We start from the raw sequence: 436329 nt of genomic DNA on the forward strand, positions 1-436329 counted from the left end.
GTGTCTGCTGCCTGCCTATACCTGAGTCATTCTTTTACTCGCTGCCTATCTGGCCGTCACGCTCATCACCCCGCTTTCTGCTCATCTAGTAAGCACTGCAGGCTGCCCCCACCTAGGGGCTCAATCTCTGGGGAATGGCGGTCAGCGCAGGTGAAATTTTAAACCGGGGTTGTCAGGCCGCCAAGCAGAACTGGGTATGATCGGCAGCTCTACTTGGCAGGAGGGCTCACCATTCTGACAGCATGTCTTATAGACTAATGTGATTTTGGTTTCAATTCAGCACGTGAGGAGGGTAGACCAATTCTGTAGCATTCATTATATGGCAGGGAGGATAGGGGCTGGGGCTATACTGGGAGAAAGGGATGGAAAGTGGTATGGCTGGAGTTGTAGAAGTGCCAGAACCTTCAGGAGTCCTGTGCAGAAGGAATGGATCCACAGAAGCTTAGCTGAAATTGGGTGGCGGCACTGGCGGGGGAAGAGGGGTTGGTGGTTGAGAGGCTAGGATAGGGGAGGGCAGACTTATACGGGGTCTGTGCCAGAGCCGGTGATGGGAGGCGGGAAATACTGCTGGACAGACTTATACAGTCTGTGCCCTGAAAAAGACAGGTACAAATCAAGGTAAGGTATACACATATGAGTTTATCGTGGGCAGACTAGATGGACCGTGCAGGTCTTTTTCTGCCGTCATGTACTATGTTACTATGTTCAGAAAGAAACTTTTACTAAAAAGTCTTTCCCTGAAGGTTCTGGTACTTCTCTCCGCCCCTCCCCCCTCAGCACAACGCTAGTCATACCCAGGGCTTTTTTTGAGGGGGTACTGAGTACCGGCACCTTTTCCATTGTATGCTAAAATTGGCCTGTGGACCCCAAGTTTTAATGAAAGAGCTTAAGCTCTGCACACCAATTCTGCCTTGTCATAGGTTCTGTGACTGGTTGCAGGGGGCCTGGATATTGTGGAGTGGGTCCTTCATTAATCACCCCACCCCTGAAGAGTGGCCTAGCATTTGAGTACCGACACCTTTTTTGCTAGAAAAAATGCACAGGTCATACCCCTTTCCCCCCCTCCCAGTACAGCCCCAGTCTCCACCGTTGGTCATTACGCAGCAATGGAAGCAGCAACTACTACTAATCATTTCTATAGCGCTACTAGATGTACGCAGCGCTGTACGCTTGAACATGAAGAGACAGTCTCTGCTTGACAGATCTTACAATCTAATTAGAACAGACAAACAAGAGATAAGGGAATATTAAAGTGAGGATGATAAAATAAGGGTTCTGCACAAGTGAATAAGGGGGTTAGGAGTTAAAAGCAGCATCAAAAGGTGGCCTTTTAGCTTAGATTTGAAGACGGCCAGAGATGGAGCTTGACGTACTGGCTCAGGAAGTCTATTCCAGGCATATGGTGCAGCAAGGTAAAAGGAACGGAGTCTGGAGTTAGCAGTGGAGGAGAAGGGTGCAGATAAGAGAGATTTACCCAGTGAACGGAGTTCCCGGGGAGGTATGTAGGGAGAGGTGAGAGTGGAGAGGTACTGAGGAGCTGCAGAGTGAATGCACTTATAGGTCAATAAGAGGCGTTTGAACTGTATGTGGAAACGGGTAGGAAGCCAGTGAAGTGATTTGAGGAGAGGGCTAATATGAGCATAATGACACTGGTGGAATATTAGTCGTGCAGCAGAATTTTGAAAACATTGAAGAGGAGAGAGATGACTAAGTGGGAGACCTGTGAGAAGAAAGTTGCAATAATCTAAGCGAGAGGTGATAAGGGTGTGGATGAGGGTTCTGGTAGTTGCTCAGAAAGGAAAGGGCGAATTTTGGTGATTTTATAGAGAAAGAAACGACAGGTTTTAGCAGTCTTCTGAATATGTGCAGAGAAGGAGAGGCAGGAGTCGAAGATGAGCTAAGAGGGACTTCGAAAAAAAAGATTGCATTGGAGGCAAAAACATACAGTAAAATTTTTTTTAGGTATATTAAAAGCAGGATGCCAGCAAAAGAATCAGTTGGACCGCTAGATGACCGAGGAGTAAAAGGGGTGATCAGGGAAGACAAAGCCGTAGCGGAGAGATTAATTTAATTCTTTGCTTCAGTCTTCACCGAGGAAGATTTGGGGGAGATACCGGTGCCGGAAATGGTATTCGAAGCTAACGAGTCGGAGAAACTTAATGAATTCTCTGTAAACCTAGAGGATGTAATGGGGCAGTTCTACAAAGTGAAGAGTAGCAAATCTCCTGGACCGGATGGTATTCATCCCAGAGTACTGATAGAACTGAAAAATGAGCTTGCGGAGCTATTGTTAGAAATATGTAATTTATCCTTAAAATCAAGTGTGGTACTGGAAGATTGGAGGGAGGCCAATGTAATGCCAATTTTTAAAAGAAGGTTCCAGAGGAGATCCGGGAAATTATAGACCAGTGAGTCTGACGTCAGTGACGGGCAAAATGGTAGAGACTATTAAGAACAAAATTACAGAGCATATTCAAAAGCATGGATTAATGAGACAAAGTCAACATGGATTTAGTGAAGGGAAATCTTGCCTCACCAATCTACTACATTTCTTTGAAGGGGTGAACAAACATGTGGATAAAGGTGAGCCGGTTGATACTGTGTATCTGGATTTTCAGAAGGCGTTTGACAACATACCTCATGAAAGACTCCAGAGGAAATTGGAGAGTCATGGGATAGGAGGTAGTGTTCTATTGTGGATTAAAACTGCTTAAAAGAAAACAGAGAGTAGGGTTAAATGGTCAGTATTCTCAATGGAGAAGGGTAGTTAGTGGGGTTCCCCAGGGTTCTGTGCTGGGACTGCTGCTTTTTAACATATTTATAAATGACATAGAGATGGGAGTAACTAGTGAGGTAATTAAATTTGCTGATGACACAAAGTTATTCAAAGTCGTTAAATTGCGGAAGGATTCTGAAAAATTACAAGAGGACCTCATGAGACTGGGAGGCTGGGCGTCTAAATGGCAGATGACGTTTAATGTGAGCAAGTGCAAAGTGGTGCATGTGGGAAAGAGGAACCCGAATTACAGCTACGTCATGCAAGGTTCCACGTTAGGAGTCACGGACCAAGAAAGGGATCTAGGTGTTGTTGATGATACATTGAAACTTTCTGCTCAGTGTGCTGCTGCGGCTAAGAACACAAATAGAATGTTAGGTATTATTAGGACAGGAATGGAAAACAAAAATGAGGATGTTATAATGCCTTTGTTTTGCTCCATGATGCGACCGCACCTCGAATATTGTGTTCAATTCTGGTCGCCGCATCTCAAAAAAGATATAGTAGAATTAGAAAAGGTGCAGAGAAGGGTGACGAAAATGATAAAGGGGATGGAACGAGTTCCCTATGAGGAAAGGCTAAAGCGGCTAGGGCTCTTCAGCTTGGAGAAAAGGCGGCTGAGGGGAGATGTGATAGAGGTCTATAAAATAATGAGTGGAGTTGAACGGGTAGATGTGAAGCGTGTTTTCACGCTTTCCAAAAATACTAGGACTAGGGGGCATTTTATCTTGTTGGGCAGACTGGATGGACCGTGCAGGTCTTTTTCTGCTGTCATCTACTATGTTACTATGAGGCATATTTTCAAAGCACTTAGCCTTCCAAATTTCCATAGGTGTCTATGGAATTTTGGAAGGCTAAGTGCTTTGAAAATATGCCTCTATGTTACATTCGATGAAGCTACAATGTAGTAAATTTAAAACGAATCGGAGAAACTTTTTCTTCACTCAACGTGTAATTAAACTCTGGAATTCGTTGCCAGAGAATGTGGTAAAGGCGGTTAGCTTAGCGGAGTTTAAAAAAGGTTTGGACGGCTTCCTAAAGGAAAAGTCCATAGACCGTTATTAAATGGACTTGGGGGGAAATCCACTATTTCTGGGATAAGCAGTACAAAATGTTTTGTACATTTTTTGGGATCTTGCCGGGTATTTGTGACCTGGATTAGCCACTGTTGGAAACAGGATGCTGGGCTCGATGGACCTTTGGTCTTTCCCAGTATGGCAATACTTATGACCCCAAGGTTACGAGCTGATGAGACAGGGAGGATGAGAGTGTTATCCACAGAAATAGAGAATGGGGGAGGAGGAGAGATTGGTTTAGGGAGAAAGATAAGAAGCTCAGTCTTGGTCATGTTTAGTTTCAGATGGCGCTGAGACATCCAGGCAGCAATGTCAGACAGGCAAGCTGATACTTTGGCCTGGATTTCGGCTGAAATTTCTGGTGTGAAGAGGTAGATCTGGGAGTCATCAGCTTAAAGATGATACTGAAAACCATGGGATGCGATCAGAGTACCAAGGGAAGAAGTATAGGTGGAGAAAAGAAGAGGTCCCAGAACGGATCCCCAAAGTGAGCAACACTCACCTACTGTCATACGAGAGTACAGTTGGGATAGTACTGTGAACAATACTTCAAAGTAGAACTTGGTCTCAATATCAACGTATGTGGATGAGATATTTGAAGCAGAAGAATGATGGGGTTTAGCCCAGACATGGTTACTGTTCTTATGCAGTAGTTTGTACCTTTCTGTTTATGCTTATGTATTTGCTCCTTCCAGTTTTTTTTTTTGTTACATTTGTACCCCGCGCTTTCCCACTCATGGCAGGCTCAATGCGGCTTACATGGGGCAATGGAGGGTTAAGTGACTTGCCCAGAGTCACAAGGAGCTGCCTGTGCCTGAAGTGGGAATCAAACTCAGTTCCTCAGTTCCCCAGTTTTAGGCATTATTGTTGGTTTCATTGGGGCTTATGGGGGGGGGGGGGGGCATGTGCCTGCAGGTGTCTGTGATGCAGGGTTTAGTTGTGAGTGTTGATGGTGGAAGTAGCGGGGAGGGGTGGTAATTCTGAACATCTATGCATTTATCTCAGTGTAGTGTGAAGGTGAGGAATTGTCCTTTTCTTTTTGCTTGTAATAATGTTGCTATACTTTAAACAGTTACAATAACAAAAAAAAAATTAAAAGGCATATGACAGTTTTGAAAGTTTGTTACAGTATCATATTGACTTTCACTTGAGTTTCAATATTACATTTTGTTAGAATTACACTTTATGGCCCAAAATACATGCCGCTTTTAAACACAAGATTAATCTGAATTAAAATTTTTAATTGTTGCCCACCCCTTCATATAATTAGATTGCCTTCTAATATCAGTTGATAATTCATTCCACTGACTAGTTGCCAACTATGCAAATGAACTAACAAAGACCTTCTTGTACACCACCCTTTTTTGGGTCTGGGTACAGTAAAATTAAAAAAAACACCTAGATCCAGGAGTAATGTTCCTCCACAATAATCTAATTAAACTAGACATATACACAGATGCTTTACCATTCACTATTTTTATTTATTTATATTTTGCTCACACCTTTTTCAATAGTAGCTCAATGTGAGTTACATTCAGGTACGCTGGATATTTCTTTGTCCCACGAGGGCTCACAATCTAAGTTTGTACCTGAGGCAATGGAGGGTTAAGTGGCTTGCCCAAGATCACAAGGAGCAGCAGTGGGATTTGAACCGGCCACCTCTGGATTGCAAGACCGGGGCTCTAACCACTAGGCCACTCCTCCACTCTACTCCACACTATCAGAAATACAAGGCAACAAAGCTGAAAAGCAACTCGTGCTTGCACTGGTAACCAATGCAGCTGCACTAATAATGGGGCAACTATCAAATTTAATACCCCAAATATCAATCGTGCCATGGTATTTAACAAGATTTGAAGATTTTTGATCACCACTTCCTTACAGCCAATATATACTGTAATACAATAATCAATGTTTGACAAAACCATTGCTTGCGCGCTTCTGGCTTAAAATTTGATCTTATATGGCGTAATTACCTTGTTAGCTACCATCTGCGCTTGCTCTAATGAAAGATACTTATCAAAGGTCACTCCCAAAATTTTAATGGAGGAGTCCAATGGAAAGTTGATATTATCAATATCTTATTATTTATTTGCTGCATTTGTATCCCACATTTTCCCACCTCTTTGCAGGCTCAATGTGGCGTACATTATGCCGCAATGACAATCACCATTAATGGAACAGAGTATTGTTACAATTAAGGTACGTAAGATATCAAGAAGATTAGAAGTAAAGAAAATAATTAATATATAACGGATATGCAAAATGTAGGGTAAAGTATAACGTACATAATAACAGTATGGTTAAAGTAACCAAATTAAGGAGTTCAGTATTAATTCTAATATAGATGTGATAGTGAGTCTTTTATGAAGGAATCTTATTATGTTTCGTTGAATAATTTGGTTTTCAGTAACCTCCAGAAGGCTGCCAGATCGTGCTTTGTTTTTAAGGCAGCCGGCAGTGCATTCCAACGTTGCGTGCAGATGTAAGAGAAGCTGGATGCATATAATGATTTGTATTTAAGTCCCTTACAGTTAGGGTAATGGAGGTTTAAAAAAGTACGTGAGGAACTTTTTGTGTTTCTTGCTGGTAGATCCAGAAGGTCTGACATATGTCGGGGCCTATCCGTGGATGATTTTATGAGCCAGGGTGCAGATTTTGAATGTAATTCAGTCTGTTAGTGGGGGCCTGACTGAGAGCGGTTCTGGGTATGTACGGGGGTGGGAAGAGCTGGGTCAGGAAATGGTGGGACAGTGAGTGTTGAGGAAAGGCTTTCCCTTTCACGAAGATTTTGGAGCCAGAGCAGTAGCCAAGGCTGCAGTAGTAGCGCTCTGGAGGGGGGGAGCATGACATGACGTCCTCATGCAGCTGCCGGCTCGAGTAGAGCCGTGCATTGAGGTGTGTAGACTAGAGTTACTTAGTCTGGACAGAAAGGAGGGGAAAATACACAGCAGAAGACTTTAAAAGGTATGAGGGTAGAGATGTTTCTTAGAAAAAATATTTAGTTATTTCCTTGAACAGTGAGTAGAGTGTCTTTTAGGACTGAGACCCAGGTGTAGTGCTGACTGGTGCTGGCACTGTCTCGTGGGCTCACAAGTCGGCAGTAACAAGATTTTTTTTTTTAAACAGCGCTATGACTTTCTGCTAATTGGGGGGCAATGGTGATAGTGAGTAGGGGTTGTGTAGTGATTCATAGAACCAGGGTGTCTATTGGCTTTAATATTGAGGTTGGTAATGGTTATGGAGAAGTCATATATCTTTGTAGAGTTAACATATTTGCGGAGACAAAAAAGTGGACACAAAAAATAAAATGCTGCCCCGCACCCTCTCCTTTCCCTTTTATCCGTGTGCAGCTTGTCCCCTTTTCTCCCTCCCATCTATCTACAGCATATGAATCCCCTTCCCTCCCCTCCCCTCCTATACCATCCAAGTGCAGCATATCAACCCCCTACCCTACAGCCCTGGTCTAGGGACCTCTTCGTGGCAGAAAAGAACCCCACTCTTTCTTGTCTGCTGCTGCTTTGAAATGGCTTGAAAGTCTTGAAACCCATTATTAAGAAGCAGTGGCAGCAGGTCATTAGACCACCAGGGCATGTTACGGTAGGTTCAGGTGGGGGAGAGAGAAGGCCCGCTAGCTAGCCCATCCGCCCAGAAAGCCAGACAAATGGGCAGGCTGTTTCTGAAGTGGGCTCCCTGGGGCCTCATTCCCCTCCTCAGTTTTTATTTGTGGGCTCTGGGGACTCCTCTAGATTGATAGGTGAGAGGATGTGGAGGAGGGTGAACTCCTCCTGGACAAGTAGAGTGACTCCAAGGTCGTTCGTATTTTTTTATTGGGATGAGCTCTCCGCCTTGATTTTGGACGCCTTCAGAGGCGTTGAATATCGAGGATCAGGGTGTGGCGGCTGCCGCGACGATTAACGTCAAGACAGCTAGTACTACGAAACCTGCTAAAAGCCTTTCCAGTTTATGAGGTCATCCAGGAGCTCATTATGGCTCAGTGGATGGATCCAGATGGCAGTCTTAAGGTGGCGAGGGCTATGGCACATCTCTATCTGATGGGAGCGACTCACCTTGACAATTTTGCTCTGCCTAAGGTGGACACACTGGTGACTGCTGTCACCAAGAAGACCACCCTTCTGGTGGAAGGGAGGTAGCGTTGAAAGATATGCAGGACCGGTGGCTGGAGGCTTCTTTGAAGCTCTCTTTTGAAGTGTCGGCCCTAGCTTTACAGGCAGCCATTTGTAGCTCGTATGCAACCAGGGCTCCAATAGGCGATCGAGCAGGATCTAGAGTCTTCTTCCTCCTTGTCAGTCTTTGCTCCTCATATTGAATCTGGTCTGGTCTATTTAGCAGATGCTTTCTATTATTTGGTGAGAGCTTCTGCCAAGCAGATGTCTTTGACTGTTGCTTCTAAACACTAGCTGTGGCTTCAACATTGGTCAGCGGATATGGCCTCTAAGCAACTGTCACATAGTTCTGCTGGAGACATCCTTAAACTTATAATAGTTACTGGTGTAAATATTTTGAAAATATTTGTGGAGAAAGTGTATTTTCCTGTGAGCAGTGTGTTCATAGATTTATAGATACTGTCATCTTTCTCTGAGGATTTGTCTAGGTTTGTCTAGGTTAAGGAAAGACCTGTTGGTCAGAATCAGTGACTGACAGCTGGTGTTTTAAACACCACAACTAGTTATCTTTTATTTTGCCACATACCATGTCCTGAATTTCAGAGACAATTTTACCACTGACAGGGTGTAGTGTACTAGGATGCTATTTCAGCTTTCCTAATGATCTATCTGACTTGGTTAAATTGCTCTTTCTTCAGCTTCTCTGGCAGAAAAAAAGAAAAGTGGTTTATCAGTCTTTAAATTCAGACTTTGATATCTCTTGGCTTTTTTTTTAAAGAGTGTGGCAATAAAAGGCTATTTGCAGTTGGAAAGTCACATTCCATATCTCATTTGAGTGATGTATTCACAAGATAATTTATATGCTTGTAGTGTTTTCATAGACCTTTTGACAGTACTGTATTTCATTTGAACTTCATCTGCCTTTATTCTTGGGAGCCCACCTAAAAGATGAATTTTTTCACAGTGGATATGTGGTCCCAGGTATTATTGTGAAACCTCATGGCCTGACAGGAATGTCCAGCTTTCATAACTGCATCTCTTGCTGTCGCCAAGTGGCAGTTTTTATGTGAACAGTGACTTACCTACATCTAGAACATCTGAGGTAACAGTGCCATCTAGTGTCAAAAGATGCAGTTTGCATGAACATGAGCTAAAGTGGATGGGAATTTAATTACCATAGGTGATGAAATAATTAACACTTGATAATTCTTCATTGACACTATTACAGGAATAAAATGTTGTTGATGCATGAATCAATTAGAAAATCCTTGAAATTATTCCTAATACAGTTCTCCAAAACATCTCTTTTCCTGTCATATATTCCACTTTTAAACTTTTAGGTATCTATATCAGGGTTTCTCAACCCAGTCCTCAGGACACACAGCCAGTCAGGTTTTCAGGATACCCACAATGAATATGCATGAAATAGATCTGCATACAGTGGAGGTAGTGCATGCAAATTTATCTCTTGCATATTTATTGTGGATATGCTGAAAACTTGACTGGTTGGATATGTCCCGAGGACTGGTTTGAGAACCCCTGATCTGTATCAATGTCTGGAATTCAGTACAGGAGTGGGATATATGTGGAGGATCCTTAAATGGCAAGAGGACATAAACAAAGAATAGAGCCTTTCAGCTCAAAACAGTGATATGACTTTTGCACTTCTTAAGGCACAGGGATGAGGTTGCCTGTATAATAACATGGCAGTTACAACCTACTACTACTACTACTATTTAGCATTTCTATAGCGCTACAAGGCGTAAGCAGCGCTGCACAAACATAGAAGAAAGACAGTCCCTGCTCAAAGAGCTTACAATCTAATAGACAAAAAATAAAGTAATCAAATCAATTAATGTGTACGGGAAGGAAGAGAGGAGGGTAGGTGGAGGCGAGTGGTTACAAGTGGCTACGAGTCAAAAGCAATGTTAAAGAGGTGGGCTTTCAGTCTAGATTTATGTTTAAATCTTTTTTATTGAGAACAACAACAATTGTACATGTTATACAATGAAAGGTGTCCAATCAAATATCAATGTGTTACTTCAAGTCAGCTTGTTAACATTTTACTGTTTGCCCCCCCTCCCCCCGCCTCTTCCCAACCCCCCCCCCTTCTCCCCTCAAGCTATGAACAAATCCAACTTCAAACCGTGCTACCCTCCGTAGGATATATCGTTCAAGGTATTGAGAATAAGAAAACTCTTCCTCATGAGGTAGTAGATTAAAATCACAATCGGCTGCCTAGGGCCTTGTTTCTTATAGCCCTACGTCTAGCATCTCCACCTTTTACATGAGTCGTACAGCTTTATTGTTCACATCAACACCCTTAAAGGCTAAACCAGTCCCCATATGAACAGTTGTCGACGGTGTATGTCTCAGCATCGTCCCCCCTCCTCTTCCTTCCCTCCCCTCCCCCCCCCCCCCCCCCCCCCCCCCCCCCCCCAATACTTCTCCCTACCTCACCATTCGCTCTTATCTCCACAGTCATACCCATTCACTCCAATTCATTCAATACCTGACTTCTAACTCTGGGCGCTACTACATTCAGATATGCTGTCCAAATTTTTATGAAATGTTTCCTTCTTTTGGGAGTAAATCGCGCACCTCTGGCCTCCCACATCATAAGCGCATGCAGTTTATTCCTCCAATACCAGTAGGAGGGCGGTATGTCCATTAACCAATGATTCAGTATGCATTTCTTCCCCAAAATGCAAGACTTACTCAAAAATAGCTTCTCCTCTTTTGTTCCCCGTGCCCACACTCTTGGCGAGCTAAACATGATTCGTTCAAAAGTGAACTGTATTCTACACCCCATAATCCTCGATACAAACCGGGCAAGAGCTGTCCAGAAACCCCGAATTCGCTGACACTGCCACAACCCATGTGCCAAAGAAGGCATGGCCCCTCCACACTTCCTGCATCTATCGGCCTCCACTATCCCTGCATGCCATGCTTGCTTACCCGAGAAGTATGCTCTTATGTATTGTTCTAAAATGACATTCTTGCAGTTCTGCACTATGCACTACTCCTGTCGTCCCTTTTAGAGCTATTAACACCTTCTCCATAGCAAGTGAACTTCCCAGCTCTTGCTCCCATCTCCCCACTACCTCCTTGACATCTTTGGGGGGTTTTAAGTCCCTCAGCGCCTTGTGGAACCAGGAGATTGATGTTTGCCCTATTGCATCCCCTTTCAGGAAATCCCTAACCTTCTTCCCAAAATCCAGTGTGAGTGCAGATCTGGGCAAGCTTCTGAAATAATGTTCCAGTTGTAAATAGGCCAATCTCGCCAATGAGCCTCCTGCGCACCTCCTTTCAAACTCCCCATAGGGCAACAGCGACCCATCCACCTGAAGAAAACTCTCCAGTAACGTCACTCCCTCTCGCTCCATATCTTTAAAGACTCGGCTTTCCCTGCCCGCCGGGAAATCTACATTCCCCACTATCGTTAACAGCACACTGGCCTCTGGGTCTTGCCCCCAGAGACCCAACAGCATCCTCCAGGCGTATCGTAGAGGTTGTAGAAGCACACTATCCTGGAAAGGAGTTGGTATCTTCACTTTCCTGGTGTGTAATAAGCAATTTAAAGACCATGGTCGAAACAAAGCTTGTTCCCAACCTATGTCAGTATATGTTGTCGAGTGCAAGACCCAATCTCGCAAGTGTCTAGCCATGCAAGCCCAGTTATAATCTTTTAAATCAGGCATTCCTAATCCACCTTCTCGTTGAGCCCCATACACATACTTCCACTTCATTTTCGATTTTTTCCCTGCCCAGCAAAACCATGCTATGTGCCTCTGCAGAATTTTCAGATCTCTGACCAGCAGCTTGATAGGCAAGATCTGCAACATGTACAGCCATTTCGGGAATATGACCATGCGATATAAATGTATTCTACCTAGAAAAGACAGCGGCAAGGAAACCCAAGCTGCTAATTGTGCTTTAGTTTCCCCAATTAATCGTGGGACATTGATTTTATATAAATGTGCCGGGTCCATCGATAGTTGCACTCCCAAATACTTAAATTCCATGTGCACCTGGCGAATCTTTGACCTACACCAAATCTCTGGATCTACCCCCGCACTGACTAGGGCTTCTGATTTCTCTAGATTCAGTTTGAAGCCCGCGAAATCCCCGTATTCCCCTATACTTTCCAACAACCGGGTCAATGATGTCTTCGGCTCCGTTATCAACGCCAGTAAATCATCTGCAAATGCTGTGGTTTTAAATTCCTGATCCAGGATCCGAACACCTTTAATTTCTACATTGCTGTTAATTTCCCGCAATAGCGGGTCCAGGGTCAAAACAAACAGCAGCGGCGAAAGCGGGCATCCCTGCCGGGTGCCCCGCCTTATATCAAACCAGTCTGAGAATAATCCATTAACACTAATTCGCGCCTTAGGATCCGTATATAACGTCTTTACAGCTTTTTCGAAAAAACCTTTTATGCCATAGGCCTTTAAGATCTCAAACAGAAAGCCCCAGTCCACTCTGTCAAAGGCCTTTTCGGCATCAAAGCTTATTAACATGGCTTGCAAACCTTCGTCCCTCGCTCTCTCCAGTGCCCCAAGTATTCGTCTCAGATTCCTAACCACTTTTCGGCCTTTCACGAAACCCACCTGTGATTCTTCCAGCAATGTCGGCAAAAACCGGGCCAGTCTATTCGCCAGAATCTTAGCTAAAAATTTCGTCTCCGAGTTCAGCAAAGAAATAGGTCGGTACGATTCCGGTAAGTGTGCCTGCTTATGTGGCTTCAGTATTACCGTAATATTAGCCTTATTCATATGTTCAGGCATCCGCCCCCTTCTAACCACTTCATTGAATACTTCTGCCAGATGTCGTCCAATTCCTGGTCTAAGTAATTTATAAAATTCATTACTAAGGCCATCCGGCCCAGGTGTCTTCCCCAGGGAACTCTGCTGCACTACCCAATCTACTTCATCCTCTGATATTTCTGCATTTAAAATCTTTAGGTCTGCAGTTTCCAACTTTGGTATCTCCACACTGCCCAGATATGCTGCACTCGGGGTCACCACTTCTGCTTGCCGTTTATACAGCTGCTCGTAAAAGTGCCTCAAGATCTCCGCTATCGCACTATCCGTGTGTTTCAACTCTTTTTGGCCATTAACTAGTGATAGCACTTTTCTGGACCCAACCTGTCTTTTCAATAGTCTAGCCAGAAATCTCCCCCCTTTGTTAGCAAATTTATATAATTGATATTTGTAGTACATTGCAGACTTTTGCGCTGTCTGCTGCAGCAGTTCATTTAAGGTTTGCTGCGCCTCTAATAACCGGGCTCGCGCTTCTGGTGTCTGAGTGTGGCCATATTCTCTCCTTAAGGTTGTTACCCTCTTCTCCCATCTCAATACTTCTCGCTTTCGTACCTTCTTTTGGAAACTATTATAGGCTATTGTCTCCCCTCTGAGAACCGCCTTTGCAGCTTCCCAAAAAAGCACCGGGTCATTCCTATGGGCCTCATTTTCCCCTTGATACTGTTCCCATCTAGCCTTTAATTGTAACTGAAACTGCCTATCTCGATAGAGGTATGTCGGGAAACGCCAAGAGAAATTCCTCTGCGCGCTGTTATCCAGTCGCATCTCCATCAATACCCAGGCATGGTCAGAAACAACTATTGGTCCTATCTCAGCCCTATGCACTTGTGTTAACAATTCCCTTGCAATCAATATATAATCAATACGGGACAGTGTGGAGTGGGCTCTGGACAGGTGCGTGTAATCTTTTTCCAAAGGGTGCAAGGTTCTCCAGACATCTATCACATCCAGCGCCTCCTCTAGCAGCCCCAACCCCCTCTGGCCCCTGGACAGCTCCCTCCCCGTCGGCCTCGATCTGTCTAGTAGCGGGTCTCTGACCTCATTGAAATCACCACCCACCACCACAAGGCTTTCTCCCATGTCCTGCATTCTGCGCAAGAGCGTCTTATAAAACACCTTCTCAAAAGTATTGGGTGCATATATATTGCATATCAACATTGGTTGTCTCTCTATCTCCAGAGCCACCAGAACATACCGCCCTCTAGTGTCCTTTACAGTTTTCCGTATTTTCACATGCAGCCCCTTACGAATCAAAATTATCACTCCTCCTTTCCCTCCTACTGCCGGGGAATCTATGACCTCACCCACCCACCATCTCTTTAGCTTCTCATGCTCTATATGTGTCAAGTGCGTTTCTTGTAGGAGGGCTATTGTCGTTTTCTGGTCATTAAGGACCTTCAAGATTTTTTGTCTCTTTATTGGTGAGTGAATGCCCCCCACATTCCAAGTCACAATCTTTACACTTGTCATCCCTGTATATTAATGTATGACTCCCATTCTGCTTTCCACTTTTTATACACCCCGGAGGTGTCCCAGCCTCCACCTCCCGGGTTCAATTCTTTGTCTACATTTCGCCCACCATTATTCGCAAACAGCCATATCTTTCTTACATACATCTCATTCACCCACATTCGCCCATTCTTCTTCCCTCCCTTCTTCCCCTTGAACCCTTCCCCCCCCTCTCCCCCCCCCAGTATACTTTACCCCCAACATGCCCAAAGGCAAGTGAGCTTCCGTGTCCCCAGGATTAGGACACTCTCTTATTGTTCTGAGGGCTACAACCCTCTGATGTCCTTGACCAGTGAACAGTCTGCGCACAACTGCAACCAGAAATCCTTTTGGCTCGCAACGGCGAGTCACCATCAACGTGTGTGTTAATCAACGCAAAGTCTCCTCCATGTTTCTGCTGTCTTTAACCCCCATCTCTCTGTCGGCCTTTCATCGTGATCTACTATTCGGTGTTCACTTCAGCCCATGTTTCCTCCAGGTGCTCCTCCTTCTGCTCCTTTCAGTTTGTTCACAAAATCTTTAGCCTCCCTCACTGATTCAAAGAAGACTGCTTGGCCATTATGAATCACCTTCAATCTTGCTGGGTATAGGAGGCTAAACTTATACTTAAGATCAGACAAAGCTGAGCAGATGGGGGCAAAGTCCCTTCTGGCTGTAGATACTTTTTGCGAATAGTCTTGGAAACATAAAATTTTTTTTCCCTGGTATTCCAATTTCTGTCCTGCTCTCAGGCTCTGCAGAATCTCCATCTTGTGAGCATAGCTCAGGATCTTTAATATGGTCACCCGAGGTCTCTCTACATTGTCACGTCTGGGTCCCAGCCGGTGTGCCCGCTCTATTCTCAGCTTGCCTTCCAGATCTGGCTGTTCCAACGCTCCCGGCAGCCATTTTTCCAGAAAAGCACTCAGATTTTTTTCCCCCAAACTCTCTGGGAGTCCCACTAGTCTCAAATTGTTCCTCCTAGAGCGGTTCTCAAGATCTTCCAGCTTCGCTTCTAGCTCTCCCAACCTACGGGTCATTTTCGGGTGCTCCTCTGCTACTTTCCGGATCTCCTCCTCCGCCTGCCCCACTCGCTGCTGTACCTCATGCAACTCAGTCATCAGCGTGGTTTGCCTCTCTTCCATGCCGTCCAGCTTATCTATAATCAGTTGCATTTTATGATCGATCGTCTGCTCCACTGCCGCCTTCACTTCCTCAGTGATCTCCGCGGCCCAAAGCGAACTAGGTGAGGGCGAGTCAGGCGCTCCTCTATCCGCCATTTTGTTTTCTCCGGGGCGCGCTCGATCTTTGGGCTCTTTCCGCCCTATTTTCGCCGCCATGGCTCACGGTTTTCAACTGTTTGGTTCTCGCCTGTGCAGGGCACCTTCCCGCTTTCAGAGAAGCGTTTTATTTTCGTTTAGGACGCTGTTTACGAGTGAGGATCACTTCGTGTCCCGGAGTAGCTTCACCTTCCGCCTCTCTACTCCATTCCCCAACCGGAAGTCTCAGTCTAGATTTAAAGGTGGCCAAGGATGGGGCAAGACGTAGGGACTCAGGAAGTTTATTCCAGGCGTAGGGTGCAGCGAGACAGAAGGCGCGAAGTCTGGAGTTGGCAGTAGTGGAGAAGGGAACAGATAAGAAGGATTTATCCATGGAGCGGAGTGCACGGGAAGGGGTGTAGGGAAGGACGAGTGTGGAGAGATACTGGGGAGCAGCACAGTGAGTAAATACCTTGCCGGTCAAACTGGATGGGCCATTCAAAATCATCGGAAAGTCAAAAGGAGTAACCATGTAGGTGAAGACATGCATGGTAGAATGATTATTTGGAGTTGTCTAGATGGTATGAGAAAGATTAAAAGCAAGTTTCTTTGGAAAAATGGAGTCTGTAGGCGTATCGATATGGTTAGGTGGTTTAGTATGAAAAGGATACCTAGAAGAAAGTCAAAGCACTTGAAAAATAAAAATCGGGTTTGGAGCCATGAGGAAATATGCTAGGTCTGAGTGTCAACAGCTGACTGACATATGTCTTCTGAAAAACTATCTCAAATGATGCAGTGTTAAAAATTACAGCAACTGAGAAAAATCAGGGGTTTCATGAAGGGCTTGGGAAACAAACACCTCTGAGTGAGAAAGTGGAATGCACACTGTGATGGAGTAATTTAGAATGATAAGGTATGTTTGTTAAGGTTTCATGTCTGCCTTTTTTTTTGCCAACTTTTCTTTCCAGTACATCCCACAGATCAATCCAGAGACTTGCGGGTCATTCCCAACTACTATCAGGTGGAGATATAGAGAATGCCAAATCAATATATATAAAAGGTGAGTGTCGTACTCACTCGCAAATGCGCAGTAGAGACCTTCTCTGCCCCGCCCCCGCGTCAATACGTGATGACGGGGGCGGAACAGAGAGGGTCTGTACTGCGCATTTCTGAGGGAGGGACACCACCGTCTAACGCTCCTCCCACCCGAGTCGCCGCCGCCACCCACCTTCTACCCGGTCGGGCCCTCGCTCCACTATTGAAACAGCGAGGGTCCGGGAACGCGGCACTGAGCTCTGCTGAGCTGCCGACATCGCCCTTCCGTCTTCTTCTCTGCCTCTGTCCCGCCCTCGATGACGTTACGTCACACGAGGGCGGGACAGGCAGAGAAGAAGAACGAAGGCCGACGTCGGCAGCTCAGCAGAGCTCAGTGCTGCGTTCCTGAACCCTCGCTGTTTCAATAGCGGAGCGAGGGCCCGGCCGGGTGGAAGGTGGGTGGTGACGGCTCGGGGGGGGGGGGGGGGCAGCGGTGAACTCGGCGGCGGGGGCGGGCCTTTCAACCCCCCCTTCCTATAATAGCCCGTTTTTACGTGCTCAAAGGCTAGTCTGAGCTATAAGTCATCCTGTGTGTAGCTCCTCCTTCTGTATTCTATCTCAGCAGGTAGATGATCATGTCCTGTGCAGCTCTGTAATGAGTGCTTGCTCCTGTCCTGGTCTCCATGTTTAGTTGAGCTAAGGGGGGTTGCCTCAGCTTTGCTGGCCTGGTGGTGCCAGGTCCCTCCCTCCCCCACTTCCCCACCATCCTTCTTTGCTTGTTCCTTCTGGTGATTTAAAAAAAAAAAAAAGGGGGGGGGGGGGGAATTGATTCACCAGAAAACTTCGTGCCTCTTAAAAAAAAACCCAAAAAGACAGGAACAGCAGTGCTCAGTGGGCTGGGGCCTTGGGATGCACCATGGCCTGATTACTGCACTTGCTTCTGCCAGCGACGATCCTCCAACCTATAAGTTGTTCTGCTCCTGATGCATGCTCCTGCAGAGACAGTTAAACACTGCTGCTCCTAATGTGGGAGCTGGAGGGCAGTGTCGGGGCTATGCTCTTCTTGCAGTAGGGCCTCCTCCTCTTCCTCCAGATCTCCCCCCCCCCCCCCCCCCCCACCGAATCGGCATTGGCCGCCACAGGGGAGGGAGGCTAGGTGGGCCGTGGGCTGAAGTTTTGTCGGGCCTCTTGCTGCTGTGGTTAGAGCGTAAGCCGGCGGCAGCCATCTTTGATCTACTGGCCCACTTTTCTTTGACTGTGCCCATGGTGGAGAAGTCGTGCTTGGAGGTGAGTTTGGCTGGTGAATACTCACAAGAAGATAGGTCGGTTGGCGTTGGACACTCCATTTTCTACAGAGTTTGTGCTGCTCATACACCAGCCAGGCCTTTTTGTAAAAGCGGCCTATGCCCTCTCAGACCCCTCCTCTCCTTTAGGATATGTCCCTGGCTTAGAGGCTAAGAGGCTGTGTTTGGAGGCACAGAGGGACCTGGATGAAATCTCTTTGCCCTAGGACCATGGCTTTGATGTCCCCCTCGGGGCATCGGGCCATTTTCTCTTAGACCCTCTCGAAGAGGATGAACTTCCCTCCAAGGAGGGTGATGACCCTACTGCAGCCAGGCTTTTTCATAAGGAGGAGCTTCCTTCTCTGATATCTAAGACTTTGGAGATCCTTAATATCCAGTTTTTGGAGTCTATAAGCATGGAGGCTATGTCCCATCCTGTAATGTCTGGAATTGAGAAGCTGCCCAGGACCTTTCACATTCATGCAGCCATTCTGGTCCTGATTTCAGCTCTGCGGGATACCCCTGATTCTGGTCTGCGCATAGCAAGGGCTATGTCCTGCCTTTATCCTCTTCTTAATCAGCAGTTAGAGTCTTTGAGTTTGCCCAGAGTGGATTCCCTGGTCACGACAGTCACCAAGAAGACCACCCTGCTGGTAGAGTGTGGTACTGCTCTTAAGGATGTCAAGTACTGCAAGCTGAAGTTACCCCTTAAGATGCAATTTGAGGTTATGGCCTTGTGCCTCCAGGCTACAGTATGTGGCTCCTCTGCAACCAGGGCCTGCCTCGGGTTCAGAAGGCCTTCTCTGCTGAGGAGCTGGTACAGTCACTGCCTTCCTTGGAGGCAGACTTGTTATATGATCTGCTGTGGGCTTCTGCTAAAGAGATGTCCTTAGCAGTGATTGACAGCCATTGGTTCTGGCTCTGTCACTGGGTGGCGGACGCTGAATCGAAGTTTACATAAGGTAAGCTCGTTTTTGGAGCAGACTTGGAGAAGATTGTGAAGGACTTTGGGGATGCTAAATGCCAGCATTTGCTTGAGGATAAACCTTAGTCTACATTCTGTTTCTCCCAGGCTAGGTGCTACGGGCTTTTTAAGTCTGGTTCCTTCCAGAAAACCCATTATTTGCAGTGGCATTAGTCTTTTCAGTCCGACAGGAGGGCCCCAGCCTCCACCTCAAGGGCGGCTGCAGCTGGGCGGCTTGCCCAATGATGGTCCACTCCTCAGGAGTTTTCATTGGGGGAAGGCTGTCCTCCTTCCTCGAGGAGTGGGCCATGGTCACCTCAGTTCAGTGGGTCTTGGATGTGCTCAAGGAATGGTACAAGTTAGAGTTTGCTTGTCCTCTCGTATATTTTTTCATGGTCTCCCCTTTCAAGGTTCCAGACAAGGTTCAAGTGGTTCAGGAGACCTTGCAAGGTCTCAACCACTTGGGGGCAGTGTACAGACTTCCCTATGCAGACGAGGGAATTTACTTTGTGGTCCCCAAAAAGGGAGATTCCTTTCGCCCTGTCCTCAATCTCAAGTATGTCAGCAGGACCCTCAAAGTTTGCATTTCTTCATGGAAACTCTGAGTTCTGTGGTGGTATCTGTATAACTGGGAGAGTTTCTTGCCTCTCTGGACGTCAAGGTGGCATATTTCCATATCCCTAATTGGTCTCCGCATCAATGTTTCCTGTAATTTGCAGTTCTGTAGGAACACTATCAGTTAAGTTTGATGCCCTTTGGGTTTGCCGCCACCACCCCCTGCACCTTTTCCAAGATCATGGAGGTGGTGTTGGTGGCGTTCCTGCGTTGAGAGGGGATTCAAGTCTATCCATATCTGGATGACTGGTTGTTTTGGGCTTTGTCTTTGGAGGAGAGTGTTCAGGTGATAACCAGAGTGGTTGACCTATTTCAGTCCTTGGGATGGATGGTCAATTTTGCCACAAGTCACTTGACACCCTTCTCAAACCCTGGAATACCCAGGGGTGGTTTTCAATACCTGGTCAGAGAATGTGTTTCTTCCAGAGTTCAGCTTCCTCCATCTCCTGGCTCCTCAAGCATGGGATTATATGCAGGTGTTGGACTCTATGACAGTGATTCTAGATGCCCTTTTCTGGGTGGGTTTTCACATGCAGCCCCTTCAGTTGTGGATCAGTGGTCCTCCCTCTTCAGAGGATTACAGTGTTCAGCTCCCTTGGACATCAGGTTCAGTCTGTGTTGGTGGCTTCAGTTGTACCACCTTCAGGGAGGGCTCCCCTTGGCGCCTCTGTATTGGATGATTATAATCATGGATACCAGTCTATCCATTTGGGGAATGCACTGTTTGGGTCAGGTAGCTCAGGGTCTGTGAACCTGTATGGAGGCTTCTGGCCAATCAATCTCCTGGAGTTGAGAGCCATCAGATAGGCAAGGCTGTTCAGATCCTGTCTGATAATGTGATGGCGATGGTGTATGACAACAGGCAGGGGGCACAATAAATGCTCAGGAGGCTCATCTTCTCTTCCAGTAGACGGAGCTTCTCTTATCACAGCTATTGGCGACTCACATTGCCAGTGTTCAGAACATTCAGGCGGACTTCCTCAGCAGGAATCTATTGGATCCAGGTGAATGAGAGCTCTGAGATGGTGTTTCTGCTCATTTCCAAGAGATGGGGTCCTCCAGTGCTGGACCTGATGGCCAATGAGAAGGCTTTCAGGTTCTTCAGCCGTTGGAAGGAAGTGGATGCAGAGGCCGTGCATGCCATGGCTGTAGGACTTCCTCCTTTTTTTTCCCTCATGGCTGATGATTGGCAGGGTCATCAAGAAGATAGAGCAGCATCTGGATCCAGTGTTACTAGTAGTTCTGGATAGGCCAAGAAGGCCTTAGTATGCCTACTTGATCTGCCTTCAGGTGGACAGTCCGCTTAGGTTTCCCTCTCAGAAAGGTTTGTTATGCCAGGGGTCGGTGCTTATAGAGGATCCCTCCTGCTTTGTGTTATGGAGAACATCATTACTACTTTGCTCCAGGCTAGGAAGCGATCCACTTCTTCTGCTTATGCTAGAGTGTGGCGTACTTTTGAGTCCTGGTGTGCCTCCAGGGCTGTACAGCCACTTAAGGCATTTCTTTCACACTTTTTGGCCTTCTTGCAGGATGGGTTAAAAAGAAGGCTTGCCCTGAATTCTTTGAAAGTTCAGGTGGTGACCTTGGTATGCTTCCGCGGTTACCTGCAGAACTCCTTAGGCATTACATCCTGATGTGTTCCTTTTTTCTTTTCTGAGAGGAGTTGACCACCTTCAGCCTCCGAGGTGGGCAATTTTGTCCTTCCTGGAATTTGAATCTGGTTGTCCGGACCTTCCAGCGGCCTCACTTTGAGCTGCTGGACAAGATTTCTTTGAAGGGTTCATTCCCTACGATGCTTGGATGTCCACAGGATTCTTATCAAATACCTTAGTCACCAATGAGTTCAGGTGCTGTGATCACCTCTTTGTTCTGTTTGCTGGTCGCAACAAGGGTGACAAGACTTTGAAGGCTACCATTGCGCAGTGGCTCAAGGAGACATTTCCTCAGCATGTATTCTGTGTGGGAAATTTTCCCCTGTGGGGATTCAAGGTGCATTCTACCAGGGCTCAGGCATCTTCCTTTGCGGAAGTACAGTTGATCTCCCTTGATGAGATTTGCAGCATTACAGGCTGGATGTGTTTGCCAGGGGGGATTCTGGTTTTGGGGCTTCTGTCCTTACAGGAGGGATTGCATTGTCCTGCCCAGCTTGAGGATTGCTTTGGAACATCCTACAATTTCTAGATTGATCTGTGGGACATAATGGAAGGGAAGATTAGTTCTTACTTGTTAATTTTCTTTCCTTTAGTCCCAACAGATCAATCCAGAGGCTCACCCTTAGATATTCTGTTTTTCCGTGTATATAGTCTTTGTTTCAGATTGTTGTTTGCAGATGTAGCTCAACTCAATACATATTTTTTAAAAAAATCTGTTAGTATGAATCTATATTCACTTACTATTATTCTTTGGGTGCCCTATGACAAGCATAAGGAGGTGAATGTTCTGGTGCATTCGCTGGCACTGTTTGCATGTTTCTTTTCTCCTGATGGATTCAGGGTCAGGCAAGAGGTTTTTGACTCTTAAATGTCTTTCCTTACTGCTTTATCAATAACACTGAAGGAGGAGCTACGGCACAGGATAGCTTATAGCTCAGATTTGGTGTTCTCTCTCCACCTTCTGATATATAACCCGCAAGTCTCTGGATTGATTTGTTGGGACTAAAGGAAAGAAAATTAAAAGATAAGAACTAATTTTCCCTTTCTCTTCTCCAGGGTGTTTCTTCAGATGAAGAAAAATGAAAAGCCACGAGGAAGAAGCTATCCCAGAGCACCTGTATCTGGAGCTCTGTTCTTATTCTGATGATTGTGTCTTTCCTCTCCATACCACCATCTCCTTGTTTCTGATGACATACTGTGACTGTAAAATATTCAAAGTTTTCCTGGTACGTACACAGGAAATCCCAGACTGCAGTATTGTGGCCCAAAGACTGCGGGAAAACTTTGATGCTCATGTCATCTCTAGACAGGAGCTGCCTTTACTGGTCCAGAATTGTTGTTTGCCCGCCATACTGGAGAAAGGTAGTAGATTCTGTCGAGCTGGGCTAGCTGTTGTGTTGAGGTGCATTATACAGAAGGTTTATGAGATGGATCGCTGTAGGAAAGATCTTCTGGAACTTCTGGGCTTTAAAAATACCTGCCTAAAAGCCTGTGCTGAAGTAAGTGTTCCTATGTTTTCTTACATTTCATTCTTTAGCTCTTCCCATTGTTGAGCACTGGAGCATGGTGAGAGAAGGTGCAGTCAGGGGACTTGAAAGTGTGCTGGGGACAGCAGGAGGGAGAGGGTGCCCAAGAAGGCTGGGGCTGGGGAAAAAGCATGAAGCAAATACAGAAGTTTAAATAAGGTGGTGGAGGCAAAATATTTATTTTTGTGTACCTTTTAAACACTTTCATGATGCTGTAATTTGTGTACTGAAGTTTGCACTTTGTGAGCAGTTTATGGTTTATAGTAGAGCAGCATTTCAATTAAAATTTTTAATCATGCGATTAAAGGCAAGGCATAGCCAGCAGTCCATTTGGGGGGGGGGGGGGGGGGGGGTCATGCATTTCCTCTCTCTCTCTGTCCCCCACACCCCAGATTTGATATCATACCTTTGCTGATGGGGTTGCCACAGCCCTGACAGTTGACGATATCCAATGCCAAAAAAGCCCCCTTCCTCCTTGCACTGCATCAGGAGCGAGGAAATCGGCGGGATGCCGCCAATCACCGATGCTGGCACTCCCCAAAAATGATCAGTTCATGCACAAACTAAGCATTCTTAGGGAGTGCAAGCGTTGGTGGCTGGAGGCACCACACTGATTTCCTCGCTTCTGGGGCTGTATGAGCATCACAGCTGCCACCATGACTCAAAGCTCACTTACCTCCTGATTCTGGGAAAGACATTGGGGTTGGGTTCCACCCCCCTCTACAGGGCCTAGGGCCTTTCTATGGCACGTTATGTCAGGTGTGCTGCCCTCTTTCTTAGGCATACGTACGCTGTGGTCCAGGGTTAAAGGGCTAGAGGTGGGAAACCCTCTGGTACGCCGGGAAATTATGTCATAGGCCTGGGCGTACTAAGGCCCGGGTTCTCCTCTGGTGCCTTCGCAACAGTCTCCTGCTCTCTTGCCTTGACTCAGCCTGCCTGGCCTGTTTTTCTGTCCATCTTACCTGTCTGTAGTTCCGCCCTGCCTCATCTCCTGCCAAGTCTTCAACTCTAGTGGGGCCTAGTGCTTCGTCCTATCTGTCCTAAACCTAGCCTTGGTGACTTGTCTGCTGCCAGTCAGGGTCCGGCTAACCCTCGGGTTGACCGGTTAGCACCAACCTGGCTGCAGCCCAAGGGCTGACCTTTCCTGAATCATGACAGATTGCAAAGGGCATGAGCTCTGACGGATCACCTGTGCTACAGCTACTTCAACAACTTACTCTCCGGGTTCAGTTGCTCGCTGATTCAGTCCAAGACTTATCTGCTCACATGGACCACCACCAGTCATTGGTTTCACAACAGGCTCCAGTTCTCCCAGTTCCAACCATAGCAGCTGCATCCATAATGCCTGGTATTCGACTTGTGGCGCCACTGAGATACTACGGGAATCCCCAAAACCGTAGAGGGTTCATCAACCAGTGTCCGTTTTTGAACACCAAGCTACAGACTTCTCTTTTGATAGGGCCCGGGTGGCCTACATTATTTCCTTGTTGTCTGGCCATGCTCTGGCCTAGGCATCTCCACTCTGGGAACAGAATGACCCAGTGCTCAACAAACTCCATGATTTTCTAGTGCAGTTAAGAAGAGTCTTTGAAGAACCTGGGAAGGTCACATCAGCAGCTTCTGAGCTTCTTAGATTGATGCAGGGGACACAGACCTTGGGGACTTAAGCTATACAGTTCCACACTCTAGCTTCAGAACTAAGCTAGAATAATGAGGGCCTGGTTGCAGCATTTTGGCAGAGGTTGGTACCCAAATTAAGGATGAATTGGCAGAATGGGATCTCCCTGCCACACTGGATGATCTTATTGGTCTCTGCAATCTAGCAGATAGCAAATTCCAAGAGTGAGCCTGGGATTGGCTATCAACTGGAAAGATGGCCTGCTGGATGCCCGGTTATCTGCAAAACTCCTTCATCCCCAGCCAGGGGGTTCCATCTCTTGATCACGAGTAACCCATGCAGGTGGGCCACTCCTGTATCTCTGTACAAGAGAAGCAGAGGTGTCTGACATTTAATTTTATACCTCTACTGGGGAGAGAAGGGACACTTTGCACTTAAAATGTCTGAGCAAGTCTGTATATAGTTCTGGCCAAGGGCATGGCGTTGGGTCCGCCCCTGGAACTTCTTGTACTCCACTTCAAGTCCGGTGGTGCTTGACTTTAGATCTAAGGAAGAGAAGTATTGAAGTTTTCTTGGATTCTGGAGCAGGTAGAAACTTGTTCAGTATTTTGAAATTCTTACCCAGGATTTGTCTAAGACCATTTCAGTCTCCTCAGTTTATGGGAATATTTAAGGATATCTTAAAACCCAGATGGTTCCATTACACCTGAGTATAGGTGACCATAAGGAGGACGTAACTCTTTATGTTCTCCAGACAGCCATGAAATCCTTTGTCTTGGGTTTACCATGGCTACAAAAACACAACCCAATCTTAGCCTGGGAGAGAGGCAAGATCATCGCCTGGGGTGATACCTGTCACCGGTGTTGTTTGGACTCCATGATACCTGTTGTCACCCTAGCCACTGCTAGAATTCTGGATAATTCGTCCCAGATCTGTGAGGTTCAGGTCGAGATATGCCTTGAGCAGCAACTAGACATGTCCTTGTCTGGAGAACAAGGGTGCCATGGATCTCCTACTAGGAAGAGGCTTCTTCAGGATCAAACTTGCTTGCTCTTCGCATCCAGACCAGGGCTAACTACATGACCAGAGATATTCCGGAGGAACCCCCTCAACCTACTACTTCATGTACAGTGCCTGAAGAACTGGACCTTGGGTGCATCGTCCAGGACTCTCCTGATTCCAGGAAGGCCAACGGTTCTGTGGATAGTGGGAGGATGCAAGCCACTGTCATCTTCCATCGCTCCCGAGAAGGTTCCATCAATTGTTTTTCTAGAATCCCAACCTTGGATCGAGGGGAGGAAGCCCCTTGAGGAAGAGGCACTTTCACATCTGCCGCCATGACTCAAGCTTCAAGTTTTAAGTTTTATTGTATACTTAATATACCACTCAAGAGAAGAACCATTACATCAGTTTACAATTCTAAATAATAATAAAGAAAAGAACTATAATAATGAAAGGAAAGAAAGAGATCAGTACTGCTGGACACTAAACCACTCAAGGCCCACTTGCCTTCTAATTCCAGGAAGGGCACCGTGGTCAGGTTTCATAGCCCTCTTCAGGGCCTTGGACTTTGCGCTGCCCTCTTCCTTAGGCATGTGCCTGGCCCAAGATTAAAGGAGTACAGGCGGGAAACCCTCTGGGGCACCAGGAGATGATGTCACAGGCCTGGGCCTACATAAGAAAGGCCTGGCTCTCTTTGCAACGGGTCTTTTGCGCTGCCTGGCCAGTCCTGCAGCCCGCCTGCCTGGTTTTCTGTCCAGCTTACCTTGCCTGTCTCCAGTTCTGCTCTGCTCGGCTCCTGCCAAGTCTTCAGCTCAAGTCCAGCCTTGCTCCAGCTAAGCCTCGTCCTCATCTCTAGTTGGGCCTGGTGCTACATTGTGTTTGTCTTGAACCTAGCCTGGGGTGACTTGCCTGCCACCAGTCGGGGCCCAGCTAACCCTCGGATTGACCAGGTAGCACCAACCAGGCTAGGCTTTCCTGAATCGTGACAACGAGGAGGAAGAGGATGATTCAGGCTGTGGATTTCTTCAGCTGGCGGGGCTTTAGCTACCCCATCAGCCATTGAAAAAGTATTGCAGCTTTGGAGGGGGCCTAAGCCCACAGTGTGGGGGCCCAGATCTCCAAGGTTCCTGCCCAATATCTTCCTTTCTCCCGCCTCCAGGTCCAAGTCTTTCTCACTTCCTCCCCTCTACTCCCAGGTCTGTTATCTCTCTCTCTTCCCTCTCTCCCAGCCCCCCCCCCCCAAATCCAACACCTCTCTCTTTTTCTTCCTTCCCTCCACCCTCTCCACCCTAGGTCCATTATCTTTTTCTCTCTCCCTCCCTCCTTCTATCCTTCTCTTCCTCAATTGGCACTTCCCCCTTCCTTCCCTCCCTCTCCTCGCTCCACCCTTCTCTCCCTCAATTGACATTTCCCCCTCCCCCTTTGCACAGTCCAGCATCGCTCTCCTTTTCAGTGCCACCCTAGGTCCCTGTTCGCTAGGCCTGCCCCCAAGGGCTCTTTTTAGAGTGACCTGCTGGACCCCTCCAGTCCAAGGAGTGACTCAGCCCATCTGTTGGGTTCTTCCTGACCCTTGGGTTGGGAGCTCAGTGGCAGCCCAAGGGCTCACCTATACTAGATGCTTGTGACAGTTTTTGAAGGCCATGAGCTTGACCGAGTCACCGGCCTTGCAGCTGCTTCAACACCTGGCTTCAGCAGTTCTTTGGGGCAGTGCAGGATTTGACCTTGTTAGTAGACCATCTCCAGGGCCCTGCAGCACCTCAGGCCATGGCTCATCCGCCCTAGGTGCCAGTCTGGGTCTGGTAATGCCCCCAGTGGCCATGGTGATCCACCTAGCACCTCCACCCTGGTACAGTGGAAACACGAAGACCTGCAGAGGCTTCCTCAATCAATGCCAGATCATCTTCGAACTACAGGCACAGGACTTTCCTTCCAAAAGGGCCTGAGTGGCGTATATAATCTTTTTCTCTCTCCTCTTTGTTCAGCCCTTGCTTGGGCCTTTCCACTCTGGAGCGGAATGATCCGGTGCCAAACAACCCAAACGAGTTTCTGGGGTATTTCCAAAGAATTTTTGAGGAACTGAGGAAGACCAGCTCTTCCACCTCCTAATTGCTTAATCTGCAACAGGGATCGTAAACACTGGGAAACTACACCATACAGTTCTGGACTCTGGCCTCGGAACTGTAGTTTAATAACGAGAGTCTGGTCGCCATGTTCTGGCAGGGATTGTCATCAGAGATCAAAGATGAGTTGATGGGAAGAGGTCTTCCGACCACTTTGAATGATCTTATCCATCTGTGCACTCAAATAGATATCCAATTCAGAGAGCAAGCACAAGAGCGGTAATCCATCCACAGGATGTTCCGTCTGGCTCCCAGTTTTCAGCATGGTACCCGGCCCCCTCCAAGCCTTGCTCAGTTGAAGCAGAGGAGCCCATGCAGGTGGTAGGCTTTCACATAAGCTAATAATTTGAGATGGGATTGTTCCCTTTTATGGTGAAAATCATGTTTGATTTGAAATGTATTTTCTCCTTTTCATGGTTGTGTTGTCAGCAGCCTACCAAGGGGCGGGGTGGTGGGGGCGGTCTGCCCCGGGTGCACGCCGCTGGAAGGGTGCAGAGAGCAGCTGCGCACCTGTTGGTTCTGCTGGTTACTTCCTGTTCCGGGGCAGAGGGAGCAGGGAGCCAGCAGATACGAGAGCTGCGTGACTGCTCCCAGCAGCCAAGAATGCACCCTGGGGGGGGGGGGGGGTGTTTGATGTGCTGGGGGTGTGAGTCATGCTGCACCTGGGGGGGGGGGGGGGGGCGCATCGGTGATCCGCCCAGGGTGGCAGCCGACCTAGGATCGTCACTGTGTGTAGTGTTAAGTTTTGTCCTATGTGCTTCCAGAAGACATTTTAATAGGACTGTCATGCATCTGAAAAAAGAGAAATTATATTCTTTTTTTATTATACACTGGTTTTAAGAGGTGGACAGACTAGCTTCTCCTGCATTGGAAACTTTCCTAATGCGGGCTCTGCACATGAAAAGAAAAAAAAAACAGCTTTCAGTTTTGCAATTACTGTTCTCAGGAGAGGTGTTTGCTGCACTTTTCATTGTTAACCCATTGAAAATAGACATAAAAAGTGTCAGCAGAAAAGGACTACTGGGTCCACCCAGACTAGCAATTTTGTTTAATATCTTTATTACGGTTACACAGTATGAGGCTACAATGCCCCTAAAATAAGCAGTAGCTTATGGTAATGCACAATATCACTAACAAAGCATATAATCTTCTCAGTACTTACTAATGAATATATCAGATCATATTCCTTTTTCAGCTCAATTTACAGTTCCCTGCAACCTTTTTGTTAACCCCTATTCCTTCTGTCATTCAAAAAATCCTAGAAATGGATGCTTAAAATTGATATTGGGTAAGAACACTCTGCCTGTTTGTGCTTATTTACTATGCTGTCACAGGTTTTGATCTGGGGTCTTCTTCCTTCCTCAGCTGTAAATGTTCTTTTGTGTCTACCTCGTGCATTTTTTAATGCTTCTGCTATTCTGGCTTTTATAAATTATGCTGTAAGCCTACATTGATGTCTACTACCCTTTCAATGATAAAAGTATTTTATTTTGATGTCAACAAGCAGGATTGAGTCGGGCACTCAAGTGGTTGATGTCATCACACATTGCCAGAACAGGACTCCCAGAGCTCAGAGGCTGATGGTCACAAGTAAACGTGTGCGCTACAGGCCATTAGCACCAGACTAGCGCCCGCGTTCACTGATGCACAATGCTCAAAAGGCCCTACCAAGGGAATCTAGAGTGGGAAGGAACAGTGCAAATGGTATGCAAATATAGGCAGAAATATGTATGAGGTCATCTATTCCCATCCAATGATCAGAAAACAGCAAGCCTCACAAGAGTGCTCTTACGCTTTAAACCCTACACCAGCTCACGGGCATTATGGTGTCCGGGATACCTTGAATCACAATATGTTGCCGCGGCCATACTTTAAGGACTTCTTAGTGTCAGCCGAGGTTAAAGAAGAACAAAAGGAAAAATATGATGGAGTTTCCAAGAAAAAAGCAGGGGATGGGGGAGTGAAGAAGCAGTAGGTAAAGCTTGAAAAAAGGATCTAAATGGTTTCAGTATTAGAGACATTCCAGATCCATCTAAAACAATCTTTTTGCAGAATTCCCAGTGGTGGCTAAAAAGGTGGAGGGTGAGACGGGAGATGTGGTGATTAAGCCCCAGGATGGTGTTTCAGATAACTGAACAGTTGGGTATCTACTCCACATCAGATTATCATCAGCCTGGATTCATACAACTAGCTGAGCCCCGAGTTTTCGACATACAGATAAGTGACTGTTGTTGTGAAAAGAGGACGTGAAAAAATTGATTTGTGCAAAGATTATGTAGGTGGATTAAGCCTGCAGTTCTTGAAGACAGCGTACATTTCATGGGGGTTTAACAATCCTGCGATGTTCCTCTAGTTTTGGGTTTCAGTCTGTACAACAGGGTTTTTTTTTCAGTATAAGGGTCCAGGTTTTAACTAATGGATGAGTAGTTGTGTGGGGGGATACATTGTAAGAGGGGTGGTTCACCTAGTTTAACTCTTTAGATAGTGAAGGGGAAGGAGAGTTTTTATGCCATCCGGTTTTCTCAAGTAAGTTTGAGTTTTTGCGGTTGGCTTTTTTTCTCTTCTTTTCCTCACCGGAACCAGTGATAGTACTCTACTCCTTATTTAAATGGTGAACCAAGCTATAGTAGCAATGTGTTCTCCATGAGGAGGTTTGAGGTTCCTTGTTATTTATTGGAGATGATCCCGATTGTGGATTAATGAGTTACAGGGTGTCACACCAGTGTATTGGATTTATTTTTCAAACCACTTTTTGAGAATCAAGTATCACATACCATGTAAAATGAGTTTATATTGTTGGGCAGACTGGATGGACCGTACAGGTCTTTATCTGCCGTCATTTCATTTACTATGATGCTCCAAGAATTGAATTGAAAGTGATCTCATTAAAGAAAAGTGGCATCCATTGTACCAGAAATTCTTCAGGTGATGTCAAAAATTGCAAAACATAATGCTCTACTGCTGGGTGACTCCATTATTAGAGGAATCAACTTGGAAATCACAGCTCAAGAGACAAAAAAAAGGTTAAATGCCTCCCTGAATCTTCAGTCATCTGGAGCACAAAAGGGAACAAATGACCTGGCTAGAAATAGCACCTCTGTAGTATAATGAGACTTCCAAATTTTGTGAGCGAGACTTAAACCCATAGTCAATTCTATAGCATTTTTAGAAGTTCAACCTGCTCATGGTAAGAGAAGCTGCATTGCACAACCAGCTTTAACACGTGGGTCCAAACCTGGTATAAGCAAGAAGGTTTTAGATATATACATTAGGTGGTTGGGGCAATAGATGGAACAACATGAGGCTATTCTGCAATGATGGATGACATCTTTCTGTGGTAGGATCCTTTTTCCTAAGTGAGAAATTTAATCAATATGTGGACATGCATTTAAAGTAAAGGAAGGGAGTGGCATGGGAGAAAACATTCAGGATTTTGCCCTCCAGCAAAAGCATACTGGTGATGGGAAAAACAGTAAGAGAGATGATCTCAATACACTTAGTAGTATCAAAGGGGAACAGAAGACAAATCAGTCTTTCCAGGATGAATAACTTTTTGTTAATATATGAAATTGTGTTTGGGGGAGGGGGAGAAAGCTGGCCAGGACAAGTTTGTTCTCAAATAGTTGAAGAGTTGTATGCTAAAATAAGTTCAGTCATGTTGTCCCTTTTAAAGCAAGTAAAATGTTGGTTGTGTTAAGTGAATCCTCTAACCGATTAAATCCAATACCACCCAAATTTGTAAAGCAGTTATCTAAGGAGTGAAGGAGTGGCCTAGTGGTTAGGGTGGTGGACTCTGGTCCTGGGGAACTGAGTTTGATTCCCACTTCAGGCACAGGCAGCTCCTTGTAACTCTTGCCAAGTCACTTAACCCTCCATTGCCCCAGGTACAAATAAGTACCTGTATATGTAAGCCGCATTGAGCCTGCCATGAGTGGGAAAGTGCGGGGTACAAATGTAACAAAAAAAAAAAAAAAGGAGAGTACTCTGGTTTTGATATACTGTTGTGTTCAATAGTTTAGGCACTCCTGGTCAAACTGTATGTTTCACCGAAACCCTAACTGAACAGAAGCTGATAATCTGTTGAGGTCTAGGTGAGTTCTGCAATACAAAGAAATATTTCAAATAGAATTGGTCAAAAACCATATCAGATCTGCAAAACAGAAACAAATTACTGCAGGCAACCAGTTGAAAAGTTTAGCTGACACAGGAGTAACTCATTGTGGAAAAACTGATTTGTCCTCCTAGTATTCTGTTCAAAGAATTGAATAAAATAATTACATGTAAAAGATTCCTCTACTGCTGAATTGCAAAAATGGAGGTGCTTTTTTTCCAGTTCTGAGTGCCCTGGGAACCCAACATAGAAGAAGTTTCTCTCCCTGGATCTTTGAAGTCACAGGAATTGTGATCTGAGTGCCTAGAGACTTCCACTCACTAACCACCACTTACTTACTTACTAACTCATGCCTATTTACCTTCCACCCACCCACTATTGCCACACCTGTGCTCCTCCCAATCTAGGCACCTCATAAGACTCCTATAAATTTGTTCCATAGAATGGCTATCAGGCTTATTTTCGAAAGAGAAGGACGCCTATCTTTCGACACAAATCAGAAGATGGGCGTCCTTCTCTCAGGGTCGCTCAAATCGGCATAATCGAAAGCCAATTTTGGGCGTTTCCAACTACTTTCTGTCTTGGGGACGACCAAAGTTCCCGGGGGCATGTTGGAGGCATAGCGAAGGCGGGACTTGGGTATGCCAAACACATGGGCGTTCTCGACCCATAATCGAAAAAAGAAGGGCGTCCCTGACGAGCACTTGGATGACTTTACTTGGTCCTTTTTTTGTTACGACCAAGCCACAAAAAGGTGCCCAAACTGACCAGATGACCACCAGAGGGAATCAGGGATGACCTCCCCTTACTCCCCCAGTGGTCACTAACCTCCTCCCACCCTCAAAATAATTATTTAAAAATATTTTTTGCCAGCCTCAAATGTCATACTCAAGTACATCGCAGCAGTATGCAGGTCCCTGGAGCAGTTTTAGTGGGTGCAGTGCACTTCAGGCAGGCGGACCCAGGCCCCCCCCCCACCTGTTACACTTGTGATGGTAAATGTGAGCCCTCCAAAACCCACCAGAAACCCACTGTACCCACATCTAGGTGCCCCCCTTCACCCATAAGGGCTATGGTAGTGGTGTACAGTGGTGGGGAGTGGATTTGGGGGGGGGGAGGTGGGGGGGCTCAGCACACATGGTAAGGGAGATATATACCTGGGAGCTTTTTTTGAAGTCCACTGTAGTGCCCCCTAGGGTGCCCGGTTGGTGTCCTGGCATGTCAGGGGGACCAGTGCACTACGAATGGTGCCTCCTCCCACAACCACAAAAGGCTTGCATTTGGTCGTTTCTGAGATGGGTGTCCTTAGTTTCCATTATTGCCGAAAATCAGAAACCACCAAGTCTAAGGGCGACCATCTCTAAGGATGACCTAAATGTCAAGATTTGGGCGTCCCCTACCGTATTATCAAAACGAAAGATAGACGCCCATCTTGTTTCGATAATACGGCTTTCCCCGCCCCTTTGTCGGGACGTCCTACGAGGACGTCCTCAGGAAAACTTGGACGCCCCTTTCGATTATGCCCCTCCACGTCTTCCTGCCTTGCTGCCCATATGAAAAAATGATGTGGATTCTGCTCAGGTCAGAGACTTAAGTCTTTCAGTGTTATTTTCAAAACAGTGAGGCATAATGGAGAAGCCATTATATAAGACATATGGGCATCCTATGAGGTGTCTAGATTGGAAAAAAAATGTAATAGGTAAGGGGGAGATAGTGAGTTGGTATCTGGGTAGACATGGGGGGGTATAATGTAAGGAGTAGTTTATGGATAATCTTAGGGTATTAGGGACACAGTGGGAGGTGGAGAAAGCAGTATGTGGATTAAAGGGTGTGGGGGGTCTTGGACTCAAGGCTTTCTGGGTTTTGGGGGCCTGGAATAAGGATTAGTTAAGGGGTTTCAAGTATTTAGGTCCCCAACTTGGGGATCTAAGTTATGTTGGTTGCTTTTTTTTTTTAATTTCCATCTGTTTCCCATATAAGTACATGGAAGTAAAGATTCAGCATTAAAATGGAAGTAAAGTGTGTTACTTTCTAATGTACTTTCTTGCATTGGAAGTAATTCTATATGCAGGTCAAATTTAATACCACATTCCAAATTCTTGAAATGTACTCAAACAACTGAAAAAACAAAAAACACCTGTAAAACTCCACTGGAACAAGTATTTTAGGCAGTTTTTTCAGGTCACCAACCTTTTGTAGGAATGTACATTCAGATGCACAGTTTGCTTTTTTTCCCCCTTTCACTGAATACAGACTTTGAGCAGAATGTTAAGGTATTTAGCGTAGGGAGGGTTTTTTTTGGGGGGAGGGGGAGGGCTTTGCAACAACATCAAAATTGTTCATAGCATTGAACTGTATACCACAGCTGTGAGCCTGACACAATATAAGAGTACTGAAGAAGGCAAAGTTTCTATCAGGCTCATGAATTTCATGTTTTAGCTGTGAGCCTGACAATGCATATTTTATACGTGGAGATGGTAAAGTATTTGAAAATCCAGTAAAGTCAGTCATACATCTGAGAGCCTGACCACACATTTTATTTGCAGGTAAAGAAAAGTTTTACAAATAGATAACTTTAGGTCCATTTTCAGTGCACTGTTCTGTCTATTCTGAAAGAAAATATCTTTTCTTTATCTTATCTCCTGGTTAGTGTTTTGTATCCAAGAGATAGAGGTGGTATTTCCTACTCTTAGGAACAGCGCTGGAAAGTGCAGCTTGGAACAGCGCTCAAAAACAGCCACCCAGTACTCAAAATTAATGCTATGCTAATTTAAATACTTGAAAGGTATTAATATAGAAACAAATCTTTTCCAGAGAAGGAAAAACGGTAAAACTAGAGGACATGAGCTGAGATTCCGGGGTGGTAGACTAGGCTTAACGTCAGGAAATTCATTTTCACGGAGAGGGTGATCGATGCCTGCAATGACCTCCCAAGGGAGGTGATAGAGATTCAAAATGGCGTTGGATGAACACAGAGGATCTCTATTTAGAAAATGGATGGTATTAAAAAAAAAAAACAACCCTTAAATGACTGCATGTGTGTAGATGTGTGAGAGACACTTGGATGGCGACTCCAGCTGTGAATAACTACAAGGTGCCATACACACAACACAGACTTTTGGGCTCATTTTCGAAAGAGAAGGGCGCCCATCTTTCAACACAAATAGGGAGATGGATGTCCTTCTCCCAGGATCGCCCAAATCGGCATAATCGAAAGCTGATTTTGGGCACCCTTAACTGCTTTCTGTCATGGGGATGACCAAAGTTCCCAGGGGCTTCGGAAGTGTAGCAAAGGCGGAACTGGGGCATACTTAACACATGGGCTTCCTCAGCCAATAATGGAAAAAAGAAGGGCGTCCCTGACAAACACTTGGCCAACTTTACTTGGTCCTTTTTTTTTTCCGACCAAGCCACAAAAATGTGCCCTAAATGACCAGATGACCACCAGAGGGAATCGGGGATGACCTTCCCTTACTCCCCTAGTGATCACTAACCCCCTCCCACCCTAAAAAAAAAATATATATTTTTTTTCCAGCCTCTATGCCAGCCTCAAATATCATACCCAGCTCCATAACAGCACTATGCAGGACCCTGGAGCAGTTTTAGTGGGTACTGCAGTGCACTTCAGGCAGGCAGACTCAGGCCCATCCCCCCCATCTGTTAAACTTGTGGTGGTAAATGTAAGCCCTCCAAAACCCACTGTACCCACATCTATGTGCCCCCTTCATCCCTAAGGGCTATGGTAGTGGTGTACAGTTGTGGGGAGTGGGTTTAGGGGGGGGGTTGGGGGGCTCAGCACACAAGGTAAGGGAGCTATGCACCTGGGAGCTTTTTCTGAAGTCCACTGCAGTGCCCCCTAGGGTGCCTGGTTGGTGTCCTGGCATGTCAGGGGGACCAGTGCACTATGAATTCTGGCTCCTCCCATGACCAAAGGGTTGGATTTAGTTGTTTCTGAGATGGGTGTCCTCGGTTTCTATTTTCGCCGAAAATCGGGGACGACCATCTCTAAAGTCGACCTAAATGTTGAGATGTGGGCGTCCCCGAAAGTTGGCCGCCCATCTTGTTTTGATAATATGGGTTTCCCCACCCCTTCGCGGGAACGTCCTGTGAGGACGCCCTCAGGAAAAATTGGGCGCCCCGTTTGATTATGCCCGTCTTTGTAGGTCTGTGTTTAGGATGGAAAGGGCTTCAATGGCCACTTCAGTAGCTAGAACCTAGGACAGTGGTAGGCAGACTTTTACTGTCTGGCTCCAGCAAATGACAAGATGTGTTCGGATAGGCTGGAGTGGGCTTTGACGGCAACTCCAGTAGTTGGAACATAAGATAACCGAGCAGATCTCTGTGGTCTGTGTCCCAGAAACATCAAAGAAAGACCATGATCAAGTATATGATATCACATTCATTGTTGATTTAATCATGAATTGATGAGTGTGACTGTTGAGCAGACTGGATGGACCGTTCAGGTCTTTATCTGCCGTCACTTAATATGTTACTGTGTAATTTTATGTGTGCTGAAAAGGGGGAGGAGCATATCTAGTGTATGTGCACAAGGGCTGTGCGGTAAGCACAGTTGTTTTGCACACGCCTAGCCAGAGAGATTGAATTACTTTGCAGTAAAGCTCTTCTCACTAGCACCAATCAAGAAAAAAAATCTGTATTTTTGCAGTTTGGAGATTTATTTATGGTTTCTCAATGGGATTTATTTTCCTCCCTACCTGCTCTGTCCTCCCATTTCCTAGGCTGCATTTCCCCACAGCGGACTGTGCGGGGTTATGCCCTAGAATATTGATCGTGTTACTTATACCTCTCTGTCGAGTCTTTTGGCTGCAGGGGGTAGGTTTTATGGGTTAAGGCAGGGTATTTTTGTGCACTGTTTCTTTGAGCATTGGGAGAGAATAGTTAATTTTATTTATTTATTTATGGCATTTATACCCCGCTCTTTCCCACTCGATAGCAGGTTCAGTGCAGCTTACAAAGTATGGTACAAAGTATCACAGAGATAATACAGGTATGGAAACAATGTATCACAGAGATGACATAATTACATAGAGTGGGTTCAGTGCGGCTTACAAAGTATCACAGAGATGATACAAAGTATGGTACAAAGTATCATAGAGATGATACAGAGTATGGAACAAAGTGTCGCAGAGATGACATAATTACATAGAGTAGGACAATAATAAGAGATGTGGGGAAGGGATTAGAGTGTGGGTAATACTAATGATGTGGAATTATGTTTGAGAATTAGGACTGGTCTTTTGGGTAGGCTTGTTTGAAGAGGTAAGTCTTCAGCAGTTTTTGGAAGGGTAGGTGTTCTGTGGTTTTTCGGATGTGTCGAGGTATGGCGTTCCAGAGTTGGCTGCCTATGACAGAGAAGTTGGATAGTAGATGTTCTGGTCCATTGAGGATCTTTTGGATCATTGTGTGAGCTTTGAAGTTTATACGTTCCTTGATTGGGAGCCAGTGAAGTTTTTCACGAAGTGGTGTTGCGCTTTCGAATCGTGATTTGCCAAAAATGAGTGTAGCTGCTGTGTTTTGGGCAGTTTGGAGTTTTTTCATGATTTGGGCTTGGCATCCGATGAAGATGCTGTTGCAGTAGTCGGCATGGGTGAGCACTGTGGATTGTACTAGATTTTGGAAAGTTTTCTGTGGAAGGTATGGCTTCACTCTTTTCAGTACCCACATCATGTTGAACATGTTCTTCGTCGTGGCTTTTGCATGAGTTTCTAAATTTAGGTGTTTGTCTAATGTTACTCCTAGGATTTTTAGATTGTCAGATATTGGGATTGTAACGTCGGGGGTGGTCAGGGTGGTTGGGAGCTGAGTAGCGTGTTGTGATTAAAGGATTAGGCATTGAGTTTTTTCTTTATTCAGTTTCATCTTGAAAGCGTTGGCCCATTTGCACTAGTTTGATTGTTCCCTGCGCTGGTGTGCAGCCTAATGCCAGCACTATTCTGGTGCTAATTGTCTCTAGCACTGGCGTTAGTTTCTCAGCATCGGCTCATTAGTATTTCCACTCTTTCAACTGTGCAAAATAAGTACCTGTATATAATATGTAAACCGCTTTGAATGTAGTTGGAAAAACCACAGAAAGACGGTATATTAAGTCCCATTCCCTTTCCCTTATTTCTAGGATAAGCAGCATAAAATGTATTGTACTTGCCAGGTACTTATAACCTGGATTAGCCACTGTTGGAAACATAATGCTGGTTTAGATGGACCTTCTGTCTGTGCCAGTATGGCAACACTTATGAATAAAAGCCTTAATCTGGATCCCCGTATTGGCCCAAAAGATCTTGATGCAGTGAATCTGCTAAACATACAATTTCCTTCTCTTTCCAGGTCTCAAAACACCGCATATTGCAACCCGGAAGTAAACTGCCGCTATTCTGCATCACTTTTTGTACTGTTAATTACAAAATAAAGTTGTTAGCTACATTGAACCTGATCTATTGGAATAATGTGGGATATAAATAAATAATAAACCACTGATCTTAGGCACCAGCAATAGACGTGGTGTAAGTGATCACGCCTAAAGTCTGGCACGTGGCTGTGGCTTAAGCTAGTATACTAGAGCAGATTTGGCACTGAATTTTGTGGTTACAGAGTATTGGGTTTTCTTTTTTTTTTATGCCAAACTTTTAGCACTATTTACAGAATTCCTTCATAGGTGTGGCTTCTTCATGCCATTCTTAGCAGCAAGTTTGCCGTCACCTAAAGCTTAAACCCCATGTAATGGCTTTGGTGCTCATTATAGTATACATGAGGTAGTAATAAGAAAGTAAATAGGCGTGTAAATGCATGTGTTTAAGTATAGTTGCAATGCCCATTGCCCCACCCGCGTCAATGCATGAGAGAAGTTAGGTGCTCAATTCACAGAATAGTGCCAGTTGGTGCTCGTTAACATCAATTATTGGTATTTATTGCAGTTCAAGAAGTCCTTGAAGACCGTCTTTATTCGCCAAGGTCTTATTCCCCTGGCTCATCCTCTGTTTAACCTCTACCACTTGTTGGCTCTTCACCTCTGTCATTTCCTGTGTCATCCCGTGTACCTTCCCCTCCTGTCACATTCTGTTTCTGTGCCATCTCTATATTGAATTGTATACTCTTGATGTATGTAAGCCACATTGCGCCTGTTTATGTGGGAAAGTGTGGGGTACAAATGCACCAAAATAAACATATATTGGGGCTGATGCAGAAAGTTACTGCAGGCTGCATTGTGCCTTTGGCCACTGCATTCTAAAAGGTTTTCTGTACTCAGGTTTACCGCAGTGGTAGACATCAATACACAGCATATTAAATACATACTAAAGATCTGACCAGGTATCCTGTGGCATGGAGGGAAGGCCCATGCCAAAAGATGCTGGCATGTTTCAACTTTTGATCTTAAATTAGTAGTATCTTTTATTAATGTAGTATGTACCAAATTTATTTTTTCAATATCCTTTTCCACTTTCTCCACATGGGGGATTAACTGAGTTAAAAACAGAAGCAATCTTGAATTTCTTGAATTATACTATTGACTATTGGAATTAAAGTCCTCCTAAGCTCCAAAAGTTTTTTTTTTTTCCCCCAAATCACATCTAGAGTTAGCACAGTAGAATGCTGTGATAAGACTGTGGAAAGCGCAAATCTGTTGCTCCCAAAGCTTTTCATGATAAGTACTCCAGCCACTTTCAGTTCTGCTGTCGCTGCTGTCATTCCTTCTATCAGAGAGATCAGCACTGATCTGCATCATGTTGTAGCCCCTCAAAGCTTGCTCCATTCTAAACACTTTCACAAACTCTTCACAGCTTTGATGAAAGAGCTGTCTCCCGTAGCAGAGCAAAAGCTGAAAAATTGCAGTTGTGACTGAGGCAATCTCAGTTTTGGGGTGAGAGAGGTTTCGTGCCCAGGAGATGCTACTACAGCACCTGCATCTGGGAGTTACTCAAGGGGGCTCACTGCAATGGATTGTAAATACTTATCCCGTTGCACAAATGCATCTGGCAGTTTTGAAGTAACACTGGGTTCAGAGGGAAAAAACAGGTTCTTCCTTAACTTTTACCTGTAACTTGGATCATGGAAAGTGTGGGTAAGGCATCTCACAGCACTGCTGCCATCTTGAGCTCCACCTCCCCAACCATTTAGGCATTTATTTTAGAAGTGCTATTCGCACTTTATTTGTGTATTTTGAATGAAAACCTAATTTTAGAAAACTGGGCTTTAGACATGCCATATACAAGTATTGCAGATTTACAAGGAGACATGGTTTGGATAGGACTAGGGTGGGATCAAAAAGTACGTGTGTATTGTCATTTCAAAAGGGGATTAACTTCGAGATTTACAGCCGCTCCCTGGTACATATAGATTTTGTGAAACTTCTTGCTTCGGGCAGAACTCTATAGGAGGGTTTTGGGGAGGTCACTCTCTTAATCCCCCAGTATTTTTCCCAAAAAATTATGCTGAGTGGGAGCATTTAGAAGTATAGGTTGCCCAAATTATATATATCTCTCTATATAAAAGGCAACACCAATGTTCTATGAAGCCTCCAGCCGGAAGTGTGAAGGGGACGAGATATCCGGTTTCCCTATGAGTGTCTGCCCCGCCCTCTCTATAACACAAACAGTCAGTGAAGGAAAACAGCAGAGCACGAAATCAAATCGCTGGCTCTGTAACAGTGAAGGACTCAGAGGGGGGAGGGGAGAGAGGCCAGAGAGCAGGGACACATACACTCCCACATGCACACAGAAGAAAACCTTGCTAGCCCCCCCCCCCCCCCCGTTTCATTTTCATCAGAAACAGGGCTTTTTTACTGAAGGACTCAGAGGGCAGAGGGGGGAGGGGAGAGAGGGCAGAGGGCAGGGACACACACACTCCCACATGCACACAGAAGAAAACATTGCTAGCCCCCGTTTCATTTGCATCAGAAACGGGGCTTTTTTACTAGTGTGTATATATATATATATATATATATATATATATATATATATATATATATATATATATATATATTCTGTGTGTCACCAGTTACACGTCTAAGTTTTGAAATACCAACTTATACATGTAAGTGCCAAAGCTTATAAGTGATTGTCTGGTTGCTTCCTTTGATGTTTAGATTTTGACATTTGTAAAATGGTGGTTCCTTGTATGTGTAACCTGTGGATACACATGAATTCCTGCATGTATTTCAGAAAAGGCTCTATGTCGGCAGATCCTTTTCTAAAACACTACCAAAATTTGACAAGTCTCCTGATCTGTGAGCACTTCCTTGGATATTCCTATTTGTGAAAAGACTTCCATCAGGAAATTCACTACGGTGGTTCTTTTCATATTACTTAACACTATAGCTTCTGAATAACAGGTAACATAATCCAATATCACCAGAATATACTTATTGCCTTGTATGGTTCATTCTAGTGGCCCTACAAAATATATGGCCACTCTTATCAAACCAGAGTCTCAGAGATGGACATGGGCACCAGAGGGGCTGGTTGGACCCCTGCTGGACTACTCAACTGGCAAGCCTGGTATAATTGACAGTACAGATGCACCTGTTTATACAACTAGGCCAGTAAAATTGGGTAAATATATATTCCCAGGTTTTCTCTTCACCCAAGTGGACCCCTAGCAAATGACTGTGGGCCAGCTGCAATACTTGTTACATAGTAACATAGTAAGTGACGGCAGATACAGACCTGAATGGTTCATTCAGTCTGCCCAACAGTCACATTCATTATCAATTCAAGATTTAAATCAACAATGAACATGATATTATATACTTGATCATGGTCTTTCTTTGGTGTTTCGGGACACAGACCATAGAAGTCCACCTGGTTCTGTCCTTATGTTCCAACTACTGGAGTTGCCGTCAAAGCCCACTCCAGCCTATCCAAATTTGTCTCGTCATTTGCGGGACAGAGACCATAAAAGTCTACCCAGCACTGTCCTCACGTTCCAAAATACTGGAGTTTCCATCAAAGCTCTCTGAAGCCATGCAGAACTCAGACCATACAAGCCAGCCCACCATCCTTAGTTGATGCAGCCAGAGTCGCCATCTAAGCACCACTTGACATGCTAACACATATGTAACCCTTTAAGGTTTTTTTTTTTATATCATTCATTTTCTAATTAGAGATCCTCTGTGTTCATCCCACGCATTTTTGAATTCCGCCACAGTTTGTTTTTCCTACTACCTCCCTCGGGATGTCATTCTAGGCATCCACCACCCTCTCCATGAAAAAGAATTTTCTGACATTACTTCTAAGTCTAGCACCCCACAACGTCAATTCATGTCCTCAATTTTTACCACTTTCCCTTCTCTGGAAAATATTTGTTTCTATATTAATACCTTTCAAGTATTTAAACATCTGTATCATATCTCCTATGTCCCTCCTCTCCTCTAGGGTCTACATATTCAGGTTTTCTAGTCTCTTCCCATATGTCCTTTGGCGCAAATCCCATATTATTCTTGACGCCATCCTCTGGACCACTTCAAGTCATCTTACATCTTTAGCAAGATACAGCCTCCAAAACTGAATCCAAAACTCCAGATGGGCCTCACCGATTTGTACAGAGACAACATCTCCTTTCTTCTGCTGGTTACACCTCTCTCTATACAGCCTAGCATCCTTCTGGCTACGGCTACTGCCTTGTCACACTGTTTCGTCACCTTCAGATTCTCAGATACTAGCACTCCAAGATCCTTCTCCCTGTCTGTGCCTATCAGCCTCTCACTGTCTCTCACTGGCTTTCTCCTCCCTAAGTGCATCACTTTGCACTTCTTAGCATTGAATTTTCATTGCCAAACATTGGACCATTCTAACTTCTGCAGATCCTTTTTCATGTTTTCCACTCCCTCCAGTGTCCACTCTGTAACAAATCTTGGTATCATCTGCAAAAAGGCAGACCTTACCTTCTAAACCGTCAGCAATGTCGCTCACAAATATATTGAACAGAATTGGCCCCAGCACCAATCCTTGAGGCACTCCACTAATCTTCAAGTGAATTCCATTAACCAACACCCTCTGGCATCTGTCTGTCAACCAGTTCCTAATCCAGTTCACCATTTTGGGTCCTAACTTCAGCCTGTCAAGTTTATTCAAGAGCCTCCTATGAGGAACCGTGTCAAATGCTTTGTGAAATTTAAGTAGATTACATCTAGCGCATGTCCTTGATCTAATTCTCTGGTCACCCAGTCAAAGAATTCAATCAGATTCGTTTGGCACGATTTACCTTTGGTAAAACCATGTTGTCTCAGATCTTGTAACCTATTGGATTCCAGGAAATTCATTATCCTTTCCTTTTGCATCGCTTCCATTACTTTTTCCAATAACCGAAGTGAGGCATACCAGCCTGTAGTTTCCAGCTTCTTCTCCAATTCCAAGGAACTTCTCCTGTCTCTAAGGATTTATTAAACAATCTTTAAGAGGATACGTCAGAACCTCTCTGAGCTCCCTCAATATCCTGGGATGGATTCCATCCGATCTCATGGCTTTGTCCACCTTCAATTTTTCAAGTTGTTTGTAAACATTTTCTTCCATGAATGGTGCCATATCCACTTCATTCTCATGCCAGTCAAACGTGGTCCTTCTCCAGGATTTTCTTCCATGTACACAGAACAGAAGTATTTGTTTAGCACATTTGCTTTTTGCTCATCATTCTCCACAAAGTGGTTCGGAGCATCTTTCAGTCTCACAATTCCATTCTTGTCATACCACCTTACATTTCTAGCCATTTGTTCTTCCATTTGACCTTTTGCAAGACATATCTCTCTTGGCTTTTTTTCAGTTTCATCTGGTATTCCTCTCTGTGTTCATGTTGATAATAGAATGGCTATTAGTACCCCAACTCTATCTCTTCCCTCTCCTATAGAGTTCCTTTGGCTACTGCATAGAATAAATAATGTTTTTTTTATTATTTGTAACATTTGTATCCCACATTTTCCCACCCATTAGCAGGCTCAATGTGGCTTACAAAAATACCGTAAAGGCGAATGCCAAGTCTGGTAGGGGTAAACAAATATAGATTGAAATAGGGGTCAGGTAGGTAAGGTTAGGGTATAAGGTACAATAAGGGTCAACAATAATAAGGAATATACAATGTCCACTACGATCTAAGGTTATGTTGTGTTGCAGAGTTGAAGCATTTAAGTAGGGTAATTTTAAAGTACAATAGACCTCCCTTAGAAGAGTTTGCCTACAGGCTTCCCATATATTGCTTGAACCTGAGCTCAGGCATTTTTAAGGGACTTGTTCTCAATTTGAGCTCTCTTAAAATTCCCTTTATCTTGTCTGCTGAGCCCTCCAAAACCCACTAAAACACTACAATAGCCCTTATGGGTGAAGGGGGCACCTGTATGTGGGTACAGTGGGTTTCTGGTAAGTTTTGGAGGGCTCACAGTTTCCATCACAAGTGTAACAGGTAGGAGGAGGTATGGTCCTGGGTACACCTGTCTACAGTGCACTGCACCCACCACTACTGTACTCTGCGGACCTGCATTTTGCTTTAATGGGCCAGGGAGGCTGTCATAGAGGCTGGTGAGTACTATTTTTATTCACATTTTTTGGGTGGGGGAGTAAGTGGGGGTCATCCCTGAATCCCTCGGGCACCTTTTTGTGTCTTATTCGTTAGAAAAATAGGTCTAGACCAAAATGTTGACGTTTTCACTCTAGATGTTTTTGTTCCATTATGGCTGTAAAATGTTTGTGTTAGGCATGCTCTAATCTCGCCTTCAAAATGCCCCCAACACCCCCCTTGTGATTTGGACGCACTGCAGACGAAATGCATAGATAGACGTCTGCAAAACGGGTTTTGAAAATACCAATTTGGACATTTTGAGAATAAATCCTTCCAAATGGTGCTTTACGACACTTTTTGGCCAATTTTCTCTTTTGAAAATAAGCCCCATTGTATACTTTTAAAAAAAAATCCTGCCTGCCCAGCTCTGACTAAACTACTTCTGGTCCCTCTCTAGCGCAGGGTTGATCTGTTAGCTCAAGTACCTGATTCTGTGCTGTTGTAATGCTCAGAGCCCTGGAGGTTAGTGGATTTGCCTTCTTTTAAACTGGGAAACACAGGTCTCACCACCAGAACCATATGGGATAGCATGAGTGGGCGTAGGGTAAGGAAACCTTCACAGACAGAGCCAGACCACGGTTTAAAAATGAACAGAAACTCTTTAATAGGAGTTTTCAGAAAGAAAAAGATCAAGAAACCTGTTCCTCTCAAAGGCTCTTAGCTCAAGGATGTACATAAAGTAGCTTGGAGTTCAATAGCAAGCAAACAAAAGAATCTGGTTCCTACCATACCATAGAATAATCACAGTGCTCACAGAGCTTGCAAGATAAAAGGCTTTTCCTACATCTTTGCTATTCCTCTGGCCCTTCAAACGTGCCTTTGTCGCCCTTCTTCAGCACATTCTACCTCTTCCTCTGCTTTCTCAGTATCTGCCTTAAATCTTTTCTCTCAGACCATTCTGGCCCACTGTTTATCCTCCATCTTTTCTCATCATGTTCACCCTGTCTCTTCTCCCTCGCTTGATTCTTCCTTTTCATCCATTTCCCCTCCTCTCCGTTTCCCATGGCTGCTGAAGAAATGCTGTATGGCTGCACACCCAGTCACCCTAGTGAACATTGATTGTATATCCAATGAACTTGTGGGAAAATATCAATAATTGGGCATTTTGTTGATCTCTGCTATTAGTTTTATGCAGTGTTGTGTGTACAATGCTGTAATGCAAACATATAAATATAGACAGGTCAAACCAAGTAAGCCATTCATTATACCTATCATAACATTCTATAGATTAATTTATTTGCCCTTGAAAAGTTTACATTACAAGGACTAGGCCTAAGGATACAAATATATGGTCACATATTAGGTGGGGAAAAGGGAGATGTGAGTCTAGGGAATGACAGACAGCAAGAGTGTGTGTAGGTGAAAACAGAGCAACAACTGAGGGAGAGACAGGGACTGAGGAGACAGTGGGAGTATAACTGGTAGCATATTCTAATTAATGCCATTGAATGGGTTGAGTGGGGCTGCGTGTTCTATAATGAATAGTAATCACACAGAAAACCCATTCCTTCTGTCAATCAGAAATTAATCCATCAATATAAATGATCCCAGCAGTAATTATTTCTTGGCTGTATCTCCTTGACTTCTGATACCCCAGAGCTCTTATTTGCATGAGAGGAATAAAAAGAATAACAGTTCTGCAGCATGAGTGTAGTGGGGTAGCTTTTTAAGAGAAGTCCTTGCATGACCTTTTCTGTGGCTCTAGGATTGTAGTATAGAGCTTTGTTGCTTAGCAGACAGCTAGCCTAAATTACCTGGTTCCCATGGAAACCAGCAAATAAAACAAACCCAGGCGACTTGGTGGTTATTAACTCATTCGGAGCCAAGGTGTTTTGTATCTAAATAACCAAAGAAAGGCTTTGTTTAACCATAGCATTTTCTTTCATTTGCACTTAGGCAAACCGTATCCTGTTTTTTCACAAGTAGGCTTTTCGTTCACACAGATACCTGGTCATTTTTGCCTATAATCCCTCTAATTGGAGCAAATATGTGGAATACAAAAAATCTGTACTGGAGAGTTATACATGCAGAATCCCCATTCTAATACATTGAACATATGACTGGAATTTCCGATTTCAATTATGACTAAAAATCACCAAATATGTGCCAACCTCTAGGCACTCTGATATCATCCAAGTGCTCCTTTGCACAAGTCAGGAGGGGAGACAGTGGCTGAGTAACATCAGAGCACACTTGCTGGCAACCAAACCCCCATTGGTTGGAGAAGAATAGCGACAGCAGGATGATTTATGTCCATTTGAGCTTTTCTTACTTCTCTTTACTGGCTGCCAATCTCCGTTTTCTAAATTAAAACCAGCAAAAATGGCACCATTACCTTCTCCCACAGCGTGGGGCTGGTTGTGCTTTTAACAACCCACCAGGCTGCAGGGGAAGAAGCAGCAAACTGAAGTGCCATGGCTGCTGGTTTTAAATTAGAAAATTGATATGACAGCTGATGCGGAGAGGAAATAGGGACACTGACCCCTGTCAGAAGATGTCACTGGCGTGAAGAAGAGAGTTGCTGTTGCCTAGGGCTCGAGTCAGGTTGTAGGCATTGGGAGAGAAAAATGAATCCACCTAAATATTGTCTAAAATTTTATATTATGATACAAAACCACTGATATTTTGACTGTAGACTTGGCTTTCAGCACTCTGCTCTGTTTCCTTAGCACCTTAAAAAAAGTGTTGCATGCCATATATTTTAATGTTTGTTCAAAGTGGTTTAGAAAAAAAAATCTATTGACTAGTAAAGCAGTATGTAAAATCTTATAGCGAAGAAATGAAATTATTACTCTCTAAAAACAGCTGAAAAATAAACACCTTAGGACTTAGGATCAGAAGCCCTACATATAATTCAGTCATGAATGGCAATTTTCTGACTTCACCTGTGGGTTTCGGGTTTGTTCAAAGTGGTTTAGAAAAAAAAATCTATTGACTAGTAAAGCAGTATGTAAAATCTTATAGCAAAGAAATGAAATTATTACTCTCTAAAAACAGCTGAAAAATAAACACCTTAGGACTTAGGATCAGAAGCCCTACATATAATTCAGTCATGAATGACAATTTTCTGACTTCACCTGTGGGTTTCAGGTAGCCACCAGCTTGTAAGCACACTTTGAAAGGGAAAACTCCCTGTTCAGTTTCACTTTGAAAATCTTTGGCCCAGCAGGGACCATGGGTTTTAAAGTGCCTGCAGAGGCTGTACATAGAAATATTCTACACATATGCCCCTGCATTCTATATATGACACTTAAAATTGTGTGCGCAAATTTCGGTGTGTGCCTAATTTGTGCGCACAATTTGATTAATGAGCCAATTAGTGCCAATAATTTGGCACTGATTGGCAACAATTAGAAAGTATGTGCAGATCTGAAAAGTGTGCGGCCATGGGAGGGGCATGTGGGTGGGTCTTGGGCGTTCCAAGAATTTGTTACAGTATACGGCAGATCCGTGCCTAATTTAGGCATGAGGATTTACACCAGGTTTCAGTTGGAGTAAATTCTCAGGCGAGGATCCTGGCGCTAAGTGCTATTCTATAAACAGTGCCCAACTCAGAGCACCGATTATAGAATAGCGCTCATTTTTTTCAGCACCATATATAGAATTTGGTCATGATGCTGGGCCAGCCACCTCATCACCTGCTTTTGCTGCACTGAAGAAGGCAGTTTGAAAGGATGCTTTCTCTGTAGTTAAACAATAAACTACTGTTTACTCATGGAGAATCCCTTTCACATTGCTCCCTACCTGGCTGCCAAATCTGCTGAATCTTGCCAATCTGCTAGGCTTTTCTTCAGCCCTAGCTTCGTATTGTACCACACAGGCCATTATTAAAGCAGCGTTATTCATATTTTGGACATCTGAAAACCAACATTTAGACATCCATATTGTATGGATATTGAAATCTCAATTTTATAAAGCCAGGATAGGGACATCTAGTACTGCAATATGGCCTTATAGCAAAGGGGCATGGTCTGGGTGTGTTTTTGGACAGGACTAAGGAGGGGCCAAAATATGGACGTCCAACTCCGATTTCAGAAGGGGAAAGGACAGCTATGTCCAAAAAGATGGAAGCTGCTATTTAGACCTGGTACTTGGCATGTTCAGGTTACAGAAAGGTGCTCTGACTGAGCAGCTGCCCACTGGAGGGATTAAGGCAACTCACCTCCAGTGATTGTTGTCACCCTCCCTCCCCTTAATATGAAACTAGCAGGGGATACCTGTGTTCCAGAGTTGCGTGCTCATATAGGAGAAGGTTGATGTGTGCATTAATTTATATTTTAGGCCTTTGCAGTGGGGGAAATGAAGGTTAAGGAATGTGCGAGATGATCTTTTAGCATGCCTGGGTGGTAGGTCTATCAGGTCTGACATGTAGGCCGGGGCCTCACCATGGATGATTTTATGTACTAGGGTACATACCTTGAACGTGATGCGTTCTTTGAGTGGTAACCAGTGCAGCTTCTCTCGTAGGGGTTTTGCACTTTCGTATTTTGACTTTCCAAATATGAGTCTGGCTGCTGTAACCCTAGTACATAAAATCATCCATGGCGAGGCCCCGGCCTACATGTCAGACCTGATAGACCTACCACCCAGGAATGCTAAAAGATCATCTCGCACATTCCTTAACCTTCATTTCCCCCACTGCAAAGGCCTAAAATATAAATGCACGCATCAACCTTCTCCTATATGAGCACGCAACTCTGGAACGCATTGCCACGCAACCTAAAAGCGACCTATGAACTGACCAATTTCCGCAAACTACTAAAGACCCATCTCTTCGACAAGATCTACCACAAAGATCAAAACATGTGAAGCTCCCACATCTATCCAGAAATGTTAAGAATGCCTTTTGTTATATCACTATCATGTATTCCATTACCATATAACCCAAAATTCTTCTGTAACACCAAATGTCTATTCTCCTCTCATTTCCACTATCCATGATGTATTGTAAGCCACATTGAGCCTGCAGAGAGGTGGGATAAAGTGGGATACAAATGCAATAAATAAATAAATAAATATTTGACAGCTTCAGGAACTATGGACACTAATGGTAGTAAAAGTTTTTTTTAATTAATGCATATTAGTATAAAGACCTATAAATCTCTATTCTGTACACAAAATCAGAACAAATAAATGAATTGTGAAGAATATGTTAAACTTGTATTTTGTTACAAATATATATTTTACATGTTTAATTATGTCAGTAATTCATTAATGGCTAAATTCATCAATGTTCTTATGGCTCTTGGATCCACTCTAACATTGACGTCATCAAAAATGCCCCTCCACGTAACTTTGTAAGTCTATGTGCTTTAAAAAAAAAATTGAAACCTATAGGATGCAAGTCAAAGTTGAGTTCAAGGCTCAGATGGGATTTAAACACTTCAGGAACAAACTAAGGGGCCCTTTTACAGAGTGGCGGTAAGCCCAATGCGGGCTTACCACTCGCTAGAGAATGACATAAGGATAAAATTTGTCCCTGTCCCCGTGGGTTCTGTCCTCATCCCTGCCCCATCCCTGCAGGTTCTGGCCCCATCCCCATGGGTTCTGTTCTCATCTGCAGAAGCCTCAAACACTTATAAGTTTATATTTAAATCTTTTTATTAAAGTATAAAAAGAAACATTATGCTGTGCAATTGTTGTGTAGAAATTACAAATAGAAAACAATAACAATGAGCAACTATAATAAACCCTCCCATCACCACCACCTTCTACCCTTCCAACCCCAACAATAGCTGACTTCTACTACCCCAAGGAATCCTAATTCACCCTGTTAAAATGTCCAGGGGTACAAAATACAACCCACCTGTTCTGTGTGCCCTAGAGGGAATAAATATGCCCTATGAAGCACTGTTGTTATTTTTTAATCTGTGGATGAATAAGAAGTCAACAACAATCTCAGGATTCAGTCTAGCTCTCCTGTCTTCCACAGTCCTTCCTGCAATAGAATATGCCTTTTTAGAAGATGTGCTGGTAGCAGGATGTATAGGATCCTCCATGCAAATTTTGCAAGCTGTGGCCAGCATGTTTACTTGTTTTCACAAAAAATAAAAATATTGTTGTATGCATTAATCAAACATAATAACAGTCCAGTTGATTAACAGGCTTCAAAATAGAAAGTGACATGGGGAAAAAGTTTGTCACTGTCCCCATGGGAGCTGTCCCTGCCCCATCCCTGGGGGCTCTGTCCCTATCCCTGTGGTTACCACAGATCCCCGTGTCCCCGTCCCCATGCCATTCTCTACTGCTCGCTTTTGTAGGACTACTGCAGGACTAATGTGGCCGCTGGTGGTAGTCCTGCCCCAAGCGCACGCCATTTCTGGGGGAAAAAGAAATCCCCCCGGAAATGGCTTGCACAGGGAATCCAGCGGTAATGCTGGTTACCGCTGGGTTAACATGGGATCCCTTATCGCCACCTCAATGGGTAAGGGCTCCCTACCGCATGGCCACACAGCAAGAGTATCTCCCCTTGTGGCCATTTTTTGGGGGGGACTTTTACCGGCTGCAGGAAAAACTGCTCCTGCTGCTAGCACAAGGCCCTTTTTCCCCGCAGCTTGGTAAAATTACCCCTAAGTGGCCCTTCTAATAAAATGAGGTAAAATTTGCAGTTACCACAGCTTAATGCAGGATGTTACTACACAGTAACTGCTAATTGTATGCAGCACTTTTTCCCATACCTATATAGTAGGTATTTTTCCGTCCTTTGAATGGTCACAATTAAAAAAAAAAAATTCACAAACAGCTGAAGTGGAATTAGAACCTGGTTCTCAGTGTGCTGCACTAACCATTAGGCTTACTCCTCAACTACACAGATGTCTGGTACTTTCATCCTTACATTGTCTTCATGTTAGGGTAGGAAAATGAAGATGAATTTGGTTTGCTGACTAAATATGTGTAGATATATATCCCATGGATACTCCTTATGGATATCTCAAGAAGAGAGAAACTGATGATCAAAGCCCTTTGTATGCTTACTCTGTGTACCTTTATGTCCAGGGTTACATTAAAAATACCAATTTAATTCTCTTATAGGTAAGCCAGTGGACCAAACTCTGTGAGATCAGTATCCCCTTGGCTGTTGAGAGCTTTCTTCAAGATCCTACTACTATTCCACTGGAAATACTACAGCTTGAGAAGAAGATGGGAGAACCAGTCAGGGTGCACAATGATGACAAAATCCGCCGGCAGAAACTGCAACAGCAAATGAAGATGGATAAAAGGTCTGCTGAAGCCACTACAGAAAACAAGGGGGCACAAGTAGAAACCAAGGAATCTATGTCTGCTAGTTTAGAACTGAGAGCTGCCCTGTCCAAATTAACTGTGGAGGAAGTGGCAAAGGAGACCAATAGAGAACCTGCTTACATCAGGAAGACAAAAACTTCAGACCTCCCTCCTTTGGAGCACGTGTTTGCTGAAGGGCTGTATTTTACTCTCACAGATATCGTCCTTCTGCCCTGCATTCATCAATTCTTGGTAAGACAAATGGCATCTGGAACTAATTAAAGACTTAAATATATAGTAGAATTGGAAAAATGATTTAACTAGTAAATTAAAATATTATATCATCTGTAACTGATTTAAAAGTATCCCCCCAAATTCTGAAAACTTGTGTGCCCAATGTTATGCTTAGTGTGCATATTTGCAGGTGCAAATTACAGAATAACATCAGTTGCACTCATAACTTTATCTAATCTAATGTGGAACTTGTTTACCGCACAAATCCCAACTGGTAGTTCTAGGTGGCAAACAACATAAGAACCCCTACCAAAAAAACATATGGGGAATTAGATCAATCACAATACATTAGCTAAAGAACAAAAATTAATGGAATTACTTCAAATTAAAACTCTCAGGTCTTATCAAATAAAAGATTTTTCGGTTTCCTTCAAAACTGAAGATAATTCGATTCAGTTCTGATTAGATTGTGGAAAGAAAACATTAGCTCTAACTGACGCTTATATTGTAAACCTTTAACAATAGGATTCCTTAGTAAAAATGTATTTTTTTGTTACATCTGTACCCTGCGCTTTCCCACTCATAACAGGCTCAATGCGGCTTACATATTGTATACAGGTACTTATGTGTACCTGGGGCAGTGGAGGGTTAAGTGACTTGCCCAGAGTCACAAGGAGTTGCCTGTGCCTGAAGTGGGAATCAAACTCAGTTCTTCAGTTCCCCAGGACCAAAGTCCACCACCCTAACCACTAGGCCTCTCTTCCACTCCATTAAATACCCAAGAAGAAAAAAAAAATGAATGAGACAAAAGTTGGATTAAGAGATATGGTAAATTAATATGTAATATATAAGAAGATAAGAATATCCATGCTTTGTCAGACCAGCGGTCCATATAGCCCAGTATCCTGTTTCCAATAGGAATCTGGCAGAAACCCAAACAGTAGCAACATTCCGTGCTACCAATCCCAGGGTAAGCAGTTGCTTCCCCATGTCTTCTCAATAACAGACTATGGACTTTTCCCCCAGGAACTTGTCCAAACCGTTTTTTTAAACCCAGATTTGCTAACTGCTGTTACCATATCCTTCAACAACAAGTTCCAGAGCTTAACTATTCATTGAGTGAAAAAATATTTCCTCGTATTTCTTTTAAAAGTATTTCCATGTAACTTCATTGAGTGTCTCCTAATCTTGAAAGAGTACAAAATCTATTCACTTATACTCATTCTCCACCACTTACGATTTTGTACACCTCACTCATATCCCCCCTTAGCAGTCTCTTTTCCAAGTTGAAGAGCCTTAATGTCTTTAGCCTTTCCTCATATGAGTGGCGTTCTATCCCCTTTATCATTTTGGTTGCTCTTTCAACCTTTTCTAATTCCGCTATATCTTTTTTGAGATACGATGTCCAGAACTGAACACAATACTGAAGGTGAAATTGCACCATGGAGTGATGTAGAGGCACTATAGTATTCTTGAACTTGTTTGTCATACCTTTCCTAATAATTCCTAGCATCCTGTTCACTTTTTTGGCCCCCACTAATGCACACTGGGGAGATTATTTCAGCGTATTATCTATCATGATAGCTAGATTTGTCTTGGGTGCTGACTCCCAAGGTGGACTTGAGCATCAGGTAAGTATGATTCGGATTATCTTCCCAATGTGCATGACTTTGCATTTGGCCACATTAAATCTCCTCTACCTTTTGTATGCCCAATCTTCCAATTTCCTATGGTCTTCCTGCAATTTTTCACAATCTGCATGTGTTTTAACAACTTTGAATAGTTTTGTGTCATCTGCAAATTTAATTACCTCGCTTGTCATTCCGATTTCCAGATTATTTATAAATATGTTAAATAGCACTAGTCCTAGCACAGACCCCTGCTGCACTCCACTATTCACCCTCTTCTATTGAGAATAATGGTCATTTAACCCTACCCTCTGTTTTCTGTCCAATAATGAATTCCTAATCCACAACAGAACATTTCCTCCTATTCCATGAGTCTCTCATGAGAAAGTTTGTCAAAAGCTTTCTGAAAATCTAGATATACTACATCAACCAGCTCTCCTTTATCGACATATTTATCCATTCCTTCAAAGAAATAAAGCAAATTGGTGAGGCAAGACATCCCATGGCTGAAACCATGCTGACTCTGTGCAATTAAACCATGTTTATCTATGTGTTCTGTAATTTTATTTTTTAAAGTAGTTTCCACTATTTTGTCCGACTCTGAAGTCAAGTTTACCAGTCTGTAATTCCCCAGATTACCCCTGGAACCCTTTAAAAAAAATTGGCATTACATTGGTCACTGTCCAGTCTTCAGGTGCTATGGACGATTTTAATGATAGGTTACAGATCACGAATGACAGATCAGAAATGTCATATTTGAGTTCTTCCAGTATCCTAGGGTGCGTACCATCTAGGCCAGATGATTTACTACTCTTTTATTTGTCGATTTGGCTCAGTACGTCTTCAAGGTCACCAAGATTTCTTTCATTTCCTCCACATCATCATCCTTGAAAACTATTTGTAGTACAGGTAGATCTCTTACATTTTCTTCCAGAAAGATCAAACCAAAGAATTAATTCTGTCTGTCCACTATAGCCTTGTCCTCCCTGAGTGCCCATTTTGCTCCTTCATCATCTAACGGTCCCATGGATTTTGTCACAGACTTTCTGCTTCTGATGCACCTGAAAAAGTTGTTAATGTGAGTTTTTGCCTCTGCAGCAAGTTTCTCTTCATGTTTTCTTTTAGCCTTCTTTATCAGTGTTTTGCATCTAACTTGCTGTTGCTTCTGCTACTTCTTATTTTCTTCATTTAGGTCCTTTTTCCATTCTTTGAAAGATGTTTTTTTGACCCTAATATCCTCTTTCACTTCACGCTTTAACCATGCTGGCTGTCATTTGCTCTGCTTTCCACCTTTGCAGCCAATTCATTTAGCTTCTTTTTAACCATTTTACTCATTTTATCATAGTCACTCTTTTGATAAATAAATGCTGCTGTAGTAGGTTTTCTTTGTGACTTCACTCCAGATATTAGCTCAAATTTTATCATGTTATGATCACTGTTTCCCAGTGGACCCAACACGATACCTCTCGTACTATGCCCTGCATTCCACTAAAATAGTTCCCCTTCTTGTTAGTTCCTGGACCAGTTGCTCCAAGGAGCAGACATATATTACGTCTAGGAATTTTACCTCCCTAGCGCTCCTTGATGTAACATTTATCCAGTCAATATCGGGGTAATTGAAATCACCCATTATTATACTGTTGCCCAATTTGCCAGCTTTCCTAATTTCTCTAAACATTTTTTCATCTGTTTATTCGTTCTGTCCTGGCAGGCAGTATTACAGCTCTACCTCAGTGTTTCCTAGGTCCAGTCCTGGAGTATCTCTTACCAGTCAGGTTTTCAGGATATCCCCAATGAATATGCATGAACTTGATTTGCATATACTGCCACCATTATATGCCAATCTCTTTCACGTATGTTCATTGTGGATATCCTGAAAACCTGGTTGACAAGGAGGCATATTTTCAAAGCACTTAGCCTCCCAAAGTTCCATAGAAACCTATGGAACTTAGCCTCCCAAAGTGCTTTGAAAATATGCCTCAAGGGGTACTACTCTACCAGAATACTCCTTCCCTTCACACATGGAATTTCTATTCATATGGATTCCATGCTGCTATCTGTTTCATGTAGAATATTTATTTTGTTTGACTCAATTCCCTGTTTAACACATAGCGCAACCCCGCCCCTCCAATTAGATCCACTCTATTATTACAATATAATTTGTACCCTGTTAATAAAGTGTCCCATTCATTGTCCTCCTTCCACCAGCTCTCTGAGATGCCTGTTATATTGCATCCCCTGGTAGGCAGACCCTGGTTACAGGATTACTTCTGACTTCACCAGAGTGATACTCTCCTTTTAGGGGAGACTTCCGTCCTCCAGGGCAGCACAGGACCTGCCAGACTGGAAATGGGACTTCTGTACATCTTCCCTCTAGATCTTCTCTCTGTACATCTCTGTCTCTTTCAGCTTCTTCAAGTCTGCTGAAGACTGAAGTAGGCTCTGCTGTGCCTTCTAGAGGCTATCTGTTAATGCTTAAGGCTGTGACAGAAAGTTTAAGCATAAAACTATGGGGAAAAGGGTTTTACACTATGGAAACTAGTTAATAAAACTTGCTTTTTAAAAATCAAAGTGGCTTTATTAATAAACCTACAATTCCTCTTTTATCCCCAATCTTTAAATCACCAAAGTACAGAGCAGAATAATGTTGATTTACTCAGAGAAATGTCCTCTTCTATGATAACAGTACTTGCAGTTTTGCAAATACTTTGAAATTTTAAGGAAAGCCTATGAAGTCTACAAAGATACCCAGAAATGCTACCATATTTCTTGATCTGGAAAATCTGTCAAACTGCTGTATTTTGTATCAGCTGGATTGTCCTTAAGAGCATAGAATTTAATCCTATATACAACCAATTGCAGTAATCCAATGGGACAAAACCAACATTTGTACCAATAGGGTGAATTGATTGATGCTCATGGAAGTAAGACCTTATTAGATGTAATTGTCTTAATCGAAAAATAGTTTTTTTCCATATGTTAGACTCTTCTTTTTAAAAAGTGAGAGGAATCCAAGGCAACACCAAGAACCTTTGAGCTGTCATCAACATGTAATATAATTGATGTTAACTAGCGATAATTGGCTCTGAGTAGTGTTAATTGGTATCAGTTAGCCGTTATGCACTCAACTGACCTTAGTCAATATTCTTTATCATGTGCATGGAAAATCCATAGTGTGCAACTACAAGGAGGGGGGTGGACTGGGGAGAGGGCCATGGGTGGGTCAGGTCGTGCACAGGACTTGCACGCAGTGGAGATGGCGAGGCTTGTGAAAAACTGAAGGAAAGGTGGATGGTACAAAGTACAGGCAGATCCTGTAGGAAAATCTTTTGCAGACTGCCATAGATTTGACCTTTTGGCAAGAGCAGACTCTGCTTTATGTGGATTTGATATCTGCCTAGGGTGGCTGAATTTGGGGAAAGGGTAGCGATATGGTTCTGGCTTAGGAGAGAGTGTCCGCTTTCTTTCTTTTCCCCTGTCAGGCTCTCCTGGGCCCAGAGCTATAAGAAGACTGACCCACAGGCCCACACTCAAGCACTGTTGTGCCTGGCCCTTCCTTCAACAGGAAGTTTATGTCAAGAGGAGGAGGACATGGCAGCATTTCAATGTGGGCCTGTGCTTAAGGACCCTGTGCAGTGCTCAGGCTTACAGCTTTGAGCTTGGGAAGAGATAGGGTGTGGTGGTGGCAACGGCAGAAGGCCCAGAATGGAAGAATAGTGGAAAAGCTACTACTACTACTACTTAACATTTCTAGAGCGCTACTAGGGTTACGCAGCGCTGTACAATTTAACAAAGAGAGACAGTCTCTGCTCAAAGAGCTTACAATCTAATAGACAAGTGAACAGTCGGATAGGGAAGGGGAGATGACATACTGGGAGGAAGGAGGAGGTTAGAGTGGAAGAGGAAATGCAGGCCACTTGATGGGGGAAGAGAGGGAAAAGGGAGATGCCGACTGAATGGGGGGAGGGGAAGAAGAGGACAAAGAATAATGAGATACTGGCCACCTGGGGAGGGTATAGAAGGAAAGGAGAGATGCTAGCCACCTTGGGGGAGGTGACAGGGGTGGGTGGGAAAGCAGATCTTGGCCACCTGTGGGGTTTGTGAAAGAAGGAGCAGATGCTGGCCACCAGAGAGTGTAGGAAGGGAAAGGAGAGATACTAGACTACAGGAAAGATGGAAGGGGGGTGCTGTACAGTGAGAGAGGAGAGAAGGGCATTGAGCCACCCATTTGAGGGGGGGATACAAAATTGAAAGTTTACCTAGGGTATCAGATACCTACGAGCTAATCCTGTATTCAGCAGGACAATGATCTTAAGCACAAGGAGAAAGCAACACTAGAATGGTAGGCACATTTCCTAAATGACTCATTGTGGTTTGATTAGCTGGAAAAGTGGCATATAAATAAATATACAGCAATAGGGCTTTCACCAAGTATTGCTTCAAGGGATGTGAAGGCTTATACAATCAAAACGTTATACTTTCTTGTTCTTAATTAATTTTGAATATCTCTATAATTGGTCCTTTCCATTGGAAGTGTAGAGTATGTTGTATAGAATAGATAAGTAAAACAAACTTGTACATTTTTCATATTTTGTTGTCTAAAGAATACATTCAAAACGCATTAAAGTAGAAGAGTGTGAAGACTTTCAGAAAGCATCGTATATCCCTTACTGGAATCCAGTATGTTCTTTAGTGGAACTCCATAGGTGAAGTACCATCCCAGGGATGCTTCTTGTGGCTATTCTTGCCATCTACCAATGGATAGCACTGTTGCACTGTATAAATATTGATTGAAGGTCACCTGTCAGCAAAATCCTTTCAGTGTTTCAGTGTTATTGCATATGGATGGTGTGTCCAGTTGCAGTGTTTCCCCAGTGCAACTGGGCATATCAGGTAAGGTTTAATTTCCCCTTAAGTTGAATTTTATTGTATTTGGCTTGTAACAACTAATCAATCAGAGAGAACAAAAATAGCCAATTCTAAATAGCATAGGACCCGATTAGTAATTCCAGTAGACACAAAAGAGGGGAAAATATAGTAACTAGCCCCATGGTTAGAACTCCTGCTATTCGCCAGTTGGACCATAGAACAATTTATACGGCTTCCTGAAATATTCATTTGTGTTTAAAAGAACCAGGATAATAATGCTAATATAGAGAGCTAACAATGCTTTAACATATATAAGCCAGCACCAGACGCAGTGCATTTGCAACCATATGGCAGTCTCTTGGTTTCTGTCAGATTCTGTCTTGGTCAATGGGAGATAACTCTTATCAATAGAACTTTGTGGTATTTTCTCAACATACTATTACGCAACCTAAGTTAGATGGGTTTAAGACCATTGTTATGGTTTATGTACGTTTACGTACTTTCACGAAATGCCTAGCCACCTGCCTGAGGTTATCCTACAGCCACTTAGAGGGTCTATCCCCAGCACAGCTCAGGTCTACCTGCACCTGCCACTTATGCGCTACACTAGCACCCTCCTTCCACCGACTGGGTCACGACTGCCTCTGGACGAATCTCCCGCTATCAAATTACCCCCCCCCCCCCTGTGATTTCTAGGTTATTGGGGCCGCACTCCCAATGGTCCCACAGTCCCACAAAGTACTCACAGATCCAACACACAAACCACCAGGATTCTTTATCAGTCTAGACAGAGAGTCAATAAACTAAATTTTGTATATTGTCTTAAAAATTGAATAGTGGAACAAGGTGCAATCAGCAAACAACAGGTAACTGAAATATGGATCAATTATAACACTAACTAAACACCTGGGAAGATCAGGACATATATCTGCTCTCAAGTTATGATGTGTTTACAGGACCTTAGCAAAGAGATTTGTCTCTCTTTTCTTCTTGGCTAAGACTTGAGCAAAAGCCCCAGTACACTTCAAATGAAAATGAGCTCCTGGGCCAATCAGAGCCCAGAACAACAACATTTCAAAAATATACTGCTTCTTGCTTACTGTTTGCGTGCTAAAACTAAAGAAAAGAACATTAATTTTTATGTAACAGCAAAGAAACACCACATGCTGGCCAAATAGGAGAAATACACTTCAGGACATAATGCAGGAAAATATCCAATACATTTTACAGGCTTAAAACACACTGTTTCTTCACACCTACTTCTGATTTCCTATTCATTCTGGGCTACTGTGCACTGTCTTGGGTGGATCTCTCTTAAAGGTATTTAATAAATCCTAATGAATAAACAAATATATCAAAATCCTGTTGCGTTCTGCCTAGGGTTACCATATGTCCGGATTTCCCCAGACATGTCCTCTTTTTGAGGACATGTCTGGGGCATCCGGCGGGTTTTGCCCGCCCACCTGTTTGTCTGGATTTCTGGACAAACGGGCAGGCAGGCGAGCGGCGCCGTGGGTCTCCCCTCCCCTTACTTACTATCTGCCCTGGTGGTCTAGTGACCTCTTTGGGGCAGGAAAGAGCCCCACCTTGCCCTGGCTGCATCCTTCTCAGTCTCGGCTCGGGATTCAAAATGGCCGCCGAGTTGAAGCGGCCTCGCAAAACGTCAACTCTCGGCGGCCATTTTGAATCCCGATCTGAGACCGAGAAGGATGCAGGGCAAGGCAGCAATCCGGGCAGAAAAGAGGGGGGCTCTTTCCTGCACCGAAGAGGTCACTAGACCACCATGGCAGTAGATAGTAAGTAAGGGGAGGGGAATATGTGACAAGAGGGGAGAGGAGGGGAGGGGAGGTGACGGGGGGGGGGCAGGAGAGGGGAATATGTGACAGGGGGCGGGGTGAGAGTGAGAAAGGGAGAGGATCCGAAAGGGACGTGGTGTGGGTGGAGCAGGGGCGTGGTGTGGGCGGGGCAGGGGGCGTGACATGTCCTCCTTTTCAGAGGACAAAATATGGTAACCCTAGTTCTGCCATCGACCTGGGACTGGCAAGAAGATTCACCTTTCAGCAGGACAATGATCTTATAGCATAAAATAATAATCCACAGATCAACAGTCAGAAAAGAAATGGATACATATATTTGTGCACTATACACAACGTGCAGCTAAATGCCCCGTTTTACAAAGCCGCGCAGCAATGCCAACACAGCCCATTCAAAGTGAATGGACTGTGTCTGCATTACTGCACTGGCAGCCACTAGCGCAGCTTTGTAAAAGAAAGCTTGTATCTAGATTTTCAGAAAGCTTTTTACAAAGTTCCTCATGAGTGTAGGCATACATTTACACCTTTGGAGGAGCTATGTATTTGTGTGTGACACATTTGTGTGGTTGGAAAATAGTTCTAGTTGCCTGTTTTAAAAAAGCACACAGGTGTCTTATTTCTCAATAGATTTACCCCCTCTCCTTCTAATTCTATAACAGGACGGCTTTGCAACCTTAAGTTTATAGAATGCTGGCACTTGTGCGGGTGAATATACACTTATGCACGTAAGTACTAGCAGAACATTTAGTGGTATTCTATAATGTATATGCGCAAACGCCTTAGTACATAAAGGCATGAGGATATTCACTGAGGAGGAGCATGGGCAGGGCATAGGTGGGGCTGACATTTACATGTGTACTATAAGTTACATGCTGAACTGCTGCATTTAGCTATGCCCATTTACACCTGCTGTAGACTTGGTGTTATATGGGTGCATCTAAATGTAGGTACATTGATGCCGACTTACTCCAGTATTATATAAGTTTTCTTATAGAATAGGCTCACTGTGCACATTAGTTGGGTACATAAATTGTGGCTCTAAGTTATAGAATTGTCCCCTATACTTTTAAATACTAGACTTTGTTTTCTGTGTGTGAAGAAATGGGTTTATTTGAAAATTTCCTATCCTCTCTGTGGGTAAAAATATGGCCTGATGATAATTTGAGTATGTGTGGCTATAATGGCCTACTGTATTGCTTTTACTATAGTTGCTTTTTGCCAGTCTACCCCCTACCTTTCTCCTCCCACATACTAGTCTGCCTATGGTTAAGCTGGCCCTGTGGGGATGCTGTACCTTTCCCCAGCTGCCTCTGAACGGAGCTCATGCTCAGTTGTGTGGCATGGTAAGAGGGAGAATTGCCTCTCCCCCAACAGATATCAGGAGGGTAGGGTGGAACATTTTCTCTTGCAGATTTTGGAGAAGGAGGGAGAAAAAGCTTGCTTAGAGGAAATGAGAAAACATAGGGGGGAACAGGATGAATATATGAAGGAGAAAACGTGGCAAAGAATGGTAGTGCTGAAGAAATAAAGAAGAGCTAGAGCATGCTGTAGAATAGGGGATTGGTGGAAAAAGAGAGTGAGAGACAACTGGAGGAAGAGGGGGAAAAGAGGGAAATTACCAGAAAAAGGGTAGCAGAGAGAGAGAACAGGAAGGAAGTGGGAAAGATGAAAGCACAGGGAACAGGAAGAGAAATCACGGAAGAAAGAGAATAAAACAGAACAGCTAGGGATACTTCCACATAGAACTGAATGTTATTTATTATACTGCTAAGTATCTTTTTTGTGTGTTTTGTGTTATGTTTGAAGGTTTTCGTCAGCAAGAAATGTGAAGAAAGCCTGGTATATTTACCACTGTTATCCTGCTGGTACCGACGTATTCAGGCAGTACCTGGAGTGAAGAAAGCTGCTGCCAAATGTGGCATACAATTTATACCTCTTCCTGATACATTATTTTCAAAAGATGGAAAACCAGTGAATTCTATCACAGTTCCTGAAGAAAAGAAAGACCAGATGGATAGTCAGTTTTTAGGTGGACCGAGACCAACCATGAAAAAGTTAATGGTATGTAACCCCTGGCCTCATATGATATCCTATGCTTACAGGAGGTAGGTCAGAAGATACATTCAGATATATAAGGAGTATGAATATACAGGAACAATTCCCTCCCCCTTTACCTGAAAAAACAGGGTTCTGCGATACTGATCCACTAGAGCAAGACAGAAGGTATAACCGGCTGCTTGGAAGATTTCTCTGTCAGTTTCACACAAAAGTTAACTAGAGAGGCAAGGATATAATTCATAACAGTAACTTTACCAAAGACAACTGGATTTAACAAGAAAAAAACAGGAATAACAAGGTAAAAGGGCATTTATACAAGGAAAAGAACCGGTATATAATAAAGATATATAGTTCCTCCTTTTAAATAGCAAATATTACTGTAGGGCTTGGGATTGCAATCAGTTAGTTGTCAGACTGCTATTAGGTGAATTTTCGAAAGAGAAGGGTGCCCATCTCTCAAGGTCGCCCAAATCGGCATAATCGAAAGCTGATTTTGGGCGTCCTCAACTGCTTTCCGTTGCGGGGACGACCAAAATTCACAGGGGGGGGGGGTGTCGATCCGTACCGAAGGCGGGACTGGGGCGTGATTAAGAGATGGGCGTCCTCAGCCGATAATAGAAAAAAGAAGGGCGTCCCTGACGAATACTTGGCTGACTTTACTTGGTCCATTTTTTTTCACTACCAATCATCAAAAAGGTGCCCGAACTGACCAGATGACCACTGGAGGGAATCGGGGATCACCTCCCCTTACTCCCTCAGTGGTCACTAACCCCCTCCCACCCTAAAAAAAAATCTTTAAAAATACTTTTTTGCCAGCCTCAAATGCCTTACTCAGGTCCATCGCAGCAGTATGCAGGTACCTGGAGCAGTTGTAGTGGGTGCAGTGTACTTCAGGCAGGCGGACCCAGGCCCATCCCCCCCTACCTGTTACACTTGGGTTTTGGAGGGCTCACATTTACCACTACACCAGAAACCCACTGTATCCAAATGTAGGTGCCCCCCTTCATCCCTAAGGGCTATGGTAGTGGTGTACAGTTGTGGGTTTGGGGGGCTCAGCACCGAAGGTAAGGGAGCTATGCACCTGGGAGGAATTTATGAAGTCCACTGCAGTGCCCCCTAGGGTGCCTGGTTGGTGTCCTGGCATGTCAGGGGGACCAGTGCACTACGAATGCTGGCTCCTCCCACGACCAGAGGGCTTGGATTTGGTCATTTTTGAGATGGGCGTCCTCTGTTTCCATTATTGCCGAAAACCGGGGATGACCATCTCAAAAACGACCTAAGGACGACCATCTCTAAGGTCGACCAAAATTTGCTGATTTGGGCGTCCCTGACTGTATTATCGAAACAAAAGGTGGATGCCCATCTTGTTTCGATAATACGGGTTGCCCCGCTCCTTTACGGGGCCGTCCTGTGAGGACGCCTTCATGAAAACTTGGGCACCCCCGTTCAATTATGCCCCTCTATGTCTGACAAAGAATGTATTAACTAATATAAGTTCAGTTCAATAATGATATAGCAAGGTGTTGAGGCCCAGTCGGAGCTCTTATTACTTTCAGATAGGATTCCAAACGGATAATACAATAACCCTGTATTATTGTTGGGATAGTATGTCACCTCTGTGTTTAAATTTAGAGGGAGAAAATACTTTTTTCCTTTCTTTTGGAGTAGTACAATTCTGTTTTGTTTTTTTCAAACAAGTTTGACAGTTTTTCCTGTCAAGTGAACACAAAAGAGTAAACAAATCCTTCCATGAACAATCCTCAGGCAAGCAGAGAGTGGAAGGCACCAGGATACAGTTCAGGGTGGTCAAAGGCTCAACTTATTCATGAATTCCAGGAGACATATGTAGAACCACTTTCCAATGCAGAATGCACTTGGCAGAAGAACCCAGCGTTTTCTCTCCTTTTACAGTAGAGGACGCCGTTGGCTTTCTACTGATTTTGTTTACTACTTTCATATTGCAGTGAGGCTTATCTGTTATTCGTACTTCTGGCAAACTATATTGTGATCACAAGAACCGCTGTCCATCAGGACTTTTAGTTGGTAGCACTGTCTACAAGACCCCTGATGAAGGCACTACATGCCGAAACAAGGCCCGTGTTGGATTCTTCTGCCAAGCGCATCCTGTATACTGTATTGTTAAGTGGTTCTGTATATGTCTCCTGAAATTCATGAACACATTGAGCCTTTGACCAGCCTTGAACTTTGTTTTGGTGCCTTCCACTCTCTTTGCTTGCCTGAGTTTTTCCTTTCATCCACTGTCTGTGAGAGGCACATGTAGCTAAAGTATCCTGTGGCTGTGTGTGTTTCCTTTTGGGCTTGTGAAGTCTAAATTATTTGTTGTGATTGCTCTGATATTCTGTGAGTTCCTAAAGCTGATTCTCCTCTCTCCAGCTTGCAAACCTGCACCACTCCAAACCGTCTCTCTGAAAACTCATGACCGTTCCTTTAGGCTGAAAATCTGAGTCCTTCAAAGTAGCCAATAGGAGTTCTCTGCTTTTTGCAGTGGGAGGAGTCTCTGTTGCTATTTAATGTGGGACCTGCTTGCTTCAATTCCTGTTTATTTCCTTTGTAAGGGGTTCAGTCAGTTAAAGGAATATCCATCTGTCTTACAAATACATAAAGGGGCACCCAGTATAAGCTCATTTAAGCCCATTTTCAGGTAGCCTATTTTAAATCAATCTTATAAAGCCAAGTAGGTGTCTACTTGTCTTTGTACAAGTAGCAGAAATTGCACCTACTTTCAGGCACAGACACTGGAGCAGGAGCAGGGGTAAATATCTGCATCTATAATTTTTCAAGTACACGTATAGATTAACGTATTTTATATTCTACATCTCCATGCCTATTTATGCCTTCCATCAAAGTACTCCTTAGATTTTCTAGCTGTGGTTGTATATTTCTTCAAGTGGTATCCACTTCATGAGTCTCTTCTCCTTGTACTGGGGGCATGCATTTACTGAAAAACTAATGATAAAATAAGATGACTGAGGGCATTTTCAGTTCTGTCAACTTGAAACAAACCAAATAACCATAAGATAGTTCCGGCTCATTACAGTGATTTGAACCATTTGTTTTCAGCAACATTGGGGTCAATAGCTTGCGGCAGTCAGCATTTTTTAAACATGCTGGTTGCTGCAGGCTGATTTAGAACCAGATTAGAGCCAGGCTGAATATCTGGTTCATTATGCAGGTACCTCTGATGTTCAGTGTTAGTACCCAGGTAGCTGGCCGGTACTAGCATTAAATATTGTTTGTTCCTTACCTTGGAGGGGAGGGATTTGTGGAATTTTTGCCAGATTATTTAAGACCTTGTAAAGATTATCAGCAATTTAAGAAATTGTTGAAAAAGATTAATCTGTTTTAGCAGCTGTTTCTAGTATGTTTATGGCGCTTAAGATTTAAGCGTTTTTTTTTATGTCTGTTTAATGTCTGATTGATACGTTTTATATTATGAATGTTTATATTGTAACCCGCTTTGATTTTAAAGTGGGATATAAATCCTTGAAATAAATAAATAATAAAATTGATAAGCCCAGATAATTTCTGGCTCTGCCCACACGACGCCCTGGCAGGGTAGTCTCACTAGATATTCAGTGACACTAACTGCATAAGTGTCGCTGAATATCTGGCTAGGATCCGATCAACAGGAGATAACTGGACAGGAACCGCTTCTGGTTAACTTGAGAGAAAATTTTGTAATGCTGCAATCCAGTCCCCAACCCCCCCTTCCCCCCCCCCCCCCCCCAGCCTGGCTACTACTTCATCCTACTGTGCTGACAGACATTTCTGTGGAGTACACTGTTATTTGGATATTTTTCTCAGTAAGAAGGATTTTGAAACTCTTATTCGAAGAAATTTCAACTAATGAAATGGTTACCCCTTCTGACAAACAGTACAGCAATGATTTATTGGCTTTTGTCAGTCAGTGAAATACTCTAGCTCCTAGTAGCATGCCACAATCAAATGTCATTTGCTTTACATTCTTAAGATACATGTATTAGCTCCATTTGATTCTGGAAAGGCCTGGGAGAGTAGCTCATTGGTCATGACACACAAGCTTAGTAAAGCTGCAATGTAGAGAGTCTGCCATTTGAAATGAATTGATAGTGTTACCTGAAATAGTTCTGAGATTATACCCTCTGTAGAGAGCCCACTTAGTGAAATCCATCAAATTCTACCGCCAAAAAATTCCTCCTGGCCTGACTTGCAATTGTAGTATTGTTCTGTCAGTTGCCACCCTCTGATGGCATCGGGCTCATTTGTCTTAAATCAGAGTCTAAAATTTCCTTGGGGGATCAATTTTATAGTCTGCTTTTGCTGATTCATCTGTGAATTTAGGTTCTGGCATATCTTACAGCCTTGACCAAGGGAGTTTCCCTCTTTGCAATGATAGTGTATCAGGCTGTATAGTTGGTTGATTAGTTTAGTTCTTTAATATACGCTAAACGTATAAAATATCAAAGTGGTTGACAGTTCCTCAGTTTATGTAGAGCTCACCTACTCTGCTACCAGAGAGAGCAAGAAGAGGCTTCGCGCTATCGAACCGGGCTTTATTGAAGACAAGTCTCGCTGCTGTATTTTGGACAGTCTGTAGTTTTCTCAAAACAAAGCCCTTACACCCAGCTAATGTACCATTGCAGTAGTCCGTATGACAAAGCACCAATGATTGTACCATATTTCTAAAGAGTGGTCTTGGGAAGAGGTGGCGTATTCCCTTTAGCTTCCACAACATGATGAACATCTTCTTGGTTTGCACCTTTGCTTGACTTTCAAATGTTAAAAAACGGTCAAATATTACTCCCCAAATTTTCAAACTTTCAGAGATAGGAAGGGTTACACTATTGACCACAATAGAAGTGGGATGGATGAACTTGCGCTGGGAGGTTCCTCTTCCTAACAGAGAAATTGGCGGAAGTTATTAAGACTACCAGTTCCATTAAATCCCTTCATGTTTTCTTTACTGTAATTTCATAGAGCCTATATGACCTAGTTCAATAGTCAGTCCAAATGAGCAGTGAATATCAGCCTTCTTCCTGTTTATGCTTTTTTGGAGAGATGATACATGTGCCCATGTCCTCTGAAACCACTTCTGTGTTTAACAAGTGATTGATTGACTGGGCTGTCAGCTGAACTGCTGACACCAATGGTTATTAGTATCTTAAAATGTATCTTGCCTGGTCCAGAAGTCTTATCCACAGCACCTCTGTACCTTCTACAAGTCCTGTCTTTGAATACTACGTTATTGCCAAAGATTGATGTTTAGCAAATAGGAACTCTGGTTTTAATGCATTCAAATAAGACCCTTGGTCTTTTCCCAGTGTGGCATTACGTATGTACTTATGTAAGTAGTAATATATATTTTAATTAAACCAAAATTATCTATTTTAAAGGTTTTTTATTTGAAAACTAAAGTCCCATCTATCAAACAGAGCCATGGACAGCTTCAGATTCTAACCTCAGGCAGTTACTTGCTGTGGCACAGATAGGACAGCAGGAGAGAGAGGTCCGAGGGGAGACAATACATTTCTCTCCCCATGTCTTTACCACCATCACAATGTGACCTCGTAGTATACCATCTATACCCAATCTTAGCCAGGCAGGCACTACAATTGAAGTATGACAGGAAGGAAAAATAAAATTTCATATTGGCTGTATGTCACAGAGGATAATAACATGCCTGAACTTAGCTTAAACACCATCTGGTAAAAAAAAAAAATATATATATATATCACCAGCGTGTTTCCACTTCTTTTTTGTAAGGAGTCTAAGACAAAAATCCAGCAAATAATTACCCTACAGCCAGTGTAAACTTAGCTTAAGTCATGGCTTTCCAGCTCTCTGCTGGGGACTCCACAACAAGATGGGTTTCAGGATATCCACAATGAATATGCAAGCGAAATAGACATGCTTTGAAAATCCAGCATAGTCAAATTTATCTCATGTATGTTTAATGCGGATATCCTGATTGATAACTCTACAAAAATCAACAGAGGTGTGGGAACATAGAAAATCAAATTTTATACAAAAAAAAGTCCTACCATAGAGAACAAATCAAAATACTAATAATATATCGGAAGGAAAAGCCTCAAAGATTTCCAGGTCCATACGACCTATAGAGCTGTACTGATCATAGATTTTCTTCATCATTGGCAAAAACCTTCCATATAGTGCACAAAACAAATCAAAAGAAAAACTTTCTTAAAGTGACCTTGTGCAAACTTTTCAAAAGTCTTTTCCAAAATATCCAATCTAAATGTGCAATTTATATCATTAATATCACAATTATCTTAGAAGACTCTTTATGAGCCAGCTTCTCATTTCCCCAGGACCAATGGTGGCCAGCATTTCGCAAAATAGCATTTCCAACTGTTTCATCAGGGTCCAAATCACAGGGGGCTATCAAAAAAGAAAAATCAAGCTCAACGTCTTCAATCCACATACAGAAAATATGATTTTGAGAGCCTATGTATGAGCAGCTGGAAATTTTAGCGCTGCGAGAGAAGTAAGTTTAGTACGATATTTTCTATATGTGGACTGAAGATATTGATGTTAATTTCTCTTTTTCTTTTCTGATAGCCCCCTGTGATGTAGACCCCGATGCAGCAGTTGGAAACACTATTTTGTGACATTCTGGCCACCATTGGTCCAGGGAACGTGAGACGCTGGCTCGGGAGGAGTTTTCTAAGATACGTTCGATATTAATGATATAAATTGCACATTTAAGTTAGATATTTTTGAAAAGACTTTTGAAAAGTTTTCACATTTAAGTTGGTCACTTTAAGAACGTTTTTCTTTCAATTTGTTTTGTGCACTATATGGAAGGTTTTTGCCAATGATGAAGAGTAGATCTATGATCAGTACAGCTCTATAGGTTGTATGGACCTGGGATCGTGCCTGAATAGATATGGATGGGCTGGAGTGTAAATTTTAAGGGGTTTCGACGTTAGCTTCAGAACTTAATACAAGAACAGTTCTGGGCAGACTTCTATGGTCTGTGCCCTGAGAATGGCAAGGACAAATCAAACTCTGGTATAAAGTATCACATACCACGTAAAATGAGTTTATCTTGTTGGGCAGACTGGATGGACCTTACAGTCCTGTATCTGTCGTCATTTATTTCATTTACTATGAGATCTTTGAGGTTTTTCCTTCTCATATATTATTAGTATTTTGATTTGTTCTCTATGGTGGGACATTTTGTTTGTATAAATGTGATAACCTGATGGATAACCTGAAAACCCATCTCACTGTGGGGTCCCCAAGGCAGTTTTGGGACTGCCACCTGGCTTAAGCACTAGGGTTAATGATGGTGGTAGTGATATGCAGACACCTCTGTTAAAGGTAACACCCCTGAAGTAGTTATAAGCCATAGTGGACCTACTGCAGCAGGAGATAAACTAATAAGTTAATCAGACTATCTATGGTTAACCAGACTCTTGCTTTTCTTCCTACTTTTTTAAGACGTCGTCATCTTTGTTGTCCTAAATTTCTCATAGAAAAGTATGACTCAAGAACTCAGGAATCCATGTTGGTCTGTAATATTCACTGAGGAAGAAAATGAGGCAAATACAATAAAATAAGAGAAACCATGCTAAAAGACAGGTAAAAAGGAAATAGTGTCCTTTTTTTTATGCCCAAAACCTGCTTTTAAATCTAGAGGAGAAAAAAACCCAGCTTGCCAAAAACTGGAAGAGTGCAGTTGTTTGCAACTGCAAAAATACTATATAAAGGAATAGTCAGTTGTTACTTTTTTCTTGCTAGTTTTTCCTATGTTCATTGATTATCCCTCGTACTTTACTCCACCATTCCTCAAAATATCATGAAACAGCACAGTTTCTTCCCTTTTTTTTCCATTGAATGAAGTTTGAAAGAAGTATATTGTAGAGGCTTTTGTTTTATTTTCATATCAGCAAATTTTTGTTAAAATGTCCATAGAATTGATATTAATGGCTTGGTTTACAGTCATAGAAGCCTTAATTTGAACTATTTATGTAGTTGATAAGAGCCACATATTAGGCTTTATTCAGTAGAAGCATATAAATCAGATAGTCTAGTAAAAGCAATAAAGGAAAGAAAGAAATTGTATATGGCTGTTCATCATCTGTACTGAGTTGGTGAGTGAAAGGTGATAGCCCATCAAGCCTTCCATTAAAATGGACTAGGGATTAGAGCATTTTCAGGAGGCAGACCATGGAAAATAGTAGCCTTTGCGGCTCGGTGTAGGTTAGATTTTATGATTTAAAGGAAGTCAGAGTTTTTAATATATATTTTAGTTTAGTGTACAGTTCATATACCACCCTTTGAAGTCAGATGAGGACATAGCAAGGTGGTATATAACAACTACAAAAACAATCCTAGAGGAAGTAATAAAAGAGGGAGAAGAAAGAGTTAGTTATCCAAGAATAAAAGGAAGCGTGGCCAAAGTGGCTTGCACTGTGCTTGGAGCCCCAGTTTGCCCTAAAAGCAAGAAAGAATAAGTGAGTCTTCAGCACTGATTTGAAGTGGGAAGAGTTAGGTTCATCCCTTAAGTGTTGTAGTAACGAATTCTATTCTAATGGGCCATAGTAAGAGAAAGTAGTATGTCTAGTCATATCCAGTTGATGGGCAGATGGGGATAGAAAAGTCAACTGATCAGAATATTGAGAGCGAATAGGACAAGCAAATAGGATAAGATGATGAGTAAGACCAGTGGCACAGCCAGACCTGACATTTTGGCTGGGCACTATATATATATCAAACTTGATCAGATATGTCTACTATAATGGCAAATATGTCAATACACATAACAGTATAATTACAGCAATGGCATATACTTTGATTATAACAAATGTAAATGCCTGATTAAGCAAAACAGGAAGAAAACCTTTTGAAGTCTTTTCCCCTTCCTTTGGCTGTACTGCTTTCTCTCTCTTCTGATGCTGGCAAAATAAAATTGCCACAGTTTGGCACATATCCTTCAACTTTGCTTTATAAGAAACTTATATCAAAGGACAGAACGAATCACAGATGAAGAACAAACCAAAAAACTTTACTGAAAATGATCTAACATGACCACGTTTCGCCTGAAGGCTATGTCAGGGGCATTTGTAAAAAAACAAAAGTTTAAAATAAAAACAAGAACAAAGCCATCTCTTATCAAATGTAGAAAGTACAGGTGTGGCTACATGCACTCAAGAAGTGTAACTATTTAAAAAGAACAGTGCAGTGTGCTTTAATACAAAACCAGTAAGTGCATAATATGGAATGCATATTGTGTTGTGGGACAAAACACATTTTTTATATATGTGTTTGGTGTAGTGAGACAAAGAAAAAAAAATCAAATGCAGTTTAAATAAGGAGTACATGTCTAATAGGGATTGACAAAAGGTATATCCTCTATAGTCGGCTCGGCCTTCTCAAAGGCTAAGAGCCTCTCTGTATATAGGCTTATAAAAGTACCTCGTGGGCAGCACTAGTGATGTTTTAGATAAAGTAAATTGGAATTTGGTGCTAATGTACAATTCCAAAGCTGTATAATAGTATCTAGCAAATTAAGTTGAGAAACTATGTTTGCTAAAACATGAGGCGCCATCTTTTGGTGTTGAATATATCAATAATTCTGTCATAGTCCAATGAATCACACAGTTCTTTCAAATGATAACAGTGACAGATTATGGAGGCAACTGGTGAGCATTTAGGCTCTTGATGCTGTTTTGATCCTGTTTACAGTTGAAAACTGGTAAATCACGTTTCAAAAGTGCTAAACCCCTCCGAGAAAAGCTGCACTGGCTCCCAATCAAAGAACGTATCATCTTCAAAATCTGCACCTTTGTCCACAAAATTATCTATGGCGTAGTCCCAGGATACATGACAGACCTCATAGATCTACCAACCAGAAACAGAATCGGACCATTACGATCATACCTAAATTGCAAAGGACTTAAATACAAAACAACTTACGCATCCAGCTTCTCCTACATAAGTGCACAACTATGGAATGGACTCCCAAAAGCTGTAAAAATAATTCATGACCATCTAAACTTCAGAAAATCACTAAAAACCAACCTGTTCAAAAAAGGTTTACCCCACCGATCCAGCATAAATCCCAACACCCAGCAACACAGCACAACCAATGATTGTAATGGACAATATACAGTCTTCATCCCCTTCGACCTTCAAGGTGCCTGACACACACCTACCTTATTCGACCACAATACAACCTTGTATTTGTTATCAACCGACTGGTGAACGCCTTTACGGTATTATGTAAGCCACATTGAGCCTGCAAATAGGTGGGAAAATGTGGGGTACAAATGTAATAGATAAATAAATAAAACAATCATTCCACAGTGCAAGTTGACATCGGCAGAGTGATAAGTACTCTTAAAAGGGCATTGACATTTGGGAAAGTGTCCACATTGCAGTTGTCTAGTACTTCGATTAAAGATGGAAAATTTATACCTTCTGCTACTTTGCATTTTGCTTTGAACAGAAGAAGATTTACCCAAACTGGAAATAAAACAATGAATCACCAAACTTTATAGGTAGCTTTGTCTTTCGAGAGGAAGAAACATCCCACTTTTCAATATCATATTTCTCCATGAGATCCTCTGTTAACTTAAGAACTTTATCAAAGTCATTTGATGTGCTCTCCCTAAACTGAACAAAAGCTTCTTTTAGACACTCTATAAGATTAATGCAATCTGTAACAGACAACATGGCACTCTGTAGTCCTTTTGTGGCAAGATCACTGCTTTCAAATAATTTCCCAAATGTAACTGCCAGAAATAAGAATTTCTTTGTCTCTATCTGATGTAGAAGAGAGAGGGAATTTAGTTTTGTCTGTCCAGCAGCATTTGAAAATTCAGCAAGCACTTCAAAAATAACATAAAAAGTGAAGTGCTTACCCCACCCAGAATCCCACCACCACCAGCCAGCATTTTGAGAACAAAAAAAAAAAAAGTATTTCAAATTTTATTACTTGCAGTGCTGGGCAGCAGCTTGCAGTAAAGGTGCAACTGCCACGTGGTGCAGAACACCCTGGCTCCTGTAGCTGACTCAGGCAGAGTGTGTTGTGGCCCACCGTGGGGCACTACTGGGATGCTGTGGAATGCTACTGCACTAACGCATAATGTAAGAGAGCTAAGAAGCCGCGCCTGCTGCTATACACCCAGGTGGCACCAGCCTTTCCATCTGGCAGTGACACTGCGGTCCGGGCCCAGGAGGGGGGAGAGGAGGAGCAGACAGTGCCGCTTGGTCCCAATTCCTGGCGCCTGCAGCTGAGCGTGCAGCTATTTTTTAGCCTGTTGAGAAGATGATGAGCCGCGAGAACGAGGCTGAGTGCGCCGTGCAGGATGAAACATGAGTCATCAGCACGCAGGGGGCTGAGAAGGAAGAGGATGTCACACAAGCTGCATAGCTGCGACCATGTTTATTCTGTACCGAGTCTGCCCAAAAGGTAGGTGGGACTAGGAGATCAGGTGAGCGAGCCATGTCGTGACAACGGTAGAAATGAATTAGTGAAAGGCTGCTGCTTTGGCTTTGCTCTGTGTGCTTTAATTCAACAGCGCTTAAAACTGGGTGGGCGAGCCTGAGCCGAGATTGGATTGGTATTGCACTTACCAGATATCAAAATTTATAAAATCTTTTTAATTGGCTTTCTCATTTGCGGAAGTTAAAATATGGAACTCATTGCCTTTATTTATTTATTCAGCAGTATGATAATTACCCTTTATTTCGGAGAGGTTTAAGCTAGTTGTTTAAGAAGTATTTATCTTAAGCTATGGGTAGAGATATTGGTAGATAATGGGGCTCATTTTCAAAGCACTGAGACTTACAAAGTTCATGCAGGCTGGTAGAGCCGAAACACAAGTTGTGTCGGGTCACCTTTATTTTTATTGAAGACTGTTGTTAACAAAGATCTTTTCTGGACACCATCTGCGATAAGTAATATTTATCCTTCAAGTTATTTGCACATCCAGTTGATTGCTTTATTTTGTGTTGTATTTTTAACTTTAAAATGTGTTCTTTAGAAAAGAGATTACAATTACTCTGTTGTTTGTGATGTGATTGTGTTAAGCTACATATGCTTGCTTGCTTGTTGTACAGGAGAAAGGGATTGAAGCCAGGTTTTCTACACATCCCTGTCCCAGTTGGACACTTGACTGGAAAAGTCTCCCTACAGAGGTCAGCCCAGCTAAAGGTGGGTGTATAGCATTTATATTACCAAGACACAAAGACTTTCTTTTATAGTACAAAATGTTAGGTACCCATTTGTCTTTTTTGTTTTGTTTCTGTCTGCACCTTATATATAGGTATTACTATAATTAAATTTAAGATTCCTTTTCTCCAAAGTAATTGTTCCATATACTTATATAGCCATGTAACACTTTGGGTACTTTCTATCATCTCCTTTTTGATGTAATAGCTTTTTTTTTTCTCCATGTGTTCTATGTTAGTAATTGGCTACATTTTGCTGCTTATTTTTCCTGGAATACGCAAATACAGTTCCACAGGGGAGACAGACTGGCAAAATAAGCCCAGAAAGACAAAAGGGGTCAAAATTCAAAGTGATTTAACCAGGTAGGAGAGTCTCCTGCTGGTTAAATTGCTTATGCCTGTTTAGCCATTGATATTCAAGGGAACTTAACCAGACAGTGTCCAGTTAGTGCAGGGGTGGTCCATGGGCAGAATCAATAGTTAACCAGTTAGTGGTGATATTCGGTCTGCTAACCGGTTAAGTAAGTGGACAGCAAAAAGGTTGTCATAACTTTATCTGCTGAGCTAACTGGACACCAGTCTGAATATCAGCCAGTGCCTACTTCCAGGTGATCACACATACCCAGGTATTCAATGCCAGAACCCAGACATGAGTTGACATTGAATATCCAGGCTCAGTTCTGCCCACAACTGTCGGCAGCTTAAACATTGCTAAATATTACCCCAATGATTATAAGTGTGTTAGACTTTATCTAGATATCCTTTCTTGTTTTAATTAAAATTTGTGTGTATTGCTTCTATTTCCTTGATCACTGTTATGAAACCTGCATGTTCTGTTTTTGATAAGTTATGAAAGTAAATTAGTTGTAGCCCTTTTGGAGAGGGGTCTAGTATGGACTTTGAATTTTCTTCAGATATGTTAGTAGTATACGTCACCAGCTTTCGTCAAAGCTAATTTTTACATTTTTGACAGGTGGCCATGCCTACTTCTGGTCGTATCAGCCAATCAGAAGTGAGGGAATGCTCAAGTCATGCCCACTCCACACCCATGCTGCACCCCCTTTGATGTTGCAGGATATGTCTTAGCCCTGCCCCTAGTACCGCCTTATTTGCATAGCCACACCCCTTTTGCATAACTTGCCCCTTTTGGCGATGCCACAGGAAATGATGACATAGCCGTGTCCCTTTTTCCAAGATGACGGTGAGCACTGGGCACACTATGTCACTTCCTGTTTCACACTACTTGCCGCTGTCTTAGATGGGGTTCCGTGACAGGAAATGATATCAAATGCCCCCAACACTGCCGTCTACAGCCTTGGAGGAATGTATGCAGCTTAACTATGTTTCTCACAAGAAAGAAAAATAGGTATTTTAGCCTTCAGACTGCCTATTTCTTTTTTAAAAAATTTCTTTCAGAAAGGTGGTACCATGCTGTTTAAACCACAGCTCTAATGATTTTAAGTCTTAATGTGTGTTTGTTTTAAGCTGGTTCCAGTTTGTTTTATTCCTGTCCTTAAAGCATTTCTTTGTTTTTAATTCCGTTCGATCCCTCCTCCCCTGCTTAATTGTTAGTCCTCTGTTTTTTCACAACACATGTCATTAGGCAGAAGTCCGTTCACCTTACTTTTTCAGGAAAAAATCAGCAGACACAAAGCTGTTTTAAGTTTTCTTTTACAGGAAACCATAGTGGATCTGTGCTGACTTGTAAACTTCTTTTTCTGAACAGAGCTGCAAAAAAGACTCAACCCCAGGAGCAACAGGTAGAAGTCCATTCCTTTTTCAGAAAAATCAGCAGAGACATAGCTGTTTTAAGATAACTTTCACAGGAAACCAGAGGAGGGGTCACATGACCCCATCCAAGATGGTGGCGAATAGTGTAAAACAGGATGTGACATGGTTTGCCCTGTACTCGCTTCCATCTAGGGAAAAGGAGCATGGCTATAATGTCATTTTTGTGGCATTACCAAAGGGTGGGGGTCACACAAAAAAGGGTAGGGCTATGCAAATAAGGTGGGGCTAGGGGTGGGGGGTTATACAAAAGGGGTAGGGCTATGGGTGGGAGTTGTACAAAAGGGACAGGGCTATGATGTCATATCCAGACAGCATCAAAGGGGTGTGGCAGGCTGGGGAGTGGGTAGGCCTTGGGCATAGAGAGGGCATGACTTGAGCGTGTCCTCGCTTCTGATTGGCTGATGTGACCAGAAGTGGGCATGGCCACCTGTCAAAAATATGCCAATTAGCTTTGACAAAAGCCAATGAGGTATAGTACTTATGTTTTTGTTTTTTTTTTCTCTCCCTCTCTCTCTCTCTACCGAATTGCTACAATACATTAGAATAAGTCCTTCCATAGGGTCATGGTATGAGTACTGGCATAACCATACCAGCCATTGTGGGTGAACTCACAGTTAATATGGGTGGGTTCTTCCAACCGCCCACTTCCTTTGCTTTGCATATCTTTTCTCCTTCTCCTCTACATCTGGATCAGGCATCTGCCCTTCCCCTGCCTGTGGCCTAGAAACTCCCTCTGTATCTGAACCTCACCCCCTCCCTTACAGCCATGACTGGCAGCAGCATCAATTCATATTTGCTGCATGCTTTGGCCCCATAGGCTTCCCTCTGCCATGTTTCACCCTCACTGATGTCACTTCCTGCTTCCTCACTGTCCCCTGGATGTGGTAGAGGGAAGCCTACGGTACTGACACAAGCAGCGAATAGAAATTGATGCTGCCACCAGCAGTGGTTCTGAGGTAGGGGAAGGTCCAGAGAAAGGGGAAGCTACTGGGTCACGGGCGGGGGAATGGCAAATGCTGGATCCGGAGGCGAAGGAAAGAGAGGGAAGGGAGTGAGTTGGCTGCCACTGAGGTGTGTGGGGGGGCTTCATTGGCCACAAGAAAAGCCCACCCATAGCTACACCATTGTGTCTCATCCATACCTATACCATTGTGTATGAGAATGATGCTGGATTCAAGGTGAGCACATGATTGCAATAATTTCAGAAGAGAAGGTTCCTAGGCAGTAAATGTTAGACCTGGGAGGTGCAGGCTTTGGATAGTGTCAGTTATGACTATGAAGAGTAAATAGCTCATAGTTAAACTTTGTTATACTGCCCAGGGGCATAGCCAGACCTCGAAGTGGGAGGGGGCCAGAGCCCAAAGTGAGAGGGCACATTTTGGTCCGCCGCCTTGCTGCTCCCACCCTCCGCCGGGACAAAAGGAGAGACACAAGAAGAGGCCTAGAGAAAATACACACAGCCCCCAACTCTCCTGCTTATATGGAGTGTTATGACATTTTGAAAAAAGTGTTTTGTTTTTTTTGAGTGGGACAGGGTGGTCATGATTACAAGATGAACAGAGTCTGATTAAGGCAAACTAGGCACATGTCTAGGGCCAACGGTTTAGGGTAGGTCCAGTCAGATGTACCAAAGACAGAGGAGGTTAGGATTGCCAGCTGTCTGGATTTTTTCAACAGGTCTCTAATCCTCCCCACTTCTAGTACATAGACTATGGTAGGATCCAGACAATGGAAAGGCTGCTCTAGTCAGTAAGGAGAAGGAGGGATGTGCTGCAAGGGCTGTGTGGGGAGCTGAGTTCTGCATATGTCCTTGGAGAGCACCACAGAACAAGCCACTAGGTGTATTGGGGGGGTGGGGGGGAGAGAGAAGGGGTGGCAGTGGTGAGTGGCATTGCTGAGAAGGAGCAGAAATGTAAGAGAAATGAGGCAAAGTATGAGAGAGATGTTGCAAGCTGAGAAAAAACTGGAGCAAATGCAAGAACTTTACCTGAAGCTGTGCAAAGCTGGTTGGGGGGGAAGGTGTCACTGACTGAATGAGCACATGAACAACAGCACAACACCCAAGAGAATAGGGTATGTTTTGTTTTTGTATCACATTTTTCAAAATATTTTATGAGGCCAGTCTACAGTCCCAAAGCTTTATGAGCGATGTATTTGTGTTGTAGCGTTGGATGTATAGTGTATGTTTGCATGTCTGAAATAACAAAAGGGGGTATCCCTGAAATGTTTTTGCCCTCCAAAAGAATTTGAACATTAGGGGCAGTGTACATTTTTTACATCACATTTTAACTGAGTAATGCTGTGAAGATATGTCTGCCACCTGGTTTCATGCCAGCGGGACAGCTGAAACTTGGGGTTTTTCACTTTCCTTTTGAATTCAAATGCTGTGATAATGTTGCAGTAAGCTCATCTTGTGTGGTAGAGTTTCTTACGTGTTTGACTGCCTCTTCCAAAGAGATTTGTATTGTATGACTGAGATTTGGATGTTCTCCTAGAACACATTCTGAGGCACCTTTGAATCCATCTCCATTTTTGTGAAGGCAGCTGAGTGACTGCTACTACATCTGAACTGAAGCCAGCAATATTCTTGGCTCCAAGACTTCTTTGCAGAGCATATGCGTTAGTTACAAAGCTGTATTTAAAACAGTAGTACCTTTTAGGAAAAGCTGTTTGAAATAATTCAGTTTGCAGTTAGAGGGAGCAAAAATAGAGAATATTGCCCCTTTGCTTTCTGATTTATTTCATTCTTGATGAGATGTTAGTGTTCAAATTTATTGAAAGCTTTTCCACTTACTGTAAGCTGTGTCAGTATTAATTATCTGTGTAAACTGGGCTCCTGCCATGCTGATCCAAACAGTCCTTACATCATATATGCAGTGATGTGTTGGAGGCAGAGAGCTCTAAAAGCCTCTTGTTAAACTGAGTTAAGTAAAATTGCTCTATGAGTGAAGCAGAGCAAATGATATCACTTTAATACAATTTTTTTAATTTAAAGTAATTTATAAACCACACTCCCAGCATTTAGAAACAAAGGTGTACAAAAGCAAAAACAATGTGGATCATTATCCAAAAGCACTTATGAGGTCAGAGTTGAGTGCTGATTGCATAAGTGATTTGCTTTTAAAATTTGCCACCAGGGAACAGAGAGTTTCTCCATATAAGTCAATATGCAACAAACTTTATCCATAGAAATTGAAGAGGGGCTGGGGCAGGATCAAATTACCACATTAAATAGCAGTCCTAAGTTTAAACAGGTATAAATCTTCCATTTAAGATTAAGGATGCATGTTAAGTAGTCTGCCTTGTACATATAGTCTGACTGAAAATCCACTTGAAGATATTGAGATAACTTGTCCTGACATATTTATGTGGTGGCTGGCCTACTGAATATTACCCAAAGCAAATATCACAATAAATAAAGAAAACAAGATACAAAATAAAAGTCTGAATTTATTAGCACTCCATAATGGATGCTAAATGACCTGCCTATGGTATGTAGACCAATCATAAATGATTAATCATCAACCTCAACTTATTTGGAGACAATCCAAGTTTTAAGTTGCTAAACACCAAATAATTCAGCTCTCCACTTAAAACAAGTGGGAGATTATTCCATAGTAAAGAATGCTGCAGCTGACAATGCTCCATGCCCTGAAACCAAGTTTTCACATGGCCTTAAGAGGTAGATTTTTTTTTTTGGACTAGTCTAAGCATCCACCCCGGCTGACTGACACCATAGCAATCTACCAGAGAAATAAGAGGTCCCATTTTCTCTTAAAGTATGAACTCTAAATAAAGCCATATCACTTGTTACACAGAAGGTATGGTTTAGTGACTTTTTCATCCTGAATAGATTATTAATGTACTCAATAAAAGAGAGTTTTTTTCAAAATAGGTTGTTTAACCATAATAAAAGTTGTACATGTTTAAAATGTAAAAGTTTGAACTGGAGTTGGGAATTGTATAGAAATAGTATTTACTGCAGCAGCCCCTGGAGGGAGTCAGTTATTTTGACTGGATACGGGGACCCAAGACATGATGGCAGGATTCCAGAACGAGCCCTAGTGCATGGCACATGGTCAGTGATCATCACTGCAATTACTAGATTAAAAATAATTTCAAAGCAGCCATAAAATGAGGGGATCAGGACCACCGGGGGGGGGGGGGGGACAAAATTCCAACAAGCTTCTTCTGAGTCTATCTATCTCTTTCTCCTGTGTGCTAGCTTGGACCTGGATAATTGCACTAATGTGATAACCCTGGTGACCTGGGATATCATCCAGGTCCCGACACACAGAAACAGGAGTAGTTGGACACAGAAGGTAAGGGAGAGGGCGGCTCGAATGTTTGTGTGTGTGTGGGGGGCAGCACAAGTATAAGGGAGGGTGCGAGTGTAGGGGCGGCACCGTGGCTGCCCAGGTGGGGGGAGGGCAGTCTACCCCTGGGCCCGGTTGTGTTTCTTGGGGGCTCTAAAGGGGGGGGGGGTAGGTGGGAATCTCTACATACTTGTTAAAGAAGGTTCATGGTGCCATAGTTCAATAGATGCCGAAAAGACTAGAAGTAGGAGGAATCAGCCTGTTTAAACAGTTATAATAAAAATGTAAGAAAGGAATAATATTAGGACAAATAGGAAATGAGACAGAGGAATGAGTAAGAAATAAGCAGGTTGGTATGAGCAATCAAAATCTTTTTGGTGTTACAGTGCAAGTTTTTCTACTTGATGCTCTGTTTCCATGAAGAATAAATGTTCATGAAACAGCATTACAATGGATTTGTATGTACTTGTGAAAAGTAGTTCAGCATACCCTAAAATAGACTATGCTAATACTGTACATCTAGCTTCTAGAAATACTAGGGATGTGCTTTTTTTGTTTGCAGTTTGGATTAGCATGCTTCACAATTTTTAGCATGCACCAACAGCACATGCTAGATGAAATGGTGCATTCTTACACATTACGACATTTTCCATACCATACCCATAAGAAATACTGTGTGATGTATTATAGTACTTCTGAGAAAAGGAGTAACTGATGATGATGATGATGATAAAATAAAGCAAAGGGAAAAATGGTCTTAGCACTTTGTGCCAGACCAGTGATTCTTCTGTTTTTTGGGTGTTGATCTCTGTTTTTACGGTACCTCCCACTGTATGAATGTGAATGGTGTTGTCTGGAAGCAGCTGTAAAGATGAACATAAAATAATATAAAATTAGCAGAATTTAGCATTTGGATTTTTAAAGGAATTTTGATTTCAAAGGAAAGTACGCTGTACTTAATAAATCTACATAAGCAATGCAGAACTGTTTCTGCTGTTTTGAACTGTCCTTTTGATGTTTCAGTGGAAAGAAGTGTTGCCAGCATGCATTGCTTTGAAGAGCAGAGATTCAGTAATTCTGAGAAATTACTCTGTATGTTTCTGAACATGGGTCAGAGGATGACACCGCTTTTGTTCTCACATTTGCAGGTATTGATTGGGCTTCTTTGTGTCCCAGAAACCCCTTGCTGCTGATCTATAACCCTGCATCCACTTTTGGGGTTTTTGTTCCCTTTCCATATTGAATTTTTGCATTTACTAAAACAGATATTTCTAAAAGTATGCAGCTCTTTAAAAGAGTTTTTCAACATAAGGAAAATAAAGTGTCTGATGTACTTTAAAGGGGGAAGCTTTCAAATGAAGCACGTGTGTGTGTAAAGCCTGCAGAGTTTACATCGTTTTTCAAAGGGCAAAATTTCCCTCTGAAAATGAACTTGGGTAAACTATGTGTTTATATTTGCCTGATGTTATGGGCTAGATTCTATATATTGCGCTGAGATTTCCATGTGAAAATGAAGTGTAATCTATATAAAGTACGCTTTAGTTTAGGGGCACCTTATAAAAAAAGCTGAACACTTGTCCATGCAACTACATTTAGTTGTGGTCAATTACGCCAACTAAAACCTGGTGTAAATCCCGATGCCTAAATTAGGCGTGGAGCAGATATATTCTATAACAATGTGACTAGACTTTAGAAACGCCTACGACCCACCTATTACACGTCCATAACCACACCTACTTTTCAACTATGCGACTTAGAATTTATGCATACCACATTACAGAAATGCTTAGCAAGTAGTGCGTGTATACTTGTTAACACCAATTATCAGCGCTGACTAGCTTTTTATCCAGTTAGTTTATGCATATTGTTGTGGAATACGCTTTGATTTCCATGTGGACATCTCAACATGAAATATAAAATCTGGGGGTATGTGGGTACTTTTTCTGTGCATAATATTGGAATTCCTATAGCATGCGTATCAGTGCACTTTCTGCCCCATCACTTGGAACATTTCCCCTCTATAGATGTTTACATTAGACAAAAGTTCCATTTCTGCTTATGAAAGCCTTTGAATAATGCCTTTAAGGGTAGATGTTGATGATGAAAAACAAGGCCAATCACACACAGGGAAGCTCAGTATGTGTAGATGGCAAGTTGAAGGTGGGACTACAACACAGACACTCATTCCCTGTTTCACCCAGGAATTCACATCTGCATTGGGAAACCAAGATACTGGAATTTATACCTGCTCTGAGGCACATCAAAGTGCCTGCTTTAGAGGCAGCTCTAAATCTTGTCTGGGGTCCTTAGAATGCCAAACCTCTCCAACTTCATCAAACCTCTATCTCATGTCAGCTTCTCCCCCCACCCCCGCAACCAACAAATCACTCTCCACCTCTTGTAGCAGGCAGCATTAACCCCCTTGGTAGCAGCCATTCTCTCCCCTGTCCCCCCCCCCACCAATAGCAACAATATCTTCCTAGTGACATAAACCTATTTTGGCAACATGACTACTTCCGAGGCCCTTCCCTGTGGGCCTGAGCCTGATACATGCTAGCTTCCCCTGGGCTAACCCCCTACCCGTGCCCAAGATCCTGGGATCACAGGTCTCCCCATCCTCCTACTCAGTCCCTAGGCCTACTGGGGTCTCTGGTGTCTAGTAGGGCAAGAGCAATACCCACTTGCTCCTGTCTGGTGTCCCCAACCATTTTCACGAGCCTGGGACTGAGTCGGGAAGGTGGGGGGAGGGCTAAAGCCTGAAGGTATTTTGAAGGCCTTAAGCCTTGGGATGGGAGGAGGGGGATAGGCTGCCACATTTTGGACTTGTACCAACTTGTGGGAAAGCAGGGATTCTGGGGAGGGATTGGACTGCCAGGGGGTTGGAAGGGGGGCTTTGTGCTATGAAGGGAAGCTTTAGGGATATGTTTTGTTGTTCAGGTCAGCTGGTCTGCTTGAAGAATGTTACTGTATAGTGATTACATATTCATTTTTACCAGGAAAGTAGTCAGAAAATCTGTGGTGTCTTGTTTGAAGCTGTTTTTCTTGGGTACTAGGGGCTTTAGAATTCCCTCAATAAGTCTAGATATCTCCTCTGTGAGTGTGTTAATACCAGACTTTTGATCTGCCAGGGTGTCCAGGTTTATGGATCTTAAGCAACATATAAACTATGCCCATAGAAGGATGATTCAGTGTAAGAGGTTTTTTTGGTTTTGTTTTTTAATGATAACATTTTTCAGTTGTATTATCTTGTGGGTTCCTCAATCATTTTCCTATAGTATATACTGTCTTTCTGTGCCCTTTTATTTATTTTTGTGGGCCCATAATCACTATAGAGCCTCTTTTGTCTGCAGGCTTGATGATGATAATATTTTAGTTATTTTATAAGTTTAAATTTTTTTTTTATAGTAGCTCTTTATAGTGGGAAGAGGTTGTGCAGAAGTTTCTTTTGTTTGCTGGAAAGTTCTGATTTCACCCTGTGTCTGAAACTATATAGTTGTCTAATTTATTGTTTTGCCCACTTTTGTGGACTAAAATATGTATTTTTTTTTAAATTGTATTCCAGTCTGTTGTGAGTCTCTCTTTTGTGGAAATGTGTTTTCAGGCTGACAGACTCATACAGAAAACTACTGTGGGCCACAGCACACGGTTAATGAGCAGTTTACCTCCTCATTAATGACCGCCACATGTAAAAAGGGTTTCTGCACTGAAGTTTAACTCCCGTGGTAGAAGTCAGTGCACAACATATTAAAATGCATGAAAAAACACCTGCCCGCTGATGTCTACTATAGAGAGACAACACCAGAAACCTACCGTCAAGTCTCAGCACTGAGAGCCCTTGCAGTCGGCATAGGCCCCAATTCCCATTCCTCTACCCCAACCGTTAAAAACAAACAGGCAAACAACAAAAATATATCTGTCCCTAATGCAGTGAGTCCCAAACTTTTTATAGTGGCGGAACCTGTAAAATGTTTTTTCATATACTGAGGAACACTCTTCTCACCTCCTTAGTCCCATCTCTCTTCCCTTCTTCCTTCTCCCGTAGTCCCAACATCTCTGGTCTCTCTTCCACTCTCCCATGTGGTGAAAGCAAAGAAGATCTGAAGAAAATCTTATATTTAAAAGAATTTTATTCACTACAATAGATAAAAGAACCAGATGTCTGACACAGGCCATGTTTTGCAGGGTGTGTTGGGGGTAGAAAAAAGCTGTTAGTAAACACACTGTTAGTATCAAATCATGAAAAACAAGTGCATACAAGTAAATAAATACATGAGTGATTATATAATACCACAAACTTTTTATAATAAAATTATGCAAATAAATGAACAATACTAAATGTAAAACCACTAATAAAGGACATAAACAATGTATAGATTATGGGTAGTTAGATAAATAAATAAATATGTATAAACATAAAATAAATGATTAGTTAAAAACATAGAGATGAGATTCGAGTACATACCCACTAGCCCCCTAATTCTGTGAAAGTCACCAAACATTGCGCATGTCCAATTTGCATACACAATTTAATTGATCAAGCTAATTAGTGCTAATTGGCTTTTTAACAAGCAATTATTTGCCTTAGATTACAGGCATAAACTTAGGTATGGAATCCTTGCCTAAATTTTACACATGAGTAAAAAAATAAAAAGAGGAGGCACAGAAATGGGAAGGTCATGGTCAGAACGGTGGCGTTCCTATCATTTGTGAGTATGGTTATAGAATACAGGGAATATGTTCCCAATTTAGACTTGAACATTTGCACCACGTTTCAGCTGGTGCAAATGGCTGTGCCTAAAGTTAGGCCTGATTCCTGGGCGTAAGCACTATTCTATAAACTATGCCTAAATTTAAGCATGGCTTATAGAATAGCGCTTTTTCAGTGCCATATGTAGAATTCATACCTAGATGTAAAACATAGGTATCATCTATATAATTAAGTAGCTAGGAACAAATAAGAAACAGAAACCACTAGGAAATCTCCTGCAGTTCATAAGAAATGACAGTGCAGACTTGTTAGCTCTCTATGCAGCCATAGTGAGTCTGACCAGCAGGTCCCCATAATGCTCTATTTATTTAAAACACCAAGAAACCCTTATTAAAAAAAAAACCTGAAAAATAAAAAACAAGAAGCTATGAAAAAGGTATTTAAAATCAACATTTAAAACAGTTGTACATAAGGAGTAAAAGGCACACTTATTAGCTATTGTGAATCGACTAGGCACTTTCTTATAATGCCTTGTTATGCTTAAGGCACAGGTCATTAAAAAATCTCTTACAATACATAAAGGATGACAGTGCAAACTTCTAACTCTCTATGCGACCATAGTGAGTCAAACAACTCACCATAATCTTCAATATATTTAAAACACCATTCACAAGTGGGCTTACCATGCAAACAATGAATAAAAAAAAAGATCATGGAGGAAGCGACATCAGTGCTGCCAATTGCTGCCTAGAACTGAAGCTCTGCCGGGATGCAGCAAATTATGATATTTTAACTTGCCTCTCTCAACGATATTAGCAGTTTCTGGGCTGTAAAGGGAAGCCGAACTGCTCCTGCTTCGATCTGGTTTATTTTGATGACAACTAAAGCTGGAAATCCAGGGTGTGATGCTAGGAGCTTGAAGGGAGAAATAGTGGACAAAATGGTGCCAACACTCTTGGAGGATTCGGATTGCAGCATGGATGCAGATAAGCAGGGGATCCCTTCTGGATCTCGTCAGATTTCACATTGGAAGCTGGAGTTTAAAAAAAAAAAAAAAAAAGTCCTGAAAAGGGATTTTCAACTGATTTGCCAGGATATTAAGGATGTTGTTGAGGATATCTCGAAGTTATCTGAATTGGTGGCTTGACAGGAGGACATAGAGAAACATATGGATTCTTGTGACCAGTGGGTCTTGGAGGTAAGAGAAGTTATAGACAATTAATTGAAATAACTAAAAGAGCTGTAGGACAAGGCAGAGGACCTGGAGAACAGGTACATCGTAATAATATTTGAATTAGGGGAGTCCCTGAGGAAACAGCCTTTAATGACTGTGTCCAGGTGTTTCAGGAAATTGCGCAGTTGCTTTTGTGGCAGGATAAGAAGAAAGGGGGGTACATGGTAATAGCATTAAAATTGATAGAGCACATCGTGTATTGGGCCCCCATTGGGACAATTGCAATAAAATTCTGCTACACGACTTATACTCCACCAGTGTCGCTATGCTCATATTAGCCCTCTCCTCAAGTCACTTCATTGGCTTCCTATCTGTTTCTGCACACAGTTCATACTCCTTTTATTTTCTTACAAGTGCATTCACTCTGCAGCTCCTCGGTTCCTCTCTACTCTTATCTCTCCCTACACTCCTCCCCGGGAACTCCGTTCACTGGGTAAATCTCTCTTATCTGCACCCTTCTCCTCCACCGTTAACTCAAGACTCCATTCCCTTTATCTTGCTTCACCATGTGCCAGGAATAGACTTTCTGAGATGTCCATCTCTGGCCGCCTTCAAATCTAGGCTAAATGCCCACCTTTTTGGTGCTGCTTTTAACTCCTAACCCTTACTCTCTTACTCTTATTTGTCCTGTTTGTCTGTCCTACTTAGATTGTAAGCTCTGTCAAGCCGGGACTGTCTCTTTATGTCCAGTGTACAGCGCTGTGTATGTCTAGTAGCGCAATAGAAATGATAAGTAGTAGTAGTGATACCCTTTTTATTGGATTAACTTAATACATCTTTTGATTAGCTTTCAAAGGTAACCCTAATTTTTGCAGTTGCTCAGAATGTGGCAGCTAGACTGGTTTTGGGGAGACCATTGAGGGATCATCTTACCCCTTTATTCTATGAACTACACTGGCTTCTAGTGACTTTTCATATTCACTTTAAGAATGTGTGTTTAGTGTAGAAGAGCATGTGCATATGTCTAGTTTAGTATTTGAGCTGGGCTTTGAAAATGTATAGACCCAGCTGTGTTCTACGCTCTGATAGTCATGAATTGTGGGATGTCCCTGAATAGCTACACTCCTCCCTGGGAACTCCATTCATTGGGTAAATCTCTCTTATCCTTACCCTTCTCCACTGCAAACTTAAGACTCCGTTCCTTTTATCTTGCTGCACCATTTCTGGACGTCTTCAAATCTAGGCTAAAAGCCCACCTTTTTGAGGCTGCTTTTAACTCCTAACCCCTATTCACTTGTTCAGTACTCATATGTGTTTTATCATTCCTGCTTTAAGTAATTCCCTTATCCCTTGTTTGTCTTGATTAGATTGTAAGCTCTACTGAGCAGGGACCGTCCCTTCATGTTCAAATGTACAGCGCTGTGTACATCTAGTAGTGCTATAGAAATGATAAGTTATAGTAGTATAGTGTGTACTCATGATTGTGTAGTGAAAGAGCACATTCTTGAAATGGATAGAAAGGAGGGATCCCTCTCATGGAAGAATATAAAAATTGATATTTGCCCAAATATATCTCAGTTACCTCCCCATAGTTTTGAAAGTTATGAATTTGTACAGGACAGTGTCTGGTTTTAAGGCTAATATAGATAAGACAGCCTTAATTTACACTAGAGTCAGAGAAGTGGGATCATAGTAAAGAAGCCTTTCCTTTTAAGTGGGTGAACAATAGAAATAAAATAAAACATAGAAAAGAAAATAAGATGACACCTTTTTTATTGGACTAACTTAATACATTTTTTATTAGCTTTTGAAGGTAACCCTTCTTCTTCAGATCAGAAATAAGCAAATGTTGATAAATAATAGTGTGTATAAGTGAAAAATCAAAGAATCCCAATGACAGTTTCACAGGAAGAGGGTGGGGTGGGTATGGTAAGAAACATGGGAGCTGGGTGGATAAGAGACAGAGAAAGATGCATGGTGATAAGAGGGTGACAAAAACAGTAGAATTTTATGGTTTAGAATGGGCTAGAAAACCCAGATCTTTAAGTCCTGTTTGGTGGGTGTCAGAATATTTAATCATTCTGACTTCAAAGGTCTTAGTTCCTGGATTGTCTTAAAGTTTCCTTTTAGTATTCTCACCATAAAATCATTGATACAGTGTTCTGGTTTTGTAAAGTGCAGTCCCACAGAGGTGACATCCTGGTTGGCACTGGCATTTTTCATATCATGTCTATGTAAATTAAATCTCTTCTTTAGCATCTGGCTTGTTTCTCCAGTATAGCACCCTTCGTCACACTTTTTACATTGAATGATATATACACATTGGAAGATGAGCATGTGAAGGATTCCTTTATGTTAAATATTTTTCCTTTGTGAATGACTGCGGGATCCTGTGAAAAGTTTTGGCATAGTTTGCATCTGGATATATTGCAAGGATGTGTTCCACTCTCTTCTTTTTGAGTCTCTATTGGGATCTTGCTTCTCACCAGTTTGTGTTTTAAGTTGGGTGGCTGTTGGAAGGCCAGCACTGGTAGGGATGGGAATATCTCTTTCAGTAGTTCATCCTCCTGGAGAAGTGGCTGTAGATCTTTTATGATTTTTCTAGCTCTTGGTTGTATGTCACTACAAGGGGGATTCTATCTGTGGCTTTTGTTTCCTTGTATTGTAATAGGTTTTCCCTGGGTGTTTTAAGGGAGGAGACATAATTTCTGGAGATTATTTTGGGGTTGTAGCCTTTTTGTTTGAAGGATTCAGTCAGAGTTTTGAGGTGTTTATCTCTGTCCCCTGGGTCAGAGCAGATACGGTGGTATCTTGTGGCTTGGCTGTGTATAATGGATTTTTTTGTATGTGAAGAGTGGAAACTGGAGTTGTGGAGGCAACTGCATTTGTAGGTTTCCTGTATATAGCCATAGCTGATTGAAACTGTGGTGTCCAAAAAATTGACTTTTTCTGGGGAGTAGTCAATTTTGAATTAGATTGTAGGATGGTACTGTATGTATTGAAAGAACTGTAAAATTGTTTTTGAGTTTTCTTCCCCCTCAGACCAGATCATAAAAAATGTCATCAATATGCCGGTAGTATTTTAGGGGTTTAGTCTGATATGTATTAAAAAATGTTTCTTCCAGTTCTGCTATATAGAGGTTAGCTTATTGGGGTGCCATCTTGGTGCCCATGACAGTGCCCATGATTTGCAGATTGCATTGTTAAAGAGGAAATAGTTGTGAGTTAGAATAAATTTGATTAATTTTGTAGTAGTTTCCATTGAGTATTGGTGGTCTAGGGTGCTCGCTTTGAAAGATATTTTTGCCTTGACTGGTAGCCAATGTAGTGTTTCAAGCAGTAGGGTTGCACTTTCATTTTTTGATTTCTTGAAAATCAGTCTTCCTGCTGTGTTTTGGACTGTTTTTCAGCAATTTATGTGTCTTCCTTGCACCCTGCGTATGCTGCATTGCAGTAGTCTAGTTGTGATAGTATCGTTGATTGTACCAGTATCTGGAAAGATTGTCTAGGAAAATAGTCTCTTATTCTTCTCAGTTTCCATAGTGTTTTGAAGCATTTTGATGTTATTGTTGATATTTGATTGTCCGGTGTTAGATGTTTGTCGAGAATGATTCCTGGTATTTTAAATTGTGTTTCAAAGTGGTATGTTTGTTGGTTGATTGTGAATTTTTGGTAGGATGTGGGGTTGTGTGGGCTGGATAATACTAGAAATTTGGTTTTGTCTCTGTTCAGTTTCAGTTTGAAAGTTGTTGCCCATTCTTCCATGAGGTCCAATCCTTTCATTATTTTGTCCTGTATGTTTGTGATATTGTTTTGAAAGGTATGAAGATGATGACATCATCTGCATATATAATTGGATTGAGACCCATTAATTCCATTTTTTTTCAGAGTGGCGCATTCATTACATTGAACAGTATTGGTGATATTGGCGATCCCTGTGGTACCCCACACTCAGAGATCTATGAGGCTGATGTTTCATTGGACATCTTTACAATGTAGGATCTGGTCTTCAGGAAGCCATTGAACCATGTTGGCACTTCACCGCTGATTACTATGTTGTCGAGCAGTGTCATTAACATGGTATGGTCTACTAAGTCGAACATACTTGACATGTCGAATTGTAGTAGTAATACATTTTGTTCTTGGAATATTATGCTTCTGAATTTCGTTATCAGGGTGGTTATGACCATATCAGTGCTGTGTTGTGGTCTGAAACCTGATTGGGATTTATGAAGAATTGAGAATTTTGGTGCGCCAGGCGACTTGGAGAACAACACTTTTTTTTTCACTAGTTTGGTGCTCTGATCAGCGAACTACTTGCTCGGAGAGTGGAAGATGCTGTGGTTAATCGTGGCAGCTGAGAGGAGCAACGTAGAGGGCACATACTTGCCGTATCACCCCAGGTGAGAGGTCTTGGTTCTGGGCTGCCGTTCTTCAATGGTGGGTCATGCAGCTCCAACTAGGGTGCCTGCAACTTCGTGTAGGGTGCTTGCAGTACAGGTGCTGGGCCGTGCAGAACTGGGCTCTTGCATGGTATGGACCCCAACCCCCTGTAGCAGCTCACTTTCGCAGTTCATCTGCATCCATTGTTCCCGCAACCTCGAGGCACACTGCTGTGCTGACTACTCAGTTGGTCATCATTGAGCATGGTTGGTGAGAGTGAGACTGGCTGGAATGTGCTGTGGTGTGCTGATGTTTGATTGCACTGTAAATCCGCAACTGCCTGCTCTGATCCGCCGGCACCGGACTGCTCTGTCAAGCCGCACGGACTAGTCGGTCCACAGGATGAGGACTGTTTCCCACCAATTTTTCTCCTAGGTTCCTCCGGACAGTTGTAGTGTCGCTCTCTGTCTGATTTGACAGTTTCCTTTGTTTGCTGTTTGAAGGAAGGTTACAAATACACAAGTTGCTTGTTTGGAATTACTGCATGCAATGGAGGGGGGAGATGAGCTGAGTAGTACAGATATTGTTGAGACAAAGCAAAGTAATTAACCTTAAGCACTTTTTGGAATGCAGCTATTCTTGTTTTAAATCTCTTTTATTTATGTCAGAAAACATTGCTTTTCTTGAAGCTGTTGTATCTTCTTCCCCAGATTATTAGGGTGTATGAAGATCTTTGATTTGTCCAGAGCAGAGTTTTGTGTTAAAGTAGATGAGATTTCAGCTCTTTCTATTTAGTCAGTTTAACAAAAGCCAGTTTGTCTTTGGCTGTTAATTTCACAGACAGTGCTTGATGAGGGTCTGGGTCCCTTTGAAATAGGAAAGTTGAGATTCTATGATAGATATGCAGTCATTCGATAGAACTGCTTATTTTGAAACAAGGTAAAATAGTTTTAAAGTCCATTATCTAATATCTAGCAGGCACTTCTGTTTACTAGAGACATCGATCTAAAGACTGTATTTCACATCTGTGAGATTACTGGTAGTTTAATTGAGGGAAAGCTTCAGCAGGATATCTGAAATTTAGAGATAATATAGGTTAAAGATATGAACTTCAACTCACGGAATTGCGGTTATGGTTTTGTCATTATGCAGTTCCTGAATCCTGGTGTTGTTTGATGATCCAATTGATGCAGATGCAGATCACTGGAGGCTTTTTCTTTTGTTGTTGTAGATCAAGCTCATCACATCATCATCAATTTGCCCTCATTTGTTATCATTAACCACATTTCCTTAGCATCAGCAGCATATAATGAATCCAGAGACTTGTGGGTTGGGACCATCTACCAGCAGGTGGAGATAGAGTGCTGAATTGAAGCACCCTATAGGACAGAATGCTCCTTGTTCAGTTAGTATCTCCAGAAGGCGGATGGACGGTTTCTCTCAATCTCCTGGCCTCAGCTGATGGTAGCTCCTGTTCTGGGTCTCTCAGTTCAGTAGAGTTTTGGGGTACACCTGGTGATAACAGGTCCCTTCTCCACCCTTCTCCCCTCTCCAGCCCATCTTCCATTCTCCTTTCTCACTGAAAAAAAAATTCCTTGGCTGCAGGAGAAATACTGGTTTGGGCCAGTATAAAGGGCTTACTAGTGGAGAGGGTATGAACTGAGTTCAACAGGCAGGACTCCTGATGGCTGGCTCTCTCGAGGTGAGTGTATCTTTAAATTTTCTTTCAATTTTGGGTGAGTTGTGATTTTACTTTTGTTTTCTTTGTGATGGCTGCCAAAGTCATCAAATGCTGCTTCCACTGTGGGAAGAGGAGGGCAGTGTCCAGGTGGCTTATGTTCTAGTTTGTAGCAGTCTGGCATGACTGCTTTAGATAGTTCATCAAATTATGGTAGTGACACAATTCCTGGGTATGCGTTCTGGAAGCATATTTTCAAAACACTTAGACTTACAAAATTACATAGAGGGGCATAATCGAACGGGGAGCCCAAGTTTTCATGAGGGTGTCCTCACAGGACAGCCCCGCAAAGGGGCGGGGAAACCCGTATTATCGAAACAAGATGGGTGTCCATCTTTTGTTTCAATAATATGGTCGGGGATGCCCAAATCTCCACATTTAGGTCAACCTTAGAGATGGTCAACCTAAATGTTGAGATGGTCGACCTTAGAGATGGTCGTCCCCGGTTTTTGGCCATAATGGAAATCGAGGACGCCCATCTCAAAAACGACCAAATCCAAGCCCTTTGGTCATGGGAGGAGCCAGAATTCATAGTGAGCTGGTCCCCCTGATATGCCAGGACACCAACCGGGCACCCTAGGGGACACTGCAGTGGACTTCACAAATTGCTCCCAGGTGCATAGCTCCCTTACCTTGGTGCTGAGCCCCCCAAAACACCCCCAAAACCCACTCCCCACAACTGTACACCACTACCATAGCCCTAAGGGGTGAAGGGGGGCACCTACATGTGGGTACAGTGGGTTTCGGGTGGGTTTTTGGAGGGCTCTCATTTACCACCACAAGTGTAACAGGTAGGGGGGGATGGGCCTGGGTCTGCCTGGCTGAAATGCACTGCACCCACTAAAACTGCTCCAGGGACCTGCATACTGCTGTCATGGAGCTGGGTATGATATTTGAGGCTGGCAAGAAAAAAATGTTAAGTTTTTTTTTAGGGTGGGAGGTGGTTAGTGACCACTGGGGAGTAAGGGGAGGTCATCCCCGATTCCCTCAGGTGGTCATCTGGTCAGTTCGGGCACCTTTTTGAGGCTTGGCCGCAAGAAAAAATGGACCAAGTAAAGTAGTGCTCGTCAGAGACGCCCTTCCTTTTTCCATTATCGGCCGAGGACACCCATCTCTTAAGCACGCCCCAGTCCCGCCTTCACTACGCTATCAACACGCCCCCGTGAACTTTGGTCGTCCCTGCGACCTATGCCGATTTGGGCGACCCTGGGAGAAGGACGTCCATCTCCCGATTTGTATCGGAAGACAGGCGCTCTTCTCTTTCGAAAATAAGCCTGATAGTAACCTATGGAACTTTGTAAGTCTGAGGGGGGTCTTTTACTAAAGCTTAGCTCGAGTTGTCTGCAGCAGAGCCCATAGGAGTAAAATGGTCCCTGCTGCAGATAACTCAAGCTAAGCTTTAGTAAAAGACCCCCTAAGTGCTTTGAAAATGATCCCCATAGTAACTTTTTTGAACTTTGTAAGTCTAAGTGCTTTGAAAATGAACCCCTTATTCTTTCATTTGGTTCTACTTTGTCCTTTTTTGTAAAATTTGTTTTTCAGCCACATAGCCACCATGTTTAGTTAGATTGCTATATCCACTAAATTGAGCTGAGATATTTATTATGATTTTCCCATTTAGCTAAAATTAGATTTTTGACATACAATGTACATCAGCTTAGGTTGTTGATAATGGATTACATTTAATTTCATTGTTATTAATATAAAGGATTTCAGTAGAATTGCCACCCCTATTACAATTTACTTTTCTAATTCATATGCCTTCCAGCTAAAACTCAACTCAGAAAAAACACAAGTCTTGTACTCACTTCACAACACAACACAACACAACACAAACAACTACTCTACCATAACCACACCATACTGTTCTCTACCCATCTCACAAAATCTGAAAATTCTTGGAGTTACCATTGATCGAAACCTCACACTCGATGCCCACGTGAAGAATACGATGAAAAAGATGTTCTACTCCATGTGGAAACTCTAAAGAGTAAAACCTTTCTTCCTGAGATACATCTTCCGTACCCTAGTACAGTCAATGGTAATAAGTCATCTGGACTACTGTAACGCACTATACGCTGGCTGCAAAGAACAGACTATCAAAAAACTCCAAACAGCCCAGAATACCGCAGCCAGACTCGTATTTGGAAAAACGAAATATGAAAGTGCAAAACCCCTAAGAGAGAAACTTCACTGGCTCTCACTCAAGGAACGCATTGCGTTCAAGATCTGCACAATTGTACACAAAATCATTCACCGCAGACACCCCAATCTACATGCTAAACCTTGTGGACTTGCCTCCAGAAACGCCATAAGATCAGCCCGCAAATTTCACAATCTGCACTACCCCAGTTGTAAAGGACTGAAAAACAAGCTGATACACACCACCACCTTCTCTTACATGAGCACGCAGTTGTGGAATGCACTGCCTACAGCCCTGAAAACTATTGACGAAATAACTAACTTTCGCAATCTCTGAAGACATATCTCTTCAACAAGGCCTACAAAGATAACCATAGCCTTACAAAAAACTGCCTTACCAACCCAGCCAGTATTATAGTCCACCTTTTATATCCACCTTCTATAACTAACCTGCATAACATCCTCCTTCTCTCTTTCCTTACTTAAATCTTGTACATACCAATTGTATCTGATAACCTGGAATGACTATGTCATAATAAATCTCTGTAAGCCACATTGAGCCTGCAAATAGGTGGAAAATGTGGGATACAAATGCAATAAATAAATAAAATGTATCAAATTTTTTAAATTTCTATGTATTTGTGTTTTTAGACTGATTTACATTTTATGGTTTATAGCTTCTCAAATTATTATCTTTGTGTGTGTTTTTAATTTTTATATAATTTTTGCAAACATTTTAAACATTTGTAAACATATAAAACAAATGAATAATGTAATATTTTTACATTATTTGTTTTATATAAGAGTTTTCTTCTTTAATATTTAAGTATTATTTATGTATTCTAATGCTTTATTATTTATGTACTTTACCTATAGAAATTTGTGTCTCCTGATGCTGGCATTGTTACTAAAGGACAGCTGTATTGAGTCCTTTTATTTCTGTCCACGGACCTTTGTTGATGAACACAGTATTTAATAAAAACTTTTGGATTTGGATTGGATCTCTCTTGTTTGATTACTTTCCTCACTTTTCCACCTTACTGTTGTTTTGCGTGAGGACTGCATCCTTATTCATATTTACTGAAGCATCGGCACTACTCATTTGTATTCTAGAGCACTAGTGTAGTGGCAGGTGTCATAACCCTACATGACGTTTTTCATCCAGCTAAGATTTCTATATGTAATAATTCTGGCTTATAGAACTAGGCAGTTAGAAAACTTAGGGGTCCTTTTACAAAGGTGTGCTAGCATTTTTAGCACATGCTAAAAATAAGCCATGCTAAATACTTGAGATGCCCATATCTTTAGCATTTAGCGTGCCTTTGTAAAAGGACCCTTTAGTGAGTTATTTAACAAACACTAAGTAGGTTGTTCGCTTACAGTGCTGAAGGTGTTTGCACTTATTGCACTAACAGTTGGAATTAACACATGGTAAATGCAACGGCTGTATGGTAGAGATGGGCAGCCAGAAAAGTTTTGTGGTGTTTTTTTTCTTTGTTTTTTTTTTTTTTTTTGTTGTTCTGGACCAAATGTCATCAAGAATGTTTACTCTTTCCCAATAGTGCATGCACACATGACCCTTTATGAATGCATAAACTATCACAGATTCACACACTATCATCAAAGAGTGCATATTCTTTATTCAAAGTATGTTCTCTTTTTATATTTTGTTACAATCAGCTCAGCTCTATTGTGCGGTAACTGTTAGGGGTTTGCCCACAGACAAGTTTTGTACTGTGCATTAAGCATGGGTGTCCCTAACGCACAGTGGAGATGTGAGAGAGAACTCCCACTCCCCCCCACCCCCCCAAACTGGAGCTGTGAGGGGGGAATTGTTTTGCTTTTCACTTGGAACTTTGTGAAACTCCTGGCACCATAGGCATTCAAGAGCCACTACAGCATATTATAAAAAAAAGTTTAGCCACCCCTACAAAGGGCCTCCTGAACACTGACTCATCCTCATTCTAGACTTAGTATGATCAAGTCCAGAGTTTAATATTGTAAGTTTATATGCATGTCTAGATTTAGCAAAAAGAATGCTAATAAAATTGAGAAAAATACATCTTCTGGTCCTCAATCATTGAAGTTCTTTGACATTTTACTAATTATGGTGATAAATCCAGCAGAAAAGTGCATGCTTCAAAAATGAATTAGACAGTACCCTAGTTTTCCTGATCCAAAACTCATTAAGCTAATGTATTTTGGTGATGAAAAGATTAGTTACCATCCAGATGCTGTTCCACAGGCTTAATTACTAGGTTATTTTTACATAATAGTTCCTGCTTTGTTTATGTATATATATATATACATAACCACTATATGGTACCTTTTCCCAAAAGCTATTCTCCCCCATTTTATTTCATATCAACTAAAGACCATGATAATAGTATAACCTTTTTAAAAGCTACTAGAAACTGGTAATATATTTTTATTGCATACAATGTGCAACTCAAGAATGGGTCTTATATAATACTAGTAAGGAATGCCCGTTTCGGAAAAAAATGAAACGGGCGCTAGCAAGGTAATCCCCCCCCCCCCCACCACCATCCTCCCTCCCTCCCGAGTTCCAGACCCCCCCTCCATCCCTCCCTTCCGAGTTCCACACCCCCCCTCTCCCTCCCTCACTCCCTTGGCTGCGAGTTTGTGATGAAAGTTTGCAGCGCTCTCCCCGCTGCTGAATCTCTGGAACTCGTGCGTTGTGCCTTTGCCGCCCCGCCCTCGACGTCATTCACCACCCCGCCCTCGACGTCATTGCGTTTTGATGTGAGGGCGGAGCTACAGTGACTGCAGGCCAAACCGGATATCTCGGACGCCTCATCCGGCTTGAGGCTTCATTGGAACGTTGGAGGTGCCTTTTATATATATAGATTATAGTATGCAAGTACATATTTTCCCGTTATAATGCTTATTTGGTCTACACTACACCTATTTGCATGAATTACATGCCATGCTGTTGTAGAGAGTTCATTAGTTTGCCACCATCTAATCTAACCCACATCTGGAAATGCTGATTTTTCTATTTTGCTCATTCTGCAATGAAACTATGATATTTTATTTATTTATTTATTTTATTGCATTTGCATCCCACATTTTCCCACCTATTTGCGAGCTCAGTGTGGCTTACAATACGTTGTGAAAGTAGAAATACAATTGGTCATAATATGATTATGGGTGCGTTGTGAAGAGTTGTGTGAAGATAAGGTCAAAGTCAAAATATCATCTAAGAATAAAGCAATGGAATGTGACAATGGGGAAATGATAGGGCGATGGGACAATAACGAAAGGACTTTAGGGTGTAACAGTTTTGTCTGATATTGTGATTTAGTCATTGAGGGACCTATTTACTGATCTGCATTAATGCATTTGCAATTGGTAAACCCTGTTATCACATGCTAATTGGAAGTAGCACACAAAATATACAATTCTCACAAACTTTTGTATGTTATATCCAGGCTTATATCGGGTGCAATGTGAACACATGCAGAGTAACTGATTGCCATGGCAAACAGTCACACAACTTACACAAAACAATGCAAGCTGTGCTACTTTGGGAAAGTTACATACACCTCAAGAGGTGAATGAACCTAATGGTCTTCCCTAGATACCATTTTATAAAGGTCACAAGGCCCATAAGCTCTCCACCCCATTGCAATACTCCCTGGTGGCAGAGGTGGGTAGTAATGAAGTACTTGTACTTTATTACAGTACTTAAATACAATTGGCAGTACTTTTATTTGTAGTGAGTTACATTTTCTTGCAATACCTTTTAATTGTAACGAGTTACATTTAAGCTGTACTTTTGTACTTAGTAACAAACTACAAATTTGTAAAGTAGTTTTAAAAAAAAAAGTATTTTTCATCCTTCTGCTTCTCCCTATCTACCGGCTTTCCAAACAATGTCAGATGCGGCTTGTAGCTAATTGGGCCCAAACTTCTGGTCCCAAAAACAGCTGAGCAGGGACCGGAAGTTTGGGTCCAATCAGATGCGAGCCAGGTTCTGACATCACATGGAAATCCTAGGCCCCACCCTCTACACCTGCCCAGAACAGCTGTTGATTGGCTATTACTTTGTTGTTGTCAGATTCAGCTGCCTCCCCAGCCTGAACCACACCTTCACTATGTGCAGGGCCCGCTTCCTCTCACCTCCTATCCACCATGGCCCTGCAGCACAGTTTGCTCCCTCCCTCTCATTGCACCTCTGCTGGGCTCGTGCTAATAAACTACCATTGGAGACACTTGGGACCTGGCTCTCTGCAGCACCACTAGTGCTTTGTGTGCCAGGCCCGTCTCCTCTGATGCAAACTTCCAAGACTGGCACAGGAAGCACTAGTGGAACTGCAGAGAACCAGGTCCCACGTGTCTCCTATAGTAGATGTGGGAGTCCGGTGGAGGTGCACAGGAGGGAGGGAGGGAGACTACTGCAGGACTGCAGTGGATGGGAAGAGAGAGAGAGAGAGAGAAGTTACGCAAGATTGGATGGATGATGAAGGAGAGAGAGAGTGACAGAGTTAGGGCAATACTGGAGAAAAGGGGGAAGAGATGGGCTGTGGGCTGGGGAGAGAGAAATTGGGCAAGACTGGATAGGTGGGGAGGGAGAGAGAAACAAGGCAAAGCTGAATGGGAGGAAGAGATGGAATGACAGAATAGAGAGTTGCATGGGGACAGAAATCCAACCTGTCCCCATGGGGAATCTAACCCGTCCCCACCACAAGTAACCTCCTCCATCCCAGCCCCTGCCACACCACAGTCACTATCCCCCCCTCCCCCCCCAAGAAAGAAATCTGTATGAAATATTTATTTTCATTATTTTGACTTATGAAAACCATTTGTCCCTGAAACATACTGAAAACAGAATAATCCATTTTTTACAAAAAAGATGAGGTGACAATGTGGTTCCATGTGCCTCAATGAAAGGAGGGTTTAATTTTACTTTCAATCTTATAACACCAGGCTTCCCAAGGCAGATTAAACAGTTAAAATGAACCCACCAGTAAATAGATATCCTCACTGAATTTGGCCATGTATTACTGTATTGTACAGAACAGTGTAGAAAAATGAGCACAAAACACAACCTTTATTAGTGCTGTTTCTACCAGCAATAATTTTTGAAGCTGTTTTAGTGATATTCAATTTTTATTTCATGATATTTATATTTACACATGGGAAGCTTTCAAATAAATTCAGAAGCTGGAACAGATCAGTGTTGGAGTTGGTTATAGTGGAGGAGGTGAAGAAGAAGAGAAAAAAAAAAAAGACATATGGACAGGAGACCCTTAGATAAATAGAGAGTTAAAAGAAGACAGGAAAGCAATAACCAGAGACTTGGACCAATTTAATTGCCAGACAGCAAAGGTGGAAAAAAGATTTTTTTTTTTTTTTTACAGATGTTAAAAAAACAAAAATAAAAGGAGCAAATTTCCACATGCTATCTTTTTCTTTTGATGTAAGCACAGGAAAAAAAAAAGATTTTAAATGCTCCCAGTTTCAAGCTAATTCATATTTAATATGGGATATATAAATAAGTAAATAAATAGATAGAAACTCTGAATGTTGAGCACCTGATTTTCTCAACATGTTTTTTTTAGTGGTCCATTGCCAGGAGAAAAAAAAATCTCTGCATGAATATAACAGTGTTAGTGTGTCCCTATAACAAGCCCCTCCAAATGACACACTGATTACAGTTTATAACTACTCTACCTATGAAAAGCTATTCCGTTATTATACTTCCTCTGTACATCCATATACTGTACAAGTCGGCATGTTTGAAAATATAAGTGAGATTAAATAAAAATGCTATCAACAATAAAGAATAACAACATGGATGCAGCAGCTCATAGGTTTGTTGCTTTTGTTTTGAGTGTACAGTGATGATGGCTGCGTGAGGAAGAGGCAACAGAGATTGACCTAATTGGCTTCACTCACACACACACACTCACTCACTCACTCTCTATCCATCTACCTCTCCTCCAGCCCTGAGTGCCCTCCCTGCTCATACCTTGTCACCATGGTGGTCTAGTAGCTTGCTTCGGGGCAGGAAAGATCCCCACTCTTTCCTGCCTACTGCCGCTGCTTGTTTAAAGTAGCTGCTGAGACTTCAAGCAGCGGCCTCACTAGACTTCTGCTGAAGTCTCATGAGGCCACTGCTTGAAGTTTCGGCAGCCATTAGCACATGGCCATTAAAAAAAAATACCACATTAGCACTTTTTGACACCTATTTCGTAGGTGGTAAGGACTCATGTGGTAATCCTGTGCTAATCAGTTAGCATGCGGTAATATAGCTGCGCTGACTGATTAGCTCAAAGCAGCCACTCTCTGCCCCAGACATGCCCCTTCTGTGCAAAAAAAAATATATTTTTTTTTTCTACTGTGAGGGGGTAGCATGTTCAGATTAGGAACTTACCACAGGATACCTGAACTCATCCCACGGTAAGTCATTTGAAGCTGCGGTAAGTGCACCCTACCACTTACTGCAGCTTAATATTAGTGCTGTTTTACCATAGCTTTGTAATACGCCTCTCTGAATTTCATTCCATTTTTTGCATCTTGGACTCAACCTATATGATAATAAACCTATATGTAATAAAAGATCTCACTGATACTTTTATTACATATATTATTCTGTCACACCGCTTTAAGTGAATTCTTTCAAAAAGACGGTAAATAAATCCTAATAAATAAATAAAGAGCTGAAGACACATAACATATATAGATTAATTTGATACCGGGACTTCATTAACTGTTGTTGACACTAGCCAAAATAGAAGCAATTCTAGCTATCTTGTCTAATATGAATAAGTTACTAGTCTACAGCAGTTTGAACAATAGAGCCTGGAGATTTGGGAGTCAACAAGGACACAGAGTAAAAGTTTTAAGTTTTAACTGATCAACATTAACAAAACACCCAAAATATTTAAAAAAAATTTTTTAAGTAGGTGTTTACAGGATAAATATTGGAAAAACATTACTTTCCCCTAATATTCTCTCACCCTGTCCTGTTATGTCCTGTCCTGTATCCCCCATCAAAACTACCACCCCCTTTCTAACCCTTCCCCCACCCCCATGTGACTGATGCCTTGATAACTACTGAATGCCTGATACCATGCATGCAAATGCACTAACCAGGCAGCTACACTACTAGATACCTTGCTAGTCAGTAAGCCCTATTTCTTTTTACTACTAACGCCTTCCCCACCCCTGCTCCAGTGGTGACATAAGGCCATTTTGATTAGTAGTAATTACATCACTGTATTAAAATGGAATGGAATGGAATTACATCATCGTATTAAGACAGAATGATCACTCAGAAGGCACATACCAGTGATCAACAGTGTACCATCCAAAGATACAAAGTAAAAGCGTATTGAATTGCACAGAGTTACCAGGAAAGACAGAATCTGTAATCTGATCCTTACAGAGCCAATATATTTGAATTGGCAGTGCTGGTTAGATTTGTCAGGACAAGAACCTGGCGTTTATTCAGTTATTGCTTTTTGCTTTTGTTTCAATTCATGCCTGTTTTCTGTTAGTGAATTTTAGTTATTTTATTTTTCATACTTATAGATAATGTGTGCCTTATGACTTGGTCATGCTCCATTGTTTTTAAAAGATTCTTTCTCTGAATCTGAGTTAGAACATAGGAACGTAAGAGTTGCCTTACTGGGTCAGACCAAAGGGTTGTCAAGCCCAGTACCTTGTTTCCAACAGTGGCCAATCCATGTCGTAAGTACCAGGCAGGATCCCAAAAGGTACATAGATTCCATGAGCAGTGGCTTTCCCCAGGTCTGCCTTAATATCAGTTTATGGATTTTCTTCCAGGATTTGTCCAAACCTTTTATAAACCCAGCTGTACTAACCGCTTTTACCACATCCTCCAGTAAAGAATTCCAGAGCTTAAGTATGCATTGAATGAAAAACATATTTTTTCTAATTGGTTTGAAATGTACTACTTAGTACTTCATTGCTTGTCCCATAGTCTGTATACTTTTGAAAGAGTAAACAGTCGATTCACATTTACCCATTCCACACCCACTAGTTTTATAGATCTTTATCTTTCTTCAGCTGTCTTTTTTCCAAGCCAGAGTCCTAACCACTTTAGCTTTTCCTCATAGCAGAGTTGTTCCATCCCTTTTGGTCACATTTCTCAGAAAATTTTTAAGTTCTTCTATATCTTTGAGATGTGACCAGAATTGCCCTCCAGGGGGCCTTAACGACGGGGGAGGGGGGGGGCTTATGGCTTGAGGGGATGCTCTAGCCACCTCTTTCAGTTAAATATGCCAGCCCCTTTAGGAGACAGCCTGGCTGCCTGATGCTTCCAAGTCATTTGAATAATGCAGGTCAGTGACTCTCCTGGTACATCAAGGTGCAGTGAAAGCCTGCCTTTTACTGCAACTTGATAATGTCCCCCACTAATAGTTTCTGCTGTTTTGCCCAGCCCTGATTTGAGGCTCACTGTATTTCCTGGATCACCTGAAACTCTTTTTAAAAGTTGGCATTATCTTGGTCACCTTCCAAGTGGAGTAGAGTGGAGGAGTAGCCTAGTGGTTAACGCATGTGGACTTTGATCCTGGGGAACTGAGTCGATTCCACTGCAGCTCCTTGTGACTCTGGGCGAGTCACTTAACCCTCCATTGCCCCTAGTACAAAATAAGTACCTGAATTATGTAAACTGCTTTGAATGTAGTTGCCAAAACCTCAGAAAGGTGGTAATTTCCCTTTCCAATCATCATGATTTTTAGCGATAATTTGCAATTACTAATAATAGATCTACAGTTTCATTTTTGAGTATACTCTGTTTGTTTTCTTTTTTTACTATCTAGGAAACTGTTGGTACTACTACTTCTCTCTCACTGTGCTACCTTACTCTGGCATAATACACTCAGTCCAGACCAGCATGTTCTGAAGCAAACAACAAAAGATTTTCTTAAATTTCAGATTTTATATTTCAATTTCTTATTGATTTAATTATCAAAGATTAATCATCTTTGAGGAATATGCCACTGATAATTGCTACAATATTCTTGCATATAGTTTAAAGGAAAATAATAAAGAAAAACATTGCCTAAATAGTCCACAATAGAGGAGATCCAAGGTTAAACCATAGTAAGTCTGGCAATTTAACAAGAACAAATATTGAGTATTCAATCTGTTCAGAACTCTGCTGCATGTCTCATATTCCGCCAGAACCGATATACTCATATCACCCCTCTCCTCAGGTCACTTCACTGGCTTCCGATCAGATACCGCATTCAATTCAAGCTTCTCCTTCTTACCTACAAAAGGCACTCAGTCTGCTGCCCCTCACTATCTTTCTACCCTCATCTCCCCTTACGTTCCCGCCTGTAACCTCCGTTCACAGGATAAATCCCTCCTCTCAGTACCCTTCTCCACCACCACCAACTCCAGGCTCTGCTCATTCTGCCTCGCCTCACCCTATGCTTGGAACAACCTTCCTGAACCCTTACGCCAAGCCCCCTCCCTGCTTCAAGTCTTTGCTTAAAGCCCACCTCTTCAATGCTGCGTTCGGCACCTAACCCTTACCGTTCAGTGAATCCAGACTGCCCCAATTTGACTGCCCCTATCGGACCGCCGTTCACTTGTCTATTAGATTGTAAGCTCTTTGAGCAGGGACTGTCTCTCTTTGTTAAATTGTACAGCGCTGCGTAACCCTAGTAGCGCTCTAGAAATGTTAAGTAGTAGTAGTATTCAGATTTTAAAGTAACAGGGAGAACTTTTTGCAGGCAGAGTCAAAGGGAAAATAGTTTCTAATACTTACAGACTCACAATTACTTCTTTAATGGTCCTCCCCTCTCTAGAGGTTCCAGACAAAGTCCTTAGCTTTGTTCTGCTGTTTCCCTCCTCAGACAGGAGGCTCCTCTGTTAGTTTCTTTATTTCTGAGGCTCTCAGGGGCTGCTTTCTGACTTCTTGTTTCTCAGGTTTAGATCTTCTCCTCCTCTGAAGGATGTGGTGTGTTGGCTCTTTGTTGAAACTAACACCTAATGCTAGTACTGCAGCCTAAACAGCTCTGGTACTGCTTCCACTTTTACATCTCCAGGTACACTGGCTGGGCTTCCTTATACTGTGTGGTGCAATGGCCAGGGAAGCAGAAGCCTAAGAAGGAATTTTAAACAGGATTGGGGTTATATACCTGCTGCAGTTTCCTCCCAAGAATGGTCGCCTCCCAATAAGTCAGTCACTGGTTGGGAAAGCCCTCCCCTTGTTCCAAAATCTATAGGGGCATTTATAAGTCAAAGTCCAGTGATTTAGTAGAGCAACTACAGGCCTTTGCAATCCTTAAAAAAGCAGAACCCTAAGGGTCTCTATCGTTTATTTATTTTCTATACCGTTTCTTATTGCATACAGGGCCGGCCCTAGGGTTTCTAGCGCCCTCCTGCAGTCTATTAGTCGGCGCCCCTACCCATCCAGAGGTGGGATCACTATGGCTCTGCCCCCACAGTAGACACACCCCTTTTACCAGCCATGGCATCATTGAAAATATTACACCAGTATAGAAGAAAAATAACTTAGCACACAGACCAGGAATTAGGAGAACAGACAGTCTTGCCGACTCTGAAAAACAATGTGTTATCAAAATTTCAGAATCTAACAAACAGATCCCTATTCAGACACTTGGCCTTGCAGTCACACATGTAGAACAGAGATAGCCCCTCTTCAAATTCTTCAAACATTAACCTGAAATCCTAAGAAGTTAGACTCTGCATGCAGCACAATAGCCTTCCCATTGAGCACAGCTTAGGATCTAGCTAGGACAGACTGAATCAGCATGAACTAACATATTCTACAATCTGAGTTGGACAGACTAACAGGAGTTACTGAAGTGGAAATGAGAGATAGGTGATGGTTAGGAATTGAAAGCAGGCATCTAGCCCCTCCTGTCCTGTGAGTTGCTGTGTTGTGGGGTGGGGGTGGAAAAGGGTGGGTCAGGTGCAAGCACTAAACAGCAGTCTCTGACAAACAAGGGTCCAGGCTCTGCTGTGCTGTCTCTGTCTGAGCCCTCTCTGGGCAGAGGACAGAGTTAGCTGAGCTCCCACAAGTTATTTCAGAGCAGATTCAGTTGGAGCAGTGACATCCTCTGACAAACACAAGGAGGATATTTTCTCTGCTTGGGAGGGGGGGAGGGGACGGGACAGAGAGCTGATAGCTTTGGAGCCAAAACTGAGATGAGCAGCAGAGATTAGATACTCAGCAGAGCTTGATTGCTTGCAAAGTGACACCCATTGAGGCAGGTGCCCTCCTTAGTGCTTACCCTGCTTACCGGGTTGACCGGCCCTGATTGCATACACAAATCAGAACGGTTTACATCTTAAACAATAAAATATCAAAATTTTAAATAACATATAAGAACTCCATTTGTTTGACAGGAAAGCACAGCAGCTAAAAACATCCATTCTAAAAAATAAAAACATCAGTGGACAATCCATTCATGACAAGTTTATATAAGCAAAACATATGATTTGTTACTGCATATTCATTCTGCCCATTGTCCCCTTTTTCATCCCAGATTACTTTCAAATGTAGTCTGAAATAGATGTATTTTTAGAAGTTTGTGAAACTTAACATATGATTCTTCCAGTCTAATAGTTTTAGGCAGACAATTCCAGAGAGAGGGAGCTAGAAAGAAAAAAGCTGAATTTCTAGTAGATTCCCATCTAGCCTTTTGTGGTGATGGAATTATTAGTCTCTACATGAGAATAGTTTTATAAGACACTTTCCTGACGTAAAGCCTGTTTACACATGCATTTTAATTTGCTGCTATCAGACAAATCCTTAAATAAGGAAAGAAAAATAGACCTCAGAACTTTGTACAGCTATGGGGGTCTTTTACTAAAGCTTAGCTTGAGATTTTTGCAGCAGGGCCCATAGGAATAAAATGGGCCCTGCTGCAGATAACTCAGGCTAAACTTTAGTAAAAGACTCCCTATGTGAGCATAATTTAGCTGTTCTTAATTATCAGTCTAAAAAAAAAAAAGCCTTTCAAAATGCTTAATATGAATTAGTCCTACAAATTCTTTTCCATGTACAATCCAAACAAAGAAATGGTTTTGTTAGTTTTTTTATTTATTGGTATTCACTTAACTTCTCTTCCACTTTTCACCAACATGCTGCTTCAGAGGTTCCATTTTAAACTCTGACTAAGAGAAAAAACACTATTACTGTAGCAGTTTTTACCTTCTTCCTTGTTAGACCAACAAGTGTTTACTTACTCATACAGGCATTTTGTCTTTATTTGGACTTTGCAATTCATTTCATTGGCATTAAAATGGTAGCTAGCCAATCAGCTTACTCTACATCGTAACTTCATTCAAAAAATTTTTTTTAGGGGGAGGGGCATTGCTGACAGATTTTTCCTTGGTGTTCTGAAATGGGAAAAGGAAAGGGGACACCAACCTAAGGCTGTGACCTTAGAGGCAAAGCAGGGGATCCCTCTACGATAAAGAACCCAACAGGCAAAAGTAGAGCCTGAACAAGGATGAATCCAGCACTGGAGATATTGTCCAACAGACTTTTATTGATGCAAATAAAAGAAGGACCCGACATGGTCCGTGTTTCAGCGCACACAAGTGCCTACATCAGGGGTCAAATGATAAACTCTGGACGAAAGCGCTAGTCTTCACCTTTGCACGTAGAGTGCGAATGGATCAGAGCACTAACGCAAGTAAACCAACACTAGCAAAGGCTGTAGAGTCAAATCTTGCAAAAATAAGAACCATCAGACAGTACCTGCAATGATGAGAGCTGTGGCTTTGATGTCTTTATCGGAAGTGGTTCTTGCTGCCGGAATTGATGAGGGAACAACAACCCGGCTTGAGGTGACCAGTAGCCTCCACCTCAGCTGGGGATTGTTTCCCTATTACCATTGTGGAGACTTGGAGGAGAAATTTGGAACCAGAGCTTTGGGCACTTTGTGCTCTTGCCCAGTGATGCTGGGCTTACCATTGAATCCTTCCCCTGAACCTGGAAGCATTTGTAACCTGGAGGAAGGCGTGTGAAGAACAGAGAGTGGAGATGCGTTGATGGCAGGAATATGGGAGGTAGCCGCTCTAGCCCGGCTAGGGTCCCTGAAGCCACTAGATTGCAGAAACTGGTGAAACCTGTTGTTATCACCTTGGAGTCCATTTGGTCGGCATTTGTAGTGTTGGAACAAGTAAGAGAACTAGCTGAGAAGGTAACATCTTTTGAATCTGTAAAAACAGGGAATAGAGGAGAATCACTGGACATGGGAGGGGAGGGCAGGGGAGAGAGGAGACATGCTGGACATGGATGGAGGGGATGGAAGACAGGAAGGAGATGCACATGGATGGGAGGGGAGGGCAATGGAGAGAGGAGAAATGCTAGAAATGAATGGAGAAGAGAGCAGGAGATAGAGGAGAATTGCTGGACATGGATGGATGGAGGAGTTGGCGAGGAGAGAGGAGAAATGCTGGACTTGGATGGAGGAGAGGGGAGAGAGAATTATTGCTTTATATGGATACAGGGGAGGGAAGAGAGAGGAGAAATGCTGGACATGGATGGAGGGGAGGAAAGAAAAAAGAAGATGCACATGGATGGAGATGAGGGAAAGGGAAGAGAGGAGAAAAACTGCACAGGATGGAGAAAATAGGCAAAAGCTGGATCCACGTTATACCTCCTCCAGTCAATTCCACGGAGGAGGACCCAGCTTTTACTTATGAATGTTGGGCAAGAAATGAACAAGAAGAAGAAAGAAGGAAAGTAAAGAAATATATGGAAAGGAGCCCTGGAAACGGAGTTAAGAGAACAGATAGAGAGCAGCAGAATCAGAGACTGGGATCAATATGGATAGAAAAACAAAGTCACCAGACAACAAAGGTAGAAAAAATCATTTTATTTTCATTTTAGTGTTTGGAATATGTCCAATTTGAGAATTTACATCTGCTGTCTTATTTTGCACTGGGTATACTGGAGCTGTAACAGCTTACAGAAATTATTTTCAATGAAAAAAAATCACGCTATTTTTTTCTCCTATACTAATATAATATTTTCAATGATGTCTGTTTATATGTGCCATGGCTGGAATAAGGGGTGTGGCTAGTGTGGGTGTGGCTATAATATGGGTGGAGTCATATGTAGTGACCCCGCCCATAATGAGTACCGGCACCTTTTTTTCTACAAAAATAGCACTGATTATGATGATTACAATATTAATATTCATATTGTAATTTATGTTAATATTGGGCTACTTTGGGGTTGGAAAAATTTTTGCCATCTGGCAAAACTGCTTCTCTGGCCTTCTCTCTCTCCTAGAGCATGGCTCTACCTGTACTACCTCTACATCTATCACCCACCACCTGCTATTGCTGTTCAGAATTATCTCTTAGCTCTCCCCCAGTTCCTTGAATTCAGGGCTCACTGGTTAAGAGTGGTAGCAGAAGCTACACTGCCTGTCAAGCAACAAAATTGTAAGTTATTTTCTCCTTGTTCAGGTTACTACATTAAAGAAGATTTCGTTAAGAACTAAGACTACATCTGGGTGATGTATGCTTACAGTAGTGGGTTTAAACTGCATGCTAATCATTCTAGGAGTGAAGTAGCAGTGATAAAGGCTTGCCTAAGACTTTACACCACCTTTAGTTTAGCCAGCTCCTCACGAACACAGTCCTCTGAAAATCGTTCAGGGACTACCACCGCTCCATTCCTATTTGTGTTTGTCTTCTGCGGTCCTGCTCCCAGCCTTTCAGCTGTAAACACAGAACAGAAATATTTGTTTAAGGTTTATTTAAGGTTTATTTAATTTGATTACCTGCTTAGGGTCTGACTATCAAAGCGGGGGTACATAATAAAAAGGCATAAATACGGGCATCATACATAGACAACAAATTAGGGAAATATAGGTAAACTGGGTTAACAGAAATAAATAGCAATCTGCTAGTGCTCAACAGGCCTCAAGTGAAATGACTGCATGATCATCAGTTACTAAATATCTTCTGGAAAAGATGGGCCTTAAACCTGGGGAGGATGTCCACTGTTTGCACGTCAGCGGTAAAGCGCTCCACAAAGAGGGGCCCAAAATGTTAAACGTTGAATTGCGAAAGGTAGTCAATGGCACCTCATGAGGCCCAAAGCAATTTGTTAAGCAATTCTACTTTATCTTTATTAGCTTCTACATATTCCTCCCCTTCATCTTTGAGTCTTACAATGCCACTTTTGCACTTCCTCCTATGTCTTGTCCCCCCATTTTACCATATTGGCTATTTTTCTTCTATTTACATCTTTGCTTTCCTGACTACTCTACCAGCTTCTCTTAGCTTTTCCAGATGTCACTTGTCTTTCTCTTTCTACGATCTCTTGTAGTTCATGAAGGCTAACCTCTTGTTCCTTTTCAGCTACTACTTTTGAGAGCCAAAGCAGCCTCCTTTTCCTCTTACTTTTATTTATTTTTCCTTACAGAAAGGTTTGTTGCCATGGCTCCTTTCAGTTTTGCCCACTGCTTTCCAACTTCTTCCAGATGTTCCCATACAGACAGCAATTCCTTGAGGTAATCCCCTATATGAATAAACTTATGTTTATTTTGTTGTGTGTGTATTTCACTTTTGAATCAACCCTCTCCACCCTATCTTAATATTAAACCACACCATCGGTGATCACCTTATATAAAAGACAGCTGCTACTTTTAACCTACAGGACAGCTGAGGAAAGGTAGGGACTGAGCCCCAAAAGAGAGTGTGATCTAAGGCTGTACTTGCAACTTTATCAATTTTAAGTTGAAAACATACTTCACATATGTTTGGAAAACTAATATTTGGGATAGATACCCAAGAATTCTTGTGTTTGCAGGGGGGGGGGGGTGGTAGGCAGCTTCATACATTTAACAACTTTGTATTGAGAACTGTGCATCAAAACAATTCTTGTATACCGCTAATTTCCCCTTTCGAGGACTCAGTGCGGTTTACATTCTAGGTGAGACAAAAGCCAATATGTTAGTGAGCACAATTAGAGACCACTGGTGTAATACATGAGACCAAAAACACGATAGGAAAGGATAATGGATGATACTTGGAGGTAGAAGTCAATGGATTTTTATGAAGCAGTCTTTGGGAAGAGACAGATTTTTGGCCTCTTCCTGAAGCTAAGGTAGCTGTTTTCTGTTCTGATGGCAATAGGTAGAGTTTTCCATATTTTAACTTCAAGTACAGGGAATAGAGATCTGAAAATATTCTGATTTTGAATTGCATACAGTGCATACAGATTTAAATGTAATCTTTGTAGCTTGCCCTTAACTTTCCCAAATACTCCCGTGTTTTAAATGATTACATGAAGTGAGCGTAATGAATGAATAAAACATCCGGGCTTTTTCTTAGTACCTATTATTAGTTAAGTTGCTTCTTTGACATGGATTTCTGAAACTATTTCTCACTTTCATGTAATAAATTGCTGCAGCTTATCTGGTGCTGACAGCAGGTCTGGATTAAATTAGCTCTGTAGCTTTTAACAAAATATTTATAATACACTGTCTTTTTTTAGAGGCTAACTTATTGCTGTAACTTGAGGCTGTGTTTTTCTCCTGACAGCTCGTGTGGTTTTAACCACATCATTAATACTGATGTGTATTTTGATAATTTTGTTATTGACTACTTAGCATAATACATTTTCTGACCATTTAATCAACTAGCATCTTTTTCCTGAAAATAGTTATGCTTTAAATGCAGAAACATGTCATTTCTTCCCCTAAAACTTGATCATTGTTTCAAGGGCTAATAAGAAGATTTACAAATTTCTTGGCACTCAGTAGACTGCTCTGATCTCATGAGATTCATTACAAGGCCCACCCTGAGAGAACTCTGCCACAGAGGGAGTGTGAAGGATTTTTTGAAGATGGATTAGTGGTTAGTTAGGCAAGGCAGTACCTATAAATTCCAAGTGTTGGGGACTTGGCTGGTTTTTTCTCCTTTTTTCTTTTGTTGGATTTTAAGTGGATTAGTTCAGCTGCATAAATTTGTAAGAACATGTGCTATATTCTTCTCATTTGTATTTGTGGGACTAATTTGTACTAAAAAAGAATGAATCATCTTGTCTTTTAAGTTAAGAAAATACACATTTGTCTATGCTGTGAGGACTTGGGATTTGCACAGGCAATTAGCTTCTTTGAAGGTATTTTAATCCTTAATATTCTATATACTAGGGCTATACATCTATTAAAATTTTTAATTGCATTATTAATCACAATTTAAAATTTTAATCGAACGAGTAATCAATTGAAGCACCCCCTCACATTTCCTCCTACGCAATCCATCTTTCATGTTCAAGTTTCTTTAATTTTTCGTCCTCTTTCTGAAATCTTATCTATTTTCCATGTTTCCTTCTGTTCCCCGCCATCCGTCCATGGACACCATCTCTTCCTTTCTCTCCTTCCCTTCCCCTCCACTCCATAAGCACCATCTTCTCCTTTCCCCTCCCCTCCCCTCCATGGGCACATCTGCTCCCATCTCTCTTCTCTCCCCTTCCCTTTCCCTCCCCTCCATGGGCACCATCTCCTGCCCCTCCCTTCCTCTTCCCTTCTCTTCCACTCCCTTCCTCTCCATGGGCACCATCTCTCTTCTCCCCTCCCATCTCTCTTCTCTCTCCTTCCCCTCCCCTCTATAGGCACCATCTTCTTCCCATCTTAACTTCCCCACCCCTGTCCTCCATGGCACTGTCTCCTCCCTTCCCTACATCCATGATCACTATTTTTCCCTTCTCTTTCTTCTCCTTCCTTCTATGAGCACTATCTCCCTTCTTTGATTCTTCCATTCCCCATTTCCAGCATCTGTCCCTCTCACCCCCCCCCTCCCCCCGCAGGTACACATCTCTCTCTTTCCTGGCACCTCTTCTTACCTCTTCCTGCACTCCGGCAGCCCCTTCTCCTCTGCGCGCTCCCTCTCATTCTCCTCCCTGCCTCTTGCAGCCCTCGTAACTTGCCTTGAATGCAACAGTAAAAATAGACTGCTTCTCATCCAGTCCAAAGCCTCTCTCTCTGTAGCGTCCTGCCCAGAAACAAGAAGTTCTGTCAGAGGAGGTGGGACACTACAGAGAGAAGCACCGGGATGCTACAGAGAAAGGTTTCTTATATACCACATACAAGCCCAAAGGCTATTGAAGTGGTGTACATTCAGGTACAGTAGGTATTTCTCTGTCCTTGGAGCACTCACAATTAAAAAAAAAAAAAAAAGAAATCACAGACAGCTGTGGTGGTATTTGAGCCAGGGTCCCTTGATTCTCAGACTCTGGCACTAACCATTAAGCTAATCTGCAACCCCACATGGAAGTCTGTTAAGAAGTTCATGCCATGGTATTAAAATCTTTTAAAAATTAACTTCCATAGTTTTTGAAGCTGTCACAAATTCCAGTATTCCCTGCCAGTTTCACGTGGGGGGGGGGGGGGGCAGCAGCAACCATTGGGGGTTAAGGAGGTGACATGCCTTAATCCCTCCAGTGGACAGCTGATTAATCAGAGCACTTTCTATAACCTGGACTAGCTGAGTACCAAGTCTGAATAACAACGTGCGTGTGGGTACTAACATTTCTAAGGCCCATTTGCTACATATTGGAGTGCCTCGGGGCTCGTCTCTGTCAGCGTTGTTGTTCAGTTTATATCTTTTGCCTTTGTGTCATTTGTTAAGTTCTTTTGAGATCTCATACCGCATATATGCGGATGACATCGTTTTTTCTTCCACTGACAGTTGACGTTCCTTGTGTGACTCTCCAGTTACAGACCATTTTGGATAGTGTTTCAGATTGAATGAAGGATAATTGGCTTTCTTTGAATGTTGGTAAAACCAAGTTATTGTTTGTTTCAGCTGACGAGACTTCTGAGATTCCTTTTGAAGTTTCTGTTTCAGGGAAGCATGTTCAGATTTTGTAGCAGGTGCATAATTTGGAGGTGTTTTCAGATTCTAGTTTATCTTTTACTTCTCAGGTGCAGACTGTGGTATGAAATTCTTACTTTAAGTTACATTTGATGAGTAAGTTGCACGTTCAGACTTTCAGGTTGTCTCACAGTCTATGATTTTGAGCAGTTTGGATTACTGCAATATTGCATACCTGGGTTTGCCAGCCTCACATGTTCAGTCTTTGCACATAGTCCTAAATTCAGCAGTACAATTGTTGTATGGTCTGTTGAAATTTGAACATTACCCCTTATTTAATTTCATTGCATTAGTTACCTGTAGCCTATTGTAAATTGTTGCTTGTTCATATATATTTGTACCAGGATTCTTCTTAGTATTTGAGTTCTAGATTGCAGCAGTATGTTCCATCTCACCCACTGTGCTCTTGAAAGCACGAGAGAGTATTTTCACTGTTGCTGGTCCTCTGGATTGGAACGCATTGCCATTAGAGATTTGTGATGAGAGAAACCTGACAGCTTTTAAACATTTATTACACTTGTCATATGGATTGTCTTGACTGGACTGACAGCCATTGTTTTGACTCAATATACCTGTAGTTCTAGTTTTTGTGAAGATTGTATTTTATTGTTAATGTTGTTTGTATTTATGTTTATGTATGTTTGCTTGTTCTCCACTCTGGATAAGAGCAGATTAAAAATAATAAATCTAAAATCTAAATCTTTTTGGACATAGATCAACTTTCTACTTCTGAAATCAAAGTTAGATCAGAGTTAGATGTTCATATTTTGTCCCCTCCCAAAGTACAACCAGAACACGTCCCCTTTGCCATAAGGACATACTGCAGTTGTAGACGTCCATATCCTGACTTTATAAAATCTGGATTTGCATGTTCATGCAATATAGATGTCTAAATGCCAGTTTTCAGATGTCCAAAACACAAATAGAGCTACTAAAATAGGGCTGTAGGCACCTATGTATTTTTATAAAATACCAGTGCAAGACCTGCCCAAATCACAGCTACAGTTATCCTGGGCAATGTTATCCTGAGACTTCAGCTGGACAGCAAAAGTTGCTTCTCTGGCTGCTGGGAAGCAATGCTTTCATAGAGGGAGTAGGTGTGGCACAGTTATTTTAAAGTAGTTAAGTTTGCCAGCTGCTGCACATTCCGTTGTTAAATTTTTGATGGGAGGGGGTGGGGGCGAGAGTGGCTCAGATGGTTGGAAGAAGGGCTGGTTGCTATATTTGATTTTAAATTGGTGCAGAAAGGGAGAGAAAGGGTTTGGAATTTGGACTGTGTGCATATCTTTTTGTTGTTGAATAGCATTAGGAAAGATTTGACCAGACATATTTAGACGTGCTTTTATAGCTTCTTGATTTGGCCACCCAGGTTAGGTAGATACAGAATTTTTTGTTTTGTTTTACATTTCTTAACGGAGTGGTTTAGTGTTTGAGGATAATGTACATTGCCTTGGGCAGCCTGAACTAGCAAGGTGATATAAAAATGTACATAAATAAAACCATCTCATTTCAAGCTAACTGCAGCTTTAGGTCTCCCTCACCCCCACCAAGACATGGGAAGCGACTGCTTGCCCTGGGATTTGTAGTATGGAATGTTGCCACTTGTGACCTGGCTTGGCCACTGTTTGGAAAACAGGATACTGGGCTAGATGGACCATTGGTCTGACCCAGTATGGCTACTCTTATGTTCTTAAGTTCTAAGAATATGACCAGCTAAAGTTGCCTTCCTTGTGAAATTATCCCAGTCAGATGCCTTCCAATATTAACTTCATAGATTTAGAGACTGCTGATAATGATAGAAAAACATCTGAGAATTTAATTCTACTGTTGATAGAGATGGAGTGGAGGAGTGGCCTAGTGGTTAGGGTGGTGGACTTTGGTCCTGGGGAGCTGAGGGAACTGAGTTCGATTCCCACTTCAGGTACAGGCAGCTCCTTGTGACTCTGGGCAAGTCACTTAACCCTCCATTGCCCCATGTAAGCTGCATTGAGCCTGCCATGAGTGGGAAAGCACGGGGTACAAATGTAACGAAAATAAATAAATAAAATAAAACAATGTCAAGAAAATTGTGAACACTGACAAAATCAAATGCAGTAAAAAATATTGTATGAATTATGGTCAGTAAGGGAGTCATTATCAATATGGGCTACCACTAAGACACGTTATTTTACTGTTAATCCTAGTTATTAGTAACTAGGGGCCCTGTTTACTAAGCCACACTAGCATTTTTAGCGCGTGCTAAAAATTACCGAGTGCTTACGCTAGAGAGACCCATATACTCCTATGGGTATCTCTAGCGTTAGCGTGCACTAAAAACGCTAGCGCACCTTAGTAAGCAGGGCCCTAGGTCTCATTGCATAAATTGGGATCTGTGCTAAAATATCACAAGTTAGTGGTAAAATAATACACCTTAATAGTAGCCCATGTTTATAACTATGCCCCTAAATGTCAAGCTATGCAATAAGTTGTACACTATCATATACAAGCCTTCTTCCGCCATTTCTTAATTCCTGTCAGCCTCCCTTCTGTCCTTCCCACTACACTGAATCACCTAGTAGGTAAATACATGTTGCATTTGGACCATTTTTAACCTTTTAGCTGAATGACCACCATTCTTTTCTCTTCCTTTTGGACTATACAAATGCATAAATGGCCCTACATATTTAAGTAGTGAATTTTGAAACGTCCCTACTTACACATGCATAGTTTTAGAGGGGGCATGTTTCTGGGTTTGGTTTTAGGCAGTCTTGAAAAATACGCATTTATTTTCTATTTCACAATGGCAATTCAAGTATAAACACTTTGCCCACTAGCACTTAACACCTGCTATGAGTCATGTGTATGTTTCAACAGGCAGGTTGTTTGGACTAAGGCTCTGGAAGCGTGATTGGGGGGGGGGGGGCAATTTTCTGACCTTTCTGGTGCTTAAACCATTGCCACTGTAGTGTGTGTCAGAGGAGGAGAGTCGGCGCGTCTGGCTCCTGCAAGTACTGCACTGCAGTGGATTCAGCGCCGGCTCCCTCCCTGTCAGCTGCTTCTGCCATGGTTCCTCCAGCGCCTGCATTAACAGCGGCAGAGTCGGTCTCGGCTTCTAAGTTGGCGGGAAAAGCCGCCATTTTGTCAGGGCCTGCCTCTGGTGGTGATCAGGCCGACCCTTCTGCTTCTCAGCCCTCAGTTAGCTCAGTGGGGGCTTTCCCCCAGGCTGCAGGACCCCAGGGGGGAGGTCCCCCCCCCCCCCCCGAGTTTACTCTACAGATGTATCAGGCCTTTTGTTAAAGAAATCAGGCGCAGAGGTTTCTTCTTTTTCTGCTTCTCCTTCAGGAGGCGTTCAGGCAAGGAGTTTAGCCCCTGCAAAGAGGGCTCAGTGATCGTGGGATCTCCAGGAAGACCAGCTGTTGGATCAGGATATAGATTTGCCTTCTTTGGAGGATATAGATGGAATGGAAGATCAGCAGCTGCAAGATCTTATCTCTGTGACCCAGGTACGGAGTCCTTGTCCCCGGAAGAAGACCCTTCAGTGATGTGGATCTTTCATAAGGAAGATCTTTAGGAGCTTATTTCCCTAGTGGCTTTCACCCTTTGTTTTGAAGATCAGCAGCCTGTGGTTCCTGAAGTCCGCAAGGTAGACCTGCTAGTAAAAGGCATACGGCAGTCAGGAAAGACCTTTCCTGTGCACCAGGATATCAGGGACATTATTCAGGCTCAGTGGGATGTGCCGGATTCTCCTTTTCGCTTAGCTAGATCCATGCTGCGACTTTATCTGGTTCCAGAGGAGGATAGATCTCTTCTTAAGATTCCTGTCATGGACGTGGTGGTCTCGACAGTCACTAAGCGTAGTGCTGTCCCTGTCGACGGCAGTATGGCTCTCCGAGATGTCCAGAATCGTAGGGTGGAGGCTCTTTTGAAGACCAATTTTGACGTCTCTTCTCTGGCTGTACAGGCGGCCGTCTGTGGTTCCTTGGTAGCTCGGGCCTGCTTCTGCTGGGCTGAAAGGGTCTTAGACAGATCTTCGGATGATTCTGCTTCCATTGACGCTGAAGTGGCCAAGATTGAGATGGGCGCAGCCTTTTTAGCAGATGCTTTATACGATGTGTTGAGAGCCTCTTCTAAGTCCATGGCTTCCCTTTGGTTAAGGGTTTGGGTGGTGGACGTGGCCTCCAAATCCAAGCTAAGCAAGTTTCCCTGTAAAGGTTCCTTTCTGTTTGGAGGCAAATTGGATAAATTGGTTCGTAGCCTAGGGGATACGGATGTGCCTCATCTCCCCGAAGACAGGCCTAAGCCTGCTAGATGGAGTGTGACATTCAGCAGGGGTCGAGGGCATGATTTTTGTCATTTTCGGTCCAGTAGGGGGACTTAAGCCAAGAGGTCCAGGTTTTTTCAGAGGTCTCAGTCCTTTTGGGGTTCACACCGAGGGGGCGAGATCTGTGCACCTCTGCAATCCTCCACCCGTCCTTCCCAATGAAGGTACGTGGGTCCCTCCTCTGATTCCTGTGGTGGCTCGACTCTCGCAATTTCTTCAGAGGTGGGCCCAGGTTACCTCCAACCAGTGGGTCGTAGAGGTTATTCATGACAGTATGCCTTAGAATTTGCATGGCCTCTTTCCAGCGTCTTTTTGGAATCTCCCTGCTGGTCTCAGCTTAAGGCGAGGGCGGTGCAGGATATGCTTCTAAGGCCATTGGATCTTCAAGCTATTTGTCCTGTGCTGTCTTCAGAACTCAGACAGGGTCGTTATTCCATTTACTTTGTGGTTCCAAAGAAAGAGGGTTCCATCCGACCCATTCTAGATCTCAAAGTGATCAACCGAGCTCTCAATGTCTCCAGTTTTTGAATGGAGACCCTTCGGTCCGTTATTGTCACCGTCAGAAAAGGGGAGTTTCTTATGGCTTTGGACCTAACGGAGGCATATCTTCACATACCAATCCAGCTCATTCACTAAAGATTTCTTCGCTTCGTGGTCCTAGGTCACCACTTTCAGTTTTGGGCTCTTCCGTTTTGTCTGGCTATAGCTCCCCCCACAATTCACCAAGGTGTGATGGTGGTAGTGGCGGCCACTCTCAGAAAAGAGGACATTTTAGTCCATCCCTACCTGGATGCTCTTCTTCAGCTGAGGCCTCCGGGCCTTCTTTATGCGTTCCCACCGTGGCCTCTTCTGCGGAGACTCAGTCAGCAGATTGAGGCGCACGGAGGCCCAGTTGTCTTGGTGGCTCAGGGTTGGCCTCACAGGCCGTGGTATGCAGATCTGATGCATCTTCGCTGTGCACCTCTGCTTCAGCTTCCGGATCAAGTCGTTCTTCAGGTCCAGAGACTGATTCCTCGTCCAAACTCGGCTCAATTTTGTCTTACGGCCTGGCTCTTGAATGGGCACACTTGTTGAAGAGGGGTTACTCTTCACAAGTCATTTCCACCATATGCCAGTCGCATCATCAGTAAACATCTCTGAATTATGTTAGGATCTGGAGGATCTTTGAGGAATGGTGTTTGGAGCGGTGCCTGGCTCCTTTCCAGGCTTCCATATCGGAGATGCTAGATTTTTTGCAGCAGGGCTTTGAGAAAGGTTTGGCGCTTGCTTTCTTAAAGGTGCAAGTTGCTTTTGGGGGAAAGTGCAAGATAAGTCCTTGGCTAGTCATCCAGACGTGTCCCATTTTTTGAGGAGAGTCAATCTCATTCGCCCTCCCGTCAGAAACATCTTTCCAGCTTGGGACCTGAACTTGGTGCTTTCTGCCCTTACTAGGCTGCCCTTTGAACCTTTGTCATCGTGTTCCCTCAAGGATTTGACTCTCAAAGCGGTCTTTCTGGTTGCGATTGCTTCAGCTAGACGGGTGTCTGAATTGCAGGCACTCTCTTGTCAGTCTCCTTTCTTGCAGTTTTCTAAGGAGCGAGTGGTTTTGCGTCTGGTTCCCTCATTTCTTCCTAAAGTGCTTTCACGTTTTCATCTCTCCCAGTCAGTGGTTTTGCTGGTTTTGGGTTCCTCCTCCAGTTCGGAGGATCAGAGGAAGTTGCGGACGCTGGATGTTAGGAGAGTGCTCAAACATCAGAGTCACAGAGGATTTTAGGCGCTCAGATTGGCTTTTTATGCTCTTTGGGGGTCCTCATAAAGGGTTTGCAGCCTCTAACCCGACTATTTCAAGGTGGCTTAAGAATATGATAGCATCTGTGTACCTTTGGCAGGGAAACCAGTTCCAGAGAAGCTCAAGGACCACTCGACAAGGGGTCAAGCTGCTTCTTGGGCAGAGAAGTCTTTGGTTCCGCCCATAGACATCTGTAAAGCCGCGATTTGGGCTTCCTTGCATTCCTTTTCTAAGCACTACAGCCTTGATGTCCAATGTCGTCAGGAAGCGTTCTTTGAGGCTAGGGTCCTTACGGTGGGGTTGATGGGGTCTCTCCCTTAATGGTACTGCTGTGTTACGTCCCATCAGTCCAATCCTGGACCGGTCCGGAGGGACACTAAGGAAGGAGAAATTAGACCTTACCTGCTAATTTGCTTTCCTTTAGTCCCTCTGGACCGGCCCAGGTCTCGCCCATCAATACAGCTCAGTGGTTTATTAGTTTCTCAAAGAGTAGTTGGTTTTTAAGTCTTTGTTTCTGGTTGGTTTTGCTTAGAGAAGTTCCGGACGGAGCTACTCTGCACGTTTTCTTCTCGATTAAAATAAAAAATAAAAAAGAGAGAGAATTAGTTGGTTCACTGTATGTAAGTGGTTCAAGTCGCTTATAGACTTGCTTTGCAGACATCTTCCCAGAATGGATTATGTTTGCACATCTGAGGCACAAAGGTTTACTGTGCCTGTTCAGGCATGATGTTCTCAGTGCTTATGTGGCTGCTCAGAATCCTGGTAGCACAGAAGGGAGTTCTTTTCCTGCGTTACATATATACTGAATCTAGGTCACATGGCCAGGGCTCCTTTTGGCTCCCAGAGTCAGATTTTCTCAGTCTCCACCTGCTGGAAGGAGTACACAACCCATCAGTCCAAACCTGGGCTGGTCCAGAGGGACTAAAGGAAAGCAAATTAGCAGGTAAGGTCTAATTTCTCCTCAAGTCAGATGCATCCTCTTTATCTGTCAGTTTCTCAAGGTTCCATCTTTGGCCCTTTCCACTTTGCTGTGCCTCGTGCCCAGAACAACCTTCCTGAGATTGGGCTTCATGCCCTTCTCTGGCCATATTCAAATTCTGAATAAAAACCCATCTTTGAAATTTTTAATAGTCTCTTCCTGATTACAGTTTTGTCTATTTTAACATGGTTTGTTATAATAAATGCATGCCGTGCATTCTTCTACTGTCTTGTACATTTTTCTTGACTGGAATGTAAGCTTCTTAGAACAGGAACAGTCTCTTTGGTGTGTCTCTACTTTAGAAATGATAAGTAGTAATAGTAGTGGTGGTGATGTACAAATTCTTTTTGGATCATGTTACTAACCCCCAAATTCTATAAATGACACCCAAAGTTAGGCATGCAATTCAGTGCATAGTTATATAATAGGAAAAAGGGACAATGCCATAGATAGAATATATATTATTTATTAGGTAAAGAAATATATATATAAATAGTTCTGAAGCAAAATGCCAAGCAAAATACAAAATAACTTGCTATAAAATAGATTATCACCAAAATATAGATAATGATATGTGATTATCCTAATGGACTAACTAAATGAGTGATGACACAACCAATTACAATACTGATATCCTAATGATTATTATGAGAACTTACACCACACGTCTTATGCTAAATACACAGTTAGGAGCTAAATTCACAGACCATAAGTCATGACATAAAACCCATCTCTCTCAGACAAAAGCCAAGGACTAGTTATCCCCTAAGTAATAGGTAGCAAATCCTGTTATCTCACCCTGCAGTCTGTGGCAGACTTCCAGTGGTAGAGAAGCGGATTCCTCCTCTGAGACTCAAGCTGAAGCCTCAGCGAGTCTCTAAGTCCAGGAATAAAGTCCGAGATCTGTATTCTGGATGCAGATGACACAGTCTTTAGGTAAGGCTGTATATTGTAGCTGAGCTAACCTTGTGAGTGTTGTTACAAGGTATGCAGTTCACTGGTGTTTTGGAAATCAGTCTCTTGCTCTCTCTCCCAGAGCCTTCTATCCTCCTTCAAGTCTTCTGGTCCTCTCTCCTCTCTGCCCACTCTGGCATCCAAGGGTCAGATGATACCTGTGAACCAATCACAGCAGGTGTAATAATGTCCAGCCAGCTTCATGGTCATGAAGAGAGCCTTTGTTGTAGCAATGAAACTGTTATTGATGGCATGCAAACCTCCCTGTCAGATCTCATACTCCTGGAGCCATGTGTGTCTCTCTCCTCCATTCTTCCCTGGAGAAAACTGGCTAGTTGGCAACAAATAATATGTCCTTGGATGAAGTCATCATGGTATGCTCAGCAGTAACTTCCTTTTAGTAACAAAGCTGGTTTCTGATGGTTACTGATTCATACAGGCCACAGGCTGTAAAATCCGTATTGTTATAACAGAATGGTTGTATAGGCCAAGACCAGCAAAGGTGAGATCGTAGGTAAATACGCCTACACAGGCAGTCCTCTTTATCTCCTTCCAATTTCCTCCCCCCCACCCCATCACTCTTCAGTCCCAGGGCAGTATCTCTGCATGTTCTACTTCAAAACCACTCCCTCTGGGCTGGGCCTCCCTCACCCAGGGGCCTCTCTGTCACTCCCCCAAGTGACTCTCCACAGAGACTTGCTCTCCCAACCTCAACCTAACAGGGGATTACATAAGCATGACAGACTTACGCCCCTGTTCTTTATACAGTGTGCCCAGTGGTTTGCTGGAGCCAGCTCACAAGAGCCGTTTGTTAAGTTTTAAGAAGTTTGGGAGCTGGTTGTTAAGTAGCTCCTGCCCCTACTAGCCACCAATGACAAGGTTAGGCCCAAGAGGGGCTGCCGCCAGTAGATGAATCCAGAAGGGGGCCTCGATTTGGTATAGTTGGAGTAGGGAGCGCGTAAGGACAAGGTGAGAATTTGCAAAGAAATGACATTTCAGTATGGCATTCTAAAAACATCTGTAACGTGAGATTACGGTTTTATCTTGCTCATGTTAAGGAAAGAGTTTTAAATCGGCCTGCCATGCATTCAGACCCCCACCTGCTCAGATACCACCTCACACACTGCAGTCAGCAGCAACAACAGTGCTTGGTGTGCATGCAGAACAACCATCATAGAAGGATGCTATGTAGGGGCTCAAAGCAGAAGGAGGAGGTGGTAAGGCAGAGAAGAAATAAAATATGCCTAACTGCACGAACATCAGGCTAAGAGAATGCAGGGGGAATAAGTATATGATTGTTGCCATACTGGGACAGATCGAAGGTCCATCAAGCCCAGCATCCTGTTTTCCAACAGTGGCCAATCCAGGTCACAAGTACCTGACAAGATCCTAGAAAAGTACAATACATTTTATGCTGCTTATCCTAGAAATAAGCAGTGGATTTTCTCCAAGTCTATCTTAATAATGGCTTATGGACTTTTCTTTTAGGAAGCTAGCCAAACTTTTTTTTTTAATCCTGCTAAGCTAACTGCTTTTACCACATTCTCTGGCAACGAATTCCAGAGTTTAATTGTGTGTTGAGTGAAGGAATATTTTCTCCAGTTTGTTTTAAATTTACTACTTTGTAGCTTTATTGCATGCCCCCTAGTCCTGGTATTTTTGGAAAGAATAAACAAGTGATTCACTTCTACCCATTCCACTCCACTCATTATTTTATAGACTTCTATCATATCTCCCCTCACCTGTCTTTTCTCTTCATAGGGAAGTCGTCCCATCCCCATTATCATTTTTGTTGCTCTTCTCTGAACCTTTTCTAATTCAATATATCTTTTTTGAGATGAAGTGACCAGAATTGCAAACTGTATTTGAGGTGCAGTTGCACCATTGGAGTGATACAAAGGCATTATAATGTCTGGAAAAGTGTGGCAGAGCTAAGTAGGGGAAGGGAAGGCAATGAGACCAGAAATTCTGAAGGAGACTAAAAGGAAGGAGATGACAGGAACAAATTAGAGAAGAGGAAGGAATAGAGGGATGTAAAAGAAAAAGGTAAAAGGGATAATAAATTGTTATTGTTTCTCAGATATAATTTTCACAAGAGAAAACACAATTGGATTATAAACAGCCATAATCTGGTCCAGGACCCACCCTCTTTTATATGTAAACCTCAACTAAAAACTACACTGAAGGGCAGGGCAGGGGTGGGACAGGAAAAAGGGGGCCCAGTGTTCTTGTTTGCCTAGGGCTCACCAATTAATTAATCCTGTCCTGGGTACAGGTGCTTGTGCTCACAGACATCATGCTTCCCAACTGGCAACACTGCTCACTTGTTAAGTGACACTTGTTTCATAACAGGAGGAAAATCCAGCTGCATAGCTAGTGAACAGCAAAGTATACTTTTTCTTTGCCAGCAGAGGATGAGAAAAGGATGAGCTGCATTAAACGTTTTGTACAGGCCAGCAGGGTTTTTTTTCTGCAAGACAATAAATTCTTTTCCTGCATTGTCTTGATGATCACTTTAATTTTCAAGTGACATTTGACCCACTGATAGCCATAAAGAAACTGCTGAAAACTTACATAAATGTTATGGAAAACCTGGGGGCGTTTCTCACAGTCTTCCTAAGTTTATATGGATACATGCAGATCTAACCATTTTTTTTTATAGCAAACCTCATAAATTTCTGAGCAGCATACATGCCAGGTCCAGCACCAACCCTTCCCTTCCATATACCCTCCCCCGCCCGAGCATGTTTCATCTTTTGTGCTCTCCACTGGTCCCACAGGCACTATCTGCCAGCATCTCCCCCCCCCCCCCATCCCTTTCCCATGTGGCCTCTGACCCCCATGCCTGTTCCAGTGCTCCAAAAGTGGTATTTGCTACCCTGGGGCCTACATGTGCATGCTCTGCGCTCAAGCACACTGCTGCATCCCTCCCTCTCCCCAACAGTAATGCTCCAATGATGCATTTTCTGTCAGGGAGAGGACAGCATGCTTGAGCATGGGCCTATACAGGAAGGCCCTGTGCTGGTGCACAACACCTTTGGAACACCAGAAGAGGTATGGGAGACAGCAGCCATATAGGGAAGGCAGGGGAGAGATAATGTTGGCCATGGTACTGGGGGCGGGGGCATTGAGATGGGACAGTGGGCCCCAGGGGTGATAAGGGGGGGGAAGGGAATATGCTGGTGAGGGAAGAAACAGGAAAATATGATGCTGGACCCTGGGGAACAGGGAGGTTGAAAGGGAGATGCTGACCATGAGACCAGGAAAAAATGTGACCTATATGTGAGTCATCACAGTTTCTTAGTAGCTAAGGCTATAAGTCAGGATATGACTTATATGTGAGGCCAACCTATGTGCAAGTATCTACATATGTTCATTTGACACATAGTAAAAAAGGGAATGTCTAAGAGACCCTGTCCTGTGAATGAAGATCTCCAGAGGGATGATAGATCTTTTAATTGAATTACTAACATCAGTGGGTATGCAAGTCATGAAATCTTAAAAATCAGCAATACCTTAAACTTTACCAGAGCAGTCACTAGAAGCCAGTGTAAAGATATCAAAACTAGAATGATGTTGTCACAAAAAATGTATTCCCAAGATAGGCATTCTGTATTTTGTGTAAGGCTCTAAACATGGAAGCAAACCAAGGTATAAAGAATTACAGTAACCATCAGCAAAGAGAGCAAGATGTTCAAACCAGTTGAAAATCTTCATTTGTGAGAAAAGGACATAGTCTGCACAAGATGCGCGGCTTGAGATACTATCAGGCTTATTTTCGAAAGAGAAGGACACCCATCTTTCAACACAAATCAGAAGATGGGCATCCTTCTTACAGGGTCACCCAAATCGGCATAATCGAAAACCGATTTTGGGCGTCCCCAGTTGCTTTCCGTCGCGGGGATGACAAAAGTTTCCGGGGGCGTGTCGAAGGCGTAGCAAAGGCGGGACTTGGGCATGCCTAACATATGGGCGTCCTCAACCCATAATGGAAAAAAAGGGCGTCCCTGACGAGCATTTGGACGACTTTACTTGGTCCAGTTTTTCTTACAACCAAGGCACAAAAGGTGCCCGAACTGACCAGATGACCACCGGAGGGAATCGGGAATGACCTCCTCTTACTCCCCCAGTAGTCACTAACCCCTTCCCACCCTCAAAAAAGAATTTTAAAAATATTTTGTGCCAGCCTCAAATGTCACTCAGGTCCATCGCAGCAGTATGCAGGTCCCTGGAGCAGTTTTAGTGGGTGCAGTGCACTTCAGGCAGGCAGACCCAGGCCCATCCCCCCCACCTGTTACACTTGTGATGGTAAATGTGAGCCCTCAAAAACCCACCCGAAACCCACTTTGCCCACATCTAGGTGCCCCCCTTCACCCATAAGGGCTATGGTAGTGGTGTACAGTTGTGGGTAGTGGGTTTTGGTGGGCTCAGCACACTAGGTAAGGGAGCTATGTATCTGGGCGCTTTTTCTGAAGTCCACTGCAGTGCCCCCTAGGGTGCCCGGTTGGTGTCCTGGCATGTGAGGGGGACCAGTGCACTACAAATGCTGGCTCCTGGTTCCTACTTCTCCCTGGCCAGACATCAGGCCAGCTCCCAAGGACCCTCTTTAAGAGTTAATTTCAGCTAATAACATAAGAATTGCCATGCTGGGATAGACCGAAGGTCCATCAAGCCCAGCATCCTGTTTCCAACAGTGGCCAATCCAGGTTGCAAGTACCTGGCAAGATCCCAAACAGTACTGTCTTCAAAGCCATCTCCTGGTCCTGACTCTGTCAGGCCAGCCTCCAAGTGCTCGTCTAAGAACCACCCTATGGTCTCGTCTCTGCCGGGGCAAGACTTGCCTACCACCAGTTGTGGCCTGCCTAGCCTTTGGGCTGGGTGGGTAGTGTAAACTCAACTGCAGCCTAAGGGCTCACCTACCTCATGCATGACAGATTGCAAAGGCCATGAGCTCAGGCAAGTCACTCGCTCTGCATCTGCTCCAGGAATTGGCTCTTTAGCTTCAGCAGCTGTCTGGTTCAGTTCAGAACCTAACTACTCACATGGACCAATTACAGTTGTCAGCGTCTTCTCAGGTCCGGACTTATTTTGATCAAGATCCAGTTAAGCCTTTGGTCAGTTCAAGCACAGCAGTGGCTTATGCCTCATCATGAACCCACCTTGCAGTTCCTTCTAGATAAGACAGGGATCCCAAAATCTGTAGAGGGTTCATTAACCAATGTCTGATAACTTTCAAACTCAGGTGAGGCCAAGTGGCCTACATCATTTCCCTGCTGACGGGCCAAGCCCTAATATGGGCTTTTCCACTCTGGGAGTGGAACAACCCAGTGCTCAACAATCTCAACAGTTTCCTCAAGCAATTTCAGAGGGTCTTTGAAAAACCTGGGAAGGATTCTTCTGCAACTTCTGAATTCAGACTGAAACAAAAGTCACAAACCCTAGGGAGTTATACCATCCAGTTCTGCACTTTGGCCTCGGAATTAGATTGAAATAATGAGTCTTATGGCAGCCATCTGGCAAGGGTTGGCACCCCAAATTAATGACAAGCTGGCTGGTCAGGATCTTCCATCTACATTGGATGACCCCATCTGCCTTTGTAACTGGGTGGATATCTGATTCCAAGAACAAGCCTGGAAACAACAATCTTCCAGCAGGGTGGTCCATCTGGCACCTAGCTTCCAGTAAGCCATGCGCCCTCCTAACAGGAAGGCTTCACCTCCAGATTCCAGGGAACCTATGCAGGTGGATCATTGTTCTCTTTCAGAATAGGAAAGGCATAGATGCAGGAATTTAAACCTGTGTGTTTATTGTGGTTAGAGGGACATTATGTCCTTAAATGTCCCAAGAAGTCGAGAAACTTTCAGTTCTAGAACTGGCTGGGGAGACAGCGCTAGATTCGTTTTCCAGAATTCCCCATACCCAATTTTTAGTTCCAGATTTGCTGGACCTTGATCAAGAAATAAAATTCACCAAGGCCTTTACTGACTCTGGGGCTGGAGGGAACTTTATTGGCGAGGCTCTAGTCCGACATTATAAAATTCCCACCCAGGACTTGACAAAGGTTAACCCAGTCTCCTTGGTGTATGGAAGCACCCATGGGCACTTTAAGGCTAGGACTGAACCCATATACCTGAGAATAGGTGCCCTCCACAGGGAGGCTATTGTGTTCTACGTCCTTCAGACAAATGTAAATCTTATTATCCGGGGGTTACCCTGGCTACAGAAGCATAAACCAAGTATAACCTGGGACAACAGCAAAATTACAGCCTGGAGTAATACCTGTTGCCAACGCTGTTTGGAATCCATGAAGCCCGCCTTTTCTCTAGCCACGATGGACATAAGTATTCCAGATGGTTTACCTCAGGCCTATGCGGCCTTTGCCAACGTCTTCTCCAAGAAACAAGCAGAGACATGTCCCCCTTGAATCCCATTGACTTCCTGCTGGGTAAGATGCTTCTTCGGGGAAGGGTTTACCCACTTTCTGTACCTGAGACCTAGGCCATGTCAGACTACATTGCAGAAAACCTGCAGAGAGGCTTTATACATCCATCCACCTCTCCGGCTGGGGCTGGTTTCTTCTTTTTGGGAAAGAAAAATGGCATCCTTGTATTGACTACAGAGGGTTGAATGCCATCATGGTCAAGAATAAATACCCACTTCCTTTGATATCCGAATTGTTCGACCATCTTCAAGGAGCCCACATCTTCACTAAGTTGGACCTTAGGGGAGCTTACAATCTGATTCACATTTGCGAGAAGGATGAATGGAAAATGGCGTTTAACACCAGAGATGGATATTCTGAATATTTGATCATGCCCTTTGACCTCTTGAGTGTACAAGCCATCTTCCAAAACTTCATGAATGATGTCTTCCATGACCTGTTACAGAGCTGTGCATTCGTTTATCTTGATGTTATACCGATCTGTTCTAAAACGCTTGCTGAACACCTGGAACAAGTAAAATAGGTCCTTCAGTGTTTCTGTGAGAATCATCTTTATGCTAAACTGGAGAAGTGCACATTTGAACAGAACAGGTTGCCTTTTTTTAGGCAACATCATATTCGATTAAGGCCTTAAGATGGGTCCCGCAAAGCTGTCTGCCATCTGTGACTAGGTTCACCTTACAGGGCGGCAAGCCTTGCAACGTTTTCTAGGCTACTCAACCATTGCCACCTCTCTCATGTCTTTAACTTGGAAGAAAGATAACACCCGGGATTGGCCAGAAGAAGCCAAACAAGCCTTTGACCTCTTGAAACAGGCTTTCATCTCCAACCCGGTGCTCAGACACCCAGATCCAGAAAAACCTTTCTTTGTTGAGGTCAGTGCCTCCTGTGTAGTATCTAGTGCTGTCTTTTCTCAATCTGACACCAAGGGTAAGCTGTTACTTTGTGCCTTCTTTTCCAATTAGTTTTCTCCAGCGGAGAGGAATTACGTTGTCAGGGAGAATTTCTAGTCATTAAGATGGCGTTGGAGGAGTGGTGACACCTTCTTGAGGAAGCTAAACAGCCATTCACAGTGACCACTGATCATAAGAACCTTCTGCATTTGTAGGAGGCTCATAAATTCAACCCCCACCAAGCCTGATGGTCATTATTTATCGCTCGGTATGTCCAGCTGATCTCCCGACTTGGCAGCTCTCTGGCCCTGCTGATTCCAGCATCCCGGGGACTGCCGCGGGTCAGATGCGTTTTGATTTCCAGGTAGTTTTCCGCCCGACCAAGAAGAATGTATGAGCAGATGCCTTCTCTTGATCCTTCGAGCCTACCGATGAGAGTCCCGAGTTGCAGACTATCCTGGACCCAGCCAAAATCTTGGCAGCCGCATCCCTACCAGTACCTCCAGGTAAGACTGTCGTACCTAAATGACTCTGGGACACTGTGCTCAGATGGTGATATTAATCTTAGCTCGCTGGACACCCTTGAGTTCGCTGGATGTTGGAACTCATCTCGCGAGCATATTGGTAGCCACAGATGAGGAAGGACGTATGCGACTTTGTAACCTCTTGCCCTGTCTTCGCTTGTCACAAGCCCTCATTTGCACCCATAAGGGCTACTTCAGCCTCTTCCAGTTCCGAAGGTCCCGTGGGTTCACATAGCCATGTATTTTGTGACAGACCTCCCCAATTCGGAAGGGTTTACCACTGTATAGGTGGTTATTGACTGATTTACCAAGATGGCTTATTTCATCCCATTACCATCTGCACCATCTGGTGGACTTCTAAGGTTGATATTCCAGAAATGCCAAAGAAAGACCATGATCAAGTATTTTACATTACATTCATTGTTGATTTAATCATGAATTGATAATGATTGTGACAGTTACTATGTTATGTTACCTGCCCTGGCTCGACACTTCTTCAAAGAAATTTTTCACTCATATGGACTATCTAAATCCATTGTTTCTGACCAGGGAGTCCAGTTTACTTCTAGGTTCTGGCGAAATTTATGAAAGACCCTAAAGATTGACCTGAACTTTTCGTCCAGCTATCACCCCCAAAGCAATGGTCAGACTAAGAGTCAATCAAATATTAAAGACCTTTCTTTGCAGCTATGTGTTGGTCCAACAAAATGACTGGTTGCAACTGTTATCCTGGGCAAATTTCAGCTATAATAATCGTGTAAGCGAAGCCTCTAGTTCTTCTACCTTCCAGGTTGTGTTCAGATGACACCCTAGGGTACCTTTGTTGGTACCTCTGGCTTGTGATGTACCTGCCATTGAGTTTTCGACTGTGTCCCTCAATAGGCAATAGAAGAAGACTCGAGAACTTTTGCTTCAAGCTGCTGCGAAATATAAAGAGATAAACAAATAAGAAGAGATGTCCCGCTCCTCATTTCAGGTCTGGTTATGTACCCAGAATCTTCATTGTAAGACTCCCTTAACCAAGTTTGCTCCTTGCTTTATTGGGCCATATTCTATTGTTTGCCAAGTTGGGTCAATAGCTTATCAGCTGAAGCTACCTCCTACTCTGCAGGTCCATAATACATTCCATGTATCCCTCCTCAAAGCTCTAGTATTGAAATGGAAGAGTAGTAAACTTCCAGCACCCTCTATTGTGGCAGCAGACCCGAAGGTTGAAGTTCTGGACATTCTAGACTCCAGGAGGGTGCGAGGCCAACTTCAGTACCTTATTGTGTGGAAAGGATATAGTCCTGAAGAGAACTCCTGGGAACCAGCAGCCGGTATCCATGCTCCTCTACTCATCAAGTGGTTCCCTCAAATGTTTCCTCATAGACCCAAAACCCAGACTGAGACGGGGGAGGGGTCTTTGGAAAGAGAATACTGTCACGGTCATGGCCATGCCCTCCCATACCTTGGCTCACCTTGTGTCGATGGTGGATGTTGGGGCCAAGCTCTGTGGCACCCCCCGGTATGTCCAGCTGATCTCCCGACTTGGCAGCTCTCTGGCACTGCTGATTCCAGCATCCCGGGGACTGCCGCGGGTCAGATGCATTGTTTCCTCACCGACTGACACCGGCGCTCCTAGGTGCACGTATGTGCATAGGGACTTCTCTTAAAGGGCCAACAGTGGGAGTATTAAGGAAGTGCTCTGTAATGATGGTCGGGCCCTTATAAGAGAGCTGGGAACACTGCCTCATTGCCTTTGCAATGGATCATCTGGTTGTGCCTTGTGTGGGTCCTCCAGCCTTATCTTGGGTGCTTCTCCAGCCTGTTCTAGTTGTCTCAAGCCTCATTACAGTAGTCTCCAGCCCTGTTCCTAGCCTGTCCTGTTCCAGGCTTGTTCCAATCCGTGTCTTCCATCTTATTCCTGCCTGCTCCAGCTTGTGTCTTCTGCCTTGTTCTGGCCTTGTCATGTCCCGACCCAGTCTGTGGCCTCCGTCTTGTTCCTGCATGTGTCTGTTTGTGCCTTTGTGGTTTCTGATCTCTGGGTTTCCTGGTTCATGCTTCTCCCTGGCCCTGACACCATCAGGCCAGCCCCCAAGGACCATTCTCTAGCCTCCACTCTGTTGGGCTAGCCCCCGAGGGCTGTCTTAGGAGCCATCTCCTAGTCCTGACTCTGTCTGGCCAGCCCCCAAGGTCTGTCTTAAGAGCAATTTCCAACCCCTGACTCTGTCTGGCCAGCCCCCAAAGGCTCTTCTAAGAGCCACCCTCTGGTCTCGTCTCTGCCAGGGCGACACTCGCCTGCTTCCAGTTGAGGCCTGCCTAGTCTTCGGGCCAGGTGAGTAGCATAAACTCGACTGCGGCCTAAGGACTCACCTACCAGAAGCATGACATTTCCTCTCCCTTTAGAGAGTTGTAGGTATTAGTTATGTTTTATTATTGTGAACTGTCTAAATGGTATGACCCATGGTGGGATATCAAATAAAGATGAACTTGAATATCTATATATACACCCACACCTACCACATGCACACGATGAGAAGGAATTCCACGAGTCATGCTCTGCATGCTTTCTCCTCTTTTCTAATAGGGTAGAAAAAAAAAAAGAAAAGTCATAAGTAGCAACCTTTACCCTGAAATCAATGAGAACCACATGGTGGAATTAGTTTAATTTCTGAATGTTTTATGTGAATTTTTAATTGGTGCTGCACTCTTCTTTACATTAATGCAAACCAAACCATGTATAGTCAAGTGTCTGGATTACAGATACTGGTCTTGCATATAAAAGTTCTTTTCTGACAGCATTGCTGCAGCAGCTGTTGATAATTGTAGAGATTTGTCTGGTGAATTAGTTCAAGTCAAACCGCAATGCAGTTGTCAACTCCTGAACTATAGATTCCCCAGCAAGGTGTTCAATTTGAAGTCCACAGCCATTGACCATTGAGTTGAAGATAAAGTACATTACTCCCTTTCACAAGGAGTAAAATCAAATGTATTGAACATCTTGAAATGACACATGCTGATTGCTTTTTTAGTTATTGGATGAGTCTGTAAATGGATCTCTTCAGCAAGCTAAGAATATCGGCTGCCCTGTTATAGAATACTTCACATGACAGATTGCTAGTAGCTTCTGGGATATCACAAATTAAATCTGACCTCATGCAAAACAGAAAAGATATCTCAAAACAGACATTTAGATTAGGCCCCCAAACAACTACAGCTTTAGATAACCATGAAAACACACCAAAAAAAATGTGGAAGAGAAATATCTAATTCTTTTTATTGTGGTCGATTAGTCAACTGTTAAACGTTTTGTGACACACATTGTCATTTGACTGATTTGCTTCATTACTAGGATTTTTCTCATCCTGGATATTTGTGCAAGTCAAAACTAGCTGCTGAATTTACTTTTGTATATACCGTAATTATATGCATGGAATGACAGCATTTGAGCCCCTGTTCTCATGGTTTCCCACAAAAGTGTTGCTTTGCTCTTCAGTCTTTCTTGTAAGTTTGTGTCTGTGCATTTCCAGTGTGTGGAAGCATTCTTACAACAGGACAGTATGCACTATTCTATTAGTGCAGAGCTCTGGTTTGATACTTATCTTGAGAATCTATTATCTACTTTTTGCTGCAACTGATAAGCATCCTTTTGTTATTTGTTTTGATAGCAAAAGAATAGTAGATCATAGATAAACACCCTGACCTGGGGGTTGTTTTGAATAGCTTGTGGTGTTGCAGCGGTACGGTAGGCATAGTATTGCTGTGCTAAATTTTCCCATATATATTTGCTCTTGAAATCAATCTGGGGGGAAACAGCCTGCATTTTGTTGAATGTGCTAGTGTACATGCTGCTTACAACCCCAGCCTAAACAATGTCTTCAGGGACAGCTCTTTATCATCTGACCAAAAAAATGCATGTGTTGTGAATGCCAGCACATATATTAAGCAACTCTGAATAGGACCATTTTCAGCCAGTGCACTTTATCTTGGGAAATTTATGAAAATTGTTCTGTATTATTAATTCTATAATACATATTCCACTTGCATGTTTCCTTGCAGAAAATATTTTGTAAAATTGTGCAGCTGATAATATGCAAGCACAACCATGTACTGACAAGACTGCCTGAGCTTATGCATGCACTGTGCTTTAAGTCCAAGGGTTGTAGTTTGGGCAGAGTTACAATGTACATACACATTTTATAAAATATGTGTGTAGATGTGTAGAATATGCACTCAAATGTATTTATTTGTTACATTTGTATCCCACATTTTCCCACCTATTTGCAGGCTCAATGTGGCTTACATAGTACCAGAGAGGCGTTCGCCAACTCCGGTATGAACAAATACAAAGTGATGATGTGGTAGGATAAGGTTCATGTGGAACAGACACCATTAGGGAATCGTTTAGAGCGAAAGAGTTATGTTATGCCATTATTTGCTTTGGTTTCGTTGTGTTGCAGAGTTCAGGCATTTAAGTGGATCGGTAGGGTATGCCTTTTTGAACAGGTTAGTTTTTAGTGATTTCCGGAAGTTTAGGTGGTCATACGTTGTTTTCACGGCTTTTGGTAATGCGTTCCACAGTTGTCTGCTTATGTAGGAAAACTGGATGCATAAGTTGATTTGTATTTGAGTCCTTTGCAGCTTGGGTAGTGGAGATTTAGATATGTCGTGTTGATCCAGAATGTTTTTGGTTGGTAGGTCCTATGAGGTCTGTCATGTATCCCGGGGCTTTGCCGTAGATGATTTTATGAACCAGGGTGCAGATTTTGAAAGCAATACGTTCTTCGATTGGGAGCCAGTGCAGTTTTTCTCAGAGGGGTTTTGCGCTTTCAAATCGCGTTTTTCCAAATATAAGCCTGGCTGCTGTGTTTTGGGGGGTCTGAAGTTTCTTTATGATTTGTTCTTTGAGGCATAAATTCCGTTGCAGTAGTCGACATTGCTTAGTACCATTGATTGTATCAGGTTGCGAAATGTCTTCCTCGGGAAGAATGGTTTCACGTGTTTGAGTTTCCACATTGAGTAGAACATTTTCTTTGTTGTGGATTTCACTTGGCTCTCTAGTGTAAGGTTACGGTCGAATGTAACACCGAGGATTTTCAGGCTGTCTGAGATAGGGAGGTGTAATTTGGGGTGTTTATATTTGTGGGGTTGTCCGCATTGTATTGGGATGAGAGGATGTTTTTTTTCTGTATTGAGTTTTTGTTGAAATGCATTTGCCCATGAGTCCATGATGAAGCTGAGCTTGATTTCGTTGGTGATTTCTGTCAGATCATGTTTGTAAGGAATGTATATTGTGACATCGTCTGCATAGATGAAAGGGTTTAGGCCTTGGTTGGATAAGGACTTGGCTAGTGGGGTCATCATTAGGTTGAAGAGGATCAGTGATAGTGGTGATCCTTGGGGTATTCCGCAGTCTGCTTTCCAGGGTGATGATATGTTTGAATTTGATTTCACTTGATATGTTCTAGTGGAACCCTTGATCCAACTAAGTATGTTCTCACCAATCCCGAAGTAATCTAGTAGTTTTAGTAGTATATTATGGTTTACTATGTCGAATGCACTAGACATGTCGAATGGAGGAGAAGTATGCTTTTACCTGTATTTGGCTAGGAGAGTAATACTGTTCAGTGCTATGGAGGGGGCGAAATCCTGATTGTGATTCATGTAATATTGAGAATTTGTTTCTATAATCGGTAAGTTGTTTGGTTACCATGCTTTCCATCAGTTGACTACCAGTGGGATAGATGCTACTGGGTGGTAGTTAGTGATTTGTTTGTTTTTTTTTCTAGGTATCTTTTGGTATTTGGGGTGAGTAGGATGTTGCCATTTTCCTTAGGGAAGAGGCCTTGCTGAAGCATGTAGTTTAGGTGGGATGTGAGGTCTGCTATGAAGCAGGTCAGGGGCAGATTTTATTAGGTAGCTGGGACAGGTATCCAGTTTACAGTGAGCGTTGGAGAACCTACTAATTGTCTGGGTGACTGTTTCGACAGTGAGGAGAGCGAAGTTTGACCAGGTTCAGTCAGCAGGGTATTCTCCAAAGGTTGGGTCCAAACCACTGATGAAGTTTTCGATGTCGGTATGTACACTCCCATTGGATCAGATGTAAAATTTGAGCAGTAAGATTGGTAGGCTGTTGGGGTTGCTTCTACGTATCTTTTACAAAGGCACATAGGTGCCCATATTGCCTTCATAAAATAGACACCTTTTTGGATATGTGAAGGGCAATTCTATAGCAGTGCATCTATATTTAGGCACCCGTTCTGTAAAGGAAACGAGGTGCTTGCTTTCCTTTATAGAATACCAATGTTACAAGTTAGATACACACTAGAGAATGACACGGGAACAAAGTTTGTCCCCGTCCCCGTGAGCTCTGTCTCCATCTCCGCAAACTCTGACTCCATCTGCTAATGGAACTTTGTAAGTCTAAGTGCTCCAAAAATGAGTCCTTTAGTTTTGTATATTTCAAACTACAAATGTTGTTTTGCTTTACAATAGAACTGCCTTAAAATGCATGTGTATATTTGTATGGATTCTTCTGAGAGGGCGCAATAACTAAAGCAAAACCATTCAAGTTGATTACTGCCGCAAATTCCTTGGGTTTGTCAGAAGGGAGGTGGTTTCTTTATGAATATTAGTAATCACAGTGATCCTGTTAGCAGACACAAGTTTCACCTGAAACCACCTCTAATGCTAAAGGAGTACAGCGGATAATCAAAGTAATTTTACATTGTTCCGTTCAGAACTCTGCTGCATGTCTTATCTTCCGCCTGAACCGATACACTCATATCACCCCTCTCCTCAAGTCACTTCACTGGCTTCCGATCAGGTGCCGCATTCAGTTCAAGCTTCTGCTACTAACCTACAAATGTACTCGATCTGCAGCCCCTCCTTACCTCTCAACCCTCATCTCCCCTTATGTTCCTACCCGTAACCTCCGCTCTCAAGACAAATCCCTCCTTTCAGTACCCTTCTCCACCACCGCCAACTCCAGGCTCCGCCCTTTCTGCCTCGCCTCACCCCATGCGTGGAACAAACTCCCTGAGCCCATACACCAGGCCCCCTCCCTGCCCATCTTCAAATCACTGCTTAAAGCCCACCTCTTCAATGTCACCTTCGGCACCTAACCACTACACCTCTACCCAGGAATCTAGACCGCCCCAAACTTGACATTTCGTTCTTTAGATTGTAAACTCCTTTGAGCAGGGACCGTCCTCTTTGTTTAATTTGTACAGCGCTGCATAACCCTAGTAGCGCTCTAGAAATGTTAAGTAGTAGTAGTAGTAGGAACAATGCGGAAAGGTATACTGCTGTATTACAGGGCAATAGGAAGAAAGCATACAGTAACATGACTGGAGTTAAATGGTACCCAATCTATGTTCAAAATGATTGGATGTTTATTAACAGACAGTGCAACCTCTGAAGAGCTGATGCAGTATGAAAGAAATAGCTGCAAGTTCCTAGGGTTCAACAGAGAATGGTAGCACCCATCCTTGGAAAGACTTACCTTTTCCTGCAGTGATTCACAGTCACAGGCCTTTTCTTGCAGTGATTCACAGTCACAAGCTGACTCCAAAAAGCTAAAGAGTACACAGAAATTTAAATATTATTATTAGAAATATAATGCTTGTTTACATTTGCAAGATTTCTTTATAAACAATATTTTAGTGAAGCTTTGTTACATTGAGGGAAAAGCTTCCTTGTTCAGGACCATCTATGACTTAAATCTTTTCATCTTTGTCTTGTTTGTCTCTGTTTCTCTGTCATTTGTTTAATTCTTTCATGTTCTAAATATGTTCTCCTTTTTCTGTTTGTTGCTCTTTCTTCTTCTGTCATTTTTTCAAATCTTTTGCGTTGTATAGCAGTGTGCCTTGTTTCTGTGCACTTGTCTCTGTCGTCCGTCATTTCAGCAATTCTGTGCCTTCTGAATCGGTGTTTCTTTGTCGGTTACTTGCATTTTCCTCATTAGTCATCTTTTGTATCCTGGACCTTTTTCTTGAAGTAGCTTTTTGACTTTCATGTGCCTTTTCATCTTCACTCAGAGCTGCACGCCTTTTTCATTGTGCTTCAGCTCTTTTTCTTTCAACTTCAGCCTGCTCCTTAGCAGTTAGTGTTCTTTTTCTAGTCAAGTGATGCTCACCACGTTGGAATGTGTCTCTGATTGTTGTTTGTGAGCTACAGTACGTTGGACTGTGCCTCTGCTTCTCCTCGGTGAACTGCCTTCCCCTCCATGTGCTACGCTCTCATCCTCTCCGATGCAATCCATGTGCAGCGATTCTCCTATGCCATTCCCTTTCCTTCCCTTCCCTCCATCTCCAGCAATTGTGGCCTCTACATGATGTGCAACGATTCTCCTATGTTCTCCCCCCCCCCCCCTTGCCTCCCATGCCATCCATATCCTGCAATTCGCCTGTGTGCGAGTGTGTGTGAGAGAGAGTGTGATAGAGAGAGAGAGTGTGTGAGACAGAGAGAGAGAGAGAGTGAATGAATGTGTGTGAGAGAGAGATAGACAGTGAGAGAGAGAGAGACAGAGAGTGAGTGTGTGTGAGACAGAAAGACAGTGAGTGTGACACAGTAAGAGGGAGTGTGTCTGTGAGAGAGAGAGTGTGTCTGAGAGACAGAGAGAGAGTGTGCGTGTGTGGGAGAGAGAGACAGACAGAGTAGAGTGTGTGTGTGAGAGAGATAGTGTGTGTATGTGTGTCAGAGCGAGAGTGTGTGTGAGAGAGAGAGAGAGAGAGACTGAGTATGAGAGAGACTGTGTGAGAGAGACAGAGTGTGTGTGTGTGACACAGAGAGAGAGAGTGTGTGTGTGACAGAGAGAGAGAGATTGTGTGTGTGAGAGAGACAATGTGTTAGAGAGTGTGTTTGCGAGAGAGATAGAATGTGTGTGTGTGTGTGTGTAAGAGAGAGAGTGTGTGTGTGTGTTATTGAGAGAGAGAGAGAGAGTGTGTGTGTGTGTGTGTGAGAGACAGACTTCGTGTGAGTGTGTGTGAGAGAGAGAGACACAGACTGTCTGTGTGTTTGTGTGTCTGTGTGAGAGAGTGTGTGACAGTGATTGCACTGTCTGTGTGTTTTGTATCCTTTTCTTTTTTAGATGATATCCTGTTTTTTTCTGTTATATATACATTTATATGCTGTGTCGTCCGCTGGGTACCTCGCGGTACCGTGTCTGCCTAACGTCAGCTCAGCTTCCCTCCAGCTTTCCCTTCCCTCTCACTGTTCCGCCCTCTGATGTCATAACGTCTTTTTGCGACTGCGGGACAGTGAAGGGGAATGTAGCATTGTAGGCTGCTGTCCTTTGCCTCTGTCTCGCACCATTGCTTACTGCGTTCGCCCGCTTCCCTGCTGCCTAAATTGTACCTCGGGGTTCCATCGCTGTCTGCCTGTCTGTTTTCATAACATCCCCTAACGTCAGTTCAGCTTGCCTCCAGCGTTCCCGTCCCTCTCACTGTTCCACCTTCTGATGTAATTACGTTTTGACGCAAGGGCGGGGCAGTGAGGGGGAACGGAATGCTGGAAGCTGGCTGATGTCATTTGATGTTACGAACCCAGGCAGCCAGACAGCGATGGAACATTGGAGGTGCAAATTATTATATAGGATAATCATAACAATGTAGCACAGTGATCAGAAAAGCATCAAATTCTGAATTATTATACTGCTTACAGTGAGCTACAGTTGTCTAGGTTGCCATCAGTTTATAAAGATATGTCAGCATTATGCAGCTGTAAGAAAGAGCCAGGAGAAATGGAATTGAGTACTATTATATTTCCTAATAACCGCAGTTTCTTCTCTACTGCTGCATTCTTTTACTGGAAATATGAATAGTGGAAAGAGAAACATGTGCATAGTTGGGGGACAGATGATCCTCCTGATTTTGTGGAGCTCTATTGTGACATTTTAAAAATATTGCTCCTATGAGAAGGACATTGTGCTAGACTATAAATACCAGCTCCAGGAATCAGCATTGTTCCAAAAGCCACTGTTGTGGCACATAGCTAGGAGAGACAGGCACAGACACTAAGGTCACAGCAGTGTCAAGACACAGCGAGTCAGATAAGCTAAAGAATTTTTCCCATTTTGGGTCTCTGGGAAATATGCTTCATACATCTGGCTCCCAGGATTGCAGCTAGGTCATGGAGAGTTTGGTGTCATGGATATCATGTACCAATTTGATTTAGGCCTTCCCTTTCAAATTCCAGATATACAAATTGTTCTGACCACAGGTGCATCTAAATGGTTCTCAACCCTGTCCTGTAGTCATACCTCACAGATCTGCTTTCAGGATACTCATAGTGCATATTCATGAGAGATACAAGTGCCAAGAGAAATTTTGTGGACCCCCTATAATGATCTGAATTTATGCACCATTTATATCCTACAACATGATTAGATACTAACATTAACCCTGAATAAGAGATAAATACGTCAGAGAACATTGATAAACCTGAGGATCGTAAACATGTAATTTGTTTTAAGTATTGGACCATATCTGTCAACAGTGAATGCTTAGAGCCCCAAATGCTTAGAAATAGTAACATAGTAGATGAAGACAGAAAAAGACCTGCATGGTCCATCCAGTCTGCCCAACAAGATAAACTCATATGTGCTATTTTTTGTGTATACCTTACCTTGATTTGTATCTGTCCTTTTCAGGGCACAGACCGTATAAGTCTGCCCAGCACTATCCCCGCCTCCCAACCACCAGCCCCGCCTCCCACCACTGGCTCTGGCACAGACCGTATAAGTCTGCCCAGCACCATCCCCACCTCCCGCCACCGGCTCTGCCACCCAATTTCGGCTAAGCTCCTTAGGATCCATTCCTTCTGAACAGGATTTCTTTATGTTTATCCCACGCATGTTTGAATTTTGTTACCGTTTTCATTTCCACCACCTCCCGTGGGAGGGCATTCCAAGCATCCACTACTCTCTCTGTGAAAAAATACTTCCTGACATTTTTCTTGAGTCTGCCCCCCTTCAATATCATTTCATGTCCTCTCGTTCTACTGCCTTCGCATCTCTGGAAAAGGTTCATTTGCGGATTAATACCTTTCAAATATTTGAACGTCTGTATCATATCACCCCTGTTTCTCCTTTCCTCCAGAGTATACATGTTCAGGTCAGCAAGTCTCTCCTCATACGTCTTGTAACGCAAATCCCTTACCATTCTCGTAGCTTTTCTTTGCACCGCTTCAATTCTTTTTACATTCTTAGCAAGATACGGCTTCCAAAACTGAACACAATACTCTAGGTGGGGCCTCACCAACGATTTATACAGGGGCATCAACACCCCCTTTCTTCTGCTGGTCACACCTCTCTCTATACAGCCTAACAACCTTCTAGCTACGGCCACCGCCTTGTCACACTGTTTCGTCGCCTTCAAATCCTCAGATACTATCACCCCAAGATCCCTCTCCCCGTCCGTACCTATCAGACTCTCCCCGCCTAACACATACGTCTCCCATGGATTTCTATTCCCTAAGTGCATCACTTTGCATTTCTTCACATTGAATTTTAATTGCCAAACCTTAGACCATTCTTCTAGCTTCCGTAGGTCCTTTTTCATGTTTTCCACTCCCTCCGGGATGTCCACTCTGTTACAGATCTTAGTATCATCCGCAAATAGGCAAATTTTACCTTCTAACCCTTCGGCAATGTCACTCACAAATATATTGAACAGAATAGGCCCCAGCACCGATCCTCGAGGCACTCCACTACTTACCTTTCCCTCCTCCGAGCGAATTCCATTCACCACCACCCTCTGGCATCTGTCCGTCAGTTCCTAATCCAGTTCACCACTTCGGGTCCTATCTTCAGCCCATCCAGTTTATTTAAGAGCTTCCTGTGGGGAACCGTTTCAAAAGCTTTGCTGAAATCTAAGTAGATTACGTCCATAGCTCGTCCCTGATTCATTCTCCTGTCACCCAATCAAAGAATTCAATGAGATTCGTTTGGCACGATTTCCCTTTGGTAAAACCATGTTGTCTCGGATCTTGCAACTTATTGGCTTCCAGGAAATTCACTATCCTTTCCTTCAGCATCGCTTCCATTACTTTTCCAATAACCGAAGTGAGTCTTACCGGACTGTAGTTTCCAGCTTCTTCCCTATCACCACTTTTGTGAAGAGGGACCACATCCGCCGTTCTCCAATCCCTCGGAACCTCTCCAGTCTGCAAGGATATATTAAACAAATCTTTAAGAGGACCCGCCAGAACCTCTCTGAGCTCCTTCAATATCCTAGGGTGGATCCCATCCGGTCCCATGGCTTTGTCCACCTTTAGCTTTTCAAGTTGTTCATACACACTCTCTTCCGTGAATGGTGCTTTATCCACTTCAATCTCATTTGTACTTTTTACAGTCCATCGCGGTCCTTCTCCAGGATTTTCTTCTGTGAAAACAGAACAGAAGTATCTATTTAGCAAATTTGCTTTTTCTTCATCATTATCCACATAGCAGTTCACAGTATCTTTTAGTCTCACAATTCCCTTTTTAGTCATTCTCCTTTAACTAATATACCTGAAGAAACTTTTGCCACCCCTTCTTACATTTCTAGCCATTTGTTCTTCCGTTTGCGCTTTCGCCAGACGTATCCCTGCCTTGGCTTCTTTCAGTTTCATCCAGTATTCCTCCTCGTGTTCCTTTTCTTGAGTTTTTTTGTATTTCTGGAATGCCAACTCTTTAGCCTTTATTTTCTCAGCCACTTGCTTGGAGAACCATATCGGTTTCCTTTTTCTCTTGCTTTTATTTACTTTCCTTACATAAAGGTTCATGGCCCTATTTATAGCTTCTTTCAGCCTGGACCACTGTCCTTCCACTTCTTGTATTTCCTCCCAGCCCATCAGCTCCTTCCTCAGGTATTCCCCCATTTTACTAAAGTCAGCACGCTTGAAGTCCAGGACTTTGAGTTTTGAGTGGCCGCTCTCCACTTCAGCTGTTATATCAAACCAAACCGTTTGATGGTCACTGCTGCCCAGGTGGGCTCCCACTCAGATATTTGACACGCTATCCCCATTTGTGAGCACCAGATCCAGTGTCGCTCCCTCCCTCGTGGGTTCCGTCACCATTTGTCTGAGCAAAACACTTTGGAAAGCATCTACGATCTCTCTACTTCTTTCCGATTCCGCAGATGGAACCTTCCAATCTACATCCGGCAGATTGAAATCTCCCAGCAAGAGCACCTCTCTCTTGTTTCCCAACCTTTGAATATCTGCGATCAGGTCTTTATCTAATTCCTCCAATTGTGTCGGAGGTCTGTAGACAACACCCATGTGTACAGAGGTTCTATCATCTCTTTTTAAGGTGATCCATATCGCTTCTTCCTTTCCCCAGGTCCCTGTCATTTCGGTTGCTGTGATATAATTTCTCACATATAGAGTTACTCCTCCACCTTTACGACCCTCTCTATCCTTCCTAAATAGATTATAGCCTGGTATGTTTGCATCCCATTCATGGGAACCATTAAGCCACGTCTCCGTGATTGCAACAACGTCTAAGTCTGCCTCCAACATCAGGGCTTTGAAGGTCATGAACTTTATTGCTTAGACTGCAAGCATTTGTGGCCATCGCTTTCCATGTACATTTCCTGGTATGTGCTTCAACATTTGTGATTTGGGGATGTCTTTTGTCTTTGGGTACCTTCATATCCTTTTGTTCCAACTTCATTTCTTTCTCTTCTGCCTCAGTTCTATTTTCAGGATCATCACCATGCTGTAATGGAGCAAAAGAATTCTGTAGGGGCAACACTTGTGAGGGTGGATGTTTTTGTGTCACATAACGAAATCTGCCTGAGCCTACCGTGAACCATCTATTCTTAGGTAGTTTTATTCTTTGAGGCAGTGGTGAGAAGTTAGTATGATTCTGTGCAGTCTTAGAAGTTGCTTTAAGTGCATTCAATTCCCGTTTTACTTTACTGAGCTCCTGTTTTAAACTAGATAGCTGAAGACAGATAGGACAAGCCTTAATTCTCCAGATGATTGGCCTTGAAACAAAAGCACCACAATTATTACAGAGAATAAAAGTCATCCTGATTGGTTGAAATGGGTATGAATAGGTGTACTATGTTGGGGTGAACAGTCTGTAAGATTGCTTGTGTATGACTGATGAGTAAAGGTAATGAGTTTTGGCTTGTCTATAAATGAGTGGAAAACCCTGGGGTGGGTGGGACTATAAGTGCCAGTGATTCACCCTGTCCATACAAATGAGCATCGACTATTCATTTTCATAGGCCCTCTAAGTCCCCACTAACTGGGTAAAGACTAGCTCTGAATATTTTGGACCTTAATATAGAACAGAATGCCCAGATTTAGTCATATTTACTTTGCAAGGTGGTTTTCTTGTTACACAATTATGTAAGCACCTGATTCTAATTAGTCAATTAAGGGACTCTTTTACTAAAACTTAGGGTGCACTAACAGACATTAATGTATGTGCTTAAATGCTGTGTGTCCTGTTCTATACATATGGGCCTCATGGCACTTAGTGCACACTAACATTTAGTAAAAGGACTCCTAATTTTGCTATTGGAACAAAGGGTTAATTTACAGTTTCACATGCTATTTCTGAATAATTGTTCCTACTTTGTACATTACTGTATCTCGATAAACACATAATTGTTTAATTTACACAAGGATTCCATGGTAAGAACTGGTAATTCTCATTATTATGCATCCATCATTTTGTCCTTGATAGTGACTATTCTGAGTCATTTGAAGTACCTGTCAGATCCAAAATAGGAAACCCATTCTCCGAGAATAGCAGGCCAATTATTCTCGCATGTGGGTGAAGTCATCCACGGAGCCCAGTGTGGAAACGCTACCCAGCGTTGTTTTCCATTAAGAGTTTGAGTCAGCGCTCCCATCGCACATGCACAAGTGCTTTCCCGCCCAAGTCGCGAGTGCAGGACCAGCAGTCTTTCTTCTTCTGCGGTGAAGAGAGGTCACGTCTGTTAGTGGTTCTCTTTAGCACATTCATGTTTTGCTTGTAAGGTGCCTTCCCTCTTGGTATTTTGTCCCTTCCCATATCTTTTAGTAGAGATTTTCCTCACTTTTAAGTTTTCTTTATTTTTTCGGCTCTAAAGGCCTTTTTAGGCCTGAGCACTGGCCGGGTAGCATCAACATTTTTTTTTTCAGGTGAGCTTGCCCCTTTTTTCACACCATTGAGACATTTGATTTTGTTTCAACCATTTTTCCTTCCTTGTCATCTAAGGTTCCCAGTGGCTTTAAATGCTGTACCCAGGGCAATAGGACAATCTCTGGAACTGACACCCATTCCTGGTGTATCCAGTTTGGGGAGGCCAGACCTTAACCATCTAAATTGTATTCTTTTTGTATGCAGAAAACAACCCAGAAATCCAGAGTCTCAAAAAGAGAAGTTTTTGGGGCCAGGTCTGAATTGTTAACAACAGCATCAGAAGCGTCGGTCCCAATGACCAACAGACCCGTGTCTGACACTGGGAGTGGGCGTTCATCAAGTGGGTCTCCACCTGCCTCGGTGCCAGCCACTCTCCCCCCACCCCCCTCCCCAGGAAGACTTGGCTTCCAAATGGCAGATTAAAAATGCAAAGTGATGCACATTGGGCAGAAGATTTCATCTTATTATCTTCAATGACACCTAGAACTTTTATTGGGTGCTGACTCCCAAGGTGAACCCTTGCATTAGGTAACTACGATTTAGATTATTCTTTCCAATGTGTATCACTTTGCATTTGTCCACATTAAGTTTAGTCTGCTATGGAACCATGGAGATTGGACTGTTTTCGGACCCTCATCACTCAAAAGCGAGCGATCTCTTCTGTATCCCAACCTCCAGTCTCTGGCTCTCATGGCTTGGATGTTGAGATCATAAAATTTGCATCCATAAATTTCCTGGAGGGTGCCTCCAAGGTTTTGCTGGTTTCCAGGAAAGATTCTGCTAAGAGGCGTTATACTTTCAGATGGAGGAGGTTTGCTGTCAGGTGTGAGAGCAGGGCCCTAGGTCCTCTTTCATGCCCTATAGAAAACCTGCTTGAAAACCTTCTACACCTTCCTGAGTCTAGTCTTAAGACCAACTCTGTAGGGGTTCACCTCAGTGCAATTAGTGCTTATCATCATTGTGTAGAGGCTAAACCCATCTCTTGACAACTCTAGTTCAATTTATGCAGGATTTACTTTTGACAAAGCCTCTTGCCAAATTTCCACCTGTGTCATGGGACCTTAACATCATCCTCATCCAGCTGATGAAAGCGCCTTTCAAGCCATTGGATTCCTGTCCTCTGAAGTACTTGACCTGGAAGGTCTTGTTTTTGGTAGCAGTAACTTCAGCTCGCAGGGTCAGTGAGCTTCAAACCATAGTAGCGTACCCATTTTACATGAAATTTCATCATAACAGAGTAGTTCTCTGCACTCTAAGTTCCTTTCAAAGGTGAAGTTGGAATTCCATTTTAATCAGTCAGTCGTTCTGCCAACATTCTTCCCAAAACTGCATGCCTGCCCCAATTGCGCACTTCACACCTTGGACTGCGAGCCTTGGAGCACTATAGACAGTTTATTCAACTTTTTGTTTCTTTTGATCCCTCAACAGGATGGGGGTGGCCATCAGTAAATACACTCTTTCAAATTGGCTGGCAGACTGCATCTTTTTCACTTATGCCCAGGCTGGGCTGATTCTGGAGGTCCATGTCAAGGCTCACAGTGTCAAAGCTATGGCTGCGTCCATTGAATTGATTTGCATGGCTGCAACGTGGTCTTCAGTCCACACATTCACATCCCACTACTGCATTGAGCAGGATACCTGATGCAACAGCCGGTTTGGTCAGACAGAACCGCAGAGTTTGTTTGGGATCTAGAATCCAGCTCCACCCTCCTAGGCCCATTTTATTCTGTTCCAGGCTACATCTTCACAACCAGTAAGTATATAATTTCAGGTTAATTGATTTTATAGGCCTTGCCATTGCAATCCCCTATTCTCCTCATGTTGTTGTTTTCAGTGAGCCTGGTAGCTATGGACTCCCACATGTCAGACTAATATGGCTACTTGTCCTCGGAGAAAGCAGTTACCTGTATCAGGTGTTCTCTGAAGACACCACACCAATTGTTCTCAATGAATCTATAGAAGTTGGATTGATTATTAGCTATGTTATAGTACTGTTGGTCCTGCACTCCCAACTTGGGCGGGAAGGCACTTATGCATTTGAGGTGGGAACACTGCCTCAAACGCTTGAAAGAAAACTACACTGGGCAGCATTTCTGCACTGGGCTCCCTGGATGATGTCACCCACATGTGAGAATAATTGGCCTGCTGTTCTCGGAGAACACCTACTACAGGTAAGTTTTTTTGTTACATTTGTACCCCGCGCTTTCCCACTCATGGAAGGCTCAATGCGGCTTACATGGGGCAATGGAGGGTTAAGTGACTTGCCCAGAGTCACAAGGAGCTGCCTGTGCCTGAAGTGGGAATCGAACTCAGTTCCTCAGTTCCCCAGGACCAAAGTCCACCACCCTAGCCACTAGGCCACTCCTTCACTTTTCATGCTGCTCGCCCCAGTATTGAGAGGTGGAGATACCTAAGGCTAACCTTCTACATCAGAATTTTTCAACCGGTGTGCCACAGCACCTCCCCTAATGATAGGTTTATTTATTATTGGTTAGCATTAGAGAGACACAATAAAGTCAAAGGCATAAACATAGCTGGGAGGCTGTTCCTAATTATAATAAAATTCCCATTTATTGGGCTCTCCAAAAAGTACAAATATATCCAAAAGAAGGGATAGGGAGACAATGAGACAAATATTTATTTATTTTCACTTGATATATCGCTATATGGGTCTGTACTAGGCTTCAAAGCAGTTCACAGTGCAATAAAAGAAAAGGGGAGAAATGACAGAGAAGAGAAAGGAAAAAAAAACACACACACACAACTGGTTGTTATCAGGACCAAAAAACTTGAGTAAACAGATGAGATTTGAGCAATCTCTTAAATGCTGAGAGAGTTGACTGGTTCCCGATGTGAAGTGAGAGGTCATTCCACAGTTTTGGGCCAACAAAGCGGAAGGCAGTAGAGCACAGCAAAGTTAGATGAAGTTCTGAGGGTGACAGCACCCGGAGAAGATTGTGATCAGTGGAGCGGAGGAAGCAGAGGAGAAGTGTAGAGGTTAAGAAGTTTACTGAGATAAGCAGGAGCAGAGGATGAGCAGGATTTGTAAACCTAAGTGAGAAGTTTAAAAGTGGCATGTGCACTAACTGAAAGCCAATGTTCAAGCTTAAGCAGAGGGGTAACATGGTCAAAACGGCGTGCATTGTAGAGCATCTTGACTGATGTAGATTGAATGAGCTGAAGGTACTTAAAAAAGTGAAGAGGGATGCTGACATAAAGAGAGTTACAATAATCAAGGTGAGATATGACTAGTGCCAAAATAAGTGGATGAAGAAGGAAACGAAAGTAGTCCATAAGAAGTTTCAAAGGATTTAAAACTGTTGGTCTGCTCTGACTATTGCTCTCTCCTTCAAGCTCATATGTTTTCATCTCTTTATAGACTGGATAGTTGTTCTTACTCCTCATTCCTTTATCTGTTCTATATCTCTTTCAAGGTGGTTAGCAACCTCTGTCCTCTGTATCAGTCCTTCACAGTTATACTCCAACTTCTGGGCATAGGCTAAGCCCTGTACTACTACTACTACTACTACTACTTAACATTTCTAGAGCGCTACTAGGGTTACGCAGCGCTGTACAATTTAACAAAGAGAGACAGTCCCTGCTCAAAGAGCTTACAATCTAATAGACAAGTGAACGGTCGGTCCGATCGGGGCAGTCAAATTGGGGCAGTCTGGATTCACTGAACGGTAAGGGTTAGGTGCCGAACGCAGCATTGAAGAGGTGGGCTTTAAGCAAAGACTTGAAGATGGGCAGGGAGGGGGCTTGGCGTAAGGGTTCAGGAAGGTTGTTCCAAGCATAGGGTGAGGCGAGGCAGAATGAGCGGAGCCTGGAGTTGGCGGTGGTGGAGAAGGGTACTGAGAGGAGGGATTTATCCTGTGAACGGAGGTTACGGGCGGGAACGTAAGGGGAGATGAGGGTAGAGAGGTAGTGAGGGGCAGCAGACTGAGTGCATTTGTAGGTAAGAAGGAGAAGCTTGAATTGAATGCGGTATCTGATCGGAAGCCAGTGAAGTGACCTGAGGAGAGGGGTGATATGAGTATATCGGTTCTGGCGGAATATGAGACGTGCAGCAGAGTTCTGAACAGACTGAAGGGGGGATAGATGGCTAAGTGGGAGGCCGGTGAGGAGTAAGTTGCAGTAGTCCAGGCGAGAGGTAATGAGAGCGTGGACGAGAGTTCGGGTGGTGTGTTCAGAGAGGAAAGGGCGAATTTTGCTGATGTTAAAGAGGAAGAAGCGACAGGTCTTGGCTATCTGCTGGATATGCGCAGAGAAGGAAAGAGAGGAGTCAAAGATGACTCCGAGGTTGCGGGCAGATGAGACGGGGAGGATGAGGGTGTTATCAACTGAGATAGAAAGTGGAGGAAGAGGAGAAGTGGGTTTTGGTGGAAAGACGATAAGCTCGGTCTTGGACATGTTCAGTTTCAGGTGGCGGTTGGACATCCAGGCAGCAATGTCGGATAAGCAGGCCGATACCTTTGCCTGGGTCTCCGCGGTGATGTCTGGTGTGGAGAGATACAGTTGGGTGTCATCAGCATAGAGATGATACTGGAAACCATGAGATGAGATCAGGGAGCCCAGGGAAGAGGTGTAGATTGAGAAGAGAAGGGGTCCAAGGACCGATCCCTGGGGAACACCACAGATAAGGGATGGGGGTGGAGGAAGATCCATGAGAGTGAACTTTGAAGGTGCGGTGGGAGAGATAGGAGGAGAACCAGGAGAGGACAGAGCCCTGGAACCCAAATGAGGACAGTGTGGCAAGAAGTAAGTCATGATTGACAGTGTCAAAAGCAGCGGATAGATCCAGGAGGATGAGGATGGAGTAGTGGCCTCTGGATTTGGCAAGGAACAGGTCATTACAGACTTTAGAAAGTGCTGTTTCTGTCGAGTGAAGAGGGCGAAAACCGGATTGAAGCGGATCAAGGATGGCATGAGAGGAGAGAAAATCAAGGCAGCGGCTGTGGACTGCGCGCTCAAGTGTCTTGGAGAGGAAGGGTAGGAGGGAGATGGGGCGGTAGTTGGAGGGACAGGTAGGGTCTAGTGATGGTTTTTTGAGGAGTGGCGTGACTACAGCATGCTTGAAGGTGTCGGGGACAGTTGCAGTGGAGAGAGAGAGGTTGAGGATATGACAGATGGAGGGGGTGATAGTAGGAGAGATGGTGTTAAGTAAGTTGGTGGGGATGGGATCAGAGGAACAAGTGGTGCATTTTGAGGAGGAAAGAAGGCGGGCGGTTTCCTCCTCGGAGATATCAGGAAAGGAGGAGAAAGAGGTCTGGGTTGGTTGGTTGAGGGAGAGGGTTGAAGGGTGAAGAGGAGGAGGTGGCTTGGTAGTGAACTCAAGGTTGATCTTTTGCACCTTGTCGCGGAAGTAGTCAGCCAGTGATTGAGGAGAGAGTGACGGGGGGGTGGGAGCGGAGGGCACTTTGAGGAGGGAGTTAAGGGTGGCGAAGAGACGACGAGGGTTAGAGCTGAGAGAATTAGTCAATTGGGTGTAATAGTCCTGTTTGGCAAGGAATAGTGAGGACTGGAAGGAGGATAGCATGAATTTGTAGTGAAGGAAATCTGAATGGGTGCGAGATTTCCTCCAGAGGCGTTCAGCAGATCGGGCGCAGGAGCGAAGGTAACGGATGCAAGGGGTCAGCCAGGGCTGGGGATTAGTACGCCTTGTGGGACGGGAGGTGGATGGTGCAAGGGTGTCCAGAGCAGAGGAGAGAGTGGCATTGTAAGCGGAGACAGCCTCGTCAACAGACTCGGAGGACATGATGGAGGGGAGGAGATTAGAAATACTAGATGATAAGGTGGGAGGGTCAATAATCTGGAGATTCCTGGAAGTAGTGGTTAATGTTGGGCGGGGCTGAGGGGGAGGGTGAAGAAGTGTGAAGGTGATCAGGTGATGATCAGAGACAGGAAGAGCTGAGGTGTGGAAATTGGAGGGTGAGCCGGAAGAGGAGAGGACGAGGTCAAGGCAATGGCCATCACGGTGAGTAGGGGTGGTGGAACAAAGCTGGAGGTTGAAGGATGATGTTAGAGTGAGGAACTGAGAAGCGTGAGAGTTGGACAGGTCATCAACGTGTATGTTGAAGTCTCCGAGAATGAGGGATGGAGATGAGGGTTCAAGAAAAACAGAAAGCCAGGCATCGAAGTCGGTGAGGAAGGAAGGGAGGGATTTATCAGGGGGGCGGTAAATGACTGCCACTCTGAGTGGCAACGGGTAGAATAGACGGATGGAGTGGACTTCAAAGGATGAGAAGCAGTGAGACTGTGGTAGGAGGAGGGGTTGGAAGCTACAGGAGGGCGAGAGTAGTAACCCGACGCCTCCTCCACGGCCAACTAGGCGGGGAGTATGGGAGAAGAGATAGCCTCCATGGCATAGAGCCGCAACTGAGGCAGAGTCGTCAGGGGAGAGCCAGGTTTCAGTTAGGGCAAGCAGGTGAAGGGAATGAGAGATGAAGAGATCGTGGGTGAAGGGAAGTTTGTTGCAGACCGAGTGGGCATTCCACAGTGCACATGAGAAGGGGAGGGAAGAGGGGGGGAGGAGGGGAATAGATATGAGATTGGAGACATCCCGGAAACGTTTGCATGGATAGGACGAAGACAGGTGTGGGGGACCTGGATTGGGATTGATGTCTCCTGCGGATAGCAGGAGGAGGAGCAAGAGAGTGCGGAGGAGGGTGGGGGAGGTAGGGCGACGAAGGCGACGAAGACGGGATGCGCTTAGGAGGTACTGTACTACAGTACAGGTCTTCTGTGCTTCAGTCGCACTCCTCTCCACTGTCATTTGTTGTGCCTCTGTGTTCCCCAGTGCTCCCTTTTTCATAGATCAGGTAGGTCAGGCAACACCCAATACTTGGGACCTATCTTTTTCAGGATCTCAGCTCTCGCCAGCTCCACTACTCCCAGCATCCAACCCTTTTCCCAATAAAGCCAACCTCAGTTATGAAGCTGATCCAAGAAGAAGGGACAATGGGAGAAAGGAAGGGAATAAGTGGAGCTAAGGGTTGGTGAGACTGAGGGTAGCAACAGAATGAAAAGTGGAGGGGTGTGGGAATAAAGGTCAACAGTTGAGCAAGAGCGAGATCAGGTGAGGGATTAGCCAGGCAGGTGTGTGTTTTGTAAGTGATTCTGGCGGACTGTGGGTATTCTTGGGTGGGCTGTATTGTAGGGAAGGAGGGTGTTGCATAGTGATTCCCAAACTTTGTACTATGGTGGAACCCCTAAAATATTTTTTTTCATATACTGAGGAACCCTTATATAAACATTTTATAATCTAATTTCTTGAGGAACCCTAAGGTTCCCAGGACCCCAGTTTGGGAATCACTCAGGTAGCAATTGCAGTGTATGTGTCTGGAAGTTTCCCACCCTTATTTAGGGTGGTGAATAGGTGGGTGGGGGTGATCACAGGGATGGTCAGGGTAGAAAAAAGTGTGTTTGGAACAGGATACAGCTGGAAAAGAGGAAAAATGAGGAAATAAGGGAATTATGAGATGTTAGCTCATGTGCAACACTACCACGAGTGGAGGCATGACCCTGCATCACCGCAGCTCTCATTCAGGTTGATGTTATGCTGATACTATGGCCACATCAGATGAGGCTAGTTTGTCATCAACTAGCTGTTGTGGGGTGGGAAAGGGACACACTGGGAAGGGGTGTGTTGGGGAGTGTTTACAAGGTTAAGTGATTATAAGATTGTGGTTGATGATTCTTGAACTAACAAAGCTACGAGTAATGTTTTTGCCACATGTAGTAATTGTATTTGTAGTTAAATTCGGGGTGGTTAGAGTATTGTGTGGGTGATAGTGCAAGGCTAACAGCAGCTTTACTCTGTTTCTCTCTCTTCTGAGGATAGAGATCAGATCTTCCTGAAAATCTGTCCCTCCTATTTAAGTATGTAGTTGGTATATTTTATCATTTTTAAATATTGTGAACCACTTTGGCACTATGGTATAAAGCGGTATATAAATCTGAATAAATCCAATCCAGTTATCTTCTCTGTGGTACTCTGTGCCTCAGGAGACACCTGTGGTCCAGGCTGGCAACCCCCGTGCTTTGACCTTTCCCCTTAGCCCCTAGAGCAGGGAACCAAGGATCAGATGGGTGCCAAAATGGGGTAACCCTCTCCCCCCCCCCCCCCCCATATACAGTGGGGGAAATAAGTATTTGATCCCTTGCTGATTTTGTAAGTTTGCCCACTGACAAAGACATGAGCAGCCCATAATTGAAGGGTAGGTTATTGGTAACAGTGAGAGATAGCACATCACAAATTAAATCCGGAAAATCACATTGTGGAAAGTATATGAATTTATTTGCATTCTGCAGAGGGAAATAAGTATTTGATCCCCCACCAACCAGTAAGAGATCTGGCCCCTACAGACCAGGTAGATGCTCCAAATCAACTCGTTACCTGCATGACAGACAGCTGTCGGCAATGGTCACCTGTATGAAAGACACCTGTCCACAGACTCAGTGAATCAGTCAGACTCTAACCTCTACAAAATGGCCAAGAGCAAGGAGCTGTCTAAGGATGTCAGGGACAAGATCATACACCTGCACAAGGCTGGAATGGGCTACAAAACCATCAGTAAGACGCTGGGCGAGAAGGAGACAACTGTTGGTGCCATAGTAAGAAAATGGAAGAAGTACAAATGACTGTCAATCGACAAAGATCTGGGGCTCCACGCAAAATCTCACCTCGTGGGGTATCCTTGATCATGAGGAAGGTTAGAAATCAGCCTACAACTACAAGGGGGGAACTTGTCAATGATCTCAAGGCAGCTGGGACCACTGTCACCACGAAAACCATTGGTAACACATTACGACATAACGGATTGCAATCCTGCAGTGCCCGCAAGGTCCCCCTGCTCCGGAAGGCACATGTGACGGCCCGTCTGAAGTTTGCCAGTGAACACCTGGATGATGCCGAGAGTGATTGGGAGAAGGTGCTGTGGTCAGATGAGACAAAAATTGAGCTCTTTGGCATGAAAACTCGCCGTGTTTGAAGGAAGAGAAATGCTGCCTATGACCCAAAGAACACCGTCCCCACTGTCAAGCATGGAGGTGGAAATGTTATGTTTTGGGGGTGTTTCTCTGCTAAGGGCACAGGACTACTTCACCGCATCAATGGGAGAATGGATGGGGCCATGTACCGTACAATTCTGAGTGACAACCTCCTTCCCTCCACCAGGGCCTTAAAAATGGGTCATGGCTGGGTCTTCCAGCACGACAATGACCCAAAACATACAGCCAAGGCAACAAAGGAGTGGCTCAGGAAGAAGCACATTAGGGTCATGGAGTGGCCTAGCCAGTCACCAGACCTTAATCCCATTGAAAACTTATGGAGGGAGCTGAAGCTGCGAGTTGCCAAGCGACAGCCCAGAACTCTTAATGATTTAGAGATGATCTGCAAAGAGGAGTGGACCAAAATTCCTCCTGACATGTGTGCAAACCTCATCATCAACTACAGAAGACGTCTGACCGCTGTGCTTGCCAACAAGGGTTTTGCCACCAAGTATTAGGTCTTGTTTGCCAGAGGGATTAAATACTTATTTCCCTCTGCAGAATGCAAATAAAGTCATATACTTTCCACAATGTGATTTTCCGGATTTAATTTGTGATGTGCTATCTCTCACTGTTACCAATAACCTACCCTTCAATTATGGGCTGCTCATGTCTTTGTCAGTGGGCAAACTTACAAAATCAGCAAGGGATCAAATACTTATTTCCCCCACTGTACATACTGCAGTTCTACATGCTCCTTGTTCTGGACCCCTCTGGGGAAGACAAGGCTGTTCCCTGAACTCAGCATTTTATATTTTGCTCCAAAAGCTAAGACTTATTCTATTGGGCTACATTCCTGGGATAGACCACCCCCTATGCAGATTTGATTGGCACTTTTCTAGAATAGGGACCCCCGAATGTTCTTCCTCCAACTGCATAAGAAAGCACATTTTGGCAGCCTATTGTTTCATATTTATTTATTTTGAGGCAGATTTTACATAAAATGTGGAGAGGGGAATTCACATATCCAAGTTAGGATGTGTGAAATTCCCATCCTATTTTACAAGGGCTGGACTGAAATAGGGGATAGAATCTCCAAGTAATTGTGAATTAAGGTTCACGATTAAAAAAAAAAAAATCTGAACATCCCAAAAGAAAGGAGCAGATGGAAGTTGCCTTGGTCAATTCCAGATTTGGTCTATTAGGTAAATCCAACAATATGTTCAATGTAGTCATTTAGGGGTCCTTTTACAAAGGCGCACTAGCGTTTTTAGCACGCGCTAAAAATAAGCACGCACCAAATTGTAGAAACACCCGTAGGGATATATGGGTGTCTCTAGCGTTTAACGCACACTAAAACTTAGTGTGCACTAAAAACTTTAGTTTGCCTTTGGAAAACAGACCCCCTCCCCCCACCCTTAGTGACTTTTTATGCTGTGAAACTTATGGCAATGGTTTTCAAGTATAACTAACCATATCCATCCTATGTTCTTCTGGAGAGAAGCAGGACAGTACAGCTCAACCTGTTCGGTTCTTGTTAGTATGTACTTAGTAGTTTGAACTTTATGTGTTTTTCTAAAACATTGCTGACTTCCCTTTCATCAGAGAGGCCAAATTAATTTGGCAGCCAAATCATTACCCTTTATGCTTGTTTTGAAGAAAAGGTTTTCATTTTCATTCTGTAAAGCTTTGCCAACTTTTGTCACAAACATGTATTATTGAATTTTTTTTATTTTGCAATGTCTTATTTCACCACTTATATTTAATTTTGATACTGTTCTAGAGAAAAGTCTATGGTGTTTGTATCTAAATGCTGGCCAAGGCTACCTCTTGTGAAACAAAAACAAACTCCTTTCTTTTAATATGTGGTTTCCTATAAACCAGATGTTGTGTGGAAGTACATTTTTCCATGGTTTATATCTGTTGAAATCCAAACTCCACATCAGAGACTGGCATAAAAGCCCAAACCATTCTTTATATCTGATCAGTAGATCAGTGAAGTGATTAAACTGTTAAAAGGTAAAATGAGGGAAGGAGAAGTTGTAATGCAGTAAAAAGAACGGAGCTTTTGAGGTAGTATTAGGTTAGAAGGTCACCCGCAGTACCCTCCAGAGAAAGACTCAGATGTTCAAGGGTTTTGTTGTTTTTAAAATGCTTTTGCTATGAGGGCTACCAAAATCCAGTGCCAAATCTCTGCCTGTTTGTCTGACATTGCCACCTGGATGTCTTTAAAGTATTGGCCAAAATGGAACATTTTATTTTCACCCTCCCCCAATCCAGTTTTCCCTTTCTCTGTTTCTGTGGATAACCCAGTGTATTCTTGGTCACCTCAGACTGTAACTTTGAGGTTATCCTCCACTCTTCTCTCTTCTTTTCTATACACATACCCCTGAATTCTATAAAAAGCATTAAAAATTGTGTGCACAATTTAATTGAATAATGAGCCAATTAGCACTGATAATTGAGATCTTAAGCAAATATTGGTGCTAATTGGAATGAAATTAAAATGTACATGTGTAAATTTAGGCACGGGATCTGCATGTAAATTTTATGTGTGGGTCCAAAAAGGGGGCTTGGTCATGGGCAGATCAGGGTCGTTTCTTTAATTTAGGCACACTGTTATAGAATAAAGGGGATCTGCCTTAATTTAGGCACGGGGATTTACACCAGGGGCGTAGCCAGACTTCAGCGGGAGGGGGGTCCAGAGCCCAAAGTGAGGGAGCACATTTTAGCCCCCCCCCCCCCCGGCGCCGCTGCCCCCCCCCCGCCATTGCCGACCGCCGCTGCCACCAACAACAACTTTGACCCCCCCCCCCCCCCCCACCGACCCTCTCAACCCCCCCTCCCGTGCAGAACGTCAGACTCAGAAACAGAATGAAGCCTTGCGCCGGAAGAAGAGGACCTCGGCTGGCAGGGTTGGGGTCCCCCGCCAGCAAAGGTAGGCGACAGCGGGAGGGGGGGTCGAGAGGGTCGTCGGCAGGGGGGTCCAGGGCCAAATCTACGGGGGCCCAGGACCCCATGGCCCCACATAGCTACGCCACTGATTTACACCAAGGTTTCATTGATGTAATTGGTTGCAACTAAAGGCAGTCATGGTTCCCGGAGCTAAGCACTATTCTGTAAATGGCACCTAACTTTATTATATTTTTTTACACCATTTATAGAATTCAGTCCATAGTGCTATGGCAGGGCATTGACATTCCACCTAACTCTATAACTAACCAATGATCTTCAGTGCGTATCTATATACCTATGTGATTTAATTTAGATCAGCAAAAGGGACTGTCCTAATTGAAACCCCAGAGCTATGCACATGCAAATTTGGGTACGTGCCCAATTTGCGCTTGCAGTTTAATTAAATAATGAGCCAATTAGTGCAGATAATTGAGGTCTTAAGCAATTATTTGTGCTAATTGGATTTAATTAAATTTTATGCATGGGTCCAAAAAGGGGCTGCGGCAATGGGCGGATCAGGGGCATTTCTTTAATTTACGTACATTGGAGTATTGTGTTCAGTTTTGGAGGTCTTATTTATTTATTACATTTGTTTCCCACATTTTCCCAAATATTTGTAGGCTCAATATGGCTTACATAGTGCCGGAGTGAGGTTTGCAGACTCCGGTGTAAACAAATACAAAGTGATGGTTTTGTTACCAGAATCCCTCCCGGAGCCACATAAACCAAATTTCTAACATCAAGACATGAACAATATACTCAAGCGATTTTCTTTTTTTTAGATCGGTGTAGCATAATAAAAATCAGCACACCTTTTATTTTAAACAGGCCACATTAGGGAGTCATACAACGGAAGTGTTGTGTCATGTTATTGTGTTATGTTATTGTGTTGTGCTATCTTGCTAATGATATAAAAAGACTTGAAGCAGTTCAGAGAAAAGCAACAGAAATGGTGGGGGGGTTAGGCAGCAAGACGTACATGAAGAGACTTGCTGACCTAAACATGTATACTCTGGAGGAAAGGAGAAACAGGGGTGATATAATACAGATGTTCAAATATTTGAAAGGTATTAATCCACAAACAAACCTTTTCCAGAGACGGGAAGATGGTAGAACTAGAGGGCATGAATTGAAATTGAAAGGGGGCCAACTCAGGAATAATGTCAGGAAGTATTTTTTCACTCAGAGGGTGGTAGATACCTGGAATGCCCTCCCGCGGGAGGTGATAGAGATGAAAACAGTAACGGAATTTTAAAAAAATGCGTGGGACAAACACAAGGGATCCTATTTAGAAAGATTGCATCGGATCCAAAGAAGCTTAGCGGAGACTAGGTAGAAAGCCAGTGCTGGGCTGACTTCTACGGTCTGTGCCATGATGGAGGCTGATTAGATTTGGATGGGCCAGAGTGGAGCTCTTCAGGTGCCCTGACAACAACTTCAGAAATTTTAGAACAAGGCCAGTGCCGGGCAGACTTTTACAGTCTAAGGCCTGAAAATGGCAAGGATAAATCAAGAACAGGTATACATATGATGTATCATTTCACACCATATGTAATGAGTTTATCTTGGGCAGACTGGATGGACTATATAGGTCTTTATCTGCTGCCATCTACAATGTAAAGGGGATCCATGCCTAATTTTAGGCGCAGGGATTTATACCAAGTTTTTGTTGATTTAAAGGGTCATGCCTAAATGTAGTTGCAGTTCCTGGCGCTAAGCATTATTGCCCAAATTTAAGCACCGTTTATAGACTAGTGCTTAGTGCTGGGCTTTTTTGTGTCAGTTTTTTAGACAACATTTTTAGAATTCAGTCTCTAGCGGCTGCATATCCTGCTGTCACCACTCTGTGTATATTCACTGCAGTGGCGTAGCTACGTGGGACCACGGGGGCCTGGACCCCCCTGCCGACAACCCTCTCGACCCCCCCTCCCGCCGCCAACCCTCCCCCGCCGCCGTCCGCTACCTTTGCTGGCGGGGGACCCCAACCCCCGCCAGCCAAGGTCCTCTTCTTCTGACGCAAGGCTTCATTCTGTTTCTGTGAGTCTGACATCCTGCACGTACGTGCAGGATGTCAGACTCACAGAAACAGAACAAAGCCTCCTCCTCCTCACCTCGTTCTCTGGACCCCCCTCCCGCCGAAGTCTGACTACGCCCCTGATTCAGTGGTGTTCACTATCTAGACAGTAACACTAAATATATGGAATAGATTTAAATGCCACAGCCAGCATTTAAAAACACAACACTGACCAGGCATTAGAATAGTGACCTCACCCAGGTTTTAATTTTTTCGCTAGCGGTTCATGGTTTTCTTAATAGAATCTGGCTAAAATAAATTACTGTGTGTGTATTTTTTTTAACCCGGGTTTAGGATAAGGTACAGAGCAGTGGTGTGCAGAGATTCCTTGTCCTGTGTATAAGAAACTTAGATATATATGCAAAAAGTGCAAAAAAAAAGGGGTTTGAATAGCAGAGACTCAACACACAATTACACACACCATTTGTTTATACGTCTACTCATCTGATGTTCAACAAATGCCTTTAGGCAGATACAAAGATTCTAATAAAAGAGAATTCATGTGTACAGTGCTTAACTGTGTGGCTAAGCAGCATTCATCTTTGTAACTCTTTACTTGCTCCTGCTGGTATGAGGTGGTTCAAGGGGTCAGGTATGTGCTTGTTTGTACTCTGTCCAGGCATGTTGCTTAAGTACAGTTTAAGATACTACAAAGTCTGGACAAATTCCACTTTGCCAGGATCAGCCTAAAAACATATTTTCAAGTATGACCGGGTTACTTTGGATGCCTGAAGTGATAAATTAATTCAGCACAGAGCTGAATTCAAACCATATGAGGTAGCAGTGTATCATGGCAAGTATCTGAGTTGTATTAGGGCATAAGAAAATAAGTTGAATTTTTCATGTAGGTAGGGATTTGGATGTGCAGGTCAGGATATTCACACTTCCCTTTTATAAAATATGGTGGGGGGCAGAACCTTTTATAAAATATGGTGAAGGATGCTAGGAAATAAACATGTATTTGCCGGTATGTCTAGTAGCAACAGTCTTTTTGGAAACACACATATTGAAAAAAAAAAAAAAAGCATCATGCAGAACTTTAATGTGAAAGTGCTGGATATCACAAAACGATACATCCAAGAAGGACCAATAAGGAACCAAATGAAATAACTCTTCTTTTTGTTTTTTTAAATGGTGATCGACACTGCAGACATAAGCACAGCTGTACCCTCAATCCCAGGTGGAGAACCCAAGTTCAAACCAGCATGCAACTGACACTTAAACCTGTTTTCTGGCATCTATAAATGATGATGGAGAAATTTAAAAAAATATATTGTGTATTTCCCATTATAAAATGGAAAATACATGTTTTTATTGGGGGGGGGGGGGCTTCCCCCAAAACCACACTAAGAATGCACACCCTTTCAATCTGTGCATTCTGTGGCTTCTACACATGTAAATAGCAGCACTGTAAAATTGGTACTTACACATATAACACATTTATACATGTAAACATCACTGTTTACATGTGTTGAAGCTTTGCAAACCTTCTAAAATGACCTCCTATGTGATGTCTCTACCCTTTCTTTTTCTTGGTGTTTCTGCAGACAGGGGCCAATCTACAGGATGCAGGACCCATCAGCCTATTTGGGGCAATCTTTCCCCTGCTGTTCCCACCCTGATTCGTGCCTTTCTCTTTGTCCCCCTAACCACACAACTAATTCCTCTAAATCTCTTTCTCGCTTTATTTTGCCACCCACACCCAGGCATGATCCTCTTCCTCCTTCCTTCAACTGGGTGGAGAGCAATGCTTTTAACCTATATCTGCTTTCTTCTCTGTTGGTTCAATGCAAAGCCTGGGATACACAGTACCAAAGTGTCCCATAATATTATGGGGTTCCTGTATGGTTCAGAGATTATACTAAAACTGTCAGAGGAGTAATAAGACATAGGTAAAGATGTACTGTTGGAGAGAGGCAGGGAATAAAGGGTTACACTCAGCCAGAAAAACTTTTTTGCCCAAGGATCTCTTTGAGGTTAGTTTTTGGTGTGTGTTGGGGGGAGGGGAGGAAGGGATAGGAGTGAAGGGGCAGGGCAGCAAGAACCAGGAGGAGAATATGGAGTGGGGGGTAGGGTTCCAGAGGCGACAAGGATGCACCATCCCAAAGGTTGAGGCTGAAGACCAAAGTGTCAGATTTTTCAGGAGTATGTCCAGAGAATTAATCTAGAAAAGATTTGGTGTCGTATTGCTTTGCAAATGAAAGAAATGCAATATAAATTTCTTTGATGCTTCTTCTAAAATGGATGTAGACAAAATGGAGGCAGAATGAGGGCAATTTTCAAAGAATTTCCCAGATAACTATGGGGGTCTTTTACTAAAGGTTAGCTCACGTTATCTGCAGCAGTTCCCATTTTATTTCTGTGGGACCTGCTGCAGATAACTCAAGCTAATCTTTAATAAAAGACCCCCTAAAGTACCTGAGTAAATTTTGAGATTTGCACATTTCTGTTAAAAACATGTAAGGGAAAATAGTGGGGCTGCAAGTTAATTGCAGTAGTTAACTGTGCAATTAACACATTAATAATTGTGATTTTTAAAAATCAATCACAATTGGCATAATGCAGCTTCTACACTTCCCCTCCTCCTTGCTGGTATTAAAGGTGGTCTTTTTTTGATCCCCAGCAGCAGCAACATTGCATATGTGCTACCTTCAATCAGCTCCAAAGTTATCTCTTTGACCCATCTCACCCATAGAGAAACAGGAAGTGATGTCAAAGAAGGTGGAATGGGCCAGAGAGATAACTTCAGAGCGGGCCACAGGCAGCATATGTGCAATGCTGCTGCCGGGGACCAACAGAAGACCACTTTTAAGGTAGTCTTGGGCAATTGAGGGAGGGGTAGATACTGAACCCCTCGTGGGGGAGGGCAGTGAGGTTCAGACTCATGAGAAGAAGTAGAGGGGCCACCAGTGGAAGCAGCATGGCAGAAGTGGTGAGCTCCAGCAGCCATGAAAGTAGCTTGGTGCTGCTCACCAGCAAGTTTGTGGCACTGCTCATGGTGGGGGGAGAAAGGGAGGAATGGAAGACAGCAGAGGTGTAGCCAAAAGGGGACTTTGGGGCTTGGGCCCTTCCATTTTTGGCTCAGGCCCCCTCCAAACCTGCAGCACCCATTAAATGGCTGGCAGGGTTGCCAAAGCCACCACCATCCAAAGAATTTCAGTGCCATGCCACTCCCCTCCTCCTCTTTCTGCTGCATGAAACAGGAAGTCGGTGGTGTGCGTCAAGTTACAGACATAGGGACTCCTCGCTTATGCTCAGGGAGTCCTAGAGGCACACTGCCAACTTCCTGTTTCCTGCAGCAAGAGGAGCAGGACTGGTTCTTTCAATAAAGACCCTTTGACTTAATTTCCAACGCCTGCTTGTCATTTGTATCACCCTCTACTTCTCTTTGGACTACTGGCGTATGGACGTAGAGGTCTTTTCTCCTGTTCCTTTCTGATACTCACAAGAAAGAAGCACAAACACAGAGATGGAAATAAACAGAGTTGAGTGAAAACAAGGCTCCCAATTGCTTCATAAAGTGGTACTCATGTCTGGTTACACTTATCTTTCCATTACTGCATTTAAAGTGGAATATGAACCCCAGGATCTGTTTTGCTTTTAGCAGACATTATCAAACCATTGGTTGACAGCATTATACAACTGCCATGTGACTTGTACCAGCTATAGAAAGACCCTCATTTAAAGTTTCATATTCCATTTTCTCAGTGCAGAAGTTCAGCTTTTAACAGGTACACCTGGCAGATATTGAACTGAAAGTCACATGGTAACTTACACAGAGCACATGAACATTTCATTTCACACAGCAGCTTTGATCAGAAAAAGAATGCTCTTAAACACACTCTGGGAAAGCTGATCTACACAGAGATGTCAAATATTTTAATGGTATTACATATATGTGAATCAAACTCAGTCAACCTCATTGTCCAACTTAGGAATGGCTTCAACTTGCATGATTCACTGAGTTTGTCAAATTATGGATCACATTAAATTCAGTGTAATCAAAGTAGTGTGTTTCAGAGCAAACTGCAGTCCCATGTCAACAACCCCTCTCGCACGCATTCCCTGCTTCTGGCTTGGGGAAGACTCCAGGGACAAGGCCAATAGCACTAAAAAAAAAAAAAAAAAAACAGCTTGGTTTGTTTTTATGAAAACGATAGGCTGTTTTGAAGTAAATAAAAATCTGAAATTTGGCTAAAGAATGGAACAGCAAAACCAAGGATTAAAATGTGCATTATGAAATAACAGCCAGTTCTCACTTTACATTTCTAAAGCATCAGGCCTTCTCTTTTTTGGGGGTAGTGTTTCCAAATGGGTTATTTTTTCCACATACCGTGACAGGAGAATGCAACTCATTCTTAAGTCAAGGTATGTTCAAAATTCTGCTGCACAACTTCTGCCAATGTAGCTACACTTACATAACCCCTATTCATTGGCTCTCTAACCCTTTTCACATACAGTTCAAACTTCTCTTACTGATCTGCAAGTGTATTCATTCTGCAATTCTTCAGTATCTCTCCTGTCTTACCTCACCTTACATCTCTCCTCAGGAATATGGTGTTCAATTCTGGTCACCACATCTCAAAAAAGATATAGTGGAATTAGAAAAGATATATAGAGAAGGGCGACGAAAATGATAAGGGGGGATGGGTCGACTTCCCTATAAGGAAAGGCTGAAGCGGCTAAGGCTCTTCAGCTTGGAGAAAAGACGGCTGAGGGGAGAAATGATAGAGGTCTATAAAATAATGAGTGGAGTGGAACAGGTAGACGTGAATCACCTGTTTACTCTTTCCGAAAATACTAAGACTAGGGGGCACACGATTAAGCTACAAAGTACCAAATTTAAAATGAATCGGAGAAAATGTTTCTTCACTCAACGTGTTAATAAACTCTAGAATTCGTTCCCAGAGAATGTTGTAAAAGCAGTTAGCTTAGTGGGGTTTATAAAAGGTTTGGATGGCTTCCTAAAGGTCCATAGACCATTATTAAAATGGACTTGGGGAACATCCACTGCTTATTTCTGGGATAAGCAGCATAAAATGTATTGTACTTTTTTGGGATCTTGCCGGGTACTTGTGACCTGGATTGGCCACTGTTAGAAACAGGATTCTGGGCTTGATGGGCCTTCGATCTGTCCCAATATGACAATACTTATGTACTTATGGGTAAGTCAGTGTGCGGCACTAGCCAGAAAAAGCAAACAGAATATTATGAATTATTAGGAAAGGAATAGAAAATAAAACAAAGAATATTATAATGCCTCTTCGTCATTCCATGATGCATCCCTTTCTCACCTTGAATATTGTATGCAAGCAGAATTAGGAAAGTTACGAAGAAGGGCAACCAAAGTTATTAATGAGATGGAATGAAGGAAAAGCTAAAGAGGTTAGGGCCAGGGTTGTGCAGCTGGAAGCAATTTTGGTTAGAGTCTGTGTCAGAGTTACCAACTTCAAGTCCAGCTTCAAAATAAAAACTTGCAACATTGTAATATATGGTAAATTTATAATGTTATACTTAATATTTACTACTCAACTCCAACTTGCTAATGAGAAAACTCTAAATCACTATAACAAGCAAGTGTACCATACCCCTATATGAATGATCACTCTTGTTGATGGAGGAAAAGACTTCAGATACTCGGCTCTCAATGGTTTAACTTCCAATATTGACACCTGGCGACCTTCCTCATTAGTCTTAAAAATTTCCCTTTATTGTATAAGCTTTAATTATTTTTTTTTCTTCTTTTCTATATTAGTCATCATCATTTATCAGGAACATAATAACTTGAGGTATGGTTTGTTTCGGTTTGCTCCGTTTCACTTATTGCTTCCTCAGGAGTCAAACCACCATTCCTCTTTGTAACTTGTCCTGAATGAAGTAAAAATAGGGGATTATTTGTGAACGCTACATGAAATTCTTATCTGCTTATACAATATCTGATATTATAGTGCCTACCTCTTACTTTTTTCTGGCTCTTTTCTGTAGATCCCAATTCAAAAAAAATAGGGGATAAAAAATCTATACCGGAGTTATAACTGTACTCTAATAATAAAAACTCCAGTAATATACCAAAACCTTTGCTTTTTATTATCGCCAATTACATTATTACAAAACAGGTGACATACATCATCTAACTGCACTCACATCCATCAACATTCATTCACCACTCGCCCTTACTGCCTAATATTAACTTCACATAGTAACATAGTAGATGACAGCAGAAAAAGACCTGCACAGTCCATCCAGTCTGCCCAACAAGACAACTCATATGTGCTACTTTTTGTGTATACCCTACTTTGATTTGTACATCAACGTGCCCACAACCAATGTAAGCACGATATATCGCATGATATGTATCACACAGTTCATCAAAGTTAACTTGCCAACGCAAGCTGTTGTCTTTTCAAGTGCTGCTGGTCTTGAAACAAGCTTGTTTGCTTCAGCTGCGTCTTAATTCACACAGCCAGCTTTCATTTATATTACTTGTACCAACGCAAAGTTCCCACAGCCTTTGAGAATAACAAGGTCCATGCGCTTCATCTGAACACACCAGCACGCTGTCAGATTTTCTTAAATCCAATTGATAATAGGCATGAGCGAGGGGCTACAACAACCACCCTCACGGCAGAAACATTCTGATGTTCATATTCACAAGCAGTTCCCCGATGCCGGACCGCATTTCAACTCTTCCTCAGGAGGAACCAGCATATCATCTACAATATCATAAAAATATTATCACTCTGAATGTGAATACAATGCATATCATCTTAACACAATATAAATCAACTACCTCATCACTTACTATTATACTTGTATATGGCTACCTGCCGGAAGGATATTTTCCCCAGCGGGGGTCGGAGATCACAACACTGAGCTGCTAGGGTGGAAAGCACCCTTTTTCAACCTCCGGTGTGGGAAGCCACGCCCCCTAAATTAAATTAAAGGGGCACCGCATCAAACCCACGTCCATTTTTGGCAAAATAATTTTTTTAAAAGCATTTTTTTGCAGGCGTGCTGAAAAATAGATCTTCGTGCGCCCAAAACCTGCACCTGCACTACCGCAGCCCATTTTTCAATGCACCTTAGTAAAAGGACCCCTGAAGAAGGTGTAGCCTAGTAGTGGACTTTGGGATCCCCTCCCATATTTCTGCCCTAGGCCCAGCCATGTCTTAACAACAGCTCTGGCAGATGTACATTCCAAAATATGACATATTCTAATCAAAAAATAGAAATTAAAATTATTTTTTCTACCTTTTCTTATCTGGTCATTTTATTTTTCTAATCATGTTGGTCCCAGTCTCTGGTTCATACTTTCCTTTGACTTCTATTAACTCTCATGTCAGGGATTCCTGCCCATTTGATATTTCTTCTCTCTCCATGTCCACTATCCATCTCCCTTCTGTCTGTCCCTCTCTTCGCCCATGTCTAGCATCTCCCTTTTCTGTGTCCCTATTCTCCCTCATGGCCAGCATCTCTCCTCTGGATCCATATGCCCCCACCTGTTTCCACTATCTCCTTTTTGGGTCTGTATGATCCCACCTGTGTCCAGCATTACTCCCCTATGTCCCTATACTACCCCCCATTCCCCCCCCCCCAATGTAGGCTAATATCTCTGTCTCTCTCCTCTCTGACCCCATCCTGTCCAGCTTCTTTCCTTGTCTCTTCCCTTCCTTCTCTACCACCCCATCCCGGGTCCAGTATTTTGCCCTTCCTTTTGCTGTGGGTTTAAAATTTTCCCCCTCTTCCCTTCCTTGTGGTTTGGTATCTCTCTCCCTTTCCCTTCTTTCCCCCCTCCTGCAGGTTTGGCATCCCCCACCTCGTACCCCCTGCACTCCCCACACCATCCGCAGGTTGGCAGCGGGAGGGGGGGTCGAGAGGGTGGTTGGCAGGAGGGTCCAGGGCCAAATCTACAGGGGCCCAGGCCCCCGGGGCCCCACATAGCTACGCCCCTGCCCTAGTGGTCTAGCAAGACATATGGGCAAGAATGATGCCCACTTGCTCCTGTCTGTTCAAAATTTCCACCATAACCTCTAGCAGCAGCCTCGCCAGCCTGCCTTGAATTTTCTTCGATGGTGGTAGGGGATCAGGATGGGGGATTGCTGCAGTTTGGGGTGGGAAGAGGGATCTGAAAGGGGGGTTCTCCGAGGACAAGCAGGCTGCTTGTTCTCGCATGTGGGTCGTCGTCCACGACAGCCCAGGAATCGGCAAACAAATTTTGCAAGCAAAATAAAAATCAAAGTCTTTCGGGAAAGTTCGGTCACGCGGGCATGCCTCTTTAGTTCTTTTTTCTCCGCGGTTAGATGTGGCAATGTTTTCATTCCGCTCCGTCAGGCCCAGGAAGAAGACTTCTCGCGCGACTGTTTTCGCTTCTATTTTCTTTTCTTTTTTCCTAAAGATTAAAAAAAGGAAAGAAAAAAAAAGAGTAGTTTTCCCGTAGTTTTTTTTATCTTTTTGTCCATTTTTAACCAAAGGATGCCATCAACTACTTATATAAATAAGGCACCACCCATTTACAATCGAATCATCCAATCAACGCTGATCTTTGGCAGTGACATCACTTCAACCAATTCAAAGAAATGCCGACCATTCCACCCGGACATTTAGTCTGTCCGGTTCTACTGAATTGAAATAGAAGATCCACTTTTATTCAAGTTGCCATAGAGCGCAACTCCTATCGCCTCTCCTCTGTGATTGCTGTAATTGCTCTAATGCAATGCATTGTAACATGTCAAACTGGTGGTGTTTCGTTTCACAATGTATGACTGGGGGGGGCCTCCTGTTTCTAATGCTTCAGGCACAATCGAGGCTGTCTCACCATGATTGTCGATTTATACTGAATTGATTTGGAATGATATTGAGTTGAACTGAAAGGATTTGAATCTGTATTCTGTGTTCTACATATACACACGTTTGTCACCTTATTAGTTCTGTTTGAAACATTTCAGCAAACACTTCAGCACAATTAGTAGTGGAGTTTTTTTTTAGCCATATGATGGTGCGCCGGGCCCACGCCTTATAGCTTGTTATTTCAGGCTGGCTGGGTGGCGTTACTGAGGCTTTTTTTCTCCACCTTCTAATGGCTGGTTTGTGTCTGTTTGTTTGGGTCACATCGTGGGTATCTAAATAACAACCTTTATTGCAATGTGAGATTGGATCTTCATATTTAATTTGAGAGCTTGGGTGTATTATTAAATTTTAACTGCCAGATCCTCGACTATTCTTCTAACTTTCGGAGATCCCTTCTCTTCATTTCTACTCCCTCCAGGGTATCCACTCTATTGGCTTTCTTTGTGTCATCCGCAAAAAAGCAAACCTTTCCTTCCAACCCTTCAGCAATATCTCTCACAAATATATTAAACAAAATGGGCCCCAGCACCGACCCCTAAGGAACCTCACTGCTCACCATCCTTTCCTTCGAGTGGATTCCATTTACCACCACCCTCTGCCACCTGTTGGTCAACCAGTTTTCTATCCAGTTCACCACTTTCGGTTCTAAGTTCAGCCCTTTCAGCTTATTCAAGAGCCTTCTGTGGGGGACCGTATCAAAGGCTTTGCTGAAATCCAAGTAGATTACATCTAGTGCACGGCCTTCATCCATTTCTTTTGTCACCCAGTCTTGTGCCGTTTGTAAAGGGAACAATCTAATTTCAAAAAGCAGGGGATATAAATTATATGCACTAATATGTCCCAAAACTATTATAAGCCTTTTAGAATCTCTTTCAAATATGATAGACCTTCAGATGATGATTGGTTCTTTGAGATAAACTTTGTCAGAGAACATCCATTCCAAATCATCATTGGTCCTCACCACATATTTATAATATATAAAATTTCATATATTTTCTATCATAATCTTCCCAGTTCCAAGAAGCACTTATCTTTGTGATTGTCTTTCACCAGAGTTTCGTAGGTAACCAGCTGCCGACATGAATCATGTTTTGATATTCCTGCATCGGCAGTGGATTACAATTGTAGCAGAAACCTTGCTTTCATTCTCTTTGAGCTTAATATTCGTATATCTATATATCACAAGACTCCTGAAGAAGGCGTCTGTAGCGCCGAAACACGGCTGTGTTGAATCGAGTGTATATTTAAATAAAGAGATTGTTCCTATCTACGTCGCCTACTGGTGTTGCTCAAGAGCCTACTCCTCCTACTCCCCCTTTCCTCAGATTCTACTTTTCGTAGGAATTTGTGTACCTCCATCCTTGTGGTGGTTTGGCTTGCTTGATATTCCTGCATCAGAGTAATCGATCACCTAAGACATGAAAAAACTGTTAGCAAATCACCCCTTCAACCTACAAAGAAGATACCTTTCATAGAAGCTTTTCTAGACATAGAGCAAATAAAATATTTCTTCCCACAGGATAGAGCACAAAATCTAAGGTCAAATATGCCCAATAGGTCATGGCTAGAACCTTCTTACAAATGCTAAGCCATCTTGCCCATTTGGTGCATAGGGTGCCTTTTGCTCAGCTCAAGATGAGAAAGCCACAGCGGGATTTTAAGTTTTAGAGGAATCAGCAAATCCAGTTCTTGTTTTCCAAGGTTCATCTATCTATTTCCAGTCATACCATGCTATAGTGGTGGACTACCAAAGTCAATCTGCTCAAGGAGCTTTCCTTTGTTCTTCAGCACTACTGACATATATGAAACATAGATGCTTCTGACATAGGCTAGGGAGCTAATTTCAGCACTTAGCAGTCTTGGTTAAGAGCTGAGTTGCAGTTCCATATAAATCTTCTGGAATTGAGAGCAGATCTTACTCATTTTGATTGTGCATTCATCTTCTCCAGAGCTAATCTTTCTAACTCAAGCAGATAATCAAAAGGCCCTTCAGGTATTTTGAGAGGAGCAAAAATATCGGACTTGTATGATTTTTTTAAAATCACATAGAGAACCGAACCATTTATATACAGAGAAACCAAAACCAACTGGCAGGCAAACTCACAAACTCAGCAGAGTTCTTCATCCTCACAAGTGGTATTTTTTCTGGAATGGGACAGACCTCAAATAGTTGTTGTTTTTTTTTTTTTTGCAACAGCAAGAATACAAATCCCTTTACTGTTCACTGCACCCAGCTCCATCTCAAATAAACAGGATATATTAGTAATAGACTAGACCTGTCTCCTTCTCTTTGCTTATCCACCCATCCCATTAATAGCAAAAGCCATGCACAAATTCTAAAGAAGACTCAGTATGATGATTTCTTTAGGCACAATATAAGCCTCATCAAAGGTGGTTTCCAATTCTCTAGAAGCTTTTAGGTCTCCCTCCATGCAAGCTCTGAATCTTTTCTGCCTTTATAACACAAAACACATTGCAACCTGAGGTCCATTATCAGCATTGAAATTGATCATTACCTAGTTGCATCCTTCAGCTTGTTACTTCCAATTCAAGGTGATATGGTGGTAGCAAATACATTTTCTACAAGGAGTATCAAAGCTGTCAAGTTACCCATTCCAGGAGGGAGACGTTTTGGCCAGTCCTGGATTTCTACCAACCTCATCCTTGTGCATTATGGGACCTGCAGCGCTGATTTCAATGGATAGGATCATGAACTACAAGTCCCACACTGCTTTGTTTAAAACCAGGACCGGACAAAAAGTCTCCCTCCTGGAATGGGTAACTTGGCAGCTCTGGAGTATGTAGGCTTTTAAATGGAAACAGGTCTCCACCTGGTCATTTACTGATATGCAAGAATCTTCTAGTGTCCTCCATATATCATACTACAGTACATCTACCATCTTTATCGACTTGAGCTACAGACCTCATCTGTTAGAGTTTATTTTAATGCCCTTTTTGCCTAGTTCCAGTTTCACAGTGTCTCATTGTTTCAAAATTCATTAAGGGCCTTTTTCAAATCAGGCCAGTAATACGGAAGCCTCTAATTCTATAGAACCTAAATGCTGTTATTACATCTCTGGTGAAACCACTGTTTAAGCCAATCAAATCCTTGCTTTCAAGCATCTTACATGGAAGGTACTTGTCTCATACCAGTTACCTTAGCTAGAAGGATAAATTAACTTCAAGCCTTAGTCCCATATGAGCCTTAAACTGTATTCCACCTTTGTTGTGAACAGACTGGTACTCCTCTGTCTAATACAGTCAAATCTCATCAGGTAAAAACCACTACTACTTCCATAACTTTTCTAAAGTCTGCTCTACTGGAAAGTATATGCAGGGCAGCTATTTAGTCTCCACTTCATACCGTCACGTCATATTTTTCTGGCCAGACTAGTCTTAAATCAGAAACAGTGCTTTCGGCCAAGCACAATCTGTCTTTGTCATCTGCTGAACAAATCACATCATCATCTGACCGGGTCATTCCTCACTAATAAAACGTTATCTGAAATCTGAAGCAACCATGAGCTTTGGGAGACACCCAGTGGTATATCTTATTCAATCCTGCTTGTCAATGGAGAAAACAGTGTTCCTTACCTGTAACAGGTGTTTTGTATAAATAGCAGGAATAATCAGGCAAACAGTTTCTCTCACCCATTGGAGCCAACTCTATGGGTGCTGTGGGTGCTTGAGCACCCCCAATATTGAGAAAATTTCTTGTATGTGTCTAGGGAGGGGTTAGTTTCATTGGGCTTAGCACCCCCAATAATTTTGAAAAGTTGGCTCCTATGCGTGTCACCTACTTGACAGTAGTAATTTATTGTGCTGTGCAACTAACTGAATGAACTGAAGAAACAGCTACATGCAGGATGGGTCACACATGCTGAGACCTTTTCAGTAGTTCTGATCTCGGAGAGACCACCATGCTATGGCATTACTCACTTGTGTGCCTGATTAATCCTGCTTTCTATGGAGAACACCTGTTACAGCTAAGCAACCTTGCTTTCTGCTACTTTTTTAGTAAACTTGAGCAATGCATTCTGAGATCTGCTGTGCCATTCAAAACAGAATACTTGTGGCTGTACCTCTACAAGTCTGAAATGAATGCCTCCTGCTGACCTTATAAAAAAAACACTAGAGGGATTCAGATGTTTTTCATTACATCTTAGGGCTTTGTTCAGAGCAAGGTATTTTTCTTTTATGGAAGTCATAAAATTAGTGAGTACTTTCTCACCTTAAGTTATTAATGATTAATTTGTATTGTTTTTTTAACCTATTGCCAAGGTAAACTTTTGCTGTTTGATGAAAAACTAGTATTTAGTTCATTCAAGGAGATACACTTTTAGTGTGTAATATTAAATGCTACCTCAATAAAAAGAAATATCATGTTTCACATAAGCAAAAACAGAAAGCTCTGCAGTTAATTTTAGTAGTATTTTGTTGTCAGAACACAAAATTGCTCCAGAGCTTGCTGAGAAGATACACTTTTCTCAGCTTCACCTACAACCATTATCATTAGCTCCTCCAGTCTTCTACAGCCCTGTCAAGTATAATTTTTCGGGTCCCTGCTTCTCCTGTAGTTTGTTCAGATTCTAGCATGGCTAATTGGACACATTTCATTCATTCCTAATCAATTCTTTATACTGGATGAGAGAAGTGTGGCACACATAACCTGAATAGAAAAGCTGTTTATATATTTTGTCCCTTTCAGTTACAGTTACTGCAACATTTAAAAAATAATTTACATATTTGTAAATAAAGATGAAGGAAGAAAGAAAAGACATCCACAGAGAATAAATTCATTTGTAAAGAACTTTGTGTATAGAGCACATATTAAACTTGTGATCTGAGATCTTGCTGTATCTCTCAAAATTGATAATTGTTCCCTAGGTGTAAAAAAGATCCTTTTCATAACTGCCAAACATATTAAGACCATTAAAACATTCTTCATATTATATGGATGTCGGCTCATAAAAAGAAGACATCTTTTTTTTCAGTTGTTAATACTTTAACCATCTTTTTTGTCTATAAATATGTGTACACTTTTGCTCTTCCAACTTAGAATCACTATTTGTAAAGTATTTGGAATCCATCAACCTGATATTCAGCTGTGGTGATCAGTGTTTGATTTAAACGCTGGTCAGTGCAGGTTTTTTTATTCCCAAATATATTGCTAGTATCCGGATACCAGCCAGTGCTGAATATCTGGATATGGTAGGGAATGTCACTGGTATCTGGTTAGGGGCAATATTCTGTTTACTAACCAGATACCTAACTGGTTAAGACAGCTTTTTTTTCTATTCTACCTTTATCTGGTTGGCAGACTGAAAATGGACACTAACCAAGTAATCTCCAACTTCACCCAGGCTTCATCTCCTGACTCCCACATCACCATCTTGATACTGCCAAGGTGATCTGTCATGACAGTCGGCAGCATCCATCTAGTGCCCCTGAATATTTGGATACAGTGTCAATGACAGCACTTATCTGGATATCTCCATGTTCCTAAAAATCAGCTCTGATCTTTGAGAAACTTTTAAAAGTTTTGAATTTTACAAGTATTCTTCCTGTGTCCAGAAGGCAAACAGCTTGAACTCTTACAGATAAACTGCCTGTGTCTATCAACTTGAGCAGCATTTCGTGCCTCTTGGCTTAACAGATAGTGATAAATGTGGAAAGAAATGGTCTCTACATTCTTCCTCCGCCTCCTCCTCCTGTCACCCTTCTGCTTCCTCCAGCAGCACCCCCTTACCTTGCTGTCCGTTCTCATTTCACTTCTGTGCCAACTTTATCTTTAATTCTTTCTTATGGCACCATTCATTTCTTCAGTCCTTAATCTCACCCTAGTTATCCCTCCTCTCCCAAGCACTGACCCCTATTCTCCTTCTTCCTGTTATGCCCTTGCACTCCTTGTAGTTTCACAAACCCATCCTTTCTCTCATGCTGCTAAGATTGCATCTCCAGTTTCCTATCTCTCCACATGATATTGTTGAATCCTATTCCTCAACTCTTGCTCTCTGTTGGCTAAAATCAGTTCTTCTCACTTACTGGTGAACCCGAATTATAGCTACGTAATGCAAGGTTCCACGTTAGGAGTTACTGACCAAGAAAGGGATCTAGGTGTCGTCGTTGATGATACGTTGAAACCTTCTGCTCAGTGTGTGGCGGCTAAGAAAGCAAATAGAATGTTAGGTGGTATTAGGAAAGGAATGGAAAGCAAAAATGAGGATGTTATAATGCCTTTGTATCGCTCCATGGTGCAACCACACCTCAAATATTGTGTTCATTTCTGGTCACCGCATCTCAAAAAACATATAATGGAATTAAAAAAGGTGCAGAGAAGGGCGATGAAAATGATAAAGGGGATGGGACGACTTCCCTATGAGGAAAGGCTAAAGCGGCTAGGGCTCTTCAGTTTGGAGAAAAGACAGCTGAGGGGAGATATAATAGAGGTCTATAAAATAACGAGTGGAGTGGAAAGGGTAGATGTGAAGCATCTGTTCACTCTTTCCAAAAATACTAGGACTAGGGGGCATACAATGAAGCTACAAAATAGTAAATTTAAAATGAATCGGGGAAAATGGTTCTTCACTCAACGTGTAATTAAACTCTGGAATTTGTTGCCAGAAAATGTGGTAAAGGCGCTTAGCTTAGCGGCATTTAAAAAAGGTTTGGACTGCTTTCTAAAGGAAAAGTCCATAGACCATTATTAAAATGGACTTGGGGAAAATCCACTGCTTATTTCTGGGATAAGCAGCATAAAATGTTTTGTACTTTTTGGGGGATTTTGCCAGGTATTTGTGACCTGGATTGGCCACTGTTAGAAACAGGATGCTGGGCATGATGGACCTTTGGTCTGTCCTAGTATGGCAATACTTATGTACTTATGGTGCCAACAAGCCTTAAGCCCTGTCCCCTCTCTTCTGCTCCTGCTGTTACCTCTCAACACGCTTCTTTTCCTCCTTCATTGTGTCTGGTCTCTCTCGCTGATCTCCTGGTCCTGCTCACCTTCCCTCCTAAATCCTTCTCCCACTCCTTCCTGCTCCTCCATAACATCTTGTTGCCTTACTCTCCCAAACAAGGAGGAAAGTGGGAATGAAAACCAGGATTTCCAAAGACAGGACCACAGAAGTCCTGAAGTGAAGCAATATTTATTGAAAATCAAAATGAGTCAACACAACGTTGTGTTTCGGCCAGAAGGCCTGCATCAGGTGTCTATGAATTAAAATAAAAATAAAATTCAACAAAAACACAAAAAACATATAGCTTATGGACATATGAAATTAAATAATGATATACAGTGTAAGTATATATATTATACGTTGTATAGTAAAAACATATATGCAACACAAAAGTATTGATCCATTACAATAAAACATTCACAATATAGAGTATGTTAAAATAATACCTAGCAACCAAAAGTGTCAAAACCACAAAACAATGTGTGAAAGGACAACGTGATGATGTGATGAAAACATTTTTTTAATAAAAATTATCATAAAATATAACTTTGTGGTTGAAAAATAAGGTTTGTATGTGTATAACACGGAGAAGTTAGATCTAAAAAGGCTTTTGCTGACCTGTGTACTTGGTACAAAAAATGAGAGTCCAGGAATAGCGGCGATTGATTGTGATGGTCTGAAAGAATAAAAACGAAATAGCTTAGGTGTGCTGAAATGTGTAATAAAATTGAACACTAAGAAATGAAAAACATAAAATGCTGGTATTTGTGCTAAAATATACAAAAAATAGTATGATATATGAGAAGGGCTAATCAAAAAAATCCGAAATGTGAAGGACACAGTGGGGGAAAACATAAATAAATAAATAGGAGAATGTGAAAGGTATAAAAACCAACCAAGACACAACCCTACGGAAAGAAATAACGTCCAAAATCTGAATAGGAAAAGAGGTCATTTTCAAAAAATACTGTTTTGGACAAGGTTTTGTGATTTGGACGTTTTGTTTTTTGGTCCATTTTCAAAAGAAAAGTACAAGCGCAAACACACAAGATCAAGCCTTTGGGATGTAGGAGGAGTCAGCATTTTTAGTAGACTGGTCCCCCAGACATCCTAGGAAAGCAATGGGGCACCCTAGGGGGCACTGAAGTGGACTTCATAAAATGCTCCCAGGTACACATCTCACCATTGCTCGCTTATCTTATCTGCTGAGCCACACAAAACCCATTACCCCCAACTATACACTAGTACCATAGCCCTTATGGTTGAAGGGGGCACCTGTATGTGGGTACAGTGGGTTTCTGATGAGTTTTGGAGGGCTTACAGTTTTTTCCTCAAGTGTAACAGGTAGGGGGAGGTATGGGCCTGGGTCCACCTGTCTTCAGTGCACTGTACCCGCCATTAGACTACTCTAGAGATCTGCATGCTGTTCTAATGGACCTGAGTATAACATCTGAGGCTGGCATAGAGCCTGGCATGTAATGTTTTTAATCATATTTTTGGGGGGTGGGAGGGGGTTAGTGACCACTGGGGGAGGACAGAGAGGTCATCCTTAATTCTCTTCAGAGGTCATTTGGGGCACCTTTTTGTGCCTTATTCGTTGTAAAAACAGGTCTAGCTCAAAATATCTTAGTTTTAGTTCTGGACAGTTTTGTTTTGTTCCATTATGGCTGAAAAACGTCCAAGTGTCATGAGAATTTACACCAACTGAAACCTGGTGTAAGTCCTTGCACCTAAATTAGACGTGGATCTGCCATATTCTGTACAAGTGCATGCAAGTTCCAGGAATTCCCCTGACCCGCCCATGCTCTCCCCATGGCCATGCCCCCTTTTCAGATTCACATCTTTATGGAATACTGACTACAAAGATGAGAACATAACTTTGTTGCCAATTGGAGGCTCTGATTGTCTTGTTAATGTTAACAATTTTCAGTGCCATATATAAAATTTGCAGTTTTCCCTAACTCACCTACCTAGCAGCAAGTACTTGTTTGTGCCCCAATATTAGCAAATTTCAAAGAGAAGGTACTCTGATAATTTACATTTACCCAGATACAAAAGTGCCTTCATACTTTGCCCCTTTTATGTCTGCATGATGAGGGGAAAACCATACAAGCCCAAGAAGCCATGTAACAAAAGTTAAAATGTAAGAAATTAAAAAACAAAACAATTACTGAGATAATGCATATTGCAGTTATATTAGGAGGAAAAAGACCTCAGAACCAATCAACCACATTCATGAAGGGTCTAGAGTGCGGTAAGATTAATCATAAGTCAAAACCCTTTTTTTGCTCAGTTTATCAAAATAACTAAATAAAACAAAACAAAAGAAGATATGATGATAACTTTTTTATTGAACTAATTTAGGGACCCTTTTATTAAGCCATAGCAAAAAGTGGCCTGCGCTAGTTTTGGCACATCAAATTGGTGCTCGCTGGGCCACTTTTTACTGCAGCAGGCAAAAGACCTTTTTTAAAATGGGGCAGTAAATGGCCATATGCTAATATTAAAATTAGTGCATGACTTTTTACTGCCTGAGCCCTAACTGCCACCTATTTAATAGGTGGAAAGGGCTCACGCACTAACCCCGTGGTAATCAGGCAGCATGCATCAATGTGGCCATGCGGATGATTACCACTGGGAATTCCCTCCCTGGTTGAAAATAGAAAATTATTTTGGGAAACTGCACGTGCCAACTTTGGAGCTACCGCCAGGCTCTCACACTACCACAGCAGTAGGGCTGATTTGTCGCGTGCTACCAATGCGATAGCCGTACCATGCCTTTGTAAAAGGGCCCCTTAGTACATTTTTGACTAGCTCAAGGGAAAAGTAGATTGGGGGGGGGGGTGAGAAACAGGGAAAGATGGATGGGTGATCATTGGGTGACAACAACACAGTATAATTTTATAGCTTATAGTGTGATAGGAAATCCAAATCTTTAAGTCCAGTCTGTTGGGTATCAAAATATTTCATCATTTTAACAAACATCTTACATTCCTAGATTGTTTTAAAAATTTCCTTTTAGTATTTTGACCATAAAGTCATTGCTACAGTGCGCTGGTCTTTGAAAGCACTTCTCCCGCAGAGGTGTTACACTGGTAAGCTTTGTGGTATTTAATGTGGTGCCTGTGAAAGCTGATTCTTGTCAAGCATCTGGTCTATCTCCCCAACAAAGCATCCTTCTTCACATATTTTTGCATTGAATGATATATACTGCATAGGAAGAAGAGCATGAGTAAGATCCCCTTATGCTGAATGCTTTTCCCATGTGCGTTAACTGTGGGGTCCTGTGATATGTGCTGGCACAGTTTGCATATGTGCCATTCTGTTCCCAAAAAAGAGCTGAAAAAATAAACTGGTTTCAATAATGTGGCTCCTGGGACATCCTTATCTCCTGTTGGCATAGAGATGAAGACTAGTGCTATCAATGGTAGTACATATCTAGCTTCACTGTGAGCCACAAATGACTAATGTAGTTGCAAAATTAGATACAACATGGAGTGGCCTAGTGGTTAGAGTGGTGGACTTTGGTCCTGGGGAACTGGGTTCAATTCCCACTGCAGGCACAGGCAGCTCCTTGTGACTCTGGGCAAGTCACTTAATCCTCTATTGCCCCAGGTACAAATAAGTACCTGTATATAATATGTAAGCCACATTGAGCCTGCCATGAGTGGGAAAGTGTGGGGTACAAATGTAGTATAAATAAATAAACAGGGTTTTTACAGTGGTCTTCTATGACGTGGAAAAGAAGAAAAGGTAGAGACTATTGTTTCAGTATTCATCTTTAAAAGCATTACATTCGGATATTTGAATTCAGAGCTAATGGTTCCATACATCCAGTCTCAAAAATCTACTTTTGTTGCAGTTGATCAAGGACTTCTCCCAGTCTTCAATTATACACATGCATTTTATTCCTCTTACCTAAACACATTGTCGGGAATGCATCTGTTTGATGTGACTAAAGGTGCACATGTGATATGAAATAGGTGCTGACTTTTCAGCCACTGTGCATCTTTCTAGCTAGCCAGCTTCCATACATATTAAAGGTACATTATTTCCACGTTAGACAAAGTGATCTTAAAGGATGGTCTTTTTAGAAAGGCAATAATCTTCTCAAGTTAAATGGAGGTATTGAAGTGGTATACATTCAAGTACAGTAGGTATTTTTCAAATCCTAGAGGGATCACATTTAAAAAAGAAAGAGGAGTTATAGTGGTGTTTGAACCTGTGTCCCTTGGTTTACAGGCAACTGCACTAACTACAAGGCTATACCTCTACTCTGCAGGGATGTCTGTGTGGCCATACTTTTGAAAATGATGCCAGACTCACATTCTTGTCCCTGGTTTTTTGTCATTCAAAAGTTGGATGTTTCACTTTGGAAAATGGCTATTCATTTTGGACGTCTTTGATGCAAAAATTGCCATCTCATAGCCATAATCGAACAAAAACTCTAGACGTTCTTCCTGCTGTGAAATGAACGGTTTTTCTGGACGTTATGAGCAAGATATCTGCATTTTGACTTGCCTCTCCACAGATTTACTTATGTAGGTTTACTTGAAAATTCTCAATGTAAACTAAATCTAAATCTTAGGCAGAGAAAATAAATTCCAAACACCAGGCTTGATCTGGATAGCATTGGTAATGATTTTGAATTTCCAAATCCAAGTAAACTACTGTGACAGCTGTAAATGAAAAGTTAGAACCTGTCACAAGCAGACATGGCAACGTTTCAGCTGAGGACTTACAAAAGAGAAATATTTTTACATTTCTGTCTGCTGCATAGAGCAGGAAAAGGTCACATTCCTACAGAAGGTATTCGGTGAACGCTGAAAAATGTCAAGCGCTTAAAACATAAATGTTGTTTACATGTAGATTTAAGTAGGCTGACTAATAGGAATGATAGGATTATATGGATGTCTGAGTCATTCTCATTTTAAAGCAGCAGTACCAGCAGAAAATGGTCTGGGCAAGTGAAAATAAAAACACAATTACTGTATTAAGATACTTATCTGTTTTGTTTACTTATTTCATTTTAATATGCAGCATGTTTATAACCGCCTTACACTTTCCTATACTACTTTATAAATCTAAGTAACTTTACGTGCTGTGCATTGATTTGTGTCAGAGCATCCTACGTGCATAACAGCAGAGTAATAATGCTTTAGAGTGAGGAAATTTCTGAAGTCCTAATCTGTGTTGAATGATAGATGTAATGGAGGAAGAGCAGATGTGTCCATCAGTATAAGTGGGTATTCCCATTCTTGTTTTTAGAGGGACTATAAAAGGCTGTGCCTACGCAAAATCTGGGCTTGGTTATACATGTTGTTAGAGCCGGGGGGGGGGGGGGGCTGTGGTGCTTTTAGGCAGCAGATGGAAGCAGGAGAGGTGGTGTCCCCAGGCCAGTGTGGCCTGACTGAGTGAACAGAAGCATTAGAAAGGAGAGCTGACCTGGTGGGTCTGGAGAGTATGGATGTCCATCTGGTTTCAACAATAGTTATAAGACAATAAATCTGTAAGGAGCTCTGATCATTTCAAGCTGAATTTCATTTCTTGTATTCTTGAGGAATTTAGAGGACCAGGAAGGTGCCTCCTTCTAGACTGCCTTGGAAGTTTCATATTGGTCTGAATAGGGCCATACCATGATGCATCTTCTTCAGCTAGGAGAAAGATTGGGAGAATTTTGAATATTTTATCTTGGTGCCTTCACCCCTAGGAGATGGCCCTTGGGGAAGAGGATGAAGGCTGGGTGCCTCCCAGGGATCCGAGACCTGGAGGGACATTTTTGATATGATGTCTAGGTACAACTTTGGATGTTTTGCTGAAAACGTCCAAAATTCAAGTGGGGAATATAACCATTTTCAAAACAGAAGAATATCTTTTTTTGTATTATTCAAAAATGGCCATTTTCTAGATGTGTGCTATCTTTGCTGTGTCTTTCAGGGCTTTCCTTACTGCCTGCTGTCTCCCCTATGCATAAAATCGGCAGTTTACAAGCTGCTAAGCTCACCCTCTTGCCAAAATCAACCTCAGCGAATGGGTACTATATCTTGAAGAGTCTTAGCAGTGCACACTGAATGCACGCAATGAAGGACCAATTCTTGCTCCTTTGTGCACATCCTTCTTGTGCATCCTTCTCATGACTATGACATCTTGTGCCATCCCCTGTTTTTGGATCCCTGGACTTCTCCTTCTCTGTTGCCTCATCATGTGCTATTCGCAAGCAATTCCAGTTTACTGGGGTCATAGGCCATCTTCCCCCTGGCCCTTACCTACTTGTTCATTTGACCAGTACTTGTCTCTTCCTCCCACTGGCCGCCATGTCTCTCTCCCCGCCCCCTTTCAGGCCAGCTAACAATTGGCCTACTCAATGTACGCTCCCTGAGGAACAAATACTTCCTTATCTATGACCTGATTCTTACACATAGATTAGACATGCTTTGCCTTTGGATTTCTGAAACGGATGCCTCCTATGTTCATCAGGCAACCCCAACTGGCTATCTCCATTACCTAGCCAATAGGCCCAGCCGTCTTGGGGGAAGCCTTATGATTATCTATTCCTCTGCCCTTGGTCTTTCAAGGTTCACATCTGATTTCCAGTCCCCCCTTGAAGCCTTGCAATTTTGCGTACCCTCAACACCACCTTTGCACTTCCTCCTCCTCTACAATCCACCGCCATTCACAGCGTCTTCTTTTCAGCTACTCCAAACATTCCTCACTTACTATTACACCTCCTACAATACCTCACTTGCTGTCAGTGATTTTAATATGCACGTAAGTGATCCAACTTCTCCTTTTACACAGGATCTCATTAAGCTTCTCTGACTTGAGTCTAGTACAACATGTAGACCATCCTACTCACTCTGGGGGTCATACGCTGGACTTAGTCTTCTTCTCGGCTGCTTCTACTTCTTTCCTCAGTGCTGTTTCTTCTCTTTCCCTTCCCTGGACAGAGCACTCCCTCATCTGTTTTACTTATGCTTTATAGAGAAATGCAGTCCGCCCCACTACCACTAATGTTCTTTACAGGGACACTAGTGGCCTTTCCTTGTAGTCCTTATTGGCTAATTGTTCATTTACTGTCTCTCTCTGCCTTTAGCAAACTTTCTGTGGCAGACCAAGTGTCCACCTGGAATTCCAGATTGCACTCTGCTTTCCACACCCAGGCCCCACTAGTCTTCTGTGCTGCCCAGGTCTCTCTCAGACCCCAAGTGAAATAGTATACTGTGGAACTACACCAATTGAAGCAACGGCTTTGTCAGGCGGAATGTAGATGGTGAGTCGACCCAACATTGCATCTTAACACCTGCAAGTCTCTGATGCAGCTCTATAAAGCTGTACTACAATCCCTTAATAAGAACTATTACTCTGCCCAAATTGCCAGAGCCCCTACCTCAGCTGCACTCTAGAAAATTCTTCAGTCACTCACCAATATCACTCCACCTCAGAATGCCTTCAGTAACATTCAAAGTGCTCAATCTCATGCTAGACATTTTGAATCTAAGGTCTCTCAACTCCATGCCCCTTTCGCTTCCTTCTCACAATCCCTAGCGGTTGTTAGGTCTTCAGTCCTCTTCTCCTGAACAACAGCCTTGAATCTAGCCCCATTGCGTCATCCGAAGTCTTATCTTTCACCATCCTCTCTCCACCCGAACTAAGTAGACATATTCAATCCCTGAAACCTACTACAGCACCCCATGGCCCCCTCCCCTCCCACTAGCTCAAATGTTTCTTACCTGCATTCCTCCCCTACATTCATTCAATGGTTTCCCTCAGTGTCTCAACAGGATACTTTCCAGATGCTTGGAGTCTTGCATTTGTTTGCCCTAAGCTTAAAGTCCCTGCCCTTTCTCTTACTGACCCTGCAAACAACCACCCTATAGCCAACCTTCCCTTTTCAGCCAAACTCACTGAAACAATTGTTCACCAGCAAATTACAGAGCTCATTTCCCAAAACCAGATACTACATTCACACCAAACCAGTTTTCGCCCTAATACTGAAACCACCCTCTTAGGTCTGATGACCACAATTCTCTTCCACCTTGACCAGTTTCAGTCAGTCCTTCTTATCTCACTGGACCTCATTGCAGCATTCAACTTGGTCGACCATTCTATTCTGCTCTCTTATCTGTACCAGATAGGACTTCACTGAGCGGCCTATGGCTGGTTCATCTCCTACCTCGCCCATTGCTTCTACATGGTACAATCATTCCCCTCTGATTAGACTCCCTTTTCCTTAGAATCAGGTGTGCTGCAAGGATCCATTTTATCACCTTTGTTGTTCAATATTTTTCTAGCACCATTTTTGCTACTAGCTCATTCCCTTGGCTTTACTGCATTTGTTTACACAGATGATTTTCAGTTGCTGTGTACTTGACCCCCTAAATTCTCAAGACATCTCTATTCTTAATACCAAACTCTCACAACTTACCAACTGGCTTCATGACAATAAGTTAGCGCTAAAACCTCAAAAATCTAACCTCCTCCTCTTCAACGGAAATAAAGATGTTTCTCTCATTTCACCCATCCTTCTTTGCGATACCCCTATCCTATTGGTTTCCTGTATATAGATTCTAGGAGTTATTCTTGATGATAAAACTGAATTTTCACCAACAACTCTCTCAAATTATCCACTGTTCTTTCTACAAATTAAAGCTGATCTGCTCTATCCGTAACCTCTTCCAGCCATCTGCACTCAATGTCTGTGTTCACTCTTTAGTCATCTCGCAATTAGATTATTGCAACTTTCTCTATAAACTCCTTATGGCTAAGGATACCTACCATCTACAACTTTTCCAGAATACAGCTTTCAAATTAATACATGGTGCCCGGAAGTTTGATCACGTAACTCCCCTTCTGATATCATCCCACTGGTTGCCATTCCCTCACTACATTGCCTACAAAATCTTAGTTCTGGTCTTCAAAATCTGAACTACAGGAGATCAACCTTCCTAGCAAATCTGCTATCTACTTATATCCCTACTCGCTCCCTCCATTCGCAGACCCAACAACGTATGATCTTCCTTTCATGTAAAGAAATCACTTATGCTAGAATATAGCGCTGTATTTCCTCAGTACAGGGCCCTGAGCTCTGAAACCAGCTTCCCGAGAAGTTACAAATCCAGTCATCCCTTGACCAATTCAAAATAGACTTGAAGACCCATCTCTTTCAAACAGCATACCTATGACAATTGTGGCAGTTTTGACAGCCTTGGGTATTTCCCTTCCCTTATGTGTGCTCCTCTATCCCCCAGCTTTCCTTTCATGATTATTGTAGTTCTCCCCCCTCTCCCTCTAGTATCCTGTCCGTCTTTGCTTTCTCATCTTTTTTTGTATAGCCTGTAAGCTGCCTAGCTGGTATTACTGATGGACAGGTTAGCAAGTTCTAAATAAACTTAGAAAATGCTTATCTTTAGGCCATTCTAGGAAACAAAATCATCCAAGTGAAAAACATACTAAATTCTCAACACAGGTCCTGTTTCAGCAACTATGCCTTTGTCAGGAGTCTGGTCAATGCTGCAACTGATTAAATTACAGCAAACTGTAGTAACCTGGGACAAGACTTTGGAATACACTACTATCAGATCTAAGACACTCATCTTCCTATCTCTCCTTCAGAAAGACTCTGAAGACCTACGTGTTTGACAAACAGACCTGTGTTAAGTGCTCTGCTTGCTTATATAATTCATCCTTTGTTCACCTTACTTGCAACCGTTCCGTGCGGTTAACATCTCTCTACTGTTGAGACCCTCTTGCACTGTAAACCTATGAATCCTTTTGGAAAATAGGCAGTATAGAAGACTTTAATAGAATGGAAAAAAAGGAGACGCGCTACTCGTTTTAGACAGCAAAAGTGCCAGTGAAAATCAAATGGTGTTCTTTTCAAGGAAGAGAAAACCACTTGATTTTCATTGGCACTTTTGCTGTCTATGTGTTTGAGTAGCTCATACTCACTTGCAGTAAATTAGTGTCTGTTGTGTCATTGATGGGACCCCTGATGAGGGCGTAGTTGCTGAAACACAGCCTGGGTTGGGAATTTGCTGTAAAGCGCATCTTGTGTACTGCATTTTGAACACACCTTTTGTTTTTAAGGAATAAATTGAACCTTTTGACCATCCTTGGACTTTGTCTTGGTGCCTTCCACTCTTTTTGTTTGTTTGTTGTCTCCAAGACCAGTTTAGCGTAATTAGCTTAGCAAGCTTTAAAAAAAAGGTTTGAATTATTTCCTAAAAGAAAAGTCCATAAACCATTATTAAGATGGACTTGGGAAAATCCACTGCTCATTTCTAGGATAAGTAACATAAAATCTGTTTTACTGTTCTGGGGGTCTTGCCAGGTACTTGTGACCTGGATTGGCCACACTGTTGGAAACAGGATACTTCAGTCTGTCCCAGTATGGCAACGCTTATGTTGTTATGAAGTGCATGATTAGAGAGACTGTATGTGCTGATCTGACAATGTGTATTCTTGTGTATTAAGTTTTAAAAAACCCAGCTAAACCAAGCCAGCATTGAAAGGAAGATTTACTTTCTTAATTATCAGCTGTTTATTGCAAATAGTGAAACAAGATTTGCTGCATACAGATAGCTGATAACAAGAGTTGTGCCCAGGCAGGATGAGTTCTTGAAACTGGATGCTAATCAATTGCATAACAGACTGCCAGACTGAAGAAGTGAAAGTTGAATGACTAGAGAGATAGATTCTGAATTAGTGCAGAAGTGGGAGTTAAACATTAGTCGAAAATGGAGTTCTGTCTGGACACTTTCTCCAGAAGAGAGAGGAGGACAGAGAGCTGAGAGAACTTGCTCTTGAACCCAAGATCAAGAATTCTGCTTAGCAGGAAGGGGTGCAGAGAATACCTGTAAGAGTAATGGGCTGAGAAAATGACCAATAGGGTCAGAGCATGAGCTTAAGGGGATAAAGCCAGAACCTGGCAGGTTTCTCAATGACTGGATCAAAGGGGTCACACGCAAGGAGTGACCTATGAAAAGTGACCCCAGTGCCTCTGCAGCTAGGAGAATAAATTGGGAGAATTTGGGATATTTTTTGCTTGGTACCTTTACCCCCTAGGCACAGGTGTTTGAGAGGAGAATATTTTTGTGGACTTTGGAACAGGCCCCTGGTACATATATAACAAGGTACTTTTGCTCTAGATTGAATTACAAATACAATAAATGTAAGCGTGCACACACAGCTGTGGAGTCAGGACACTGTAATTGCTACTTGTTTGTTTTGTTTTTAGCTCTCTAATATTATTTTGCCAGTGTCTACAATTTTTTTTTGCTGTGTGGAATTGTGTTTTGGAAGAAAGCACCCATAAAGTGAATTTCAAGAACAGAACATAGCCTTGTGGACTGGATCTTCTTTATGGTGAACAAAAAGATATTGTGTTGTGCGTTAAGCCAGTTGCCACCCCTTGCCAATTGGGGACACCATCTTTTCTCTTACATAGTGGAGTGGAGGAATGGCCTAGTGATTAGAGCACCAGTTCAAATCCCACTGCTGCTCTTTGTGATCTTGGGCAAGTCACTTAACCCTCCATTGCCTCAGGTACAAACTTAGATTGTGAGCCCACCTGGGACAGAAAAATATCCAGAGTACCTGAATGTAACTCACCTTGAGCTACTACTGAAAAAGGTGTGAGCAAAATCTAAATAAATAAATAATCCCCGCAGAGTGGATAGAACACCCACTTATACCCACTTATAGCAGTAGATGTGGGTTATAAATGGATTATAAGCCAGAGAGGTAATCAATAGAAATAAAAGAAAATAAAACATAGAAAATAAGATGATACCTTTTTTATTGGACTAATTTAATACACTTTTTGATTAGCTTTCGAAGGTAGCCCTTCTTCATCAGATCAGAAATAAGCAAATGTTGATAAATAACAGTATATATAAGTGAAACATCAAAGCATTCCAGTGACAGTCTCACAGGATGAGGGTGGGGTGGGTTAGGTGAGAGACGGGGAGAGCAGGGTGAATGAGGGACAGGGAGATATGCATGGTGATAAGAGGGTGCCAAAGCTGTAGACGTTTAGGGTTTGTAAAGGGCTAGAAAATCCAGATCTTTGTTAAGTCCTGTCTGGTGCGTGTCAAAATATTTAATCATTCTGACTTCAAAGGTCTTACATTCCTGGATTGTCTTAAAGTTTCGTTTTAGTATTCTCACCATAAAACCATTGATATAGTGTTCTGGTTTTGTGAAGTGTTGCCCCACAGAGGTGACATCCTGGATGGCACTGGCATTTTTCTTCTTCAGCATCTGGCTTGTTTTTCGTCACACTTTTTACATTGAATGATATATACTACATTGGAAGATGAGCATGTGAAGGATTCCTTTATGTTGAATATATTTCCTTTGTGAACGACTGTGGGATCCTGTGAAATGTTTTGGCATAGTTTGCAGCTGGATATATTACAAGGGTGTGTGCCACTCTCTTCTTTTTGAGTTTCTATCAGGAGCTTGCTTTTCACTCATTTGTGTTTTAAGTTGGGTGGCTGTCGGAAGGCCAGCACTGGTAAGGATGGGAATATCTCTTTCAGTAGTTCATCCTCTTGGAGAAGTGACTGTAGATCTTTTATGATTTTTCTCAGTTTTTCTAGCTCTGGGTTGTATGTCACTACAAGGGGGGTTCTGTCTGTGTCTTTCTTTTCCTTGTACTGTAGCAGATTTTCCCTGGGTGTTTTAAGGGAGGAGGCAACATTCTTGGAGATTATTTTGGGGTTGTAGCCTTTTTGTTTGAAGGATTCAGTCAGGATTTTGAGGTGTTTTATCTCTGTCTCCTGGGTCAGAGCAGATATGGTGGTATCTTGTGGCTTGGCTGTGAATGGATTTTTTTGTATGTGAAGGGTGGAAGCTGGAGTTGTGGAAGTAACTGCATTTGTCTGTAGGTTTCTTGTATATAGATGTTTGTATATAGCCATAGCTGTTTGACACTGTGGTGTCCAAAAAAATTGACTTTTTCTGGGGAGTAGTCAATTTTGAATTTGATTGTAGGATGGTATGTAGTGAAAGAACTGTAAAATTGTTTGAGTTTCTTCCCCCTCAGTCCAAATCATAAAAATGTCATTGATATACCAGTAGTAATTTAGGGGTTTAGTCTGATATGTATTCAAAAATGTTTCTTCCGGTTCAGCCATAAAGAGGTTGGCATATTGGGGCGCTGTCCTGGTCTCCATCACAGTGCCCATGATTTAACTCAGATGGGAGTTGTTCCTCCCCATAGTTCCGGATCCATTAGTTCCCCTGAAGACACCAATACATTGGCGAAATATGGTCCATGTCGGGAACCTTGAACAATGGACATTGAATCAATGAAGTCACAGAGTGAATTTGAAGTATAAAAGTCTTACACCGATCCGGCACTCGCATCAGTTCCTGCATAGCAGCACCCTATTGAAGATGAAAAAATGGCTCTCCCGCTAAGTCAATGCAAGCTAAGTAGTTGCTATATATTTTTTGAAAGGTCTATTCTGAGACTGCTTGATCTGGTATACCAACATGTAGTGGAGCGGAGGCAGGGAGTGCTATGATGGTGGAATGGTGTTTTTACATATCTTGAGTCTTCGGGTCGCTGTAATACACCAAAAAAGACTGAGCACTATTCATAATTTTATAAACATATATTTATTTTTTGCATCATAAGTTTTCATATAAAAAAAAACACAGTTTCAGTTTTATGCTATTTTGCTTTTGGTTTCTTTAATAATTTCCAGTTTACTGATTGGGAACCAAAATTTTCTTTAAACCCAAAATACTTATTTTTCTTAAGTAAGTTTTAACTACCAGTTTTGACAATTCTAGCTTTTGGAGATCCCTTCTCATGGTTTCTATTCCCTCCAGGGTATCCACTCTATTGGCTATCTTCATGTCTACTACTACTACTACTACTATTTAGCATTTCTATAGCGCTACAAGGCATACGCAGCGCTGCACAAACATAGAAGAAAGACAGTCCCTGCTCAAAGAGCTTACAATCTAATAGACAAAAAATAAATAAAGTAAGCAAATCAAATCAATTAATGTGAACGGGAAGGAAGAGAGGAGGGTAAGTGGAGGCGAGTGGTTACAAGTGGTTACGAGTCAAAAGCAATGTTAAAGAGGTGGGCTTTCAGTCTAGATTTAAAGGTGGCCAAGGATGGGGCAAGACGTAGGGGCTCAGGAAGTTTATTCCAGGCGTAGGGTGCAGCGAGACAGATGGCGCAAAGTCTGGAGTTGGCAGTAGTGGAGAAGGGAACAGATAAGAAGGATTTATCCATGGAGCGGAGTGCACGGGAAGAGGTGTAGGGAAGGACGAGTGTGGAGAGATACTGGGGAGCAGCAGAGTGAATACATTTATAGGTTAGTAGAAGAAGTTTGAACAGGATGCGAAAACGGATAGGGAGCCAGTGAAGGGTCTTGAGGAGAGGGGTAGTATGAGTAAAGCGACCCTGGCGGAAGATGAGACGGGCAGCAGAGTTTTGAACCGACTGGAGAGGGGAGAGGTGACTAAGTGGGAGGCCAGCAAGAAGCAGATTGCAGTAGTCTAAACGAGAGGTGACAAGGGTGTGGACGAGGGTTTTGGTAGAGTGCTCGGAAAGAAAGGGGCGGATTTTACGGATGTTGTAAAGAAAGAAACGACAGGTCTTGGCGGTCTGCTGGATATGAGCAGAGAAGGAGAGAGAAGAGTCAAAGATGACCCCAAGGTTTCGAGCTGAGGAGACAGGGAGAATGAGAGAGCCATCAACAGAAATAGAAAACGGGGGGAGCGGGGAGGTGGGTTTGGGGGGGAAAATGAGAAGCTCGGTTTTGGTCATATTTAATTTCAGGTGGTGTTGAGACATCCAGGCAGCAATGTCAGACAAGCACGCTGAAACTTTGGTTTGGATGCAAGGTGAGATATCAGGGGTAGAAAGGTAGATTTGGGAATCATCAGCATAGAGATGGTAGGAAAAGCCATGGGATGAGATTAATGAACCAAGGGAAGAAGTGTAGATAGAAAAGAGGAGGGGACCAAGAACAGAACCCTGAGGTACGCCGACAGGCAGAGGGATAGAAGTAGAAGAGGATCCACCAGAGTGAACACTAAAGGTGCGGAGGGAGAGGTAGGAAGAGAACCAGGAAAGGACAGAGCCCTGGAATCCAAGTGAGGACAGGGTATCGAGAAGTATGCTGTGATCGACAGTGTCAAAAGCAGCGGAAAGATCAAGAAGAATGAGGATGGAATATTGACCTCTGGATTTAGCCAGTAATAGGTCATTGGAGACTTTAGTAAGCGCAGTTTCGGTTGAGTGGAGAGGGCGAAAACCAGATTGTAATGGGTCAAGAATAGCATGTGAGGAGAGAAAATCAAGGCAGCGGCGGTGAACAGCACGCTCAAGTAATTTGGAGAGAAAAGGAAGGAGGGAGATGGGTCGGTAATTAGAGGGACAAGTAGGGTCAAGTGAAGGCTTCTTAAGGAGAGGTGTGACCACAGCATGTTTAAAGGCAGCAGGGACAGTCGCAGTGGAAAGTGAGAGGTTGAGAATGTGACAGATAAAAGGAATAAGAGTAGGAGAGATGGCATTAAGAAGGTGGGTGGGAATGGGATCAGAGGAACAGGTGGTACATTTTGAGGAAGAAAGGAGAAGTGTAGTTTCCTCAATAGTAACTTCAGGAAAGGAGGAAAGGGAATGAGGGGAAGGAGAGAGAGGGGAACGGACTAGTGGAGGGAGAGGTGGTGAGGTAGAGAAAGCAAGGTTTATCTTTTGAACCTTGTTGTGAAAGAATTCAGCAAGGGTCTGAGGAGATAGTGAAGGGGGAGTTGGGGGAGGGGGCACCTTGAGGAGAGAGTTCAATGTGGTGAAGAGAAGTCGAGGATTAGAGCCAAGAGAGTTGGTCAGTTGGATATAATAATCCTGTTTGGCACGTAAAAGAGCAGATTGGAAGGAGGTCAGCATGAACTTAAAGTGTAAGAAATCAGCAAGGGCCCGAGATTTCCGCCAGAGGCGTTCGGCGGAGCGGGTACAGGAACGTAGGTAGCGGATATCCACAAAAAGGTGAACTTTTCCTTCTAACCCTTCAACCATGTCTCACACAGATATATTAAACAGAATTGGCCCCAGCACCAACCACTGAGGCACTCCACTACTCACCTTCCTTTCCTCAGAGCCGATTCCATTTATCACCACTCTCTGCCGCCTATTGGTCAACCAGTTTCCTTTCCAGTTCACCACTTTGTGTCCTAAGTTCAGCCCTTTCAGCTTATTCACGAGTCTTCTGTGAGGGACCGTATCAAAGGCTTTGCTGAAATCTAAGTAGATTACATCTAGCACACATCCTTCGTCTCTTTGGTCACCCAGTCAAAGAAGTCAATCAGATTCTTTTGGCAGGATTTGTAGATGTGTTATTGATGAATAAATAATGCTTCCTGAGTGAAGTGAAAACTCTTGGCTTTTAAGCATGACCTATGCTTTATCAGTATTATGTGTTTTTATGAGCACTCATTAATGAATAGACCCCTAAAGTATTTGATAAACATAAAACAAGTTATAGTTAGTGTCATCCAAATATCAGTTTTTGATAATTTAATGATTTTAAGCCCTGAATGATAGAAGATACTAAGGATCCTGTTTTACGTATAGATATAACAGGTATTTGTTACAGACTTATATATTTCCAGTGGAAGCAAACCTTCAGGAACTATGGTTTAAACTAACTCCCAGAGGACACATTGATCTACTAAAATGTTTGAAACTAACCAAAATGGTTTGGCTTAGTGTTTGTTTCAAGCGTGGTGGTGGGCCTGGTTTGCTTTTGCATTATTTAATTGAGCTGAAAACCATCAAGACAATTTTGGTACAGTTACTGTCTCTGTATGTGATTATTTTGAAGAATGGGTTATTGTGGGAAGACAAGAGGAACGTTAAATATTAGAGTACCCTGCACTGCAAAAGAGCAGGGCTTGGGGGAGGACAGAACTAGCAGACAACACAGAGAGGGCTCAATTTTCAGCTAACCTAGTGTTAACTTAATCTATATATTTAGTACCTCAGCGGCACAGATATACATATAGGAGGATATTTTTATAAAGTCATTTCCATATGGATATGGGAATATAATGTCTGGAATTTGGCAGCTAAGATTTAATACTAAAAAAATGCAGGGTCATGCATTTGGTCTGAAAAAACCTGAGGAAACGGTACAGTTTAGGAGGTGAAGAACTTTTGTGCACAAAAGAGGAGTGGGACTTGGGTGTGATTGTATGTGATGGATCTTAAGATGGCCAATCTTGTAGAAAAGGTGATGGCAAAAGCTAGAAGGGTGCTTGAGTGCATAGGGAAAGGAATGGCCAGTAGGAAAAAGGAGGTGATGATGCCCCTGTATAAGATTCTGGTGAGACCTCATTTAGAATATTGTGTACAATTCTGGACACTGCACCTTCAAAAAGATATAAACAGGATGGAGTTGGTCCAGAGGGCGGCTACTAAAAGGGTCAGTGGTCTTCATCATAAAGCATATGGGGACAGATTTAAAAGATCGCAATATGTATACTTTGGAAGAAAGATGGGAGAGGGGAGATATGATAGAGACATTTAAATACCTACTTGGCATAAAGGCATTGGAGGTGAGTCTCTTTCAATTGAAAGGAAGCTCTGGAACGAGGGGGCATAGAATGAAGGTGAAAGGGGATAGACTCAGAAGTAACCTGAGGAAATACTTCTTCACTAAAAGGGTGGTGAATTCATGGAACAGCCTCCTGGTAGAAGTGGTGGAGATGAAAACATTTCTTAAATATATCTGAATTCAAGAAGCATTGGGACAAGTACATAGGATCTCTAAGGGAGTGATAGGGAGAATAGATGGCATGGATGGGTAGACTGGATAGGCCAAATGGTCTTTGTCTGCCTTCATTTTTCTATGTTTCTGTTATATACATAAATGGCCTCTTACAAAATGCCAACTTGTGTGTACTTTTCCAGTAGGCATGGAGTTTGGGTGGAGTGTGGATAGAGCATGCAAATGCATATTACCTATAAAATATTATAACGTATACACTTACATTAGATACTAGACACTGACATTCATACCAGCTCCAGGCCTGGTGCATGCACTATATATGCCACTCACATTACTATTTTCTAAAAACACCTGGGCACCTATATGTCTTTATAATATTGTGTCTAAATCGGCACCTGTTTTAAGCATGAAAGTAGCCACCCCCTTGTAAAATTATTCATAGTGTCAAAATAGTGACTGTACCACCTGCTGTTCAGCAGGCTTAAATTTAATGTATAAAGTGTTTAGTAGCTACATATTACCACTAAACAGATAAGTATTTAACTGTGGTGGCATTGGTTAAGTAAAACCCTAGCCACCGGGGTTAAAGTGAAACCCAGAAATTCAGCACCAATGCCCGAATACTGGCTGACACCAAATATCCGGTTTTAGCACTATTCAGTTAGTGTTCTGTTCAGATTGCTAACCAAATAGCAAACCTGATAGTTAGGACAGCCTTTTTGATGGCCTAATTTTATCCAATTTGTTATCCAGTTAGTGATCTAAATATTGGCTGCCAACTTCCCTTGTGTTGTTCGGATAGTGCTGAGGCAGTCAGAGACAATAATCAACAGCACTATTCTGATAGTGCCATTGAATATCCCTCTTCCCTGCACTTAGCTAACCAGATAAGTTCCATATAATGTTGGCCCTATCATATATATTTTTTAGCCTTTGCCCCACCCCAAACCCAGACTCTTATACAGATGGAATCAGTTTTGAAAATGCACCAATAGTGAAGTTTTATATTCATCTCCTGCCAGTGAATGTGCATCATATTTTGGATATTGGCCTGAAGGGCCATTTTCAAATTATGCACTTGCTCTATGGCACTGACTTTGCTGGTGCAAAGTTTCAAGAACTGAAGTATCTCTAGCACCTGCTGGTCCCAAATTTTTCCAAAGGAAGCTCATGAGCTCAGGCCTGTGGGTCCAAAGAAGATGCAGGCCTACAAGCAATGTGCTGATTTTTAAATATTCCCCTAAGTGAGTAAGTAGTCTCAAACCAGTTATTAGCAAGACAGTCATTCATATCACTGAAACTATCAGCACAATACTAATTGATTTCCTTCTTGGCAGAGACCAAAACTGAATGGGCATAGAAAGTTAATTGCCTCTTTAGTATCCAAGACTCTCTCCATAGAATGTTCAAGCAGATTGGCATAGTAGTGTGGGAACCTTGCACTGCTCCTGTCTTAGCTGTACTTGCCTATGAATAAGTGGAGGGCTTCAACCTTCAGCACTGTTAATCTGGCACCTTTCATGAACGCTTAGTTCACAAGAGAGTTCTGGGAGGAAGAACACAAAGAGCTTGTACATTCTTTGCCTTTTATCCTACTATTAGTCCTTACTCTTATGTCAAAGTTTATTATTCTTTGGAATCTAAGCTCATAGGAGAGGTGAACTTGAAAATCTTTGTTTCTCAGCAGCTTTGAGCCAAAACTTTTCTTCTCATTCAATAACATGAAGTAGAGTCCAACATTCAACTTGTATCAACGCAGGCGAACCTAATTCAATACTGAAATCCATATGTTATCATTACATCAAGGTTTTGTTTTGCTTGGGCTAAATACACAGGTTGAAGAAGACTAAGAGTGGCTTGAGGTATTTTCCTGTCACATAAATGAGTTGCCAGTGCTGTGGGTGCTTGAGCACCCTTAATATTGACCAAACTCCTTTATTGTGACTGGAGAGCATTCACTTGTATTGAGTTTAGTACCCCAAACCATTTTGAAAAGAAGGCTCCTACAGAGTTCTTTAGTAAAGCAATATATGGAATGGCAGAAAGTGCTTATGATTTTAGAGCATCATCTTACATTCTACTTTCTAAACTTGCCAGGAAGTGGCAATATCCTTGATAGATGAAATAGGAATGAGCATTGTCAAAACATTTTCTATACAATTTGAGAAGTATCTTCACAACCAGTTTTGCTACTATCTTCTCAACTTCGTTTTAAAAGCATTTAATCCCCATGTTCAACTCACAATCACAGGCGCTAAAGCAGTGAATGTGTCAGAAGATGGCCCTTAGACTTCCGTATAATTGTAGTTAAGTGTATTTATGTAGCAGGAGAAGCTCTTTCTACAGACCATGAAATATGGGCCATCTTTGTTCCAAACTGTCATTTTACTATTACCGTCATCTGAATGTATTTTGGAACTGCAAATGAGCATCTGAAAGCATAGCTAACAAAGCTGTAGTTCAATATATAGTGAGCCTTAAGCCCAGTTTGTGCTCGTTGGGGCAGAAATGCTAACTCATGAAACGTTGCTGGCCAGTCTTAGAGAACACTCTTGTACCAGCTTCTGAGGGTCATTGCTCTAACATACCAAGCTATGTAAATGGAATTAGAAAATGGGGAAAAACCCTGGAAGATGTGAATGTTGGCTTATGGAGTTCTGGTGTGGGCATAGGCTGCTAGAAGTTGGAAATGTCCATAAATAAGCAATAGACTAAAACTTGTGGTCTATGAAAAGGTGAGGTTAGATCACCTGTTGGGGATACTGTCAAACTAGTCACTGAATCATGTTCTCTGTGCTTTAGGTAGGTAGAGAAATGGCACACATAGAGATCTCATTTTGAAAGATCTGTATGTACTTTCCCATGGATATGATTCCACTTGCTTGAAAGCAGGTGCAAATGTATCACTTAGAATGGTGCCCCTTTCACATAGATGGCCCAGTTATCAAAGAAAAAAACCTGCAAAGAGCTTCTGAAAATTAGTTTCTTATTTTTTGGCCATTCCTCTACATCCCTCCTAATATTTCTCTCATGTCCACAAGAAATAACCCTCCTTTCCTTTTAGCTTATCTTTAAATTAAGTATAAACTTTAAACATAGTGGGGCCAGAATGTTACAAGACGTATGAGGAGAGACTTGCTGACCTGAAAATGTGTATCCTAGAGGAAAGGAGAAACAGGGGTCATATGATACAAACGTTCAAATATTTGAAAGGTATTAATCCGCAAACAAACCTTTTCCAGAGATGGGAAGGCGGTAGAATGAGAGGACATGAAACGAGATTGAAGGGGGGCAGACTCAAGAAAATGTCAGGAAGTATTTTTTCACGGAAAGAGTGGTGGATACTTGGAATGCCCTCCCGCGGGAGGTAGTGGAGATGAAAACAGTAACGGAATTCAAACATGCGTGGGATAAACATAAAGGAATCCTGTTCAGAAGGAATGGATCCTCAGAAGCTTAGCCGAGATTGGGTGGCAGAGCCGGTGGGGGGAGGTGGGGCAAGACTTCTACGGTCTGTGCCCTAAAAATGGCAGATACAAATCAAGGTAAGGTATACACAGAAAGTAGCACATATGAATTTATCTTGTTGGGCAGACTGGATGGACCGTGCAGGTCTTTTTCTGCCGTCATCTACTATGTTACTATGATTTAAATGGAAAGAAGAGACTCCTACCTGCTTAAACCTAGCCCAGAGAAAGCACTCTCAGATATTCAGTAGCACTTAACTGAATGTCCTATCTGATCACAGCGACACTATGCAGTTAGTGCCGAAATGGTCCATAGGCGGAATTGGGGAGAAGTCAGCAGTTATGTGGACATCAGCCATATTCAGTGCCAGTAATTGGGCAGATAGAACTGCACAAAAGGCAGTCCTGTCTTTGCCCACTAAATATTAGCCAGCATGTATATAACTTCTGAATCAGTGGCTGACCCAGATATTCTGTGCTGGTGCCTGGACATGGTCCTGGCATTGAACATTCAGCTTTATCACCACTGACTGCCGTGGGCTGAATATCAGGTGGAATGTTCTAGCTAAGGATAAATTGTATGAATGATCTGTTGTTGTGAGAATGCCTAAAAGCAAAAATGGTGTCAGTTGTATGTCTTTTTTTAAACAACTCTAGTGATGTGAATTTTACAGGCCCTTTTACTAAAGCACAGTAAGTAAATAAAGCATGAATTAGCATGTGCTGTGGTAACCATTAATTACTGCACTGGAATGATAGCACACGCCAATTCATGTGTTAACTGATTTTCCTGGAATGGGACAGGAAATGCGCATGGACTGCGCCTTCCAGCTAGGGCACAATAGCTTTCCTGCCCACTCTCATCGCTGCGGCCAGTGCTATCTGTTGTTGCTGTTAATACACAGTAAAGCTTTTTCCTCTGCACATGGTGAGAATACTCTCAGCAGTTAACATCCACTCTTACATGGTAGTGCAAAACTTTACCTCACCAAAAGGGTCACTTAATCCAACTCAAAATTGCTCCGAACTATTGTGTATTTCAAAGAGAGGTGAAAAAAACAACAGATAGTCTGCAGTCAGAAAACAGAGTTGGGAAAAAAATCAAGAAAACAAAGCAGCATGGTAAAAAATCTTTAGTAATGTATAATTCACTTTCTGGTACAAAGGTCGCCTGCCCAATGCGACCAGGTTTCAGGTTGCACCTGCTTCAGGAGTATATGATATTACCATAATGAAGAATCTCACATTTAATTGTCAAAATTTCAAACATCCAGAAATGAAATCTAGTCAGTTTCTATCCGCAGTTCAAAAACTCAGTTGAGCAAATGAGCATTCCCACATGGCTCACACAGCATTTGTTTTGACAATTAAATCTAAGATTCCCCATTAAGTTAACATGATATGCCCCCAAAGCAGGCGCAAGCTGAAATGTGGCCACATCAGGCAGGTGACGTTTTTACCAATAAGTGAACTATATATTATTAAAGACCTTTTACCAGACTGTGTTGTTTTCTTGATTTTTTTTCCAACTCTGTTTTCTGACTCTGAACTATTGTATGCCAAATAAAACAAGTAGCTAAGGATAAATCTGTCTCGGCATCATTGTACTTTCCCTTTTCCTGGTGCACTTTTGTTCTTTTTAATGGGATAAATTGACCCTTTCTCCAGGTCAGTCGCTGTTCTGTTGATCAGAGAGCTGGTCACAATGACACTTCTAGGATAGAGCTTCAGTGTGGAAGGTACGAGACTAAAAGGTCAATTTATTAAATGCATCAGCTTGCAAGGCTTCCAGTGTCACCTTATTGAAGTCTTTGAAAGAAGAGCACAAAGAATGGCAAACATAACTGACCTTTATGACCCTAATGTAGTGTAAAGTCTTTGCCTGCTCAGGAATGAGTTCTGGTGATTTCAGGCTGGCCATTGAATGATATTCTCTGGGTAGGCAGAGAACCAGAAGTAGCAGAGATCGCTCACCTTTTCCAGGAATAGCATAAAGGAGAGCACAGCAAACTGTAAAATACTTCCTAGTGTTTCTGTTTTATTCAGTAAGATTTTAATATATTGATCATGCAAGGTTTAAATTCATTTAGATCTAAATATTTTTATTTCTTCATTTTACAATGAACATCAGTGTTCTCCAAATCAATGGGATGTCTGGTGCTGTTTAGTTTACCACTTGTAACTTACATAGATATAAATTCTCAACACCATTCAGATACTTCATTTAAATGTTTTCCACATTATTTACTTTTGATTGTATTTCATTTTGTCATTTGAGTGTAAGTAACAGCAAGGCAATCCACAATTGGGAGCTGTAACAATACCCAGTAAGCATAGGCGAAACAGCAATATGCGTCCAGTTGAAAATAAAGACGCAAAATCATGTTCAGATCTCGTTCAAACCCTAAGGTAACCAACAAAGTGGCATTCCCAAAGAAAAGGGGATCAGAAGATTCCATAACAGCTCTTAAATTGGAATCTAATGGTTCTAATACTTCCATTCCTTCACCTTGGCAACCTGAACGAATCCCAGAGGGGAGATAAGTACTTGATATTGGGGGCAACAAATCTGGTGACATTTAAAGGACTTCAGTCAAATAGCGCTAAAAACAAATCCAGCAGCAACATACCCTGGATCCTTGGAAAATCCAAGATTCTAAGGTTAAGGCATTTTGCATAATTTTCAAAATATTCAATCCTTCTAATAGACACCATTTTGTCCTTAACCATAGTGTTATTCAAAGTTTCTATCTCTTCTTCTTTTTCAAGACTCACTAGTCTCCCCTTCTGCTTCTCTAGTTAAATCTCTGTAGACTGTTTTTTTATTTTGTAGTTCCTTTGCTTAGACCTTTAGGTCATCTGAATATGCAGAAGGTTTCTAGTCTTATCAACACATTCCACAAGAATTCCAAAGTGATAACTAATGATTTGAGCAGAGGAGGGGTGGGTCCACATGATGTGGTATGGGTGGATCCAGATGATGTTACTACAGACGCAAATGTTTTCTGAGTCAGCAAGGCCTCCATAGTCTGAGGCCAAGTTCTCCCTTGAGCAGAAACCACTTCAACAAGGCCACGCTCCAGCTCTGCAAGTGATCCTGCCACTGCCTGACTCGGTTCAGTGACATCATCCTCAGGTGCTGCCTCTGCTATACGCCTCATGAGCTCGACAGATTGTAGTGTCACTTGCAACTGTTGGTTAGGTCTGAGATTACTCTCATCTCCCAAGAGATATGAACCACCCTCAGTCAGAACTGCAGCAGGAGAATCTGGTACCCCATTTTTTCAAGACTTGCCACTTGGCAAATGAGTCCAGATTTTGCTGTGGTAAAGTAAGCACTGAAGAACCTGGGGTATGAGGCAGAGCTTTCCCCTTTTTCTTTAGAGCCATAGAAGCAAACATACTCAATAGGTAAAGAAACACCAAACTCTGAATGCTGTCTCTCAATTTTGGTTTTTCAATTTAACTTATCTTAGATTTAATCTTGTACACAACATCAATACATCAACTTGCAGGCACAGCATCTCTTTCATAATCTCTTTTCAGCTCCAAGATTGCAAATATCTATATCCCAACAAGGGTTCCTATTTCACAACCAGCTGCTTCAGGGGATATCTTTGGACTTAGTTTCAAAATGGTACCTGCAGATAAAGAATGCTAAGATTTCTAATCCACCAATCAGCAAGCTCTTTTAGATATTATCTTTATGGTAGACTTCAACTGCGTATATCACATGCTGATATATATATTTGACATGGCACCAGGCTTCAAAGCACTTTTGATGGTCCACCTAAATATTGATCATTTTTTTGTTATTCGGAAATTGTGTATGGGTTAATTTGGATAGAGATTTCCCGTCTGAATGTTTTTTGTTAGATTCATATCAACCTAATTCACTGTCATTTAAATGCCATGGGCTTTTAACAGTTCAATCCCACTACCTTTTACAGTCCATCCATTGCAATGGCTTTCCTTCAGCTGAAGGACATGCACTACAATTTAGTACAAGAGTACACTTCAGCAAGCCAGTAGGTGACTGGCCATAATTATTAGCTCCCCACTTTCCCATCATACTTCAAGGATTTGAAACTGTTCTACAACACTGACAAATCTCTTTCACATATGATATCTGTGTATTTTTGAAACATTTTTTAATGTACTCATGCCTCTATCTATAACTGAATTCCATTGCTGTGGCATTCAGTCATAGATGAAGGCATCTAGAATCTATGTTAAAATTAGAAATTTAAATTTGACTAATTATTGTCTTTATATGTAAGACAAAAATAAATTACAGATATTGCACTGCATAATTTATTATATGAAACTAAAAATAGAAAAAGTTATATAATCTAAAGTATAGATTATAGGGTGAAGCTATATGCTTGTCACAAGTTCTCTGATTATGAAGTGAGATATGTCTTCCTTGCTGCAGTATCTTATTTGTGGTTTGGGAACAAATTCTCTTTTACAACCTGAAGTCAGTTATTTGCATTATGTCTTGGCTTCTCGCAGTAAATAATGCTGGATTAACATCAAAATTACTTAAACCTTTCTTTAAGTTTCCATTAAGCCAGACAGGGAAACAGAAAATTACCAGTTTTTACATGCCACTAGGCTACTAAGGTTCTTTCCATTTACAGGAGAGTTGTTCATTATGTTTTACATTGAAGAAAATGTATTAGTAACCAAGAGGAAAATGTATTAGTAACCAAGAGGAAGAGCTTTGAAGCCATTTCGTTTTGATGCCACAATGGGGTCCCCATTAGTTGTTCATTCTGAAGTCAACTATCCTGCTTTTTGTCAATGTTCAACAGCATGGCTTTTTACCTAGATCTTTTTATGATTTCTAATATATCTTGGCTATCTTAAGACTGTGAATAAAATCTGGATCATTTGCTGTGTTAAAGGATTTCAGAAGAATGTGCCTCATTTGGGGAATGAGATTGAATCTGAGGTGTTAATGATTGATATTTTATTGTTATTTCCACACATATTACTGGTTCTTAGGAATTTGCATTGGCTACCAATTATTCAGCATATTCAATATAAAGTGTTAGTCTTTGTTCATCAAACCATTTATGCTGTTAAACATGTCTTCAAAGTGTACCATCCAAAAATGCATTTAAGATCAGAAAGCGCAATACAACTGTCCTTAGATCCAGTGATGCAGACACGCTATTGGGCTCATTTTCAAAAGAGAAGGACGCCCATCTTTCTACATAAATCAGAAGATGGACGTCCTTCTCACAGGGTCGGAGGTGTAGTGAAGGCGGGACATGGGCGTGCCTAACACTAGGACGGTCTTAGCAAGGGCTTGCTTACAACTCTTTAAGGTTTAGGTTGTGGTTCTTGCCTGTTACCAGGGTTAGATTCCAGAGTCCTCATTCACTTCTCATCCAGATGTGGTTCATTTTTTGAAAGGGGCTCATCGTCTAGGTCCGCCTCATCTTTGTCCTTGTCCCGAGTGGAACCTTAGCATGGTTCTGTGGGCTCTTAAAAAAAAGGCTCCCTTTGAACCTCTGAAGCAGGCTACTTTGAAAGATCTTCCTCTCAAATCTCTCCTTCTAATAGCTGTTGCCTTGGCTTGTGGAGTTTGTTACAGGTGTGGTCAGGCAGAGATCCATCCATTCCTTCCTTTCTCTGATTCAGGAGTGACTATTTGTCTTTTTTCATCTTAGACAGCCTCTTTTTCTGCCCTCTTTTAAGTAAGGGGATTCCAAGACAAATTTTCACTTGCTCCATTGCCTCGATGTTCATCAAGTGCTTCTCCAGTATTGGCAAACTGCCATTGGCTCCAAGGTCAGCAAAGCTCAGATGCTTTTTATGTACCTCTTCCTTTTCACATGGACCTGCTCTTAGAGGTGGCATGATGGTTGCTCTTCTAGTTGCCCTGCCTACCTCTTTTTTCAGACTTGGACTTTCTTGTAGCCAAGGACTGCAGAGCCTCCATCTTCTAGCCTTGAATCTTCACACGAGGGTTCACCATGGGAAACATGAAGCTGGTCTCAATTTTAGTAGCTGAAAAGGGCTGGATATTTTTGAGGTGGGTGCCAGCAAGCAATTTATAGAGAAGAAAAAGAATAAATTTAGCTGCAAGCTTGCAGAAAGATTGTATTAGGAAGATTTTCAGTGTAGTAGTCCCTAGTCTTTGGAATACACTTCCTTTGCGCATAAGATTAGAAGAAACTCTTCCTGAGTTTAAAACCAATCTGAAAACGTATTTGTTTAAGAAAGCTTTCCTATAGGTCTCCACTTGTGGGACAGAAGTTGTAGATGTGAGTGTGGTGGGGTGCACTGGAAGACATTGTAGTTCTAATATATTGTTCCTTTTTCTCCTTTCATATCCAAATAGAATTCTATTTCTTTCTTTTCATTTACTGTGTTGATATATTATACTCAGACATAATTTGATGGGTAGTATATCAAGTAATAAAGAAACTTGAAACTTGAAGAGTGTGTCCATGTGATAGTATGGACAAAAGAAGACTATCTTATTGCTTAAAATGAGGACATCACCAAACTTAATCTCAAACTTTTTTTTTTTCTTTTTAAGAGCAAAACATTTCCTGGATTAAATTTTTCTGATTTAAGTATACCCAATTCTGTCAATACTGCTGACTTTTATTGTGACCAAGAGCTCTCACAGAATACATAAGTGTTCATGCAATATTTTCCCTACATCTTAGAAAGTAGTTTCATGACCCTGATCAAATACTGTCAAAAGCAGAGTTTTTCATTAGAATGGGGTCATGACACTACCAAATAACTAGGCTTTAGTATTGTATTACATTTTCACCTCAGATGTTAGCTGAATTCCCAGTGAAGCCAATTTTCAGCCAGCCAGGTGAACTTAACCTTCCAGGATAAGCTATTCTAACTCCAGTAAGGAGATACATGGAAATACTTTTAAAACAAATAGGAGGAAATATTTTTTCACTCATTGAATAGTTAAGCTCTGGAACTCTTTACCAGAGGATGTGGTAACAGCGGTTAGCATATCTGAGTTTAAAAAAGGTTGGACAACTTCCTGGAGGAAAAGTCCATAGTCTGCTATTGAGACAGACATGGGGAAGCAACTGCTTCCCCTGGGATTGGTAGCATGGAGTGTTGCCACGATTTTGGTTTCTACCAGGTATTTGGCCACTGTTGGCGGGGCCCTGTGCAGACCAATTTGGTGGGGCCCCATCCTAGCCCCGCCCTACCTAGCTCCGCCCCACCCTAGCTCCACCCCATTGACAATTAATACCTTTAATTAAATTTAGATATTAGATATGTATCATATGTCAAAGAATAAAGTGGTTGCTCAAAGCATATACTGACCACAATCGCTCAACTGCAAAACACTATGCACAAATTTGTGCAAAAACACACTCAGAACCTTACTGTACCATAAATATTACACTGGGCAGACCCTAATACACCAATATACCGCCCATACGGAAAATGCAGACCATCAACAATATGAAACAAGGGATCATCACAATTCTCACGAAGAGCCACAAAACACCTTTTTAGGGTGGATAGTGTTCACAATGAGCTCCTTTTATTAACGACCATATATAGATCCTTCAAGAGGTAGTGTGTCATGATTTAGGCTCTACACCCTTTCTGATGTTTTGGTGCCACCTCAATAAGGCCAACACACAATCTCTCCACTGCAAAACACTATACACAAACTTGTGGAAAAACACACTCATAACCTTACCAAACCATAACAGCACTAATTTCAAGGACAGGACGAGCTACAACCTTATGCGTGGAAAAGCAGCACTATAATTACACCGGGCTCTAAAACACCAGTACACAACCTAGTGAAACAAACAAACAAAAAAAAAGGCTGCAAATACTACACACTAGCAGAATACTACACCGTGATCACACATGAAAAACACATGACACAACAGATAAAGTTACCTCAAGAAGTCAGACTCAGCATGCAGCAATACCCCACATACAATCCATTCACACAAGTCCTCCGCACGCACTCTACTCCCCACCCTCCAATGTACCCTTCTGTATGCACCCCATTTCCACCCTCATGCACCCCACTGACATCAGTCCTCTGCATGCACCCTCCATGCACTTCATTCATTCATATCAGTCATCTGCTTGCACCCCACTCACATCAGTTTTCTGTATGTACCCCACTCACATCAGTCCTCTGCGTGAACCCCACTTCCAACCACTGTGCACCCCACTTCCCATCAGTCCTCTGCATGCACCCCATTCATATCAGTCCTCTGCGTGCACCCAACTCCCATCCGTCCTCTAGGAGAATCGCACTTCTCATCTTCACTTGCATCGCTTCTCCGTGTGCATCTCTCCCCCTGCAGCCCCCTCCCCATGTATCAGGCCAGATCTCCCCAGAACACCTGCAATGCGCCTGACGGGAACTCGCGCGATCCTGAAGAAGGGTATCTCCGTCCTCGCCATGAGTCTCGGGATCCAGCGGGGTCTCCCCGCAAACCTGTGGCACGGCAGGAACAGGAGCAGGAGCCCGCAACACAGGCAACAGCAGCAGCAGGCGGCCGCCGAGAACACCTGATCGAGGGAGCTGCGCCACCAAGCTCACCAGCTTTAAGTTCTCCCTTCCCTGTCTTCACAGAGTGTCCATCCTGCCTTCGCGGAAACAGGAAATACGTCATCGTAAAGGCAGGACGGACACTGTGTGAAGAGGAAAGGGAGAACTTGAAGCAGTGTCTTCACGTCGCTCGTGCTACTGAAAGAAAAAGGACAGGTTCAACACTCTTGCTTGGGGGGGGGGACGGAATGGAGGGGGGAGCGAAGGAGGGCTGCCGGTCGGGCCGAGGGCGGGAAGGAGGCGTGCTGCGCGGGGCCCCCTTGACCGCAAGGCCCTATGCGGTCGCCTCGCCTTAAGACCGGCCCTGACTGTTGGAAACAGGATACTGGGCTAGATGGACCATTGGACTGACCCAGTATGGCTATGAGCCCTCTTAATAAGTATCCTATGGGCTAGTTGATTATGATCATATAGGTTATTGCTCCTTTTTTTCATAGTATTGCCTGCATTGCTAGCTGATGGAGTCATTTCAAGCACACTGAAGCAAAGTAACACTTGTTGGTTTTTTTTTTTAATTATATGGACCCCAGTGTGATGGATAATTATCATCAATGTCTGGTTTGCCATTTCTTGGTAGTTTAATATAAAGGGTTGTACAACACTAATTTCAGGATTATTTAGACACACATTTCATCCTAGACCCAAACCAATACAGTTTTAGGCCTTTTCATAGCCAGAGATGATATTGGTATCACTGATAGACTCCATCCTCCCAATTATTGAAAAGAAAGGGAAAGCAATGGTAATGAATGTTTTTTTTGGTTGTTGCATCCATATTTGATATATATGATTAGTATTTACTGAACAGGTTGGTGTGGTAATACTGTCTTCGGCTGGTTTAGTTCTTTTTTGTCTCAGCAAGCTATGTAGATTAAGATAGTGAACCTGGGGTCTAATGAGGCTCAGATTCAGAGAGGAGTATTTCAGGGATCAGATGTCTCTCCCTTGCTTTTCAATGTTGAAGTGTTGCCTTTTTGTAAATTGTTGAATTAGTTGAGGGTTAGAAGCAGTTCCTTAGTGGTTGTGAATTAATAAATTGGTCCTGAATTGGGTTAAAACAGAGACCTTATACATTTTGCATACAGTTAGAGTTGACACAGTAGACTCAATTAGGGTTAATGGACAAATTATTCCATTTCATTCTGCAGTGAAATATATGGGGATTATTTTTTATTCTGGCTTTAATCTTCAGCCTCAGGGCAAGAGTCTTTTGAGGAATTTGTTCTTTTTTCTCAGTATGTTATAGAGGCTGAAGCCTCTTTTGTCTGTAGAAAATTTTAGATCTATATTACAGGCTTTGTTGCCCCCAGTATTGCATTATTATAATGCTATTTACCTAAGATTTCCATCTGTTGTTTTGAGTAAACTGGTGTGGTAGCCGTGTTAGTCCACTTTTAAAAGTAGCAAATAGAAATAAATTAAAACATAGAAAAGAAAATAAGATGTATCTCTTTTATTGTACTAACTTAATACATCTTTTGATTAGCTTTCAAAGGTAAACCTAATCTTTGCAGTTGCTGAGAATGTGTCAGATAGATTGGTTTTAGGGTGACCATTGAGTGATTATCTTACCCCTTTATTGTATGAACTACACTGGCTTCTAGTGACTTTTCATATTCACTTTAACAATGTATGTTTAGTGTGGAAGAGCGTGTGCATATACTACTACTAATAGCATTTATATAGCGCTACCAGACGCGCGCAGCGCTGAACATGTATAGTTCAGTATTTGAGCTGGGCTTTGAAAATGTATAGACCCAGCTGTATGTTCTACTCTCTGATAGTTGTGATTGTTGGATATCCCTGCATAGCTGTTATTTGACTAGTTCTTGGAATTTTTTCAGTGATAGATCTAGTTTTATAGAACTGGTTATCTGTAGAGATTAGGCAAGAAATTACTTTTAGCAATTTTAGGGGTCCTTTCACTATAGCACACTAATCATTAGTGCGCGTTAAATATGACGCCCATAGGAAAATAATGGGTGTCTTATCATTTAGTGCGCACTAAATCTGTTAGCGTGCCTTAGTAAAAGGACCCCTTAGAAAGAAGATTAAAACATTTCTGTTTAGCAAGGCTTTCCCATTTTAGGGTCTGGGTATGAGTATTGGAGGATGTATTTCTTTGTTTAATGTATTTGTTATTTTTAATTTTATGCTGGATTGTAACTCATCTCAGAGTGTGGCTGTAGGTAAGAGATAAATGTTCTCTATAATAATACCATCATCATAACAATAATAATAATAATAATATGTATCTTCATTCCAAATCCACTCAGGCTGAATAACCAGACTAAAGTTAAGCAGATAAAGTTGCCTAATTAACTGTACACCCAGACAGTTTGATTGGTTTTCAACAAAGCTCTTAGTACTGCTTTTTCTGTCGTTATAAATTTAGACCAGGCAATGAGTTGCCTAAACAAAATTTGTGTGCTGAGAAAATAGGAATAGGAGAATTTTGTCCATTGGGGTTTGTACGATTAACTCCTTGAATATGGTCATCAGTGTATTTCATGAATAATACGTTTCAACACCTCAGTCTAGGCCTCAATTGCCCACATTACTACCCAGACCATAGCACTATATGTACAAAGTGAGAAACAGGTCAAGAGATATAGATATATAGATATGTACCGAAAGCTATCCAGACATAGTATAGAGAAACAGCACTCTACTTCCTTAGCACGAGCAGCAGATAAATCCAGAGACTAGTGGGTTGTGACCATCTACTAGCAGGTGGAGATAGAGAGTGCTGAATTGAAGCGCCTTATAGGACAGAATGCTCCTTGGCTATTCAGTGTTCTCTGTTTCCAGCAGGCGGGAGCTAGCTCCTGTTCTGGGCCTTAGTTCAGTGTAGCTTTGGGGTGTGCAGCTGTGCGGTGCTGCCTTTAGGAGGTTACACCTGGTCCCCCCCCCCCCCCCGCAACCCCCTCAAGCCCTGAAGGTCAGCCACTTCCACATGGAAATGTTGAGGTCCGTTCTAGCGGCAGTGCAGCCCAGGGAATTCCCCATGGCCTTTGACCTCAAGGAGACATATTTGCACATCCCCATTTGGCCTCCGCATCAGAAATTCCTTCACTTTGCCATGCTAGGTCAGTATTTTCAGTTTCAGGCATTGCCCTTCGCTCTCGCCACAGTGCCTAAGACTTTCTCCAAGGTCATGGTGGTGGTGGCGTCTGCCTTTTTGTAGCAGCGGGGCATCCAGGTCCATCCCAATCTGGAGGATTGGAAAATCAGAGCATCTTCGTTTCAGGAGAGTCATCAGGCCACGTCTCAGGTCATCTCTCTCTAACAGTCATTGGGGTGGATGATAGTCAGCTGGTTCCCACACATAGGGGGTACATTTTGACACAGCTTGGGGCAAGGTCTTTTTGCCAGATCAGAGGTGTGTCAAATTACAGTCAGAGATTTGTCTCCTTCTTTGCTGTTCTCTGCCTCGGATTTGGGATTATGTTCAGGTTCTGGGGTCGATGGCAGCTACCTTGGACATGTTGCCCTGGGCCTGGGCGCACATGTGACCTCTGTTGAGTCACTGGTCTACAGTGTCTCAGGATTATGAGCTTCCTCTACGATGGACGACTGTGGCACGCCGCAACATGGACTGGTGGTTACACACCCTGAACTTGAGCTGCAGTCTCCCTCTGGTGACTCCAATGTGGACAGTGGTCATCACAGATGTGAGCCTTACAGAATGGAGGGGCTCATTGCCTTTGTCACATGGCTCAGGACCTGTGGTCCAAGGGGGAGTCTCAGTGGCCGATCAATCGGCGGGAACTTTGAGTGGTATAGTTGGCTCTGGTGGAGTTCCAGGTCCTTGTAGTGGGCAAGCCGGTGTGGGTACTGTCCAACAACATGATGGTGGTGGCTTATGTGAATTGGCAGGGAGGAACGCACAATGCGGCCCTAGCGCTTGAAGCTCAGCCAGCTTCTTCTTATTTCGGCAGAAACGCATCTGCAACAGCTCTCTGCTGCGCCTATAGCAGGCATACAGAATGTCTAGACGTAGTACTTAAGCAGAAATGCGTTGGACCAGGTAGAGTGGGAACTATTGGCAGTGGCATTTCAGCAGATCACACACAAATGGGGGATGCCAGTCATGGACCTCATGGTGACCCGTTGAAATGTCAAAGTTCCCCAGTTTTTCAGCAGGAAGAGAGGTTACAGTTCAGATGTTCTTCAACCGTGGCTTGAAGACATTCTCCTTTGTTTTTCCTAAATGGCCCATGATTGGCAGGGTGCTGTGGAGGATTCTCCTCCATCCAGGTTGGGTCATTCTTGTCACTTCGGATTGGCCATTTCAGTTGTGGTATGCAGATCTGATCCGGTTACAGGTGGATGAGTCATTTCAGCTGCCCCTCAGTCCAGATCTTCAGGTTCAGGGACCGATTCAAATGGAGAATCCCTCCCACTTTAGCCTTATGGCCTGGCTATTGAGAGGGCAAAGTTGAGGAAGAAAGGATATTCCCTGGAGGTGATCACTACTCTGCTTCACGCAAAAAAGTGATCTACCTCAGCGGCATATGCTCATGTGTGGTGTCTGTTCAAGTCCTGGTGTGTGTGACAGGGCGGTTTCACCATTTGAAACTTCTCTTCTGCAAATTTTGGCATTTTTGTAGGATGGCCTGATGAAAGGCCTGGCATATAATTCACAGTGAGTGCAGGTAGCAGCTCTAGCCTGTTATAGAGGCCAGCTTCCTCTTTCATTGTTAGCCTCGCATCCTGATGTCATTCGCTTTCTGAAAAGGGTCAGTCATCTTAAACCCTCCTGTACGTCCTCCCTGTTTGGAATCGAATTGCAATTGATGCTTTGGGCACTGCAGAAGGCCCCTTCTGATGTGTTGTGTAGAGCTTCTTTGAAACATCTTACTCTGAAAGTGGTGTTTCTTGTCGCACTCTTGTCAGTGTGCAATGTGTTAGAGCTTCAGGGTTTGTCCTGTCGCGATTCCTTTCTCCGGTTTACCCCTGACGTGGTGACGGTGCTCACAGTTCCCTCATTTCTTCCTAAGGTGGTATAGACTTTTCACCTCAACCAGCTATTGTTTCTTTCAGCTTTTCGGGAGGATTCTTACCCTCAGGATTTTACCTCCCTACATCTGCTTGACATCCGCTGTGTCCTTCTTCATTATCTGGGAGTGCCCAACAAGTTTCATAAGTCAGATCATTTATTCGTGCTTAGCTTGGGGTTCCATAAAGGGAAGGTGGCTTCCAGAGTGACTGTCGCTCACTGGGTTAAGGGGGCTATCACATTCACTTATTTGTTGGCGTATAAACTGCTTCCAGCCCATTTTGGGGCAAATTCTATTCAGGCTGTCGTCACTTCCTGGGCGGAGGCATGCCTATTTTCCTTAGAGGACACTTTCAGGGTGGCGACATGGTCATCGATCCATATCTTCGCCAGGCATTACCATCCTGACGTCACTGCATGCTCGGACACCTCCTTTCGTGTCTCGTGACTTCTGCAGGCGCTTCCAGTTCCCATCCTACTTAAGGACTGCTTTGCTACCTCCCACTAGTCTCTGGATTCATCTGCTGGTCACACTAAGGAACAAAAAATTATATATTACCTGATCATTTTCTTTCCTTTAGCGCAGCAGATGAATCCAAAGGCCTCTCCCCTGACTTTTTGCTGTGCAACCTCTCAGTTAATTCTCCCTGTTGGAACTTACTGTTGCTTGGGGTTTTTTTGTTTGGATGCAGAGTTTCACACAGGTTCTAATTTCAAGTATAAGGATTTCAGTTTCTATGAGGGAGAAAAGAAATGTTATAATTCTGTTTCCTTCTGCTTTGCTATGAGAAATACTGAATAGCCAAGGAGCATTCTGTCCTGTAAGACACCTCAATTCAGCGTTCTCTATCTCCACCTGCTGGTAGATGGTTATAAACCACTAGTCTCTGGATTTAACTTCTGCACTAAAGGAAAGAAAATTATAAGGTAAGATATAATTTTTTGTTGTTTTTTTTTCTTCTTTTGCTTTCTCAGGAAAAATGTCAGGTGATCGTGCTTTGAGAAAACAGCAGCAGCTGAACAATCTGGTTTCCGTAGTGATGAAGCTGGCCAAACCTGGCGATATGATTGTGGATTTTTGCAGCGGTGGGGTAGTGTACTACTGTTACTTATTATCTATTGCGTTCTTTTAGCATTTCCACAGCAGATGATTGCCAAAGCAAAGTGTTTATGAGTGGCATAGAACACTGTACTTGTGAGAGTAAAATTCCAATGGGCCAGGCTCGGGTAGCAGAAACTTTATTCAGAGATTTGCAACACCAAATACTGCAGCTTGTCTTCAGCGATATCAATTGGCCAGCATGCAGCAAAGGAGTGAACTTCCTTCTTCAGACAAATAGATAATTTGCATCCATGAGAAACTAGCTTTACCAGTCTTTGAAAAAGTAGATTGTGGAAACAACCTTTGTTGGTAGCTACGACCCGAGGGAAATGGCAACTGCTTAAATTGATAGTGCACAAAAAATATATATATATATTTTGAGATATTTCTCTTCAAGTATGCACTATTGACTGTACCCATGCTACAGGTTAACAAAAGTAGCCTTGGATACACATTGTAGTATGTTAGGGACTCATCATTTACCTTCCAGAGGATAGATTTTTGTAAGGCGATCTAAACTCAACAGACTTTGCAGCATTAGAAGCTCTTGCCAGATGTTGTATATCAAAAACATCCTCAGATAAGGTGGCTTACATCTCTTAAGTTGCCCAGCACCCCTCTGTCTAATTCATAAACTAGTTTCAGATGAGGGTGGTTGCCTTGCAAGGCCATGGTTTTCCACAGCTAGCCTTATAATGTACAGGATACTGTTTGTAAAATTTGGACTGAAATATAGAGCAAGGCAAGCTGGAATCCAGAGTAAGAGCATTATTTCTGTTACAGGCAGGGTGACATAAATAGTAGAACCCGAGTTCCTTTAAGATTGTTTCAATATTTTCATAGGCCCAAGAAAAATGCATTGGTTTGCATGATAGACTGTTCTGCTTGCTTTCACAGGGTCATGTTGGGATTGTACTGGCTCACATACTGCCATCTTGCCAGGTAAGGACTCTTTTTGACTTATAGATAATGAAACTTTCTTCGACCAAATCTGTAGATCATGTAAACTTCAAAGATTTCAAACTGTAGCACAGGTCAAACAAAATAAAGTATGGTTTTTATAGTCTATTGTATTAACATAATGTTCTTTGTTGTAGAGTGAGGATCAAAATGTATTTTAAACTTATGTTTTATTATTTGCTTGAGTGAATAAATAGATATCTCTGAAATGTCTAAATGTATTTACAGTTGATCTCTTTATCATATTACAGTATTGATACTGCTGTAATTCATTTTGTAATAAGTTTGCCAATTTTCTGTTTCTACTGAACCTGGTAACAGTAACATTTGCATGTTGTATTATCATCAGTTCTGCAAAGTTTTTGAACTATTCAGCCTGTGGTGTTTTTTTTCCCCATGTGCTGTAAAAAATGCACTCAGGATGATATTTGCAAATAATGTATGGTGTATTCCTCTGGAGCCTAATTTTTGCCACACCTCTGGTTTGCAGAATATAAGCGATTAGTTGTACCAAAGCCAAGAATGTGAACCTAACACAAGTTGGTAGTTCATTAGTTGTTGAATGTGTCATACTGAAGTCTCTTCTGTAAACTTCAGAATACTTATGTATATATGGAGAGCATTGTTACTGATTAAATATTGTGAAATATTATTGTATAATCTGTAGGTTGTATTGATAGAAAATAAGGAGGAATCTTTGTTACGCGCTCAGGAAAGGACCAGTGAGCTAGGACTAAACAACATTTGGTTCATCCAAGCAAATCTGGACTATTTTAAAGGAAAATTTAACATTGGGGTAAGTAATAAAAATATTTCAACTCCAGATTTTGCATGAAATTGCCCAGTAGTGCTTGGTATGCCTGTTATGCTCCAGGCATCAAACTGCCAGTGAATTGTAAATATTTGTTCTCCGAGGACAAGCAGGCTGTTGTATTCTAGCGATAATACTTAAAACTTTCTAGTAGCACCCCACTGCGCATGTACTGGTGCCTTCCTGCCTAACGCACAAGCACGGGTCCCTCAGTCTTCATTTTTCCGCAGAGCAGGGAGGATGTGTCTTTGTGTTCTCCTCATAAAACGTATGTTTCTCTCTCTCTCTCTTTTGAGGTGCTTTTCTATGCAGGCATTATTCCCCATGATTTCAATAATTTTTTCATTTTTCTTCAATGTATTTTATTTCCCTTTAATTTTAGTAGTTTTTTCAGCACCAAGTTTCCTTTCTTTTTCGCAAGTTGCTGGACCCATTTAGGCCGGAGCACAGACCTCAGTTTACACACTGCTTCTTTTTCAGTTCACAATTGAGGAGTGTAATTTGGCCGTAATTCTTTTCTCGATGTCCCAGAAGAACCCCAGTGGCTTCAAAAGATGTGCCCTATGTAATCAGCTGATTTCTGTGACAGACCTGTACTCTTAGTGGATTTGGTGCCTGGGGCCTGACCATGAGCCCGACCATAAGCCTAACTCCAGTTCTCTCTGTTTAAAAATGCAGTTGAGGACACAGAGGGCATGACAGGTCCAACAGGAGAGACGTTTTGGCTCCTCAAAAGCTTTGTACATCATCCTCAGCACTGGAAGCATCAGCTTTGATGGCTGCCAAAACTTCAGTATCCACTGGGAATGCACTGGCATCAAGGAGGTCTCCACCTCTTGTCATCAGCCGCTGAGTGTAGGCCCCAGGACTCGTTAGCATCAGACCCGACACCAAAGATACGTACAGATTCAACATCATCCTCATCAGCAGCACCAAAGGGCCATGATGTTGAACATCAGGGGAAGCCCAAAAAGCATAAGCATCGGTCCTCATCGACGCAGGGTGCCAGGAGAACTGGGACATTGATTTTGCTGGTACCTGAGAAGCGCCAGCACCAGGAGGAGGGCTCCCCCTCTTTGGAGGAGATGCCGGTTTGCAAATCTCTGGACAGTCAGGTTCCCGGCACTGACACTTTCTCAGGCTATCTCTGTCCTGGCTCCCCCTCCTTTGCTGATGCCTTCCTTCGATGAACGGTTCCAAGCCATGCTCAGAAAGGAGCTGATGCAGATGCAGTGCTTGTGCCAGCTCTGGATCAGCTCCAGAATCTTCCTGAGGCATATGCCTGTGCACAGAGATCCTCGACACCGGCATGTCGAAGGGTGTCGAAATCAACACATATAGTACCACTCTTGACGTCAGGGGAGGAAACTTCCACAGAGTTAGAGAGAAAAGCTGTACTTCGGCTCTCTTTGGGGAGTGGACAGGGTTCCATTGAGCCAAGGCAGACACAGACTCACTCAGCCTAGCCTGAATATGGTGAGGAGTCTGATTTGGGACTATTCATGGGACTCAGAAGAGGACACTCGTTACTTCTCAGAGGAGGAGTCATATGGGCTACTTTCTGATCCCTCCCCACCTCAAGAGAGACGTAAATCTTCATCTGAGGGTCTCTCTTTCATTGGTTTTGTCAGGGAGATAGAATCTGCCATCCCATTTAAGTTAGAGATGGAGGAAGAGCCCAGGACAGAGAGGTTAACTGTCCTGGACTACGAGTCTCCTCCTGAGGAAGGGGTCACAGTACCATTGCACCCTATCCTTAATGATACGCTGATGAACTGGGAATCTCCCCTCTCAATGCAGGTCATACCTAATCCACTGTCAAACGAGCTAGTTGCTACAGGACTCATTCCTTGGCTTCCCCAGGTAGAGAGACCCAGAAACTAGACTTGTGTTGGAGGAAAGCTGTTCAGGGTTCAATGCTCATTGCCCACATTTCAGTCTTACCAGCTGTATACAGTCTTACAAGCTGTATACGAGCCTTTACTTACAGTCTTCGGCCCACAGTACACTACTACTACTACTTAACATTTCTGAAGCACTACTAGGGTTACGCAGCGCTGTACAGTTTAACAAAGAAGGATAGTCCCTGCTGAAAGGAGCTTACAATCTAAAGGACGAAATGTAAAGTTGGGGCAGTCTAGATATCCTGAATGGAGGTATAATGGTTATGTGCCGAAGGCGACATTGAATAGGTGGGCTTTGAGTAAGGATTTGAAGATGGGCAGCGAGGGGGCTTGGCGTATGGGCTCAGGGAGTTTATTCCACGCATAGGGTGAGACGAGGCAGAAAGGGCGGAGTCTGGAGTTGGCGGTGGTGGAGAAGGGTACTGAGAGGAGGGATTTGTCCTGTGAGCGGAGGTTACGGGTAGGAGCGTAAGGGGAGATGAGGGTAGAGAGGTAATGAGAGGCTGCAGATCGAGTGCTTTTGTAGGTAAGTAGGAGAAGCTTGAACTGTATGCGGTACCTGATCGGAAGCCAGTGAAGTGACTTGAGGAGAGGGGTGATATGGGCATATCGGTCCTGATGGAAGATAAGACGTGCAGCAGAGTTCTGAATGGATTGAAGGGGAGATAGATGGCTAAGTGGGAGGCCAGTGAGGAGTAGGTTGCAGTAGTCAAGGCGAGTGGTAATGAGAGAGTGGACGAGTGTTCGGGTGGTATGCTTAGAGAGGAAAGGGCGAATTTTGCTTATATTATAGAGAAAGAAGCGACAGGTCTTGGCTATCTGCTGGATATGCGCGGAGAAGGAGAGGGAGGAGTCGAAGATGACTCCGAGGTTGCGGGCAGATGAGACGGAGAGGATGAGGGTGTTATCAACAGAGATAGAGAGAGGAGGGAGAGGAGAAGTGGGTTTGGGTGGAAAGACAATAAGCTCGGTCTTAGCCATGTTCAGTTTCAAGTGGCGGTTGGACATCCAGGCAGCAATGTCTTGCGGATTCTCTCCCACAGGAGCAGGCCACAGAGCTTCACCAGTTGGCCAGTAAGCGCCTGGAGTGCAAAAAATGTCAGGCCGGGGGTACCTATGACTATTTTGACATAGCATCCAGACTGTCCGTCATGGGTGTAGGGATGCGCAGACTCTCATGGCACGTGTCTCTGACAAGGAACCAGCGGTTCAGGAGAGGTTGGACACATGCCAAGGTGACAATCTGTTTGGAGATAAGATAGAAGAGGTCTCTGATCTCATTATGAAACACACAGATACCATCCAAACCCTGTCTCATTTTCCTCATAGAGGTTTTCCATTGGGCCTAGGCGCAGCTCTACTACTCTCAAAGATGTAGGTTCCCACCACCTTCTCGCTCTGATCAGAACCCTCAGGCCAACTGCAGCTCCTTGTGACCTTGGGCAAGTCACTTAACCATACATTACCACAAGTGCAAAAACTTAGATTGTGAGCCCTCTAGGGACAGAGAAAGTACCTGCATATAATGTGTACAGCGCTGCGTACATCTAGTAGCGCTATAGAAATGGTTAGTAGTAGTAGTAGTACTTCTTCACTGCATCTCAGCTGAGTGCATTGGCGTAGCAAGGGGGAGCGGTGGGGCAGTCCGCCCGCCCCTAGTGTGCCATTCACTCTTAACTCCATGCTTTCCTTCAGCCACCACCCTCACTGCTGCTGCTTCTCCTCCAGGCTAGAAGGGACAGAGAGAGAGAGAGAGAGCAGACTGTAGATAGAAGGGTCAGAGAAAGAGGGCAGATGCTGGATGGAAGGAAGAGAATGAAGAGAAGATGAGGAATGCAGAAACCAAAGAAGACAAAAGTAATTTTTTTTGTTTTGTTTTTTGTTTGTTTTTTTGTTTTAGGATAAAGTAGTATTGTAGCTGTGTTAATAAACATTTATAAATAGAAAATGGAATTAAGGTGATCTTCTTATTGGACTAATTTTAATACATTTATGACTAGCTTTGGAGACCAAAACCCCCTTCCTCATGTCAGGACAGGATACCATAACATCAGTACACTGTAATGACTTGAGGAAGGAGGTTTTGGCCTCTGAAACCTAATTGAAAAATGTATTAGCCATTAAAATGGTATTACCTTATTTTCAGTTTTTTTTTTTTTATTTCTGTTTGTTAATTTATAAAAATGGTGATTGGTATTTGTCAGTTTTTTCAAATTTACATCTGCTATCTTAATATTTATATTTTACACAGTACTAGGGGACATGTATCACTGTTTCTTTTTCTGTAGTGGTTCATTGTATGCAGAGTCTGGCTTCTTAGGGATTCAGTTTAATTTTTGCCTACATATTTCTATTTTTAGTTTGTGGTTACTTATTCTATACTGGGCGAAGACATGTCTGTGTTCTTTTGTGTGGAAAAGAAACGTTTTTCTGTTGGTATTGACTGTATAGTATCGATCTGTCCTAATCTGCCTTGTTTAGTTTTACAATGGGTTTATTGATGTTCTAGTACTCACTGCAGTGTTCAAGGTGTTGCCTTTTCCTAGGTACACTCTTGTTGTGTGATTCATAGATTATTACTAAAAATAATATCTTTTCATATAGAGGAGGGGGTATTAATAATGATAGGTCCTGGGTGTCAGATATATTAATTCCAGTGTGCCGAGCACATAGAAGTAAAATCATGATAAGCACCACTTGCAGTTGTGACACAGGGAAGGGGCCCATCTGAGATTGACCTCCATAGAGGAGATCTACAAGGCTGCAACATGAAGCCTTGTCTATTTATATACATCCCACTACTGTTTGTTTAAAGAGTTCTTAGAAGACAGTTGGTTTAGCCAGTCTGTCTTGTAGGGCCTCCTTTAGGTTTAGAATCCAACTCCATCTTCACCAGACCCTATTATATTATTTCCAAGTTATCATTTTAGGGATGATATAAAATAGAAAATGACTTGTTGCCAGGAAAATCAAGTTTTCCCTTTGGTCTTGTTGATCAGTATTCCCCCCCCCCCCCCTCCCTTTTTTTTTTTTTTTAGAATGTAATCTGTAGCTTGGGATTCGCATGCTGTGAGGAAAAAGCATGGAGAAAGCAAAATTTCTTATCTGGAACACGTGTTGTTCAAAGACAGCAGGATATTATTCCTCTCTGAACTCTCCCACCTTCATCACTGTTTCTTTTTCTGAGGTGGTGCATTGTATGCAGAGTCTGGCTTCTTCTGGGGGTTCAGTAATCTTTGTCTACATATTTCTATTTTTGGTTTGTGGTTACTTATTCTATGCTGGGTGAAGACATATCTGTGTTCTCTGTGTGTGGAAAAGACATGGTTTTCTGTTGACTGTACAGTATTGATCTGTACTAATCTGCCTTGTTTAGTCTGTAGCTTGGGATTCACATGCTGTGAGGAAGACGCATGGAGAAAGCAAAGATGCTTACCTGGAACAGGTGTTGTTCAATGACAGCAGAATATTATTCTTCACTGAACTCTCTCACCTTCCCAGGAAACTAGATTCTCTGACATTAGCTATATATACAGTTGGGGGCCATGTGACCACCGTGATGTAGGAAGTTCTGCACATGCTCAACGAAACACATCGGAAAGCTCTAGAAGCTTGGCAGTCACTGTTCTGATTGTGCTATATGCAATGATATCATCTAGTCTGTGAGGACTGATATCCTGCTCTCCTTGGAGAACATCTGTTACAGGTAAGTAACTTTGTTTTATCCCTTTTATAAAAACAAATATTGGGGCGTGAAAAGGAGAACTAGAAAAAGGAGAAAAAAGAAGTTGCACTAGAGCAGGGGTTGTCAGCTCAGACCTTGGACACACCTAATTAGCCAGACTTTCAGGATAACCACAATGAATATTCACAAGATACATCTCCCTATACTTCCTCCATTCTGTGCAAATCTGTCTTATGCATATGCATTTTTAGTATCCTGAAATCCTGACTGGCTAGGTGTGTTCCAAGTACTGGGTTGAAAACCCCTGTACTAGAGCCAAGAAAGTTAATTAAAGAAATCATTTACTGACTTGCTGTTGGCCTTGAAGCATAACTGGCTTAATCCCGTGTAAGTTAAAATATTCAGCATTACTTTAGATAACATTTTAAGCTAAAGCTATTAATGGCTTAATCTTCCCCACATCAACAGTGAGAATCATGGACAGGAGTTTAATCAGCTGGGGGAAATATGTCCAAAGATCAAACATGAACAGCATAAAACACTTTCAGAAAACCTGTTATGAGTCCAAAGTTCCAGCACTGGTGAATCGATTGTCATTACTCATAGAGTAAGTTAGAAGTATTTGCCTGTCTGTGTGGTTTGATATAATCTACAAGTCTATAGCCTGTTTTCATCATCCATACCACTGCTGAGATATTTACCTTTTTAGTCATTTGTACAACTGAATATTTTTCTTCCGTGTTCTCAACATTTTACCTGGCAGCAGGTTTGCAGTTTTAAAAACTCACATAAATGCTTCAGTGTATATGGCTGCACAAACTATGTGAATTCATTAGCATGGCATTGTGTGATCAGGGGCATATTTACCTGTGGGTGCAAAAGTGGGAGGATGTTCCCTGTCCAAGAATGCTCTTTTGAGTGTGAGAGAACCCCTTCAAATATTGCAGGAGCAAACATGAGTCTTCCTCCAAACCTGTACAGCACTGAAAAGAGTACCTCTTGTTCTGTCCCGATAGCAACAATTTCTCATAAGCATGGCTAAACATGACAAGCAGCCCCCTCTCAGACCCCAACCCCTTAAAAAATGCAGGGGCAGGCAAGTAGCAATTCTAGTTTACAGTGTACTAAATGCCATTGGTAAACAAGACTGAAAATTTAAGGGGGGTGGTATCATAAGATGTTACAACTCAAGCTGAGCTGTGCTTCTGAGAAAATGCCACTGATCCCTATTCAATCTCCCATAGTGGTAAATTCAGGCCTGCTTGTAATATGAAGCCATTGACTGGATTGTCTAGTGGCTACTCTAGGAGCAGGTATGCTAGCATCCTCCCTTCCTGTTCTAAGCATGGCGTTTTGCTGTAGCCTCTGCTTTTTACACAGCAATCCATCCCACTAATACTTCACTTTTCACATTTTTATTTTATGTTTAAATCATTTTTATTAATGACAGGAGTAACTACAGTCATGCTACACAATGTATTACTATTAATGTAACATATTAGTAGCTACAAACAAGCAGTTGACCTATTTAAGAACAAGAGCAAATCATACGACTGTAACCAGTTTGACAGTTCCAACAGTAGTTTTTAACAATGGATATTCCTTTCATCACTCCCCCTACCCCCACCTCCCATGGGAAATACACACCTAGAGAACAAGGTAGGTGCTCTATGGCTTCAAGTATTCTACTGCATGCTGTTGGAGTGAGGGTGTTCCAAAATGGTTCCCATATCCGCTGGAAATCGGCCCCCCTTACCTGAAGTCATGTCTTGGATCTCCAGTCTTTCCATCGGTTGCCATTAGAAGCACGTATTTTTTTTTTTTAAGTGTGCTGTCTAATTTTCGAGATCCGACATGGTCTAATACCATTGTAGGTTTCTCAATTAGTCCTCCGTTCTCCTAGGATACATTCTAGTCACTTGACACACCGACGGACCTTGGTAGCCCATCATTTAAAAGTATTGAATTTAAAATGTTTTTGCACTCTTCTTTTTTTTTATATCAGGCCCCTCGGGTATGGAATGAATTACTTTTAGATCTTAAATATCAATTTTCTTTAATTTCATTTATAAAGGATTGACAACCTTTTTACTTGATAAGATTATGAATTAGGTTATCAGCTTGTATGTTTTAATTCTATGTTTTATAAATTTTATTGATTTGTCATTGTTACCTGCTTTGAACCTTTATAGGAATGAGGCAGGCTATACATGTCAACTTAGATTAGATTAAAGAAAAAACAGAGAAAAGCAGAAAAGAGAAACAACAGAAGTAGAAAGTGTTTGTTTTTTTCTGAATTTATTAATATGTCAGTTTTAGGAAATGTGCATCTCTGATATTTTGCATTTCAGTTTCTATTTCTATTACTTTGACAGGTTTTCTATATAGTTCTGGAATGTGTTTGCTTTTTGCAGGGTTTGTTTACAGAGCTCTGAAGGGTTTTTTTTCTCCTCCACTCCCCCCCCCCCAAGCCCCCATTACCTTGGGAGAGATGGCATTATAGCGGTGCCCATGTTAATTTTTCCTCCCAGGGTCTATTCAGCTCTTGCTACACCAATGTCAGTGAAGCAGGGACATGAGATATAGCCACAAACAATAAAATTATTCAAATGTGATATATCCAGTGTAAAGGACTGGCATACATAATACGCTTACTTGAGTCTCTGGCATAGTTTTTTACAATTATTCTGCCTCCCCCCCCCCCCCCCCCCTCCCTTTCAAGTTGAGCTGTAAAGTTTGCAATAATCCAAAGTGATATATATATAAGTTGGATTGAATGTTCAGAAGTATAATTGCTGCTTTTAATGTTTAAAAAAATGCTCTGGTCTTCTTCCTTCAAAGCAAGGCAGATTGAATCCTGATTTAAATCACAATTTAAAAATAGTCAGGAGGCAGAAGAATTCAGGAGAATTCAATTTAAATCAAATTCAAGTAAGCCGCTAATTATGCTACTAATTAGGAAGATTCCACACTGGTCAATGTGAGACTGTAAAAGGAAGTTCTAAAAGTTTTTTAACTGTATTGAAAATGATGGTCAATCACCAAAATCACAACTCAACCCCACTACCTACTATTATAGTCTCACATAATAAAGTATATTACTGTTCTTCCACCAATTTTTTATGAAGGGAAAAGACCTCAGTGGTTTTAGTGGCCATTTTACTAGGCACATTAAAAAGCCTCAGAGAAAGACCACCATCATTGGTCTAAAAAAAACCCTTCTTTTTCTACCACTATAATTTTAATTTATTTATACCATATCAACCAAATGTCATTTGGGCTTTATCATTAAATTTTCAACTCAAGACTTCTTTGTCAAAACAGCGAGGGCACACTTATGTAGACTCAATATGCTCAATGGACCCATTCATTTTACTAATAATCGCTTCTTCGGGTGCCTGATGTAACCTTCTCAGAGGCAAGACTTACTTGCATGCCCCATAATTTAAAAACAAATACAAATCTTGGTGAGTACTTGTTAAAACCCGATTTTCCTGACAATACTGAGATGGATGATGCAAACCAAATAGCTCTCTTGCATTTAATTTACCGTGACACCTTGCAACCAAAATGGCACCTGCTTAAATTCTAGACGCCAATCTAAGGAACTGGAAATGACATCAATCCAACTCCCTTTCAGATCATACCACCTATTAAATATGTGCTGATATTTATAGAAAAACTTTCCATTCAATGTTATTATTTTAAAATGGTGTTACCATGAAGTAATAGCTTTCTTTTTTTTTTTTTTTTTTCAAACATGAGAATTCAAGTAGTAACTTCAAAAGTCCATATAAAGCTATGGCCAGGGAAGACGTGCAATCCTTAACAAAATATTTGTATACATAGAATATTTACTAACATGAAGATCCTACCTGTTCATAAATATACCTTTCATTATCATGAAATAGGGGCAATTCTCATGATGCAGAGTTTATGGAGGAAGCACATGCAGGGGCATTTTTGAAAGAGAAGGGCACCCATCTTTCGACACAAATCGGGAGATGGGCGTCCTCTCAGGGTCGCCCAAATCGGCATAATCGAAAGCCAATTTTGGGCACCCTCAACTGCAGTCGGTCGCGGGGATGACCAAAGTTCACGGGGACATGTCATAGGCGTAGCGAAGGCAGGACTGGGGCATGCTTAAGAGATGGGCGTCCTCGGCCGATAATGGGAAAAAAGAAGGGCGTCCCTGACGAGCATTTGCTCGACTTTACTTGGTCCATTTTTTTTTTTCATGACCAAGCCTCAAAAAGTTGCCCAAACTGACCAGATGACCTCCCCTTACTCCTCCAGTGGTCACCAACCCCCTCCCACCCTAAAAAAAAAATTAAAAAAAGTTTTTCCAGCCTCTATGCCAGCCTCAAATGTCATACCCAGCTCCATGACAGCAGTATGCAGGTCCCTGGAGCAGTTTTAGTGGGTGCAGTTCACTTCAGGCAGGCGGACCCAGGCCCATCTCCCCTACCTGTTACACTTGTGCTGGTAAATGTGAGCCCTTCAAAACCCACCAGAAACCCACTGTACCCACATGTAGGTGCCCCCCTTCACCCCTTAGGGCTATGGTAGTGGTGCACAGTTGTGGGGGGCTGGGAGCAAGTTGTGAAGTCCACTGCAGTGCCCCCTAGGGTGCCCAGTTGGTGTCCTGGCATTTGAGGGGGAGCAGTGCACTACGAATGCTGATTCCTCCCACGACCAAATGCCTTGGATTTGGTCATTTTTGAGATGTTTGTCCTTGGTTTCCATTATGACCAAAAACCTGGGACGACCATCTCTAAGGATGACATACGGTTGGGATTTGGGCGTCCCCGACCGTATTATCGAAACGAAAGATGGACACCCATCTTGTTTCGATAATACGGGTTTTCCCGCCTCTTCGCCGGGACGTCCTTAGAGATGGGCGCCCTTAGAGATGGTCGTCCCCATTCAATTATGCCCCTCTTGGTAATGTCTGCATCAGTTTCTATGGCAAAATTTACTGGAAGATTCAGCCTTTGAAGATTTTGTTTTTGTTTTCTTTATAGGTGGCCTTACATTCTTGTGGAGTGGCAACAGACATGGTGATTGACCACTGCATCAGGGGGCAGGCTAGCTTCATCATCTGCCCCTGCTGCTATGGTTTCATTCAGAATACCACGAAGTCTACATTTCCCAGAAGGTGAAGAATCACAGCTGATGTATTAATATTCTAAGAGAAGTAGTCTCTCACGTCAGCCATGTGAAAGAGAGAGTCCGGGTCACAAAAGATGTCTTGGATCAGGGAGATTTAACTTTCTCACTCACTAGCAATTTAGAAATTAGTATACATAACAACTGAGATTGAGTTTCATCATACAAAGCACTAAAATGTCAGTCATGTGATGCAGTTCATTCTTTAAACAGTAAACAGAGAGTGCAGCTGTTTTCTTATATTTAAAGATAAAAATAATCATGAAGTTACTGCTGATTCAGAAAGTTGCTCTTACGTTTTTATTATTTATTTATTATTTGTTGCATTTGTATCCCACATTTTCCCACCTCTTTGCAGGCTCAATGTGGCTTACATTATGCCGTAATGGCAATCGCCATTACCGGAATAAGAAATACAGAGTGGTATTGCATTAAAGTTCAGAAGTGACAGAGTATTTTAAGCAGTCAGGTATAGAGAGTTCATTTCCGGAATGAGAAATAAAGTGGTATTGCGTTAAAGTTCATTAGTGACAGAGTAAATTAAGCAATCAAGTATAGAGGGTTTGGTTTTGTCCAGTTCTGGTATATAGTTTTAAAATGTATCACTCATTTTATTTTGTAAAATAAATAAGTATCCTTTTGAATATAAGTGAACCAAAACTGTTGTAGTTATTGCTTCTGAAAACTACTATAAAACCTTCAGAGAAATGCATTCTTATTTAGAATTCATTCAAGAGTCAGAAGAGAGTTCTGAAATCAGCGTTTGTTATTTCATGTGGTGACTCAGTGCCTGTTCTCTTCTGTTTCAGTCATCGGTTCAGGGAAGCTATATCCTACAAGGTATGTTAAATGTGCAGCTTGTAGTTTCCTGGTCTTTTTATATATATAACTTGTTCAGTGTTTACATGTAATTAATGTATACCTAATGAAGGAATGATTTTTCAATAATTTCTTATCTTGCTTTACAAAGGTAATCAATAGAAATAAAACATAGAAAAGAAAATAAGATGATACCTTTTTTGTTGGACTAACTTAATATTTTTTGATTAGCTTTCAAAGGTAACCCTTCTTCAGATCAGAAATAAGCAAATGTTGATAGATAACTGTATATATAAGTGAAACATTAAAGCATTCCAATGACAGTCTCACAGGAAGAGGGTGAGGTGGGTAAGGGGAGAAACATGGAAGATGGGTAGATGACAGACAAGGAAAGATGAATGGTGATAAGAGGGTGACAAAGCAGTAGAATTATATGGTTTATAATGGGCTAGAAAACCCAGATCGTTGTTAAGTCCTGTCTGGTGGATGTCGAAATAGGAATAACGTCAGGAAGTACTTTTTCACGGAGAGGGTGGTGAATGCGTGGAATGCCTTCCTGTGGGGGGGGGGGGTGTGGAGATGAAAACAGAGACTAAATTCAAAATTGCATGAAATGAACACAAAGGAATCCCATATGGAAAGGGAATGGAATCAAAAGAAACTTAGGGGGTGCTTAGATGGCAACTCCAGTAATAGGGAAATAAGGCCACTACCAGGTAAACTTCTACAGTCTGTATCCTGAGCATGCCTGGACAGATCTGGGTAGGCTGGAGTGGGGATTCGACAGCAACTCCAGTAGTTGGGAAGTAAGGCCAGTGCCAGTCAGACATCTACGGTCTGTGCCCCAAAAATGGCAAGGACAGATGTAGATCAAGTATGCACATATAATATCGCATCAGACCTTGCGTATGCTATGAGTTTACCTTCTTGGGCAGACTGGATGGGCTGGATGACTGCTGTCATCTACTACATTACTATGCAGTAGGGTTTTATTAGACAATATACCATGGGTCTAGTGATCCATGTAATGAAAACTCTAATGCTAGTTTGTCTGTTTAATGATTTATAATTTTTAATATTCATATCTGTGAAAGGCATGAGGAGGAAATACTTTGCTCACATATAAAATGTGAATGTGTACTAGATTCTTCATGAGACAGACTGAATTCTTGCTTTTTTGTATGGTAGATTTATGAACTTTTTAAGGCAATTTAGTTAAGAGCCTAGCCTTCAGTGTGGTAGCCAGACACTGTCTATGTGGCAAGTCTTGTTAGCTGTTTCTTATTAATTTGATTAAGCCTACTTTCAGGGAGATGGGAGATGACATTTGCTCCCAACTCTTTGAAACAAATGTATCTATTTCTAAGCATTCTCCTTTGGTTCTGCATGATGAAAGCTTGAAAAAGGCTATGCTGTAGGAAATCCACTTACCACCAGTCCTATCTGCTGCAATTTAATTGACTTTCTTTAGTGTTGTCATTCACACAAGTAAGGAAGAAACTTTAGAAGTTCCAGTCCTCAGGTTAATATTTAGCGTGCCAGTCACTGGTTCATGATATCCGGCATATCTTTAACTGAGACTACTGAATGTTCAGTCCTACACTTTAACTGTTAACCCCCTTGCTTACAAAATTGCGCTAGTGGCTGCCAGTGCACTAATGCTGACATAGCCCATTCACTTTCAGTAGGTTGTGTCGGCATTGCCGCGTGGCTTTGTGAACTGGGGGGGAGGGGGGTTTAAGAAAAAGTGTAAAATATTATTGGAGGTTTTGGCCACCGATGAAGTGATCGTCCGTTAAAAATTTCTATGAAATTTTCACTGCAGCACTAAGCACTTTTGAGGTCTTTTCCTCCATTTGATTTTTACACAGATGCAAAATGAGGCTTTAAGCACTGGTTGTTTATTTCCACAGTTTTTTTTTTTTGTTAGACGTGATTCTGAAGGTCTGTGGAAAGTTTCATGCTTTGAATAGTATCTGTTACCCTGAGAAAAAACAAATGCAACCAGTGATCTCTCTAAGCCTTGAAAAGTTTCATGCTTTGAATAGTTTCTGTTACCCTGAGAAAAAAAAACAAATGCAACCAGTGATCTCTCTAAGCCTTCACAAGTTCAAATTGTTCACAGTGAGATTTTCCTATTATTTTTTTCCCCAGAAGGAATAAAAAGCTTTACTGATAGGGCGAAGGTCTCCCCCCAGGTACCTTCAAAACTTCATACAGGCAGTTCTTAAACAAATTAATAGGAGCATGCAAAGAATATTAGAAAAAAAATTAAAATCCACAGGTTTAGGTGCTTAGACCATTTTCAAAATTCTGTTATTCAGTACATTACATTCTTACTTTGAAATAATACCTCCTGAAGAGCAGATACCTGAACTGAGGACTGTTCCAGTGTATTAATCCTCTCCTCTCATCTTACTAAAGAATCAGCTTGTAGATGCATACAAACATGAATGACTATCATAATTAAAGCCAGTGAGGCAATAGATTTGTCCATGGATGGAACTGCACGCCAAAGAGTATCCAATGTGCTGAAGGTTGACCAAGGGGGATCTCAAAGACAAGTTGGAGATGGCTGTCATCAAAGCTGTACAGTCAGCAGCTCCAATGCCTGCATCACTAATAATCCTCCTTCCCCTAATTCCTTATGCACAGGAAATACAGCCAGTTCCCATCAGCCTGGTCCAACCCCACACCAAGGATGGAAAACTTGATCGCCCAGCTTTCTTCTTTCCCAGCATCACCACTGAAGCAGGTCCACCAAGCGAGTCTTTGGCAACCTACAGGGGGCCATTGGTAAATCCATCTCTGAGGGAACCAACCCAGAAGAGAGGAACATCAGAGCAGAGAAAACGTCAGGGCTTAGTATTGTCTATCTATCTCCAGCCAAGCCACCACTCCTACTGCTTGCCTGGCATTGGAACCACCTGACACCATCAGAGATACGTGAAGAAATGTCTCCAGTATAGCTGTCTGCCTCATTTCGGGGGCCTCTGAAGTCACTGCCCAGCTACAACAATGCAAGGCACACACAACCCTGAGATAGTCGCAAAACAATTTCACTTCATGTTGCATCTTGACCCCTCCCCCCACTGCCACCATTATTGATCCATCTTAATGGGTAGACGTGGAGAGCTGTCAAGTTACCAGTTCCAGGAGGGAAATTCTGAGCCAGTCCTGGATTTCTGCAACCCTATCCTAATACATTATGGAACCCAAAGTGTTCATTTCAATTGGTGGTATCAGAGACTACAAATAGAACACTGACAGGGGATATAAGTTCAAAAACAGAACTGGCCAAAAAGTCTCCCTTCAGGAGCTGGGTAACTTGGAAGCAGTGGGCTCAGAACAGAGAAGCTGGGCAAGTCATTTTCACTCTATTGTTTCTGATACAACCCAGAAATTCCAAGGATAGACTGCCCAAAAGAGTGAGGTTTAATGACAATGTGTCCAAGATATAAATTTACAAAGATTTAGAGGTGAAAAAAGGTTCACAAATGGAAAAAAGCAAAATAAAATATTTTGGTTTTTTGATGCTTCTGAAAGTATATAGACAGAGTGGAGCTAGTAGTATTAAGACAGTGTTCAAAGGAATTTTCCCAAGTAATTTAATAGTCAATAGTGTAAATTCCAGATTTTCAAAGGAAAGCTTTATTTCTACTTGATTGTCCTCACTAGATACACGTACATACACTGTAGGTCTCTCTTCTAGTGCTGCCCTGCATCTAGTGTGCTCATTCAGGCAGCCTCCTCCCCCCCCCCCCCCCCCCCCCCCGGCCAGGTCCACCATCATGTAAAATTCTGGCATTTGCTGCCAGTTCTTTCCCTAAGCTGACTGCAGACCCTTCATACTTTCCCCCATTCTTAAGTCCTACTCTTTTGCAACAATTTTGCCCCCCTAGAACACCCACTGGTTCTTTCCAAAGACCCTGTGCTGCAGCAGAGCTTGATTCCCCCCACAGCCCTTGCAGCTCAGCCCCGCCTTCCTGTGACTAGTAACCTTCCCATTGGCTGAATTCTATCACAGCTTCTGTACTGGAAGAGGAGAATATTGGAGAGCTGTAGTGGGCTAAACAGCCTTCCTTCTGGATTTGAGACAGGTAATTTACAAATTTTTATCATCCTAGCCTCCTGAATCATGAATACATTTGACAGGGCCCCCCTAAACTTTTGGGTCCAAGGCATTTGCCTAGTTTGCCTATGCCTTAATCCAGCTCAGTGTATGACTGAGCAAATTATTAGTTTTTCTTGGGGAAATAGCTAAATTGGGGGAGGTAGATAGTAGGCTTGGTAAGATTGAGAAAATATGTGACATTTTTTTTCCTCTCAGTTGTCATGGACAATTTGGGTTTTCACAGACACTTGGAATATCTGAATATTTGAATTTTCCAAAAACCCATCTTATGTCACTATTGATATTGTTTAAAAAGTACCTTAAGAAAATCCTGCAAATGTCAGATGTGGATAATATTTTAATATCTAAATTGTATTATATTTCTGCTTTATCTGCTGTCCAACGTGCAGAAAGTTCAGACAGGTGTTAACCCTAAAATTGCTAATTTGACACAATTTCCTGAAGCTTCTCAAGATGTTATATTCACCTTTAAGACAGAAATTGATAAATCATCTTTTCTTAAGGCTTATTTTTCTAAAAAAAAGAAAAATTTACTTTACTGTGGTCAGAAGATTACCATATGTCTTGATGTCTCAAGAGCTACACAGCTGAGAAGGCGGCAATTTTTGCAGCTCAAATTAAAAGTTGATCGTATTCTGCTTTCATAGCTCATTGTTGCATTAAGTGGTAATTGGTAAAGATCTATTTTCCTTATATTATTTGTAATGAGTTATTATTACTCAGTATAAATGTGCTTTTTTCCCTTTGTAAGATTTTCAAACTTTAATAAAAACAAAGTGAAAAAAAAGAAATCCAGCCGCTTCCTTTATATATGGACAGGAGAAGTTAGATACTATGGGGTGCTGTTGGCCCCCCTATGCAACCTTTACTCCTTTTAGAGAAATATTTTATGCATTTATGTATTGGAATATACCATTAGACGTCATGTACCTCCATTTTTCAAAATGGCAGCACCAGAGGCTGGAGCAATTAGGCATTGCTCTTGCCTTCTGACTAAAGGGGAGGGGGAGGAGGTCTCCAGGGTCTTCTTGGGCCACCAGGAATTTGTGTTGGCAGGGGGTAAGGGGTGTCTGGTGCCCACTTGGGCTACCAGAGATCTTTGCTAGCCATTGTAATCTGTGGAGAATTGCAGCAGTTCACCTCAGATGACCCTTCTATGCTAATATATTTAATCTAGCCCCGAACAGTAAAGATTCATCATTAAAAGGGAAGCTAAAAACTGTACAGAAATTTAATGCAGTTTTTTTTTACATCGGGAACTATTTAGATTCAGCCCTTCCCCTGCCCAATGCATTCTGCATGCCTGCCTTTTAGTGAGGTGGTTTTACTGTGGAGTTTTCCACAATTGGGACTATGGTTAGCATGGGGAAAGTTGGAAAAAGCCACCACGCTAAAGGATAGCACAATGTATTACATCACCCCCACAGAATGAAGCTGCTTGTAACAGAAAATTATAGGAAAATAAATAATCAAATCAATGACTAGAGGGACATGCAGAAAAATAGGAAAATTCCAAAGCTCTATTTTTTCTGCATCCTGTCATTATTTGTATTATTGAGTTTGAATCCCTTTAAGATCGAAATATGCCAGGAAAGTGAGAACATTGCTTTAGAATGTCCTGACAGCAAAGGATGTTTTAAGTAATTATCCTTCTACTCCTTCCAGAGCTGTATTGGCAATAGGAACTTTCTTTTAGAACTGATTGTGTGGGCAACATTCTAAAATGCATTACAATTTGCTGTTAACACATCAATGTCTACATTTAATGTGGGCATTATCTCTTGGAAAATAACATATTAAAACATATGATGTCTGAAAGATAGTGCCAGTAATTATAGCCAACAGTAACAAATCAGCATTAGCCCCTAGGTTCTAAAGCAAAGCATAGCATTAGTTACAGTCTCCCCTTCCCCCCATGTCCCTGAATAACCCATAAAGACCCATATAGGCCAAGCCAGCCCACCCCACCCACCTAAGGCTGCAGGAAGGCCTTCCTTGAGCTGATAGCAACTTCCTCTCTATCTTCCTAGGCTGGAACACACAACCACCCCATTGCAGCAGTTCAGAAGCCAAAGTGGACTTCTTGATTTGTTGGCTGCGCCATGCAAAATTGTGCTGGGCAACCTCATGCAGACCTAGTAGCGAAGGACACCATGAGTTCAGCCAGTACCAGTTTGTGTGGTGGAGCTGGTGTTCTCTTTGCCTTCTGAACTGCTACCAGTTAGATAGGTTGTAGGTCTTGGTTGGGTTAACTTGGAGGAGACCTGCACATCTTGGTTAGGTTAACTTGGAGGAGAGTGAAGAGGGGTTAGTCTATAGGGTTGTTGTGCTTCCCTCTAGGGGAAGAGTTATAGGGATGATTGTGGACCACATCAGGCTTTCTGTTATTCTTTGGAGGTGATAGCAAAAGCTAAACCACTCTTCTGGGAGGAATATTTAAGATTTTGCATTACCAGTGGGTTAACACAAATTGTGTCAATTAATATTACTTGCATTACCTTGCTATGAATAAATACATGAATTCACATGTTGCATAGCTTATTAATTATTTTATCATATCTATCCACATTAGCATTAATGTAGCTTAACACACGAGTGCATTGTGTTAAATTCTCATGGGCACTCACTGCATTAGCCTTGACACACTTTAGTTCATTGGCCCCTTAAGGATGTCACAAATACAGCACATAAAGATAAGTGCTGTAAGTCTTATAAGTTTGATTTTTTATTAAGATGCAATAAGCTCAGTGTTGGGAACGGGTGTGACCCCCCCCCCCCCCCCCACCCCCTCAAAAAAATGCCCATGCTGAAAAGGTAGGAGGAAGGATTTTCAGGATGCTCACCAAGGAGACAAAAAATAATGCTATTGACAGCCAAGTGATTTAATCATGGTAAGGATCAGCCCCTAGGGGCAGGGCCAGGGTGACCTGCAGCAAGGTTCCCAATGAGGGAACAATACAGGAGTGCCTGAGGGAAAGAAAACTCCAGGTGGGAGAAGTCTGAGCAGATTAGGCCCTAATCCGGGATGGGATGGAGGATAAAACATAATCATGTGAGTGGATTATGGGCAAAGTGAGACCAGTACAGCTCACCCACGTACTGCTTTTACTTCTTATGATTTCACAAAATAAAGTTACCAGGAGTAAGAAGGGAAAGAAAGAGGACTAGTTACCCCACTTCATTTTCCCAAGGCATGATCAGAAGAGTGTGAAAAGGAACTGAGATACTATTTAGGATAACTGCAACAATTGTGTGTATGTGGAGATGCAAGTGGAGTGAGTTTAATCAAGAGAAGAAAATCGCCAAGTACTGTTTCTGCTCATGTAAATAGAGGAGATAACATTGAACTTGTGAACCCTTAATGCCCTGATATCATTGACTAAGTTTGCGCTGTACTGACCATCTGAAGGAGAAATAACTACCCTGTATCGTTCAGACCAAGTTGATGTTTACAAAAGATATCTAAGGTTTTGGGTTCCACTAATTTTTGTAGTGTCTTACTTAATTGGACACTAGTGTCTCTCTCACAGTCTCAGCTTTTATCGGTGGCATAGGGAGAGTCATAGTTTCATAAAGTATTAATTTAAATTAAATCATGACAGCTAGTGTGCAGTACTGATTCATGCACTAGCTGTCACCACCTCTGCTCTACCTTGCCCCTGTCATGCTCATGAACTGCTCCTACCCACATTAAACAGCTAGCAGAGATTTTTACCATGCTGACTGGTTTCAATGCGTGGTGGCTATTAGCACAGCCAATATCTACTCAGATAAAACCCATAGTAACTGCTTAACACAGCTTAGTAAAAGGGCCCCTAAGCAGGGTTTTATTGGTTGGTTTTGCTAGGTGAAATTTGCTGATTCCTGTGGCCTTTGACAATGTTTCACAATGTCAGTTGAATGGAAGCTCCTTTGAAACCATGTTACAGTCATAAAGGTTGGCACTATACTGAGAGTTAGATTTACTAAAGTGTGCTACCACATTAGCACGTGCTAACACAATTAATGCACATTATTAATAAATGGATCTCATTACAGAAAGTGGTTCTTGTGATAAATAATGTCCAGTAATGCTGTAACACGGAAGTGCTTTCTAGTAAACCTAGCATCATTTGATTTTCCATTTTACGAAGGGTATTTCAAAATAATGAAGTTACAGCCAAGTAACTGTTCAAAACAGTGCAATAAAATTAGACCGTGCTTTTGTTCTAGGAGCACATGATTTTGTGCAGATTTGCAGATCAGACAGCTGTCCAGCTTCCTTCTGAAAGAAGACTTATAGGTATGTACTCCTAATAATGCAGCTGTTGTGAAGATTAAGCACACTATAGACAGTGATATACTGACCTACTTACCATGGGAAAGACAAGTTCATTTATAACATGGAATTATTTCTCAACAGGGCTTATCTTTTGCAGGCATGTAAAATAAGTGTCTTGTATATTTTTACCATTTTTTGTTCACTTCCCTGAGAAATTATATTTTTTTGACTGGGTGATTTTAAATGAATGAAAAAATGTTTATTCACAGTCTCAGTGAGATTATTTTAAGTGGTTTGATATCGTTGGTAGTGACAAATTGCAAGTATTCTTAAGCCTCCTGTGTGTTCTCTGGCTTTTTTATAGTTTTACTCACCATAAATTTTCATCTTTCTGGAATGTGACTTTTACTGTATTTCTTTTTTTTATTATCACCCACTTTGAACCCTGAGGGTATAAAGGGCATATCTGGATTATGGCTAGGGTTTTCAGTGACCCTACTCCCCAATGGCTGTATTTTTATTACATACATCAAAATTCTCATTTAAAAATGCCAGAAACGAGTAGAGCAGAAATCAAACCACACTATAGGGGAAGAGTGATGTGCTTGACAACCAGGGATGACTGGTTCAGATCCCACTGCTTATCAGAGGAGGACCAGTTAACAAACTGCCAGAAATATGTGAGCTAGGAACATACCCAGACCTGCCATTTTGGGTGGCCCCAGAGTTAGGGTTACCATATTTTGTCCCCACAAAAGGAGGACACATGACCCGCCCCCTGTCACACCCTCGCTCCACCCCTGTCACATTTTCCCCTCCCCCCTGTCACATACTCCATCCCCCCCCCCCCTCCCCGTCACCCCCCTCTCCTTATCTTACTACTGCCCTGGTGGTCTAGTGACCTCTTTGGAGGCAGGAAAGAGCCCCCTCTTTCCTGCCCGGAGCGCTGCCCTGCATGCATCCTTCCTGTTGGTGATCTCCGTGCCGATTCAAAATGGCCACCGAGAGTTGACGTCTCGCGAGGTCACTTCAGCTTTCGGCGGCAATTTTGAATCGGCGCCGAGGATCACCAACAGGAAGGATGCATGCAGGGCAGCGCTCTGGGCAGGAAAGAGGGGGCTCTTTCCTGCCCCGAAGGCAGAAGAGGTCACTAGACCACCAGGGCACTAGTAAGTAAGGGGAGGGGAAGCTAGCAATCTGCCCGTTTGTCCGGATTTCTGGACAAACGGGCAGGCTGGCGGGTGGGCCGTCCGACCACTAGCCTGCCCGTTTGTCCAGAAATCCGGACAAACGGGCAGATTGGCATAACCCGCCCGGTTGCCCGGACATGCTCTCAAAAAGAGGACATGTCCGGGTAAATCCGGACATATGGTAACCCTACCCAGAGTTAACCCGAGTGGGCCCTTTCCACCCTACCTCCACCTCGTACATACATACATACAGTTTTTTTTAACCTTTCCCTCTGCCCCTGTTTGACATCTCTCCCTCTTTCTTCCTATCCATCCCCTCTGCCCCTACTCACCTATCATCATCTTTCTCCCCCTCCACTCGCAGCCTGGCATCTGCTCCTTGGGAACAACCTTGGCCACGCCCCTTTCAGATTCATGCTAGTAAAGTTAGGCACCAATTCTTATAGAATAGTGCACAGCTAGATATGTGTGCAACATCTAATCACTGCCAATTAACTGCAATAATTGGTTGCTAGCGCCCAATTATTGCTAGTTAAGAGCTTGTTAATTCAGTTCCACACAACTTTGGGCATGATACATAAAATCTGGGGGGTGTATGACAAAGACCACTGACCATTTTGGTAGTCACCCTCTAAACCCACTCCATCCTGTTTATATCTTTTTGAAGGTTCAGTCTGTAGAATTTTATGCAGTACTTTAAATGGGGCCTCACTAGAGACTTATACAGAGGCACTATCACCTCCTTTTTCCTGCTGGACATTCCTCTTCCTACAAGCCCAGTGCTTGGGTCTCTGGCGCCCCCTCAGTAAACTGTCAGTTAGCGCACACACCCCCGGGTTCAGTATCTCCTTTCTCTCTTCTCCCTCCCCGCACCCTTTTTCAGCCCAGTGCCTTAAAAGGTGAAGAACAAAAAAAGTTTTGTGTTTTTTTTTTTTTTACTTGACAGCTTTTTATTTGAAAGATTCCCATATGTAGATATAAATATCATGAAATAAAATTGACTATCAATAAAACTGCTTAAAAAATTATTGTTGCTGGTGGAAACAGCACTAATAAAGGCAATATTTTGTGCTCCTTTTTCTACACTGTTCTATAAATACAGTAATATATGGCCAAATTTCAGTGATGGGTTCATCTTAATTGTTGTAATCTGCATTGGGAAGCCTGGTGTTATAAAGATTGGAAGTAAAATTGAACTCTTCTTTCATTGGGGCACATGGAATCACATCTTCATCTCATCTCTTTTGTACAAATGGATGATAAAACCTGCCCCTGCCCCCCACAGTAATGCCGCCATCCCTCTCCAGCTTACTAAAGTCTTACCTTGCTGCCTGCCCTGGTGGTGTAGAATCCCACTCTTCCCGGCCTGCTGCCGCTATTCTGTCTCTGGCGCTCTCCAACTTTCTCTTCTGCCGTGTTTTCCCAAAATGGCTGCCGAGACTTTGGCAGCCATTTTTAAAATACGTCTGCGGCATAGAAGAGAAAAGAGGAGAGCACCAGAGACGGAGTAGCGGGCAGGAAAGAGTGGGATTCTTTCCTTCCCCTACAGAGAGACCACTACACCACCAGGGCGGGCGGCAAGGTAGTGGTACATGGGAGGGGGATGGCAGCATTGCTGTGGCGGTGGGGGAAGGGTAAGCATGGCAGTCTCTGGCACCCCCCCCCCGCCATATATACCCTGCTTACCGCGTTCCGCCAGCCCTCTGTTTCTGTGCACCCAAGCACCCTTCTGGCTCACCCCCAAGTCCTGTTGTTTTGTCCACAGAACTACTTCACCTCCTATACTATACATCAGGAAAAAATGCATGACCCTACTTTTTAGCATTACATTTTAGCTGTTAAATTCTGGACCATTCTTCAAGCTTTGTTAGATCCCTGATGCTATCCATACTATCAGGGGTATCTACTCTATTGCAGATTTTGGTAGGGAAAAGAAAGGGAAAGAGGATGGGATTTGATATACCACCTTTCTGTAGTTTACATATTAATTGTTTGTGCTTCTTTTAATAATTTGGATTTTAGGAAACGGTTAAAGACTTTATTATTTCATAAAATATATTATCGTGTTAAATCTAATCTGACAGTAGTTCATTATATAACTGCTGATTTGCCGTAGTTCCCAGATAATTTCTGGTGTATCGTTATTGTATTCCACTCAGAAACTAGTCAGGTATGAGCACATTATAAATCCTAATTATTATTATTATTATTATTTATTGTATTTGTATCCCACGTTTTCCCACCTCTTTGCAGGCTCAATGTGGCTTACAATATATCATGGATAATGTAAATAGCAAAAGATATACATTTGGTTTTACAGAAGGATTTTGGGTTACATGGTCATGAAGTACAAGATCATGGCATTACAGAAGACATTGGCAGACAATAGGAATACGAGATAGTAGTATTACAGAAGACATTATCAGACATTAGGAATAGAATATACTGGTGTAATAGAGACATTGTAATGTGATGTTATATACAGGTACTTGTGTACTTTGCATAAATGGATATGCCTAGATTTAGGTGTAGGCATGGCCGTTAGGCGTATTCGATAAATAGGCGTAGTTTATAGAATATGCCTAGGCAGAAAATTTTCAGCGTCAATTTTTTAGGCACCATATATAAAATCTAGGCCTATGCGAGTTAATACTGACTTTAATTGATTTATTTTAAAACCTACCTTTGTGAGAAAGTGAACTGCTTTCTGAATTGAGTTTGACGACTTCTGAAGTGAATCCCCTGTGATGAGCCAGTTGTCAAGATAAGGGAATTCTATCGTGCCCTCCTTGCACAGATGGGATGCTATTGGTGCTACACATTTCATGAATACTTGAGTAGCTGAGGAAAGGCCAAATGGCAGCACTTTAAATTGATAATGCAATGCTTTTAAAGAAACATGAAACATAACGACTGCCTTTGTTCCTTGAAAATAGGAATGTTTAAATAAAGCATCTTTTAGATCTAAGGGAACCATCCGATCATTTTTTTTATAAGGGGAAGAACATTGCACAAGCAATTCATTCTAAATTTTTTTTCTTTTTTATCTACTTATTTAGACTTCTGATATCCAAAACTGGATGCAAACCCCTGATATATATATATATATATATATTTTTTTTTTTTTTTTTTTTTTTGGGGGGGGGGGGTTGAGAAAATACTTGAAATAGAACTCCATTCTTCTTGAGGATCTTCCTCTCTTGCTTCTACCAAAAGAAATACAATAGAATGTCACAACTTCTGTACAAATAGCCTTGCCTCCCAGTGATATACTGGATTCCTTTCAAGATCCTTAGGCTGGCTTTCTGATCATTTTATACTGGCTTTACTCCATTTCTCTATAGTTCCCTTATACCTTTTGATCCCACTTGCACTCTTCGCTCATCCCAACAACTGTTACTAGTTGTTTCTACTCATATACAAATTCATCTTCAAGTGATGACACCAATCCTATGGAATGATTTGTCAGTTATATTCGATCTATCTGAGGCCTCCTTGTGTACATTTAAGATGACCTAGTGGTTAGTGCAGCGGATTTTGATCCTGGGGAACTGGTTTTGATTCCCACCACAGCTCCTTGTGACTCTGGGCAAGTCACGTAACCCTCCATTGCCCCAGGTACAAAATAAGTAGTTGCAAAAGCACAGAAAGGCAATATATCAAGTCCCATTTCCCTTTCTCTTTCTCTGCCAATTTAAAAAAACCTTAAATGTAGATCACAAAGAGGGGCATAATCGAACGGGTCACCCAAATCGAAACAAGATGGGTGTCCATCTTTCGTGTCGATAATATGGTCGGGGACGCCCAAATCTCAACATTTAGGTCGACCTTAGAGTTGGTCGACCTAAATGTTGAGATGGTTGACCTTAGAGATGGTCGTCCCCAGTTTTCAGCCATAATGGAAACTGATGACACCCATCTCAAAAATGACCAAAAGCAAATCATTTGGTCGTGGGAGGAGCCAGAATTCGTAATGCACTGGTCCCCCTCACATGCCAGGACACCAACCGGGCACCCTAGGGGGCACTGCAGTGAACGTCACAAATTGCTCCCAGGTGCAAAGCTCCCTTACCTTGCGTGCTGAGCCCCCCAACCTCCCCAAACCCACTCCCCACAACTGTACACCACTACCATAGCCCTAAGGGGTGAAGGGGAGCACCTACATGTGGGTACAGTGGGTTTCGGGTGGGTTTTGGAGGGCTCACATTTACCAGCAGAAGTGTAACAGATAGGGGGGATGGGCCTGGGTCCACCTGGCTGAAGTGCACTGCACCCACTAAAACTGCTTCAGGGACCTGCATACTGCTGTCGTGGAGCTGGGTATGACATTGGAGGCTGGCAAAAAAAAAATTAACGTTTTCTTTTTAGGAGGAGGTTGGTGACCACTGGAGGAGTAAGGAGAGGTCATCGCCAATTCCTTCCAGTGGTCATCTGGTCAGATTGGGCACCTTTTTTAGGCTTGGTTGCAAGAAAAAATGGACTAAGTAAAGTCGGCCAAGTGCTCGTCAGGGATACCCTTCTTTTTTCCATTATTGGCCAAGTACGCCCATCTCTTAATCATGCCCCAGTTCCGCCTTCGCTACGGTGCCAACACGCCCCGTGAACTTCGGTAGTCCCTGCGACAGGAAGCAGTTGAGGACGCCCTAAATCGGCTTTCGATTCTGCCGATTTGGGCTACCCTGAGAGAAGGACGCCCATCTCTCGATTTATGTCGGACGATGGGCGCCCTTCTCTTTCAAAAATAAGCCTGATAGAATTAATTTGCTTTATTTCTTTACACACTTAATGTGAAACAGTTTTCTAATTATCTGGATTTTATAGATAGTATGGGTAAAAGTTGCTCATTACAAGTTAGACAAATAAATGCTATAATATAATCTTGTGTTCTCTAGGTAATGTTTAAATAACAGAAAAGACATTATAAAGATTACAAACCTTCCTCTCGATACTGAAGGTGCAAATGTCTTAGAACAATATGGAATTTGAGATAAATAATAAACTCTTTCCTTTCATTATTCTTTCTGCCAGGAAAACATTGTATGGGTTTGGTGGATCTGGATCGGGCATGGGCGGCAGAAGGACTTGGGTACTCAACTCAAGTCATCTCCATGGAACCAGAGAGCTGTTCACCAAAAAACAACATGATAGTTGGAGTCCCACTTTAGATCAAGACCTTCTGTTCCATATCAGATGGCCAGCAATCCTGGTGATCAAAGTCCTAACTACTTCTGGGAGTTGCCAACCCCAGCTGGGAGCTGTTGCTTTCAAAGAAGCTTGTTGCAGGAGAAAGCTTGAAAGTGCCTTCCCGCAGAGCATTGCAAATTCCACTTGTAGCCTGTTACTAACTGCTAATTTTCTTAGGAAATATCCATAGTAGCTTTTGATTAACCCACAATGTTCTATCTGCTAGTAAACACTAGGGCTGTGCAGGACAAAGATGTTTGTTTTGTTTAGTTTTCCATATCATTTGGATTTGTCATTTCTTATTGGTTTTCTTACATTTTTTTCATTTGGGGGGGGCAGGATTTTCAACAATGCACAGTGTTGTTCAAATAGTGAACCCTATTGCAGAATAATACACAGTGTAACAGAGAAATTATGCCCATTGATAAACAGTGTGCATTATTCAGCATTAGTGTGCACTATATAATAAGGCCCATTATTATTCACATACCCCCAGAGTCTATATATGGCTCATGCCCAAATTCTGCACAAAAGTTAATTGAGTAATGAACCGGTTAGTGCTGATAATTGGGTGCAAATCAATTATCAGCGCTAATTGGCAACAATTAGAATTTACACGCTCATCTTGCTAGGCGTATTTTATAAAGATGCACGTGTAAATTCTAGTGCGTGCATCTGAAAAGAGGGTGTGGCCACGGGAGGGGCATGGGTGGCTCACAGGCATTCCAAGAATTTGCATGCACTGTTACAGAATACACCCGATATTAGGCGCACCCAATTTGGAATCAGTTTTATGTTAAACTCTCTAAAAATTATTGATTGGTGCTCAGAATTCGTGAAGCTTAGCCAACAACTGGACAAGCAATCGCTGTCAAATCACCGCATCTGCTACCCCTCGCAGCTAAAGTTAAAGGTCAATTTAACACCATAAACAGATGTTGAATCAAAGAAATATTTTTAGCATGTTGTTCATATAGATATTCTTTAAAATTCAATATACTTAACTTTGAATGATGATAGCAACATCTTTTAGTTCTTATTGGGGCGCAACAGGGATGAGTAATGTCCACTTGTAGAAGCTATTTCCATCCAAAAATAATGTCATGCAGAGACAAAAAATGTGCTATACAGTCAATGAATACTTTCCCACAAAGAAATTGTTTATATATAGCCACATATCACTCATATAGCATCTTCAGGAGATTCTGAAAACCATATTGTCAAAACTTATAGCAAGAGGGGTGCTTAGACTGGAACACCCGAAATCATGACTTCGCTCTGCCCAAATCATGTACAAGGACTCCTGGCTCTGTTATTGTTATTATTTCTTATAAAACTCTTGAACTTTAACTATATTTTATGTAGACTTTTAAATCTAGATGTAAATCAAAGTGCTTATTTATTTCCAAATTTGTCAGCTAAAAATCTGAATGGATACCACTAAAAACTTCATCCAGGTTTTCATTTTTGAATGAGGGTGGATGGAAAAAAGTTGCACGTTTAGTGGATGAATACTTGAAAGTCATCATAAATCAACAGTACATATTTCTATAGTGTTTTTACATGCAGAACCTATAAATAACTGGAAACATAATATTTTATAGTATATATTGTTAATTAAACTATTTATGCCCCTGAGGACCTGCAGTTAAGTGAGATTTATGGTTTTATCTTGGTATTATCAGCTGACTAGGTTTTGGGTTTTTTTTTTTTTTAGTTCTAAAGAACTGTTCAATACATACTGTATCTGATGATGGTGTGATACAAAATTCCTGTGTCCTACAATTTTTTTAAAGTTTAATGTGTGTAATGAATATGTTTCTTCAAAAAGAAGGTCTCATTTGCTAAACTGTGTTAATGGGGCTCGCATTAAATTTGAATTCAGAATTAAAGCCCGATGTTTGACTGGCTCTTTTAAATAGTATATTTTTAATTTGGAAAATGTTATCATAGTTATGTTAACTGTTTGGTTAAGTGGAAAACGGGGATTATTTTTGGGGCTTGGGTGAATTAGAAAACTGGTCCTCAAAGTTTCATTTAACCTGAGTTGTACGGATGTGGACACTTGGATTTTTTTTCAATGAAGAGTACTCATTATTAGAAGGGCTAATTTAGTCATTCAGTGTCTGTATCAGCTATGTTTTCCATTAAAATCATGCCCAGTTGGAATGCTGGCTGCACTTGAGCCTAGATTCCCCTGGCAGCCAGCCAAGCTTCATTCTCTGCTATAATTTATAAACCCAATGTGAGTGTCCCAGAATGTTGCATTGAAAAAAACTGATTGACTGATGATACCTGTCATTCTGTTGCTGTCCTCAGTCTCATAGTTGAACTATTTGGGTTATTCATTGTGACAGATGCAGCAATTTTAGAATTGAAAATAACATTTGTTTAGTTCCATATTATAATATTTCACATTTATTAAAATATATCTTGTCAATATCTTGAAAATCAGGAAATAAAACACATAAAAGGTTGGAAATTATAAGCACTTTTAAAGTTATAAAATTAGAAATGAAACTGATGCATTGATTACTATTTGACAACTCTCTCAGAGAAGGTGGTCCCAGATAAACAATAATCTTGTTGACCCCTCCCCACTTTCTGTATAAAATTGAAATTGCTGATGTAAAAAAACTTCTACCAGACTTGTATGGGTTTTGACCCCAGAAGTCTGTGTGGAGGTTATATAATGTCTGTGCTTCTCCCCAGAACTGCAGGTTTTCAGTGTTCTCATCTGAGAAAGACCAGTGTCTCAAGTGTGTAGTTCATATGGAAGCTAGTAGTATACAGCAATAACTTATAATGCTTTATGTGCAGAGGTGTTGCAGGACCTGTGCTTTTGGGCCAGGGGCGTATCTGAACTTCAACGGTAGGGGGGGCCAGAGCCGAGGAGAGGGGGCACATTTTAGCCCCCCCCCCCCCGGCGGCACTGACCCCCCCCCCCCCCCCCCCCCGCTGAAGACGACGACGCCACCACTCCCCCCCGCCCGACTACTTTAAACCCCCCCTCTCGCGGAAGACAGCTGCAACTACTTTGACCCCCCCCTCCTCCCGCCGTCGCGCCTCACCTCCCTTTGCTGGCGGGGGCTGGCCCGCCAGCCGAAGTCTCCGTCCTTCCTTCCGTCACTCTGCCGTCATGCCTCACTTCCCTTTGCTGGCGGGGGACCCCAACCCCCGCCAGCTGAAGTCTCCGTCCTTCCTTCGTTTGGGTTTGGTGGTTTCTGACGTCCTGCACGCTGCACGTTGTACGTGCGTGCGTGCAGGACGTCAGAAACCACCAATCTCAAACAAAGGAAGGACGGAGACTTCGGCTGGCGGGGGTTGGGGTCCCCCGCCAGCAAAGGGAAGTGAGGTGCAACAGCGGAGTGACGGCAAGAGGAGGGGGGTTGAAAGTGTCATTAGTAAGGGGGTCCAGGGGCAAATCTGCGGGGGCCAGGCCCCTGTGGCCCCATAGCAGATACGCCCCTGTTTTGGGCACTGAAAACTTCACTCCTTTACACAAAACAAGACACAGATTTCCACATCAGTAATTGTTAGCATATACCATTAAAGAACACAGATTCTATAAAGTATAAAGTAATTCATTACATGGACTGTTTTTTGAAAAATTTGAATCTGGAAAAAGTGAATCAGTGCTAGTTTCACTAATAGGGGAATTTTCAAAAGAGAAGGGCGCCCATTTTCTGACACAAATCGGGAGATGGACGTCCTTCTTTCAGGGTCGCCCAAATCAGCATAATCGAAAGCCGATTTTGGGCGCCCTCAACTGCAGTCCGTTGTGGGGACGACCAAAGTTCATGGGGGCGTGTCGGAGGCAAGGCGAAGGCAGGACTGGGGCATGCTTAAGAGATGGGCGTCCTTGGCTGATAGTGGAAAAATGAAGGGCGTCCATGACGAGCTTTTGGTCGACTTTACTTGGTCCATTTTTTTTCACAACCAAGCCTCAAAAAGGTGCCAGAACTGACCAGATGACCACCGGAGGGAATCGGGGATGATCTCCCCTTACTCCTCCAGTGGTCACCAACCCCCTCCCACCCTAAAAAACTTTTTTTTAATTTTTTGCCAGCCTCTATGCCAGCCTCAAATGTCATACCCAGCTCCATGACAGCAGTATGCAGGTCCCTGGAGCAGTTTTAGTGGGTGCAGTGCACTTCAGGCAGGCAGACCCAGGCCCATCCCCCCCCTACCTGTTACACTTCTGCTAGTAAATGTGAGCCCTTCAAAACCCACCCGAAACCCAGTGTACCCACATGTAGGTGCCCTCCTTCACCCCTTAGGGCTATGGTAGTGGTGTACAGTTGTGGGGAGTGGGTTTTGGGGGGGGGGGGGGGTTGGGAGGCTCAGCACCGAAGGTAAGGGAGCTATGCAGCTGGGAGCAATTTGTGAAGTCCACTGAAGTGCCCCCTAGGGTGCCCGGTTGGTGTCCTGGCATGTGAGGGGGACCAGTGCACTACGAATGCTGGCTCCTCCCACGGCCAAATGGCTTAGATTTGGTCGTTTCTGAGATGGACATCTTTGGTTTTGAAAATTGCCGAAAATCAGAAACATCCATGTCTAGGGACATCCAAATCTAGGGACGGTGAAATTTAAGGATTTGGATGTCCCTGACGGTATTTTCGAAATGAAAGATGGATGTCCATCTTGTTTCAAAAATACGAGTTTCGCCACCCCTGGATTGGGACGTTTTGCAAGGACGTCCAAATCGAAACTTGGACGTCCCTTTCGAAAATGCCCCTCCACGTCAACCGGTTCACCTTTATCCACATGTTTATTCACGCCTTCAAAGAAAGCAAATTGGTGAGGCAAGACTCCCTTTTGCTGAACCCATGCTGACTCTGTCCCATTAAACCATGTTTATATATATGTTCCGTAAATTTATTCTTTATTTCCACTATTTTGCTTGACACTGACGTCAGTCTTACTGGTCTTTAATTTCCCAGATCACCCTTGAATCTTTTTTTTTTTTTTTTTAAATCAGCCTTACATTGTCCACCATCCAGACCTCTTTTATGGTGAGTAGGATGTGAAAGTGCCACACAGTGATTTGGATCAGATTGATAGAGGAATTAGGAGATGTTCAATAGAGATTAGGATTACAGAGTAAAAATACAAACTTCATATGAGATCCACTTAACCCAGTGTGGTTACATATGGCTGACAAGAAAAAAATGAGAATTGCGGTAAAGACCATGAGATGAATGATTTGATTTAATACCTTTTACTAAGGTAAGGTATGCTAATAATTTGCGTGTGCCAAATGATAAGATGTCCATTATATTCCTATGTGCATCTTATCTTTTAGCGCACACTAATCATTAGTGCATGCTAAGGGCCCTCTTTACTAAGCCGCGCTGTAGGCGCGCTAACTTTTTAACACGCGCTAATGATAAAGACACCCATTATAGTCCTAATTTTTAGCGCACGCTAAAAAGTTTACATGTCTACAGCACAGCTTAATAAACAGGGCCCAAATCTGTTCACCTTAGTAAAAGGACCCCCATACTGTTTAACAAAAAGTATTAAAGTGGTTTAACAAAGAAAAAAATAAAATACAGCATACAAAATATACTTATTTATTTTATTTTTGTTACATTTGTACCCTGCACTTTCTTAAAACCAAGGGACCCTTTTTGTAAATTGCAGTAAAAGTGGCCTTAGTGGATGCTTACGTAGCTCATTTCCATGTTTTAAGGCCATTTTTACCTTATGTGTAAAATGGCTGATTTTCTATTTTTTTAAATTAATGGCCACGTGATGATTTTCCCATTAGCGTGTGGGCCCCTACTGCCACCTATTTTGTAAATGGTAAGGGCTCACATGCTAATCATGTGCTAATCGGTTAACACACAACAATGTAGCTATACTAACCAATCAGTGGAGAACATTCCTATTTTCTGCCACAGACCCATCCCCAGCACTAAAAATAATATCTATTTTTAGCACATGGGTAGCGCGCATACATGGAAAAATTACTGTGGGATACCTAAGCGCATACTGCAGTAAGCCCTTTTTTTCCGTTGGTAAGCATATGTTTGTGCTTACCGCAGCTTAGTAAAAGGGCCCCTAAACCCTTTACGTAGAAAAATATGAATAAAGAAGCTATACAAATAATAATAAAAATACAAATAAATCTAGGTAAATCAAATCAATGCCTTAAATTGCATTTCAAATTATTTTAAACATGCTACTATGTTCCATAGCTTTACTATTAAAAAAAATCTTCAAACCTTACAAACTAATAAAGCACAATTCAATCCATAAAAAAAATCCCATAGAACAGGAAAAAGAAAAATCATATTAATCTAATTCAAAACTTTGTTGAAAAAGCCAGGTCTTCAAGATAACTGGTTATGGTATGCAATTCAGTCAGCAGCTATTCCACAAAACAGAGCCAGAATAACAAAATACCTTTGTTCTAGTGGTACTCAACTTGACAGCAGTCAATGATGGTAACTTCAGTAGAACTTGCTGGAAGGAGTGCAGAGCTCAATTTACCAGAAAAATACACTAATACTCCCATATGAAAAGCCTTATAGACCAAACAATAATTTAAATGAAATTCATGCTGCAACTGGAAGACCATCAGGCTCATTTTCGAAAGAGATGGACATCCAAAAAGTGACATAAATTGACATTTGGATGTCCATCTCACAGAGATGTCCAAATCGGTGTAATCGAAACCGCATTTTGGATGTCTTTCTCAGAAGTTCGTCACAAGGACATCCAAATCTCCAGGGGGCGTATCAGAGGCGTGATCAAGGCGGGACTTGGGCGTTCCTAAGACTTGGACGTCTTTGAGCCATAATGACACAAAGCAAAGACGTCCATAAAAAAAATGCCATTTGCAGACTTCATTAAATATGCTGGGCATGGATCTAAGCAACAGTTAGATTTTGCAAGCCTATGTAGCAGCTGCTTAACCTGCTCTTTCTCCAGAAGTTGAAAATTATTTCACATACGATCTATTGAAATATTATCTTGCCAATCAGGTACAACTTGATCCCAAACAGTGGTAAGGTTTAATTGATGTAATTTGACTACCTTATCCTTAAAATAACTAACATATCAGCTGCCAATGGACTACTAATATGTTCTAACCTCAGACCAGCAGAAGAGCCCTAACCTCCCACCTTTTATGAAGTGACAGATTTACCAAATGAACCATAACCTCCTGTACCTTTGACAAATAAGTATAAGGTACCTAATTACAAAATTTTAATTATTTCCAAATGAGACACCAACCTAAAGGCATCCCAAGCAGACAGATTTTTGCCTTCTAAAACATTCTGTTCCAAGGAACTCTTCTGTTGCAAAATACTATAGTCAAAATTCCTCTACTATCTCCAACTAATTCATCCTGGCATTCTACTTTATTTACATTGTTCATAAACTTTACATCACAAGACACATTTATTTCAGTGTTCTTAGTCACTCTACCAGAGAATAATTTAATAATATTACTATCAAAAAAGTCAGCATGTTCATATGCTCAGAGGTGACAAGTGTTGTGGATTGTTATCTGAAGCAGACAACCTGTTACTAAAGTAATCTCTTTTAGATTGTAAGATTTGTTGATGATAATAGGTTCCCTGCAGCAAAGTCTTTTCAGCTCTAACCTTGCACCATTTGCGTTCAACCTGACAATAGACCAAAATCTAGACTGAATGAAACCACACATTTTCAGAACATATAGAAGCCCAATAAACATCCAACAATTCATATGCAAAAGAATACAAAAATTTAACAATTTTACCATGAGAAATCTAACTCATGTCATGTACAAGTGCCCAATCCTACAGACTTTTTGGGACCAAGAAAAATTAGTATCAGGAAAAGGCTGGATATTAGCCAGCAGACATATGTATCCTGCGACTAATAATGTGAACTATTTAGCTGAGGAAGGAGGCAAACTGAAAATGTGTTACTAAGGGGCCGATGCACAAAAGTCCCCTTAAAGAACCGCTTGCTCTTTGCACCTTGGTAAAAATTACCGAGGTGGAAATAGCGAGTGATGCTTAAAAAAATCAGATGCCAATGAGCTGCATGGACTTTTACCGTGCAGCTCAAGCCAGAGCAAGCATATACCCAGAGCACTTTCACCACACACGGCTTTCATACACGCATACAAGCTGCATGTATGAAAGCCGTGGAGAGAGGAAGACTATTATGACAAGCTTTGCAGTTCTTACCGTCACAAGACTTCCATGATGAGAGACAAGAGAAGGATCAGGCTTCTAACCTGGGACCCATTGTTCGCTGAACAGAGCCACTTTGCCTTCTCCCAGATGCTCTCGATGGGGAAAGGAGCTGGAGTCTATGGGTCACTCCTGCTGCAGATCCTCCATCGCCCAAAGAACATCTGCTTCTGGAGTCTTCCACTTGCTCCAGTACTGCTCCAGGGTGTGCTGGCAGCCCAGTGCCCTGCTGATGCTCTACTACACGGTTAGGTGCTCAAAGATATCAGTTGCTGCTCATCTGGTTTGGGGCTCTGGCAAGAGAGAGAGAGAGGAAGTAAACACAGCCAATGGAGCAGTCAGCGTTGACTGCCCCTGCTACAATACAGCATCGTCCACCCCTCCGCGCCACTTCCCAGATCTCAGCCTCCAGTCAAAAGTAACCCTTGGCCAGATGCACTAAACTTAATGAGCCAACAACGTGGTTTGTAACTGGTCCTTGCCAGTTTAGCGCGCAAGTAGTAAACCGGGACATGCACAGAAGGGTTCTCCGAGCCATTTTCTTGTCACGGTAGCAGCTAACGAAAACAGAATGCAAATGAGATAATTACTATTATAATGTGAATGCGATGCGATACACTACTGTTTCCGACCCCATGCACAAAAGCAGTCCCTACCTTTACTGTGGAAATTTTAACGGGAGGAGTGGACCTGCCAATTCTTCATTATTGCAAGTAGAAGAAGGGGAGAAACAAGCAGGGAAGATGGAGCACAAAAAAAAGTATACCAGCTTACACGCAGCTTCTTTGCGTGTATGAAAGCCGTGCCATATGATTCTTTTTCAAATTACATTTTACTGGCAAGAAATTGGGGTGGGGGGGGGGGTCAGTACCGAAATGTAAAGCATAAAAGTAATGGTGACTTACCAAAAATGCAAGGAAGACAAGGGTCCATCAAAGAAACAGCGTCTGTGGGAAACGGGCTTGGTTCCACCCCCAGCTGTTCCTGCTGCTTCCTTCTATTGGCGGCTGACATCCTAGAACGCCCATCTCTCTGAAAATGGACTCTCATTGGCTGGCTGCTGTACCAACTCCTACTCCTTGCAGGGCTTTCCTGATGACATCACTTTAGAGCTGTGAACTGATTGGATCCGAACTTCCTGTGTCCCCCTCCACAGAGAGGGGCTAAACCAATTGGACAGCATCAGCCTGGGATATCCCGCCTACTCATTACTGGAGGGGGACACCAGGAAGTTCGGATCAAATCAGTTCACAGCTCTAAAGTGATGTCATCAGGGAAGTCCTACAGGGAGGAGGAGTTGGGACAGCAGCCAGCCAATGAAAGGCCATCTTCAGGGAGGTGGGCGTTCTAGGATGTGAGCCAGCCAATAGAAGGAAGCAGCAGGAACAGCTGGGGGTGGAGCCAAGCCCTGATGCTGATTCCTCACAGAAGAGCAGAGAGCAGCAGAGAGGTTTTTCTCACTTTTTCCCAGCAGCGGTAGGCAGGGAGCTGCAATACAGGTATGCCCATCCAAAAAAAAGCACTTTTGTGTTTGCCAAAAAAGAAAAAGGATAAATCTACTGCTATGATACACGCAGCTTGTCTGCGTGTATGAGAGCCATCTGTAGCATGCGCAGAGCAGCCACGCATAGTGATTGACTGTTCTGCGCATGCTCAGCTCACCGACTTGCTTCCCCCATATCGCATGCAAATGAGCTGGGTCACAAAAGCAACGAGCAGCTCATTTGCATGTGATTTTCTTTGTGAATCCCTCTGTGTTTCTAAATCGGTAAATTTTTACCGATTTGGAAACGCAGACGGATCCTTAACAGGACCTTTGTGCATCTGGCTGTCAGTCGTTAGGGCACAGGGTTTCCCTTGGCTGTTTCTCTAAGCATTGCACAGAATCCTAATGGCCTTATTTAAATACCATTGAGCTCATTTGCATAGGACTTTCAGTGGCTGCTTCCGTTTGTTTAATTTAGACTGGCTAAAACCAGTCTAAATGAAAGGTTCAAGTCCAGTTTGCTTTGAGCAATTCCCCCTGTGTTAGACATCCCTCGTCTCTTTTCTTTTGTGATAAAATCTCACACTAAGGGCCTGATCAACAAAACGTTTTGACCAGCTCCAGCTGATTTAGCGAGCACAGTCTTTACCGAGTCATAAACAACACAAAGTTATTCAAAGTTGTTAAATCGCAAGAAGATTGTGAAAAATTACAAGAGGACCTCAAGAGACTGGGCATCTAAATGACAGATGATGTTTAATGTGAGCAAGTGCAAAGTGATGTATGTGGGAAAGAGGAACCCAAATTATAGTTATGTGATGCAAGGTTCCATATTAGGAGTCACTGACCAGGAAAGGGATCTAGTTGTCATCGTTGGTGATATGTTGAAACCCTCTGCTCAGTGTGCTGCAGCGGCTAAGAAAGCAACTAGAATGTTAGGTATTATTAGGAAAAGAATGCAAAACAAAGATGAGGATGCTATCATGCCTTTGTATCGCTCCATGGTGCAACCGCACCTCAAATATTTTGTGCAATTCTGGTCACCGCATCTCAAAAAAGATATAGCCGAATTAGAAAAGGTACAGAGAAGGGCGATGAAAATGATAAAGTGGATGGGATGACTTCCCTTTGAGGAAAGGCTAAAATGGCTAGGGCTCTTCAGCTTGGAGAAAAGATGGCTGAGGGGAATTATGATAGAGGTCTATAAAATAATGAGTGGAGTGGAAGAAGTAGGCATGAATTGCTTGTTTAATCTTTCCAAAAATACTAGGACTAGGGGGCACGCAATGAAGGTACAAGGTAGTAAATTTAAAACGAATCATAGAAAATAGTTTTTCACTCAACATGTAATTAAACTCTGGAATTTGTTGCCAGAGAACGTAGTAAAAGTGGTTAGCTTAGCTGGGTTTAAAAAAGGTTTGGATGGCTTCCTAAAGGAAAAGTCCATAGACCATTATTAAAATGGACTTGGGGAAAATTTCTAGGATAAGCAGCATAAAATGTATTGTACTTTTTTGGGATCTTGCCGGGTACTTGTGACCTGGATTGGCCACTGTTGGAAACAGGATGCTGGGCTCGATGGACCTTCGGTCTGTCCTAGTATGGCAGTACTTATGTACTTATGTACAGTGTTGGTCAACTGTAGTGGAAAATATTGCCACTCGCCATTTGAACCCTTAAACGTGTATGTGTGAGGAGGGCCTTTATGGGAGGAAGAGGAGCTTTTTGAACGCTACAGAGGCTCTAATGCAAAAACAAATTAGGCCATAGTGAGGCCAGCAACAGCTCTAGAGCCAACCAAAACTGTTTTTTTTTTTTTTAGTTCTGGCCATAACCGAAACTGCCACTGAAACCATTCATTTTCAACCAAAACTGAAAATGTGCACAAAACCAAGCACATGGTTACAGCCAGAACCAAAACTGAAACTAAAAGAAAAGAAAAAGCTTTGAGTCTGGTTGTGTGAAAAATATCTATATATATAAAACTCACCCTCAACGTTCTATTTGCACTGACGTCACTGAAGCCAGGTTCGTAAGTTTGAAGCTCTGAAGCCACACAAAATCACAGTCTGTGGGCCCCGCCCTCGCGTCAAATGTTATGACGTTGAGGGCGGAGCACATTCTCAGCTCCAACGTTGTACTGCACTATAGCTCTCGCACGGAGGCTGCAGGGGGGCCGGCAACACACGGAGACACAAAGGGACGGAGGGGAGCCTTGCTAGCGCCCGTTTCATTGCGATTTGAAACGGGCCTTCATTACTAGTATATATATAAATAAACCCGAGCACAAAAGCCAAAATTAAACTTACCAGTGCAGATTCTAGTCAGCGCGTGCCCTATGAAAGTTAAGGAACAGAAAATGATGAAATAGGCAAAGGCCCAGAGGGGTCATTTAAAAAGGTGCCAAGTGCAAATTTGTCGCATCTTAAACAATATTTTTGGTAATTATTATCCAGAATTTCGGTACAATCCAGTATTTTCATTAAATTTTACTAGAGAAAATAAAGAGCCTTCAAGTTTTTCTCACTTATGGCCTCTTTTACTAAACTGCGCTAGCAATTCCTGGCACAGCAATGCCAACAAAGCCCTTTCACTTTGAATGGGCTTTGTTGACATTGCCACACGGGAATCGCTAGCTTGGTTTCATAAAAGAGGCTCTTAGTCATTTCCTTCTAGCAGAAAGCATCAAATAGTGAAAAATTAGTCTCTGTGTCTTCCAGACCCCCTGCTTGCACCTACACATAGCATCCACCATTTTTCCAGCCCCCTCCCTGTACCCACACTTCATCCACCTTTCAGCCCCCCCCCCTGTACAGTTACCATCCAAATTTTTCCGCCCCCTCCCTGCACCCACACTTCATCCACCTTACAGCTCCCCTCTGCACTAACACGTCATTCACCTTACAGCCCCCCTCCCTATACAGATACCATCCATACTTTTACAGCCCCCTTCCCTGTACCCACACTTCATCCACCTTATGGGCCCCACCTCCCTCCCAGTACATAGATACCATTCAATTTTTCCAGCCCCTCCAACACTCACCAGTCCAGCACGGAAGGAGCTGCAGAGACACACATCGGGAGTACATCTTGGGGCAGGAAAGACCCCCCCACTCTTTCCTGCCTGCTCTCACTGCTCTGGCTGGTGTCCACTTCCAGTGGCATCTTGATGAGATTGCTGCTTGAAGTCTCAGCAGCCATTTTGCAGAAGCAGCGGCACTGGCAAGACAAGTGGCAGTGGGCAGGAAAGAATAGGGTTCTTTCCTGCCCCTCAAGAGCACCACCAGGGCACAATCAGGTAGGCCCAGGGAGGGCCCATTGAGGCAGGCAGGCATAGACGGCAATACTGGGAATCTTTTTAAAACTCCCATGGTACTAATGCAGGAACCATTCCCGCTGTACTGTTGCAGGATTTTTAAAAAGATTTTCATTATCTGGTGGGGACCAGATTCTGCACCAAATCCTCTCCCAACAGCCCCCCCTCCTCTGTGTGCTCCTCCCTGCCTCCAGGGCTGCTGAGAGGGGGTAGGGGGCAAGATTCCCCTGGGCCTTGCCTCCAAGGGTGGCCCGGTGCCAGGGTCTGTCTCTTGCTCCTGATGGGACCCGGGTGATCACGTTAACACAATCACACGGGTCCTGACAGGAGCAGGAGAGAGGCAGACCCTGGCGCTTGGCCCACCTTAGAGTCTGGGGAGGAGCAGACACAGGATTCTAAATTGTGGCCCCTGAAGTGCCTGCCCTGCTTCCCCTCACGTCGCACATGCTTGGTTTTGATGAAATTGAGCATGCGCAATGTGAGGAGAAGCAGTCAGGCAATGTGGAAGAGAGCAACGCTGAAGGAAGGCTTCTGCTGGCGGGACTTGGGGACCCCCTCTAACCAAGGTATGTGGAGTTGTGGCAGGGACCAGGGAAGTGGGGCAAAATGTGGCCCCCTTTGGGCTTCAGCCCCCCACTCTGGTCTGGTTATGTGGCATCCAGATGGGTGGCACTGCAGTGGCAGTCACCGCTGCAGTGAAAACAGTGCTGTTTCTCAACATCTTGAAGCCCCTCTCTGTAACAGGAAAAGTTCCACCAGAAAAATTTGCCTTTTTGTGGGTGACATGAAGATAGCCAATAGAGTGGATACCCTAGAGGGTGTAGAAACCATGAGAAGTGATCTCTAAATGATGGAAGAATGGTCAAGGGTCTGGAAGTTAAAATGTAATGCAAAGAAGTGCAGAGCAATGTACTTGGGGTTCAGACAGGGCCGGTTTTAGGCAGTGGTGAGAAGCAGGAAGAAGAAGCGTGCAGAAGAGAGGGGGGCTGCTGAAGTGCCAGGTTTGGTAACCATTGTAGACCATGGGATCAGTTTTTGCCGAACCACAGAAAGCCAAGACGGCCATTTTCGGTGAACCAAATCTTGCCAAAAACAGCTTTCTGGGTCCGTTTCGGCACAAGAAACGAAACTAAATTTTGGTCAGACTCAACTCACTCTGAGGAGGGGGCTGGGAGTAAGGGGAGGTCAGGATAGAAAAAGATCTGATCATCTGCACAATCTGGCTGGGAATGAAAAGTACAAATAAAGCTGAAGACTATTTAATACCATAAGATGATGTCACAGTGTCTCATTTAAAGTCCATAAAATTAGAAGAAGGGGAGGGGACCCTCTCTGGAGCCTAGGTTAAAGTCAAGCTTGCAGAAAGGGGAATAAGCAGACAAAAGTTTCCTGAATTGGGGGGGGGGGGGGGGGGGGGGGGGGGGGGGGGGGGGGGGGGGGTGGGGGGGGGGGGGGGGGGGGGGGGGGGGGGGGGGGGGGGGGGGTAACCCAGCAGCAACCTCTATCCATGGACAAGTTCTCTTAGTCAAGGAAGCCTTTATGAAATAGATCATTGAGAGAGAGAGAGAGAGAGAAGGCTCAGGGAAAAGCTGCAACTCCAGAGGGGACCTGCATTGACAGCAGCTCCAGTTAGGAGAGGGAGGGGGGGAGAGAGAGAGAGAGAGAGAGAGAGAGAGAGAGAGAGAGAGCTTCACTGACCTTCTGCCAGGGCCAGGGGGAGGGGAGGGGAGGGGAGGCTCTGGCTGCGAGTGACAGGAGGGGGCGGCAGCTCTGCCTCCCTGCCTCTCACACCCTTTCCCCAGAGTTTAAGGTGCTGCTGTTTCCTCTGCGGGATTTGTTTTCTGTCTCCCAAAGAATGGAATTACTTCTAGGCTTACTAACAGTGTGCTCGTTTTATCTAAAGGCTGCAGGGGATTTCGACGGAAGGTAGGAGGACACTGCTTTTAGAACTTGCTGGCTCCATAGGGCACAGTGTTTGTGTTCCCTTGTTAATGCCTGCCAGGGAGTCTCTGGAGGGGGAGAGGGGTACACCATTTCGAAACATAGGGAAGTAGTAAGCCCCCCCCCCCCCAAAGTCCCGTGGATAAAGCAGAGACTGAAGGGTGAGGACATCAGACAGAGTAATACAGATGTGGCACACCTGTAAGTCTATCCTCGGGGTTTAATATCGGCAGTCAGTGATACCAGGACCCTGACCTGTAGTCTGTCTGGTTAGTTGTCTCTCTGGTAATTTCACAAGTTTGCAGCAGCTATGTATGTGTGTTTTTAAACAGTTTTCCGCTCACGCTGATCTTTAAAAACAGTGTCACGTTAATATAAACAGTTGAGCCTCCGTTTATAGCATGTGTTATTAATTTAAGGAGCATGACAGAGATAGACGGATTTGACCGTCTCTGCTCCCGATTTCGAGTTTATCCGTGTACTCTCGATGTCAGGGTGATTTATCTGAACAAGAGACGGCTGATTAGTTGGTTCAGATGAACTTTTGGGGTCTGAGTCTTGCGGTGCTGCTGCCTCCTCTTAGTTGAACCGTCAGGGCTTTCCTCCCCTCCCCCCCCCCCCCCCAACTGAAAATAAAAGAAACCTTCTAACCTGTGATCAAAGGTGCAAGATAATTCTAACAAAAATGGGGATTTTTCCTCCAACATATGTTGTTTTCGTTTGTGCACTGGGGGTGGAAAAGTAGAGTGCTGAAATGTGCTGTTTGTACATGTCCCTCCTTCTTCCCCAGGGGTCTGACGGGTGTCACAGTGGGTGATCGGTCGGGCGGTTTTCCTTCTGACAGAGAAACCTGTAAATCCTTGAACTTACCCCTTTTATTTTTACTTTGCGTGGAATTAATCTAACCAAGACATGGATCTTAGACATGAAACTGCTGCCGTGTATTGTAAACATTTAAATATAAGTAGTTTAACTCAGGACTGATTGAAATTTTGCGGTAGGAGCTGCAGCTCAAGTTCAGACATGACCTGGAAAAGGGAAAGTTATGAAAAAGTGCCAAGGTGGAAGAATGTGGGTGTATCATGTTGTGTATGGCTCAGAGCGCTGTCAAAAGTGTAGTGAAATGCGTTACTCGGAGTGCAACAGGCATTAAAGAGAAAATGTTCTCAGAGATTTCACAGAAAACGTGTCAGACGAATTTGTTTTGTTTTTGTGAACAAATTCTTTTTCATGTACAGTTTTACTTCTCATAGTCTTTTTGTCTCTAGTGCTTTTTTTTTTTAAAGCTGCTTTTCACCCAAAATATGCAATGGTTAGACAATTGGTTTAGTTGTATGGCCAAAATGTTATCCAGAGGTCGATCATACGAAAAATCGTTAAATCGTTAAAAACAGACATAAAACAATGGCAAGTGGTAACATGAAATGTAAATTTAGCAAAATCAATCCTAATATTTTAACAAGTGTCCTGGGAGTGGCAGCAGTGAGCATGTATTTGTTGCTATTTTTGACTGAGAGCAATTTCCTAACCTGTCCTGGTGACCCTACAGCCAGTCAGGTTTTCAGGATATCCACTTTCAGAATGCATAAGATTGCACGGTTGGATATGCAGTTGCAATGCATGTGTCTTCCAAGGGAATAGTCCTTAAAAAAAAATCCAATGGATTCTGAGGTCCACAGGACAGATACAGGCAGCTCTAACTTTAGAGTGTTGTAATCCCATGGCTTTCGATCAGGTACCGCATACAGTTCAAGCTTCTCCTCCTAACCTACAAATGCATTCAGTCCACAGTCCCTCATTACCTCTCTACTACTACTACTACTTAACATTTCTAGAGCGCTACTAGGGTTACGCAGCACTGTACAAATTAACAAATAAGGACTGTCCCTGCTCAGAAGAGCTTACCCTCATCTCCCCTTACGTTCCTACCCGAAACCTCCGCTCACAGGACAAATCCTTCCTCTCAGTACCCTTCTCCACCACTGCCAACTCCAGGCTCCACCCTTTCTGCCTCGCCTCACCCTATGCTTGGAATAAACTTCCTGAGCCCATTTGCCAAGCCCCCTCCCTGCCCATCTTCAAATCCTTGCTCAAAGCCCACCTCTTCAATGTAGCCTTCGGCACCTAACCTTTATACCTGTATTCAGGAAATCTAGACTGCCCCAATTTGACTGCCCTGTTTGACTGACTGTACTTTTGTCATTTAGATTGTAAGCTCCTTGAGCAGGGACTGTCCTTCTCTGTTAAACTGTACAGCGCTGCGTAACCCTAGTAGCGCTTTAGAAATGTTAAGTAGTAGTGTAGATGACTACATGCAAGTTTCTGCAATCCTTTCAAACATTTTGGGGAGAGCACTTTTCTCAGCTTTTTGCTGTATTTTTGAACTCCATTTAAAAAGAGAGAGTTGTTCACCCTGGAGATACTTTGTTCCATGCTGCCGATAAATGCTTTACTAGACTTCCCATACAGTTCTGTTTATACTCATCACCTTTGACCTCATTTGTGGCCCTTCCCATTTTTCCCAGGCATCACTGGGCTCTACTATCAGTCATGTTGAGTTGTGCTGCTTGATTGAGTGGGTTTCTGATGTGGGCAGCCCGTTCATAAGGGGCTGGTTCCTTCTGTCTAAAGCTGACAACGAAGCCAGACAGCACTTGTCAAGGCTTAAGGGCCTTAGGCATAGGAACATGATAATTGCCATACTGAGTCAGACCAAAGATCCATCAAACCGCAACAGTGGCCAACACAGGTCACAAGTACCTGCCACAATTCCAAAAAGTACAACCAAGCAGTGGCTCTCCCCCCAAGTCTAACTTAGGCCCAGATGCACAAAACCTAACGAGCCCACAACTTGCGTTTTAAACTGGTTCCAGCCAGTTTAAAACGCAAGTAGTTCACCCCGGGCATGCACTAAGGGCATTTTCCCTGCCATGGTAGCAGGCAACGAAAACGGAATGCAAATGATTGAAAAGCTATTATAATGAGCTGCACTACCATTGCAGCCCATTATAATGAGATGCACTACCGTTTTTTCAATTCCCTTACCGTAGGAACCCTAACGAGATGTCTGACCTCTTGTTAGGGCTCCTGTGAGGGAATCGGAAAGGAAAAGGGCCCCCAAATAAGGTAAAAAAGAAAAAAAAAGAAGCAGGGAGCGCATGTGAGGGGCGTCCTTTAAGGACGTACTCTCCCTGCGCTTCTGAGAGACGTCTTTTTTTTCGCATTTTTTTTTACCTCTGCCGGCGCTGGTGTTTTTTCCCCCCTTCTATTTTGTCTTCGCCGCCCCTCCACAGCAAAACGTTTATGTTTTACTGGTTGCCGGAGAATCGGGACATCCCTTTAGATTAGGCTCCTCTTCCTGGTCTCTTCAGCCAATCAGAGCGCGTTTCGCTGACAACAGCCAGCTAAGCCCGCTTTGATTGGCTGAAGAGACCAGGAAGAGGAGCCTAATCTAAATGGACGTCCCGATTCTCCGACTCAGGTACCGAAGGACTAGAGAATGCAAGTGAGCTACAACGAGTAGCTCATTTGCATTCCCTATCGTTGATGCATTCCCGTTCCCTACCGATTTGCTATGGAATCGGTAGGGAACGGGAATTACCGATGTCTTTAATGCATCTGGGCCTTAATCACAGTCTGTAACTTTATTTCTCCAGAGATTTGTCCAAACTTTTTTTTTCAGATTCAGCTATGCTAACTGCTTTTACCACCTCCTCCAGCAACAAGTTTTAAAGTTTAACTATGTGTTGAGAGAAAAAATATCTACTCCTAATTGTTTTTACTTGTTCTCTAGGCTTTGTATTTATTTTTTTGAAAAAAATAAACAATTTATGTTTACTGGCTCCACTCCACATTTATAGACTTTTTTTTTCATAGATGGGGAGGGAAGGAGGGAGGCTCCTCTAATGCATCAGACCCTTAGTGCAGACACGTTTTTTCATTTTTCCTGGGCACGTGAGCTCTGCACTGGTCAGCGGTGGATTATGACAGTGACTCCAGCATAACTGTGGCATTAGCCATAAAACACTGTTAATGTTTAAGGAAAGTTTTCAGTGAAAATAATACAGGACAGGGGACAAAAAAAAAAAGTAATCTCAGAGGGTGCACAGAGAGTCTGGAAAAAATACTTCAAACAAATGCCATCTTTCTATGATCTCATGCAGGTGGCCCAGACAACTTGCCTCTTCCGTGGGACTGTGTCGGTACGGGAGTAGAATTGATTGCTGCTGGGGATGGACCCGCCAGTCATGGGGCCAATGTCAGCGTAAGTACAAAAACCGCTGGGGCTTTTAGCCACTTAGAAGGGGCTTATACAGGATTGTTAATGGCTCTCCTCCCTACTACACACACACAGCAGGGCTTAGTAAATAAGTGGGGCTTTTGCACATGCTGGTTCAACTCATTCAGTGGTTCATGTACAAGGATCACCAGTGTCCCACAGCACAAGCCTTGACAAAGCACCCCCTCCCCCCCACACATATACATACACCCATGTAGGAAAGGTACATTTGAGTGTCTATATTTAGTTAGCCACCCAACAAAATGCTAAACATGAAAAGTCAGATGAGACTTCCTATAGTCAAGGCAGAATATAACAGAGGAAAAAAAAAACCCAGTGGAAGAGAATGAGAGAGAATGAAGGAGAAGATTTTATGGAAAGCATTTCTGGCAGTTGGGTCTAGAAATTAAGAGAGCTGAGTATTTCTGAATGACTTATAGACTATGTTTTATTGTCAGTATTGTAAACAGCTTAAATATTGCTAAGCTAGGTGGTATATCAAAATAAAATTAAAACTTGAAATTTACTTGAGGTTTCGCCATCCCTCCCCCAAATCAAGTGTCATCCATTTCCCTTCCAGGATCATAGTTTGGTTGTATTAGGACCCCATTGGGCTGTTAGGTGAACATTTCATAGTTTCCCCTATTTGGTTTAGATTCACCCCTCCCACCTCCCCCTCCCCCTTTGCTGGCTACCTATGAGTTGAGTTCAGGAGCATAAATCAGAGCTCCAGCAGAAAAGTTCTCATAGAGAATGAAGTAGACCCTGCAGTAACCTGCTTTTGGCTGCTGATCCATTGCCATTACCACCAAGTAGTTTTTGACGCATCTTTCTCCCAAGGCCGGCAAGACTAAGCATTGCCTAAGGCATCAGCTTCTAGGGGGCAGCAAACAGCTGCTGCAATCAAGGTTCTGCAAATTCAAAGAGCCATCAGTGCCCACCTTTACCTGTAAAACAAATCACATTTTGTTAGAATTGTTAAAGGATAAGAAACCGAAGGGTTAGAAGGTAAAGTTTGCCTATTTGCGTATGTGTTAGGCAGGGAGAGTCTGATAGATACGGATGGGGAGAGGGATCTTGGGGTGATAGTATCTGAGGATTTGAAGGCGACGAAACAGTGTGACAAGGCGGTGGCCGTAGCTAGAAGGTTGTTAGGCTGTATAGAGAGAGGTGTGACCAGCAGAAGAAAGGGGGTGTTGATGCCCCTATATAGGTCGTTGGTGAGGCCCCACCTAGAGTATTGTGTTCAGTTTTGGAGGCCGTATCTTGCTAAGAATGTAAAAAGAATTGAAGCGGTGCAAAGAAAAGGTACGAGAATGGTATGGGATTTGCGTTACAAGACGTATGAGGAGAGACTTGCTGACCTGAACATGTATACTCTGGAGGAAAGGAGAAACAGGGGTGATATGATACAGACATTCAAATATTTGAAAGGTATTAATCCGCAAACGAACCTTTTCCGGAGATGCGAAGGCGGTAGAACGAGAGGACATGAAATGAGATTGAAGGGGGACAGACTCAAGAAAAATGTCAGGAAATATTTTTTCACGGAGAGAGTAGTGGATGCTTGGAATGCCCTCCCGCGGGAGGTGGTGGAAATGAAAACGGTAACAGAATTCAAACATGCGTGGGATAAACATAAAGGAATCCTGTTCAGAAGAAATGGATCCTAAGGAGCTTAGCCGAGATTGGGTGGCAGAGCCGGTGGCGGGAGGCAGGGATGGTGCTGGGCAGACTTATACGGTCTGTGCCAGAGGTGGGACTGGTGGTTGGGAGGCGGGGATAGTGCTGGGCAGACTTATACGGTCTGTGCCAGAGCCGGTAGTGGGAGGCGGGACTGGTGGTTGGGAGGCGGGGATAGTGCTGGGCAGACTTATACGGTCTGTGCCCTAAAAAGGACAGGTACAAATCAAGGTAAGATATACACAAAAAGTAGCACATATGAGTTTATCTTGTTGGGCAGACTGGATGGACCGTGCAGGTCTTTTTCTGCCGTCATCTACTATGTTACTATGTTACTCTGAATAGCCATACTGGGTCAGACCAATGGTACATCTAGCCCAGTATCTTGCTTCCAACAGTGGCCAATCCAGGTCACAAACACCTGGCAGAAACCTAAACAGTAGCAGCATTCCAAGCTATCAATCCCATGGCAAGCAGTGGCTTCCCCCATGCTTATCTAAATAGCGGACTATGGACTTTTCCTCCAGGAATTTGTCCAAACCTTTTTTAAACCCAGATACGCCTAACTGCTGTTACTACATCCTCCGACAGCTAGTTCCAGAGGTTAACTATTCTTTGAGTGAAAAAAAATTTCCTGCTATTTGTTTTAAAAGTATTTCCATGTAATTTCATTGAGTGTCTCCTGGTTTTGTACTTTTTGAAAGAGTGAAAAATCTATTCACTTTTACCCATTCTACTCTACTCAGGATTTTGTAGACCTCAATCATGTCCCCCCCCCCCCCCCCCCCACCCCCACCTTAGCCATCTCTTTTCCAAGCTGAAGATCCCTAACCTCTTTAGCCTTTCTTCATATGGGAGGTGTTCCATCCCCTTTATCATTTTGGTCGCTCTTCTCTGAACCTTTTCTAATTCCGCTATATCTTTTTTCAGATATGGCGACCAGAATTGAGTGCAATACTTAAGGTGAGGTTGCACCATGGAGCGATACAGAGGAATTATAAATTCTTGGTCTTATTTTGCATCCTCTCCTAATAATTCCTAGTATCCTGTTTGCTTTTTTGGCCACCGCTGCACAATGGGCAGAAGATTTCACCATATTGGCTTCAATGATGCCTAGATCTTTTTCTTGAATGCTGGCTCCTAAGGTGGACCCTAGCATTAGATAACTATGATTTGGATTATTCTTCCCAATGTGCATCACTTTGCATTTGTTCATATTAAATTTCATCTGCCATCTGAATGCCCAGTCTTCAGTTTCCTAAGGTCTTCCTGCAATTTTTCACAATCTGTATGCGTTTTGACAACTTTGAATAATTTTGTGTCATCTGCAAATTTAAGTATCTCACTTGTCGTTCCAATTTCCAGATCATTTATAAATATGTTGAATAGCATCAGTCCCAGTACAGATCCCTGCAGCACTCCACTATTCACACTCCTCCATTGAGAGAAATGGCCATTTAAACCTATCCTGTTTTCTGTCCAATAACCAATTCCTAATCCAAGGACATTTCCTCCTATCCCGTGACTTTTTAATTTTCTCAGGAGTCTCTCATGAGGAACTTTGTCAAAAGCTTTCTGAAATCTAGATACAGTACATCAACTAGCTCACCTTTATCCACATGTTTATTCACGCCTTCAAAGAAATGAAGCAAATTGGTGAGGCAAGACTTCCTTTGGTTGAACTCATGCTGACTGTGTCCCATTAAACCATGTTTGTCTCTGTGTTCCGTAATTTTATTCTTTATAATTGCTTCCACTATTTTGTCTGGCACTGAAGTCAGGCTTACCGGTCTGTAATTTCCTGGATCACCCCTGGAACTCTGGCGTTACATTGGCCACCCTCCAATCTTCAGATACTATGGATGATTTTAATGACAGGTTACAAATCACTAGCAGCAGACCAGTAATTTAGTGACTGAGTTCTTTCAGTATCCTGGGGTGTATGCCATCTGGTCCAGGTGATTTATCACTCTTTAGCTTGTCGATTTGGCTCAGTACATCTTCCACGTTCACCAAGATTTCTTTCAGTTCCTCATGACTGTAGAGTTGCATTATCAAAATCTTGGAAGGAAGAGCAGACGATTGAGGGGTCTGAAGGCAGAGGGTTCACATAGCATGCCCCACTTCCCCCCACCCTTTCATGATTTTAGAGCATTGAATCCATGGTACTCTTGATCATTGTAGTTTGTTCATTCCCTAAAATTATTTATTTTGTATCTAGACTAGGTCTGTTTTGTGTGTGTGTGTGTGTGTGTGTGTGTGTGTGTGTGTGTGTGTGTGTTTGTTTCTTCCCTGAATGCAAATCCTGTCACCAGTGATGCAACAAGTTGTTTCTTTGTTTTGAACAGTTAGACTTGATTGGTGGAGTTACTTGATATATATAGATAGGTAGATAGATAAATATATATATATATATATATATATATATATATATATATATATATATATATTTTTTTTTTTTTTTTTTTAATTAGACTTGGATGAGGTTATGGATTAAGGGAGGAAGTTATCAATGTGGGATACTATTAAGTCAAGATCTTTATCACAAGTCGTGCTATTTTAGTACAGGCTCCCATTTTATGCAGTGAGACCCTGTGATAAAATAACCTGAGTTAGCAGTAGCCCATGTCAATAACGTCTCCCTTAGTTACTGAGAGACCCTTTTTCTAAAATGTATTACAAAATGGGTTGTTAATACATTTTAACGTGGGACTTTCCCATGCAATAAGCCCATTTTTATCATAATAATAAAATAGAGCTTTTTCCTTTTTGCAAGTCCCATGCTAATATTTCCATTAGTGAGCAGGATTTACAAACTACATAGGAGCACTATGTTAACGCACTTCTGTGCCCATTTTCTGCCCATCACGTATCCTCTCTAAAACAATATATTTTTTAAAAAATAGTTAGCTTGCACTTAGTGCATACTAGCAGGTAAAATACCACAAAATAATTTAAAGTGTTTGTGGTAGCCTGTTTTCCACATGCTAAACATGCGTTAGGGATTAATGCCCTTTAGTAAAAGGTCCCTTAATGGTGTCAGTAGAGGAAGGAGGAATGGGACTTGATACACCGCCTTTCTGTGGTTTTTGCAACTACATTCAAAGTGATTTACATATTACTGTATATACAGGAATTTTATTTGTACCTGGGGCAATGGAGGATTAAGTGACTTGCCCAGAGTCACAAGGAGCTGTAGTGAGAATCGAAGCCAGTTCCTCAGGATCAAAGTCTGCTGCGCTAACCACTAGGCTACGTCTCCACTCCAAGCACCCATTCTCCATGAGAAAACTAGTGTGCCAGTTGGTAGTGATGTGGTAGTAATTACAATGGGAGATGGAAAGAGATGATCCTGGGATTCTACTTGCTTGGTCATAGACTACAAACCATTTTTAAATACGTTACAAGGAGTAGCCATATTGGTCTGGTGTGACAAAATTGATAGAGGCAAGTGATGTCTGATAAAGTGGACCCTGGTCCTGGAAAGTGCATGCCTCAATAAATTGGTTAGTCTATAAGGTGCCGCCTGCCTCTGTCAAAAAGCTTTAAAAATATTCAGTGTAAGGGGAGGGAAGGTCGGTAAAACAGTCACAAAAAGGGTATGGATTGTATGCTTAGCAAAATCTCGCCTTTAAAATGCCGACAACAACTCTCTTAATAGTGAAATGTCTCATCGTTAACAGATTCGGTAGGACATTGAAGGGGAAAGGGGTAAAAAAATTGTTCCCAAAAGGCCAGATTCCTAGTGAAAAATGCATGGAAAACCCCAAAGGAATGAAATACAGTAGGAGGGTGGATTTTCAGCCAAATACCTATGCAGCAATATATATGCGTTTGTTAAAGTCCTTACAAAAAGTCTGATTTTCAAAGACACCATACCTGTGTGTTTGAATGTCATCTTGTTGTCTGGCTAAAAGTATACAAGTACCTCACAAGTAAAACACACTTAGTAGTGGCATGCCGCCTTCACACTTAAATATTTAACAATTTTTATTGATGATCCAGTATGTCAAAACACAGCCAAAAAGTTCAATATACAACAGATTGAACATCAAACCTACTGAACAAAAGCAAGGTAATAAATTCCATCATCAAAGTTTTAATAATTTTCTCCCCTCCCCACCCAGACCCTTTGACCCTCCCTCGGTTTTTGACATTTAAATAATTTTTATTGATGACAAGCGGAATAAAAAGAGACAATACATAAGAACATTGCTCATGCCATCGCGTATTTGCACATAAACCATCCTCCAACCCCACCCCACACTTACATTTTTAAATTGAAATGTGCATGCATAGTGTCCAACCTCACACCCAAAATGCTTATTTTCTGCACAGCCAAAAGGACATGGATTATGAAAATACGCATGCAGCTTGTGGTCACTAAAAGATTTCATTTACATGGAAGTAGCTATTTAGGCTTGAAGCTATCTCCTTCTTTAATAGAGTCTGTGATGCACTTTTTTCATCCCCCTATAAGGTACCTAAGTTATTGGAAATTTACTCCATAAACTTTACCCAGTGTCAGGGCAATTTCGGGACAAGGAAAGATGACTCAAGCATAGATTAATCTTTGTCATAATATAAAAAGCTTAGAGCAACGCTAGCAAAAAAAATTTAAATTAAGACTTACTCAGTGGTTCAAATTTAGAATTACCCACTTGTTCTTTTTTTTTTCTGGTAGTTGCTTGTCTAAATTGTGTTGCGTTAGGGTTAAGCTAGCTATCTCTTTTAACTTGTTTGCCCACCTTGAACCCCCCCCCCCCCACCCCATTAAATTCCTTAATCTGAACTTCCCCAGCTGCAAAGGAATGAAATACAAACAGGCCTATGCTACTACCTTTGCGTACAAAAGCACACAGTTATGGAACGCACTACGTATGGCCCTGAAATCCATGGACAACCTACCCAGCTTTCGCAAATCTTTGAAGACACATCTCTTCAATAAAGCTTACAAATAAAACCCTTCAGGATCTAAATCATTCCATAGACAAATACATCAAAAACACCTCCCATATGACACTAACTTACACAACTCCACCTAAATCACCTCATACCTCAGCTTGTTAGTGACAGTATATAAGATCATGTAATGTACATAAGAACATGTAATGACTGATTCGCAACACCACTCTGTAAGCCACATTGAGCCTGCAAAAAGGTGGGATAATGTGGGGTACAAATACAATAAATAAATAATAATTAAAGTCATAATTACAAAGCGTGGGAAGCACTAATGTGTGTTTACCACTGCAAAAAATGGCTTTCCGTGGGGTGCACTGAGGCGTCCTGTGGTAATTTGGAGATGTACACGCACTATCCACATGTTAAAAAATAAAATGTATTTTTTAGCGCTGGGGAGAGTCTGGGGCTGAAGTTTGGGTGCATTCAGCGCTAATTGGTTAGCACTTTGGCATTGCCTTGCACTAACCAATTAGCACAGGTCAGTGGCATAGCCACAGGTGGGCCTGGGTGGGCCAGGGCCCACCAACTTAGGGCTCAGGCCCACCCAACAGTAGCACACATTTGGTGGTAGTTGGTGGGGATCCCAAGCTCGGCCATCTGAAGACTTCCCCTTGATGGTAATGAAAACAGTACTCTCCATGATACCGGCACCTGCTCATGCTCTGTTTTCTGCACATGCCTGCTTCAGACTGAAAAGGTGGAAAGAAGTGTTTTCCTACCTGCTGAGATATATATTTTTTTTGGGTGGGGTGGGGAGAACACTTGGTGCCCACCCACTTCTTGCCTATGTCAACCCAAAATCTGTAGTCTGGCTACGCCCCTGGCACGGGTTTAGCACGTGAGTCCTTACTGCCAACAAAATAGTTGATGATAGGGGCTCAGCACATACTAATGGGAAAATGAGAAACTGTCCACATTAAAAAAAAAGAAAATTGGCCATTTTACCCCAGTGATAAAAATGACCTTAGTGTGTGCAAATGAACCACATAGGGTGTGCTAAGGTCACTTTTTACAGCTGTTTGGTAAAAAGGCCCTAAAATATACAAGTACAGAAAGAAAGGATTCCTAAGAGTAAACTTGAAAATTTAAGTGACAGTCACAAAATGGTACAATATTTTTAAAGACTGTACTGTGGCTTTAATATCTGGTGCTGCAGCATTGAAATTAAAGTGTCCAACACTCTGTGAGAACCTACTGCCCCACCTCAGGGTGACCTCAAGAGAGCAGTGCACTACTAGTTACCTATCGAGGGGATCAGAGACACCAACGGGGGGGGGGGGGGGCAAGATTTCTTGGGCTCAGCCTCCAAGGGGGGCCTGGCATCGGGGTCTGCGTCTCTCCTGCTGCTGAGTGTTGGGACCTGGGTGATTGCATTAATAGGATAACCTGGGTCCTGCAGGAAAGTGACAGATTGAGGGAGGAGCAGAAGCAGGAAGATAAAGGGGGTGGTGCCCGGCTCTGTCTCTCGGCAGCTCTGGAGTGGATCTCACCAGCATCACTCACTGATTTAGTAAATCAACAAGAAGTCACAGAATAAATTCCTATAGATAGTGATAAATATGAGGGAGATCAATTAATCGGGTGAAGATTTACTATTTTGATGTCATGCTTAATTTTATCTGATTTATTGACTCCCTCCTAGTAGTAACAGCACTGTAAGTTAATATTATATAATTTAATAAACTAATTAAACATGCTAGACCTATTACTTAATTTCTCTGCATCTGATTTAATATTGAAGATGTGTTTGGAACCCTCTCTTTCACTAGATATCACAAGACTCAGTCAAGGGATACTTGCAAGTTGGGGTGAAGATAATACAGTTACCCTCATTTACCTTAGCACAGTTACAATATGACCTACAGGCTCATTTGCAAAAGAGATGGACATCCAAAAAGTGACATAAATCGGCACTTGGACATCCATCTCACAGAGACGTCCAAATCGGTATAATTGAAACCCGATTTTGGATGTCTTTATCAGAAGTCTGTCGCAAGGACGTCCAAATCTCAAGGGGGCGTATCGGAGGCATGGTCAAGGTGGGGTGTTCTTAAGACAAAGACGTCCAGGACTAAAACTTGGACATTTTCACCCAGACCTGTTTTTATTACAAATAAGGCACAAAAAGGTGCCCGAAATGACCAGATGACCACTGGAGGGAATTGGGGATGACCTCCTGTTACTCCCCCAGTGGTCACTAACCCCCTCCCACCCTCAAAACAACATGATTTAAAAATATTACTTGCCAGCCTCTATGCCAGCCTCAGATGTCATACTCAGGTCCATGAGAGCGCATGCAGGTCCCTGGAGTAGTTTAGTAGTAGGTGCAGTGCACTTCAGACAGGTGGACCCAAGCCCATACCCCCCCTACCTGTTACATTTGTGGAGGAAAAAGCGAGCCCTCCAAAACCCACCAGAAACCCTCTATACCCACATATAGGTGCCCCCCTTCACCCGTTAGGGCTATGGTAGTGGTGTACGGTTGGGGGTAGTGGGTTTGGGGAGCTCAACACACAAGGAAAGGGAGCAGTGTACCTGGGAGCAGTTTATGAAATCCACTGCAGTGTCCCCTAGGGTGCCCGATTGCTGTCCTAGCATGTCAGGGGGACCAGTGTACTAAAAATGCTGACTCCTCCCACATCCAAATGGCTTGAATTTAGACATTTTAGATTTGGATGTCTTTGGTTTTGGCTGAAAAATCAAAGACGTCCAAATCCAAGGACGTCCAAAGTATTTTTGAACACAAAGATGGGCGTCCATCTTTTTTCGAAAATGACATTTTCCCCACCTCCGAATTTGGACGTTCTACAAAGACGTCCAAATTCCAACTTAGACGTTTCTTTCGAAAATGCTCCTCCTAGTAACTTTTAGTGTGGTCAAATGCTGATTCAGTGGTGGAAGAATATGAGCAAGGTAGAGTCTTGCCTGGCAGTTATCTCTTGCTCATTTGAGTTTCCAGCTCAGTCAGATCTGGCTTCTACTGGGGGGTGACACCATGAGGCTTTGTGCAATTACCCATGTTTTTCCTCTACTTTCTACCCTTCCCACCAACCATACCTAGCCCAGATACCAAGAGTACCTTCAGAATCTGGTATGTGTGTACTCTGAGTGCAACCACTAGACATCACCATTGAGTAGAACACCTGATTAGACAATGGATCCAGGTCCACAGCACTGGCACCCAGCCAACCCACAACCTGCAGTTATTAGAAGCTATAGCAGTTATATTGAGTCATAACTAATCTGGCCTCCCCTATATACTACATCCAGCAGTTTGTTTTTCAAAATGTTGAATTTCACATAAGGTGGGATGGCTGTAGGGAAATGTGCAGAGGAGTAGCTTGGCAAATAGTTCAAGTAACTAGTAAGTATTTTAAACAAGCTAAAATGGAAATGGAAAATCCTGGACGATTTCCAAAAGAGAGGATTATTTTAAGACAGGGTTGTGAAACCCTTAAGAAGGCTTCTTGCATACCAAGCTTTCAGCTCTGGTCTTGGAGTGACCCGCAACAGTCAGGCTCACCAAGAAGCAAACAAATTTGGTTTATATTCATTTTGGATATCATGAAAACCTGAACAGCATTGTAGCTGTCACGGACAGATATTGACTTCAGTCCCCTGTTTAGAAACCAGTTGGCAAAATGAACTGGCCTGGAATGGCTCTGGGATGTTGTGGGGAAAGTTCAGAGAGCAACGTGCTTCAGAGAGACAGGTAGTGGTTAAATTATGTGAAGTAACCTTCTTAAGAAATAATAAGTTATGCATTTCTTTCAAGGAAGTAGTCTACCTTTGTCATTTGATTACTTGTCAGGCAGTCAAGCACTTGATTATGCTTTGAGTGTCCAGCTGTCTGCTGAATTTTCAGAACTGGTAATTCTTCAAGCTAGCATAATTTCCTCTGTGCTTGAGCTTCTGTCCCACTTGGAGCCTTGCCCAGCCCCACTGAGTCTCATTTATGTTGGCATGGGGCATCCAAAGCTGGGTGTCCAGGGACTGCTAGGATGTCTCTCCCTGTCAGGTTCTTTTTGCCCTCTGCACCTGAGACATCAGATCCACAGTCCTTAGTGATGGGCCACCAACTATCATCTCTTATTCATTTGATTGAACACTTTTGTCTCTTTTTTTTTTGTTTGTTTTACGTTACATTTTAAATAACTTTTATTTTGTGTGTACAGGCCTCAAATGTGTTTGTTGTCTGAATCTTGGAAGTCTGACACTTTTTCCCACTGTGAGCATCATCATGAATGAATACAGCAGAGGGCAAATTTAATAGGTTTAGTCAGGGCTGACCTTAGCAATTGTGGGGCCCTCTGTGGACCAGTTTGGTGCCCGCTACCCCCCTGGGGACTTAAGATTTCAAATGAAGTGTCAGGGATTTATTTATTTAAACAGAGTTCTTTAATCACTGATTGTTATTGTAATCTTAGTGATTACAAGCCTGGTATATCTTGGACCCCAGAGGTAGTACAATAGCAAAAATACTGAACAGACTTTTGTCATCTAGTTTACATAGTTAAATTGTCTCACCTACTTATTACACTGTATTAGAAATAAAGCATTAGCTTCTTTGTTTTTTAAACAACATTTATTAAAATAAATATATTTATATTATGCTGTGGTAGAAATATGTTGGGAAGAGTACAGAGCGTCAGTGCTGAGGAGCACAATTACCGAGGGAGGGAAGGAGAAGGAGATAGAGAAGCAGATGGAAAGGGAACAAAAGCTTTTTAACTTTTGGTTAGCCACCAGTTGCAAAGCTACTCACTTAAACGCAGGGCCCCTTGGAGCAGGAGGCCCTGTGCAGCTGCCCCTGTTGTCCCTGCTTAAAGGCCAGCCCTGGGTTTAGTGATGCGACAGCTGTACTGTCATGTTGCACATCATTGCTATCTTGTTCGTGTTTATTATTTTAACCACAGAACCTGCAAAAAACAGTGAACCAGTCACAAGTTCAATTCTCGGTGTAAAAACAAAAAATACACACGTTCGAGGACTTAGCAGTTTATCGTGCTTGAGAGTGCAGTAATGTCCCTTGATGACTTATACAAGAAAAAGAGTCAAGACCCATGTGGCATTCTAACCTGCTCTCCATCCTTATACATTCACTTGCCAATACTGCTCTATTCCCACCCAAGCACACACTCCTCTAAAGTAAACACCACGTCTATATGTGTTTATGTTACAAACTGGCCACCCAAATATCACTCTCTCTTCTATGTAGAGCTTTAAGTGGGGTTCCCTACTACCCTCTATAGCATCATCTGTTCACATTATTTCCCCTAAAATTCTCCTATAGTTGCCTATGGAGCAATCAATCCCTTTTAATTTTCTGCTGATGAGCGTGTAGTTCAAATGCTGCTTTCTTATTATCCACCCATGAATTAGAGGCTCCCCCCCCCCCCCCCCCCCTCTACTGTCCAATGTAACTTTCTTGGTCTCTAATTTCATTACATGCAAAACAATTTCTGTTTCATTGCAGATAATTCAATAATCTAGATACAATTTATGCATGCATCACACACATACGTTCAGAATACAAGCACTTACATGCATAAGGATACACCTATGTGCTATTCAACAAATCGCAGCTAAACTTGCATAGTACATATATGTGAGATGGATTACATGTGGCTAAGAATGGAGGGACCTGGGCAGGGCTCCTACTTGTATGCGTAACTTACAGAATATGGTAAGTTATACATGTCCCTGTGGCTCTAGACCCTGCACTTACAGCAGCTTTATGACTGGCACAAGTGTGAATGTCTAATTAGGCAGTTTGGGGGGAAGGAGCAAAGCCCCCTCATTCCTACCCCTTGCGACTGGTCTTTGCACATGGCTGCTGCAACCTCTCATGGCAGCTCGCGGTACTATGTGTAGCACCGTGAGCTGCTGCAGGAGGTTGCAGCAGCCATTTTGAGCATAGAGACAATACTTATAGTGTTTATAACGGAAATAAAGCGATATGTAGCCTTAGGTAAAGAAGCTGTCCTATTGCAATTAGATATTTCTGCGGCATTTGATGCCATGGATCATGGTTCCTGCTTTGAAGATTGAGTGAAATGGGTATTGGGGGATCAGTTCTAAAATGGGTTTTGTCCTTGGGAAAAAGACAATATAGTGTTTTGAAGAATGGTGTTAGCATCAAAGGGTTGGAAGCTGAACTGCTGTGTCCCTGAAGGGTCCCCATTGTCGCTCAACTTTTTAATATTTACATGAGCCATTTGGGAGGCTACTTACAGTCTTTAAACATCTATATATATAAAAGCCACCTCCAACGTTCGAATGAAGCCTCAAGCCAGAACTTGAGGCGCCCGAGATATCTGGTTTGGCCTTCAGTGTCTGCCCCGCCCTTGCGTCACAACGTGATGACGTCGAGGGCGGAGCAAACACACTCGACGAATCAAGGAAGCCCAGCTCTGTTTCCACTCCCCACGAGGTTCGTCACCTCCTCCACCCCCCCCCCAAGTACGCAGCTTCCCCGCCCTCTCCACTCGCCCACGAGGTCGCTGCTTCCCCTCTCCACCCCCCACAAGGTCTCTTCCATTCTCCACCCCCCCAGTTCGACGATTCCCCTCTCCATCTGCCCGCGAGCGAGGTCGCTGCTTCCCCTATGCTTTGCACCCCCCCCCCCCCAAGGTCGCCTCTTTCAAACTCCACCCCCCCCCGAGTTCATCGTTTCCCCTCTCAACCCCACCCCCTGAGGTCGCCGCTTCCCAAATCCACCCTTCCCCCTCAAAGATCGCCGCTTATCTTAAAAACAAACAAAAAAAACTGAAACGCAGGCAGCCTTCAGCCATTGGCTGTCTGCTCTGCAGCCACACATCTCTCCTCTCACTGGCCCTGGAGCGCAGGAACAGCAAGTTCAAAACAACTTCCTACGGGGACAGAAAGAGGAGAGAGGAGCAGCAGCAGAGCCTGAATTCTGCATTCAGTGCCTGGGAGCAAAGAACAGGGAGGGAGGAGGGCTTGGGGTGAAGAGGGGGGCAGGGGGGAGGGAGGGAGGGCAGACTGGAAAGTTGACGGTGAGCAGAGGGGGAGGAAGAGGAGCACAGAAGGGGAAGGGGAATGCACCACCTGCTTAAAATATTCACACATATACACACAGACACTCTTTCAAACACATACACTCACTCTGAGGGGGGGAGGGTGGCCTGAAACTTGGAGGGTGACTGGGGCGGTGAGAGGAGGGGGAAGAAGAGGGGCACGGTAGGGGGAGGGGAATGCACCACCTGCTTAAAACACTCACACATACACAGAAACACACACACATTTCTTTCAAACACACACACTCTCTCCCTCAATCACTCACTCACTCACTCACACACAAAGTCATATATCAAACGCACACTCACATTCTTTCTCACACACACACTCTCACACAGACAGCCTCACTCTATGTCACACACACACGCACATTCACTCAGTCTCTCTCACACAGTCACTCTCACACACACACTCTCAAACATACACACTACCGATGAAAACCATGCTAGCGCCCGTTTCATTGGTCTCAGAAACGGGCCTTTTTTACTAGTTTTATTATTGTATGCGGATGACATTGTTGTTTTGTGCCCTATTCAAGATTCTTTGGGGGAATACTTTTTCATTACTAAGGCATTATATAAAAATAGTAGAAGACTGGGCTTCAGCTAACTTTCATAAGCTTAATACACAGAAAACAAAGTTAGTATGGTTTGGTCACCAGCAGAAGCTCTCTTCTGAAATAATGAATCTTTCCTCAGGTGCTTCTTTAAAATTTGATAATAAATCAAAAGTACTTGGTATAATTTTAGATTCTAATCTATTTTATGAACACCAGATTAATGCTTTGGTAAGGAAATTCTTTATTCATATAAGGAAATTGAGAGCTATTAGGGCATCCTTAAGCCCTGGTGGATTTCGAACAATAGCACAGGCAATTTTGCTTCCTTTATTGGATAATTGTAATTCTTTATATTGTGGCATAAATACTACTACTACTACTACTATTAAACATTTCTATAGCGGTACTAGACTTACGCAGTGCTGTACAAATGAACATGAAAAGACAGTCCCTGCTCAACAAATAAACAACAAATAAACAAATAAATAAACAAACAAATAAACAACAAATTCGGTGACTCCAACTTCTGCAGAATGCAGCTGCTAGATTAATTTTTGGATCAGGCAGGTTTTGTGGCCTTGTTGAATAACTTACATTGTCTAAGATTAGAACCTCAAATTCAATTTAAAATAGCCTGTCTGGTCTATAAATATGTTTATGATGCTAATTCAGTTATGGTAGGAAACTTGCTTATATTCCCAAGTCATAGAGGGCATCTACAGCATTCTAAACATCTGTCTCTCGATGTCCCTTCTGTAAAAAAAAAAAACATGCGATTGAAGTCTGTTTGGGAACATTCTTTTACCGTCCAAGGCAGAAAAATATGGAATAGTCTACCTACAAGAGTTCGCTTAACTACTTCTTACACTTCTTTTCAAAATGTCTTAAAAACTTATGTGTTCATTTCTTAATGTTATGCTTTATAAAATTGACAGATGGATATTTTTAAATTAAGATTAGATTATTGATTTTAATGTAATTCTATCCGGTTGGGATATCTCTTTGCTCTTGATTCACTTTGAATCGCAAGTTAAAAGCGGAATAGAAATCCTAGAATAGAATAGAACCTGCTTAGCCGTGTGTGTGTTCCAGCATTGAGTATTTCTGACACCCGCATAACCCCTGGCTCCTTCCTAATGCCACCCCCTGTACCGTCCCTGACCTGCCCAATTTTTCTGGAGCCCTTTTTCTGGGGCTAGTCAGAGGTGATATTCAGCAGCACTGACCACTTTAAAGCTGCTGAATATCAGGGATTAGGCGGTGGTAAGCGATTTAAGTGGGCAGGAGAGGGTTCTGCCCAATTAAATTGCTTTGAATATTGGCCGGGGGGGAGCCTTTTATAAAATATGTAAAAGGACACTGGTGAATACACATGGAGTTGTTGCAATGTATAGTGGGAACATCAATTTTAGAATGTAGAAATAGAGTGGCATCGCTCGGCAGCCTTCACATGAAAGATGTGGAGGTGGCGATTTTCACAATGTCCATGTATAGGTGCCACCAATTATACATATAGGGCCCTATTCTATAAAGGTTACGCTCTTAAATTTATGCTCCTAATTAGGAGCATAAATGTATGAGCATAACCTTTATAGAATAAGGCCCATAGGTGCCCATTTTGACACACCTTACAGGTAAATGGGGAGCAGTTAAGGAGTGAAGCTGGGAATGTGTTTTTCCCCTTCTCTGAATTAAAGAAACACGAGGAATTAAGGACATTAATGCCTCCAATACCTTGTGTTAAACCCAGGCTAAAACAAGCACTTTTATGGCACTTGTGTTTGCGTCAGAGCAGGTGCATAAGCTGGAAAAATCTGTTATTATACATGTATTCCCATTGTAAAATGGAAAATACACATATAGGACTAAATTCTATATATGGCGCCTAAAAAATTGATGCTGAAAAAAAAACGTACTTAGCGCTGTTCTATAAACCTTGCCTAACATTAGGAATGCATTTCTACAAACTTTGATATTAACTCATTAAAGGATGAAACTCCAAGTTGTTTAACATTATGCCATCAGTTGGCTAATGGGAAAAAAACGGCATCAACATGGTACAAAATCTTACAAGATCACTCTTCTCATTATCCTTCAGCTTTACAAAACATTTGGAACAAAGAACTCAATTCTCAAATTACTGAAGAACAATGGGAAAAAATCTGGACATTATTATATAAATCTTCAAAATCATCTGCTCTTACCCAATCATCATTCTACATTTTGCATAGAGCTATGTGGACACCTTACAAACTTTCCAAAATATCTAAAGAAATTTCAAATAGATGTTGGTCTTGTAACAACCATGTAGGCACATTAGACCATTTAATTTACCATTGCCATATACTGGATGAGTATTGGTCTCATATAGAGGAAACTATTTCTCAAATTCTAGATTTTAAGATCTCATTAACATACAAAATCATAATCACGGGAGAATTTGGTTTAGACACGATACTACAACCACACATAACCAAATTAATTGATTCAAGTTGCTTTAAAACTGATATGTCAAAACTGGAAGGACTTTACAAAGTTAACTTAGGATATGTGGTGGAATACAGTATGTCTATACGCTAAATATGAAAAAGCTGCTGCTGAGAAATGCGGTTCCCTTGTAGCATTTAATAAAACCTGGTCTCCCATACTCAATTACTCATCCAATCAACATTAATTATTATAATTCAAGCATCTATAAATGGGTACTAATTACAAATATAAGAATAATTTCTTTTCTTCACCTCTAACATTTAATAATATGTTTACTCCTATAGTTATAATTACCTGTAATGTAACAGCATCAGGGATTCTAGAGATGATGTAAACACTGTCCATAATTTTTCTATGTCAGTGTACATGTTCTAACTTGTTAAACTGTTATTAAGTCAATGGTACTTAATTTCCTTTTTTATTGTTATATCCAAATTAATAAAAATGATTGAACAAAAAAAAAAAAAAGGAATGGTTTATAGAATAGGTGTAGCAGCCATCCTGTGACTAAAATTTAGGTACAGGCATTTACGCAAACTAAAATCTGGTGTAAATGCCCATATCATATTTAGGTGCAGATCGGGCATATTCTATAACACTGTGAGAAACATTTTTGAAATGCCATGCCCCATTCATGCCTGTCCCATGGCTACACCCCCTTTTGAGATCCATGCAGTCCGATTAATGTGCATCAGTTTATAGAACATGCTTAGCAAATTATGCATGTAAGTCCCAATTAATCCTGATAATTGCTTGTTAACCAATTAAGTTCTGCATGCAAATCAGCTACGTGTTCTGATTTGTGCACAGAACTTTAGTCACCATTTATAGAATCTGGGGGATAGTGCCAGAGTCAGTAAATGGTGCTCAAATTTAGGCACCAGGTAAAATCCTCATTAAGCGCTGTTCCATAAAGGGCACATGGCACGGATTCCCACATCCAACTTTGGGCACGAGGATTTATGCCTGCTAAAACCTAATGTGAATCCTGGTGCGTAACTTCAGTGCATAGCCCCAGTATTCCATAACACTGTGCCTAAAGTTTGGGAACGCCCTGGTCCACACGTGCCACTCCTGTGGTCATGCCCCCTTTAGGGTTGGGTAAGACAATTTTGGCATGCACTGTTATAGAATCACTTGCAAGCAGATGAATGCGCAAATCCAAATTAGTGCCAATTAATGTCAGTAATTGATTCTTGACACCGCATTAACACATTCATTTGCATGCACATCTGTCTTGCGTGCCCAAATTTGGGTGACCTACACAGAATCTAGGGGGATAAAGGGCAATTCTATAAATTGGTGCCTCAGTCTAGGTGCCCCAGTGCCATGCATTTAGCACCAGTTCTATATAGAATACTGGCATAAGGTCAGCATTGGCGTGCCGATGTGTAGGCACGCCCTCTTATGTTATATCAAGGGCATGCTGATCTTGTTGCATTTCTGGTTGGCAGGTCTATGAAGTCTGTTATGTATCCCGGGGCTTCACCATAGATGATTTTATGAACCAGGGTGCAGATTTTGAAAGCAATACGTTCTTTGATTGGGAGCCAATGCAGTTTTTCTCGGAGGGGTTTGGCGCTTTCAAATCGCGTTTTTTCAAATATAAGCCTGGCTGCTCTGTTTTCAGCGGTCTGAAGTTTCTTTATGATTTGTTCTTTGCATCCCGCATAAATTCCATTGCAGAAGTCTGCATAGCTTAGTACCATTGATTGTATCAAGTTGTGAAATATTTCCCTCGGGAAGAATGGTTTCAAGCGTTTGAGTTTCCACATTGAGTGGAACATTTTCTTTATTGTAGATTTTGCTTGGTTCTCTAGTGAGAGGTTTCGGTCGATTTTAACACCGAGAATTTTCAGGCTGTCTGAGATAGGAAGGGTGTAACCTGGGGTGTTTATATTTGTGGGTTTATTTGTATTGTATTGGGATGAGATGATGAGACATTGTGTTTTTTCTGTGTTGAGTTTTAGTTGGAATGCATTTGCCCATGAGTCCATGATGTTCAAGCTGAACTTGATTTCATTGGTGATTTCTGCCAGATCATGTTTGTAAGGGATGTATATTGTGACGTCGTCTGCATAGATGAAAGGGTTAAGGCTTTGGTTGGATAAGGACTTGACTAGAGGGGTCATCATGAGGTTGAAAAGGATCGGTGATAATGGTGATCCTTGAGGTTCTCCGCAGTCTGCTTTCCACGGTGATGATATGTTTGAGTTTGATTTCACTTGATATGTTCTAGTGGTTAGGAAGCCCTTGATCCATTTAAGTGTCTTTCCACCAATCCCGAAGTAATCTAGGAGTCTTAGTAGTATTTTATGGTTGACCATGTCGAACGCACTAGACATGTCGAATTGGAGGAGAAGTATGCTTTTACCTGTTTCTATTTTCTGCTTGAATTTAGATAGGAGAGTAATTAGTACTGTTTCAGTGCTATGTAGGGGGCGAAATCCTGATTGTGATTCATGTAGTATTGTGAATTTGTTTATATAATCATTAAGTTGTTTGGTTACCATGCTTTCCATCAGTTTGACTACCAGTGGGATAGATGCTACTGGGCGGTAGTTAGTGATGTCATTTGTTTTTTTCTTGGTGTCTTTTGGTATTGGGGTGAGTAGGATGTTGCCATTTTCCTTAGGGAAGAGACCTTGTTGAAGCATGTAGTTTAGGTGGGATGTGAGGTCTGCTATGAAGCGGTGGGGGGCGGATTTTAATAGGTAGCTGGGGCAGGTATCCAATTGACAGTGAGTGTTGGAGAACCTGTTAATCGCCTGGGTAATTGTTTCGGTGGTGAGGAGAGTGAAGTTTGACCAGGTTCGGTTCGCTGGGTATTCACCAGGGGTTGGGTCCAAACCATTGATGAAGTTTTCGGTATCGGTGTTGTCCTGGGGTAGAGTTTTGCGTAGGTTTGCAATTTTTTCATTGAAATATTTAGCAAGATTGTCTGCAGATGGGATGGATGTGGTGACCGGGGTTATATCTAGTAGTTTGCTCATGAGTTGGTATAATTTCTTCATGTCTTTGTAATCCAGCCCTTTTTTAGTTTTATAGTATGACCTTTTGGTCTGTCTTTGTGCGTATTTGTATTTTCTTTGTATTTGTTTCCATGCGTTGAGTGTGTGTTCATCTTTTTTTTTTTTCCATGCATGTTCAAGTTTCCTGGATTCTGTTTTTATTTTTTTCAGTTCTTCGTTGAACCACAGTATCGAGTTATGTCTGCATGAGGTTCTTGTTTGTAAGGGTGCTATTTCGTCTAGTATGCTTCTACATCTTTTATGCCATTCTGAGAGGTAGTATATGGAGTCCGTTTGTGCTGTCCAATCATTATTGTATATCTGTTGTATATTGTATATCTGGCCTTGCCTAGGAGATATGCCCTCTGAGACCCAGTGTGCATGAACCAAGGATATTAGATTGAGAACAGGAGACGATCTAGCAAATTATATGGGTTGAAGCCAGTAGGCGTAACTTGCTGGCACAAGTACACTCAAAACAATAGCAAATGCTATTGAAAACAATAGTAAAATATTATTAGAAATAATGGACTGCCTATGCGCGGTCCATCTGTAAAAAGTTAAAAGCTGTTCCAGTTGAATAGGCAGTGCCTTAAAAGGTGGATGACAAAAGATTTTTTTTTTTTTACTTATTTGACAGATTTTTTATTTATTTGAAAGCTTCTCATATGTGGATATAAATATCATGAAATAAAAACTGAATATCACTAAAACAGCTTCAAAAATTATTGTAGCTGATGGAAACAGCACTAATAAAGGCTATATTTTGTGCTCATTTTTCTACACTGGTCCATACAATACAGTAATACATGGCCAAATTTCAGTGAGGATATCCTGTTTACTGATGGGTTCTTCTTAACTGTTGTTGTAGTCTGCCGAGAAAAATACGCAAGCTGATGCCCTATCTAGGGCTTTCAACCCTTCTGAAGAACCCGAAGAGTGTTACCCCCATGCTCAATCCTGCCTGCATTGCCTCCACAATCTTGGTCTCGCCCAAATCTATGAGAACTTCCATGCAGTGATGATCCTAGGTCGGCTGGCACCCGGGGCGGATCGCCGCTGCGCACCCCCCCCCCCCCCCCATATGCAGCGTCGTCCATCCCTCCAGGGTGCAGCACGACACCCCCCGGCACAATGACACCCTCCCTCCCCGGCGCATCAAGCCCTCCCCCCCGGGTGCATTCTTGGCTGCTGGAGGGTGCAGAGAGCAGCCGCGTGCCTGTCAGCTCCGCTGGCTCCCTGCTCCCTCTGCCCCGGAACAGGAAGTAACCTGTTCCGGGGCAGAGGGAGCAGGGAACCAGCGGAGCCGACAGGTGCGCGGCTGCTCTCTGCACCCTCCAGCAGAGTGCACCCAGGGCGGACCACCCCCACCGCCCCGCCCTTGCTACGCTGCTGCTTCCGTATCCTCTGTATACATCTATAATTTTCATCAAGAAATGAGTCTGTGACATTAAGGCTAAAGGTCTCATTCACTAAACCGTGCTGGCGATTCCCTTGTGGCAAATGCAACGCAGCCCATGAATGGGCTGCAGTGTATTTGCCACTCCGGGAATCGCTAGCATGGTTTAGTAAGAAGTTTTAAGTTAGTGCAAGTTTCTCCTGTCCAAGGAAACAAGTAGGCAGGCAACTCACTAGATCCAGCATGGAGTAAAAAAAGAAGCAAATTGCCCAAACAGTTCCACACACAAATTGTTGCTGCTGTTTCTCAACAGAGAAGCTGTTTTAAATCCAGTAGGTAGAATTGTTTAGACTGCACCACTGGGTTTGTAATCAATCCCCTGATGCAGCGCTTTAGGAGGGCGAAACGTGGCTGTGTTGAGCTCATATATTATGAAAACTTTTTAACGATTTGTTTCTGTTTACTCCATGCAAGTTTCTCCTGTGCCAGTATTAGGCCATATTCTCTATAAAAAGAGGTAGCATTTTCCAAAAAAAAGAGGGGGGAGGGGTGGAGTTAGATTTTTCTTCCATTTGATGCCTTCTAAATAGAAATAACTACATTTCCATAATTTTCAGTGATTTTTGCAAACCAAATGTAAACAGGCAATTTGTTCCTCCTTAAATATAGAGAAGGCAGTTTTCAAAGTCATTCTCATAGGTATAATAGTAAATGGGCACCTTTTTCCACAGTGGCAGGGCTGCAACAATGCTCCTACATGTGGATTTGCAAAGGTTTGCTACCTTTGGATTGGAAAATATACCTGCAGAAAAAGGAGCTACAGATCTCTGTGGGTATATGTTCCTTGAACTGGTGTAAAGTCTGTGAGTAGAAAGTACCTATAGATTTTGCAATGAGGCAGGCCGTTTGAATAAAATTGAAACTTGTCTTCATAGTGAATATTTCCTGAAATGCAATTTGCATTACAGTATTTCAACAGAAGCACTTTGATTTAAAAAAGGATCAGAAAGCAGCTTTTGATTGGATAGATCCCTTTTATCTTCAGTTTCATGTGCTGTAAGAAAGTCAAAACAATGTAAGATGAGATACGAAGCCTGTCTCTGCTTTTTACTCCATGTAACATTTCATCTATTTATTTTTCTTTTTCCCTGACATTGTGAATTGTCTGCCATTTCAGATGTTCTAGTTACAAATGAACGTTGACTCTGAGGATTGCATTGTGCAGTAGTGAGACAGTTTTGCCACCTTGCCCTCACTCTCATTCAGCGGTTCCTAGACAGCTTCCAGATTTCCATGTTGTGTGCAGTGCACTTCAGATTTTGTGCATGCCATTCTTGCTTTGAACCCACCCACATACTTGCTTTTAGCTTACTTGTTTGCTAGCTAAGAATAAAGAGTGTGTGCCGTGCAGAGTAACCTGTTTCTGTTTATGATTCTGCTCTTTTCTTTCGCCACATGCTTTTTAGCCTAGGTATGTTTTACCTTGATTATCTCCCCTAAGGGACCAGCATGAAATGTGCATTTTGAATGTCAGACCCCTGTTTATGTTATGGTCACCCACTGACACCCCGTCTATCTTAGCAAAGTGCCACAGGATCGATGAAAAACTGACTTCTGACCACCCACAGCACAGACCTCTTTTGATTTTCTTTCCTGCTGGAATTTTGAAACCTGTTCACAGTAGTTTTAAACCTGTAGAATGGTTTGTTTTGTTTTTTAACCATCATGGAATACAGTACACTTGGAACTGGTTTTGAAATGTGCCACAAGAAAGTTAAACGGGATCTCTGCAGCGACTGTGGTATCTACACTTCTGCAGCTTCCTTCTCACAAATGGATAAGCTGTCAAGAGAAGATGTACATCCCGGTCTCTAATGGGTGCTCTGGAATCACAATGCATGTAATATCATTTGCCTACCCCTAATTTGTCTTTTTCTCATTGCAGCTCTAGGCATATAATAGCTGCTACTAACTCCTAGCGGTAATATTGTGAGATTACCCCTAGAGGTTGTGGCCTCCAATTTGTGTCCATTGCTGGGGTTTGTTCTTGCCTAGCCTATCCCCCCCACCCCCCCAGGCTACTAGAAACTCCAGGAGAAGGGACTATAGAGGTGTGTGGGAGTCTTCATGAGGGGGTAAGCTCTTGTTGGGGGAGGGTCAGGAGGGGGCTAAGCTCATGGGGAGGGCTGTTATTGGGAACAGGGATGCTGTTGGTGAATCATCGAGAGGGTAGAATAAACTGATATTCAGGCTGCTATCCAGAATTTATGAGGGTGCAGGCCAGTATTCAATGCCAGTCTTTCATGTGGTCCTCTCTGGCCTCTTAGCTATGCAGACACTGCCGCTGAATATGGCTTCTACCTACATATGTGCCAGATCTTTGCCAACTCTGCCTCCGACCAGCCCCATGGTGGTCAGACCTAATATTCAGCAGCACTGCCCAGTTAAAGCACAGTGAATATCAACCCCAGGAGGTCAGGGGACTTATCACAATTCTTTTTTTAAGGTGGTTAGGCATCCCCTAGGGAAATTTTAGGTGAAGATTGTTCTTAGCATAAAGAGGGTAATTCTGTAAGGAGACACCTGTATTTAGGCACTAGAAAGCGCCCATTTGAACTCTACTTTAGAAGTGGTCGAAAACACGCATACATTTAAGGCGAGAAGTGCTTACAAAAGCTGTAGAACTGGTGTAAATGCTCGCACCTAGACTGCCAAAGATAACATCTTATAATCTGGGCACATAATTGTGTCCTACCCATGCTTCGCCTGTATTCCAACCATGTGAATGCCTACTCACAAAGTACGCACTCTCTTATCTAGGTAAATAGTTAACAGACCAGATTTAGCAAAATTCTACTCATTTGCATGCCCAGTTGTTCACATATCCACATCAATGGCTAGAATACTGGCATTTACACACATTCTTATCACCTAAATCTAGAATTATCCTCAAAATGTGATGACAAGATACAAGCTAATGCTGCTGTCTGAAAATCATTTGAATAGTTAATAATACTACTTCTGTTTGCATGTAGTACTGATGGCATACACAGTACCCACATACAGTGACCATCTACCACACATCATGCAGTTATAATATGCAAGGAAAGTCTCTATTCTCAAGTGCTTACAATCTTACGGGGGAGGAGTGCAAGAGAGGCGAAGATGGCTTTTAATAGACATCACTAGCTTTCACCTCTAGTATTTACAAGTAGACCATCTGTTGCTTTAGGTTAATATTTTCTAAATCTAAGGTTAAGACTGGATGAGAAAAGTGCAAGCAAATCTGGACATTTTGGGTCGGGTAAATGTTTTGCTCAAATATTTATAAACAGAAAAAAAAATCTGTTAGAATAGATGCAATGCAGCACTTTACAGAAAATGATGGCCCAGTGTACACAAAAATGTGTAATATTCTATAATTTAGTTTGCATTGAAAATAATTTCAGGGCTCACTGGGACTTAACCCACACTTATTTATGTATTTCTTTCCTCATGGTGTAACTTTCAGGTGGTGTTGAGTTTTAATGGCCAACATACAAGTAGTAAGAAGTAGCAGTCGAACAAGCAGGCTTTCTGATATTAGGGAGCCTCCACTGAATGACCAACCATGACATTAAGAAGCATGGTGTCTGTGGTGGAGGTAGCTACAAGGTAGAGATCAATCCAATGTTCTTGAATCTATGGTGGCCATGGTCAGCTCCCACGGGCACTGAAAATTCCAAGTTTTTCATATTTTGTGATACGTGAACTCAAAATGAGTTGCCTTCACTGGGTTAACTTGAAACCAAGTACTCGGGCGGTCGTTTCCAGTTCAGTTCTCAGGGACCACCTAGCCAGCTGGGTTTTCAGGATACGCACAATGAATATGCATGAGAGCTGTTTGAACTCAATAGAGGAAGTGCGTGCTCATACATCTCATGCATATTCATTGTGGGTATCCTGAAAACCTGACTGGCCAGGTGGTCCCTGAGGAGTGGGTTGAAAACCGCTCATCATGGAGTATACCATATGGGACTGTAAGGCTGAGTAGTGCACAGAGATTCACATTCCTATTTGTAAAATGGTAATACAGTTCATGCCACAGGATGTTGTATTTAGAAACATATAGTCAGTGGCACAGCAAGGGAAGGAACTTAGCTATCATTCAGCCAGCATTCATATAGTTCATAGAACAGACCAAGAGTCACTGCCTCCTAGGATAGATCCATCCCAGTCCCGTGAAATCTAACACCTCACTTCATTTGATTTATAAGACAAAGGCAAGCACAAATTAGAAACTGCTAGATGAACCATAACAGAATGCGGGGCTTGTGCAAAGCTTAAGAAATAGGTGCTGGAGGTACACTGACTAACACTATGGCTTTGCTGGACATGTTGCATGCTGCCACCGCTTCTAGCTTTTCTCAGCGGCCGCTAAGTACACTGTAACACTAGTGCATGCTTTTCGCTTATTTTTTGGATCCCGCATTAATGAGATCACATTAATTATAACATTTTTTTCCCTCAAGTTTGCATTGCTCATGATTGTCTTGGAAAAAAGTCTGCCCACCATGCACAAAGCAGTAATTGCAATGTGGAGAACTGTATCCTTGACAAAGTAACTGCACGAACCTGTATTTAATATGCTGCGTTTTGAAATACTGCAGTCAACACTTCTGCAATCCACAGCTCCCTTACAAGCAAGCAATCAGGTTAACCGAATGTGTGTAAGAGAGTGAACTAGATGTAACATTTTTAAAACATACCATTTTTATTTCTTACATACCTTGTCCCTGATGTGCTCAAGGAGTGGAATTATAAAGACCAGCAGAAATACCCTAAATTAAATCCGTTTAAATTTGCAACATTAAAATATATTTCCATATTATGAAAGTGACTGCTTCTTTGGATTTGGGAATTTGCAGAGAAGCTAATTTGGAGAATTAAAAGAAAATCACAACCCGTCAATGATAGCTATATTGAAATGACAAGGGTACAGCCTCTCTTGGTGGGAACTTTTGAAGTGCTGATCAGTGCATATTACACTGAGTTTTCTATGATATTACCTGGAATGTTAGCATTACTTATGATAAGATTTTAATGAGCTTAACATCGCTTTTATTTCAGCAAACTTTCCTGTAATAAAGATGCACTTTTGAGAAAATTATGTCATGCACTTTGTAGACTACCAGCAACATGCTTGTATCTTCCCATTAAACTATAACATTTCAAAGTGTTATAATTCTTTGCTATGCATGAGAATGGTGTTCTGCTTACTGCAAGACAAAATAATTGTGCATCTTTAAGCTGTTCACATCAAGGGGGCTATTTACCAAACTGTGTTATGTATTTAGTATGTGTTTTAATGTGGAAATTCATATTATAGGGTATAGAATGGGTGTGAATTACACCCTGAAGTTAACGTGGAAATGGTTGTCACATATTAATTGCTATGGTGGCAGAAAGCATGGACTGGTTAGTTGCAGCTCCAGAGGTGAAGCTAACTGCATTCTTGGCCCTGCTGTTAATGCACAATAGCGACCGTTGCTCTGCGATAACCGTGTGGCTATCCTTCTTGAAATGCTGGGAACCATTCCAACTATTAATGCAGAGGTTTCGCAATTAACATGCCTTGGCTATCAATGTGTGTTAGTGCAAAACCTTGGCTCAGGCAGGTTAGTAAATAGGCCCCTAAGTGTTACAGAACACAGTATTTGTACTTCAGTATTGCCATGCCTAAAAAAAACAAAACGGTATTATTCCATTGCATTTTATTATGTTAATCTAAAATCTGATTCCATAGAAAGTTTGCTATGGTAATATCAACAAGTGTAAAGTCATGTACTGCAGTTATGATTTAAGCAGAATGATATTAAGGAAACAGTATCCTTTTATTCCTCCATCACAGTAAAATTTATAATTTATTTAAGTATTATGCTCTTTCTCAAAGTCATTTCTAATGGAGCTGCAGCAGCAGCTTTCAGGAGATTCCCGTATTCTAAGTTTCGATTTTGGGGAAAAGAAATTCTTTTAGAAATTCCTTGCAACCAAGTGAAGCCTTATCTGAGCATTGCTCCACCTTCTTCTACTATAACAACCTACCTGCCCCCCCTCCACCTCCTTATAACACATGCAAGCTTGTGTCCCACAATGAATCAGCTGTATAGATGAAAAGTAAAGCATGAATTTGGAAATGTCTTTTCTGTTATCACAGAGAGTTCTATATTTCTGGCTGACTTTCAATCCCATACTCTATTAGATCAAACGCTTTTCAGGAATCAACTTCTTTTTTTCTACTACAGCCCCTTAAGAGTCATCTTTCCTCCTCCAAGAACAAACCATGGTTCCATAATAGCTTGTGCCTTTTGAGAAACGCCAAGTAAGACGTGCTGAGCATCTGTAGAGGAGACAAAGAGCTCCAGCTTTTCTGTCTCATAAATTTTTTTATTTTTTTATTTTATTTTTATTTTTTTTGTATTTTTTGTTACATTTGTACCCCGCGCTTTCCCACTCATGGCAGGCTCAATGCGGCTTACATGGGGCAGGGGAGGGTTAAGTGACTTGCTCAGAGTCACAAGGAGCTGCCTGTGCCTGAAGTGTGCCATTGTGGTAGAACACAGGTTCTACCACAATGAAATAAAAAGAGCAAAACAGCAATATTATATTACTTTGGTCACAAAAGCTGCAAATCACCCTAAAATTTTTTTTTTTTTTTTTTTAGTTATTGCAAATCTGACTTCCATCTCCTGAAATAGCTATTCACCTGTACCACCCCCCCCCCCCCCCCTTGCTGAAGAGCTCAGTGCCTTCTTATTAGATGCAGTATTTCAACTTTAAGCTACTCTACCCCCTTTTCACTGTAACACTGATTTAATTTTGGGACCGCTTTACCAGCCTACTTATTCTCTGGCTTCTTTGTTAGACTCAGATTTACACCCTGTAACTCTGTCTCCACACTTCCCACTGAGCACACACATGGTCATCCTTAAGCTCAGTAACTCTTGCTTCTTTAACGAAATTAATTTATATCTTTTATTCAGGCCACTATTTGTCCGCTTCACCCTATTTTGATTCAAGGAAAAAAAGGTTCCCCTTTCCTTAATTCTAACAAACAATAGTTTATCTACCAGTCAATTTACTTCACTCTGGAAACATGCTATTGTTAGGCCAGTTTTAAAGAAGACCAATGCTGATTCGTCCATCATTGCAAATTATTGTCCCATTTCTAACCTTTGTTTCTAATCTAAGTTGGCCGAGAGACTAGTTTTCCAGCAATTATCACAATATATAGATAAACTCAACATACTGCAGCCACATTCTCTCGCATCCATAGCACAGAGACCATTCTCAGAGAACTTCTAAATTACATTCATTCAGCCTTCGAAAATGGACAGATTATCTTAGTTGTCTAAGATTTATCGGCCACATTTGACCTGGTCGACCATGCTATGCTGTTGTCCAGGCTGTAATCTGTAGGCTTAGCAGGCACAGTTTTGCAGTACTTTACATCCTACATCCTTCCTTCAAATTAGAGTGTTTACTGTTTTCTGCGCTCCTTCTTCCTCAGCATGTCATCCTCTTTCCTGCGCTGTACCACAAGGCTCCGTGCTGGCACCCCTTCTTTTTAATAATTTTGTGAGCCCCTTTACCACATGCTGTGACTGCTTATTATTGCACAGATTATATTCTTCTTTTAGATTACATCAACCCATTACATGTTAATCTTGACAAGCTCTAACAGTGTTTGGATGTTGCACAATCCTGGTTAATTCTGATCCTGATCACCTAAGTCTGTAGCTATTTGCTTTGCCAATGGCCACTCAGTTCCTCTGATGCTAGTACAGTTGGCACCACTCCAATCTTCCTAGTCCCACAGTTAAAAAAAGTATCTAGGTATTATCTTCAATCAAATCTTATCCTTTGAACACCTTGGCGTAGCCAAGGGTGGGCCCAGGCCCACCCGCTTTGGGCTCAGGCCCATCCAGTAACAGCACACCTATGATATGGCAGGCAGTGATCCCCAAGCCCCAGCAGCTGAAAATTCCCATACCTTGTAAATAGCAGATCTTCGCCTGCAGTGAGCAGCAACTGATACATACTGCATGCACCAGCTCCACAGCTTTCCCTAAGATGTATTCCTGCCTATGCGGAAACAGGAAATAGTATCAGAGGAAAGGCTGTAGGGCCCACATGAGCAGTGTGTATTAGTTGCTGCTCACTGCCAGTGAAAATCTGCTATTTAAAAGGGGAGGGAGGGACGTTTGAGAGACCATATGGCATGCGGGCGAGAGAAGGAGAGACCAAATCACTTGTGGGACAAGGCGGAGTTCTTCTGCCCACTCATCTTGGGCCCAGGCCCACCCAAAATTGGGTGTTTGGCTACGTCCCTGCACCAAATGGCTGCCCTAGAAAGATGTTTTGGGGCCCTAGGACAGTTCTACTCCATTTGTCATTACCTTGATTCCCTTCCTCAGAAGACCCTTCTTTATACAATTTTTTACTTCCCAACTAAATTACAGTAATATTGCTTATGCTGGACTGTCCCTTTATCTTATCAAAAGATTGTAGACAAGATATAGTAATAAGAATCCTTTTCAATGCAACAAGGTACAACTCTGCAATCCTCATTCTCAAACAGCATCATTGGCTTCCGTTCATTTCTGTTTACAATTTAAGATTCTCATCTTAGCACATAATGCCTTATATACTGGTGAACCCACATACGTTGCATCCATTATAACATTGCATACATTATGTAGGATCCTTTGATTCCTGCATAATGGCCGATTGTACATACCTCTCTCACACCACACCCACCTAGAATTAATGTGCTATAGTGCATTTTTTCTGTACAGCCCCCTTACTCTGGAAGTCTCTACCTAGGAGCCTTTGAACTGAGCCATCATTAATTAATTAAATTTAGGTTGGCCTTGAGGACATTTTTGTTCTAGAAGGCCTATAGTAGTCTATAACGGTGGATATGGGTGGAGCCTGGAGCAGACTGGCATAGTCTATACCTATTTCTTTCTCTTTCTCTCTCCTGTCGTTGTAATAGGTTTCCTACTCCTACTTTTTTTTTCTTTGAGGATCTCTATTGTACACCGCTCTGTTACGTTCACATTAATAAACCATAAATAGATCTCTCAAAATATACTACGGGTTTATTCTATAAAACAAGCACTAATATTTACACACCAGTTGCATGTATGTATATGCTGGATATGTGTCTCAGCACTATTCTGGAAATATGCACATATCTGCAGACTCCTGGGTGGAGCATGGGCAGGGCTCACAGTTACATGCATAACTTACATGATACTGTAAATTACGGACTTATCACTAGAACTTAGGCCCATACACTTACATCAACTATATGGATGGTATAAGTGCTCATGCTAAAGCTCAGTAAGCACCAAATTCGTACCTACTTCCCTTTCTAGGATATGTGCCTATCAGTTGCTCTCTAGATACTTATAGATAGGCATACTGTTGTACAATTACCCCGTCCTTGCCTGATGCTAAACTAGAAGTGTTTGTCCAGTCTCTTCAGCCAAAAAGACTTTTACTAATGGAACATTAAGCAACATAGCATGTTTCCCTTTTTGATGACCCCACGTTGCTGTCTGTGCTGGCTAGAATATCACCAAAACAATAATACTTCACTATAAACACTGTGTCCAGTATTACATACTCCAAAACGTTAGATAGGTTTATATATGAAAAATAGGAAGAAGAAGCCTCAGACTTCTAACAGGTGACTTTGTACTGGTCTACCCATTCATGTATTCATCACAGGCATAAAAACCTTCCAACCTCCCTACTTTCACTCAAAATTTATTTTTAATTAACATGTTCCAAAAAACTTTAATTTAAATCACCGTTTCGCAGCTAACCAACTGCTGCATCAGGGGGTTAAGACCATTTCCAGATTCAAATTGCTGAAAAAAAACAAAACGTATTATTAAGAAAAACAGAGTAAAAACATCAAACTTCCACCAGTGTAGACACACGTACTGCTCTTGAGGTTCTTTTCTGCAAACTGAGCACTTTCAAAATGGTTACTCAGCGTACACGACAGGACAAGTGGAAAAGGCAACAATTCCTATGGTAGACCACTGCCTCTTACTCTAATCCTAAAACTTCCTAAATACCTCCTAGTCCTACAATATGCCCAATCACAAACCATTTGAATAGTTGCACATGAAAGACATACTTAGGAACAACATTCTTCATCCATAACATCTATGAGTAATGTATGTTTAACTTCAGTGGGAAACAACTGACCGTCATCATAGTAACATAGTAACATAGTAGATGACGGCAGAAAAAGACCTGCATGGTCCATCCAGTCTGCCCAACAAGATAAATTCATATGTGCTACTTTTTATTTGTACCTGTCCTCTTCAGGGCACAGACCGTATAAGTCTGCCCAGCACTATCTCCGCCTCCCAACCATCAAACATATAGCACTGAATCCCCAATTGGCTCAAAATCTTATATAAAGAATCGTATGCAGTATAGATGAAAAAGAAGGGGCAAGTCTTATTTCTGAAAGGGAAATATAAACTATGGAACAGGCTTGATCAAAACCAAAATTCTTATAGTTTGTTATGCAAAACTAGTCCTAGAATCTAATAAATGTACCCTCCCCCCATATATTGAGCTATATAAGACAAGTGGACACACACAGATCGAAAAAGGATATAAAAGGATACTGTTTTCTTTACAAAATCAAAAAAGGTTAAAAAAAAAGGGCTCTGATCTTATAAAAGTAAAATTTGTGAAAGAGGGGAAAAGTGGCATGTATTGTTTATAATGCTGTGATCTCAGAGTAGAAGTGTTGCCTCACACAGGATCATAGGTCAGTTTTTGTGTTTATAATGGACTAAATAGAAATCTGAAAGCATAACAGTGACTATGGTGTTTCTATTTTAAAATATGTTCCAGATTTTATTTTTTTTCATTCCAGATTTAAAAACCAAAAAAGCCCTGAAAATTGAATGTGTGTAAGCCTCATGGAATGTAGCATGTTGATAATAATCCAAGTCCAGCCTTTTCAAAGACCTAAAAAACAATATCTGGACTTTCTTTTTTTTTGGACATTTGTTTTGCAGCGCTGTACATCTTAAGGCAGAGACTAGCCGGCATAAGGTGCCTGCCCAAAGGTTAGCTGAACATTTTTCTTCAATTTACTTTGGCAGCATATGTCTTTCAAGACATGTCCTCAAAATTATGAATTTCTAGAGTTATTCATAACCCTTTACATGTTTCATTTTCTTTGAAAGTTTTTTAAAACTCTATCAATGCTCTATAAAAATCTATGAGCCTAATATCTGATAAATTCCCTTCCTTTATACTTTCATTTCTGGTATTTTCTCTCCCCCTTTCTCTGTCACATTAGTTCTATGTTTTGATATGTGTATGCTGTATTTAATTACTTACTTAATTGTTGTAATCAGGCATTTGTGGAAATGTTTTGACAGCATTTCTCCTAGCTTTGAATGTGAGGGGTGCTTGTCAACCGGCCAGTCTACAGCTGTCATCTGAGCATAATTACTGCTGATTACTACTATTATAATGTTTATCTAGAATGCAAACAGTAACATCGTAAAGGTATATGTGTTTGTGTACGTTTCTGAAAGATGCAGAAATAGCTTATTGCGACTGATTTCCTGTAGAGCAGTGGTTCCCAAACCTGTTCTGGGGGAACCCTCAGCCAGTCAGATTTTCAGGGTATCTACAATGAGTATTTATAAGAGACATATTTGCATACAGTGGAGGAGGTGCATGTAAATCTCTCTCTTGAATATTCATTGTGGATATTTTGAAAACCTGACTGGCTGGGGGTTCCCCCAGAACAAATTTGGGAAGCACTGCTGTAGTCTCCAAGCACCATAGGCCACATTTTGTCCCCTTTCAGGGTGGGACTGCACATTTCGAGTGTTATCCTTAGAACTTAAAGCAAAGTACTTCATTGGTACAGTTTGCTTTGTGCAGACCTCTTGACACCCAAACACCAGAATTAAGTTGTAGGGCAAGGGTGGGTAACCCTGGTCCTCAAGAGCCACAACCTAGTTGGGTTTTCAAGATTTGCACAATGAATATGCATGAGATTGATTTGCTTACAATGGAAGCAGAATATATAAATTAATCTCATGCATATTCATTGTGGAAATCTTGAAAATCTGACTGGGCTGTGACCCTTGAACCATGGTTGCCCACCCCACCCCTGTTTTGGGGGCACAGTTTCCATGGAGCCTCAGGGGAGGGTGTGTGTCATATTATTTTTTATGTAATTCAGTGGGTATGATGTGGACATTACAGAAGGACTTTAATAGGAGTGGAGGAGTGGCCTAGTGGTTAAGGTGGTGGACTTTGGTCCTGGGGAGCTGAGGAACTGAGTTCGATTCCCACTTCAGGCACAGGCAGCTCCTTGTGACTGGGTAAGTCACTTAACCCTCCATTGCCCCATGTAAGCCGCATTGAGTCTGCCATGAGTGGGAAAGCGCGGGGTACAAATGTAACAAAAAATTAAAAAAATAAAAAATCAAGCATATTACATGCCCGCCCCTTTGTTCAAAACTTCAAACGCAACAAGAAAAATGAAAGAAAGAAAACCTTTACTCCGATAATCTTCACCATCTGTAAGTATGTACTTTACATATAATGGGCAGGAAGATAATAGTCAAGAACCCAGTAGTTTGTTACCTGATTGTGTCCTTACTACTTGCGTTAGTTCATGGTGATGTATCGCTCCATGGTGCGACTGCACCTCAAATATTGTGTTCAATTCTGGTCACCGCATCTCAAAAAAGATATAGTGGAATTAGAAAAGCTGCAGAGAAGGGCGACAAAAATTATAAAGGGGATGGGACGACTTCCCTATAAGGAAAGGCTAAAGCGGCTAGGGCTCTTCAGCTTGGAGAAAAGGCGGCTGAGGGGAGATATGATAGAGGTCTATAAAATAATGAGTGGAGTTGAACGGGTAGATGTGAAGCATCTGTTTTACGCTTTCCAAAAATACTAGGACTAGGGGGCATGCGATGAAGCTACAATGTAGTAAATTTAAAATGAATCGGAGAAAACTTTCTTCACTCAACGTGTAATTAAACTCTGGAATTCGTTGCCAGAGAATGTGGTAAAGGTGGTTAGCTTAGCGGAGTTTAAAAAAGGTTTGGGCGGCTTCCTAAAGGAAAAGTCCATAGACCGTTATTAAATGGACTTGGGGAAAATCCATTATTTCTGGGATAAGCAGTATAAAATGTTTTGTACATTTTTGGGATCTTGCCGGGTATTTGTGACCTGGATTGGCCACTGTTGGAAACAGGATGCTGGGCTCGATGGACCTTTGGTCTTTCCCAGTATGGCAATACTTATGTACTTACATACTTATGAACACATGATCCCTGTTCTCATTAAGTCAAGACTTAGTTTAAACCACAATGCCTCTAGTGTAGGAAGGCATCTCAAAGATTTGAGCAATCCATTCTGAAAAATGACTATCCCGACGGTCCGGAATGCCCAAGATACAGGAAGAGATAACACTCAGACCAAAAAGATTGCATGACAACTGCTTAAAATTACTCATTTAATCACACATGAAGACAGCTACCTACCAATTCCTGTTGGTTACACTAATGCCAGCTCAGTGACCAACAAAATAGATATTTTGTAAGACTGGTTGGAGGAGGACAAACTAGGCCTATTATTCATAACTGGAACGTGGCTCCAGTCTAAACAAGATCCATTTATAAATGAGCTGTGTCCACCAGGATATAAAATCATTCACTGGCCCAGGGAAAGAAAAGTATGGGACGAGACCCTGCAGGGTCAACTATATTGCATTCTATTCTACAGACCACCTGGGATATGAAAGGAAGCACAGATAGAATTAATGGATTTCATCTCAAATATTGGTGTCAGCTGTACCGCTGTGCTGTTAATAAAGGATATCAGTCTCCACCTAGACGATCCAGCCAGTGATAACACCAAAGATTGCAAGGAATTCCTAAAATGGTGGCACTTCTACAGCCCTAAACACCACACATACAAAGGGGAATGTCCTAGATCTGTTAACACACAGTTTTCCATAAGACCATAATTTTAAAATAGAGGACTGCTCCTGGGAAATAACCCCTTGGTCTGACCACCCTAAATTGAAATCAGTCCAGATATCATACAAGTCATGCTGTAAGATAGATGTACTAAAGTTCTCGGACAGAATGTGTGATCACCTATGATCTCCCTCAACTAACTCCGTAGAGTTCCTTCATGAATGGGAGAAAAGAAGTAGATAGCCCCACTGAAAGTTAAAAAATATAAATAAAAAGGAAGCAGACAGAAGGTCACCCCCTGGTACACTAACGAACTGAGTGAATTGGAAAAAGCTTTGCAGAAGAAAAGAAAGGCAGTGGTCTAAAGACATTCCTATTTCTTTTATTACTCTGATAATACTCAACTTATTTCTCTCCACCAATACTTTGTAATCTCAATTACTATGTAAGCCGCATTGAACCTGCTTTGAGTGGGAAAGCGCGGGGTACAAATGTAATAAATAAATAAAACGACAGAGAACACAGAGGCTTGGAAGAAGGCAACAAAATACTAGAAAACCAAATTAAGACAAGCGAAGGTGAATTATTATAAAGAACAAGTTGGGCCCGACTATCAAAACATGAAAAAACTATATGGGGTAGTAAACTCCATGCTATCCACCCAAACACTCACAACATTGACCAAAAATACCCCATCAGTTGAGATCTTAGCCAAATACTTCCATATACTTTGAAAACAAAATAATCGACTTAAGAAAGGGAATCCTGAATGGAGACTGTAACCTGGAAACCTTTGTTGATGAACTGGAAAGCTCACACAATATTATAATTGCGGATAGAACTTGGACATCTTTTAACACGCCAACTACTGAAATAGTAAAGCAGTTAGGGCTTCTTTTACTAAGCGGCGGAAAACCCAAAATGGGCTTACCGCTCACTATACAGGAAGTACCACCAGGCTACCATAGCAGCCCAGCGGTACTTCCCACCCCTAGCATGCTGTCATTTCCGGCGCTACAAAAATTATTTTTGTAGTGCTGGAGTGTACCCGGCGGTAATCACTGCCCGGTTACTTCCGGGCTAACGCAGGAGCCCTTACCACCACCTCAATGAGTGGCGGTAAGGGCGCCCCACCAATGGCCTTGTGGCAAGTGCTTTACTTGCCGCACAGCCATTTCCTTTAGGAAAGAGAGACTTCTCTTTTACCAGCTGTGGCAAAAGGGGGTCTAGTGCGTGTGAAAAACACATGCCAATGCCAGCACAGGCCCCCTTTTCCTCAACTTGGTAAAAAGTGCCCTTAGTGCAGAAATTTTCCAAAGCATCCTGCCTGTTAGACAGCTGCCCTAGCTATCTAATTTAATCAGCCCTGACAGCTCAGATCTTATCTGTCATTTATGCTGTCTAAAGGCTTATTCCCAACAGACAAGGAAACATTATACTAACAACTATACTAAAGAATGAGTAAAAAGGTAGAAATGAAATCACAAATTGCAGACCAGTTGCCTCCATACCACTCATGACTAAGCTTATGGCAGGACTAGGTGTCGGAATACTCAATTTTACCATACTGCATGAATCCCAATCAGGTTTTCGTCCTTATTTCAGCACAGAAACAGTGCTAATCACCCTTCTAGCAAATCTTAGGAACGAGATCAGAAAAGGCATGAAAATTATTCTTTTACAGTTCAACATCTCAAGCATTTTTGATATGGTCGACCATTCAGTTCTTGTAAGGCTGCTGGATAAAATCAGAATTGGCAGAGAAGTACTCAGGTGGTTTGATGGCTTTTTGACAGACATCCAGAGCCTACCAAGTGAAGATGGGTACAACAGTATTGCCCTTCTGCTTTCCATAATGTGGAGTGCCACAAGTTCACCCATTTCTCCTACCCTTTTTCAACATTATGATGTTACCATTAGCATGAACCTTAATAAAAAATGGTTTAAATCTTTTTCTATATGCAGATGATGTGTCAATATACATGCCATTTGATGACAAACTAGAGACCATCACGGACAGAATTAAAACTGGTTTAGACATTCTGGAATCATGGGCCACTACATTCAAACTTAAACTCAAAGAAAAAACACAATTTCTGGTTTTAACATCTTCCCACTGTAATGATACCTTTTCAAGCACTAACATAGATGGAGTTATTCACCCAATAGCCCAAAATCTGAAAATCCTGGGAGTCACTCTGGATCGTAAATTATCGTTTGAACAACAGATCTCAAACACTGCATCAAAATGTTTCAAGCAATGTGGGAGCTTAGGAGAATAAGAGATTACTTTCCAAGAAAGATCTTCCACATGTTAGTCCAAATGATGGTCTTAACACATGTCGACTACTGCAATGGAGTGTCTGCTGGTTGCAAGGAGCAAATTCTGAATAGAATGCAAACAGCCCAAAACATAGCCACAAGGCTGACCTACAGGAAGTCATGATATGAAAGCACCAGCCCACTACTACAAAAACTTCACTGGCTCCCAATCAGAGCCAGAATCCTCTTTAAGATATGTCCTCGGGTCCATAGGATCATTTTCGGTCTTGCCCCTGAATATATGACCAACTTAATTGATCTACCACTTCATAATGCTGTCATAAGAGCAAAAAATTATTTTGTCCTTCACTACCCTAACTACCTAAGCTTAATATATAAATCAGTGTACTTGTCCAGTTAAGTACAAAAAATTGGAACTCTTTACCAAAAGAATTAAGATCCATGAGTGATTATATTAAATTCCACAAATACCTGAAAGCAGTCTATTTCAGGAAATCCTTTCAAGTTGATAGTTAATAATACCTATCATCACTCATCGTATTTGGATTGAGCTAGTGTTAAACACTATCAGGCTCATTTTCGAAAGAGATGGACGTCCATCTTTCAACATAAATTGGAACATGGACGTCCATCTCTCAGGGATGTCCAAATTGGTATAATCGAAACCCGATTTTGGACGTCTCCAACTGAAGTCCGTCGCAAGGACGTCCAAATTTCAAGGGGGCGTGTCAGAGACGTGGTGAAGGCGGGACTTGGGCGTGCCTAACTGTCATACTCAGGTCCATGACAGCGCATGCAGGTCCCTGGAGCAGTTTTAGTGGGCACTGCAGTGCACTTCAGACAGGTGGACCCAGGCCCATACCCCCACACCTGTTACATTTGTGGAGGAAAGAGCAGCCCTCCAAAACCCACCACAAACCCATTGTACCCACATATACGTGGCCCCCTTCACCCGTAAGGGCTATGGTAGTGGTGTACAGTTGTGGGTAAGTGGGTTTTGGGGGGAGGGTTGGGGAGCTCAGCACACAAGGTAAGGGAGCTATGTACCTGGGAGCATTTTATGGAGTCCACTCAGTGCCCCCTATGGTGCTTGGTTGGTGTCCTGGCATGTCAGGGGGACCAGTGCACTAGAAATGCTGGCTCCTCCCACATCCAAATGGCTTGCATTTGGCTGTTTTTGACATGGACGTCTTTGGTTTTGAAAATCACCGAAAGTCAAAGACGTCCATGTCTAGGGACGTCCAAATCTAAGGACGTTCATGGTATTTTCGAAACAAAAGATGGACTTCCAAACCATATTTGGGAAAATGTGGGATATAAATGTCACAATAAATAAAAATAAGTAAATAAATGTCCCGAAGCTCTAGCTACTTTGCCCCCCTTCTGCAACCTGACAACTTGAAATGGACTGCTCTTTTGGGATGGGCTAATAATTTGGCTTGGAAATCAAGTTATATCAAATGTACTGACCTTCATATAACTCAGTGGCTCTCAAACCCAGTCCTTGGGACACACTCAGCCAGTCAGGTTTTCAAGAGATCCACAATGAATATGCATGAGACAGATTTACATGCACTACCTCCATTGTATGCAAATCTGTTTCATGCATATTCATTGTGCGAAAAACACTAACGCATCTCTAGCACAGCTTAGTAAACAGGGCCCTAGACAAAATGACAGTTGGCAGCCTGCAAACGCCCAGTGATAAATGTATTCTGAAGGTATGTGTCTGTATGAATTAGGTGCTTGCTGCGGGGGACAGCAGTCCAGATATAAGAACATATGAGAGAGCAGATATTTTTTTTGTTCCTTGCCTCAAGATCTGAAAATACCTAAGCGGTGATATAACTGCATCTGTAGCATAAATACGTGCAGTGGGTAACTGTTACTGCCCAGGCATTATACATTATTATGTGATATTCTCTCGGAATGTGCTGTATGTATCTGGTGTGAATTGATGCAGTTTCATAAGGGGTCTTGTATATTGCCTTGAGCTTAGCTTGGTTAGGCAAGTCATATCTATAAATAAAGGTGCAAGCTAATGTGTGAGTGGGTTAGTCCTATGCTACCAATCAGAAGATCAGTGTTTGTTTCTGGAATGAGTATTGTTCTGAGGGAGGCTCGGATCATACTCCTTGGAGAATTCTACACAAAAATTTTGTAAATTTCTGTGCAAAAATTTTGAAAATTCTGAATACAATATTTTAAAATTCTCAAGATTCTGCATACTTTTTTGTAATTGTTTCTGTTCAGTTCACCTATCATAAAGCCTGACTACCTCCCCCAGGCCTGAAACTACCAAGCTTTTTTCTTTCCTCAGGCTCAGCCCTCCCCAGCAATATCATTGTTCAGGTTCCACCCTCCCCAACTATCTACACTTCAATTAAACTTGAATCCCTTCCCTTTTTTTTTTGTGAGGTGCAACCCCAAGCTTTCTCTGCCCCTTCTCCAGCCTGTGCACCTCCAAGCTTTGTCCCTCTGCCCTCTAGTTCTTTCTTCCCCTTCCTCTATCTCTCTCTCTGATCCTCTGTTCTCTCCCTTCCTACCCTCTAGCATGTTGTTGTCTGCCCTGTTCAGCCCTCTTCCCACCCCCTCAGCCTTCTCTGTCCCATGTTCTCTCTCCCTAGCTCTAAGCAAAAACTCTGTCCTCAAGATTTCCCCATTATAAATACATCCACCTTTCCTTATTTTTCACCAGCACACACTCCCACTTCTCCTTTCTTCCCTGCCCAGCACACTCTCCTTTTCTCTCCCCCCTCCACCTCATCAGAATTCACCCAAGACATACTCACTTACTTCTCCTTCTATACCCCCATCTTTACTTCTCCCCCCCCCCCCCCCCCACACACCCATGGCAAACCTCTAGCTTGTTCTGCACCGACTCCCTGGCACACTATCTCACTTTGCTATAGCCTTCTCCTCTCCCTATCTTTCTCAAGTACCCCACCGTGGCACACCTCCTTCCAGCTTCTTGTTCCAGCTTTCTCCAGCCTCCTCAGATCAGGCAGGTGGAGATGGAGGGGAATGGCTGCCCGTTGAGCCGCATCTTCCTCCTCTGTTATCTTGAGCCTGACTGCTCATTTGAACCACGTGGAACTTCATACAGCCATGCAGTTCAACCAACTTTTTATGGCTCTTTACAATTGACCCTCATCATTTTCCTGCATGCTGGGAACAGTTGTCCTTTTAACTCCTGACCACTCCTCACACACCCCCCCCCCCCTCCATCCTTGTTTTCTTCCTACTCATCATTGGTATCATCTCTTAATTTCTCCCTCCTTTTTCCTTTCCTTTAATAAGATTGTGTTTTTCTTTTCCTACGTTTTAATTTTATATTTATAAACCGCATAGGAGAGTCTTTGCTACAATGTGTGGTATTTTAAGTACTATAAATAAATAAACTGAGCAGTCATGCCCAGAATGACATAGGAGAACGTGGCCTGTTCGCTAGCCATGTGCCTCCTCCTCTTGTAATTGCTACAGAGAGGGAGGGAGAGCCACTGAGCTACAACCGCTTCTACCTCCTGCTTCTTCTGCCTGTGCAGACTTGGGTGTAGCAAGAGCAGAATCATACACTGTGTATTTCTTGTGGTAATAGAATATACTACTACTACTACTTATCATTTCTAAAGCGCTACTAGACGTATGCAACGCTGTACACTTGAAAATGAAGAGACCGTCCCTGCTCGACAGAGCTTATAATCTAATTAGGACAGACAAACAAGAGATAAGGGAATATTAAAGTGAGGATGATAAAATAAGGGTTCTGAACAAGTGAATAAGGGTTAGGAGTTAAAAAGCAGCTTTTAGCTTAGATTTGAAGACGGCCAGAGATGGAGCTTGACATACTGGCTCAGGAAGCCTATCCCAGGCATATGGTGCAGCAAGATAAAAGGAATGGAGTCTGGAGTTAGCAGTGGAGGAGAAGGGTGCAGATAAGAGAGATTTTCCCAGTGAACGGAGTTGCCGAGGGGGGGGGAGGAGTGTAGGGAGAGATGAGAGTGGAGAGGTACTGAGGAGCTGCAGAGTGAATGCACTTATAGGTCAATAAGAGGAGTTTGAACTGTATGTGGCAACGGATAGGAAGCCAGTGAAGTGACTTGAGGAGAGGACTAATATGAGCATAACGAATATGGAATATGCCTTTCAAAGGACAGTGTGTGAGACAGTGATAGCCTCCCATGTTAACTGTGCAAAGTACATTCATAAGTAAGAAAAAATATTGATTAGCAATTCCATGTTGACAGGTGGAAGGGACGGATTAAGGGTAGACGCCTTGTAGAAGAAGGGGAACAAAATCAAACCAAAAAAATTCATTGTCACAAAATAATCACATTTTTGCAAATCAAACAAAATTAGCAAATCTTTTCAGGTGCATAAATGTAGACGATTAGTAGAGAAAGCACAAGGGGGTCAGTTCTATAAATTAGGTGCTGACATTTATGCATGCTTTATTCTAGAATATATGCTTGTATGTATGCATGTACTCTCTTAAAATTGCACCTGTTCTGCAGACACATTCCTATCTTGCATATCGTATTCTTGCAAGGGAGGTTTACACATGGACGGAGCATGGGCAAGACGTACACTTACACTGAGCATTTAGATACCTCTGTGGCTGCTTTATAGAGTAAACTCCTGCCAGGTCCCAGTTATAGGATTGCCCTTAAGTTGGGCAGCAGTTATTCTTCATCACTGTGGCTCTGTCCTGACTCCCAACTTGTGAGTTAGTATGTTCTGGGACCTCTTGTGATTAGAAGTGGCCGTGTAAGATCACTTTCATGAAATAGTGTGTTTGTTTCCTAAAAAGCTTACTTCACACTGAGGAATTTGGCATTTGTACAGGCACTGATTTGTTTTCTTGCTCCTTCTACAGTCAAAATATACTGTGTTGCTTGCTTCTATGACTAAGGGGGTTGCTTACTAAAGCTCCAAGTTATCTGCAGCAGCACCCATAGGAATAAAATGGGCCCTGCTGCAGATAACTCAAGCTAAGCTTTAGTAAACAACCCCCCTAAGTTTGAACTGGCTTCTGGAAGCATAGGAAATGTTTATACATAGTCATATCATAGCTATGAGGTAATAAAGTCCCTTAACTTTCTGTTGGTGAACAGTGAGTGTCCATGTTCCAAATATTTAGAAAAAGGGCAATTCATTTTCTGGTATTGTAAACCTCCCCCTTTTCTCTCATGGTGGGGTATTCCCGAAATAGAGGTTAAGGAACGGAGCTTCACTTTCAGAGGCTGCAGCGATTATACGCTTCAGCTGCATCCGTAATGAGTTCTTTTGTGACCGAGAACAAAATTTGCTGCGAGGTGTTTTGGCACAGGGATCATTCATTCCATTCTCCAGTCCAACAAAACATGTAGTCCAGTTAGATGGTTTTCCTGAACATTTAAGAATTTACTGAAAGTTTTTAAAATTCATAAAAGATACATAGCTTAAGAGATTAGAAGACACAATTTGCACGGTCCTTTTGCCGTTGAGGTAGACGGTCATTAACTCCAACCTTCAACTGCACACTTAACTCCAAAGATACTATCAGTGGAGACTTCAGGCTTCCTAAGGCTTATTTATCCCTTTCCTTCTTTCAAAGAGAAATTCTCAATTACCTGGAAGTGAAATAAATCTCAAGGTCAGACTGATGTCCCTTGGACTTTGGGCTCAGCTCTTAGGAGCTGCTTCTGTCTCCTCACACTCATTAGTGAATCAGAAAAGATGGCAGCGATATGTGATCATAGTTTCTCACTGAGAGGCCAAGTTATGAAAATGTTTGCAAACACAATAATGTATACTAAATTGGCAAATAACACATGCTATCCCTTTTGCAAAACTTTATCTGTATTATTTGCCATTTTATCATACATTATTTAGCTATTGTGAACATTACTAATCAATCTATATAAAAATAGTTAATGAGCTGCATAATTATGCAAATAAGCTAATTACCTGTGTTTACACAACTAAAACACATGAATGCCAATGCGTAGCCTTTATTGCAAGAGATTTAGTTACACCTCAGGGAGGCACAGTGAATTATTTTCTGGGATAATGGCCATTTTATTGCATGAAACTTAATGTGTGCTATTGATCTTCAAACTTGTTTGCACATGGTGAATACAGGACATTATTGCTTATGAATTAATACATGATAATGGCTCATTGTATCACACTTTACTGTACTGGCCTCTGAATAAGGGCACTTTTTTCTGACTTCTGAATGACCGTTAGAAGCTGACAACTCATCTGTCTGGTGGTTTTGAATGGAAATGTGTGTGGGTTACAGTAATTGGGATCCTGAAAGTTGAATGTTATGGTTGTTCAATACAGTTGAACAGTCACCTTCAACACAGCCTTAGAACAGTGAAATCAGTTTTATTTATGTACTAGTAAAAAAGGCCCGTTTCTGACACAAATGAAACGGGCGCTAGCAAGGTTTTCCTCGGAGTGTGTATGTTTGGGAGAGTGTATGTGAGAGTGGCTGTTTGAGAGTCAGAGTGAAAGTGTGAGTGTGTGTGTGTGAGAGAGAGAGTGTGTCTGGGTGTGAGTGTGTTTGTGAGAGAGTGTGTGTGTGAGAATGAGAGTGTGTGCAAGTGTGTATGTGAGACACAGTGTGAGAGAGAGTGTGTGTGTGTGTGGGCGAGAGAGAGAGTGTGTGTGAGACACAGATTATCTGTGAGAGTGAGTGTATGAGACCAAGCGAGTGTGTGAGTGACTGTGTGGCACATAGAGAGTGAATGTGATTCAGTGTGAGACAGAGTGTGTGAGAGTGAGAGTCAGAAAGACATTGTATATGAGAGAGAGAGTGTGAGCCCTGCCCTCCCAATCCATGCCCATCTGTCCCCTGCCCCCTCCATTCATCCTTTTCCAGCAATTCCCCTCTCTCCCTGAGCCCTGCCCTCCCAATCCATGCCCATCCATGCTCCTCTGTCACCTGTCCCCTCCATTCATCCCTATCCAGCAATTCCCCTCTCTCCCTGAGCCCTGCCCTTTAATCCATATCCATCCATGCCCATCTGTCCCCTCCATTCATCCCTATCCAGCAATTCCCCTCTCTCCCTGAGCCCTGCCCTCCCAATCCATGCCCATCCATGCTCCTCTGTCCCCTGCCCCCTCCATTCATCCCTTTCCAGCAATTCCCCTCTCTCCCTGAGCCCTGCCCTCCCAATCCATGCCCATCCATGCTCCTCTGTCACCTGCCCCCTCCATTCATCCCTATCCAGCAATTCCCCTCTCTCCCTGAGCCCTGCCCTGTAATCCATATCCATCCATGCCCATCTGTCCCCTCCATTCATCCCTATCCAGCAATTCCCCTCTCCCTGAGCCCTGCCCTCCCAATCCATGCCCATCCATGCTCCTCTGTCACCTGCCCCCTCCATTCATTCCTATCCAGCAATTCCCCTCTCTCCCTGAGCCCTGCCCTGCAATCCATATCCATCCATGCCCATCTGTCCCCTCCATTCATCCCTATCCAGCAATTCCCCTCTCTCCCTGAGCCCTGCCCTCCCAATCCATGCTCTTCTGTCCCCTGCCCCCTCCATTCATCTCTTTCCAGCAATTCCCCTCTCTCCCTGAGCCCTGCCCTCCCAATCCATGCCCATCCATGCTCCTCTGTCCCCTGCCGCCTCCATTCAACCTTTTCCAGCAAGTCCCCTCTCTCCCTTCCATGACCCCCCTCGCATCCATGCTCCTCTCTCTCCCATGTCCCAGCCTGGCCCGGCCTCTTCTCCTCCCCCCTTCGCATCCATGCCCCCCCCTTCGCATCCATGCTGTCGTTTCTCCCCTGCCCTCCCGCTCCCATTGTTCAACTTTACTGGCCACCCTCTTCTCTCCCCCCAACTTCTTTTTTTTTTTTTTCTTCTTTTTAAATTTACCTCCGTGGCGGTTCCGGCAGCGAAGCGTCAGGGAAGGAGGCGGCGCTCCCGACGTCTCTAGCCTTCCCTTCGCTGTGTTCCGCCTTCTTCTGACGTCATCCTTGACGTCAGAAGAAGGCGGAACACAGCGAAGGGAAGGCTAGAGACGTCGGGAGCGCCGCCTCCTTCCCTGACGCTGCGCTGCCGGAATTGTTTGGTTTTTTTTCCGCCCTCGACGTCATGACGTTTGACGCGAGGGCGAGGCAGAGACGGCTGGCTGGTTTGAAGGCTTCACACCACGAATCCACGAACCCTTCAGCCTGGGAGTGACGTCAGATGGCTTCAGAACGTTGTCCTCAGAACGTTGAGGGTGCGTTTTATTATATTAGATATACTTATTTTTTCATAGTAACATAGTAACATAGTAGATGACGGCAGAAAAAGACCTGCATGGTCCATCCAGTCTGACCAACAAGATAAACTCATATGTGTATACCTTACCTTGATTTGTTCCTGCCTTTTTCAGGGCACAGACCGTACAAGTCTGCCCAGCAGTATTTCCCGCCTCCCAACCACCAGTCCCGCCTCCCATCACCGGCTCTGGCACGGACCGTATAAGTCTGCCCTCCACTATCCTCGCCTCCCAACCACCAACCTCTCTTCCCCCACCTGCTCCGCCACCCAATTTCGGCTAAGAACCTTCGCTTCAGCATAGCTATTTTGCGGCTTCCCATAAACAGCTACAGTCACCCTACTCCGGTCAGAATCCTGTTATACGTTAGATACAGCACACACAGTGGCAGAGGTTAGCAGTTTCAAGCTGCATAGGCTTTTTTATTACCACAATGAATGAACAGCATGGTGCCCAATAACTTTTACATGCCAGCTAGCAGAAACAATAGGTTCTTTGTATTTCACTTCCCTTTCCCCTCACTGTTCTCCTTTTCTCTCTTTTGGTTGTCATTTGTTTACAGATTAATCGAGTATTAAGCTATGAATGCTAGATGGAAGGGTCTGATGATGAACCTCCCATATTTGGAGGAACTTACGCGAGTCATGTCAAAGACACTACAGATATGAACCCTGAGCATGTCCTCCTTTGACATTTTGGTTTCACCTGTGGCTAATAGGGCATTAGGGCATATGCTCAATTTCAGTGGTCTCAAAGAATCAGGAATTCTGAAAGCAGGTTATAATTTGTGATTAAGAGATGTGGACAAGAGGTCCTGCCCTTCACTCATATTCTGTTGAGTTTCCCTTAGTCCTTCTTACTCCTTTTGTCTCGTTTTTTACAGCAGGCTCTTTCTTACTACATGTGCCTTCCTGAGATCTATTTGCTCCATATTTCTTTGCAATTGTGTATCACTAGGATGGATCTGCTAGTGAAGTGGAAACCTGTACAGGGTCTAGGTTTGAACTATGTTTTGCAATCTATCTGTCTATGTAGGTTCTATGTTATGTGGAAAACCTCCATGTATCTTGTCTGCATAGTCCTAAATAAAATGTCTTGTCTTGAGAACCTTCATCCCTTGGTCGACACGGACTGTATCTGCTATGTATCTGTAAAGCAATGAGTATACTTTGTACTGCCATAGACATGTTTAATAGTCATGGCACAGAATCTGGTGGCATGATTTTCATGAATGAAAGGCAGTGTACCAAAGGATGTCTGCACTTTCCCTTTCACTGAACTGTTAGATGACAATAGGGACCTTTTTGACTCCATACCTTCTGTTGATGCTGTCACAGACCATCCTTAAACTCTGACCTGCCACAGGATCACGATGGCTCTGAAGGGACAACCCAAAAGGGGCCATCCCTTTATGGACTGTGCTTGGGTCTGTACTAGGATATGGTTTTCAATGGTAGAGGAAAGGGTCTAAATAAGCTGAGTGGGTAGGCAGTAAATACTGGCCACATTAACTGTTTTCATTTATGATACCTTGTCGGTCAGCCAGTGTGTTCTGTTTCAGATTTCTCGATCCAGCATGTCTCCTATTTTGAATGTCAGCAGGTTCCCATGGTGGTGCAGTAATGCACCTCCCGAAAGGTGAATTCTAGTGACTGTTCCAGTGTATATCAGTTGTTCTCTCACTTGCACAGGATTAGCTTATTTAAAGCCTGCATGGTGGATGGCTGTGGTGAAATGGATGAGTGGCCCAAATGCTCTTTATTCCATCAGTCACCGTGTGATATTCTAGACAGTCTCTCTGCATTCCTCGTCATCTGCAGCTGCCAAATTGCTCAATAATCAGAGATTAGGGGAAGGAAGAAAACCCAGAGTGCAGTCAAACAAAAAAAAAAAAGCTGTGCTCTTTCTTTCATCTTTTCTTTTCATGGGTGTTAACAAAGATGAAACTAAAAAGCAGCTGTTGCATTAAATTTTTTATTCAGATGAATAAAAAGAAAGAATCTGTATGATCAAGTATTACACTTCAACACTAGTGACTTCTGGATCATTACTAGTCCTTTCAAAGGTCCAATTTTAATCAAGACCAATACAACTATTAGAAGTGCATTTATGAATAACTTGAAAGCAGCGAGACCACTTAAACAGAATGTACATGTGTCTTGAAAGGTATTATTTTACACAGACTGTTAAATGTGCTGAGCAGGCTATTGAGGTTGGATTCTGTCCTCTCCTACCTGCTATGCCTCTCGAATATCATACAACCAACCCAAGAATAGGATACAAAGTAGCTTTTTCATTAAAATTACACAAAACATAGGGATGTTTCCAAGAGGATTTAATTGTCTGTAATCTGCATTAGGTATATTTTATCTAATAAAATTCTGAAAGATTCTGTGAGCATGACCACAGTAACACAACCATATGGTGACATCAATCCATTGCTCTTGAGCAACCCTATCAGAAGATGAAACACCACTAAACTCCCTATAATTATAATATTCCTCCTCTGCGTTCTCCCACAATATTGCCTACATTCACCAGAAAAGCAAGTTCTTTGAAGATTCGAACTACTGAGCTTCAACAACCTCATACCCCTTATCAAACAGCACCATGTGTGGACTCACTGTTGCTCAGAACAGCACTTGATAGGGCTTTTTAAAGAACAGCATAAGTGGTGGTAATCTAAAGTACTCACTTAGCCACAATGGCAAGCAGAAATGAACTCCTCGGTGGAACGAGAGAACAGGATGGCAAGAAGGAAGATTCTCAAATGAAAGTATTGCATGACAGGTTCCCAGCTATGCACTATTGCAGTGGTTCCCAAACCTGATCTTGGAGGCACCTCCACTGCATGCAGATCCATCTCATGAATATTCATTGTGGATATGCTGAAAAACTGACTGGTTGGGGTGCCACCAGAACCAGGTTTGAGAACCACTGCGCTATTGTAAATACGTGTATATCTTGCATAGTGTATATTTGACAGGTGGGCAGTCAGGTGGGCAGAGTCTGGACAGGACATTCACTTCATGTGTGCATATCTGAGAAATTTAGGCACCCACATTTCTACCAGCTCTATGGTTGGTATAACTGGTCATGTTTCTTTTTAAAATAGGTTCCTAGCATGTACCCTCCAAGTGCCAACTTATAGATGCCCTGCTACAGAATTGCTCTTAAAAATCAATCATGATGATATTTTAACTGGTCTCACACTCCTGTGGAGCAGAGTCATCTGAGTCAATGACTTGGACATATGAGCTAAGAAGTAATGATAAAAGACATTCAGCTTCCCCTGTATCATCTATAATATATCACTTCCTACATTTACCCCTTATTCTGTTGTTTCCTGGATAGGGAAAACAGGAATGCTGGTTTGGGTCCTGTGATTCCTACAGGAAATGTTGGGACCAACAGAGAAAGGCAGAGAACACTATAATGATTAGTTTTCATTATGACAAATTTGAATGTATACTGAGGCCAACAGTCAAACAGTTTAGACTCCTGATTTGGAGAGTTATTCTCCTCTTTGATAATTGACTAGAGCTGAGCGCGTACAGTTATGGTTCCAGTTTTACTAGGACCCTAAATTTAGGAGCCTAACAAGTGAGAAGCAACACTATAGATTTAAGATAGGGAAAAAATTAGGAGAGATGTTGTGAGAGAACTTCCAGAGAGGGAGAAAGCTTCACAGGTAAGAATTTGCTGGGAAATTGTTTTTAAACTTGAGGAAAGGTAGACTTAAAATTTAAATAGGTAACCTCAGGGACTTTATTTTAAGTTAGTCTGCTCACTTAGCAACGGAGACTAAGGAATAGTTTTTCTCAGCATATAAAGTCCGTTACTGTTCCATAGGCCAGCATTTAAGGGGGGCTATGTTACAGTTACTATAGTATCAGTATAAAGCACAGCTAATAGGTACAGGGAGCCTCAGTTTAGACTTTGCAAGAGGACCTTACGAGACTGGGAGACTGGGGCATCCGAATGGAAGATGATAGTATAATATCTACCCAGTTTCCTTGTTGTGCCTTTCGGTATACAGGCCTGCTGACACCAGCATGTCAGACAGCAATGATTCTTATAGATTATATTGAGGTCTTATTCATACATCCAGTTTTTCAAGATAAGAGCATAAGAATAAAAGCAACCGTTGTGTGCTAGTTGGTTATCATTTGTCAATCTGAGCACAAAATAATTATTTTTGATACATTTGAAAAAAAAAATATTTTTTAATAATGATTAATGTTTCTTAGTATTGTTAAATTTAGGACTGCCGTTTTCAAATTGCCTAAATTTAGGATCTAATTTAGATGCCTAGAAATCAGTGCTAATCTCATAAGAACATAAGTGTTGTCATACTGGGACAGACTGAAGGTCCATCAAGTTCAGTATCCTGTTTCCAACAGTGGCCAATCCAGATGCCAAAACTGCAACAGATTTTATGCTGCTTATCCTAGAAATAGGTAGTAGATTTTCCCAAATTCATCTTAATAATGGCTTATGGACTTTTCTTTTAGGAAATTAGCCAAACTTTTTTAAACCCCGCTAAACTAACTGCTCTTACCACATTCTCTGGCAACAAATTCCAGAGTTTAATTACATGCTGAGTGAAGAAATATTTTCTCTGGTTTGTTTTAAATTTATTACTTAGTAGTTTTATTGCTTGCCCTGTAGTCTTAGTATTTCTGGAAAGAGTAAACAAACGATTCACATCTACCCATTCCACTCCACTCAGTATTTTATAGACCTATATTATATCTCCCCTCAGCCATCTGTTCCCCAAGCTGAAGAGCCCTATCCGTTTTAACCTTTCCTCATAGGGAAGTCATCCCATCCTCTTTATCACTTTTGTTGCCCTTCTCTGTTCCTTTTCTAATTCTGCTATATCTTTTCTGAGATGTGGTGACCAGAATTGCACACAGTATTCGATGTGTGATCACACCAAGGAGCAATACAAAGGCATTATTTTTTAGTCTCTGTGTGTTTATTGAATTTTAAAGTATGGAAAATATTATGGTGTATAATACCTTATATAGAAAGTAACACTGAACATTAATAGACCTCAACACATGAGAAAATGCCATCATATACAACACATAGGAAGAATACTGAGTGATAGTAATAAAGCAGAATGATTATCAATTTTTAAATACTGAGCAGATGCCGCTGTGCCTCCTGACACGTCACCCCCTCCCGAAGTGCATCATCCCTACCACCCTTCCTCCTAGCAAGGGGATGCACGGGCTGTCGGCTCTGTCAGTCCCCTGCCCTGGAGCAGGAAGTACCGTCAGAGGGGGCAGGGTACCGATGAAACTGACAGCTGTGCGACTGCTCCTTGAACCCCCTTGCTGCCTGCACCCAGGGTGGACAACCCCCACTGCCCTACCCTTGGTACGCTACTGGTATTGAGTTAAAGCAGACCATTTTTTACTGAAATTCATATGAACTTTAGGTTTTTTGGCAATATACGTTTCATATTTGTAAGTAGTTGCAAATTAAATTCCACTATTGGTTATATTGAACATGATCTAGATTCCTCCAAGTGGTTAGGACAGTCTTTAATGCAAGAAAACAATTAGGGTGTTGATCAGTAAACCTTCTTGATGCTCCAGAATATCTTGAAGAAAATATATGCCTTTTAGAATTATAAACTTGTAACAAATAGGCTCTGAGAAAGATATCGCATATAGTAGTCCATACTTGCAGCCAGTATTTGTGTCCATACGGGCAATCGAAGAGCATATGTTTAAGTGAACCAAAAGCCTATTTGCATGACCAACAATTTTTAGAAGAGGAGGCATCAATGTAGTTAGATTTCAATGGTGTCCCAAAAGGATCTATGAGCAAAGAGATACATGGATTGCACTATAGAAGAGGATCTAGATGCCTTAAATTACGAGAACCTAATCATCTCCCAATCAGCCTCAGTAATAGATTGGGAAATGTTTTCTTTCTAACATTTACATAAATCATTGTATTTGGATGGCTCCAATTTTTTTAAAGATTGATATAGCTGAAAAGCTGTATGACCTGTGGTATGGAGCTGCATGAAATATTATAAATGTCAGGGGTAAGCATAAGGTCATTAAGGGGGATATTGCTTTTTCTAATTGTTGACCTCAATTGGAGCCATTGAAGGAATTGGAGGATCTTGTAAATGGAATATAGATTGCATTTCAGAGAATGTTCTCTAAACATGGATTTTAGAATCAATAAAGGTCCCAATGTCCCATATACCTTGGGCCTGCCAATTAGGCCAAGAAACTTGTTTGTTATCTATTAAAATGGCAGGATTGTTCCAAACAGAGTAGAAACAGGATTTATGCCAGGGAGTTTAAAAATTATCATCAAGTTTTCTGAGCAATGTGTATATGGTTTTAATAATGGGGTTATCATAATAACAGTTGGGCAAACTGATCCCTAGTATGTTGGATAGTGGATAAGGTTTTAAGATATGAGATTCAAATTGCGTCCATTGAGGGAGAGAGGAGGGAACAGAAGGAGAGATCCATTCAATACCTTGGTGAAGTACAAAGGCCTTATGGTACATCAATAGGTCGGGAAAATTAACTCCACTTGATGGTTTGGAGCTTTTAGTTTAGCTAGGGAAATTCTAGGATATTTATTTTTCCATAAAAACTTGGATAGTAATTTCTCTACTGATTTGTAGAAGGGTTTAGGAAATATAATGGGGAATGTACTCAAAAAATATGCAATCTTTACAATCATCATTTTCAAAGAGTCAAGTCTGCCCCACCATGACAAGTTTAAAGGGGACCACGGAGAAACAGAATCTTTAACCTCAGAAAGAATTTTGTCCATATTAACTTTTTTTGATAGTAGTAAATCCCTGTCAAAGAAAATTACTAGATATTTAATTCAGAAGCGTAGCCAGGTTAAGGGCACGGGGGAAGCGGACTGCTGACAGTGACGGCGCATATTTTAAATGGGACAGATCGCATGAAAAATAGGCGCCGGTGCCCTCAGAAGTCCATTTGGGGGAGCGGTCTCTTCCCTGGTGACCCACGTAGCTACGCCTCTGATTTAATTGCAGATACTCATTTTAGTGGGAAATTAGGTATGAAAAAAGGAATGCAGTGATCATTTATAGGCATCAGTTCTGACTTCTCAGTTAATTCTATAACTAGGTAAATCATAGAAATGAGAGATCAAAGATATTAATTCAGACAAAGATGATTGAGGTTTAGATAAGTACAGCAGTACATCATCAGGATAGGCCGAAGTTTACATCATCACCCAGGACAAATCCATGTATGTTTTAATTTTGTCGAATTGCAGCCAACAAGGGCTCAAAGGCCAAGTTGAATAATATGGGTGATATTGGGCAACCCTATCTGGTTCCTGCTATCAAAGTAAATGGCTCAGAGAGGAAATTGTTGGCTGCAGTTCTATCTGAAGGAGAATGATATAGCAGTTGTAACATTTGCAGAAACATATCCGGGATACCAAAGTGAGACAAAACAGCAAATAAATATTTCCACTCTACCTGGTCAAAGGCCTTTTCTAAATCTAAAGAGACTGGTAAAATAAGTTGGTCCTTTGACTGAGTAGAGCGGATCAAATGGCAAAACAATCATGAATTATCCACACAAAATCAATTTATGAGGAAACCCACTTGGTCACAATGTTAAGAGGTTGTATAACTTTCCTAAGTCTGTTATATAATATTTTCATGTATATTTTGTTGTCCAAATTCAGGAGGGATATTGGGCGATAGTTCTGTACAAGCAGTGGATCTCTGTTGGATTTAGGTGGCACCACTATGTTAGCTTCAAGAAATCTGCCCATTCACTGCGAATTCAGTAGTAAGGCTTGATGGTATACATGTAATTTGGATACAAGGAGATCTGAGAATGCCTTGTAGAATTCTGCAGTTATTCCATCAGGACCTGGTGCTTTGGAGATAGGTAGTGCCTTAAAAGCTCGAAGAATCTCATTAGGATGAATGGAGATGTTCAGTTGTTGGAGCTGTTGAGGTGAGAGATATGGTAGCTGGAGTTGAGATAAAAATATAGATATTGAATATTAATGGCAGTACTCTAAGATAAGTTTCTACACAAACTTATATATAAGTTTGTGTAGAAATCTTTAAAAGATTTGAGGAGTGTTGATAAGGATTGAACCAGAACTATACTTGATACTGGCTACGCATTGTTTAGTTCTTTTTCCTTTGAGGTAAGAAGCTAAAAGTTTACCATCGTTATTGGCTTCAGAATAGTACAAATAACTTTGCTTAAAAATTATAGCAGAGGCCATATTGGACAGTAAAGTATTGTGTTGCAATTTCAGTTTATGTAGTCTTTGAAGTGATGAGTCAGAAGTGTTGGAGTACATAGTTGATTCCAAAGTGCGGATTTCTTTCTCTAACTGAACAATAGTGGAGTTATTAGATTTATTTTGATAGGATGCATAACTGATAGCCTTGCCTCTCAACCAAGCGCTTTAAAAGATTCCCATATTGTAACAAAAGATAGAGAGGGACTATAGTTAATTAAAAAAAAAATCAGTACATTTTTGGCTGATATGATTTATGAAATAATCATCAGTCAACAGAGTGGAGTTAAGTCTAAATGATTTGGAATGAAACTGTTCAGGTGACCAGTTCAGTTTGCAAGTAACTGCAGTATGATCTGAAACAGAGATTTCATGTATTTGAGCAGACTTTAATATGGGGATTAGGTCTTTGGATCCAAGGAAGTAGTCCAGTCTGGAGTAAATCTGGTGGGTGGTAGAATAGAACGTATGATCTTTCACTGTAGGGTGTAATAGGCACCAAAATTGTGAAGATCTTAATTTTAACTTAGCAGAGCGACAGCTAAAAGATCTGTCCAAAAGAAGATCTATAGGAAAGTTGAAGTAGTTGCAGAGTACAGTGTTAGCCATCAAGGAGGTATCACTAGCAGTATTGATGTATTGAAAAAACTTTGGGTCATCAGAATTTGGCAGATAAATATTTATAAGGGTTATAGGTTTTCCATTTATTTATTGGTATTTATTGCACCTTCAACATGGAACCAATATCTGTCGGAGTCACATTTGTGAGATGACAGTTGAAAAGGGAAAGATTTACAATAAGAGTGATAACTCCATTCTTCCTTCATAAGTACATAAGTATTGCCGTACTGGGACAGACTGAAGGTCCATCAAGCCCAGCATCCCATCTTTAACAGTGGCCAATCCAGGTCACAAGTACCTGGCAAGATCCCAAAACAATACAATACATTTTATGCTGCTTATCCTAGAAATAAGCAGTGGATTTTCCCCAAGTCCCCAGAATCCTGTAAGTTTAGATGCTTCGGACAAATCAAATGTGATTCTTGTAGAAAACATATGTCTGAATTTAGTTTAAGATACAGAAGGATTTTTTTTTCCTGCTTGATAGGATGGGAGATACCCTTGACATTTATCCTGTGAACTCCAAAAGGAAGCCCTCTTTGGCACAATAAGGCAAAAACTAACAGTGTATTTTGAGGGACTGAGATCATAACCTGGCTTATGAGCTAGGTTCGTTACAGTCATGGTACCTGCAGGCAGCCAGTTCTTATAATAGTGTTGGAAGAAAATCACTACTTCAGAGTATGCCAGTCGGTGGGCAGTAGTTGGCAACTGTTGGAAGAAAGAAAGAATTTAGCTGTTGAAGAAGTTTTTGATCTTGAATTATTTGATCCTTTAGCCTTCAGATTCTTAATCCATTGTATTCGTATTATTTCCCTTGGGGTACGCAGAACACAGGCAGATGGAATGTGTACTCTGAGTTAAGAAATTATGATATATTCATCTGGTTCTCTTGTCAGTTCCTGTGCCTCTTCTTTGATGGTCTGGCAGCCACAGAAGGGCAACCCCAGGAGAGGTGAATGCAGCATGCAGTGACTGTTCTTACAGCTCTGTGTGAAGCAACCTCTGCTGCCAGTCAAACAAACAGAGCCTCAGTCACATCCCTGGGATTGACCTGCTGCTGGCCTGTCTCCCTTCCTTCTGCTGTCACAAATCTCAGACTGTAAAGGAGGAGGAGGGGGGGTGTTTCTCCTACATGTCCCTTTTCCTTCCTGCCACACTTGCAATGCATAGTAACATAGTAACATAGTAGATGACGGCAGAAAAAGACCGGCACGGTCCATCCAGTCTGCCCAACAAGATAACTCATATGTGCTAATTTTGTGTATACCCTACTTTGATTTGTACCTGTGTTCTTCAGGGCACAGACCAATGCATCTGCCACCTGCAAAGAGGAGGGAGTGAATAGCATTTGTCCTGGAAGCTGTTGCTTGCAGCCTGACTGGGAGCCAGGAGGAACGTTGGGCATGGGGTTCTGTGACTGAGCGGAAAGATGGATGTGGAGAGTGCTGGGAATAAGGGTTTCAGGGAGGATTCTGGCGATAGGGAGAGAAATAAGGAGATGTTATGCAGAGAGTAGGGAAGAGAGGGGCCTGAGGGATATAAATTGGAGGTAGGAGAAATGGAAGGATGCAGGCTCGGAGAGTGATAGACAGTGTTATGGTGGGATGAACAAAGAGAAAGAGGGTCAGTGTAAAGAAAAAGGGGATCAAGAGGATGTAAGGCAGGAGGGAGAGATGCTGGGCAGAGAGTGAGAAGGGGGATCAGGGGGTGTAGGGCAGTAGAAAGAGAGACTGGGATGTAGAGACAAGGGTGGGAGTGATATAGAATGGAAGGAGAGGAATGGGAGAGAGGTAGGAAAAGAGGATGTGACAGGGCTGTGCCTGGCAGAGGGTAGGGTGAGAGGGAATCAGGTGAATGTTTGGCAGAGGATGGGAAGAGGCAAAAGCTATCACGGGTATTTAGGGAAAGGGAGGAGAGATATGGTTTGCTGAGCAGACTGTGCAAGTACTTCTAAATTTTTCCAGAACTGGGATCATTTACTGTGTAAAAGGTTGAGTAACACGGGTTTACTCTAAAGGTCCTGCATTCTGTTTTTCCTTCCACCTATAAATACTCTTCAATCAATTGCTTTGAGGAAATTGGAATTCTTTAGGGACTACAAGTTGGTGTACAGTATCTCATCTTTGTAAACGATTTGGAGGTAACCTGTGTATGTCTGATTTATCGCTGTAGGCTCTTGGAAACTATTTGCTCTGTTACAGTGACTCTGGTACTTCCTTCTTTGACTGAGTAGTTCCTCCTAGTTCTTTCATAATCAGAACCAGGACTGGTACTATGAGCCTTTCTTCAAAACTGCCAGGGAAATGTTCTCCTTTTTTTAACATACCCTCCCTCCCACTATTCCTCAATTGGTTATTGCAACAAATGTCCTGAGGCTGGGACTCTAAATCCAGACATCATCCATGCTGATCACCATGACCCACCCTCCACCCCCTCCCTCTGCAGCATTCGTAGCTGACCTGAGGTGAGAGACAGGACTGGCACTGCCACTGAGCTGCTCAAACTCCCATACTGATATTTAACAAGTGGAGTTGGGTTTACAGCTATCATAATTTTTAACCATCATCATAAAACCCAAAATGACTGTACTACAATCACAGTTTGGTTATGACTCAAGTATTGAAATTGTCTAAACACTTGCTACTTGATAGAAACACAGCACTCAAAATGCAAGTTGTAAAAGTAACTATTTGTTAAAGAGTCACACGGTCTATCACAAATATACAAAATAGGAGGAAAAGACTTCAGAAGCCGAGTCCTTGGATTTCTATCCTTTCACTGACAGCTTCCTCACAAGTCAGAAAAACCTTCCAGATAATATTTCTTATTTTATCCTTGCATATTTACTTTTCTAACCCAATTTTTTCTTCTTTTTAAGTTTATATCAAAAAATCCAAATTATTGTGAAGAAGACATTTTTAAAGAGCAGTATAATCATATAACTTGAAGTATAGTAGTGCAGCTGGAAAATGACAACATAGCTTTAGACTGGCTTTTAGCTGTTCCACTTCTGCTTCTTCAGGCGCTACACTAAACCTTGTCCAGCCATCTGCCCTTTAGAACAAAGACATCAGAGTCAATACAATATTACTGTTTGGCTCCATCTAAGCAATCAAAGTTAAGATGTTCATGCATCAAATCAAAACAAAAACCTTTTATCTTGGGGCTGCAAAGTGCTTTTGACTTCAGTGGTTCAACATAGGATTGAACATGCGATTTGTAAAACACTCTGTCATTCTGCAGTCAATCAATTTTCTAGTGTACATGCAATGTAATATGATTGGATACTAAAATTGTGTCCCAATACCTGGTGGTGGTTGTGTGTGTGTGTGTGGGGGGGGATTTCACACTATACTCAAGAAATATTTTAATCTTCAGAGGGAGTATTTATATATCACCTATAGATACAAAATCCTGTGACATCTCTGGGGGGCATATGCAGCGCTGCACAATCGATTTTTTACTCATTCCAAAAGTACAAAGACTAGGGGACACTCAAGGAAGTTACATGGTAATACTTTTAAAGCAAATAGGAGGAAATATTTTTTTCACTCAAGGAATAGTTATGCTCTGGAACTCTTTGCCGGAGGATGTAGTAACAGCAGTTAGCGTATCTAGGTTTAAAAAAGGTTTGGACAAGTTCCTGGAGGAAAAGTCCATAGTCTGCTATTGAGACAGACATGGGGAAGCAACTGCTTGCCCTGGGATTTTTAGCATGGAGTGTTGACATGATTTGGGTTTCTGCCAGGTACTTGTGACCTGACTTGGCCACTGTTGAAAACAGGATACTGGACTAGATGGACCATGTCTGAACCAGTATGGCTGCTCTTATGTTCTTATGTCAAGAGATAGTAGTCTTCTGGTTTATGAAATGCCTCAATGAATGGTTGCTGCATATGAATATTTTCTTCGGAATAAAAGTATGACCCCACAGTAAAGCAAAAATGATAAAGGGGAAGGAACACCTCCTTATGAAGACAGTAAGGCTTTTCAGCTTCAAGAAAAGATGACTGAGAAGAGGATATGGCATTTATAAAATTGTGAATAAGGTGGGGTGGTTAAATTGAAAATGGTTGTGTAACTTTTCAAACAACACAAAAACAATAAGTCAGTCCTTGAAGCATATGACCAACAAATTGAAGACAAATCATAGAAAGGGATTTTTTCATGCAGGACACTATTAAGTCATGGAATCTGTTTCTGGAGAATGTGATCAAGGCAACCAACATAGTGGGGTTCAATAGAAGATTAGTCAAGTTCTGAGAAGAAAGGCCCGTAAAAATTATGATGCAGGTAGCCTTGGGAGAGCCATTTTTCATCCCTGGAAATGAACAATGGGAAGTAATTTTCTTTTTGGGATCTGTCAGGTACTTGTGGCCCAGACGAGACTGGGCTTGATGGCCCTCAGTCAGAATGACTTCTCTTAGTTTATTCAACCCATTTTAGATTCAGTTGACATAACACCTCATGTTGTCATTATGAAAATTACAGTCTGATATTCACAATTGTGAGGAAGGGACGTGGGGCAAACAATCCAGGCGGGGCACCAAAAGCTGAGTGGATAAAATCTTTATTGCCAATGACCAGTTATAAAAGACTTGACATAAATCCGTGTTTCGGCAAATGGCAAGCCTGCCTCAAGAGCCAACGTATCTGTGCCAATTGTGGATATATTTTTAGTTGTGAAATCTTGTAGCTGGAAATTTAACTTTGCTAAATCGTCCGGTGACACCTCAAAAAGCACAGCACCAAGAATATTGCTTAAAGCGTTGACTCCTGAGGCGGGCATACCATTTGCCGAAACACGGAACTGTGTCAAGTCTTTTATGTCTGGTCATTGGCAATAAATATTTTATCTACTCAGTTTTTAGTGTCCCACCTGGATTGGTTGCCCCACGTCCCTTCCCTACTCCTTGGGCAGCATCTTCCTTCATAGGGAACACTTCTTGGTGTGTTTGGCATTTACAATTGTGAACTATAAGAGTTTGTTTCAGACACGTGAAGGGCAATTGTAAAACTTTGGCTCTCACATTTATGAATGTGTTACATGCATAGAATTTTAGAATACTAGCATCTAAGCATACCTGTGTACAGCTACTTGCCTATATGCTAGCATAGTGCTGAAGCGCCATTCTGTAGATACTAACACAACTTGCATATGGGGTATGTTTATTAAAGGGCGTTAAGCCCTAACATATGCTTGGCATGCATGAAAACACAGGAAAGCACTTTAATGTGTTTTTCAGTACACAACTGTTTTGTGTGCGCTAAATGCGTGTTATTTATATAGTTGTATTTATTTTTTGGAGGGGCGAGTTAGGGGTGGAGAATGGACATGGATGTGCTATTCAACTGGCACATAGGCATTTGCACGCACAAAGGGATGGGATTTGATATAATACCTTGCTGTGGGTCACATATTATATGCAGGTACTTATTTTGTATTGGGGCAATGGAGGGTTAAGTGGGAATTGAGGGTTAAGAGCTACAGTGGGAATTGAGCCTAGTTCCCCTGGTTCTCAGGCCATTGCACTAACCAGTAGACTGCTCCTCCGGGAACCCTTACTATCTTCTAAATATGCAAGGGTGCATATGCAGGGGAGGAGCCTGGGCAGGATATAACGTACAGAATACTGTTAAGTTATGTGCACCCCTGCCACAATTAACCACCACCCAGCTCTATGCCTGGTGTAAATGCGGGCATCTAAATTTTAGGCACGCCAATGCTGAGTTACGCTAGTATTGTATAACAGAACCTATGCACCTAGTATCCTCTATAGAGCAGACACCTACCACCTGCCTAAATAGAGGCCCCCAGTTGTACAACTTGATTTGATACTGAGCCCCCAGAAACAAAGATTGTGCAGCAGAGTTGTTCAGGGAGCTTGTCACATTATCAGGTATACATGCCAGTGGTTTTCTGGAAAAAAATTACACATGTTCTAAGATTTGTTTCAGCCATGTGCCTACATGCCGGTCTTTGCTAGGCATCTTTTTGATGTCATTGTGATAAAGTTACTACAATCTTTATGATTTACTGTATGCTACGAGCCACAACTTGGTTAATTGCTTTAGTACTTGGCGGTAGCTCATAACATGTCAGTCTCCATAATTTATTACTCTGCTCTGCTGGTAGGCAAGTAAGAGTATTTTTGCTGCTTTTCTTCTACTTCTGACTGTGTGTATTCGTTCTTAGAGGGATTTTCCAGAAATGTGGGACCTGGTATTTACAAAGCACTTATATGTTTGGCAACGTCCATGGAAGCTGAATATTTGCCGTAAGCACGTGCTAGCGCATATCACAGCTTATTAAAAGGAGATCTTTGTTTGGGGTGGGGCTGGGGGAATTTTATGTTAATTGTTGATAGTATTGGTTTTATCATGTTCTTTTGTGAGTTTATTTGAATGCATTTTTATTGAGATATACTTATTTTGCAAAATGTTGCATGTGTGGATTGGGAAGGGAACGTGTTATAAAGGTTTCTCTGCATATAAAGCCTTTTTACACATGGACAAATCCTTTTTTTAAAAACAAAACTTCTGTGGTGGCACACACAGATAAATGCATGCAGCAACAAGATGATACAAACTTGTATGAGCACACTATGAAGATATTCCTGGGGGAACAGTTTTGGCGGAACGGGAACAGTTTTGATGTATGTATACACTGACACATTGAAAACTGCTGTGATTGGCCCCAGGCCAGAATGGCAGTATATGAAATAATGCGAATAAATAAATAAATACTTCATAAAACATGTCAATACACACTTAGAGTATTCCACCCATGTTCCACCCAAAGTACACCCCTTCGCATGCTTACTGTACAGATATGTGCTGCCTTCCACATGTTCTTTTCCACATGTTGTCTAATTTTATATGTCATCTTCCCCCAAATTCTATACATGGCACTTAAAACTGTGCGCAAATTTAGAGCATGCACCCAATTTGTATGTGCAATGTAATTGATTAATGAGCCAATTAGCATCAATAATTAGGTACTAAGAATCAATTATCAACACTAATTGGCCTTAATTGGGAAATTGACACACTCATTTTTAGTCGCACGGATCCATTCACAAATTCTTCATGCAGCTCTGAAAAGGGGTGTGGCCATGAGAGGGTCATGGGTGGACCAGGGGCATGCCTAGAATTTATGCACACTGTTATAGAATAAGAGGGATGCACAGTAATTTAGACGCAAAGATTTACACCAGGGTTTACTTGGTATAAATCCTCGCACGAACCTCTGGATTCTAACTTGTTCGAAAAGTCATACTCAAATGACCCAACCTAAATGCCTTAACCACGCAAACACAACAATATAAATGTTCGTATTGGACTTAACCTACTTTCCCCTTGACCCCCAATATGTCTGTCAATTCTGATCATTATCTGTCACTACTTCACTTTGTATTTGTTCATGCCGGTATTGGCCATTGCCACTTCTGCACTATGTAAGCCACATTGAGCCTGCAAATAGGTGCGAAAATGTGGGATACAAATGCAACAAATAAATAAATAAAATATATCGCACTGAGATTTCCAAGTGGAAATCGAAGCATATTCTATAACAATGCGCATAACCTAATTATTTAACAAGTCAAATTGTGCTGATAATTGTCTTTTAACAAGCAATTTATATACACTAATTGGCATTAATTAGAATTTATGCAAGCTAAGTGTATTCTATATGTGCTGCATGTAAATTCTAAGTTGCATAGTTGAAAAGGGGGCATGGCCATGGGTATGGAATGGGCAGGTCATGGGCGTTTCTAAAATCTATGCACATTGTTTTACTTGGGGTAACTTCCCATGACTAAATTTAGTTGCGTGGACTGGCACTTGGCGGATTCTATAAACCGTATAGAAATTTAGGCTTATTCTATAAAGTATGCCTAAATTAAGGTGTACTTTACAGAATGCACGTAAGCGAATTTCATTTCAGCGCCAAATTTTAGGTGTGATATATAGAACTAGTCCTAAGCTTACCCTATAAATGGTGCCTAACTTTCAACTCCATTTATAGAATAGCATTTAGCACATTATTTTTTCAGTGCCAATTTTCCAGTGCTATTTATAGAATTTGGTCCTTCACGGGCAAAAATAGTTTGTAAAATGGTCCCTTATATACTTGTTTAAATAAGAAGGTTGTCACTCATATGGATAATTGATAACATATGCAGATTTCTAGCAGAGCTGTGCGTTCAAGTCTGAATGCTGAAGATGCTGGTATAACCTTGTGCGGATAATCACATGAAGTAATCCCTGCTATTGCTGCTTTCATACATGGAAGCTATGTGAAAAGTGGTGGATTTTACCACTCCTCATTTAACTTCTGGCTCTGCCCTCGGATCGCATCTAATCCTGCTTCACTTTGAACCACTTCAGAGCTTTTGATTATGTGACCATCTCTGGGGAAAAGTCACAAAAAACCAAAAACATGAGGTTTTAATGAATTCTGTTAGAGCTAACAATTATACAACAGTCCAAACCCCATCCTTTTATGTGAAAAAATTAAAAAGTTACAGCAGTTCAACCATGTAACTTTTTCAGACTGTTTATGGACCCATGACATGAAAAATCGGCCATTTGGATCTGCTGCTATAGTCACCTTTTCCCAGAAATGATCACATATGAACTCTTATCTATTGCAGCTTCTGTACAGAAGGAGTTGGATTCCCTATTAGGCACAATAGACACAATCCTCCACTCCTCCTCCCCCCACCCAAAAAATTTCCTGCCATGATCCTTTCCCCCTCTCTACCACCAGCAGAGAAGAAGAAAGTGCTGAGGATCCTACCCCTAGGAGCATGAGATGTAAATCCGGTGCTGCATATCAGTAGACATTCCCACCCGCCTTTATACATACAAACCCTAGTAATACATTTGGAAATCACTGCCAGATTTTAAATCCACTTAGGGGCCCTTTTACTAAGCCACGTAAGCATCTACGTGCACCAAAATGGAATTACCGCCTGACTACCGTGTGGCTCTTGTGGTAATTTTATTTTTGGTGTGCGTCCAATACGCACAACCAAAAAATAATTAATATTTTCAGATACACGTATTGGATGTGTGCGAAGTGGCATTTGACACGCGTAGGTCATTACAACCTGGTTACCGTGTGAGACTGTACCACTAGATCAGTGGCTGGCGCTAAGGTCTCAGACCCAAAATGGACGCGGGGTGATTTTCATTTTGCTGTACGTCCATTTTTGGCAAAAATTTTTAAAAAAGCATTTTTTTACAGTTGCGCTGAAAAATGATTTTGTGTGTGCCCAAAACACACATCTACACTACCGCAGGCCATTTTTCAGCGCACTTTTGTAAAAGAGCCACTGTGAAGGGCATAATCGAACGGGGACGTCCATCTATAAGGGTGCCCATCTCTAGGGACAGCCCCGTTAAGAATCGTACCCGACCGTATTATCCAAACAAGATGGGCGGCCATCTTTCGTTTCGATAATACGGTCGGGGATGGCCAAATCTCAACATTTAGGCTGCCCTTAGAGATGGCCATTCCTAGAAATGGCCGACATTGGTTTTCGCCTATAATGGAAACTAAGGGTGGCCATCTCAAAACCGACCAAATCCAAGCCATTTGGTCATGGGAGGAGCCAGCATTTGTAGTGCACTGGTCCCCCTCACATGCCAGGACACCAACCGGGCACCCTAGGCAGGGCCGCCGAGAGGGGGGGACAGGGGGGACAAAAGTCCCCGGGCCCGGGCCTCCAGGGGGGCCCGGCGCCGAGTCCGTGGGTGCGCGCCCCTCCGTGCGACTCCTAGGTCCCTCCCTCCCTCCGTCCGACTCCCAGGGCCCGCCTCCGTCCCTCCCTCCGAATTGCAAAAGCGATCTTCTTCTTACTTCTTCGGCGGGGGTTACGGCGAGAGCAGCACGCAGACGCAGGAAAAGCGTGCAGGCTCCCGCTTCAGCCTTCCCTCGTTGTCTGTCTCTCAGCTCTGGTCCCGCCTGTGAGGGCGGGACCACAGACAACGAGGGAAGGCTGAAGCGGGAGCCTGCACGCTTTTCCCTGCGTTCTCTTCTGCATGCTGCTCTCGCCAACCCCCAACGAAGTAAGAACAAGATCGCTTTTGCAATTCGGAGGGAGGGACGGAGGGGGGCCTTGGAATTCAGTCGGATGGACGAAGAAGAGGGGGGCCTTGGATCTGGGAGGGAGGGAGTTTAGTAGCGCTATAGAAATGATAAGCAGTAGTAGAAGGGCCTTGGATCTTGGAGGGAGGGGGTAGGCCTTGGATCTCGGAGGGGGGCAGGCCTTGGATCTCAGAGGGGGGGGGGGAGAAAGAAGAGATTGCTGGACAAGAGGGCAGGGCAGGGGGGAGAGAGAAGAGATTGCTGGGCAGGGGGGAGAGAGAAGAGATTGCTGGACAAGAGGGCAGGGGGAGAGAGAAGAGATTGCTGGACAAGAGGGCAGGGGGAGAGAGAAGAGATCGCTGGACAAGAGAGCAGGGGGAGAGAGAAGAGATCGCTGGACAAGAGGGCAGGGGGAGAGAGAAGAGATTGCTGGACAAGAGAGCATTGGGGAGAGAGAAGAGATCGCTGGACAAGAGGGCAGTGGGGGAGAGAGAAGAGATCGCTGGACAAGAGGGCAGGGGGGGGAGAGAGAAGAGATTGCTGGGCAGGGCAGAGGGGAGAGGAGAACTGCTGAACATGGATGGATGATTGGAGGGGGCAGGGGAAAGAGGAAATTTACTGGATATGGTTGGATGGAGGAGAGGCCAGGAGAGAATGAGGAGTTGCTGGACATGGATAGATGGAGGGGAGGGAAGTCAGGAAGGAGATGCACATGGATGGAGGGAAGGGAAGAGAGGAGAAATGCTGAACATGGATGGCTGGAGTGGAGGGCAGGGAAGAGAGAAGAAATTATGGACAAGGATGAAGGGAAGGAAAGACAAAGGAAGGAGATGCACACAGATGGAGGGAAAAGGAAGAGAAGAGAAATGCTGGATATGGATGGAGGGGAGGGAAGACAGGAAATACATGTACATGGATGGAGGGGAGGAGAGTGAGGAGAAATGCTCAATTTAAGGGCTGGATCGGAACACTTTCAGGACAGATGCCGAAACTTGAGGAAGGATAGGGACAGGGTTACAGATGGTAGACAGGACGCATAAGGACACAGGAGGATGGTGAGAGAAAAAATATCAAATGGAAAGAAGACACTGCATAAAACAGAAGATGGGACCAAAGCAAATAGAAAAACTATGATCAGACATCAAAGGTAGAAAAAAGTATTTTATTCAGAATTTATTAATTGGAATATGTCAGCTTTTGGAAATGTGTATCTGTGATATTTTTCATGCAAGTTTCAATTTTTCTAGTATTGCTGCATGCTGAGTCTGACTTCTTGAGGTAACTTTCTAGTTCAGTATTTTGCCTTCATATTTTTTTATTTCTAGTTCCTTGTGTCATATCTGTTGCCATGTGTTTTTCATGTGTGATCAAGGTACAGTATTCTGCTAGTGTGTAGTATTTGCAGCCCTTTTTGTTTTGTTTTTCATTAGGTTGTGTACTGGTGTTTTAGAGCCCGGTGTAATTATAGTGCTGCCTTTCTACGCATAAGGTTGTAGTTCGTCCTGTCCTTGGAATTAGTGCTGTTGTGCAAAAACCCACTCATAACCTTACCAAACCATAACAGCATAAGTTTGTGTATAGTGTTTTGCAGTGGAGAGATTGTGTTTTGGCTTTACTGAGGTGGCACCAAAACATCAGAAAAGGTGTAGAGCCTAAATCATGACACACTACCTCTTGAAGGATCTACATATAGTGCAAGGGCCCGGCAGTGGGGGGGGGGGGGGGGGGCCCAGGGGCGGCCTTGTCCCGGGCCCGGCCCAGTCTCTCGGCGGCCCTGACCCTAGGGGGCACTGCAGTGGACTTCACAAATTGATCCCAGGTGCATAGCTCCCTTACCTTGTGTGCTGAGCCCCCCCCCCCTCCAAAACCCACTCCCCACAACTGTACAACACTATCATAGCCCTTAAAGGGTAACGGGGGGCACCTAGATGTGGGCACAGTGGGTTTCGGGTGGGTTTTGGAGGGCTCCCATTTACCATCACAAGTGTAACAGGTAGTGGGGGGATGGGCCTGGGTCCGCCTGCCTGACGTGCACTGCAGTACCCACTAAAAACTGCTCCAGGGACCTGCATAGTGCTGTGATGGAGCTGGGTATGACATTTGAGGCTCGTATAGAGGCTGGCAAAAAAAAGTTTTTTATTTTTTTTTTGGGGGGGGAGGGGGTTGGTGACCACTGGGGGAGTAAGGGGAGGTGATCCCAGATTCCCTCCGGTGGTCATCTGGTCAGTTCAGGCACCTTTTCAAGGCATGGTTGTGAACAAAAAGAGACCAAGTAAAGTCGGCCAAATGCTCGTCAGGGCCGCCCTTCTTTTTTCCATTATTTCTTAACCACGCCCCCGCCCTTCCTTTGGTACACTGCCGACACGCCCCCTTGAACTTTGGCCGTCCCTGCGACGGAAAGCAGTTGAAGCCGGCCAAAATCGGCTTTTGATTATACCGATTTGGCCGGCCTTGCGAGAAGGGCACCCATCTCCTGATTTGTGTCGGAAGATGGCCGCCCTTCTCCTTCGAAAATAAGCTGGTATATTTCTCATGCAATTAAGTCACTGTACAGATAAAGAAATAGCCTGGTTTAAATGCTAGAATGTACTTGACATATGTAAATTGTGATTGGCACTCCCCGTGACTTATTCCCACAATCAGCATATTGAATGGGGTCATGAGCACACATTTGGTTTGTTTAACTGTCTAAAAAGGTAAACTGCACACGGATTGCTGGTATGTGATAATACATTTTTAAGTTCTTACATATATACAGTGCGTGTCTGAAAAATTAATAGGTGAAACAAACAGAAAAAAAGGCCCCCATAGCAGGAAAGTTTTGTTTTAAATGAGCACAAAATGGGAAGGGGGGGAGGGCTGTTCCCATCCCTACTGCTTAACCCCCTTCGCAGCAGTCAGTTCACGGAGTATTTATATTTAATCGCTCATACTTTATTTGTGCCAACGGTTAATGTAGTTTCCGATTCTATAAACACAATCTGGCTCCTAGCAACAGGGGTTAAGAATAAGAGTTGTGGAGTGAAACAAAACGAACTGTGCAGAAGTGGAAGTGCTGTGATGTGAAGAACAGGGATCGGCTGGGAGTTTACCCCTTAGTAAAACCGGCTAAGGTACTTCCTGAAATTCCTGCCCAAAGACTTCATTTATGCACAGCTTGCTTTGCACCCCTGGCACAGATGAATTAAGCAGCAGTCCCAATTAGACTCCGCAAAATGTCATCTTGGTCCTGTCACAGCCTCCTGGGCTCTCTCCTCTCTTTTCTGTCTTATTATATTTCATTTCTTATGTATTGGTAATAAAATGTGTCCGTTTCTTACATTTGTAAATACATGTTCTTTCAATCTTTTAAAAAATATTTGCAGTTTTGTGTATCAATGTGATGCTTGTGTGGAGTTCTGATGAGCACCAGTACAGCAGAGATTTGGTTTATATAAATTCATAGGCAAGTGGGCAAAACTTTAAAAGTTGATATCCCTTCAGAAATGAAATATATAGTAGATCAGAGCAAAAAGTGAGCATTCTTTATGATTTAACTGAATCATTTTGAATTCCTCTCCTTTAATGTCTGTGGATTACAGTCTGGGGCATGGCGTGTGCATGTTCCCAGCTGTTTGTCTTTTTATTTTCAGCAGCTGTGAAAGAGATGCCAACAGTGCCGCCGAACAGAGCCATATAAGTCTTTAGAACAGCTAAAGATCGAGAGCATTAAGGCACGTGAAAAGTATTCTGTGTTCAGTGAGAAACCTGGCTGAGCTCAGTTTGCTTTGTCTATGAGGGCATTGTTCATGTGGGGAGTAACTAAACGAATCTTTTTGTGCTAATATGTTGGCTTATGAATTATGTACTCTTACCCGCACTAAAAAGCAAAAAAAAATACGTGACTCTACTCTCAAAATGTATAAAAAACATAAAAAGCGTATACATATTTTCTAAAATGGTTTTCCCTGCAGGTTAAGGTGCACTAAGTTCCTTAATTATACGCCCCTCGGAAGATGGTCACTTCCTTGCGTATGTGAACACAAAAACACATATCTGATGGAGTTCTAGATATTTGCGTGCATACCTGTGGACTCTTACAGAATTGCCCTCTATGGATGCATTCTTGTATTTTTAGAAATATGTGCATATATTGCAACTTCATCCCTACACCCAGGGGGGATGTGAAGCGATGTTGAACTGTGTGCAGAGACTTACTGTGGGGACTCATAAGTACATAAGTATTGCCACACTGGGACAGACCAAATGTCCATCAAGCACAGCATCCTGTTTCCAACAGTGGTCAATCCAGGTCAGAAATACCTGGCAAGATCCCAAAAAAGTTCCATACATTTTATGCTGCTTATCCCGGAAATAAGCAGTGGATTTTCCCCAAGTCAATTTAATAATGGTCTATGGACTTTTCCTTTAGGAAGCCAACCAGACCTTTTTTAAACCCCGCTAAGCTAACCGGCTTTACCACATTCTCTGGTAATGAATTCCAGAGTTCAATTACACTTTGAGTGAAGAAACATTTTCTCCGATTCATATTAAATTTACTACTTTGTAGCTTCATCGTATGCCCCCTAGTCCTAGTATTTTTGGAAAGAGTAAACAAGCAATTCACGTCCACCTGTTCCATTCCACTCATTATTTTATAGACCTCTATCATATCTCCCCTCAGACTCATACAAAAGCTAATACTGGCCTAAAATGTGGGGCAATGGGCAAAAGCCCCCCAGTTTTTCATTAGCAGGACCGGCCCTGGCTCTGCCCAGTCTATGCCTATGGGAGTGCCTACATGCAGACAGCACAAAAGTAGGTGCACTCTTCTATGCCAGGTACCCCTAATTCATTTTATAAGAGCCATTTTCTATGTGTGAAACATGTTTTACATGCAAAGAAAGGCCTGGACTTGATAAGTTTCTCCATGTGGAGAAGAAGCTTTCACCAGGAGGTGATATATTTATTTTTAGCAGGCCTCAACCGAAACTACGCTTACTAAAGTCTCCAATGACCTATTACTGGCTAAATCCAGAGGCCAATATTCCATCCTCATTCTTCTTGATCTTTCCACTGCTTTTGACACTGTCGATCACAGCATACTCCTCGATACCCTGTCCTCACTTGGATTCCAGGGCTCTTCCTACCTCTCCCTCCGCACCTTCAGTGTTCACTCTGGTGGATCCTCTTCTACTTCTATCCCTCTGCCTGTCGGCGTACCTCAGGGTTCTGTTCTTGGTCCCCTCCTCTTTTCTATCTACACTTCTTCCTTTGGTTCATTAATCTCATCCCATGGCTTTTCCTACCATCTCTATGCTGATGACTCCCAAATCTACCTTTCTACCCCTGATATCTCACCTTGCATCCAAACCAAAGTTTCAGCGTGCTTGTCTGACATTGCTGTATGGATGTCTCAACGCCACCTGAAATTAAACATGACCAAAACCGAGCTTCTCATTTTTCCCCCCAAACCCACCTCCCCACTCTCCCCGTTTTCTATTTCTGTTGATGGCTCTCTCATTCTCCCTGTCTCCTCAGCTCGAAGCCTTGGGGTCATCTTTGACTCGTCTCTCTCCTTCTCTGCTCATATCCAGCAGATCGCCAAGACCTGTCATTTCTTTCTTTACAACATCCGTAAAATCTGCCCCTTTCTTTCCGAGCACTCTACCAAAACCCTCATCCACACCCTTGTCACCTCTCGTTTAGACTACTGCAATCTGCTTCTTGCTAGCCTCCCACTTAGTCACCTCTCCCCTCTCCAATCGGTTCAAAACTCTGCTGCCCGTCTCGTCTTCTGCCAGGGTCGCTTTACTCATACTACCCCTCTCCTCAAGTCGCTTCACTGGCTCCCTATCCGTTTTCGCATCCTGTTCAAACTTCTTCTACTAACCTATAAATGTACTCACTCTGCTGCTCCCCAGTATCTCTCCACACTCGTCCTTCCTTACACCCCTTCCCGTGCATTCCACTCCATGGATAAATCCTTCTGATCTGTTCCCTTCTCCACTACTGCCAACTCCAGACTTCGCGCCTTCTGTCTCGCTGCACCCTACGCCTGGAATAAACTACCTGAGCCCCTACGTCTTGCCCCATCCTTGGCCACCTTTAAATCTAGACTGAAAGCCCACCTCTTTAACATTGCTTTTGACTCGTAACCATTTGTAACCACTCGCCTCCACCTACCCTCTTCTCCTCCTTCCTGTACACATTCATTGATTTGATTTGCTTATTTTATTTTTTTGTCTATTAGATTGTAAGCTCTTTGAGCAGGGACTGTCTTTCTTCTATGTTTGTGCAGCGCTGCGTACGCCTTGTAGCGCTATAGAAATGCTAAATAGTAGTAATAGTAGTAGTAGTAAGACATGGCCATGGCGAGTTTTTAATTATTTATGTATTTATTGTTTTTATACATGGTGAACATATTTTGGATAGTTTGTTTTTCCCATATGATCTGCAGTTTTGTCTTCTGTTTTTTTTCTATAAAGGCAAGTAGGTAGCTACTTTCCTGCATCTTATATTAGTGCAGCAGTTCAATAATTTAGGCTCAGTCAATTACACCAGCCATAGAGCTGGGGTATATGCTAACACTTAGATTATTAGAAAATGAGCATAATTATATTATGTTATAATTTATGTATGCAACTGTGTTCCCTTACGATGCTCCACTCAGTGGGTATGTCCATCTTCAAACTACACACCATCACATTTACTACTACTACTACTACTACTACTACTTATCATTTCTATAGCGCTACTAGACATATGCAGCGTTGTACACTTGAACATGAAGAGACAGTCCCTGCTCGACAGAGCTTACAATCTAATTAGGACAGACAAACAGGACAAACAAGAGATAAGGGAATATTAAAGTGAGGATGATAAAATAAGGGTTCTGAACAAGTGAATAAGAGCTAGGAGTTAAAAGCAGCATCAAAAAGGTGGGCTTTTAGCTTAGATTTGAAGACGGTCAGAGATGGAGCTTGACGTACCGGCTCAGGAAGTCTATTCCAGGCATATGGTGCAGCAAAATAAAAGGAACGGAGTCTGGAGTTAGCAGTAGAGAAGGGTGCAGATAAGAGAGATTTACCCAGTAAACGGAGTTCCCGGGGAGGAATGTAGGGAGAGATGAGAGTGGAGAGGTACTGAGGAGCTGTAGAGTGAATGCACTTATAGGTCAATAAGAGGAGATTGAACTGTATGCGGAAACGGATAGGAAGCCAGTGAAGTGACTTCAGGAGAGGGCTAATATTAGCATAACGACACTGGCGGAATATTAGTCGTGCAGCAGAATTTTGAACAGATTGAAGAGGAGAGAGATGGCTAAGTGAGAGACCTGTGAGAAGCAAGTTGCAATAGTCTAAGCGAGAGTTGATAAGAGTGAGGATGAAGGTTCTGGTAGTGTGCTCAGAAAGGGAAGGTCAAATTTTGGTGATATTATAGAGAAAGAAACGACAGGTTTTAGCAGTCTGCTGAATATGTTCAGAGAAGGAGAGGGAGGAGTCGAAGATGACCCCAAGGTTATGAACTGATGAGACAGGAAGGATGAGTGTTATCCACAGAAATAGAGAATGGGGAAGGAGGAGAGGTTGGTTTAGGGGGAAAGATAAGAAGCTCAGTCTTGGTCATGTTTAGTTTCAGATGGCGCTGAGACATCCAGGCAGCAATGTCAGACAGGCAGGCTGATACTTTGTCCTGGATTTCGGCTGAGATTTCTGGTGTGGGGAGGTAGATCTGGGAGTCATCAGCGTAAAGATGGTACTGAAAACCATGAGATGAGATCAGAGTACCAAGGGAAGAAGTATAGATGGCGAAAAGAAGAGGTCCCAGGACAGATCCCTGAGGTACAGCAACTGACAGTGGGATAGAAGTAGAGGAGGATCCACTAGAGTATACACTAAAGGTATGCTGGGAGAGATAAAAAGAAAACCAGGAAAGAACAGAGCCCTGAAATCCAAGTGAGGACAGCGTATCAAGGAGTAGGCTGTGATCAACAGTGTCAAAAACAGCAGATAGATCGAGAAGGATGAGGATAGAATAGAGACCTTTGGATCTGACCAGGAACAGATCATTGGAGACTTTAGCAAGCGCTGTTTTAGTTGAATGAAGGGGGCGAAAGCCAGATTGAAGTGGATCTAGAATAGCTTGAGATGAAAGAAAGTCAAAACAACGGCGGTGAACAACACGTTCAAGTATCTTGGATAGGAAAGGGAGGAGGGAGATGGGGCGATAGTTGGAAGGACAGGTAGGGTCCAATGAAGGTTTTTTAAGGAGTGGTATGACTACAGCATATTTGAAGGCATCAGGAACAGTCGCACCTTCCCCCCCTCCCCCCAATTTTCAGCTGGCAGTGGGCAGTGCTTTTGCATTTGTATTTGAGTCCTTTGATGCTTGGGTAGTGGAGGTTTAGGTATGATCGTGCTGATTTTATGGTGTTTCTGGTTGGCAGGTCAATGAGGTCTGTCATGTACCCCGGTGCTTTGCCATAGTTAATTTTCCTGCTTTTTTTCAAACGAGAAGGCCGGCCATCTTCCGCCACAAATCGGGAGATGGCCAGCCTTCTCCTAAAGCCGGCCAAATCGGTATAATCAAAAGCTGGCAAAAGTGCAAGGGGGCGTGTCGGCAGTGTACCGAAGGCGGGACGGGGGCGTGGTTAAGAAATGGCCCACTTTGGCCGATAATGGAAAAAAGAAAGCCGGCCTTGACGAGCATTTGGCCAACTTGGTCCCTTTCTGTTTACGACCAAGCCTCAAAAAGGTGCCCCAACTGACCAGATGACCACCCAAGGGAATGGGGGATGACCTCCCCTTACTCCCCCAGTGGTCACCAACCCCCTCCCACCCAAAAAAAATATATATAAAAATTTTTTTTTGCCAGCCTCAAATGTCATACCCAGCTCCATGATAGCAGTATGCAGGTCCCTGGAGCAGTTTTAGTGGGTGCAGTGCACTTCAGGCAGGCGGACCCAGGCCCATCCCCCCCTACCTGTTACACTTGTGGTGGTAAATGGGAGCCCTCCAACCCCCCCCCCCAAACCCACTGTACCCACATGTAGATGCCCCCCTTCAGCCCTAAGGGCTATGGTAGTGGTGTACAATTGTGGGTAGTGGGTTTTGGGGGGGATTTGGGGGGCTCGGCACACAAGGTAAGGGAGCTATGTATCTGGGATCAATTTGTGAAGTCCACTGCAGTGCCCCCTAGGGTGCCCGGTTGGTGTCCTGGCTTGTGAGGGGGACCAGTGCACTACAAATGCTGGCTGCTCCCATGACCAAATGCCTTGGATTTGGCCGGGTTTGAGATGGCCACCATTAGTTTCCATTATCGGCGAAAGCCAATGGCGGCCATCTGTAACGCGGGTGATCTCTAAGAGATTTGGGCGTCCCCGACTGTATTATCGAAACGAAAGATGGACGGCCATCTTGTTTCGATAATACGGTCGGGTACGCTGCTTGACGGGGCCGGCGTTAGAGATGGCCACCCTTATAGATGGCTGGCCCCGTTCGATTTATGGCCCTCTTTGTGAACTGTCGTGCAGATTTTGAAAGCGATACGTTCCTTAATTGAAAGCCAGTGCAGTTTTTCTCGGAGTGGTTTGGCACTGTCAAAACGCGTTTTTCCAAATATAAGCCTAGCTGCTGTGTTTTGGGCGGTCTGAAATTTCTTTATAATTTGTTCTTTGCATCCCGCATAAATTCCATTGCAGTAGTCTGCGTGGCTTAGTACCATTGACTGTATCAGGTTGTGAAATATTTCCCTCGGGAAGAATGGTCTCACACGTTTGAGTTTCCACATTGAGAGAAACATTTTCTGTATGGTGGATTTAGCTTGTATCGAAACTACCTATCTTTTTTATTAAGAGAATAACTCGAATATAATTGTGTTTATAATAATTTATGCTTTGTAGGTAACACACTCTTTCTCTGCCTTTATTTACTAACAAACACAACTAGTTTGCCTATTTATTTTTGTCTAAACTGCAAGGATATATCCCAGCAGCAAGCCACTAAACATGTCAACATATAGAGTATCACTCCTTATCCAAGACCATTTTAATCATCTTTCTTAGGCCTACTGTATCATTTTAGGCAGGTCTGCATAGCAGATCCTCCAGATAGTTAGCACCCAGGAGTCCTCCTGTATTTGACCACAAAGCTCTGCAACAATCCAAACAGCCACTGATAACCAAGCATGTGCCTCCCAGATATTTACTTTATGTTTGATGTTGTTATATTTATTTGTCACAGACCCCCTGACGCAGGCTGGTAGGGCCGGAACACGACTCGTGTCTAGTTGCTACTTTATGTGTTGATGTTATATTTGTCACAGACCGCTGATGCAGGCTGGTAGGGCCAAAATACGACTCGTGTTGGGTCACTACTTTATGTGTTGATGTTGTTATATTTGTCACAGACCCCTGACGCAGGCTGGTAGGGCCGAAACACAACCCATGTTGGGTCGCTACTTTATGTGTTGATGTTGTTATATTTGTCACAGACCCCTGACGCAGGCTGGTAGGGCCGAAACACGACTCATGTCAGGTCGCTTATTTTTATTGATCTGAATAAAGACTTTATTGTGGACACCATCTGAGAATCTGAGAGAGGTTTTTTGCGCCACCATTCTTTGCTTGGCAATTGGTCTCCCAGAAATCCTGTGCATCCTACCAGATAGACCCAACTAGGTGAATGCCAACATTTCCACTAGGGCTTATAGTTATTACTCTTCTTGCAACCTGCCAGGCGGACCCAGCGTATAATGCAATTGCAGTCTGATTTAAATATAGTTTATTTAAAATTTGATATACCACTTTCTGCCTGATCATAACCTACCTACGTAGGTTTCCTACAAAAAGCCCGATTTTTACATAGGTTGTTTAGCTAGGAAGAGAGATGTCTACGTAGGAATATTGTGAAAAAAAAAGAAACCAACTAGAAAGGGTGGAGAAACACCAGACCCTACGACCATAGTAAAGCAAACCAAAGAATAGGATGAAAGAGTTGGCACTTCCAAGAAGCACAAGGGAAACATGATGATCCTTATCTGTAATATTTATTACAAATACAGCAAAAGACTCGCACAGCAGCTGTGTTTCAGCGCACAAGCGCCTGGTTCAAGAGTCTGAAAATGTGGTGTATAAAGACATAGATTCTATACAACAAGTACACACTGTTTCCAAATATGCTGTACTTGTAAAGCAATCACATCAAGTCTCAAAGGAGAAAAAAATCCATCTGCCAGAAACAGTGTGTCCCTGTTGTACAGAACCTATGTGTTTATACACCACATTTTCAGACTCCTGAAGCACAAACATGGCTGCTGTGTTGAGTCTTTTGGTGTGTTTGTAATAAAGATAAAGATCATCACGTCTCCCTTGTATTTCTTGGAAGTGTCAGCCCGCTTACCCTACTCTTTGGTTCACCTAAGTAGGAATATTTTCAGTTTGCAGTGTATTTTACAAAAGACTCACTGAACATGGAACCTTTTGTAAAATACGTATAACGCCAAGAGAAAAATGTATATTTGGGGGCACATATAGAAGGCACGGCCATTTTACAGAAATTCACATTCCAAAAAAGATTATCACTCAGGACAGCATGTAGGTATTTAAACAGTGGATGTTGCATGCTGCTTGTTATAAACCTGGGTACCCTAGGGGAGCCAGTTGAAGACCCAAGCTCCAAAACTCAAATTTCAGAATTTTTGAGGTGGTTTCAAAGGCCAGATGGGTGAGCACCACAGGCTGAAATGAGCAGTTAGGTGCCTGAGTGCCTGGAAGCAAATGGAAATGTTGACAGGAAATGTTTTTCATATATGCATGTATTTCCATTGCACATTAGGAAATATAGGTATTCTTGTCAGGCTTGTCCAAACCATACCCAGAACATGCTTCCTTCCAAACTATGCATGTTGTGAGTATACATATATGAGTAGACACACTGAAAAAATTGTTATGGGTGTATAACCATTCACCTGTGTAGATAAGCTATTTTTATGTGTAAATGGCATCTGAGCCTTCCGAAATGACCTTCACAGTTTGCCAGACAGAGCTAGCTGCTAGCTAATTTTGTCATTGCAAAATTACAGGAAAGTAATGTAGAATTTGTCCCCAGTGTTTCATTGTAGCATATTTTAGGGCATAAGTTCTACAATGTTCTGTTTTGTTTTGGTTTTGGTTTTTTTTTAATAATAATTTCTTTGTACAATTTTTTCTTCTGGGGAATTTATTTCCTTTCAAAAGTTAGAGGGAATAAAATCTTTATGAAAAAGATGCCCAATTTCAAAATGTACTGCAATCCAGTCTTGATCAGATTGCTGCTTTGTTGAAATAGCACATATGAAGGGCAATTCACCTCGATGTGTGTTATGCATTTAAACATTTAGAATAATGAAATATATGTATGTATGTGAGCACATGTGCATAAACTGTAAATACCGCTATTCTGCAAATATCCACTTAACTTACTTATTTGCAAGTGGGGTGTACACAGGGGCGGAGCCTACAAGACATAAGGTGGGTCTCCCACTTACCTGTGTAACATACAGAATGCTGTAAATTATTTGTGCTCCTTCTCTTTGACTGGCATAACCAATACTGGGTTACGCTAGGTGCCTAGGTTCCATTATAGACTAGAGCTCATACTATGTGGCCTCTGGGTGCCCAGTTAGAAAATGACCCCTTTGAAACAGAAAAGATGACTCTGTTTAATGCCAAATCAAAGAATGCATTGCTTTCAAAATCTGCACTATGGTTCACAAAATTATCTACAGTGAAGCTCCGGGATACATGACAGACTTGATCGACCTACGAACTAGAAACACATCCGAATCAACACGAACGTACCTAAATCTGCACTACCCAAGCTGCAACAGACTCAAATACAAATCAACTTACTCGTCCAGGTTTTCCTACATAAGCACACAACTGTGGAACGCATTACCAAAGCCTTGAAGACTACGAACGACCACCTAAACTTCCAGAAAACACTAAAAACGAACCTGTTTAAAAAGGCTTACCCTACCGATCCAACATAAATGCCTGATCTTTGCAACACAACAAAACTAAAGAACGTAATGGACATAACACAACTCTTCTGTTGTACGATTCCCTAGTGTGGCTGTGCCACATGAACTTTATCTTACCACAGCATCACTTTGTATTTGTTTACACCGGAGTCTGTAGCGCCTCTCCGGTACTATGTAAGCCACATTGAGCCTACAAATAGGTGGGAAAATGTGGGATATAAATGCAACAAATAAATAAATGTTTATACCACTTTGTATGGCTGTTAAAAGCAGGGGTGTAGCCACAGGTAGGCCTAGGTGCGCTTTGGGCAGAGCTATCTTCATGCAGAAGTACAGAGTCAGTCTAAATGTGCCAGCATTTTCCAGTTCGGTGGTACATATTTATTTCTTCTTCAAGTCTGTTTGGTTGTAAAAGGCATTTTTTTTTTTTTGGGGGGGGGGTAAACTTTGTCTCCTGGCTGTGTGTTTGTATATAGATGAGTCCTGGGAATAATGATAACTAAGTGAAAGCAGCAGTAGAACAGTTGGTGATGGTGATGTATAGCTTGATGGCATGTCTTGTTGTAAGACCAGAGTAAATCATTTCTTAGCTTCTTGTTTAAAATTAACCAAGAAGGAACACATCTATTATTCTGTCTCACTGTATTTCCAGGTTTGGCACAGTATAAGTCATCACAAGGACAAAATATAAGAAAACCAATGGACTGCATTATATAAGTACATAAGTATTGCCATACTGGGAAAGACCAAAGGTCCATCAAGCCCAGCATCCTGTTTCCAACAGTGGCCAATCCAGATCACAAATACCTGGCAAGATCCCCAAAAAGTACAAAACATTTTATACTGCTTATCCCAGAAATAGTGGATTTTCCCCAAGTCCATTTAATAACGGTCTATGGACTTTTCCTTTAGGAAGCCGTCCAAACCGCCTTTACCACATTCTCTGGCAACGAATTCCAGAGTTTAATTACACGTTGAGTGAAGAAAGATTTTCTCTGATTCGTTTTAAATTTACTACATTGTAGCTTCATCGCATGCCCCCTAGTATTTTTGGAAAGCGTGAACAGACGCTTCACATCTACCAGTTCAACTCCACTCATTATTTTATAGACCGCTATCATATCTCCCCTCAGCTGCCTTTTCTCCAAGCTGAGGAGCCCTAGCTGCTTTAGCCTTTCCTCATAGGGGCTTATAGTCCATTTAGTTATGTTTAAACAAATGAGAGATCTGCATGAAAGGAAATATTTATTTTTATTAAAACCAATTGGCCCTGAAACATGCTCAAAACAAAATAATCCATTTGAGGTGAAGATGTGATTCCATGTGCCCCAATGAAAGGAGAGTTTAATTTTATTTCAATTTAATTTCAGTATATTCCTTCTTAGGCTTTCCAAGGCAGATTATAACACCTGTTAAGATGAACCCATCAGGAAGCAGGATATCCTCACTGAAATTTGGCCATGCATTAGTGTATTGTATAGAACAGGATAGAAAAATGAGCACAAAATACAGACTTTATTAGTGCAGTTGCCCTGGAAGCAACTCTCCCCTCCCCCTGACCCTGACATCTACTATCTTTACACCAGTGCAAAGGGAATTTCTGGTGGTGTTCTGTGTTCAAGTCTGGATGTGGGGGGGTTTCAGTTGAATTTCGTCTGTTTTGTCTATTAATTTATGGTCACCTAGTTTGTGTTTGGTAAGGGTATGTCTGTGTTTTATGTGAGTGACGGATGCCAGCAGAGTGTTTCTGTGTAAAGATCTGTGGTAATCTGGCTTGTTCAGTATTCTTAATGTTCTAGAGCCCACTGCATATTTATGGTGCTTCCTTACCTAGATATGGTCCTTGTTATGTGAGTTTTGGATTATGCCAGAATGGTAGATTTTGTTCTAGTTCTTAAGTGAATTTTTGTTCACTTTTGTATTACTTCACAATATTCTGGCAAGGTTTATATTGCTGGTGAGGATTTACAAGCCCCCAACAGAAGACATGGCAGTCGACGTTGGTGCTTCAAACCGCTAATACCAGCACCATGGGCATACTCAGTCCTCATGCATATTCAGTTCTTGCATGAAAACTGAGCATGCCTGTGACGCTGGCATCTGTGACTTGGAGCGCTGCCTTTGACTGCTGTGCTTTTCTAAACAAGGGTCGGTGGGCTAGGGATCTTCACCAGCTAAAGTCTTTAACTTTTAAAGTTCATGGTGGTGGTGGTGGGGGGGGGGGGGGGGGGATGGAGAAGGGAAGAGGAAATGCATGCCCACCCAACCTATCCACTGGCCCACCCAAAAATTGCATTCTGGCTACATCACTAGTTGAAAGGTCCATCTGGGTAAAATTTCTTTCATTAATGACTGACAAAAAATATATATACCCCCTTAGAAGAGGATTTTATCATTTCATATTGATGTGTTTGCTTCTTGCAATAATGTTTTCTGTCTTTGTCTTTGCAGCGGTGTGTCAACCTGCATGCAAGCATGGAGAATGTGTTGGACCAAACAAGTGCAAATGTAATCCTGGATACACTGGAAAAACTTGTAACCAAGGTAGGAAAAGTCTGAGCAAAAATGGGGTCTTTTTGCAGGTGGAAGGAAGAATCACTGCATAGTGCACTCACAGTGAGAATATCACTAGGGTAATGCTGAGTCAGATGGTAATCTATACAGCTATGTGGATAAATTATTCATGTATTTCTTTATGCATATTTTGAGCCAAGCTTTCAAGTCTGACCATTGAAAACATTGTCCTAACTTTGTACAAATAACCTAACTGTATAAACTAAGGTCTACTGTGTAATACAGATAAGTTTTTGGAGAGCAACTGAATATTGCCACTCTCTGAATGACTTCTGGAGCTACCATGTCACTTGCTCTAGTCCCTCCCAGTCCCTCTTTAGATGGATAACTCTGGCCAGAATATCTGAAGGTGTTCTCCCACTTGTGCTTTGACCACTTCCTGTTGGGAATTTGTGAAGCTTTCTATGAGATCATTTTTTTCTGGTTCATTACACTGCAATTAGAAGCAGGGGCTTAGCCAGACCTTACGGTGGGAGGGGGCCAGAGCCCGAGGTTGGGGGCACATTTTGAGTGCCGCTCCACCGGCACCCCCCACGCCATGCCTCACGCCTTCTCACACACCCCTCGCCTCTTCACACCCCCTCTCGCCTCGCAAATACCTTTGTTGACGGGGGACCCAACCCCCGCCATCCGAAGCCTTCTTCAGCGCCGTTTCTGGTGCAGCCGCGTTCCTGCCCTGCTCTTCTTGCTCCTCTTGTCCTGTGCACACTGACGCTCAGTGTGCACAGGACATGAGGAGCAAAAAGAGCAGGGCAGGAACGCGGCTGTGCCAGAGACAGCGCTGAAGAAGGCCGGCTGGCGGGGGTTGGGGACCCCGCCAGCCAAACCAGGGGCCCAGGCCCCTGTGGCCCCCCATAGCTACTCCCCTGATTAGAAGATATTGACTACTAAATTGACCCCTGACACAGGCATTTTGCCAAAACATGGATCATTTTGGGTCTTTTAATAACATTTTTACGCCTACACAACCTTGAAGGTCCTTTGTGCTTTTTTCATTGTTGGATTGTTCTCCTGTGCCTTGCATTCCCTCTCTTTTGCCTGCTCTACATGCCATTCTGTAACAATGGGCACCTAAATTGGATTGTGTGTAACTCAAAAGGAGGCATGGCTATGGAAGGGGCATGGACAGCCAAGGAGAGATGGGCGCCCTTGGCCGATAATCGAAAAAAGAAAGGCATTTTTAGCACGAATTTGGGTCACTTTTTTTGGACCTGTTTTTTTCATGAACAAGTCCCAAAAAGTGCCCTAAATGACCAGATGACCACCGGAGGGAATCGGGAATGACCACCCCTGACTCCCCCAGTGGTCACTAACCCCCTCCCACCAAAAAAACCCCAACTTTAACAACTTTTTTTCCAGCCTATATGCCAGCCTCAAATGCATACCCAGCTCCATCACAGCAGTATGCAGGTCCCTGGAACAGTTGTTAGTGGGTGCAGTGGACATCAGCCAGGTGGACCCAGGCCCATCCCCCCTACCTGTTACACTTGTGGTGGTAAATGGGAGCGCTCCAAACCGCCCCCAAAACCCACTGTACCCACATCTAGGTGCCCCCCTTCAGCCATAAGTACTATTGTAATGGTGTAGAGTTGTGGGCAGTGGGTTTTAGGGGGGATTTGGGGGGCTCAGCACCCAAGGGAAGGGAGCTATGGACTTGGGAGGTATTTTACTTTTTTTTTTTTAATTGTTACAAGTGCCCCCTAGGGTGCCCGGTTGGTGTCCTGGCATGTGAAGGGGACCAGTGCACTACAAATCCTGGCCCCTCCCACAACCAAATGCCTTGGATTTGTTCATTTTTGAGCTGGGCGCCTTCGGTTTCCATTATTGCTGAAAAACGATACCGCCCTCAAATCCGCAGAAATCCGATGCATTTCCCCGACAGAAACCGTATTATCGAAAAAAAGATGGCTGCCCATTTTTTCAAAAATACGGTCTGTCCCGCCCTTTCACGTACCCGTTCTCGGAGATAGACACCCATGGAGATGGGTGTTCACGTTCGATTATGCCCCTCTATATTAAATACCTGTCAAGGGAACTAAGCACACATTAGCCTAATCCTGAATGACACTGTTGCTGTGTGTGAGCTTTGCACTGCATTTCATTCGGAGGAACATATCACACAAAATTTTGGAAAGCAACAGCCTTTTGAAATTAGTCTGTTGAAGCCTCCTTTGTCATTGGTGTGACCTCTGACGCAGGTGCGGCAGCACCGAAACATGGCCCGTGTCGGGTCTTTCTTCAATCAAAGTTCACTATTAAAGGATTTTTTAATAAAAGAACTGTGTTCCCTTTTGTTTTTAAAGGCCCTTTGTGCTGTTTTTTTGCTTGGTCTTTTTCTGTACTTGGTTCCCTCTCTTTGTTACATTACAGGGATGGGGACAGAGCTTACAGGAACGTGGTGGGGACAGATCCCACGGGGACTGGGCAAAGATGAGGATAGATCCCACGGGGACGAGGTGGGGATGGGGACAGAGCCCATGGGGACAGGGACAAACTTTTGTTCCCGTGTCATTTTCTACTTTGAAGCCTGTTAATGAATTGGACTGTTTTTTTATGTTTGAGTGATGCAGACAATATTTCGATGTTTTGGAAAAACAAGCAAATATGCTGGCCACAACTAGCTAAATTTGCATGGGGGATCCTGTACATCCTGCTACCAGCACATCTTCTAAGAAGACATCTATTGCAGGAAGGACTGTGGAAGACAGGAGAGCAAGACTGAATCCTGAAATTGTTGATGACTTCTTATTCATCTACAGATTAAAAAATCATAACAGTGCTTCATAGGGCATATTTCTCCCCTCTAGGGCATACAGAATGTGTTGTATTTTGTACCCCTGGAAATTTAACAGGGTGGATTAGGATTCTTTGGGGAAGTAGACGTCAGCTATTGTTGGGGTTGGAAGAGTTAGAGGGTGGTGGTGGTGGGAAGGTTATTATAGCTACTAGTTGTTATTATTGTTTTCTATTTGTAATTTATACACAACAGTTGCACAGCATATTGTTCCTTTTCATACTTTAATAAAAAATATTTATCAAATCATAATTGTTCAAGGCTTCTGCAGATGAGAACAGAGTCAATAGGGGTAGGACAGGGATGGGGCAGGGATGGGGACAGAACCTGCGGGGACTGGGTGGGGACAGAGACATGGCCTGCGGGGACGGGGCAGGGACAGAGACAGAACCTGCGGGGAAGGGGTGTGGGGATGGAGACAGAACCCATGGGGACGGGGACAAATTTTGTCCCCATGTCATTCTCTACCTAACACCCCAAGCACTATCAGGCAGCAAGGAGATAACAGTTCAACTTGACTGATGATAAGTCATGAACCCTGAATCCGCAGTAGCCAGGAACTGATGAGGGTCAATCAGGAACTCAGACAGCAGGTAAGCGCGAGCAGGAAAAGCATGCCACAGTTTAATGAGCCTTCATCCTGTGGCAGGCTCGGAGCCAGCTGGTGGCCATTATCTTGGTTCTGTCAGATAACAGCTGGCTAGCCAACTAGCTGATAACAGCTTCAAGGAAGGGGCTCTTATACTCTCTCCTCGGGTCTTGGTGCCAGGTTGACTGGAACATGAGGTCAGGATGTTCTTGTTCTGTCCCAAGTACAGTAAACAAAATTTCTTGTTGTAACCAGTTGCTTTGCCTTTGTCCAAACTGCATGTCTCCGCATTGTCCTAGAGGCCTTTCAGAGTACCAGGCCTCTGCATGAGAAATGACAATGTCCAAGTCTATAAAAGTCAGGTTCACAATGTAGAATAGTGCTTCATGGTAGTGTTTTATGCAGGGTTTTGTCCCTACACGTCTACTTTTCTTTATAGAATAGGCTGCTGTGAAATGCCCTCCAGGTGCTTCCTGCAGCTTAAAATGGCTAACTATGGTCATTTTGGGATCTGCGTGCACACACCATGCACTACAAAATATTTTAGCGCAGAAGGGGTATTTCTGGGGTGGAGAGTGGGTGTTTTTGTGCTAATCAATTAGCACATCTACATCAACTGATTAGCGCAGGATTAACGCATGAGCCCTTACCGCCTACAAAATAGATGGTAGTAAGAGCTTACACGCTAATTTTTGTAATGACCGCGTACTCATGAAAACATAAGCGTATGGCCATTAATTAAAAACATGGAAAATTTGCCGGTTTACTACTGTGGTAAAAATGGCCTTAGCGTGCGGGAAAAACCCATGAAAGGGCATGCTAAGGTCACTTTCTACTGCAGCTTAGTAAAAGGACCCCATAATAAATACATTTTTAAAAATCGAGTTAGGCACATACTTTCAGTAACCATAAATAAACTCCTAAATTAGATTCCTGAATTTAGGTGCTCAGTTGTTTTTGAATATTGCTCTCTTAAAGAGACATTTACTAATAGCGCTTGCTAAAAACCATTACTGTATGTTACCTACTGCAGGGCCTATTGAATAAAATCAGTGCTGAGATAGACAACGCACAAAAATGGCTTTAGTGAGCACCTGCTTCATGTTTTTTGACATCTTTTGATCATAGATTTCTGGTCCTTCTGCCACTTTCAAAGTTCTTTGAAGAAATTCTTAAGTGACCCTTTCCCTTTCATCCATTTCTGCATCATCTGTTTTACTTACTTTTCCTCATTCCTCCTCATATACAAAGAAAACAGAATAAGATGCAGTCTAATGATCAGAGCACTAAACCAAGAGGAGAAATCCTGAGAGACGAGTTCAGAGATTCTTTACTAATTCCTGATTGGGCTATTGTTGTTATTGTTGTGTGTGTTTTTTTTTTTTTTACAGCATCAATATCGTTGCTTTTTCTCTCCTTACCTTCAGTTTTTGTAGTGATCAGCTGCCACAAATCTATTTCTAGGTCAGTCCACTCCACAGCAGAGCTAGAACTAAGTCTTTTGGTGCCTTTGCCCCCTCCGCTCCTTTCACTGTGATTCCCAGTTCAGTAATCCTCTTCCTTCCTGTTTCTTTCAACCTGGATGGTAGGAGGTATGAGCAATGTTGATTTGTTGACAAGTGCAAAGTGATGCATGTGGGTAAGAGGAACCCGAATTATAGCTACGTCTTGCAAGGTTCCGCGTTAGGAGTTACGGATCAAGAAAGGGATCTGGGTGTCGTCGTCGATGATACGCTGAAACCTTCTGCTCAGTGTGCTGCTGCGGCTAGGAAAGCGAATAGAATGTTGGGTGTTATTAGGAAGGGTATGGAGTCCAGGTGTGCGGATGTTATAATGCCGTTGTATCGCTCCATGGTGCGACCGCACCTGGAGTATTGTGTTCAGTACTGGTCTCCGTATCTCAAAAAAGATATAGTAGAATTGGAAAAGGTACAGCGAAGGGCGACGAAAATGATAGTGGGGATGGGACGACTTTCCTATGAAGAGAGGCTGAGAAGGCTAGGGCTTTTCAGCTTGGAGAAGAGACGGCTGAGGGGAGATATGATAGAAGTGTATAAAATAATGAGTGGAATGGATCGGGTGGATGTGAAGCGACTGTTCACGCTATCCAAAAATACTAGGACTAGAGGGCATGAGTTGAAGCTACAGTGTGGTAAATTTAAAACAAATTGGAGAAACGTTTTCTTCACCCAACGTGTAATTAGACTCTGGAATTCGTTGCCGGAGAACGTGGTACGGGCGGTTAGCTTGACGGAGTTTAAAAAGGGGTTAGATAGATTCCTAAAGGACAAGTCCATAGACCGCTATTAAATGGACTTGGAAAAATTCCGCATTTTTAGGTATAACTTGTCTGGAATGTTTTTACGTTTGGGGAGCGTGCCAGGTGCCCTTGACCTGGATTGGCCACTGTCGGTGACAGGATGCTGGGCTAGATGGACCTTTGGTCTTTCCCAGTATGGCACTACTTATGTACTTATGTACTTATATGTTTGATATACTTATAACTCATATTGATTGCAAATTATGCTCCAAGTGAGGAGAAGCAGTTTAAGTAACAATAGTATACGTGATTCATTAGTGCAGATTAAAACACAAATAATCAATATAAAGACATATACAAATAAAATACAAAAATTATGGGGCCCTATTACAGATTGGCGGTAAGCCAAATGTGACCACCGGTGGTAGTCCCATCCCAAGCGTGCGCCATTTTCGGGGGGAAAAGAAACCCCCCCTGGAAATGGGCTTCTGTAACTAAATAAATATAGCAGCTACACATATAATTTAAAGTCTGCCCAAACTACACCCAGAACTGACTCCTTCAGACCTGTATTGGCCAGATACATGTATGTATAAGCAGCATCTCTCCTAAAAGTGCTACTTGAGGGAGTAATATTAGAAAAGACGTTTCATGCATAAAAACATAGGGACCCGTTTACAAAGCAGCGTTAATCTGGAACTACCGCCGGTCCAACGCGGGCGTTGGCAATAGTTCCACCCCCAGCAGGTGGCATTTCCGGTGCTAGCGGAAATATTTGAAAAATATTTCCAAAGGGGGTTACCCAGTGGTAATCTGGCAGCGCCGCGTGCTGGCTGGTTACCACCGGATTAGATATAAACAAACAAGACCTTCCACGTGATGAAAATGTAATTGAATGCACTTATGTTAAACTACTGCATATACCGGGGAAAAGAACTGCATGTAACGAAGGAAAAAACGGCCTCACAGAGCTCCTAGATTAATATAAACTCCTGGAGCTTAAACGGATCATGAATGATCTGTTCATCATTGGCCCAAAAAAACCTTCAAACTTAATATGAAGTCACTTAATTGCTGCAATCACGTTAATTGCTACACGACTTTCATTCAACACTACTGTGTCAGCAGTTTCAACGATCTATATGCATAGAAGAATTTCTCCAAACTGAAAGAACACTTATCTTTCAGCTGCACTTGCTACCGACACTTGCAACTTCTGCTGCTGGAACTGGTCTCCAGTGGCGTTCCTGGCCGATGCGCCCCCTCCCCCGGGTGCAGCGCCCCCCCCCTGCTAGATGACACTCCCCCCCCTCCGGCGAAATGACCCCCCCCTGGGTGCATGCCGCTGGGGGGGGGGGGGTGCCGCGGCACGCGCCTGCTCCTCCGAGTTCGCTAAACTTCGTTTGTTCGCTGCAGCTCCCTCTGCCCCGGAACAGGAAGTAACCTGTTCCGGGGCAGAGGGAGCTGCAGCGAATGAACGAAGTTTAGCGAATTCGGAGGAGCAGGCGCGCGCCGCAGCACCCCCCCAGCGGCGTGCACCCGGGGTGGACCGCCCCCACCGCCCCCCCCTTGGTACACCACTGCTGGTCTCTTCTCCCCCTCGCCCCAAGGAGAAACCAGTTCCAGCAGCAGAAGTTGCAAGTGTCGGTAGCAAGTGCAGCTGAAAGATAAGTGTTCTTTCAGTTTGGAGAAATTCTTCTATGCATATAGATCGTTGAAACTGCTGACACAGTAGTGTTGAATGAAAGTCGTGTAGCAATTAACGTGATTGCAGCAATTAAGTGACTTCATATTAAGTTTGAAGGTTTTTTTGGGCCAATGATGAACAGATCATTTATGATCCGTTTAAGCTCCAGGAGTTTATATTAATCTAGGAGCTCTGTGAGGCCGTTTTTTCCTTCGTTACATGCAGTTCTTTTCCCCGGTATATGCAGTAGTTTAACATAAGTGCATTCAATTACATTTTCATCACGTGGAAGGTCTTGTTTGTTTATATCTAAGCAATTGTGTTTTACCACTGGATTAGCACAGGATCCCTTACCACCACCTCAATGGGCCACATTGCCACATAGTAAGTGAAATCTTACCGCGTGGCCATTTCTTTTTTTCGGTCTTTTTACCTACTGCGGTAAAAAGGGTCTCGTCATTCAGCAAAAACAGCCTCCACCGCTAGCGCAGGGCCTCTTCTACCAGTAAAAGGACCCCATAACGCCTTAGAAATATTGTTAATATAAAAATACAGGTTTGTATATTCTCTACTAGCTACATTTTTATATATGGATATATTTATTTATTGCAAAAACTTCCTCTACAATGAATATAAAAGCACTGTGCAGTGGTTTTATGTTATACTGTACCTGCTGTACACCGCCTTGGGTGAATCTTTTCATAAAGGCGGTTAATAAATCCCAAAAAATAAATAAAAGAGCTTTTAAAATTTATCTCAATCGTAAATGCAGTGCAAGTAGGTGTGTGTTTTTACAAAACTCACATATATATGTGTTCAGGGACAGAGTCTGGTACAGCACAGGCACAGAGCACAGTTTACATGCACATGTACACAAATATTTTACACGCAAACATTTTTGCCTGCTCCCACGCAAATGTCTGCAGCTTCAGTTTTTGCCACTTTGCCCTAGTATTTTATAAAGACAAATAGGTGCTTAAGGTCATTAATTTAGAAACATATCCATGTGTAAATAACAACATTTGTGTATATTCCACAGATGTGTATATACTGATTTCAGAAAATTACAATTTGTATGTGGAGATCCACATCACACAGACATTTCAAGGATTAATGGGATTAAAGTCTACATCTGTATTCCACATTTTACAAAGGAAATATGGACTAGGTTCGGTAAATGGCGGCCAAATTTGGGCCCCCAAAAGATTCACACTGAGCGCTTTTCTGTAAATGATGCTTTGTTATTGGGTGCCGTTTAGAGAATAGTGTATAGTGCCAGAATGGAGGATTTACACCAACTGAAACCTGGTGTAAATCCTTGCACATACACTAGGCATGGATACCTTGAATTCTATGATACTGCACACATCTTAAGTGACTACCTCTGACCCGCCCATGTCCCTTCCATGGCCACATCCCCTTTTCAGTTGCATTCTAAAGAATTTGCATGTGCATCTTTATAGAATAGCGCTTAACAAGATGCCTGAGCAAATCCAAATTGTTACCAACTAACAATAATTGATAGCACCCAATTATTGGTTCTAACAGGCTCGTTACTCAATTAAATTGTGTGCTCAAATTTGCACGCACAATTTTGAGTGCCATATACAGAATCCGGGGGGGGGGGGGGGGTGTTAAGGGAAAAAGATCCACATTGGGTTTTACACCATCTCAAAGGGACGCGTAGATGTTTTAAAAAGTGCTTGTTTTGGCAAGGCCTTTATGCGAGGGATTAAGGGAGTCATTCTCCTTAATCCCAAGTAGTTCATTTCCACCTCATAAATGAAACCAAGTTAAAATTGCAGCCTCTCAACTTCACTGGCAGCAGTTACATGTGCAAGTTTGTAAAATGGGGCAGCCGCACGTATGTCGACAACTCCATGTGGAAGCTGCTAGATTTGTGCCGTTCATAATGTTAATATGTATCTTAGTAAAATGGCTGTGCCTGCTCCAGGTGCAATTCTACAGGTATTTTAGGAAAGCCTCTCAATTGGCAGATCCTTTCTCAAAATATCAGTGACCTCAAATCTGATCTCTATGATCTCTGTGAAATGGATCTCTAAGTGGCTTCATGAAATAGGCCTGAAAAAGATCCCCATCTGAGATCTGATTTAATATTACCCTTCACATGTGTATACTGATTTATACATGTTGTGTAGATGTTGCTTCCAAAATTGTCTCTGAATTATAAGAGACAATTAAAGTCCATTCATTCTCATTTTCATTCATCAGTCAGCTTATAGTTTCTGTAAGGTAATATCTGGCTAAACCCTTCCTCCAGTATCTTAGCTTGTGTCACACAACCCACAACCTGGGGGACTTTGAACCTAATGATGTGGCCGTCCCTTTACGACTAATGTGTTAGTTCAGTGCTTGTCTTATTACTGCTGCTGAGTTTTATATGTCCTGAATGGGGTTTTTAGCACTGTATGGGAATTGCAATGATAAGGATTTAAATTTGCTTCTGAAGACCAGGATGTATGGATGACATTTCTCACAGACTCCTGTCTAGGGCTTACTGAAAAAGGAGAAGGGTGGCACCACAGAAAAACTATACTGACATATTTATTTGTGCAGCAGTTCCGGATTCTCCAGTGCTCCCTAATCCCCTTTCTGTCAGTTTGGTTTCAAATACAGAGGGCTTTTGTTTCTTTAAGACACTTTCTCTGGTGTTTTTTTTTTTATTTATTTTAATTCTTGCCTGACAAGGTTTTTAACTTGTTTTCTGTTCCCCTTTTCTCTTCCTAGCCCTTTTCTTTATAGATCTCCCTTCCCCCTCTGACCATCTCTACTGTAGAGTAAGCTCGTTATAACAAATAGAACTCTTTGAATGCCGTATGTCTTCCTCTCTGCACCACTTCTTAATCATGCACTACTTACTCAGCGCCTCAGGTTAAGAGGTTGAATTATGCTGAGCACCAGCAACATTAAGCGCTTCATTGCATATGGTCCGGGACAGTACTCACCTTGTTTGGATCCAGTGCCTCTGCATCACCAGTCTACATCTTGTGTTTGCTTTTGCAAATCAAGAGATTAGATGAGGATTTCTCAGACCAGAGTATGAGAACATAAGAGCATAAGCATTGCCATTCTGGGACAGACTGAAGGTCCTTCAGGCCCAGTATCCTGTTTCCAACAGTGGCTAATCCAGGTCACAAGTACCTGGCAAGATCCCAAAACAGATTTTATGTTGCATATCCTAGAAATAGCAGTAGATGTTTCCAAGTCCATCTTAATAATGGCTTATGGACTTTTCTTTTCGGAATTTAACCAAACCTTTTTTTAAAAACTGCTAAGCTAACTGTTTTTACCACATTTTCTGACAACAAATTCCAGAGTTTAATTACACATCAAGTGAAAAAAAATTTTCTCTGGATTGTTTTAAATATAATACTTAATAGCTTCATTGTGTTCCCCCCTCCCACAAGTCCTAATATTTTTAGAAAGAGTAAACAAGTGATTCACGTCTACCCATTCCACCCCACTCACTATTTCATAGACCTCTATCATATCTCCCCTCAGCCGCCTTTTCTCCAAGCTGAAGAGCCCTAGCCATTTTAGCCTTTCTTCATAGAGAAGTCATCCCATCCCATCCCCTTTATCATTTTTGTCACCCTTCTCTGTATATTTTCTAATTCCGCTATATCTTTTTTGAAATGGGGTGACTGAAATTGCACACAGTATTCTAGGTGTAGTCGCACTGTGGAGTGATACAAAAACATTATAATGTCCTCATTTTTGTTTTCCATCCCTTCCTTTCCTAATAATTCCTAACATTCTATTTGCTTAGCCACTGCTGCACACTGAGCAGAGGGTGTCAATGTATCATCAACGATGACACCTAGATCCTTTTCCTGGGTGGTGACTCCTAATGTGGAACCTTGCATCACATAGCTGTAGTTTGGGTTCCTCTTTCCCTTATGAATCACTTTGCACTTGCTCACATTAAACATCATCAGTTGTTTCATGCTCAGTCTCCCAGTCTTGTAAAATCCTCTTGCAATTTTTCATAATCCTCTTGCAATTTAACAACTTTGAATAACTTGGTGTCGCCAGCAAATTTAATTACCTCACTAATTATTCCCATCTCTAGATCATTTATAAATATGTTAAAAAGCAGTGGTCCTAGCACAGACCCCTAGAGAACCCCACTATCTACCCCTTCTGCATTGAGAATACTGACCATTTAACACTACTCTGTTTTCTGTCTTTTAACCAGTTTTTAATCCACAGTAAAACACTACCTCCTATCCCATGACATTCTGATTTTCTCAGGAGTCTTTCATGTGGTACTTTGTCAAATGCCTTTTGAAAATCCAGATGTACAATATCGACCAGCTCACCTTTATCCACATGTTTATTCACCCCTTCAACGAAATGTAATAGATTAGCGAGGCAAGATTTCCCTTCACTAAATCCATGGCTTTGTCTCATTAATCCATGCTTATGTATATGCTCTGTAATTTTGTTCTTTATAATAGTCTCTACCATTTTGCCCAGCATAGACGTCAGACTCACCGGTCTGTAATTTCCCAGATCACCTCTGGAACCCTTTTTTTAATTTGCATTACATTGGCCACCTTCCAATCTTCCAGTACCATGCTTGATTTTAAAGATAAATTACATATTAGAATAGCTCTGCAAGTTCATTTTTCAATTCTATCAGTACTCTGAGATGTATACCATCTGGTTCAGGAGATTTGCTACTCTTCAGTTTGCCAAATTGCCCCATTACATCTTCCAGTTTTACAGAGATTTGTTTCAGTTTCTATGACTCTTCAGCATTGAATACCATTTCTGGCACTGGTATCTCTTCCATATCTTCCTCAGTGAAGACCGAAGCAAAGGATTCATATAGTTTCTCCACTTTGGCCTTATCTTCCTTGAGTACCCCTTTTACCCATCAGCCATCTAGCGGTGCAACTGATTCTTTTACCAGCTTCTTGCTTCTAATATGCCTATTTTTGCTTCCAACACAATCTTCTTTTCAAGGCTCTCTTTGCCTTCCTTATTAGTGCTTTGCATTTGACCTGCCATTCCTTATGCTGTTTCCTACTATTTAAATTTGGATCCTTCTTACATTTCCTGAGGACTTACTTTTAGCTCTAGTAGCTTCCTTCTCCTCACTTTTTAACTGTGCTGGCTGTCATTTGGCCCTCTTTCTTCCTTTTGTTTTAAATCATCTTTATTGAAACAAATATAAAAATTCCAACAATAAACTAGCACAGGTTTTCTTTAACTTCTTAGAATCCAAGGAATAGTACATATTCTTCTCTCCCCCCCCCCCTCCCGAAAAAAAAAAAAAAACACTGTAAAATACACCTCACCTACAATTATAATTCTAAACCGGATTTGACAACTTAAGAGTTTAAGATTTTTCCCTGAGCCATGGGGGTCAAGGAAAACCAGAACAGTTCCTACAATGTGCAGAATTAGTGCCCTCGCATTGAGTCAAAGTCTGTTAATTCACAACGCTCCAGAGATGTTTTCAGAATCATTAAAGAGCACCATTGTGCCAGGCTGGGAGGTTCCACTTGAAGCCATTTCTGAAGAAAACATTTTATACCAGATAGCATGGTGCACTGCAAAAATCCAAGATAGCCGCATGGTGGAGGCTATGCCACGTCAAATACAAATAGAGATCACGGTTGCGGCATCCACCATGAGTTCCAGAGCTGAGAGATTTGTTTGTCCGTGTTACTTTCCTCCTTTTTTAACGCATGGAATACGTCTGGTCTGGGCTTCAAGGATGGTAATAGCATCCACGGCTGATGTCAATTTTTGGCCTTTGCAACTGCTACTCTAAGGTTTTATTTTTACCATTCTCTTCATTTTATCATAGCCTTCTTTTGGAAAGTTAAATGCCAGTCTGGATTGCGGAGCATCCAAAATGAATATGCATGAGAGAGATTTGCATTCGCTTCTTTCATTTTATGCAAATCTATCTCACCCATGTTCATTGTGGATATTCTGAAAATCTGACTAACGGTGTTCTGAGGACTGGGTTTAGATGCATGATATCTATACTTTTCTGAGACCAAATAATAATGGTTCCAGAGCATATATAATTTTATTTTTAAATCTCTGTGGGGGATGCTTCAATTGCATATGACAGCAGAGTATTCCAAGATTGTAATGTTCAGCCTGTAGAATATTTCCTTGGATTGTGAAGTCAGTTTTTCCTCCTTCAAAGTCAGGGGATCGTTTTTCCCTCAGTAAAGGGACTGCAGTGCAATAACCTCATATCAGAGACGACAGAAGAACATACAGACTAGGATTTTGCTTTTCTTCCTGCATTTTACTCGCTGTACGTACAAGAGCCTCTGTTTTTGCCTTTAATAGAACTGACTCATTTGTGATTTTATTTTTCCTATCCAATATATAAACTCCAGCTCTGTATCCTTCTTAAAACACCACTTATGAATAGTATAAATAAACTAGGAGGAAAAAGACTCAGATCCCCACTGCCAGTTATTTAAACTAAAATTTCTTCAGGTGGTCAGATTTGTACGGGGTACCAGTTACCTCATCAGCATAAAGAGTCTCCGGTTCTTGAATCATTAAAACTTTTCATAGTCATGCAATCTGTTTGGAGACCCTATTTAAGGTGATAACAATTTCAAAAGACAAATATGTGAAAATATGAACTTAGCTTTCCGTGTTCAAGCTTCCGACACACTGACCCTGACCAGGGTTCGCTGTTTCACAGTGCTCACTCATGTCAGTATTTTCTTAGCCATATGTACCCGTACAAATCTGACCACCCGAAGGAAATTTAGTTGAAATAATTGGCTGTGGTGGGGATCTAAGGCTTTTTCCTCCTGGTTTATTCATACTCTTCATAGGTGGTGTTTTAAAAGGTATACAGAGCTGGATAGAACATTAGAAAGAGTTTATTTATTGGACTGATTTTTGTCTCTTTCTCTCTTTTTGGAATACCTAAAAAGTTTATTTTTCCTATGCCATTGTTAGGTAGATTTAATGGGATGTGTTCTGGTTGTTTCACCCTGTAGCAGATGAATTCCATCTACCCCTATAAAATGGAATGGAGCTGCTTCAAACACTTACTAGCCTGTGGTACATGAGGCAACATGCTGCACAGGGTTGCTGTGAAAGTGAGCGTCCCTGTCAGAAAACCAACTTGCCAGGAGGCAAAAGGAAGCAGCAGGTTCTCTCTTGTTGTGTTTAGGAATATTACTGTTCTGGGTCAGCTCCGAGCTCTGCTTTTTCTCTCTTTAAGCGCACTGTGTAAAGCCTGGAGTGACAGTTAAAATGCAGCGATAGCGTGATCAGTTGCTGAAGGAAGGATTCAGTGTTTCTCACTTGTCTTCTGTGCCTTCTCCCTCCCTCTAAAGATGAACGCCTGCACACAGCCTCAGCAGACCTGCACGGTGACCTGCCTGTTTTCCGCCCAGCGGATCATCCCACCACAGGTTTGCCTTCAAGGGGTGAGAATGTCCTTTCTTTATTCTCAGGTGGTGCTCTCCATCCACCTGCATGGCTTCAATGACAGCCATAAAAACCTCTCACCAGTGTGCTGGACATATTTGTGGCAATTCTATAAACTGGTGCCTCAGTTTAGGTTCCCCAATTCTCTGTATAACAGCATCCTGGCAGGACCAGTTTTACACATGGAGGGGGCCCCTGTTCCCCCTCCCCCCCAATCTCCCCACCTGCATTGTTTACTACAGTTTCCTACTCCCCACCACAGTCCATCTCCCCACAACAGTCCATCTCCCTCCCTTCCTCTCACCCTGTGGTCTTTAACATTTTTATTTCCCATCTCAATTGGGCCCTGGTGTGGCAGCCATCCTGACAAGCTGCCTGCAGCTGTCCTGAAGCTTTCCCTTTCTGCTGCAATCTGCCTAGCAGGAAACAGGAAATTGCATCAGAGGGGGGCGGATCATGGCAGTTTAGGAAAGCTTCAGAGCAGCCTGTGAAATTGGTTGCCATGCTGGGGCCCCCTCTGAGAAGGGAAATAAACTTTTAAAGAATATCAGGAAGGGAGGAGGAGACGGACTGTGGTGGAGAGAAGGGGAAGAGATGCTTGGACCATGGGGCCCCCTGGAGTTGTGGGGCCCAGGGCAGCTGCCCTGTTTTCCCCTCCCCTGACGCAGGCCCTGTATCCTGGTGCCAAGATTCCGTTATAGAATCAGCATTGGCATCCATTTTAGGAGTGCCCTCATGCCAAATGATGCACATATCTTATGGTATTCTAGAAACTATCCCCCACATTTTGTATAGGTAGCCCACATTTGGGTGCAGATCTCAGAGCTGCACATAATTAGTCAGTTAGGCACTAACAATCAATTATTGATGTTAACAAGCGCTTTCTTGGCAGAAATTAGGAGTTACGCACAGATCTTAACATGCACTCCTAAATTTCTTGGCACACTACTGCAAAGGATGTGTGGCCAAGGGAGGAGAATGGGAGGGTCAGGGGTGTTCCTAGTGTTACAGAATACCTACAATTGCACACCAGCCTTTGGCAGATGTAAATGGCTGTTCACAAAGTTAGGTGCAAAATGTGCGCTACGCTAGTATTCTATAATGTCTGTTCCGTACAGAGCACCCTTTAAAGATTACTAGCTTAACGCGGATCATCCCAGCATCTAACTTTAGGCACCATTTATTGAATCTAGGCCTATCTGTGTAACTGGGAGGCAGGCCCATGGCCTGTTCATGCTGCACCTCAGGGTAAGCCTCCCTTGCAATTAGACACTACAGCACTTAGGTGCTACCTTATAGAATGAGGCCTATCGCACTTATCCACCTAACTGTCAATTAATGGCACCTACTTGCAGGTGCCAGTTTATAGAATTGCCCCCATTATCATTAACACTGTCTCATGAAATCCAGGCCTACAGCATGTCCCAGGCATGCCAAGTACATATGCCTTGGCACTTCATTTCTACTGGCCGCTGTCTGTCCTCTGGAAAGGCTTCACTCAAATCTTTTAAACCTGTCAGTGCTTTATCTTTAGTTGCTCTTTCCTGTCAAGGCTGTAGCTTTCACTCAGCTCCTTTTGAAGAAAAAGGCAGTGAAACCTTGCTCCTACCAGCTTTCAAAAAGTGCATCAGCCACAGCGTGACCAATACCATACTGGAAGCATTTAGAAATTACCACCAAACTTGCCTTTGCTTTTCCAGTATTCACTGTTCAGCAGAATGGTAGAGTGCTAATAATTTTCCAGGGATGCGCTCTCAGGCGTACATAACTCTGCCATGCCTTTCACAGAACACATTTAAACAGATTATGTATTGTTTTTTCAAGGAGAGCATATTAATCCCCATTTAGGGTCTTTCCCCAGCTAGGGCCATTTTCCTTCCAAAAAGGAAACCTGAGACTTTAATTTAATATCAGTACTTCAATTTTACCTTTTCAGTCCCAGACAGAGTACAAGGTCAGTCACATTCAGTACAACAGAAAAGCCCCATTATTTTTCCACAGCTAGGATTCCTGCCAAAATTACGCCATAGAGAGTCTGAAATTTTGCTCCAGGTGTCAGGCTTAGTGTGAAAATGATAAATGCAGCAGAAGGCTCAAGCAAAACCCAAAGAGGGTGCTAGGCTGGAGAAACTTCAAGGTCATGCTGTTCTGTGTTTGCTGGCCAAAAACTGTACACTTGCTGAATCTGGTTTATCGCCAGAAGTGTTCTATTTAAACCAATCAGAGCATTTTATAGTATAACTGACCCTTGTTCTGAAAGTTAGGAAGAAAGGCAGCTTGGAAGCACTTCAGAAGAATTGAAAAAAACAAGCAAGGATGTAGCCAGCCACAGCATGTGCCACTCTGATATGTATTCGGGAAAAATTCTACAATCATACAATAACACCCTAATTCTATATATGGTGCTCAAAGTTGCATGTGCAAATATGGGCGGGCACCCAATTTAATTGATAAACGAACCAATTAGTGCCAATAATTGGGCATTAAGAACCAATTATTGGCGCTAATTGGCATTCATTTAAATTTGTATGCGCATCTTTAGGCACCAGGATCCGCAGATAAATTTTACAGGTGGATCTGAAAAGGGGGCTCAGCCATGGGAGGGGCATGGGTGGATCAGCAGCGTTTCTGGAATTTGTACGCAATATTATGGGTTTCAGTTGGTGTAAATCCTCAGATCCCGGCACCAAACGCTATTCTATACATGGCCCAACTCTTGAGTGCCATTTATAGAATAGTACTTGACGCTAATTTTTTTTTTATTTTGTTTTTTTATTGAAATTTCAATTATCAATCAAGTAACCACTTGTACAGAAAGGTATTCTAGTTTGTTAAACTTCAAGGAAAAAATTATATTGTATAATAAAGAAAACAGAGAAATAGATACACTCGAGTCCTCATTTTGGATCCAAGATTAACACACATGGAGTAAATTCTTAAAAAAAAAAACAAGTTAAAGGAAATAAAGAATCTAAAATTAACAATGCTATACTTTAAACAGAGCTCGCTGATTTTTTGGCTATAAGAAATTCCTGGGCTCAAAAAAAAACATATTTTTCTGACTTGTATTTTATCACACATTTACATGGGTAACGAAGAAAAAAGGTTGCTCCAATCTGAAGCGCTCCTGTTTTTAACAATTAAAACTGTCAACGCCTTTTTTGGGTTTCTCTTGTCACATCTGGGAAAATACTTATTTTTTGGCCCAAAAATTCCTTATCCTTATTTTTAAAGAATTTTTTCATGATCCAAACTTTGTCTATAGTCAAAGCCACTGTTGCTAATAATGTGGATGGATAAATTCTTTCTGTGTCCGAAGACTCCAAAATAGCTGATACATCCAAGGGTAGTTCCTCTTGTGCAATATTAGTTTGATCCGATATAGGTTTAGATGGTAGATAATATACCTGGGAGAATGGAGGTATAGTTTCATCCGTAGCCCCTAATATCTCTTTTATATATCGACGCTAATTTTTATTGGCGCCGATTTTTCAGTGCTATATACAGAACTCAGTCCTAAATGTATTGCTCACTCCCAGAGATACGAGCGGACTGTGTCGAAACAGCACCTGCAGAACACTTTCAACCGAAGAGCGTCTGAATCATTTCCTGTGCTTCACCTTCCTCTCTCTACGCTGTGCTCAGCATCCGCCTCTCTGCTGCTTCCTCTTTGCTCTGTAATGTAACATTTCCCAGTCTGTGCCTGCCTGTGCTTGTGTTCTTTCCCAGGCTCCTGGGCTGCCAAATCAGCTTTGGCATCATGCAGCGATCCCTGACATTGCCTCTCCCAGCCCTGCTGCTCTATTGCCTGCGCCCGCTAACTGCAGCATTTGGTTACAGGAGACTGGATGGTATCGTTAGTCCTGATGAAATGAAGTCACCTTCCATGCCAGGGTGGAGTTCTCAGGCAGCTCTTAATGCTATTGGTAGCAAATAAAGGAGAAAGAAAAAGTGCCACTCATTTATATGCAATACACTGGTGCATTATACACCCTGGCAACCTTAAGATTTTCACAGACTATCATGTGTACTTTGTCTTGTATTTTATTTTCCTTCCAGACTAGGGTGGTTGTACTGCAAATGAAATGCCACTACAAATCCCTCTTCCAAACTGATGATTCGGACTATAAATTATTTGAGAACAGGAAAAGCAAACAGGAGGGATCTCTACGTGGACGGTGAAATCAACTGAAGTAGAGGATGACCAATTGGAGGACGCCGGTGCGCTGTGATGCACTTTTGCTTTCTATCGATGTGATCATTTTCACCAGCTTCGCACGGAACATTTTTAGGCTGCTTGTTTTCCTCTCGAACAATTTTGTGACCCCTGAGGCAGGCGTTTGATCATGCTGAAACCCAGTGTTGGGTCACCTTGTCCAAGCAGCAAATAAAAGGTTTTATAAGCACAACTTCCTGCGTTGCAGTGTCTGTTGGTCAACCTCTACTTCAGCTGACTATAAATTATTTATCTTGGTTTTTTTTTTTTAATCTAGTTCTGCCAATATTGCAAGTAAATTCTGGATCTGGCTGGTCCTTCACCTGTCAGTAAGGTATTATTCATTCAGGAAAGGGAAGACATGAAATTGGATTTTGAAAGCAGACGTTGCAGGCAGGCCCACGAGGTAATGTTTTTATGAAGAGGTATGAGGACAGATGCATCAAGGAGAAGATATTCAGAAACTGGAGAGTTGCTCCTACAGAAGCACATCTCTGGCAGATGAATATGACACAACAGCCTCAATGTTGAAAGTTGTTCAGGATTTATGGTGAATACAGTTAATAACTTCTCACAAATTATTGTGGAGCACTCAGCCTCTGAGTATTCTGAGATAAAAGCAAAATTAAAACCCCAAAGTCTGTTGCAATAATGTAGCCCAGAGGCAGAAAAAACAGACTCACTTTCACACCTTATTTTTAAATGTAATGGAGCTGCCTCCTTGACCCAATGCCTCATCCCTGGAACTCTCTATTAACATGCCAGCTGAGTGATTGCTGAGCATAATAGCCATGTCACCGGGACTGCAAAGGATCAATTCATTTGTTTTAAGACTGGGGGCCCTTGGAAGTATTCTGTTGGATACTTTGAATTCAATAAACGTCTGTGTCACTCACCACTGTATATGCGGTGAGCGGACCTCATATGGTCCAGAGGGATCAGTTGAGATAATTTAAGCATCAGACATGTGACATGCAACTGAAATGCTCCCCCGACATGGTTGCAAGGCGGTGTTATTCATATACCAATGTCTTACTCCTAGTAACCTGTTTTCAGTGGCATGGTCGACACCATAAATATTTGAAACTGTGTGGTGTCATTTTACCAGCCAGATGGAAAGATGCACATAGGAGCTGTCATGTAATCTTCAGATTATGAAGTTTATTTACAACAGTGAGGCACTGATGTGATACCCAGCACTGCCTTATTAATATTTTGGACTCCATGATATTCCCTTATTGGGGAGAAAACACAATGTAGAATTCCAAACAGCCTTTATTTAAAATGGGTCATTTTAAATAAAGGCTATTTGGAATTCTGCAACACCTCACATGTTTTCTCTCCGCCCTCCTTTTGTTGCTGTTGCATTTTCACTGAGTTTTGCTTCCCTTTTTCTGGTGTCGGCGTGATGCCCTTATTGGGTACCATCTGATGGTCCACAACACACAATTAAAATGAGTCCGTTGATTCTGAACAGAGGGGACCTTTTACTAAGCCGTGTAAGCGTCTACGCGTGCCCAACGTGCGCCAAAATGGCGTTACCGTCTGGCTACCGTGTGGCTCTTGCTGTAATTTCATTTTTGGCACTCGTCCGATACGCGAGTCTGAAAAATCATTTTTATTTTCGGACGCGCGTATTGGGTGCGTTCAGGTCATTACTGCCTGGTTACCACGTGAGACTTTACCGCTAGGTCAATGGCTGGCAGTAAGGTCTCGGACCCAAAATGGACACGCGGCAATTTTCATTTGTATCTTACCTTAACATACTTTTCCCCCTTGCAACAGTACTGATGTAAAGGTATCTAGAAACAGCATGGCTTAATATGTAGAACGCAGGTTGCCTTCTGTTACTTCAAATATAGCTGTGTATGAATGGAAAGTAACTCTAGACTTCAAGGCAGGGGTGTAGCTACGGGGGGCCACAGGGGCCTGGACCCCTGCAAATTTCAACCGGGCTCCTGGTTTGGCTGGTGGGGGTCCCCAACCCCCGCTAGCCTGCCTTCTTCAGCACTGGTCTGCAGCGCAGCTGCGTTCGCTGCCCTGCTCTTCTTTCTTTTTGCTCCTCCTGTGCACGCTGACGCTCCTCAGTTTCACATAAAGGAACGTCAGCGTGCACAGGAGGAGCAAGAAAAAAGAAGAGGAGGGCAGCGAACACAGCTGCACCAGAGACTGGTGCTAAAGAAGGCTTCAGCTGGCAGAGGTTGGGGATCCCTGCCAGCAAAGGTATTTGTTTTTGCGGGGGGAGCAACGAGGCGGTGAGGGGAAGCGGTAAGGAGGTGAGGCAGTGGAGGGGAGGCAAGGAGGAGAGGCGGTGGGGCGGCACTCAAAATGTGCCCCCAACCTCGGGGTGTGGCTCCCTCCCACCATGAGGTCTGGCTCCCTCCCACCGTGAGGTCTGGGTACGCCCCTGCTTCAAGGGCCACAATACTACTACTACTACTATTTAGCATTTCTATAGTGCTACAAGGCGTACGCAGCGCTGCACAAACACAGAAGAAAGACAGTCCCTGCTCAAAGAGCTTACAATCTAATAGACAAAAAATAAATAAAGTAAGCAAATCAAATCAATTAATGTGTACGGGAACATTCATTTTGTTTAAGAGATGGGTTGATTTGCATGTTTTACCTTACAAACCTGATTTGTTTGTGGCTCTTGCCTCGTACGCTTTCCATATTCCAGTGGTCCAACTGCAAATCAGTTATGGAGGTCTATAAACTTCATTATATAATTGTATGTATGTATTTTAAACTTCAAAAGTGAACCTAGTATGTAAGTAGTTTGCTACCTAGTCATGTATTTAAAAAAAAAATAGTGTTTTGAAATGATTTCACAACCCAAACATTTACATGCATCTGCATTTTCACAACAGTTTCACTTACACACATCTGCATTTTCACAACAGTCTCTCCGCAGTAGGTTATGTCTGCTCATGTTTATCCAAATTAAATTTCTGTACATATTTATTGTTAATCAGTCCATTCATAGCAGCGTGCATTTCTTCAAAGACCAGAATGTTCTAAGAAGGTTTATTTCTATAGGAGGCAGCATGTGAAGGCTTTAATGGTTTTGTTTTTTCTTTTTTAAGTATGTGTAAAAGCAGAATGCTCTTAGAAATGGAATCTCCTGCCCTATTATAGGAGTTTGCCATAGTATTAATAAACTGATGAATGAATTTAGGGCCTAACAATTATTATTTTTTCTTTCCATAATGTTTATTGGAAAAACTGATAAGTACAAGGCATCAAGGCTCACAACACAGGGTTTAACGCTTATTAAATACACTTCAATGTGCAGAAGTAACAGTAGATAGATAATACACACTTGGGTCCTGCTGGGGAGTTTAGCTAACATTAGGAATCTAATGTTTGCTTTTCTTGATTGATTTTATTGTATGCTTTTTTAGGAAACCATGTGGTGAATTTTGTACATTGCTGAATTTCTGCAGTTCAGCCATGTGTTCTAGTTAAGATTATTTGCAGCAAGGGGACTATTTACTGAACCATGTTATCTGTTAATGTGGCAGCTGATGGGCATTAACAGCATGATACCTTCACAGTTAACATATACTGAATTCTATAATAAGTCTCCTTTCATCATATATTCAGTTAGTTAATCCTAGTATTCCACTACAAGAGACAACTCCAATTATTCTCTTTAATACAGTTGATCGCAAATAAAAGAAAAACATACACATACAGTGAGATGTGATGGAATAAGGGTTCTGTCATTACAGTTTTGAGTTTGTTCTGTGCAGAGGCATAGCTAGGGGGGGGCACCAGGGGAGCGGCCGCTCCCCCAAACGGACCTCCACCGGTGCCGGCACCTATGTTTTACACAATCTGTTGCATTTAAAACACGCACCGGCAGCAGTCCACTCTCTGCTTCCCTCTGGCTACGCTTCTGGTTCTGTGACCACCCCTTCTGATGTGGGGTAGGCGGGGTTCAGCTTGAAGCTGCTGGTAATGGGTAAATACTTAAAGGTTAAAAAAAAATCACCATGAATTTCTAAGGCTTGGGCAATCAAGCAATAGGATTACTGCCTCAGCATGGAGAGACTCAGGTCTCTCAACACGCTGGCACTCAGTTCATGAGAACTACACAGGCAGGCAGACAGGCATTCAATGGGAGAGAGGAATCTGTTCCTCTCAGCATGCGTAGGGCAGCCAAGCAAACTGGATGGGTCCCATAAGGTACTGGGAACATAGTACAGGTGCTCAGAAAGGGCCTATCACCCAAGGGCTACAAACGTCAGATAGTTCATTATATACATCTTAATACTTATTATATATATAGACAATGTAATCTGTTACACACAGACAGTAAAATCTGCTCCCATGCAAATGAGGGCAGGACAAGCACATACGCATTTTTGAGAATTATCTTAACACAGAAGTCGGGTGAGGCAGAACAAGCAGTGGGTCAACAGGTCGTGGGTCAACAGGTCATGGGTCAGTGGATCGAATGGGTTGGGAAACGAATGGGTCAGATGGGTCGTGGGTCTGTGACATCTTTTTAAAGTAGGGGCCTACATATTCAAACTCAGTTCAAATATTACTTTACAGTTTTCTATTAAAAATGGTCATATCAAGGGGGAAACATATGGGAATGTCATTCCCGTGGTAAGCAAGATTGCAGAATGATTGGGAATGGTGCTCTCCTTGTTAACAGTTACAGAATTATTTGTCTGATTAAATTCAATATATTGTGGGTGTGGATCATGGATAATGGCTCACGTGAGGTTCATGGTCAGTGGTTACATGGGCCAAATGGATTGTGGGTCAGCTTGAATGACCTGTTGTGCTCAGGGGTGGGGAATATGCTTCACAGAAAACATGATGGTAAATAGGGGCATTACCAATTAGCATGGCAGGTAACACATACTACTACTACTTATCATTTCTAAAGTGCTACTAGATGTATGCAGCGCTGTACACTTGAACATGAAGAGACACTCCCTGCTGAACAGAGCTCACAATGTAATTAGGACAAACAAACAGGACAAACAAGAGATAAGGGAATAGTAAAGTGAGGATGATAAAATAAAGGTTCTGAACAAGCGAATAAGGGTTAGGAGTTAAAAGCAGCATCAGAAAGGTGGGCTTTTAGCTTAGATTTGAAGACGGCCAGAGATGGAGCTTGACGTACCGGCTCAGGAAGTCTATTCCAGGCATATGGTGCAGCAAGATAAAAGGAATGGAGTCTGGCGTTAGTGGAGGAGAAGGGTGCAGATAAGAGAGATTTACCCAGTAAACGGAGTTCCCGGGGAGGAATGTAGGGAGAGATGAGAGTGGAGAGGTACTGAGGAGCTGCAGAGTGAATGCACTTATAGGTCAATAAGAGGAGATTGAACTGTATGCGGAAACGGATAGGAAGCTAGTGAAGTGACTTGAGGAGAGGGCTAATATGAGCATATGAGCATAACGACACTGTCGGAATATTAGTTGTGCAGCAGAATTTTGAACAGATTGAAGAGGAGAGAGATGGCTAAGTGGGAGACCTGTGAGAAGCAAGTTGCAATAGTCTAAGCGAGAGTTGATAAGAGTGTGGATGAAGGTTCTGGTAGTGTGCTCAGAAAGGGAAGGTCAAATTTTGGTGATATTATAGAGAAAGAAACGACAGGTTTTAGCAGTCTGCTGAATATGTTCAGAGAAGGAGAGGGAGGAGTCGAAGATGACCCCAAGGTTATGAACTGATGAGACAGGAAGGATGAGTGTTATCCACAGAAATAGAGAATGGGGAAGGAGGAGAGGTTGGTTTAGGGGGAAAGATAAGAAGCTCAGTCTTGGTCATGTTTAGTTTCAGATGGCGCTGAGACATCCAGGCAGCAATGTCAGACAGGCAGGCTGATACTTTGTCCTGGATTTCGGCTGAGATTTCTGGTGTGGAGGGGTAGATCTGGGAGTCATCAGCGTAAAGATGATACTGAAAACCATGGGATGAGATCAGAGTACCAAGGGAAGAAGTATAGCTGGCGAAAAGAAGATGTCCCAGGACAAATCCCTGAGGTACACCAACTGACAGTGGGTTAGAAGTAGAGGAGGATCCACTAGAGTATACACTAAAGGTACACTGGGAGAGATAAGAAGAAAACCAGGAAAGAACAGAGCATTGAAATTCAAGTGAGGACAGCGTATCAAGGAGTAGGCTGTGATCAACAGTGTCAAAAGCAGCAGATAGATCGAGAAGGATGAGGATAGAATAGAGACCTTTGGATCTGGCCAGGAACAGATCATTGGAGACTTTAGCGAGCGCTGTTTCAGTTGAATGAACGGGGCGAATGCCAGATTGAAGTGGATCAAGAATAGCTTGAGATGAAAGAAAGTCAAGGCAACGGCAGTGAATAGCATGTTCAAGTATCTTGGATAGGAAAGGGAGGAGTGTGATGGTGCAATACTTGGAAGGACAGGTAGGGTCCAATGAAGTTTTTTTAAGGAGTGGTGTGACTACGGCATGTTTGAAGGCATCAGGAACAGTTGCAGTGGAAAGTGAAAGATTGAGGATATGTGTAAACAAAAAGGTGGGAATATGAGCCAGGCTATCCAATAATTGGACCTGAAGTTAAGTTTAAAATAAACAAAATTTAATAATATTCAAACAAATAATAATAACACAATTCCACATTAAAAATGACTCAACACAACGTTGTGTTTCGGCTGGATGGCCTATATCAGGAGTCTTGTGGCTAATGACGATGATAAAATATGATCATCAAGTGACGTGATGAAGAGAATTCAAGTCACGAATGAGAAATGTGCAGACAAGGATTTAAAAATGGTCTTTAAAAAGACAGTTTGTTAAATGATCCGTCTGATGCTGCACGTTGCAGAAACAATTGGTGTGTCGAGTCATTTTTAATGTGGAATTATGTTATTATTATTTGTTTGAATATTATTAAATTTTGTTTATTTTAACTTCAGGTCCAATTATTGGATAGCCTGGCTCATATTCCCACCTTTTTGTTTACACTTTACATGCCGTGGGATCTATTGAGTTCTCCACATACGTGGATTCTCTTTAGATTGAGGATATGACAGATAAAAGGGATGACAATAGGAGAGATAGTGTTAAGTAGATGGGTGGGAATAGGATCAGAGGAACAGATAGTTAGTTTTGAGGAGGAAAGAAGATGTGTAGTTTCCTCTTCAGTGATTTCAGAAAAGGAAGAAAAGGAGGCAGGGGTTGGAGGGTTGAGAGAATGGACTAAGTGAAGGAGATGTGGAGGTGACCTGGTTGAGAATTCAAGTTTAATCTTGTGAACCTTATCATGAAAGTACTCAGCCAGAGTCTGGGGGGAAAGTGAAGGGGGAGTTGGAGGTGAAGGCACTTTGAGGAGAGAGTTCAGTGTGGCAAAGAGACGTCGAGGGTTTGAGCCAAGAGAATTTGTCAACTGGAGGTAATAGTCCTGTTTGGCAAGTAAAAGAGCAGACTGGAAGGAGGTCAGCAAGAATTTGAAATGTATGAAGTCAGCATGGGCATGGGATTTCAGCTAAAGGCATTCGGCAGAGTGGGCACAGGAACGTAGGTAGTGGATTCTAGAGGTCAACCAAGGCTGGGGTTTGGTATGTTTTACAGAACGGGGAATGGGAGGAGCGAGAGTATCCAGAGCAGAGGAGAGAATAGTATTATAGGAAGAGATAGCCTCATTGACAGACTTGGATAACATAGTGGTAGAAAAAGATTTGAAACACTGGAGGACAGAGTAGAAGGGTCAATAGCCTGAAGATTCCTAAATGTATTGGTTAAGATTGGACGGGACTGGGGAGGAGGGTGTTTAAGTGTGAAAGTTATCAGATGATGGTCAGAGAGGGGAAGAGTTGAGGCACAGAAACTGGAGAGTGAGCAGTTTGAGAAGAGGATAAGATCAAGACAGTGGCCATTCTGGTGAGTGGGGGCAGTGGAGTACAGTTGAAGATTGAAAGAGGATGTTAAAGCAAGAAACTGAGAAACATAAGAGTCAGAGGGATCATTAGCATGAATGTTAAAATTTCCAAGAATGAGGGAAGGAGATGAAGGTTCAAGAAAGAAGGAAAGCCAAGCATCAAAGTCAGTGAGAAAGGATGAAAGGGACTTATCATGGGGTTGATAAATGTCTGCTACTCAGAGAGGCAGAGGAGCAAATAGACGGATGGAGTGGACTTCGAAAAGAAAAACAGTGAGACTGAGGTGGAAGAAGAGGTTAAAATCTACAAGAGGATGAAAGTAGTAGCCCGACACCACCTCCACGGCCAACCGGGCAAGGAGTATGGGAGAAAAGATAACCTCCATGGCATAGGGCCGCGACTGAAGCAGAGTCTTCAGGGTGAAGCCAAGTTTCAGTTAGAGCAAGCAGATGGAGAGTATGAGAGATAAAGAGGTTATGGATGTAGGAAAGTTTGTTACAGACAGAGCGGGCATTCCACAGAGCACAAGAGAAAGGCAGGTCAGAAGGGGGGAGGAGAAGAACAGAAATTAGATTGGAGATATCATGGTGTGACCTGCACAAATAGGATGAGAGCTGATGTGGAGGACCAGCATTGGGATTAATGTCCCCAGCGGAGAGCAGGAGAAGGAGCAAGAGAGTACGGAGAAGAGTAGGACAGGTATGATGACAGCGACGAAGGCAAGATGTATTCAGATAGAAAGGAGATGGATGAATGTAAGGAAGGAAATGTTGAAGGTTGAGAGCTGAGAAAAAGGAAGAGGAAAAATGAGATGGTGAGATGATGAATACAGACGGTGGACGATGTGTTCCTGCAGTGTACAGTGGTTTCAGATGGAGAAATAGATTAGGAAGGGACAGTACCAAGAAGGAAAAGTCACACCAGATACAGCTGTGAGGATATGCAGAAGAGCAGCAAGTCCTCCACAGCACCTGGTAGGAACGCTGGGCACCTAGAGCAGAGGCCCTAAGTGGATCGGAGTGGACCTGGGAGTCATCCCAGAGAAGGCTGTAAGGATATGCAGATGAGCTGCAAGTCCTCCACAGCACCTGAAAGGCAGCCGGTGGTAGAGCTGGGCACCTCTCAGCCAAGGAAAGGCTTACCAGGGGTTAGGCCGAAGCTAGCATTCCTCCCCCTGAGGGTCGCCTGAACCATCACTCAATGCCACCTGAATAGATATCTGCCATTCAGCTAACATGTAGTAAAGAACTTTTCACTTTGTTAATTGAGGGGTAAATTCAATAAATGGCCTGGAAATTTAGATGCTAGGATGGTGCGTGCTGAGTCTATATTCTATAATGATAGTTCCACATGGAACTGCTATTGTGGAGGAGTAGCCTAATGGTTAGTACAGCGGCCTGAGACCCTGGGGAACTGGATTTGATTCTCACTGTGACTCTAAGCAAGTCACTTAACCCTTCATTGCCCTAGGTACAAAATGAGTACCAGTATATAATATGTAAACCGCTTTGATTGTAACTACAGAAAGGTGGTATATCAAATCCCACCCCCTTCCCATTTCATATTATAGAAATACTAGTCCACATCTATGTGCCTAATGTTATATGCAAGCACTTACGCCAGCTCAAAGGCTGTAGGCAGTTAGGCATGTAAACAATAGTAACTAGCTGACCCCCCACCCAACATTCCCATATCCACGTTCCCCCCCGCTAAAGTTGCAACTAAAAGCAGTTATGCACATAACTGCTAATTGGTGCAAATTGGCACCAATTGAAGTCAAATATAGCCAATAAATGGCTGTTTATTCCAATTAATAGCCAATTATTGAATTAAGTTGCACATGAAACTGATCTTATTCTATAAACTGAGTGTAAAATTTTGCACACTAAGCGTAAAGGTGGGTGTCCAACTTTATAGAATTAGGGGGTGAATGTCCAGTTGTTGGTAATGACCCCAATAGTTAATGCAGAGATTTTGCCATGGTCACATGTTTAAATTTGGCTGTTAACCCATAGACACTGCAAAACCCTACTGCATAAGCCCCCAAGAGACTGCAAATAATATGTGAAATGAAGTGCCGCACTGTAGTATTGCATGCCCCATCTGGCAGGACTGTACTTATGCATCTGCTCTACAACCACTCGCAACACCATGTCATGCAACTTTCTCAGCTGGGCAGGTTACTTCAGCTTCAGATCTGGACCAAACCGAATGATCCCAGACCAAAGGTGAACAGTGCTTTTCATGCTTCTTGCAGGCCACTTTGCTTATTTTTCTTTCCTTTTTCTCCCTATCCCTCACTCATGTTCTTTCCAGATCTAAATGAATGTGGGCTGAAACCGCGGCCGTGCAAGCACCGGTGTATGAATACTCACGGCAGTTACAAGTGCTATTGCCTGAACGGATACATGCTTATGCCTGATGGATCCTGCTCAAGTACGTTTAGGCCTTTCAGTTTCCTTTGCCTTGTGCTATGTTTTATTGCTTTTGTTTGCTTGTGTTGTTTTGCTTTGCTAGTGCTGAACTGAACCAAATAGTAAGCTGTTTCCTCGATTTGAACCCAACATTTTAGTTTACAGAGAACACAAGGAGGGTTGGTAAGATAGGGATGTCTGAACTTTATTTACAGTCACGGTGCTGTAGCCTGCATTTAAACAGAAGCACTGGGCAATACATTGCAGGACTTTAGGGCTGCACAAGTTGGATTGTTATTGCTTTGCTTTTCAAATAACTGTTGTTGGGCCACCAGAGAAAAATGTAAAAGGGCATATGGAAATTCAAATCTGTTCTGCTTACAGAGAATTGTGACTGAATCAGTGTGCAAAGTGTTTACAGTGATTGAATCACAATTGCAAGCTTGCATCAGGTTCCTCACTGTTATCACCGGAAAAAATAAATGCAGATTTACTTAACAGGATTATTCCACTTTGCTGAGCCCACTATCACTCCAAAAATGGTAGGCAGGTGGCAGTCATGGCTATGTGACAAACCAAGGCTTTGATGTCTTCTTTTGTATTGAAATAATGAGTATGGGATAATTTTATAAGTTATTATACAGTTCTAATTCCCATCTGATGCAAAGGTGTAAAACACAGTACTGACAATAAACTTTCGTAAATCATTCCAAAAAATGTTTTTCATACAAACATTTTTTGGAATGATTTATGAAAGTTTGTCAGTACTACACCTTTGCATCAGATGGGAATTAGAACTCCATAGTGTATTCACCTTTCTCATCCATTTTGAAAAAGTTTCCCTAGTTTGTTTTCGATAATTTTATGTGACATGAGCGTGTAGAAGAACATTTGAACCTTGCTCTTTAAACCATCACATGCTCTGGGCTCCAGGGTTGGAATACCGAGGCATGGCATGGCCTGGTCTGGTCTGTTAGGTTGCCAAATTCCACTATCTCCCTTGCTGTCTGATAAAATACACTTTCTGATTAGACAGACACCCTTGAGCTGCAGCAGAGAGGCCCTACCTCAAGTCAAGGACTTCATCGTTAAGTAATAAATTAGTTCTTGTTTTGAGCATGTTTGGCTGTATGTTGGGCGGGTGGGATGAAAACACATGACAGGACTTCAATTCTAAGAGCAGTGTCCTGGTATTTTACCAGTGTGGGCTCATTTGGGAGTTACCCCTCAGCAGTGGTGTAGCTAGGGTATTTGACACCCGGGGTCGGTCATTTTTTAACACCCCCTCCAAAAGCTAGTACTAGGCATGCCGAGAATTCAAAACACTCAGGACCTATAGAGCAGTTCTACCATACCATAAGCAGTAATTTGTATGAGCCACACAAGGAAAAGGAAAGCATCTTAAACACTACAGTGAGCACTAGAACATCAATTCACCTATTGTAAAATGAAAACAGACAGATTAGTACAGGTCTTCAATCCTGCACAGTCAATGCCAACTGAAAGCCATGTCTTTTTCACGAACAGAGATACACCATAATCCACTATACAATAAGTAATAATAAACTTTCTATTTAGACAAAAATTAAAGTGAACCCTCAAGATGCCAGACTCTGCATACAATGCAACACCACAAAAACAGAAAATGTCCCCTAGTACTGTGCAAAATATAAAGACAGCAGATGTAAATTTGAAAAAAAACTAACAAGTACCAATCACCACTTTACAAATTAACAAATAGAAATAAAACAAATATAGAAAATAGAATAATACCATTTTATTGGACTAATACATCTAGCTTTCAGAGGCCAAAACATCCTTCCTCAGGTCAATATAGTATAGTGCTGTTACAGTATCCCTGAGGAAGGGGGTTTTGTTCTCTGAAAGTTAGCCAAAATGTATTAAAATTAGTCCAGTAAAAAGATTACCTTATTTACATGTTCTATTATAAACATTTATTAACACAGCTACAATCATGCTTTATCCTAAAGCAAAAAAATAAAAATATATATTTTATTTACAGTTTGTTGTCTCTGGTTTCTGCTTTCCTCATCTTCTTTTCATTGTCTTCCTTCCATCCAGCATCTGTCATTGTTCTCTCTCTGCCATCAAGTGTCTTCCCTCTCTGCTGTCCCTCCATCCAATGTCTGCCCTCTATCTCTGCCCCTTCCATCCACCATCTGCCTGTCTGCCCTCTCTCTCTCTCCCCCTTCCATTCACTATCTGCCCTTTCTCTCTGCCCCTTCAATCCACCATTTGCCCTCCCTCTCCCATCCATCCAGGGTCTGCCCTCCCTCTCACTCCCCCTTCCATCCAGGATCTTTCCCCTCTCTCTGCCCCTTTTTTCAGCCCCCAGTTCCAGCCCCACTATCCCACCAGTCCCCAGTTTCAGCCCCAGCTCTTTTCTCCCACCAGTCTCGAGCTTCAGCCCCCAGCCACTTCTCCCTGTCCCCTTTTCAGCCCCCAGTTTCAACCCCAGCTCTTTTCTCTCACCAGTCCCGAGCTTCAGCCCCAGCCACTTCTCCATGTCTCCTTTTCAGTCCCCAGTTTCAGCCCCTGCCCCTTTTCAGCCCCCAGTCCCAGTACTAGCCCCCTTATCCCACCTACCCTCCTTTTCAGCCCCCAGTTCCAGCCCCCTTCATCCACATGCCTTGCATTAGGGCCCCCCTTTTCAGCCCAACCCATTATCCCACCTGACCCAGGCATGCTCCATTTTCCCTCATGATCCCTTCTCAGACCCCAGTTCCAGCCCCCTTCTCCCATTTGAGAGCCCCCACCCCCCTTCTCCCATCTGAGAACCCCTTCCCCTCCCCATCTGAGAACCCCCCTCCCCTCCCCATCTGAGAACCCCCACAACACCCCTCCCCACCCCAATCCCATTCTCCCATCTGAGAACCCCCTCCCCACTCCAGTCCTCCCATCTGAGAACCCCCTCTCCTCTCCCATCTGAGAATCCCCTCCCCACCCCAGTCCCCTTCTCCCATCTGAAAACCCCTTCCCCTCCCCATCTGAGAACCCCCTCCCCACTCCAGTCCTTCTCCCATCTGAGAACCCCCTCCTCTCCCCATCTGAGAACCCCCACAACACCCCTCTCCCATCTGAGAACCCCCTCCCCGACCCGACTCTCCTGCCACCACCCTACCTTAAAAAAAAATTTGTGAAGCGTCGTTGCAGGCAGAGCCTCGCATCTGCTCTGCTTGTAAAACACGTAAATCTCTTCTCCTCCTCGTCGTTGGACCTCACTGTGTCCCACCCTCGCAGAAATAGGAAGTTACCTCAGAGGAGGGCGGGACACAGTGAGACCCAACGACGAGGAGGAGAAGAGATTTACTTCTTTTACAAGCAGGGCAGACGCGAGGCGCTGCCTGCAACGACACTTCCCCCAATTTTTTTTTAAAGGTAAGGTGGGAGGCTGGGAGCAGCGGGAGTGGAGCACACCCCCACCCGCTGACACCCGGGGCGGACCGCCCCCACCGCCCCACCCTTGCTACGCCACTGCCCCTCAGCTCCTCTATGCTGTGTTGCACAGTGCATACTAAGCGTTTTGTACTGTTGATCGCATGTCTTACAACCATCTCTGCTTCTTCTCCATCACATCTTTACTTTCACATGGACTGGTCCACAGCAGCACCTCTGATAAGGGAAGGGGGCACAGAGAGGAGAGTGCAAGAGTGTTGTTTGGGGTGGGGAACAGTAATATGAGAGGACAAGTGAGTGAGGGTGGGGCACAGAGTGGAGAAACCTACTGATTGTGAGTCTGAGCATACCAGTTCCCTTGGGGGGAGGTGAAGAAAGAGAAAGTCTATACAGCCCAGGGTCCCCCATCCCCACCCCTCTACTACAGCCTCCCCAAGCAAGTGAGTCATTGGTAGTAGCGTAGAAAAGGGCAGGGCAGTGGGGACGGTCCGCCTCGGGAGCAGGCAGCATGGGGATGCACGGAGCAGATGCATGGCTGTCGGCTCTGCCAGTTCCCTGCCCCTTCTGTTCTGGGGCAGGGGACCGGCGGAGCCGATAGCCATGCAATTACTCCATGTACCCCCTGGTGGTGAGGATGATGCGCTTTGGGGGGGAGGTGGATGATGTGCCGGGGGGGGGGGGGGCGTAGCGGTGACAGCCAACCTAGGTACGCCACTGGTCACCTGCGCATAGATTCTTTAGTAAAATAGATATAGCCAGAAAGGTAGAGAGGTTCAGAGGCCCAGAGTTAATATGGCTGTTTTGTGTTTAGTACTAGCTCATTAACTTCCTCACCTAATTCTATGGATATTTATGCATATTATGCAATTGCGTCCTTCTTTATGCTGGGGCATAGGCAGGGCCACTGATAAGCACACTAGGCTCCAATTTGGGAGGAGGCCCCAGAGCACACCAGCAGTCTTGGAGGCCTCCTGTATCACCTCCCCCTAACACCAGCCCTCGTTATAGGAACTAAGCATGTGCCAAAATTGGTTTATGCTGGTTTGTGTAAATCTAGCTGTTTTAAGTTCCATGTTCTTCTTGCTGGTGGACAGGGCCTCCTGGTTTGTGTGCTGTGTCTTGTGATATTTTGATTGGTGTGCTTTGTAACTCTGTTTACCCCTCAGATGCTCTCACCTGCTCCATGGCAAACTGTCAGTATGGTTGCGATGTGGTGAAGGGGGAGGTGCACTGTCGGTGTCCTTCCCCAGGTTTACAGCTGGCACCTGATGGTAGAACCTGTGTAGGTAAGTTAAAAGACACGTCAGGACATCTCTTCTGGTTTTGAGAATTATTCAAGATTAAGTTTGGTAACTTCTGTCTATAGTTGCATGTTGTAGACCAGACTGTCATTGTAGGTTGACAAAAAAGAAGAGGAACTGTGGAGATGATGGAAGGAATGGGTGGGCCGGGACATGAGTAACAGGAGAAGAGGAGCTGGATTAGAGAAGCAGGGTGACTGTTCTGTGCTTTGACCCGCACTCACCCCCTTTCCTCCTCCTTCCCTGCAGGCTGCCTAGAAGGGAGGGACTGCTCTATGGTCTAAAAAAAAGTGGTAAACTGTATCCTAGGCCATCACTTCAGAAATTATGCCCCGGTTATGACAGATGTTCCCCCCCTTCCCTTCTCCCACTTCCCTCTCCCCTTCCCATCTCATCATTGTCTTCATGGGAATTGGATTGTGCCACCCTTTGTAAATTCTGTAAGCTACACAGTAGGGTTGAATTGAATATCCATATACTGGTACATAAGTAAGTGTAAGGACAGGGCTAGACACTCTTCACAAAAAAAGAAAAACGTAAGAAGTTTTCTTTCCCAGGTGATGTCTTATCCAGTGGTACTCATGACAAGATTGTAACTCACCATTTAACTTCCCTTCTGATGAGGGTGAAATAGTTTTCCAACAGCATCTGAGCTAAAGTGGCCAAGGAGACAGGAGTACATTTCTCCTTTGTTATGCAGTTCTTCCGTCCAGTACCTATAAAACTGAGCCACCACACCACAGGGTATAAGGCCTTTAAACGGGATGTGCCTTATGCTGCGCTTATGTCTCTGCCAGGAAGGATTTGTTTTCTCTCACATTAACAAATCCCACTGAAGCACAAATTAGCTTTCTATTTCTAGTTTCAAATGGGATTTTTATTGGGTTTTGTGTTTACGGACTGGAGAAAAAAAAGAGCACTGAAACCATTAAAATGAAAGAAACTTAGTCTGATTTGGTAGACCAGTAAACGGATAACAGAACTTTTTATTTTTATTTTTTTTTTCAAATTACTACTGGTATTAGTTGGTGCTGTTTGAGCTCTTGCAGGTTGCAAATTAATGAAAAATAAAACTCTCAGTGGAAATGCTGGCCAAGTAGCCCATAAGAGACATTTGGGTTTAGTCTCCAGGCCTGGTCCCTCCTTCACTCAGCTGTAAATGTGGTGCTTCCATCCTGAAATGGTTATATAATTTTTGGCACTTTTCTTCCGTTTCCAGTTCAATTGGAAACACTCTACTGATGCTTTGATTCCATGATATTCTGTTCTCAGTTGCATATGATTCCCCCACTTTAAGCCTTTCCTCTACTATTTAGCCTAATTCTTGACTGGGAATCAATGTCCAGGACCTGTGCTCACTTTAAGGTGTGCACGTGTTTGCCCGTGCAGCATTCTTCAAGCAGATGCACAATGTCACACCTAATGCAAAACTTGATAGGAGCTTGTCCCCTCCACTTCTCTGTGTCAACAACATAAGCTTATTCAAACCTAATGGTAGGCACTTCCTAATGTGCTGATCTCAAAGAAGAGCTTAACAAGGAGATTATAATAAAGAGAGGTAAACTAAAGACCAGTGGCATAGGAAGGGGCCAAACCGCCCCGGGTGCACGCCGCTGGGGGGGGGTGTCGGCTCCGCTGGTTCCCTGCTCCCTCTGCCCCGGAACAGGTTACTTCCTGTTCCGGGGCAGAAAGAGCAGGGAACCAGTGGAGCCGACGCAGCTCCCAGCGACGTGCACTCGAGGTGGTTTGGCCCTCCCGGCCATCCTTCGCCGCTTTCCCTCGTAAGTACACTCTGGGGGGGGGGGGGGGTGTGCAGCGGTGACCCACCCTGGGTGTCAGCTGCCCTCGCTATGGCACTGCTAATGCAAGAGAAAGATACAGATGAGTCTATCGTAGATGATTGAAGACAGATGTAATGGGTAGCGCTATGCAGGGCCCCCAAGAGACTGAACCAGGCCCGGGGCAGGGCCGCCGCACCCCCCCCCCCCCCAGATCGCTACCACCTTCTCCACAATCGTCGCCACTGCCCCCCCCCGGGATCACTGCCACCCCCCCTACAATCGTCACCACTGCCGCAATTGAAATACCTTTTGGCTGGCGGGGATCCCGAGGCTATGCCAGCAGACAACGTCTTCCTCCAGCATTGCTCTTCTGCCAATTCAGAGTCTTCAAAACCGAGCATGCGCGCCTCAGAGGAAAAGCAGAAGAGCAGTGCTGGAGGAAGATCTGTAGTGTTTGCTCCTCCGGGTCCTCCCCAGCATCCAAGGAGGGCCCGGCTGCGGCCCCGGAGTTTTCTCTCTCGTGTTCCTGTTGGGACACGATCACTCAGGTCCGAGCAGGAGAGAGAGAGACCCTGGTGCCAGGCCCCCTTGGAGGCCCGAGCCCGGGGAATTTTGGCCCCCTCCTCGGCGCCCCTTGCACTATGGTAAGAAAGGCTCACGGGGATGTGGAGGAGAACTCTCCTCGACATTCTTCCCTGCTAGCTTGAAGAGATTATGTGCCCAACAGTAGGGCACACCTAACATGCCACAGAAAAAAAATTAGAGAGAAGATTGCCAGGGACTACAGATCAGGGTACATGTGCATCCTCAGTCTGACCACTAGGTTTTATAAAAACATAGAAAATGTTGGGCAGATAAAGACGATATGACCTATCCACTCTGCTCATCCATACGTCTATCCCTCCCTTCCTCTCCCTTAGAGATTCTCTGTGCTTGTCCCATGCTTTCTTGAATTCAGATACAGTCTTCATCTCCACCAGGAGATCATTCCACACATCCAACACCCTTTTTGTAAAGAAATATTTCTTGAGATTACTTCTGAGTCTGTCCCCTTCACCTTCATCATATGCCCCCTCATTCCCATGATTCCTTTCAGTTGAAAGAGACTCAAATCTTCATACATTTATGCCATGGTGGTATTTAAATGTCTCTGTCATATATCCCCTCCCTCACCTTTCTAACCAAAGTATATGTAACCCTGGTCTCACCATAAAAGTTCTGTTAATGTTAGTAGTATGATTAGTTATTAGGTATTGTTTCATTTTTGTATATATATTATTTCTTTTCTTTAGACTGCTCTAAAACGTATATACTGAACGGTATATTAAGTTAATAAATCCAATCCAATCTAGCCATAGAACTGGTGTAACTGCAGGCAGCTAAATGCTGCAAGGGTGCAAGTAACATACAGTATTCTGTAAATTAGGTATTATTATTAACATTTGTATAGCGCTACCAGATGCACACAGCGTAGAGGTAGATATGAGAGCAGTGCCCATGCTCCGCCCATATGAACTCCCCTTCCCTTTGCATTTACGTGCTCTGCCACTTACATGTGCCCTTACGAAATAGCGCATACGGGGCTTTGCTGCCACTTACCTCTGGAAATGCTGGTGTTCTGTAGCAAGTGATCCATAAATATTATAGAATTGCTTTATTTAATGCATAGTACCTGCAAAATCCTACCACACTTCTGTAATAGGGCCCTGTATGTTATTTTTTTAGTTGTTGTTTTGTACAGTTCACTTGAAAAATAACAGATTTAGAGGCCCTTTTACTAAGGCACAGCAGGCCTAACATGGGCCTACCGCACATTAAAAGGGTGTTACCGCGTCCTGCAGTAGTTTCCCACAATCTCACACTGGAAAATATTTTTTATTTTTTGGTGCGGGAGACGTGCCGATGGGCAGAGAGTAGATGTGCCTGCACTAATCGGGTAGCGCATGCACATTACTGCGTACTACCTGATAAACGTGGGGGCCCTTACTAACTCCTAAATAAGTGGCAGTAAGGGATCCCATGGTAAATGGCCACACGCTAATGAGGAAATTAGCATGTGGCCATTACAAAAAAGTATAGCCATGACCATATTACCACCATGCTAAAAGTGGATGCAGGGCATGGAAGACCCACACGCTGACACCAGTACTGGCCACATTTTAGCGTGGCTTGGTAAAAGGACTCTTTAGTTTTCTTAGAAAAAGCTTTATAATAATGCCAATGTTTGATTTGTGGAGGCTTTTGCTGTTTCTGTGTAATTAGAAAAAGAAAACAGTGTTACTGATTTTTATAGGCATATTTCATTTCAATTTCTTTTCCCAGATGTTGATGAATGTGCCACTGGGAGAGTGGTGTGTCCCAGATTTAGAAAATGCATCAACACTTTTGGAAGCTACATTTGCAAGTGCCATAAAGGCTTTGATCTGATGTATATTGGAGGCAAATATCAGTGCTATGGTAATTCATTTAAAATATTTTACTGACTCTTCTATTCATATATGAAAGTGCTACCAAGTTGAAGATTGTATGAATGACATTTTACCACTTTGTCAGTCAGTGCTTGTAAGACTGAAAGCAAATATTTTGTCATGAGAAGCACACCAAGAGCTACTGGTAAAATAAGTACAGTTACAGTAATATATAGAGATTAATCAGATAACACCATGAATCCTTGTAATGTTATATACAGTGAGTTGTAGAGATGAGCCAAAACCTGTTGATCTTGGATGGTGATCCAAAACCTTGCCACTAATCCTGGTGTGAAGATCACATTACATGATTCCAGTGGTCACCCTCAGTTTTTTTTCAGTTAGTTTCATTCCTTTCATAAACATTTTCAATTTACTTGAATTCTATCCTGCATGGCAGTATCTGCTGAGTATTTTTTTTGTTGTTGTTTGAATCAAAGCAAACTGATATTGCAGTGAAAGAGAAAGATGGTAAACAGCTGTCTCCCTTTCACCTTCCCTTCACTTCCTATGTAATCTATTCTCTCCATTCACTGGTGCAGCCCCTTCTGAGCTGTGACATCATCAACAACCTGGTGGTTTCATTCTACTCTACTAGGCTTCCAGCTCAACTGGAAGAAGGTGACAGTGCCATAAGCCTTCATTTACAACTACTCAAGGGATATTTCCCTACTTTATGTCCCCTTCTGACACAGCAGTCATTTTAGTGCCAGTCCTCAGCAAGGGTTCAATTCTGCAATTGTAGGCCTTAAGTCTGGCCATTGGGTGTCACTGTTGCTCAATGACTGGGACTTCCTCTCCCGAAGAGGGCTCTGAATACTGCTGCCAAAACACCCCCAGGCCTGGCCAACCCAGGGAATAGAACTCGGGACTCTAACTCAAGTCCTCTGTGGGGCAGTGTATAGTATTGTCACAGAGCTACTAGGTTGGCCTTAGCAAACTGAGCTACTGGACTGTAATATATCTCATAAATATGGACATTTGTTTCTTATGTTGCCATTTATGAATGTACTATAGGACTGACTCTTTCAATTAGTGACCTTCTAGAAATGAAAGGCATATGAATGATTAATAGGTATATACACTAAAACAATTAGAGCCTTATAGGTAGTAAAATGTGGAGGGCCACTGGAGCCATGGCCCCCACTAATATTTTCCCGAACATCACATCAGCAACTAGAGAGATTGGGTGTGGGGCCAGAGACTAGTTTGTTTGGTCCCTCCAACCAAAAGGGTGTTCCACTGCCCATGCAGAGCTCCTTCAGGAACCAAGATGGACAATTTTGCTGAATTTTGTATCCAGAAACCACTGAGAAATCTCTGGACATTCTTTTCTACTAAGGATCCAGATATACTTTCCAGTGTTTGAAACTAGGAATTATATTAATTTTGTTCTAAATGTTAGGCGTCTAATCGGTAATGACTTAAAACTACTCGGTTATATACTTTTGCTTTTCAGATGTATGAGCATGCACCTTTGCTCAAACTAAGGAAATAACATGTGTGTTACATCCTTTTTAAAAGGTTCCAGAATTTCAAGTCAGGAAGTGTAGCATGCTTTTTTCAAATGAAAGCAATACAACTGAAATGCACTATGAAATATTCTTGTTCTTGCTATGTACTAGGCATTGCTAATTTTTCCATTACAGATATAGACGAATGCTCTGTCGGCAGGTATCCATGCAACAGCTTTGCTCGATGTTACAACACCCAAGGGTCATACAAGTGCAAATGTAAAGAAGGGTACAGGGGCAATGGAGTCGAATGCACAGGTATGTAATATCTCTTCCATCATATCTTTCAAATGTAATATGACTGCGCTTAAACACTGAGGCTCAAACCAAGCCATCAGTAGGGCGTCTCCGGATTACTGTTGCTCATTCATTATTTTCCTCTCATTTCTAAGTTATAGTACACCTTGCCTTTCACATTTCTCTGTAGTAATTCTGAAATAATAATGATTGGCTATACTGTATAATGAGACTTGTTAATATAACAGAGGAGTGGAAATTCTTGTTACATGGTCCAGGGCAGGGGCGTAGCCAGAGACCCAATTTTGAGTGGGCCTGAGCCCAAGATGGGTGAGCAGACGAACTCCGCCTTGTCCCACAACTGATTTGGTCTCTCCCTCTCTCGCCTGCATGACAATTGTCTTTTAATCATCCTCCTCCCCCATATACTTTTTAAATAGTCACTGGCAGCGAGCAGCGACTAATACACACTGCTCGTGTTGGCCCCACAGCCTTCTTTCTGATACAACTTCCTGTTTCCGCATAGGCGGGAATACAGCAGAGGGAAGGCTGTGGGGCTGGAGTGAGCGGTATGTATCAGTCGCTACTCGCTGCAAGCAAAGATCTGCTATTTATAAAGTATGTAGGAGGGATGGGAGTTTTCAGCAGGTGGGGCTTGGGGATGCCTGCCAGCCACATCATAGGTGTGCTGCTACTGGGTGGGCCTGAGTCCAAAGTGGATGGGCCTGGGCTCACCCGGGCCCACCCTTGGCTATGCCACTGGTCCAGGGTCACATTTGCAGAGTCAGATCTATTTTCTCAATGTGAATTTCTTGAGCTCTTTTCCTAAGAGCTCTGCAATTTTGTGATAATCACAGTTTGTGAAAGATACAGCCAACACAGGTATGTTGTTATTTCTCATGATCTGACCCTTCCCATGGAAACACCACCAAACAATGAGGGTAATTCTTTATCAGGGTGTGCTGGTTATAGCCCTTATTTCAAGCCTACTTTTCTTTATAGAATACCAGAGCAAGTAGCCGAAAGCATACTTACATTTCAGGCGTGAGCACTTTTCACCAGCTTGATATCTGATGTAAATACCCACACTTAGTTGTGTGCTATAATGTTCATAACATAGAATATTCTATCATTTACACATGCACTTGTGCTCCTCACCAACAAAGTATGTGCCATCAAATCATGGGGCATACTTTTCTGCAAGTCTGTATTCTATAATAGCTCATTTACTCACAGTGTTGTATAGTAATGAAGTAAAAGTAATGCACTACAATACTTAAGTAAACATGTCATTACTTTTACTTGTTAGCGAGTACAAGACAAGCATGAGCACTTTTACTTGTAACGAAGTAGTATCTGAGCCAGGTTTAAGTACTTTTACCTCGTTACATGCTGATTCGTTATAAATAAAAGGCTGAAGTACTAAATTTTCCTCTCCTCTCCTCCTTTTCACATGGATCTGACATCTTCCCTCCCACTTTCCCCCCATGGGGTCCTTAAAATTTGCCTTCAGTCTCCAGCAGCCGCAGCAGTTAAGAGGTCTCTCTCTTGCCATTTTTCCTTTCCTCCCTCCATGTGTCTAGCAATAGCATTTCTCTCCATCCCCTCAAGAAGTCCTTAAAACTTCCCTTCCCTTCCCTTCCCTTCCGTAGCTGTCAGTCACAGCTCTTAACACAGACAACCTTCGTCAGACTATAAGGTTGCAGCAGTGAAGACAGGCAAACCTCCAGCGGACTATGAGGCCTTCTCTCTGCCGTGTCCCACCTTCTCTGCATGGATGGGACGTGGTGGAGAGTGGAGACTGCCTATCTTCACGTACCTTGACCTTCAGTTCTTCAATACTGTGGCTTCGCATTGGACAAAAAAAGAAGCTTTGAGCAGGCAGGTGGGCTACGGGTGGACCCTTCTTCCCTGCCTTGTTTACTTCTGTTCAAGAGTTGGAAGCCTCCACTACAGCTGCAGCTTCCTTTAGCTCTATCTGTCTCTACTCCAGCCAAGGTTTAAAAAAAAAAGTTTTATTTGCAATTCTGGTGGGCTTGTAGGTGAGGGATTGCCGGATTGTGAAGGGAGGGGAGATGCCATCATGCCAAACTATGGGAGAGGGGGAGGGCAGAGCAGAGTTGATGTTAGGGAACAAGGAGGAATGGAGAAGTAGGGAAGGGCAGTGGCCCCCAGTAAAAAAGGAAACCACGGTTAGAGACTTGTTTGTTATGGGTTTTTAAAAAAAATTATATGTTTAATTATATAGGAATATATTAATTTACATTTTGTAGTCGCAGTACTTTTTACTTAAAAGTATAATATTAAACACTTTTTACTTAAGTAAAGTTTTAATGCAATTTTCATTGTACCTTTTACTTTTACTTAAGTAACAAAATATGCATTTATCTTTACTTTTACTTAAGTAATTTGACCTAGTACTTTAAACAACACTGTTTACTCATAGCTAGAATACTGCAATTTAAATGCCTTCTTCCTCCTATCACTAGGTGACTCCTTATAGAATTACCCCCAATGCAAGTAATACTATTTATATACTTTTAGCTATATGGAGGGTGGGCAGGTTTTAAGAGCTCTTTTGCCTGGGTAAATGACTTCTCAAAATGGTCCTGCCCATAATATATGTAAAGGTCAGCACTGAGGAATTTCCTGGTTACCAGATTGCATTGTAAGGACAAAATCACAATGAAGCCAGAGCCAACTGTTAGCATATGTTCATAATGACTCCATTCTTTAAAGTATGTCGATGTGCTGAACACACACATTATTAAGATTCATCCCTTGACTCTTTTGAAATCACAGGGCTTGATTTTTCTCAGCTATCAGTAATATTTCAATAGCACTAGCACTTGCCAAACCAGTGCTTTAAAAACTAGTATAACTACATAGCCTTTGGATCTCTGTAGCTTGAGAGCGTGGTCTCAGCTTATAAAATATCTGTTTATAAAATTATTTGAGGAGGCATTGGCCCAAAATGTTTATAGGTATGTCACTGGGTATTCTCATGTGTGTGAGCTGCTATGTCAGACTTGTACTTGGTTATTTCATCTTGGTGTATCATGACTCTCTTTGAGAGCATATGCTATCTGGAAAAGAAATAGAACAGTGTACTACTAGATCTTACATGGTTATTTTAGAAATCTTAATTAAAACATGGTGGTTTAATCAATTTACCACCAGAAACAGGAAAATGGTGTGTTGATTATGAGTCGCCAAAAGTAGGATCTTTTCCTGGGTTAGAAACATAGAAACATGACGACAGATAAAGGCCATATGACCCATCCAGTCTGCCCATCCTCTGTAACCCCTAATTCTTCCTGTTCCTAAGCGATCCCACATGCTTATCCCATGCCTTTTTAAATTCTGGAACAGTCCTCGACTCCACCACCTCCACCGGAAGGCTATTCCACGCCTCCACCACCCTTTCTGTGAAATAATACTTCCTTAGGTTACTCCTAAGCCTATTCCCTCTTAACTTTGTCATATGCCCCCTCATTCCAGAGCTCTCCTTCATTTGAAAAAGGCTCTCTTCCTGTACATAAATGCCTTTGAGATATTTAAATGTCTCTATCATGTCTCCTCTCTCCCTCCTCTCTTCCAGCGTACACATGTTGAGGTTCATAAACCTGTCCCTATAATTTTTGCATTCAAGACCACTTACTAATTTCATAGCCGCCCTCTGGACCGACTCCATCCTGTTTATATCTTTCCATAGGTGCGGTCTCCAGAACTGCACATAGTACTCCAAATGAGGCCTCACTATTTTGATCAAAGTAGTGCAGTATGTAATTACAGGCTGGTTGTAATTAACGCCTATGTTTACTAAATGGTGCTATGGGCGTGTTAGTATTTTTAACACGCTTAATGGGTTACGAGCATTAAATGCTAACGCACCCATAGAAATGTATAGGTGCGTTAGCATTTAATGTGCCTTAAATTTACAGGTGCATTAAAAATGCTAACACACCTTACTAAACAAACCCCTAAGAGTCTATGGAGTTCTTTTACTAAGGTGCACTAATGGATTTAGCACCCAAACTAATAAGATGGCCGTTATATTCCTATTATTCCTTTTAATAAGGTGCTATATCTGTTATTGCACCTTATTAAAAGGACCCCCTTATTTTATTAATATAGACTGCGCTGTTTGTGCTTATTGTGACTGTTTAATAATCTGTTTTTAATATTAATGCTGCTTAGCTCTCTTTTATGATATTTAGTTTAATATTATCCCTTCTGAATTAATTTTTCAGCTATTCCTAGAGTTATGATTGAGCCACCAGGTCATTTTGACTTTGGCCATGGCAAGGATCCGTCAAAGCATGTACTGAAGGGCAATAGCACTTTCTCAAAGGGCAGTGGAGGGTATAACAATAGAATTCCTGAGATTGAAGAGAGGGGAACAAGAAGGCCTCCTGCACCACCCCATATACCTGCTGTCATTACACCAAGGCCTGTACCAAGGGCAACAGCAAGGCCCACACCAAAACCAGTGACGAGGCCTCCACCAAAACCAGTGACGAGGCCTCCACCAAAACCAGTGACAAGGCCAGCACCAAAACCAACAACAGCTATAACTTCAAAGCCAATAACTACAAGACCTATTGTTATAACTACTGAAGCCCCTGTTGAAAAGCCTACAAATCCAGGAGAAGTTACAGTGGATAACAGGATTCAGGTAGAACCTCAGAAGCCAAGAGGTGATGTGTTCAGTAAGTAACCTGTTTTTGCTTCATTATTTGTTGGTCTCTATATATATTATATCAGATGACAGCTGTATGCAGTGTTAATAAAAGTTGTTCTTACAAAGGGGACGTGTAAGAAAAGAGCAGAAACTGAAGTTAGCAGTGAGGACAAAGTATTTTTAAGTTAGTAACTTGCATGAATGCCATTTGATGTGCATTAATAGATAACACTGCAGGCTGTGTACTTATAGGGAGCCCTTTTCTTAAGAGATGAGACTAGTTTTGGGGGCATCTATGCTGTATCATTTCATGAGTAAAGCCTTCTACACCTACCTGGGAGCAACTAATGTGGAAATGTGCTGTGTTACCTAATTTTAGGGGCAGAGGAGTGGAAGAGTAGCCTAATGGTTAGTGCAGTGGCCTGGGAACCAGGTTCAATCCCCACTGCAGCTCCTTGTGATTCTGGGCATGTCACTTACATGTCACAAAACATATGTAACATAAATAAATATATATATCTGTATTTACTATGTAAACCATTTTAAGTGTATCCACAGAAAGACAGTATATCAAATCCCATTCCCTTTCCCTTTAGTAAGATGCTTTGAAGAATTTTGGGATCTACCGACTGGAAGAAAAACATTACATAAGTACATAAGTATTGCCATACCGGGACAAACCAAAGGTCCATCAAGCCCAGCATCCTGTTTCCAGCAGTGGCCAATCCAGGTCACAAGTACCTGGCAAGATCCCAAAACAGTACAATACATTTTATGCTGCTTATTCTACAAATTCCATTTTAATAATGGTCTATGGACTTTTCCTTTAGAAAGCCAGCCAAACCTTTTTTAAACCCCACTAAGCTAACTGCTTTTATTACATTCTCTGGCAACAAATTCCAGAGTTTAATTACAAATTGAGTGAAAAAATATCTTCTCTGATTTGTTTTAAATTTACTGCTTTCTAGCTTCACTGTGTGCCCCCTAGTCCTAGTATTTTTGGAAAGAGTAAACAAGCGATTCACATCTACTCGTTCCACTCCACTCATTATTTTATAGACCTCTATCATATCTCCCCTCAGCCATCTTTTCTCCAAGCTGAAGAGCCCTAGCTGCTTTAGCCTTTCCCCATAGGGAAGTCGTCCCATCCCCTTTATCATTTTCATCGCCGTTCTCTATACCTTTTCTAATTCTACTATATCTTTTTTGCGATGCGGTTACCAGAATTGAACACAATATGCAAGGTGCGGTCGCACCATGGAGTGATACAAAGGCATTATAATGGCCTCATTTTTGCTTTTCATTCCTTTCCTAATAATACTTAACATTCTATTTGCTTTCTTAGCGGCCGCTGCTGAGCAGAGGGCTTCAACTTCTCATCAACGATGAAGCCTAGATCCCTTTCCCAGTCAGTGACTCCTAATGTGGAACCTTGCATTACGTAACTATAATTTGGGTTCCTCTTTCCCACATGCATCACTTTACATTTGCTCACATTAAACGTCATCTGCCATTTAGATGCCCAGTCCCCCAGTCTTGTAAGGTCCTCTTGTAACTTTTCACAATCCTCTCACGATATAACAACTTTGAATAACTTTGTGTTGTCAGCAAATTTAATTACCTCACTAGTTACTCCCATCTCTAGATCATTTATAAATATGTTAAAAAAACAGCAGTCCCAGCGTAGACCCCTGGGGAACCCCACTGTCTACCCTTCTTCATTGAGAATACTGACCATTTAAACCTGCTCTCTGTTTTCTCTCTTTTAACCAGTTTTGAATCCACAACAGGACACTACCTCCTATCTCATGACTTTCCAATTTCCTTTGGAGTCTTTCACGAGGTACTTTGTCAAAATCCTTTTGAAAATCCAGATACAAAATATCGACTGGCTCACTTTTATCCACATGTTCGTTCACCCCTTCAAATAAATGTAATAGATTGGTGAGGCAGTAGCATAGCCAGAGTTTAATTTTTAGATGGGCCTGGAGGGGGACTGGGTGGGCACAGGCCTCACATTTCCTCTCCATCCACTACCACCCCCCCCCCCCGCCTGCCGCCACCACATTCCCTCTCCATCCGCCCGCTGCCGCTGCCGCATTTCCTCTCCACCCACTACCCCCCCCCCCCCCCCCCAGCAACAACCCCCTGCACATGGTCAGTTCTGGTCATTTTTACTGACCTGAAGCGCCATTCTCCCTCCAGCACGTCCTGCCTACCCTGCAACTTCCTGTTTTCTGCAAAGGTGGGACGCAGGAAGTTGCAGAGTAGGCAGGACGTGCCTGAGAAGAGGCCCTGACGACGTGCGCTGGCAGAAGGCTGGCTATGGGAATCGCCGGCGCTGGAGGGAGAACGGTGCTTCAGGGCAGTAAAAGTAAGCAGACCACGCGGATGGGGAGAGTGGGCAGAAGAGGCTGGGCGGACCTGGAGCAAAGGTGGCTGGGCCTGGGCCCGTCCAGGCCCACCCATGGCTATGCCCCTGTGGTGAGGCATGATTTCCCTTCACTAAACCCATGTTGGCTTTGTCTCATTAATCTACGTAGTCCTCAATGTTTTTTTGCTATTAGTAAAGTCTATTGTATAGAGTCATTTGGGGACAATTGTCAGTTGTCTTGTACTGTTGCAAAGTACATTGGTACATTTTATATCCATGCACCTGCAGCTAATTCTGAAAACAAAAGTACCTGTGACTGCAAAGTTCTTACTTTATACCTGCTTTTTCAGTGGGCAGCAGAACGGAGGCAAAATATCATGCATACATTCTAAAATCAAATCTACATGATTTCTCTCCCTCCACCTACATGTACCCCTAGAATACCTTTCTTTGTTACAGCTAAAACTGCAAACATATGCAAGTACTTTCAGCTGCAGTGAGAAATATAGTTTTCATACAGGGGGATCTAGCAGCTGTTTCTCCAAAGCTAGATTGATTTGAAAATTCTCTTTAGGAACAGGGACAGAGTTACCATAGATCCCACTGTGATGAACTAGAGACTTGAAATACTTAGAAGCAGCCAGTGATGTGAAACATTAGTCCTTCATAGAGAGTGAGCACTCCAGACAGGAAAGGATAAGAGATAATACATACTGTTTGCAGGGCAAGGCAGCTTGGAACTGTTAATAGTCAACAGATAGTGAGCGCATAAATTAATGCAGACATTCAGTTCCGCTGTCCATATAGGCAGGTAGTGCAGTCACCATGCCAATATTTTGCATTTAGTTTAGGCCTGCTATAAATGTACAATTTAACTGGGTAACCAAATGGCTAGTTCAGGCTGAGAACCTGGGGAACAGGGTTCGATTCCTGCTGCAGCTCCTTGTGACCCTGAGCAAGTCACTTAACCCTCCACTGCCCCAGGTACAGAGCTTAGATTGTGAGCTGAGTAGAGACATAGAAAGTACATGCTTAGATTGTACCATAAAAAGGCAGTATATCAAATCCATGATCCTTTACTGCTATCTGTATAATTTTTCAGCCCACCCTCGCTGCACCCCAGACTGTGCCCCATACTATATGGATAGCATCAGGCAGATCAGTCATATTTTCAGCCTGATACTATCTGTATAAGTTCTGAAAATACACAGGTGGTGAAATTATATGTTCACTGGCTGCCAATGCATGTGTAACTTTGAATATTGGGCCAATGTGATTGAAGAGGGAATTAAGATAATGCTGCTTTCAGGAAAAAATGCTTAACGGTGTAATCCTACAGGGACAGGGGCTGGACAGCCATGACACTACTCAAATTGTAATTATGGGTGGGGAAAGAAATTTCCTGCAGAGACTGCAAGAGGGAGATGTCAGCTGTCAAGGGAAGCTGTAGCCTGACTGGATGGGACCTGATTAATTCAATGGCTACCACCTCCAGGTGGGGACATTTGTAAAAGCAGGTTGGGTGAGGATGCAGTTGTATGTAGCAACCTGGGAAGAGTACAGCAGGACAGGCATTTGATTGCTACATAGAACTTAACGTAACCTGTATATGGAACAGCTGCTATGTTGTCTGAATGGCCCTGGTGCTTCAAGAAATGGAACGGTGCTACTCCTTTTGCACAAACAGGCATTATTTAACAGCAAATCCCTAAGGGGCAATTTCTCCAAATGGGTTAGCTTTGTGTACACTATGATAGGAACGAACCTCACTCCTAAACTAGGACATGTGGTCTATGATAATTTTATATTTTCTACCAGGGGGAGCATTCCCGGCGGTAATTGGTAGCCTGGCCAAATTGCCGTGCGCTGCCTGATTACCACACGAGTAGCGCGTGAGGCCTTACTGCCAAGTAAATAGATGGTGGTAAGGGCTCAGGCAGTAAATAGCCACACACTACTTTTAATATTAGGGCATGGCCATTCACCGCCCCATTAAAAAAGGCCTTTTTACCCACCATGATAAAAAATGGCCCAGCACATGCCAATTTCACGTGTCCACATTACCACAGTCCACTTTTTACCATAGCTTAATAAAAGGGCCCCTAAGATTTCCTGAGGTGTCTGAGAATTCAAACGTGAGCAAGAAAATGTATTAGGCAATTAGAATGTGTATGTTATCTGGAGAGACAGGAAAAGCTAGGAAAAGCTAGAAAAGGGTATATTAACACTATATACAGTACTCCAGAGGGCATGTAACGATTTCTGTGAGAAACAGTTGAGGGTACAAGAAACTTGTCAAACTAAGGATATTTGGAAACTGAATACAAACGTAGGGAAACTTGTATTTTATTATTAATTTTAATGTTTCAGACATATTTATTTATTAGGATTTATTTACTGCCTTTTTGAAGGAATTCACTCAAGGCAGTGTAGAGTCTAACGTCGGTGCCGGGTAAAATGGTAGAGACCATTATAAAGAACAAAATTACAGAGCATATTCAAAGGCATGGATTAATGAGACGTGGTCTACATGGATTTAGTGAAGGGAAATCTTGCTTCACCAATCTACTACATTTCTTTGAAGGGGTGAACAAACATGTGGATAAAGATGAGTCGGTTGATATTGTGTATCTGGATTTTCAGAAGGCGTTTGACAAAGTACCTCATGAAAGACTCCAGAGGAAATTGGAGAGTCATGGGATAGGAGGTAGTGTTCTATTGTGGATTAAAAACTGGTTAAAAGATAGAAAACAGAGAATAGGGTTAAATGGTCAGTATTCTCAATGGAAAAGGGTAGTTAGTGGGGTTCCCCAGGGGTCTGTGCTGGGACTGCTGCTTTTTGACATATTTATAAATGACCTAGAGATGGGAGTAACTAGTGAGGTAATTAAATTTGCTAATGACACAAAATTATTCAAAGTCGTTAAATCGCGGGAGGATTGTGAAAAATTATAAGAGGACCTTACAAGACTGGGAGACTGGACGTCTAAATGGCAGATGACGTTTAATGTGAGCAAGTGCAAAGTGATGCATGTGGTAAAAAGGAACCCGAATTATAGCTACGTCATGCAAGTTCCACGTTAGGAGTCACGGACCAAGAAAGGGATCTAGGTGTCGTCGTTGATGATACGTTGAAACCTTCTGCTCAGTGTGCTGCTGCAGCTAAGAAAGCAAATGGAATGTTAGGTATTATTAGGAAAGGAATGGGAAACAAAAATAAGGATGTTATAATGCCTTTGTATTGCTCCATGGTGCGACTGCACCTCGAATGTTGTGTTCAATTCTGATCACATTATCTCAAAAAAGATATAGTGGAATTAGAAAAGGTGCAGAGAAGGGTGACGAAAATGATAAAGGGGATGGGATGACTTCCCTATGAGGAAAGGCTAAGGCGCTAGGGCTCTTCAGCTTGGAGAAATGGCGGCTGAGGGGAGATATGATAGAGATCTATAAAATAATGAGTGGAGTGGAGTGGAGTGGAGTGGAACGAGTAGATGTGAAGCGTCTGTTTATGCTTTCCAAAAATACTAGGACTAGGGGGCATGCAATGAAGCTACAATGTTGTAAATTTAAAACGAATCGGAGAAACCTTTTCTTCACTCAATGTGTTATTAAACTCTGGAATTCGTTGCCAGAGAATGTGGTAAAGGCGGTTAGCTTAGTGGAGTTTAAAAAAGGTTTGGATGGCTTCCTAAAGAAAAAGTCCATAGACCATTATTAAATGGACTTGGGGAAAATCCACTATTTCTGGGATAAGCAGTATAAAATGTTTTGCACTTTTTTGGGATCTTGCCAGGTATTTGTGACCTGGGTTGGCCACTGTTGTAAATAGGATGCTGGGCTTGATGGACCTTTGGTCTTTCCCAGTATGGCAATACTTATGTACTTATGTGCAGTCTGAGTCACTCCTTGTGTATGTGAGTGTGTTTGGATAATCTTTTTTCATGTTTAACCATGCCAGTTTTGAGGAAATCAGTTGGGCATATTTCTGACTGTGCCTATATGGTTAGGAGAAGAGTTTGTCCAGGTTGTACATCTGACAAACAGCCCAGATTATGATTGGCTTTTGGCTGTCGTGGATATGGCATCTCTGATGTCAAATGTAGGACAACCTGAGTGCTCTGTCCACCTGAAGCTTAGGAAAACTATTATAGATTTGCAGGCAAAAAGGCTCTCTGCCAGACTCTTGTCTCTGATTTTGAAGTTAGTTTTGGATTAAATTTTAGGCTATCATTTTGTAAATTGAAAATTTCTCATTAGAGAAATATGCTTTCCACAGGATTTATAGAAATAAAACAAAAAAGAAAATAAAGATGATAGGAACATGAGATCTATGATGGTAAAGTAATGAAATATTTTAACACCCACCAGACAGGACTTAACAAAGATCTGTGTTTCCTATCTCATTATAAACCATAACATTATACTGCTTTGTCACCCTCTGATCGTCCGTCCATCTCTCCGTGCTCCTCTCCTCCCTCCTAGTCCCATTGGAATTCTTTTATGTGTCACTTATACATTCTGATATTTTGTCATCTTTCATTTATTCGTGACCTGCTGAAGGTATTGCCTTCGAAAGCTAATCAAAAAATGTATTTAGTCCAATTAAAAAAAGTATCAACTTATTTTCTTTTTTTTTAAATTTCTGTTTATAACCTTAAAATTGACTAACAAGGCTACCACACCATTTTATCCAATGAATTTATGAAATTCTATTGTTAGCTTAATCATGTAAAAGAAATGTACTGATTCTGTGATCTGTTTGAAATATCACCTCATCGCAAACATCCCATTGGCTATCATTTTAGAAAAAGTGGTTATAAATCAGCTGACTCGGTGTATTGAAGATGATAGCGTTTTTGCATGACAGGCAGGCTGGTTTCCTTTGCTGGGTATGGCTCAAACACAGCAGTGGTTTCAGTGTGGGGTGAGATGTTGCTTTGGACAGATAGAAGAGGACAGGTTTGGTTGATCCTATTGGATTTCTCATTTGCATTCAACCTCGTTGACTGGGCTTTGCTTCAAAACATAAACAATAATAGATGTGACTATGCCTGATTTGTTCTTTGTTTCATTAGGAAGATGCTATGCAGTAGGAACAAATGGTGTGATTTCCAAACCAGTAAATATTTCTTGTGGGGAACCACAGTGGACACAGCTGTCACCATTATTATTTAATCTGCTCATGCAGCCATTAGGTCACCAGTTCATGGCTAGGGGATTTTTTTTTAACATTTATATATGCAGATGATATCCATATTGTGGTTTCCTATTGCCACCAGCAACAGGTGGTTTGAATCACTGTCAAATATGAGGCTTAATATGGTTGCAAGTTGGTATTGCAAAATAATCTGCTCTTAAATTCACAAAAACAGATGGCTTTTTTTTAAATACCAGCCATGGTGTTTTAGTAAATCATGGATGTTCAGTGCCACTGTCCAGCCAGAGAGTGACATTGATTATCTGGTTAGAGCGTGCTTTACTGCCAGTATCCAGATAACAGTGATATTCAAACCTCTATTCAAATAGCTTTTTTTTTCTTTTACAGTTGTTGTCTTATATTCATCTGGGTAATTATCTAGCTACTAGCCTGAATATTGCCGCTTTTTGGATAAGTTGCTGCTGCTTCATCCCTATCCAGATAGATTTGAGATGGTCTGTAAAGATATTCGGTGACGCTATCCCTTTAAGTCTATAAACGACACGTACAGTTATACACACAGAGTTACAGTTACGCACACAGATTTACAGAAGGATAACATTTACGTGCATAACTTAATCACTTAATTGAACCCTTGATTGGCACTTAATTGACCATAACGATCAATAATTGGCCTTAACTAGCAGTAATTGAAACCAGTTTGTAGCTACACATGTGAGTTATGATCCTTTGCAATAAAGTCTGCATGCAAATTGTCTAGCGTATAAGGGGGCATTCACTTGAGAGGGACATGGGCAGGTTCTGCATGTTCTATTTATAGAGTACTATCAGTTGTGGATGCAAGGTGCTGTACATAGGCCTGGGCATTACATCTGCCATAGCCATGGCGTAAGTGATTGCACTGAAATGTTGGTGTATAAATGCTGATTTAATGCCAATGTTCTATAAGAGCACTTAATTGCTTAATTACCATTATAGAATTCATAGTGCAGTAAATTTTGGTGCCTAACTGTAGATGACCTTTCTTGAGCTGACTCCTATCTGAATAGTGCCACTGAATATCCGTGGCTAATGGTGATCATTATAAGGATATTTGGCTTTGTATCTAGGCCAGAACTGCACAGTTAGTCACAGGTCAGTGTTGACTCGATGACCCAAGGATTCTGGTGCGTTGCTCTTCTAGGAGAAGCCACTTGGCCTGCAGGGGATTTTATCCTCCTGAATTCTGATTGGTCCAGTAGTGATATTTCCGCCTCACCTCTCACCCCCGCTCCCTGCTGGTTCACTGTTCATTTTTTCTTGCTTGTGTTTGTTGCGCTACACAGCCTGCCTCCTCTGCTGCTAGAGCTCTGTATTGATCTGTGTTTTCATGTATTCCTGGACCTTGCGATTCGTGTTGTTGCTTGCCTCGTTAAGCTGTAGTGATGAATAAGCTAAACTTGTTCAGTTCCCAGTTCTGGTTATGAGTCTGTTTGTGGCAGGGCTAAGCCAGCACTGAGCCTCAGGAATGCCATCCATTGTAGCTACCCACATCCCAGCCAGGGATCCCTGACATACATCTGCTGTCACTTTGACCTGTTTTGTTTCCTGGAATTTGATTCCATTTTCAGATGTTGTCATGGATCTGGAGTCAAAATGTGGCTTCCTTTTCAGCTTGGACTCATTTGTGGCTATAAGAGTAAGCAATGCAATTTTTTTAGATCTCATATTTTGATATTTGGATGCAAAGACTTTTAGGTCTGTGATGAATATATTGGTAATATCTCAGCTGAACTATTGTAATATTGCCTTGATGGACTCAATTACTCCATTATTGCATTTTCTTCATTGGCTTCCTGTTTTACGATTTCATTTTTACAGTTTGTTTCTTGTTTTTAAGGTTATGAAAGGAAATATCCAATGTACCTGAAAGATAAATTAAGTTGGTACAGCATATCCTGTCTTGTAAATTTACTTTTATGAAAACAGCTGCATACATCAGAGATTCATATACCATCTTTTCCATAGTGGAATAGATTATCCCTGGATATTTCACTTGAATGAAATTACCTGGTTCTCAGGAGGCAGTTAAAGATGTTGACAATTTTCATTAGAATAAGTGTTATGTCACTGTCCTGAGTCTTGAGAGTGAGAAATCGTTTTTGGGATGCACATTTCCAACTCCTGCTATCATGGTGTTTTACATATCTCTTCATTGTGTTTTGTCTTATTATATTATGATGACATATATATGTTTTAGGATATACTGCTTTGAGCAGTACAATTGGGAAGGCTGTCTGTAAGTACTTTTATTTTAAAAATACAAAGTTTTATTCATTTTGTATTTACAACTTTTGATGAATGGAATCTGCTCGGAGGAAATGAAGGTGAGTAGTGGAGTGCCTCAGGGGTCGGCACTGGGGCTGATTCTGTTTAATATATTTATGAGAGACGTCACTGAAGGATTGGAAGGAAAAGTTTGCCTTTTTGCGGATGACAGAAAGATAGCCAGTAGAGTGGATACTCTGGAGGGAGTAGAAACCATGAGAAAGGATCTCTAAACGTTAGAAGAATAGTCAAGGGTCTGACCATGGATATGGAACTAAAACCTATGAACTGTAATCTTTGATCTTATGTTTTGCACGAAGTGATTTTTGAAAAAATATTGCAGTGAATAAGAACTTTGCAGGAAGAAGATCTTTGGACCTACACAATTTCTACCTAAGCTAAGTAGCTGTCATATAATATCCTTTTTTTGAACATCAGTTTTTTGGATATTGCTTATTATTTCAATACTGTGATCTGGATGGAGGTAGGATGTGCTATGATGTAAATGTGGTGTTCCTGCAAAACTTGGACTTTTAGTTCACGGCAATACACCAAAAAAAAAAAAAAAACAACTGAGCACAACAAATAAATATTTATATAACTTTATTGAGTTTTTTTTAAAACATTATTTGTATAGCATGAGTAAATGGGAATTTTTTCCAATATTTTAAGAGCTTCAATAAGGGTTTCTGTTATAGTTCACTAGTTAAAATTTAATGCCAAGAAGTGCAGAGTGATGCACTTGGGGTGCAGAAATCCAAAAGAGATATACCAGATAGGAGGGGAGAGAATGGTAAGCTTGGCTCAGGGAAGGGACTTTGAGGTGATGGTGTCTGAGGATCTCAAGGTGACAAAACAATGCAACAAGATGTGGCCATGGCCAGAAGGATGCTAGGCTGCATAGAGAGGGATATAACCAGTCGAAGAAAGGAGGTGTTGATGCCCCTCTACAAGTCGTTGGTGAGGCTCCACTTGGAGTATTGTGTTCAGTTTTGGAGGCCGTATCTTACTAATGATGTAAAAAGAGTTGAAGTGGTTCAAAGAAAAGCGATGAAAATGGTATGGGATTTGCGTTGCAAGGCATACGAGGAGAGACTTACTGACCTGAACACGTAAACTCTGGAGGAAAGGAGAAACAGGGGTGATATGGTACAAATATTTGAACTGTATTAATCCGCAAACAAACCTTTTCCAAAGACGGTAAGGTGCTAGAACTAGAGGACATAAATTGAGGCTGAAAGGGGACAGACTGAGAAATAATGCCAGGAAGTATTTTTTCACAGAGAGGGTGGTAGATACCTGGAATGCCCTCCCGTGGGAGGTGGTGGAGATTAAAACAGTAATGGAATTCAAAAATGTGGGGGATAAACACAAAGGAATCCTGTTTAGAAGGAATGGATCCTAAGAAGCTTAGCAGAGATTCAAAAGCAACACCAGTAATTGGGAAGCAAAGCCAGTACTGGGCAGTCTGTGCTGTGATCGTGGCTGGACAGATTCAGCTTCCACTTCAGGAGCTGAAGATCAAGGCCAGTGCTGGGCAGACTTCTATGGTCTGTGCTTTGATCGTGGCTGAATAGATTTGGATGGGATGGAGTGGAGCTTTTCAGGGGCTTCGAACTTAACTTTAGAAATTTTACAAGGTCAGTGCTGAGCAGATTTCTATGGTCTATGCCCTGAAAATGGCAAGGACAAATCAAGACCAGGTATACATATGAAGTATCACATACCATATGTAATGAGTTTATCTTGTTGGGCAGACTGGATGGACTGTGTGTACAGGTCTTTATCTGCCGTCATCTACTATGTTACTATCAGGCTCATTTTCAAAAGAGAAGGACATCCATCTTTCGACAAAACGGAACATGGACGTCCATCTCCCAGAGACATCCAGATCAGTATAATCGAAACCCAATTTTGGATGTCTCCAACTGAAGTCTGTCACAAGGATGTCCAAAGTTCAAGGGGGCGTGTCGGAGGCGTAGCGAATGCGGGACTTGTGTGTGCCTAACACTTGCACATCTTTGACCTATAATTGAAAAAAGCAAGGACGTCCATGACGAACACTTGGACGTTTTCACCCGGACGTGTTTTTTTACGAACAAGGCACAAAAAGGTGCCCAAAATGACCAGATGACCACCGGAAGGAATCAGGGATGACCTCCCGTTACTCCCCCAGTGGTTACTAACCCCCTCCCACCCTCAAAAATCATCTTTAAAAACCATTTCGTGCCAGCCTCTATACCAGCCTCAGATATCATACTCAGGTCCATGACAGCTCATGAAGGTCCCAGGAGCAGTTTTAGTGGGTACTGCAGTGCACTTCAGACAGGCAGACCCAGGCCCATACCCCCTACCTGTTACATTTGTGAAGGAAACAGCAAGCTCTCCAAAACCCACCACAAACCCACTGTATCCATATATAGGTGCCCCCTTCACCCGTAAGGGCTATGGTAGTGGTGTACAGTTGTGGGTAGTGGATTTTGGGGGGAGGGTTGGGGGACTCAGCACACAAGGTAAGGGAGCTATGTTCCTGGGAGCATTTTATGAAGTCCACTGCAGTGCCCCTAGGGTGCCCGGTTGGTGTCCTGGCATGTCAGGGGGACCAGTGCACTAGAAATGCTGGCTCCTCCCGTATCCATATGGCTTGCATTTGTACGTTTTTGACTTGGACATCTTTGGTTTCGAAAATCGCCGAAAGTCAAAGACGTCCAAATCTAGGGACATCCAAATTTAAGGAAGTCCTTGGATTTGGACGCCTTTGACGGTATTTTCGAAACGAAAGATGGACACCCATCTTGTTTTAAAAATACAGTTTTCCCCTCCCTTGGATTTGGACATTTTACAAAGTCGTCCAAATCCAAACATAGACGTTTCTTTCGAAAATGCCCCTCTATGTTACTATGTGTGTGTATGAATAGTAAAGTCATCAATGGGTATGTTAAAAAAAATAGTCAGAAGAAAGACTGAACATCAGGAACAATTTTTCTCAGCCTAAGAAAATCTGGTCTTAAGGAAATTCTCCAATCTAGCTGACTAAACAACAGCAGGTTTGAAATGAGCTCTGGGAGTATAATGATACTGTATTCCATCAAAGATGAGAAAATAGCTTTTACTAAATTGAACTCTAGGCAATCATTGCAGCCAAACTGTACTGTGATCATCTCCCTTATCGTAAGGCTCTGGTTTTCTGCTCTGATTATTTCCTTTTTTTTTTTGTTTAACTAAAAATCAACTCTGAGTGGAAATTGCTGAAGATAATAGAGAATGGTGAAGATGCCCTGCTCTGTGTTCTGTACTATCTTGCGTGCAGGTCCTATTTTCAGATGCGTAAAATACAGCAGGCATAGGGCAGACTACTAGAGATCTACAGTTGCCTGCAGTCAGTCTGTGGGGGATTTCCTTGCTTTGCATAAAACCATCCAGACACTGTTCTCAGCAGTCGTTTGGATAGCCAGGAGACATTCCCGGAAGCCTGTGGCTTTTTATTGGACTATATTTTAAAAAGCCACAGCTTGTATGAATGGTTGAACATTGCTATGTTCATTTCTTTGCACGGAAATACATTTTGCAGTGTCACGGGAGTAGTCTTTACTTTTTTTTCAGCACAGTAAATAAGACGTTTTTGTAGATTCTTTTTATTGGACCAATATAAAAGGTTCCATCTTCTGCCTGTCTGCTGCTGTCTACATGGTCCTAGCAATGACCCTTTCACAAGAGCAGCTGATATGTGTGTGTGCTCACACCTACCACAGGCTGGGACAAGTGGAGTTGTGGAGCTGTTGAGGTGTTGAGGAAAGATGCCGCAGGCCATAGTTTGCCCACCCTACTAGGTCCATCTCATATACCAAAGTATGTCATTGTGACACCCTAAGCGGGGGTTGGGCGTGACCGGTGAAATAATACAGCCGGGCAAATGGATGAAACGCAAAATAAGTTTTATGTAAAGGGATTCTCTGGTCTGTTCCTTCGTAGGGTCTGAGACATAGAGTGGAAAGCCCTCTGTGGTTCAGCATCCAGGGTCTTAGGCAGGCCTCTGGCAGCAGACCAAACACAGTCCATGGCTGCTGGGGTTGCCGTGCCCCAAACACAGCCTACAAGTTTTCAGGTTCCTTTGAGATCAGCCAGACCTCAAAGCAAAACCTGCACAGTTTGGTTCAGTAGAAACAATGGCTTACCTCAGCCAGGTCACGATTATGGAATGGGCGCTTCAGCGGCATAGAGTGGGCATTCACATTTTCCTTCCCTGGGTCTTCTTAACTTCTGCCTGGCCCTGTTTTTTGAAATTCCTGGTAGTGACTCCGCCCCGCCCGGCTTACTTCCACCTGAGACTGGATTTGCACTCGTAAGGCTAACTAAAGAGAGACTTTTCTTAAGGGTGAGGGGCAATGTCCTATAAACCCCGTCCAGTCATGTATGCAAGTATGCCACCTAGATCAGTTCACTGCAATAAACAAATTTTAAGACAAAAGCTCAAAGAATATTTGCTGATGGTTTCAAAATCAAACTTGGCTTTGCAAAGGCCAGGACAAAACTATTGATGCACTTGGCTTAAGTCTTCATAGATGAGGGGACCGGCTTCGAGTAGAAATAAAGCCCACAGTGATGGCACAGAAAGCGAGAAATCACTTCCATATGGTATCCAGTTCTTCATGGTACTGATCACCACAGCTCCACTAATTCCTTGGCACAGACTATGGAATCTTCCAAACACAGAAACACTGAGGATCTGACTGATTGGCACCAACCTCAGTATCAAAGTTAAATATTCCCTAAAAAGTAGTATTTGAAGCTAATGAATCATTGCTTACTTCTGCTAGCTCTAAACAAGAGCAGGATGAGAAGTTAGAAAGATTTTTCACTAATTTATGAAAAATGACATATCAAGTATGCTTAAATAGAAGCAGTGTAGAGAGCCAATCCTGAAAGTTTAATAGCTTTCAGCACTATAAAGCACACCAGCAGAAGTCTGCTCAGACCCCTCTAGAACCAGTTCTGTCATTGTTGTCTTCCAGCTAGTCAGAATCTGAAGGTAGCTGGCATCATGTGATCATCTTCGTTACCTGAATTAAAGCTTATGACAGCCAACGTCAGCACTAATACTGCCACTGCTGTGATGACATTCTGCCGGAAACCTATCAGGGATGCTGGTCTCTCTCCAGGAAGAATTAGGGGATAGACCCTAATCAGTCTCAGGAGTCAATATGTGAAGAGAGGCACCAACCTGGATCACCTCCTCCACCAGGAGTCCTTCTGCTCCAGAAGACATAATGACCAGAGCTGCCAAGTTACCCAGTTCCAGGGCGGAGATTGAAGGCCAGTCTTGGGCTTTCTTACTACCCTATCCTGATGCATGATGGGACCTGCAGCACTGATTTCAATGGGCGGAATCCAGGACTACAAATGCCACACTGCTTTGGGTGGTAAGTTCAAAATCAGGACTAGTCAAAAAGTCTCCCTCCTGAGACTGAGAAACTTGGCAGCTCTATATGACTTGCCCAAAGAGGTTGGATTAACAGGAGACAGCATGAGCCTATCTAGCCCATTATATGGGCTGAAGCCAGTGAGCAAGGCTTGCTGTCATCTTCATTTGTCCAACACAATAGCAGATGTCATTGAAAACAATAGCAAGCTAGATTTTGCGTTCTCTCAGGAGAAGATCGGGGGAGGGATATAAGTGGAGTTTGGGGGTTTAGGAAGCTTCTGAGGGGTCTGTGAAGAGGGAGGATGCAAACGAGCTGCTGCCCAGGTTGCCGCTGTCACCGAGCCAGGCCGGGCTGCAGGAGGCCTTTATCATCCTGCAGCCTGGCCCAGCTTGGTGACAGTGGCGGTGTAGGCAGCAGCTCATTTGCTTTCCCCATACCCCTTCACAGACCCCCTCAAAAGCTTCCCAACCCCCCCAACTCCCCTTACATCCCTCCCCCCCACCAGTTGCTTCCTAACAGAGAGAACGCAAAATCTACCTTGCTATTGTTACATTTGCTGTTGTTTTGGACAAATCAAGATGGCTACAGCTGGGGGAACTGGCTTAAATTTTTTGATGTCATGCCATCTCCTGTTAATACAACGTCTTTGGATTTACCCTAAACTTGTACAGCAGATGGAAAAAGAGATCTTTATCTTCCAGGAGGCAAAGCCAGAAAACAATGTTTTTAGCCTTCTTAAATACACTGATTGAAGCAATGCGGTAGCAGTGCCCACGCTTCTGGCATGGCCTCCTAGAGCAGCACACTAGAATATAGCAGTTTCTCCTTTCAGACTAGTAGGAATGAATGGAGAAAATAACATGTATTCCAACCCATGTAAACATTTTTATTACATTTGTACCCCGTGCTTTCCCACTCATAGCAGGTTCAATGTGGCTTACATATTATATACAGGTACTTATTTGTACCTGGGGCAATGGAGGGTTAAGTGACTTGCACAGAGTCAGAAGGAGCTGCCTGTGCCTGCAGTGGGAATTGAACCCAGTTCCCCAGGACCAAAGTCCACCACTCTAACCACTAGGCCATTCCTCCATTGCTTAGTTGAATCAAACAAACCCCCAAATGCTATAAGAAACAAGAAATGCTGTAGACCAGGTCAGCATGTGAACCAATTCAACCAATACACTTTTTGCTGCCACATAATCTCCATTCGGCATCAGCTCCTCTTAACTCCACGTTCATACTCCAACAAATCTGTAAATTTTGCTGCATACCTTGTCACTGACCTGTGACAATGACTCGGGTATAAGGAAGATGCCTGCATACACAGGCAACTGCTTTCGTCTGCAAATATCCTTGCATATTCAACAATGCAGCCAGCACACTCAATCCAGGCAAAGTGCCATCCAGCCCATGATGTTTTGTGCACTCCTGCTATCACTGCTGTCAGCTGGCATGCAGGCCACTACTCCAGGAAACAGTCATACCATGCACCAACCAGTGGCTATATATATAGAGCCCAGGTGGAGATTGGTAACACTTTCATCTTGCATCATCATGTACACCTTCTTTACATAAGGTTCAAAGACCACAGTATGCCTCTCAGCTATGCCTAGCCATTTCAGTCATAGACTTGTTAAGAGCTGAAAAGACACTGCCCTAGTAGTGTTGGTGGACACACAGTAAAAAGGCATCATGTGATCATCTTCATTGCCTGAATGAAAGCCTACGATAGCCAACGCCAGCACTAATACTACCACTGCTGTGATAAATACATAGAAGTGCATAAGTATTGCCTACTGGGACAGACTGACGGTCCATCAAGCCCAGCATCCTGTTTCCAACAGTAGTCAATCCAGGTCACAAGTACCTGGCAAGATATCATAAAAGTACTATACATTTTATGCTGCTTATCCTAGAAATAAGCAGTGGATTTTCCCCAAGTCCATTTTGATAATGGTCTATGGACTTTTCCTTTAGGAAGATAGCCAAACCTTTTTTAAACCCTGCTAAGCTAACCTCTTTTACTACATTCTCTGGCAACGAATTCCAGAGTTTAATTACATGTTGAGTGATGAAAACTTTTCTCTGTTTTCTTTTAAATGTACTACTTCGTAGCTTCATCACGTGCCCCCTAGTCCTAGTATTTTTGGAAAGAGTAAACAATTGATTCACGTCTACCCATTCCATTCCATTCCACTCATTATTTTATAGACCTCTATCATATCTCCCCTCAGTCATCTTTTCTCCAAGCTTTTCCCGCTGCCATTTCTGCAGGAAGAGAGGAAAACATGAGGCATCTTCTGGAGGTAGGGGTGCTCATTCACTTTAGTGAAACTGCGCAGGCATCAAGGGCAAGACTCAGTAAACGGCACCCAAAATGTTGTGATCCGTGGCAAGCTAGTATTCTGCAAAGGGTGCTCTGCACAGAATGTCTTTTATAGAATACCAGCTTAGTTTCCAAGTTTATTTAATATTTACTACCCCACTGTATGGGAGCCGTTAGAGCGGTTTACAATCTAATATAGTGAGAGAGAAAAAGGAGAAAAGAAAAAGATATAAACAATGGACATGGCACAATGAAGATAGTGGGGGGTGGAACTACAATTGTGATAGTAAAGGGGGCGGGGTAAAAAGTGGGATAGCTCTGCAACACTCCATTCTGTCACTTAAAAATAATGGCATTAGCACATTTTGCACCTAGCTTTGGGTGCCAGCACTTACGCCTGCCCAAAACTGGTATAAATGCTCACAACCAACTGATGGCAGTTAGGCGCAAATGCAGATATTCCATAACATTGTGCCTAATTTCTGGTAACGCCCCTTCACCATGCCCACTGTTGAGTTGCACACTATGAAATTGAGCCACACATGTTATAGAATAAGGTGTAGGGCAGATAAGCGTGCAAGTCTTAATTACTGCCAATTAATGCATGCTAACATCAATTATTGATTTTTTAGTGTTTAATTAGGCTACGGGCAGATCTGGGATCTGTGCCCAAATTTGTGCGCCCACTTTGGGTGACCTATACAGAATCTGGGGGCAAGTTCCAGATTTGGAGGGAGGAGAAGGGGTACTTTTCTTAGTCTGTATGGTTTGTATTTAGGGGGGGGGGGGTGATGTGCATACACTGGGTATGAATGACTACGTACAAGACAGATGCCAGTAATATGCACTTATGGGGCTGAGCAAAACCTTTGAAAGAGGGAAGGAAGCACAGGTGAGAGAGGTAGGTGTATAACTGTGGAGGAGGTGCTGTACTGAAAAAGGCACGTGCCACAGTGTACTGCAACAGTTGAAAGAATGTCTCTTTAAAAATGGTGAGAAACAGCCCTGAGACAGGGCTGTACATTTTCTACTGTCAATGTTGAGGCCACAGAATAGAGTAAAAGCAATATATGGGTGAATGGCTGTCTCGCAGGAAAGTATACTGTTTTTGCTCATATAGTTGGTCTTTTACTAAACCTCAGTGGCATTTTTAGCGTGCAGTAGAAATCAGCTGGTGGTAAAAGCTGAGACGCCCATAGGGATATAATGAGCATCTTGGTGTTTACGGCCAGCTGATTTTTACCACGAGCTAAAAACGCTACCGCTGTGGCTTAGTAAAAAAAAAAACATAGAAATAAGGGTAGATATTTGCACCAGAGGGAGGCCACTCTTGCCTTGAACTGAATTAAATGTTTTAGGTGGAGAGGTCAAAGGAGCATAAAACATGTATATAAGGGGATGCTTTGCCATTTGTGGGTGGCAGTAGGGGTAGACTGACTCTGCCTCCTATGCAGGTTGAGCATCGTTTTTTCTAGGTTCAAAACATACTGAACAGCAGCTAAATATCTGTTTTTAGCAGTGGCTTAGCTACAGGTGGGACTTGTACTCAGGCCCACGCAAAAGTGTGGCTCTCTTGCTGTGTGTGGCTGGTGGGAATCCTCTAACCCCATCAGCTAAAGATTTCCTCCTTGTCAGGCAGCCAATGCTCTTCCAAACGGTAGCTGGTACCACACATAGGCCCCTTTGCACACGCTCAGTTTTCACAAGGCAGAAACACTGAGTATGTACAGACTACCAGCAATGGCATCAGCTTAAGTCAAGTGCTGCCAGCTGCTGTTTGGAAGAGCACTGGCTGCTCGAGGAGGAGAAAATCTTCGGCTGGTGCAGTTTGGGGATCCCCACCAGCTCAGGTATTTAATGTTTTGTGTTTGAGGGTAGGTTGAGAGCAGAGTTGAGGGGGGGGCCAGGAAGGGCTGAATTCCGTGCCCATCCATTTTGGCCTCAGACCCACTCAAAATTGGCTGTAAGGCTGTGCCCCTGGTTTTTAGTGCCAGAGATATTCAGAAAAACCTGCTTCCTGGCCACTGTCCTTGAAAACAAGACCTGAAATTCTGCGGATGAGTCAAACACAATAACTCTGGGATAATTACTGCACAAAAAAAAGACAACAAATCTACAAATAATTCAGTATTTTACAGGATCATCACAGCTATTAGAGGTGTGCAAGGCAAACATTTTTGTCTGTTTAGTTTCCTGTGTCATTTGTAGGAATTTTTCTTTTGTTTTTTTTGTTTTTTTTAATGTTTTTACTTCAAGGAGGACCATGTTGTGAAGTGTGCACTATTTTTCAAGTGTGTGTAATCTTTGCAGAGTATGCAGTATTTTTCAAGAGCATAGGCATGCACACTATTTCAAAACAGTATGTACTCTATTCAGAGTGTATATTATTCACAACACAGAAAAAAAACCCTACATTTCAGATGTTTTCCTTTCATTTCATGCTTAAAACAACTTGATATATACAACAGTGAATAAGGGACTTTTGATTGGAGATGTAGCCTAATGGTTAGTGCATTGGGCTAAGAACCTGGGGAATGGGGTTCAATCCCTCCTGCAGCTTTTTGTGACCCTGAGTAAGTCGCCTAACCTTCCGTTGCCCCAGGTACAAAAAACTTAGGGCCCTGTTTACTAAGGGACACTAGTGTTTTTAGTGCATGCTAAAAATTAGCACACGGTAACCATGGAGATGCCCATAGGAATATTATGGGCATCTGCATGGTTAGCGCACTCTAATGATTAGCGTGTGCTAAAAATGCTAGCACGCCTCTAGCATGGCTTAGTAAACAGGGTCCTTAGACTGTGCACACACTAGTGACAGAGAAAGTACCCGCATATAATAAATGCAAACCACTTTGGTTATACCACAGAAAGGCAGGATATTCGTGACCTTTTACCCTTTACTGCTTTTTCATATAAGCTTTATATAAATATCAAAAAATCCATTCAGTTTGGGTTACTTCAGAAGTCGTTTACCTTTCATCTTGGCAAGCAAACATACAGGAACTCCAGAGTAAATAAATAAAGCAAATGTTATTACCTAATAAACCATCTAATTACATCACTAGCTCCCTAAGAGGCTTTTCAACCTGTTTTAAAGAATTTGAATAAGAACCTCTTGAGCTGATAGCACCAGATATGAAGAAAAGCTTGTGTAAAAATAGCACTGAGACTCCCTATTGGAATGTGCTCAGTGAGGAGGAGGAGGAGGAGGCTAGTGACAAGCTCCTAGTACTGAAAGCATGTGAAGCACGAGAAGCAGTTATTTGGGAGATAGTGCACTGGCCTTTTACCAGCATGCATACTGAAGAGGACACCGTCTGTGCATGGATGGCCTTTCACAAATGCTTCCTAAAATATCCCGCTTCCCATCTTATTTTAGTCCAGCTGACCATTTGTTCCACATAGGGCAGTGCATGTGTCATGTCTGCCATGGTTGCTGTGGAACCTGTGACTTGTGTCTTTTTCCAGGATTGTAAAACACAAAAAGAAGTACCGAGAGCCTTACAAAATGGGACAAGTCCTTTTATTCCAAGGCATAGATTGGCCTTGTACATCAACGACCCGGCACGGGCCATGTTTCGGTGCACAGCACCTGTGTCAGGGGGTCGTTAGAAGTCAAAAATCCAATGTTAACACGCCCAGCATCTGAATTAAGGGCAAAAAGTAGGACCTTGTCCGTTGCTTCGTAGGTGAACAGAATAGTGGGTTTTCCAGTCTTCAATTCGAGCACAATTCTGACAATTCCAGTGTTGCGTTGCTTAGTGATTGTGGTTTGTGCTTAGGACTCTTTCTCAGTGGCGTACCAAGGGGGGGGGCAGTGGGGGCGGTCCGCCCTGGGTGTCGGCGGGTGGGGGGGGTGCTCCGTCGTCTCCTGCCACCACCCTGCGTTTTTTTAATCCATGCAGCCACACAGGCAGCGCCTCGTGTCTGCCCTGCTGTGTGCTGTGAAAAAAGAAAATTGCTTCACTGGCGTCGGGCCTTCTCTCGCTATGTCCCGCCCACTTTTGAGCTAACTTTCTAATTCCTCGAGGGCGGGACATAGCGAGAGAAGGCCCGACGCCAGCGAAGCGATTTTCTTTTTTCACAGCACACAGCAGGGCAGACACGAGGTGCTGCCTGCGTCGCTGCATGGATTTTAAAAAAACGCAGGGTGGTGGCAGGAGAAGAGGGCTCTGTCGCTCTCCACGGAGGGGGGGGGCTCAGATGGGAGAAGGGGACTGGGGAGGGGAGTGCTCATAGGGGCTCTCAGAGGGGAGAAGGGAATTGGGGAGGGGTGGGGGGAGCTCAGATGGGTTCTCAGAGGGGAGAAGGGAATTGGGGAGGGGTGGGGGAGCTCAGAGGGGTTCTCAGAGGGGAGAAGGGAATTGGGGAGGGGTGGGGGGAGCTCAGAGGGGTTCTTAGAGGGGAGAAGGGAATTAGGGAAGGGTGGGGGAACTGAGAGGGGTGCTCACAGGGGAGAAGGGGATTGGGGAGGGGAGGGGTGGGGGTGCTCAGAGGGGAGAAGGGATCTGAAGCTGGAACTGGGGTCTAACAAGGGGGCAGGAGGGAGAATGGGTCCATGCCTGGGGCAGGTGGGAGAATGGGTCTGGGGCTGAAAAGGGGGGATGCAAAGCATGTGGTGGATGAAGGGGGCTGGAACTGGGGGCTGAAATGGAGGGTATTTGGGATAAGGGGACTAGTGCTGGAACTGTGGGCTGAAACGGGGCAGGGGCTGAAACTGGGGGCTTTAAAGGGGACGGGGAGAACTGGCTGGGGCTGAAGCTCAGGACTGGTGAGAGAAAAGGGCTGGGGTTGAAACTAGGGGCTGAAAAGGGGACAGGGAGAAGTGGCTGGGAGCTGAAGCTCAGGACTGATGGGAGAAAAGGGCTGGGGACTGGTGGGATAGTGGGGCTGAAAAGGGTGGCAGGTGGGAGATGTGGGCTGGGGCTGGAACTAGGGGCAGGTGGAACTGGGGGCTGAAAAGAGGGGGCAGAGAGAGAGAGGGGATAGACCCTGGATGGAAGTGGAGAGCGTGAGGGAGGGCAGACCCTGGATGGATGGGAGAGGGAGGGCAGACGGATTGAAGGGGCAGAGAGAAAGGGCAGATGGTGGGTGGAAGGGGGAGAGAGAAAGAGGGCAGACTGGGGCAAATGGTGGATGGAAGGGAGAGAGAGGGCAGACAGTGGATGGAAGGGGCAGAGAGAGAGAGGGCAGACAGTGGATGGAAGGGACATTAGAGAGGGCAGACACTGGATGGCAGAGAGAGAGCAAAGACAGATCCTGGATGGAAGGAAGACAGTGAAAAGAAGATGAGGAAAGCAGAAACCAGAGACAACAAACTGTAAATATATATTTTTATTATTTTGCTTTAGGATATAGTATTGTAGCTGTGTTGTTTATAAATAGAACATGTAAATAAGGTAATCTTTTTATTGGACTAATTTTAATACATTTTGACTTAACTTTCAGAGAACAAAACCCCCTTCCTCAGGTCAGGATAGGATACTGTAACAGCACTATACTGTACTGACCTGAGGAAGGAGATTTTGGCCTCTGGAAGCTAAATGTATTAGTCCAATAAAATGGTATTATTTTATTTTCTGTATTTGTTTTATTTCTATTTGTTAATTTGTAAAGTGGTGATTGGTATTAGTTTTTTCAAATTTACATCTGCTGTCTTTATATTTTGCACAGTACTAGGGGACATTTTATGTTTCTGTGGTGTTGCATTGTATGCAGAGTCTGGCATCGGGGGTTCAGTTTAATTTTTGTCTAAATAGAAAGTTTATGATTACTTATTCTATAGTGGATTAGGGTGTATCTGTGTTTGTGAAAAAGACATGGCTTTCGGTTGGCATTGACTGTGCAGGATTGACGATCTGTACTAATCTGTCTGTTTTCGTTTTACAATAGGTGAATTGATGTTCTAGTGCTCACTGTAGTGTTTAAGATGCTTTCCTTTTCCTTGTGTGACTCGTACTGCTTATGGTATGGTAGAATTGCTCTATAGGTCCTGAGTGTTTTGTATTCTCGGTATGCCTAGTACTGGATTTGGGGGGGGGGGGGGGGGGGTGTTAAAAAATGACCGGCCCCGGGTGTCAACTACCCTAGCTATGCCACTGCTCTCTCTGTTCGGTTTTTTTCTAGGATTGTACCACAAGCTCCTAAATAGAGGTGGCAGCAAAGTTCTGTGTAGAAACAATCTAGCACTGTAAGAATGGTCCCTAGATTTTTGATTCTCCTTTCCGTAAACCTTTTTATTTTTCAGTTCTCATTTCTTCAGAAGCATGTGGGGGAGGGGGAGTCGATAAAGCAGGTGATTACACTCATATGCTAGTTGTGTAGATATTTAGAATACTAGAATATGTGCATGTTTGTGCTGACATACACACATATATCTAATATAATCTAACCTAATCTAAATTGACACTTACAGCCCACGTATTCCCTATATAGATCTAAAGCAGCTTACAATTTTTTAAATCTATATAATTACGGGCACTTACAACATATGCAATGTTAAATTAATTCAAAGTCAAAATTCACAGATTTCTTAAATAAAAAAAGGTTTCAAATTCTTCCGAAACAAATCATAGGAAGGTTGGTGCTTAAGACCAAATGGGAAATTATTTCATAGCTGAGCAGCTTGATATATAAAAGAGGTGTCCAAAACTCTTTTAAAAGTAATATCTTTGAATGATGGACTGACAAGGTTCATCCAGTGAAATGGCTGATTAGAGCTTAGTCTAGAATGATGAACGCACAACCAATTGAGTAACTTGAATTGGTATTAAACCATTCCAGATCTTATAAATTATACATCAAGCTTTAAAAAGTATTCGTGCCTCTAACGGGAGCCCGTGTAATTCCTTTAACAGGAGAGACACATGGTCAAACGTACTCCTCTTAAAAATTATACGAGCAGCTGTATTCTGCAATAATTGCAAACGATTCCTCAATTTCACTGAAATGCCCAGATATTAAACATTACCATAATCCACTGGACCAACAATCTAAAATGATACTCATGAAAATAAGACCGAACTAAGTGTAGTTGTCTTAGTTTCAAAAATATCTTCCTAAATAAACTATCAATCTGTGCTTCGAAAGTCAAAGATGAATCCAATATCATTCCTAATACCTTGGATGACTGCACAACCTTTAGTTTTTCATTTTTGATATATGCCAGCCTTCTTCCTAAGTGCATAGTTTGCAGGTGAGTGTATACAGGGACAATGTCTTGGTTGGAGCATTCAGAATACTGTACCTGCAAAGTAGGTATGAGTAAGGTGGTTTACACTAGTATTCTATTCTATTTGGCCGGCTTCCTAAAGGAAAAGTCCATAGACCATTATTAAATTGAACTTGGGGAAAATCCACTATTTCTGGGTTAAGCAGTATAAAATGTTTTGTACTTTTTGGGGATCTTGCCAGGTATTTGTGACCTGGATTGGCCACTGTTTGGAACAGGATGCTGGGCTTGATGGACCTTTCGTCTGTCCCAGTATGGCAATACTTATGTACTTATTCCATGCAGAAGATAACCCATGGCTCTAAACCATATCTCCCCTGGCCCTTCTTTCTTCTTCAGCACTCTCCTATGTCTTATTTCACTGAACTTCCTAATGTGGAGGATAATTTCGTAAGGGAAAAGCACCTACCGTATTTGAAGCCTACTCTAAACAGAAAAGTAAACATTTACACGTCTTTATAGAATACTAGTGCAAATGTTTGTGCAGTGCTGCATACGCTTTGTAGCGCTATAGAAATGCTAAATAGTAGTAGTAGTCATACCTACTTTGCAGGTACAGACATTTCCACCAGCCAAACCATCCATCATCATTTACTCAGAGCAGTGGCGTACCAAGGGGGGAGGCAGTCTGCCCCGGGTGCACGCCGCTGGGGGTTGCCGCGGCGTGCGCCTGCTCCTCCGAGTTCGCTAAACTTCGTTCTTTCGCTGCAGCTCCCTCTGCCCCGGAACAGGTTACTTCTTGTTCCAGGGCAGAGGGAGCTGCAGCAAACAAACGAAGTTTAGCAAACTCAGAGGAGCAGGCACGCACCGCAGCACCCCCCCCCCAGTGGCGTGCACCCGGGGGGGGGTTTAATTTCGCTGGAGGGGGGAGGTGTCATCTAGCGGGGGGGGGGGGGGGGTGCGGTGCACCGGCGCTCCGCCCCGGGTGCCATCCAGGCCAGGAACGCCACTGACTCAGAGAATAGTGCATAGCCAGAAAAGGGTCATTTATGCACATATACACATGTATATAACTAGAGTACTGGCATTTACATATATTCTTGCTGTCCAAAATTAGTCAGCACATGCCTCCCTTACTAACAGTTTTCATCTTGCACTCTGTGCACACCCCGGTGAAGCTGTCAGTTTCTTGAAACCTCTTCTATTTCAAGTGATAAGTTGAACAGAGCTGTGATGACTGCAGTCAGTAACTTCTTGAGCTGTGATGTACCCATCAAGTCCCAGTGCTTTCTCTGCTTTTAGTTGTACTTTCACCTTCTAGCATAAATACTAAGGAAAAAATATTCAAATTATCAGCTTGCTTCTGATCCTCCTCTTCACTAATCCCATCTTTCCCTTTCATTCCTAGTAGTCCTCTTTTTCTCACCTTCTTCTCATTATTAAACCACTTTTGCAACTTTAAGATTAACAGATACAATCGCTCCATGATCCCACTCTTCGTTCATGCACAGAAATACTTTGTCCCCTATACTGTACTGCTCCAGTAGGGTTTTGCATCCTAAATGCATGATACTTCATTTTTTAGCATTAAATCTTAGCTGCCAAATATATATAGACCATTCCTCAAGTTTCACTAGATCCATCTTTGTGTTAACCACACCATCCAAAGTATCCACCCTATTGCAGATTTTAGTATCATCCTCAAAGAGGCAAACCTTAGCCAACAGCCCTTCCACAAGTATTTTACAAAAATATTAAAAAGAGCCATTTACCATGACTCCATTTACCACTACCAACTCAATTTCTAACTCACTCAGAGGGGCATAATCGAACAGAAACGCCTATCTCCATGGGCGTTAATCTCCGAGAACGGGTCCGTGAAGGGGCGGAGTGAACCGTATTTTCCAAAAAAAATAGACGCCCATGTTTTATTCGCCAAGGTGTGAGCTGGGCGTTTTTGCTTTTCAGCGATAATGGAAAATGAAAGCGCCCAGCTCAAAAACGAATACATCCAAGGCATTTGTTCATGGGAGGGGCCAGGATTCATAGTGCACTGGTCCCCCTCACATGCCAGGACACCAACCGGGCACCCTAGGGGGCACTTTTACAAAAACAAAAAAAAAGGTAAAAGAGCTCCCAGGTGCACAGCACCCTTCCCTTGGGTGTTGAGCCCCCCAAATCCCCCTCAAAACCCACTGCCCACAAGTCTACACCATTACTATAGCCCTAAGGGGTGAAGGGGGGCACCTACATGTGGGTACAGTGGGTTTGGGGGGGTTGGACGACTAAGCATTAAGCAGCACAATTGTAACAGGTAGGGGGGGGGATGGGCCTGGGTCCACCTGCCTGACATCCACTGCACCCCCTAACAACTGCTCCAGGGACCTGCATACTGCTGCTTGGGAAGAGGGTATGACATTTGAGGGTGAAAGTAAAAAGTTGTGAAACATCATTTTTTTGTGGTGGGAGGGGGTTAGTGACCACTGGGGGAGTCAGGGGAGGTCATCCCCGACTCCCTCTGGGGGTCATCTGGTCATTTAGGGCACTTTTTGGGGCCTTATTCGTGAAAAAACAGGGTCCAGGAAAAGTGCCCTAAATTCTAGCTACAAACGCATCCATTATCGGCGAAAGGCGCCCATCTCTGTTCGGGTGATAACCACGCCCCAGTTCCGCCTTCACCACGCCTCCGACACGCCCCCGTCCACTTTGTCCGCATCCGCGACGGAGTGCAGTTGAAAGCGTCCAAAGTTCGGCTTTCGATTATACCGCTTTATTTGTTTTTGTGAGAAAAACGCCCATCTCCCGATTTAGGTCGGAACTTGGGCGTTTTTCTCGTTCGATTATAAGCTGGTCAGTCACTTTAGGACCCATACTGAGATTGCTCCATTTGTTTATACGTTGTGTGAAACCATATCAACGGCATGGCTGAAATCTAAGTACACCACTTCTAACACTCTCCCTCAATCCAGCTGATTTATCACCCATTCAAAGAAATTAATCGGATTCATCTGACTAGACTCGTTTCTAGTAAAACCATACTGCCTCAGATCCAGCAATCCTTTGTTGGTTCGGTGGAGAGGCTATTTTAACTTTTGAAGTAAAGGAATAGAAATTGTTTTAGGATATATTTAGGGAAATATTTCTGTTTCTATGTTTACTATTTGACTATATAATTTGTGTGATGTGTTTATTTTATGATTGGATTATATGTTGTTGCTATTTTTACTGTTTCTGTATTTTTGTTGTTTCTATGATTTTATTTTATTAAACCACTCGGAGCAATGTTTTGGAAGAGCAGCTAAGAAATGGAAGTAATAAACAATTAACCCCCCTGTTTACTAAGCTGCGCTAGCGGCTGGCGGTGCGCTAATGCCAACACAGTCCATTCACTTTGAATGGGCTGTGTCGGCATTGCTGCATGGCTTCGTTAAACAGGGGAGGTAAGAGAGGGAAGCAAGGGTCCAATGTTGAGGAAAATATATTCCAAATGATTTGAGGAAATAAATCCCAATAAATAAAATAAATATATAAATATATTCCTACTGCTACTACATCTCCTATTTATCATTTCTATAGTGCTTTTTACACATATATGTGTCATCATGCCTTTCCAAGGTGAATTACATTCAGTCCCAGTAGGTAGTTCCCTGTTCCCAGAGGGCTTATAATCTAAGTTGGAGGGTTAAATAGCTTACCCAAGGTCACAAGGACTAACAGTAGGATTTGCTGCTCTAACCACTAGAAAGACCAATACTGTACAAGGAATGGGTGAGGAAGGAATAGGAATGGAATGAAATATGTTAGGAGATGGATAGAGAGAAGAAGGGAAGCCAAGAGGGGTTGGAAAAACTGCTGTAGACTGAAATGAAGATAGGCAGTTACTCTCTTAGTTCAGGAGTAACTGGAATCACTGCAGTGGTTACTACAAACAATTTGGCTGAACTGCCCCCCCCCCCCCCCCCCCAAACCAAATTCACAGTTAAATAGTTGAGCTCACACTGCTCGGCCTGAATATTTCTACTTGATGGCAAATGAATATAGGGATAATCTAGACAACTATCTTTTGTGAGCATAAGTGAAGAAATCCAACTACCGATTTTCTTCTGGTATTTTGCATTTACACATCTCAGCATAAGAGAGCCCTGGATGTACCCAATATAAGCTGTTTGTATCTTTTATTTTATTTCATCTTGCATAGTTTTAAATTTGTCAAGAACTTTTGTCTGTTGCACAAATATTGCTTTGCCTGTCTCCTGGGCTTGTACTCTCAATCACTGTTTTGTATAGATCCCACGTCCATTTTTTTTTTTTTTGCATTAAAGACCTCTGCCTGACTCTTCATATAAAAATGCAATTAAATAGGTTGAAATTTCCAAGGCCTCCATGTCTCTGTCCTCTCATTAAAAATAATAGCAGTGCATGACCTGCTGCTATTTCTGGATCATTTTGTTTTGTTCTATTGTTTTGTTTTTTTCTTTCCTTTTTTCAAGAGCTAATTACATTCCTTTTTAGTTCCACGCCAGCCTGGAGTGAACAATGAGCTGATTGAAGGGTTTGAAATAGAAAGAGGTATCAGCGCAGATGAATATGAGCCAAAAGATGATCCAGGTACATTGTGTGCTCTATCTGTCTAGCCATCTTCCTGTCTGTCTATCTGTTTATCTATTTACTTACTAAGGGCCCCTTTTACAAAGCGGTAGTAAGCCCAATGCGGGCTTACTGCTCGCTAAAAAGGAAGTACTGCCGGGCTACTACAGCAGCCCAGCGGTAGGAGCCATCCCCAGTGCGTGTCACATCCAGCGCTACAAAAATATATATTTTTTTATAGCACCAGTTTGTACCGCCGGCTTAGCATGGGAGCTCTTTCTGCCACCTCATTGGGTGGCGGTAAAAGTTCTCCCTCCCCCGAAATAGCCATGTGGCAAGTGCTTCACTTGCCACACGGCCATTTCCTGAAAAAAAAAAAAGAAAGACCTACCTTTTACCCGCTGCAGTAAAAGGGGGGCCTCGGTGCACATCAAGAACTACTACTACTTAGCATTTCTATAGCACTGCCAGGGTTACGCAGCGCTGTACAAGTTTAGACAAGGGGAAGGACAGTCCCTGCTCAAGAGAGCTTACAATCTAAAGAACACGTACAGACGACAGCGCAGGCCCCCTTTTGCCGCAGCTTCGTAAAAGGGGCCCTTACTTACTTACCTACTGCCTTTTTGAAGACTTAGGGCCCTGTTTACTAAGCAGCATTATAGGCATGTTAACGTTTTTAACGCGCGTTAACCATGTATGTGCCTACAATCTCCCTATAGGCGCTACATGGTTAGCGTGTGCGCTAAGTGTAGGTGCTCTAGAAACACTAACGCACCTTAGTAAACAGGGCCCTTATTGTAATACCATTGCAAAAAAATTTTTTTTTAATCCCCTTGATATTCAGCCTCTGAATTGCATCCTCACTATTTGCACCAGTGACAGTACTCAGTAAACTGTTGTGCACTATAATATACCGTCCATGCACATTCTCTATCCTGTAACACACGGTGCAGTCTGTGCATGAATTATCTCATGCTGTCATGCCAGTGCAATAACAGCTACTGTGTGCTAGCTTACATGCTAACTGCTTAGTGCACATTGATAAAAGGAGGGGGAGGGGCAGCAGTTCCTCCTCACGATTCTCTGGGTTTCTAGCTATATTGGAACTGGCCACTACTGGGGTGTATAGCATTCCAGTCCTTCATTCACAACTATCTGAGAGTCTTTCCATTTTAATTAATTAAGAAAATTATATTCCGCCTTTCAAATTCAAAAGAATGTACAAGGTGATCCTCCCCACCCATCCAGACCTTCCGTTCAGTTGAAAGAGGCTCACCTCCTGTGCTTTTATACTATGGAGGTATTTAAATGTCTTAAAACAATAATTTGCCAGGTATTATGGATTACTTCTCCCTCTGGAGCCTGGTACATGTGCACCCTGACCCGCTCGGCAGCTGTTGCTGTCATGGCTAGAACTTTCTCTGATTGAGAGCTATTGATACTGCTTCCACATCATCTGCAGCTCCCAGCTGAGCAGAGGAGCAGAAGCTGAGTTTGGAATTAACCATTATATCCACTGGTATGGCTAGATCAACATTTTTTTTTCTTTTATTAATAATTGCTATTGTCAAGTTATCTGCAACATGGGAAGATGTCGGATACTTCGGTGTGATTACACACAAAGTACACAGTGCTGTGTTGCTTTTGTTGCTTATTTTCTGGTCTGTTTTCCACAGATCACTTGGTTCACAATTGCAATTTTGACAGTGGTTTCTGCGAATGGATCAGGGACACCGAGGGTGACTTGCACTGGGAACTGGTTAGAGAACCTTCAGGTAAAAGCATTTTGTCACATCTGGTATGTAGTTAGGTAATGATTCCTACTATTTGCACCATTGTATACTGACTGCATATCTTGGTACTTTTTATTATTAGGGCTGCATTCCAATTATAATTTTTAATCATGATTAATTGTGCAATTAAAGGCGAGGCATAGCTATCAGACCATTGGGGGGGGGGGGGGCACAGGAGGGGAAGGGGCACCCATTTCCTCTCCTTCGCTCTCATTAGATTTCATAACTTTTGATGGTGGGATACTGAAGCCCCACCAGTCAAAGAAATCCACTGCCAAAGCGGCCCCCTTCCTCCTTGTGCTGTCTCAGGAGCAAGGAAGTCAGCGGGGTCCCTCCACCAGCCGATGCTGGCACTTCCTGAGCATGCTCAGTTCATGCATGTGCTGGTGGATAGAGGCACCCGGCTGACTTCCTTGCTCCTGAGGCAGTATGCAGGGCTGCCAAGAGACTGGGCCAGGCCCGGGGCAAGGCCGCCCCCCCCCCCCCCCAAGGTCATCGTCGTCGCTGCCCCCCTCCATCCACCACTGGGCCGGGCCTCCCTGAATTCAAATCATAGCGCCTCACCTCGACCTCGCTCCATGTGAAAGAAGCGCAGCAGAGGCAGTTTGCAGGTCGCCTCCCTTCGGGCCTTCCCTCCCTGTGTCCCACCCTCGTGGAAGTTACGTCAGACGAGGACGGGACACAGGGAGGGAAGGCCCGAGGGGAGGCGATCTGCAGGCTGCCGCTGCTGCGCTTCTTTCACACGGAGCGAGGTCAAGGTGAGGCGCTATGATTTGAACTCAGAGGGGCCGGGTCCGGTGGTGGACGAAGGGTGGCGGGTGGAGGCGACTGCGGCGCCGGGCCCCCTTTGGAGGCCTGGGCCCGGGGAATTTTGTCTTCCCTGCCCCCCCTCTCTGTGGCCCTGGCAGTATGTGAAGGAAGAGGGTGACACAGGTAGTGGATTTCTTTGGCTGGCAGGGCTTCATCTACCCCACCAGCCATTGAACAGGTACTGTAGTTTTGGAGGGGGCTTGAGCCCAAAGTGGGGGACCCATGTCTCTAAGGTTCTTTCCTCCCCTCCCCTGTGGCTATGCCACTGAATAAAATCCCAATATCTTTCTTTCTTCCACCTCCAGGTCCAACTCTCTCTCCTTCCCTCTACCCCCCAAGTCCATTTTTTCTCTCTCTCTCTCTCTCTTCCCTCTCTACCAAACCCCCACCCCACCCCCACGAGAATCCAACATCTCTCTCTTTTCTTCCTTCCCTCCACCCCAGGTCCATTCTCTCTCTCTCCGAGCCCCACGTTTTTCCCTCTCTCTTCTCCCTCCACTTCCCTTCCTTCATCCTTCTCTGCCTCAATTTGCACCTCTTCCTATTTCCCCCCTCCCCCCCCCATGCACAGTAGAGCATCTCTCCCTTCCCTTTTGGCCCTGCCTGCGTTTTTATCTCCCTCCCTTTCCGCTGCCACTCCCTGAGGTTATCTCTCAATTCCCTCCCTTTCTTGCTCGCTCGCCAGCCTGAGGTTCATTCTAATTCCCTCCTCCCCTCCAGTGGCGGCCCTACCATTAGGCAACCTGAGGCAGGGGCATCAGATCACACCCTTGTGAGGCAGCATCACCCCCCGCTCCTTCCCTCCCCAACCCCCTTCCTCGAAACTACCTTTTTCTTTTCTGTTCATGTTTTTCAAAAGAAGGCAGCAGCAATTCCCATAGGCTGCCCTGCCTATGGGAGTCTCTGCTGCCATCTTCTTTTGGTTGCTGCTGGTGCTGCAGGGTGAAGACTTCTGCAAAGGTAAACCAAGTTGGGAAGAAAGGGAAGGGGAGAGAGAGAGAGAGAGAGAGCTGCTGGCAGTGTGGGAGGGGAGAGAGAGATGCCAGACTGACCGTGTGTGCTTGCTGGCGGGGGAGGGAGGTTAATTAGTAAGTGCGATTAAAACATTTGATTGCGATTAATAATTAACTCGGCCCCCATGATTAACATGCAGACCTACTTTTTACCAAAAATGACTGGCTAGCACACATACCCTCTGTTTCTGACACAAGTTGCTGAGATTCAGTATACAGCAAAAATAAACCTTAGTGTATTTTTTAAGTAAGGATAATCCAAAACTAAAATATATTAGGCATATCAGTTGTATTTTGTTTATAAGCTATGTTTGATAACTTGATCTTGCTGTATCTATTTTATTAGAAGAACCAACAAAATGAGAGGAATCATGTAAAGAACACGTGATTCCTGTTCTAGAAAGGACAGGGAGAGGGGAATTCAGACATCCAGGTTGGGGTGTGGAGAATTCCCACATCATTTTACAAGAGGCTTAGCTAAACGTAAAGCCTCTTGTGAAACAAGTGCACGTTGATGACTCCCCATTCCTACTGGGAGTTGAGATTTCAATAAGCTGCACATGGGAAAAACAAATGTGTATGGGAGCAGCTTTTCTAAATTGCTGCTCCTGGTCTTTATATTGCTTCAGTCCTGCAGCACCTATCGTTCCCCCCAATCTCCCCTAGTCATCATGCCCCCTGCCCATGTGCACAATAATCTGTGCTGACCTCTGATGAGTCCCCTCAAGGCATCCAATCCCTCCCACCACATCAAAACACCTCCAGACACCCCTGCCCAACCTCCCCATCTCCAACCCCTATTGGGAGCTGGAGTTATCCCCTCTTACTCCTGCATTTATTGCCTGTGATTCAAAAATGGCTGGGCAAAGCACTCAAATTAAAACAAAAAAAAGGGGCAGAAGCCAACCAAAATGTCCAGGATAACCAAAGTTTATTCTTCAAAAAAATGCTGATAGTACAACCCAACACGGGCTGTGTTTCGACAAGCACAGTCTTCGTCAGGCGAGTCTGTCAAATAAGCAAACAGTATGTTGTTATACGGAATTGCCAAAACAGCATTCTTCTTTGTGGAGCAGATCTTTCACCATGCCTAACAACCTTGGTGTGGGAAGGGTCAATACCATCTTGGTACAAACATCACCATTAGCCACTTTGCACTTGAGGCTGCCATGACTCCTACAGATAATCTTGTGGTACTACCACTTGGGGGGTCAGGATGCCAAATATGGGCATTTGGTCTTATTTGTCTGCCTGACCGTTTGCATTAATATTGTTAGATTATCACTAGGAGTCACAGTGGCCATTGTGGTTCCCAGAGCTGTAAGAGCAGGCATGAGTGTGGATCGCTCCTGCTCCCACTACATACTAGACACCTCAGTAAGGCTAGGGATGGCACTGGCGAACTGGAGTCGGGAGAGTTTGCTGGGGGGCCCTCAGGAAATTTTTCATTGCTAACTAGGGGTGGGGTGAGACTGTCTTTCTGGGAGAAGGTGCCTGGGGGTGTTTGGTTGTATTTGGGGGTTGAAGATCAAATGCCTTGAAGGGGGAGGGGACTCTTAGATGATGGGGCCAGGAACAATGTCTGGGGGAGTGAATGGGAGTCAGACCTTGGCATTGACATTTGCCCTTCAAAGCAGGCACTTATGCATGAGACTGGGTGCGGGTATAAATGCCACCCAAACCACTCCCTTGCCCCCCCCCCACAAGAAAAGCTGCTATTTGCATATAGGATGCTTCTAAAATAAGGGTCTTAATTTAGTTATTTACGAACCACCTTTAGAAGCTAACAGTCTATCCAAAGCAGTGTATATAAGCAGCCATATATTAATCTAGAACCCATACAAATATAAAAACAGCATAATGAGGGTAATTCTGTAAAGTAGGTATTAACATTTATGCACTAATTATGCTCATAAATGTTTAGAATGCCACATATTTTAAACATTTGCACATACAGTGGTGGAAATAAGTATTTGATCCCTTGCTGATTTTGTAAGTTTGCCCACTGACAAAGACATGAGCAGCCCATAATTGAAGGGTAGGTTATTGGTAACAGTGAGAGATAGCACATCACAAATTAAATCCGGAAAATCACATTGTGGAAAGTATATGAATTTATTTGCATTCTGCAGAGGGAAATAAGTATTTGATCCCCCACCAACCAGTAAGAGATCTGGCCCCTACAGACCAGGTAGATGCTCCAAATCAACTCGTTACCTGCATGACAGACAGCTGTCGGCAATGGTCACCTGTATGAAAGACACCTGTCCACAGACTCAGTGAATCAGTCAGACTCTAACCTCTACAAAATGGCCAAGAGCAAGGAGCTGTCTAAGGATGTCAGGGACAAGATCATACACCTGCACAAGGCTGGAATGGGCTACAAAACCATCAGTAAGACGCTGGGCGAGAAGGAGACAACTGTTGGTGCCATAGTAAGAAAATGGAAGAAGTACAAAATGACTGTCAATCGACAAAGATCTGGGCTCCACGCAAAATCCCCCCCTCGTGGGGTATCCTTGATCATGAGGAAGGTTAGAAATCAGCCTACAACTACAAGGGGGGAACTTGTCAATGATCTCAAGGCAGCTGGGACCACTGTCACCACGAAAACCATTGGTAACACATTACGACATAACGGATTGCAATCCTGCAGTGCCCGCAAGGTCCCCCTGCTCCGGAAGGCACATGTGACGGCCCGTCTGAAGTTTGCCAGTGAACACCTGGATGATGCCGAGAGTGATTGGGAGAAGGTGCTGTGGTCAGATGAGACAAAAATTGAGCTCTTTGGCATGAACTCAACTCGCCGTGTTTGGAGGAAGAGAAATGCTGCCTATGACCCAAAGAACACCGTCCCCACTGTCAAGCATGGAGGTGGAAATGTTATGTTTTGGGGGTGTTTCTCTGCTAAGGGCACAGGACTACTTCACCGCATCAATGGGAGAATGGATGGGGCCATGTACCGTACAATTCTGAGTGACAACCTCCTTCCCTCCGCCAGGGCCTTAAAAATGGGTCGTGGCTGGGTCTTCCAGCACGACAATGACCCAAAACATACAGCCAAGGCAACAAAGGAGTGGCTCAGGAAGAAGCACATTAGGGTCATGGAGTGGCCTAGCCAGTCACCAGACCTTAATCCCATTGAAAACTTATGGAGGGAGCTGAAGCTGCGAGTTGCCAAGCGACAGCCCAGAACTCTTAATGATTTAGAGATGATCTGCAAAGAGGAGTGGACCAAAATTCCTCCTGACATGTGTGCAAACCTCATCATCAACTACAGAAGACGTCTGACCGCTGTGCTTGCCAACAAGGGTTTTGCCACCAAGTATTAGGTCTTGTTTGCCAGAGGGATTAAATACTTATTTCCCTCTGCAGAATGCAAATAAATTCATATACTTTCCACAATGTGATTTTCCGGATTTAATTTGTGATGTGCTATCTCTCACTGTTACCAATAACCTACCCTTCAATTATGGGCTGCTCATGTCTTTGTCAGTGGGCAAACTTACAAAATCAGCAAGGGATCAAATACTTATTTCCACCACTGTACATGTTGAAAATCTACCTAATCACTATTCTGTAAATAGACATACATTTTGCATAGTACATATTTATCAGATAGGCATACACATGGGCGGAGTGTGGGTGAGAATCCCACTTATACACCTAACTTATAGAACACTACGAGTTATGCATCTATATCTGGGTGTTAAGTGCAAGTGATTACATTAGCTCCATGGCTGCCATAAATGCTTGCACCTGCATACATGCATCTATACCCAGATACATTAGTGGGTCTACTTTCCTTTCTAGAAAATGCTCCTATAAGACACCCACTAGGTGCCTACATATAGTTGCACAGTTACAGAATTATCATAATATTTAACGCTATTTATACTCCCATAACCTTCAGTTTGCATTTACCCCCAATCACCCTCTCCTTACTCATCCCAAGACTCACCCTCCCTCTAAATTCACTCAATAAACCCTTAAATACTTTAACTAGTGCATGCAAATCTCTCTCACGAATATTCATTGTGGATATCATGAAAACCTGACTGACTGGGGTTCCTCCAGGACCAGGTTTGGGAACCACTAACTTTAACCCTTCACAATTATCCCCATTAATAACTCTGAAATCATCTTAACCTCCGGAATGCCCTTTTTTAACTGAGCTATATAACTCTTTATCTTTGCCTTCCATAAAAGTTTTGCTTCCTATCACCATCAATTTTACACAAGTACACCCACACCATTCCATTTCTGGATAACTGAGTTATGACTGAATAGTTTTGTGTTTGAATATCTTTATTTACATTTCCCAAACAAAAGAACAAATAAGAGGAACAGTAAAGAAAAGAAGCAAAACATCTCAAAAGACATCAATGCACTAATACAAATCTATAATCCCATACAAACCAACCCCCACCCACCTTTCCCCCAACACATTAAAATTCAAGGCATCAGGTTTCAGACAATGCACAGGAAAGCTAAGTCTCCAGGTCGTTTAAGATAGAACAAACCCATGGTGTAAGAGTGTCCAAAAAGGGTGTCCAAAGCTTAAGGCGTCTCCAGTTGAATCGTTGCCCTCGCAAATCCACAGAAAGTCTCTCCATGTGCAATAACTCATGCATGTGACATCTCCATTGTGCCAGAGTCTGTGGTTCCAGATGTAACCACTGTAGAAGGAGGCAATTCTTAGCAATTAGAAAAGCCTTACACAGAAAAAGACCACATGTCCATGACCCCTCCCTTATCATGGTCACATTGTCTAGTAAACAAGCTTGTGAATTGGCAGTCCAATCACAACGATACATTCTGGCTAAGTGTGCCCATGCCACCATCCAGAACCTATGAACAGGAGCACAGTCCCAAACGCTATGCTTATAAGAAGCTTCCAGTGCACCACATTTCACAGGTGCCATATGTGGAAACACCCATCTTTTTTTGCATGAGAAGGGTGGATGTACATGTGCATAAGAAATTTGTAATGTAGTTCTTGCAATTGGATGCTTTCTGCTATAAGTGGAGCTGACTGGAAGCTAGTCATAAATCTGTCAATATCTTGGTACCCAAAATTAGTAATCCAAACGGCTACCACACGATGAAAAGGATGAAGATCTTGTGGTCTCTTTACTATGTCATAATAGTGGCCAACCAGGTCTTTTGTAACTGCTGAAAGGAGCCAAGAGTCATCAAACGCAGATGCAGTAAAAACAGAGCAAACGTCCTGTAACAGGGAGAAAGCATACTGACTCACCTGCATATATGGGTACCAGTCCTCATAATCCCTGCACAAAGAAGCGTAGGGCAGAAGAATAAGACTGTCTTCCTCCACAAAATGTTGTAGCATAGTCAGGCCATGAGCCCTCCAGGATTTAAAGTGCGGATCCAGAAGGCCCGGCAAAAATATTTAGAACAAGCTGGTAACTGAAAATGTTTCCAATACTGACTCCAGGCCCAATTCAGGGCTTAGACCAAGTGATGATGTTTGAACAACTGTGGCAGTTTCTGGGTACAGGCATGGATCAGGTAGGCCAGGGACAAATACGTGCAGGATGTCAGACTCACAGAAACAGAAGCCTGCGCGGCCGCATTGGTGATCTGCAAGGGCAGGCTTCTACAGGGAATGTTGTTAGTGGAGGAGTAGCCTAGTGGTTAGTGCAGTGGACTTTGATCCTGGGGAACTGAGTTCAATTCCCACTGCAACTCCTTGTGACTCTGGGCAAGTCACCTAACCCTCCATTACCCCTGGTACAAAATAAGTACCTGAATATATGTAAACCACTTTGAATGTAGTTGCAAAATACCACAGAAAGGCGGTATATCAAGTCCCATTTCCCTTTCCCCCCATTATTTACAAGTTCAGATGAGTCCTTCAGATTTAACAACCTAACACTTAGATCATGTGGGGGTACAAACTAATTGAAGAAAATCTTACTCTCATGGCTGTTAATATTATCCTGTCTTAATACAGAACTTGTCATTCATCCTGCTACACCGCTGAGTTTTCATTTTATAGCAACCATAGATCAAGGTCTATTAAAAAAACAATTCATATGACCCTGCGGTAACTGGGAGTTTAGAAGGTGTGATGCCACTTCTTTAACCTGCAAAGAAGCTTAATAAAATTGTGAACAGATATCAATTAATCGATCTTTTTAACCACCCAAGGAGTTTATTCTTTATGCAAACCGACTAATGCTTGTTTTACATGTTGAGGCTGAAATTTTATGTTTTCAACCCCGATTTGTGACTGTAAATTAGCTCTTTGTGTTTAAGAGGGGGATTATATGCTTGAAAAGAATGGTCAAATTATTTATTCTTTTTTTTTTTCTTTTGCAGGTGGCCAGTATCTGACTGTCTCGAAACCCAAAGGAAGCGGGGGAAGAGCAGCACGACTGATCCTCTCTCTTAGCCACTTTGCATATTCTGGAGAACTGTGTCTGTCCTTTAGGCACAAGGTTTCTGGACTACATTCAGGCACTCTCCAGGTGTTTGTACGAAAAAGTGGCGCTCACGGACCAGCAGTGTGGGGAAGGAATGGCGGCCACGGCTGGAGGCAAACACAACTATCGTTACAAGGAGCAGGCATCAAAAGTGTGAGTACAGCAGCACAGTTTTTCAACTGTGGTAGCACACAAAAAAATTTTTCATTGAATTGGTGCACATTTGAAACCCATGAGCAGTGCCACCGACTAATACTCGACATCTCCAGTTCTACTTAGGGGGGAAGTTATCAACATGGACCAGGGGCATAGCCAGACCTCACGGTGAGAGGGGGCCACAGCCCGAGGTGTGGGGACACTTTTTGGTCCCCCACCCTTCTACTCCCCCTCCCCCTGCCACCCTGCTGCTTCCCACCCACTGCCGCAGCAAATACCTTGGCTAGCAGGGGTCCCCAACCCCCGCCAGCTGAAGCGTTGTCCAGCGCCGGTCTCTGGCGCCGCCGTGTTGCCTGCCCTGCTCTGTCTTCCCCTCACATCCTGCACGCTCCTTTTAGTGAAATTGAGCAGTTTCACTAAAAGGAGTGTGCTGGATGTGAAGGGAAGACAGAGCAGGGCAGGCAACGCGGCGGCACCAGAGACTGGCGCTGGACAACACTTCAGCTGGCAGGTGTTCGGGACCTCCGTCAGCAAAACCAGGGGCCCACAGGAAATTTGGGGGGCCCAGGCCCCTGTGGCCTCACATAGCTATTCCATTGACATGGACTACTGTTAAGATGAGTTATTTTACCACAAGTTGTGATATTTTAGCACAGGTCCCATTTTATGCAATAAGGCCTTGTGCTAAAATAGCACGACTTGTGCTGAAATAACCCATTTTAACAGTAGTCCACATTGATCATTTTCCCCCTAAATGTGCTCAGATTCTGTTACCAGTTGTTCATTCATCTCTCTTAAGAAGCGTTTTTCACATGTAGCAATTACAGAAGGCACTGAAGTGCTTCCCCAGTTATCTGATGCTTTTTTCTCACCTCTTCTTGTGTGATTGAAAAGCAGAGATATGGTGACTCATAGGATCATTTTATAACATGACATATAAACATTTCAAAAATCATATCTATTTCGTAAAGAGAAAAGTCACTGAGACTAGATAATACAGAGGTCAGTGACATAAAATAAAAACCTTACCTCTCTGTTTTCCCTGTTTACTAAGCTGCGCGGCAATGCTGACACAGCCCATTTCAAAGTGAATGGGCTGTGTCGGGATTAGTGCGGCTTAATAAACAGGAGGGTTAGTATTACCACAAATATTTGTGGTAATACTATGGGTATTTTATTATTTTATGAAGGCAACCAGACAAAAAGCTTTGGTTGGTTTTCATTTTGGGGTGCCTTTATTTCTCGATTTTCAGAGTTTTTGTCGATTTTTGTTTCACACATTCAATTTAATAAAGACTTTAAAAATGTGCACTAGAACTTTTTAACATGTGCCAGTCAACTTAATGCATCTTCATTTATAAACTGATGCGTGTTAAATCTACGGTGTGTGCTATATTTTTTTTAAAGACACACTAATGAGCCAAATACACATCCCAAGGTCATCTACATATGTATGTGCTTTTATAAAATGGGATCTCAGAACTATGTCCAGTATTGCACACATGCTGTCAAACATATATACACCTGCTTCAAGGCAGGTGTAACTATGTATATAAATGTTGTGCAAAGACACGTGTATTTTATGAAATACCTGCAGACTTTATAACTCCATCTCTGTTCTGCATAAGTGTTGCCCCAAGGAACACCAGCACATGGCTCATGTGAAAATATCTGGCAGGTGCACCCACTCAGTTTTGTAATAGTCATTTTTCACATGTCAATTTGTTTTAAATGTAGTAAATAGTTTATAAAATTACTCCAAATGCTTACGTCAGGTAATAAATATAGATCCGCCAAGCCTTCAGCGGGTGACTCTTGCTTTTGCGAGCCATCTCCCACTGGGGAGCCGGGATCTCCTACTGTATAGCTTCCCATTCCAATGGCAGGAGGAGACACCTTAATAAAACGTCATCTCCTGCTGGCACGAGACCAGTCTTGTGATAAGAGCTGTGGGACTGGTCCCATGGCAGCAGGAGATGACGTTTTATTAAGGTGTCTCCTGCTGCTGCTGGAAGGGGAAGTGACTGCTGGCTGGTGCCATGGGCACAGCTGTGGGTGGGGCTGGGCAGAGCTGGGTGGAGCTATGGGCAGGCTAAATCTCCTACTGAAAAAGCTGGCCCCCTTGGAAGTTCTATGAATAGACAGTGATAGAGACCAAATTATCTACAATGGCATAACTGTGCATAAAACTGTAAACCCGTGATCATTTATTATTTTCCTATGTGTTATATGGGAGGAAATTTAGAGGATTCCCATAAATCTAAAGCATGGTTTCTCAACCCACTCTTCAAGGCACACTGACCCAGTCAGGTTTTCAGGATACCCACAATGAATATGCATGAGATCTGTGTGTATGCAATGGAAGCGGTGAATGCAAATAGATCTCATACATATTCATTGTAAAAATCCTGAAAACCAAGTAGGGTTGTTGACCTAGAGGACTGGATTTGGACCCTTGCTTTAGACTATGCAAGCATTCACTCCTCCATAGCCCACAGTTCATACATGATTGTGCCTGCTTATACCTCAGTTGGGCAGCCTGTGGAGGAGGGGTGGGGAAGTAGAGCCATGTAGGGCCGCATTGTATAAGTTATTAGGGGTTAAAAAGCAGAGCCATGTGTGAAAAATACATTCCCTCAATGGTAGAGTTGTCTCTGATCCCAAGGAGATTAATGTAATTATGAGTGGTCTCCATTTTGCAGGAACTCTTAAGATTGCTTCAGAAAGTTGTGATTCACTGCAGTGTGGGACAGGTGCAGGAGGCTAGCATGAGGAGAATGAGAAAAGGCTTATAGCAAATCAGCTTCCTCCCTCCTCAACCACATTATATGTAGGATCCTCATATAATGGAAATAGGACATTTATCAGTGAAGTTTTGGTTTGGCAAACAGCTCCTCAATATACAAGCTGGTAAAAGCCGGTCAGGTATTGCAGTGCAAAGGTGCGGTCAGAACAGATTGAGAATAATTCATTCAGCCATGACAGCAAACAAAAGTAAGCATCTGCATCATGATTTATTATTAATAATTATTTATGTAGCGCTATCAAGCGTACACAGGACTGTGCCTCCTCTTTGGGGCTTATAATATAATCAGTACAGACAGACAGGACACTACTACTACTACTTATCATTTCTGTAGCACTACTAGACATACGCAGAGCTGTACACTAGACATGTATGAGACAGTCCCTGCATTACAGAGCTTACAATCTAATCAAGACAGACAATCAGGACAAATAAACACATAGACAAAATACAAATAAAATGTTTTGAGTTAAACTAGTAAGGCAGCGATTAGGAAGACCTACATTGGGTGGGTGATAGGTGGGATTAATTGTGTAACAGAGAAAGCGACGGCAGATGAAGACCTGAACGGTCCATTCAAGCTGCCCAAGTCACTCTCATTATCAATTCATGATTAAATCAATAATGAACGTGAGATTATAACAGGATTCTTTTGTGTTTATCCGACGCATGTTTGAATTCCAACGGTAATGGAATTCAAACATGCTTGGGATAAACACAAAGGAATCCTGTTTAGAAGGAATGGTTCCGCGGAATCTTAGCGGAGATTGGATGGCAACACCGGTAATTGGGAAACAAAACGGGAGCTGGGCAGACTTCTACGGTCTGTGCCCTGAGAAAGGCAGGGACAAATCAAACTCGGGTATACATATAAAGTATCACATACCATGTAAAATGAGTTTATCTTGTTGGGCAGACTGGATGGACTGTACAGGTCTTTATCTGCCGTCATGTTACTATGTTGATCATGAGTCTTTATAGAGTAAAGGCCTCTATAAGACTCTATATTTTAAAAAAAAAACATTGCTAGTGGGGTGAGTGGGTGAGGGACTAAGTCCTTCCCTTAAAGTGTAATCAATACCTTCCTCTTATATCCTAAATTGATAGCCAGGCACCTCAGCATTTCAAGCTAATGTAATATAGTTCCCAGCAAACCTAAATAATCCACTAGAAACAAAATATTAGAAGAATATACTCAGTTAGCAAATAAAATGCACACTGCTGGCTAAAAATGGCAGCTAGCAATGACAACACGCATGCGGTTTCCTGACGTGAAAAAAAAATGATTTGTCTAAAACAGAAAATTTGTGCAGACAATGCAACCAGCAGTGAGTCTATTTAACCGAGTTTCACACTTTTTTTCACTGCTCCCATGAATGCAGAAGTGACAAAAAAAAACCAAGAATGCGTCAAAGGTTGTGTATACAGCCCAAACCAAGACATTTGATGGCTCATCAAAACATCTGGAAATCATTCCAAAAACCCTGCTCCAGCTGAGGCTTACACAATTATTAAGCAGTCAGGCATATTTAACCCAGGGTCGTGCTGATAACACTCCCATGTTGAGGCCAGGGCACTTCTGCAGAAACTGCTGCTTGTATCCTGCCTCAAGGCTCTGTCTGCTTATTCAGGGATTTATTTAGATTACCTTTTCAGGGGGACAGAATGGAATTGTGGGGGCTGAGGGAGATTAATCTATGGAACATAATTGACTGAAGTGCCACAGAATCTCTGGGTTGATATTTAAAGCAATTTAACTGGCCAGAAATGGCTCATGGCCAGTTAAGTCGCCCGTTCAGGGCTAGCCGCTAATTTTCAGTGGCACTTAAGCAGTTAGTGCCGCTGAAAATAATCGGTTAGTACCGCACTGAAATCCGGCTATTTTGGGGGCAGAGTCAGGTACCAGTATTCAGCACTATTTCAGCACAAAACCGGCCAGGTTAACTGCGTAAACAGGAAAGGAAAAGGGAAATGGGACTTGATATACCACCTTTCTGAGGTTTTTGCAACTACATTCAAAGCGGTTTACATATATCCAGGTACTTATTTTGTACCGGGGCAATGGAGGGTTAAGTGACTTGCCCAGAGTCACAAGGAGCTGCAGTGGGAATTGAACTCAGTTCCCCAGGATCAAAGTCCACTGCACTAACCACTAGGCTACACCTAAAAGTCAGTCCTGTCTTTATGTGGTAACCCATAACCAATTAAGTGCCGAATATTAGATTTGCATTTAACTGGGTATATATTAGCTGACTCCAGAAATCCGGAAATTCAATGCCAGTGCCCGGCCATAGCTTGGAATTGAATTTCCAAGTTTAACACCAGCAAATTGCTGATCACCGCTGGCTGAATATCGGGCCCACTATTTTTATCTTTTTGTGAATCATTTAGAAACCAAGTAAACATAATCTGAAGTGGATTAATCCTATATAGTGATGTGTGTAAAGATGGAACTAGAAATCATGTTTCTGTTTACTAAGGTTAACCCCTTAATCCTATAAACTTGGGTGCACAATTTTGTGGCTAGCATGCAAAATTGCACTTGCAAGATATAGAATATAGCCTAATTGCTTATGCGGGTACTAATTGGCTTAGCCTAGTGGTTAGTGCAGTGGACTTTGATCCTGGGGAACTGAGTTTGATTCCCACTGCAGCCCCTTGTGACTCTGGGCAAGTCACTTAACCCTCCATTGCCCCTGGTACAAAATAAGTACCTGAATATATGTAAACCGCTTTGAATGTAGTTGCAAAAACCTGAGCAAGGCTGTATATCAAGTTCCATTTCCCTTTCCCCTTTAACTGCCAATAATAACACTTAAATGACATGAATTGGCACTGTATAACTGCAAAAGGGGGCGTTAACATGGGTGGGTCAGGCACTTGTGTGCCAAGGTTATAGAATACTGTCAGTTCACATACAACTGACAGTACAGAGCTGTAAACATTTATAGCAGCCTTTGACATTGTGTGAATGCCCAGATCTATAGTAAGCTGCTCAAATACCAATTTAAGCTAATATTCTAGAATGGATTCAGTCTCCATCTTTGCTGTTATACATTACTTGCTTAGCGCTCAATTTTTTGCACCTAACTCTCAGCACCCTTTCTTGAATCTACCCCATAGAGATCCAGGAGGCAACATTTATTGCAATACTGAATCCATAAAGATATCCAAATAACTAGTCAAATATTTTAGGTGCATAGTCAAAGTGATATCCATATATTGCTGAGCTACTGAATATTGTGGGACAAAGATAAGAACATAAGCATTAGCATACTGGGAAAGACCGAAGATCTTGTTTCCGACAGTGGCCAATCCAGGTCACAAGTATCTGGCAAGATCCCAAAATAGTAAAACAGATTTTATGCTGTTCATCCTAGAAATAAGCAGTGGATTTTTCCAAGTCCATCTTACTAATGGCTTATAGATTTTTCCTTTATGGAATTATTCAAACCTTTTTTAAACCCTGCTAAGCCAAGTGCTTTACCACATTCTCTGGCAACAAATTCCAGAGTTTAATTACACATCGAGTGAAGAAATATTTTCTCCAATTTGTTGTAAATTTACTACTTGGTAGCTTCATTGTGTGCCCCCTAGTCCTAGTATTTTTGGAAACAAACATACAAAAATGTAGGCAGATGAAGACCATATGGCCTATCCAATCTGTCCATCCATGCCATCTACTCCCCCTATCACTCCCTTAAAGATCAAATGTACTTGTCCCAAGCTTTCTTGAATTCAGATATTGTTTTCATCTCCACCACTTCCAACAGGAGGCCGCTCCATGAATTCGCCACCCTTTCTGTGAAGAAATATTTCCTCACGTACTTCTGAGTCTTTCCCCTTTCACCCTCATCCTATGCCCCCTCATTTCAGAGCTTCCTTTCAATTGAAAGAAATTTGCCTCCAGCACATTTATTCCACATATCTCTATCATATCTCCCCTCTCCTACCTTTCTTCCAAAGTATACATATTGACATCTCATACGCTTTATGATGAAGACAACTGACCATTTTAGTAGCCACCCTCTGAACCAACTCCATCCTGTTTATAGCTTTTTGAAGGTGCGGACTCCAGAATTGTATACAATATTCTAAATGAGGTCTAATAAGATTCTTATACCCGGGCATCATCACCTTCTTTTTCCTACTGACCATTCCTCTCCCTATGCACCCAAGCATCCTTCTAGCTTTCGCCATCACCTTTTCTACCTGATTGACCACCTTAAGATTATCACATATGATCACATCCAAGTTCTGCTCCTTTTTCATGCACAAAAGATGTTCACCCCCTAAACTGTACCGTTCCCTTGGGTTTTTGCAGCCCAAATGCATAACCCTGCATTTTTTAGCATTAAATCTAAGCCGCCAAATTCCAGACCATTCCTCTAGCTTCGCTAAGTCCTTCCTCATGTTAGCCACACCATCAGGGGTGTCTACCCTATTGCAGATTTTGGTATCATCTGCAAAGAGGCAAATCTTACCAGACAGCCCTTCAGCAACATCACATACAAAAATGTTAAAAAGAACCGGCCCAAGAACTGAACTTTGAGCCACACCAGTGGTTACATCCTTTTCCTCAGAATGAGCTCCATTTACCACTTACCCTATGTCTCCTTCCACTCAACCAGTTCCTAACCCAGTCAGTCACTTTACGGCCCATACCGAGGGCACTCAGTGTATTTATTAGTCATCTATGCGGAACAGTGTCAAAGGCTTTGTTAAAATCTAAATATACCACAACTAGCACTCTCCCTCAATTCACATCTACCCGTTCCACTCCACTCCACTCCACTCAGTATTTCATAGACTTCTATCATATCTCTCCTCAGCCGACTCTTCTCCAAGCTGAAGAGCCCTAGTCACTTTAGCCTTTCCTCAAAGGAAAGTCGTCCCATTCCCCTTCATCATTTTCATCGCCCTTCTCTGTACCTTTTCTGATTCCGCTATATCTTTTTTGAGATGCGGCGACCAGAATTGCACACAGTATTCAAGGTAGGTCACACCATGGAACAACACATTATAACAACACGTTATAACATTTGTAAACAGTTAGTGAATGTCTTACTTAGAGGGGGAATTATTCTGTTTTCAGCGAGATGCTGTTCACATTCTGCATATGATAATCTGTTGGAAAATGTATCCCATTTATCCAACATTTATAAAGAAAGTCTTAGAAAGCAGTAAATGTAATAAGAATGCTAATTTTTTATCACAGCAAATAAATGTGTGTAATCATGAATATTGTATTGGAATTCTCATACATAGGCATAAGTACATAAGTATTGCTGCACTGGGACAGACCAACGGTCCCTCAAGCCCAGTGTCCTGTTTCCAACAGTGGCCAATCCAGGTCACAAATACCTGTCAAGATCTCGAAAAAGTTTAATACATTTTATGCTTCTTATCCCAGAAATAAGCAGTGGATTTCCCCCAAGTCAATTTAATAATGGTCTATGGACTTTTCCTTTAGGAAGCCATCCAGACCTTTTTTAAACCCCGCTAAGCTAACCACCTTTACCTCATTCTCTGGCAATGAATTTCAGGCAATACTCACATAATTGTCTGTCTTTCTTTTCTGTGTGTTACACAAAGAATCAGCTTATGGATGTTCCATTAAACTCTAGCAGTTATAGCTCTTTTTCCCCTTGCCCCCCTGTTGGCTGGCCATGTCTGTCTCAGACTGATAAGAAATATTCACACCCAGCTCTCACAGGCCTGTCACTGTGTCCTGAAAAGAAAAAAAAAACTTTCACAAACACTGCTTGCTAGGAAGAGTAAAAGAATTAGAAGTTGTAGAATCGTTTGGGGGGGGGGGGGGGTCAAGAGTAGCTATTAGTGTAGGTAAACAATGGGGCTGCTGGTTCATGCTTCGATTTTCCCCAAGCCAAAGAACTCAGGCTCTGCCTCACTTCATTCCTTTAGGATAAATCAGGGGGCCGGCCCGTGAACAATTGGGGTTCTGCCCTGTATATTCCCAGCCACCTTTCCTGCTTGTCATGGCTTCAGCTTCCCTGACCTGGATCTTTAACTCGGCCACTCTGCCCTTACCTTCTCCCCCATGACCCTCTCTCTCTCTCTCTCTCTCTCTCTCTGCCTCATTTAGATAAGAAAACCACAGCTAATCAAACTGCCCTGGAAAAGCTTCCAGGTTTATATTAGTATTAAGCAAGCTCAGATATTAGGGCAGAGGTTGTGGATGGAGTTGGGATGGTTACCAAGGTTTCTAAAGGTAGAGGTTCTACCAGCCTCTGATTGGTACTTCTACCAATCAGAAACATTAGGTTCTTCCCTGTCCCCCTTCAACCACCTGGCTACTTCTCCCAATCCCCCCCCCCCCCCCTTACTAGTTGCACTCACTTACTTATATATGGTGTCTATTTACATGTTTGAATATGCCCTGAACATGCAAGTCACGGTGACTAGTGACTTGAGAAACAAGTTTGGTTTTGGTTTTCACATTTTGATGAAATACAGGTGGTTGTTCTGTTGGGTGTCCTGCCTGCACCCTCAAAACAGGAGCGTTGTCCCTTGAGAATTTCTTATCAAAGACAACCCATCATGTTCTGCACAAATTCCTAGAACTTGAACCCACAAGCAGAGCTGGGGGGTTTTTTCCCATCAGAGACAGACACATCAGTTAAAAAAAAATTTTAGGCCTTTGTGCCTCAGTAATAGAGAAATAGGTCAATTAAAAATATCTATATTCCAATTAAAAATACCTCCCCACAATTGAACCTTAACACAATCTCATTTTTGTTTTCCATTCCTTTCTAAATAATTCCTAACATTTTATTTGAGCAGAAGGTTTCAGTGTATCATCAACGATAATACCTAGAACCTTTTCCTGGTCGGTGACTCCTAATGTGGAACCTTGAATCATGTAGCTATAGTTTGGGTTCCTGTTTCCCACATGCATCACTTTGCACTTGCTCACATAAACCTCCAGATTCTATATAGCGCAACTGAAATTGTATGCACAAATCTGGTTGTATTCTGGATTTGCAAGTCAATCAGAATTTAGTTGCACAACTTCCTAGGCATATTTTGTAAAGTGGTGCTCGTAAGTTCTAATGTGTGCTGTGAATAGGGGGTGTGGCCATGGGCATGGAATGGGTGGGTCGTGAGCATTCCAAAAATCTACACGCAGGTTTATAGAATACACCTGCTCCACACCTAACTTAGACACCAGTATTTACACTGTTTTACTTGGCATAAATGGACATACCTAGAGTTAGGTGCAGGCATGGCCGCTAGGTGTATTTTATAAACCACACTTAAATCTAGGTTGAAGTATTTTTGGTGCCGCTCGTCCATGCACCATATATAGAATTTAGTCCTAAACGTCATTTACCCAGGCTCCCAGTCTCGTAAGGTCCCCTTGCAATTTTCCACAATCCTCTTGCGATTTAGCTTTGAATAACTTTGTGTCATCAGTAAATTTGATTACCTCACTAGTTACTCCCATCTCTAGATCATTTTCAAATATGTTAAAAGGCAGCGGTCCCAGCACAGACTCCTGAGGAACTCCACTATCTACCCTTCTCCATTGAGAATACTGACCATTTAACCCTACTCTCTGTTTTCTATCTTTTATCCAGTTTTTAATCCACAATAGGACACTACCTCTTATCCCATGAATTTCTTATTTCTTCAGGAGTCTTTCATGAGGTACTTTGTCAAATGCCTTTTAAGAATTCAGATACACAATATCGACCGGCTCACCATGATGTAATATGTTTATTAACCCTTTCAAAGAAATGTATTAGATTGGTGAGGCAACATTTCCCTTCACTAAATCCATGTCGGCATTGGGGCTCATTTTAAAAGCACTTAGACTTACAAAGTTCCATAGGTTGCATTATTACTTTGTAAGTAACATAACGTGGAGGGGAATAATCGAACATCGCCGGCGAAATAGGTCACCGGCGATCTATTTTGGCGGCGGCGCAACAGCTGGCTGGAACCGTATTTTCAAAAATGATGGCCGGCCATCTTTTTTTTCGATAATACGGTGTGGGCCGGCGAAATGCCTTGGATTTCACCGGGTTTGAGATCGCCAGTTTTGTTTTTCCGCGATAATGGAAAAAAACTGCCGGCAATCTCAAACCCAGCGAAATCCAAGGCATTTGGCCGTGGGAGGAGCCAACATTTGTAGTGCAATGGTCCCCCTCACATGCCAGGACACCAACCGGGCACCCTAGGGGGCACTTCAAACATCTTTTATAAACAACCAAATTAGCTTCCAGGTGCATAGCACCCTTCCCTTGTGTGCTGAGTCCCCCAAATCCCCCTAAAACCCACTGCCCACAAGTGTGCACCATTACCCTAGCCCTAAGGGCTGAAGGGGGGCACCTACATGTGGGTACAGTGGGGTTTGGGGGGTTTGGGAGGGCTCAACATTACCCACCACAAATGGAACAGGTAGGGGGGGATGGGCCTGGCTCTGCCTTTCTGCAGTCCACTGCAACCAACAACAACTGTTCCAGGGACCTGCATACTGCTGTCAGGGTGCTGGGTATGACATTTGAGGCTGGCATACAGGCTGGCAAAAAGGTTTGTATTTTAATAATTTTAGTGTGGGAGGGGGTTGGCGACCACTGGGGGAGTAAGGGGAGGTCATCCTCCATTCCGTCCGGTGGTCATCTGGTCAGTTGGGGCACCTTTTTGAGGCTTGGTCGTGAAAATAAAAGGACCAAGTAAACCCGGCGAAATACTGCTTATCGCTGGGTTTTATTTTTCTATTATCTGTGAAAGCCGGCCATCTGGTAGCCGCGCCCAAGCCTGCCCATGTCCCGCCTTCGCTTCGCCGCCAACACGCCCCTTTGAACTTTCGCCGGCGAGGCAAAGGGAAAGCGGCGAAGCTATCACAAATGTAGCTTTCGATTATACACTTTTCACCGCTTTTGTGAAATCGCCGGCCATATCCCGATTTGTGTCGGGAAATAGCCGGTGATTACTTTCGATTATAAGCTGGATAGTAACATAGTAGATGACGGCAGAAAAAGACCTTGCACGGTCCATCCAGTCTGCCCAACAAGATAACTCATATGTGCTACTTTTTGTGTATACCCTACCTTGATTTGTACCTGTGCTCTTCAGTCTAAGTGCTTTGAAAATATGCCTCTTTGTCTCATTAATCCATGCTTATGTATGTGCCCTGTAATTTTGTTCTTTATAATAGTCTCTACCATTTTTCCTGGCACGAACATCAGACTCATCGGTTTATAATTTCCCAGATCACTTCTGGAACCCTTTTTAAAAATTGGTGTTATATTGGCCACCCTCCAATCTTCCGGTACCATGCTTGATAGTAAAGATAAATTGCATGTTAGTAACAATAGCTCTGCAACTTTATTTTTCAATTCTATCAGTACTCTGGGATGTATACCATCTGGTCCAGGCGATTTGCTACTCTTAAATTTGTCACATTGCCCCATTACTTCTTCCAGGTTTACAGAGATTTGTTTCAGTTTCTGTGATTCATCAGCATTGAATACCATTTCTGGCACTAGTATCGTTCCCGCATCTTCCTCGGTGAAAACCAAAGCAAATAATTAATTTAATCTCTCTGCTATGGCCTTGTCTTCCCTGCACATCCCCTGTACCCCTCGGTCATCTAGTGATCCAACTGATTCTTTTACCAGCTTCTTGTTTATAATATACCTTTAAAGGTTTTTACTATGTATTTTTGCCTCCAGTGCAATCTTCTTTCAAAGTCTCTCTTTGACTTTGCAGATTTTTTTTCCCCTGGGTTTTTTAAGCTTGCTATTTTTGCAGCCAAAATTTCCAAATAAATGTAGCTGGGTAGCAACTAAATATTGTCACTACTCAGCTAACTTGAGACTCTGCCTATAGACCACAGATTTTTCAGGTTTTATGTGTTGACATAAATTGGTCCTCTAGTACACATGCTACATACAAATTCCTTCTGTGGTTCCCGCTTCTCTTTACTGATACATTTTGGCTGGACTTCAAGTTCACTGACCAAAACTTAAAACACTTTTAGCCTCTGGAAAGTTTTCCAGAGAAAGGACTTATCCAGATGAACCTGGAGACCTTTTGGATTCATTCTAGTTCTGCCCCTCCCTCAGTGATGCTTCAGTTTGCTATGTCTGTTTCATTGTCCTTTTTTGGTTAATTCTTTTCCAGGTTATCTTCAAAGGCGAACGAGGAATAGACGGAACAGTAGAGATTGGCTTGGATGATGTAAGCTTGAGGAGAGGCCTATGTTCTGAAGACCATTAAGAAAACAAGCAGTCTGACCATTTCCGTGCACCTACGGTCTTATAGTTCAAAGTGAAAAACTTAGGAAAACAAATCAACTGGCGGAAAGGAAAGTGTTCATGGCTCACTGCCTGCTTGACTGCTCATGCAATGACTGTAAACAGTGAGTGACTCTCTCCCCTAAAGACAAAGTAAAGAAAACTTTTCCGCAAGGGCACAGAAACTTTGAAAAACAACATTAGCTATTTTATTAAACTTCATCCCAGCTTAAATTGTCTACAAAGGCAACTACAGGTGTGGGATGCCCACACGAAATCCATGTGTGAAGGAAAAGCAAATTATGACTGAACCTCCTGACGGCACATCCAGTCAGTAGGATGTGATTAGCTTTCTCCTATGGGGTTTTTGTTCTGTTGTTTTGCTAAGTGTGTCCTTTTAGCGTCTAAGTTATATTATATCCTATGTACTGTGGTTTTATCTTCCTAATTTAAAACGTATTTTAAGATCACCGGAACCATCACATTTTACTGCCACTGACATTATGTAAGGATGTGTTATTACCTTTAGTAAAAGCATTTATCCTTGCATTGTAGCAGTATGGGCAGGTAAACACACACAAGACCTGTATATGGAAAGGGTGCTATATTGTCTCAGTACCAATAGTGTTATGTGTAAATGTATGTGTTTACTAATATATTTATACGTCTAACATTTGTGAACTCTAGTGCCAAGGGAGATGGCAGCTGTAATCACGTGAGCATACCTAAGGTGTGTGAAATAATTGTGGTGTGTGGCCCACTCTTGGTGGCCATAGATCAACCAGTAACTCATGGTTTCATGGATAAAAATCCTTTGCTCTTTTTTTTTTGTCTGAGCTCATAGTCTTCAGTAGCTTTATATTACAAAATTAAGGGGAAACCAAACAAAAATTGTGCAGATAATGTTACCCCACAAAAAGGCTACACTGCAAAGGGCAGATGAAACGCAGTTGTACAGGGTTACTTGGACTAGATTTGCTAATGTGTACCACTGTTCTAGTGCACGCTAACACACATTAATGGATGTTGTTTACCACAGGTCTCTTACTAATTCACGCACTAACCCCCAAATTCTAAAAAATAGGGCATGCAAATTAACATGTAGGGGGTCTTTTACAAAGGCGTGTTAAATGCTAAGACACCCGTAGGGATATAATGGGCATCTTAGCGTTGACTGTTCTGCACCAAAATCCAAGTGTATTCTGTAACAATGTGTGTAACTTAATTGGCTTAACAAGCCAATCAGCATTGTTAACAGCACTTATCAAGCAATAATGAGCACTAATTAGCAATAATTAGAATTTACGCACGTAACTTGCTAAGCGTATTCTGTAACACACTGCGCCTAAATTCTAATGTATGCAGGCAAAGAGAGGCATGGCTGTCGGCGGAGAAATAGGCATTTCATGGGCATTCCAAAAATTTACCTGCATAGTTA

The 436329-nt window shown here is 42.7% G+C and overlaps 2 protein-coding genes across 7 annotated transcripts; both read left to right on the top strand.

Moving 5' to 3' along the window:
• The first annotated feature begins 16399 nt into the window (after window positions 1-16399).
• On the top strand, window positions 16400-238607 carry GSTCD (glutathione S-transferase C-terminal domain containing). Its single transcript, XM_030192516.1, has 12 exons — window positions 16400-16465; window positions 22158-22600; window positions 51070-51510; window positions 61610-61864; window positions 73952-74045; window positions 209771-209886; window positions 210795-210839; window positions 211525-211653; window positions 222282-222415; window positions 223236-223266; window positions 231593-231662; window positions 237860-238607. The coding sequence occupies exons 2-12, from the start codon at window positions 22181-22183 to the stop codon at window positions 237994-237996; spliced, it is 1872 nt and encodes a 623-aa protein (XP_030048376.1). The 5' UTR covers window positions 16400-16465; window positions 22158-22180; the 3' UTR covers window positions 237997-238607.
• Window positions 238608-252812: 14205 nt separating this feature from the next.
• NPNT (nephronectin) lies at window positions 252813-436059 on the top strand. 6 transcript variants are annotated; one of them, XM_030190766.1, is made up of 14 exons: window positions 252813-252941; window positions 257120-257220; window positions 289480-289530; window positions 337433-337525; window positions 352241-352333; window positions 366748-366867; window positions 371429-371548; window positions 375667-375801; window positions 377462-377584; window positions 381817-382275; window positions 411525-411620; window positions 413276-413374; window positions 421561-421817; window positions 434779-436059. In XM_030190766.1, the coding sequence occupies exons 1-14, from the start codon at window positions 252871-252873 to the stop codon at window positions 434872-434874; spliced, it is 1914 nt and encodes a 637-aa protein (XP_030046626.1). In that variant the 5' UTR covers window positions 252813-252870; the 3' UTR covers window positions 434875-436059. The 6 variants fall into 6 exon arrangements, with proteins under 6 accessions (XP_030046626.1, XP_030046630.1, XP_030046629.1 ...); XM_030190770.1 differs by lacking the exon at window positions 366748-366867; XM_030190769.1 differs by lacking the exon at window positions 352241-352333.
• Window positions 436060-436329: the final 270 nt, after the last annotated feature.

Source organism: Microcaecilia unicolor, chromosome 2, assembly GCF_901765095.1.
Source record: "Microcaecilia unicolor chromosome 2, aMicUni1.1, whole genome shotgun sequence".
NCBI classification, from domain to species: Eukaryota; Metazoa; Chordata; class Amphibia; order Gymnophiona; family Siphonopidae; genus Microcaecilia; species Microcaecilia unicolor.

What these genes read in the sequence shown, in the direction of transcription:
- GSTCD (XM_030192516.1), top strand. Translation starts at nt 22,181, where the DNA reads ATGAAAAGCCACGAGGAAGAAGCTATCCCAGAGCACCTGTATCTGGAG. An exon ending in TGGATTTTTGCAGCGGTGGG is followed by an intron (nt 209,887 to 210,794) that starts GTAGTGTACTAC and finishes TTGCTTTCACAG; the next exon opens with GGTCATGTTGGGATTGTACT. An exon ending in AAGGAAAATTTAACATTGGG is followed by an intron (nt 211,654 to 222,281) that starts GTAAGTAATAAA and finishes TTTTCTTTATAG; the next exon opens with GTGGCCTTACATTCTTGTGG.
- NPNT (XM_030190766.1), top strand. Translation starts at nt 252,871, where the DNA reads ATGGAATTACTTCTAGGCTTACTAACAGTGTGCTCGTTTTATCTAAAG. An exon ending in ACTGGTTAGAGAACCTTCAG is followed by an intron (nt 413,375 to 421,560) that starts GTAAAAGCATTT and finishes TTTCTTTTGCAG; the next exon opens with GTGGCCAGTATCTGACTGTC. An exon ending in AAGGAGCAGGCATCAAAAGT is followed by an intron (nt 421,818 to 434,778) that starts GTGAGTACAGCA and finishes ATTCTTTTCCAG; the next exon opens with GTTATCTTCAAAGGCGAACG.